Source organism: Aythya ferina (genome assembly GCF_964211825.1).
Source record: "Aythya ferina genome assembly, chromosome: 10".
Taxonomy (NCBI): domain Eukaryota; kingdom Metazoa; phylum Chordata; class Aves; order Anseriformes; family Anatidae; genus Aythya; species Aythya ferina.
In genome coordinates, this window is record NC_140306.1 from 6,327,032 (window position 1) to 6,855,748 (window position 528,717).

Sequence of the window (528,717 nt, forward strand, 5' to 3'; positions counted from 1 at the left end):
AGATAAGAGCAGTTCCATTTTCCAAGAGTCAGAACTGGTGTCTTGACATCCTGTTTCTTCTGTCATTTTATTTAATAATCCACTGCCCCTCGGTTAATAGCTTTTTCCTTGATTAGCCTGTATAAATCAAAACGTCACGGCTTTCTCCCTGATGTGCCATATATGCTGAGATGAGGGTAATGAATTGTGCCGCGGGTTGATGTACTCTGCCTCCTGTTTAGAAAAAGTCCCACATCAAGGAAACACCTTGGCTTTCAAATTGAGTTGTCAGCATGCTGTCAAGACTTACAGGAGGAAATGCTGAGGATCCTAATAACGTGCAGCCGGGGATTACTTAGCTCTGAGCGGAGCATGGAGGTACAAAGTCTCTTGGAAAAGCGGGGCTCCTGCAGGCACTGTGGGTTCCCCTCCACATGTGAACCCCATGGGGGGTGAGACTGCAAGCAAAACCTGCTGGCTGCATGCAGGCAGAGCTGGTGGGGTTAATGCAGTGCCCTGCTGCCAAATCTTACTGCTGAGGGGCACCTCAAACACCTGCTCACCACCTCCTCCAGTTGAACTGCTCTGCAGAGTGGCTCCTCCAGAGCTGTTTGCCAGCCCACCCCTCCTAACCTCTCATTTCCCCATTCCTGTAGCAAGGCAGCTGAAGCCCTGGGGAGGCAGGTGGCTTCAGGGGTCCTTCCTAGTCCATAGCTCTTGGCTAATGCATGCGACTGCTTTGATCTGGGCTGCATTTGTTGTATTTCTGCCCCAAATCCTCTGCCACGCTGCCTTGCTTGGTGCAGGGAGCAGCAGCCTTTCTCCTGCTGACTTGTCCCAAAAAGGAGCCTGAAGTAGCCTGGGGGCTCTCAGGAACCTATTGCACCCCCAATCCCAGTGCTGCTTGAATTGCTGGGGACGTATTTTTAGTGGAAAATGCTGTTTTCCTGAAGGCAGGACGACTGCAGTTTGGGCTCCAGACTTGAGCAGCAAGGAGAGAAGACCCAGCACCGTGCCTGGGCTTGGTCATTACTTTCACCCCAAAGCAGACTTTGCTCTGCAAAAGAAAAGCATCGCTGTCCCTTGCCGCTAGATGCCACTCGTGCTGCACTGTAAATCCTGCGGCATCCCCAGCCTCAGGCCTTGACGGTTTCCCTCGTCTTTCTGTATGGGTGTTGCTGGGGGGTGTTGGATCTTTCTCACAACCTTCCTGTTCCACTACCAAGTCTCTTCTGCAAATTTCTTCCCATTAACCGCATGCATTTTGAATGCGAAATCATCACTTTTGCCACAGCCACCACCCAACTACACAGCTGTGGTGCTCCGATGCTCCTCCTGGAGCTAGTAGGGAGGGCGGAAACCCAGTGAGTGAATGGGGAGCAGGCTATTTTCACCCTGAAGCCAAGCACAGGATTTTACATTGAGCTTTCCAACCCCTGCCACTTTGTTCTCCCCTGTGGCTGTCATGCTGTGTGTGCTGCGTGTCAGTGGGGCTGGATGGAGCTGGCAGCAGGAGGGAAGCTCAGTGTAGGGCCTGGAGCAGGCCACGGGGTTAGGGGAGGACACATCTGTGGGGCTAGAAACTGGCAGCATCGGTAGGCAGAGAAGGGCTGGAGATGATGACCCGCAGGCCTGGTGATTGTATTTTTCTTTGAAGACTGTGAGACATTCACATTAAGCGATTACCTCTTGGGAGAAGCAGCAAGGTAGCTGCTCCATTAGCCGTGGGTTTTCTTAGAAAATCTCAAATAATTTCTTCACAGGGTGCCAGCTGAGATGGCTCAGGCCTGCTGTGAAAGAAGCATAAAGTAATGCTCACAGTTTGTAATATTTCTCCAAGCTCTTTCATTGAAAAATGAATGCCTCCTGTGAAATGCTTTTAAATGACAAATCCACTCATGTTCTCTCCAGCTTGCTGGAAGGTGGAGCTCAGATCCCCATCGTGGCCCAGGTTGGCCAGCATCAGCCTTGCTCTGGGCATGGCAGGGCTGTGGGCAGGCAGCCCTGAGCACATTTGAAGCCAGTGTTGCCGTCCATCAAGCTCTGTGTCAGCACGAGTGGGGCTGAATGGAGACAAAAGCTTCCTGAGGATGATCTTTCTGAAGGAGAGCAGCGGTGGAAGCTGAGCCTGGTGTTGGGAAGCCGGGTGATGCTGAGCTGTGCAGGTGCTGTGGTCCGGCCCAGCACTGCCCAGCCTCTCCTCCCTAACCAGGGCTCAATTGGTTTTGATTCCCATCAAGGGAAAATCCAGCAGAAAAATAGAAGCAGATGTTTCTAGACAGTGTCTCAGGCTCCTGGAGCTTCAAAGAGCTTTTTGATTGCATAGGATTTAAAAAGCATATAAAAAAGCCTTTCACTGTATTTTCACTAGGGCAAAACCCTCTGAAATTTGTATAGGGAGAGCTTGTCAGACCGAGCCAGCGCAGGGGAAGCCTTATTGCTCACAAAGCACGCTTAAAATCCTTCTTGCTATTTTTTTAGGGTGCAGCCTTTTGGGCACATTGGGTCCTGGCCTGTGCCGGTCACTGCAGGCAGAGTGAGGAGGGTTTGCAGCTGGCAGGGGCTTGCTTCCCCCAGCCCTGACCTTGGGCAGCTCAGCTCAGGGTGTCCCCCGACCCCTGCTGATGTCTCCAACATGTGGAGAAGTCACAGCTCTGCCAGGTTCTGCATCTCGATGTCTCCATCTGTTTCTGTAACCAGCTCTGTCAGACCCACAGGGAACTGCAGGGACTGGGAGAAGCCCCCACTCCTCTGCACATGGGTGTGATTTTCATCACAAACGCAACTGCTGACACTGCTCCATTTTCATTTTTTCTCTAAGAGCTGGAGGACTGTTATTACTGCAGGAAGGACATGGAGATGTGTTTTCCTCTTTAGTAACAAATCCTGTTAAAATTCAGTATCATTATTTCTCTTGTAAAGGCTTTCTCTGCCTTTTTGAAAGGCTTCTGGGAAAGATGCTGCTGAAATAGGTGATGTGGATGTACTTCGAACATGACCAAGTGCACAGGGCTCCCAAAAGCAACCCTGTTTATAAAATTTATTATATTCTGCAGGCAGGTAATGTGTAAACACTCGCATGCATCTCCAAGGACTTTTCTTTCCATTTGCAGAGCCACCTGACACAGCTCTCCCACAGCACTGGGGAACCAGTGAGACCATGAGCCTTCAACAGCAGATTGCAGTGCAAATAATAGTTGGGTTTTTCCACTCTCAGTGCAATTTCTTGCAAGCATAGCTTTTAATTTTTTGGCTCGTCTCCTCCTGTGGTGTTCACGCATCTTGCAAGCCACGAGGAATTTGGATGTCGGTTCTCATTTCCTCTCAGCCTTCTCAATCCAAGCCCTGGTTATCATTTCTCTTTCAATATGGAGAAACAACAGCTTGTTTGGAACCAGCTGTGAAACTCCCAGCCAAAAGCTGAGTAGGAAATACCTTGGGATGAGCAATGGGTGTGATGTGCTGTGACTGCCAGCCCTGCAGCTTATGGGATGCCCATGTGAGATATGTTCATCTGATTCGTGTCAGTATGGAACAATGCTAGGGCTGCATGGTATGATGAATGTGACCTTTTGTCTTACTTAGACTTGTGCTTATATGAGGGTATGTAAAACAGAGTGGTTAATGTATATGGTTCTTGTATCTTGCGAAGGAATGTTTTAGCAATTTGTGTCAATAGAGACCTTGAAGGGAAATGTATTTGTAGGCTTTTCCTTGAAGTCTCTGATATCTGGGGGGGTTCAGAATAACTGCTAACTATTATGACTATTGCATGGGACGCTGCAAGTCTCTGATATCTGGCCAGGAGATTAAGGAGATCGGGACAGCTGAAGAACAACTAAAAGACAAAGCTTCCAGGGGGCACTGCACAAGTCTCTGACATACAGTCAAGTTGGACAAAGGAGAAGGACAAGAGGGAGGAAGACTATGAGCCTTCAGCACAAGAAATCCCCAGAGGGACCACCGGAGACTGATACGCATGCTCCAGTAGGAGGGTTTGGATTCCGGAAACTAATTATAATAACCCTGTTTTTTATTAGAAGAAGTAATGAATATGTATTAGCCTAGGAGCATAAAAATCAGCTGCTTGATGTAACTGGTGTGCTTCTTGGTGGAGCAGACTCCCGGCACACCCAGTGCTGTTTGCTTACCTCTTTGCTTACCTCTATTCCTTTAATAAATTGTAAACTTTGATTATAGTCCTATTTTGAAGACTGAGCCCTTTATTACACCCAGGTGAGCAAGGGCAGTATTTCTCAGCTGAGTGACTTTGTAGTTTGGGCTATAGGAAGTCAAGCAGCCCTGGCTATTTCCAGTCCTATTTTTGTCCTTCTGGTTGTTTTTGCAGGGCAGGGAAGAGCTGCAGGTGCTGTGGGGACAGAGGCAGTGATGTGGACAGCCTTGGCGTGGTCCCACCAGAGACATTGCTCCCAGCTGGTCCTGCAGGCTGTCAGCAGCAAGTCATGTAGAGAAACATCTCCATAAGAGCTCCCTGCCTCAACCTTAAAAGCACAAGATTGTGCAAGGAGATATAAATATATAAAAATATATTTATAGGTATGTCAACTATGCATTGGGTCTATGATGTGCACAAGGTGATGAAAACATGCTCCTGTCTAGTTTGCTTCATCTGAAAAAAAAAAAAATATGGCATAATCCAAGGGACTGCAGAGAGTTTAATATCTGGCTGATGCTAATTTAATTAAATGCCAGCAGGTGGTGCCCAAGTAGGAAAAAAGCCTTATTACCATGTTTTCACCCAACATCTGGCTGTGCCATTCTCAAGTCATGCTCTGGCCATTCAGTTTCAGACAGCGCAACTCAATATTGGCTCTTAGTTTTCTTTCTCATCCCAGTTCTCCCAGAAATCTCCTAAATCCCTATGAATTGTGAGAAGGCTAGAAAATAGCAATCAATACTGAGCAAAACAGTTTTTTTTAAAAAAAAAACAGTGGACCAAAGGGGCAACTGGGTCCCACCTCAGTTGACACACAGCTTGATTTCACTCAAAGTCCACAGGCATCAATCCACTGCCATTTAGGCTGGGGCACAGAGAGGGGACAGGTCAGCCCAAAGGAGTGTCTCAGGGTTTGCAGGCTGCAGGCTTTTTTCCAGCTGCAATTGTTACTTTTAGAGATTTATAACAGAATGTGGAAAATAATGAGCTGTGTTGAATGTTTTATGCAGGAGACAGAAGTGGCTTCTCTTAGTCTCCTTTTAAAAATATAAGGAGAGAGATTAGGTTGGACTCGATGATCTTGAGGTCTCTTCCAACCTAGAAATTCTGTGATTCTGTGATTTTGTCATCTACTTTTTCTTGAGAGGGGAAAACAAAAACCAGCCATGAACTTCCTCAGCTGGTTCCCACTAACAACACATACTAAAGAGATGCAAAAACATCAGGTTTATGTATTCTGTAGCTCTGGCAAGTTGCTGATCTGAGTGGTTTTTGCAGGTGCTAAAACACAGAACGCAGCCCTTGCCTCTGCAGGGCTTGCAAACGATTTAAAGGAGCCTACCAGCCCCTGCAATTCCTTAGTGCTTTCATTTTTTACCAGAGGTTTTTTCTCTGGGCTAGAAGAGGAAAGCTGCAAAGGGCACTGTTATGTTCCCTGGCACTGTTAATGCCCAGTGCAGCTCTGCCCCGTGCTGCGGCAGCACTGCGATGAAAACAGAGGCCGAGGTAACAAGGTAATGCCTAGGAGCAACTTTTCTCCTCTGATCAAGAAGGGTAAAGGGCCCATGCCACCAGGGAGCAATCTCTACTGGAGGAGATTTTCCTCTGGATTGAAAGCAGAGCCTCTCCTGTCCCTGCTTGTGTTGAAATTCCCTACACGAGCAGGCAGCCTGATTAGCATCAGTATATACTGGTCCTTTAGGAGCAGAGCGGACTGTCAGGGAAGAAATTGCTACCACTGGTAATTTATGCAGCTATTCTCCTTTTTTTTCTTCCCCCCATGGAGGACACGAAGTGGTTCTGCTGGAGGAGGGCTGAAATATTTCAGCCGTCCCCAGAGCTCACGGTGCCCCTGTGGCCTACGGGCCTTGTGGCAGGTTGGACCCTGGGCTAATGGTGGCACTGCAGGCCTGGTCAGCCTGGGGGCCCCTGGGGAGCTGACTGAAATAAAAGGCAAAACACCTCAGGGCCCACAGGCACGCCCCAGGGAGGATGTGAAAAGCAAGGGTATTAAACACCAGGCGCTTGTTTTTTCTCCTTGGTAAACTGATTTCCCGGTCCTTGCTGAAAATACGCAGCGCACTCGTGGGTCGAGCCTGGTTGCTGTCAGTGCTGCGGATGTTTGTGCTGCTCCTCCTGCTGTGTTCACGCAGACGGCCACAGATCACTGAAAGGCTCACAGAAAAGATCCTCTTCTTGTTAGAGCGCCTGGTGTGCGTGCTGGGGAGCCAGCGCAGGAGCTGCACATGCAGGGCACACAGGCGCTGGCTTGTGCTGCTCCCCTGGCGCACACACATACTGACAATATATTTCCAAAGCTTCCTTTGAAAAATGTGCTGGTGAGCCTCAGCTTCCAACCAGGACCTCCCTGAAGCCCAGGTGCTCCCACCACTTGTGTACTGGGTGAGCCTGAGCACAGTCCTGGGCCTCCTCACACGTTCAGAGTGGGCTGTAGCCAAATGGCCTCAGGCCTGCTCCTTCACAACCCGCTGCAGCACCTCACTGCCATGCAGCTCATGCTGTTGTTGCACCAGGTCCTGAGCCCTCCCTGTGTCACTCAGCTGTCAAACCAGGATGCCTCGTGTCCTCCTGAATCAGATGGTGCCCTGCAGGGAAGGGGTCACCTGCCAGGACACACCCCCCCCGCCCCCCCCAAGCACCAGTGGTTGCGGTGCTAGTGCCAGGCAGTGCCTCCAAGGAGATAATTTAGTCGTGTCCCTGAATGTACCCTTCCCACTTTGCTATTTCCCACAGCAGCAGAGGCCAAGCGTTAGTGCACAAGTCAAGACAACAGCGTGCTGTGTTCGGCTTATCTGGGAGATAACATTTTATCGATGTGCCAAGAGCTACGAGTAATGAGGCACAGAGCAGAGGAAGCCAAGTCAGCACTGGTAAGCACCGTCCTTCCACACCCTGGTAGCAGTCACTTGCAGGAAGAGCGTACAAAGAACTAATGAGGGAATGCACAGGAACCAAGCAGTGCCAGCAACGTCCCTAGATGCTTGGTCTGTTCTTGACAGACCCTGCACATTGCCCTTGTGCAGCCAGTAAGAGCTTATATGGCATCTCAGGCACCCGTTTTAATTTTTACAGAAAATGTAAGCTTTTCTGAGCAATCAGTGACCGGATCTTGAGAGTCCCCAGTCCCAAAGCGAGGTGCTGATGGGCCACAGATAGGTTCATGCTGTCAGCCTGGGTCCTCTTCTCTACCTTTCCTTGGCTCTCCAAGCAGCAGGTCCCTTGGCAGCATTATTCAGGACAGTGCAAACCACCAAGGCATGCACAGGGAGCCAAGCCAGCCACTGACAGAGGGAGTAACACATCCCAGGAGACCCCGCTGCTTTTGAGAGCAAAAAAGCCTTGAAATACTCTGGGAAAGTTGTGCTTGCTTCAGCCCCTTCCCCGGGGCAGCTTGGCAGGGGCAGGGGGCTGCAGGGGGAGCAGGGCTCAGCCCCAGCCCTTGGAGGCAGCCAGGAGGCCTCAGCCGAAAGGCAGCAAGTCCTGGGCAGGGGGAGGGAAACAACAGCTCCTGGAGGAGACTCAGCTCCTGCCAAGAGCAGGAGGCTAAAGCAAGAGGAAAGAAAGTGTTATGTGGTCAGAGGAGTAAAGTCTCTTTCATAATGCATGTCTAATAGAGAATGGCTTAAGGCTTAAACGTGTGATGGCAGAGCCAAGTCAGCGAGGAACCTGCTCTGCCACACTAATGAGCTTCGGGATGTGCGTTTGACTCCTTAAAACTCCTTGCTTTTTGTTTTGTTTTGTTTTGTTTTGTCACATTTTCCAAGAAAAAAAAGAAAAAAAAAGAAAAAAAAAAAAAAAAAAAAGAGCCTGATCACCTACCAGTAGTTCTAGTTTTTTTCTTTCCTTCCATTTTTCTGGTTAAGAAAGAAATTAATTTTATTTATTACCATCGACTAAATGCTCTGCTTCGTTACTGGCTGCCATTTCTCACGAAGAAATAAAGCTGAGCAGCAGCCGTAGTTTAGCAAGCTTCTGTGTGGGCTGCAGTGCCAAGGGCAATTAAACCATGCAGGGCATCGCAGCCCCTCGCCACCCCTTCTGCAGCAGGGGGGTGCCGAATCTCTGCCCAACCTCCCAGGCCAGGGACCAGGGCAGTCCGTGCTCCCCAGATCTGCTCTGCCGGGATGCTTAGCCTCAACTTTAAAGCCAGGCGGCCGCCTTTGTGAAAGGAGAGCTGTATATCTTCCCAAGGCACATTTTACCTTGTCAGTGGCTGTAGCGTTAAGGTTGGCAGCTTCCCAAGCCCTCTCGCCTTTCCAATTTAAATAAAACCAGAACAACAGCGATGCTGGAGCGAAAGGCAGCCGCTGTCATTCTGCCTGGATCGCAGTCTTCTGTCAGGGGTCAGGTAACCACACCGCTTCAATCACAACTCTCCCCCATCCCGAGGCCTCGGGTCACATTTTTTTGGAAAAATCCAAGCAAATCTTTGCACAATCCATCACACCTGGACTCAGACTTTTTGTAGGGAATATATATGGTATTAAAGTAACACATTTTCAGGGACTTCTTGCCCCCAGGAATTCTTGTTTGGGCCAAGAATTTATTGGCGTGTGTTAAAAAAACACATTTATACCCGTAGGAAGGATATCCAGGAGAACAGTCAGCATACACAGGGCTGAGGACTTTCGGAAAGGATATGAACTCAGTCAGACACTAGCAAACAACAAACTGCTTTTGGCTTTGCTGCTTCTTTCCTACTCTGCCTGAGGCTAGGAGGTAAAAGCATTCTTTCGGGGAATCAGGACAGATGGTCTTCATTCCTAAAAAGAAGGAACCCCAATTTCTGGTAGAAATTTAGATAATGACAGCAACATTTTCAGGTAAAATTTCCTCTGCTGAAAGCAATAGAAGTTTTGCCTTAGAGCGAGAGAACATCACAGAACCAGAGAGTGGCTGGGAGGCAGCTCTGGAGGTCGCCTTGACCCAGAGCAGGTTGCTCAGGACCGCGTCCTGTCAGGTTCTGAACGTCTGCAGGGGTGGAGACACCACGACCTCTCCGGGCAGCCTGTTTCAGCATTCAGCCACCCTCACAGTGAGGACTCTGCTCCTTACGTGGAATTCGGTGGCATTTCCCATGTGTCAGTTTGTGCACTCTGCCCCTTGTTCTTTCACTGGACACCACCGGACAGAGTTTGGTTGTAGCTTCTTTTCTTTCTCCCCAGGTATTTACCCACACGGGTGAGATACTCCTGAGCCCTCTCTTCTCCAGGCTGAACAGCCACGGCTCAAACCTGGCCGTGAGCTAAGCACACGCCTCTCCTCTGGCATTTGGCAGTGCTGCTGCTCCCAGTACGAGCCATGAGGCTGAGGAGCACGTTGGTGACTTGCGTGTCAAAGCTAACGCTCACGAGGGAAGTGGATGGATTCCTCTTATCTCCTACTCACAGAAGCTAATTTTATTATTATTTTTCCCAGCCCTGTTCTCCAGGATGAGGAGTGAGACTGCAAGCCAGCCCGGTGAACACTTCCACTTGCAGTAACCAGAGGATGGAACCTATGTAACAACCTTCCTACAGGTCATTAACCGAAGATAAATGCCAGGCAATTAGGAATATATCTGATATTTATTATAATGGCACCATTCATAATGAATTAAGTCAGTGTTTAGGTGAGTTATTTCCATAGGTAATTTAGTGTAAGTTAAATTTTCCTTTACCAAATCTGTTTTAGAGCCCATAACTTTATCTTTAATGCATGATGTATCACTTAATGACAGCTTTTGGCTGTGCATTAGTGAACTCCGGTTAATACAATATTTCTTCCAGATAATTTAAAAGAAATACAGCATTTGTATGCAATTTCATGCCAGCTTTTGAGAGAGGTGTCAAGAGTGAAGGTATATATAAGCATTTAACTACAGAAGAGGTAAAGGTGAATGTCTGCAGAGTATCTTCACACATGCTCTGGTGCTGGTGTTTTCTGGCCGTGGGGCCATCTGCGTACATAAATAAGCCCCGAGCTGAGAGTCTTCAGAGAATAATAAAGAGGACATTTTGGGATGAGGAAGCACAAAACAGGTGCAGAGCAAAGGCTTGAGAAGCCCTTGGGGGCCTTTCTTAGATAAGGTAGGTAGGAAAGGCACTTTCCTATCTCCTGCACACCAGTATTTAAGAATGCTGATTTGGTTGAACGTTTTCTAATGCACTTCAATTTCCTTCCTATCAAGAATGAACTGTAGTTTAAAAGAACTGCTCAGCTGTAAATGCCTTCTTACAAAGAGATTTAAAATTAAATCTTTTTGGAGGAAAAAAAAAAAAAAAAGCTTTTAAAAGCTTATTTTAAAATTTTTTATTTTAAAAAATAAGGCTGGGAGAGGAATGGTTGGAAAGCTGCCAGGCAGAGAAGGACCTGGGAGTGATGGTGGACAGTCGGCTGAATATGAGCCAGCAGTGTGCTCAGGTGGCCAAGAAGGCCAACGGCATCCTGGCTTGTATTAGGAACAGCGTGACCAGCAGGGCTAGGGAGGTGATCGTCCCCCTGTACTCAGCTCTGGTGAGGCCGCACCTCGAGTACTGTGTTCAGTTTTGGGCCCCTCGCTACAAGAAGGACATCGAGGTGCTTGAGCGGGTGCAGAGAAGGGCGACGAAGCTGGTGAGGGGCCTGGAGAACAAGTCCTACGAGGAGCGGCTGAGGGAGCTGGGCTTGTTCAGCCTGGAGAAGAGGAGGCTCAGGGGCGACCTTATCGCTCTTTTTAGGTACCTCAAGGGAGGCTGTAGCGAGGTGGGGGTTGGCCTGTTCTCCCACGTGCCTAGTGACAGGACGAGGGGGAATGGGCTTAAGTTGAGCCAGGGGAGTTTTAGGCTAGATGTTAGGAAGAACTTCTTCACTGAAAGGGTTGTGAGGCACTGGAACAGGCTGCCCAGGGAAGTGGTGGAGTCACCATCCTTGGAAGTCTTCAAAAGACGTTTAGATGTAGAGCTTAGGGATATGGTTTAGTGGAGGGCTGTTAGCGTTAGGTTGGAGGTTGGACTCGATGACCTTGAGGTCTCTTCCAACCTAGAAAATTCTGTGATTCTGTGATTCTGTGATTCTGAGCCTCTGAAATTACTTTCTAAATCAGAGCACTGGACCCCCAAGTGTAGCTGGTGGGGTTAAGAGCTGTACTTGCTGCTGAGCAGCGAATGCCAGCAAGGTAATGCATTTTGTTAGGTCCTGATGACAAGAACAATCTATTAGGGAAGCCACAAAGGTCAAATGTGACACAGTGAAACCTCCCAGCACACCATCCCTCTGCAGCCAGAATGCTGCTTTCTGCTTCTGTGCTGGGGCTGGGCACGGGGTGGTTTGCCCAGCAGGGCTGGGGCTGGCGCAGCGTGCTCCGAGATGGTGTCAGCCAACCCAGCTGTAGTGTCTAATGAATAATAGATAAGATGATAAAATGCGTTTCCAAAATTGATCGTGGCCATATTACACACTTTGATGTGGCCAGCCTGAGGCCAGCACAGCTGCTTTACCTGCTTGCTTGATGCTGTAACGCATCCTCCTCCGCTCTCTGCCTCGGGCAGTGGGATGCTGAGGCTGCCTTTTGCCTCTCTGAGCTGCTCCCCTTACCCTGCACCTTGCCTTCTCAGATCTTTTGAAACTTTTGCAAAAGGGAATGAAAGCATCTTGCCATAAATTTCCACGTTTGTACAAAGCTCCTGGTACCACTAGACCTTTACGCAGTCACACCTAATCCTACACAGAAAGCATATTTCATTAAAAATTCTTCATGGGCAACACCACAAAGGGCTCCCACATGGCTTGAGCTCCTACTTTGACTCCTCAGAGCCAGGGTCTCAGCGTGGCACTGGCCACGGCCGTGCTACAGAGTGCTGTGAGGGAGCAGGTTATCACTGCAGGGACAAGCCCACATTACTCTGTTGTTCCCTGGAGATGCACACCCAAAGCACTTTATTTCAATGCAAAGACCACTGGTCACTGGCACTGGTCTGCACTGCTTCTTTGCGAAATGGCTTACAAGTGATTTCTTGCCAAAATACCCCTTTCTTACCCAAAATCTTCTCTTTGAAAGCAAGAAGGTTTGTAAGTGATGGCCCACCATCCTGGTAAGGTTGTTGCTACGAGTCCTGATTGGCTTTATGTATAAAAATGAGGACGACTGGGCAGCAAAAAAAAATGAACAGTTTTTAACGGTGTAAAACATTTTGAGTGTGATGCCAGCCAGAGCTCAGCATGTTTAATTAAGGTGTGTGAGCTGGATGGAGGCTAATCCCTGATGCTGAGGCTAATTTTTGCTATTTTATTGGATAACACAATAAAAGACAGATTGAGACAATTTTTTTTCCTTTTCTTTGCTTGTCACCAGCAGTAGGGGGGAAGATAAAATCCCTTCAAATGAAATCAACTTAACGAAGGACCAAAATCAGTACAATTAACCGGAGGCACAGCTGTACACCTCGCTGCGCACGCCAAAGTCCCCCTCTCCATTTCCCCTGCGAGGATATTTACAGAAGGACTGCTTGGGCTAAAGTTCATAATTAAAGCTGTAAATCCTGGCTCACTGCTAAATTTTGCCTGCATGCAGAGAGGGAGTAGGAGGGAAAAGGAGGAAAGTCTGTCTCCCTCCTGGCAAGCCTTGTTTACTAGTATTTTGTAGGTTTTCTTATGCTGGTGGTGCTTATTAGGCTTGCAAAGAGGTGGGTACTGAGAGCACCCCTACAGAGAGATTTTTCTGGGACCTGACGACCATCAGCAGTGCTGGCTGGTTTCCTTTGTGCAGCAGAGCCCTGCCATACAGAAATAACCGTGCAGCCAGATGTCTTCACACTGGGTTCCTGCGCCGGCAGTGAGATTTTGGGGGTTTATCAGGACATCCTGCTGCCACAAAGCTGGGAGGAAATCTTCAAAGAGAAATGCTTCCCTGCGCAAGGAGTCATCACTGCTCCTACAGCACAGCCCTGGGAAGAGCGGGGTGGCACCGGGGATCCTGGAAAGACCTGGCTGCTTAGGAGGTCGAGGGATACTCATCCATGACTGCAGTTCAATTCCAAGGAGCTCCCTGAAATTAAGAGCAGCAGTTGCACATATTCCAGCACACAGCAAGTGCTTTCCTTGCTCTGCAGCCTGTGCTGGGGCTAAACAGAGCCAAGCTCCTGCTGAGGAGGCACCACTGGCCTGTCGGGTACCCCTGTGCATCCCCTGCCTGGGCACAGCCCCTGGTAGCTGTAAATCCTGCTCTGGAGGTATCCCAACACGTCCCAGGGACTGTCAAAACAAAGTACCGCTGCGATTGCTCGCGGCTGGCGTTTACCACATCTGAGAGCATAAACGCACGTTGTGATAAACCACCTGAATTTGAGATTATTTTCCAGAGGAAATGGCTTGTCTAATTTGCCAGAAAATATGATCCTCTTTCAGGTACCTCTGATGGGATTGCTCGTATGCAAATACCTCCTTATCATTTGTCCATAATCTGTCTAACTGTGGCAGAATAGGGTTTTATTAACAACATTTGTGTGCCCGTGGCACAGCGACTGAGTCACCGCTTTGCAGTATGCGAAGCTATAGAGCATGCCTATAAATAAACGTGATAAACCCATACCTGTGTGAGAAAAAGTTGCACATCTCCGCTGAAGAGACAGCCCTTTGTTGAAAGAGTGATTTATTGCTATTAAAATTGTGTGATTAGCCAAGCTTGGAAGGCAGACCCAGAAAATCTCCTGGCTGCCTACTCCCATGAGGAGTTTCGCCAGGCGTGGAAATGCAGGAACGTTTTATCAGGTCAGAACTTCAGAGGAAAAGGTTTAATTACAAGGTTGGGCTCTCGATGATGCGCTCGTGGCTTTTCACCTGCAAAATTACTGCATGGCTTATAACGAAGTTCCCGTCTGAAATTCTAAAAGATTCACACACGCACGCACACACACAAATAAATGAAGAAAAGGAAGAAGGCAGAAGATCGGCTGCGTAAAGCCACGCTGCGTGGCATCAATTAGCCATCTGTTGTGCGCTGGGGTTTCTAACGATCAAGGTGAAAACTTTGGTCGGCTGTACGAACGGAGGATTACAGCATCCGAGCTCCCTGCAGGAAATACTTTAAGCATAGCCGGCACGAGGTGGTGCCTGCTGGAATTACGACCGAGTTCGGTCATATCGGGAACAAACCAGAACACCTGGCAGCCGAGGTGGGACGTCCTGCAGCAGACATCACTGTTTGTGAATGCAACACATATTGTAGCAAAGACCTGATGATTTTAAAAAGGAAGGAAAAATCCCCTGTTTTTATGAATGCTGTCCTCCTCCGAATAACCCCGCACGTTCCTGGAGCATGCAACGCACTTTTGCTGATCTTTATGTACATTAGTGAATGAATTTTCATTTAGAGTGGGTCCTTCACGTGCCTACCCACCCTGTCGTGGCCCTTTTATGTATCAAAAATATCTCAGCAATAATAATACGAGGCCTTCAAACTCCCCATATAATTAAAACTTAGTGAAACCTCTTCGGGTGGCTACCTTTGCGCTCCCACTTTAGAAGGGCCCAAAGGCAACATTTTCTTTACTTTCCTTATAAAGGATATTTTCCTTGTCACTTGTGGCAACTCAGAAGTAGATTTTATTATTATTATTATATTTTATTTTTTCCCACAAAGAGCTTCATTCTGAAATGGCCATTCTTGCTTCATCTTCCCACCAGGGCTGAGCTCATCTTTGCAATTTCTTCTCTCAAGAAAGTAATTGGTGCGATTTGGCCTTGGAGAAGTGAGGAATCAGAGCTTGTTGCTTCATCACGGGCAACCCAGGCTTTCCTCTTCTCCGTTAGACCTCTGGGGGAGCAGGGAGATCCTTGTCCAGACAAGGTGAGAAGGAGAGCTCCTGCGCGAAGATGCAGCTACTTTTCATTTGTCTCTCCTACGGATGATCTTGTATCTGAGGAAAGCAAGCAGGCATCAGCATGCTGATTACACAGAAATCCTCCAGAAGAGCAGGAAGGATGATAAGCTGGCTCTTAGATGAAGGCAGTGATGGATCTGTGAGCCTGCTTTCATTTATAATGTTGCACGTGTTGGGGCCAAGGTCAGCAGGTGCAGGCTGGGGCAGATCTCACGAACATAACTCATTAAATCCTGCCAGGCAATCACCAGCCAGAGTCCTGCAGGAGGGCTGTGACTTGTGCCAGCTTCCCTGCTCGACAGCAGATTGCAAAGCATAAACGTGAACCCACAGCTCTGTGATCGATCCTCCCCATCTCACGGGGTTCAACTCCAGTCACTGGGAGAGTTGCAGTCCCGGGGAGCTGGGCTGTCCATCTGCAGCATCACCCCCAAAATAAAAGGCTGGTACTGGTGCAGCCCATGGTACTGCAAAAGTCTGCAGCCTGTGTCTCCTCAGCACCTGTAACCTTGTGGTGAGAGCCTCGTTTGTGGCTGCTGATGGGAGAAATGAAGATGGACCGCGCTCTCTGTCTGTCCCTTCCCCTCATCACTGTCTGCTGGACCCTCCAGCCAGCACCAGCCACGCTGAAGAGCAGCGAGGAGACCTCAGAGGTGTTCTGCATAAGCAAACGAGTGCAGGTGGTCAGCCACGGCCCAGCTGGCCAGCCACGGCCCAGCTGGCCCCGCCTGACCTGCTGGAGGTTAAAAGCTGGGGGGAGCTGCTTGTGGGCTTGGTGAGGTGTGTGCCAAAATGCTGCAGGACCCAGTGTGCAGCAAGGTAATCCCTGACCTCTGCTCGGAGTAACCACTGAGGAAGGATGCTGCACTGCAAGGACAAGAGAGGCAAGTGCTATTTGATCAGTGCAATGCCCTCAGCTCCTGTCTCCACAGTTTGTTTTGATTTAATTGTTGTTTCTCTCAGCGCCTTTCTACATGGGTGAAATCCAAATGAAGCCATCAAGCAGGGCAGTGTCCCTGCCTCTCTGCTCTGATCACTCCTGTCGTGCTCCTCTGCATGCCCTCCACCTGCCCTTTGGCAGCCTCCAAGACGTGTGCGCGTTAAGAATTCAAGTCTTGCCCTGGGATGTGGCGAGGCAGGCAGGGCTCTCAGCTCCTTTCTGCATTGGAAGGGCACCCTCTGAGTGCAGCATCCCAGGAGCTCGGCACTGTGAGTACAGGCGCTGTTCTGAAAGCTTGTGAGATGTTAGATTAAAGGCAGATGCCCCAGGAACAGAGAGAGGTGGAAGGTTATGGTGCTACTTCAAAGGGAGCAGATTCTGCAACTATTCAACTGCTTTTCAGGTGGTATTTGATTTTTTTTTTTTTTTTTTTATTTAATGTAGCCATTAAAGTGCTACATTGCAAAGGCCCTGATAAATATATCCAGGGTTCACAGGGCTGGTGGGGAGAAAGGCTGACCTGGGCAGAGTTTGCAGGTGAGCATCGTGTCACAGCCACTGCAGAGAGAGGCAGCAGGGAGCTGAGCTGCAGCACAAGAAGGGCGCTGAGCTGCAGGATGCCCCCATACCCAATCTGCAGAGGGCTCTTTCAGAACAAAAGGAGCTGATTTAGCTGTTTTCTCATGAATCAGAGTACAAAAATGCCCCCACAAAAGCCAGCCACAGCCTGGTGCTTTGCCAGGGAGCAGGTTTGCCGCACAAGGGTGAAACCCAGGGCAAGGCAGGCTCAGCGCAGCTCGGTGCAGCCTTTGGAGTCACAGCAGCCGCCCAGCCAAAAACCTTAATGATGGAGCTGTTTTTTTAATGGTCCCCTGTACGGCCGTTAGTCCTTAAGGAGGATTTACATTGCAGCCAGCTGCTATGAAGATATTTTATTGGTATAGTAAATACAGAGAGAGAAATGGTGGCTTTTAGTCTTCTGGTTGCTTGTGCTTTTCCTGTCCCATAATTCAGAACCCTCTTTGTGTCAGAGGCTGAAATCTGTCCAGATGAGTGCCGTGAGGTGTCCCCTTGTTCCCACTGCTTGGCCAGGCCAAAGCCACCCTTGGGTGCCTCCTTCCCCCTGCTGCCCAAGGGTTTGCTGGTGGCTGTGGAGCAGGGGAGGCTAAACAGGGCAGGAAGGGGCAATGGAAACTGTCCCAGGAGTGCCACTGACCCACCGACCCTGTGTGGACAGAGGCTGACAGCAGAAGCAGAGCTGCAGAAAAACACCCATCGCGTCTGCCCACTGAGGTATGAGCCATTAGAATTACACAGGATGTTATTTTCCCTCTTGCAAGTCATGCCTGAAATCTGGTCTCATAAATGAGCTTGCTTTTATTAGAGGGAACTTGCCTTTACTGGGATATAAATCTGAATGTGGATGCTAATTTTATTGCCCTGCATCTAGAGGATAACAGAAACACAAACATAAACATTACAATCCAGAGAGCACGGCCAAAAGCACAGGCACTGCATCTGAGCCTGTTCCTGAGGAATTTCAAGCAAGGCACACATGCTGCCTCCCCTCTCTGTCCCTGGGCAGCTGCTCGAGGGCTGACCGCTGTGAGCGGGTGCTTGGCAGAGCTCACAGCATGGCAGGGTTAAACCGTGATGAAGAATCTGGAGTCTTGGGTGGCGGTCCCATAGTTCAGGTATTTTCTTTGGCAATTCCTATGAAACTTGCCATGGGAGGGCTTGGGTTTCAGGGTATTGCAGCAGGGCAGGTCCTCTCGCACATCTCCCTGTGCCATGGCAGGGACAGCCACAGCTTTCCAGCTGCTGTCGCAGATGCCACATAGCTGGTGCTTAAACCAGGGAAAAGCTTCCTCCAGCTCTCTGTAAATTAATTCTGGTGGATAGCTATTGTAGCTCCAGCAATTTGTTCCTAATGTGCAAGTTAAATGCCTTGTTATCTTCCCTTCGTTAAGGGCTATTTTAGGGAGGTGGGGTGAGGCAGGAGTCTGAGTTGAATACCAGTACAAGAACAAACCTCATAGCCATCACTTGGACTTCCACGCATCAGCTCCGCTTCATGCCACCCGAGCAGCCTGTCCATGGCACCGCAAGTCTTGCACAAACCACTTTTTCCTTCAGACAGCTGCCAAAGACCTTCCCAAAATGTAATAGTCACAGCAGTGTTCTCCCCTTAGCAGGACACCCCGTCTTCTCTGCCCTTCTTTTGGTTGGTACAGCACTTGCAGAAGCTCGTGCTGCCTGGGATGTCCCTGGCTGCTTTTAGCTGCCACTGGGCTTTGGCTTTTGGCCTGGCTGCGTGTGCGGGTGCCAGAGCACTGCAGGCCTCAGCTCAAGCCCCTGCCCTGCATCATCTCCAGGGCCCTGTCCTTAGCTCACAGAGCCTTTTACATAAATCTGGGATGAAGGGCTGAATCAACCACTGCCTGGTAGGGCAGAGCTACTCAGCAGATGCCCATGGGGCTGGTGCCATGGGGACCCTGCCCTCAGCTTCATCCTGAGCCCAGCCAGGCTGCGGCAGGGACCGGAGGCACTCACTGCTCTGCAGCTCTCTGACAAGTCATTTCCTCAAGCACAAACGAAGCTGCTCATCTCCGAAATTGTCTGGCACATTTTCTTTGGTGCAGAGCTCTGGCGGAGGGGCTCTGGCTGCATCAGCAAACAAGGAAATGGGATGACCTCGGGGCACTGCAAATAGCACAAACCTGCGCAGAATGAGTGCGCATCGAGGTGCCTTGCTGGGAGAAGTGATTTCAAAGCTAGCAGATTGCTCTGGCCTCACTGCTCAAATTGCAGCTGAGCCTACACTGGAAACTCTTTCTGGGAAAGCAATAAAAGTTAAGGGTTCCATTTTTTATTTATTTATTTTTTGACCAATACTTCTATGCTGGCAAGAGAAATTTTATGCTGGCATAGCTGCATTCGCATGACTTCTTCTGGCACAGGCATGTCACAAAAAAAAAAAAAAAAAAAAAATTGAATCCTTAAGGAGCATTGCTGTGTCAGTCCTAGAGGTAATTTGTGGCTGTAAGTGTAGTCAGTGTGTTTTTGCTGGGGTAGTTTATGCCATTTCTTTGAACAAAGTAAGCCCTCGTTTTAAAGGTGCCTTGGCGAAGCTTACAAGGCATGGGTACCTTGGAAGCCATGTGCTGATCAGCATGCAGACCTGGGGCAGCTTGTACATATGTCTGACCAGCACGTGAGCGCTCGCTGTGTCCATTACTCCCAGCAGGCTCTGGAGACATGGGGTGGGCATGTGTAAAAGCCTGCCTGAGCAAACCAGAGGGAAAATCTGTTCGTCTGATGATTCAGGGGAATTCAGCTACAAAGCAGCAAGACTCGCTGCTGCAGAGAGGTTGTAGTTAGCTGGGGTATGCATCACTCAGCTACTCTAAATGCTCAATTTTCTTTCTGGTGCTATAATAGGACACACTTGACGCATGTTTCAAAGCTATTTTTTGCCACCTGAATTTGCAACGAGGATGGTCATCCTTTTCCCACTAATGTACCCTTGCAGTTCAGAGATGCGCTTTGATCCAAGGGATGTGGTCAGCCCGGCTGCAAGGCCTCAGCTGGCCTTACAGGGCACTTTTTTTTTTTTTTTTAGCTCTGAAGACCTGTGCAAAGGCCCTAAATGCTGATCTCAGCCAGGAGACGATGACCTGAATATCCTAGAGACTGATCTACCACTAAAATTAGGTATCTCACCCCAGAAATTTAGGGTAAATGATTTATGCTTCCATTTTGTGTCTACTTGTACTAAGCTGCCTTGTTCCCCATCTGCATTTCAAATGTCTCTGAATGTAAAAGTGTGTGGAGCAGGGTTTCCTCCCATGACAGTCCTGAGAGCCAGCTGAAATTACGGTCCTTGCATGAAAAATGAGTCGGTAAGAACCACAACACACACGGCCTTGTTTGAGTAGTTTTAAGCCAAGTTTTCATTGTAGGTTTTGTTTTGTTTTGAACTTAAACCAAAGCTTTGATACGCACTTGTTGAAATGATTTCTCTCTAAAAGGCTGCTTGTGCTCAACCCCAGACTTAAAAGCAGATTTTAAGGTTAAAGCAGATGAACAATGATCTGCGTATCTTACAGGTTAATAACCTGTTAATGAATATATATTGGCATATTTGCATCCAGAGCCTGCAGACAAAATCAGGGCTCTGTTGTGCCTGGAGAACACATCACAAAATCCCTGAGGCCAGGAGGCTGCTCTCATCCCCTGGGGGCCTTCCCTTGCTAGAGAAGGGGAGCAGCCACTCAAGCCAATGCCCCCATGGAGGTGCCAGCCCTGCGTAGGACGGGAAGGACCTGCCCCAGCTCAAAGGAGAAGGCACAAAAACCCTCTGGCTGGGCCTGCCAGACCAATGTTGGGCAGGGGAAGAGCCAAGCAGCTCCTCTGGCCTTGCAGGCAGGCTGGCTGTGGCCCAGGAGCCCATCACTTGCCAGCCCACTCTGTGTGGTAGCCATGGGGCCACATCACCCCTACACACAAAATGGCTGCCCGGGGGCGGGCGCTCCTCAGGGCTCGGCTGTCTGTTCTCAGCTGTTGTTGGCATAGAAACACCCTTTCCAATTAACCTTCTGCAACACACTCACACAAATGTTCTGCAAACAAATTATTCTTTTTTCTTTCTTTCTTAATTTGTATTTCTCTTTCTTTCCTTTTTTATTTTTTCCTTTCTTTTTGGCCTGTGACAATGAGGAATCAGGAGAAACGTGAATCTCTGTCGTCTTAATTTTGGAGTGGTTTAGGCCCTCTGCAGACTGCTGCCAGGCTGCGTAGCTGCTCCCTACTGATAGTAACAGGCAGATGAAATATGAAGCAATCAAATTTCCCCTCTCATTTGGCCGTGTCCTCCACATGTTTTAGAGAGGAGAATGAGTACTGGGCCTAATCACTATGTAAATTGCTTGAAGCAGGAAACAACCACATGAGGATTAGTGAACTCAGGTCTTTTAAATGCTTAGGACAAATCCTTTACAAAGGCACCTGAATTGCTTCCAAATGCCTGACCCTTTTGGAAACAGAGTCCTCCATAGGTGTTGCTGCCCATTGGACTTTTGCTAGGGTCAGGCTGTTTTTGCCAAGCCCAGGGGTGTCCTGGGCCAGCCTTGCCCCTTGCTGAAACTGCTGGGTTCAGAAGTCAGGAGGGGAACCCCTTGGCTACCCAATGGAGATATGATCCTCCCTGCACACCTGTATAAATGAAAATAGCTCTGGTCCCAAGGTTTGGCATGGAAGCCATCAATTAACTTGTAGAAAATGGGATATGCTGTAGTTTGTGTGGCATGAGGGGCTTGAAATACCATCTAGGTGATTCCAAGATGCAATATGCACAGTGAGTGATGGACATTTTTAACCTGTACAGAGGCCACTGTCTACAGTGCCCATAGAGGGGCTTAAAATTACAGCCCATCACAGCGGTAAGATGCCATTCCAGCATGCTGCCATTTTCATTACAGTCTTTGTCAAAAAGATGGATACAGGTACTATGTACTGTTCTTGGTATTAAAATAAGAAAGGATTTTTTTTTTTTTCATCTTCTGTTCTCATCTCAGCATTAGCTATCAGAGTGAGCCATCAGTCAGGCTGCAGTGCTGATAGATCTTTGTGTTCACTGTATGCTTTCACTCACTTTTGTGACAAAGATTACTAGACTAGAAAATAGTGTGCCATTAATCCATTCCACCAGCAATATTAGGACTAAAATGGAACAGAGAAAATGGCACAAGATGTGCCTTTCCAACGAACAAAGATAGCAGAGCAAGAGAACGAAATGACACAAAATGAAGCAAAGTTTGGCTGGGAGGTAAAACCTAAGCAACAAGTCTTACATATGCTCTGTTCACCTATAGTATTTTGGATCACCTATAGCATTTTGGATGCCATTTGGCATTTTGGGTTCATCCTTTGGATTCTGGGCTCTGTGTCCAGCATGATGGGGTTCCAATCCAGACTGTGCCCACAGTCCAACTGTGTTGTAAGTCCTGAAAAAAGACTGATGCTAACTCTCCATGCAGGTCTGCCCGTGACTCAGCATGCCTGTAGGATCTAGCATGGCTGTAAAATGCTTTAAGACAGGTTTTTGAAGGACCTGTGACTACAGATTGAGTCCTTCCTTCCCCCCTCTTCCACCAGGGACTTTCTATAGCATTTTTGGCAAGGTTAGCTGTGTTTCCTCACTTCTACCTCTTCCAGGGCATCATAAGACAAGAAGACATGCCATGAAAGTGCCACGTCTTTGCAACACAAGAAGCATTGGAGCCAGCAGCTTTATTCAGGTGCTATGCCAACCCGGTGTGTTTAAGGCATGTGAATTAAGCAGACAGAAGCTACGTAGCAGTGTCCTTGACAAACCTCACGTCCATCTGCCTTCACGCCTCCTCCAGAAAGGCCAGGCACGTATTCAGCAGGCTGACGGGGAATGACTGTCAGCAAGGGCTGGGGTAAGGCTCAGGCAGAGCAGGGCACGTCAGCTGCTGTCAGCACACCCTCTCCCTCTGCAGGCTGCGGAGCTCCAAAATGTCACTCAGCTGTTAGCAGCCTGTCACTTTGCCTTCCTGATGGTGCTCAGTTCTTCTCGTCTTTCTGATCTCCCAGGCCACTTCTGCTAAATCATTCCTCTAGATACATAAAATGCTGATTCTAATAAATAGAAGGACTGAAAACTTTTGAAAAAGAGGTTTTCTTGAGCCTTAGGGCTCAAACCAAAAGATATGTGATCCAGATCTTAGGTCCTCCTCCTAAGAACCAGGAAAAGTTAAGGTGTGGATTCTAACCTCCAAAACAACAAAAGACTCCCAGAATTGCCTCCATTTCTGTCGGCACACAGCCTGTTAATAACCTGGCTCTACCTAGCACCAGCCCTCACGTTGTCCCACTGGCATTTGAAGTCCTTTTGGGTGGGCTCTGGCTCCCACCCTGCCTGTCTGGAGGCACCAGTGTCTTTAGCATGCTCCCTTTGTGGGTCACCTGGAAAAAGCCTCAGGAGTTGGAGTGACATCCAGAGCTTCCAAGTGGGCAGAGGGCTCTCTAACCCAGATACTTCAGTTGCAAGATGAGTTGTCTGGCACAAGACAACTCACACACCTGTCAAGCCCATCGTCCTCTTGCCGCTCCATTTCCTTGCCCTGAGCCTGCAGGAGAGCCAGGGGCATTCAAATGTGGAAGGGACTTCTTGTCAAAGGCTGCACAGCCAAAGTCTTAATGTGTTTTGTTTGTTTGTTTGTTTTCTTCTAGATAGGGTAGAAGCCTTTCTCACTTGCTGATATGTCCTCTGAAGGTGAATCTCTATGTACTTCTGGGCATGGATGTTTCCCTCCCTCCCTGAATCTACCTTAATGCATTTTGTTTCTTCACCCGCTGGATCCAAATTCTGAAGTCACGCAATGTCTTTTAGTTAATGACCTTCGAACCAACCCCTAGAGTGGTGCAGTCTCAGAGATAAAAGGTGGGTTTCCGTTCCTTGTTTTATTGGACATAAACTCCAGCAAAGTTCTAAACTTCACATTTTTAAAACACAGCATGATAAGGAAGGTTCTTAATGGAGAAGTCTCCAAAGCCTTGCTTACACAAAATCGCCCATTATGATCCATTAGTATCTTACCAGAGTGAAGACTGAAGATCTTGATCTTGTGTCACTTCTCATTTCCAGGTTAGCCTATAAGCTTCTCTAGAAACAATTTTCTAAACATACATGATAGATTGCTGAGAATGTGGACTCATTGCTCAAATCAGTACGGCCGGCAGCAATCCCGAGCACAGAGCAGGGAAAGGCTCGCAGGTTAGGCTGCTGAAAACCTTGGGGGATTTCTCAGAGTGCGATGCATTTTATGTCATGTAATTGGTATGCTGGTAGTGGATCTGCTGCAAAGAAATAGGTTTAAACATTTTCTGGCACACACTCTGCATGTAAATCTTCACCAGTAATTATCGCATGTAACCAAAGAGTTTTGCTAATGATCAAATAAAATAAATGATCCTGTTTATTCCTCTCTCTGTGTTCATTATAATGTTTTGGTCTCAAAATCCAATTACAGATAGTTTGGCTCTGTGCTAAGTTTTGCTTCCAACCTCTTTTGTAGGTCCATTCTCGGAGCTGTATTTCAGTAATCTGTTGACAACACTGCAGGTTTTTTTTTCTGGACCACTAATTTATAGGCAGGGAAACAAATGATTCCTGCAGACAGTACGAGCAGGAGAAGAGTAAGCAAATCAAAAAAGCAGATGGTAAGTAAAGCCACTTAGTGTGATTCAGATTCTTAAAGAGAATAAGTTCACTGCATTGAGCAATTCCAGCATGTTATGAGAAGCATCTATCCTGAGCAAAAGGTGGGCAATGCACAGTAATGACACCCAATTGAAATTCAGAAGGAAACAGCAATGCAGGCTTTTCCAGCAAAAAAACGAGAATCACCAGAGTCCGGGCACAAATTATTTTGATGACTAACAACTCAGCTGCAACAAACAGAGTGAGTTTGGGTTCTTCCTCCCATGAATCAAAAGTCCAAGCCTGAGGCTGCTCTTTTCCCCTGGAGCGAGGAGCTGCAGGTGATGGGTGAGAAGTGAAGATCCCCCACGAATCCTCGCACCCAAATTCTCCTGTGCCGGGATCCCACAGCTGCTTTGGCCACAGGCTTACAGCTGGGACAAGTGCAGGGATCAAATGGCAAAGGACTGAGCTGGGAAAACCAAAGAGCAGAGGTCATGGCTGTAATTTCTCTAGAGCATCCGAGTCATCCACTTATTCTGGCCTCTTTGCTGGTCAAGCACTCCCGCGATTACCCCTTCCCCTTCAGAACAGCCCCGTGGCTGAGCGGACAGGGAATGAGATGGCAAAGACGAGCTACCAAAATGTTCCCTGCAGACATCCTCTGCATCCTCCTGGGCTGAGGAAAGGCCAGAGAGAGGCAGCAGTGAAATACAGGTGTTAGAAGGAAAATAAAAGAGCTGTAGAGAAAGAACCGAAGTAATGGAGAAACACAGGTAGTGGAAACCCTTAGAGGGTAGAAGGAATAGAAGCTGTTTCTGGGGTCTAATGACCTGTATTACCAACTACAAGGGAAAAAATCTCCTTAATGAGGCACAGGCACACAGCATCCAGCCTCAGCATATTCCAGACACCAACCCTTGCAATCAGCACATTTCTGTGTATTACTGCAGCTTCTTCAAGTTGTTGGAGAGGCTCCAGCTTTCTGCTCAGCATCATTTTCCTCTCAGACCGTATGTGGCTGAGCTCTGCACAAAGGCACCCCAGGCTGCTCAGCACAGGGTGGTGAGAAATATTGCCACCAGGTAGAGGTGGGCAGAAACCTCTCAGGGGTCCTCATTTAGGGTGTGCTCAGCTGTCAGGCCAAATTTTCAGAATTTCCAGGGAATTTCCACTGGGGCTTTCTCCTCGTCCCAGCTGCACACCAGTCTGTGGCACTACCTCCATGGCCCAGCCCCACTGATTTTTGAGGGTCCCTTGAAGGCCACCTCTCCTTGCAATGCCTGCTAAAGCAGAGGCTTTTCCCCAGCCAGACAAAATTGGGACACCTGCAGCTCTTCTCCAGTGTAGGCAAAACCTGGAGTCCTTGTGGGGCTGGTGTGGTGCAATATTAAAGCCCTTTTAGTGCTGTTACTTAACCAGTTTCTGTGCAGCTATGTTTTCTTGAACATTTTAGTGCAAAATTCATCAAGATTAGAGAATCTCAAGGGATCCCAGTGTTTTGGCTGTGAAACTGTGATGGGGAAAATGCTTCAAAGCCTGCTTAGCTCTTCTGTAACTTGGAAGGGAAATTCCATTGACATTGGGCCACGGTCTGGCCCCAAAGCTCCTTTTTGAAATTGTGAATCTTCCACTGGGGTGCATGTAATCTGTTAATAAAAGACCAGGCATTCAACTTATCCATACAAGCTCTTTTAACCATGCTCAGCATTTCTGAGATTGCCACCAAGGTGTATTTTACAACCATGACAGTTTCTTCCAACCAAATCTGTGTGCCATACCCATTCGGGTCTACTCTCAGTACTAGCCACGTGATCCTGTGAAAGAGAAGGAGAGCACTGCTTTCAGAGAGCTTGGAAGTATTGAATTATTGCAGGATTTAATGTTCAGTTGATGAAATTACCCTTTTAAGTGACCTCAAATGTAATAAAGAACCAAGACTAGTCAGTGCAATGGTTTTATTGCAGAAAATCACAAAATGATGTACTGAAGCAGGATAAACATGTCATAAATTACCTTGAGTAATGAACCATGCTAGATACCAAAGGCATGTAAACCGTGTGTTTCTGGGGGAGGATGGCTGTGCTGGGTAAAACACATACATGGCTTCCAAAAGAGAACTGCAGGTGTGATTTAGCTGGATTTATTCCCTACTGATGCTCCACCAAATGGAGTTGACCACAGCGATATCTGTGGCAAAATTCCCACATCAGTGATGTACATCAGTGCCAGTGACCTGTCTGTGTCAAAAGGTAGGGGCCGGTGTCAAAACCTCTTAAATTTGTTGGTTCGTGCTCTTTGTGTCCCCTCCATTTGGGGGTTTTGTTCTGGTTCCCTTCTTTAAGGTCCCACTCTGCTGCCCGAAGTCCTGCTGTTTCTCCGGGAAATGTATAGGTTTGGCTGCACAGCTGATAGAAATATGCGCAGCTCCATCTCTTCAGTGGAGCTACACTGATTTATAGCGCAGCAAAGAGATTCTCAGTGAGATTCATCAGTGTAACTGCTTCATATTAACTGGCACGAGGGAGGATAAGGCGCACAGTGGCTGTTACTTCTCCATGAATCACTGCTTTCTGGCAGGGGATTCTCACCGAGAGGTGCGTTCTGCACTAGGAGCGCTGTTAACTGTTTTTTTTAAGAGCCCTTTTTGGCCAGGTCAGGTTATCTTTTGTATCAGGGGATTTAATCCCTTTTCAGTGGTGTGACTCTTGTATGCTGCACCTGCAGGGGGGGTTCTGGGGTTGATATGTGCACCCACAGCCTGACCCCACTGCAAAACTTCTCGAATGACTGTACTGCAAAACCAAACGGGCTATGACAGAGGGAAGAAGAAGGGAGAAAGGATCAAATCCTCTTTGTGCTTTAAATAGATCTACCTGCTGAGTGGGAAAGGCAGAGCCTGAAAAAAGAGGTGCTCTCATCAGCCAGTGCCCTGCAGCTGTGCGGGAGGGCTCGGAAGGGAGACGCGAGGAGATCTCTGCAGCCTCTGCTCCTGGGTCTTCTCCTCACCTACAAACCCTGAGCATCTTCTGGGTCCTCAGCAAGACCTGACCAAGGGCTGCTTTACATTTTAAAGAAAGTTCAGATCTTTGATTTTAGATCAGGGTTGTTGCTGACAGTAACTTGTATTAAATGAATATCAACTCCCATTTTTCCAATTGAAAATCACAAAAAAAAAATAAAAATGTCCAAAGGCTGAGCTTCATCCCTTCTGAGAACCAGGCAAAAGAACGTAGGATTTATCCCTGCTTTTATTCCCTGTGAAACAGTTATTGTGACTGGCCATAAACAGAGAGCAAAGTTTTGGGCTTGCTTTATCTCTGAACGTCACCTCCCGACTCTGAGGACAACACGTGAGAGCGGAGAGCTCGGGGCATGGACCAGGCACATCCCCGCTGCCTGCCTGCCAGAGCCACGGCAAGAATCCTTATTCGTCTCTCTAATCCCCACGGCACATGATGAATTACTGACATTAATCTATCTGGCCACAACAGCCTCCGAGCTCACCAGTCGTATGTTCATGCCACTGCTTTTTGTAAACATATATTTTAAATATGCATCGATTGGGGACGCGCTGTTATTATTCATCAAAATGTTCTTGTCCCCTAACACTTAATAACAATAATGAAGATTAATGCTAAGCTCCTGCATAGAAAAAAAGACTTCACGACTATGTATTTATTTTGCAATTTTAATTAAGGTTGTTTGTTACAATAAAAATTAATGTTATTATCTTCCTGAGTGCAGCGTAGCCAAGATGAAATAATGGATTCACGCTGCAGCTCTCTGAAATGGTGCTGGGCTGCAACCAGCCAAAAGGAGATGATGCCCCACATGCATTTGTGTTCTTCTTTCTGAGCTGATGAATGAAAAGAAAGCACAGCTACCGCAGTTTTCTTTCCGTGGGGGCAGGGGGTGGGCTCAACCACCTTGTGTCACCTCTGAGTGCCGCTCTGGGGCACCCCAGATAAATCATTTCATAGAATCACAGAACGGCTCGGGTTGGAAGGGACCCCAAAGCTCACCCAGTTCCACCCTCCTGCCACGGGCAGGGACACCTCCCACCAGATCAGGTTGGCCAAAGCCCCATCCAGCCTGGCCTTGAGCACCTCCAGGGATGGGGCACCCACAGCTTCTCTGGGCAGCCTGTGGCAGTGCCTCACCGCCCGTACAGTGACGATTTTCCTCATAATGTCTCATGTAAACCTATCCTCTTTTAGTGTAAGACCATTCCCCCTTGCCCTATGGTTATCCATCAGGTAAAGAGTCCTTCTCCATCCTTTTTATTATACCCCTTCAGGTACTGAAAGGCCACGATGAGGACTCCCCGGAGCCTCCTCCTCGCCAGGCCGAACACCCCGGCTCTCTCGGCCTGTCTTTTCCACATCTCTAGAACTGAATTCTCCAGCCTTTACCCTGCAAGAAGCAGATGGCATATCCTGTTACTGCAAATAGCCTTCAAAGTAAGATGTATTTGATTTGCTGTATTTAAATCAATACCTTTCAGATGCACTTTGGATCTGCCATCTTGATACACTCACTCAAAATTGGTATGAGTATATTAGGTTGCAAGCAAGCAAGGATGCTCAATAGCAAAGGACACCAGATGCAACCTGCCCTGTTTTTCTTCTTCTTTTATTTATTTATTTATTTATTTATTTATTTATTTATTTATTTATGTTTTTCATTGTGCAGTGCAGTTTCTGTATCTCCCAGTCCCTTCCATCAGTTACCACATCCTCTCCCTGACCAATTCAGATCTTGGGTGAAAATTTGCAGCTATCTTTCAGAGCAAGACAATAAGTTTGCAAATGCTCGTATGGCTGGAACTGCTTTCTAACTGCAGTCTCCCCATCTGGCAGATCCTGAATATCCACGAGCAGAAAGCTTGCAGCAGGTCTGGCTTCATCCAGCAGAGGGCAAAGCCACCCGCCTGCAGCCCAGCCTGTCCGGGAGCCCCTTCCCTGCTTCCCAAACATCTCCAGCCCCCAAGGATGCTGTGGGGAAAAGGCAGCCTGGAAAACACTCCCTGTTCCTCTCCGTGTCTGCACACAGGGCTAGCAGCCTTCTTAACTGGGTAGGGTGTTTTCATCATATGCCTTTGATTAGCCTTTCGTGTGTGCTACACCTCATCACGGGGGAGATGAAGGATCCTTTCTGCTGAGCGAGTATGGAACAGAGGTGGCTCTTGCTGGAAAGAGCACGGGCTGTGAATAGAGTGGGGAAAGGGGTGGGAGAGGGGGAGAAGTCAGGGGGAAGAGCAGCGTCTGGCAGTGTCTGGCCAAGGGGCACGCAGGGAGGAGCAGCCTGCATCAGCCCCTCTGTGTGTTTGTATGACATCCCTTATGTTACAGCTCTGTAGAGTTTATCCTCCCACCCCGATCACCCCCTCTGTATTTCTGTACACAAATAGCTCACGATGCCTGCACCTGCCCACTGGAAAGGGAGTTTTTGGGGCGAGAGATTCAGGGCCAGGCTGACCCACGGCCACCTCACTGATCAACAGGAGGAAATGACGTCCCAGGTGCCATAAACCTCTCAAAACCAAGCTGCAATCCATCAGTATCCCAGCTCCAGCTGTGACCGAGAGCTTTATGGGATGCTCAAGCAAGATGTGCTGGGAAGGTGCTGAGTAATTACCCTACAAAAGGCTTTGCCTAATCCTGAATTGTCAGGGATTGCCTTGCTGCGTGCAGCAAAAGATTTTGATCCTTTCTAAAGCTCTTTGTGTAAACTGCTGCTAAAAGTTATTCCTCTCCTTCACATAAATGTCCACTTTTCCCTCAAATCTGCTGAGTTCTTGGCTCAAACCCGCGATCATTTCTATCTGTGTTTTATAAAGTTATGATCAAATTCTAATCAAAGCACTAACCCCAAGGTATTTCCAGACGCCTTGCCAATAACTAACGCAGACAGTGAATACGATTTGATACCTCAGAACGCCTCCAAGTCTGATTCTCATCTAGATGAAAGCCTTTGGGCAACTGAGAATTTGGCTCCTACGCTGCTGACAAAAATCTAATCAGAAATATGGGTGGGATTCCCAGCAGCTCCCGAGAGATCCCTGCCTCGCTCCGAAATGAGCATTTAGGGTTTCATTTCTGGCAGTTGTCTTCTGGAAAAATAAAACCTGACATTTTAATGCGGGCCCTTCGTACGAAAGGAGGTTTAGAAAGCGGAGAGAGCTGAAAACCACACACAAAACGAGGAGAAGGGGGAAAAATTAGACCGAGGAAACATCTGCTAAAGTTTTCCTGTTATTTCAGGAATGTTTGTGTAACTCAAGCATTCCCTAACTCTTCGTATCTTCGCTAAAAGATTGCCCGGTGTCCCGCTCCCCATCGCATAACCTCTCCCCACTTGCATTTGCTTACACAGGAAGGCCGTGGCAGGAATGTGCTTAATGTATCTGAGCTTTGCTTTAATGGGGCCGAGCAGCTGGAGACGAGCCGGGTGTTTCTCCAGCGTGCTGCTAGCAGCGGCTTTGCCAGGCACAACTGGAGCCCCCCCCGAACCTCCCCATCTCCCCCTGCAGCTGTTAAAGCACACACGGACTTCTGCAGCCCTCCGGAAAGTAAAATTGAAGCCCTGCACATTCAGCAGAGAGAAAACACCCACAGAACCGAGGCTGCCTTGTGTTTCTTGTTAGAAAGTAATGCAAAAGGCTGGCCTCGTTAAACTTTTAGTAGCAGTTCTGTGCATAGAGAGCGCTGAATACTGATCTGATTATTGAATTTGCTCAGATCTCGGTGAAATGGTAATAGATGGAGTGCATTACACTGAGGATAAAAGGTAAAGACTCACTTGGATTGTCCTGGTGCCATCATAAATGAATCATCACTTCGCTATTAAGACCCGTACTTGATCATGCAATTTGGAGCATATTGAAAAGAAGCACTGGCTGATTCATGCAGCAGGATCAGAGCAGAGGCATTTGCTTGCTTGTTCCCAGTGAAACATCCTGGATGCTGGGGGGAGCTGGGAACACTTCGGTTGCAAAGCTGCAACTTTTCCTGCTGGATGTGGAGACCTCCAGGTAAAATAAAAATCTCCTTTCTGTCCGAGCAGGAGGAAAAAAAAAAAATCTTCAGCCATACACTTTGGCCGTCTCCATGGGCCGGGCTGTCCCTCTGGGTGATGTGCTATCTGGTGCCAGCTCCGGATTTGACCTCCCCGCTGGTGCTGGCCATGCTGTCACCTGCAGTGAGGACACCTGTCTGCTGCAGCGTGGGCAGAAAGCGCCGAGTGGGCTCGGTTTCTTGGGCAGCTCTCTGAAACAGCCGCCCGAGGCTGGGGCTGACACCAGGATGCAGGCTCTCGGTCCTGTTACGCATCCCCCGAGGGTTTTCCCCTCCTCCACACCCCTACAAGAGACATAACAAAATCCATCTTGTAAGGAAATGATTTTTTTTTCTTGCTCAATCAGAAACATATGATACTAACCTTTGGGGAAAAATACATCAGGTTTTACATTTGCTCCTACAGTAACATTAGGAATTGATTTGGGGACAGACTAAAGCAGTACCACTTAGTACTTTAGCAGGATGGTATAAATAGGGATCAGGTTACCAGTATGGGAATCGCTGCCTGGGTATGGTAATAGCAGGCAATATGGGAAAACCTTAAACAGACAGTGATTATGCAAGTAGGTGAGAGCACGTAATTAACTGTGGGAATGGCTGGGCTTAACACCTGTATTTAATCCTTAAGTATGTTCAGCAAGCTAATTTCTGTAGGCCTAAATTAATACATTCTGTGTTTTCCTTCTCATTAGACAGACTTTGCTCCTTGTTTCCATTACCACCTCATGTCCAGCAACACGTTTCCCTTCTCTCACCAAAAGGGCTGAGCAACAATTTCACACACGAGGCCTCCCCAAAAGCTGTGTTTTCTCATTTCCCTGTGGGAGCGATGGCAGGGAGGGGGCTGGCGGCCAGAGGACCCCCTTCAAGGTGGTTCCTCCAGGCAGCAGCACCGTGCGGGCTGCAGGCATCGGGCGAGCCAGAAACTGAGCATCTATTGAGATGCCAAAACATCCTCTTTATATAAATATATATATACACGTGTGTGCATGTATATATAAAAATAAAAATGATATTTTATATTTATATATAAAAGTAATGCAAACATATGCCTGCCTTAACTCCTGCGTGTTTCAAATATCAGAAAACACAGTCTGCTGGTAGCTGGAAGCCTCCGCTAGTAAACGCACTGCCCAAACCCCCCTGTCCTTCCCGTTTGTTATTCCCGTGACATTATCTCCGTGGTCTCTCACATGGAGGCAAACATTATCTGGCAGCCACCCCCTGCTCACACGTTGTCTTGCTGCCTCCCGTGTGCGTTCAGGCAGTGGTTCTTCCTCCAGCCCCATTGGGAGCGAAATGTCTCTGTATTTATCCCAAAGGAGGGCAGTTTTCCATGCCACCAATTTCAAAGAGACATCCAACAAAGCTCAGTGCAACGCGGAGCACAGACCTTTCCCAGGGAACACCATACAGATCCCTGCAGTGTGGGATCAGCCACTTGTGCTACGTAAAATAACATCACGTGGAGGAACAGCACAGCAAGTGTTAGCTTGCTTGATGTGCACGTGCATGCATGTACCAGTGCACACGACTCTATTTCTCTTCAGAAAGCAAGGTCTGTGAACACAAATGGAGTACAACTAGTAATCCACCGGCTGAATTAGAGCCTTGGGATAAACAGCAGGGACTCACTGAAGCCAAAAAAAGCATTTGCAAACTTTTTTCCCCATTGTATCTATCTGACAGCACTCCTATGAAAAGGAGAGTGTGCGCTAGATACAAAAACCAATTAACAGGCAGAGAATAATCCAAATCTTTCATCTAGGAAACATTTTGCTGTATTTATTTTTTTTCCCCCAACCAAGCAATCTTTAGGAAGCTGGACTCTGCTTTCTGTCAGAAGCGAATTAATAACCTGCCTTTCTGCTCCTCTCCTTTAGAAAGGTTTGTGTAAGTAACAGATCAGAGGATGCGCGGAGGTTTCTGATCAATTCACGGCTGGTGTTTGTTTGCATTGTTTCAGAGCTCAGTCATTTTGTTAGATAGCCTTCAGATATTGCATGAAATATCCGCCAGAGCCCGGGGGGAGCTTGCAGCTTGCCTCTGCAGAGGCTTTGTTCTCCTTGCAAGAGCAAAAAATCTTTAGCAAACTGCTGAGTGACTGTTTAGTGCCTGCCCACGTTGTCCTCCTCCAGCTTTCGGCCACTGATCCCAGCGAGCGGTGTATTTATTGATTTCCATGAAAAATGTATCTGGAGCTTTAACCAGAAAACAGGTTGGAGCCTCAGGTTAGTGCGCTTTGGGTTATTTACTGCTTGAATATAAGATGAAGGTTTTCAAAAGAAATTGGGAGCTGGACAGCAATGGCACTGCTTATCCTCATGGATTATGCTCCGGGAACTTATTTAGTGCATACCAGGCTAGGGAGCGGGGTGAGAGCTGAGGCGGGGTGCACGAATGAGCCCCCCTCCTTCAGCCCCACGTGAATCCAGAGCTGGGTCCCTGCTCTGCCCCACGGAGCCGATTCCTCAGGTGCCCCTGGGGAGCTGATGCTCCAACTGATGCAGCAGAGCAGCCCTCAGCTCATGGGACACAGCCGGGACAGCGAGCACTGCTGCCAGAAATGTTTTTGGGGTGCTCACTGGGGGAATGGGGGTGGTCCTTTACTGCTAGCAGAGCTGATGGTAACCGGTGTTGTGCTCAGTCATCGAGCAGTGCCAAAAACATTGTGGCTTAGCCATGAGCAGGGCGTTCGGGCATGCAGGAGGGTTAACAGATCAAGGGAGAATTTGGTACTGCACCAGCTGTGACAGATGCAAACTCTGTCAATTATTATTGATTCTCAGGAAGTTTTGTTAAACCGGGATGTCAGTTCAAGCCTGGCCATAAAAACGTGTATTTCAGCTGGGGTACTAAGCAATGTTATCCCGCAAGTGTTGCAAACACATTTCTGAACGGGCAGGTTGAACGCTAACTTCTAAGCTCTTCAATTAAAGGGAATATGTTTTTCTGGAGGTATATTTGGACACTTTGTGCTGATCATCAATAACGCAGAAACTAAAACAGCAATTAAAGTGAGAAATAAATATATGCCCTGGTTTGTAGGACTGCTGAGTAACCGCAGCCCTAGTTAGAGATAACAGATGTGGGTGCTCTGCTTTTCTGAAGCATTCTTCCCATGGTCCTCAGGAAAATGAATGGTCCTAATTTAAATTAAGAAAGTCTTCTGTTTTCTGAAATATCATACAGATTTGTTTTTGTGATTCATCAATAAATTAATCCAATGGTTTTCTTGTATCCATGTCCAAGAGATACCGTGGCTATTAAATTCAGCACAGTGGTTGGGCTTTTTTGTGTTTTTTAATGAATTGCTTTGCTTTAGCTGTATACACTGAACATGTTCCCTTGTGCATGGAACAAGCTCTGGGGTGTGGGGCAGATGAATGAATGCCCCTGCTGCTTGCTGCCACGAGGATTGCTTGGACTCGTTTTGGACGTGGTACAGCCCCAAAGTTTGACCCGCCACAGCCTGGGATTTGGTTTGGAGTGATGTGGAGGGGAAGCATTAGGCACTGGTGTAATGCCTTCGTTGCTCTCCCTCCAGAAAACCTGAGCCCTCCATGAGAGCTCCCTCTGTTTTCTGGGTCCCAGACAAACTTCTGACGTGAATTTTGTCTTCTGTGGCTTGTTGTTGAATTAGCGAAGTGGGAACCAAGCACTGCAAGGATTTTTGCTTCTAACGGCTGCTCATGGGAAATAAAATGTGTTCTTCCAGCACAGGCATTGGCTTTACTTTGAAAATGCCTGTGTTAGTCTTCTTTATTAGATCACAGAAGACACAATGATCTGGTTTGACACCAAGTAAAGAAAACATCACATGTCCCATGCAGTCTGCCCCCTCGTTTCCTTACCCAGTGCCCTGGAAGAAGGCTGGTGGCACCTTGAGACCAGCGTCCTGCAGAGCTGGGGCTGGCTTGGACTCTTTAAACACGGTTGCAGTTTCTTTCCTTTTATCACAAACTCCAAGGAAGTTGTGTGGCCTTAGATCAAGAAATGTTGATTATTTACCTTATTTTTTTACATTATGATATAAATGCTCAGCTCCCGTCTATGCCCCGGTTATAATTTCTGAATGATAATGGGGTATTTTGTGCTTGAAGTTTTCAAAGATTAGGATCAAAAGTACTGTGCACAGAAGGATGGCTCCCCGTCTGTCTTCAAAGAGGAGTAACGCTCTCAGGCTTTAATCCAGTTTAGTTGGTGATCACAGCTGAAAACTGGATTGTGAATCTCTGCTGAATGCCAAAATAAAAGCTGTAAATCTTTGTACTAAGAAAAAGAAACAAACAAAAAAAAAGAAAAACCAACTGAATTAAAATTATTCATTTCCATAGGGAAGGAGTCCTTTGGTCTCATTCATTGTGCCAGCAGTGTCTGGGAAAGTTTGATGCTCTTCTCCTTCTGTTGTATTGGGAAGAACAACAGTGGTCTCATTAGATACAAGTTCCATATGATAAATTGCAGATCTAAAAATATCCATCACAATTAGACGATGCAATGAAACCAATTTTCACTTCGGAGCAGAAGAGAGAGAGGAACTTGATAAATGACAATTGGATAAGCTGAGACTCCTGTGCTGTTCCTGTTAAGCATTAAGCTCAATTAATTGCATGTGTCACCTGGCCTTGTGACCCACCCCATCACTAGGTGTGCATCAGGACCTGTGCACAGTCACTGAGCCATGCAGACCTGGGGATAACCGAGGGAATTTTTGCTGCTGGCTTGGTTATGCTGCCCTTTTTTTCCAGATCAAGGACTGCAAGATCTAGGCTGTGTGTGGAGATCGGCTGGGGCTGATTGCAGGTATTTCTGGTTATGCATCATATTCCTGTGATATGGATACAGAGAGGAGCTCACAGAGTCATGGCAGGTGGTCACAACATGTGTGGTTTTCTGGGACAAAGTGGGACAGAGACAGTCCCAGCCAGCTCTGCAGGTAGGCACTAAATAACTCACGGATTTTAGAAAAGCTTCTGAGCTGAACTTCACACCAGCAGCTTGGTACACATTTCCAAAGCAATCTCTCGCACTGAAAAGGGCTAAGGATCTGTGGGCACTTAAAGAATGAAAGCTTATATTAGGTGTGACAGGTACAGAAACTTGAAACTGAAGAAGCTGCCATGGGAAGCCCTGAGGTCAAACACAGCTAGTGAGATCTCACATCTCATTCGGGATCCCTTAGAGCCTCTCTGGGTCCTCCAGCTGGTTCCTGCCGCCTGCAAGGACTGGGGACTGCGGCCCTGGATTGTAACACTGGAGTAGCTTTGGGTGGAATAGTCTGTGTTGTTTTTTTGGCATTCATTCTTGTTAAGATATGCATCAGATGTCACACCAGATACCCCACAGTCATAAATCCTTGGCTCTATTGGCCATATGTGGTTTTCTGTCTCTGTAAATAAATATTTTTGCTATTGCTATCAGTGTTATCGCTTGCTTCAGCCCATGCTCCCATGCTCCATAAATCAGTGAAATTAATTAGTGAATCTTTCAGTGCATTAATGTTTCCAAGTCTTTGTTTAAATAGGTGCTGCATAAGTAGCATCATGGCCAAGGATGGGGAATGCTGTTTTAAATCTGCTGAAGAAATGGTCGTGGTATGCATTGTTTGTGTATGTGATGGCAAGATGCTTCCTTTAAATTCTTCCTCAGTCTCCAGCCATTTACTGCAGGCCAGAAGCTGTAATGACTAGGAAAGAAATTTGCCTTGTTTCAGACAGAGCTATTAAAAGAAAATTATTCTCAAAGTAATTCTTATCTCACGATGGGATTGCTGAATTACTGCATATTGTGGGAAAGAAAATTGCAAATGTGTTGGCTTTTCTTCCCATTAGAACTATTGTTTTATTACATTTGTCATATCAGCACACACACATTTCTTTTTAAGTCTTTTTAAAAATGGGGTTGTCCTGCATTAGATACTGAATGTAAGATAAAGTTGGCAAAATTAAAAAGCAAACTGCTTTGCAAAGGTGAGCTGGAATGGCGATGCATTTCTTTAGCTGTGCTCCCAGACCCGCGTACCAGAGAGGCACAGAATGACACCACCGTGGTGCCAGGACTGCCCCGAGGAGGAATTCTGCCTATGAGAGAGAACCCCAACAACCCCATATGCTGAAGGCCTTTTTGGTGCCTTCTCACCCAGGGGTCTGTTCGTGTTCCTCTTCCAGCCTGGTTCCTGTCTCCCATTGCCCGAACTGCTGCTCGGGGGCACACAGGAAGCCCCCGTGCTCACTGCCCCTGGCCCTGGCAGTATTGGTGCTGCTCAGAGGCCCCATCTGCAGATGCCTGATGCAACGGGGATGTACAACAAGAACCTGTGTTTTCATTTACCTCTAGTTCTAGCCCAAACTACTCAATCTAAATATCCTTCCATTTCCATCTCAAGCATCTAAGGCAATGGTGTGGGAATAATATGTAACCTAAAAAAAGAAATCAGAAGAAATGCTTTTCTTGACCCCTTTGGCATTACAGAACGTTATTCCGCTAACACCTTCCTGCAGGACTTGCTCATGCTGGGCTTTTTGGTATCGTTCCAAGGTGTCTGTGGCTCCAGCTGCGCGCAGCAGCGCGGCACACGCTTGCCCAGAGGATGCTGACCCTGGGGTCTGCAGCAGCCCTGACACTGGAAGCCTTTTCCTGTTGATTAAGGGCTTCATCGTCTCTTCTCTTACCTTTAGTTTCCTTCTCCGAAAGCTTCCGCGTGATAACAGGACACAAATGAGAAGTCAGGAAACTGCCTGATATGCCCCAGTTGCCCAATTAATCACCGGCCCGTGTGTCTGCGGTGATGGGCCCTGACAAACAGCAGTGCTGCAAGCCCTCCTCCCCCTTCCGACTGCTTATCTCCTCCAAAATCCCTGCTCCCGAGCTCAGCTCTGCCCTGCCCCAGCAGCACACTGTGACAGCAATGGCTCTGTCCCAAGTAAACAGGAAAAGGAAAGCTGGGGGACGCAGCCTGCAGCTGGCACAGGTGGAGCCAAAATGCTGGGCCATCCCGTTTGTAACACGTTTCTGTGCATTTATAATGTTAAAACACATGTTTCTGTGCCTAAGCAAACAACCCCTGACAGATCTGTGCAGTTGCTTGCTCTAGGCCCAGCTGGGACACACGGCCTTCCAAACCAGGTAATCCATGCCTCTGAGCTGGGAAGGACAGCATTAACGTCTCTCTGAAGTATAATCTCCTCTCTTCCAGGCCCCAGGGAGCACAAAACAGCCGAAATGAAGCCTACTCCAACTGCTCAATCCATGTCTGGATCTGCCCCCTGGGCTGAGGACAAGGACGGGCCTCGGCACCCAGGCCTGTGCTGACCCAGCTCCAGCAGCAGTGGTGCAGGAACAGGAAACCATTATTCTCCTCTTCAAGGTTTTGGTGTAATTTGAGAACCAAGCCCCATGCAGATCGGAACACGTTAGTAATGTCTGGAAAGTAATTATGGCATATATTATTATTTTAATATTTACTAAGTGCTGACAGTACAATGCCTTTATTAAAACTTTGGGGAGGGTGAAATACACACCACAAAGCATGGCGGGATGAGGGTAGTCGTCTGAAATTGCTCATTTATAGTTCAATTTTACAGTCACTTTCCTGTGACCTACTTTTAATCATACATTGTTTTCTTTGCGGCTTAAATCATGTAAGGTGGTTAATGATTTTAATTTAAAGTTCTCTGAGGAAGAATGTAAATAATACTTCTGCCTAGTGGAGGCAGGCTGTGAACTTCTTATTGAGAAGCAATTTATCACTGTATTGAAGAGCAATGGAAGAGGTCTAACTTCGCCAGAAGCTGGAAGTCTTTCTTTTCACTTGTTCTGACCATGTAAGAGCAATATGCCAAGGGTTATCAGGAGAGCTCTGTGTTAAAAAATAAATGGATGAGACTGGATTACTTTTGGCCTTTGGATTCTTTTTTCTTAAAACGAGGGAAATCCAGTAAGGTAATCTGGCAAAATCGAAGAGCAGCATTATATATATCTATATATCTAGGCATCTAGATATATAGATATATTTGCCTGGCCTGGCAGGCTGGATAATCTAACGCAATCCAGGTTTTCTGAATATTTTTATTTTTATTTTATTTTTCTCAAAGCAAACATCATAACTCACCAAGTTAGGTTTAGACTTTTTATCTAGCTTTTATATTTCTTGGAGAACATGCAGTCTTGTGTCATTTGTCATCTAAAGCCATGGATTTCTTTATGGTATAGCATTGGCGATAGTGGTTGAACTCATTAATTGGCTGTCAAATTGATTAGGAGCATTAGTGAGGTTGACTTAGACGCTCCATAGGGACTGGAGTCATGATGCAGGTGAACTGCTGAGGTTAAGATCCTGGAACAAATGTTAGTGCCGTGTCCAGACTAGTCTGTACAATGGCTTTTGGTAACTCAAACAATTGGCACTTGACTATTTTAATTTAAAACAGGACCGCAGACTTGAGAGAAAAATCTATAGCAATATAATTGTATGAATACATGGACTTTGAGACAGCTGAGGGACACAAAAACACTGAGAAGCCCACGGCCTACAAGAACCGAATATCTAATGGGTAGAGTTGCCTAACATCTGGATTTCACTACAACAAAGCCTTATGAAAACCTGACTGGACTGGAATTGCAGGCTCAAATCCCATGGCTTTAACTAAAAAGCTTTGGTTTTATACTTTGTTTTAATTTCTAGGTTCTTAATTGCCGATACAGATAAGATGTCTTGGTGTGCGTGAGCTCTCCTCCGCCTTGCATTCCATTAGGAAGATATCACTACATTTCAGCCACACATCATTAAACATTTCAAAATATACCCAGAAAGGCAGCTGTATACACGAGGCACATTATTACAGGTAATATATTTTGCTGAGTGCACAGCCCTGGAGATGCAGAGACCGCTCATGCCCAGCCTCTGGGCAGGGTGCTTGGGGTGCACCCAGCCCTGGGAGCAGGTAAACGCAGAAAAGGGAGCTACTCAAAAGCCAAAATCTGGTTGATACAAGGATAGATACTTTGCTGCCAGGCTCCTCCTGTGAGGGAAATGTTCAGACACAGCAAGGTGCAAAACCCTGGCATGAGCTGAGCTCTGGGACAGCCCTGGCATGGGCGGCTTGCTGCTGCCCACTGCACCCACAAGTTGCGGTGCCATTCTGGGGGCTGTCTGGGGCTGAGTAATTCCTGCCTCATCACAGAGCCCCTCTCAAGGTCCAGCCAGAGTGAAGCCACCCACGATACTGTTATTGCAGTCAATACAAATAGAATAAACAGCAGCAGGAGACCGAACAGGCTCCTTATGCTGAATGAGAGCGCAGAGGAATGGGATTTCTTAGAAAGCGGTACAGCACACTGGTGGCAAACGCACCCCTGTCCTCAGCTCCAAAACCTCCTGGCAGGCAGTGTCATGCTGAAGGTAATGTCTCAGTTGTCTCAGTTGCCAGCACCTGCACGTCTGGGCTGTCTTGGAGACCTTTCTGCGGCTGTGTCAGGTCGTGCTTCACGCCAGTGCCACATTAAAGGTGAGAAGTCCCCATTGAGGGACTCCCAGCTGGGTGCACACGCTGGCCTGTTAATTTTCCAGCCAGTAGCACTGCATTAAGCCGCTGGGCAGCCGTGAATGCACGAGGTCGTCCAGGAGTCAGCAGATGCTCTCAGGTGCATCCAGGCTGCCTGGTGCTGACACCACGAGACAGTGGTGGAGGAAATGATCTGTGCTACCACGAGGATTATTAGCTGGCTTATCATGCAGTTCAGTGCAATCCTGCAGACAGGAAAGGATGCCCACAAATTCTTTTCTCCCAACACACTCCAAATTCTGATGATTTACTCTTTTCCACACCTTTTTTTTTTTTTTTTTTTTTTTTTTTTTTTTTTATGTTTATCTGCTTTAAATTGCGTTAATGCAGACTGCAGCATTGGTCTGTCTGTCCTGCTGTCCCAGCCAGAGCCGTGGCTCTCACTGCCTGCCTGTAGGGAGGCAGCAGCATTTAAAGACAGTTTTCCTGGTGTTGGTTACTGTAGCTGGATTAAAGAGCTGACATTACTAACTGCTTATTTCGTCCTGGTGGATTTACTGTAAATCTTTTCTGAAAGTCATACTTAGGAAGAGCCTGGTGGCGTGGCATTGCATACATCTGGAACTGCGGCCAGCGCTAAAATGCAGGATAATCAAATGTCGTGCTTGGGGTGTAAGCCAGCGCTAGCACGGCTCTTGAAGGAATTTTCTTCCTTTTCTGACACTTGCATGACCACACAACCAGCCTTGATGGGTATTCACCTGCACCTGAGGGACTAGACATTGAGCATGTTTGAGGCAGAAAATGGGATTTTGAGGAGGAATAATATGAATGAGGCTATCAAATCCTACTCATGCTGTCTTTAAAAGCTCTTTTAAAGTCTGCCTTTCTTTTTTGCCATTTGAAAGTACAAAACATCAACAAGAAACCTCTAAAGTACATTGAGAAGGAATAGCACCAACAGGTGACAGCACATTTGCAGCCCAGCCCTGGTCTGTGTGAAGCAGGGCAGCCCCACAGCACAGCCTGGCAGGATCAGACAAAGCCCTGGGGTTGGTTTGAAGCCCAAAGCAGATACTTGAGTTTGATAAATAAATGCTCGTGTTTATAAACCGGTGAGCAGTGTTAATGACAGCAATATCGCGTGGAACTGCTAGCAAAAAAAAACGTGGATTGAAAACAGCTGGCAATGTAGAGCTTGGGGAGGGAGAGATCACAGCTTAATTTGCTCTGTGACAATGTGGTGCATGAGTTTTGTGAGCCCAAAAAGTCAAAAAGAAGTGTGTCCCTGAGGGGCTGCAGGATGCTCGCTGTGGGAGCACATTCTGCACAGTGTCCCCAGGCACCACCACCTGTGAGGAACCTGGTTTGATGGCACAGGATGAATTACACTGGGATCAGCATCCCTATGGGCAAACCCTGCGTGGTGCCTGCAGCTCCAGCAGCCCGCGCCACGGCCACCAGGAGCACGGAGCAGAACGGGGACATCTGTTGGGCAGGACACACTGTCCCCTGAACGCTGCTTGCTGCTGACAGCACCCTATAAAGGCAGCACAGATATGTAGATTTCAGTAATGAATTATAATATATTGATTATAATTTTTTTTTTCCCAATGTGGAAAAAAATAACCTTCAAGTCTTCCGCGAAGTCAGGTAGCTGAGTAGAAAGGAACATCCCCTCCTGAATCCCACTGCCACGGAATAACTTCTTCATTTCAGTAACTCAGAGACCTCTGCTCCCTCCCTGCAGGGTGCTGATGGATGGCGACACAGTGCCCTGGGGCACAGCACAGCTGAGCTGTGTGCCTGCTGCCCTGCATCCTGCCAGTTGCCTGTGCTACCTCAAAACCACCCCAAAACCACCCCAAACCTGCCCCATGCTTCCTCTTCTCTTCACTCCTCCATCTGCCCCTGCCACAGAAGAAAACAACAAGCCCCTTAGAGGGTGCAGGGATCGATGCTGTGCAGACATCAGGAGTTGGAAAACTGCGTGTGGAAGTGTAATACTGTGAGTGCTTCCAGATCGGTTTCATTCAAGTCCTGATACTGAGGTTTTAGTGCGGTGCCAATTTTAGCTTGAATTGTGTGACAGCTCCTCTTTGTGAACCGGAGCAGTATTGGCGGAACAGCACTTTTTGAAATAAAAGTGATTTTTTTTTCCCCCAGAGAAAATAGACTCCATTTGTAATGGGATGATGCTGTTTCTTTCCCTCCTGATCTAAAGCTGCTTAAAAAGAAAGTCTGATAGCTGGCTTTCTTTGCAGTCATGGCTTTGAGTTTTCTAGAAAAATAGGTGTTGGTTATGGGATCCAAGCACATGCTGTTTTAGGGGGGTTCCTCTTGGGGTTTCTGATCAGTTGCCTTCTCTGGGATGCTCATGAAATGAGTGCCCTGGAGAGATCCTGGCCAAATCCTGAAGGACCCAGCAGAGAAAAGATGAGAATTGTTCCAGTTTTATCATGGCTTTCATTAACTGCCTTCCTGAGCTGAAGCGGACCCTGGCGTATTAAGTGGTGTAAGTGCCATGAAGCAGAGTGTGACCCACCAGCTGAAGAAGCAGCTCTTCACAAGTACAATGGCAAGACCAGAGGAACCATTCCTCCTTTCTCAGCTCTCAAAATCGCCTTTGTAAATGCCTTAGGATCCCTTGGACATACATAATATCCTAAGAGAAAATGAACTGACAAACACAAACTTCTCCAGACTCCCTTTTCTTCACCATACACATTTTTTTCCGCATCTTTCCGTTCATGCCATGCCACAACGAGACTGCAGGGAAAAAAGAACTACTGCCAGCATGTCCTGAAATCAGGTCCTGATGGTAGATCCCAAAGGTGATGTGGCTGCTTCTCCTCTGGGAGTCCAGAGACCCCACACCTCCAACCGCCCACCTGCCAGAGCCCACTGTGCAGTGTCCTGAGCGAGATCAGGATCGCTGGGAATATTCAGCAAACCTCTCTGTAACACTCCAAAATCCTCTTTATAAACACAAAGGCATCCAGACATAGAAAAGGCTGTATCATAATGAAAAATGCAATTAAATTCTTGGTCAGATTGAATCCATTACATCTCTCACAAGTACTGGGTATTGATTTCAGTCTCAGCTCCAGGGATCTGTAGTCTGATACCTCCAAAATCCCATGAGCAGGGGCCTAAGCCTAGGCATGCGTGCCATTTGTATGGCTTGAAACCAAGAATATGCTTCGAACCAACTTTAACTCAGCCGGATTCAGATTTTATTGAATCTGAGCAAATGTAAGTGAGTGGATGCTGTATCTGCCGCAAGGAAGATGGGTTTCGAGGCTCCATCTGTAAATAGAAGGGAAAGGGCTATTTTGACTGTATTTCTGCACTGGCAGAAAACTGCAGCAGATTACATTATTCAGCGGGTAATTTAATGTTAATGCGTCCTTATGGCTGGGGGGGAGAGAACTTAAGGTTTCATCATTTTGTAATGCACTTACATTGCCCATTTTAGATTTGTCAGCTGTCATAAATGAACTGCAGTTTTATCCGGGGACTATATATAGGATCACTATTTATATATTTTTCATCTGCAGCTTATGCAGTTTAAATGAAGAAAAGCAAGGGGAGAGGCAGGCAGGAGCGGGGGCCGCACGCCCAGCTCGGCTCCATTCAGGATTTTGTTCCGTGCAGCTCCGTGGGGCAGCGCAGCCTTCCCGCCAGCCTCGCCTTCCGTCCTTTGCATTTTCCATAAAATAACTCTCATTTCCACAAAGCTACATAAACGTAGTGGGGAGGGAGGCAAGGAAACGCTGCATTTGAAAACAAAGCCACGTAGGAATGGCATTTGGTGAACTTCTGGCTTGTGCCTTACGTATTTATCATTCGTAAGCAGAAAACTCCAGGAAATCCTATCCCATGGCACCGCTCTCACGAGTTTTATTGAAAAACTGTAATATCCCTTTGCATTCTAAACTCTGTCTGAAAGCCACCCACGTTATGGCTTTCTGTATACATATTTGAGCAGTTGTCAAACAAAGCCCATTCCTCCCTCGGCTGCTGGGTCCTGCTGCTTTATCGCTGCATCTCCCCGCAGCATCACTCCAAACCTCGCAGAGCCTTGCAGGCTGCCTGAGCGCTGATTAACGGTGTTGCCAAAAAGAAGAAAAAAAAAAAAAAGTTTGCAGATAAAAATTTGAATGTGCTTGCTTTTGGGGGCAGCCATTTGGAAAAAAAAAAAAAAAAAAAAAAAAGCAAAACTTGAGAAAGCAGAATGTCCTTCTGAACGTAAATTTCAAGTATTCCCTTTGTTTCATCTTTTAATCAAACACTTGCTCTGGAAGTGATTTCTGTAGGGAGCTTTGCATCGACTATTCTTCCCACTGCTACATCCTACAAGCCAAAGGATTTCTTTCCTCCAACAATAATAATCAATGATTTTTAGGAAGTGAGAGTAGCCCCGTTTTCATCCCTAATGTTTGCCTACAGAGAGCAAGGCAAATTATACAGAAAATGCAGTCTATCCTTACTGCAGGACAGCCTGATTTATCGGCTGTGCATCTGTTTCATATAAAGTGCCCTGAGTAGAACAAAACCCTCCATTCTAGCAGAACCAGGACATTCTCTTTAGTTTTCAATAAATCATGTTCTACCTATGGGATACCTTGTTAATGACCATACACTAAATATGGGGGGGGGAGTGGTTTTTCTTTTTTTTTTTTTGGGTCTTTTCCTTTTCTATTTTTTAAACTATCCTATAACAAGTATCCCAAGTTTCTAGGGCCAGTTAAACACTCTTGTCGTACAGGCAAACCCCACTTTCATTTCAGAGGGAGTTTGGCTTTACCGAGCTGACTACATCAAATATCTCATCAATGACACACGTCACTGCAAAGATCCATGTCAAAACAACCACGATTCATAAACCAGCCAAAAAAAAAATACAAAATCCAAAATCTTCCTGGGCTGCGCTTGCAGTAAACATCTTTGCCTTTACCTACCTTAACTTTTTTTTTTTTTTTTTGTACAAGGTGCAACCTTAATCAGTGGCAGAGCCAGACTGGTCTCCAACACAAATCCACTGCTTTGTTTTATTTTTTGTGCATTGTTAAAATGTTTCTTCTGTTTTTATATTGATAGTGAGATCACACAGGGCTCATACCTTGAGCACCTTGAGCATAAAGAGGTGCCGGGAGGAACCCCACGGCAGTCGGTGTGAATGAGGATCCCAGAGCCCTTCCCTAAATGCTGTGGGGATGGGATGGGCTGAAAAGACCACGAGGGTGCTGCAGGCACGGCTCCTCGCTCCTGTGCAGGTTGTACTCTTTGTGTCTTCAGCCCCAGCTTTCCCCAAACCAGCTGAGGCTCCGGGAGCCTGCAGGCTGGGAGGAGAGCTGTGTTCCCAGAGCAGCACCGCTGAAATCCGTGTCTGAGTCACAGCCAAGCTGGGCTCAAGGGGCCTATGTCTATCAAAAGCACTGATGCAAAGCTGAAATCATCTTTTGAAGGATTATATTGATGTAACTGGGAGTGGAAATTGTTTTTTCACTGCGGGCATAATTCACGCAGGAGGATGCTTAGAGCATCGCAGAGGCTTGAGGCCAGCATAACGACACTGCCAGTGAAGTGCAAAGGTGCCGAGGGAACAGGGAGCAAATTTCTGTCAGCCCAGTGAGCCGAGGAGAGCTGGATCTTGCCTCCAACCCTTTCTGCTGCCCCGCCATGCCTCTGCAGCCCCCTTCTTCCCCACCCCATGTCCAGGGAGCTCCATCCACACTGGTGGCTCCTCAGCAGGGCCGAGAGGCCTTTTGTAGGTGGAGGCCAAAGGCAGATGCAGTGTAAGGTCCATCTGAGGTCCACCATGCCCCTGATATCCCAGTGACTGCCCAGCCCTCCCTGGAGAGGGCTTGGGGAGCTGGAGCTGGAGCACAGCGGCTCTGAGGTACCCGCTGCCTTTCCTCCCATGTTCCTCCTGGTCTATGGGGCCTTGGTTTCTGACAGGGCCTCTTGTTCCTCCTGTAATATAAATTGCAGTGTAAAAATACCACAGATGGGATAAGCTGAGTCCTTGACCTTGTTTCTTTGCTGCACAAAGCCAGGTGGTGCCTCTGCCAGTTCCTCTATTGCCAGGCAGGACTCAAACAGCTCCCCATCATCAAATTGCTGGTCCTTCGTCCCCGGGCCGAAGAGCAAATTGAAGTCACCTTTCCAACAGCACGCCAAACGTTGAGACGTGTTGCTATTTCGGTGTTATCCACGACGTCGTGTCCTTTGCTCAGGAGATGCATCACGGGGACCAGACGCAGGGGATTAGCCGTGCAGCCCGTGGGTCCCTGCAGGGAGAGGAGAAGCCCTTGGGCGTGAGGGCACCTTGCTTTGCCTGCTCCTCTCCTGGAGCCAGCAGTGCCCCGGGCTCCACCTCGTCCTGCCACGAGTGATCCAGGACTCCTGTCAGCACCATGGGGTGTCTGGGGTACGATTTTGGGCTTCTTCCCCCAAGGAACACTTTCCCAAATGCTTTGCGCTGCAGCAAAGGCTGTGCCTATGTGGTGTTTTACCAGGAGAGTTTCTGCTTCGGCCTTTTTCTGCCTTTCTCATGCTTTTGCCGACATGGCCAGCACAGGATTTGACCTCTGATAGACACTTACCCATTAGTCAAACATTTGCCTTAGGTGCAGGGTCATCCTGAGGTCTAATTAAGTTTATTGTTTCTAATTAAATTGATTTGAGATCCTTGAACCTTTTAAGAGCAAATCATTTATTAAAAAGTTATTAAAAAGAATTTTTAGCTTCCAGGAAGGAAGAATGAATCGATCTTTCACAGTCTTTGGTGTTGGTGGTTGAAGCTTTTTCTCATTCACCTTAACCAAAGAAGCAACTAAAAAATTGTCAATCACCTTTGTGAAGGTGTTCAGCCTTGGTGTCAGGGTGAAATATATGGAATTATATACACATAAGAACTCAAATAACCTTTGATCAAAAAGAAAAAGTATGAGACAGGGTGTCTCAGCCTGCTCTTGGGGGCACTTTCAGTGTCCTGCCGTTCAGAACCGCACAGCTGCACACCAGCATTATTCAAATGAAGTTCAACACTTTTCATTTCTTTGGACTCAATCAACCAACTCAAACATTTTGCATGGACGACTTGATTAAATGTCAATCAGACATGGCAGAGAAACCTTCAAAATGATCACAACTGCCTAATCTGCTCTTCTTGCCTTTGTGTGCCAAAGTCATCTTAGGTCTTAATAAACCCTAATCAATGCCTACTTTATCTTTACGTGTCAAAACATCCCTTTGAAGCTCTCCTTTGGGCTCTGCTGAGGGTCAGACCAGGTCCTTACACGGTGTGTCCTCCAGAGCTAACAGCACTTGAAGTCTTCAGAGGCTGGGGAATCTTATTGCCTTAGTGCCCTGCTTGTATTGAGCCTTCCGTCATGGGAAATGGAGTCACCCCAAAAGGATTTTGAGGGTCAATTGAAATCTTATTTCCCCAGTCTTCTCTTTGGAGGAATGCCTTTTTTTTTTTTTTTTTTTTTTTTTTTTTTTTTTTAATTGATATCATTAAAGATAACTAAAATAATTAAAAGAAGAACAAAATGAAAGTTATGGATCAAGGAGGTGTGGGAGATACGGACTGTGACTGTCCAGTCCCTCTTCCCTCACTCATATTTTGCTTTCAGAGTCTGGCTAATTAATAAGTGCTGTTTGACAGAGTGTCTCATTTAAGATAACTAAGAAAACATGACCTTCTCCAAGGCTCTTGCCTTTAGAGCTTGGTAATATGCAACAGAGAAATGACTGATGGGGTCAAGGATTTTTAGCTGGAAGACTTTTTCTCCAAAAAAAATAATGCTGACTTGTTAAAAATGTCTTTTTCACTTTGAGGAGACAGGTTTCAATAAAGCTCTTTGTTAACAGTTTGAAATATTTTCAATGTTTAAAATGAAATTGTTTTCCAGATAGCCAGCCTGAGTCATCTTTTTCATATTCAGAGGTAAGATAATTATAAAGCAGGAATTATAATAAGGCCAGAGTGGAAATGGCACTTTGGAAACTAATCTAAACAGATTCAGGCCAGACTTTGTCTGACTTTGTCTGAATTTTCTTTCCCTTTTCAGTTTACATTTCTTTTGTCCCGAGATAAAACAAAGAAATATTTCCAGCTCTTCCAAGTGCAAAACCATTTCCTTGCCCAGTTCTAATTGCTCAGCCGAATTAGTGGTAGACAGATCACAGCTACCTTCAATTAATCAGTTCCATGTCTGCTTTTTTCCATACTCTCTGACCCATAGCTCATTCACAGACTCTGTGCTGTGCTGATTTAATTAGCTGGTTAACTCACGTGGCCTGTGAGTGTTTCCTGCTTGCACAGACCCTCGCTTCAGCTCACAATTTGCATACATCTTCTAATTCTCACTTAAAATTCACCCCTTCCAAAAACATTTGTGCCTCTGACCTCCCATGCTGGGGTATGTGTGGGATGCTGGTGTGCTGGAAGTACAAACCCAGCTGGAATAAATTTGCTTAAAAAGCTGAGAGGACTTTCACTGAGATTTTTTGGCATTGCTCACCCAGTTTTAATTGCTTTATAAATTTAATGGAATTAATGGTGGCCACCAGGTGCTAGGCTTGTTGTGGATAAGGGGTATAAAGGCAGTGCAGGGTACCCTGAAGCCCTCCCTTAGGGCAGGAATAGCACTAAGAAGGGGTTTCTCTGCGAGTTTTAGGCTCTGCAGTTAAGTGGGCAGCACTGGGGGTGTTTCCAGAAGTTGCTGCACCCTCAGTGAATCTGTGGGGTTTGGGAGGTGCTGTGGTGGTCCTGCATGGCCTTTTTGCTCTCATGAGCCAGGAAATGGTAAGAAATTAATTTACTTCTTTGCCTGTTTTGTTGTTTAGAGGGGCTTGGTGGCTATAAGAGAATTAGGACTGCTAAGGTTTCTCAATTGTGCATCAAAAACTGTTTAAACTTGTGCATTTTGCTGCTGCATCAGTAGAGGAAAGCTAAGGTTTGGGCTCTATAGGAGCAAGTCTGGCAGTCTCTTCAGAGTTAATAAAAAGTTCAGGTTTAGGGTAAATCCGTAACTCTCCAGTTCCTTTACCAGCAGGAGAAAAAAATAAAAATAAAAATCTGTAAATATATTAAATCATTCTCCTGCTGATTACTGCAGGGATTTTTGCTGCCAGGTGAATCTGCATTTTACAGGGAAGATCACCAGCAGGATAGATGTCTCTGATACGCATCAAGGGCTCTGAAATTGTTCCTCTCAATTGAAGGTGACAAAGAATGTAGGAAGGAATTCAGTCTGCTTTTCTGCCCATCCCAGAACACTAATTTCTTTCTTCACATCAACTTCTTGAAGAGCAAGCTATTAAAGCTCTTTAAGCTGAGGCTTGGTGCCCATTCAGCCAGATTCCCTGTGTGCCTCTGTACCTGCTTACCCAGGGAACGTGCTGTGATCTGCTTTTGTACGGGGATGCAGCCAAAGCACACAGAGGAGGGGGGATTGCTGGAATTCATAGAAAGAAAAATAGATTAGCAAAATGATTTGTGCTGGAAAGCTGCCCCCTGAGTCAAACACCATATCTGTGGTTGGATGAGGTGTAACCCTCCCAGGAGGCCGGTGCTGGGCTGTGGGGCCAAGCCAGACTCTGCCTCCTGCACTCTGCTCCCACTTACTGTGAATAAAACCCTAGCAGCCAACTTACAGAACTCATTTTGGAGAGCTCTGGCTTTATTTCTAGCCCATAACCAACAGGGTTGTCACTTAAGAAGCTGTGTTGATATGGATCTGCTCTCATCAGGCTTTGCAGGCAGCAGCCATGCCAGGGCAGACGTGGGGAGCGAGCAGCCCGGTTGTAACTGTGTCACTGGGAGCAATAAAACCCCACCGAGCAGGGCTCGCAGGCACCTAATGAGAATCAGATGCAGTGCACGATAGGCCACGAGCGTGCTCTTATCCATATGCACAGGGAATTATGTACATAAACAGTATAATTTGGTTTTACATCCTATTTTTCATCCTCAGCTTCAGGAAGAAATGAGTTTGTTGCTGGCTGTGCGTGTAGGGGAGCTCAGTGGTGCACGCGGTGACTGCTTGTGCATGATAAACGCACCTTGTTCCCTCTGGGATGGGATCTCTGCTCCTGGTGGCCCAGAACAAACATCCTAATGTCTCTTAGGCAAAGGGCAGAGCTTGGGCTGGGGGGAGGAGGGAGCCCAGCAGCACCTGGGGTGGGAGAGGAGAGCATGGGTGCCTCAGGCACAGCGTGGCACTACCTGATACAACTGCCCTCCTTGTCTGGGCATACTTGAGGCTGGTGGACAGAGCTGCGGTGCTGAGAGCTGTGAGATCGAGATTTGTGTTAATTATCTACCTGCCTGTGGAAGCCTTAAAGATCATGATTAAGGGCAAAGAAATGACGCTCAGGGGATATTTTAATGAAGAGAGAAAACTCTCTACTTTGTCTCGCAAGTCACTTCTTACATTAAACCTTCCTGGGTTTTATAATTAGAAATTTAATGTTTTGTGAACTGTGGTTCTGGTTCTGTGGGGAAGAAGGTTTATTGCTGTTATCTTCCCCCCTTTCTTAATCAATGCTCCCCCCTCCCCTCGCTGGTTAATGACAGAGCACTTACACCCACCTTGTCTCACCGAGGAGGTTTAGCTCTACAGGGCTGTGTGTGTGTATGCACACATACATTATGTAATAAAATCTCCATCCAGGCAGTTAGTGAACCAGAACTAATGCAAGTGCTTGGCCTCTGGGAGGCGGAGGAGAGGGTGATGTGAGGGCTGCAGGCACCTGTGTGTCCCCTCAGGATGTCACCTCCTGGGGGCTGCCACCCCCTGCCTGGTGGGGGCTGCTGTGATGGGCAGCATGGTATGAGGGTCCTGCCTGGGGCAGGGACTGCCTCCCCCAGCTGCTGAGGCACCATGCGAAGCATTTAATAAATAATGCATTTTAGAGGCAATTATGTAATTATACCTCTGCTGTCCTCCCGAGCCGGGTTCACACCAAGCTCTCAGGCAGAGGCAGGATTTGTGTTGCTCTCTGCAAGGCTGATTTGTTAAAATAGGCTTTTTCACTACACATTTCTTCCTCCTTTTATCCTGAATCTGGGAAAACCAGAGCTTTTGCTGCTGCCTGTGCTTGCATGGGTTCCTTGGGAGGGCACCCACTTACTCTGCAGCCCCTAATAGTGACAGCTGTGTCCCAAGCCATGCATGAGCATTGTTTGGGCATGCAGGGCTCCCCATTTCAGCAGTAAAATTGCTTGTGGTGTGCCTGAAGGAGCCCTCCTCCCTCCCTCGTGCTGTGCTGGTGGGACAGTGCCATCAAGGGAAGTGGCACAGGGAAGAGTCAGAAAACCTGTGTGGCTTCAGCTTGGGATCAATCAGGTTAAAACCAAACTGATGGGGCTTTAATGTGGCTCTTGAGCTCAGGTGACTACCTGTGGGGGAAGGAGTTTCTTTGCATTTTGTGGCTTGCAAAAGGTGTAAGGCCACAGCTGCAGGGCTAGTGCCTTTGAGTAGCTACCAGCCTACCCGATGTTTGGCTGCAGGAGATGTGACCACACATGGGTTTCTCAACTCTCAGAGCTGGGTTTCAAGCCCAGGAGCAGACTTGTTGGGGGAAACATTTGGGGAACAGCTGGTATCAGCTATCACTGCTCCTCCTTGTCCATGGGGACGGATTGCATTGCTGTAGATTACTCGGTTGGCAGCAGTCCCTGTTCACACCCCGTGTCTTGCTAAAACTGTGGGCTGGGAATGGAAGATGTGGAGCATCAGGACTGGCTTTATGCCACCTGGGAGTTGCCTGTGAGGAGGAGCCCTTGGGTACCATTTGGGTGAGCTCTCTGTGAGCCTTTTACTGCCTGAGAAGCTGGTGGTGAGGGATGAGCGAGCCTGGATCTAACCCACCATGATCTGTATAGAGGAAATCTGGATGCACCCGGAAGGAAGGAAGAGAAATTAGGACAACAGAAGTTACTGGGCTGAAAGCTTAATTAACATGTTGCAAAATCTGACCTGAACTTGGGCTCTTTCCCTTTCTTTTCTCCATTGTCACATTTGGTTTGGTTTGATTTTTGATTTTTCGTATTACTGCTCAGGATAAATTTCGCTCCCCTATTAGGAATAAATTATATCAGCTAAATGTCAAGCTAATGTGTTAATTCTGTTGCAATGCAGTGGAAAATCGTATAACAGAATTCCCCCTGCCATGCACCTTCCTCTGATTCACTCTGTGGCTCGGCTAATGGTTCTGCAGCACTGTAGATCTCGAGTAACTGAATAGCAACCAGAAAGTTTTCTCTTTATTGCATCCATCTGCTGCCCTGGGATGAGGAGCAGCTCCTTGTGCTGCATCTATAATAACACATCCGTTACTGTACGGGGTACTGGCCCCTTCTCCTTGCTTTCTCTGACAAATAAGCAACAGAACGGCAAATAAAGCTGTGGTTGTCTTTGTCAGCTCCAGCTCTTTGTGCTGCAGGCTAGATGAAATACCCACACAATCATGGCACCATCCCATATTTATTTAAAAATATTAAACTATTTATAATGGAGAGGTCATCAGCATGCTGCATTCATTAGTGAGGGCTCCGGGGAAGAGACAGCAGTGAGCAAAAAAAATATAACCAGGCTCTACACAAAAGAGGGAGCAAAGAAGCATCCTTTTGAAATGTCAGCACTGAGCAGCAATTAAAAGCAGGAAGACTGAAGTACATGAGGGTTTCAAGAGGGTGAGCGCCACTGCCAGCCCTGGCTGGTGGGAGTCCTGTGGGCTGTACGATGGAGGATTGGGTCTGTACTGCTCAGGGAGATGTATGTGGATTTGCCTTATGAAGGAAGGATGGAATTGGTCGTTGTGGAGGATGCTGAGCACTTCCCTGAAGGCTGCACACTGGTGAACACAAGCTCTGTGCCCAGCATGGGCTGGAAAATGGTACATTGGGAAGAGGCGGCTCTGTGCCAGGATGCTCAGAAGCTGCCAGCTGACCTTGCACAGCACTTCTGGGCATAACGGGGCAAGTGCGTGTTAGGGTCTGCTGATAAGAGAGGGGAGTAGGGGATGTGCTGTCTCTTGGAAAGTGTTTCCAACCAAACAGCAGTTCTCCCAGTAACAATGTTTGGAGTAACTTAAAGCTACTGCAGTGGTTTTAGTTCCCTTCATTACATCTCCTGTTGAAATGTGTTCAGAAGAGCTCTTACACCTTGAGCGAGGGCCGCCCAGTCCCTGCTGACTTTGCATGCAGGCAAAAGCTAAATGTGGCACTGAAGCTAACATTAGGATAATGAATTGGAAGAGGTCAGAACAGATGAGGAGATGAATATTTCATCTTTGGCTTGCCATGCCCTTTCAGAAATTAATTAGCATTGGGCAGTTGTGTGGCACTTTTCCTTCTCTATTTCTTTTTATCATTCTTTCTTAAATAGGCATGGATCTCGTCCAAAACCCAAAGTGCTCAGATGGGCTTTGGAGCTGTCCTCACATCTTTATACTTGAAGCTTCTCAGGCTGCCTTCCGAATACGTTTTTTAAAGGTTTCTCACTGCAACTTCTTTCTTACCTGCTCACAAGATTTTCATGTTTGTAGTGACAACAAAGTTGCTGCCCTTGCAAATTGGCCAGACCTAAACCCCGATCTGTATTTTCCTTCCTTCTCCTGCTCAGCTGCTTTCCCCTACCTGGTTTCCGCCTTCTTACCCAAAACATTCTTCTCCCCCTCACTGAAACTCCAATAAACATTTCCCAGCTCTTAGGGGTCCCTGCAGACATGGCAGCTGAGGATCATGCTTTCCATTTTCCATCCCGTTGCTGGGCTGAGAGCATTTTATTTTAATGTAGAATTTTGTGGGAATTCCTAGGGGAACTTTTCAAGTCCATATTTCCTTGTAGTGCTGCTGCTGAATCATCCAGGAACTGAAACTTGCTTGGTTGGATAGCAATGTGTTTTTATAAGTTATCGACATGCTGAAATTGGACCTTGTCCAAAGCAAACCTTCTACTCTGCCTTGAGTCTAATCCCCGTCATACTGTGGAGGACGAACACGACTCATCTCCAGCCAGCAGAGCTGTATGTAGGGCCTGGTGACACATAGAGGCGATGGAAAAGAGGACTGTATATGCCAGGAGCAGCTTTATAACCAATGTCATAATAGTGCAAGGATGATTCTCTCATTTTAGATGTTGTCTACAAGGAGTAATTAGGGAGCAGCAGCTCACAAGAGCAGGCACCAGTAGTTCCTGGCTGGTTATCCTCCGGTGGGCTGCTTCCTTCCAGTTCTGGTTCTCTGCTGGGCAGTGAACTGTCTGTCACTGTGCAATGCGGTTCTGTTTCCATGGATCCGGATCTTCAAATAAAAGCTCATTTGATACAAGTCAGGAGTGTTAAAACTTAATTCTACTGCAGTTAAAAAAAAAAAAAAAAAAAAAAGAGTAAAATAGTGCTGAGATGTGGCTCAGACATATGAGAGGCAATCTCCAACCTCCTGGTGCCATATGGATGTGCTTCTTGCATAGGGCTTTGCAGCCTTGGGGTTGTAGAAAGCCTCCATGACCTCGTGCTGAGGGCTCAGCATGGGGAGCTGAGCTGTCCCTGCAGTGTGATGGGGACAGTATTTGGATTTGTCCCCATTGCTGTAGCTGCCTGTGATGGGTCTGGCAGGTGGCAGTGGGCCGGGCAAGGCTGTGGATGTCTCAACCTCCACTGGGCTGAGCAGTGAGGTGGGGCTGCTTCCTCATGGAGCCTGCCAGGGACGCGGTTCATCTTTCATGGCTGGCTGACGGCACTAGTCCTGCTGCCAGGAAGGGATGGTGTTCAACCAGTTGCTCGGCTTCCTGCTGCCCTGTGGGCACATCACGAAACCAGTCCCGTGACTTAGCGGCCTTATAGTGCTGGCGGGCACCCCAAGGACACCGCAGGCCAGACCTCCAGTGCCATCACCTGTGGAGGAGCTCAGGAGGCCATGACTATTTCCTGAGTGACCCATGGGCTGGGCGAGCCTCAATGGGGCTTTGTGCCATTTCCTCCATCTCTCTGCTGGTTCAGGCCACACAGGGGTAGGAGGCTGGGTGAGCTCTGTGAGAGGAGGATGAGACCAGTGGCAGGAGGAAGCCAGATCTCTCTATAAGTTGCCCTGAGATAAGATGTCCACGTGATGGAGGAAAACCTGTCAGCGTGCTGACTGCGAAACAAGGAAGGAAGCTTGTAAATACCACACCGAGGGGGCCGGCATGTTCCGTGAGGACAGGCTGGCGCTCGTACAAGCCCTCGCACTCCCGCTTGCTTCTCGCTTTGCTCATCTGCCGCCCAACTGGAGTTTATTTGTTAGCACTTCTTCCTGAAGCTCGCTCCCGGCAGAGCTGGCTTTCATCTCCTCACCGTGCTGCAGAGAAATGTGGGGCTGGAGCAGGAAGGAGTGCACAGCCAACGCTCCAGGATCTGGCCCAACGTACTTGGGTGATGATGCTAGGAAAATAGAAAGCAAACAATGCTGTAGGAATAGCTTAGCCCACATACAATATACGAGAGCTGTTCCCATGATGTTTGCTCAGTCCCTGATTAATTTAGCGCGCAGGATGGTCTGGCAGATTATGCAGCGAGACATGCTAATTTGGGCCTGCGGTTCATGTGAAAGAATTACACCAGTCTGGGAGACAATGCGAGCTAATATTAGGACACCAGGCAAGGAGTCAGGAATCCAAAGCCTGACTGCCACTGACCTGCTCCCAGGCCCTGAGTCCCTCTTTGGAGCTGGTTGGAGAAGAGGAGCATCTCCCTTGATGTTCACCAGAGTCAGCCCTGGGAGCCGTTCATCCCAGCCAAGGCTTCTGGCCATTATTATATATAAATAGCAATGATGATCATAATCTTTCCATAGGGGGTAAGGCACTGCAGGGGTAGCGCCTCGCATCCAAGATGCTGCTTTTTTTGGATCAAGCTTGAATGTGAAGTAGATGCTGCTTTAGCATGAAGATGCTTTTACAGGACCAGCAAAGAGAGAGTAGATCAGGGCCATTTCTGTGAAGATACAACATCAGACACCGCGATGAATTCTTCTGCTTCGCTGCTTCAAAAAGCAAGACAGGGTTGTATATCTTCCAAATCACTGAATGATATCTTGTGGTGTGTTAATTGGCTCTGCTTCTGAGAACATTTATGTGTGTGCTCAGCCTTACACATGTGGCTTGTCTGATGCCTGTAAATCACTCTCACAAGCAAAGCAAAGCCAGTCCCCAGATGGCTGCAGGATCAGGGCCGTGCTGCTGCCTCGTCTGTTGTGGCTTTTGCCAGAATTACAAGTGTGACCCAGAGAGGGACCTCCCAGCTACTTCACTGCTGAAGAAAGGGTGCGTTGGTACTGCTCTGGGGGAACTCCTCCCCAAATCCTTGTCCTGTCTTGTCATCATGCCTCATGATGACAAGACAACTTAATTTTTTTTCTCTTTTAATTGTATTGAGGGCACCTGGACTTTTTTTTTTTCAAGAACAAAACCAGTTCTCTGTCATTGAAATCTTCCTCCCTGTCAGTTTCTACAGGGAAAAGGGATTTCTAGTGTTTGTTCTGTACATGGTATTGCTATTAATATTCTGGGCTTTGACTCTTCACATTTGAGAAAAATCCTGCATGGGAGAGGCAACAAGCAAGACACTGTACTGCCTCAGTCCTGTGTGCCAGTTAGCTTGGAGAAGCAGAGCCTTTGTGTCTAGTTTTATTGTCAAATGAACTCATGAGATGGACACCTCTGAGAAGGAACAAAGGAGAGGATGGGACTTTCAGGGTCTGAACTGAAAGCGGGCAGTGTTTGTGTCTTGGGCAGCTGCTGCTGAGTTCTAATGGCAGGAATCAGAGGTAAGCCCTTCTTTTTCCAGAAGCAGAAAGGAGGAGGCTTATCAGCTGACACAGATGAGCTAGGATAGCTTATCTTAGCAGGACAAAGCTATTGTCTACTGAAAAGTCCCTCTTAGCTCATGTGGGCCCATTAAAATAGCAAAAGAAAAATTCCCAGAGAAGAATGTGAAGTGGTAAAACTTAATATGTACCAGACTAGGGGCAGGAACTTGCTCCTTCTGTGACGAGATCACAGACAAGAAAGACTAGAAAAGTCAGGATTTTTTTTTCCATTTTGAAACTATTAGTGGTAAATGCTCCTATGTGTACCAGACCTCCACTCCCACAAAAGCTGCCCAAAATGGATACCGTGGGGAGGTTTCCTTCAGGTTTCTTTTGGAAAGTCGAAACATGTGGCAGGCTCAGCTTCCCTCGCAAAGTAAATCTGATCCTTAATATAACCAACAGGCTGTGCCCTATCCCCTCTGCTCTGGACTTCTCGGGAGCTTTACAAGGCTGGGAACAGACTGACTCGGTCCTTGCCAAACAGCCGCACCCACGGCAATCACATCCTGGAACGGCAACGGCTTCTGCAGGGAAGATGTGTCTGAAAGAAACTAATGAACTCAGGGGCACAAATGCTAATGAAAGTTAATGAGATCCACACTCCTTCATGTGTAGGATTTTTTAAAAATCTTGCTCTTTAAGATGACTGCTGGTTTCATGCTCTCTGCGGGTCACCCCGAGGCCCACATCCAGGTGGCTGCTCCCTGCCCTTGGGTTTTGCCCAAGAAGTGTGACAACATCCCCAAGATGCCCTGCCTGCTGTGTTATTTAAGCTGTACGATATGACAGAGCATGTTTTATGGAGCCATTAATTTATGCTGTGGGTGACTTTAACCACCCAAAAGTATATTAATGGCCCTATGAAATACACCCCGGAGTGTCTTAATATGGTTATGAGATTGATCTTCAGCTTTATATGCTGCTGTGTGTGAAATTGTTGAAATAAATTTGTAGAGAAAGGTGATGTGGTGGATCCCAGCAAGGGGTGAGCTGCCTTTTTCTTGGGATCCTGTGATCGCAGAGTTGCTCGGTCTCCTGTAGCACATGCCATGGGCTGGAGCAGCATCCCTGCCAGTGGGATGCTGGTGAAGTCCTGTTCAAGGTGTTGCCTTTCAGGATGGAGCGGCAGTACCAGCTTGTAGAGAAACCTGGACCCCATGCAGAAAACTTCTCTCTGGCAGGAGTGTGCTGGGATTGCTGTGAACAGCAATTCCTGTTTGGGAAATGCAGCAAACCATGGCATTCCTACTGATAGATGCTAGCAGCATGAGTGTACTGACAGGAAACCTTGATGTCAGGAAGGCTAGACCTTGTTTAAAGTCTCTTTTTGTCTACATGCTCAGGGTTTTTGAAGCCTCCAGGCCTATGATGTCAAAGAGGGTTTGGGTTTTAGCTGGAAATTAAAAATGAATTCTGCTCTATTAAGTAATCTGTACTTTTTTTTTTTTTATAGCCTTAATCATTATGATCTTTTTTAATGCTCTCTGGTGGGACTGTATGGCTCTGAACTCTGATAAACCCACAAAGTTCTCAGTAACTGAATGTAATGTTTCATCCCAACACAAGTAAAAACCATGGTTTTTCTCATCAAAACTTTGAGAACTTTGACCCATTGTAAAATACAGGACACAGCGTAAGATTTCAGAGATGCTTATGAGACCAAGACTGCGGGTCAATGTCCTTTCTGAAAGAGCCATTTTAGCTGCTATTTTGTATTTGCAGAGGGGCTCAAAGTGTGCAAGCCTTCCTCTGAAGGAGGAAGAAGGCATCATCCCAGGTGAAGCATTGTTAATTAACATTTATAAAGCACTTAGAGACCCTTGCAAAAAGCAGGGCAGAATACTAGAACTTTGGATCCCTACTGGACGCAGCTGGCAGAAGATGGAAGGAAGTCAGTCAAACATAGCACGCACAGAGGAAAACTGAAAAGAGAGCCCTAAAATCAAAAGAAACTTCTGCTTAAGCTTTGCAAGTTTGTTAATTACTGGCAAGAACAATTTTGGGAACACGGTGGCCCAGACATGAGCACAGCAGTAGGATTAGGATGGGAACAGATCACACATACGTTACTGTTGCAGTGTTTGTGAGCAAACAAAAAATGGCCCTCAGAAATCTGTCCTATCATAAATTTTATTAGCTAAATTGTTTTTCTAAATGGTGTTTTTCGATTATTTTCCCCTGAGGCTGGAGTGGTGCTGCGGGATCTGGTCAGGGCAGCCACAACGCATGCAATGCTCACATGGGTCCCAGCTGAGTTCTGGCTTCGCAGGGCTGCCACATCACACCCCACGCAAACGGCGGCGATAAAAATGTCACACCCAGGTCTGGCCGTGAGCAGGAGGGAGCCTCCCTGGGCTGTGACCTCAGACGAGTGACACAACCTGCAGCTGGCATGCAGCTGAGGCATAAACCCTTCCCTTCGGCCACGCTGCTGCCTTTATTCCCTGGAGGATTTAGCCTGACTGCTGATCCAGCTTTTACTGGTCAAGGCAACATAAAAAGCGTGCCCTGATCTGAAAAGTGACAAACTGGGTAGCTGGTTACAAAGCCAGCCAAAGCAGCTGAAAGGCAGCTACGGCTGCCGCCAGCTAGAGCATCAGCTCAGCTTTAAGCGTGAAAAGTGGTAAAGCCTTGAGTAGAAAGAAACCTTCCAGAGAGTTGGAAGGAGCCAGGCGCTGGGCACAGCAGAGAACTTGAATTTCAGGACTTTTTCCTGCATTTCCCTTCATTCCCAACTTCATGAGCTTGAGAATCCCATGGACTGTGCTGTGTGGCAGTGGGCAGAGCGTCCCCATTCCAGGGGACAGGATTCCCTCCTTCCTCTGGGACAGCTGGAAGGGCAGGGAAGGCACTGCTGTCACCCACTTTTGGGGTCTGTGTGCCCCAAGCTGCCAGCATCGCAGATCATTTGGGTACACACGTGGCTGGAAAGATGTGGGGTGACAGCAATGTGGGCAGCAGCAAAAGTCCCGGGGCTGTGCCATCAGGGAGCCCATGAGGGCACCGCAGGGAGCAGGACAGGGCTCTTTGTTTCACTAGGTCACTTCTCAGCCCGGATGAGCAGCAAAATAGGGCAGGCACACATCTGACAGCTGAATTCCTTGCTGGAAGGGGTTCGGTCATGCATAAACCACTTGGAACGAGGCCTGGCTTTCAGGTTTGGAAGCACGGAGCACGACCTGGAAGGGACAGCTGGCTGCACACACACACACTTATTTCCCCTGGTGGAGTTTTTGCAGTGGCTCTGGGTAACTTTGGAGAGCTGGGGCCGAGGGCAGCGGGACGGATGGATCCCAGGGTGGGTGGATGGATGGATCCAAGGGTGGAGGGACAGATGCCTGTCCTCCAACCCAGCACAGCTCTGACCAACTGAATGGGAACCCAAACTCCCCAAACTTCGGTACTGCCCTAAGTTGAAGCCCCCAGAAGCGGAGAGCAGAGCCCGGAGCATCCCCGCAGCGCTGGCAGCACGCGGGCAACTTTTCCTACGCTCCCCCCGCACCGTGGGCATCGCGCCGGGGCTGCAGCCCCCCGGGACCAGCTCAGGACCCTTCCCTTTCCCCTTCCCCGACCCTCGGGGGCCCGGCCAACCGCGGTGGGGGGGGGGGAGCTCGGTGCGGGGCCGGGGGCGGGGATGCGGGCGGGGGCCGGGCCGGGGCGGGCCGTGGCAGGGCGCAGGCGCCGGCGGCGCGGAGCGGGACGGAGCCGAGGGGAACAAAACAAGAGGGGGGACGGCGGGCACCGGGCGGGGACAGCAGGGACGGGGAAGGGGCAGGGGGAGCACGGCGGGGTTGGGGCCGGGGCGGCCGGGAGAGGGAGGGCGAGGAGGAGCCGGGTCTGCTGCTGGGGAGCTGCTGCCGGAGCACTTTGTGATTTTTTTTTTGAAATTTTTTTTTCTTTTCTCCTTTTTTTTTTTTTTTCCTTTTGTTATTTTTAATTTTTAATTTTTTATTTTTTAATATTTTATCTTAATTTTTTCTTTTTTCTTTTTTCTTTTTTTTCCTTTTTATTTTTCTTTTTTTTTTTTAATTTTCCTTTTTTCATTTTTCTTTTTTTTTTCTTCCTTCCGTTTTTTCGTTTCGACTTTTCCTTTCCGCTCCAACTTTTACTTCCCGTCTTCCGATTTTTAATTTTCCATTTTCCATTCCCCCCCACCCTCCCCCTTTTTTTTTTTTTTATATTTCCTTTTTGAGCGGCGCGCTCCCTTCCGCGGCCGCGCAGCCACGCTGGGGAGGGCGGCGGCGGCGGCTGGGATGCCTTGAGCGGCCAGCACGGCTCGGCTCAGCACAGCACAGCTCAGCACGGCTCAGCACAGGGCTCTGCACCGTCTGGTCTATGAAGCATCGGCTCTGCACCCCCGCGCACCTGCTTAAGCGCGCAGCGCCATGGCGCGGGTGGTGCAGAAGAAGAGCCACTGGGCCGGCCGGGTGCGGCAGTGCGCCCTGAGCAGGGGGCCTGGGGGGCAGCTGGGCTTCGTGCTGCTGGGGGGCGCGGAGCACGGCGAGTTCCCCTACGCGGGCGCGGTGGTGGCGGGGGGCGGCGAGGAGGCGCTGAGCGAGGGGGAGCTGCTGCTGGAGGTGCAAGGGGTGCGCGTCTCCGGGCTGCCGCGCTACGACGTGCTGGAGGTGATCCGCAGCTGCCAGGAGCCCATCGTGGTCAAGGCCGTCAAACAAGGTGCGAGGGGGAAAGGGGTGGGTGGAGAGGGTGGCTTTGCCCTTCGTGGCACCGTGGGGTCCTGTGGGAGAGGCTGGGGGAGCCACGTGTGACCCCGTGGGCATGTTTGTGCTCCCTGTGGCTGTGCGCCGAGGTGCCCACGGAGATAGGGACGGGTGCGTTGCACCCTGACGCAGCCTGGAGTTGTGCCCCAAAGCCCAGTGAGTGATTTCCACCATGAGGACACTGCTAGGGGCCCTGGGGCCAATGTGGGCAGAGGTGTCTGCCTCCGAGCATCCTTCGGAGCAGCCACGCTGCTGGGTGCCGGCTTGACCCTGCTCCAAAAAGTGCTGGTGGGCTGCCACCCGCAATGAGGGGACAGCCACACACCTATGGCAGAACCCCTGTCCCTTTGGGTCCCCGTCCCCTTGGCCAGGGTGCACCCAGTGGGCAGGTGAAGGTGCTCCAGCCCCTCAGCACAGCTCTGCTGGGAAGTTTGGAGCCTGTGGGATGGCCCCAGCCGAGTGCCAGACCTCCGAGAAAACCTCCAAGAAAACTGTCCTCTCCGGAGAAATGCCTGTGCTCCCTCCTGTGTTTTCTCCGTTTGATTGGAAAGCGAGGAGGGGAGCGCCCAGGACGGAGGGGGAGAGGAAGCTGGGGAAAAGTATGAGGAAATGGGGCAGGTTTTCTTGTGTGCTGATCGCTTTAGCAGGTGTTAAAATGCAGCCTGCGATGTTGCAACGGGAGCGGTGGCGGTGGGTGACGGAAGGTGTGGCGGTCATTCCCTGCAAGGAGTTTGCCATTAAACTTTGGGTTATTTTGGAAATGCTGCTTAGTGTAAATAGAAACTTGTCCCGGGAATACACCAGAAAGGACAGAATGTGTTAGGAAACGTGTCTTAGCTCCGGGAGGGTCAAAACGAGAGGCAGACAGCTGGCTTTCAGCATGCTGGTTGGGCTTACCTGGAACGTGGGAGAAAAGGCTGAAAGCCCTGCCTGGAGCCAGGGCAGGCACCTGAGCCTTGCACCACCCTCATCCTGAGCCAAGCCTGGTTACTGCAGGGCTGTTTGCTTTTCTTTCCTTCTTTCCTTCACAGAAATCCCCCTTTTTTCAGTCATTAAGTACTTCTGTGGTCTGAAAGCCTCTCCGTGTGCCTCCCTCGGTGAGAGCTGGGTGTCCGTGCGCTGCTCTGCACGGAGCAGGGAACTCCCTCGCAGATCAGGAGTGTATGCGTAGGAAAGGAGAGGGCTTTAATTAAAATGCATTGCTTCTACGTTGATTAAAAACCTCATTATGGGGATGGCGGCTGTCATTCAACAGGAGGTGTGTGGCAATAGAGCAGACAGCGAAGGAGTGTGAAGATGAAATTGTAAACATATGTTTAGCTCTGATTCTCCTCTTCCCAGTTCCTAGTGCCCGGTCAGCCGGTGCTGAAGTGTTAGGGCAATCCTAGCCTGGAAACATACACGTTTTATTGCCTGGTCTATTCCGTATGACATTTACAAGGCTGGAAAAACAGGAAATTTACTCGAAATGAGTCAGTCATCTGCCAGCCTGAACAGAGAGAATAACTGTTCTGACCTTGCGCTGAGTGGATGGCAAGGGGCTGGGATGTGAAAGAAAGGTTGAACAAGCCGTGCACTTGCTTTGTCATTAAAGTCAGGTTTATAGACTTACAGGTCCGCGTCCAGTATTTTCTTTTGCTTTTGTGAGTTGTAACTTTGAATGGGCTCCCACAAAGTACAAAAATGGGGAACGTATATGAATTGGAATAACTGCATTTAATACTGCTCGTGTGGGATTTCTTGGTCCTTCGCTTACCCTGTGAGAGTGAGGAAAAATGGAGAACTTAAAGCTTTTTCCTTTCTCTTCCCCATATGTGCCCTTTTTTGGTATTATGTTTGAGAAAAAATATATACTGCTAGAGTTGCTTGGGTTTGGGGAGAGAGAGGAAGAACCTGCTGTCATGTCTCTTAGTAACTTACAGAACTGTCAAACGTGTGAAAGAAACCTCCGTTAACACGCGGTGCTTTTATGACTGTTTCCAGCTTACATCTGTGCCTAAATTCTGCTGGATTTGGCAATTAACTCCTGTGGAGTTAATAAATGCAATTTTATTATTGCTTGGTCAGAGAGTATGGAATTAATAGATTGGATTATAGGAGCCGTGGTAGCGTGTTCCCGTGGAAGAGTTGCAGTGCCTTAACACGATGGTTTCTCGGCTGTGTTGCTAACATTGGGGTTTCCTTGAATGTAATTCACATCATCCAAAACAGCTCGCTGAGATAAGTCAGGAGAAAGTGGCAGTATTTTAAATCAGGCACCCTGTTTCTTTTTCATGTGTCCCGGTTCGCAGAGTTGGGCAGAACAGAGCAGAACTTCATGGTGCCGTGCCTACCACAGATCGATCGTGTTTCATTTCAGGGAAGATATTTGGGCTTTTCGTCTCCCTCTGAAGGAAGCACGGACACATTCAGAGAAGTTTTAGCTTATGGTCTTTTATTTTTGTACTCTTTGGTTCGATGACCTGTGCCAGATGCTCCCAAGCCAGATGCTTGGTGAGGAGATCTGTCAAAGCCCATGTTTTCATACACTTACTTAAAATGTTTCTCAGTTCTTTGTTCAACTCCTGGCTTCCTTGAAAAGTCTCTTTCAGGATCCTAAGCCCTCAATAACCAGTTGCTTTGAAGCCATGAGATATTTCAATCAGTTCATGCAATTAATAATTTCCCTGGTATTTTGGAGCTCCCACAGCACGGAGGAGCTACGTGGTTGGGTTTTTAAATCCACATTCAGGGCAAATGGGCAGGTGTGATCCCAAACAGAATCAGTCACTGTTTACCGTGTGCTATCAGCTGCATTGGTTTCTTTTCAAACATTAACTTGACCCTGAGATCAATCGTAAGGCTCAGTGCAGTGGTTGTGCACTTTGGTGTCAGGCTGGCATTTGCTGCAGGAGCCAAGCACCGAGTGTTGAAATCAGCTTCATCGACCAACGTGAACAAAACCTGCTTTTTCCAGAAAGTTTCCAAGAGCTGGTCTTTGGGCCTTCTTTATTTATTTATTTTTTTTATAAAAAACCCCGGACAGGGTTGGTGAGACGAGTGGTGTACTCCTTTTGATTTTAAGTATAGAACACGAAAAAAATAAAAAAGGTTGGTGCATCTGTAACTTTGTGTGCATCCAGTACTTTTGCCAACTCTGGGAAGCAGCACAGCACCGCTGGGCACCTTGCACTAAGTAGGTTACACCACTTGGGGTTGGACCCGCTGATCTCTTGAGGTCCTTTCCAACCCCTCCAGTTCTGTGGTTCTGTGATGTGCCCATGACCGTCATTGCATCCGCACCTCCGTGAGCTGCAGCAGAGCCTGTGCGGGCTGTTTGGGGCATTTGACTGCCTCTGCTCGAGGGGAAAGCTGCCAGGGGAGATGGGGAGAACTGCAGTGAGCTCTCATCGCTCCCAGGAGTTGGTTTCTGCAGCATCAGGCGTGAGCTCCAAAAAGCATTCTCCTTTGTTGGTGGGGCAGCCGCGTGCCGCTCGCTGGCACGGTGAATTCTGTAAGCGTTTTTTCCGGCTGACCCAAATTCTTTGAGGCCTTAAGTGGATTTGAAGTGGAGTGAAAGGTTTGCCATCCAGAAATTTGGAGATGTTAATGCGTGTTAGATTTACAAGGCCTGTTTTCGACAGTGACCCTCTGGGATGAGCGCTAGGCAGGGCGAGTCACTACCGAAACGTCAAATAAAAGAAGACAGAATCTCTTTTTCGCATCGCTTCTCGTATATTTTGTTACAAATCAGTCATCTTCTCTCTTTAAAGTGCTACTTCGTTTAACAATCACGAAACGTGTATGTCTGCCCGTTGAAATAGTGCTGGTAGGAAGACCTTATCTTCGCCCTGCCTGCGTTTACAGTCTGGTACTTGTCAGGATTTAGGTTCCTGTCCTCCACAGAGCTGCGGGATGGGCGGTGGAGCTGAGTTGCCACGTCCCTGTGCCATAAAAATGCTCGGGAATTAATACAAGCCTTTTAATGGCATGAAACGGGATTATGTTTTCCTCAGTAAGGTTAATCCTTCCACCCATTGTGATGGGACTCCGGGCTCCCTCTTTATGGCCAGTCAGATCACAGCACAATTAAATCACAATTAAAGTCTCATTACGAGCAGTCTTTCAACAGGATTGCAAAATAAGATGTTAACACCATCCTGTGCGCTGTTTCAGTGTATTTTCTAAGACAGTTACAACTTCTGCATGAGTGAATTATCGAGCTGCTGTTGCGAGGTTTAAGATTCCCCTTCTGTGTGCCGTGTTGGAAATGTGAAATTAACCTCTTAGCAGGTTTGAAGGCCCAACCATCAAGAGCAAAACGTGTTTCATTTTTCTGGGAGTCATCTTTTTCTGGTCCAGGCTGTGATCGTTCATGAATCTTCGACCATTTCTGTCTCTCTGATGCCTGAGAAATATCCTGCTTCTTCACGGTGGGTGCGCACGCAGGGAGACGGTTACCAAAGGCAGCGACACAAAGTTGTAAAAATCTGAGCAGCGTTTTTGTGGCTGTGCAGAATGGGTGATCTGGGCCAACAAGTTCCCCATTTGGCATGTTTCAGCATCGCACAGTTTGAAGGAAGCTGAGAAGATGCTGCTGCCTCAGGGGCATTTTCTACTGAATTAGCAGTGTCCGAGTGTGGGCAGCGGTGGCATCCTTAGGACTTCTACTGATGTGTGTGTGTTTTGTTTCTTTAATTTGACTAAGTTTCTTATTTGCATTCTTTACTCAGGACATATGCTATAGTTGTTAGTTATTTCAGCTTTTTTTTTTTCCTTCTTTTTTCTCCCCATGATCTCTTACTTCAGTTGGAACTCCATAAATCAAAGCATGCAGGTTTTTGATCTGTATGGGCTTCGAGTGACTTGAATTTTGTGATGAAAAGCATGGAATAGTGGTTCTGTGTGCATAGGTGCCATGAATTTGTAGAAGCAATCTCATCGCTGGGATCAGACAGACCGGGCTGAGCACCAGCCCTCATACCCGAGCACCCTCCCGCTCCGGTACCAGCTCCAGGAGCAGCAAAATCCAGGATCCTCTGGGTCTGTATTTCTGCAGGGTTTTTCTCTAGCTTAAAAAAAAAAAAAAAAAAAGCCTTTTAGAAACTGAGTGTTATCACCCTTGCTGTGCTGGATGAAGTTCCCCGCTGTCACCAGAGGCACCGTGTATGGGACGGTGGCAGCAGTGTCTCAGCACTGAGCGACAGCACTGCTGAATGCAGGAGCAGCTCCTGGAAAACACCATTTTCACTGCTATCATCATTCCCTTTGTCTCTTGACGCTGAATATTTTGCTTTCTCACTGTGCTTAGGGCTTGCACCACTGCTTGCGGCGAGCTGTGCCCCTCGTTGAGGCTTCTCTCTCCGTCTGGAGGTCCCTGTATGAAATATGTGCCCCGGTTTCAGTCTGGGCTTCTCTGCGAGGATCTGCTGTTGGGCAACAAACCTGAGCCTGGGCTATTGGCCAGAATTTGTTTTCTGCTGATTTGATGGAGAACCATGGCAGAGGCTGCCTATTTCCAGAGCAGCTTGGCAGCCTTTACCCTGGGCTGGTATGCTGGCAGCCTTGGATTATTTTTTTTTTTCCCTTTTCTTTTCACTTCCAGACCAGCTAGGTGGGCCAGCATCCTTCTTGGCCCTGTCGGAGCAGCATGGCTCGGGGCGGCGGGGCTGTTTTTGTCCAGATCCACCTTTCATTTTCCAAAGGTCAGACCTTCCATCCATCCTCCTCTGACGTTGGCAGCGCTTTCCAGAGCTGCTCTGCTGGAATGATGGCACCGTTCTCTGCTAGTCCCTGCTGCTGGCTTTGGCATCACTTGTGCTGGACTGTTTTGTGTTAGTAAGCTTCTTTAAGCCTTCATATATATTTTTAACTGCCCCTAGTAAACTTTTCAGAAACAAAATAGTTGTGTTTTTTTTTTTTTTTTTCAGGTCCTGATGTTTTGGGTTACATTTTTACAGTCTTGGCTTTTGACTGAGAACAGTTCCTGTTTTTATATTTCAGAGGCTTGTCCCATAACTTAAAAGAAAGAAACGTAAAAATATTTGTTGGTTTTCATTAAGCGGCCTTTATTAGACTAAACAACATCACTCGTTACGTGGTGCGAAAGCAACGTTAAGTGTCCTGTCTTCGAAAGGGAAACAGAACAAAAAATAAAACAAACAAACAAACAAAAAAAAACAAACAAGAAAGCTGTTGTGGAACAGATGCACTTACAATTGCAAGGCATTGGAGTGAGGAATCAGCTTTACATGGTTTTGCTAATCCTTGACGAAAGAGTTGGTTGTCTTGGATTATACATCTGTAATTTTGGAACCCGAAAGTCAGTGCCTTGGTACAATTAGGTTGGGAAGAGAGAGGCCGGCTTCTCTTTCTTCATATCCCTAATCACAGTGGCTTTTTTTAAGGGGAAAACCTCAACTCTGGGGTTTTTCATTTAGTTGTTAACAAAAAGCCTTTGAAAAAGAGGCTGCCGAAAATCCAGCCACTCCCTCAACACAAACAAAGCCGTGCAGATACCGTGCTCTCAGAAAAAAACTTTAATGAGAAACTTCTCGTATTCCCATGGTGCAGATCCTGCACTAAGTGGGCATTAGCCCAAACTGATGACAGACACGGATGTCTTGGTCGTGTTTATATATTTATTTACTTGGATGCATAAGTGAAAGGGGGGTAAGGTAACTCCAAACAGGTTAAACTGGGGAGGCGAGGACCTGGGCTGCGGAATAACCGTGAGAAAAACTCTCTTATAAATAGCAGGGGATTTGCAAAGAGCAGCCGTGTCCCTCCTTTCCCAAAGGTGCATGCACTGCTCACAGTTGGCAATTCAGGCATCAGGGATACAGGAAGGAGCTCCTGGGGCTCAGGCTTGCAGAGGAACAGCCCAGTAGGGCTTTGCTGGAGGCTGAGGGTTGCTGGAGGAAAGGAAGAGCACTGGGCAGCGGGGTGAAGGGTGCTGAAAGTGTTGGGATCAGCAGAGGCTGCAGAGACTTAGGTGCTTGCTGCTGGATGTGTCACCGATGCTGAGGCTGTCTCCTGCCTGAAACCAGGAGATGAGGAAGGGAAGGGGATCTGCTGTGAGCAGCAAGCCTGTCCCTCCAGAGCAGAGGCAGGGATGCTTTGTGCAGGGCCGGACAGGCGCGTGGCTGTTTCCAGCTGATTACAGAGCACTGTCCCTGGGCAGTTTGGACAAACGTCTTGTTCTGGTCACCCTAAATGCCTGCGTCAGTGTATAATCTAGTGGAATACCCGGTGAGGATGCTGTGTCTAAAATAACTTGTGCTGCTTGGGGCTGCTGCTGGAGGACAGCTGGGGGATGCGTGGCACGGCGTGGCCTGGGCGAGCTGGCATCCAGCGAGCGTGGGGAAAGACCTGTGCCCCCGCTGGATTTGGGGCTGTTGGTGTCTCTCCCCATGGAGCATCCCCTGTGCAGGGCCAGCGGTGGTGTTGCTGAGGGGCTTCGGCAGCTGGCAGTGCTGCTCGGGCATCTGTCTGGCCTCGGGGCAAGAGCGGGATTAATTTCATACAAAACAAAGAGCTGTGTCCTTCTCTTTCTCTGGGATGCATTTTTCCTTAAACAATGGAGTGACTAATATAGGATGTGGTCTTAGTTCGCTCAGCTCCATGGTGGAGAGGAGCCCGCTGGCTCTGCCGCGCTCACGGGGCACTCCGAGGACTGCAGGCTGGGGTGTTTTTTAAAGTCCATAAGAAGCTGTTTGTTTATTGGGGGTTGGCTTTGTTTTTTCCTTTTGGTTAAGTTACCTTCTGCCCTTATCCTAGCAAATTCTGTGCGTTGGTTGTAAGTGCAAATAGCAGAGGTGCCGAGCAGTGGCATGCAGCACTTTGTCAGCTCTGCGTGGTCTGTGTGCGCTCCGGGCTCCTGATGTCACTCAGACCATTTCCAAAGGGAGATCCGAGCTGGAGAATATGATGCTATGCTCACCGTAGCTGTATTCCCCATTTTTTTTGGAAAATGAAGAAGTACTGACCAACTGAGAACATCAATCGCTGACCTAAACTCCCGCAGAGGTATTTCTGCCTGAGCTTACAGCATCGCCTGCATGAATCCTTCGTGGGGCTGCCAGCTTTTATCACTGCACGGGGCAAAAGCCAGGCAGGGCGCTGAGCACAGCGGTGCTGAGCTGGTCCAAGGGTTGGCTTCCCAGAAGGTTACGTACGGAGGAAATTTCTGTCTCAGCAACCAGGCAGGGAGGAGGAGCCTGCAGAAGCTGTGTGCATCACCTATCGAAATAGTTAGAATTCTTGGGTGAGGCTCCTCGGGCATGTGACCGGCGTGGGTTTATGTAGATACATTTAATTTTTGCACTTTAGCGTTCTGATTGTCAAATGCTGCTTCGGGAAGGAGTTCTGGAAGCTTTTCTCTATTTTTTTTTTTCTTTTTTTCCTTTTCAGTGGAAACTCACCCCATGACTCCGGCAGCTCCAGCTGTCAAACAGCCAGTGCTGTGAAAGTCACAATAAATGGCAAAATCAGTTGGTGGAACGGCTGTTGGGAAGCTGAAAAGGGGCAGTGTGAGAACAGCCCGTAATGACCCCGAGCAGTTCCCCTGCGTGTTCCTGCATGGGATGCACGAGCAGCCTCCGGCCCTGTTCAAAACCCTTTAAGTGCTGTTCCCCTGGAGAAACCATCAGTGCTGCTTGAACGAGTCCCCTGTAGGAACGTGGTGTCTGTGCAAACCCCTTTGCTTGTACGACCCCGGTGGGACAGGACAGCTCCCTGGCAGGCACTTTGGGGCAGCTGCCGCGACCTTTGGCTGCTGTCCGTGAGTCATTTTGGGAGGGCGAACCTGAGCACTGCTCTCCACCTTATCTGGGGAAGGTTTCGCCCTGCTGGCAGCCCTTTAAAGGCAGTAAAGTTGCGCTGGCTTCCCTCCTTCCAAAGGCAGGTGGAAGTTATACTTTAACCGGCGGTGATTGGTTTCGGGAGGGTGGGAGAAGGGCCGAAGGCTGGGGTAAATGACGGGAGTCTGACAAGCCTGGGGAAGCTGGGGCCTCGTGGCCAGGCAGCATGTAAACCTGTGGGATTTGTCCCTGCTTGGATACAGGACAGGAGGAGCAGGAGGGGGAGGTCTGTGAGGTCTCAAAGTGATTTGGAAGAAGCACAAAGCACCTGGCTGGGATGCCAGCAGCAAGGCCACAGCCCCCCCGATCTCAGCTCCACGTCACTGCTGTGCCTGGCTCTGGGCTGCTCCCAGGGAAAATCCGGCCTGCCCCCCTGGGTCCTTGCTGTGCTCACAAAGCATTTCAAAGCTGAGATTTTATCTGCAGAGGAGATGACCTACGGACTGGCCAGGGTGGCTTTTGCATTTCGCTTCGCTTTCTGCTGCCAGTTTTCCAGCGATTACTTCCACACGTATCAGTTTTTCCAGGAGCTAACTGCAGTCTTTTTTTATTTAGTTCTGATCTGGGCTAGGCTATCTCGGTTGCCTTGTGGACTGGTGAGCAGTTAGGGGGTGACTTTGGATCTGCTGAAGCTGCTCCACACGAGCAAAACCCCAGTGAGAAGGAGGGCGCTTGCACCTAAGCGTGTGCTAACACCGTGCATCACAGAGGGCTTCTTCAGGCTGCCTGCAAAAGATGCTACAAGCGGTGCCGAGGCTTGTCTAAACCAGTGTGGAAATTGCAGTTTGCATAAAAGCCGGGCAAGTTGTCACAGTCTTGGAGAGCTCGCTGACGTTCAGAGGTTGCAGTGAGTTAACCAAACCCCATTTGGCGCTGGGTTCGTGGAGCTGGTGCCTGGCTCCGCGTGGCCCTGGGAGCACGTCCCCAAACCTGGAGCACGGGCTGGATTTTGGGGCTGCTGGAGGTGCCCTCGCACCCTAGCTGTGACCCAGCACCGTGCTTGTGGTCTGCTGAACGCTGTGACCGCTGTGACAACCGTGGCTGCTGCGCGCTGCTCGCTCTGCCCCAAGGACACGGGAGGAAGCCAAGAAGCCTTGGCTCCTGTGCTGGCTCATCCTGGTTATCCTCTTATTTTATTTTACTGTTCTTTCATTCAGCACAGTGTCTGCCCTCGTGGACGCTGCCCCGATGGGATCTTGCCCCCGGCTGCAAGTACAAGTGTTTTTTCCACAGCGCAGTTGAATTGGCAGGGAAGGTTTCATCCGCCCTGTGCTGCGAGCCCTTGTCAGGAGATGCTGGGTACAGTAACTCGTGTTACCTCTGACAAACCAGCCTTGCTGCTACCTGCACAACCTCCCCTCCCATGTGTGTGCTGGGGTGTCTGGACCAGCAGCAGAAGCAGCGAGGAATATTCCTTGTGTGTGTGCGATTCCTCAAAGTCCCTAATGCAGAAGAGACCTTAGCAATGTAGTGCTTGCAGCGGATCACATTCGGAGGATGTTTTGCCATAAAAAAAAGTCCCTAGTCCAAGCTGAGCATAGGAATGCTCTCAAACTGAGCTCTCCTTCAGATTGTATCTTGCATGTTTGCCAGGTGATACCAGGTGAGGTTAAAGTTGCCACTGTTACAGAAAATGTCCCCATTTTCCCCCATTTTAAAGTATAGGTGAAGTATTCCCCCTTATTGGTACCCACCCACCAGGCTGCCTGAAACAAAGTTCAGAAAAAAATTCCAGAATGGGATTTTTGGTGTTTTCTCCTGCTCTCAGCCCTGCATTTCCTCTTAGCAAGTAAAATCAAATGGCAGTGATGTTCCAAAGTCTTCCTGAATGGCAACATTATAAATATTCCCTTTATAAGAAGGCTGAAAGAAGCAGTTTAAGCATTGCATGCAGCCGCTCCAGTAGGAAGTTGTTTAACTTGTCTAAATCTCTCTTTTGCTGCAGAAGCTCTATTGAAAATGACAAATTGCTTAAAGCAGTTTCCATGTTAGTCTTTAAAAAATTCAGCTTCTTTCCATCCCGAACACGTGGAAGGCATTTGTGCACTTGACTGAATGTTTCTCTGTCCTAAGGCTTACACTTAGTGGTTTTTGCCTTCATGTAATTTTCACACGCAGCTGCTCGGGTTTGTTTTCCTCAACTTCCCATTGGATGGGGATTTTTTTTTTTTCCAGTGCCTGAGTTTAGACATGAAAAGTCAACTATCTCCCCGGCTCAGGCCCTGGGGACCACGGGGAAGGCGGAGGAGGATCACTGCGAGGTTCTCGCTTTTCAGCAGCGCTGTGCTGAGCCTTACGAAATCTGTAACGCAGGCTGGGACGCTCGTGTCCACGTCCAGGCTGCTGTGGTGTCCTGTAGAACAGCGAAGCACTGAGCAGTGTTAACGCTTCACAAGATGACAAAAGAGCTTTTGCTTAAACGTTTTCACTTACTTCCCTTTGCTGCCGCTTTCCCAGAAGGATGCGCTTGGGCAGGTACCATGTACAGAGCCACAGAGCTGGCTGTAGCTGCTGTAGAAGTGAAACTTGCTCAATTGAAAAGTCTTTTTTCTCTTATTTTAAAGAAAAGAGAGATTTCGAGTCATCTAGTGTGCTCGGCTGACCTTGCCTAGAGCTGCGTGCTGTGTAGCCAGTGGGGATGTGTTACCCAGCCTTGGCTGCGGGGCAGAAGAGAAGCAGGGCTCCTCAGCTGACCAAGTGGCAGGCTCCGAAAATAAAGTGGAAATGGTATTTCTGGAGCCTCACCGGGCTGATTTGGGGCTCCCTATGCTCTTCACTTCACCCGGAATGAGTTGCACCATCGTATTAACTTGCAATTAATTTGGCTGCAACCAGGTTGCTGCTGGCATGCTCCTGGCGTGGCTCTGGGCTGTGCCCCAGCTGCTGAAGCCGAGGGAACAAACCATCCCCGCCGGCCAGGAGGTTCTTTGCCCCAGGTGGCATCGGGTGGAGAGAAGTCAGCGTTACCCCATTGCTCGGCTTGAGAAAACCCTGTTGCTCAAGAGGGATGCTTGCAGAGTTAGGCAGCGGTCAAGAGGCGATGTGAGGACAATCCAGATGCCTTTTCTGTAACTGGGAGGCATGTCACATCCTGGCACTGCTATTTATACCCACTTTTCTTGTAATAATCTTTTCTTTTTTTTTTCAGTCTGTTTTGAGCCCATCAGTTTTGGTCAGTTTGAGCTGATGTGATACTGACTTTTTAGCAGCTATTGACTTTGCTGTGTTTTTTGCTACTTTTTTTTTTTTTTTCTCCATGTTTTGCTCTTTTTTTTTTTTTTTTTTTTTTCCTTCTGAGTCTTGGCTTTGTTTTTCTCCTGGTGTGTTGGCTCAGGAAATTAACTCGGTGCCGGAATGCTGCTGCTTTCTTTGCTGTAGGATGCGTCACTGCGCAGTGAGGTGAGCGGCCCTTTCGGTCGGTTTCCTGCTGCGGATTCTGGCTAATATGACATATTTTAGGACGGAGCGTTAGAAACCGGCACCTCCTGATTAGAAAAGCACTTCTTCGAAGATGGTCCTGGTCTGTTGTAGATGGGCACTTTATGCCCAGAAGCGTGGAGGCTGTACACTGCTTGTTCATGGTGTTTTGTTTCTTTTCTTTCTTTTTTATTCTATTTTTTTCCTTTTTTTTTTTTTTGAATATCAGATTGTGCCTTTGGCTATCCTTGCTATGGGAAGAAATGTCTGATTCATTTCTGAATCCTGCAAAGCTCCCTGGTACCAGCCATAAAATATTTCTGTAGTGGCTCTTAAACCCGTCTCGCTGGCTCTTGCACCCCTGGCTAATAAAAGCTGTGCACCCCAAATCCCCCACAGATACCTGTTACAAAACCAGCTGCTTTCTTCTTGCAACATATTTGGGTCACTTTCTGCTCGTCCAACACCTAGAATTGTAACAAGCTGGCCCAGGTTGCTGCTGTGTTCCCACACTCTCATGCCTGTGGTTGATAATTAACCCATTTCTTTAATAACAGTGCCCCATTTACTCTGACAACCATTTTTCTTTCCTGTGCTCCAGTCTTTTCCCAGCAAAACACTGGAGTTAATATTCCACTGGTGGTGTGTTAATGAACTGCCTTGTTACTTGCATAGAGCGAAGTGAGCTCCCTGCGTTTGTTTTAATAATTCAGGACAAGAGCACGCACCAAAATGCAGGAGTAAATGCCCTTAAAATAAGGCTGCTGTAGGTACCTGGTTAGTGGTAGTTTTAGTAATAGGGTAAAACAGCTGGGAAAGGGGATGGACGTGGCAAAGCACAGGGCATTGAAATTTAATGGATACTCATGAAACTTTAACTGGAATAAAAGCTGTTGCAAAACTTAAATACTGAGTAACACCAAAACCTGTTCTTCTGTGGAGAGAGAGGTGCTTTTGGAGCCGCCAGGGCGTAGCTCTTGCATCGTCCCCCTTCCAAAGATGCCATTTCTGATTTGCCTTCCTTCCCAGAACCTCCTTCCAGCCTCAAAAAAGCAACATTTAACATCATTGGGGTCGGGAGTCTGTGCAGCCTGCCTTCCTGCACCTCTTTCTAGTGCCGTGTAAGCAAGTGTAAAATCTCTGTATGAGACCAAGTTACTTTTGGTGGGGTTTGCCCTGACACGTCCAAAGCTTCTGACTCTTGATGCGCTGTATGAGCAACTTCTTTATTATGGAGCCCTGGGGACAAGACCCGGTTTAAAATGAAGTTGTGCAGGTAAAAGCAGGGTATACGCCTGTGGCTGACAAGTGAGCTAACCGAGGTGCTCGCGTTGTGCTCTGCGTTTCATCTCGAGTGCTGCACTCCCACTGGCACCGCGTGGCTCCGGGCTGAGCCCCGGCTCAGCCAAGACAGAAGCCGTCTCGCGAGGGCTGCGCCTGGCGTCCAGGATTTCACAAGAGGAGAGGCCGATAGCAGCAATTCCTCATCTGCCTGGACGAGGATACTGCCTCAGTTTTCTCAAGCGTGCTGCTTTTACTTAGGTCAGCCAGCTTTTCGAATTACAAGATGTGTACTTTAAGTTCTTGTTGTGATTTCATTTTTTTTTGTCATTTATTTTTGCTCTACCTGGTGTGTGTTTCTTCACTCAGGAACAAGATGGTTTTAAGGAGAGCGAGGAAGTAAACTGTAAACCTTCCATTAACCCCAGCAAGTAGTAGCAGTGCATCCCTGCTAACTCTGTGAAATACCGTGGCTTTAAAGTTTACTACAGCTGCTTTATGAGATTCAAAGCTTTTTGCGCCAGATAAAAGGAAGGCTTTGCTGTAAAGTCTTGTTCCTTACTCATCTAGCTTTTCTTCAAATATTCTGAAGCTAGATGCAAGCTATCACAGAGCTTGCTGTGTGCTTTGTAACCCCATAAAGCAGAAGTTGGACATGCATGTGAATAACTGTGAAAGCTGTGTTAAATAAATGAAGCCTCAAAACCTGTAGTAGTTGCTTGATAGAGACTGCTTCTTTCACTTGGGACTAATTTTTTTCAAAGAATCTCATTTCTAATTCTAGATAATGAGATTTTTAAGTACGTACAAAGCCTTTTGAAATCAGTAGCTCTAAAGGGTCAGATTTTAAATTATACATAAGATCTAGAAGTTTATTACGGAGAATGTTGTATACTGCATGGTGGAAATTCATCTCTGTAGGGGCAGGGATAGATCCCTGAACAACTAGAAACTTTTGGGGAAGAAATGTAAGGTGCAATGCCAGCTGGCTAGCTTGGGGCTAACACTTTATTTTTCTTAAGTGCTTTCTTAATTCTTTCCATGGGTACTGGAGTAGTTCTGTGACACAACACATTGTGGACAAGGGCAAAAGTTTAGCAATCGGCAGTGCAGAAGAGCTGATTTCATTGCCGGTTTGTGATTCTGGCTGCGTAGCTGCTGTACCAGCCAATTAAAACCCACACTTATTACAGCCTTTGCGGTTTGGAAGTGAAGTGCTCCTGCATTTAACTCATAGTTTTACAGGATGTTGGTTTAGGCTGGAGGTTTGCGAAGCTGAAATCTTGTATTTTCCTCCTGTGTATGCTCAGGGGCTAAGGAAGGTGAACGAGGGTACAGAGAGTGCTGCATGTCATGAAATGGAAAAGGTGTGCGTTTTAGTTTGAGAGCACAAAGGAGCCTGCAATCACTTCCTAAAATTTTCATGAAATACCGCATTATCTAACATACCAAGTTGCTGCAAGTAGGGATGGACTCTGCTGCAGCGTTGTTCCTGAACAAATGGCAAGTCCTCTGTGAAATGCTGGGCATCCATGTGTGAGCCTGCTCCTTCAGCTCTTCGGGGACGTGCTGCTCCCCTCTTCCCTCGGTGGGGTTTTCTGCCTGGTTTGCAGATTGCTTTGGGAAAGCTTCTCGGCAAAGCAGAGGTCCCAGAGGGGAGGAGGCTGAGATGGAAGAAGAATGTGACCCTCCGAGCCGTTACTGGTGGCTGCACTATTTTAAAGTCAGACTTAATTTTTAGCTCTTCATAAACAAATCTTTTTGCCAACTTTTTATATAGCTCTGAAGTCAATTGTGGCGGCTGCTGTGTGCTCTGTGGGTGCCAGAGGGAGAGGAGCTGACTCTTCCTTCCTGAAATGGCGCTGAGCATTTGGGAGCACCTCTGCAGAGGTGCTGTGCAGAAGGACAGACCTTCCAGCTCTTCTGAACACGGTGTGATGCCTTCCTTGTCTGGGGTAGACACACCTAATGGGTCTGATAGGGTATCCCAGGTGGTGGACACGTTGCAGGTCACTGGGAGCTGGTGTCCTTCATCCTGTGACCCAGTGGACTGTATTTGCCCCAAACACTTCCATATTTGACTGGAAATGCAGCGTGCAGCCTGGGCAAGGAAGTAGCGAGGATCCCAACCCTCCAGACGGGGTTAGTGATGTTTAGCTTTGTTATGACATTAGAGTCCTGTTGGCTTTAACTTCGAAAATTCAGTGAAAACCACACACGCTGCTGTGAAAATTCATACTTAGTAACAAGTAAACAAGGGATAGAGCAGTCAGACTGACTCAGGAAATTCCCTCCAGATCCAGCAGGGAGGAGGAGCTCTGCATTTTTCTTGTCCCATGTTTATTTTTAGTCTCGCCTCTAACATTGCTGATAGTACCATTATAGCCCTGCAGATTAAAGTCCCAGCATGGGGTAGAGTTGAAAGAAAGATGCTGCGAAGCAGTCAAAACCTCTAGGATTTTGCAGCTGTGTCATGCTACAGGCAATTAATTTCGCCTGCTATTTGCCTGCCTGGGTTCAGCTCAGCGTCTCAGCTCGGTGGAAGTCTTTGATTCCACTGCACATCTCCTCTTGTCAGAGGTGGTGGATCTGTTCTTGTGACTTGAAAGCGCCACATTTGTGATGCTAATATGTTGGGTGTAATAGCTGTCTTTGTCAGCTCCTCCTCTACTGAATATGTTTTGCACTTGCTCAGAGGCTAACTTGTGTTTTTGAGAGGGAAGAGTAGAAAGTAAGTAGTGTCTCCTCTGCTGTTTCCATCACTGGTAACCCTTGTCTGAAGGCAGTGCACCAAGAGCCCTCCCAGGGCTTTGGGTGGTGGTGATGAGGGCTGGCTTGACGGCAACACCCATCTGCGAGGCTGGATGATTTACTCGAGGAGGAGGCCTGTTTTTTTTCCAGGGCTGGCTCTATTAGTGTGAGTCAACAAAGGAGTATTTGGTCTTGAAGTCAAATAATAGTTCTTGGCTTTTCTGAGTTGTCTTTTCCTCATAGTTAGTCAAAGTCTCCCGAGTTGGCAGAGGATGTTATTCAGGACTCGAAAACTCTTTGAGAGAACAGTTTCTGTTAACAGCCAAGAAATTGTGTTGTGGGGACTTCAGAGGAAATAGTTTCTCAGAAATTGCTGAATCTGAGGATATTTGCCTTCTGTAGTGGCAGAATCTGTACCTGATCCCCAGTGAGAGATGTGCTGGAGCAGTTACAGTGCTCAGAGGCCATGGAGGCTCGGAGGTGCCCCCCTTCCCATGCAGGATGAGGCCCAGGGAGCAGCGGGTGGCCTGATCCATGTGGAGCATTGCTTGCAGGACCTGGTCAACATGGGATGGGGTGGTGCTGGACCCAGAAACAAGCCTTCCAGAGCTGGGCTGCCTCGGCTTGGAGATGTGCTCATCACCTGGTCAACATGGTCGTCTGAGCCCTCCTGGCCATGTGGACGGGACGTGGAGTTGAAGCTAGCTGCTCAGCCCCCTCTGAACCTTGTAGGCACACCCCAAGATGTACCCTCAAGAGGTTGCTTTGGAGCCAAATTGTGTCTGTTCATTCCCTAAGACTAGTTTTCCTTAGCCGTGAGCTGGGGAGCTGTTACAACCTTGGAGAAAGTCGCTGTGTCCCAGGCAGTGTGTCTGGGGGACAGCTGACGTAGTCTGGTCGAAATGGGGTGATGCAGAGGGCAAAAAACTTGTTGACGTGCAATGATATCATGTAATCTTGTGAGTCTTCTCAGTTCTGTGTGAATATGCCTTCTGATACCATGACTTAAAGGTGAGTGGGAAGGCTCAGCAGCAGATTCCCACCAGCACGTCGTGTTTGGCATTTTTGTTAGCGGAAGGGACGGTTAACAGAGCTGGGAGATGCTGGAAATGAGGGGCCTGTCTGTGCTCAGGTGCAGCTCTGCTACAGCCTTGTATTAGAGCAAAATGTCATAGTGCTCTTGAACTGGGGAAGAAGGAGGCTGGTCTAACACTGGAAACTTGAAGAACTTGTTCAAAGACGAGACCGACTGCTTTGCTGTTTGGGCTTTTTTTTAGTAGACTTCTGCCAGATTTAGGTGCTAAGAGAGCAACTCTTCTTGGCAAGCATCTGCGTGCTCTTGATCAGCCTCCCTGGAGCTGAACGCCCTGAACAAAACCAGCTTTTTTCAGATGAACTGGCTGTTGGGTTCGCTTTGTTTTTAAACAAAGCAATGTCTTTGGAGACTGGTGCCTGGTGGAGTCTCTCTGTGATAGTGTAGAAAGGTTGTCAGCTAAAATGCAACTAAAGATAATTTAAAAATACAGTGGGATGGGCAGGGGTGGTTACAGAAACCACAGAGATCTGTTTCTGTGCTTGGGAATCTTGGATTAAAGTGTGTTGTTACAAGAAAATCCAAATGACAAGTTTTATTCAGTCTCTATTATTCATGAAGTGAATACCTCTTAAGGCTCTGCAGAAATATGTCCTTTTCTAGACTTACAATGAGTAGACAAACACTATATGTTTATACCAAATGCTGAAGGATTTACGGGCAACTACTTTGTGGTTTGAAGAAACAATATACACAATGTATTGTAAATGATTCCCTTTTTATATTTGGCCCGTATTCGGTATAAGATTAAATATGAGAATTTATGGCCTTAAAAAAAATCTTTCCAATGCTGAAAAGCAAAAAGAATGATCTATAATGAGGTTTTACACATATAGTATTTTTAAAGCAATTTTTTAATTTCCTTAATATATTTTCCATGTAAAAGTATGTATTTTGCACTTCAAATAGCGTTGTGTTGGTTGCATTTACCAGCAAGCAGCTGGGGGATTCAAGCGCTTTAACCGCACAGCAGCTGCTAATTAAAAATATATAATTCTACCCTGATTAGCTTTTAATGAGTCTAATCCCCTTATATTTGATTATTACCACAGCATGGCAACCTCAGCCACCCCCTGTTTCATTGTGGGGCCTGTAAGTAACAAAACTAGTCATTAAGAGCTGATCGCTGGGTCCTGAAGGATCGCTCCCTAAGCAGGGGAGCACGGATGGATGGAGATGCTCTGTTCCCACATGTCATAGGACTCTGTGGAGCTGCCTGCTTTGAGTTTGTTTTTTTTTTTCTTCTCAGCTGGCATCATTTCAGCAGGGGCAGGTTGTGCTGGGAAGTGGAGGGAAGGGGTAAACGTGAAGAGTTACAGGCACAAGTGCTGTGAGTCCTGGTCAGGAACCAGACCCCTCTCTGTGCAGATGCAGCAGGCAAGCAGTGGATTGTAGTCTTGATGGTAGAGATTTTTCTTCAGTGTTACTCTGGTTGTGATAAGTTTATTCTTGGCTTCCCATCTATTTTTATTTAAAGAAACGAAAAGATCGCCTTTGCAAAACCCAAAGTTGTGCTTTTCACCCCCAGGATTGCTTTGCTTTCAACTTGTGCCCATCTGCTTAACCTTCACAGGTTTTTTCAGGATGTTTCATAGCTGTTGTTAGCAGGGAATGGCCTACTTCCTTCTCATTTCTGTGGCACCTGGGTGCTTGGGAAATGACATTGTGGGACGGGGTAATAATAAACGACTGCTGATGGAGAGCAGTTTGAAAACCTCAAATTCAAGACTGCAGCAAGAGGGAAAAAATTGCCCAGAGACATGCAAAGAGGCCATGTCAAGTGCCTTGTCAGAGAGCTGCCCTGAGCTGAAAGTATGGCTTCTTCATGTCGCTCAGAGTTTATCTCTGACGTGGCGAACTGGTATTAATGGAAGAGCCGAAAGGCCAATTTTAAAATTCACGGGAGATAACAGAACCTGCCATTTAAAGAAAAAAAAAAACAACAAAACAGTCTTCCAGAGCATAAAAAAATGACTGCATCGGAGCATTCATTAGCTAAGCATTGGCTGGAGGAAGGCAGTGCTCGTCCCAGCGCACTGTGCACAGCTCAGCGATGTGGCCGCGGAGCTGCGGTCCCGCTCGGGCGCGTGGCCGGCTGCTGCACGCCTGCTCTTGCAGAAGCTCCGACGTTTGTCACGCTGCCATGAGTTAGTCCTAAAATTGGCGCAGCTGCTTGGGTCTGGAGATGCTGGCTGCCCTTCAGCTCTCAGATGAGTCCTCTGCAGCATCGCCGGGTGGGTGATGGGATCCTCGCATCGCCACGTGCCCAGCCGAGCCTCAGGAAGTTCACTTCTGTGAGCAGCTTCTCTGCTTTGGAAAGATGATCTCAGTGGGGAACGTTTTTTTTCCTCTTTTTTTTTTTTTTTTCCTTAATATTATTCTTTTTATTCTCTTAGACTTCTTTGAATTTATTGGGATTTACACCAGCTTCTAGTGCTTTATTTTAAAGAGGTTATAGTTTATTTAAGATTTCGATGCACAGATGTTCCCTGTGAGTTTCATTTCACAGCATATGTATGCTTGCACGGAAATAAAAGGACAGGCTTTCTGTTTGTAGACAATTGATAGCTATTCATTAGGTTATGTCAGCTAATATAATGCTTGTTAATTTTAAAGCTCTCTTGTGGTTGGCGAGGAACCAGAGCTATGGATTAGGCTCCCAGTGATGCAGCTGTGAAGGACGATCTCTGGTCTGAGAGCTGCAAGCCCACGGTCAGCTTGTGCTGGAGTAGAAGAAAAAATGTCAGTGCCTTGTAACTTCCCCTTCAGACTCTGTCCGGGATGCGAGATGACTGTGCAGTAAAGGCAGAGCAATTGAGATTTACGATTCTCTTCAGCGAAGAGGCGACTTGCATTGCTGTGACATCTTGTATCTCAGAAGAAGTTAATCACAGCTTTTTCTGTGTTGCTGGGTTACATTGCTTTGAGAAAAAACAGAAACTGCTATGAGCAGTATGAATAGCTGAAACCACAAGTCCCACTGCGATTACAGCCAACTCCTCCTAAAGGAAACGGATTCAACCACCAACATAGTTTTTCATTAGACGATTTTTTCTGAGCGAACAAAATACCCCTATTGTGGCATAATTGTTTAGCTTTTGGAGATGTAGGCTGAGTTGCGACTACATTGCTATTTTTTAAAAAAATAATCCAGCTTGATGAGGAGGGGAATGCAAAGAGACATTTGGCTTTTTATTTCGTTTTGTACCATGTTGCAGAATAATGCAGCAGGTTTTAATTTTCAGGCTTTCTGTGCTTTTGGCTCTGCGAGGGGGGGAAAGAGCAAAGTCTGTCTTACATTTCAGGACCAATCTCAATCTGATGGACAAAAGTTTTGGCTATCTGATTAAAACCTTTTGTTGCTGAGGCTGAATGACTTTACCAGGCTGGCAGAGCTGGAGTGATTTGTGCCTCAGATTCATCAGTTTGAAGTGTTAAAATATATTTACTTGTGGTTAATGGAAAAGTTAATCTTTTCATTACAACAATATAATAATAGCTAAAAAATCAAGCTGAGATGCAAGCGGGGAAAACGCACTACAGAAAATCCATGGAAGTGGAGTTAGAACTGATTTCATTTAATTTCAACATTTTTAGATCTATGTTACACTGATCCTTCAAGTATCCCAGAAACGTACCCAGTTCTTCGAGATGTGCAAAACGATGGCAGTTTTGATAAAACTTGATTAAACAGGAGGTTGCTAAGTTTAGCATATTAATGCGTGTCAGCTGCGATTACTTCTGCATCTTAGCTGAAGGCCCTGCAATGCGTTTGGTCCATTCTTCCCCTGCCCTTGTATTGACAAAGTTTATCGCTCATCAACAAAAGCTGCTACTTTCTCTTGCAAATGGGCAAGCCAAGAGACAGTGTTTACTTGGGGTTTTAGGAACTACAGACAGTCGGGAATTTAAAAAATGATTGAAGACTTGGGGATCTCAGATGTGTGGTTACTGGTGTGAGGAGAAGACAAAGGTTTACAAAGAGTGTTAGACTCTCTACCCTCTGTGAGCGCAAAGATTTAAGATGCGTCAGCCTTGGCTAGCACAATTGTTTTTAGTCCTACAAATCTTGGTCATGCTTTTGTCCTGGTGAGTCTAAATGTGGCGACCATACATTAGGATTTTTTTCTTTTAATTAGGATTACCCTGCCAGTATGTCTTTGTAGACTTCTCTCACGGGAATTGCCCGTCTGGTTATGCCACGACCACAAAATGTCAGACAATGCGAGGACCGTCCCTTTCCCCCTGCTTTGTTTCCATCCCTCCTCGCGAAGGCAGCTTCCTGGAATGGCGACTGTGGTTTGCTCTCTTTCCGAGGAAGCTTGTGAACAAAAACGCTTGGACTTGCTGGTAAAGCGCTTGCTAATATCAGATCTTGGCCGGGCAGTTTGCCGGATAAACTTGTGCTGTGTGAGTGTTTCAAATGTCTTCAGAATGCCTTTGGAAATTAAAAACAACTGAAGGGCTGAAATACAGACAAAGTAGATGTTATAGGGCATAACTTTGTAACAGTGGCTGTGCTGTGTGGCCATTACAGCCTCTGTTGCTGTACATGGACAGCCAGGGAGCAGCAAGGGTTGGGGGCAGCTTTAGGGGTGGTAGCATGCCCAGCCCCTGGCTTCCCTCAGCCCAGAGGGTTTCCTTGTTCCAGGGATTGCTCTGGTCAGGAATCCCACATGGATCTGCAGTCCAAGTGCCTGTCTGGTCAGTCCTTGAATGCCTGCAAGGCTTTGGCACCCCACGTGTTTAATATTGAACGGCTCACACACTGCCCTGCGTGATGGCTGAGGGCGATGCTGCCGGCCTGCCCTCCCAGGAGGCCCCGCACCATGCCTCCCTGCTATCTCCTCTCGTAACATCTCAAATATCACCTCTTTTAAAGCTCTCCATAACCTCCCTCCTTATTCTCCTCCTCCTCCAGCTCTCTGCCCTGCAGCAGCCCCCTCCGCAGCCCTCCTTGCTCCCTCACCTCTCCCTGTTTAAGGCAGACCCTCCTCAGCGATACGAGCAGCAGGGACTCTCGAAAGTAAATAACATCTTTGCACCACTCTGGATTTAAATACTTTTCATGTATCTGGTCTACCCGCAACGTTTTATTAACCATCTAAAGCAGCTTAGGCTGCAGCCAAAGTTTCGGCAGCAAAACCAGATAAACCAGTAGGTTTTGCAAAACGGAGCGTTTGTTGATAGGAAGGTACTGGAATTGCTCCGGTGTGCTCCTACAGAGAGCTGGATTGCTGGGGAGCCGCGTCCTGGCAAGGTAACACAAAAGGTGAAACTCCAAAAGAGGTGGAAGCCATCCAGGGATGACATACACTTCAAAGAGGATTAGAATCTAATTAAAATAATCCATCATAAGGAAATGAGTGTGTTCGAGCCTTATTCAGCAGGAGGGAATATAGCTTGAGAAACTGATACAGACAAACTTTGTCTGAATTGCAGAGGAAATTAATGCAGACAGTTGATTAAAACTGTGAAAAAGCTTTAAATGTAAAATTTCGTAGGAAAGACAAATATCATTCCCATAAGCAAAGACAGGCCTGTGAAAAACACGTCAAAATAGGAAAATAGATAGCAACACTTACATTAAAAAAAAAAAAAAAGGTAAAAGCAATGACAAGAACTGCAAATCATTTTTAGATGCAAGCCTGTCTGCGGCTGTGGGGCCAGTGGGATTTTGGAAATGTGCTGCTCTTGCTGCTGCTCACCGGCGGCTGCGAGCTGTGGAGCATGGGGCAGTGCATGCACCCAGGGGATGTGGGAACAGCCTCCTGCTGCCTGCACGCTGGCTCCCACATGGCATGATGTGCTGGAGGGTGCTTGGAAGGGGAATTAAGGATGACAAAAAAATAAGAAGAAAGAAAAAAAAAAAAGGAAAAGTCACATTTGACTGAAAGTTACTAGTAGAGCAATTTATTAATTCTGGGAGAAGCTGCTGTGGCATCACCTCCCGTAGCTGCCTGTCCCACCCGCAGGCTCTCTGCCCTCCCCAGCCCCTTGGTGCATCTCTCCTCGGGCATGGGGATGCTGGAAGCACGGAGCATCCCTGCAGGAGTGCAGGCTGGCTGTGCCGGGGGGGATGGCCAGGCTGCTTTCTGCCTCTTCCCTGCAGTGTCAGCGACTCAGGAGCGTGCACTGAGAACACATAGAGCAAGGCTGTAAAATGCTGCTCCCAGGGGCCTCTGGTGAAGTTCAGCTGTAGCCAGTCCAGCCTCGGGTAGGAAAGCCAGGTCGCAGGGTGAAGCAGAACAAGCAGGCAAGCTGCGTCCCAAGGACAGGGCAGGTAGCAGAGAGCTCCCGTCCATGCACTTGCAGCAGAAACAGGGAGGGTGTTTATATAAACAGAGCTCCCCGCAACTGTGCTAAAATGATAGTGCTGCCTCTAACGCTGCTCCGAGTCTGCAGACTTCTGGGCTTTGTTATGGCCTGGAGAAGTAAGTCTGATTTATTTGTTTTAACTGGTGAGCGTGCATGGTGTTGGAGGGGGGGGGTTAACCATTGCAAAACAAGCACAGTTTTACTTCTCTCTTATCTAGCTTTCAGATAGGAAGGTTTGCATAACATTTATTGATTTTCATGGGTTTTGAGGCAGAAGATTTAAACCTGCTGTGCTTTGAGATGCAAACTGGTTCCCCTGAAATGGGCCTGATGTGCACATCCGCAGCAGCCTCGGGAGCCAGTGCTGGACAATGACAGCTGCATACCAAAGCCAAAGCAAATCCGGAGGCGAGGGCTCAGGAATTAACATGGAAAACCAGGGAGACACCTGCGTGCTGTGCTGAGGAGGTGGCGTCCACACCATGCAGATTCCCCCATAGCCTCAGGAAGCGTCAGGGCCGGGCTGTTTGCATTAAGGAAATGTCAGCTCGTACCCTGTACACATGTGTGCACATTTTATTGATTTTTGCATATATCATACACATGAAATCTCTGTACCGTTCCCTGGGAGCCAGCTTTGTTTTGTTGTGCTGTTTGTCACGCAACAGGTGACGGAGAAGCGAGTCCCCAGAGTAACCAGGGGAGGTTCAGTGCATGGCTCTGAGCGGCCCCAGCTGTGCCAGGCTGCGGGGTGCTTGGTGGGGAAAGCATGCGTGGAGGAAGTGTCTGGTTTTTGTTGTTGTCTCTTGTTTGTTCCTTGTCCGTTTTCATCGCTGCGCTCTTAAAAACAAGCGCACATAGTTGTCAAGTTGCCGTGTTTTCTGTAAGTAGATGTCGTGGCTGAAGAGCTGAGGCCAGCCTGGAGTGATCAGAGAAGGACCAAGATCCTTTCTGAAGGGGAGATGTGAGAATTTTACCCTGGAAATACATAGTGCAGATTTTCTGTCACAGCACAATGACACCACCAACACTTTACCAAAGTTCTTGTACCGTCTCAACAAAACTGCTAAAAAAGAAAAGCTGTCAACCAGCCTAGCCCCAGAACCGTAACTGATAACCAGACAATAACCCGTGCTTGTTATGTTTGAAATTTGCCTTGGCTGAAGGTAAACTAGAACTTGTTGGCTACTTGTTGGTAAACTAGAACTTGGGCTGCAGTTTTGCTTTGCTTTTGCTTCACCCACTGTGTTTTCTTATTGCCTGACTGGATTCTTCCAGGATGACACGCATTCATCTCAAGTCCATGAGGTTTTTGGGGTATCTGCCAGCACTAAAGAGAGCTGGGTTAGTCCCAAGCAATCCACTGCAGTTTGCATACTGCTGAAGGTGGGGTACCGGCTCTCATTTATTGTCCTGAAGGGAAATTATTGTTTTCCGACTGAGTGACCTGACACGACTATATAATTAATTTTGTAATTGGTACAACACATACTTCCTAATGATACCAGCCCGTTGTCGGCCAGGACACGACGTTGTATTTACTACCAGATTGTTGCCTTTAACTGGAATCAGCAGTTCCACAGTTTGGGCACTGGATAATCCATGACACTGAGTCACCCGCGCTGCGGAGCAGCATTTAATTGCTTTACGGGCTTGTTCTAAAGTTGTTGGCTAGTCGTGTAAATACCACTTCTCTGAAAAGTTGTTTGCAGTGGGTTGAAAGCTCAGTGTAAGTTAATTTAATATTTAAGATCTTAATATATGTTATATAGGATATGTTAATTATTTAATATTTATTTTTTCTAATGTTTGCAGGCACAGCTTTGCCCCCTTCCAAAGGGAAATACCATGCTTAGCTCAGCGCTGGGCACAGAGTAGCTGAGCTGAGCACAGTTGTCCTCACACTCAGGCTTGCGGTGGGTGAGGAAATAAAACGGGCAGGAGAAAGTAGCATTGGTTTGTTGCACAAACAGCACGATAGGGGAAGAAGTTGATTTTGTCAGGTGATTTTCTGCTTCATTGGGAATTTCGTCTTAAAACTGTTCTTATTTCCAGTAGTCATCATCTTTCCCTACAGGAAAAGGGTGAGGCAGGTGCACCTTTTATGAAAACGTTGGTTCCAAGCCATTTATTTTTATTTTTATTTTTATTTTTATTTTTATTTTTATTTTTTTTACAAATCGGTGCAAGTTCCAGCAGCACTTGGTGATTTTGCTTGATTTCTCTCTTCACATTGGACCTAAACAAAGTGCAGCAACCGCTGGGAGAGGAGCTGCAGCGGTGCTCACCTAAGAAACGGCTGCCATGTAGATGAGGGCCTTGCATGGTCAGAAGTCAATGGAGATGGTAAAGCTGTAGGTTTTCCTGGCACAGACAGGATTTTACACCTTGAAAAGCCATCTCCTGGGGGTTGGAGCCACATGCACCGGTTTGTGGGGTGGGGATGGGGACAGTGAGTTTGGGGTGTTTTGTCCTGCTGCTGTCCCAGTGGGCTGATGGGGTTTAGATCTTCTTCAGCCCTTTTGGTCTGGTTTTGTGCCCACTGTAGCCTAAAGCATCATGGCAGGCTTAAGGGTGTGTTTGATGCTGTAGTGGTATGGTTCCTGGTCTGGGAGGTGATGGAGGAAGGCCTCAGTCATGGGGCTGATCTGTGTTTCACATTTCCCAGCCTGCTCCGTCTGCACTAACGCTCCTCTCCTGCAGCCGTAGATGAGGAAGCCTCGGAAAGGCCCGTACAGGCACGATCCTGCGTACGTGAGAGCTGTAATTAACAGCCTGCTCATACCGGCCTTGAGTCATCCGTCTTACCTCCCTGCAGCCTTGATCTGGAAAGCTCAGCCCCAGTCGAGTGCTGTGGGTTTTTTTTTGTGTGTGAGAATTTTGGTATCAATGCGCATCAAGCTACCACCTAAAGTACATGTAAGCAAAACAGAGCTAAGAGCTTAAATGTTTGCCAAAAATATGCTATTGCCATAAAAAATGGCAATCAGTTGTAGGAAGGTAAGGAAGGATGAAGTTAACTCTGGGAAGAATATCTGGTATTTCAGCTCAAGGTGTGAGGAAATTCTTATTTTACCTAGTGTTAATTTGTAAATTACAACCATATGAGTGTGACTGTTGCAATTCAGGAATGGCACATACAACGCTCTTGAAGGATGCTGTGCATTACATTTCCACCGCATAACCTGCCTTGGGCTTCTTTTTAACATCTCCCTTTGAGCTGAACGTTTTTCTGGAGGTTTCTTAACTTTGGGTGGCCTGCGTGAATTTTAACAACCAAGCACAGTCGGGATGAGTAATAGGAGAGTCAGTGTTATTTCTGAATTTCCTTGTCTTTGAAGACTGAAGTCAGATGCTTTATTCTTCTGGCTGTAATCAAAAGCCTATGGTTTGATTTTTCTTTAATATATGTATATATTTCAAGTCTGTGCCCTCCCTTAAGTTGGTTTGCAGTCCCTTTGGAAATACCTTAATTATCCAGATTTAAGCAAAGGTCTGCAGGAAGAAGGCTTTCTTACAGAGGCTGGTTTTGCTCATCATATTTTACTGCAGTTGCATGGTCTTTGTGTTGTTTTTTTTTAGGTGGAAAACCAAAGAAAAGCTTAGTTGCGATATTTCTTTGGTGTTTCCTCTGCAGCAGTTCATTTATCATGTATTTATGCAGTGTTATATATGCCAGGTAATTTATATAATTACGGTGCCATTAAGCTTGTCTAGTTAGAATCAACAAAACCAGAAAATGTGAAATTCAAGTGTCTGCAGTAGAGGTTGCCTGGTTATGTTATATCCTGTACAGGGTTTCTGTGTGCAGTCCTTCCTTTCTCTTTTTCTGTGTATGAGCCTTTGACACCAGCACGAATTGCACTGAGGTTTAATCATTCCTAAATGATTAAGCAGGAAAAATATTTGATTGGAACGACATATATGTAAAACATTACTTCTTTAGTGATGTTATTAGAATATTTAATATTTTCATTTCCTGGCCTCTGGGAATTTTACTATGCAGCCTTAATGCTGCACTCCAAAGGAATCAGGGAATGTTTTCCCCATGGTAATTTGCTGAGCTTCTTGCTGCAGGATGTTACCGAGGGCCAAAATTCAACGTCTGAGACGATGCCAGTAATTAAATAGTGTATGTGAACTGTTGGAGCAGCTGAGATTAAGGCAAAAACCCACCCAAAATAAAAAAAAACAGCCCTTTGAAATTAAGAATGTTGGAAGGGGAAGGGATTCATATTTCAGCATATAAATTGATATTAAAAAGAAGATTTCTCTGGAGCATGTTGGGAGACGTTGCTGTCCCTGCTCCATCCAGAGTCCTCTTCTGGTCCAGCCTGGATGCTCTTGCCTGTCAGCAGTGATGTTTAGCATGAAACATCGTGGGTTTGTACACCAGAAGGGATTGCTCCTTCCTTTCTCCTCAGCAGTCACCATAGTGCAGCACATTCTGCAGGAGACCACAGCAGCGGGGATATTTCCGAGTGTTTCCAACCAGGGAATACCAGGCAATGCGCTGTTGTGAATGTCCTGAATTCTCCCACACTTCCCTCCCAGCAGTCGTCCCACATCTGATGGCGCTTGCTTCATTTTCATATCTCCCAGCTAAGGCAAGTGCCACGCGCCCAGCTTGTTCGTCACCTTGTGCCTGAATTGATGGGAGTTGCTGCCTTTGTGGCTGGGAACACAGGTCTGACATCTGATAGCAGGGCAGAACCTTTGGTCTTGGGGCAAATGTCATTCCTGAAGGGGAGGGAGATGTGTTCCTGCACTGGAAGCTGGCTCCAGGTTGTTTGGAAGAGATGTTGAGCCAGGTTTTGCTGAGGTTGAAACAACCTTTTTGGCTGTGCTTCCTGTTGGAGCATTTTCATTCATTAGCTTATAATAACTTTGTGGATGAAAGTTGGTTGGGTTCCAGTTGGCACTAAAATAACAAAAAACCTGATCTTTCGTCCTTCATTCAGTATATTCCCCAGGTACTGTTTTCTTCAGACTTGGTCTTAAAAAAAACATTTTTTCGCAGGAGTTAAGACTGGCTCATTCAGCTTTCAGGCCTTTCTTTGCTCCATGGTGTGTTTATCAGTTCCAGTCTGAGAGCACAGTGCCCTTTTCCTGGCCAGAAAATGTGAAAATGTGAAGCTGTAGAGGGAGGGAAAAAAATAAAGCAATGTTATTTCCTCTCAGAAGTCATCACGTATGGAGCTGATACTGATGGCATTCTAATAGATGAGGTGCTCCCCATCCAATATTGCGATAGAAATCCATCGTGTGCAGAACCAGCGAGGGTGGGAAATAAACACACGCACAAAAAAAAGAGATTGATTTGCGTTGGGAGGAGGGGGAAAGGCAAAATGTAATAAATGGGACTGTTAAATGTTAGGTGATTTAATGGGGTCTTGTCAGCCTCTTCTAAGAGCTCTTGGAATCCTAATAAAATAATTCAGAAACCTTGGGGAAAAAACAGCTGCTCCTCATAAAGCTCTTGTCCAGCCAAGTTGAAGTCTTTTTTTTTTTTTTTTTTTTTTTGATGTTTGCTTGATTATAAGTTTTCCTATTTGTATTTAGATAAGGGTTTGAAACAGGATTAATCTCAGGAAATTGGTGTGGCACAACCATCTGCATGGTTTCAACAGTTTGCCTGCATAATGTGGGTGCTTAACCGTGCCTCTAGGGGGGAAAATGGATCAGGATTTGTGCTGGAAGCAGTGCCCCCAGCCTGCTTTGTGTGCAAGATCTCGCTTTTCCCACAAATTCAGCCTGCGAGGGCAACTTTTGGGATCGAAATGACTTGCAGAGCTTTGGGGAAAAAAAAAAAAAGTGCAAACTTTAAGAAATTTCATCTTTGCTGGAAGGGTTTAATCCCAGGGATGCTGGAGATGCTTTCTGCAGGAATTGCTCGCCCCGGGGGGCTGCAGCCATGGGAGCAGCCGCGGCTTTCCAGGCCTTAGATCACAGCCAGGCGGGCAGGGAGCGGCCGGCCGGGACGCCGTTTTCCAGAGGAAGTGAGGCAATGTCACGTTTGGTAGGAATTATTACCGCCTCTGCAACATCTTCACACAAGGTGAGGCTGCTCAGAGAGGAGAAGCAGCTGACGGGAGGTCTGGAGGGACCATGGACGTTCGCGTCTTTGGGCCCTGTCAGCACCTCAGGATGCCGGGTGGAGAGATGTGTGGCACGGGGAGGATAACCCATAGAAATTGGGAAGCAGTGCTCCCACCTCAGCCGGGAGCCCCAGCCTCCCTGCGCACCCCTACGTGCATAACCCGCCTCTTAGCTCAGCCTTCAGGGAGGCCTGATCCCGGTCCAGTGCGCCTGCGCGAGGCCACAGGCCTGTCTGACTGGTTTCCACCTGCCAGCCCGGTTACTGACGAGCTTTTTTAATAGGCAGAGTGCACAAATGAAATGCTCCCAGCTTCAGCAGCGGCTGCGAGCGGTGAAGGCAGAGGCCGGCCTCCTGGAGCCCGCAGCCCAGGGCGTCCTGGTCCTTGCCTCTGCTCCTCGGGGCTGTGCTGCCGGCCCGCTGCCTGGTCCTATTTGTGTTTGTTGTTTCCCACTTTGTGTACTTGTGTTTGCATCGCCAGGCTTCTTGTTTGGGCTAAATAAAACCTCAAAATCGAAAATATTTTTCCCAGGAGCGAGGCAAGAGCAGCGCAGCTCTTGGAAGAGGCTGTGTGTGAAATTATGCTCGGTGCTGTTTCTCCGCTGGGGCTGTTTGTCCTCGGTTTGCTCCACATGAGCTTTTGGCTTTTGGATGCACAGCCTCTGCCTCCAACCTGTGTGGGATGGGACCTCCTGCAGCGCATCGCTTGGCGAGGCTCAGGAAGGGCTCACGACACTGTTTATCCATTTTTGCTCAATTTTTGACTCCTTCCTGTCTTTCCTGTTCTTACCCAGCCGCTCGGCTACGGGGGGGGGGGGTGGGGGGAGAAAAAAACCACACCAGGTTTCCTCCCAATATTGGTTTGAACGTTCTGGAAAACAGGAATCGTGAGTCATCGGTCCCGAATTAACACTCCTGTGCAAGGCTGAAACGACCTGCGAGGGATGGGTCCCCTCTGGGGACAGGAAGAGCCTGGTGTCCCGCTTGTAACTCTCAAGGCTACCGTGCAGCCTGTGGCGGCTCTTCCGTTTATAAAATCCTCGTTGGCGAGGCTTGTAAACACCTCTGTCTGCGTTAGCCTTGCTTCATAATTGAGGGTTTTAGCCTGGGAACAGGTTTTAAAAGCTCGCTGCCCTCTTCTGTTGCTCTTACGCTTTAAAACTCAGCATGTAAAAGTTTCTGTGAGCGTACTTGGAGCCTGCGGAGATCGGCGATTTCTGAAGGTATTTGTTCAGCCGTATTTCTGTTGCAAGATATAAACACAAGCCACAGAGTATCTTGGATCTCCAGGGCCTGGTTCTGACCCATGCCTTGGTGTGGGGAAGGATGGTGCCTCTGCATCACCCAGTGCGCTGTTGCCAGTTGAAGGATGCTTTTTCTCCTGCCTTTCCCCACATTCTTGCTGATGAGAATAAGGCAAAATTTCTACACCTGTTCTGTCCATCGTGAGACCATCATTTTTTTTCTGTATCCCTTGACCTTTGTCATTTTAGTAATCAGGATTTGACTGAAGGGTGGGGATTTAATCAGGCCTTGGGAGTCCTAGTTGGTTGATACTGTTAAAGAAGAAGGAAAAAAAAAGTCCCAGAGCCTATCTAGGTTAAAAAACAAGTATCCTACGTCAAGATGAAATTCCTCCTTTGCTGAAACATGGTTTGGAAAAATATTTTACCATTACTTCTCCTTTCAAGAGGCTGACCTTGGATTGTTAATCTTAAAAATATGCAGCACAGATCAGTTTTTCGTTTGTACAGCGGGAAAAAATGCCACGTTTCTCAGCTCACCTCCCGAGAATTTGTGGAAACAAACCCAAAAACCAGAGTGACTGATAAATGGATTAGAGGCTAATCCAGGAGTGACAAGAATTTCATGCTGTCACAGTTGGTTTTATCTTGCTAATTTGCCATTGTTTTCTTGCCCTCCCATTATTCTTGTTGCAATTTGCTATGCATCAACGTGTGCATGTTAAGAAAACTTGTAATTCTGTGTGAAATGGTTAAGCTGCAGCCTTGGAAGTGGAAATGTTTGCATTTTTAGGCTCCGCTGATGTATGTTATACCCAGGCTTCATCCCAGTTGCTCAGCTCGGGTGGCCCTAAAATTTCTGCTGAGCATTTGGCACAACTCACCCCCTGCTGTTGCAGGCTCTGCTGAGGAGGCTGCCAGGTCTGAGTCTGCTCCGCACAGGTCCTGAGATGCACCCCAGCTGGTGCCAGGAGCAGCGGGGACCGTGATGCTGCTGGAGCAGGAGGGGGAGAGTAATCCCCCAAAAAACATTTACCTACAGTTACGTGTTTTTCTCATGACCCTACTAACAGCTGACTTAGAGCAGGAGGGCAGTGCTGGAGGATTGCAGCAGGGACTGCCTGTGCGACGTGGCTGCGGTGGCAAAACAGACCCGCAGGGCGTCTGAACGTGGTGAATGCTGGAAGTTAAGGGGAGAAATACCGAGGAGAGCAGCCATTCTTCTCTTCTTCTTCAGCTTCTCTTCCTTGGGTGAGGAGCAGAGAGGTTTGAGCAAGAGCTGCATCTCTTCCTGCACTGCAGCGTGAGCCCTCGGGGCTGGCGTTGTTCACTTCTTGGGTTAAAAGCCCTATATTTCTGACTGCTTTGAGGGGGTTGGTATCACTGAATACAGGCACTTTTTTGGAGGTTCTTGCTGATAGTGGGAATTGGAGGTGACTCATTTCTGGAGAGTTTCATCTTTTATTGGCCGCAGGGAAGGAAGGAAGCAGGGTTTGCCGCGTCATTTACAGTTTGGGTGGCAGTTCCCAGATTTTACCCTTTTAAAATACATGTCATTTCCAGTTATGCTTTACAGGAGCGTGAGGAGATCGCTGTGCATTTATTGAACAGATTTATTTTCCTATCCTGTTTCATCCTCACTCAGTTCTGAGAACTGGGGCACTATTTCGCAGGACTAAGTCCGTGTGGAAGAAGCTGCAGGGTTTTTGATAGACTGAATAGTACAAATAACACAGCACCCAAATCACCACGTGGGACTGGGCCTGGTTGAGAATTAAAGCTGTGGGTGAAAGGTTGTGCAGGGTCAGGATGCCCAGGGGGGCCTGGACAGGGGCAGGTTTGTGGAGGCATCACACTGAAGAACCAAGGTGAGCATCTCATGGGGGTGCTGGCACTGCCCCTTGGCATGCCTGGTAGATGCTGGTAGGCTTGTTGGAAGGAGATTCTCTCCGAGATAGTCTGGGGCTCATCCCTGAGTCACTGTGAGTGGTCACGTATAGCAGCCAGACGTCTGCAAAGGTAGAGCCCGACCTGGTGTAAGATAAACCAGCCCAGGCTCTAGCAGCAATTGCTATCGAGGCTAGTCCCCGAGGTTTGGAGGTTTCACAGTGAGAATGTAGTTAAATGGGAGACCCTCCCAAATGCCTTCATGTGTGTGGTGTGTGTGCTGGCCCCGCACGGAACTGCAACTCCCCAGGTCTCACTCGGGTGATTTATGTGCCTGCGGGTAAATCACACTAATTGGCACATTGGGCAGAGCGTTTAAATGAACGCAATAAGGAGTTGTGTAATTAGGAGCATTTCGATAAATACTGAGATCATTAGACTCTATGATCCTAATGGAAAAGAAGAGGTATTCAAATCATCTACTATTTTTTTGCTGGTGGTTTTGCACCTTCTGACGCTATTTTTTTATAGCAGAATAGAGAAATCCAAGGGAAACTGTGGTCTCTTCGCAAATTCCCTCTTGATTCTGTTCCACAGAGGCCGAGTTAAGTTACAAGTGTCCGAGTGCAGGCAAAGCTGCCGGCTGCTCTGCGAGGTGAGGCTGGTGCCCGTAGCCTCTGGACAAGCTTTCACCATCAGGGACCCAAGGAGGAGCCAGGTTCACCCCGTGCTCATGCAGGAGCAATTGGAGGTCAGCAGCAGGCCGCTAATTAGAGCTGCTCGTTACTGCTGGCCCCTGTTAGGTTTTGTGAAAATTTACAAAGAAGGTCATGGAGTTCAAATTGCGTTACTGGTGACCTGTGCACCCCTTCCTTTCTTCCTTCACCAAACGCTGATGATCTGATAAATTTTAATCAGTGAAAATACTGGAATGAGAATACGCAACTGAAGTCAGTGTGATAAAGAGCTCCTCAGGATCGACCCCGCACTTACAAATGTTTGGTTATGAAATGTGGCATGCACATATGAAAATATTTGCCTAAATGGGGTGGCCCGAACTTGCTGATGCCAAGGGAGGCTTGCTGCTCTTGCTTTACGCGAGGGTGGCGTGGGAATCCAGGAACCTGCCACCAGGCTCTGAGGAGGAGGGCTGGAGCACGGAGGAGTTAATTTGTAATGGAAGAGGAAACCTCAGGGGAGCAGGAAGGGAACTGGTAACACAGAAGTGGTAGGATTTCAGCCCCTGCAAAAATAGGCAACCGATCGCCGTGATAAGGAGGAGAGGTTAAAGCGATGCAGATGCAAATGGCAAAGCTGTGTGCACCGGGGAGATTTAGCAATGTTAGGAGACACCCTGGAAAAAAGTAAATAAATGAGACACAGAAAAATGAAACTTTTGGTTTTTTGGTATCTTTTCATTCCTCCCATCTTTCTTCTGCCAGGTTCCAGTTTGAAATAGATTAATTTCTGTCTGTACCTGAAGGCCTGTTACGACAAATAAAGATCTGAGCAGGCAAATGGAATGGAAATATTGGGAAATTGCTTTTCTTTCTTTTTTTTTTTTTTTTTTTTTAATGTTACTCTACTTGGGAGAATGACCAAGCTTTTAAAGTGTGAATACAGATCTGAATATATATGTATATATGGGGTGCTGCACATCTATATTAACTGTTTCTGTTATATTATTTCCTACTTTTAATGCTTGAGGCCTTGTTAAAATGGGTTTTATGGCAATGTTTGTTGGAACGTTAATATAAAATGGACATGCATCATATATAATTGTCCATTGCAAAATGAAGCCAGCAGATCGCAGTTTCACACTGCAGTGTGACAGAAGTCTGCTTTTTCTTGTTTTCTTTTTTCCTGTTTCACTTCCAGCCCCACGCAGCCCCAGCTGTGTGCTTCTGGCTCCGGTGCGCATCTCCAGGTTGCAAGAAAGCAGTGAAATGCTGAGGTCATTCATCTCTGAAAGCTTATAATAAGCTTATCAGGAAAGAACTATAAATACATCTTGTACCCCTCTTGCACTGGGAGACACTTCTTCAGGCCACGAATAATTAGGTTGGCCCACCTAAGCTAATTAGAAGCTGTCTCACCATTGCAAACACCCTCAGGGTAACGTTGTTAGGACTCTCTTACCAGGTTAATGGGTTCTCTGTACTCTGAATATTAGGTTGACCTTTACCATTGCGGCCAAAAATGCACTGTATGGGATCTTTAGCCATGTGCCCATTTGTGATTTGTTATCAATGAAGAGCCTCATCTCCTCCTTGGCTGGTGCTCGAGGGAGAGGAGAAGCCTGCCTGGAGCAGACGCCCTGGAGGCTGTCCATTGGCCCAAGAGTGCAACTCCAAGAACTTTTTTGCAAGCCTTTTTTGAATTGCAAGGTGGAAGCAGCTCCGTAGTTTGTCCCTGTTTGCATTTAGAGCCTTTGCACAATTTGAAAGGTTGCTTTTCTGCTGTGATTACCTTTCAGATCTAGTCAATGTGTTGTCTGGCAAACTTGACCCACCTGCTTATCTTCAAGAAAACAAATGTAGCAGCTATTGCTTACTACAGAATGTGAGCTGAGCCGCGTTTTTTTATTTTTTTCAGTGGGCTTGCTGTGATTTTGTTTTGACAGATTGAGCTGTGTTTCACTTTGCTTTCATTTTTCACCCTGTCAAAGGAATTTCTAGTGCTCGCCCCCTCGCCCCCCTCCTGCCTCTTGCTGTCTGCCTGGATCAGTGCACCGAAGCAGTGCCTCCCTCTTTGCATTGCTCGCCTGCAGCTCGCCGTGCTGCAGAGCTCTGAGCTGAAAATCCTGGTGGGAAGCTCAGGTCCAGCCCTGGCCATGGCGGTGGGCAGCACACTGTGCCCTAGGCTTGCAGCATCGCCTCGTGGTGGATATGCAGGAGGTTATAAGGGCAGGTGAGCCTCCAAAGGGGGACGACTTAAGCAGCTTGAAAGTTTTGTTTGACTTTTGTTCTGTGCTTCTTCTGAGCTGCCCTGATGTATGTGCCTTTGGCTGGGTCAGCTCCGCTGCTCAGCGTCAGGCGGGCCATGGCTCTGCCGCAGTGTTGTTGCAGGGAATGTGAGACTGAAGCTGTTCTCAGCTGTAAAACCTGGTTTGTTGAGGATTTAGGGCTTGGCTTCCTTCCATTCCTTCCCTCAGCTGAACTGCACCCCTTGCACAAGCCCACATTGCCGTCACTGTATTAGCCTAGGGAGTCTTCACACAGCTGATATGTTGCTTATATCAGGAGAAGGCAGCTATTTAACTAAAAGAATTAGAAAATTATAGGGTTTCCATCCAGCTCACTTGAATATTGGCACAGTTAAGCTGACCTGGCACTACGGGGTTGTAGTGATGAGTGAATGTCTGAGCCACGCTGATCTGAGCAAAAGGAAGCTGGAATCAGGTGTAAGCACAGCAGCTTCATGACAGTGGTTTCTGAATGGCCTCGGTAATGAAGTGTTAGGGGAATCTAGCACGTGAGATGTTGTAAATACATCAGGCAAGGTGCAGTCCCTGCCCCAGGGGAGCCTATGCACGAAAGAGGACAAAAGTACAATAACAGCGCAGCCGTCAGCATGGCGGTACGTGCGCCCTGCTTGGAAACCAGGCGTGCCAGCTGCCTCCTGGAGCGGGGCCGGGTGTCATAGATACCCGTGCTCTGTTTATCCTTGCAATCAGGCAGCAGCCCCGTGTCGGTGCAGGCAGTGCACACGCTGCTTTCCCTGACCATAAAGGCACCGGGCCCTCCCCTGTGCCTCCTCCTGCCTTGGGATGGGCTCTCCTGGGACCACCTAGCGCTCCTCTGCCTGTGAGGGATTTAAGCCATCATGATCACGTACCAAATCCCTAAGCACCTTTTCTTTCTTTCTTCCACACTTGGAGTACTGTTTTTGGAGGCAGTTTGCCTGCTTAATGCTGCGTTTCCTGAAAGTTGTTGAGCTCGCGGCGACCAGCAGGCCTGACTCAACCGTGGAGTCTTCCAAATTCTCTCCCAGTCCCCAGAAGTGTTCTTAGGACAAGCAGAGGAGATTTATTTGTCTAGCTGGTCAGATGGAGGTTAGTGTGAAATAAAATACACGCATGTGCTCCTCTCGCCCTCCCCTGGTGCTGGGTCAAGGCTGGCTTATTTTTCCTGGGTCCTCCCAGTGGCAGAGCCTCTGGGGGCTCTGGGCGCTGCTCCACAGCATCCTTCACGTTACACATCTGGTAGTAGGGAAAGAAATCCACTTCTATGTAGTCCAAAGATATTCCAGGGTAAATCACTAAGAGGCACACGGCTCTGTTACAGCTCTCTGCATGGCTGTGGGTCCAGTGCAGGCCTGGCCCTGCAGTGTGTCCCCTCTGAGGTGTCCCTAAAATTTGGGACCCAATGTGTTGGGTACGCCTCAGCCTGCTCGTGAGGTGCACAGGGCAGGGCCAGGCTGCAGTCCTGGCCTGGATGGGAGGGATTTATCTCCCAGAAGGTCTTTTCCTACAGCAAGTTGATGTTCAACGATGTGTGGCCCTCCTGGGGCTGAGCATCCCGCTCCTCTCCTGCCTACCACAGCTCCCTTCCCTGGTACTGGAGGGAGACTGCGGATGGAGGGGAGCTTGCGTTAACCTTGGAAACCAGCTTTTTCTTTCCCCTCCTCCCCTGCGAATGTTAAATGCTTCATTCTGTGCAGAGTTTAGCTACAGGTTACGTTTTAAATGTGTGCTGAAGCTGAAAGTGGCTGCGCTGGTAGCGAGAAAGAAATAAAAGCAGCGAGTTGAGATGGCAAGGTAGGAGACAAAGAGGCAGAGAGGCTGTAACTGACTGATTTATTACAGCCTAGAGAGCAACAAGTATTGCAGAGGACAAAATTCCTATAATGTTTATATATGGCTGTAAGAAATTGATCCCAGCTTAGATATGTTTTGTTGCATGCTGCTGGTAGGAATCATAAAAGTAGTGTAGCAAAGTTTTGAACACGGTGTTACTGCTGGTCTTTTCGATAGCCTTATTTGCCACAACAAAAACCTTTAATTTGTTATTCCTGCCAACTCCAGTTGTGTTTGCTTCAGACTCCTGTGCCGTTTCTGCTTGCAGAATTCAGTTCCTTCAGGCTTTTTATTTTTTTGTAATTCTCACTCATTGGAAAAAAAAAAAACACACAAAAAACAACTTGGGATTTTGCAGAAGTACTTTTTTCACAGAGGTGTTTTCTTCCATCTGGTATCTGTAGGGGAGTTTCCAGCTGAGGTGGGCCCAGCAAGTGTCCAAGGTCAGCCTCAGCACAAGTCCTGGCCTCCACAGGGACCTTTTCCACGTGTTGGTCTCCCTGCTCAGCACGTTCCAGCCATGCTGTGACCAAAGTGGAGGTGAGATGAACCATCCCGTGGGCTGCAGATGCTAGTGGAGTGGCAGTTTTAGAGCATTTTGGTTGCTGCTGGGCATTGCCAACACCCTGTAGTCGTCAGCAGCCCAGGGCTCCAGGCTGCTCAGCAGGACCCTGTCCTGCTCTTCTGTCACATCCAGAGCTTTGGGACAGCCTTTCCTCTTGCTGTCCTCCCACCTGCCCAGCGCAGTATGTGTCTCTGAGCATCTGTGAGCCACCACTGGTAACTGAAGTTCACAGAATCACAGAATTCTGTTATTTTCACCTGTTTGCTTTCTCATGCTCTCTTTCAGTGAATGCTTTCAATTGCTTTTCTCTTGGATCTTCTCTAAAGCAACGGCATCCTGTGTCCCTTCAGGAACCATGTGCTGTAAAGCTAGTAGGATAAAAGCTATAAAAATAAAATACATGGCTTGCTTGTAAAGACTAAAACCAGCAATAAGAGACACAAGAGTGCTATTTTCCAGTCTGCTGCCTTGCAAGATCCCTGCTCCCCTTCTGCGGGGCTGCTGGTAGGGCTGGTGAAGCGATTCAGGGTGGTTGCACCTGGTGGGACTGGCTCTTTTGGGACAGCGACTGCTTAGCACTTATCCTGCCTTTGACTTCATGTCTGATAACATAGTGCAGGCAGTGGCTGGCCTTCATTTTTGTGGATAACTCAGAGAAGACCGTAGATGCTCATTTGGCTTTTGCTTGCCAGAGGTTTGAGAGGTTGTGAACCCTGTCTGCTGTTTCAAATGAGGAGCGTGGGGTGAGGGGAGGAGAATGCTGAGAGGCTGTTTCAGCACGGGTGGGATGGGTTTGGTCCAAACTGGTGGTGAACAGTGCAGTTCATGAGCTGCTGCAGCTGTTTTTAGCTGCCCATGTTCTTATGTTATTTCAGTAACGTGGACACAGTGTTGTGGAGCTGCATGAAAGCAGTTCTACAGTGATTAACCTGCTGATCTTAGGTCTCTGCGTGACTGCTACTTGCATCAATGGAAGTGGCACTTGCTGCTTACTTTCTGACAGAGCAATGGGGTGAAGGATTTTAATTGCCATTTCTAGTTTCACTGATGATAGCGAGTGGAAGGAGTCTGCAGCTGACATTCATTCTCTCGGAGCAATCATCCCGCAGGATCACGGAAAATGATAGCAGGGAGCAAAGTGCTGAATCCCATCCAGCCTGCTCCCACCAAGAAGGAAAATCAATGGAAGTACATCTAAAATGGCACTGACTGTGGGGAGCGGACCAGAGAATGTGGCACTGAGAAGAAAGGACTCATTTCTGTTTATTATTTGTAGTTTTGCTTGCATCATGTCTGGCATTTTTTGGTATAGCTTTATGTGAAAATGAGGCATAATTCTTAAGTTGCGTGATATTAGATACAAGGCTATTTTATTTGAAATTTCTTGGGCAGTAAAAAGGTTGTGCTAGGGAAAGACCGAGATTTTTACAAACTGCTGCCTATAACGTGGATTTCTGAGTTTATTTAACTACCAGAAAAAGTGTCTTGAGCTTTTTTTTTTTTATTGCTATATTTTGCCTTTTTTTTTTTTATTGCTATTTTTGTTATTACTATTATTTTGCTGCTGAGTGCTGAGTATCTTTGAGCCTTCACTGGCTGTAGAGGGAACTGCAAGATGTTCAGTACATCCGATACTTCCTATGTACAAGGCCCAACCATGGATTTGAGTGCCTGGCACCTCTAGAAAACATCTTGATTCGTGTAATGTAAACTCAGGACAACCAAATTAGAATCAGATGCTCCTTCCCAGCTCTCCTTCGCCCCCCGTTTCGGTCCCAAGCCAAATGGTTTACCGTGGCATACAGCTGAATTACTTGCTTTATCTCATAAAACAAATAGGCCTTTGTTCCTCTCTCAGACTGATGTTTTCCTTAACTCTGTGTTGTGGCTTAGCTATGCTGTACCTTTCCTCTTCAACTTTTTGATTCCTCTCTTGCAGTTAATTTCAAATTCGGCCCTCACCAGTACCTGTCAGAGTTGTCCATTCCTTGCTGCAGGGATCCTGCTGCACAGACAGCGGAGCTGTGCTGATCAAGTCTTTGCTCTTGTTGTTTTTGTTTGGTTTGCTATAGTCTGTATCACTTCCCATTTACAACTGCTTTAATTGTATGGTTGGAAAAACCCTCTCACTCGGCATTGGGAAAGGAAGCGGAGCTTAAAAGGAAAGCAAAAATCCTTAATCTTCAGCATTTAATTTAATAAACAGTATTTTGGGGTTCCTTTTGCTACGTGCTACCTTTTGAACTCTGTAAGCCGGCATGCAGATCCAGTTCACAATCGCGTCACTGTGTTGAGCCGCGTAAGTAAACACTTTAAATGGGAGGAAGCACCTGCGTGTCGCTATTGTCTCCCCTCTTCCATTAGCAAAACTCTCCGGGCTGGCTCTGTTCAAGCCAAACCTTCCAGTAACCGCAGCTCCGCGGGCAGGGTGCACGGCAAACCTCGTGCGGTCGGGCTGGGCGCTGCCATGGAGGGGAGCGTGGGTGTGCGTGTGGATCCGCGGGCACGGGTGGGCTGCCAGGCACTCACGCATCTCCTCAGCCTGCGTGCCAAAAGAGCGGCTTGTCAGAAGCACGGGAATCAGCAAGGTAGGTGCCGGGGTTATAGATACAACCAGCGAGAAGTCCATGAGACGAGCTTCAAAGCTGGAAACGCTGCCTTGTGTAGAAGAGCCTTAAAGGCTAAAATCTCATTAGTTTACCCAAGACAGGTCAGGAGGTGACTTATCAAGATTTAAAGGTATCTGCAAACAGCAGGTCTTTGCTAGCACAGAGCTTCTTTTGATCTAGGAAACAACAGCGTAAAGAAGTCCCATTACTTACTGCTGAATTTGGGTAAGTTAAGCCTAGAAAATGCTAGGAAGGATTTTCTGTCTCCAGTGCTGTGTGTAGCTAACAAGAAGTTGTGGGCAGAGTGGAGCGACCTAGACAAAGTGCCTGGTGGTGTATAGGAGACCTTGTTAAAGGAGTCTCACTTTTGCATTTCTGTTTTTTTCAACCTGTACATGTTAGAGGCGTTTGGTGGCAAAACACAGAGAGTATGGACTACAAGTCAGTGTGTTAAGTGTTCCTTTCTGGTGTTTGAGATCCCTTTGGTAAGATGCTAACAGTTATACTATTTGTCCTTCTAATATCAGTTTTCATTTAGGAGAAATTGTCTTTGTGCCCTCTAGTGGAAAAGCTCTTTATCTAAAGGCTTCCAAGCTGGGGGAAGCTCTTGAAAAAAAAATATGGAATGGGCGAGAAAGGTCACGGAGGAACAGAGGAAGCCTGGAGAGACGAGGTGGCAAAAGGCAGATGTGCTCCATGCCACCTCTGCTTCAGTCCTCACGAAACATAACATTAATTACGTTCACATATACGTAACTTTTTCAGGTAGGAGTGATAAGGGACTGTGAATAGAGAAGGAAGAGATGATCCAATACTCCCGTTGGCCAGGCTTGATGAAATTACCCTAGATTACCTGAGAAAAACCACTCTCAGCAGTCACCGAACCACTGGTGATTGCCATCAGTGTTCACAGAGGATGTGGTGGGGATGGAAAAGGAGCAGAGCAAAATCCACGCCAGGCCTTTAACAGGAGAAGGGATGACCCAGAAAGTGCAGGACCAGAGAATTTGAGCCTGGTGGCGGAGGAATTTGTGAAGATCAGAGAGGAGGAGGAGGATGTGGTCTGAAGGAAAAGCTAACTGGGGAGGAAAAATAAAATAAAATGGTAAATCTGCCCAACTTGCCTTTGAATGGAATAAATACTAAATGGGTGCACAAGAGGGGCTTTTGATGTGACCAAGGCTTATGAGCAGAATTTCAGATCTTGGTGAACTGCAAAAACAGTTGGACCCCAGCAAGATGAAGCACAGGGAAGGTGAAGGTGCAGAAGGTGCCAGGAGCAGGAGCCCGATGGCCAAATGCAAGAGGAGGAGCTGGGAGGGATGTGCTGAGGGAGGCTGTTGGGGAAGGCCAGCTCCCATGAGTCAGGAGCGTCCTGAGGGCTGAAAAAAGGCTCACATCTCTCTCTGAGTCATCCTGACAGAAGTGCTGTAAGACTTAAAAAAAAAAAAAAAAAAAAAAAAAAAAAAAAGGCTCACACTCACACTGCTCCGTCTGGAGATGAGCCACGCAGATTGGGGACTTGGAAAATGGGGCTGGAGAGGGGAGGTTGAAGGAATCGTGTCTGGAAATGCAAGCCTGAGCGCAGGCAATTCATTTTCTGACACATAAAAGATTTCTGTAAAAAGGATAACGATCCGTTTTTAGGAGCCATTGGGGGAAAATACCTTTATTTGCCGGAAAAAAATATTCAAGGTGAGTGTTGGGGGGGGGAGAATTTCTCACTGTGAGGGTAATGAAGCAGGAGCAAAAGAAATTGCAGCTCTGCTTCATGGGAGGATTTGCAGAGCAGTTCAATGAGTCCCTGCCACGGGTGGTGTGTGTTAAACCCATCTCCATGAGGGTTTGGGCGTGTGATTTCTCCAGAATTGCTTTCTACCCCTCCATCACCTTGGAGGGGTAGGAAGCAGGTGAAGTGCCCATTTTCCATGGGAAAACCCAGCTCACGTCAGGCCGTGACAAAAACATCGAGGAAGGTGTGGGATTTTTTTCTGTGGCACTCCTTATTAAATGTTTTCTCTTGCTCCCTGTCCATCCCCATGCAGGGTCTGTTTTAGTTGTGAACCCAGCAGTTGCTACCGGGGCTTTCGGGGGCCAGGGGTCAAAACCAGTAGCAGTGTTACGGGCCGTGGCGTGGGTTTGGGATATAAATTCTGCTCTTGGTGCAGCCATGAAAGCTTCAAGCACCGTTGTAGATCACAAGGAACTGCTGCTGTCCCATAGATATTTCCTGCCCTCTCTCTTCCTGTCTGCAGCTCCCCTTTGGGGCGTCACAACAGCAGCAGAGGTGACCGTGGGGGAGTCCCCGCACCCCCTCCCGCCACTGCCACCCTTCCTCTTGTGGGGTTGTCATTTTTGTTTGAATTTTAATTGCAAAAGCTGTTACATCACCGGTTATTTGCTGTGTGCCATGAGTCACTGTTTACATTTGCTGCTGTTTGCATCTCCTCTCCCCTGCCCGGTGCCTGCGGGCACAGCTCGCCTCGCAGCATCTCTGAGCCTCAGCTTCTGCTTGTGTCCGCGATGCTCTGGGCTCCCACGAGCACAGGGAGAAGCGAGCTGACAGTGAAGATCCAGGATTAGGTTTTTTTTTTTTTTTTTTTTTTTTTTTTTTTTTTTTTTTTTTTTTCCTTTCCCTTCTGGCATTTTGTAAGGGCCCTTGGTTGAGCGAAAAAAATCCCCTGGGGACTCCTTCCCTGAGATCTCTGTGCTTCAGAAGTCTCTCATTCCTGCCAGGCGGCGAGATCGATGCCGTGTTTTCTGGCGTATAGATTTCAGGAAAGGGGGAGGGAAGCAGTTTAAAAGGGCTTTTCTTTGCAATTAATCAGATGCCTGTGCTCCACCGTCTTCTTTTGTACTGGCAGGGGTTAACCCACACGTGCATTTGTCATGGAGAAGGAGGAGAGGGGGGCGTCCTGCACGAGCCCACGGTGCAGGAGGGATTTTGTGGGGCTCTGCTCTCACTGCCCATGCTCTGCATCGTGTCCAGGGCGGTTTGGTAGCAGGGCTGGGAAGGGAGACTGGATCTCTGCTTTGGCCGTTTTGCCAGGTTTATTTTGGGTCCAGAACAGCGTTTTGCAACACATCAAAGCTCAGCGTGTTAGGCACTGTGAAGCAACCAGTGCTGACGCCTTTTTGCACCAAACACCTCCTGAGACAGCTGATGCCCAGGAAACTTCACAGGTGCTTTCAAGCTTTTGGGCTTTCAGCACAAAGCAGGACACGGGTTGCTCAGGTGGGGGACATCCCCACCAGATGGGACGTGGCAGTGTGTCAGGGAAGGGCTGAGACCTCTGTGGCTAGCAGCGTGGTGCTGGTGGTGGCCATCGCAACCAGCTTGCCCCAGGGCTGCTCAAGACTCGTGCCTCAGTTTCCCTACCTAGGGAGAGGGGTCAGCGACTGTTCTGCAGAGAGCTTTCAGCTCCGGGGGTTAGAAATGTTGGGTAAGAGCTTGTCCCTGTCTGGAAAATCCCACCAACCCCTCATGGGTGAGCAGCCTCGACAGAGAGCAGGCAGGTTGTCAGGTGTGAAAACGCCCGGTTTGACTTTGTGAAGTGTTCTCAGGTGGCCTACTGAATGTACATTTTTACCCTATTTGTAATGCAAACCCGTTTAATTATCTCCAATTCACAAATCCCTGGTTCTGCGCTTGAGCGCCTGTAAGAAAATGATCATCTCGTGGGGGACAGCAATCAGCGTCGGAGGAGACGGGGATGGATGGCGGGTGGTAAACGGTGGCAGTTCCAGCAACTGCAATGTATAATTTAAGTCACTTACATTTAATCATCCTTTAAGCACCGAATTTCAGTCTCTGCTGCTCGACTCTCTGGAAGCTGACGGCTTTTTAATGCCACTAAGGAAAGGCTGACATTTCTCCAAGCCCTGGCCGCTGCCGTGCGGCTGGTCGGCGTGTTGGTGCTGCAGCAGGGAGCAGGGGCTGGGCTCTGTGTCGCCTCCCCCGGCCCCGATTTTGGAAATCCTGGTTGTTTTACCCAGCCATAACATCTGCTGGAAATACCCCGGCACACAAAACAGCTGCTGGGGGTGGGATTATGGATCTGGGCTCGGGGTGGAGCAGCTAACCATATTCTAGCAATTCAGCAGGTTGAAGGGTAAAGCAGACAAAGCTTTGGGCGTCGTGGGGAGCCCGCTGGTCGCAGACACCTCTGCGGGGCTGTCCGAGGGAGCTTTGCTCAGTCTGCTGGTGGTGGGCACACGAAATGCTCCCTGTTACCTGTGGTGACAGTGCACGTGGTACCTGTCTGCATTCTGGGGGGTTGTGGATGTCTGTGTGCATGTGTGTAGGCATTCCGAGATATGCACACACATTTAAAGAAGAATGTTTGTTTGTTTGTTTGTTTGTTTTTAAATAAAAGCAGATGGATGAGGCAGATAAGCAGCTGTGCTTGCATTTAGGATCCAATGGGGTTCTGGTCCCTGCCTGCCCCCCCATCCACCCGCTCCCTTACCCTGACAGACAACCTAACTATAAAACAACTTAATTCATGCCTTCCACTTGGCGAATGGTCAATGGCATTAGCAGAAGGATTTCATCTGTAAAATATATGAAGGGGCTCCTAGGGAGTGAGTCCAAGCAGAAAGTGTTAACGGTAAAGGGGAGCCAGGCTCTGGCTGCACGGGGCAGAAGACGGCAGCCTTGATGTGCAGTTGCACATTGGGTTGGCATTGCAGCAGCCTGTTTGCCTCCATGGAAATAGGTAATTTTTGTTGTGCCTAGCAGTCAAATTGTAGATCCTTAAATTAGGAGCTGCCACTTCTGTTTAGACTAAAGTTTGCTTTTCCGTATATGCATGAGAATATCAGCGCTTAAAGCCTGCTGAGCTGAACCGAGCGTGCGCTGGATTTGCAAACAAGCCCATTAGTGCTTGCGGAGGAAGGGGCAGCGGGGAGGAACATCTTAATGAGGCGGGGTGAAGAGTTGACGCGAGGACACGGAGCGCTTGGAGCCACCGTTTGCTGCGGGAGGAACCCGGCAAACGCACGTTATGCTCGGCCGTGGGGGGGCTGTGAGGAAGAGGAGGGTCCCAAGCCGCCTCTCCATCCCCTCCTGCAGCGTTGGAGGTGCTTTGGGTGTGGGTCAGGAGGTGATGGAGAAGCTTTGGTCTGTTCCCCCAGCGTACTGGGGGCTGCGGCTCAGCGTCAGGGCTGCGTTGCCCCAGCATGAGCTGGGCTGGGGGTGTGGGCATTCCTTTTTTATTATTATTTCTTATTTCTGGTGGTGCTTCACTGCCGGAGGTGGTTCAGAATTGGCAGGCACCAGCGGGCAACATTGCGTTGGCTTTCACTGAGAGTTTCACCTCCAAAATTAGGGGATAGGGCCTGGAACCTCTCTGGAAATATTGGGATTTTGGGGAAAGGTCTTAAAATGATATGGACCCTTTCTTCTGTGTCTTTACTGCTCCTCAGATTGTGCTCCTTTTTTTTTTTTTTTTTTTTTTTTTTCTCTTTTTAACCATTTTAAAGAGCGCTTTGTCCTGCCAGGAAGAACTAAAGGAATAATTGGGACTTTATCCTGTGAATGTCACCTTGTTTCATATTATCGAAGTAATGGTGGAGAGCTCGTTTCCCTGAATTTATTCATTGTTCAGAATTACACACGGCATAAATTTCTGAAAAAAATATTTTAGATGTTCATGGAAGTTGTGAGTTGAGCTCAAGAAAAAGATCAGTTAGCTACCTAAGCACCCCTCAGCCTCAGTACTGGAAGCAAAGGTAGACGGTAAGGGGTTTTTAGCTCTAGGGTGTTTCATATTTTCTGATGTAAAGGTTTTTTTTTTTTTAAATTCTTATTCCATAGGCAAAAATGATGATCTAAGAGGCTTTTACTTAATAAAAGTGCCTATTTCTACTTTATCGCATGACTCCAGGAGCTGAGTTTTTTTAGCCAACCATCAGATATGTGTGAAAATCATCGGTCTTGGCAGCACTGAAGTCGTTAAGGAGAAGTTCAGCACTGCATTTGCTCAGAGCCCAGCGCGTTGGGATTGGATGGGCTGCAGCAGCCTGGCGTGGTTAAAGCTCCTCTCACAAATGCATGTGATTAGATTTTGAAGTTTATTTTCTGCCATGCTTGATAGAAGTGTATTCACTGCAGTGATGGACTTTTTGAAGGTGAAACCCTGGAGAACAGCAGGTTGCTTCTTTGGCAAGTTGCTGGTGTAGAAGCTGGAGATGAGGGCACTGAGAGGTGTGCTCGGGGTGTGATGGCTGCGGGTACTGGTTTAGGACCAAAGAACCCAACCAAACAGCAGTCAGCAGAAAATAAATAGCCCCCCAAAACCTTAACGTGGCCAAAGTCTTCCACCAGTGTAACCTTTTTCCCATCCCATATGGGAATCACTGTACTTGGATACAGCTTCCTTTATGGACTGCAAAGTCAGATGGGCCCTGTCTGGCTTGAAAATCTAAGATTTACTTATAAAAATATTTAGAGCATAAGAGAATGAACAGTTTTTACTTGGTAGAAACAGTGTCTTTTGTTTTTCTGGTAGCCGAAACAGCCGATCAAACACCTACCCTTTAAACTCTTGGAGCATCCTTCTGGGCTGACTGTCTAAAAGGTATTTCAAGCCGAAGGTTTTGTTTGTTTTTGTGAGAGCTACAAGCCATGGAAAACAAGAGCTTATGAAGAAAGGGCCTCGACCATAATCACCATATGATCTTACAGTAAAGACAGTCTGGCTTTAATCTTTCTTTAGGCTTACCAATCTGCAGTCTCAGCCCTGGCAAGAGGTGACTCCAAAGAATGGTGCTCGCTTCGTCAGTCACGGGGAAGGCAGCAGAGCAAATCCTTTCCCCTTACTCTCACGTATGTACTGAAAGCACGGCTCCTTACCCCACTGGCTGCACTGCGACTGCTCTTGCACCCCCAGAGCCCGTGCTCCAGTGCAAGGGCATGTTAGCAGACTGGGAAGACCTGGGAAAATAGCATTATTTATGAGGCAGATGCACCAAAGAGCGGGTATTTCTGCAGCTGTAGGTGCGAGTTAGCATGCAATAGGGCCAAGCTGGCAGCGGTGTCCTGCATCGACAGGACGTGCACAAGAAGCTCTGGGTTTAGGATTTTCATCCTCGGTATGACACAGACACGTCGTGGGGATCCTGTTTTCAAACGGGCAGTGAGAGCAATGGGTTTTCTTGCGGAGTGCAGGAAACATAAGGAACGTGTATGGAAATTGGAGCGGGTTTTGGTGCAGGATTGCTGGCAGCCTTCAGCTCCGGGGAAGCGGTAGTCCCCGAGCCCAGTGTGCTCTTGCAGCCGCGGGGAAGCAGCGTGCTGCTTTTGTCCTCCTGCCCGTTTCCCATCCCGATCTATAAGATTTCACGTCTTGGCTCCGGCAGCGTTGCTTATATTGCCGTCACTGTTGGGATCCTGGAAGAGGCTTTTTTGACAGCCGCTTGGGAGCCGTTCCTTATTTGCCTCGGCTCTGGGTTTACAGTAACGCAAGCAATGTGAGACTATTTAGCAGCTCTAACAGGGGTCAGGGCCCTGTTGTCTTAGGTATTGTAAAAGTGCCTTGTAAAAGGCTGTGTATTATCCAAATGCTTTACAGGCAAGGCAAGCAGAAGAAGGGCTAAGCCCAGCACTTCCAGCTGCTCTTTAGAGGTGGGAAACTGAGGCACTACCAGACATGCAGGTGTGTTTTGGCAGTGCCTGAAGCAGGACCCCAATCTCCCGTGTTTTGTTCGTATGAGTTGATTTCGACCTGGTTGTTAGAACAAGCTCTCCCTGTGTGCAATTTGCTTGCTGCTTTATCCCCTTTGCAGTTTAAATGCTTTGAAACGGATCCAGGATAAAGCTCGTCCACGGCTGGTGCTGGGACATCTCTAAGCTGCTTTCAGGGAATCTTTTTTTCCCCTTGAAACCTGGCTGGCGAGGGATTTGGAGCATGCTCAGTGTCCCGCACACAGGTACGGGCAGAGGAGTGCCGTGCTCACACCCTCCTCCAGCAGCAGCCGTCGGTCTGTGGGGATCCCAAAACGGAGTAAGGGAGTGGGAAAAGGAGGCAGGTAAGGAGTGCTGAGCTTGGTTCAGGCAGCGTAAATGAATTCTGGGGCTGGTTGGTTTATTTTTCCTCTGCCTAGGACGCAAGGAAGAGGCTTGAGTAAGAGGGAGGGAGTCTGAAAGTGCTTCTCAAGGTGCATCCCGCACTCGCTGCTCTTTGTTTGCTCCCCGTTCAGAGCCCATCATTCGGAGCCATCTTGAGAGCTCGGGTTAATTTGGTTTGTTTCTAATTAAGCTCCTCATCTGCTGGCTGTCAGGGCAGGGTTCTCCGTCAGCCAGCCCGACTCGTGGCGTACATCTGCGCGCTCGGTGCCAGTGGCAGCTTTGGCTCAAACTTAGGTTTTGTAAATCAGGTTTACAAGCTGCAAGTCTTACCAAGAAAAGCTGTTGGGTATGTTTTTTTTTTTTTTTTTTGTTTTTTTTTTTTCCGTAAAAAAATCCTCTTTAATTTCTTGCTTCCTTGAAAATACTGAAATTCTTACCCGGGTTTTAGGTGCCCGCCAGAAAGGGCGGTCCTGTAACCCTCTCCCCGTGTGCCTAGGAGCAAGATCCTAAATATTCAACTTAGGGTTCTGTTGCCCTGGTCTTTACTTACAGATTATTGTGGTTACAGTTCCTAAATGACTTGAACATTAATAAATAGTTTATTCTATTTCCTATCAACCAGGCAAAGTAATAACTGGATGTAGGAGGATATAAGTTAATTTTATGTTTTAAGGTATTGTTTGCTTTTGCTATTAGCATTGTTTACAAGAAATTGTTTTTAAGCATTTTATTGTTCGCCTGTGTATTTTAAAAGACTAACAATAAAACGTTATTGTGCTCCTGATTTCCCTTCTAAAAGGCAAAGTAAGCATCCAAGCACAGCGGCGTTACGTATTGTAGTGGTTCTGCGCTCTTTTACCATTGTGTTCCTTAAATAAAAAGCACAAGACGATCCCGTCTCACAGAAACTTAACAATTGTTTTTATAAACAGTGCGTGTTCTGCTATCTGTTGAAAATAACTCGATTCTTGTTTGTAATTGTGTCTTCTTAATGAGAATCCAAGTTGTCGGATACTTCCGTGCTTTTTGGAACTAATTGTACCACGATTTTTAAAAACAGTTTATGTAATTGGGAGTCATTAACTCGTGATACAATGCGATGGAGATGGAGGAAGTCCGCACTTGAAGGACTCTCAGCACAGGTTGTCCCAGTGAGGATCGGTCTGGACGTGCATGCAGCGAGCTCCTAAATTCAAAGCTCCTGTTCTCAGTGCAAGAGCAGAGGTACGTAGCAGCCTGTCCTTGGGCTCTGGGTAGGGCTAATGAAATTGGGAGAACCTGGAGTTCATTGGGATAAGCACAGGCTTAAATACCTTACTGAGCTGAGCCTTGACTTGTTCTGCCTAATTCCCTGCACCTGCATACACCAGGGATTGTCAGGGGCCAAGGAGGGGCTGCCGGGGTGAGTTTTGCTCTTTGCTTTGAAGGGCTGGTGATAAATGCTAGCTTCCCCCCCCCCCCCCCCCCGCCCCTAATTATCTCATCAGGCAAGGCAAATGATTCCCTGGTGACTGCTGGGAGAGGAGAAGGTCGGTGTTTGCAGCTCTGAGTGAAGCTGCAAGAAATTCTTTGCGGGACGAGCTTGTTGGGGCAGCATCCTGTGCGGGGCTGGGGGCAGCGCGAGCAAAAGTATCCAGCCCAGGAGGGAAGAGGGCATGCCTGGCAGCTGTGGCACGGTGAGGCTGTAAATCCTTTTGAAATAGTTGCAGGTGCTGTAAGCTTTGCCTTAGGCACTGGATCTGCAGTGGCGTGGGATGCTGGGGAGGGCTGGGTGACTGATGTTGAGCCTGGCGTGCTCCTGCTGCTGCCTGCCCCTCGCCCCCGGCAGGAGGGCAGCAGGGGGGTTGGTTCTTCCCACCAGGTTGGAAGGGGGGATGCGTGTTTGTGTCCTAGCCCTTCTGCCAGGCAGGGTGCTGGTTTTTAAAGGTGCTAGCTACCCTGTCCTAAAAGCCCTGCCTGCCTTTGTTGGCTGCTTGCACCCCACTCGCTTTCCGAGCGGTGTCTCTGTTGGTGACAAAGCCACTGGAGCCAGGCACAGACTGGTTTCTTCTATAAGGGTGTCTTGGGCTCGTGTTGGGGTCTTCTGCAATTCCTCTGCTGCCATGGCATTGGTGCAGCAATCCTGCGTTGTTCTCCAGGCTTGCCTAATAGCGGGAGAGCTAGCATGGCTCAGGGAAAACTGGGTTCTCTTGTTGGTCCATCCATCTTAGTTCCATCCTTCGTAGCGTGGATTCTTCTCCCTTGAAGTAACGCTGTTGTGCAGTGCTCAGGAATCTCTCTAATTTCTGCCGGTAATCTGAAACCTGCCTGGGATGTTTGCACATGCAGAGCACTGCAGTTCTGCAGGCCGGTGACGTGTGCTGCTCCTGTTAGAGTCAGGTCCGTGGGGTTTTGCAGGGAAAGGGATTTGAGAACACAAAACTACTTTCCCTCGATGCTCGCTGTTGTCTGTGGCATTATGCATCTCCCAAAGCACTTCTGTGTGAATGAGTTTAAAGCAAAGCCCAGCAATAAATGGCCTTCCAAAATTGTGCACTTGTAGCCTTCTGATCTTGCTGCCTTTTGTCTCTGGGCTGTTCTGACCTATTCACGTCAAGAAAGCAAAGAATCTGTTAGACTGTGATGAATCTGTATGGCCCCTGCATAGTCCAGGAGAAGGGTTAATTTGATCTGACATTTGCTAATCTGCCAGGACTTGCGGTGATTTGTTTTCATACTGAGTTAAGTTTTGTATACCATAGAGAAATGGGTAAATATTTGGCATTGTTAAAAACTGAAAATATGTCGTCAAATTTTTTGCGTTGATATATTTAAAAATTCCTTTCTGCTTGCCTTTTACAGGGATTTATTCAGTTTGTTAATTGTCAGCTGGGTAACTTCATTCACCTGGTGAAGCACTGGCAGAGTGTTTGCTGAGAGCTATGCGAGGGTTTTTGTTGGGCTTAGTCTTGCATTGTGTTCATATTTTCCTAAGTCTGTCGCCTTAACACGCCAGTTGTAAAAAGTGATTCCAAGTTTCAGATCATTTTTTTTCTACCCACCACATACGCCTGGTCCAACGGCAGCTTATATAGTGCATAGATATTTGTGAGTCTGTATCCTTAAAGGCTTCTTGGGTTACAGTCCTTGATTGTGTGTTTCTGGCACTTTGGGAGCAAATTAGTGAAACAGTGCGATTCCTCCTGCAAGCTGTGGTTGTAGCTTTTTTTTTTTTTTTTTTTAATTTTATTCTAGTTATTTTCATGTATGCTAGAATACTCTGATTAGGTAACACCCGAAGGGTCTGCAGTCTGTAACCAGTGAAATCAGTATGGGAGCTCCACGGGTCTCTGTTCCCACACAGGGTTTAGGTGGTGGTGACTGAAAGGGCCTGCGAGGGCATCTGAACTCAGAATCACAACTCCCTTACTGATAGGAAGAAAGCACTCTGTGTCACCCTGTTTTCCGAGCTCCTGTTGCAACTCTGCAGCCCTGTATCTGGGAAGAGGGCCCCAGCCAGGATAGCTGCCCCTGGGACCTTGTGGCACAGTCATCTGTGTCCTTGTTTTATTTCCTCAGCTTGTCTTCCATTAACCTTTTACCCCGCTTGCATTCTGCAACCTAATTTCCGACAGGCACGTGAGTGAGCTCAGGGTTTCTTGGCCCTCTTGGCACCCCTGTGCGTGTGATCAATAGACCTGACCTTTTGGATGAATATTCACATGCTCTGGGAAGCACTGAGCTCTTCAGCCTCCTTTTTTTTGCTGGTTTCTCCCAGCTTTTCTGCTGGGGAAGGATCCCTGGCTTAAAGCCATGTGGGGCATTTTACAGCTTTGTAACTTGACTGCAGATACGAAGGAGTTCATTCTCCCTAGAATTAGTAAAATGTTACCTGGCTGCAGGTAAACCTGAAGTCAGGTGTAGCTGGATACATCTTCTGTTTGTACTGGCTTAAAAACTATTTAGGATAAAATCTATTGACAGCCTAAAACTGTGCAGCAACTTTTTTCTAATGTATTTACACTGAGAGCAAGTTGGCAGAAGGTTTGGGATGTTCACCAGCCATATTGATCACTTCTGGGCATCATCATATTAACTTCAAACTTCGCATTTTACAATTGCGATAACTTTATATGAAGTAATTCCTTTGATAATAATCAGAGGGATTCTGGGTTGAGATAGTGTTTATCATGTCTGGATCTCTTGTCAGGATTTAAAAATAATACCGGACTTTGAAGACAAAGGGTTTTTATAGAGGCCAAATCACTTCTAAGAGGCTTCCTGCAGGCTCGTCTTAACCCACTGAGGAACTGGGCTCAGGCTGGTGACAGAGAAGTACTGTCATAGATCTTGCCCTCTTCTTTCATTAAAAAATAATAATAATAAAAAAAGCCTGGACTGAAGCTTGTGGTGCCTTGATATTGAGAAGTAGTGGTCATGACAGGGATCTGGGCTGTTCTCATGTTGCAGAGTGGTCAGTAAAGAATTGTTTATTTTCCTTTTTCTCTCTTTTTTTTTTTTTTTTTTTTTTTTTTCTTATTGTAAATGGTCTAGGCATTGCACTGAAGAGTTTGATCCTGAAAGTCTTAAAAATGCTGGCTTAGGCCCAATCATTTTATTTGCCAAGGTTAAGTATGATGTGTTTTCTATATGTGTCAAAAGAAGCTTATACATGTTTGGCTTGTTTTATGTCTTCCAATATTTGACATATGCAGGAAAATGCACTTGTAACTCTTTGCTTGCTGAGATGCTTGGTATGAGAAGCCAAAACTGAGAGAGGTTCTTCCACTGATTCAGTAACACGAAGTGTTACTTCATTAGGTTGATTGGATGTGGTAAGAATCCTTGAGCTTGGCTGAACTCATCTCTGCTGTAGTCATGGGGCCTACGGATGAGGCCTTCAACCATTTTGTATATAACTTGACTTTTTTTTTAAGAGCAACTGTCCCAAAACTGCACCAGAAGGCATCTGTGACCGCGTATCTCCTGGCAAATGTGATTTTTGGCCAAGGGACCTAGTGTCAAGTGTCCTGCCGTTCCTGGAGAGCTTTGCTTGCTCCCTGTGTAGCACAGGCCACGCTGCGGGTCTGCTGAGGTGGTAAATGGGGTAAGCTGGGGCGAGCGATGTGGTGCCTTGGACAGCCGTCATTCACACTCAGTCTGTAGCTGCCCATCCTTCTAGGAGGTCCTCTGAAACAGCCCTTCCCCATCTTTCCAATGCATCTGGTACTTCTTCGACGTCTTCTTTGCTGAAATGTATAAAAATAGGAGGTTTTGTTCATATTAGTCATTCTTCACTAGCTAAAGGCTAAAAAAAAAAAAAGTCACTCTTATCAAACTACCACAGTTTTAAGAACTAATACACTGTCAGGAAATAAAATAAGCTTTTTTTTTTTTTTTTTTTTTTTTTTTTTTTTTTTTAACAGCGTGGGTAATTAACAACTGAAGCAATTTATCAAGTATTACATAGTGGATTCTCTGTCGGGGAGGCTTTAAATGAGCAATTGATGTATAGGGAAATGCTTTAGTGTAAGCACAAGCCAAGGAGGAATTGATTGATGTGATGTGGCCTGTGTTACACAAGGAGATGGGAATAGATCATCTCAGGATCCCTGGGCACTGCAAGTCTTTACGAATCTGTTACCCATAAATATTGACAGAAGATTAGACCTGGATGTGTAAAATGCCTTTAATGTTTCTGAGTGACTGCTGTGCCATACTAGGTCCTTGTCCTGGTCTCTGCTTGGTGTCACCTTGTGAATTAAGGGGGTGATTTAATGAGCTCTTCTGGGTTGCTGCTTCCGTGGGTGCTCACCAAACCGAACTTGACATCTCCAGTGAGGGATCGGAGTTTCAGACTGAAATGTCATGTTGGAAAAGACTTCACAGTAAGAACCCCCCAGCCCTTGCAGTGGGAAAAACAAACAAATACCAAGAAACCCAAACAGAAATAATTAGAGACCATATGGCTTTTGCTAGTTACTAAAGAAAAGTGTCAGTGGTGAGGAATATTAAAAAAGACCATGGAGCGTTTCTCCTGCTTGTTTGTGGAGAGGGTTGTTAAACACATTCAGCTAAAAAGAAAACACATTTGCTTGCTTTCTTTGAGAGGAAGGAAATTTAGAGGCTTTCAGGTTTCAATGACTGTTTGTATTTGAATTCCATTCAATTCTGATTGTAAAATGAGTTCCCTTTGCGTTTTACAATTGGGTATGCTACGCAGGCTATGTGCTTGTTGTAGGATTACTGCAAGGATATTTAAGAAATTATTGCTCCAGTTGTGCTTCTGTTAGTCACTGGATTCATACCAAGGGTTATCTGTTCTTTGTATTAGCATTTACTTAATCACAGATTTGTCTGTGCTGCAGCCTGTTTAGAAAGTAATTACCAGGTGGGTGATGGTGTAGCTGTAGTTCATGTAGGAAGCGCCTGCCCATGAATGCTAAAGGCTCGTGGAGTGATTCATGTTCTGCTGTGGCTCAGTGGAAGCTCTGTATTGGTTCAGATCTGTGTCACGCTGACATGGAAGGTCTTGGGAGGGAGAATGATGTTGGGTGAGGGACTGAGGAGTTAGTCATGACTTTCATGCACCAAATAAGAGCTCCTTTCCCATCGTTTCTGCCTCCTCCTCTCCATGCTTCCAGCCAGAGTGATGCTGACTGGGGAAGGATGTGGGAGGCGGTGTTGCAGGGTGCCTCGATGCTCCCAGTATGGGCTGCTGCTTGCACAGGGGCAGTACATAGGCCCTCGTGCTGTCTGTGAGGTTCCAGCATTTTTGTCCAATGGATTCAAAGGTCTGTCTGTCTCTGCTTTACTATCACTATTTATTGCCTCAGTATTTGTTTGGCAGGAAGGTTTTGTGTTTTAATACCATCCCTGCAGTGCATTGCCAGGAATTTTAGAACCTGTGAGCGATTTCAAAGGCCAGCGGGCTCCAGTGCTTCCAGCAGGATTTATGTCGCTGCTGGTGCAGAGTTACAGTGTCATAAGCTTTTTATATTTGTTCGTATTATATCATGGGCATCTGCAGACTGTTGAGTCCAGTTCTCTTCAGCTGTTTATGTGCAAATACATCTCTGATCTTGTGAAAGGAGGCCATTCTTTATATCCACTGACTGCAGCTCCAAGAAAAAGCTCCCCAATAAGTCATTAAAAAAATATATATGGAATTAGTCCTGCCAAAACTGATGGCTGCAGAATGCATATGGCTGAAATGTTTGTATGAAAGCTGAAAAAGATCTCGGGTCCTTGCAGAATACCTAATTCAGCATCTGATCAGGTTTTATTCTGGTGAATCTGGCTTGCTGCTCACAGCTCTGCTGGCAGTAGAGCCTGGGGCGTATTGCCAGAGCTGCACTGGGATTCCAGAAAGACTAGATTTTTATTTCTAATTGTTGCAAATAATCATTTATTTAGCAGTTAAGCTCCTGCTCTGTTTCCTGCCTGGGTAAAACAGTAGCAAGCTCCCTTAATTTTGAGATTACTTCTAAAATACTGACTTGAGGTTGAATCTGGAGGTTGCAGAGTACAAGAACCGAAGCCTGGTCCTTTGCTTGCAAGACTTACAGCTTCTGAGTCCAAACTTAGTGTTTAACCCAGGTTGGCTGTTTTTTAAATAAATGTGTTTATTACCCTATGTGCTGTTGTGGATTCTAGGAACTGCCAAGTGTAGCAGAGTAACTGGGCTCATTTTGGGGAATCTGCTCTCCCCTTTTCTTCACTCTGTAGCTTGAAAGGTAAAGTAAATTTTTTCCAACTGGCACATGCCCTCCAATGAAAGAACTAAAATACAACTTCTATGTATAGGGTGGGCCTAGTAAGAAGCAGCACTGGGTGTTAGGGAAGGAGACTGATGCTGAGAATGGCAAAGGGAGAAGAAATCTCAAGCTCTGCCTTTACCCCTGTGAGGAAGAGGTGCTGGGGCGGGCACTGTGACTTGAGGCAGGTTGGCTCTGGGGTTGCCATTGCTTCTGTGAAGCAATACACTTCTGACATTACTGGCTCGTTTTAGTTCTGCTTAAACCTTTAATGTGTTCTAAAAATGATGCATTAAAAAAAAAAAAAAACACAACACCATTTTTGTGCCATTAATGGAAGGTCTGCAACAGAGTTCAGATTGCCGAGTGATAAAAATCCAATTTTACCTGTAGCAAAGACTTCCCAACATCTTCTGCAGATGTCTTAATATATCTCTGTTTGCTTCTTGTGCCCCGGACAAGAAACAGCTTTTTGTGGGAAAGCAATATCCTTTACAGGGAAATATAATTGAGTAACTCTATCATTTTGCTGATATTCCTGCAGGAGATGTATATAATCCACAAGTCTTGTCCTGACAGCATGCCATCAGAGTATGTGCCATACTGGTGAGGTAACCTCAGTGCCTGGCTTGCTAGAATTTTGTGTTGTCTACATTTACTTACCCAAATACTCTTTTTTTTTTTTTTTTTTTTTTTTACAGCTGTCAGTTGCTATTCTGAGCAGAACAGCAAATGGCCAGAAAGAGTTACAAATAGTACCGATGTTTTCTTCAGTCTATTGATTTGGTGGCTCCTCTGTATTATCTCTTTGAAAGGGGAAATATAACTCACCAGTACAATTCTGTGAGCGCAATCAAGAGCTTGTGCTGTTGTCATACCAGGTGGTAACTGGCATGTAGCAAAGATAAGCCTTGTCTTGGAGAGCTCCTGCTTTGTACTGAGATATGGATTTTTGTTCTAGTGCTAATGCTGCTTTGTGCTGTGACTTCTAGTTCGGTGGGCATGGAGGGTGACCTCTGAGCCGACCTCTGAGTGGTCCAGAGGTGCTGACAGAAATTGCTCTAGGGTTTTTGAGACATGGGGGGAATACTGAGACTGCTGCCATCTAATGAAGTGCTCCTGGAAACATCCATGCTGAGTCCTTTGCCACACGGGTGCTCTGAAATACGTGTTTCTCATGCAGTCACCATGCTCCATGAGCAAACTCTCTTACAATGTCTTAAAATGATCCCTGCTGTGGTTTACAGCTAGAATAACATTACTTGGCACGTTATCAGTGAATTCTGGAGATGCTCTTGATGCTGGGAAGAGTACTGGTGTTGATTCAGATGTACTGCTGGGTTTTGTGGGAGGCAGAGTTAAAAGGTGTGCTGTAACTCCAGCTGCTGCTCCTCTCTCTGCCATGAGAAGCTGTCCAGCAGTGCCTTGTAGCACGTTACCGTCCTGCGTATCTCATCTTGGGTGCAGCAGTGCAATGGTAACTCCTGGATAAAGCCAAGGCTTTAGTTCTGAGAGAAATTCATCTCCTGTTGTGGTTGTATCCCCTGACATGCCCTGTGCAGATGGCTGCACCTAGATATGATAATATCTATAATATGTTTTAATAAAAACAACCCCCTGTCTACTTAAGTGCATCCCAAAGCGTAAGCAGCAGTGTCCCACCCAGCTGATGTGACGTGCTGTGCTCTGCAGCCAGGCTCATCGTGCATCTGCCCTCGTCTCTGGGGATGAGGGAAAGGCTGTCTAGCCCCTAGGTGGGTTGGTTTTTCTGTCTTTTCTCTCTCTTTTTTTTTTTTTTTTTTTTTTTTCCCCCAGTACAATCTGGCTATTAATATTTGTGGAAGTTTAATAAAAACAAAATAAATACAGACTATTTCACTTCACTTTCCCTGTAATTGCCAGCCCATATCTCCCTCCATTATCCTTTCATCTTCTTTTCAGACTGGCTAATAGTTACTTAGTGATTACATTTAATGGTGTGAGAGCCTTTTAGTTTGGATACCCTGCTTTTCCTCCCCTATTGCTTATAGAGATGTTTACATTTTCAGCTAGAGTTATGATTTGTCTCCTATATAATTGCATGGAAAGCAACGGTTCACATTCCTAGGCAGGCATCCTGAATTTATTTTGATACCATTTCCTTTTTGATGCATTTCCCACACTCGCTTCACCCTCTGCAATCTCCTGATGAGTTTAACTAACTATGACCCTTTCTGTAGATTTATTTCTCTGCAGTGCAATTCATAGCTTAGCCTGCCGAGTGCAGCCTGTAGGGCTAAGCCTCAGAAATTCACGGAGGAAGCAATGGTGAAGGAAATAATTCTCCAGTGGGGATGTCCTCGCTGGGATGCTCTCCGTATGCAGGTGCAGCTTGTGCTTGGAGAGCTCTGCTGGTGGAGGTGTTGTGGCCCTGGAACAAAGCAGGTGCTGGCAGAAGCTCATCCCTGTGGACTGATCGACCCTTGGACAGGATGGAGATGCCATTTAAAAGTAATCCACGTTGTCAGCATTATTAGTGAACATTTTCAGTGGGGATCTTGTCCAGGAAGGGAACCTGAGCTCGCTCCCCTCCTGTGTGGCTGCTGCTGGAGGAATGTGGCCCTGGACATCCAGCGGTGCCAGCTCGTGTCCCTGGGTGGGGGACAGCTGGCCAAGATGAAGGTCTTTTCCAACCCTAATGATTCTGTGATCCTTGTGCTGCCCATTTTGCAGGGCAGAGGAGGGCCTGGGAACCCACGAGGCATGAAGCTGCTGCCTCTTGGACAGGAGCTGCAGTACCTTGCTGCAGGAGAAGCACGCTCTGCTATATGGGGCTGGTGAATGGGGTTTGGGGGTACTGCAAGCCCTACAAGCGTTAGAAGCACCGGTCTCGTTTAAGACTTTGTACGTCTGCGCATTTTCTGTTCTGACATCAAGAACCTTGGAAAATCTTAGACCGTCCAGGCTTGGTTCAGCGGCATCGCTGAGTCATTGGTGCTTAAATACTGGATAAAGCTTTGTTAGGGACTGAGGGATGTTTCTGTTTGTTAAGAAGCCAGAGGTTGTCTATTTTCATCATTGAGTCTGCAATTCTCGCAGCTGGAGAGAAGCAGAATTCAAAGCTTTGGAGAAGTGGCTGGGGGTGTGTGGGATGAATAATGATCTAATATGAGGCCTCAGCAGGGTGAAAAATGTAAAACTAACATCTCCTCGACTGTTTTTTTCTCTTTCTTTAGATAAACTCACTAGCAATGAGAAGTATTTTAAATGTTGCTGCTGCTGCTGATAGGAGCAGGCCATTAAACTGCTGCAGTCGACATTCCTTTGGGTCCTGGTCATAAGCCAAGCTGCCAACTATTTGTAAATTTACTGACAGTCAGTAAGCAGAATACAATATTTAAACTGTCAGAAAACTAATATCCACTCGTTTCAGAGAAACATAGCTCTGCTTCTCTTGGGCTCTGCCTTTTCAGGCTGTTTGGTTACTGCTGTTATTTTCTATCAACTCTCTGAGGCTGTCCCAGGAAAAAAGCAGAGAAGAGACAAAGTGGCTGCCAGCCTGCCCCTTCCCTGTGCACCCTGTTCTTCCCGTGGCCTGTAGCAGTAACGTGGTCCTTCCTGGCAGAGATGCTCGAGGCTATAGCCAAATTCTCAAGGCTCCTGGGGCTTGGTTTCTCAGTCTTGCCATGGCTTGAAACGGCTGCCCTTCGATCTGGGCAAAATGTGAAGGCAGGCATTCCCAAATGCTTTAAAGAAAAAAAAAAAAAAAGGGAGGGGGGGGGGAAGAAAAAAGTATTCTGACTTTCTAGGGTGAGCACTCAGATAGCGGAGAGCAGCTTGAGAAAGCCTAACAAGTACTTTGAACTTATTATGCTACTAAAATGTTGTGGGAAAAGTGGCTGAATCATTTGTTTGCTGCTTGCTGCTGAAACATAGACCTGTTATCAATTACCCGCCCCAAGATAGCTCTCTGGGAGCCAGCGTTGCATGAGGAAATCTGTTTTTCTTTACTGTACAGCCATGTTATGAGTTTACCCAGCTGTGGACCTTTGTCTGAAGTATTTTTTTTTTGTGTGGCTGTCCTTGTGGGCATCCCTACACCAGGGACCCACGTGGGTTTCTCCTGGGCGTGCTGAGCAGTAGGGCTGCTGTCCTGCTGGAGTGGCCAAGTTGGCTGCAGTGACAAAAACACTGCAGCACTGCTCTCCTCTCCTTCCCGTCCTTAGCTGTGCAGGAGGGACTGGGGCATGGATTTATCTCTGAGAAGCTTTAACTTGACCAGGCACACACAGACTGCTGCCGTGATGAAACTCAGAAGGATGTGCTCCGAGTGCACTGCTGTGATGGTTAGTTTGCAGGCGACAGCAAAATAAGAAATGATTTTTTTTTTCCTCTCCCCAAAGAGGTCTGAAAAAGAATGCCCTTGTTCCACATCAGGATTACAGCAGCCTGAAATGTTTTGGTGAAGAGGGGAAAGGGCACAAAGCAGCTTGTTATAGGATGGTCTGTGAGCCCTGCTGAGGGTTTCTGGCTTCAGCCAGGCATTGCACAGAGCTGGGCCCTTTCCTCTCATGCAGCAGAGGAAGGAGCCTCTCTCTCTCCTGCCCATTCCCAGAAATTCTCTGTAAAATGAGGAACTTTCCTCCTCTAAAGCAACAAGCTCCTGTGAGCAGTCCTGGCTTCGGTGAATCACAGTGTTCACAGAAGAGCATGTGTCGGGACTTGCTTTCACTCCTCACCATCTACGCTCCTGGAGTTTGATGTCCGTGGGAAAGCAACGTGGAGAATCTCGACTGCTTCCTTTGAAGGAGACGGAGATGTGGGAGTGTGGAAGGTGACTGATGTGTGACCTGGAGTGTCCTCAGGCTACAGCTGATGTTACCTGGGCATGGAGAGGCCGCTTGTGTGTGTTGTTGCTGCTCGAGTGCAAATAAATACAGTATTTATCACCACGTGCTGTCAGCATGTTGCAGATTAAACCCAAAGCCTGCCATACCAGTAAGTGTTTTACCAATCATTAGAGCATTTGTCAACATTATGGGCTGCTGTCTGTGCCAGCAATAAATGCCTGGTGATCCTGCGAGAGTAAATGGCATTTTCCAAGGAGAGGTGTACTTAATGAAGAACGAGCAGCACAAGCTGTAAAAGTGGCCAGATCAATTATTTTTACAAAACAGTCATAAATGGCATAGAGCAAGGAGGCATGGGCAGGGGAGGGGAGCTGTGCCACTGCCCAGGTGGGTCCTGGAGCCAGCGAAAGGGAAGGGAAGGCAAGCAGCTGAGGGCCAAATAAAATCAGTCAGCAGCCTTTCTGTGGCAGCAGAGTGAGGCAGGAGCCTGCCGTGAGGCATCTGTACCTGTGCTGTGTCTTCAGAGTGGTGCTGGCACTGGTCATGAATGAGGTGGGAAGCCCAGGCCTGCTGTAGCACACTGACATCCCCTCACTGCGGGTGCCGTCTTAAAAGTTTCAATATCAGAGTATTGGGAGAGGAGAAGTGAAGAGCAAGGACCATTTGTTTGAAAGACATGGTGATTAAGGATTCAAGTGAAGTAACAAAGCTGTTGGATTTTAAATTAGCTGAATGTGGCTTTTTTTTTTCCTGAAAAAATGTTGATGCGTTATCTCCCTAACAAATGGCTCATGCTGCAAAAGTGAAGCATGGCACCTTCTCCGAATCAGACTGTTCAGCTTCACAGATGACAGCATCACCTATCACCGTGTCAGCGAGATAAAGGGATGATTTTTCAAGTGGTCTAAAAGCATCTATTTTTCATTGCATTTTTCCTTTAGCGACTGTTCTACTTGTACCTAAAGCAATTCTGAAATAATGTTTTTTCTGTAGCCACTATCCAAAAGTAAATGTTAGATAAGTGTTATACACTATAATGTACGTGTGTGCATGATCTGTATGTTTAGCGTATCTGTCTTCATACAGTGTACAGGTAAAATACACCATTATATAGATATTATCTATGTCCTGTATCTGTTAGACTACGTAAGTACCAGAAATCACAGGAATTTTGTTTATATACCACATCTGTTATCTGCTAGCCGAATTTCAGCCTGACTAAGTTTCAGACCAGGTGGCCAGTGCTACAATCACATCCTTCACGTAGGAAACAGATCTCTTCCTTTTCTTTACCTCGTCCCTCCTACAGTGCGATGCTTAGTCTTGAGACTTAATATAACAATTCTGGATCACTTCTGTCTCTTGCAAATACAGTTCTAAAAATATTTACTGTTCCCTTTAGGAAAGAACTTTCAAGTCAAGGTTCAGGAGATCCTTTGTTACTGCTCTGAGCATGTGTTTTATTGATTAAAATCTTGCTTAGTTAATGTAGTTGATCCCCTTTAAGGTCAGGGGAACTGTTAGATCATCAAACCTGACCTGTGCAACCCAAACACTCAGGTCCCACCCAGCAGTTCAGGCGTTCAGTCCCCACCATTGCCCACAAATTTAAGCAGCATTTGTTTCTCAGCAGTGATGGGGTCAGGCTTCCAAAGCATCAGGGTGGAGCACGGTGATGGTGCTGATGGGTGCTGCAGCTTCAGAGCGCTGTGCTGAGAGAGGCCCGGCTGTGAGAAGAGGTGATGGTCGGTGATGTCTAGAGAGGGATGGCTTGGGTGCTTGGTCTGCTTTTCTCCTTTCAGAGCCTCTGGCTGAAGAGCTGATGTGGGATGGGTTGTAGCCTGATAGGACTAACCCTTGAGCAGTTCCTAGCAATATGAAAGTGAACTAATTTCAGTTAAAAGCTGGAGAAAGAGGCAATCTATATCCTTTATATGGAAACTCTTCAAGCCTGTGATGGAAAACACTGATTTTATTTCTGTGGTCAACTGCACTGCCTTAAGTACATTTTCAGTGCCTTTTAATTAAGGGATGTCTGTCAGCCCTTCTCAAGTGTTGTGTTATCATAAGCAGCGCAGTAATAGGTACCTGGAGAGAAGACCAAATGCATTTCAGTGCTAAACTAGATTTGCAGGCTGCAGTAGGTTAGCTGAAACGTTTTAATACCACCCAGACTGTTGCTGCACTGAGCAAGCCCCCTAGCTGTTGCAGAGACTCTGCACACTCTTTTTCTCCGTGTTCTTCTTTTCTTCCCTCATCTTGTCTCAGATACGAAATTGGGGGCTAGTAGAAAGGTCAGCTTCAAAGTTTCAGCATTTCAGTAACTTTTGGCTATGACCACTACATGTAAAAGATGAAGGAGGAGAAATAAAACAAAATTCCCTGGCTGCAGCAAAATGCTTGGCAGGTTTTCTTTTGCTATGTGCAAATTAACTTTTTATATTTTACAAAACTGAACGTACTATTTTTAAACGTACTGCCTTGAACCGAACACTGATCTGTGGTGGCATTTCGTCAAAATTAGTGTTTCGTGGTTTTAAAGTGCATGTGCATGGTTTTTTGCATGTCTGGCTGCCTGCTTGGTGGTGCAGACTGCAGCAGTACAGCTCCGTGTTGTAAAAAAGTGTTAGGTCTTGTCACTGAGCTCTTTGTTTGCTGAGGGAAACATCTGTCTGAGATTTAATATGCTGTTCGTAACACTGCTATTAGGGAGCTGTAAATCCTACCCACTTCTCGTTGGGATTTGATTTTTTTTCCTAATCAAAGTGCTGTAGTCAAGTGCTGTAATTAGTGTGTAAGAATTTATTGATTGTCACTGCTGTAATAATATGTAGCAATAACATTACAAGTTTTTATTCTTTCTATAATAAGATGTGTAAATATTGATACTTTAAATAAAATTAAAATAGAGCTCTCACATGTTGTTTTTTTTCTTAGTTACCAATTCAGCATGATTGACTAATTGGACTTGTTTTTGCTGATTCCATTCTGTCCTGCAAACACAAGCTGTTTAAAGGCATCATTCTCATTTTAACTTTGGTTTAAATGGCTCCCAACCATTTGGAGCAGGGGAGGGGGAAGGATCTTAGGCAGAGTTGTACGCACTTTGTGTGGCATGCTGAAAATAAATTGCATTTTCTGTGACTTAGTCGGTTTGGACAAAATGAAGCGTGTACGTTTCCTCCCAGATTGCTAGCACGCTTTTTAAAACATGAAGCTGTCATCCTGCTTTGTTTCCCTACCGCTACCTCCAGGTCCATAATTTTCATAGATTCCTGTTCAATTTAAACTTCTGTGTGAAGTATTAGGTAGAAAGGGTGCTTTATATTGCTAACTAATACCTGGGAACACCCACGTGGGTCCTGTTTTTTAGAGGATGGATTGGTGTGTGGGGTGTTCTCACTTTGTGTTCTTGGCTGATCTATAGCAGTTCATTTCAATAAAGCTTTGGAAAATTTTGCCTGTCACTGGGCTTTCAGAGCAGCAGCCAAGGCAGCAGAGCCCTTCCCTTGGGAGAAGGGACCAAGGCCTGCTGGTGCCATGAGGTGTGGAGATCCCTGGTGGCTTGGGCTGGAAAGAACCTCAAAGATCACCCAGTTCCACCCCCCAGCCAGAGACAGGGACAATACCCACCAGGTAAGGTTGCTCAAAGCCCCATCCAGCCTGGCCTTGAACACCTCCAGGGATGGGACATCCACAGCTCCTCTGGGTGGCCTGTGGCAGTGCCCCGCTGCCCTCTGACTGAATTTTCCTCCTCACATCGCCATGCACAGGCCCTGTGCCGCCTCTGCATACCAGAGCCAGGCCTGAGGTGTGTGGGGAACAAGCCAAAAGGATTGGTGGTTGCTGTGACCTCAATATTTGTCTGGTGTAAAATCTTTATGGATTAAAGCAAAGTGCTTTGGCCTTATCTACAAGGTGTTTGGGAAACTTGTGAGCATCTCTGGGGGTGTCTGTGCCCAGATGTTGCTCCCCTGGAGGATGCTGCTGGCCTTCAGACAGGGCACTTGCTATGGAGAGCCGGGTAATAAAGTGGGCTGGGAGAGAGAAGAAATGAATTTTCCTTCTGAAAAAGTATATCCTCCCCGCCTCTTATACGAGCACACTTAAAGCTACTATAAAATGCACAAACCTATTAAATGTCACCTCTGGATGGATTTGGTAGTGTGTTGGTTTTTTTCCGCCCTCCTCCAGCTCGTGTGCTGGGCCCCTCCGCGGTCTCATGCCATAAATCAGAGCGTAACGAGGTCTGTTACTGTCAGGGATCTCGTCTGGCCGCTTGGCAGCGGCTGCGGTCTAACAAATGGTCCCAGTGTGGTAAAGACCATCTGAAGAGAGCAGGAGGCAGTCTTGTACAGGGGTTTTACCAGCAGCATCCATCAGCAATTTCATATCTCTCCTCATCTCATTACTTGTTACGGTGTTGTTCGCTTTGTGTTTCGAGGAGACAAATAACTTTTTTTTTTTTTTTTTCTTTCTTTTTTTTCTGGGGGAAGGGGAAAAAACCCACACCGAAGTTTGATCTGAGTGCTTCTGTAAATCCTTGGGAACTCCGAAGTGTGCTGGTAAACCAGCCGGGCTGTCTTTAATTGCTCTGTCTCCTCACTGCCCCAGCAGAATTTCCAGGGTTACCATGTTCTTAAAAATCTAATTTTTGCCAGACATGTTTGCCTGTATGCTACATAGCAGAAAGCCTTTCATTTACAGGCGGGGCTGTGGGGCTGCTCTGTGCTCAGGGTGGGAGGAATGGTTTAACTTTCAGCTGTGAGCCAAGTAACTGCCTCGATTGCATGCTGAGTTCTGCTGGGGAAGTGTTAAAGTTCAAACAATGTGCAACGGGGCCGAGGGAATTCAAGTTCTAGGGCTAGGGTTTCCTACGTTTTTGCATGTTTTGCTTCCACACAGACTTCAGTTTCTTTGCAGCAGCCACTGTAATGAAGGCTATTTGGTGTAGGAAGGGAAGAGAAACAAGTTCTTGAGTGGCATTGAGGAGAGGCACAGATAAGGATGGGGAGCTTAAATGAACTGTAACATCACGCGTTTGGAAATACTGCGAGGAGTACAATTTATCACAGCCTATCCTTCTCTGAAATTAAACAAAGCAATCCGACATAAAAGCAATTATTTCTGTACCCAGGACTTTGACCATCTCATTTTTCAGTTTCACTGGATCTTCCAAGTAATCACGGCTAATGACATACCTGCAAACCAGGGGCTGTACTTTTCTGCAGAACTTGCGTGAATCCGAACTAATTATAAGATGAATACTTCCTTCCTTTGGAGAGATTCTTTTTTCCCCCTCTGTCTTCAGGAAATGAAAAGGAAATGATTTCACTTTTGTGTACGGGATTGCAAATGGCAACTTTGTGATGTAATGGGAAAGCTCTCCAGTGGGATTTGGTGTTTCTGGCTCAAGGCTCTGGTGTGAAAAAGGTGGCTGTCCCTGCGAGGCCCCTCTTGGCCCTGGCTGCGGAGCCCCTCTGTGACTTTGCGTGGGGCTCATCTCAGTTCTCTGCTTGTGTCAGAGGGAGGTGGTATGTACGACAAGGGAAAAAAAAAGATTAAGCTTTTAGTCATGCTGTGCCGTGTCTTATTTGTCAACCACAATGTGAAATGCAAAGTTAAGTTGAAACAGATACAGGCTGTAGGCTGGAAATCAAAACGGGCTGAGCCAGTGACTAGGAGTAGTTTTATGCCTGTGTTTATGAATGAGGAGCTTCAGTGCATCTATTTCAGATGTCACTATTGTTTTAACAAGTGCCACAAACAGCAACATCTGGGTGACACCAATATGTCAGCGTGTGAAGTGACAGCGTGCGTATTCAGGGTAATGCTGGCCCGTGAATTTGGCTTAGTCTTCAGTGACCTGTTAGTAGACTCAGTTTTATTACCAGATTTGTTTTCTGAGGATTAGGTGGCATTTGGAGCATATCAATTTAGTCAACTGATGCTTTCGTTAATGACGTGCATTAGCGAAGCAGTGTGGTCTGAGTGAGGGACAGAAGTGACGGTTAATTATGTGCGGAAAACACAGGGGTCTGGCTAGCTGAAATATGTGTAAACAAAAAAAAATCCCAACTCCTTGTTCTGTGCAAGTAATATCTGTAAATTCAGGCCTGCTGCAATAAGCAAGAGATTAAAGCAAGTAGGAGCTTGGAAGGGATTTGGTTTGTGTTTGCAGTTGGCTCATGTCTCCGCTCTGGGCACTAGGGAGCAGAGCGCGGAGCCAGCTGGACAAGAGCAAAAACCAAGCTCTGGGCTGGGACGGCGTGCTTTGAAACTCTAGCCCGAAGGATGTGTGAAGGCTTCTTCAAGGAGGGGGCGTGTGCAGGGTGGGAGAGCCCTGAGACACCGCCTGGGGCTGTGCCATGGGCAGCAGCGCGCAGCTTTCCCTGCTGGAAGGGGAGGATGTGTGGTTGCAGCCCTGCTTTGGCGTGGTGCCATTTGGGGGCATCGGGACGTTCTTTTGGAGCCCCGTTGGGGTATGGCGGGCGGCCACTGGGTCTGGTGGAGGAGCTGGGAGCTCCAGCTGAGTTTTTCAAAGTCAGCTCAAAGTTTTCCAAAGACTCCATTCGTATTCTGGTAGCTGACAATCAACCATATTGCCCATGTATATGTGTGTATATATATATATAATTTAATTGCTAGCATATGGGCCATTTGTCTGACCACAAAATCTTTTATTCACGTGCTTTAAACTTTTAAAGTCATGTCATCACCAGAAATACTGCAGAGCATGAGACTTTTTCTTCTTTTGCAGCCACTTATCTGTGTGGCGCAGTAGCATAAGCGTGCTGCTGTGGATCTAGCTGTGAGCTTGGGCATCTGGGGTGGGGGCCACGTGCTGATGGGCACGGGGTGGGTAGTCAGTAAGTGGCTGCTAGAGGTGTTAGAGGTGCTCTGCTGTGAGGAGAGGGAGCTGGGCACAGGGCCAACAACTCCTTTGCACGTCTTTGTCTCGAGACCCCGGTGTTTTGTGACCGGGGTGAGGGACACGCAGTGCACACAGGGCTGCAGATCGCTTGTTCAGGGTGATAAGTGGCATTGGTAAAGGTAGCAAGTAGTCCTGTTGAAGTCGAAACGCCACCTTTTGTCGTCTCTTCATTTGTGTTTGAGGAATGCCACCGCAGTGCGGTACCTTCAGGTCCAATCTATTCATCCTGTTCTCTTGTCTGTAGCTCTGGGAGAAGAAGCTTCCGAATGTTTTGTGAGACTCTGGAAATGTGACTGTGAAAGCTCTTGAAAGCACTTATTACTTCTCTCTAAATGATTAGATTTCAAATTAACAATGTCCTTAAGAGCAAAAACATGCAGTGCCTTGAACTGAGAGGAAGGCCAAACACAGTGCAGCACCAGCACTAAATGCAAACTGCTCTTTTGCACAAAGCATTAAAAGTTCATAATTTTGTTAATCAATAACATATTATACTTTCAAATCTTCTTCTATTTGTTCGAAAGCCGTCTGGACTGCAGAATAAATATCCGCTTGAGCTACTAAGCTGTTGCCCTTGGTGAAGGATAAAGACAGATCTCGTCGGCGTTTCATTAGCTGCTGTGGGCGAGCTGCCTCTGCTGCGTGCCTGAGACGGGGACCTGGGGGAGACCTTATGGTCACTGCTTCAGATCCCTACACGCCAGGAGTGGTCATGTCATATGTGGTACTGTTACAGAAACTGATGAAATAATTTTCCTTTTCTTGCTCCCAACCTCGCTGCTGCGGTGGTTAATGGCCTTTGTAAGGAACCCTAATCCGTGTGGGTCGCCGTGCCAGCGCTGGCACGGGGCTATGGCAGGTGTCCAGAAGCAGTGCGAGCTGGTCTGGCTCTTCCTTGCTTAAAATGTTCACCGAGACTGGTCCTGTAATGAGTGAGTGCAGAGGAAAATGCCAGAAATTGTTGGTTTACATCTTTTCCTTTTATTAAGCTGGCTTTCCAGCATATGTGTGTGCCCTCTGCCCAATCCCACCACCTCCCCACGTTGGGGCAGGTCGGTGTGGCACCTGGTCAGGCTCTGCCTTGCCTGCTGGTGGTGGTCTCAGGCCTTTTTGCGTGCCTGGTGGGTCTGTGCTAGTCAGGCCCCTGCTCTGCTTTGGCTTGGCATGGCGTTACCTCTTCAGCAGGATACAAAAATAGCACGTATCCTCCTGTTCGGTAACAGGCTGTCGCTTTTTAATTGCTAGAGAGGCAGCACTTTGAAGAATTTCTGTAACTTTTACTTAAAGACAAAATTGTTCTCTTTTGAAACATCATTAGTGGAGGCAGAAGGAGAGAGGCTCATTCATTAAATCAAAAAAAAAAAAACAACAAAAAAAACCTTACTCATTTTTGTGGAGTAACAACTAAGAGGTGGTGGTTGGATTGCTGCAGTGACCAGTTTCTCAAAGATTATAGTGTAATTACTCATCTTATTGAAGAAGGAGAGAAAACAAATTTAAATTTGTTGTTCGACTCTGCATCATCCATCAAAATCCATCCAGACTGTCTAGGAGCTTATCAGCTCTTTTCTTGGTTATGAATTTCAGTCTTTTCCTAGCAAGCCTGTTGATTTGGGTGAGTGGTTCTCCTGTAGGTTGGTGCTGCAGAAAGGAAATTGGTCCTTATGCTAAATGTCACAGCACAGTATTATGATATGTCTTCGGAAGGAGACATCTTCCACTCTTTCCTCATTACCGGAGAGGATCAACTTTAATTCTGCCTGCCTGAGCAGACGTTTATTTAATGTGCCTGTACAAAAATTCCCTAAAATAGCCCTTTTCTCAGCTCTTCTCTCAGGCACCGAGTGATAAGATGAGGGGGGAAAGTCCTCAAGTTGTGCCAGAAGAGGTTTAGGTTGGATTTTAGGAGAAATTTCTTCACTGAAAGGGTTGGGTGGCACTGGAATAGGCTGCCCAGGATTGAGTCACCATCCCTGGAGGTCTTCAGGAGACGTGTAGATGTAGAGCCTCATAGCATGGCTGAGTGGTGGCCTTGCCAGTACTAGGTTAGAGGTTGGACTGGATGATCTTAGACGTCTTCTCCAACTTGAATGATTCTCTGATTCTATCACTTATTTCCAGGCTTGTGGGTGATGAGAAGCAACAGATGTGCCTCTCAAATTTGGGTTTGTTCCAAGGCTGCTACGAGGGTGGTGAGATGGGCCAGGGCCTCGGAGGCTGTGTGGGACCTCTGCCCCTGGACACAGCCCTGAGCACCCTGCTCTGCCTGCACCTGCTTTGTGCAGGGGATGTTCAGGGGAAGGTCCCTTCAACCTCTGCTGTTCTGTGCAGCTGGTGAATGCCACATCTTCAAACCACGCTTTGAACCACACCTTCAGTGCACATTTGACTGCGTGTGGTTTTCCATTGAGTACACGTTCATGGTTATTTTGGGGGCTAATTAACATGGTAAAGATTTCGTGCGAGCACGCCTGGTTTCTCTAAGTTCTTTATCTGCTGATATCTGTGTGCAGACTGCCTGAAAGATTGTATCATTTAATTAAAGAAAGAACAAACAAGAAGATTAATGTAATCTGCAGGAAGGGGACGCGGGGCTGAAAAGGGTCAGGCGAGAGCTAAGGCAGGGTCTGTTTGCATATCTAGCGCAAAACACGCACGGTTCGCTGCATGCTGGAATTGGTAAATAGAAATCCTTTAATATTTCTGGCAAATAACGAATGGCAAAGTCTTGGTGTCAAATATGCATGTTCTCATTTACATTTAAATAGTTCAGGTTTCCTCGCATGTGTCATGCGTAGCACAAAATAATGTCCCGTTTTTGCAAATATTGCTCTTAATGAAAGTAAATACCGTCGTCACCGGCGTTAATCTGCTGTGCTCAGGAGCCTGTTTCCAAATATTGATTTCTGGTAAGTGACCTTTATCAGCGCTGTAAGGTTTTGTTTGGAAACTGGTTTGTAGCAGAGCCTGGAGACGTTCGCTGGTTGTGGTTGCACTTGGTAGTAACCATCGCTGTCATTTTGCCTGCTGTCCTTCAGACCCGTGATGGATGGGGTGTGTGCCTCTCCCTGGAGAATTTGGGGTCTGTGATGGCTCAGGGACCAGCGGGGACCGGGTGGCAAGCCTGAGGTGAGCAGAAGCTGGCTGACCTCCGAGCCGCGGGGTGCCAGCTTCCAGGAAAGTCAACATTGAGCAACACTCGAAACCCCGCTGTGGGTTTCGGTGTGGTGCACTCGAAACCATCTTCTGCAAATGTTTAACTTCTTGCTGGCTGCACTCCCACGGTGAAGCAGGACCGACTCTTTGCCGTAAATGCTGAGCCCTGGTGCAGCTGCAATTCCGTGAAATGCTGCAGGGGAGCTGGCCACAGGTAGCTGGAGGAGCTTGGCTGGCTGCGGGGCTGGAAGCTGGTGGCTGTTCCCCACCTTGGATTCACAGCTGGGGACTGAGCTGCGAAACCCAGAGATTTTCTGTTTACAAAACTGCTGCAGCTTACCAGCTCGCACTTGGAAGTAGCTTGCTCATCTACATAATTAAGCTATAAATAGCAGAGTAAATGAACCTGCTTTTTAACTTTGAGGTAGTTATTTCTTGTTCAGGTTCAGGATCTGTGCTGCCCTGAATGTGGGTGACTTTCCTAAATTCTGGCTTTGCCAAAAGGGTGGTTGTTCACCTGGGGCCCTGCAGATTCAGGTGCTGCTTGGGAGCAGTGTGCAGGATCACTTTGAGTTACTGTGAGTGACAATAACTGGGGAAAACCTCATCCATTTGTACTCATCTGTATTTACTGTGAAGGTAGAGGCAGTCCTGACAAACAGATGGCATTCTGTTGGCACTTGCATTCCTTTGAAATAATAATAGAAAAAGTCCAAATTTGCCGGTTTGTCATAGCTCAGCAAGTTTGTCGGACACAGCTGTGTCTGCAGAGGTGCACAGGCACAAGTCCCGTGCCCCTAGGCCAGCTCTGTTGATAAACGAGATAATAGCTGCTGCCAGTGAAGCTTGCACTTCATTTATTACAGAGGAAGTCCCAGGGGCTGTTTCTCCAGATGATATTTCCTATGGATTTGCTTTGAGTTGGGATCTTGGCGTGGCTCGTGGGGCTGTGCGGGCTGCTGAGCACCAGGCTGCCCCAAGCCCAGGGCCAGGGCAGTGGGTGAGCAGAGGCAGGGATCCTCCAGCAACACGTGTGGCTCTTGCATCGTGCTCAGGTGGGGATCAGCCGTGCTTCAGCTGCCTCCCGACCCCCTCTCTCCTAATGCCAGCATAGGCAGATGGCCTGTTGTCACGGCAGACCAAAATTATGTTAATTAATATATTACAAAACTGACTCCAGTTGAACATTTACTTTTTTATGAGTGTGTGGTTATCAGCTTTGCTGGGAGATGAGTTTCCTGAATATTTGGACTCATTTCTTTCTGTGGCAGCTGAGGTAGCCCTGGAATAGCTTCCTGGAGATTGAATGTGCCGTTTGTTTGCGGTGCTGTAATTATAAATGCATACAAGTTATCCAGTTGGCAGGGACGCTGCTGAAGAACTTGGGGTAAATTAATTTAAAGAGTTTGTAAATACGCTGCACCATTGCCGTAACGTTGTGCAGGGTGTGTGCCATCACCTGCACACGAGCAGGGACGGAGGGCAGCGATCTTGGATCCCCTCCTCAAGGGGGCAGGGACCGAGGGAAGGTCTCAGCTCCTTTCTGAGCCGAGATCTTCCCAACAGAGGAATCCTGTAGAAATTTGGGGTGTTTTCAGGGGGCTCTCTGCCCGCTGTGCAGATCTCTGAGCTGACGTTAGACACCAGCCCTCCAGGCGGGTGTTTTGGGGCTGGCTTCACAAGCCGGGGCCAGCCCACGTGTGTGCTGTCGAAAAATTAACTTCTGCAGGGCCCGGTACGATCAATATTTCATTTCTGTTCCTCCAAATCATCGATAGCCTTTTGAAAACTCTCACATGCTGCCACTCAGAGGCCTTTGTGCGCAACCTAGAGAGCTTTTTTTCCTCCTCCATAGGAGTGTGCTGGCTTAGGCTGAAGGCTCGCTTTGACAATAGCCAGCACAGATGCTTCAGAAGGTGTAAATCCTCCCCAGTCGGCAGATGCAGATAATCTGTCCCCTACTGTTAGCCACATCCTGATCTCTAACAGATAAAGACTGTCTTAATCCCCAAAGCGTGAGATTTAATATCCTCCGCAAAAGCCTCCTCCTAATTCAGGAGGCCCTCACAGGATTTTTTTTTTCTCCCCCGTGAAGTCGCTGCCGGGTGGCTGAGAGCCTTTTGGGGCCATCTGAAAGGCAGCGAGGGGTTCTCTGGAAGGTGCCAGACACGGGTTTGTCTCGGGAAGTCTTTAGCAGCGTGTCATGGGATGCAGCCTCCCTCTGCAGGGGGCTTCTCTTATTGTGAGACACGAGTGCTGTGGCAAGGGGCCTTTGCCAGAAGAAAGCCCCGAGCTCTGCTTCCCTCTGCGCCCAAAGCAGCCCCGTCTGTCTGGGACCTCCTGCCCGTCTCGACGGGCTCGGCTTTGCCTTGCTGCAAGCTGGCGAGTGCTGGCAGGAAGCCTGGCAGGCCCTCAGCTGGGCAGGGGACGCTGGCTGCTTTCCCGTGGCCGTGTGTTTCAGTGTTTCAGACCAAAATGTGCTCGCTTCTGGGAGGAGAGGGCTTTGTGTGCCGGGGAAGGAGGTGCCCGCTGGGTTTGGGATTTGGAGTGGGTCGTGGTGCAGCGAGTGGTGCTCAGCCCTGGCCATTTGGTGACGGTGCCACGGGGCTGTGTTAGGACCTGAGGTGAGTGATGCAGAGCTCAGTGCCCTTTCTGGCTTTCACTGTTTTCCCCCAAAGGTCTGGGCAAATGTGACTTCATTATCCCATCTGTGGGATTGCGTGTGATGCTTTTCCACCTTGCTGTTGGCTCCCTGAGAGATGCTTGAGTAGCGGTGACACGGAGCCAGCGAGGGCTGCTTTTAATTGGTGTGCAGCAAGTGTTACTTTGCTACAGTCTCACATTAAGCTGCTCCCTGTGGCTCCCCGCTGTAACTTCTGCTGCTGGTACAAATCAATCGATTGTGCCTCTGCTGCTGTGGGGGAAACGCGCTCCCGGTGCCCTGGGTGTGCTGGAAATCTCTGCCTGCCGGGGTCTGCGTGAGCGAGAGGTGTGCTTGGGTTGTTTAGGGGCTGAACACTTGTGTACTGTCCTGAAAGCTATTTTATTTCACTTTCTCACCTCCAATCTCTCTTTCTTTTCAAAAGTTAACTTAGGGCTCACATTTGTGACAAACAAGACTGTGCAGGTGCATGCGATCCAGGCACAAACCTGGTGTTGCTGGCTGTGCTGGAGCAGAAATCCTCTGCCACTCTGAGCTGGAATGTGAACGCCTGAACTAGACCCAGCAACTCGTTATATGTAAAGGAAGGTTTAGGCAAGGAATCACTCACCTAATTTGAAATCGCCTTTGAATGTGCGTGTGACAGTCTTTGTATGAACACTGGAGCTTTATTTTGCTGCCAGTCTCAAATCTTTGCATGATGCCAGTCTGAGCTGGTGCAGAAGCAAAGGTGTGCGGTTTGCTCTGCTTCCAGCTCTGTGCTGCCCATGTGGCCAGCTCGAGCTCAAACCTTTCTGTGGTGCTGTCTCTCTCCAGCTCTTGTTTCAAAGTGCAGAGGTGTGGGAAAACGGTGACATCAGGTAGCTGTGTGAGCTGGCTGTTGGCAAGTGCTGCCTGAACTGGCAAGCCCTGAGTGTGTCACCCTCTGCAGAGGTGCTGAGGGTTGTCGGAGGCTGCTCCTGGGCAGGAGGAGGCACTGATGGGGAAGCTGTGCTCGAGCAGGCAGCAGCCTGCAGCCTGTGCTCATGAACAACCGCGGGTTATGTGTGGGGGTTGGCTTCAGATGGGTTCAGAAAAAGCAGATCCTGCTGGGGAGTGGAAAACAAGAAATCTCACAGTCTGAAGGCAGATGGAGAGTGCACAAGAAGAGGAGAAATGACGGCCGGAGAACTTGAGAAATCAGCCAGGAAGGATTTTGGAGAACGTGCCCCCAAGCACTGAGAGCAGCTACCTGCGCTAAGAGGTCGCTCAAGACAGCTAAAAAGACAAACCACTGGGGCAGTGTTCACGTCACTGAACCAAAGGTTTTAAAGGTTTTCAGCCACAACCAGCTATTAATAATAGATGGCCTGATACCAGACCTTCAGGTCAAAATCAAAGGGCTCCTGAAAATGCACTGTGCTTGTCTCATCTTACTTACCAAGCCTTGCCTGTTAGTTTGGGGAAATTTCAAATAAAAATCTTTGTCCTGTCCCTCAGTTTGAGTGCAATCATCACAGCAGTGATGCACAATGTCACTGCCTTCTGTAGGTCCTGGACACTCTTTTAAAGCCCTTAAAAACACCTTAGGGTAAAGTTTAATTTTTGCCTGTTTCTCGGCTGCTGCTGATGTCCCTTTTTCTATAATTTCCCACTTTTTCATTTAACAGAAGTTTCAGAGGTCTGTTCTCCTTGCTCTGCCCTCCTGAGTAAGTGCTGAAAAAGCTGTGCTGAGGATATGAGCGGGTGCACCCACTCCTCTCCCATGCCCTGCTTGTTAGCAGGGTACTTCCAAGCAGAGAAACGAGTGATCTCATCCTGTTGCTGAGAAGATCCGCGGTCGGCATTGCCCTTATCTTTTCCTTCTGTGGGCGGTGTTCTTCCCCTCACTGTTTTTCTCAGATGCGTCTTGCCACGGAACATGCCCGTGCAGGGATCCTCAGGAAAGCTGAATTAAATCAACTGAAGGTGTGAATTTAAAAAGGATTATTTAAACCTCATTAAACGTTTGTGTTTGCACACTTTTTCAGAATTAAAGTTGCCTTAATTTGATTTCAGTTCACTTCCTAAGTGGAGTAATCTCAATTTAATTAAGGTAAATTAATTGAGTGAATGTCCAAATAGAGATTTAATGTCAGTTAGAGAAGGAGCATTCAAGGAAAATGAGTCAAAGGAAAGTCGAACGTATTCGAAACTAATAAAAACAGACACTTTGCAAGAATTAGATGCAATCCATGGCAAACACTGATTTTTGTAAAGGATACTTTTATCACGTGAAAACTATTTCTTTAGGCTCATGGTGCCGAACTTGCATCACTCCTTGCAGCAGCCCGATTTTGTGAAAAGCAAAAGTTAGGTGTATTGAATGTCTGCTTACTTTATTTATGTGAGACTGATTCCTAAAGGAACAAACTTTCTCCGGTGGTTTTCCTTGAGAGGTGAAATGGAACTGGGAAGAAGAGGGCTGCTAACACATCCCCCTTTTAGGTGAAGGTGCTCATCTCCCTGTGTCTGAGGTGCTCACCCAACTCTCATTTCCATCTTGTGTCCGAAGAAACTCGTGTCGGGTCCTTATCCGCTGGTCTTTCAGAAAGTTCAGCATCAGCAGAAGTGAGAAGAGGGAAGAGGTGACGTTCAGGACTGCAGGCGGGTGAGGTGCGGAGGCAGGAGGTTGTTACGTGGTGCTCGTGGTGACCTTGGGTCTGATTTTTATCATCAGAGAGAAACAGCAATTACAGAAGAGGCTTCTCTGCTGTGGAGACGGGAATTGAGCGGCGTTAAACATCAAGGTGCTCTATAAAATGAAGGAAGAGGAATGATTCACGGCACTGAGACCTCTTGCCCTCTTTGTGAGGGTGAAAAACAGGCTTGTTAGCCGTGTTGGTGCCTGTGCTCTCCCTGCTAGATCAGTGGCTCCAGGTGTATGGGTGAGGAGTTGGGCAAGTAATTTCTGGTTTCCTCATTCTGCTTCTGCTGTGGAACAAAGAAATATTCAGCGAACGGGAGCTTGTCCTGGGAGAAGCTGTGCGGTTTGTTTATTCTTTATCCTCTTACGTTATATTTTAATGGTGGAAACAGGCTTATTTGGCCTTCTGCTCAGGGCTCCTCCTTTGCTTCCTAGCATGCAAAGGGAAAAAGGAAACGGGTAATTTTCTGGTGTGAGGGTCTTAGGTACTTCCCCATCTCCTTTCTTACGGACCTCCATGCAGAGGGCAGTTCTGTGGGCAGCAGAAAGCTCCTTGTGGTGCCTCCCTCTACCTGTGAGATGTCCAGGAGCTGGGATGTTGGCGTGCCTGCATCCACCGGCTGTGGGGATGTCCTGCAGTCATCCACAAGATGAGCTCTGCCTAACCTGCAGCTGTGACGGTGCCATTAGAGTTAGAACTGAATGGCCAGAGGTGAAAAATGCAGGTTCTTACTAAATGTAGGTTCTGGCTGTTACCCTTTCTGTTTATTCTGCAGAAACATGAGATGTCAAAGTGGTTGCGCCTGAAATAAATTTTTCTTTCTACTTTGCTGCCTGAACAAATTAACCCCCCAAATCTGAGTTTGACACACCCCTTCAGCATGATGTGCAAGGGGTGCAAGTTTGGCTTTCCCTGCAAGTTTGGCTTTACAAGTTTGGCTTTTCGTATCCCTGGGCTGTCAGCTGTGCAAAGAAAGGAGAAGAGGGACACAGATAACAAACGTGTCTACATAGGAGATAAAGTAGGGTAAATTCGCAGACTGTTTAAAGAGATGTTAAATAACAGAGCAAATATTGTTGTGCTTTATCTTGTTCCCCAAAATATTTTGGTAGAAAAGAACACGGCCTAAGCAAGCAGTTGGTTTCCTTACCAGGAATAAATTAGGTGATGTACATCCACGTGGAGCTTTCTGACAGAAACCACAGAAGTGGTGCAGTCCTTGAGACCTCATTGGTTCTTTTATCCTTTCCAAAGGCTGCCTGCTGTCAGGATCTGCTATCTAGACTTCCACTGCAAAGCAGAGCTGTCATCTTCTCTCTCCCTGCCTTACTGCTCTGTAACTGGCTCCATGAATTGGTTCCGTGAAGGCAGTGATGCTGGGTGGTGCAGCAGCCTGGTGTCTGTGCCGTGAGCAGGTCGATTTGTTCTTCACGTGCCCAAGTGCTTCCAGGAGGACAGGCTGCACGTCTTGGTGACTAACAGGCTTATCTAAAAGGGTTCAGCTTGCACGTTTGTATATGTATTTGTCAGATGTTTAGGGCACGGCTTTATTTGTTGAAGTGACCCAGAGGTGCATCAGAAGATCCTGATTTTCCTCAGGGCCTTTTTTTCTATTGTAACCAGGTACGAGCTGATCCTGAGTGAGGCTGGTGTGGTACTGAACTCTAGTTTCAAGGTCATCGCTGTATGGTGTTAGGAACATTCAATGAAAACTTCTAAGCTCTTTGATAATGTCTGGTAGTTTAGCAGAACTTTTTCAGTAATGGCCCTGAAGTCAATGGGCGCTGTGCCGACCGTTCCTTCAAAAACAGGCGAAGGTGGAGAGGACACCTGTAAAGGGGTTTGTCCCTGCCACAAGTATAATTAGAAACAAGAACACAAAACGAAGGTCTGTCTGCTCCAGCCCTTGGGTATCCATCAGCTTGTTCCTTTCAAATGAGGTCTTGGCTTTACAAGTTTTGCTATTGACTCTTACAAAGAAGAGAGATGCAGTGTTTGTCAGAGTCTTCTGTGTTAATATTGACTTATTTTCAAGTTCGTGCTACTGGTAAGGCACAGACTATGTGATAGTGCTTGGCGTATGCCATTTCTGAAGCTTTTATCCTGTATCGGCTCAGGGCGGGCAGACTGAACAGACAGCAAGAGACCTTTCTGTGGCTACGCTTCAGTGGAAGCCGGGTGTCTGGAGAGGCGAGGTGCCTTTCTCCATTTCAGATTCTTAGACAATTGAAGAATGGGAACTATATTTAGCAGGCTGCTTTTCAAACAGTGTCTAAATTGCTTTCCCCTGTTCTTGTAGGTTCTGTTGGCAGGGAGGGGTCAAGGCACTCCCAGGAATACAGGGCAGGAGAAGCTTATGCTCCTGAACAGCCAAGAATCTCAGTAAAACGCCAGAGATTGGGGAAAAGTAGAAAGAGGAGGTAAAGGCATGGGGATGGAGAGTGAGATGCCCATATTTGCACAGCTCAATTGCAAGCAGACCTGCAGAGCTGTTCCGCTTCTAATGCCCCTCTTTTCCTTTGGGCTAGATTTCCTTGCCTTTCTACTGAAGCTGCTTCCAAAGTCACGGTTTGCTTCAGGGTGGTGCGTACCCGGCACTGAGCTGGGAGCTGCAGGTGCTGGTACCTGCTGCTGCCTTTTGTGCTGGTGGTGGCCTGGCTGTGGTTTCCTTTCCTCCGTGGTATCGTCTCTGTCAAAGGAGAGGAGCAGTCAATGAGAACACAGGTGGTGATCGGTGTAAGAACTGCTGCTGTGCCTGCTTATTTGGATTGCAGGGCTCGACGCCGCTTCTCGTGCTCCCCAGGCTGTGCTGATGTTGGCACTTCTCTTCAGAGAGAAAGCTGCGATGAGAAAGCAGCGAAGCTGTTTGAAATAGGAGTTGGTTTATCCTTTCATTTGCTGTTGTGAACTCTTCTCATTAGGATCAATTTCTTATTCCCTGAAAATCAGGTACCAAAGCAGGTGGCTCTGCCTCCTGAGCCCGTTTGCTGTGCTTGACATGCAGAAGATGCTGTTAAGAACAGCTCGTACTGCTTCAAATACAGTAAGTGCCCAAGAACAAACCCTGTTCTTGTTCAAACCCTTCTCCCTGTTCCCAGAAGGATGTAGCCAAGCATCTTTGCATCGGGGAGGCTGAGGCTGATCAGAAGATGGTGTCAGGAGCCTGGGTACCAGTGATCCTGGGAAGCTGAGCAGGCAGGACAGAGGAGGAGCTGCAATCATGGGGCGGGCTGGCCTTCAGCAGAGCTCCAGCTGAACGCTGGTGATATCCTGTTGCTTTTCCACCCTCTTGCCAACGCTTTAATTGGAAACATTAAAGGAAATAATTGCAATATTTATGTCTGGTCTGCATGGCATAATCTGCATGTTTCAAATTCTGTGCTGTAGCAAGACAAAGAGGAAAACTTTCCCATCCTCAGTCTTCCATTGCGGCACAGCCTGTGAATGAGCTCCTATCAAAATTAACAGACAAATGTTAATATTTAGAGCAAATAACCTTTCTTTTTTTTTTTTTTTCTCTCAAATCTCTTCTGCTTCTTTGTATGAGCTAATTAACAATAAAGCCTTAAACAAGCACAGTGCCGAAGTAACAGTTGTCTTTACATATATTATTGTAATTAAAAAGCTTTTCCTTATGGCCTTTCAAATCTAAATCCTTATTCAATAGGGTGTCCCCGCCACAGGCATTTCCAGGGCTTTCATTAGTTCTCGGAGCACCAGCATTTATCGCTTCCTGCGCTCTCTCCTGAAAACTTAGAGGCTGTTAATGTTGTGGATTGCGTTGCGGGGCTGCCTGCACTAATTAGTTTTTTTCCAGGCTTGGTTTATACCTTGGAGATGTGCTGCAGAACAAACAGCTAGATAACGAAAGCCATTACAGCGCTAATGAATCCGCGCGGCTTGACGGAGAGGTAGCGTAAGCTGATGGCAACGGGCTGTGGGGTGGGGAGGAGGTCTAAGTCTGACCATCCAACAAGGGCCTGGCTGCAAGGAGGTGGGATATGGCATCTCTGCCTCCCTTTTTGGGCTGTAAAACCAAATTTGGACAGTTCTGTTAGCAAGGAAGGGTGCTGCGAGGAATGCTCTGTGCTCCCTCTCGGGAAATGCTCTGCTGCCTTCCTCTGGGAGGTGGGGTGGGATATGGAAATGGGATAGCTGGGGAAGAGGTAAGGACCACTCATTTCACTGCTTCTGCAAATTACTGCTCACAAAGCTGCTGCTTTTGGTGCTGCAGACACACAGACCCGGCCTCCTCTCCCATTCTCCAGAGTCTGATTGCAGCATGGGGGAAATCTCCCAAGCCAAGGAGATGCTGGATGGGAGCCCCTGGGCAGCCTGGAGATCAGGGCAAGGTGCAGGGCAGGGGGCGGTCCCTGGGGGGCCCTCAGGTGTGTGGCTGAGTCACCTAATCCCCAGAAGTGCTGTGAATTTTAGTGCCCCTAAGGTTCACACTGCTCTAGGTGTCAGTGATGAATGCAGTTCCCTCCGGCATCGAGTACTGGCCAGATACCTGCCTCTGGAATGAGCTCACTTACAAGAAACCGGATCAAACCGTACAAAAGAGTTTCTTTTCTTTGGCCTAAAGCTGTCAGTCACCCAAAAATAGCATTCAGATGCAGGCTGCTCTCTTCTCCCGGGTTGTGGATGGGGAGGTTGAAGTGGAAGGCGCGTCCCCGTGGCAGGCTGTCGCTGCAGGGCTGGCAGCCAGGCAGACCCGGCTCCTGGCAGCAGAGCACGCAGCCTGCTCACACTCTGAGCTCACCAAAGGATGAGCAAGTCTCACGTCTGCTGCAGGTTTTTGTGCTACTAATGACTTCACACAGTCAAAGGAATACCGCCTTATCTGACTCTTGTGCAGTAGTGCCGTAACGCGCTGGAGTTTGTTGTATGTCTGAGTCCACGCGTAGCGGCTCTGAGCAGACAGCGCCGTAATCAGGCTTGTGAGAGCGGTAACCCTTGGAACGGGTGGCGAATTTGGCCCTAAATCAAGAGGAAAATGCCCAGGACTATCAGAGGGGGAAAGCTTAACCAGAAGCTGTTTTGATAAAAACATTTTGCTTTTGGCAGAAGTCCTGCTGAGCACGCCGCATCCAGGGCGCGGAGCTTTGTTGTAGTCTTACTTCTTTTTCTCTCCTATTGACATGGAACACAATAATTAAAGCAACAGATTAACACCTCAAGCCGAGCTTTTCATTTGTCTTTTTTTTTTTTTTTTTTTTTCCATTTTTTCCTGTGACCTCCTCAGTTTTCCTTGAGTTCAGCAGAGCGTGCCTTTAAGGAGGGTTGATCCGACAGCACGCTGGTGGCAGAGGGAGGAGGCAAGTCTTGCTCTGTGTCTGGAACTTCTTCATATAAATACTTTGTTGTACATTAATGAAAGAAAATTATCTTTGTAAGCAGCCTTTCTTCTGGCAATAATCTTGACATAGCAGGCGCTTTGAAACATTAAGAATAGAGTTTTATTTCCCAATGACCGTCCAGTCTGTTCAAAAGGATTTTTATTTTGTATAATTAGTTTTTCCTGTTTATGTGTTTTGCTGTCTTTATCTCCTTTGCTTGAGTAAAAGCAGCTTTTCGTTTAAAAATGAGTGCTTGCATTTATTTGATTTTATTTATTTTGCTTGATACAGTAAATGCATCCAGCCAGTAGGATAATTCTGCTGTGCAATTTCTGTCCCAAATGCTCCTCGTGGTGCAGTGAATGGTAACAGACCCCAACAAAAATGGTGCTGAGTCACAACAGCTCTGATCTGAGGAAAAGCAAAGGTGCTGACCTGTTACAGAGCCAGATGCTGTGCGTGGGGCTGCAGCCCCTGCCTCGTCTCGCAGAGGGGACCGAGGAGAGGGCAGCGGTGCAGGGAGCCGTGGCTCCTGGGGTGCTTTTTGCTGCTCCTTTATTCAGGGCAGATCTCTATCTGTAGGTGAGCAATTAGCAATACTGAAGCAGCTATCTGGTACTTTGTGGGAACATTATCATTGCATTACACAAAACTGCTGGGGATTGGCCATGCTCCCCTCGCAGGGTGGATTTGCTGGGGTGATGTTTCTGTTCCCTCCTGCACGAGAAGAGCAGGGAAGGTTGCTGATGTGAGAAGAAAGCTGGTGAAGAAGATAACGACTGGAATAGGCTTTGCCTTGGCTGCATGTCAGGACATCACGTGGGCTGCTTTTGCTTCACTTGCAATTCTCCTGCCTGCACCAGCGGTGGAAGTCAGGCATCAAGGAGCTGCTGGAGCCACCAGCAAGCTGGTTGCCCTGCAAGGGTTTCCATGGGAAGGGGTGAGCATCGCAAGGGGGCACAGGCTCCTGTCCTCTAATCCTCTTGGGGATGAAGTTGCTGGTGGTGAGCAGAGCTCCGAAATCACTCAGAGGGCAGAGGGAGCAGCCAGCCCCTGAATCCTGCCTTGTGATGTGTGCGAGGTTTGCTGCAGTCACGTTCAGCTTGGCCAGGCTGCAAGCATCTCCTGATGGGCCTCTCCTGCTGGACGTGCTGCTCCCAGGCCGTGTCGGAGGTTGCTGATGTCCCCAGGAGTAGAGGAGGTTAAGATTTGGCCTGCACAATGTTTGCTGGAAGTCAGCACCTGGGCGCTCCCCTCCTACTGCTCTCGGCAGCCTTGGAGGATTACAGAGCATAAAATGGGAGCGCTCCTCTGGCAATCCTCTGAGAAAATCAGCGTGCTTGTTTGCCAGCTCCTGGTTAGTGATACGTTAAACCTCTGTCCATTAGGCTTCCAGTGAGTGAGCTGAGATGCACATCTTCTGGTTTTTACTGGTATGCAGCAGGTAGAGATAAAGCAAACCGGCCTCTCCAGCTTGCGTCACGTTGCTTTATTATCTGCAAAACGCGCTCCCTTGCTTTGTTGTAAGGAGAGCCTTTGCCAGCCTGGCTCTTGTGTGGCTGTGGGATTTGGTTTCCACTCACAAAGGCTGACTGCTGCTATGCAGACAGAAAACCACAGAACTTTGATTTTAGTTGGCAGCTGTACTTGGACCACTGCAAAAGAGAAAATGTATTTGGACTGTGTCTGCCCATAACTCACCCACCCCTCCGCGCTCAGACTTCTGAGAGGAGATCAAGGCAAACGCTGTGCTCTGGGTCAGAGCTCACGCAGCTTTGAGATGGATCGTTCCCTCCTCAGAGCAGGGGCAGTGAGTGTAGGGAAGCTTTGGAGGAAGGTATGTGACCCCGGGCACATCTCTAACGCAGCCCAGTTGTTACTCTGACTTAACGGCATGAACTTGGTGGTTTTTGAAGCCTGGTTTGGGTGCTGCAGCTGGCTGCAGAGCTTTGTGCACGCAGTAGCACTTGGGAAGCTTGGTAGCTGCTTGAACAAGCTGGCTTACAGCTACCTTGGAGACGTCTCCAAGAATTGACCCCATTTGTCATCACGCTGAGGATAAACTTGCTCCTCTGGTACTCGTTCACCTGGGAGTCAGGGAGAAGGAAATAATGATCTCCTGGCCATATGCTCCGTGCCGAGGTGTGCAGACTCCTTTCTGATGGTCCCTATCTGCTCATTTCTAACCCAATTCCCTGTCCCGTGATCAGAAGTCATTCGATTGAGCACAGTCCAAGTTCAGCACGGTTCAATCCTTTAATAAAGGAGACCTCACTCTGTGTTTAACAAACAAAAGACGTTGCAGGTGTCTCTAAGGAATCAAGTAGAGGATGCTCTTACATCTGCATTCATTTGCAGCTCTTTCCAATGGACTGCCTTTCTTCTCAATTCTCTTTTTGCAGAATGTGTTCTGCTTGTTTTCCCTTTAGTTCTTTCAACAAGGGTGCTTTCAAACTCACAGCATGGCTGTGGAATGAAAACTGCTCTTGTAATCTCACTGCACACGTGTGCGTGCACCCACACTATCTTCTGGCAGCACTGGACTGTTTGGGTTCTGCATAATGCAGGCGATTTGGTTTGATCACAATAGTAAAACACATGATGGATGCTACTTTCTGTTGGAAGTAGCTGTCATTACACTGTTCAGCACAGAACGCAGAAGAGAAGACTCCCCTGGCATTCTGCTTTTTCATTTAAAAAGCCCTTTTGGTTGTGAAGTTGCTGATTTCTGTGTGCTGGCCTCTTGCTGGCACCGCAAAAGTGAGCCAGTGGCTCCCTCTGGAGCCAGCACCGCTGCCACTCCAGGGATGGGCTGTGCTGAATTTGTTGTGATTTGCAGTGCAGTGTCAGCTCGTGCAGTGCTCTGTTTGAGCACTGAGGATGTCTGCTCACCCAGTCCGCTGCTGGTGTACTGGGAAAACAGCAATCAGCTCCAGAGGTCAAACGCATGCTGTGCAAGCAGGGATGTGGGCTCGCTACTGTGTCAGTCTGTTTTTCGTATACCTATATTTAACAGTAATCTTCCATCTAAAGGATTCTTTAAAGATTCAAGTAACATTCTGTGTTGTAATGCTATGTAATGTTTCCTTGAGTTTGTCTGGCTCTAAGTGGGAGCACAGGAGACCAGTCCAGCAGTTCGTGCCCGCTGGGTGCGTCCTCTTGGTGCTGTGCCTGAGGTCCGTGGAAGCTGTGCCATTACAGTGCTCCCAGCTGGTGAATATTATTTGCGCTTTGTTCTCTGATTTGTTATTTAAAGTAGAAATTCTTTGTGAAGAGGCTCTTGCATCCCTCCTAGGGAAGCAGGGCGAGCCATTAAATGGGGCGGTGCGCCCTGAAATCAGCACAGCGAGGTGTTGCTGCACCGTGTAAGGACCTTACCTGGGCTCCAAACTGCAAGGTCACTTTAGAGGCACGAGTAGGTCCAGAAGAGAGGGAGGGCAGATTGTGACCTCTAAATTGTGGCACCATCTCCTAGAGCTGGTGAATGAGCTCTGCAATTGTGCTTTCTTTCCTTGTAGGAGACAGAATTGCCTAATTCTTTCATTCACGTAATTTCTGACTTCATAAAGCTACGTGGCACAGGATTCACAGACTTTGACCTACACCAGCTCCTGAAAACCCCTCCATAGGTGCCTGCTGGTAGGGGAATAACCCACAGAGAAGTGGCACACTGCAAGTGAGTTCCCTGGGCTCTCTTGGGGCAGCTCTCACCATGTCCTTGGGTCTGCTGTGGAAGGAGGCGTCCTCTGGCAGCCCTATCATAAGGAATAACTGAGCATTAGCCCTCTATCTTTGCCAGCCAGATGTTTTTTTTTTTCACCCCCCTTTACTGCGAGGTGATTTTAGCACTAATAGGGCTGTTACTCGCTTTGGCTCGGGTTCATCGTTCTGCCAATAAGTCTGAATGACTGCTCTGGTGTGGAAGTCCCGCTGAATTCATTACATTTCCTTACAAGCTGAATTATATCGGCTGGTTTCCTCAGCGTTGTGCACAGCAATATTTCAGCAGAAAGAAAGTTTGACAGAAATGCCAAGTTTTTATTATCAGCGGGGTTTTTATTATCAACAGGCTTTGTGGTGGCACGGAGTAGAAAGGAATCCTTGTTAATTGTCTCATTAGAGATAGGCCTGATGTCAGCCTTGTAGAAATCTGAGAGCAGCTGAGGAGAGAGCAAGATGTCTTTGAAACGTTTCCAAAAGGTTTATTAGCAGGCAAATTGATACGGAAAACCCTGAATGGGAAGGCACGGAGTAAGGAATTGGAGCTGGTATTGACTGCTCCCTTTCTGAGCAGCCGTGTTTGCCAGAGGGGAGTATCACTGCTTTCCCCCTAATCAAAACAGGCTAACAACTGGACCTGTTGGATTCATGTGGGCTTTTAAAGGGCTTGAAATAAAATATCCTTTTCCTTTTAGGTCGAATACACTTGAAGTGTTCCCCAGCAGCTTATTAAAATAACGTGTGATGTTATATTGTGTTGTAAGGGGATAAGTTTTTATTCGTAATATTTTTCCTAAATATTAGCGCTCCCTCAAAACTTTATATTTCTGATATATAGTGCTGTGAATAAAGGATATATATCCTTACAGCTTTCAACAGCTTCGTTATAATCCAGTATTTGCTAAAGCAGGTGATGGCTGTCTTGTGTTTAAAAGAAGTGAAGCAAAAGAGGTCTGAATCGGTACTTTTACAGAACCCTGGTACAAACTAATGACCTTCCTGCAGATCTTTCTCAGCTAAGGTGCAGCATTCACAACAGAAACGTGTTTCTGCCCTGCCTGCAGGAAGGGTTGCAGCATGACCAGAAGTACGGCTGGCAAGGTACCGCGTGTCCTTCTGGAGTTCAAGGGAAAGGTGAACGCTGCTTTTCTCATATTTTTTTAATGTTGATACTTCTGAGTACAACTTACCTGCACAGATTGTTTGCTTGCTAAGAAGAGAAATGTGAAGTTGACTTGGAGCACTTTGAGATGGCAGCTGACGTTTCTAGGAGGCAGGAGCTGTGCGAGGTAACCCAAGTGTCCATGCAGTGCTGGTGCAGAGGTGAGCGCTCTGTCACGGGGATGTTTGAGCACTTACTTCTCTCATCCCCAGTGCTGCTATCTCATCTGCTATTAAGATTTCTCAGCTTTAGGTTCTTTACAAGTGCCCTCTTGTGGTGAGCACCAGTTTCTGCACAGCGGTTTTATTTCTTTGCGACTATCCTTTTACAAACCAGAGCTGTCATAGATGGCTTAGTCCTGTACGCAAGTAAACAAAGGTAAATATTCCTCTGTGACTCTTGTCTCCCTACAGTGGTTTTGCATTGGCTGGAAGGTTTCCCTGTAGTCCCCAGGTAATGGTGGGAAACACCTGGGGATTTGGGGTGCTGGCAGGTATGCAGCTTTGAAAGTTGGGGCCCGTGGTCATTCTCCTTGGTTTAGTGGGATATATACTGTGTGTAGACATACGTGCTGCACAGACTGTGTCACTGACTGCTTCTGACTGTTCACGTCAGGGACAGTCAGGGGTGAGAAGCGAGTTGGCAGACTTATTAATTGGATGGCAATTTTGGGGAGGCATTTTTTTCTCATTGAAAAGAAGAGGATTAACATGCAGTGGGAGATTTTGTGTGCTGCAGGCTTTGTGACCCTCCTACCTCTGAACCTGTGGCAAATAGTGCTCCATAATGGGTTGGGCAGTGCTCCCTGATTTTGGGAAATGTGGGCATTTATCCTTAGGAAGGGTGAGTTTGCATCTTAAATCTTTACTTTTTGGCCTGAAAAACACTAATTCAACCAAAGATCTGGATACTAAATGAGATTCTTGGGGGGAAGGAGCAACAGTGGGAGTTCACTTTGTGACTTGGAGCAGTGCTCTTATGGAAAAAAAATAAACTACACAGAATTGCCAAGTAATTCTTGTACTTAGATTGCTCATCTGTTTCTCTAAGCAGGAGCTTTTATGTAGTGCGGACAGGTTCATAAAAGATATGCTAAATCGGACTTGAACTACCCAAATACTTAATCTTTTGCTCCAGTGTCTCATTAAACCGTGCCCCAAACCTGTATCTGCTACCAGGCTGACTAATTGGAGAAGACGCTCATCAAAATACAACTGCTTCTGATTCAGCAGACCGAACACTGAGTCATCAGTATTTGAGCCATCGAACTTAAAATACAAATGCCAAATAAGAAACATTGATTATTTTGGTCTAGGACGGCTAAAAATACTTCCTCTAAACTTTTCTTGGGGGCTAATTGGGATTTTCTAATGTCAATTCAGGAAGGCTTGAATCAATTGGTTCCGATGCAGCTGTAGAGCCAGGCTGTTTGCATTAATACCGCCGGCGTCACTGGCTCATGATGGAAGAGGTCATATCTGCAGTAAAGTGTGCTGGAGCATAAATTGAGTCGTAGAGATGAAAGGGAGACTCAGGATCTCGCTACTGTTGTGGAATTTAAGAAATTTACACTGCTTCAAGCAATCCATTTAAAAGTCAATGCCTGGAAACCCAATGACTGAGTGTGTTCCTTGGCCTTAAAGGCTCCTTTGAGTAATTTTTCATGAAGTGATTAGATAAGGGGGGAAGCAAAAGGTTATTTTCTCTTCCCCCCTGCTTTATCCCATGAAATGTAGAGCCAGAAATTTCCTTTTAAGAGAATGTGGCTTAAACGTGATTATTACAAATTATGCGTTGCTATAATGCGAAACCTTCTCAGAAGTTGAGAATAGAGCGAGAACTAAAGGCAAGACCTATTTGGAGACTCAAATTAGAATTAAAATAGCTTGTGATCTCTCAGTCTGTAATCATAAAGGATGCTTTGCATGTCAAGACCAGCATTGTAAACTCAAGGTTAATCCCAGCCATAAGCACTGAAGAGAACAAGTATACCAAATGCTCTTGAAAGTTTGCCCACGGTGAGCTTTTACTTCTGGTAAATAGGAGATGAATCAAAATAACTTCCTGGTCTTTAATAAATAAATAAATAAATGAATGAAAGAGCTCTCTGGCACTTACAGTGTGGTAAGCAGAGTTGTGGATTTGTGGTGAATTTCCTCCTTCTAACAACTTTTTCCAGGGTCTGCATAGGAAGAAAATACCGGAGTCAGTGAAGTACTTGCCGGTTTTGCTGGCACAAGTAAAAGGATCCGCGTTCTTCCTGGGAATGCGGACTCGTGTGATATGTTCGGGGCTGGGTCCACGTGGAACAAGGCAGTCAAACATCAGTGGTAACAGGAGAACCTGGAGCTGGGAAGGAGGGTTTGTCAGGGAGATTAAATGACCACTTGTTAACTAATCGCGCAAGTGCCTTTCATCTGTTCCTGGCTGTAGGCAACACAGAAGCATGGTTTCTATTAAATCTGTGGTTGAACTGAGGGGCACCAGCTTTCATTATCATTTTTTCTTCTTTTTTTCCCTGTTCTTGAGTCCAATGGGTGAAGCTGGGTTTCATTATTTGAGTGGTGTGCATGCCCAAAGCCCTTATGCCCTTGCCAACAAAATTGTCATCTTGCAAACTGATACAGTTGCAAGAGATGTGAGGTTTTATTTAATGCTCTGTTTTTTAATCAGCTTCATTTTATAACTTTTTTTTAAAAAAAAAAAAAAGATAAATCTGAGTTCTAGAAAAGTGCTTTATTTGCTGTCTCTGGTGTGGTATATTTGTTATAAACGAGGATGATGTTGGCCAGTACAGTGGGTAATCTCAGTTATACTTAAAGCTATTCTGCAGATTTCTCAGCTTTGTGTTCTTTTATTAATATCAGATGAGCAATGCAATAATATGCATTTGTCATACAATACTGGGATTTTATCTTCTTGTTTTTGATCTCCCATGAATAAAATGGCAAGCCAAAATAATATTTTGATTTCCTTTCCTGGTCATGGTGCTCTAATTTAATCTATAATAGCTTGTTTTGTATTTCTGCTCGCAGACTCCTTCTGCTGTGTTGTCTGCAGCCAAATGAAGGCAGCACCTGGTTTAATGGACAAGTAAGTCCTATGGGGTGCTCAGCCAGATTAGATGCTAAAACCTTTGGTTAGTTCATATGTCCCAGAATTGTAGCTGAAGCCCAGCGAGGATTTTTGCCTTGCTGCCACCAGTTAGTGCATTGTGAGGAGCTTTCCTGGCTGCACAGCCAGTCCTGTGTGGTTCTGTTTTCTCTTTCTCTGGGATGCAGGGAAAGTCTTTTCCACTTATCCTCCATTTTCTGCTTGAAAACAAAACAAAGTAAAAGGTGGATATATTTGCAAATCCAGCTTGAAACAGGCAGATACCTGCTAAAGAAAAGGATATGGAGCCAAGTCCAGTTGGAGGCCAGTCACTAGTGGCGTCCCCCAGGGCTCGGTGCTGGGGCCGGTCCTCTTTAATATCTTCATCGATGATCTGGACGAGGGCATCGAGTGCACCCTCAGTAAGTTCGCAGATGACACCAAGTTAGGTGCGTGTGTCGATCTGCTTGAGGGTAGGAAAGCTCTGCAGGAGGATCTGGATAGGCTGGACCGATGGGCTGAGGTCAACTGCATGAAGTTTAACAAGGCCAAGTGCCGGGTCCTGCACCTGGGGCGCAATAACCCCAAGCAGAGCTACAGGCTGGGAGAGGAATGGTTGGAAAGCTGCCAGGCAGAGAAGGACCTGGGAGTGATGGTGGACAGTCGGCTGAATATGAGCCAGCAGTGTGCTCAGGTGGCCAAGAAGGCCAACGGCATCCTGGCTTGTATTAGGAACAGCGTGACCAGCAGGGCTAGGGAGGTGATCGTCCCCCTGTACTCAGCTCTGGTGAGGCCGCACCTCGAGTACTGTGTTCAGTTTTGGGCCCCTCGCTACAAGAAGGACATCGAGGTGCTTGAGCGGGTGCAGAGAAGGGCGACGAAGCTGGTGAGGGGCCTGGAGAACAAATCCTACAAGGAGCGGCTGAGGGAGCTGGGCTTGTTCAGCCTGGAGAAGAGGAGGCTCAGGGGCGACCTTATCGCTCTTTTTAGGTACCTCAAGGGAGGCTGTAGCGAGGTGGGGGTTGGCCTGTTCTCCCACGTGCCTAGTGACAGGACGAGGGGGAATGGGTTTAAGTTGAGCCAGGGGAGTTTTAGGCTAGATGTTAGGAAGAACTTCTTCACTGAAAGGGTTGTGAGGCACTGGAACAGGCTGCCCAGGGAAGTGGTGGAGTCACCATCCTTGGAAGTCTTCAAAAGACGTTTAGATGTAGAGCTTAGGGATATGGTTTAGTGGAGGGCTGTTAGCGTTAGGTTGGAGGTTGGACTCGATGACCTTGAGGTCTCTTCCAACCTAGAAATTCTGTGATATAAGCTCTGTGATTTCCCCGAGGTGCCTCTTTTTAAATAATCAAGAGTCCCAACATAAACTTGGCAAAATAGATTTTATTTGCTTTGGGTGCCAATTCATCAAACAATATTAAATGTGTATTTACCTTCCTCCCAGCTGAGAGAAGCATCGGAGCGTGTGACGGAGCTCTCTCTAGACTGGGATTTAAGCACAACTTCAAACACCCGTCGAGGTGCCCTGCTGGCCGGTGGCTGGCTGGAGGCAGCGAGGCACGGCTGGGTTTGCCATTTCGGGAATGCATTTCGGTGATGTGAGAAGCCAGGTATATAAAATCAGCCCTGTGCCAAGGTGCTCATGCTGGGTTCCCTGCTCTTGAGCACTCCTCATGCTGCCAAACCCAGCTTTTCCCAGTCCTTCATCCCTCCTGCTTTGGCTCTTTCAAAATGTGATCCCGGAGCAGGAGCGGAGCAGGACCAGTACCTGAAGACGGGCTTGGGCTGGCACCAGGGCTTTCCCCAACATCAGGCTGGCAGTGGGATCGCTGACTTGATGAGGAGTAAAAAGCAAATGAGATGGTTGCCTGGCTGCAGCTCCATTTGAGTTAGCAGTATAGATGCTGCAAATAAATATACCCATGCAATTGTATTGATTTATATATGTAAGTTTGTTTGTGTATATATAACCCCTCCCATTGATTATAATTATAATTAGGTGCTGGTGTACAGAGACCCTAAAATCAAAGTACTTCTCCAACCTAAGGCAGTGTTGGGCTTGAGCTTCTATTATGATTAGCAAACAGCGAAACAGACCCTTAAAAAGGGGAGGGGGAGTGAAGCTTGAAAGCAGCTGCAGGAAATCTGAATCTGTTTGGGATTTTTGCCTGCTCTGATTTAACCCTTCAGCGGCCAGCCACGCCACAGTTCCTAGCTCTGTTCATAGAGCTCAGCCCTGCTCCTTTTTAAGCCGCAGGAGTTGGGAGCTGCAGAGACCCAGGGGGCCTGTCTGGAGCTGGGTGAAACCGATTGCTTACACAGCAAAGAATAAAAACTGAAGATGGTGACACTACTGCTGTCAAAACAGGTTGGCATGTTTGCAATCATCTCCTCTGTGATGCCTGTTTGTCTGCTCGTGGGCTGTGATTAGATCTGCTCACGGTCCTGTTCCCTGTACCTGTGGGAGCTGAACCTGGGGCAGGAGCCCTCACCTGGGGAGGAGTAAGGAGCGCGCTTTCGTCCTCTTTGTGATGATGAGAGCAGGAGTTTGGCCTTCATCTCTGCCTGCAGCGCTCCCTCTTGACCCTGCCTCTTCTTGTGGGGTACTTGAGCAGCAAAAGGGGTCGAGCAGGTATGTGCTTGCCCCACAGAGCAGGAGCTGGTGCTCAATTTCTCCACCCTGGCACATGCGTGTCGCTGCTCCGCGCAGCCTGTGCATCACGCGCTGGGGGCTCTCGAGAAGAGGAGGCTCCAAGGAGGCTCTCTGGCATCGCTTGTGGTTTGTTTGCACACAGCGTGCTTGAAAGGAGCTGGGGTGGTGGTGAGGAGAGGAGTCAAGAAAGGTTAATGTGGCTTGAGCCGTAGCAAACATAAAGGCACTCAAGTGTGCGCACAACAGCTTACGGACAGCATAGGTAGAGCTCAGCCACACACACAACAGCACTAGGAACAAACAGTGAGCTTGTGGCATTTTTAAATAGATTTTTTCCCCTATATTTAAATGCTTTTTAATACACACACACACTTTATTTTTCTCCCAGGGATTCATCACTTTTATCTATCTTATTCTCATTTTCACCTGTCTTTTTTGTGCAGACCTTCCTCTCCTCAGAGCCCTGAGATTTATGAGTGAGGTGAGGAGGGACTGGAGTAAGTGTTACAAGGTCACTTGTGAGTGGGTGCTTTGTCTTCAGGTTTCCTGAGCAGCTATTCTGAATTTCAAATCCAAGCAAGAGAAAAGATTTTATAAAAGCAGAGAGCAGAACAACCACTTGATCCCTGAGCTGGGTCGCCCATATACTGCTAGTCGTCTTCAGCCCAATGGGTTGTTGTTTGTGTCTGCTCCATTCTGGGCTATTCTTCTGAACATAAGGAAGAGCTTTCCCTCTTCAAGTAAGCAGAAAAGTAAAAGGGAATTATAGATTCTGCTGTTGACAGTGCCTTGATTTATTTATTTTTATTACTATTATTTTGACTTATTCCTGGCTGGTTAGTTGGGAGGTTCTTTTTCTTAGACCCTACTGCAGAAGGCCTTAGGAATCTGGGAATGCTCTGTAACCTCACCCAGTCTCCTGTTCCTTTTAGGTAAACGTTAACTCTTGGTGTACATTGAAAATCAGTTTGCTTGGCTGTGAATGTTACAGGCACAAGAAGATGTAGCCCTGTCTCAAGTAATGAGACAATGACCTACCAAGGTGGGCCCCTGTCTGATGGGTTGACTTTTTATCTTATTTTTTAACTGACTTGTTGAGGAATATTTCCTCTGTATAACACAGTGGAACTTCAGTTTGCACCTGAGAGATCACAAGGAATTCATCTCAGCCAAGCCTCTCCTAGCGGGTCACGAGCCCTTTGTGGTGAGGTGGGTTTTGGAGACACCAGAGCCCCAGAAGTCCTCACAAAATAGTGTCTTCTCTGCTGGGACCCTGTGGATTCTCCCACTGCAGCCAAGAAATGTTCATCTCCAGGTTTTTGTCTCTTCCCTTAGATCTGCCAGTTGCTCGTAACAACAAAGAGCAGGCAAGCACCGGGTGCTGTTTTGCAGGAGTCGGGCTGGCTTGCGGCCAGGCCCTGCTCTGATGCTGAAGGTTAATTTTACTGACGCTTGCAATGGGCCAGGGTCTTTAAAAACCAAAAGATTTTCTGTCAGATTAGTCAGAGGGAACAGATAGTGCTTGTCAGACCAGAAGGTGTTCCAGACACCCCTGCGCTGACCTCTCCAGGCTGATTTTCTTCAGGTGCAGTAACACGAGGGCTGGCTCCTCCAAGCACTCAGGATGCACATCGCATCCCCTCCTTCTTGTGCCTGTTTATGCAGTGTTCAGATCTGTGGTTTGCACTAACACTGTGCTTAGCCCATGGTTCCTTTCTTTTTCCATTTAAATATATGTTTTTGCGCTGTGTTGTGCTCCCCCCCACACTCCGAATCAGACTTGCTGTTGTTTGGGGGGCAGTAAAACACAGAGATTTAGGTTAGGCTACCCTCGGTTTCTTCTTCATTGTTATTATTTTTAAATACAGGTTGAGGTTGAAGCAAGCATGGAAGAACTTTGCCTTTTTCTCTGTCATATGCCTGGCTGTCTTGGGACTGGTGTCTGCTAACGTGTCTGCTGCTACCTCTCAGGGTGAATAGCGATGTGTGATATTTAGCTGAAGGCAGCAGTGTAAACTCCTTAAATTTGGTTGCACTGCCCAAATTGTCTGTTATTCCTCCTCTATTTTGCATTTTGCTGACAGCTGTTGATGCAGACAGTGTCAGTAGCGAGCGAAGGTGCAAGCAAGACCTGCATGGCTTTACACTTCTTCGAATAAGAGGCAGAAGTTTTCCCCAATTGTTTATAAACAAATGCCATACTGCTGATCATCCTTCATTTTGATTTTTTTATTGCAAATCATCCAAGTGGTAGCTGGTTTGTATAAACCGTCTTGTGCTGCTATTGACATGAAACAGGGTTTGCAACTGTCAGCCATCAATAATTTTAGTTATTTGTGTGTGGGGGGCGGATTATCCTGGCTGTCCCTGGCCTTCGCTGCATACAGCTCCCTTCTTTGAGACTCCTGGAGATGTCTCTTGTCCCCCTGGGTTTACATGAAGGGTTGCTGCTGTCTCAGAGCTGATTTAGTGTCGATTTAAACAGGTTTGGCTGGGCAAGGTCTCAGCTGGAAGCAGGGGAGGTGCTGGGGCAGGAGGGTGGGCACCCATGGTTGCAGCACCAAGGCTTGGTGCTGGGCTTGGGTGCTTCTGCTTCTCTCTGCTCTATTGCATTTAAAACGTGGGAAGTTTAAAATCTGCTAGCAAATTCTGTGCTAACGTCAGGCTTTTCCTGCTCCTTGCTGAATCTTACACTAGGGAGGGGAAAAGCAGCCCAAACTCAGTAACTAGCACCTTAATAACAGCGTAATAACAAATAACGTTATAACTTTATACCTACAATTCACATTCCTTTTTATTTTTTAGACTCTGGACCAAGAAAGTACGGTAATAACTGGTGTCAATTTAAATAAGGGAAGGTGATAATCGTAACCTTTGAAATAACTAGAACTTTTTATTTATGTACTTTGCAAATATAGCTTCTGAAAGGTTATGCTGGTGCTTTAGACAGACATTTTAGTGTCTTCCCCTGTAATAATTTCTTCAGTGCTACTTTCCCTTTATTAGTGTAATTATTACAGGTTAATGCTGCTATCATTTTCTCTTCTCATGGCTCTGCAGCATGCTATTATTCTCAGGACTCAAAAAGGAGGTGTCTTTAATAGTATCATTACTGTTCTTCACCCTTTAAATTTCATACAAACACTAGTTAGGGGGTGCGATTCCAGCATTCAAATTGCTCTCTGTGGAAGGCAGCAAGATGATTTATAACACAAATATAAACCTTTAATAGGCACCCAAAATGGCAACCCTCAGAGATTTAGTGGCACCAACACTGAGCTTTTGATCACTTTAACAGCACGTTCCTAGAACTTCATGCAGTGAAGGGAAATTTATTTCCTTAGCAGTGGGTCTCTGGGCATCAGCTAGGTCGTGTCTCATTCTGTCGTCCTGGGCTTTGGGTAATTTATTGACAATATTGGGCTATAAGGGCAGCAATTCTGGGGCTTTAGGGTGGTGCATAAATGCTTGCAGTCAAATTTTTTGATTCTTGAAAGTACTGAATTTTCAGAACAGAGAGGAGTGAGGGTTTTAGTAATGAAATGGTTTGGTGTCTCTTGCCCACAGCTGAGAGCTCTTTGTTGCCAGTGACACCGGCTGGAGGTCTTGGAGCTGTGGCCCCATGCTGGGGACCAGTCTGCCTGAAGCTTTAGGGCTGTGACTTCTGGTGCATAAAGTTTCTCTTTGATGGTATTTTTCGAATGCTTTAACTGCCAAAACTTGGGTTAGGCCTTGGGCAGGCGTGGGTGAGAAACACGATTAGTAGTGAGTGTGCACAGCAGTAAGCTGGATAACAATGAATTCCCGACGTACCTTTCTCTGTGCCTTCTCGGATATGAATTGGATTGCAGATAACTTTTGCTGCTTTCCTTTGGCATTTCTTTGTTTGCTACCGGTAAAACCATGACTTGCCTAAGGGTTTGGCACCCTTAGCTGCGACTTAAGATGGGTATTAGCCTGTACCTGAGGTTGCAGTCGTGCCTTTTTTAGCCATGACATTTTTTTAGCCTTTGGAAGAAGTAAATGTTAGGAAAATAATTTCCTCTCCATTCAGCTGTGTTCAGAAAGCTGCTAGCAAAAGCTACTGCTGCTAAAATGACACCGAGCTTTCCAACAAGCTCTTCATACTGTTGCACCAAATAGGGTGGGCTTTTAGAGTTTTGAAATAATGTAAAGATTCTTTTCTTCTTTTATTGCTTTGCATGCCATGAGATCATAGAGAATTACGAACTTTCTTGGCTCTGGCCGCAGTCTTGTAGCTAATTGTTAAGATAACATAGCTGCCAGGCAGGACCTGCAGCAGCTGCACTCGTCCAAATGTTCTGATGGAAGCAAGCCTAATTATTTTGTATTGTTATTGAACTATTGAAGTATCCTTTTTCAGTCGCTGGTGTTTGTTTTTCCCAAGTCCCTGTGCTCTAACCGTACAGGTATATCAGAATCATTTCAATTTTCTTTTAAGAATGTTGCTTTTATTACCGAATTTCTGGTATAATCAGTGCATTCATCACCGGGATGTTCTTGGACATTAAATCACCAAAGAAACTGGAAGAGTCTGGGGAAGATCAGCTAACACAAAGCCCCTCCATGGGCTGTGTTCCCTTTGGTTTTTGCACTGAAGCCCTAAGGACTTTGTACATCAAAGCTGTTTTGGGGGAGCAGGACTCTCCCTGGTGCTCACCCCCTCAGCCAGGGCTGGCATGGGCGCAGTGTGAGCTGGCAGTGTGTCCCTCTCCTCCCTGCTACTGCTCTCGCAGGGAGCAGGGCTGGTTTGTCTCAGGCTCCTCTGGCAAATTTTTGCAATACCCCATAAAAACATCCTTTGTGCAACGGGTAAGAGGGTTTTGGGCAGCCTCAGGGACCGCAGGGCCATCCTGATGCAGACGTTTGTCTGGATGCTGGCTTATGCTCCAAACCTGCGGGGGAAATAAAACGCATCAGCTCTGACCTGGTAGTATGCAGGGATGTTCGCTGATCTTGGAGAGACTTTGGAGAGCCCTGCGAATGCAGCTTTGTCAGAAAGCTGCTGAAATATCTTGGCCTGGGTCTCCTCCTGCACTCTTAAATACCCCGGGGAAATCTGTGTTTGGAACGCCTCACTTGCAGATACGGTTCTGGTTACTTCCAGAAATTCACATTTAAAGGTATGGGCTGGGGGAGCTCTCCCAAGTTTCCTGTGCAGTCAGGTTGATTCAGTTTAATAAATACAGGATGGCTTCTTCTCATACAAGAAGCACATATAAAGCATAATGACACTTTACAGACACTTGGGTTGGGTTGATGGGTACGTATTCCTTTCAGCTTCAGGTAATGCTCTACCTTAAAAGCCCACGGCATGTTTGCATAATTAAAAAGCAATTAAAACTTTCTGGAGAATAAACTGGACAGAGCTGAAGAGCTGTGAGGGAGGGTTGGAAATCCTTCCTGCAGCTCCACCCTAGGAACCCAGGGAGCTGGGGTGGCTTGCTTGCAGCTGCTGGAAAATCAGATATTATTCATTCTTTTTGAGGATTATTGATGTGTGCACCAAGATCCTAACTCCAGGCTTGCTGAAGTTTTCTTCCATTTCCTCTGACAGCCAAAGGTATTTTGAGAAGGAAGAGTAAAGAGGGGGGAGATAGTTTGGTTGACCCACGTGAGATGAGGCATGTTTCCAAGGCATTTGCTCTCTGGCTGTTTGACTTGGCTCTGCATTGCTTCTTGAAGATGTCACTGAAAAGCTCTCATGCTTTATTGACACTTTCTCTTTTACTGTTGTGGGTTTTGTCCCCTGTGGAAGCTTTATACATTAATACTTTTTTTTTTTTTTTTTTTTTTTTTTAATGTATATAATCAATCTGTGACTGCAGCCAAGGACCTCATGGCAACTGTATGGATTCTTGCTAGACCCCTGTGGAGTTTGGATCATTCTAGGCTTATAAGTTTGCTCTGATTTACTGCTGAGACTTGCACCAAACATATTTATTATCTTAGCAGAGCCTTGGGGATGGAGTTCATATTCGATACCAATTGATCCCAGTGGATAGGGACTGCAGACTGGACAGGAGTGGGGAGAATTAAAACGCTACTTCAGGTTTCTCCTCGGTGCTGGTCTGTGCGCCAAGCTTTACGCACTGCTTGAGCCTTGCCCACATGTGTCCTATTTGTCCTCCCCTGCCAGGCCAGTGTCTTAGAGCCGGGGCTGATGCATGAAGCCCCTGAGCTGGGTGGCTGCTCCCCAAAACTGTGCTGTGCTGGGGTTTGTGTCCCAGGGGGCTTTTGTCATGGGGAGGAGGACCCTTAGGAGCTCTGCAGGTGGTGGCCTTGGACTGTTCCGATCAGCCCCCCTTTCTCCTTGTGTCTGGGGGATCAAATGACTCGGGTCTCTAAGCTGAGGGTAATTCTGGAAAGTATTGTACTCCGGTGAGCTCGTGCCTGTGGTAGGAATGTTAATCACGTCTCCGTATTTGGGGTAAATATTTACATCTGAACTGTTCTAATTGGAAACTACTGTTCGTTTTAAAAGCAGTCTAAACAGGTGATGCAGTGTCTTTGCATGCTTAATGGGAAGAGCCAGTTTCATGTGTGATTTAAGGTACTAAGTAAGATATTAAGTTATGCAGGATAAAATGTAAATGTGTGTTGCTTATTTATGTTTTTCAGGTAAGAAATTGCATTCCGTTAAGCAAGGCTGCCTAAGGGATTTGACAGATGCTGGCTCCATGTATTCATTTGTAAGCTACCGCATCATGCAAAGTATTCTAGCCTGCAAAATTAGGAGCTCTGATTGTAAGTAAAGCATTTTATCCCTTCTTAACACAGTGAAGAATTTTTAAAAAGGCAGTGGAGGTGTAGAGGGAGATGTTGGTGAACGTCTCTCAGCCTGATTTGCATAGGCAATCAGGTGTCCTCCCAAGATGAGTCGAGAGTTAATGTGCATTTGGCAAAATTTCGTGCCAAACTCTAAGACTCGCCATATCTGAACAGCTGGAAGTGCCACTGGGGTGGTATGAGCGAGACTATGCTGCTCCTCACAACGCTTGGAGGAATCCTGCTGCAGCTGGACAGGCAGTTTTCATGCCTGCTGCTCCAGACTGCGCCTTAGAAATTTCTGGGTTGAACAAGTTGCACAAAAAGAGCTCAGCCGATGCCTGTCAAAGCCAATACATAGGAAAAAATAGTATCTTTGCGAAATAAGCTAGGGTGGGTAAAGGCCATAGTCTTGTTTGCTTGTTTTGGCCTAATACATGGTCAGTTGTAGATCTGGAAAGCAAATATCCAAATATAAATGAGCAGTGCTTTCATTTACTTAATAACTTCATACTGTTCTTGCATATATTGATCCCAAAAGGACAACAAATTTTTTGCTGAGTCGAAGACACTGCTATTAAATAGTTGATGTGACATCCCAGCCCTAATGAACAGACGTCAGAGCATATCGGGGAGATGTTACATGGAGCAGTTGTATTGGTTTTTAATGTTAGCTGGGTTTGCTCAGGGAAGGGCAGTAACATATCAGTGAGTACAACCTGCTTAGGTTTGTTCCCTCTACTCCAAGTGCAATCACCCTGATGCTACACTGATACGACGTACGCAGGTTGCCAAGGAAAAGCAGCAACAAGTCTTCACTTCTAGTGCAAATCAAACATTTGATTACACATTCACTGTTAAAAGCCAATGTAATGTATGATTTCATGACTTCTGGCAAACAAACAAACAAAAAACAACCTTTGTGATAACTGAAGCATTTATAGTGGCTTGTGCCTTCATTACATTCCTGTGCTGATAGATGACATGAAACAGCAAGAAGCAAATAAACAATATGTATCTTCCTGTAGTATTTTGAAAACAAAGAATCATTTACAAGGCTTTAAAATACTATAACATTTCCCATGAAAAATAGCCACGAAGATGCCAATTGTTTCTGTCTGTATATCATCATGTCAGTGTTTCATTTGTGATTATAACTGGTTTCTCCATCATACTTGTTCTATGCACATTTTAAAAGCAGAAAAATGGGACTAAACACAGGAGGTTTGATTTAAAAGTTTGAAACTGTTTTTCAAAAATCTAACACGATCTTCTTTTTCATAAAGGTAAGTGGAAAAATATTAGATGTCAGCTGTGAGTTGCTGATACTTAAAGAGGCTTGGATCCTAAAACTGTAAAACTATGTAAAGATGTTAGTTTCCTTTAGGAGAAGGCAGTTTCTGAACTATGGAGAACTCTGAAATGAGAAGGCAACTTAATTTTACTTTCTGAACCCTGTATTTTAGACTGATTCCCTTTTATTTACTTATTTGGAGCTAGCTGCATGCATTTTGATGTTGTCATTAGGACTGCTGAAGAAAGGAAAACCTCATGAATAACATTCCTGAATTATCAGTGTGGTTTTGCTTATTTCCATACCATCGCAAACACCAGTGAAAAGGCAGGCTGGCTGCTTTGTTTGCAAGAGTTGACTTCTCAATGCCAGAGTGAGCTGACCTCAGATATACCAAATTCCAGACTTTGTAAGTAACTGGAGGGAAACACAGGGCATGGTCTTGAACAGATCAAAGATTTCTTCATTTGAGATAGGGCTGTCTACAAATACTTTACAGATTAGTGCTGTGCTAATAATTAAACGTGTTTCAGTGGCCAAAATGAAAAATAATAAAGAAACACTTTGCGATTGCTGCGAATTGAATGTCTTCCCACTAATATTTTTCATCACAATGAAAATTAGAAAAACAAAAACTTAATTCAGCATTATTTATTCTTTTTAATCATTTTTTTTTGATATTTTGGCAGCTTTCTGGATTATATTATTGCTTTTGAATATCCAAACAAAACATTTAATCTAAATTCTGATTTTCTTTCCTTTCCTTTGCAATACCTGTTATGAAATACCATCCAAATTAAGGAGTATTTTCTGGTCCTTCTGTAGACCTGTATTTAAATAATTTTTTTTGTGTACAAATTTTATCAGATAACCCTAGACCTTTCTGATATTGCTCAGAGACGGTTGTGCAGATATTTCTTTAAATAAATGTCACCAAGGGCAGCCTGCAGCTCTGTGTTGTTTTGTATATTTAGTTACTGCCACTCAGTATTTCATTTCCACAGCTGTATACTTCCTCACCTCAAAATTTCATTTTGCTTTTTTTTTTGTTGTTGTGCATCACGGTTGAGCAATACAAAAGGCTTAAAAATGCTGCTCGTAGTATCCTATAGCTAGGAAGTCTACCAACTGCAATCAATAACTCTGAATTTCTAGGGTAAATTAAATGAGAGCAATATACGTGATTCTCTTCATTACACAGGAGAGGAATGGAAAGCTAGAAACGTGATCTGGTTCTTGTAGACACTTGAGAAATAATACAGCTTTGCAGGAAGGTAGCCACTGGAAGGCTGAAATTGATTCTCTGCATTAGAGCTGCTTGAAATTTGCATTTTTTTATATCAAGAGACTTCTGCAATGGGAGACATTTTTCCTTCTTAAGTAGCTTATTTTGTTAAGATGAGAAGAGAAAAGATTTTTCTTGGACAAACACTCCAAAGAAACCCTCAAACATTACTCTGTAAAGGTGAGGCTACCATCTGTTTGCCATGGGTACAGGGAGGCACAGGTGCAAGTGAGCTAATTCGAGTCATTAATCCTAATGTGACTACATTTCTTGGCCTTTCAGCATCAAAAGGGTTGGTGGAAGGAGTTCACCATTGGAATCGTAGAAGCAGATGGAGAAACTTGCCCCAAAATTGCAGGGCAGGTCCCTGGTGGAGCAGTGGGCTCCTGCAAGGGAGCTCTGCTTATGTCTGTGTAGGGTTCCCCAGCCCTTCCTTAATAATCCCGTGGCTATGATTATTTTCATCAGCAAAGAGCTCTTTGAGCATGTGCTTAATTTGAAGCATGACTTTTCTCATGGAAGTGAAGTGGGATTCGAGCTGGTGTCTATAAGGTCCCACGGCTGAGCCTGAGCTGGGAGCAGTGCTGGGGTCTCCATCCCGCCCGCTGTCCCGCAGAGCATCCCCTTCCCTCTCCGCACCAGGGGAGGATGCAATGAACAGCAGCTGAGGCCAAGAAGTAATGCCTGTTTAAAGCCATTGCTGGTGGTGTTTATAGGCTAACGAGGCATGGCTGTAGTAAAGAGAGCAGCCACTGGCCTTTTACATCGGAGAAGCTGTTAGTTAGACACCAGTAAAACTCCCGGCTCGTGTGCAGCCCGTCTACTTGGATGCAATCTGTTCCCTGGCAAACGGGGACTTTTGTTGGGTGATAGATGATGTCATGTTGAGAATGGCTGAAAGTCTCTTGGTTGATATGGGCGAGCCTTAATTATTCTTAGATGAACATAAGGCTGGAAAATATTTGGCAGGAAGGCATCTTTTGCATTCTAATTAATCACTGTCTTTTTCCTGGAAACAAAATGAGCCCTGTGTGCTTGGTTGGCTTCAGCAGTGGAGAGCGGTGTCCTCAGCAAAGCTCAGGTTTTACCATTTAGTTCCAAAACACAGCCCTGGGCTCAGGCGAAGAAGGTTATATGGGGGTTATGCTGTTTTGGAAGTTGGTCTGCATTTTCATTTTGATTCCCTGTGTGTCACTGCTAGCCAGCAGAGATGTCCCTTTAATGTGGTAAGGGAGAGTGGAGATGCATATATTTCCTTGCAGAGGTTAAACCCAGATTTATATATCTGGAAAATTGACTCTTCTGCCCAGTTGATACAGCATGTGAATTTACAAACTGCCTGCTGTGCTGCAGGGATTCCCTTTGCCTATCCCCTTTCAAGCTATCTCCCCAGACGGAGAAGTGCCAGAATAATTCTAATATGCGTAAACTGTGGAGGGAATGATGACAATTAACAGCAGGGTGCCCAATGTTGAAGTACTGCATTCATCATTCCTTATAGTTCTTTTCTTATCATCCTTGCTCTTTGTCAGGCTGGGAAGAATTTCACCTGGACACAGCTGGGATTTTCTTGCAGAGAAGGGGAAAGGTACCGTGATGCTGAGAGGCCAGAGCCCCGTTCTGCCCTTCTGGAAGTCAGTTCCAGGGCTGCCGTTGATTTAACCAGAAACCAGTCTGAGCCCTTGGACTGCAGCTCATGCAAAAATACTCCAGGCATTAGTATGGCAAGTTATTAGGGTAGAAATGGGTTATTCAGCTTTCACTATCCGTACCGCTGCCTTTAGATTAAAGAACTTAATTCCTGCACCAATTCTTAGACATATGGAATATTATCATCATTAATTCATTTTTATAATCTAGAGGAATTTAGATCAGCTTGGAACTTTATTCTTCCATTTGAAAACATAATTTAAATCTGTAAAGAATTACAGTTGTTGTTAATGACTCTTGCATAATTAATTTCTTTATGAAATAGAATGAATGCTTAGTGTTCCAGGTACTAAATGGTCTGGATTCTTACAATGCTATTTCACTTGTAATTTAATTAAACCATAGGTTATCTAGTTGAGATGCATTTTAAAACAACAACAACAAAAGGTAGTTATTGTGAAAGTCAGAGTGATTATTCTTGCAGTGCTAAAACCTAAATCAGGTGGATGTGGAAGTCTAAATTAAGTGGAAGACTAGTCCAGAGTCTGTAATCTCTGCTTAAAATGTAAGACACTTTGCAGTCAATAATTTAGTAATTTGTTTTTTTAGATCAGTGTAGTTTTAAAGGTGGCTTTTCTTTCATTGCTTCATGTTCTTCTGCACAACAAGGCATAGCATCTGAGGTAGCTTGTACAGGGCATCTGATTTTATTAATTTATCACTTTTTTTTGGACAGCTGTACAAATAAGTCCATTGGATGGTTCATCTCAGCTGGCCATAAAGCTGCATAGTCTCTTAAACTCAATGGATAACGTTAGTTTACACAGGTCTTGCCTTTTGTTTTTGCCAAGGTAAATCCTGTTTTGTAGAAGTTTGTGGGGAAAAAAAAAAGACTTGGGTTCTTGCGGACGTGTTCAGTACTGTTGTGAGTTACTATATATATTTTTTTTTTTCATTTTTGACAACAACATTGTAATTCAGTGTTTTAGGAACAAGCTGCCTTTATAAGCATACACACTATGTGACTACTTGGGCTTTTGATGAGTGGCATTCAAAGCTAGAGGTGGCATGTACTGTTTGTGGCCTGACGAGTGCTGATTTAAAAGGATTAACCTCTTCCCTTGATCTGCTGGCCCCAGTGCCCACAGATTGAGCCCTGGGTGCCCACCGCCTGCCCTGCTGCCAGGGCTCCCGCGGTGCTGGCCGTTCGCGCAGCCCCCGGGTCCCCGTGCGGTGTTTGCACAGATGTGGTCCCAGACAGCAGTTTGCAGAACATTGTTTTTACGAGGAAAGCCAAACAGTGCATTCGTATCTTAAAACTTCAACTCATGTCTGCTCTCTTGCCAAAAGAGTGAGCCAGCACCTGCTATTAATTACAAGCAGCCTGCTCCAGCTAGTGGCTATGGCTGAACTGGGGCGTATGCGTCCTCTGTTTAAGCCGAGAAGTTGTTTTAGGCATTCATGTGACTCTCCTGACAAACTGTTCCTTCTAAAGGCCGAATTCAGCTCTTTCTTTTGACTCCCCCAGGCTTTGAGCCGTGCCCGAAACATTTCCTTCCAGCCCAAAGGTGCCCAACCACTGCTCCTCGGGCTGCCCGCACTGAGGGAGCCGTGTGGAAGCGCTGGGGAGTGAGTTAGGGTGAATTAGAGGAGCCAGGTTATATAAAAGCTGGAGGAAATGCAATGTAAATGCCAGTGACAGCGAGGGACTGCCAGTTCCTTCAAGCTGAAATCTTGTTTACGTCTTTGTGTGTTTTCAGTTCGTCAGAGCTCTGTGCCCTTCCTCACCCCTCCCTGCCATCACTGTCTAGCGAGTGCCTTGTCTTTGCTTACGAATTATATTTGTCTCCACCCAGGGCATCTTTTCTCAGCTGACCCCAAGCCTTCCACTCCTGTGTCGGTGGGAGATTTCCCCCTGTCCTCTCCCTCTCCCAGCCTGTCTCTTGACCAGCCAGACGAGGACCCTGCACACTGCCTGCGTCCCACGGGGCTCTGCTCCCTTCTCGGCTCTGTGCCTCCCAAACCTGGCTGCCCACAGCAGCAGGACAGTGAGGGGCATCTCCATCTAGTTCTGCTCAGTTCCATGGCATTGGTCCAAATGTGAAAAATATATGAAATGCTTTTTTTTTGGTTGCAGTAATGCCTTTTCTCTGATCCCTGTTCTTTTTCTAAATCAGTATTTTGTGTTGCTGCAGTTCACCTTTGGTTGTATGACTGTGTTGCGCTTTCTCTCTGGTCTGCACAGTGTTCATCACTTCAGTTCTTGAGGTAATTCAATATATGGAATTCTGTTGCTTTTGCTTTCTAAGTAAATCTTCTTGTTTATTGAGTCTTTCGCATTGCTTCTTTGCAGAAGGGCTGGCAGCAGTGCAGCCTAATGTTACCCCATCTTCCCCAAAATAGTATCCAAAGGAATAATGCCATTTAGGCCCTTGACTTCTTAAATAACTTGCTGCTAGAGCTAGGATGTCCAGCTGTTTTCTAGCACTTACCTTTTCTTAGTATAATTATGAGTTTAGACACAGGTTTACTTCAAAAACCAACCCCCAGATCCTCATACAAAAGCAGCCGGGGATTAGCAGGCGCACCGCTGCTTGCAGTAGCCAAGCTTTTAATTGATTCTTCTTCTGATAGCGTTGCAATGAGCAATGAACTTTTTAAATGGTGCCTTACTACTTTCAAAGCACTCCAGAGCACTTTCTAAAACAGCTGAGGGTCGATACCGTGTGACATCGCAGCTGTAGGTGAAACTAGCAGCCCTTGCTCTGGCAGGAGCCGTTCAAATGCCACAACAAACAGCAGAACTTGTTTTGGGGCTTTGTTTATAGGAGAAAGTGTCCTCTGGCCAGGCCATCAGCACTGTTTGATTTCCTTTTTTTGATTATTTTTTTTTTCAGAGCCTGCAGCAAAACTTCACTGTAGCTGTTCTGTTTGTTGCTTGCTCTGAAAGCACTTTGTAGTGGACTTTGGAAGCCTGTTGCAGCATCTCTCAGAGGAGGTCTGCTGTTTGTGGCTTGTCCCTGAACCTCCTTTGGGGCATTTTACAGAGGGCAATGTTGCCATTACCCTGTCCTTTCTGGAGAGTGGCCTTCATTAGGATAAATCTTAATTTTGATCTGCCTGATGCGTTGTACCATGCTTCGGAGAGGTGATGGTTTGACTTGAGCACTGCGAGCAGTTGTGCTGCAGGATGTGCGGGTCGATCTGCTCCTGCACCGAGGACGTGCTCTTGTTGTGCTGGGAAGTGTCTGATTCCCAAAAGACTGAGCATGTCTGTGCAACCTCTGTGCCCATGGGTATTCCATATTCCTGAAAGTCACCTCTTCCATGCTTGTCTTCACAGTCTTCTGGCCAGTAAATGCACCGGCAGGTAGGATTTGCCCAGCTGCAATTTGCACCACATCATGTATATTATTTGTAAATCATGCTCCAGGAACTTGAAGCCTCACAAAGATGAAGCGATGGCTGCCTCATGCTTGGGAATCTGGACTGGGGAGGATGAAGCACTGGGAAGGGCTGGCATGGAGGTGGGTGCTACAGAAACCTCCCCTTGCCCTGCTGCCGGCACTGGTTTGTGGAGCAGCAGCAGGGAGGGGAGGTCGGTGGGTGCACAGTTAATGCCTTGTCCCTTGGGATACGTGTTTATGGGCTTGCCATGGAACAAGGGGATATGTCTTACCCAGCCTGAGCCTTTTGCTGTGTCTGGGCAGCTGCTGGAGATGTTTGGAGCTGTCAGGTTTGCTCTTAAAGGTTTTCTTTTGGTGGGGCAGATGTTGGATGTGGAAGCCACAGCTTTGCTGTCACATCGGTGTGCAACCTGGGGGCAGACTGTTTAATCTCCGCCTCATCTCCTCTGAAGATCTGACCTTATTCCCCTACCGTATAATTTTTCCATCCACAAGAGGACTGAAGATTAATTAGTTAATGTCTGTGAAGCACTTTGAGTGTGTTATTTAAGGGTGAAGTATTACCAGAACTCTCTGGGGAAGTGTCACAGTATTTAACGCGTGTACTGGCATCTGTCTTTCCTCCAAACTTACGACGTGTAAATTCTGTTTCTGTTTCTTTAATTTCTATGTTATCATTACTCATTTTGCCCAGTTTTGGAACTCGCTTTTCATTTCATTTGAATTAATTTTATCTTTTGGATGCGTTACTTGTTTCAGCAGTATTTCTGGGCAATGCTACCGTAACCACTCCAGTCTGCAGAACTGAGGGACTGCTCTAACTGCTCTGTGTAATTTTCACTGCATGTTCTTTTCTAGAATGACTATATCACTTATATTTATTTTCATCCCGATATATCTGCACAGTACTTAGAGAGGGAAACCATAGTGACTTTCAGCAGTGAAGAGGATGGCCAGGAGGGTGCTTGCTTTTGTTCCCTACGTTGGCAAAGGAAATACTCAGGAAAAAAAAAGAGTTATATACGCATACATACACGTCTGTGCATGTATATTTTCAATATTTCTTTGGAGAGCTAGCTCATTAGATGGTTCAGGGATCCCAAGGTGGTGGCTGGGTGAGCTCCTCCGCAATCCAGGCTCCCTTTGCCAGGAGGGTGAAAGGGAACAGAGCCAGACATGCTTGAATTTGTTTATTTATTTATTTTAAGCTTCTGTTTTGCTCTCTCTCCAGGCTGCATGCAGGAGGGCAGGGATTAGCCTGGTAGTCCAGCCGGCAGCACATCCCCTTGTGTTGGGGTTGCCGGAGGGTGCGGGAGCTGTGCCTGGACAAAGTGGTGTTTTCCCATCTGGTGTCTGCAGGCTGCTGTGAAAGGCCCCCGAGGGGAGAATTGCAACTTCTCCATTGGCTTTAGCTCCTTTGGCCTTGGCACCGGCACAGGGACTCTATTTGGCCTGAAAACTGCTTTTCTGCACTGCAGCTTGCCACATAAACAGTGGCTTTTGGTCTAGAATGGATTAAATGTGATTCTGCTCCAGCCTTTGCTCCCAGATAACTATTTGTTGATCCATATGGGGAATGCTTGCCATTTTTTTTAGCATCTATATGAAAATCCGTGCAATATATAAACATGTAGCCTTCATAAAGACCTGAAACCTCTTCCCGCTGGTCTTGCTGACACATTTATGGAAGGGGGAGATAATTAAAATCCACTGCTCATGGAAGACCTGCTGCATGACGTGAAGTACAGCCCTTACACAGCCCCATTTTTAAGTCTACCGATGTGTTTTGAATACTTTAGAGTTGTCTGGAATGATCTGGAACTCCAGATAACTGCCTCAAGATTAGAAGCAACAGGAGGGCAGATGCCAACCTCTACAGCAGCCTCAATAGAGAGGCAGTGTTTTTATTGCTCACTCTGCAAATAACACGCACAGCCAAAATTATTGCTTCATTTCAGCTGGTAGTATTGAGAGCAAAAGTTGTTGGTGGTTGGTTTTGGGGGGACATATGGGGGGTGGTTTTCAGCCTTCCTGCTGCTGTTACTGTGAGAGCCGTGCCTGTCCTTCTTGTCTTCTGCACCCCTTCAGGAAAGCTGGTTGCAGGGTGGCCGGCAGCAGGCCGCTAAAAGGCCATGTCCTGCAGAGGCCAGTCTCAGAGTAAAAGAGGCAACAAATCCAAGACCATGCTCAGGCTGCCAGGGGAAGGGGGAGATCACATCTCCAGTGGTGTCTCAGCACCAACCCAGCCTCTGTTGTTGCACCATCCATCACAGCAGGGCTCTGTGCTGACACTGTAGCGGGGATGACTTGACATTACTATTTCTCCAGGGCTATCACAGGACTGGAGAAAACAGATTTTTCATAGCTCTCCCTCCCCACTATAAGAATTACTGCAAACAGTGGCTTGCACTTGGTCAGCCTTCTGGAAATCATTGCCTGGGTTTTATTTTCCAAAAGGAGTGAACTCTAACTTTGTAGAACTCCTAAACTTTTTTTTTTTTTTTCTTGGTTATATAAAATACAAATATCCTGAGATATAAATGAGTGTTTTGGCATAATCAGCTTCCATAAATATTTTATTGGTGTAATTACCTGCTACTTTAAATCATTTTCTTGCTTGGCTTGTGCCTGATAAAAATACTAATTCACTTCTGGAGAGTCAGCTTGAAATAAGTACCCGCATGTGTTTGTAAAACCTATTAAAAAGGGAAAAAATCATGCAGGAAACATCCAATCGTTTTCAGCAACAAGATGAAATAGAAAAATTCCCATTGAAATTTGTGAAAATCTCGGCAGTTTGATGAGAAGTAGTTTGAATTGTAAGTTGTTGGATCAGCAAACAGAACAGATCAGGTCTGCATACCTTCCCTTTTTTCTTCCTCCCTCCTTTTAAAGATTTGAGCTGGAGAGCCACTACGTAATACTGCAGTAGATCTGAAAAATCTCTTAAAGCACTGTAAAAATTACTGTGATTCTTCTGGTCTTTGGGACTTATGGATTTTATATATATATATATTCCTTGTCAGCTTGCTTGGTTTATTTTTCAAAAAATGATAGAGCATGCTCTAAAGTCAAGGGTGGTTGTCTTAAGCTACATAAGTGATTCCTTTGGAGTATTTTGCTTCTGTCTGGAGGACTGAACTACAGCACAGAAATGAGTTCTTCATCCTTTGTTCATTTTTTGAGGTTGTTTCCCCTTTAATTAGGCCATCTTTTTTTTTTTTTTTTTTTTGTTCTTACATCCACACCAAAAACCAGCTGATGTCAGCAGGCTCAGATCACCATGGAGATCTTCCAAAAGTAAAACCTGGTTATTAGTTAATATTGGCCAGTAAAGAATCACTATGGATCAACAAAAGCTGGCTCCCTGAAATCCCAAATCCTCTTGGATATGTCATACCTCGCAAAAAGAAGCTGCAGGTTCCGGGCCTGCTCTCTCGTACAGCCCAACCCTCAGCTCCCTTGGGAACTGCATGGGTCTGGTTTTCCAGGATGCCCATTTCTGCTCTCTGGGAATACGAAAGCCATTGCAGAGCCTGCACAGACACGCTGCTTATTAAACTTTCATGAAAACAAGAGAGATCTCTTATATGGCAACAGTAGGGAAGAATCTGGGTGTATTAACCTTGAATTTCACCAGGGCAACCTCAGCACTGAGGGCAAATCCTGACATTGGATGGGAAGTGCATGTATTGGGTCTGAACGCAGGCTGCTGCACCGAGCAGTTATTTGCTTACATTGAGCTGCGTTGCTTTGTACTTCGAGGCTCCCTAACACCAGTACCCAGTGGGTGGCAGTGTACTAGCTTTGGAAGAGGCATGTTGATTTTTTTAATTTTTTTTTTTAATTCTCCAGCTAGTTTCCATGGTGATGACTGCAGCTTTGATGCCTGTGCAAAAGTGAAGAGGGAAAGAGAAATAAGAGGGCGATGTTGCATTAAACTAGGAGTTGAGTAAGCCATGGAAGTCACTGTGGTCACAGCAAACAGCAAGTTCTGAATATGAAAAAGTGGTTGGCACAGAAATCATGGATGCCTGAAGAGCAGGTTTCATACAGGTGTTTTTCTGGAGTGGTTTAAAGGCACCACTAACCCGAAGGATTTAGGGAGGAACAAACAAGGCAGACTTGTCATGTATTTGCATTAGCTGAGCCAGACTCGGTGCAGGAGTTTCCAGAAGATTTTTGCAATATATGGGTAAAGTTCAGCTAAAAATACTACATAATAAAACTGAGCGTGGACTCTGCTGGCAGTATTTTAAGGTGATACATCTGAATAATTTTGTGGATTTAAATGCCGAGTCAGAGAAGCATTGTTTTTTGTGAACTCCTTCAAATTGTGCATTGAATCAATTTTATTTGCTGGTAAAAGGAATTTGTCAGCCTTGAAATTTAGGCTTGTTAAAACTATATCTAAAAATCTTTTGCACAAATGGAGCCGCCTCTGCAGCGGTAACCTCCAAATTGTGCAGCAGAGGTCTTGAAATTCATGCACTGCAGTAATTGTCGATACTGTTGACTTTGCACCATAATCATTTGTGACTGCTATGAAACGTGGCTGAATTTAATGCCCACAATCTACAGCTTATCAGTGTAGATTGATCCAGGTCTGTTTTGTGGAGCAAAGCTGCTGATCGAGGAGTGCTGCGTGTCTGTTCCTCAGACCTGCCTCTTCCTTGCTGCTTGGATTCAATCAACTTGTCCCACTTTGCTTGAGCGAAGGCTGTCAGATGGAGAGGGGTCTGACGGCTCTTGCAGGGGGGCTGAAGCTGAAGTCCTAGCAGACACTGCACCATCTGGAGATCTGAAACCATGCTATTTTCTTGAAATGTAACTGCATATCACAGTTACTTCTTAATTATTACTGTTTTTAAGAAGGTGGGGGGAGTCGCCACAGTGTGCTTTACTGGTGCTGCCTGTGAGAGTGCGCATGTGAACCGTGGTAGTCTTTATCCAAGCTTCCCTAGACTTCCAATACAACAACATCCCCAATTCATCATTGCCATTGTCCTTCTACTTTCTTCTGTCTCATGTCTCATTACCCTCACCCCCAAGTCCTCTCTGCTCCCTGACCAGCACCAAGACACCAGCAGAAGCCTCCCTATGCACGGTTTGATCGCTGAGGATTTCACCAGCCCCTGAAAAAAAATCTTCCCTGATAAAGCTGAGCTCCTCTTCAGACTCCTGTCTTCCACAGCAGATCTGCAATGCGTCTGTGTTTCCTCCGAATCATGCTCAATATGCAACCCCCGGTGGTACAGCAGGAAGACTCGTGCATACCTGTCGCTTCTGTGGTGCCTGGATTTACAGCTTCGTGTCTGATGTTGATTAAATGGTTTCGGGGTTTAGGTACATGCGGTAGGAGTTGCAAAATTCTTGTTGGAGAAGGAGTTGTTTCTTGACTGCTGGAGGGGCAACATGGATGAGAAATCTTGTTCACAGAGATTGCCGTGTCAGTGTTCCTCGTTGTTCGGTGTGGTTTTCTACAGGATCACGGAGGAGGAAAATCAGCTTTCCTGCTCTGGGTGTGTGCGTATGCATGGCAGGTGTGCCACAGTCTCAGTAAGAGGCTTGAACAAGAGAGAAAAAGAAAGTAACCAGAGCTTGCTGGCTCCTTTTCTTTGCTTGCCCAGTCTCTGGACGTATGTTTCTCTTTCATTCTCAATGAACATCTTTCTTTAATGAAAGATCATCAGTTAGTCATGGGCTTCCCAGTCCTCAAGGCAGCTCTTCTCTCTGAGGGATATTTGGGCACTGCTGTGGCTATGACACTTAAAACAAGCAATCTTCAGATCAAAGCATGTCCAGACGTGGTTAAATGGTTTCTCTCCATGTTTAATACAGAGTATCTGAGAATGTTTTTCCTCTCTTCGTTTAAGTTACATTTCAGGGAGATGTGTTGGTCAAACGGTCTTCATGGACACAAAACCATTTTCCAAAAATCATTTTGGGAAAATCATTTTACTCGGATGTTTTCTTGACTTGCACAAGTTCTTACAAACTGTTTGGGGGATTTTAAACATACTGCAGCCAAGGAAAGCTGATGAGGATTGTAGCTGCCAAACTTCTAATTGTAGTTTCCTAATTTCATTGTGTTTTCAGCAACAAAGAAAAATACTGTTAACTTGACAAAGCCTGTTTTCGTGAGTTTCTTGAGACGTGATAAAAATCCTTACCAAAGTAATTGAATATATAATTCAACAAAAATTTGCTTTCAACAAAATTAAAGCTATGTAACCCTACCCATATCTAATACTGGTGCATGACTTTCTGTGTTGAAATACATCACCCTTCTCAGATGAATTAGACAGACTGAGACTCAAGGCTCGGGGATTAGCAGAGGACTTAATTAAAACATCATCAGTGTTGTCCCTGCAGAATCAAAATCCTGACACTCTGGTTACTGAACTATATTTGAGCCCTAATTTAAATGAGTGACTTTTACTTTAAAGAGATCATCACTTAGAAACAACTTATACATAGCTTTCTTTTCAGAATTGTTGCTTCATGTGTGCTTGCAGATCACAGTAATTCTCACCATTTTATTAGTGCTATGATCCCATTTTCAGGTTACTACAATGCACTTAGAGTTTTTACCAAGCTAATGATGTTTACTTTCTTGGCCTTCCAAATGCCATATCAACAGCCAAACAGTCTTTCAGTTTTGTAGTGTTCATCTTTCCTAGAGGTCCGTGTTTCCCAGAAGGCTGAAGACTGATATCAGTTTGGCTGGAGCTTGTCAAATAAGCCTAAAAAATGCATACCAATCTCAAATGCTAAGCCTCAACAGGATGTCTTCTTTTTCAGTCTTGGCAAGGAACATTCAAGTCTTAACTTAAAATTACACAAGAAGTCCAACATGTTCAGGCATTTGATAGTAAAGAAAATAGAACTCAGATGTCCAGGGTTATGATCAGCTTCCTAAAGTGAGGACTAGAGATTGTAAGTTCTTACATTATAGTTTTTTGGCCTATCTTGCTTGTTGCATATGCGTAACAGAAGATACCACGGCTGGTGTTCAGCTCAGCTTTTGGCTCTCCGTGCTAGAGTTTGGCTGCCTGCAGCTCAAGCAGGGCTTTGCAGAACATGGATATGCTGCGCAAGGGAAGCGTTAAGATTTCTGTAAGATTTTTACTAAATCAAACACATGAAAAAGAATATGCATTAAACAATAGAAAATACTTGATTTTCAGAAAGCTGCAGTGAGTTACAGATAAGCTAAATTTTGCATATTTTAAGACTTAAGGGGAAATTTTCTTAGTTCTTTTCTTCCTTAAATGAGACTGCCCTATGCATGTTTTTATAGCAGCTGTTGAGAACCTGCCTTTTCTAAGAGCTTTAACATCAATTTTGTTATTCAACCAACCCAGATGAACCTGAAGTTTTAGGAATGTAAGATCCTGGCGCTGCCTTTGACCTTTCCTTGTTCTTCATCTGCCACATTAAGCATTTTGTGGCCAGCCCTGTGCCACTAAAAGCGTGATGTTTGTTAGAGGTTTTGCTGTGGTGAGTAATAGTGGAGAGTGGGTATCTTGTGGGTTCTTGAAAGCAAAATCCCTTACTTCAGCTACCTACAATTTCAGGAGACTGGATTTGATGTAGCTGGCGGCCTTTGGCATGATGTTCCTCAAATGATTATATGGAGATGTGACTATCTTGACTTGCAGTCCAATGTGCCGGGATCAGAAGTATTACTTTATTTTATATCAATCTGTAATTGCCTGGGTATATTCTGTGTCTGCAGTCTGAAATCGCGTATTCAAAATAAATCAAACACATTTGGAGTAGCTTCTATCTTCATGACTTGTGTGGTTAGGGCTGTTTCATGAGCTGTGACAGTGTAGTGATTAAGATAGAAAGATTCAAGGAAAAATAATGACCATGTCATATCCTTGGACTGAATGGCTGAAACTTGAAAGTCAAGTCAGGAGCGCCTTACAAAACTGCTCTTGGTTCGCTTTTCATTCAAACTTGACTAAATTAGGTATAGTGCCGCTCAAGTCAGTGGTTCAGAAGGAATGTAAATGTTGGGAGTTTGTAGTCCAATATGTAAAGAAATACCAGTTGAACTGATTCAGCTCATTTGCGCCTCTCGGATTCAGATCTCCCAGTGTCACTTGAAGGTCCTTCCTTCTGTGTTGTGGATATAACACTTCTCAGTCTGTTGTGATTTAAGCAGAACTCCTAGGCACAGAATATTTAGCCAAAGTGACCTATCCATGACTTTTAGAAGATTCAAAAGGACAAATCTTCTGTGTTAGCTCTAAATGTCAACACTGAATCTACTTGATTTCCCATAACAAAAAGCACATGTGAAAGTATCTGAACACCAAAAGCAAGTTTCCCATTGTGTTGACCAGACTAAGGATGACGAGTTCTTGGTCATATAGCTCTTGGTCAGTAAGGATTTTGTCCCTGCCTCCAGGGAGGCACACTGCCACTTTGATGGCTGCATGTTTAAATTATTTACAAGCATTGATCTTATTTTTGTTTTGTGGCATCAGCCTGAAGCCACCCGAACAATGGGCTGGTGACAGTAGTGAGGACCAACTATGCAAAGTACCACCTTAGCTGGCTGTTTCAGTCCCCACTAGCCTGCTAACCGCAAATGAAGGAGCACAAACCATGGCTATGTTCATGTCCTGGCCACACATGCAAGCGAAAGATTTCCTTGCGGCTTTTACATTAATGTGCTCTAAACTGCTAAGTCAGAGCTCTTATTTTCCCCTCGAGCTGGCAGCACAGGCCAGCTCCCTTTAATCCACACATTAAGCACACATTTTAAAGCGTGTTGTTTTTGGAAAGATGTTTAGCAACTTCCCTTTCGGATCCAGACATAGAGGTCTCTTTCCAGAATTGACGGCTTGTACTCGAGTGAACTGCTCTGTCTCTGGGCTTCATGAAAGACTGAGTCTGTGAGTTCAGGGCTCACCTTTCCAAATGGGGCCTCATAAAAGGCAGGGTGAAAGGAAGGGCAGCTTGAAGGGGGAAAAATAGATGATCCTCTAGAGTTTAGCCTTGCAAGAAATGGTGCAAGTTCAGTGTTCTTTAAAAACTTTTACTGGAGTCTCCCCTGTTTTAATTAAATCTCATTTTTATTACTTGCATCATGTATTAGTATATAAAGCACATGAATGTGGCACAATACAAGTGTGGCTTAGCTCCTGGAGCTGTCGTTTTTCTCACACACCCAACCAGAGGTCTCAGAGGAGTGATGCCTTTGTGGCTTTTCTCCACTTGGCTCATTAGCCTTATGGTGGTGCCCATCATGGGTGTCTTGATACCCACCGTACAGGCAAATACCTGCTGTAACAGAGCAAAACCAGAGCTTAGTCTCCCCAGTGTTTACAGTCAATGCAATTATCTTGCCAATGCCTTGTGCTGTGCACACAGGGTTGCCCATCCTATGGGCTGGGGATGGCAGCTGGGCAGAACGTGCACCAGTGGTGGTGGCCTCAGTGGTTTGTTGTGTGGACTAAGAGTTTTGTGTCTTGTCTAGGTGAGAAAGCTGTGCTATAGGTGTTGCTGAGGTGTTGCTGGTCTCTAAAAACAGAGGGACTTACCTGAGCCATCACATACAGTCCTTCCACAGCTATTGCACTTGCTGTGTGCTGGCAGTCATCCTTTTCTGCTCGTGACCTCTGTAATTATGATTGCAGCAGGATTTGCTGCTGTAGCTTATTACTGCTTCCTATGTGAATATTTTGCAATGAGGCAGTTTATTTCATCTTACATGTCTGGAAAAAATGGCTTGGTTTCTTCAGTATTTCAACAGACCATTTCAGTTGCTTGCATTCTTTGAAAGTCCTTCTTGTGGAGGTCACCAGCTGCTGGAAACAAACCTTATATTGCCTTAGGAAATAAACATTTTGGACACTTTTATATAATAGCTTCCAATGTTTTCAGTTAAAAATATATATGTATCTTTATGTAGACAAGGTAAATATGAAGGCATTTTGCTTCCAGTCTGCTGATGGCTTTTGCAAACATTAAAAATATTGCAGTTTCTGCTTGATTGATCAAGTGAGTTGCAATGAAACTTTATTGTGCTATGTCACTTAAAATAGTGCAGTAGTGTCAGAATACCTATTATGATGCAGCCCCCATGTGCACATTTATGTACATATCCCAAAGCACAGAATCTCAGAGATGTATCTTCAGTGCTGAGAAGATGGTGCTTAACTACAGACAGTACTTGGTTGAAGGGTGTATCTACCATGTTCGTGGCATGCACTGTGTATTTCCTTTCTAACAGGTAGTTTTTCTAGTATATAAGTATATATATTTTTTTATATATATTTTATATTTTATTTTATTTTATAAATATTTTTTCTAGTATATAAATATATATAAATAAACAGTTGTGAGGTCTGTCTCATTTGGCAGCAGAAGTGTTAACAGCAGTGAGCCAAATGCATCAATGTCTGTGCTAGCAGAATAGATGTCTCACCCACATCTGCCTGATGAATCCCAGGGACTTTATTAGTTGCTGCTTTTCCTCTGAACCACCCACATTTTCCTTACTGGTAGGAAGGCTCTTGTTGAGCTCTTCAGAGGAGGCCATATAAGAAGACAGGGAAGTGTCAGCTACCCCTCATGTCTGCTTGTCACTTCCCTCCTCCTTACGGCCTGTAACTGAAGGCCCTGTCCAGCCAGATTCATAATCACGGCTGTTCTCCAAATTTCTAGCTTCTTCCAGCAATGTTTCAGTCTCTCAGTACCATCCAGCAACCACCCCATTCTCCTGACTTCATCATTCAGGACTCCTCAGTGGGACAGCTTATAGGGCCGGAGAGGATGCCACTGGAAGCGCAAAGGCAGATACCCCGGGGCTGCCCCCATGGGCTGTGCGAGGCACTGGGGATCTCTTCATGCTCTTGTCTGTAGTGCTGCAGTGCCGCTGTCAGCAATTAAGCTTTGTAGAGGGAGCTACAACCATGCCTATATTGATTTTTTTTTTCCTAAACAATTGCTCTGTTTTAGTGCCCTTGAAGGGACTATATGTCTTTTTAATTAAAAATAAAATAAATATCAAACGAGTGGTGAGGGGTGCAGTGGGAAGAAAACCAATTTTATATTGGCTTTTTGGTCTGGAGGTGGATTCACAGAAACAGTTTATGAGAAACTCCAGGCCGTGAAAACATTTTACCTGTACTGGTTATCTCATATGGCGACCTCATGGGAAACACTGGCTTGGAAATACACCAGCTCATTTACTTCACACTCTGCAAAATTCAAGAAGTTAAATCCACATAATAGCTTTTTTAAAAAGGTTTTAAGACAGGTTTCATTGATGCATTGGTTTCATCCCTGAAATTTCTGCACTTCCAGTGCTGTGTGTTTGGCTGCATGCTTGTAGGCCCTCCCGTCTGCTTGGGCAATGAGATGAAGGCGCTGGCCTAGTGAGCGGGGTACTGGCATGAAAGATGATCTTAGGAGAGCTTGGTGGACATCCTTAGTATGCTAATAAATGACATTTCTATTGTTGTTAACATTTCTCATACTTTTTCAGAAGACTACTTGGGAGTATGTTTATATACTAGTAGATATTTAAGAAATACTGCTGGATAAACTGGGGCTTAAATTTATGGCACACGAGGAAGCTGTTCCAATTTAAAAGTATATGCACAGACAGTGCAGAATGTCTAACAGGCAATCAATTAATCAGATTTCTCGCTCATTTAGTGTCATAACAGCAACAACAATTGAGGCAACTGAAGCAAGCTTCTAACACTGCTAAAATGTCAGTTCACGAGTTAATAATAATTGTTTTGTGCAGGTGTGTCAAGCACCTATTTGTAACCACAAATCCTCTGGCAATTTTTTATGGATTTGGAGGCATGGAGGAGGTGAGGAAGAAGAGGGTGGCCCTGACTCGTGCTGCATTCCTTGTATTTGGCTCACCTCAATGACAGTGAAAAAACTGAATGCAAAGGACAATAAACCCAACAAATCATCAGTAAATCTTAGTGTGCCAAGGGAAGAGAACCAATTCCTGTGTTTTTGCAGACAAGGTTATGGAAGGATGTACAAACAAAGTACCTTTCTGGGGATCACCTAGCTGGTCAAGGCAGAGCTTGGGGCAGAGCCATGCCCTACAGAGATCCCCTGTTACCCGCAGTTTGCTGGATCACCATGCAAAAGAAAAGGGAAAAACAGAATTGTGCTAACATTTCCATAGTAAGGGCTGATTAGAATTGCTCTTATAATTTCATAGCAATAAATCTTATTTGACACTTCTGTTGTATTGTACTGGGAGATGGATGGATGGGAGGATGCAAACAATCGATTGCTTCATCTAACTAGGCGAGAGCTGGAGAAATGCAGTTACAGAAAGAATGGTGAAGTTGTTTAGATCAACCATCTTTCTTAGAAAATAAGCCCAGAATTTTTATGTGGCAGAATATCTCTGGCCATTTGCTATAGAAGAAAAGAGATTTTCAGGGCAGACTAGGAGGTTTGCCACACCGCAGTTTGCTGGTCAGAGCGGTTGATGTGGTGGGCTGCAGAAGCTCAGCTGTTCTCTGGCCTGGAGCTAAATTACAGAGATGAAAGAAATCTTAATGCCCGTGGTTTAAATGGTGATTTAAAGAACTGCTCCTAAAATGGATCAATAAAGTAATCTGTTTCAGGTAATTAGGTGGAGGTAAGCAAAAAGGTCCAGGGAGGAACACATCTCTTTCTCAATGAACATTTTGGTGACCCTGGCCAGGCTGAGCATGCTTTCTGCTTACCGAGACTGGGAAGTGTTTTCTCTTTGCTGCTCTTTGTTTGGACACAGTTTCCTTTAAGGCTGATTTACCAGAGCAGCAGAGCGTTGATGCACACACAAGCCTATTTTACAGGGGTAGAAACCAGAAATTTGAGATTACACAGAAAAGGGAAAATATTTTGAAATTCCTTGTGCTCCCTCAGCCAAAAATGATTGTAGGTTAGGAAGTTTTGTACTGGCCTATTAATGAGAATTGCCTTTCTTTCTAATTGTGGTTCTGGATCTAATTAGTGAATTGAGACAGCATTGTCTGTGCTGCATGCAGTCTCTTCCTTTTCCACAGGCTTAGGGGCCAATGGATACCGACACAGAGCTGAAGTGAATATTATATATATATATGCACATATATATACATATATATAATACATATTTCTTCATAAAATATGCTGTTGGGCTGTCCTCAGCTGCATGCAAGCATCTTCTAAGAGGAACACCAAATCATGGATGAAACCATCCCTTACCACTGGCAACACCACGAGTGTGTTTTCCTCTGTTACTGCTTTTGTCTTTGTGGTGTCCTGTGGTGTTTGATGCTTTCCTGTACTTCTGCCTTATGAATGCTGGCTTGTGGAACAGCAGCAGTCGTCATGAAATAATGAGGCACGGCCTTCATGGATGGTTTTTTTTGGCAAGGCTCTTGGCAGCGGTCTGATCTGGAGCTGGCCTTGCTAAAACTCAGCTTATGACAGAATATTCTCTTTGAAGCACAGCTACTGTAGCATTTGGTATTCAGTGGCTCTGGGCACAGTACATCTAAAGGAGTTCATCCAATATTGATGGTCTTCAGTAAAATCAGGAGAAAAAAAAAATTCTATTTCTTAAAGCTCACATTTTTAACTCCGTTTCTTGTTCCCTTATCTTGGTCTGAAAGGTCACAAGCCTGAGCAGGGTAAAGCACAGAATTAGAGACCCGGGCTCTGTCTTTTGTAAATGCGAGTTAATGTTCTCTCTGACTTGCAGGCATATGGAGAAAAAAACAAGCCTGTTTCTGAGAGCATTGCTGTATGTTGTGAAGCAATACAATACTACAATGTCTGAAAGTTTCTCCCAGGCTGTTTTAGATCAGCTGTAGAGTTGGCACCAGAAAGCATGACTGTGCTGTTGTGTTTGAATGTGTTTTTTAAAGGGGGTAGTCCTGCCTTTTTTTTTTGGCCACAGAGACAGCAGGTTTGGTTCCTGATCTGACCAAGAATGAACCTCTTTGGGTAATTGTCATTGTCTCGTGCCCTGCTGCTCTGCCCTCCCCAGCCAGCTGGGAGAGCCAAGGCAAGGAAGGACCACAGGAAGGGGCAAGAAGGGGGCCCAATGCTTCTGGCAGCCGCGTGGGCTGGTTTAGCTTAGGCTGGGTGAGGATTTTACCCTTGGGCTATATTCCTGTGCCCGCATGGGCAAAATCAGTGCTCTTGAGGGAATTGCTGGTCTCCAGGTGAGACCCTGTAGCTGTCCGTGCGGGGTGCCAAGCTGTTGCAAAGGAGGTTATTGAACCTGAGCTGATTTATTTTGCGTTTTACAAAAACTCTGCAACTTCTGCGATCACTTACTAAACATACTTTGAGCTGTATGAACAACAGCAGTTTCTGAAGGCATTGGCAGAGGTATCAGCATCTGCCAGTGCAGCACCTGGGCACCCAAGGTCTTACTGTGACGGTGTGATGGTTTTGGATGCATGATCCTGGCCTCTGGAGGTACACTGGCACAACTAAAGGTGCATTAGAGAGGTTCTTCAACATCTCTTTGTACAAAATGGCACATGCTGTGCTGTATGTTTTGGGTGTACCTATGTGTTTATCTTTAAACCTATTTGATGGGATTTTGCATGGTGTATGGCTAAGTCTTGCACTTTTTTTCCATGTATGAACTTTCGTCTTGGGTATTTGAGATAACAAGATTATCACGAGAAACTGCTGAAGCCATTCTTTAGCATTAGCAACTCATTCACTGTTTGTGGCTACAGCTAACAACAAAAAAGTTGTAATGCTGCAGTGTAAACAAATACAGAAATAAGACTACTGTTTGCTTAAAATTCTCATATGCCATGGAGAGAATGAGTAAATGCAACTTCATTTCTGGTGTTCTTTATTAGTTTTTCACACACACACTGGTGTACGAGCATTTATATTTCAATTTATTTTATAGAAAAAGCATTCTTTCGTAATCTCTCAGTCAGCTCATTATGAATAACAACCTCTGATCGCACAAGGCTATTAATTCTTAATTATCTGCTGGTAATTTACTTGTGCATGAATTTAGCAATCCATTAGGTGGTGATTTATTTTTGAGAGAAATATGTAATGAAAAGTTTTAGGATTTGCTCCCCCCCCCTTTTTTTTTGGCTTGCAGTGGAATTAGCAGATTGATTTGATTACAGGATTTATCCAAACCACACTCTGTGTGTGAGAGATTGTAGTTAAGTACATTAAGAAAATCTGAAGCAAGACACAGATAAATGAAATGGTGTTTTTGATGGCAGTCTCTGAATTAGGCTAGTAACTGAGAAATTGGAAGTTAAATTAGCAAACAGTAGAGCATTGGTCTAGTTCAGGCTTTTCTTCTTTCTTCCAATCTCTCTTGATTTATGGATGCCCAAAAGTTTTTGAGTGGAAGTATAAATCCTGTGCAGCAAAGAAGCTCCCTAGCAGTGAGCTGCTTTTCTTCTGTACCATGGGGCTGCATGGAATATGGACTGAAAACTTTGATCTGATGCCGCAAACATGCTCAACAGGGAGGGATGGAAAGCAAGACCTGAGCCTTTTGCTGCCAGCAGTGACTGCTGTGTGATGCGGTGTCCTGCTATCTTTGCTTGTGCTGAACACAAGCAGACAAAAACTGACAGTTTTTTGCAAATAGTTTCCCAGAAATAGCGTAAGATTTCTCCAAAGCACCGTCTGTGCTCTTCCTGTTGGGTGTAACGTTACTCTCAATTGTCAAAAAGCACCGCAGCTTTCTTTCCCCTTTATCAGGAGCTACATGTTTAATGGTGAGTGCCGTTTGGCAGACATGATACTGGCTTTAATTTTGTGCCCGTGGTTCAGCAGCTAAGCTGTGGTAACTGTCTGTGTGAGCAGATTCCAGTATTTTGTTTGCTATTACTTGCACTGGATGGGGTGGGAAGTTAAACTCAGTGACTTTTCACACCTGGTTCTGTGACTCAAATCTGTAGCGTCACAATTTGTGCTTGAGGTCCTGAAAAATACCGGGGCTTGCTATTCTGGCACGCGTGAAACCATCAAGAAGATCAAAGATCAAAGAAACCATCAGGCCTCTTTGCTGAGCAGTCCAGTTTATCATCCAGTTTATTAGTTAATTAGTCACTAATAGAGTTCATTTCTCTATTAACTGAGGTTAGCTTTAGTGGGCTGTCTGGAAACCGACTGCTGTAGCGTGGTTTTTGTGGTCCACCATTCGGGTACTGCTCTTGACAGCGCAGTGCCGAGAGCAGGGGCAGCTTCTTCCTACTGAGCGCCCCATCCTCATGTGCTAGTTTGCTGCTTTAGACTCTGTCAGTCCTTCACGCAGAGCTAATGGCACATTCGTCATGTCAAAAATTTTGTTAGTAATTGGCTTCGAGTCTGACAAGATGAATAACTTGGAGGAAGAAGGTGCTGCTAAGTAAGGAGCGTTCATGCTCATCAGCCGTGCCAGGCCCAGCGTGTAAGGCTGCGGCCTGCCTGGCAGCAGCAAATGGCAAAAAGCCCCCTGAGGGGATGGGGTCTGCTCCCTGCCTGATCCTTTCTCCAACCAAACATCCTCTGGAAAGAGGCAGACACCAAGGCCTGAAAAGCATTTTGCCCCAAGGCTGGGGGAAGCACTGCATGGGGCTGGTGAGAGAGGGCAGCGCTGGCGGAGGTTCCTTGGGCTGTGGCATCTCAACATCTCTCCCTCTGGTGCTGCCAGAGCTGTTAGCCAGCCCCACGAGCAGCAGCTGCCGGCCTCTTAGGGAAGAGTTTCCAGGTGTCTGGCCAGAAAGATGGAGCTGAGTGGGCAGTCTGCAGCCCCTCTGCTCTCTCCTGGCTGTGGCAGCAGCACGGGCTGATGTTCTGGGCTGTGGCAGCTCCTGCCTTCGCTGCTGGTGGCCGTGGGTGCAGAGCAATACATGAGGGGAGCCGGGCATGGGGTCCCGAGGTGCGAGCGCAGCCCCGCAGGAGCTGGGAGCCCGGCTGGCTTCTGCCTCCCTCCTTGGAGAGGCTGTTTGTCAAGATAAATAATGGCATGCTAGTTTGGGAGAGGGCACTTAATCAGCTATTTCTCCTTAGTTACAGATGTCTTTTCTTCAAAGCCATGTACTCAGCAAAGCACACAGCCAGCATAACTGAAATAGCCACGGAACAGCCATCCAATTGATCACAAGGCTCCCAAACAAAGAGTCATTTGTTTCTGGATTCTGAGAAGGGCATTCAGTGAAAACCTGATGGCAGTACATTAAAAATCGCAGTTTATCTTTCAAGCATGCCTAGGGTTGCACAGCGCTAGCCACGCATATGATCTGCGAGTGTTGAACAGCAGCAGTTCTCTTCCTCCCATCGTTTTCTGGAGGTTGGTAACAGCAAATAGCAGGACTTATTTTGACGAAAAGGGGAATTTGGCTTTGTTATCACTCTGGATGACACTAATAAAATCATGGAGAAGACCTCCTTTAAATGGCAATTTTTACTTCTCAGGCCCGTGTGAAATGTAACACGGCAATTGCTGTGCATCTTACGGTGAGGATACAGTGAAAGAGAGTAGAAGGATTTTAAAGGGGCATAATCATCATTTGATGGCTTGTAGGCAATTCTGCGAAGATCTGAAAGATGTTTTTAAAATGCATAGAAATGGCCAGGCAGGAGCCATAGTCCTTAGTGTAGAGAATTTTGATGGGAGCTACTTGCCCAGTAATCCTGGTTTAATGTCAGATATTGCCCTCTGTATGTCCAGCGCTCTTGGGCTGTATATTTTCCAAGATAACTAACTCAAACTAAAACCCTAGGGATGATGCTGGGCCGTGCTGTTTACAAATGAATTAAGACAAGCTTTTAAGGATGATTAAGAAAAAAAAAGATTTAACCTGAACTAATTTGCACGTGTTGGCCTTTAAGTTAACAAATTCAGGTTGGAAAAGATCCAATTTCATAACAGAGGCATAATGCTATTGGAATTTGAAAAATGCACTGCAGCATCGTAACGTGCAATTTAAGATATGAAATGTACAGAAAATACCCTGCTTTTGTAAGTAAATTCATTTCTGTTCCAGTTCCAAACTTGGGGTGATTCACAGCTGGGTTTTGAAGGTGCTTAGCATGGGGCTGAGCCAAGTCCTTGAGCTGGCAACGGGCGCTTCTGAGCCCTGCACCTCTGCAGAGCCATAAAGGAGAGAAGAATGAGGGGTACTTTTTCTGAGAAACAGAAATTAACGGTAGAATGAAATATTTCTGTTGATTAATATTTCACTTTGAAATGGATTAGGAAGAAATTGTGAATTATGTATTTTGATTCAATCCACCTCTGTTTAAAATATAATTTCAGTGGAGTCTGCAGTTAGCGCTATGAATTTTAATTTTGTCTTTTAATTCTTTTCTCAGAATCCAAACTTAATTGTGTCCGTGCACGTGAATTGCAAGGCACTGCATTGAATGTTTTTGTATTTGTTTAACCATCTTTGTATATTTGTATGTTAGTTTTAGCAAGGGGCCGCACTCCTCCCCGGCATAATGAGCTCAGGAATGCGCCTCGGTGGCAGTCAGGCAAAGGCTGACCTTGGGGTTTGCAACTCAGGTGTTTTGTCTGTGCAAGGCACTTGGTGATGGTGGAGCAGAGCTCTCAGGCAAGTGTACCTCTGTGTTATCTTCCCCTCTGCAGCAGCACTGGTGGGTAGGGGTGAAGGCAGGTGTGAGGGCTGGGTGTGCCTGTGCCGAGCATGCAGCGGTAGCAAGATGTCACCACCTGAGCCTGGAAATAACGTCGCCTCTGTTCTGCTGAAGCTGAAGGAGGTTAACCCTCTATGAGAAGCCTGAGGCAGAACTGACTATCCCATCTCGATTCCTGGTTTGTTTATCCAGTTCCCCTAGCTCAAAACTATTCTTGGATAAGGCAAAACAACAGAGTTGCTCATCCTGCTGGCAGCAAGGCAGCATCTTGCCTTTGGAGCGTTATCCCCAGTGATCAATGAAGACACTATAAAGCCTTTCTGGTTTGAAATGTGCTTAAATCAACTGCTAAAGTTCCTTGGCTTAAAAAGTTACTGCCAGAGACCTGGTGTTCAATCACTGTCAGTGGAATATGGATGGAAGTTGTAATGTGCAATTCAGTGACAGGTGTAATCACTGGTGGCTAGGTCTCTTCTCCTGGAGGCATTTAAATCTTGTATACCTCTTCATTTTACATTGGTATCACTTTCCTAGGGTGTGCAGGTGCAAAATCAGCCATTGTTTTGTCTATCTTGTTCAGAGTTTAAATGGTACTTTATTTAATGTATAATTGATTTAATAATATATGCGCTTTAATTTTAAGTGGGCAAAATTGCTATTTTTCCCTTGCACAACTCTCATTAGACATAATGTGAGTAGTTGGTAGCATAAGCAACTCGTGGAAACACCTATTTTTCCCATCTGCAACCTTATGAGGCTAAACATGGAAATGGATGCACTTCTGACTGATTACAGCTCCTACAATTCACTGCTGAGCGCACACACTCCTTAAAGGAAAATTGTTGCTAGTCCAGGAGGTGTGCAGCAGATGAGAAACGAAGCAAGGCTGAGGTAAACGCATGGAACAAACAGCAGGGGACACGAAGATGGGCGGTTCTGTTGTGGGCAGAACCAGGCACTTATTGTGGGGACTTGTTGATTCATAAATCTTGACAAATGTGCTCGTGTTCCAGGGGAATTAAGAGAAAGCTGCTAAAGTGAAAAGAGCTGGTACCTAACTGCTGAAGAACATCTTGAACGTTCAAGCTGAGGAAAAGTCTGACAGTTGGAATTGCTGCATTTTAATTTAAAAAAAAAAAAAAAAAAGAAAAGAAAAAAGAAAGAAAGAAAGAAAGAAAGAAAGAAAAAGCAACAATAAATTATTTATTTTAATATGGAAAATGAGAACCACTGAGATCTGAAAAGACTCCCTGAGGAGTATAAAATCCATCTGACTTTATTTAGTTTCTAATTTTCCAGCCCAGGACTTTCCAATGTGTTTCCAAAGCCCCCTTTTTAAGCAATCCAATTTTCGAACATGTTGAACATCCTGCAGCTCATACTGGCTTCACCGAGAGACACGGTTTTGAAAACCAAAATGTTTTGTTAAAGATAGGAAGGCGAGAACAGAGACTGCAGTGATCGGCTGAGGAAAGGCTGTGGTGTACCAGAAATCAGCTGCTTTGAGGGGGGAAAAGGGGATGCAGCAATTGAGTTTGAATGAAGAACACTGAAATTTTGCTGTGCGGAACCAAAAAGCCCTTTGAAGGAGTGGGTGGCACGTGTGACAACCTCAAAGCTGAATCCCGCGAAGGGCTGGGAAAGGGGGGCTGCAGCTTGAAATCCACGAGCTGCAGAAGATTCACTTTGTAAAGGCAGAAGTACTTTTCACTTCGTACTTTGGCCCATAATATCCTCCTTGCTGGCACTAATGATGTGGAGACATTTTTCTATCAAATGGTTTCTGACAGTTCAATTGCCAAAAATACTCGAGTGGCAGAATGCAACTGCAATTACTAACAGTGTGCTTGCCCCAGAGTCTGTAAATTCGCTCATGAAAGCCTAAAAAGCCCATTCACGTTGTCTAGAAATAGCAGCAATAACCATGGTAATAAGTTCTTCTCTTTGTTGCTGTGGTTCAATTCTTTTCATGGGTAGGCTGCAAAAAAGCCATTTGATTTTTCTGTAGCTGCCTCTATTGTACGGAGATGTTGCTGTTCTCCAGGAACAACAGCGCTGCTGAAAGCCCTGCAGTGTCCTGGCTTCCAGGTGCTGAAATTTAACTGAGGGGAAGTTTAGCTCCCGTTGAACCCAGTTCTGTGTTTGGGCTCAGGTCTGGGGAGATGAAGTGTCCTGAAGGAGGGTGCCAAGGTGAGAGGCACAGCCTTGAGAGCAGCGTGGCTGGGAGGACAGCAGGGCCTTCTCTTGGGATTTGGCTATGTCCAAGTGGTGCCACGAGCATCCTGACACTCCTCTGTTGTCCAACATGCAACAGGAACCTAAGGACTTCTGCATTTTTTGGAACCAGTAGCAATCCCTATGTGGTATCTGTCTGCATGTGTGTTGTCTGTTTGTTATCCCTTCCTTCTCTCCAGCTGCAGTGTGGTCCAGCTGGGTACTGCAGGATTTGGAAACGCTTCCCATCTGCACCACTGCCAAATATCCTGCAGATTGCTCCTGGCAGATTCCTGCAGGGAGCACTGCTAACAATAATAGGCGAAATTAAGGTGTGAGGTACGTCCAGAAGGAGTATCGCGAAGGTCTATGGTACAGAAAACCCATGAGTTATGTGAGGCACCTTGTTTGTGGACTACTGCTCACACATGTATGGGTTTGCAGCATTAGGGCTTTAAATCCCATACTTGAGTCCCAGGGACAGCCAGCTTTGATGCTCGTTGGAAAAAAGCAGCATGAATATGGACTTACTCTCCCTGTTATTAAAGATTATTTTATCCTATAAGATTGTTGTCATGGTACGATGCCTGAACAATTTACAAGTGTAGCTTCAGAATATAAATGCTTTTGCTTCTGTAAGCTCTGTGAGTCGGAAGCGTTGAAGTTTTCAGCAGCTACTTATCAGAGCACTTTGTGTGACGGGAGCTTTTGTTCATTTAGCTTGAATTTCTAGGGCACTCCAAGAGATAAATGCTAGAAAACGGCCATCATCGCGTGAACTCAGAATGTATTTAAAACACTTGCTGGTTTCCATTGTTGTGAAGTGCCTCAAACCTTTGTGTGCGTGTAGGGGGAACGCAGCATATTTATTGTGCAATTAATATTTTATTAGAGGTTACCTCTCTGCTAGTAAGCGTGCCTGGGAATGTTTGGTCTGGAGTGACCCACATCCATAGCGTTAAGTCTCTTACCTACAAAATGTTCCCATAGGTCGGGGAATGGTGCCAGCTCTCAACCTCTGCCTGGGATTGCAGGGGAATATGTGGTTGGTACAGGCCAAAATTGTGCCAGGGACCTTGTAACAGCTTAGTAGTAGAGAGAGCCACATCCAGGGCATGGCAACATCCTTGGGCACTGCTGGGCTGTAGGTTTGGGCACAGTCACAGGTACAGGTACAGCTGCTAAACGAACTTTTTGATGCTTTGGGGCAGTGTATAAGCGATGTTGCTTTGTTGCAGAGGGTGCCCCACAATGACATTGCTGCTTTTGTGGGAAAATTTCATGTCACGCTTAGATGAATATTAGTGGGGTTTGGCTTGGTTTCTTTTATTTTTTTTCGTAACTTCAAAACCTACCAGCAGCATAGTCGGATGCAGGCATCCTCTGATATTAAGTGCTAGTTCTTCACAACAGCAAAAATCATTACATCGACAAAGTCCCGCAGAGAAATTTCTGTAAGCTTTGAGTTTATTTAGTAAACAGATATTACCAGATCGCTATGCAACTGCAACGCTCTCAGTTAAACTGCTGATGCTCTGCCAGGACTGGTTTTATTTTCACCTTCACACACTTCACCATTTCTGCTCTACCAGTCCTTAGAGCCCAGCCTCAATTCTTTTCAGCTGAGAGCATCTGTGCAGGGAGACCAAGGACAGGTTTGGGGATTTTTAAGGGAAGATGTAGCATAGCTGTTAAGGATGTTTCTGCACTTCCTATGGAAATGACTTAACATTTCATGAATGCAGAGTAAATCAGTTCTCTCATGTTGCTTGGGTTTAATCATTTTGGATTCTTGGTTAGCATATTTCATAACCAAAGCCCGAATTCTTTATTCTGCATTTCTCAATGATGCAACAATCATCTCGTTATGGAGGATGAAGAATTGTGTGTGTGGAATTTGGGCTGAGCTATAAGCTTTTAGGAGAGCAAGAAGCTATTAAGACAGTCTGAGACCATACATAATACGAGGTCCTATTTTGGGCTTTCTGACAGAGCCATGTTAATTTGTCCCAGTTCTACCAGATGACAGCTCTGCTCTTCCCATCCTGGGCTTCTCCAAAGCAGCTCAATATTATTTTTTTCAAGTGTATAAAGGAAGAGTTTTTTCTAAGCCTCCCTAGACAGGGTCTTCCAGACTTTGTTGTTACGGTTTAAGCTGATTTGAATTGATAATAGGTACCAAACAGCAAAAAACGTTGGCTCAGAGCTTCACCCTTGGGTTTTGCTAAGTGGAAACACTTTGGACTAACTACGATATGACTCATTTTAATGACACAGACATGACTCTGCTCTTGGTTTCCCAATAACTCGATTTCTTTGCCTTTCTCCAGGCTGCAGAAGAGCCTCTTCCTCCTCAAGGCTGAGAGGGCTGGGGACTGCTGGGGCGCAGGGCTCTGGGCTCTCTGCAGGATTCTCAGTGTCCGGTAGTGTAGAGCTGCCCAGGCTGGCCCGGAGGCTGAAAATATGAAGGAGACAATTGTGGAGCAGCCTAGTGGCAGCGCAGACTGAAACCGGGCTGTTCGTAGGATGGAGCTTGGCACGTTTGTGAATAGGCTTTTATATGATGATCTTGGCTGCAATTGTAAATCCAGCTGCTCCGGTCCTCTGGTTCTACTCAGGTAGCTACCAGGTGGCAGCAGCGCAGTAAGAGCACCAGTGACCCGATAGCCACAGGTGGTCATGTGAAGAAAATGTGTAAAAGAAGAAAATCATCATATACCCCATAAAATTCCAAAAATGCATTAGTGTGGCAGACGTATTACCCAGATCATCTACTTCTAAAAAGGTTTGAGATCTGTAAGTGTCACTGTTAAACAAATCACTGCCAATAAATTAAGCTTGGAAGATTATTCTGCTCGCTCACAGGCTGCGGTTCTTCTGTGAAATGAACCTCTAAACAAACTAATTATTAAATGCGGACTGAAGATCCCTAATGGCTTCTTCAGGGTGAAAGCTTTACTGGGGAAAGGGAAAAGTAACTTTCTACTACTGAGCAAGAATACCTCTGTGCTCCTAGAGTCATCTTTCTTTCATCCAAGCTGCAATTCAAACTGCTGTATTCAAAAGGGGGAATTTCGGGAGGTTCATATATTTGAGTTCTCTATACCGAGTGGCTTTTGCAGTATTTAAGTTGGCTTCACAACAAATTTCTGTGTATAAAAACAAAATCTAAAATATTTTTAGATAATGAGTCTAATGAAGAAGTACCGTCAAAAAGATATCAAAGAGATCAAATGTTCTTAGAAGTGCCCTGAAAAGAATATTAAATAGTGTATCAGTGCATGTGTAGTGGTGGCCTAGATTCAGTTCCTTGGTATTTTTGCTGCTGTAAATGGATGCCATTGCAGTAAAACTTTAATAGTCTCAGCTTAACCTGCTTACCCAGAAAAGAAGACATATGTTTAACCTTTTGTTTTGGAATAGCAGCATTTCTCCTCCTGCAGCTGCTAGAGAATTAGAATGACAACCAAAGCATTCCCAGCCGTGTTTCAGGAGGACAAAGCCCCTTGTCTACAATGAAATGAATGAAATGTGGGAAACTGTGTGTGCAATCCAGAAGATGATAGTTTGCATTACAGGGGGAAAAAAAAAGTGTAAGTTTTATCAAAGGTTGCTTCAAGTTATGAATAAATTAACAAATCCTTGAGGCAGTAGGCTATGAATCAGTCTCTTCAAAGAGTCTGCATCTGTCTTGGCCTGTTGGTATTTTGAGAAGGGGCCGAATTTGTTCTAGCAAAGGAGAGGGAGCTGGTGGCTTTGTTTAAAGATGTAATGTGTTCCTGCTAGTTTATGTTAAGGTGATGTAGAGTTACACAGGTTAACAGCAGTGTAGCAAAACTGGTCCATTAAACATGACTTCTTGGTAGCTCATGTAAGTTCTTGGGTAGCCAAAGCAGGTAGCTGAACCTCCTAAGACTTCTCATCTGTGTGGTAAGTAAGAAGAAGGGGCAGAAATACTGACTTTGTGACAGCAACGAACATCTCTGTGTTTTCTGCATGGTGCTGTCTGGGGAGTGATTCCTTCCCAGTCACTGTAAAGGGGGAAAATTGCACTTGTAATGCCTGTTACGGGAGTGGTTTTGTACATTTCAGTTAAAAAGATGAATTTTCTAGTTTTTGCCTTTGCCACTGGTTTATTTTACTTGGTTAGCTGTCTAGTTTTGTTAGTAAGAGAAGACATAATCTGGACCTTAATTCATTCCCTTCCCTTTCTAGACGTAGTGTGCCAGTGCCTCTCTGCAATTTTCCCAGTTCGCTGCAGGCTGAACCCAGTAACAATGTGGTCTGCTTGGATTACCGTCCCGGGCTGACAGCTCTGTTTTACCCCCAGGACCCAGGGTTTGTATGGCTTTCAATCACAAGAAATGCTACCCTGACAGTTACTTTCAAGTTCATGCCGTAGCACCGATTCCCTGCTGCTCTGCGCTGTGTGGTTTCGTAGCTGCCCTTTGTGCTCAATTTCTTCCAAATGAGCTTCACTTGTTGACAGATTTTGAGATTTTCATGGTTGCCCCGTGCGTTTCAATGCACGGTCCTATTCCTTGGTCTTGAAATAATTTATAGCATAATGAATCATTATAGTACTGTGCGATAAAAACCACAGCGAGGGGATGGGATCTAAATGGAAGAGCATGTTCAAAAAGTGTTGTAGGACCAATCTGTGCCCTAGGTGGCTCCTAACTGAGTCCTCCCTATGCCTGCTGTAGCCGTGCTGCTCTCCGAAAGGTCTCTTCCAGGGCAAAGAGTGGAAAGAGTACTTGGGTGCAGGTGATTGAGATGCCTTGAGTGGGCTGTTTTATGCTCTTCTGTCTGCAGGCACTCCTTCTGTCTTCTGAATCAAAATTTCTCATGTGTAGAATGAGGAGTACTTCCCCACATCATTAATGGATGTGTGTACATTGCAGATAGCATTGTGTAACAGGTGATAACCACAGTGAATGTTAAGGTACAGGCACAAAAGGGAGCTGAACGTACTGGTGTTAGGTTTTCTTTGTCAATGAATTAACAAATGTGATTTCCGTGTTACAAATTTACTGCATTTTCACTCTGTTCTCAGAGCTTGACTAGGTTATTTGGGAGAGGACATGGTCTTCTCAGCCATCTTAACCACCTTCTGCAGCCTTCGTGCTGAACACATTCTCCTCTTGCACTTCAGCCGGTTTCTGTGGTCTGCTGGTTTGTGTTGCTACAGCAGGCTTTATTTTACCTTTTCTTCATTATTTTATTAGGTGGTTCTGCTTTGAATTGCCTTTAATTTCAGTGGTGCTGTTCAACACAAAAGCTGTAATCCTAGAATCGTGCTCTCTTCATAGCAGAACTGATGGGAAATAATTTTGTTCTGCTCTTTACATACAGTAATAACAGTAACTCTCGACAGTTACTGCTCTTTGTGGTTATTGTAGGTGCTGTACAGCAAAGCAACCAGGCTATCAGGTCTGGTACTGGTCTGTAATGGAGCAATTAAATTATTTCTGCTCGTCGCATGAGAATGCACAGCAGTGGGCGTATTGGCTTTCTTAATATCTTTGGCTTCTAAAATGTCTGGTAATGTTTGGAGAAGTTAGAACAAATACAAATCTGTCCCCAAAATGAGCTTTTAACCTCAAGCAGAAGAAAAAGATGGGACACAGTGCAACAGTGTGAAGGAGGTGTGTGCATATATTTGTCTTGTGGGTGGTGTTGTGGGCATCGTTTCAGGCTCAGGGTGCTTGGTACTGCATGGGTGATGCTGGTGGAGGGCTGCTCCTTCACCAAACTTCTCATCTGAGCAGCCAGGAGGGTAGGAAAAGGGAAGGATGGCACGAGAAATTGAAAAGTGGGAAAACTTTATTTGGGGTAGTCAGAAAAATATCCAGTCTCCTTTAGAAAAAAAAAAAAAAAAGGTTTATTTTCCATTTAAAGACCGTCTGCCTTCATCCTCATGTACTTGTATCTCTCTCACCTTCTGTTGTTTACTTCTGTGGTCACTGGGTACCTAAATAGACAAGATTTATTTATTTTCATTTTTCCCTGAGTAAAGGAGCATTTTATTACACATTGGCAAGAGGAGCATGACATTTGAAGCTCACCAGTTTATGGAGACTTTGCTCTCCTTACAGACCCTTCTGGGACCACTGTCACTCACTGGGTAGTCTGGAGCTTTCTAAAATGCAGCAAGCAAAAGGGCAAACGGATCCACTGAAGCACCTCCACGTAGTTAAGACATTTAGCCATTAGCATTTCTTGCGTTACCCTCTGTCTAAAGTGTGGGTACTGAACAAAAAGAGCCTTGTCTTTGTAAAAGCCTGCCTGTTCAGTCTTGTATTTCTGAACTATTTTCTCAATGAAATTATGGAAGTGATGACAAGCCGTGCTGTTCTCATCTTTTCTCTCTCCAGCTCCCTCACAAGCTTGTGACACGCACCGTATTGGCAGTATGGCTGCAGAAATGGTTCCTCTGATAGTTAATTGAGAATCCATTGTGGGGTCAGGAATTTGCCAAATGTCAAGCCCGCTGCTTTGGTTAGGTGAAGGACTTGGAAGAGGAAGGCTTTGGGTGCAATTTTCCTTTTCAGTGTACAAAACATTCAGAGTGGCATTTAATGGGAGCTGAAGGGATGGCAGTGAGTTCATTTACTCAGAACAGTTTTGGTCATTTCTATTGACCTTCCAGGATGGAAAAATGAAGGTAGAGTTGGCATGCTTTATAGTGTTTTAAGCTGTAAAATGCAAATTGTGAGGAATTACGAGGAAAATGCTGTAGAAGACACCATCCAGAGAAGGAGTTTCCTTGCTCTGGCAACCACAGCAGGCTGCTGCCTTCGATGCAGGCAGCTTGCACTGCTGCTGTGATCCTCCTCTGGGTTATGCAGACACAATTCCTTTCTCCTTAATAAGTTCCTGGAATAGTTGGGAGAACTGAACTGAAACCCATCGGGTGTCTTTTTTAGCTTCTCTTTGAGCACCAGTAGTTCTCTTGCCCATTTTGTGTTCTTTGTTGAATGTAACAAACATGATGGGACTTAAACGAGTTACGTTTTGTGTCTGTTTGCATGTGTGCATGCAGCAGTCCCAGCTTAGTTCTTTGCGGTCAGCTCAGTCAACCTTCTCCCAATACGAGCAATTCTTTCTGTTGTGTGAGATGTATCGCTTGCAGTGCTCGAGCAGAAGGAAAAGGTGAATTCTGAGTGAAAGAGGCTGTTGAAGAACTGCAGAAGCATTCAAAGCTTTCTATTGCTTATGTGCTGTTGGGCACAGAGAGAATACCTAACCCATTTGTCTCCTGTTCATAGGAAAATCAAAGCAATTTGTTGTGTTGCTTATGGGAACCAAAATGTTGCGGGGAAAGAAAGAAGTGTGTATATATATCAAAAGAAAGTCAGCTAGATGGATTAATAGAGCTATACCATTTGTTTGCCTTACATTCATTTGCCTATATAATAAAGCTGGGGAGAGTAATGGGCTGCACTTTGCGTGTTGCTTTGGTGCTCTGCTTCATGTACTTCTGTAAGAAGTGTTCAAGCACAGAATTATTTGTGGCTGCTGGACAGTAAAGCTGCTTAAATCCTTTCAAAATTAAACCTGGTGGTCAAAATACCACTGTCTTAACCAGATCAGTGACTTTCAAAACTATAGACACAAGTGCTTCCTTTTGCTTTGGCACAGACTTATTTATGTTTGGTGTATCATAACTGTAGTAACATAAAAATAACTGTTTTTTCTTTTTTTATTGGGGAAGCAATGTGGCTTTCCTTAGAAACAGATTTAAACATATTTCATAGCTGAGCAATGACACTTGGCAGCAGTGTTTGATGCGCAATACTCATTTTTGTCCGGAGGACTTACTTCTACCCTGGATCTTCCACCAAAGTATGCATATAAGCAGCCCTTTTGTGTGCCATATTTCTCTATTAAATTCTCCTGCAAAATTGTTTTGCTACTTTGCCTGGAAAGATAAAGGCATTCTCCGGCAGGAAATCTTAATTCAAATTATTAAATGCGTATTTCTCACTTCCTTTTCAGCAACGTCTGGTTCGTTTCTCTTCACTATTAATGAGTTCCTTAGATCTGCCTTTTGATGGAAAATCACAGTGTAAAAGAGACGTGTTTATAGAAGAACACTGCAGTAATTGTAGCCCTTGGGTCCTGAACTTGGTTCTTCCCTTCTCATTTTGACCCATGTCAGTAGGTCACTGTTGTATTTGCATTTTGACAAGTTTCGAGTCTATTTTCACTTAGCGTAAATGAATTATCGTAGCCAGGAATAGTTTGCATAAATAGCTTATCATTTCATTAAGCTCTGATTTATAGCTATCATGCCGGAGTGATTGTGCTCTTCAGTCCTTCTGTTCGGTAGGCACTAATCTGCTAGGCAGTGTGATTTCAGCATTTATCAGATATGTTTTGCCTCCAGTTTACCTCTGTCAGCTTACTGCATTCTCAATTTTATTTTGTTTGTCTGTGAATTCAGTTCCTTTTCTTCTCTCTCTCTTCTTTTCCTCTTTTCCTTTGTCTGCATAGATGGATGTTTTTGAGTGGCCTTACTCTTTGATTATAGCAGGTGGCATTGCACAGATACAAATATTTTTATCTGTAGGTGCTCAAACATGCATGTCCTATGTTGTCCAATAAACATAAGACGTTCACATTTTTCCCTGTATTTAAAAGATTTGGAAGTGTAGTGAAAGGGCTTTTGCATAGGAGTTTTTGGATGGGTGCTGGTGATCTGGAGCTTTAAGCTTGCTTGGGGTGGGCAGAAGGACAGTGTGAGGTTTTCCAGTAGTGATGCTGGCTATGGAAGGAAAGGCTTAGGGCTGGGCTGCCAAGGGTGACACGGGTCAATCAGTCAGACGGGGCAGTGCCCCATGTGCTGTCGTCCAGGCAATGACTGTTCCTGCCCCAGGTGGGTTATTGGAGCCGTGGTAAGTGCACAGTGCTGTCTGCATTTTGTCTTGTCCTTCAGTGAGCCCAGCTCGCAGCAGGTACACCTTGACGATGGCTGTTTTCCTATTCTGCATACTGCTTACGTGGGCATAAAGTTAATCCACTTGATTGAATTTGGAGCTGCTACAGCAGAATTAGGCATTTAAGGGATTTTGCATAGTAGTGAAAACAAACAAACAAAAAGAACCCCAAACAGGAAAACCTAAAAACCAGTTGTTTAGATGCAAGCAAGCTTGGCTTCAGAGTAGTCATGACCTGAAGCAGAACAAAGGGGAAAAGATCTTTTTTGTTATTTCTGTGTTTGCGATTACCTCTGGAGCCCACAAGAGCCAAGTCAAACCTGAAACATTTGCTTCATCTTGTCTGTGCAGGATGCCATAGAGGCACATGTTGTAAAGCAGCTCTCTCTCCTTTTGCATTAAAACTAAAAGGATTATCTTGATAAGCCATGCAAACTCTCTTTCTCTAAAATGCAGATTTTTTTTTCTTTGTCAGCATAGCCTGGTTGTCATATTAGCACAAAACTAGAAATTAACCTCATACTAATTGATATTTCTCTCTTTGAGATTGATTTTTGATTATTTTCAGTTCTTATCTCTCTGTCTATGGAGCTGAAAAAGCCCCCAAAACCAAACCAGTTCCTTCTTCTTCTCAAAAAAAAAAAAAAAAAAAAAAAAGTTAAAAACGTTGCCTTCTTCAGACGTGGAAAGGTCAGCATTGATACAGCAGTGAAGCAGCAGCAGAATTAACCGACGCAGCATTATCTGTAAGCACTGGCTTTTTCAATCCCTATTGATACTTTCCAAATAACTCTGAGCAGGTCAGGCCTTGCATTATGTTTGTTTTAATTAAAAATCAGCTCGCTTTGACCTTCCCTAGGACAACCTGCCAATATTCCCGTGCACTGCTCGCCGTTCAAGCCTTCTCTTTTCCCCACCTGCTCCTGGGGACTTGCACTGTTTTCTCCCAGACGCTGAGTTCAGACACAACTCACCAGTCAGATGCAGTACGTTCAGCACGTGAGCTAGAGAAAGCTCCAAGTCCTTTCTCTTTAAATTGCAGATAGAGCACATAAATATTCATTTCGCTCTGTGCCATCGTCTCATGTTTCAACCCTCCAGATGATAATTAAGACAATGGAAGATAAAATTTTGTACTGTACAAAATTGCATTCGAGTCTTAACAAATAAGAGATTATTCTGTCCAGTAAACAAAACATAATCATGGCACCCTTACCGAAAGACAGCCTGAAATAGAAACTCTGTTCTTTATAGGTCATGTAAAATATCATCTCTTTCATTATCTGTACTGTTTGGATGAAAAAGACTGATTAATTTAAAAGAACCTTGTCTTATTTGCTAACAAGGTTATTTTCTCATTGATTGCTAGGAAGTCTGGTTCCTCTGAAAGGGGTTGCAAATTATGGGTAAATCAATTGTCAGCCTGTGTGGATGCAGCTGCCATTTATGTGCTGGCGGCATAGGCTTGGGCGTACGTGGATGGTGTTTACAGAACAAATTCAGATGTACCTTGTACCTTCAGCGATGTACCTTGTACCTCCAGCCTTGTCTGAAAGAAGCTTCTGTGTCTGTGCAGATGTGGAAAGCAGCAACAGGGGAGCATCGATTCACAACAGGGCCAGTTGCTGAAGCCTCTTTTTGAAATCTCAAAAACTATCAAACAGGCTGTGTCACAAAGAGTACAAGGAGCTCCAAAAAGTCCATCTTTGTAGGACTTCTAGAGCTTCACTGCACACTCGGAAAAGCAAGAGGAGTGTAAAATGAACTGGAGGCTAAGCTGATCAGAGCTTTCCATTTTAGAACCAGTGCACGAGACCTCCAAATGCATTTGATTAAGTGGGAGTGGAAGCTACGCGTTAGCAAACTGACTGAGGAAGTAGAAGGAGAGCTCTCCAAAATAATAAGAATAAGTTAAGGAGGAGGAATTAGTATTTAGACACTTAATGCTGATTTTTATTGCTCTCTGTTGTACCTCTTGTCTGTAGCTGGGTCATCAGCACTCTCACAGTATCTGTGTTTTTAATGACAATGGCAGTAAAGCTGCTGCTTGAGCGTGCAGATTTCCCAGCAGAATTGCAAATTGGTTAGACCCACGTGAGTCTGGAGAGCTGACCATTACCTGGCAAAAATGGGGATAAAGATTGTTCGACTCTGCCTGCATCCTGCAAAATGGGAGAAATACTACAAAGCCATAGCCAGCAGCAGAGCCCTATTAAACCCTTCAGCTTTGCTTTTCCTTTTTATCTTTCACAAAAGCCATTCATTGTGGATATATGAGAGAGAGACCACCACTAGATACAGTAATCTAACGGGAATTAAACCAGTGTTTCTTTCCATTTTGAGTTGTGGGAAACTGTTATTCTGACAACTGATGGGCTTGCACTTTCCAGTTAATTGTTTGTAGAATGAGATGCCTGCAGCTAAGTGGACGTGCTCACAAAAGGAAGGCCGAAGTCCTCATTTGGGCCTAGCTGAGGAGCCAAGTATCTGATAGTTCCTTTTCAACCAAACCAGAACCTACGAAACTTCATTCTGGAGGTGTCATTTTTAAGCCACTGCATTTGGATTAGCATGCTGGTGGTTATTCCTGCAGGATGAGTTTCCTGAGGGTTGTGAGTAGGACAGGGATAGGGGGCACGTGGACAGAAGAGCTTGACATGTCCAAGTTTGGAAACTTATGAACCCATGTTCCTAAACCAGGATCAGGATAGCCTGGCACACTGAGACACAATCTGAAAAGGCACCATCAGAGCTAAGCCTAGTTTCTGCAGAACTGTCATGTTCCTACAGAATGTCTTCACTTTGACAAATGCCATTTGATGATCAAAAGCATCCCATGGAAAATGTCTAGCCTGCCATACACTCAAGTCAAGTTTTTCTCTCTTTATTCAATATTCAATTTTTCACCAAAAGAGACCATGTCCTTTTGATTCTGTTGCAGAACTGCTCTGCTTTGCATCTAAAGGAGCCATTTGTGCACTGTTCCTTTGCAATTAAAATTCTTATTCCCAACAATGTGTTTTCCATTAAAAATTCCTGCCCTCCACTAATAAATCTAAAACTTGTAGCTGTTGTCTCTGGAAATATATATTTTGCTATATTCCACATATAAACATTTTTTTCCTGTTTGAGAAAATGTGGTTTTTACCAGCTGTAATATTCATATTTGGTTCTTGAGGGGAAAAGTTAGGGTGACAGAAACATGATACAGGCACTCCAATAAACACATTAAGAAAATAAGACCTTGCAACCAAGGCAAAAAAAAGACTTTTTTTTTTTCTACAGAGCATAGTAAGCTTTTTTGTGTACATTTTCTTTTTTAATTGCCAAGCTTACTTTATATGAGGTATTACATTTATGTTGGAGACTAAGGCTATGCAAGTTAATTTGTTTTTTGGTTCTGAATGCAAGCGGTTCAGTATTTTAACTGGTGTCATTGAACAGCCTTGAACGGGGCAGTTGGAGCAAAGGAGGATTGTCCTAGGTGGAAGAGAGTCCCAAGAATCAGAGCTTTTTCTTGTGTTTGTTTTATCTGATTGTATGTGGAAGAGTTAACAGCAATCTTGCCCTCATTTACTTTATTTCATCTGAAAATTTGAGTTTTAGCAAGAAGGCACGGTAGTACTGTATTAAAACTCGTAGCAAACTGGCCTGCTGTGGTTCCTGCTTGCATCAGCCAGCTCGTTTATTCTGTCCAGGCTTTGAAGTCTTACTTTAAAATTTTATTTCCATTTTCTCCACAAAAGGGAGATCCATAATGCTGTGTACTGAATTGCTTTTATAACAGAATCAGCACATTAACGCTTTCCTTTTACCAGTGAGATTTCCTGAACTTGCGTAGGTTCTTGGTCAATGGAGCAACTGAAGCCTTCACTCGCTGCATCATTTTGCTGCAAACTCCTTTCAGTTGCTGCTGGATCTCATATTCTTCCAAATCTTTTACCTACCCTGCTCAGCATTTGTCTTTCTAAATCAGATTTCCAAGCTATAGGTCAGTACACTATAGAACTAGTTCAAATCAATTCCTCTTTAAACTTGAATGTATTTTTTCAGGAAAAAAACTATTCAGTCTTAATGTAATGTTTTCCAGGGATGGGGAATATCCTCCAACCGTCAGAAAACTGTTCCAATAGTAGCCTAAAATTAAAACAAAGATATTTGCAGTTAGAATAATTAAACAGAGTCAGTCCTGTTTCTTAGATCTTGTTTTATCTCTGTCTGTGATATGAAATTAAAAAAAGCTGCAGTCTCTTTCCCTATGAGCCAGGTTGGCTTTTTAACCGGTGTGACCTTCTTACTTGATTTTTGTGGCTTCTTGTGCCTCTTGTAAAGTGTGTTTCAACAACTCCCAACTGTTAATACATGCTTTTCTGTTTAAATGTGCTTTTCCCCAGCAGATTTAGCTCTTAATTATACTCAGCTTTGAGAGCTTAACTTTCTAAATCACAGAGCGTTGTTGCCTTTGTGCTTCTTTCATGTACTGTATGTTAGTGGTTTGGTGCCTCTTCTGTACCTCCACAAATGTGTAATTATATAGTAAAAGGAAGGAAAAAAAGGCAGTTTCACCTAAGGTTAGGGTTAGTTTTCACTCTCTGAAAATAACAAAGTAGGAACAGGACCTCTGCTTGCTGCTGCGAGACCACAGCGAGTCTCCTTTCTGATTTGGTTTCTTGGCTGATCTGGTATCTGAGAAATTGCTAGAGCGGGTTGGAAAAGCAACTTGGAGCCCTTGGTGTAAAATAAATAAATAAGTATATACATTAGAGAAAGAAATTCATAGATTTCTTTTTCTTTGCTGAGAAATTGGTGCATCTGAGACATCATCCAGCCACAGCAGGGAACGGGCTGTCAATTGGCACATGGTTTGGATGGAGCTTCAGCGGACACATTGTGGTTTTCAGGTTGTTTCTTCCAAGAAGGCCAACGTTTTCTGTCTGATGCCTGTGAGGGGAATAAATAAATATATAAGAAGCATCAGAATTATCGCGTTCTGTCGACGTGTGCATTTATTGTCTGTCTGTCACTGACTCTTAGCATTGGATTTCATGTGCTCAGTACCTCTGGAAATCAGGCCGGTAGTATTGACGTGTGCCTGGGAGCTGGTGAGGGCAGAGCAGAAACCCGTGAAGCTGTGATTAGAATTCATTGGCAACTGGCAGGGCAACGGGAGTGTGTCCCTCCAGCAGCCAAGCAGAAAAGTAAGGATGAGAATGGCCTTAGCTTGCCTGCTGAAGGAGTTTGAAATCAGTTTGTTGTTGTTTTTAAAAAAGCCCCAAAACCCACTTCCCATGCTGAAGTTACAGTGAAGAGCAAGTGTAAGAAAAAATAATAAAAGTAAATAAATCCCAGATACTGGTATTTATGTCACTTTTCCCCTCGTTTTCTGAAAGAATCCAGTGCTGTATGTAGGGAATGGGTTGCAGATTTTGCAAATATTTTCCTGGTGCCATTCTAGAAAATGAGTTTGGCATATTGTTATGTGGGTCTTGTTCTGCTAAAGCATTGTAATACCGTCTGTTTCTCAAGCTGATTTGGCTTTTACAGCTCAAATATTATATCCTACGTTTAGAACATATGGTGACTTCTTTCAGAAGACACGCAGAGATACGCATCTAATTTCCAGAAACGGGTCGTTGCCTTTGGTTGAAAGACTGCAAGTGCTTTTCATCTAGATTTCCCTGTGCCTGTTGCTCTATCTAGATTTCCTTCTTCACCCCTGCTTGTTTTCTGCTGCCTCCCGTTCTTTCCCTGCCTCCCAGGAAAGGAAAGGCGCTGGCTGCTTGGAGGGGGAGCAAAGCAAAAGGAACAACGCTCCCTTATCCGGGCTGCTTCCTGCAGCCCTGTTTTGTGGAGTAGGTGTCGGTGAATAATGCTGGTAGGTGGCTCCCGTGCAGGCTGTGTTTTCCTGATGGAGTTGTAGCAGAACACTGGGGTGCTCACACAGCCTGGGAAAGACTCAGCAGAGATGGGCCATGAGCCTCTTGGACGGACTTTTTCTGACTCTTTCTCTCCTTGCCACATGTTTGGTGTGGATTCTTCAAAGTGAAAAACGGAGGAAAAAAGGAAAAAAATCTGAACCAAGAGCAGGTTTTTTTCAGCGGTTCCTGAAAACACCATGAGGCAGGAAAATTGGATTGCTGAGAGTCAATAGAGTAGTAGTGGTTAACCTCCAGCTTGTAATTAGTTGGGGTAATCATTAACCATGATGTAGGCGAGCAGCACTGTGGCTGGCTGTGCGTTTGCCAGCTCCCGTTTGGATGCAGTGAAGCCGTGCTTTTGAGTGAGGCCCTGGGCCCGACCAGTTCAGGTGCATTCAGAGGCAGTTTTCCATTATTTTGGCTTTTCTTGTGTTATCAAATCTTAGATTTTTTGTCCTTCTGATTTTCTTGGGTAGGTACAGTTGCCACTTTCCCTGAAGAAATGTCATTCTTCAGTGTCCTGGTGCTACAGGTTCCATGTGAGCATGAAAGATATTGAATGCTTTAAGAAGAGAGGAGCAGAAAATGCCCTTAAATTCTTCCTCTTGCCTTTATTTTAAGATAGGACCCCTCCGCATGGAAACCTGCCACTCTCTATAGCAAAGCTGGGGCAAAGATCAGCAGAATTGGTTTTTAACTCAGCTTCAGCAACCCCTGGCAGTTTGTGTCACCAGCCCTGGGGACAACTTGACCTGCACAGCCCCAGAAGGGACCCAGGGCTGTAGCTGTAGTTAAATTTTGCGAGGCTCGTGATGAAAACTGTGAGGACACAGGAAGCTTGACAAGGCCGAAGGGGAGACAGGCAGGGCCTTCTGCTGCATTTGTTGGTATCCAGCCAGGGGCAACAGAAATGTGTTTGTCACAAGGCTTCCGAGTGTTCAGGCCTGGTGTACAAATGAGAATACTTCTGCTTTTCAGCCTCCGAGCTTGAGCTCTGTGTTATTTTTTTGGCACGACTCAGCTGAAAGGCTATTTGTTTGAATTCACACTAGAAATATGAATCACTATTAAGGCACAGAAAATAATGTGGAGTGCCCTGCGAATACAGTAGATTAGGTTAGGTGCTTGTAGAACAGTTTCACCAGGGATTTATGATCTGTTAAGTGCATTTCTTTAGCAGCAAATGCTGAATTACCACTTTAGTGCTGGTTCATTCACCCATGCAGATGGGGAGCGATACCAAAAGGTGCGGTGCCAAGCAGGCCCTCGCCTGCTCCTGATTCCGAGCACGCCCTGAAAGTTTGGAGTGAATGCATCTCCTTCAGATTCACGACTTACACCTAAAATAATATTTTAAGAATTTCTGTTAGCAATAAAGTAACAAGTGTTATTCATTCTCCAGACAGGAGTTACTGGCTGCACTGAAGTGCTCTCTGCTGATTCAGCAGCTGGGCTGCTGCTGGAGACTGAACCGTGCTCCATCAAAGCTGGGTTTTATTGCCGTGGAGGTTGTTCATCCTGAAACTTTCTGCAGTTCTTTCCAGCACAGCCCTCCAGTTTATCATAATTTCCTTCCACTGGAAAGATTTGCATCGGATGCGGCTTTGTTGTTTTGAGTGGGTTTGAAGCAGAAAAATTGGGAAGTATTTTATGTTTTACATCAGGAAGGTAGGTAGGGGATGAGCAGTGGTTTTGCTTTGGTTGTGGTATGGATTTGTTACAGTAACAGAGGTTAAGGTGAGCAGTTCATCTCAGTCCAGCTATAGCAGGCTGATACAAACTGAAGTAAGATTGGGGCTGTATTTAACATGTCCCACAGAAATCCCGTTTGTACCCCAGGCCAGGAGACTTTGTCAGCAGAGACCCCACGTTGGTAGGGAAGCAACTGTTGACCATGACAGATGAGGCTATTGAAGCATTTGTTGGACACCCAACATCTGGGCTGCATGGGACCAGTTTGTACGCAGCAGTAAAAGTTCATTAGTGTTTTTTGTTTGTTTTTAATAGAGGAAAAAGGAAAACAGAACTGGAATCAAATCAGGTGTCTGCTGAGCCGTGTTAACTGTTAAGCTGAACTCCCATGGCAATGTTCAAATATCTTTAGCATGCTGAGCCATAAAAGGTTTTTAAGTTTACTTGTGTTAGGAAAATGTAATAGCAATTAATATACCAACATGCTGTGGGTTTACAAGGTGCCTTCATTTCATGGCTGGCTGGCAGATAGAACATGCTTAGATTATATTGTATTTAAGAAGCCCTTTGAATACTCGAGGCTTTTGAACTGGATGTTTTCGCTTTGTGATCTTGTTTGAACCCTGGCCAGCAGTGATGAATGAATCCTTTGTGTCTTAGTATATATCCTTGTGTCTTTGACCTCACGGGAGACACGGAATAACAAAAGTAGGTACCGGACTTTATTTACTTATTTACCTAGTAGTTAAAACAAGAAAGCAAACAAAACGGTGGTGATTTATTTGGCCTCTTCTCCCCAGCGCCCCCTTGACAAATGGCTGTTGGAAGAGTGTTTAACTGTGACCTTAAAGCCACAGGCGTAATGAAACTGTGATCTGGCAGATGTGACATACTCGTCTTACATAAATCACTCTCTTTTGTCACTGCTGGCATATGGCCAATGAATCTTCTAATTATTGAATGGCTTTTATAGCCCCATTATTTATAATCACTTTTGGACAGCAGCTGGAAGACAAGGCTGGGACAGAATGAAATGATATAGCACAAAATATTATCATTTGGCTAACAACTGCTGGGATTAGGAAGATTTGATGGTGGTGTGGTTACCAGCGCAGTCTTGTTAAACGATAAAAATCCACTCAGCCTTCATTTCGTCTCCTAAGACAGGCTGCAGCCTGGTGGACTTTACTGTGAAAATTGTTATATTAATTGGTCCAGCAATGAAATATGAATCTCTCCAGATAGTAACAAACTGAATGTGTGAGTATCAGGGCTGCCTTTACAGGAGGACTCGAAGAAAATCCATTGCAGGCATTAGTAAGGTATGATGGTGAATGCAGGGTTGATGCCAGCACTGCTCTTGTGTAAAGTGTTGTATGGAAGAGTTTTAAGTGGTTTCTGCTTCCCAGGAGCCCTGTCTGCCCCCTGTATTCAGTAAGAATTTAATAATTCATTTAGAAGTTGTCTTTAGTTACTTCATTAATATTTTAGCATTTATCAAAACAAAACCAAACAAAAACCCCACCCGTACCCCAAACCCAAACGACGACAACTACCTAGGTGGTGTCGTTTGTTTTTAAGAGGGTGATGGGTCTAAGACTAGCTTAGGTTAATACACCTTATAATATAAGGGGAGCCTGTTTGGCTGTCAGTATAGATGAGTTTGTGTTGAGTCTGTGTGCTGGACTTTGGAGGTAAGAGCATGGTTTGAGCCACCCAGCCCAGGAGGTCACTCAAGTGAGTTTGCAAGTTCCCTCACTGCTTTGCAAAACGTGAACTGCAGGTTCTCTGCTCACACCTCTAAAATAACAAAAATCAAAATAACTTAATTATTTTATTATTATTATTATTTTTTAATTATCTGCAGTTCTGCATTTGGTTGGCAGCGTTCTGTTCCTGTGCGACAAAGATAACTTACTAATGGCTGCTAAATATCTTCAGATAGAGATCTTCAGATGAAAGACAGTATGTTATAATCGGGGGTTTATACTGCAAATCCAACATGTGCAATCTTTGTGTCTTTAAAAAATTGAATCCTTCCCTCAATGTAGACATCAGGCGGCAAGAGAGAGTCTTAATCCAGATGACTCTATTGCACTCTTATCCCTTTAGCGAGGCCTTTAACCTTTGATTGCTTCATGGTCCTGTTGTTTTGAAATGGTCTTTGTCTGCCCACAGAGAATCGCTCGCTAAAGATGCCTCTGAGTGGAGATCCCTACAAGAAAAGGGGCTTCTGCTGCAATTCAGGAATGGAAAATGCATTTTTCCAGTTCAGATGCAATCAGCCACTGTGAATGTGGCAATCGGTAGCCTTTCCACAGAAGGGTAAAGCTGAAATATTTACTGCTGTAAACCTTCTTAGGGGAGTGCAATATAGGTCAGAGACCACCGTGTCCTGGGCCTGACCCTGATCCATCGTGGCACACGCATCCATAGGCGCTGCCAGACTACAGCTATTTATCAGGATTAGCTCTGACCATCTCAACGCACAAATGGGATAAAAACAGCTGCAGTAATTAATATAAACATAAACTAAGAAACGCCAGTTTCCAAATGCATAAAACATGAGTTCAAAATATATCCTCGGCACATACATATTGCGCAGCGCTGGCATAGGCTGCCTACCAGCTGGCAGGAAGGTGCTGTCAGCCTGGCGATGTTCACTCACAGCTTTTCGCTGGGAAAAATAGCAGATTTTGCTTGGTCACTTATGCAGTCTGCTTTCCTTATTGGAAGGCTGTATTCTGATAGAGCAAGAAGCTTTCAGCACCCCGGGTCTGTGTGCTGCTTGCTGGTGGTGGTGCTCTGGAGGAGATGGATGAGCTCCTGCAGCACAGACAGCGCTGGGTGATGGTGTATGCAGCTTGCTCCCTGCAGAAACCAGGAATTGCAGTAACAAAAGTCAGAGCAGAACTCAAAGCGTAGTTCCCCCAGTGACTTCAGTACTGGGTAACTGCTGGAGGACAAGTGTGTGACAGATCATTGAGGGTTTGAAGGAAGTGTATTTAGAAGTAGTCGATATTTTTCATTAATCACAAAAAGATTTAGGTTATATATATATATCTCTCTTCACACAATTGAGCAGCACCTTTTTATTGTTTCTCAGAAAACTCCATGTCAGCAGTATCAGCTTTTTCCATGGGAGATGTTTTGTTTCCCCTTGGGGTTAGTTTTTGTTACTGAGATATTAGTATGGTGTAATGGTTTGGGAGGATGATTGATGTGCTCTGAAATGCACTATTATAATTAAGAATAATTGAGAAAAACGGCCATACAGTAACTTGCCTTTGTTTCACTCAAAGGGAAAGAGGTTCAGGTAACAGGGCAAAGTTGGTTCACTCCTATAAAGAAAGGCACTGCTTTTGTTGTTCCAGGGGTTAAAAATGTTTCAGCAACAAAAATCAATCTTGCAACATGTTGTAATTCTTAAATTTCAAAGTATAATTTTTGCTGAAGTTGGTGGGGAAGCATCTTTATATATATTTTTTTTTACGTCTGATCTTTTTTTTTAAATATCCGTTTTTCTGAAACTGCCTGATTTTGATTACAGAAAAGACACGTTAATTTTTCTGTGGGCAAATAAATGCATTTCCAGCATGAATTTCCGGTGGCATTTCCTGCATTTCCAACAGCAGGAAGGTTGGATCTGTCTCCTCTGGATTGCATCTTTTTGTTGCTCTGCTGTTATCGCTATAGGATCTCCTTACATGTGCTTATCAGAGAAGAAAAGGAAGGTTCTCCAAAGAGCAAATGTAAGATCCAATCTCCTTGAAAACAGAGTGTTTGAAAGTGTATTATCCTTTCAGTTAGCACAGCTCATCTCTAAGGAAACTGAAGCCAGGTGTATTCTTAGCACAACTTATGCGTGGAATCAGATTTTACAAAGGGAGGATGTTTGCATGGAGGCAGATGGTGCTGGGCACCTGCCTTCCCACCCAGCCTGGTGCTGCATGGCGCAGGGGCACGAGCCATCGGTGGGTGAGATGTGGTAGAGGGAGCAGTGGTGGGGGATGCCCTTCAGGAATGAGTTTTCCTGCGGCATTTTGCACATGGGAGGTTGCAGAGATGTCATGGGCATCTTTCTCTGTTTCTCAGCAATTGCAGATTTTTATATTTTTGGCTCTAAAAATAAATGAATCAGACTTCTCAAATTTGAGTTCAGCTCTAGAATCTGCTCAAGAATGTCAATATCAGGCACGAGCCCTTGTGCCCTTTCACAGCTGAGCAGATTTTTGTAAAAGATAATCAGGGTGGACTGCAACACTTCATATGGTAAAGAATCCAACATGTTCCAGGGTGGGTCCTTTTGACAGCTTTCTGTGTGGGGTTAATTTCTGTTAGCTCGTTTCCCATGCTCTGGAGTGGGTTGTATGGGGTGAGCTTGGTTTTATCCACAGCTGGGGGCTCAGCAGCTGCTGAGCCAAGATAGTCAGGGCTGCGGGAAGCCTTTTTTCCATCTGGAATTTTCTGGAATTTAGCAACAAAAATGTGACCTTTTTTCCTTTTTCTCTTTTTTCCCTTTTCCCTTTTTCTCCTCCCCATTTCAACTGAATGTAATAGAAATGGGCATCGCTGTGAGCTCCCTGAGGGGATGAGTGTGCAAGCATTGCCATAGCCCCCTGTTTTTGCAATGCCATTTGGCTGGCACAGCGGTGACTCAGCTGGGAGATCCCAGCTACTGCATCACCACGTAGCCAAACTTTCTAGTGGGGGCCGTAACAGACTGAGAAGCTCGATGGAATAGGCACAGAGGGAAGATAAAGGCAGATATCATCAGTAAATTGCATGCTTTTTGTAGTCAAACAAGCCTATCTCAGCAGAGCTTTTTCACCTCTAGACATTATTGTGACATAAATCATTGAATCATGAATCACACAGTATTTCAGGAGAGAGCCTAAATTATAACATGCAGCTCAGTGCTTAATTCCTTCCCTTGCAGCGTGTCCAAGGTGCTTGTCATGTTTGTTTGTTTTTAGCTATGAGTAACTACCTTGTCTTACTATCGTGTGCAGAGAAAAATATGAACTGTTCAATGGAAAGATAAAGTGGTTTATTATTTCGGAGGGTGCTCCTTTTCATGCCATACCTCTCTCCGGAGTCAAAAGACTTGGTATCACATCAAACACCTGGAGTTTGGAAGGTCAGGTCTGAAATTTGAAGACTTTAACCCACAGACCTGTGTAGGAAAACATTTTATTTTTTTTAATATAATAACCAGAGACTGCTTTTGGAGTGAGGGTTGTTGCTTGGGGTAAGCCAGGAGGTATGATGAGCCAGCTTTATTGGCCTTTATTTCAGTTTTGTTGTTTCAGCCATTTCTGTAATGAGCATCTTGGTCTTCAAATTTTTGCTTCTTGTTAGGAAAGGGGCTGCTGCTTAAACCTGCCTTCCTGTCTTCCTTCCTTCCTGCTGTCCTTCAATTAAAAAAAATAAATCTGTCTGGAGAATGTACATACAAAAAATACAAATCACCTGTTGTTTTTTTTTTGAGAGATTTTAACTCAGTTTTTCAGATTAATTTTCTGTTGTTCTTTGTATGCTTGTTCTTAACTTGATGTTACTGTTCAGAAGTTGCAGATCCTCATTACTCAGGCTGCTCCTGCCCCTTTCATTCAGTGGCCTGCACTATTTTCCTCATTTGCCTCGCAGCCCCGCTGTCCAGCCGCACTACGTTGCAGTATTATCACTCTTGATTTGTTTTGCAGTGGCTCCTAGAGGCTCCAGCCAGGAATCTGCAATTGTAATGTTAAGTGCAGTGTCAACAAATACTGAGATGGCTTCTGCATTACATGTTCACAATCCAATAAAGAAAATGATCGTGCAAATTGTAAAAGACCCTATTAACAGCTCCAGGGGTTCACCCCGAGGTCCACGTAGCCCAGTGTTCTAGCTCAGTCTGTGGCCTTAAACAAATGCCTAGCAAAGGAAAGGATACCGGCAAAATATCTGATAGTCCCCTACTCCTCTCCCAGCCACCAGCAATTCTTTTTCAGCTGAAGAGATTTCCTACAATGTTTGCAACCCTCCTGCAATGGCTCCATCTTCTGTGTCCTTTCCCAGTCTCCCCTTGAACCCCTCTCTACAAGCTTCTTGCACCCACGGTGCAGATCTGCCGCAGGCTGTGTGAACTACTTTTCCACTCCTTATTCTAAGAACAAAAGGGTTTCTATCCCCATTCTCAGTAGGTTTATGTGGGATTGCTTTTGCTTTTCAGTCAAATTAATGTCAGCATTATTTCAGATTTGGAAATATTTCATTTCTGGGAAAAGACTTCATTAAGTTGCTCCAGTTCATATGTTCTGCTACAAGAAAAGATTTGGTGTTGAATGTTCATTTACAACAAAGTCTTGCTTTTTTTGGTTGTTGTTGTTTTTAGCTCATCTGTCTTTATTCTCACGTATTTATGGAAGTGTTCAAAGCTGAATGGGGAAACAAATTCAAGTGAGAAGTGTTGGATATTATTCTGTTGTTTTTTTTTAAAGAACTTTGGGTGCTCTTAACTCCTTCAGTCATTTCCCAACCCATGCTGTGTGCAGGGGTAGGTAGCAGTGCAAAGTACAGCTCATCTTTGATTTTGTGCCATGTTTGGCTGTGTTAGTACCTCTGATGGGAGCAGTCTTCCCTTTCCATCTCCCTGCCCAGCTCACTCTCCAGTGGGTTGCAAAAACAATCCTCTACCTTTATTATCTTTCATCTCTTCCACGTCATCTGTCTTTCTCCATTTGCTCAGACAAATAAGTGATAAAAGGGAATCATGATCTGTTTAGCACCACAGGAAGAAAGATGCGTTACGAGGCAAGAGAGACCTCTTGTTTACAGCGAGTTATTTTTGGTAATTAGCCATTTGTAGAGGAAGATGAGCCTCCGCTCGTAAAGTCAGCATGCCATAATTTAGGGGACTCTGAATGGAAGCCTAACATTTGCCTGAATTGGAAATGTTAATTGTGTGCATTTAGAAATAAATAAATGGCTGTGTTTTCTTTGCAGGAAGCAGACTGAACAAAGACCTGAGACATTATCTCAACCAGAGGTTTCAGAAAGGATCGCCGGATCACGATCTACAGCAGACTATTAGAGATAACCTTTATCGCCATGCTGTGCCTTGTAAGTAACAAAACACTGACCTGGTGGATTACGTGGAGTGGAATTTTAATTGGTTTATTTATTTATTCATTTATTTGTGGATTTATGTATTGGAGGCAGCCTTTGTGTGGCGGTGTGCACAGCTCAGTTTTCAGATAGAACAAACTTCCATGTGTGACAGCAGAAAGGGTTGAGATAGGGTTGACAGGGAAACCAGTTCATCCTTGTAGTTGGCTTTTGTGATGACCTTTTTGGAACAGTTGATGGTCTGTTACAGGGCTCTGATGCTGCTCTACTGTGAAGAAAAAAAAAAAAGATTTTAAAAGAGAGTTCTTGCCTTAGAAAGTGCTCATTAATATCATTATGGTGCATGCTCCTCTATTGTTTTGAAACCTATGAACAAAAAGTGGCTTTTATATTTATTTTGTTAGCAAAACTTTATTTCTGATGCTTATTTAATGTGTGAAATGGAACAGCATTTTGTGGCTGGGTCACACTGAAAGAGGGCACTGCCACCGTTGGAAGAGTCATCTGCAGTTCGCGTAGGCGGTAAGCAGCAAAAGTGAAGCTAAGAAGGAAATGCTCTTTTTCACCCAGAAACCAACCAGCAGGAGAACTGAGAAGTTTAGAGAGTGCTAAACTTTAAAAGTTCAGAATCTTTACCCCAAATCAGCCTGTGCTTAACTTTTGGGGAAGATGCACAAAAAGCAGAAAAAGATCCTATTTCGTTGCACCATTCTCCAACCTCTAGGAGAGGATATTGAAATTAAAAGGTTTTTCTGCTTGGACCTTGATGAGCTCTGAAGATAATGGCAAGCCTTTTAGATCAGGCTTGGCTAAGAGCTAGTAAACTCTTAGTTATAGCATGCTGAATTGAGCAGCAAAACATATTTAAGCTTTCTATCTCTCATGAATCAGAGGTTGTTTATACTGGAAGACTTGTATAAATATTGAATAATGATGTTGCCACTCAAAAATGAGTATTTACCAAGAAATACCACATAATGGTAGGTAGAGTAATAGCTGTTTTCAATCTGAGTGTTGCTCATGGGAGAACTGTGCAGGGCCACAGCTAGAATTGTGTGGTAGCGCTGATAGATGTTGATTCCTCAAATGGCAGATGTTGTATATCGCTGTTGAGTTTGTTCTCATTTTATCAGTGGAAAGCATGGACCAAATTACCTCTAAAGTGCTGTGCGTGGACGTAAAGAATAAATATGTATTGTTATTTTCTATTGAATACTTCCATTTTCCATTTTGTTAACATGAAATATGATTAGTTTCCAGTCGTCTAACTTGCCTGGCTGCAGGTTTTTAAGGTATAATGGGGAAAGTGCCTTCCAGGAAAACGTATGTGGTGTTGGGCTCAGTAGATGCAATGTCTTAATGCTAACGTCCTTCTGCCTATGTGTTACATCCCAATTTCTAATTTCTGAAGCAGCAAATAAAGCAAATGAGCGAAGTACTGTGGAAGCATTTTGTGTGTTACCAAGGTTACATTTTGAAATGCTTTCCATTGATTCTATTCTCTGATTTATTGAACTTGATGGTGAGCTAAACTGCTTGGACTCGCTAAAGACTTTTGATTTAAAATTAAGACCGGTGAAAGCGATTGCTGCCTCCTGGAAATAGGAGGAGGAGGTTTGTGCTGCTGGTGTGTTAATAAGAACATCAGTACTCATGTTCTGCTTATGAGACAAATGGAAAATCTGAGGAGTGGAGTTTGGTTACCGTGTGTCTTCGTACTTGCTGAGTTGTAAAGCAGGTAACATTTAATTTTCTCTTCGTGTACCGTGGGGATGGTATTAGTGGTAGCTTTTAAGAATGATGCTAATATTCATGTGTGAATTTGAATGAGACTCCTGCAGGCATGGTGGGTTGGAATGCTTTACAGGTCTGGAGATTAATCTAGCTGTACACTCATATTTTTATTCCTTGGTGCACGTGACCAGTAAATCCAGAGCCCTGGACCAATCTCTAGTGCTAATGGATTATGAAGTCTTGTATTTGGGAAATGGAATTCTCTGCTGATTATGTGGTAAACACGAACAAGAACACAAGGTCACTTGGACTGAGCGTGCTTGGCCTGCCAGCTGCTTTTTGTTGCACTAATAGAAGGGCTAAATGAAGTGATAATTACTAAATGCAAAATAGAGAAAGGCAGCGTTAACCTGTTCTTCCCCAAAAATTCTAGTTAGGCTCCCCCATGGTTCAGCTCTTGCTCACTTGGTTGAGTTTGGGATTCAGGTCCAAGGGCTGCTGGCTCCCACACAGCCACCTGCCTGTTATAGGGGAGTTGGTTAGGAATTAGCTGTGCTCCATGGGGAGCAACTTCAGTTGCTCTCATGGAGTTGGGACGATGTGAGCATTGCCTAAATGGATGACACAGGTACGGGCTTCTGAGAGAGCAGGAGACTTCACCCCTAAACACAGGAGCTGTCTGTAAAGAAATGAGACCTAGGAATGCACCCAAATGGGAATTATTATTGCAAAAAGTAGATGAAGTGCACAGTTATTTTTGCAAGCTGAAATCACAAAGAGGCATCTGCAAATGCCTCTATTAGCTCAGATGGGAAGCCCCACGCAGTCCTGCCCCAGCTCTGGCCAGTCTCAGCACTCATCCCTCTGCCCTCCAGCACGCGTCCTCCAGCCCTTGGTACCCTCAGCTCCCCGCTCCCCATCGCTCTGAGTTTTCCTGCAAAGATCTGTAGTAAACAAAGCTGTGACAAGCTTCCAGGTGGCCTCCAGGTTTGGTGTTTGTGCCATCCTCAGCGCTCTGCTCTTGCTATCACACCACACCCACGGGCTTATTCACAGTCACAAAGCATTCTTCTCTGGGTTTTACAACTTCAGCGTCCTAATCTAGGACTGTGGGTAAGGAAGAGAGGCAGGACACGTTTCTGTATGGGGATGGTGCAGAGACACTAATGAAGCCGTGCATTTACAATGCACAAGTCTTTGAAACAGTGCTGCTCAGACACTGAGCTGGCTTTTATTTTAGCTAAACCAACCGTGTGCTATTTCCTCCACTTTCTTCCTGATGCTCTCATTTCACTGTTGACTTCACATGCTGGGTCTTGAGACTTTTTAATAGTATTTTTGTCTTCTGCTTAAAGAAATCAGCACCTTAAACTTCAGCAAAGTTATTCTCTTTACACGTCTAAATATCTGTTCTCATTCCTTGCACATAGGATCCACTGTCAAAACCAGAAAAAAAAAAAGACCTCTAAGACACCATCCAGATTAGCAAGATGTTAGGGCAGGCTCTCGCTGTCCCCTTGGCCTCGTTTCGTTTTGAAGCACCACATTTTTCCGGTTTTCTGACGTGCCTAATGTAGACCACCAGAAATAATGCTCTGTTTGTGGGCTAGTTAATGGCTCCATTGAGCTTGGAGTAGATTGTGACTTGGCAACGGTGTCACGATTACTGACTGGCCATGACTACACCAAAAGTGCTTTGGCTGATGCAGAGACATTGCCCACGGCTTTTTTTTTTTTTTTTAGTGTGGATTTCACTTAGGCTGGCGAAGTTGAGCTGGAAGAAACCCTGAGGACAAAAGGGCAGGTCTGCTGACTGTGTGGGGTGTGATGGGGTCTACCCGTGCTAAGAGAAGCTGATGGGATTTGTGTCCCACCTGGCGTGGGGCAGGCTGAGGGGCCAGGAGGTGCAGCGTGTTGCCAGCCTGCCTCTCGCTCTCACAGTGTTTCTAGAAGCAGAACTCCTGAAAATCGCATTGGTGTATGTGAAGGTGTGCTTAGTGGAAAATGTGATTAGTTGGAAGTGAATGTAAGAATATATCCGTGCTGCTGCATCCGAAATAGGTGTTCCCAAGCAGCCTTACCTTGCAGTAGTGTTAATTGAGGAAGGGATGGGATGGCAGCTTCCTTTCATGTCCTGGTGCAGCAGCGTGTCTAAAGCACCGTTCACGGAAGGCTGAACAGACAGGATTATCCTCCTCATTTTGAAATGATGGTAGAGGGCATCTGTTTAAAATAAACAAGCAGCACTGGCCATTTGTCCTAGATGCTTCTTCTCAACAACCTGACAGCGGTTTTCCCAGCGTCTGAAGAACCAGAGATTATTTCCATAAAAGCTTATCCGTGTGTGTGTTTGGGGGTGGAAGGGGGTCCACCTGAGCACCTTTACTTGATTCTGCATTTTCTGGAGTCCTCAGTAATGTGCACAGACATCTGCAGCCTGGTATCTGCACCATAACTTACCAAAGCAGCACACCCAGTGCAGGCATGACTAAAACAATAGATCCCTATTCAAGTATATTCTGCATTTGTCTTATTTCAGTATGGTGCAATTCTTTTTTTTTTTTTTTTTTTTTTCTTGGCTGCGGTCATCAAAACTCGGGGAAAAGCTAGGTCTTTTTGATGGTTGATGAAACAGGGACAGTGTAATGCCTAGCCCAGAGTTAAGCGTTAGATGTCAGCCTAGACACTCTGTAGCTACCTTTTTCTTTTTTTTTTTTTTTTTTTTCTTCCTAAAGTTGACGTTTAAAACCTCGAGAGGTCATCATTTAACAGTTGATTCACTTTCCCAAAACAAGTATATGCCCTGGGATTAATTGGCTGGAGAGTTTAGTGTTCGAGAGATACCGCTTTCATTTCTGCTGCCTCTTCTCCTGCCTTCCCAGGGTTTGATCTGTTCCCGTGTCTTCAATTACAGCCGCTGTGGTTAGTCTTAGAGGGGAGCATGGAGCAAAATGGGAAGGAACGAATAAAAAATCAATAGTGTAAGTGTTGAGTGATCTGTAAGGAGGCTCAGAAAAAACGCAGTGACTGCCAGGCACCTGGCTGGCATGAGTTCTTCACATTTCGGGGGGAACTTTGAGTTTCTTTATTCCAAGGGATTGCTGGTGCAAAGGGAGCGTGTCCTGCTAAGGAAAGCCAGCAAGACTGACCCAGGAAACTTCACGGTATTTATAGGAAAGACCTTAGTAAGTGAATGTGGAACTTATTACCTGGAGTAAATGTTTTCATGGATAATTAAAATACCAAAGGGTAGTTCAGATGCTTCAGGAGTCGGATAAGCTGTTACACGCATAACCTCCATCACCTGCAACTAGCAGAAAACCGCTTAGCACTGGGTTCACCACAAGGATTTCTGAACTTGTTAACGAACTGATGGGAGACATGCAAACCAGCTTACAGCTAGTATTTCTCTGTACAATATTGGGTATAACAGAATATCAATACACAGGGAAAAATCATTGAAGTGAAGCAGAAAGACCTTTATGTTACAAGTGCACGTGCTTTTACATGTGGGGATACTTGAGTCACAATTTTGAAGTTATTTTTGGTTGCTAATTTTTATTAAGGATAAACAGAATCACTGACAGTGCACATTATTTTTCTTTGCAGGCAATAAATCATCAGTTTATGTAAACAAATGTTCTTTGAATTCTCAAAAGCTTTCCAGAACAGCAGCCGTATTTATTATCCAAGTACCTTTTGTTGCAGTTCCCTTCCTAGAAATGTAATTCTGCTTTTGTAATGAGAAAAAGTTGCAGTGTCCATGAAATATTAATTTGAAAGCACACACTGATAAGGTGATGAGCGGTGGGCTGATCTCTTCCTACCACAGGAAGAGCAATTAATTGTTTTACGAGATCCGTGTGAGCAGAAAGTTTGAAATGTTTTTAAAATAGAACCCTTATCACTAGGGCACAACGTACAGGTACCGGCGTTATGTAAAGATCATTTTTCTCAAGAACGCTTCCTTGTCAGTTATCTAACTCTGAAGCATGAGCGAGATTTTCCATGCCAGCTAATATGCACGAATTTATTTTTTCCCCTTTATTTTCATCAGGGACTGTATCTTGGGTACAACTAGCGGGTTTAGAAAATTCTTGTAGCCGGGTTCCCAGGAGTGCGGAATTGAGTCCCCTGCAGTTTCCAGGGATACAATTATATCACAAGCTAGTGAACCAGGTGTGTTCTCACTTCTGAGAGAGAAAAATGCCCTGCTTTGAACAATAGGACCAATATATCTGTAGTTTAGGTCCTTTCTATACACAGTCGTTTCTGTTGAATCTAGGAGACTTCAGACCTTTTTTTTTTTCTTTCCATCTGCTCTGTCCTTTTAGATCAATAGTGCATTTTGTGCCAGTGGAACTATTCGGTATATTATTTTTTATTTTTTCACATTTGGAAATAAAAGCACTTATGATAGCAAATATTGCTCCATCTGCTTACCCATTTGTGAGGAATAGCTTTTTTGTGTTTCGCTGTGCACCCGGTTGAAATTGCATGAGGCACCAGAGAACAGTACAAAGCAGAAGAGCTCAGCCTTATAGGCTCTCCCATGCTGTTTGCCAAAGGAGATTTGGGTAAGAAGTGTGGGAAGAGATTACATGGCTAGTTTTCTTTGTTTTCTTTGTTAGTCCCCAATGTACTTGATTTCACATTTTTTTTTCATTGCGGTTGCCTTGTACTACAGAAAAGCATCTGTGAGTGGGTATTTCGGTAGTGCAAACGAAGTCTGTGCATATGATTTAAAATGGAAAGGTTTCCAAGGTTGTGAGTCTCCTGGAAAGCTTGAGAGTAAATGAGAGGTGAAAGCAGGTACTGCTATCGGGAGGTTGAAGGGGTGGGGATGAGTCACCCCAGATTATTCACTTCAAAACCCTCTCCATCCTGCTGTAGTTTCATTCGCCATCACAATTTAAACTATAGAAGAGAAGAACCACAATATCTCCAAAAGTCATGGACGGAGGATCTGCTGAAGAGTGTGTGGTCAAAGGTGACGAGTGTCCTTTTGCCCAAATTTTTAACATGATGTCCTAATGTCCTGCTTAAATCTCTTATGATGGCTGCAAAATCCCAGCTTTTGATTCCATAAACCAGGCAGTTTAATTTCTTTTCAACTGCTCCTGTGTATCTGCTCGCAGTTTACAGTGTATTGATTGTAGTACAAGCCAACATAACGAGTTTTCCAGGCAAAGTGAGCAGTTTAGAATTAGGAAAAATCAAACACATGCCTATTCTTGAACCTGTTCTTGCATTCACAGTTGTGTTTGGGATGCACACCTCGTATTTCACGTTTAACTCTCTAGAAGACAGTCACCATCGCTTTATATAGGTATGTTTGTACTTCGGTGTGTTGATTTGCGTGGTTGTTTCATAGATATGAAAGTCTCACGCTTCCTTAGTTAAAGATGTCACTACTTTTTTTTAATTTTTTTTTTTTTTAAAGGGCACTTGAAAATCCCATTTATATGATATTATTCTGGTCCAGTTCAGTACCGGCAATTTAATGTGGGCAAAAACAGTGGCATGCCAGAGTAGGAGATTCCTGTGTGATTGCCAGTCACATATATTGCTACCGTGGCAGTCTCCGAGGCCAGGAGAGCAATGGCAGATACAAACTCCTGGTGGTTTTGGTGGTGAATACGGTCTTGCTGCATTTCATCTTCAAACAATTACCTTTTTTTTTTTTTTTTTATTAACATTATCATGCTTCTTCATGTAAAGTGTGCTGTATTTGTTCTCTAATCCTTTCTCTGTTTATTTCAGCAGAGAGGAGATTAGCTGTGTGAGCATTTATAAAACTGTTTAGCTTCTGCTAGCTGGTTTTCTTTGGGGAGAGTCATACCCAGTATCTTTACTAGGAATAACTCTGTAAATTAATCTTCATTGATTTTATTATTTTTTTAGCTCCCAGTGGATAGGAAGGTAGAAAAAAAAATAGAACAAATATTTCTAGTTCTACCCCTATTATAGGAGAAATAAATCTTTCCTATTAGTCATAACAGTCTAGATATATCCTTCTTTTATAATGTCCTCTTGAATAATTAGAGCTGTGAGTTATGAAGACAGGATTCCTGGGTCATTGCCAGAACAGATTTGTTTAAGGGGGGCAGTAGTTCCCTGAATTCCTTTCACAGGGCTTTGTAACGTCCCAGGCTGCTCTTAATTACTGATTTAACAGGGAATACATCTGTTTCACTGAGAATTGTGAAAATTATTATTTAAATGGAAATGTTTAATAAATGACTCTTTGAAAGGCTAATGTATCTCCAGAATGAGAGATGTATCACTGAGTAATCAGGTAGGTACAGGTCTGGCAGATCTACTTGTAGGGTCTTTGTGGAGCCAAAGGTGGAGGAAAACATCAGACCCTTGGAAGCATTAGCTGCCATTGAGTTATTTTATTCTTCATCACTTGTTCCTTACCTGCGCTTCTTTAAGCTTCAGGTTTAACACTTCATTGATGAATTAAAAAAATAAATAAAACTATTGCAAACAGATTCTGGTGTTAGTCAAGGGAGGTCTGTAGGAAGAAGCAGGATCTCCTGTTGGATAAACTGAGAATTTTGTTTATATCTCAGACCATGATGGCATTCCAATACTGCCACTACAGTATGTTCCTTTAAAGCTGCTTGCCATATGCTAAAATATGCAGGTAATTCTTGCAGTGTGAGGAATTTGAACTTGTGCACCTCAGAACCGAGGGGCTGGGCAGGTGGCGGAGGAAGGAGGAACTCCAAATTAAGAAGCTGTTCCGGCAAACTCTTCCTTGAATACATGAGGAGGTGGCTATTTATAAACACAGCATTACCGTCGCCTGCTGTTCACGGGTCTTGAATTAGTCAGGAAAAGATTAAAACTGGATGTTGTGGCTCTTCGCATTCACCTGTTAGTTTCAGAGCCCTTACCTCCATCTTCTTGCATGTTCTTCCAAGCTATGGGGTGGTTGGGTTTTGTTTGGTTGGTTTTGGTTTGGGGGCTGGGGTGGTACTGCATGAGGTCTGCAAGTTGTGCTTAGATTGTGAGGTTATTTTCAGCCCTCCTAATTCCAGGTGTGTAAAGGTTTGAGAAAAGCAGACAGGCAAGAGTCGAGGGGAACCCAGCAGGACACTGGATGGCAGTGCACAAGTAGGAAGGCTGCGCTCAACAGCGGGACGGAGCTGACCCCAGGTCTTCCAGGAATAAAAGAAACCTGTAATGTTCATAAATAGCACTCCCATTTTTGTATTCCTGTGATTAAAATATGTATACACATTGCAATCTCAGGCTCCTGCAATGCCCTGCTCAGCACACGGCGTTTTCTGGAAGGGAAGGGCTGACAAGACGTGATTGTGCCGCTGCCGTGTAACTAACCACGGCGGAGCATCACGCTGACAGACAGTCTGTAAATTGCCCACATTACAGAGCATTGATGATATCATTAAAATGGTAAATTTAATATTATAGTACTATTAGATTTCTCCCTCATTAACTCTGATCTGATAAACAACCTCCGGCATATTTTGAAGGTAATAGTCACCTTACAGTCACTACTACCTCCGCACTATCTGACATTTCAGGCTCCTATAGATTTATAGTTCTTCTGTCATCTAATCTGTACTTACTATTTTATTTTTTTCTTTGAACTTGTGCTTACAAGCAGAACCTTTCTTAGAGGGCCCTGGGCGCGCAATTAACACTTCACAACAAGAATAAAGTCATCCTAAATTCCATTCCTGGGATTTAGGACAAAATCAGTCTCAGAAGAAAAATGAACCCAATGTTCAGGCAAGCCAAACGTGAGCCTCCGAGGTATTTTAGTACCAGGCACTTGGTGTAAGGGTTGGCATGGGGTGATGCTGGTAGCGGTGGTTGTGTTCTTGGCTCTTGCAGACAGGTGTCAGGGCAGCCTCTGCAAAATGCTGCTGGAGGTGAAGATGGTGAGGAGGAGACCAGGTAGGTGCTGTGACAGGGGCTGTGATGGATGCCAGGCAGAGCAGCCCTACCTCTGCATGCCAGGGACTTGGAAAAGCTCAAGATGCTTTATTCAGCTGTGTCCACCCAGCACAGATGACTTCCATTCCCAACTGTTAATCCTCAAGGAGGAAAACCCATGAGCCACAGCCTAACAAAGTACCTCCAGCTCCTCCTGCTCGGCAGGGAGGCTTCCTTGGAGGTATCGCTCGCCTCTGTGTTTCCCTAAGTGAGTCACGCTTTATTTAGAGTGCTGTCTCAAGGAGGAGGTGGTTGTTATACATCACCTATCAGAATGTAAAAGTGGAAAGCGATGCTGAAACACTGACCCTTAATCTGAAGTGCACCATCTGTGTTTTATTTCCACATCTTGCTGAGTTTACAGTTATTTGAATTCACAGTTTGTTCCCCATTTGCTGTTCCCACATGGTAAGTGAATTGGATCCAAAACGCACTGATGAAAGATTGAGAAGTCTGTTGGAGAGGTTTGTTCCTACCTACAGGAGTGCTCTATCTCACACTTCTTCCACCCCGCGAGTTAAATCCCAGCTGTAAAACCACGTCTCAGGATGGTCTTGTTCCATGGTGGGAAGCTGGGGTTACTGTAAGGACAGGCTCATCTCCCCATCCAGAAGTGATTTATGATTTGCCTTTGGCTTTCTGCTTGAGAAAAGGTGCTGGACTCTCTCACATCCGACCAACTGTTTGCTTTACTCATTCTGTAAATCTGCATCAATGTTGATCTGGTGGTGTTTGGCATTGGAGCACCACACTTAATGAATATTATTTTTATTTGTTGGTATGAGTCAAAGTGTTTGATGCTAAAATAAGTCTGGATGTAATGTAATGAAGAGAGCTGTAATTACCATTCTTAGAGTTCTCTTGCTAGAGCTTTGAGTTACTCTGATTTTAAAATGTACAAACAGCTCAAAACCAGGTTGAGTTTCATTTATTCTCCTTTGTTTCTATTTTTTTTTCTACTGACAGCAACCATTTTCTAAAAACATAACCAACTTTAAAAAAGATATAAAATTTAAACATGTCATATTTCAAAAGCAAGCCATCAAAATGCTGAAGGCTGTATAAACTTAAATACCTTCTTTGGCTTTTGCTGTAGACCACACAGGCTCTGAGAAATTGATTACTCTGGTGCTCGAAGGAGCTTTTATGATACAGAAACAGAGGTTTGCATTCAATTTCTTTCTGTGTGGGGGACTCCTTTTTTTTTTGGATAGAGAAAAAGCCTTTAAACCTCAGATTAAAAATAAGCCATTTCATTGTTTCCTTTTCCCCCATTCTAAATCTTATGAAAGAGTTTTCATAAATGATTGGGGCACTGCATCTCTGAATAAATGTAAAATGCTCCATTTCTTTTTTTTTTTTTTTTTTTTTTAAATAAAGAAGCATTTATTTATATTTTAGAATGTCCCAATTAGCGGCTCCCTCACAGAACCATCATCTGGTGGGAGTGTTTCAGCATGGCTTGGGCAGAATTTTTGTTTTGTGGATGTGAAGAAGAGGCAAGGAATTAAGTTATTTATTTTCTTTGTGCAGTCTTTAAATTTACAGTATCCAGCATTCTAAACTCATCGTTATGAAAGGCTTCAGACTTCCCACAGAGGCTGTGAGCTGACCAGTCACCCAACCAACACCAGCCTCAGACCCATGGAGGCTGTTGTTGAAGGGCAGGGAAGGCAGCTCCTTGAACAATTCCTATTTGTTCTCTTTAGGCAAGAGACTTAATGGGCCAGCACCTGTGTCCAGGTGGTAATTTCACGGAGATGCTCGTGTCCCTGTAAAAAAAAAGGACTGTGGTATATTCTGATAGCCAGGCCATCCTCCTGTTTGAGTCCTTTTCCCTCATAGAAGTACTATGAGATGTAATGACTAGGTGGTAGGTGGCATCTCGCCCCTGCCTGGTTCAAGCACTTGTGAGGGCCGGGTGCTTGTGCCAGAGCAGCTGTAGGATTTGCGCCGTTGGGTTTGGTGCCGCAATGGATGTTTCCTCCTCATGCTTCCTGGCCCTAATGTGCATGTGCTCGAAACCTGGGACTTGTTGCCCGCGTCTCCACCCGTACCGAGCTGCTTTGCAAACCACGGCTTGTAGGGTTCAAAACACACACTTCTTGCAGCAGCAAGGGCTGGCCCCATAGTTCCCAAACCCTGTCCCACGGGAGTAGGTGCCTGGAGTGCCCCCACAGCACCTCCTGTGTGGTCCTCAGGACCCACAGCAGCCCCCGTTGAAGCTGTTGGGGAAGCAGGTTTCCACGTGCGGCTGTCCTCCCCCGGGGTTTCGGTGCTGCCTTGAGCAATCCTGTCCTCCGAGATAGGTGGAAAGCGTCCAAGACGGACACCTGCTGGCTTTGAAGCAGTCAAGTGCTTCTTCCAAACTATCTTTGGCCCCCGTTCTTGATGTTTGCTTTCAAAAAGATGCAGGCATGCGTGTTGGCTCTAAAAGAAAGGGGGAAAAAAAAAAAATCCTTGTTACTGTCACTGAAATTCCCTGCAGATTTAAAAGGGAGATGAAAGTCGGTGCTTTAAGAGAAACTCGAAGCCCTTGGGACAAGCACAGTGGAAGCCAGAGAGATGCTCTGTGTTTTGTCTGATTGCTTGCAAAAACAAGTGCCGTATCTCCTACGGAGAGAGACAGCTCGAAATACGTGTTCACATCGTTCCCCCCTTCCTGCGCCTTGCAAAGTAGGACAATACCATTTTGCACTTCCCTGGGCACGTTCCCAAACAGCGGCTCCGTGGAGGTGACAGAGAAATAGGAAGGGTGAGGGAGAGGTGGTGGCGGGGGTGAAATCTGCCTTGGGGTGTTTCAGATCTCCAGCGCATACAGGTGCTTTTTAATCCCTCTGGCCTACATATTCCACAGCCCCGAGGAATAGAGGAGCCGTGATGTAATGCTCTTTTCCTCACACTCCCAGCTTAAATACAGATGGAAATTGTTGTCATGTGTTAGAAATGTCACCAATAATATAAAAGGCAGGCTTCTGCATTCTCCCTTTTGCACTGTCAGCTGCTGCTGCCAGCTTATTCTTCCCTCTCAAACCTATTGTCATGTGGCAGAAACCCTGATGTAAGTAAGCCCTGTCCTCCCCCTGCTTATGATCCCTGCATTTTTTTATTCCCCTCTGCTGCAGTGCTGAGGATCATTACATACCACGACTTAAAGACAAGACCTCACAAAGGAAGGATTAATCTTGTATTTGTGCTTGAATTTCGAAGGACTCAGGCAAGTGAGAACGTTCCGTTGTATTATTATTTTTTGTTTCCCCCTCCTTCTCCTAGATGTAAGGAACGAAAAGCGGCGAACGCGACGAGCTTGGGTCCGTGTTTGCGGAGCGAACCCGGCGGTTCCTCGGCGGAGGGAGGCTGGGGAGGCTGTGGGACCGGGGAGCCGAAGCCCAGCCTTGGGAGGACAGATGGCTGGTGCTGCTTTTTAATTCATCAAGCAGGCTTTACGGGAGGCCCGTTGGGCGAGCGGGTGCGCGGCGAGAAGCGGGGTCAGCGGGCACGAATAGGCTGAGATCAGGACCAGATGCCTGCCGAACAATGGGGCTTTTGAAAGAAATGCGGGAGGAAGCGTGGCGCGCGCTTTGTGCTGCCTCCGCATTGCAGGTTGGAATGGGGCAGCTCCGATTTAATGAAGTGCATTCCTAAACGTGGTCGTCAGCCCAGGGGCTGGGAGACAAGGGGACATGTCAGAAGGGGGCTTGTGGGGCCGGCGGTGGGGGGGGGGGGAGCGATCCGCTGATGGATCGCCCCGAACAATGCGGTCTTAGTGCTGGATGGGAAAAACCATCCATACATCCCCGTGCATGTTAATGCGCTACGGCAGGTGTTGCTAAATGTCTGTCCCCGCATTGTTCTGCGCCTCAGCTGGGGAGGGGGCAGGAAGGAGACCTCGCGAGGGATGCTCTCAGCTGGGGGGGAGATGTGGCTGCTCCCCAGACGGCTGGGCACGCCGAGGGGGAAGCAGGAGGCGAGGATCGGCGTGGTTCTGCTCCTGGGGTCATGTTGTGGGGCCAGGGGCTGGCTGCTGTGAGCCGAGATGGGCAGTGGTCCCCAGTGCCAGCTCTGGCAAGCAAGGGGGGGACAGGCTGAGAGCGGTTGGGCACCTCTTAGAGGTGTAGCAGGGTCCCCAGGGTCCTTTTTTCTGCACAACATCCCTGAACCAAACAGGCATGAGGGCTGGGAGGTGAATCTCTGGAGAGGAGGCTGGGCTGTCAGGGCAGAGGGCAAGAGGGGAGGAGGCAGAGATGCTGTCTCAGTTGAGATTCAGCAGCGAGAGAGTTAAAAAGGGCTTTTTTTTTTTTTTTCTTTAGCTCCTCCAGAAATACATCAACTGTGAATGAGTAGCAGAAGCTGTGTGCGCATTGCAATAAACAAGATGTACAGCGTGTGTAAAAACAAAACACCCGTTTCGGTGTTTGTGCATGCCCTGTGGTGCTGCTGGATGCACCTCTCCCTGAGATAGTTTTGTGGGTAGCAGAAGTCAATCCCGTGAACACTTCCAGCCATGTTAGCCAGCGTAATTGTGGAAGGCTTTGTGGGGGAGGGGGGGAGGTGTACGTAATTTCTCATTATTATATGTGTTTCTTAATAAAAAGACACCCGTTTGACTGCTGCCATTGTGTTGTCTGCTCCCCTTGTGATTTGTGACATGCTATACTGTATTTGTCAGCGGTATGAAAGGGGGCTTTGTTCCTTGCTCATATTATGGCACACTGCATCTCCGTGCAAATGGAATATTTGCCTTTGGAGCTCACTTAACTGTTGATCTGCGCTCGCTGCTAGACAGGGAAGGGCTTTCATTTTTCCCAGGACTTCCAGAGGAATTTCTAGGCAAGACTTGCGTTATTATTGCTTTATTTTTTTAAACGTATCTGTGTGTGATGAAGAGTGGTCAGCTTCATTTGCCCACGGGCCAGGTAAGGCACGGCCAGCAGCTGCAGCACCGCACGATGCTGCTGCCTCTGCTGCGTCCCTTGTCCGCGGGTGAATGGAGAAGTCACCGCAACCCAGGGCTTAGTCCTTGAGCACCTTCCATCGCTTACTGCTGCGTAAACTGCCAACGGGAGTTCAGAAAAATAAACCAGCAGTTTGGAATGGTTGCAGCCTCTTGTGCCTATTTAAAGGCCGGCCAAGACTGCAGGTTAATAAAGGCAGTTACCGAGCAGCCAGATGAGAGGGTGAGCGTTTGGGGCTGCCAGCAGCGCTTGCAGAGCGTGTTCCAGCCACCGGTGCCAAGCCCGTGTGCTCTGGATCAGGTTATGGTATCACCCAGCATCGGCGGTGTTATCAATTGCTCCCTATTTACCCTCCCCTTTGTGTTCCAGCTGCTCGGGTATCAGTCTGTGTGCATGTAAACGGGGGTGGTTTACAAGTGTAGCGGTTGGACGTGCAGCCAAAATGGGTCTGAATTTAAGGCAGTGCTTGCCCAGAAGGTGAATAAGACTTCTTTTAGCACACATCACGTGTATGGATGGAGCTCGTGTTTAAATTGAACTCCTAGCTTCAGCAGCCTGGGCTTTATATCGCCAATTATGCTCATTTTCAGCTCTGCAGTGCACAAGGAAAAATGGGCAAAATGCAAAGTCTGACTCCTAGGAGGCTGCAGTCTGCTGCGAATGGCTTTTCTGTCAGAGGATCTGGCTCAGTAAAGGGCCAGATTGTGAACCTGTTGCTTGTCGATGTGTGCTTCCTCCTGCAACGTGGGAAAATGCACCGAGGAGTAACTTTGCTCTGCAGAGAGTGAGGATTCGCTCAGTGGTGCCGAGGAGCAGGGAGTGTTTTCTCCCTTGCCAGCTTGTTTGCACTCCGCATTGCCTGCTGCTAGCTCCTGTCAGATGGAAGCAGTGATGGATCCGCATGGATCCCAGAATGGTGCTTTGCTTCCTCCTGGGAAACTGTTGCAGAGCTGCTGAGAAAGCTCCGGCAGCCGCTCCAGGAGCTCCTCGCTGCTGAAGTGTTGCAGAGCCAGCAAGCGAGCCTTTTCCAGGCAAGTTTCTTCTTCAGGCACTCTTCTAATGCAGGTAATCCAACCTGCAATTTGAAGCTTAGAGTATCCCTTCCTCCGTTATTGACAAGCCATAGCACAAGTGAGGCTGTCAGAGCAGTCAAAGCGTTGCAGAAAGAAAAAAGCAACAATGAAAGCCATTAATTCAGCAGCAGAAGCTGATTAAATGGTGTTGGGCTCTTGACTCCGCGTCTGACAGTAATAATACTCACCCCGCGTTTCACTCATTTAAAACTTCATGTGCTGTAGGTAAGGCTCTTGCCTGCACTTTAAAGCTTGTGTGTAGACACCTTTCTGACAGCCTCCCGTCCTTCCCAGTACGCCGAGTCTTTAAATGCTTATGCCCAAAATGTTTCTGAAATTAATGCACTTTAAGTCACTTTGGTCGGGGATGCTGGGTGCTGTGGTATTTGATAAAGCTTATTCAGAGTGCAGTGCTGTTTTCAGTCAAATTCTGCTAAATCCTGTCCTGAAATCCTCTGAATATTTTGCTCGTGAATATTCTGGTAAGCATGATGACTGGTTCACTGTGCTAATCCTATATGGTCTTTCTGTCTGTAGCTAATCCTGGAGTTGCTGTTCTGCATACATAAGATTTTGTTTCCTCTCTTGTTGATAATATCTGGTAGATTTTCAGCTGACTAGTAAAAGATAACAGATCAAATGTCCTACTCTCTTTTTCTCCTCCTAAGCATATGTTGTGTTTCTTCTAGTTGAAAAACAAAACCTGCAGAAGTAGGAAAAACATCCTTGATCTGTTGTGCTCCATCTGAAGGAATGGCTGCCTATGCAGGATGTCTTCAGGAATCCCAGTCCTCTCAAATCTGGAGGAAAGGGCATGGGCTGAAATGACATCAACCCCTCATCTACACCCATCTGGGATTTAAAAAAAAAAAAAAAAAAAGAGAGAGAAACAGAGAAAAGCAGAATTTCTACCACATGTAGAAATGTGTAGAGATGTAGCTGATGAAGCTGGTAGCAATGACTGTAGTTAAGATTGTTCCCCTGAAGAAAGTTATTGGATATTCCTAGTTCCTACAGTGAAATGTAGGGAGCAACAGCGATTTTTTAAAACTTTTTTTTATTATTATTATTTTTAAGAGCTGGGTCTACTTGTAGGAGATGTGCTCTGGTCTTTTCTAATGGGGGGAAAAAATATTCCTTTGGGTCTGTTAGCATCATCTCAAAATTCCTACTTGACCACGTTTCAGATTCAGTAGAAAAGCATATGTAAGGCAGGGAGATGGGTGTTAGCCTTGGGAATTTCAGTTCCCCACACACATTGATTTCACCCATGGAATGATCATTTTATTTCCTTATAGTATTAACATGCTTGCATAAAATATTTTAACATCAATGTGCCCTGTATGGACATGGTTGTGTGGGATGTATACATATGGTGGGTGTGTGTAGTAGGAATACTCACGCTTGTATTTAACTGCTGACATCAAATGTCATGAACCGGAGAGTCCACAGAATCTTAAGTAAAAACTTTCCTTAGAAATTGCCTAATGTTTAGTTGATGTAAGATGTGGGTGTTTATGACATTTTTCCTTGGAAGAGATTGGATATATTTTTCTTTCAAATAGGCTTTCAAATGATTCATTAAGAAAATGAAATCCAAGAAGAAAAACAGTTGACCCAGCAGTTTGAGGCGAGTGAGGCAAAATTCCCAACAATATCATGTGTGAAGCCAGCCCCAAGTGAGCTGCGCCTGAATGACTTTGCTGTATACTTTCTGAAAATTTCCAGTCATTACATGGGGGGAGAACTGCTAGGTGAATCAAGTAGTCTTGTCAGCAGTTGGGATGTGGCTGTGGCTATCGCTTACTCTATGGAAAAGCAGCTCGTTGCTCTCCCTGCTCCAACAGAGGCGGTGGCCCACCTGGAATCAGCCGTGTTGCCACCAGCTCCATCTGTGTCAGGAAGCTCTTGGTCCGCTGTAGACAGGAAATTTTATTTTATTTTATTCTCCATTAGCATTCAACGCTGCCTTTAATGCATTTGAAGATGAGATGAAGATCAGGCATAAAAAATAAAAGCTCTGCAAGAACACTATTACTGAAATCATGATATATTGGGGTGAAAAAAGTAAAAGCCTTCCTCTCTCTTCCAACCATTTGCATCTTTACTGCGTATGAATTTTACCAGGAGTCTTTGGTACATTTATTGCTAGCAGTGAGGACATTCTGGTGTTAATCTTCTACATTAATCTAAACGAATGGGGAGCAGACTGAATAATAGTCGTGTAGAAGGTGCCATTGGAAATGCACTGGTTGTCAGCGCTGCGGCGGTGATTAATGGTGTGTCATTTCTTTGATGGCGTGCTAACAGCTCAACACCAGAATGCAAGCTGTGATAAAGGTGGGGAAGTGGCTTGGGGGGAAAAAAGTCTCCTCTTCTCTTTTTCTAGGGTCCACAAGGACAGTCTGAGGCTTGAGGAGAGTGGGATGTCAGAGGAAGCCAAGCCCTTTTTCTTTAGGAAAGGCTGGGAAGGGTCTATAGCAGCACAAACTACTCACACAGTGCTGTTGGCTGGATAAAGGTGTGTTTTGAGCATAGTTCAGTTGACAATTGCTAGCGTCCTAGTGTAGACAAGGCAATATTTTAACATCTGATAATCTGTCATCCTAACTCTTAGGGGAAATCAAGGATTTTCCACATTCAGATGCATGAACTAAAACTCCTTTGCCTTTTTTTTCACACAAAGACTTTAATTTGTAAAGAACCTTAGATTTATTTTGCTGGTGAAGATGAAGTCGACTCATTTGGAGCCCCAGTCAGGAAGTGATTCAGATGCTGTGCTCATTAAATCCTTCACTTCGCTCCTGGGACTGTGAGCGAGAATGTCACGCGTTACCTGGTGATGAGAGGATGTTGTCATGAAGGAGATGAGTGCCCCAGAAAGCATTCGCACGGCGCTAAACCGCTGGGAAGCTGGAAAGGATCTAGAAAGCCACAGCGATGCTGGGATTTGAGTATTCGAGCTCATTTTATCATCACTCTTAAGCAGCAGCTTACCTGTTAGAGACAACTCGTCTTCTTAGGCGGGTGTGATTTGGGGAACATGAAGGTTGAGCACTGCTACTCTCGGTATCTGAAGTTTCAGGTTCTCCTTGGGTTACCAGGGTCCAGCACAGCGTTTAATTCCCCTTATCATCAGCTCGTTTAGCTTTCAACTGGATGGATCCCTTTCATATTTTTTTTTCCATTTTTCTTTCTCATGTTTCATGTATTCCATTGTTTTATTAGTTCAGTGGCCTTTTTGGGTTGTTGCAGTCTAAGTATTCTGACTTTTATAAAGGTCTTGGTGACTAAATATTGGTGACCTCTATTCATCTTCCTCGTGCTTCTCCGAGACAGTGTGGTCTGCTTTTGAGCTGCTCTGTGCTCTACTATCAGCGAGTTCATCGCATGGCAAATCAAAGCCCATTCTGTCTCTGTCTGGTCAGTACATCACATTGCTAAGTTCCTGCTTCGGTGTTTGGGGTAAGTAGGATCCCTGCAAGAGAGGTGAAGGAGGAACTAGCCTGCGGAGCTTTGCCAGCCTAACCAAAATGAAGAAATGTACCATTAAAGGTATGCTGTTGGATTCAGGAGAGTCCTAGAAGACTAGCAAGCTAAGCATGATTGACTTGAATTTCTAAGTTATATAATAGGAAATGGAAGAGTTAGTATTAACCTGATTAGGGAGCTTGTTCTGCCAATAGAGGTCTTTTTGGAAAATTCAGCATTCTAATGGTAGGCTTATATTTTGGGGCATTCCTGCTGGAAGTCTGCTTCATGCTCAGCACTTGGACAGGCATGGCTCTGAAGAGAGCACAGGGTTCCGAGGTTGGGAAATCTCAGAACTGGGGCAGCCAGAATTTGATTAATTTATGCAGTGTATTCTGCCTTTACCTGGCCAAGCCTCATCAAACAGACGTGTGATGTTAAGAGCTTTCCTTGTGCTCAAACTTGCCTTCTTCTTTTGGTAACCCTCTGCCTCATTTGTTGTTCTCCCCTGTGCATGAATTAAGTGAGAAGCGGGTTGTAGAAGCGAAATACTAATTTCAAGTGTCAGTGTGGAGGAATTCTGTGAACTACCCGAATGTGCAAAGAGAACCAGAGACCATTTCAAGCAACCTGGACTGTGGCCTTTTCTAGCTCAGAAATACCTAATTTGGGAGGCTGTGTTTTAGCAGGCATTTCTTCTGTAAAATGTTTTTTCCCCTTTTATAAAGGCAGGGAGGAGGAAAGGAACCACCCCTAAATTTCAGAGTCCCGTTTTCCTCCCAAAGCAGAGCACAAGTTGTTACGGAGGGGCAGAGAACAGCTGTAGGAGATTCCACCCATGGTATTAAAAGTTTGGGAAACTTTGCAGTAGGAGCGACTGAAAACAGAAGCTCGTAAGTGTGTGTGTGTGAAACAAGCTCTTCAGGTATTGCTGCTGGCTGCGTCTGACACACATAAAGCAAGGGGAAATTTTAATGCCGCCCAAATGTTGCTTTTGTATGTAGAAAGCTTTGCATCTCGAGCTACAAAATGGCACACTGTCGCCATGGGGAGATCTTTAAATCGAAGGACCTTTCTTCGAAAAGGTCTGCTTTGCTGTAAAAGAGATAGTAGGGTTATATCATCTTGAAGGGCAAGCTGGTAAATGAGATGTTATTATCTCGGTGTGTTCTTTTACTAAAATATTTAAAAGTGGCTCACTCCTGGCGAATTACCTGCTGACCTGATCTTCTAGCAGCCTTATTAAATAGTTGCCTGTTGTAACATTCTTTGTGAAGTTAAAGCGTGTCCCACTGCACTAAGCACTATTTCAGATAGCCCCATTATAACAAAAAGGCTTTATATAGTAATAGTGCAAACCGATGGCTCTCATGGGTGCTTTCATAATGAGGTTTTATGGTAAATGTTCTCTGATCCCTTTTCTCCTTTTACCAGTGCATCAGATTTACTCTGTTTCTCTCCATATTCATAGTGCTTAATAAATTTGCTTTTCTGACTTCTCTGCTGCTCCAAACAACAACACTTCTGATACAGAAGGAGTGCACCAGAACAAACAGTGGCATAAACTACGGGTATCTTTGCATGGCAAAACTGATTGGTCTGGCATGGCCTAATGAGCTTTTGCTCATCAGCTCAGCTGCTGTAAAACTAGCCGCGTCCTGAGCAAATACGAAGTGAAATATGTTAGTTTCTAGCCTTAAATGTTTGTTTTCTAAAAGCTCACGCTCTGTTTCTGCATGGGGATGCTAATGCTGTCACACGGCCAGGGGTAACTTGGTTTCTTTCAGTCTTCTGCCTGTAACCTGTTTGGTAATCTGTCTATAACCTCAGAAGAGCATTTTAAAAGCAAGTAAATATTTCTATTCACCATATGCCGGTAGGCAGCTGCCCTCACTGGTGCTGCTGGAGGTTTGCAGCTCTGTTAGAGCAGCAGAAATAACAGCGGTGTGACCGCCACCTGAACAAACAATTGCACTTGTGCCTTGGGCTTTGAAACTCTACTCCTTGGATATTCTTGGGTGGAGTGGAAGAAATCTTAAACTCCTTTGATGTCTTTCCTGACCTCGTATCTAATTACATTATTTTTTGATAGCTTTCCCTCAGGAGTTACTTATTTTAAATGCATTTTGCAAATATGCATTCAAATGAGTCTTGACACTATTAATTTTTATAGCCTACTTATTTTATATTGCTGACCATCCCCTTGGTACTTGAACCTCCTCCTACACAGAGCCTGGTGTATTCCAGTAAGCCGTGGGCTGCCCTTCTTGCTGAAATAGAAAGCGTGTTTGAGTTAAAACCTGTTTTTTCTCCCCTGGCTCACGCCTCCTCCCTGTTTGGTTTTATTCAGATGCATCTAGGCAATAAGAAACAGATGCTCAGACGCTGCCAGTTGTGGTTTGAGTGATTTGTACCAGTTCAGTTTCCCAAGCCCCATCTTTATGCCCCCAGATTTAGGGCAGTGCTTGTTGGCAGCGTGCTGCAGGAGCTGCTGGGCTGGACCAGAGCCATGCGATGGGCTGCCGTGGGTTGGTGTTGGCTGGGGAACATCCCCGGGATGTCTGTTCACCCTGAGCTTCCTGGCTTTGCCAGTGGCCCCCTGCAGCTCTGTGTGCTGCAGGTTTATCCATTTATCCGTCTCTAAAAAACACAGGGAGTAAGAAAATCACCCATCTTCTCTAAGGTACCGCAAGCTCTGTTAATAGGAGAGCGTTTTAGCTGGGTGCAATGATTGATCCTTTGTATATCCTTCCCGTTTGTTATCTCAATCCTGAGAATTACTTTTTGCACTCTCCAAAAAGCTATTTTGTTGAATGTCTGCTATGCTTCAAGAAAAAGAGGGAAAAAAAAGATAAATTTCAGAACATTACAGGAGGCAACAGCAAGGAGTAATCCTTCTTTCTGGAGAAATGAGGTGGGAGCTGGTGTGGCCACAACTTGGGCTCTGCAACTGACTGCCCCAACTCTGCAGCACCAGGACTAAAAAGCTCCTGTATTCAAAGCTTCTCTAGCTTAAAGTAGTATTAAAAACAGTTTTGGGGGCTCTGCTTGCAAACCAATACGTACCACGCTATGCTGACTGTGCGGTCTGATACCATCTCAGTAATTAAGTGCCATCCTCCCGCAGCACGGTTGGCTTAATAGGCTGTCAGCGGCTTCAATGCCACCCGATATTAAATTTATCGGTCTAAACTTTTTCGGCATGCTGCAGCTGGCCCAGGATAACAATGACCGTGGCAAACTACGAATAGACCCTACCTACGGCGCAGCCACTGCTTGGCTGCTTTAATTGCTGATCTGTTATCATCCTAAAAGACAGGAGGAGTGAAAGGGAAGAAGGGCAGTGCTATGCTCACGGCAGGTTTTTGCCCAGCTCCCGTCGGTCCGTGCTCCAGCAGTGAGTTTCCAGTGCACCAGAAAACCCTCCCTTGCTCAGCACCGTGTGGGAGACCTGGTGCTGCAGGGCTCCCGGTGCATTACGCTTCCTTGTGCCCCCCTGAAATACAACCAGTGGGGAGAAGTCCTCCCTCTCTGCCTTATTTTCTGCCACTGTGTGTTGAGATTAATGCTATGCTCCTTTTTTCAAGCTCTTTGGGATCGATGGATGAAAAGCACTGCATAATTACTGAAGTGCAGCTTTTATGGATAGAATGAAAAGAAAACAGACGTTCGCTTGGCAAAATACGGTGTTCTAGATGGGGCTTTGGGAATCGGACTTTCATTGTCGAAGCTAAAGTTAAGGACAGCTCTGTTGTGTATCTTTTACCCAAACTGGTCTGGGTTGAGACTACACAAAGTCTTTCAGAACCAATGGAAACGCATGAAAAAGGGTTCGGGGAGGGAGGAAAAAAATAACTGAGACAAAGAAAAGAAGACCTGGTCAGAAATAAAATGAAGTAAAGCCAGGGATGATGCCTGCGAGTACACGTTGTCAGTCACTGGGACTCAGGGATGCTTAGGCAATGTTCTGGCCACATCATTCTCATGGCCATTAAGTTCAATTGTTTGTCTGTTCCCTGAGATGAAAGAAGTGAGAGATTGTGCTTTTTTTATTAAAAAAAAAAAAAAAAAAAAAGGCCTACTAATTGTGAAGCAGCTGTGCTGTGTGCAATTTGCCTGGGAACCATACCTCAAAGTACCATTTCTACCTTCTTTAGCTAGGCAGAAGCTGAAATGAATGCTTCATTGTTTTGTCTCAGGATTGTTTTGTCAGAAAATATCTTTCAAAATATTTATTTTTTGGTAAATGCATGCATGTAATTATAGATAAAGGCTAATTTGTGTCTCTGAGTATTGCATTGTCAGATGAAAGCTGAGTGGTTTAGTACCAAAATGGAACTTCACATTTAAATCATGCCTATGTGCTTTTGATATTTTTACAATAGCTTCAGTAGCTAATCATCACCTCAACTGCCTTTCCTAAATAGCATGCAATTTTCTGTGGTTTATTTGGAAAATGTTAAGCAAGAGTGATACTGCATCGGGTCATGGCTGTGATGACGAAGTCAGAAAGACAAAAATCCCCCTGCTTGTCTGAATGTGAGCTCAGCCTTGCTGAGCACGTGAAGTTGCTGCTCACCAGAACGCTGGAAAGTTTGCCAGGTTTGCCTGGCACTGAAAATCCGAAAATCATAATGAAAATTAGCAATTATGTCGGGATTTTTTAATAGCATCCAAACTGCAAAGCTCAGAACCCCACAGGGTGTTCTCAGTGCTTAGGCCTTAATTTGCAATCGAAACCTACCTGTGTGCAGTTTTTTAGAAAATGACCAGGATAACATCTTGATTTTGTCATCCAAATTATGAAAAGAAAAAGCAGTGGAATTCATTTTTTTTCAGCCTCAAAGTCAATACAAGCAAAATATTTCAGGGGAAAAGTCTTCTTTCCCATGCATTAGGCCAAGTGGTTGATGCTCACCTTTTATTTTCTCCTTTGTGATATCAGATGTGGCCAGATCAAACAGCAAACAGCTCTGTCCATCTTCCAGCTGGAAAAAATATAAGGCACTGGAGCGTACAGCTCAACTAGTATTAGTGAGGTTCAGCACACATGATAATAATTTAAATGATCATAAAGCTGTACTTTTTATTACACTGAATATTAAAAAAACAAAAAGTTACTCGGTAGACTTGCTAGTTGCCAAACTTTCATAATTCCTTTGCTATGGAACTGGTTAGGATTTCCTGTGAACTTTGTGCTATTTATTTGTAAACCCAGATGAAAACGTTAAACTAGCGATGACCCTGCTCGGTTAAAACATTTGCAAGTTACAGAAGTGTGGCCAAAAGAAAAGTCAAGTCCTGCTGCTGCCAAAAATGTACTTAATTTAAAAAAAAAAATATGTAATTTTACAGGTAGTTAATTTTTAATGCAGACAGGTGTCTTTTTGGTATGCAAAACCTGTCTTTTATGGGGCAAGAGAATATTGCTGGAAAACAGAATACCTATGGAGAGCTTGTAGCAACTTGTTTTGGAATGTATCACGCTGCCATTTTAGCACTCGGTAATTTTTGATGTGCTCACAAGCAGCTTTGTGTGGAGAACAGAGGGGAAGAAGTTGCCTTTAGAGCCGTGATACGTTCCAGGTACAAGTCGTGCAAGCGTGAATTGTCTTAATTCACTTCTGGTAAGTGGTTTCAGGATTTCATAGGGAATGGTTGTGTTCTGTGGGTATGGCAGGGATGGGGCACTTACCTGTGACCTGCTCCCCTTGGTGTCAGGTGAGCGCTGCCTCAGGTCTCTGTTCCTTTGCGGAGGCTGCAGAAATGCTTTTGGAGGGAGGAGGAGGAAGAGGAGGAAGGTCTTTGGCTGTGGTGGTGCTGGGTGGTGTCCACTCACCACAAATATCCCTGCCAGTTGTTACCCTCTGGCTCAAGCCACCCACTACTGAATTTCCTGAGTTGCTTCAGATGAGCACTTTGGAGATAATCCATCAGTTAATTTGTAATGTGTGTTTGCTGCTCGGGTTTAATTAATTTGTTTGTTGTGTGACCAATTTGTTAGCACAGATTTCTGTAATCTGCACGTGTGGTTGTTTGCATAAGAGGCTCTGCGCTGATGCTCTTAGCTGATGGTGGTGACCCCTCGGCTCAGCACCCCTTACTGGGGAAATACCTCGGTCCTGTAAATAAGGAATTTGCACAGCACCAGCTAAAGGTGTAAAGAACAAAGAAAGGCACTTCTTGCTTGTCTCTTGGACTGATGAAGCGTTTTGGCTTTGTTTTGTTGCTTTACTACATGCAAAATAGGTCCCGGCAAACTTTTGAAGGGCTGAGTCGGATTGTTCCCGTATTGGAGGCATCAAAATGCATTAAACATCATCTTAAAAGGTACAGCCTTGTTAAAGTTTGGAGTTACAGACCTGGTAGAGGGATAGCTGGGTGAAATGCTCTTTACTTGTCTGGAGAGATCAGGCTGGATTCTAGCAGTGGTGTCTTCTTGCGGAAAGGATTCTTTCTTTTGGCTTGTTCTAAACTTGAGTTGTAACAGCAAAAAACCCTCGTGCATCACAAGAGAGGCCTGTCTCCTAGCTTAACCTCCTCAGCTGGCACGGATCGCTGCAGCCTGTTTTATGTCAGGTCACAGGCTTGGGAAAACGTATTTATTCATACCAAGCTGCTGAGTGTTGGGAGGTTCATCTCTGACTAACTGCAAGTCTTTAAAAATAGCCCAAGCATCAGAAAGCCCTTGAAATGTTTTGTGATATAATGTATACTTGAAATAAATGGGGTAGTCTCGATTACCTCTTACAGAGGGTTCGTTTTAATGGATTTTTATCCTCTTTTCTTTGCCTGGTCAAAACAAATGCAGCTCACCTCTGGTACGAGGTCAGATGGGAGCTTGATTACATTTGCTAATGCTGATGGTTATAATAACAGGCACGAACCCACCTGATGTAAAAGGCCTCCTCGGTGCTCATCCCTGTGCATCCAGGTCACCCGCTGGCGTGGGGACAGGCCAGAGGCTCTCCAAGGACCCCGGTGCAGTGTTACTGGGAATCTTGCTTCCAGCTGTAAAGGCTGTGAGTGTGCCTGGTGGGTCCTGCTACCGGCTGAAGAAGGGCTAAGAAAGACAAGGTGAGGGGCCACAAGGCCTCGTATGGATCAGCTTTATAGCTGAGGCTCCCTTCATTAAGGATCCTCGCCAGCATTACGCGTGCCGTCGGTCTACCGAGATCTTGTTGTTTTGAGGATCCCCATGCTCGGGATTTTGGTCCTTGAGAATTTGGTGCCTACAGCAGGATGCTGCTCAAACAAGGGTTCTGCTAATGGGTCTTGGATCTGAATCTGCAAGTTCTGTGGTTTTGGTTTTGCATTTATTTATTTTTTATTAGAAACTGGCATCAATTTGAACTCTAGAGAGCCCATACGGTTGGGATGCCAGATATAAAGGAGACTCACATGGAACAGTTTCAGACGCATATGAGGATATGAGGGAGAAACAGTCCAGGGCCATTGGTACCTACAGAGGTCCCAAAAGATGCAATTTTATATTTATTTATTTATTTATTACTGTACATGGACAAAAAGGCCCCTCCTCAGCTGAAATTCAGTTATTTTCTCTTTTGTGAATTCAAACCATTTGTTGGGGCAGACAATTGAAAGTGGAAACTGGCTGCAAGAATGTCTGGTCAATTAGATTATGGACCACACACACAGGCTTAAAAACATTTAATTTTAAAAATCTTGTTATGTAAGGGGGGCACAATACAATGTAAAAGACTTGGGGTCATGTTTGCAGCTGGCATAGACCAGCATAGCACCATGGATTTCAGGGCAGCAACACCGATTCCTGCTAGTTGTGATCCCAGCCTTTAATCTGTCATCAATCTAATAAAATCGAGCTGCTCTAATTACCATGGTGTCTGTCAGAAATGCGCTTGCCTGAAATGATGAAGCTGAGTTGGATGCTAGAGCCCACACAAGTCAGCAGACACTGTGCAAATCTGAGCTAAACCATTTGTTTGCCCACTTAAGGAGAGGTTGTCCACGGTCATGGTATGTGTGGAAAGACAGCGGGGGAGTGAGAGGAACAACCGAAACATATGGCCAAAGTGAGCTGTCTCTTAAATCCAAGGCATTGAGATAAGACAAGCTGTTGAACTGATGAGAAAGCTCCTTTATATATATATATACACACACACACACTCAGAAGCTTTCTTAAATGCACATATATATATATGTGTGCATATGTATATATGTATAAGCACACACACCATATTTCCAAATTAAAACTGGAAGGAATTCAGTACCACTGATCTCCCATGCATGTTTGAATGAAGGTACAGCAAACTGTTAAGTTGAGAGCAGAGGAAAAAAAGCCCCCGAGCCCAGCCCCCCCCAAATCCATAATAGCTGTATCATTATGTAAAAGGAAGCGGCAATTCCCCTACCAAAGTGTCCATAAACCGAAACCTTATCAATAGTTCCAGATGCTCGCTGACTTTACGATCCCGTTAAGTTTAATTGCGCTGACATAATGGATTGTATTTGCATGGAGCAAGGTCTTTTCGGAAGCAGGTTTGAGGAATATGCGAGCACAGGAGAGGGATGGCACAAATTGAGACGTGCTCTTTGCTGCTTCTCAGCTGTTAATTTCTGACCTTGTGTTTCTTGAAGGAAAATGTGGAAGTAGCGTTTTCCTAGCATCTGTGACCTCCTGATCAAATTTGAGAATGTTTCCTGCCCCTGTGGTGGCTGTTAGTTTAGTTTTTAGTAAGGACCATTGGTTTATTATTTAACTTTAAGCCAGGAGCTATAATTTTGAGCTGTGCTCCTTGGGCTGATTCTCCCCGTTCAGTGCAAAGGGAGTTTTGCCATTAGTTTCAGGGTGAGCAGAGGCCAACATCCGCTGAATCCGAAAATCCCAATTTGCAAGGTGGGATGGATTCAGAGAGAAGCGTGGTGCCTCTCCTGGAAGTCTTTCACAAGCAGGGCTGTCCATCACCAAAACCTAGTATTTGCAGGGCTCATCAGCTCTCCTGATAAATTACTCTTGTCCATTCCCATCATTAATTCAATGCATCTGTTTTGTTTTATAAAACATAGCCACCCACAGATGTCCAGGTACTGGTAACATTTGATAATATCAGATCATTTTTAAGAAACCCAGCAGAATGACTCCACTATTTTCTTCCTCTCTCTTCCCCAGAAAACTCAGACACCTACAGAGATTTATATTCTCCAAACCATGATGCTCCTCAGAGTCGAGAATGAAAACAAAAAAATCTTTTTTTTTTTTTTTTAGTTGCATGTATAAATAAGGATAATGGTGTGTCAAACAGTAGCTGCATTATGGCTTGCTGTGAGTAACAGCGAGCTCCTGTGGCACTGCTTTGCCTTGGCTGTACCTTCTGAAATGTCCATGCTGAAAAATGCATGGTCCAGAAGGAGCACCTTGTGGTTGTGGCATGGCCAACATCCCAGGCCACGGACATCAATCCCTTCTGAGTGCAAGGGAACGGCGGTGGCAGCTGGCCTTCTGTGACAGGCTGGAAGTGAAGGGTCTGTTTTCTGGTCCCCCAAAGGTACAGATATTTTAAATGATGCATGGATAGCTTTTTTGTGAGTTTTTGTTAGGTTTAAGGTGGCTTTTTTTCAACTGAAAGCGTTGCTAATCAGGACCTGACATGGCAGTGTCAACGCGATTGTACTTCATGTAACACAAAATATCAGTTAATCTTCTGTGGAAAATACATATGATTATTTTCAAACAAACAAACAAGACCACACCAGGAATGTGATAACTGTTAAGCAGGAATAATGAAAAGTGGAAAATCTTCTGCTTACTTTTGCATGCAAGTATTGACAACAGGACCCAAATCACGATGCATGTTTCAGCTTCTGCTGGCGTTTTGACATCTAGCGCGCTTTTAATAAATGTTCATGGTTGAGCATTCTCATTAAATGGGCATATTTATGTCCTAGCGCTCAGTTGGGGAGGAAGGATTGCAACTGTTATTTTATAAATGGAGAGATTTGTTTGGCATCGGTGCTTATGCAAAACAGAGTTCTGCTTTTGGAAAGTATTGACTAAGTGATCAGCTATTGTGATGAATCTGAATGGAATAATGCAAACAAATGAAGAATCTAATTAAAGGACCAAGACATTTTTAGACAGTCTATATCGGGATTGCTATCTCGTGGCATTGAAAAGAGCACATTTCCTTTTATTTTTAAATTCTCCTCGTGGTCCAACTGTAGCTGCCATCTGACTTATCTGGGATAAATGTTCTGCAAAGTACTTTGGGAGTTGTAGTTCGCTGAGCATATTTTTGCCTCCCAACAGATGTCAAGTATAACATTTGGTTTGTGTGCTGGCTGACACAGCCACGCTATTTCATTTGGCATTGTTGGAGCTATTCATTGCCTTTTGATTGGCTTTCAGTTGCAAATCATGCCTTGAAGTACATTTTATTCTGTGTTTGTTGCACCACATAAGACTGATGAGCAATTTTTCTAATGACAATAGTTTCACAAATTGAGCAGCCAGGGAAACATGTAGATAACTGTGGCTATGCACCCACAAAAACCTTTTGTTTAGAGTTATGCTATTCATGTCTGTGGAAGAATGGAGCAACTTTGTTCAAAACTTCCTCTTTGTGGATGTACAGGAGAGAGCAAAACGTGGAGGCTAAATAGATTGTATGGAGCCAGGGATGCTTCACAGAGGATCAGTGAAAATAATGTGTGGTTTTTGTTTTTTTTTTTTTTTCCCCTGTGTTTCTTTTCGAGGGCTTTCAGCTGAGACGGTTTTGTCTGTGTATCATGGGAGCTTACAGCATGTTACTTATTATTTTTGGAAGCTGACGCAGTGCTAGCGTTGGCCAGCAGCTCTCCCCAGTTCCAGGACTGTCACCTGCTGTGTTACCGCAACAAGTGCTCTGCTGAGAGTTTTCATCTCTTCCTTTTCTGCTCTGCAGCGATGCTTGCTGTCAGGAACCTAGACCTACATCAATCCTGGTTCAGTTTCTGTGTGTGTAAATATAGTATATGTATTTATTTTTCCATTATTTTGAAATATTTTTTAAAGTGTTTCTGGGAAGTGCATAGTTCTCTTTTCTTTCTCAGGGTGAAGTATTCCCTTTTATTACTATAAGAAAATCTTTAGCTCTTCTCCATTACTGTCATTTAGTCATTACAGGCAGATGAGTTTATCTTCTAAAAAGAGCCTTAAAGATGTTAAAGTGATAGCATTACAATTTAAAACCCTTCTGACACAGTCTATTCCACAAGAGCACTAAATCTCGTCTTTACACGCGAATGAAAATCAAATAAAGCTTTCACTTGCTTGACAATTGTTGCAAAATATCAGAAAATGCTCACACTTTTATATAGTAATGACTGTGTCATCTCAGTGAAGTTCAAAGAGCAAACCCTTTTATGCACATAGACAACATTTACTTCTGAGATCCATCGCTGTTTTCTAGGCTTTTGTGGCAAAAGATTAATAAAGGATTTTGTAGTTACTGTGTCATTCACCACAGTGTCATTTAAATGGTCTTGCTCATTCCTACTCTGAAAAAGAAAGCAAAAGTGCAGCGTGGAAAAAGCCAAAAACAAATGCACAAAATGGAAACAGAATTTGAAATAAGAAAGGTTTCGAGTTTAATGAGATCAGACATGCAGGGTGATACATCTCTGGACACGTTCTGTGTCCAGAGGGCCAACAGGGTTTTGGAAATGTGCTCTTTCAGTGTCTGTTGAACACGGTCATCTTCAACTGACCTTTGTTTCTTTTAAAACTTTCTTCCTAGCTGATGGGCCAAAAATGAGCTAGGAAGCAGGGAAAGTTGTTTTGTCTTCTGTGCACGATGAGGTAGCTCCTGGCATCTGCATGGCACCGTTAGGAGGGGAAGTAAGAATTTAGTGAAGTTGTGTTTGCAGTTCCAGCTCCAAAGCTGTAATGAAACTGCAGGGCAGATGAAGTTTTCAAAAGCAAGATTTCTCCTACAGTATCACAGACTTGAAAGCAGAACAAAATTCCTCACTTTAAATGCTGTAATTGGTGTTGAAAGCATCCTCTGCCCTTTTCTTCCAGATAGACCAATACCTAATAATTCTTCATGCTAGATAATTCTCTCATATGTGGTGATGAAGAAGGGATAATGATTATTTTCTATTTATTTTTCCCCCGTAGTCTCTGAAATCTGAGGTTTCCATAGGGCTCTTTGCGTGTGCACCTGCAGTCAGTGCTGTGAACAGTCTGGTCCAAGACCCACAGCTCTGCAGTAATAGGGGAACGACTGCCGAGTATGATTTGCCTTTTTAATTATCGCTTCAATCACGGGTACTCACCATTTGTAATGGCAATCGATGCAATAATCAAGGCATAAATAGGAATCATTGAGTAGAGCAAAATCCATCACATTTACTTAACCTTTGTGACCCTTGGGAAGAAAAAATCTGGTTTTAGTGAATTATTGTACCTGTGATAATCAAGGTAAAACTGGGTAAGGAGGGGTGACTTCTGAAACAGCTGGCGGCCTCCTCCGTCCTGCAGGTGGGTGCCTCTTTTCCCATCCCACACGTGGAATCCCAACCACACCATGGTTTGCAGAGTGCAGCAGGGACCCCGGACCTCTCGGACACTTGTTCGCAGATTCCAGGCTGCAGGTTCAAAAAAACAAGAGAGATCTCTTCAGGAATTAATACAGTAATCCTAATGAACCTGTATCTGTATGTCTTTTCTCTTTTTATTTATTTATTTTTTTCCACTACACGAGCGTATTGGCCACATGGTAGCATTTGACTGCTGGACATTTGTTGTTGCTGGTGTGGTACAACTGGCAAGTGATTTGTTTTTTAGGCCTCAGGAAGGATATTGTCTTCCTTGAAAACTGCTCCAGTATCTCTCCTCAGAGACAGAAATAAAATGAAGGGGTCAATTCCAATAGCAGCTATTTTGTAGTAGCTCTGTTGGATAAAACTGATTACTTACATGGCCAGTGAACTCGCATTGCTTGTTTGATTTGGGCTGCATTGTGTGAACTGAAACAAAAACCACATCCAGACTGCTCTGGAGTGGAAGAATTCTGCTATCAGTTCAATCTGTTTTCCTTGTTGTTGTTTCCATGTAATGAAAAGATAAATATGCAAACATATTTACTTCATTAATTTTAAACAGTGCCAGGAAAAAGGCTCTGTCTAGGGATGGTGGAAAAATATTGTGAAAATTAGCTCTACATATTCTGCTTTCAGTCAACTCCGTTAATTAGGATCAAAGTACTGCAATTTTTTTAAAGTTCTCACCGCCTCTTCCCACACATCTCGGGATTTCAAAAAGATGCAGTTAACTAAGGCTGAGGTTGTCAGCCAAGCTTATGGGATCCAGGGTCTGCACACCGTCAGTGGGATACTGAAACCCTGGGGTGCCACGAGGAGGGCAGGTGAGCTGCGGAGTGCGAGGTGGTTGGGCTGCCTGTCCCCCGCGTGGCCAAGGGGATGGGAACAGGGCAGCCCTTTTCCCACCCCAATTCCTCGTGTGCTCTGTTCTAGGGGTTGGCTTTGTGTGGTTTTGCCTTTGCTCTAAAAGGGCGGGTGCTGTGGGATAGCCACTTGTGCAGGTGTGAAAACAGCTCTTTGCCTTGTAATTAGCAACAGGATACTTGGAAGAAGGAAGAGAACATGATGACGAATAAACCCGGTTGGTTCTTTTCACCAGTGGATCACGGTTTTCCAAATGAAGTCCATCATGGGGATGGGAAGCTTGGCAGGGAAGGCTGATGTGTGATCCCCCAGATGCCCAGCAGGCAGGGGACAGAGCTGTCACGCTGCTCATCACCCACGGAGGTGCTCACTTTTTCCTCTGGGTTTCCTCTTGAGCAGGAAACCATCTCAGTTCCAAGCAAGCACAGTTACAGAAGGATGTGGAGTCAGCTTAAAAATCATGCTGATCTAAATAATTCACCTTTATGTGCTCTAACACTTAAAACAAATACTTTTGTGTGTTGTTTTGTTTTATTTTTTTCTAATGACCTTAACTTTGGTTGCTGTGCTGTTTGTCTCAGCTCACATACAAGGCTTATCAGTTTCACACTGTTACATATTTTACTTCCCAGCTATCATGCATTAAAGGATGTCAGTATTTGGATGTAAAATACTGGGTGAATTGCTCTGCGTTCATGTTTGGACCTATGGTTTTTAGGCCCTTAGGCCATGTTTGTTAAAGTTTTGTTTTTAAAGGTAAATGCTGTGTAACTGCTTACAAGTCTGACACAATTTTATGCACTGGGGTTAGGTCTGGCCTAATTTAATCACACAATAAAAGGGGCAGGAGGTTTTTTTTTCTCCTATTGCAGAGGTGTAGGCTCAACCCTTCGCAGAGAAGCTCCTGGTTCTCGGTGAGACAGACTTTGCCTCATAACTCAGCAGCCGTGTGAGGTACCGCAGTCACTCACTGCACCTTTTCCTGGCACAAAAGACTGGCAGAGGATCATCGTTACTTACTGTAGGTGCCTCGGAGCAGGAATCAGTCTTGTTAGTCTTTGTTTGTACAGTGTCTTCCAGAGAGCGACCTGGTCGGTAGCTGGGCTATAAAACAAATCCTCCTGCAGGCTTCTGTCACTCCGTGCTCTCATCCCCACTGTTGTATGCAGCAGGCTGTGCCAGAGGAGAGGTAGAGGCAGAATCGGGCTTTCGTTTTGAAAACAAGACGATGGAAGGAGTCTGGCTTTGGTGCCAGAAATCACCTCCTTTGCATCTCTTGAAACTTCACCAATGCCATGTTGCACACCACAAATGGCAGCGTTATTGTTCCCTGTGTTTGTTGGGGCGCCGGTGGAGGGGGAAGCATGAGGCTGGCTCAGCCCACACTGAGAGCAGCTGGTCCTGCACACACCTCGCTCCTGTGCTCTCAGGGCTTGTAGGTTGCTGGCCTGGAAAACACAGCCAAGGCTGATGGCATGGTGAGATTGGAGAGCCACGGGTCCGAATCTCCACACTGGCCTTGCTTGACTGCAAGAAAATGACCTCCCCTCCTCTGTGTCCCTCTGTGTTTGTCTTTTGTAGTTAGCAGGAATGCTGTTGGGTTCTTGCAGAAAGGCTATTGAATCCCAAAGAGTCAATACTCCATTTACAGGCTTGCTGTTATTATTTTACCCAAGTGTAAGCTGAAAGAACAAGCTATTTAGTGCCTAATGTTTGACAGCAGAATTGAGGAAAATTGCCTTTAGGTTGAAAAAAATAAAAGAATAAATGCGTGTTGCATGTTCTTAACTAATGAAAGCTAGAGGTGCAGTTTCTAATCCTCAGCCTGATCTCATCCATGTTCCGATGGGACTGGCTTCCATGGGAGAACGGTGCTCTGAGGGGGAGTTAAAGGCAGCAGTGGCAGGGGTGTCATCGGTCGGCCTGTGTGAGCTGGCAGGGGGCCCCTGGGACCTGTAAGCAGGATCAGGCTGGCTGTATGGCACGAAGGAGCAGACATCGTACCTCTGAATGGCTTATGGGACGTGTCTCCTGGTGTGGCATTTGGTCTGTACTTCACGGGTTTGCAGAGCTTTGTTGTTGGCAGTGGCATGCACCAAGTCTGCTTGTGTTGCATGCTCAGCAAGGTGTAAATCTGCCTTAGAAAGCATCGACTCCATGAGCGAGGCGTGAAGTTGTAGGCATGAGCTGGGAACAAGAAACTTGGGAAGGGGGGCAGTGAGGGAGCTGGAAAGCAAATGAGCTCCCTGCTTCGTCTGCGCTCAGGGAAGTCACCTCGCTTGCATATGTGTGTATGGAGGAATCTCAAAATCTTACTGAGAAGGAGATATCCATCCCTGCTGGAGGAACTCCTGCGGCTTTTGGCAGCTTGGCTCGTGAAGCTGCAGGGTTTGTAGCAGGATTTCTGGCTCCTACCTTGCAGGAGTGAGCCAGGATCCCAGCACGGCGCTCACATTGAGTCCAAAGGGGCAGAACATGCTGCAGCTGGATCACCAGGACTGCAAACTGCTCTTCTGGTTTTATTTTGGTGATTGCTGCTGGTTGAGCCATGAGTATATTGCTGCCAGGTGTCCATTACTTGTAGGAAGCATCATGCTAGTCTAAAATTAATGAGATTTTAGAGCTGGCCTGAGCGGACAGTTTGTCTTGGCAGACTGGAAGCTGTGATCTGAATTGCACCGGTTTAGGCTTACATCTAGAGTCTTCCAGCACAACTTTGCAGTGGTCATTAAAATGAAATAGTTGAAAATTGAATAAATTACATCAAGTGGATCCTTTGATGTCAGCCGGCTGCATGGCCAAGCCTTGGTCAAGCTCACAGGGACAGCACCCCGAGGAGCAGACATGAGGAAGGCGGCGTTCCCAGGGGTCCGCGGCCAGAGCTGCTGCTGTGCAACAAAGTGAGCCCTGACCGGGGCTGTCATTTCCTCAAATGCTCGTTCTGTTCTTCTGTTTGTTTACTTTTAAGGAAGATGTGAAGATGGGGGAGGAATGGGGATGGTTTTACTTGCCTCCTCTGTTCGTCAGCTTGTTTCTTTCTAAAAACATCAGGCTTAAATTTTAATGTCTCAGTACCGCAGGAAAAATTGTATCCTCATCATTTTACCTGCGGGGTTTCTCCTGCAGTGTGCACCACCTAATTTGGATTTAAAATTATCCTTTTCATAGGCCAGTAAAGAGAGGGCAAGGAGCAGAACTGCGGCTGCAGTGAAGCCTTGCAGCTCCCTTGGCAGGGAGCAGTGGCACTGGGGTGCCCGTGGGGATGGTGTGTGTGTGCCTGTGTCCCGCCAGACCATAAAGCCAGACAGAATTTTCCCACCCTACAGAACCAAATCAGTGCCAGGAAAGTGGCCTGAGGCAGAGGAACGCTCAGGCCTCCCCCCAGCACAGTCCTTGGCAGGAGTCCCCTGGGGTCTCGAGGACATGGTGGAAGGGTCTCTCGGCCCAGGGCCCCTTTGCTCTTACCTTTCCTGAATGTTTCCAATTTTTCCATCACCTTCTGTCCAAAACCAGCATTGTCCTGCTTAGGACTCATCTCTTTCCAAGCGAATCCAGTTGTTTAAGGTCCATCACCCGTGGCCACCTCAGCCCAGGTGCTTTCTTTCCCCGATCCCATGTAAACCCGCATGGCTACGTTGCCAGCAAGGCCACCACCTTCCTCCCCGAACCTAATGGCATCGCTTCACATCTGCAGGATCAATTTGTGTATTGCTGGTGTCAGTTCTCCTTGTGTTAAAGAACTGCTAAGTGCCATTGACATAATCACACGTGTCACTGGCAGGAGCCTACCTTCGGAGGTGCCCCAGCTGAGCGCGGCGCGAGCTGCCCTCCAGCGAGGCAGAACAAAGGGCCGTGTGTTAACGCCGGGGATGGCCGCACGCAACCCGTGCGGATGAAATCGGGCTTACTTTTAATCAGTCTTCAGGGGTTTCATGCGCCGAGGCTATTTGTTTATAGCAGAGGCCAGGCTGTGCCAGAATCTATTAAGGGCTGGAAAACTGATCAGTCCTCCTCTGCTCGCTCCGAATGCGAGAGACAGAGACGCGAGCAAGCCGGAAACGATGCTTTGCAGAGCATCTCTGCCATCCCAGCCAGCCGGGATGCAGCGATAATAAACACTGCCAGGAAACTGTAAAAGATCCCTGAGCATCCTTCTTCCTACTCACGTCTACAAACCCCAGACCTAAGGCTGCCTGCCAGTGCGGTGGGGGAATGCTCTCTCTCTTCAGGGGGCTGCCTCTCGTGAGGGTGAGAGAGGAAGGGATTTTTCACACACAGGTAAATATAGCATCTCTTAATGTGCTTGTGGGACGTGTGCTGCTAAAATAGTCGTCATTGACCACTTGGGTGAAATCCTTCTCTGATTCAGTGAGCAAGCGCTGCTTCCTTTAATAGAAAGTTTTATTTGATAGGAAGGATGTCTTGCTGTTCTGTGATTATAAAAAGAGTCTTTTTCCATTTATCAACTAGAAACTGCGTAACTGGGATACTTTGTGCTTTCAAGGTTGTTTTTATCATACAAATCCATTTAGAAGATTAAAAATAACGTGTTTTACTTTTTTAAGCCTGAGAACTACTGAGAACTCCTGCAATGCAAACAAAAAATTCCCATTGAGGTATACAAACATACGAGAGCTCCGTGGAGTGGTTAGTGCCTTACTGGGCTTTTTGAGAACTAGACATTTTTAAGATCTATATTCAGTATATTTCTATTTATCATTAAAAACATTCCTGTTCAGAGGAAGTCACAAGAATACATATTTCCTAGAAACTCTATGTAAAGAAATGGAGGAATATCAAAATATCAAATTATTTTTCTCTTTTTAATATGTTTTTTCCAGTTGGTAATGGTGCTGCAGTCTAATCTGCCTGGGCTCAGTACCAGAGGAACCCACTGAAATGTTAGGCCTGGTTCATACAGCGTGGATTAAATGGTCCCTTCCTAAAACCAATGCAGGTGAAGAACAAAGCAGTAACAATGCACGTAGTTGATAACAGTTTCCAGATCAGTGTTTATTGCTCTCAGAATTGTGCCTCATTCATGTAAGTTTGCGTGGTGCCCTCAGAGGAACATGACTTGCTCTCCAAGGATACACGCCTGCATTCCTTGTTCAGCGACAAAACGGATTATGAAGGACCAGTTTATGGACAAAGTGATGAATGGAGGTCTTCCTTCCTTTCTTATTTTATTTTTTTGAGGTTTTTGTCCCTCCTACATTGATCCAGGCTTTTACCCTTTCTTTCCTCTCCTGTTCTCCCTGAAATAAATAAATCCAGTGAAGTCGGTGTCAAATTAGACTGAGAGGAGCTGGGAACCCACCAGTCGTGCTGGCAGCCAGCTTCAAAGGGTGAGGTTGTTTGTTTCCTGCCTCTGCAACACAGGCTCCTGTCGATGTGGACTCCAACTGTTCTCCTCTGAAGTCACATTTTCAGAGTGCTTTATGGCTGTCTCTGCGTTTTTCTCCTACCTTTGTTCCTTGCTACAGAGTCTGGGCCAGCTCCAGGACTAGGTGGTGAGCAGCAGTGTTCTGGCAGGGGGAGGCTGAGCGAAGAGGCGTGGGCATTGTCTGTGCCAGGGTGACACTGCCACTGTCACGGGTCCAAGGGAGAGAAAGATTTCAACATGGATTTTTGGAGGACTAAATTGCATTTCCTCCACAAGTGATCAAATATACAGGGGGGAAATGGCATCGCTTTGTCCTGCCTCAAGTAATTTTTAAGAAATATGAAGCTAAATCCTAGCACTGCTCTAAGTTCTAGGAATAAAATGGGACCGTAAAGAATCGACTCTCATTTTCACCCATTCAAGGTGATGAAATGAACTGGTTTTTATCCTAATGTCCCATGTCCTGCTGCCATCAAGGATAATGACAAACTCTATTGCCTTAAATGGGAGGATGGTTTGGCCTTTTATCAGAGCTAAATTCTAATTAAGCCTGAAAACAGGTCTTTGGCTAACTGTACTTTGCATTGCATGCATCACACCTGGCCTGCATAGCTTTGCATTGTGCATGCTCGACCTTTTGTTCCTGCTTGACTGTTAACCAGCCTTTTCCCTGTGCTGTGAGCACCCGGAGTCCCCTGTGATCCCCGGGATGCCGAGCAGTGGCTCCTGCATAAAGGTGGGGGGAGATTAAGGCACCATTGTGCGGGGTGCCAGCTGTGATGGGATCGCCAGGAGAGGCACTGGGGGTGCAGCATCCTTCATCTCTCCCGCAGTGGTGTCAGTTGTGCTCCTATTTTGCCAAACAGAGCAGAAGGGACATGCTTCGTGCCCTCCTTGGTCTAGTGTGGTACCCCATGGCTGCGGGTGGATGTGCAGGAACCTCCCCAGGGTGGGGGCCCCGGCTGCTCGTGTGTTTCCAGGAGCAGCAGCTGCAGGTTTGAGGGCAGTGCAGGCTGCCCTTCGGCTGGATCGTGGATTGAACTTCCACGTGGGACAGCGATGCACTGAGCTTATTAAAATTCTCCGCAATGCAATCCCGAAACAGCCTCAATCCTGCCTCCTGCTTCCTCTCACCTTTCAGGCAAGAGAGGTAATGAGGGAGCAGGAGAGCAAAGGGGTGGCACCAAACCGCCCTGCTCAGGAGCAAATTAGAGGTAAGAGCTCGTGGCTGAGAGTGGAAATTGCTGGGGAGCGATGGCACAGCTTTGCCTTTCAGGATTGCTGAAGGCCCCACTCCCTCCCTGCCCCTCCAGTTCTTGCTCTGTTTTACTTCGTCCACCAAGCCTGAAATGAGTCTGTAACCCACTGCAGAATGCTTTCTGTGCTTCGCTCTTTCCTTTGTCAAGGTGTTCTCTTGCTGCCCACAGCCAGGTTCGGACAGGGGGCCTGGTTAGAGCTTTGTGTGCAGCTCAGCCCCAGCCCTACAGCATCTGAGTCAGGTCCTGAGGAGCTGGGCATGGCAAAGGAAAGCACCAGCTTGCTTGCTTTCATTCTTACAGAATTATTCCTTTTTTTTTTTTTTATTATTCTTTTTTTCTCCTAAGCCACTGAGGAATTCCAGCAGTTTACAACTTCTCCTTCAGAGCTGTAAAAACACTGAGCTCCTTTCCCTTTCTAGGAAGGGAAGCGGGTTTTGAGGAGTTCCGTGTCTTTGTGGTTTGGGTGTGACAGCTTCAGGAACCGGGATTTTATGCAAACGACAAGAGTGGGCATTGTTACGCCATGATGTATTCCTAGTATCTGCTTTTTGGATAAGCCTGCTTTTTTTTTTTTTAAAGTATCAAATACCTTATGAGTGCTTATCTGTGGTTTGTGCTAACTCCTGGTTAAGTGCAAATGCTGATGAGAAGCAGGCAGCCTGCACCCACCTGCCAGGCTGCTGGGGGAACTCTCCCAACTCAGTGCCCTCCTTGGCGAAGGGAGAGTTGAGACGACCAAGAGGACCTTTGGGATGGGGAAAGGCTCTTTGTGTACTGATAGAATAGAGGCTTTTATACGTGTTCCCTCACGTTTGACCTCGGGGATCCTACTCATGGGTGTATTTGAAGCCTGTGCCCTGGCCAGCAGGCTTGCTCCCCACTCCAGGGATGGCAGGCAGTGTGCCGGCTGCCACCTCCCTGCGCTGCATTTCAGTGTGTGTGTGTGTGTTTGTTCCTGTATGAATATTTTACACTGGTTCTTGGTGGGGAGAGAAGGAAAAAAGGCTCGTCATGTTTTCTTTTTGTGAAGCAACACCAAAAATCTGTGGCTTTGTACAGAGCAGGGAGGTGCTGGCTGTGGACAGCATCTCTCCAGGACCATCTTGAACTTGATCCGGGATCTCTGCCCGATGCTCTGTGCCCACTGGAGGTCTGAATGACACTGTGTCAGTGACACTTCATTTTCAGAACTGAGTTATTTGGAAGATATTACCAATCTTCAGGTCTTTGCATTCGCTTTTTTTTTTTTTTTTCCTTCTTGAAAGAGGAAAAAAAAAAAAAAAAGACAGAGGGAAAGGGGGGAAAGAAAAGGCGAGGGGAGTTGGGAAAAAAGGATTTTGCCTTTCAAATAAACCCTTCCTTTCAGCTTTGCCTTTTTGCCCTGATTTTGGCATCTTGCTCGGGCGAAGCGAGAGGTCCGGGCGGCGTTTGCCCGCGCCGCTGATTGCCAGGATCATGTGGTGTGCGCCGTGGGTGCTGCGGGAGCCGTGTTTATCCAGGGCCATGTGGAGGTGGGCGGGTGCCTACCCGGGGACAGGGGGACAGGAGAAGCCGTGCTCGCCCAGCAGCCACGCTGTGAATAGCCCACATTGACCGAACTGCCTCACCGGACTAATTCGCCGTGCCTGTGGGCTTGATAAAAGAAGCAGCTGCTGGTGAGGGCTTGCTCAGACGCATGTAGATGAGACCGTGGACTGCCAGAAGGATCCGAGCAGGTTTTTGTTTTCCGTGCTGCGTTTCTCCTGGAATCCCTACCTCCGGGCTCCCGTGAAGTTGCACTGAGCAGGTAAACTATTTTAGTTCTTTCCTGGTTTTCGCCCAGCCGGCCGGCATGCCTGCCTGCTGCCCGGGGAGCTGAGGGAAGGGGCTGTGCTGCAGGGTGGCAGGAACAGCTCCCTTCAGAGCAGGCACACATTTTCCCTGCTCCCTGCAAGCTGGCAGTCGTGAGGCTTTGAAAATTGTGCAGCCATGTTACACAGGCACAATTATTTCCCTTTTTTTTTTTCTCTCTCTCTCTCCTCTCCCCCTCCTCCCCGTTTAATTTTGCCGTGATCTAAATAAGGCTAAGTCTGGTATTCCTCGTTTGCATCTGTCGATGCACCAGCCAGCCATGTTTTTTATGTGATTATGTGCACTGTGCGGCTCTGGCTGGGAATGCAAAGATGTTCGCTGTCCTTTCGGTGTCGGGCACCTCGCATCTTCTCCGGGGAGGGGGGGGGGGAACAAAAAGAAAAGAAAAAAAAATAGAAAATGTCTGTAGCGTGCTGCATGGATTTTTGCGAGTGCCAGGAAGTGGGCTGAAGGGGGCTCGTTTGGAAGCAGGGAGAAGATGAGAGCTGAAGGCTTCCCCCATCCCCTCACCCTCCAAATCTGAGTGTTTGTATTAAATTAGGTGTTCCCCTGTGTAATTCCCCCCCCCTCCAAGTCAGGCCCCCTCCCACATTTGCATCTATTTTTTTTAAAACACTTGATTGAATAAAGCTACGGCTCAGCTGGAGAAAATGGAGAAGGAAAAGGGATGAAAAGGATGGCCTTTTGTGCTGAGAGCTTTTGTGCAGCTCGCCCACCCCCCTGCAGCTTCCCGGGGTAGCACCAGCAGCCTTTAGTTAACCGGCTGCTGCCTGCACACACAGCCCTGCAGAATTTGGGGGGAGCTCAGATGGGGCTGCCTGCACCGGGAGAGAGATGTTCAATGGGATTTTGAGAATCTGCAGACTGGAAAATGCTGCACAATTTAACGGAGTGGATATTACCTGCAGGGATTAACCCTAGTTACTGACAATCTCCTCTCTTTCTGCTTCTTCACTTCACACTTGCTGTGTAAGAGCTGTTGAGTTTCTGCCACAAGAGCGCGGGTGCTTTGGTGCACGGTGGTTGTTTTACCTGATGTGTTTAAGAAATGCCCTATAAATGCCTTATAACCGGAGTGTCTCACTTCTGCTCGGAGGAGGCACTGGGAGGTGGTGTGTGGTCCCTCCCTGCAAGACGTGTCCCTCAGCAGGCTGCATCTCGTGAGCTCCTGCGAGCTCAGAATCCACTCCCTACGAATATTTCGTCTCTTTTCCACCCTTGAAGTGCTCCCATCCCAAATGGGTTTCCATTCAGTCGTTCCTGTAAAGGTTGTCACTTCTGAAGTCAAGAGTGGTTTGGTGCTGTGGGAGGAATGGTTCCTGGGGGCTCTGCTCCTGGAGGCGCCAGGTCTGCGAAGCAGCCCTTGATGACAAAGCGTTAATTAACCCCCTATATGCAGGTATCTCCTGGCCAAGTCGGGGAATTTGGGGCTGGGCCTTATGTGCATTGAAGAGAGGAGCTTCTCCTTTGTGCTACCCCTTAGCTCTAGAGCCTGATGTGTTACACACCTAGGGGAGCACAAAGCCAGAGCACGCTCCCCGCTGAAGACTGGAGCACTTGGGGTGATGGTGCCCCTCCTGCTCTGCCTTCCCTGGATCTCACGTCCCTCATCTATGCAACCTCACAGCTGAATATATTAATTTGGCTTCACAGCATTTTACGGGCTGAGTGCTGCTGTCCCCCACGGTGAGAACTGAGCACATTGCAAATGGCAACGTGCCCAAAGGACCCTTTGAGTTTCTAGATGTGTCTAAGAGCTGGTTTTCTCAGGCTCATTTCAGTGACCATAATGGCAGGGCTTACAATAGGGTAACTCTGGCTGCATATCATCTACCCCTGTGCAAAATTGTTTTCCCAAGTGGAATGGGTCCAGACATTCCTGGAGGGGGTCGGAGGTTTGGGAAGCTCCCATTCCTCCTCCTCCTGCAGCCTGAGGTTTGTTCTTCTCCAAGGATGCCACTGCCTGGTTAATCCTTCTTCTTGTGGGATATGGGGTGAGCTGAGATTGGCTATTTTTATGTGAATTATGGAGTGGATGAGCATATCATCTGTTTTATTTGGTGGTGTGGGTATAAAGCACTCATACAGGCAGTTCAGGTAAGCTGAGAGAAGATAAATCTGAAGGAATAAAAATACAAAAAACTGACACTTAAAGCTGCATGTGGCTGCCTCACCAGAGGGGGATGCTTTGTGGGCATTCAGATGCCTCTAGTAGGATCCGCATATAAAACATATGTCTGCCTTGATTGTTGGTAGGGTCTGAAAAATGTAATTAACAAAGTAATAAGCAAAAACAGGAGCAAATTATGTGAAATCTCCGTCCCTTTAAAATCCAGAATTTCAGAGTCAACTTCCAGCTGTGATTTCTGTGCTCTTTCACCTTTGTTTTTCCCCAGGATGAAAGCAGGTGAGCCTAGAAACAAAGCAATGAGATGAACTGCACAAAGAATATTGCCAACTAAAAGTATAAAATACAAAACTATGAAAAAATAATTAAAAAAAGACCTCTTTTTTCCCCATTATCTGTGTTGCAGGCATAATTAGACTAGGGACCACATTTCAGACAGAGGAGTGATTTTCAGCTTGGCAGTGTCCCTTTTTAGCCCTCGTTGGTTTGCTCTCCAGCGACTGGTGTCTAGATAGATGCACGGTTGGAAAATCATGGCTTGCAATATGAGGTGCTGTTTTTCAGCTGTCCCTTCGCAATGCTGGTCATCATGCCTCTTCTGAGGTTTTGCAGGATGGTGGGATTACCATACTGTTTCCTCAGGTTTCATGGTAAAAAATGAAAGAAAAAGACTTTCAAAATAGTGAGTAGTAACAAAAAATAAAACAAAATAAACCCTCCATGCTGCTGCCTGAAAAGAGTTTTGCCAGTGATGCTGATCTGCTGTATAGGTTGTCACTGCTTAAATTCCACGGCAGAACTGTGACACCATCTGTTCCCTTTCACTGTGTGCAAAAAAATGGTTTCCTTTCATTAGCATTAAGCTGCATAAAGAGACTGGAGATCAAGAAATATCCCGGTCTTTCACCGACACATACCTTCCTAGGACAGAGTTCATAACAAGCACTGCTTGTATTCCTAGGAGAGAATGGGAGTTTTTGAGTAATATGCTATTAGAAGTCTTTGAATGGGGGGTTAAAAAAAGAAAAAAACACAAAACAAACCACCCTATTCATAGGTTGCAAGGAAACCAGAAAGCTTTCTCTCCGAGCTGTGTGAAGATGTTGGTGATTCAGAAGAGCTGTCCCTGCTGTTGTGTCCCCGCAGGCAGCAGGTCTGGGACCTACCAGCACTGGTACCTCGAATGCCTCTGGGCTACAGCCACTGCCTGCCTGTGGGGCAGACCCTGCTGTGCCCCCCATCATCAAATTTTAAGTTAGCCCTTTATTCCCTAAAAAGTTAGATCAGGGACCTCGGGGCAAAGGCTTAAGATGGATCTGGGCTGCAGAATTGTGCTTAAGGTTATGCGTTTTGCTGTCATTAGCTCTTCTGATTGATTGCGCTGGGTTTTAATGTCATTTTAATGTTAGCACGCTGAGCTCTTGGTGAGGACACGGAGATGTGTATTCAGCAGTGCCCTGTCGCAGGCTTCGCTTCTGACCGCTCCAGTACGCTGGCTCGGAAAATAAATGCAAGGCAGGAGAAATCAGCATCATTCTTCCCTGAAATGCTATCTATATGTAAATCTCTGGTGCCTTTTTTTTCCCTGTAAAAGTTGAAAAGCGCTTTCAGTTCCTGTTTAATGGTTGCTCCCTCCGAATTACACGAAGCAATGAGAGGTCAGCCGGTGCTGTCCTGCTGGACTGAAACCTCTGTTCAGTGTTGTTCCACGAAGCCGTTGCAGATAGCATTGGAGATGCAGCAGACGTAGAGCAAAACAAGCCACCGGAATTACACCGCATACCCAGTGGATCACAGTCATAAAATATTAATCAGGCACTGCAGATCTGAGTTGTCGTCTCCTCGTATGAAACAAGACACGAAGCCCCATTCCACGCTCCCTCCAAAGTCCCCAAATTAAAATCTGTCAGCTGTGATTAATGAAGACACCTGATGGAGCCCTCACTGAAGGGAGGAGTCTCAGCATTTTTGGATCAGGTTTGATGATCAAACTTGGGAGTTTGGTGAGCACAGGCACACACTGAGGGCTGGAGGGAGTGCAACGTGGTCAGTCAGGCTTATGTTGGCCGGTGGAGTTCGTGCCCCGTGGATGTGGCTGTGCTTCCGAGATTCACAAAGGGGTTTTGCCCAGGTGTGTTTCAGCAGCTGCTCTTTGTCATTCCTCTGCTTCAGCATGTGAAGAGCAGTGTTTGTCAGGAGCAGTCTGAGGCACATCTTTACAGTTCAGTCCTGGTGACACCTCCCACTTCAAACCATCGTAACACCACCGCAGCTCTTTCTCTACAAGCTGGCAGGCTGGGATGAATGAGCCACTGGGATGTAGGGAGTTGGATTGCTCTGCAGTTACAGGGAAAGGTCTGCTTCAGAAGACGGGCTCTTGTCTTGGACTTGATGCTGATAGAGCACCTGATAGCTTCTCATTTGCACACCTACTGAGGGCCTGCTAGGTCCTGGCCATGAGAGCAGCATTTGGTGTGGTTCAGGTGGTTAGTTTATTCCATAGGAAGAACTACCTAGGTTTATGGGATGCTGCTGTGCATGGCTGGTGTGCTTACAGCTGGAGCTGGCCTGAGCTCATCTCCAGCACATGGTTCCTTCCACCTAAGCAGCAATCGGCATAAAATGTTTTGTGGCCAAGTAAGTTTGAATTTTTCTCCTCGTGATTTTACTGCTCTCATTTTAATTAGAGAGAATTTGACAACAGGAGTGTGATGGGAATGTAGATACCTGTAACTGGCTACACTGTAGAAGCCCCAGGAGAAACAGGAGTCCTTTGTAAAGCCAGCCTGATTTGGGGAATTGCTCCTCTGAATTCTTGCCTAAATAGCATTGCTTCAAGTCACAGCTGTTAAGAAGGCTTACAAAAATACAAAATCTAATTTGCAGCATCAATATGTGATCAAATGTGTATGTTACTGATCAGAGATAGAGGAGGCAGGACTTGTGGGGATTTGAGGTATGGGGTTGCAGCATTTGCTCATCACTGCACAGTTACACCTGTCCTCTGCCACCCTGCCCTGATCAGAAGTCCCCAGGAGGAGTGCAGAGGGCAAGCTGCATCCCTCCACATCAGTGACGGGTGGGGAGCTGGGGTGCAGCGCTGTGCCAGCTGGAGGGAAGGACGGGGTGGTAGGAAAGGGAGCTTTGGGAAGGCGTAAAGCTGTGATGCTGAAATGTGCTGAATATCTAGATTGTACAATGGAAAGAATCAGATCTTCCCCTTCCCCCCAGTGCTAGCATGTGTGTTGTTGTGTCTTGCAGATGTATTGAAAATCTGTGTTAGAGCTGTGAGCAATTAACACATTTCCTGAGGACACATGGAGAGAAACTGAACTCGCATGTGCTCTAGCACAGTTCTGCCTTAATAAATCTTGGCTATGCCTATGATTTAAAACCATGTTACTGAAACACAACCATATTTCAACTCTGGTGGTGTTCTGGTTGCGTGGAGAGGGTTTATGATACCAGCCCAGGCTGCTTACCCTCCTCTACTTGAGTAAGTGGCTGTGAAGCTTCCCATGGAAATGGATTCAGACTTTGAATCAAATTCAGACTGGCAGTTTTCACCTTGAAAAATGTGCTTCGCCTTCTCTTTGAGGAGATGCCTTCAGAAAAAAAAAAAAGAAAGAAAAAAAAAAAGTAATGAATAGAGTTGGATGGGAAACAGTTCTCCTTCCTACAAAGTATTTTAAGCTATTTGGAGCAAGAACATTTTTATGAGTTCAAGACCCATTGCATTTTTCTTGTTGAAGAAAGGGGAGGCACGAATGAAAAATAACCCTTACTGCAGCCAAAACATGTGCTGGGGAGATCAGGGGAGAACTGCCCTTTATTAAGCAGCTGGGTGCTCTCGCCACGTTCCTGGAGCATGGGAAGTACGTCCAGTTATCCACTGCTCAACGGGGTCCGGGTGCACGCAGAAAGGAAAAGGGCCAGCTGGATATCTGCCTGAGGAGGGAACCAGCAGGCAACGGGGCTCTTGCAGAAGAGGAGGGGGTGGAGATGGAAAGCTGTAGAGCAATGGTAATGATCAGGGGAATGTTTTTTGGATAGTGGTGAAGGAGAGTAAAGATGCTAGGCTTTTTAGAGGAAAGCTCCTACCCTTAATCTTCAGAGATTTGACATTTGGTTTGAGATTTGAGATTGGTTTGAGGTTAAAATTGTGTGATCTGAACATATCAAAGACTTTTCTCTGTATGTAGAGCTCCTGATACTCTCTTAGATGCCATGTGTATGCGAAGACCTTGCTCAAAACACTTGAACACAGATTTTAGAACTCTGCTGGATCGTGGCCTCTGTGATAAATACAAATGTTAATGATCTTCCAGGCTTATACTTAAAATTCAGTGGTTGAAGTTTGCAAACTGATTGTGCAGATTGCCAAATTAGGTTCAATTACTCAAATTTAGATGAGCTTTGCATAAAACATACAAATGTGTTCAATGCAGTATTCTGCTTAGGTCTGTGATTTCATTTCACCAGGCTTATATTTGCATGAGTTCATTAAAATTGGTTTCTCTCTCTTCTTCTTCTTCTCTTTTTTTTTTTTTTTTTTTACTGACATTGCTTTGAAAAAGCAGTATTTAAGCTGGGGAAAAATAGTAAAGAACAGGCTTGTAGTTATGAAATGAAGCTAAATGAAGTCATGCAGGACAGTTGCGGTCCATTCTGTCAAATGGAAAATCTGAGAGCTCATTACTGAGCCCAAAGTTCAAACTGACCACTTTCTGTCAAAGGTTTCCAGCGTATCAGTCAATTAAATGAGACCTTCTACCGTGTGGTTATCCCATCTCTGCGGTCCGGTTGTTGATTGATGGGGGAGAAAAACAGCTCCACTTCATCAGGACTGCTGTTGGTTTGTATTCTAATTAGTATTTATTTTTCTTATTAAATATAATAACTTGACAAAGAAGCACTGCTTCTCTTCTCTTTGTTAATCCTTTGAAAGGAGGCGAGACATCTCTCGGCCTGAACAAATGAGAAAATCTCCAGGCAGACATAGGGCTTTAATGAGGTTGTTGCCTCTCTCTAAAGCCACCTGACCCTTTCAAAAAGGTGATGGTCTGGCATCTCCTGAAGCATGGCGCCATGCCTTCTTGCCTTTATTAATGGCTTTGTTTATTGCTACGTGAGGTACCCAAGTGTCAAAATAATATTTATGTTTCTTTAGAAGTACTGTTTACTGCTCCAGGAAGTTACAGGTTTGTTATTTGAAAATAGATTTATCTAGTTCATAGACAAGATGTGAAAAAGCCTATTTATTTTGCATGCAAAATCACTTTTTAAAAATGAACTGTAATATATACACGCATATTGTATGTGTATCTGTAATGGCATAAGAATGAATTCCCCATGCTGTGAATCAGTGCACTGTTAAATAGCAGTTTAACCAATGATCTCTAACAATCTCAAAGAAGCCTTTGTGTTTTAATAAATTAGTAACAAGTTGCTTAAAAATATATTATAGTATCTTAACTTTGTAACTAAAATTGCAAACTGATTTTTTATTGTAAGCAGGTCCTGACCTTTCACTCTTCCCTAGCCATCTCCAGAGCATGGTTTGCAGTGTGAAATGCCTTGTGCTTGCAGGGGAGGAGTTGTCTCACCACTCCCAGGTCCCATATGTCTGAGGGTGATTGCACAAGCTATTTGCTTTAGGTCTCCTATTTTGCTGAGATACAGGGATTTTGCTTTTGAAAACGTGCTTTAGCTCTCAAGGTGGAGTATGTTGGAAACAATTTTGTATAGGAAAAAATACAAGTGTTTGATTGCCTGCCACGACAGTTACACAGATATTTTTAGGATTGTGAAGTTGTTTGCAGGCTGTGAAAATTTGTGAGATGATGCTCTCCGACCTTGGCAAACCATGTAAACTTTACTTACTCGGGTGTAGTATCTTAAACACCTTTCTGCAGTCCCGTTGCTTGTAAAAATTAATAAATAAAATGAAGAAAAGCCATGAAAATAGAAACCAATCTCTGGGGAGTCTGGAGTGTCCTATTTCCCCACTACTTCCCCGTGCAGCTCTCTTAAAGAGCTTTATGTGCTGGATCTGCTGCTGGTAGCGCGGAGGTGCTTGTGGTGCGTGAGCTTTTCTTGATTGGAAATGGGAACAGAGGCTCCATTATTCCTCGGTGATTCCTGGCAAATGCTCACATCACAGCCATTTCCTCTGCGCGCCGCGGTGGTGTCGGTGTGAGTTTGTGCATGCGGGGATGCGAGCTTGTGCTGAATGCACTTAGGTTTTGTTTCCACGCCATCGCGGCTCAAACAGGCCAGGCAGTCTGGGCAGAGATGTCTGGCACAATTGGCTTTCAGTTGCTTTCTCTGCGAAAGCTGTTCCTCGTTCGTTTGTTTCCTTGCTGTGTTTCAGAATAAAAGGCGTAGAAAATGCAGCCCTCGAGTGATGGCTGTGTCAGGGTTTGAGGCCTAGTTGCAGTGGCTGAGCCGTGAAGCAGAGGGCTGCAAATAAAGGCTGTAGCTCTCCTTTGTAGACTTTTCACTTCATCATTTTGACTGTCTCTCACTACTAGCACGTCACTAATTGTAGGACATGTCTCTGCCTTGCCCCAGAAATGGCATTGCTGTTTCTTGCCTGCCCCGCGGTCCCGCTCCCCGCAGCCAAGCAGCGCCGATGGCCTGGCACTCAGCGGGAGCCGAGGTATTTGGCACCGCCTGGAAGATGAGGCTTGTGTCAAATAGCCTGCTCAGCACTTTATTAAAATGAACTCATTAGTCTTTGCATGGTAAAACAAGAAAGCAAACTGAGGCAGAGGAGGGAATGCCAAGCAGTCAGCTGTGAGCGCTGGGGCTGGACTCTCTGCCAGGATGATGCCCTGCTGAAGGAGCTGGGAAGGCAGCAAAGGTAAGCGAACTGCTGTCTGCCAGCAGAAACCAAAGAAAACAGTCACTACAAGGAACATTTCAGCTGTGCAGTTCTAATCAGAAGTGCTCTGAGGCTTCCTTCTGCCTTTGGAGGTCAAAAAGGGTTGCCATCTCTGGCTGGTCTGGCCAAAATGAATGTGACGGAGAGCGACGGGACTTGCAAGCCCCATTTTGTGGTGCATGGAGGTGTGGGGGAGTCGTGGTCCAGCCAGGGTGACATCTTCTGTGTGTCACCTCCCTCGCAGGGAATGGTAGGAGGTCTCATCCACAAGGACCACGTTGCTATATGCATCACCCTAACTCAGATTGCTTTGTGCTATTCCTTCCGTTGAGATTTACTAAGCATTGCCTACATTTCTACTGTCAAGACATGAAATATTTCTTGATTGACCTATTTAAGTGAGATCTATCAGGGCCCTGTGTATTCCCTGTGAAGTTTAAGCAAAAGTAACTCTACCTCCCTGTGTTTCCAGAGAGGAGAGTTGGGCCATCAGTGGCGTGTACTCGGACACAGCTGAGGCTAGCCTAAGTGAATCCGATTTAGAAGACAAAGTACTGTGAATACTCATAGGTTCGTTGAGAAATGAGTTAAATGTTTACTTAAAACCTCAGACTGTGAAGCTCATACATTGTGGCTTAATGGGCAAAGCATGGGAATTACTGTATCTAGGTGGTGGTTGCAGATATGAGTTTCTGACCTTCTTTTGTAACCTTGGGAAGCTTTTCCTTTGCAGTAAAATAGGGATAACAATACATCCCTGCTTAGTGAAGTGCCCTAAGTGTACTGATGAAGTGCTATATACAGCCCAGCCCAGGGTAAGAGCCTTTATCTGCCTAGTCAGTCATTCCTGCACTAAGGCTGGCTGCTGGAGCAATAAATAGAACCTGTTCCTCTGTACTGAGTGAGTGCCCAAATTCACGTCTGCTCTATATTTAAACAAGCGGTTACATGTTTTAAGACGTGTTTCTTTGCAAGATTTGTTATTAAGCACATGTGCCTTTCACAGTGTCATCGGGACCATAAAGTTTAAATGCTGGATGCTGAAAACCTTCTAACCTGTGCGTTATTAGAAATGCATTTCAGAGGATCCCTGTGGAAATGTTACTGATAGTTTTGTTTCTGAAGGCAGACAGTAACTAGTCATGATTTTCTCCAGAAAGGAAATAATATGAACTGTGCAAAGCCTAATGAAGGGGAAGTGGCTGATTTATTGTAAAAATTTATAGCTTTCTGATGTTGCCTGTTTTTTATGTTAATCTAGTTGTGTGGACTGAGTATTGGGAATAATTGAGAAACATGGAAGAGATATTCCATAGTTCACAAATTATTATTTAGTAGATGTAGGTTATAACCTTGACCAGCAGCAGCACCGGTTTCTTTAAAAACTTTTCCAGAGTTTCAGCCACTTTTAATATATCAAGCCATGAGGTATAATAGCGTTCAGAATAGAGTCGTGTCCTATACAAGATCTCTTCAAGGAGGGATGTGTTTACACCTCAGGGAGTGTGGAAGAGAAGAAAAAACAAGAAAACCCAGCCTACGTGTAGTGGCAATTCTCTCACTGGAATTGTGAGCTTAGGCTTCTCCAGGTACAATAAGGAGTCTTATTGTGGCCGTATTCGCTGCGATGGCAGGAACTGGAATGCCATGTCAGACCTTCCACGCTGGGAGTGATCAAAAGTCCCCCCCAGGTTTTTGGCTCGTCCTTGGGTCTTAAAATGCCTTTTGAAGAGAACATATGTGGAAGAAGTTAGAGCAGGGGACAAGGTGCCAAGGTGCCTGGCTGCCACTGAATTGCAGGAGCAGCTGGGGACAGTGGGAGGTGAGCACCTTTGGGCATCCTTCGAGCTGGCTTCCAAAGCCCTGCTTTTTAACTGCAGTTGCTGCAGGTTTGTACCCTGGCGGAGCTGTATGGCATTAAGCATGTTCTTGGGCTTTTCCACTGATGTCACAAAATCCCCTTATTTTCCTCCTGGTATTTTTCTTTATAGGGGCAAATGGTTGATGGATTTTGTTTAACCACAGGTCATCTCTTCACAATGACCTCTGATCAGAAAGCAGCAGCCATGCTGGTTCTGCGTAGCTGTTTTTGGGGTTCAGTTGCAGGTTTTTGCAGGGAAGAGGGGTGAGCAAACATACCGAGCTAGAACTCATGTTGGCAACATCTTGCCTTATTAACAGGAATTAACCCAGAGCCTCTTTGTGTTAAATATCCTTACATAGAGTGAAATACGTGTTTGTGTGTGAATTATATAGCAAGTATACGGTAGTGATAGCTGAGATAAATTTGTAATATATGTTTGAACTGAACATCTCAGATGGACTTTGAACTGGTGACATCTGCTTAAAAAGGAAAAATCTGTCTCTGGCAAAAGAAAATTCTTTTCTGCTCTCTACCAACAAATTAATCTTTTATGTGACATTTTTAATATTATAGGTCACAGAGATAGCTGGGAATCGTTCTTCCTTATGAAATTCAATGTGCCAGAGCTGAGGACAGGATGGAGTGGATTTGTCCCGCACCAAACACAGCTTGTCTTGATGCAAAGATGGGAGGGGGTATCTCAAGTTTCCTAGATTGATAGGAAATGAACCTGGAAATTTGTACTTATCCTCTGTGAGGCCCACATCTAGGCTTGAGCAGGGGCTGTGCAATCAAACTTGAAAGCTGTCATTTTAAACCTTTTTTTTTAAAGTATTTTAAGTGATTTTTTGGTATCAATGCAAAATTGTATTCTGGTATAGTGCATTTATTTTTATTTAAACAAGAGTCTTTGTATTTTCCCTGTGCACCGCTGTAGAATAGAGTCTGCAGAGGGCTTCAGAGACCACTGCTGGGAGTGACCAGTGCGCCCCCGGCCGTGCTTGGTCAATAAGGACTATCTGTGTTTGCAACGACTGCTGAGTGAGCCGGTGTTCTGTGTGATTTCCAGGCACGTTGCTTTGAGTATGGCTTACACCTAAAGCCAAAGAAGGCAGCTCGTGCATACTGGATGGAGGATTTACATGTATAACTCTTTCTCTACTTTACATTCTTGGTAGAGCACGGAGCAGGCTGGGAAGGGCACACTGCTTACGGCCCAGAGCCATGCCTGGTGCTGCAGGTGCTCAGAGAGCATAAAACCTGTGCACAAGGTGACCAACAACATCTGATACAGGAAGGAGGAGACTCTGAAACAACTTGTGGGACAGCAGCTGGTGGTCCTGGCACCCTGACAAGCTAGTGACCATCCAGGGGGGTCTTTTGGCTTTAGGGCATCATAGAGAATGGCACTCAGGAGGATGTGGAAACACTGCTAGATGCAGATGGGTGGGATGAGTTGCTAGTAGACATTCCCTAAGATAAAACAGCAATGGGTAAGAGGTATGTATGGACTTTGTTATGTCTCACATCCGTGTGTGATGGTTCCTCTGTTCAGGCAGGAGGCATTAACAGGTTCTGCTTTGGTTTTCTCACCATTGCTTGGACTCCTAGTAAGCTTGGTGTGTCTGTCTGCAATCTCTGAAGCAGCAGAAGGAAAGGTAGAAAGATTTCTGTGCCATATCTGCTTTTTCATTCCTACTGCTTGAGTGAGATTAGGATTTTCTCTACCTTTCACCCTTGGCTCTCTTCCATGGTGTTTTTAATTGTGAAGCAACGTGGTGCTTCTCTGCCTGAGGAGTTGGCACACGCGTCTTTTGTGCAACTAAGGCAATAAACCGCTGTATTAATCACTTAGTGCAAGGTAATAAACAACAGCAAAACTGTTACTTTTGCCCCTCAGATTTCTACTAAATCATCCAGCTTCCTGAAGACTAAGAAGTAGGATCTGCAATATATTAAACCAGATTTCAGGCTGTGTATTTCCCATCGTCATCTGCATGACCTTTTACAGCTTCAAATACTGAATACAAGTCTCGTCTGGTGTAATTCCTAAAATGTAGTCTTACTTGGATGCAGGGCTGTAGACAAACTTTGTGCCTCCTGTATCTTGTAAATTCTCATTTAGGTGCGGGGAAAAGACCAGTCACTTTGTTATGCAGGCATCCCAAACCATATGGCTTTCTGTGAAAGGTTTCTAGGTGCACACTACTTTTCTTCTCCAGCAAGATTACAAGGAACAGTACCAGGTAGGATACCCATTTTGGATGGTTAGAGATGGGATGTGAGATGCCTTTCAGAATTCCCCTTCTTAACGTTGTTTGCTTTGCCGAAGGTACAAAGCATCGCACGCACACTGCAGCAGCTGAAGGAATTTGGAAATCAGAGACCCAAACCAGTTTCTGAGAACCATGTTTTTTGATCTTTTGAGATTGACACTACTTTGCTTTTCCTGAACGTGCTGATAAACAGCAGTCTGGGAAAGCATTTCAGAGACACCACATAAAGATTGTGGGCTTGTGTGTTCCCCAGCTTGCAGGAGGAAGGGGCTGTGCTCGTCCTTTCTTCTTCTGCTGCAGGATGAGATGTAAAATGTTTGTGCAGGTATTACAGTTAGAAAGCGAACAGTCAGGTGAGCATTTAAATGCATTTAGCTCAGTGCAAAGGTAGAATGAAAGGGGATTTTCTCATTTATTTCTTCAGGCTTTGAGTGGTTGGTCTAAGGAGGACCACGCAGTGAGGAGCTGCAGCACAGCTGGGTTACGGTCAGTGTAAATGGCAGCAGCTGGATCCGAGTGCTTAAAGTCTCAGCAAAGGTCATGTGTTGTTTCCTTAAATTTTCGAAAGCAACAAAAGTTGCTTGCAATGTAAATGCTTGTTTGAATTTAAGTACGTTTAAGATGAGACAAATGGCAGAACAGAGCAATTTCTCAGGTTACCAGTCCTTGTGGTCTTGGTGGCAGTATTTCTGTATAGGGTTCTCCTGCAAGCTAGGCACAAAGCAAGAGCTTGAAAAGCAAAAAGCTGAAACATTTAGAGTGGCAAAAGCTCTACCTTTCCCTGCTGGGACAAGGTGCCCATCAACTGAACAGCTGTTCTGCGCTGCAGAGGACACTGCCAAGGTTGTTAGTGGCTACAAATTGGGTTTCTGGCTGATGGTCTTTTGTGAAGTATTTAATATCTAGGTGAGGGAAGGAGGAGTGAATAAATCGCTTTATCCCTTGTCAGATCTCTCCTTTGTGAAGTGCAGCCATCATACTCCCAGCTTGGGATTGGCTTCTGTGTTTTTTAATTACAAAATTAAAATACTATCATGATTAAAGTTTGCTCAGGAGCAATAGCAATCTCAATTGTTTAAGGAAAAAAAAAAAAAAGCCCAAACCCTACATTATTATATGGGTCATGTAGACGCTAAGTATATGACAGTATGTTGAAAACAAGGTCACTGTAGTATTGCAATACATCAAGGTGGTTGTGCAGTGTTTCTGCAGTCTGGCTGTGCTACCACAGTTTTCCAGATGGATCAATATTGCTACCATGAGGGAGAGAACATGCCAAAGCTGCAAGGAAAACTGTTAAATTCTTCATGGACTGGCTCCCGTGGCCTTCAGGAAAGTTTATATATAAGAGGAGCCTGGACAATACTCACCTCAATGAGTTGGGCAGCCAGAAGTGTAACAGGTTCGAGAAGTGATCCAGATTTAATTCTCAAATGCCTTGGGTGGTTTTTCACCATCAGATTTACTTTGTAAGGTGCAAAAAAAAAAAAAAATAATTTCCGTTGTCACGAGTATCTCTCAAGATGTATGGCTGCAAACGTAGAGTTGGCGCACTGTTATCAGGGAACAGGAATCGTATAAGCTTATGTGATTTTCCTTTGAAAGACAGTAGTGCATGGATTCAAAACTCATACGAGTCTTCTTAATAAACACAGATGCAACCCAGAGGAGAACTTTTCCATTACAGATTACATCGCTAGGATTTTTTTTAAATAAAACTTGACCTACATTACCAGTCCGTCTAAAATAGCACACCTTGCAGGTGATTTCTGTGTGCTTTTATTTTGCAGCAGATTACCATGCTGATGGCAGTATTTCTTCTTTATTCATGCAACAAAAACATCAGTAGGCAATGGGAACTCAGCTGCCAGAGGCTCATGGCTCTGACGAGGGTGTTGTTGGGGAATGTACTGGTAAAATTGAAAAAAACTGTACAGGCTTTGAAGGAGTGTGCAGAGATGCAGGAGAGGAGACTGGATGGACAAGCCCAGGGATAGGATGGAGAAGTTGAGACTATCGGGTGAAGTACAGAGGGGCCTGCAGCCATAACAGCAGCAAGGAGGGGTTCATGCCTAAAAAGTCATTGCTTCTGAGGAGGCTGGGCTGCTGACACCGGGTTGATGATGCTGGGTGATGGTGCTCCTGAGGTGGGCTTTGTCTCACCTGCCTGCAGATGTCTACACCTGGACTAAAGCTCTAGAAGGCCTTTAAGGCCAGCGAGGAGAAATTGATGCTCCTGGATGCCCACCATGGGGTGAGTGGCGCTCTGGATGAGCGTTGGAGAGCACAGGGAGCCTGGAGCGTGAGCTCCGGCTGAGTTATGCCTGCCTTGTCATCTTGAAAGCTAGGTGAGATGGATGCCACCGCCAGGACGTGACCCAAACCCCACTGGAGCTAATGACAGGGTTTTTTTTATGGACGCTAAGGGACATCAGAGCTTACCCCTAATAACAGCTGTAAGAGAGAGGTGTCAGAAGAGTAGCAGGAGAGATTTCCAGCAGATGAGACTGAGCTGCTCGTTGCAAAACTGGCTGCTCTGAAAGGGCAGCCCGTGTGGGTAGGAGCACACTGAGCGCTAATAAGGCGGCTTGTGTTGTGTTATTTCATGGGGTGGTGTCAAAGGCTACACAAGGTCTTGTTAGTAGCTGCGGGAGGATGGGGATATATCCTGATTTTGTTTCCTATTTTCCCCCGGGAAAAAGGCAATTTGGTACTCGTCTCATGGGAACTGAGTGCTGGTATCAACTCCAGGGTCGTGAAATCTGGTGACCCCGTTCTTTCAGGCAAACACACGATACCATCCCTTTCATAAATTGATCAAATATTTGGTCTCACAGAAACCCAGCAAACTACAGGTTATGCTGACAAAAATAAAACCTGCTTTTGTAGGGGAGAAAGCAGCATTGCTCCGTGCCTTTTCCTGGCTCTTTTGTTTGTTGTTTTATGCACAGCGGTGTCAATACTTAGAGCTTTACTGAAGCTGTAAGTACAGGTTTCAAAAGGACATTTGGGTTTGTTCCCTATCTGAGTATCTTTGTGCTGTCCATGGTAATTCTCACCTATCTCCTCCTGGCTTTGAAACGGCCGGCATGTTTATAAATGGCTTTAAGATAATTGATGAAAGAGGTGATTTGCATGAAGAACAAAGTAGTGCTCAAACTTTGGCTGAGACCTACCCACACCTTTCTGGTGCTTAGGGAAATAGAACATGAAAAGGGGAAAAGTTGATTTTTTTTTTCAACTTTCACATGCCTCTGTTCCTGCTTGGGGAGGATACCCACAAAGTACAACTATTGTATCCCCAAACAGACTTACAAAGAGTAGCCATTTGGTCAAAAGTGCAAGTAATCTGTATCAGTTTATAGAAGTGTCCCTAAACTGATATTCTCCTGTTACTAATCACCTCCCCTTATTACATTGGAGAGGCAGCTGCCTGGGTCCAGGGTATGCCCGTGCAAGAGGGTTGGAGTGGTGATCCCAGCAGCTCCCCCAAAGCACTAGTGGTGTGTGGTAATGCAAACTGGGAGGTTAATAACAGAGCTAAAAAATAAAGTATTTGAAAAATACATGTAAATATTTATTTGAAGGTTTAGGGCTGATCACATAGCTTACAGCTAAAGGGAAGGGGAAAAAAGCACCTGAGCTCAAAAGGTAATGAAGAGAAGAGCCATGGAACGCCCACCAGGAAATTAGTGAAGTCCTCTATCGATTTCATTTCTTTGAGGTCAGTCACTGTGAACAAGCTCTGTAGAGAGAGAACTGCACACTTCTTCCAAAACCCAAGCTGGCAAAGAGGTTCGTGACCTACTGAAGTGTCCCAACACCAATGTTTCTGCGAGGCGAGGATGCTCGGTGGGCACATGGAGCACCCACACACCGCGGCGAGGGGCGGAGGCAGCGGTGCCTTGGGATCTCCCCTCCGGCACCAGCGTGCCTTCGCCAGACAGAAGCCCTTCGTGGTGGCACCAGGTCTGCGGGGTTGCCCACTCAGAGGTTTTGCTCGCCCCGTTCTTCCTTCTGCTCTTGGCACCTCTTTTTGCTCAGTGTGTTGGCGGGGGGATGCGGCCCCCTCCCGCCACCGTTTGGCCACGGCGCTCGCAGTCGGCAGAAGCCGATGATTGATGTCAAGGCTGGGAGCGAGCAGCTGCTGATTTGATTATGACTGTTTCATCTCCTAACCTTTCGGAGCGTTCTGGGAATATTTATTCACCTAGTCGCGCTTAATGGCATTTGGTGCGGTACTTCCCCGGGAACAATGAAGGAGCGGTGTTAGACAGAGGTAGCTGAGAAATTCCCGTCCTTGTTCTTTGCATTTGCTGAAAGGCGCGGGGAGAGAGGTGGAGGTGATCTCGCTGCACGGAGGAAGGGAAAACTTGGCTGTTTGACTGGGAGTGGTTACAGACGTCGATATGCAGGATGTTAATAAAGTAATTGTGCTGTGTTGCTGTAAAGAGGACGGCTTCATTATAAAATTCTTGTTTTAATACTGTCATTATAGCAGATGTATAGCATATGAACTAATTTGCATGCAGATAAGGAAGCTCTGACAGCTTGGTAGCATAATTACTGCATAGCATACAGCAAGTGCTGGGAGCTGAAGCTGTGACTGGAGGGGTACTCAGGGGACTAATTACAATGGCTTTGTTAAGTTTAAAATAGTGTATAGCCAGGAAAGACACCCCTCTCCTGTGCTCCGCCGTCTTGCCTACAAGAAGTTGGAGGAACCCTGAACTGCTGCAGCCATTTTAAGCCATGCAAATGCCTGGCTTGCAGTCGGGAGGAGCAGCAGACTTTTATTTAACCAGGGAGCCCGGCTGAGCAGACAAAAGGCTTTAAAACTCCGATCTTCCCGTGTACCTAGCTCCAGTTAGGTGTTCTTTGTAAGTGACCACTGCTGGAGCTGCCGTGACTTTGTTTTGTTTAGTGTGGGGTGGAGGCAGATGCTGGCTGTGTGAGCTTACGCTGCTGAATGGATCCTCTCCCTTTCCTCTCCTGGTGAGCCTATTGCTGGGCTTCGCCGTGTCTGTGGCTTGGTGATTTGTCTCCACTTAATTTCAGGCGTATTTCTGCCTTTTTTTTTTTTTTTTCTTGCTTTGGCTGCGCCTGCAGTTTTTAAAGACCTTATTATTGAGGTTCCTTTATGGATTTCAAAATGTTTATTTCATTACCAGCCCATTATAAACCAAAGGCATTTTATTTTCCTGGGGAAATCAAGACAGTGCCACAGGAGAATATTTTCCCCGTTACATTTCCCCCCCCCCCGCACTACTGTCAGATCAGCTCGCAGAGAAGGGAGGAATTTATGAATGCACAGTTGACTTTGATTACATAAGCTGGGAATTGGCAAACGGTATGGATTTATTTCAATCCCACTAACTTTAAAAAGAAATACATATTAAATTGGAAATGCCCTAGAGCATCCGACACATGGGAAGCCAACCAGAAAGTGTGTATTCCCTCCCCGGCCCCCTGCGGTGGGTGATTGGGGTGGCTTTGGGGGGATGGAAGGAGACAGGGACCAGGTTTTTCAAACAGGTACCAGTGGGCTCATCTGTCCCGCTGGGTGGGAAAGGGCAATGTGCTCCCATCTCTTGGTGCCTGCACTCCATTTGGAGTAAACGTTGCAAAGCCGCTGTATCTGTTTCCATAACACCCCATCCTAGGCAAACGGGAACTTTTACCTTTTTTTTCTTTTATGCTAAATATTTACCCAGGTATTTTGCGTTGCAAAATCCAAGCTCATCCTTGTGCGAGCTGCTTGCATTTTGTTAATCTGGGAATTATTAATAGCCAGCTGGCCTTGCCGTTAATTTGGAGTTCATGCTGTAGAGTGAATGTAGTAAGAAATTTTCCGAATGGTTTGTTATTCTTATCAACTTTCATTATGCATTTATTAATAGTAATTAGAGCCAATCACAGTGTGGCATTTGGAACTTTTTGTATCAATCGAACAAGATATTTATCATCTTGTGGGAAATTTGGTGTGTAGGTAGTTAGAATGAGCTCTGGTAAAAGAGGACGTATGGGAAAGCATAAAAATCGCTGAACAGTTTTCACCAAAAGTCCTCTTCCCTTCCCCACCCCACCCCCAAGGCCAAGGTACAAAGAAGAGGAAGGAGAGAAAGAGCCTACCCGTCCCTCTTTAAACAAAAAATAACCGGTTGAAACAGTTTTATCGGTTTTATTAGGCTTTTTTCCTTATAATATCAGTAATTTCAAGGCAATTTTTGCCAGTTATTCAGACAGTTTTAAAAGTAGCATTGCATGCGTGTTGTGAGTCTTTTCTGTGTGCCTTCATTTTCGGTGCTGAATTTGAGATGCTTTGAAGGCATTTGATTTTTAAGAGGGCTGGGAGGAACACAGTTCTTTTGAAAATCAGTGCTCTCTGCTCTCTCACCTGGGCATCCAGCGTCTCAGCCACATAATCAAACTTTCCCCTGCCATCCGCGCAGGGAACTTGGTGATGTCCTTTTAACACAGGTCCTGAATGAGTCCTTTAGGCCTCTTGCAATCACATGAACAATAAAAGGAGTAAGAGCATCTCTAAGGATTCGTGATTGGACTTTGTTGTCGTTTCCTTACCAACTCTGTTCCTCTGCTTACGCTCTTTAGGCCTGCTGTTGCCACTCAGGAAATAGATTATCCAACACTTCTCCATTTTCCTGCCCAATCAGATATTCCTCCTGAATCAGCAGCGCTTATTATCTCTAACTGCACGTAATTATGGTGGAGAGGTTGCACCACCATAGCTGGATAATGTCAGCATTTCAGTTAGAGCCCCCTACTTTCGGTACCTTGAAATGTGGAATATAAAAACTCACTTTAGCGTTACGGCTGCTCCAGTGGTGAGAAATAAGGTGAGTGCAATCAGCCTTTAAATGGTTACGGAAACCCAGACCAAAAAATTCCTCTTTGGGATGTGAGTTGGTTAAACACGTTGTTGAACTTGAACCTTGCTCGCTGTCAGACCGGGTGGTGTGCAGCACGCCGCGGGACTTGGGCGTAAAGCAATAAACATTTCTCTCCTGTTTAGAAAGCTCGTAATGAACGGTGGCCAATTACAGTTTTACTAAAGTATTAAGCATCTGAAGTTAGTGACGAGAATGGCTGTGGAAAGATCAGTGGTGCACAGACCCTAAAGTATTTGCAGATTTGTGTAACAAAGGGAAAAAATAGACGAGGATTCCAGTTTTAAAAATGTAGCAAGTATGCCAAAATGTCCTGAATATTTACTAAGGGTGAGGAATGGCTCCTGCAGAGCTATTCTACTCCGGGAGACATTTGAGTATACATATTTAACAATCTAATAATACGGTTGTGTACAATCTTTTATATGTATTTAATCAGTTATGAAAATGGTACTTGGCATGCCAGTCTGTTTTGCAAAGGTCAGCTTTTCATGGCGTTTTTTTCCTGAAGTTTCCAGTGGCATTTTTCTCACTGCCCAGTCTGTCCTCCCCCTCCTGCTACCCCCAGCCCCTTTTATGACATGAATTATGAGCAGGAGCTTGGCATTTGCCAAGGCCCCTGGGGTCTCAGCAGTATGAGCCGACCCGATGGTCTTTAAAACATTCAGTGTGGTGTTTTTCAAACAGGAGAAGAGGGAGGGACTCGGTCTCTCTTTAAGGACTCCTGGTCTGCTGGTTATCAGGCTCGTCTCAGCAGAGTGACCAGCGATGGCTGCAGTGCTCTGCCCGAGTTTTGGCACGTGTCTAATTATAGCAAGCAGTGCTCTGAACTCCGGAGGTGATAATGAAGCCCAGATCCGTGTGTCAGCAGAGCTTCAAAGGGGTAATGCTTTCCTGTCTCACACCACTGAGCCTTGTTTGTGTGTTTGTGGGGACCTAGGCTTGTGCAGTAACGTCTTGCTTATTTTCACTGAGCTGAAGAGAGGTGAAACATGCAGAGCAGGGTAATTAAGTATTATCCATTTGTCTTCCTTTTGGGAGATGCATGAAGAGAGAAGCAAGGACAGGAGGCTGTCCATGTGAGACCTTCTTAAAAACCTAGAAGGTGATGACAGGTCTGTAATGCTCTGATGTCCTGTGACAAACACTGCTTCTGAGCCTGGGCTGTAGAAAATGAGAAAACCCTATAAAATAGCCCTTAATCATATTGCACAACTTCGTCCTTCACCGAACCATAATGTGGAGCAGGTGGAGGTGTAGGAAGTAAGGGAGGGTCGGCATTGAAGGTGAGTTGAAAAATTAGCCTAGAAGGCTCTTGGTGAGCTGGCTCTCTTCTCCCAGAAGGGATGGCCTAGCCCTGGCGTTTCCCTCTGCTCTCCTAACTGAGGTGTGGTCCCACCTGCAGACCACCACACGTTCTGCTAAGGTGCATTTCCAGTCTCCAGGAGACACTCTAGGAGGTTGCTCACAGGCCTTTGCATGGAGGGAGGAGAGGCCAAGGAAGGGAGAATTTGATGTTTAACACCTAATGTGCTCCAGAAATATCAGTGTATGATGGGGGCAGGGCTGGCATAATTGGAGTGATACAAAAAGCAGAAGTTTTTCCTTCTGATCCCACCTGTTTCTGTTCAAGAGGGCAGCAAATGCTGAGACCAAAGACAAGTTGAAGATAGGCAACTCGACCATTTTCCTTCCAGGAGATTTTAATCGAAGGCCCATTTGGAAAAGTTTCTGATCTTAGCACCTGTGCTTTTACTGGGGAGACTTGATGTGGGAGGAAAGGGGGCATTCCTTGAACTGCTGTGAAAAGAAATATAATGAACCCCTCCAGTAAAGGCTCCTGATGTGCTAGGCCAAAAAACTACAGCTCTGCACAACGCTCAGAGCTGAACAGCACAGGCAGTTCATTTCATTTAATGCATTTCTATTTCTCTAAATGAGCTTTTTCCATCGTCATTTAAAAGCATTTATGTGCCTGGACCACGATCATCACGCACAGCTGTTTCCAAGGTTATACAGAACATCATTTAAAATTAGTTGGTATTGTTTAAATCCAAATGCAACTACCAAGGGCTGCCAGGCTGTGCTGCCTGATGTGATGCAAGGATGAGCCAGAGATGGGAGGCCACGAGGTGTCTAAGGACCAGGAGGGAAGGGGCACATGGAGGTGAGGAGGGGATGGGGAGGGAGCAGGGAGCAGCCTGAGCACGCGGCATCGTGCTCACCCGTGTGGAAACTCAGCATCTCCTGAACTCTTAAACCTTTGATCTGCAACGTGAATCCGTATAAGCCTGCACGTGGAGGGGAGCGTGTGGTCTGTCTGCGCTGTTAAGTGGTGATCAGAGGTGTGTAAAGATCCCTGGCTGGATATGAAGGTGTATTGCTCATAATCCAGTTGCACAGCCTCCTGCCCTTGGCAAGCTGCAGCACCTGCCCTAAGAAATCCATAAATACTTGGCTGCTGAGCTTTGTCCTCGAGTGACTGCAATGTAGATGTACCCTTTGTAAAAACTCCTTTTAAGAGAGATACTCTATAAACAGATGAATGAGTTGGCTTGGATACATTTAAAAAATATATAATAATAATCCTGTTCTAGCAGCACACTTTACTACAACTCTGACACACATTAAACTTAGAACAACTCTGCCTCCCTCCTGGAATTTTTAGTACGTGATTACAGTGTGGCCAGCTCTTGTGATTTGCAGAAAGAGAGGAGACCTTGAAGGACGTCATTTAGTCCATTCCTGTACTTCATGGCAAGAGTTGCTCTGCCCAGGCATCATCCCTGAAAGGTGTGATGGGAGGGTCGGCTTTCTGTCCTTCGTGGTTTCCAAGAGCCTGGCCATTAGGGCCAATTGTAGTTGCCAGCAGGATTTCTCTACTAATGGTACCTTAACACTGCTGGTATGTGCTGTCGGTGGACCATCCATTTACTTCAAACCTTGCCTTTTTCATGATGGAAAAAAGGGCTGGTGTTGCCCTGAAAGTTAGAAAATCAGAAAAAAGCATCACTCCTAAGATAAATGTATGTCTCTTAAAGAGGCCCCTTTCTTTCTCGCAGTGACCTTACCTTCTGCTCTCCCCCAGCCCCAGAGACAAACTAGTTTTATAGTATTTTGTATCAACAATTGAAAAAGCTACGTTGGAGTATTGAGGTTATCACAACTGTCTGCTATTGCAGCCAGTCTTCCTCCAAGCTTGTATTTTGTGATGCTGAACTCTTTGAAAATTTGCCTATAAGTGACTTGTAATAGTCCAGAGCTTTGGAAAACCTAGCCTTTACCTAGATATTAAATATCATCCAGAGAATCTGAAGTCCTTTGCATGGGAAAGGCGTGTGAGAAAATAGGATGCCATCAAGTAGGCATGTTCCATCAGCCAGTCCTTGAAATACTGAGCTGTGTCTGTAATACAGATCTTACAAAATAGACTTCTTACTAACAGCTTATCTTTCTTTGCACTATCATTAGGCCTGGGGAGAGGGACAACGAGTGGTGTCTGGCTGAGAATGAGCAGTTTTATAAATCCAATTATATAAATATGTGACCATTGCTACCTGGTTAGCATGTATACCAGTCTGGATTAATACGTTATTATTTGTAAATTCACACATTGTGGAAGCCCTGTAGCCATGTTTCCCCAAAAGATAAGGAGTATGAGCTAAAGATCATGGAATAGTACATCAAATAGCCTGTAGATATCTTCAGCACTTGAGCTTTAATTGGTGACTTCTCATGGTCGCATGCATAACTCCCATTGACACTAATGGGAATTGCTTACACATACCAAGTGGAGAATAGCCCAGGAAATCGCTTATTTGTGCTCGAGGGGTATTGTATCTTGATCTGTGACAAGCGAGAGTCACAACTGGCATCATTTACTGTCAACCATTTCTGCTGAATGAAACCCACGTGTGCTCCATGGAAAGCATCCGCTGAAGTTTGCACTAGTAAGAGAATGGTTAATCGAAGACACTTTCTCTAAGTTAAACTCTTTAAAAGTGTAGTTCATCCTTGTGCATTTATCTTGCAGAAAAATTCTGAATCTAAGCTTTCTCTGATCGATGGTTACATTAATTATGCACAAAAGGTTCAATTCTGCCAGCCTCGTTCACTTTGAATGCTGCTTCACCCAGGGAGGAATTGACTTGCATTATGCAGGTTGGACAAATTCACCTTTGGTCTGAACTTCTGTAAAAGTCTCCAGGGAAGGTCAAGTTTCTGTTATTTTCAATAATAAATGAGATTCCCATTGAGCAAAATGATTCAGGAAATCAGCTTCAGCTCTCTGAATCACAGCTGCGTAGGCTCTGATGGAGGCCTGGGAAGAACCGAGAGGGTTGGAGGAGAGATGAATCCCCTCCTCCGGGTCCTGCAGTGCTAACCACGTAGAGTTGACTCCAAGGAAGCACAACTTTTAATGACTTTTAATGTATTTTGATGAAAGTCTCAGAGCTGTGATTTTCAAATACACTTGCTTACAGTCTTGACCTATCTCAAGTGATGTTCTTATAGGTGAGACAGCTACAGCAATAAGGGGAGAGTGTAGTATTTGTATGATAGACAAATTATTTTTTTTCAAATCTTAGCAGTTTTCCCCTCACCACGTTTATTTGCCCCAAAATGGATGTTTGGAAACATTAATAATTGCACTTTCTCCTTAGCCTCTGGAAGTAGCTTAATTTGGCTTAACAGTTGGAGAGAGAAATGATAATGAATGTAATTCGTTCATCTAAAAATTGTGAAGCATAACCTAAACAAATGGCAACAGCAGTAGGAAAAATGCTATAGTGGATGTTTCAAACTTTAATCTTCTGTTGAGTTGTGAAGTGACCTGAGAGGAAGGAGTGGCAGTTTATCAAAAGGACGTATATTTCTTTGTAATGTGGTTTCATTGGCTCCTTGCAGTTATTCATCTTAGCGTTGCTAAAAATATATGGGATAATGGATGATGGCTATGTAGAGCTCTAATTTACTTTACTGCACAGTCACTGTGGAAATGTGCTTTAGCTACTTTGGCTCTTTTGTATTGCCTCGAGAGAGAGAATGTTGCCCATGTGTTTTGCTCTACAAGTCATCTGTTGTTTTTCAATGTATGCACATAAACAGCTCTTGCTGCTACGCCTAAATATTGAGTCAGCAGTTCCCTCTGATGAAGCCGTCACCGAGGGCTGTCACTTTTATCTCAACAGATCAGCATCACGGAGCACGTAATGCCATTAGCCCCCAAACAAAGCCTGCTAACCGCAGAGTCGTGGGGCACGAGTGACCTGCTGCTCTTCTGCTTCCCCGTCAGCTCAGAGCTGGGGCTGCCAGCACAGTCGCTGCGTGGCTCCGTAACCCATCCAAAAAACGGGTGCAGTTTCAGTCTTTCAACCTTGCAGAAGGAATTCTGAATATATCGACAAGTGGGAGTTGCTCAGATTTTGTGGTGGATGTTAGGGGGCTATTTTGTTGGTATTTAAAATATTTAAAATGCCAGCAATGAATCTGTCACATCCACTGGGCTCTGCTCCCCCTCACCCTGCAGTTTCAGGGGTATCAGGGATTCATCTCCAGGTGCTCTTTTGCTTTACTACAACGCTTCCTTGGCAGGGTGAGAGAAACATTTTTTAGATCCTCAGAACATTTATTGCCTCTATCCTGCAAAAACTTGAGCACATCTTTAACACGAGGCATGGAAATTAGCCTTGAAGCTGTTGCGTGCACCTGTGTGCTTTAAGCTAAGCAGGTGATTTGCAGCGAGTGCCATGAGGGTTTTGTGCCAGCATCCATCTGGCAGAGTGGTGTCACCTGCATCAGTCATCTGAAGGACTCAACGCGCTTGTCACAGGATAAATGCCTCACGCTTTGAATGTAAGTGCTGGAGTTTGGGTTTAAACTTTATTTTTTGATACAGTCTTATCTGCTATATGACATCCTTGTGCTGAAGAAAAGCATTCTGTCTCTGATAATCACCCGACTGTCCTCTAAATCAAGTAACACATCGGGACTTTGGAGAGAATCTCATTATAGAGTTTTTCTAAAGCCGAGATCTGATTGTGTATTTTCAGACATTCATTTTGCAGGAGTTGGCTGATCTAGTACTGCGAGAAAGCAGATTTCTGGGCCGACTGCTTTCTCAACACCCCTGATCACAATGTCCTCCACTGACCGTGTCTAAGCTGAAAAAGTAATCGTGGTTTAATTGTGTTTTTTTTCTTTATTCTCCGCGTGAACCTGACACAGGTATGAGCTAAAAGCTGGTGGTGCTTCTGTTTGTTGGGAATTGGAAGCAGGACAAGGAACAGCTCATTTTGTTTGGGCTGCCAAACAGTTGCACGAGGATAATTGTTGCGTGCAGCTTATTTATGTTGGATCCAAACCAGTGACAGTGGGGACCTTCAGATACTCTGGAATTACTGCAGTGAAGGTGGGAGCAGCTGGTGTTACAGCTCAGTGTGCTGTCTTGCATTGTCTGTTGGCCAGTCCGTACCAGAAGGGCATTGGGAAAATGGCAAGCGGGCTTAAAATGGCATTTAAAATGGGGGCACTTGTAGAAAATGACTTGCGAGAAGCTAATAAAATGGCAAAGCGTGTAATGTGATGGACTGATTGTTTTGTGTGAAGGCAGAGCTCTAAATGCCTACGCAGGGACATTTAGCAGAGAGAAGGTATAACTAGAAGTAATCAGATGAAATGAAGCAAAGACCATTTAAGCCAAACACTGTGTCATTGTCCCCAGTCTGAGCGCTGGAGGATTTTGTAGGGGTGGTGCTTGGCTTCAGAAAGGTGCTGTAAAACACTCCGTGGGTACACATCCTGTGAAATTCCGAGGTGATGACAGGTTTGGGAGGCGAGGTTTTCATTATTTGTGTACAACTGAAACAACAGCAACAACAAAAAACCTAACCCGAAGCACACAAATGGAGAAGGCTGCGTGTGTTATCAGTGGTGTGACAGATAGCTTCAGACAGCAGAGGTGTGTGCTGACTAACCAGCAGGCTTCCTGGATCGGGGAATGCTTTAATTAAACATGAGGAATATGTGTTGTAACTTGGGTTTTCTCTAGTATTTTATTGCTCTCACAAAGCTGTAAGAACTAATAAGTTTTTGCTGTGTTAGAACTCGTAGTGTAGAACTTACAGCAAGGGAACTGCACCCAGTAAAATATTCCAACAGTTTTTACTTCAGCGAGGTAAGAAAAAATTAGAATTTATGTATTTGTTTTCTTTCATGTTCTAATGCTTCCAATTATCAATGGGGATGAATCCTAAACTCAAACACCAATCAACTCCTGAACATTTGGCATTTTTTCAGCATCCTGAGCAGTCACCTAATCACGACGTTACAGAAAGCAAACCAGAAGAATCTATTCAGCCAGCTAAAGCGTTAGCAATCATGGAAAACCAAAGCGTGCTAGGCATACAGAGCTACTGGGGAAAAAAAAAAAAAAAAAAAAAAGAGAGAGAAAAATTGGTAGCAGTTAAGAACAGGTAAAATTAAGGGACAGAATCTGTAGGGAATAGTGCCTAAATGGGCATATTGCTGGGTGGATTTGCTGTCTGTTCTAGTCCTTCCCTTGCATTTCACAGTAAGTGCATCCATATGGCTCTATAACTGCATGTTTCTATAATCTGCATACTTCTTGCTATATCTGATGCATTTGCATTTTTTGGTCAGTAATGAATACGAAGCTGGAAAACCACCAAGCAAGGCTTGGAGAGGATTTGTCTGGGAACAAGACCTGCCTTAGCCCAGGGTTGGTAAGTGGGCAGACTTCTGTCTTGCCAAAAATCGAAGGGCCACAGGAGACTTGTGACTTTGTAAGAGTGTGATGAGGTTATCACGGTTGGAAGTCCATTAGGTTCAAAGCGTTTCGCAGCTCTGGGCTAGGGGAAAACATATACCGTGGTGACGGTATCTCCAGTGTCTGCTGTTCAGGGAAGAGACTGCTTTAAATAACTATATTGATGTCCTGTGGAAGTGTGATGGATGCTCTTTCTTTCATGGTCAGAGAAGATTTGGTCACAGAAACAAACATCAGGCAGCATCTCAGAGATAAACGTGTTGGTTTTATAGAACTCTCTTTCTATGATGGAATTTCTAGAGATTAGACTAATGAACTGATCTAGTTATAGGCACATGCTGTTAGGTGAGCTGTTTTATTAAGACTTTTAAATGCAAATTGAAGGTCTGCTAGAAGGGCAATTAAGGGCAACAAAAAGAGTTTTCTATCACACCCAAGCAGAGCTGTCCCACATTGTGTTGTACTTATCTCAGCAGCACAAACGGCCTCAGAAGACAAACAGCGAGGGAGGAAAGCAATCTTTGTTGAAGCAGCTGAGCAAATGGACATCAAATAATCTATTGCTGTGGCTCTAAAGTGCAGAATGTCTTTTCATGGATATATCTGCACATATGTGTATAGGTGTCAAGAGTAAATATTGTTTTTGGATATAAACAGAATTGAAGTACTGCAGGTGTTTGGTCTGTGTCGGATACCCAATTTAGTGTGAGCATAATTCCAGTATCTGTCCACAGGACGCTGAAACCTTGGAGTAAAATAGAGAATAGGTTACCTTGTTTGGGGGAGATTAAATTTCCTTAGTATCCAGGTTTTAAATAAAAAAAGCAATACTCCTTGGCTCACAAAATTCTCAGCCTGGGCAACACCTCCTGTTTGGCAATTCGTAGAAATCGGATAGCTTTGCAAATGGCCATGAGAAAAAATGATAACTCCTACGAGATAGGTTGTGCTTTCAGATACACAACTTCCTACAGTGGGGAAGTGTGAATAACCCAATGAGGTATTTGTTTAAAAGTGCTGTTTTCATGGGAGCTACCCTGCATCCCACATGTCCTGTGACTTCAAAGTCATTTTGAGCAGCTGGTGGCAGAGAGCACCCACCCCAACACCTTTGGTCCATCGTGTTTAGTACAGATGTGCACGGCTGGACGCAGCAGCCAAAATCTCTCCTGCTGCAGGAAATATGTCAACACTTCTTACAGACAGTAAAGGTGGACCTTCTGAAGTAATGGTGTGAGACATGGTTGTAGCATTATCTAGACTTCTAGAAATGTATATATGAGAGAAAGAGAATATAAATGCAAACATATAATGGCACTGTTAATTTACTTTCAGCTGATTTCACTTCCCACAAGTCACACACACACGCTTACACCAGTGGCAATTTTCATTCATTTCTTTGCCAGTTTTTAAAAGCAGAACATTGCAGTGCAATCTCATTACTACAGCTTTATTGATTTATAAAATTACACTTTATTACACTAATCCATATATTAGAATAAAACAGTGCCTAGTTACATCTGAGGTCCTCTCACCGCGTAGGTACATCGTTTGCTTTTTCATCAGGCGCTCGCAATTTAAATTAGTGGGTGTCATGCTGTTGGACTCAGTGAGCACAGGATTAATGGCAAACTCATTAGTTCACAAAGTTTAATCTTCTTGGTGGGTGTCCCATCTTGTGGGAAATGAGAGGGATTCAGCTGCAGGTGTCTGAGGTAACAGCAATTGCTCAAAGAGAGGGATCCAGAAGGCGAGCTGCTGCTGCTGCAAACATGAGAACATTTATTCCTTATGTTTTATTCGCTGCCAGAATACTTTTTTTTTTTTTTTTTTTTTAAGATCCTTAGAAAAAGACCTGTTTAAGTGGCTTTCTTGGGAATTGTGGCAGTTTTTGAACCCTTACATCTTGTGGTCATTGAATAATGATCAGTTTCTTGGAATTGAATATTGCGGTCCAGAACAAAACCCCGTATTCGAATTGGCTTTGCGTAGCCACGGCACGGTGTTTCACTGCACATTCACAAGCTTGCAAAGCCCCAAAGCAGCAGCAAGTTATTTTTGTCTTTTAATCTGTTAGGCCCTGATATGTAAGGTTTCCTAAATCCCATTGATTTCTCTGGAATTAGGCTCCTGAAGTCCTTTGAGAGCCTGGGTCTGGCTCATCTTTCATCCTGGTGCTATAAGACAGGGAAAAAAAAAACTGCTTTCCCTACCTCCAAACACTACAGAGATAAATGTGTTGAAGATTATCAGTGTTCTCATTCAGTGGCAGTGAGGGCCGCAGGAATACCAAGAATAGATTTAGAAGGGACAAAAATAACGTGCTGCCTTGAGGGTGTGCAAACCCCGAGCCGTTGCAACGCGGCTTGGCTGAATCATTTCTCCAGGGAGGCTCCAGGCCGGCGGTGCTTCTTCCTCAGAAAGGAGCTGAGAGATGCAGCAGTGCCTCAGAAAGAGGGAGAGCAGCTTTTACGTGTGCCAAGGGTCAGCCTCATTGCTTGGTGTGTGCACAGCACGGTCCTTTGAGCAAGAGGGGATCCCCCCAGGCTGAGGGATCCAGCTTTGCCCCAGGAGAGTTGCTGGAGAGGCTGGTGGGAGCAGGAGGAGATAGCAAGCTCTTTGGACAAATCCCTTCCATCTTCCTTACAGACAAAAAATGTAAACTGTAGGCAAGAAATTCATTTCTCTCTGAAATGTCTCTCTAGAAAGATAGCTTTGTCTTGGTCAGCTGCTTTCTGGGTTTAATCAGTCATTGCTGCAGACTGTGCTGACAGAAATTTTGCTTGTAGTACTGCAGTCGTCTGTGTGGCCAGGAAGAGTCAATCAGCATCTGTTCCTGCACATGCATCATTAACAAAGCTGGGAATTAATGTCTAGTGACAGAGCACGTTCTCCTTTGGACTGAATTTCTACTTCACCACCAAGACGCTTGGGATGCTTGTCACGTTTGTGTGGCTTACAGGTATCGAGTCGATGGCTGGAGAAGGGACAGACAACATTTAAAATCCCAGAGTGGGTTTCCCGAGTTGGGAGTTTCCAGAGAAAATTGTGTTTCTAAATTGAGCATCTTTGATTTGTAACAGACTAAGGCTTTCTAAAACTTACGTGTTTTCTGGAATTGCAACTATAAATTGCACCCCTTACCCTAGGTAAATGGGGACAGGCACCTGAATAATGGACAACGTACCTGTGTCCAAACACAGTTCCTTCTGCTGCTGTTAGAAAATAATGTCAGCAGTCTTAGTTTGGATAACCCCTGGAATCTATAGCATGAAGCAGTTCTGCGTACAGCGTTTGCTTACAGACAGGTTACACTTTATTTTTTGTTAATGTAGATAAGGCCATTTCTAACGCGGTGTTGCAGATAAGTTCTGCCTTCAGCCTGGCCGCTAATCAGGTTGCTTCTTCTGGAGGCAGACCAGGTTTTGTCTGTCTCTTCCCTTCTCCGCTTGCCATCAGCAGATCTGTGGAGTTTGCCCTGCCTTCCAGTTATCTGGCACTGGAGGTGACAGATGCAGGAGAGCCGGAGCAGGCTTTCCAAATTATCTCGTGACACGAGGGAAGAAGGTGACCTCTGAGCGCTGCGCAGAGCACAGAGGGGCTTTTTTCCTAGCGTGTTTCTTCCTCAGCAGCTGAAGATTTTTTCGAGGTAGGCAAGGAGAGGAATCGCTTGCTGAATGAACAGAAATATCAGCCTGCAAGAGCAACAGCAAGAGCAGCATCCTTCCTTCTAGCCCGCCTGCAGGCAGCCTGTTGGCAAACCCCCGCAGCAGCGCTCAGCCCTGCAGCTCTGTGAGTCGGTGACATCCCTGCACACCGTGCATCGAAACCTTCCCTACTGCACTTCCCTCACCTGTGGTACCAACACTGGCTGGGGCTAATAGAAAATACGCCTGTAGCGGCCACATCAGTACCCTCAGTGTAAATCTCCCACATTTTGTCATTTTAAGAGAATCTGGACAGTGGAGACGAGAAGTAAAATGACTTGTGGTCTGCTGAGCTGTGTTTTGGAGACTCACCATTATATCACTGCCAGGCAGTGGAATTGGTAAGGAGCTTGCAGAAATGCAATGGGGAGATGTAGGTGCTCTGCCCTGGAGAAGTTAACTTCTCAGTAACACGCTAGAGGCTGTTTGGATGCATGGTTACAGAATTACTGCTCAAAAACTGTTTTTTCCTTTTTTTTTTTTTTTTTTTTTTTTTTTTAAGGAGAAAACTGAAGTGACTGTGGCCTCTTTGAAGTCTTATTTTTAGGTTACAATAAGCAAGATTCTGATTAATTTAGCAGCAGGGCATCAGTGGCTATTAACAGCTTAACATGAGGCCATGGTAGATTGATAAGGAGCTAAACAGCCCCTGAATCACATATTAACAATCTGGCCATGCTATAATTGAGGCTCATGTTGGGTAATTGTCAGCATGGTTGATAGGCAACATAATAACAGTAGCTATTTGTCTTTTAAATGGGCACTTAAATTATTCAGAGTAATAGTTGATTGTCATCAGTACATCTGAGCCGTAGTCCAGTTACTTTGGGCATAGATGAGAAGCTTTAATTTAATTAATTTAGTTAGTGCAGCACGGGGCTCTCCTCGGGCAAGCTCACCTGTGTCTGCGAGCACTTTCTCAGGTGTGGTCTCCAGCCCAAGAGGAGATCCCTTTTCTGTTCCCTGGCCATTAATGGTGCATGGATCATCTCGGATGCCACCAGCTTGAGCGTGACAACCAAAGCAACAGCTCGGCAGACATTTCACCTCCCATCAGGGCCACCCAAATGCAGTTTTACCTCCCCAGAGCCAGAGAAAAAGTGAGACCCGCAATGCTAACCAACAGCCGTATTTATTTTTTTGTGGTTGCAGAAGATTTGATCAGTTCCACTCCGCATTCATTTTTATACCAACTTTTATATGTTGTGGGACATTTTAGCCAAATTGTGAAAGTTTATGAATCATTAAATGTACAGAAGGAGTCAGTAACCACTCGGTTTCTCCTTCGGTTTCTTCGTGTTGTAGCATTAGCAATTCTGAGCTAGTCACGCAGTGGGACATAACTCAAATTAATTAGCTAAATTGCTACCTAATGGCAATAAGATTTGATGCCACTTAATATTTCAGTGCAAACATGGCAGGCAGGTTAACGTATTTAGATATGATTGGCTCTCCTTTCCTAATGGAGTATCTAACTCTTGTTTGGGCTGTCTGCAGCACTCATTGCGCTCAATTAATCCTGTCATTAGCAGTGCTCTGATCTGCTATTAGCTCCGATAAAATACACAGCCACCTCCGTAGCCCTCTTCTTCAGCGATGACCAACCTGTAGTAAGGACGCTGAAATGCAATTTAACGGGGGGAGGGCGGACACACTCAATGCTTTGCACGTAATTAAATCACATTAATAACGAGAGACTTAATTACAATTCTGAGTTTATCAGCAGAAAGCTCTGACGGCAGCTTGCAGCCTGCGACGGTGCTGGGCAACAGCAGGGTTGTTTGGGGCTGCAGAAGAGCTCGGGATGGACGGTGCTGGTTATTCCCAGCGTCCTATTCCTGGGAAAAGTCCCCGAGTTGGGTTACGCACCCCTTGGTTGTCTTTTCTTCCAGGCTTTCTTTCCGCCCGCCCTCTCCCCCCACCCCTCTCGCGAAGCAGCCCTTCTGGCTTTGTTGTAAGTGTGGTTTGTAATCATTGTACACATCCCAGATGGTTCATGAAAACTCTTTGAAATGCCATCTGCCAGGCGTGTGTCCAGCCGGCAGCCTGTCATTCTGCTACAAGAAAAACGGAGGCGGGTTTTCCCTTCCCCCTGCCTTTCTGAATCGCATTCAGGAACACTTGCTCAGATGTGGAGCAGGATAACAGCCCGAGCATCTGCAAGCAATCTTCGCTCTAGACAGCGACATGGAAAGTTGTTGGGTTTTTCGCCTTGGTCCAGATAAGATATCCTAAGCAGTGTTGTTTTTATTTTCCCCCCTGTTCCTTGCCGGAGCCCAACGGGAGGTGACAAATGTTATCTCTGTGATGTAATGTTTTTCTTTTACGCCCTGGCTTGGCGTTTCTAATGCATTCAGCGTGTGTTGCAGGCAATCGCGCTGATAGCAAGCACATCTGCGATTTTTTGACTTGAACATATTCAGGAAATTAAGAACACTGAGATGAAACAAATAGATCCATTAAAATGGCTCAGAGGAATTATGGCAGAGATATAATTGTCATGTCAAATAGGCAGCCAGCACTAGTAAACTGCTGACTGCAATTTCACTGCTATAAAAATTCAGAAGGAAAAAAAAAAATGATTAATAAATACTCTCCGTGGGAAGATATAGATAAAGAAAAGATGAGAACTCGAAAAGATAAAGTAAAATGAATCTTGAAGTTCCTTGATCTCTGTGTTTTATGAACGTGTGCTGTCAGTTACTGGGAAGAAGTTCGTCGCAGTCTCTGTCACTCGGCTCGCGTGGCTCGGGGTGACGCTTGGATGATGCCGAGGGTGAGGAGTGTTACGGGGTCTGATTCTCACTTCCATTGTGCTCCAGGTGTGGGGCAGCTCCAGCACATCCAGGGACATATTGCTGGAGCTTTTTGATCTTTCTGCCCTCTTCTGGGCCTGGTTTAGGGGAACCCAACAGGGGCCAAGACCCACGATGCCCAGGTGAGGCTCATCACGGTGTGAACATCCACAGCAGCACCAGGCGTGGGGCAGCGTGGCTTGGGTGGAAATGCAGCAGCTCAGGCAGTGCAGGCCCAGTCCTCCTCTGGTCTAGGTCTGTGAAAGACAGCTGTCTTCTGCTGCAAGCTGCTTGGTAAAAATCGTTGTAGGAATTCATGAACTCAAAGAATGCCAAATTGAATCCTTTCAAACAAGAAAGAATAGTCCTGCTGGTAGGGTGAAGGTATCCATCATCATCTCCGTCCCCTTTTTTGCTTTTCTTCCTCCTGCCTTTAGCCGTTCACACGGCTCCAAGAGAAGGAATGATAGCAAAAGCACAGGAATTTAGAGGCTATCTGAAGGCTGACGGTGAATAAAATGAGAGAGGGGATGGAGGGGAGAGAGAGAGAGAAAGAGAGACAGATTCTATTTTGAAACAAGAAATGGAGGATTTTGGAGAAAGTGGATGTCTATCAAGGAAACTAATCTAGTGATAGTGTTTCGAGGGTGTCATTCCATCAAGACTGACCTCTTGAGCAGTCTCTCGGATGAATAGGGCATAAGCAGATTTTCCGCTTCCCTGGCACTTGAGGAAAACATTTGCCAGATGTAGGCATGGTAAATTTATGCTCTTTCAACTTCTGAGAGCTGGAATCTTCCCAATTAGTTTCCAGAAACTCACTTTCTTTATATTTTCTTCAGTTCTTTTATAGCAGGTTTAAGAAACTGTATGCACTGAACAGGTACTGCCCAGGGGTTGGGAAAGCCTCAAAGTGAGAAATCATGCTTCATTAAATATTAGGAATGGTTTCCACAGCTCTGAAGTGACTCCCAAGCCAGCAGATTGGTTGCGGCCACAGCCATCAGACACCTGCAACCTTCTAACACCGTTCTTTCTTCTAAAGTTCAGTTTCCACTGGTGTCTTTAAATCTGTCGTTTGTATTTAATCCCAGATGTACAGAATTCAGCTGTCTCCTAGTCTCTGGAGTCAAGGAAAATAAAGGCTATTGAACAGAAATGGATCCCAATCAATTACGCTGTGCTCAATGACCTAAAATGCAGTGGCCCAAGCCATCTCAGCAAAAAGTCGTGAAATGACTCATCTTACACCATGCTTCGAAGGGCTGGAAATTGGTAGGAAGGGAAGGGTTTCAGAGCTGGCAGAGCAGCAATGATCAGAGCCCTGTTCTCCATGGGTGATGTTTAAATTGTTGAGTGCTAGAGAGAGGTTCAGTGTGAATTATTACTTAAAAGGAAGAGTATTTCTTGAACCAGGATGAGCTTGTAGGTGAACGGTGAGAAGCGTTTCCAGACAGTTTCTCTAGTGGGTGCACGCGAATGGTGCATCCAAACTGCCTCATGGTATTTTTTTAATGTAGAATGAAAATCAAAACCAAAAACCATACATAAAGTAATAAGATGAAATAAGGGAGAAGAAATCTGTGATGTGAAAGAATATATGGTTAGAAAAAAGTGACACAGAAATAATGGAAGACAGAAGTTGCCTTATCTGAAAATACGAATCGCAATTTTATCGAAGTTGAAGTCACACTCTGCTAATGGCAGGAAGGTAATTGCTGGCATATTCCCAGATACCGTACTCTTCCAGCTGTGATTCTGCATGTGGTACAAGATAATTCTTTGCCAGAAAGCCTTTCTGGGAATATCAAAACTACCGTGGTTTGGTGGAACAACTAGTACCATCACCAGAAATGTATGTCTTGTCCTGTTTTTATGTGGGTTCCTAACTGGACTCCTGGCATTGCTTTCTGTGTATCATAGAGTGGTATTTTTTGGATACTGTTCTATCTTTATAATCAGTTTTATTGTCCCTTTTAACACCTGATGAAAAATTAACACGTTAATATTTATTTTTTTCTTCTTTCAGGCACAACTCGCCCTCCGAGAGAAGGAGAAGTGCCTGGTGTGGACTATAACTTTCTGACTGTGGAGAAGTTTCTGGAGTTGGAGCGAAGTGGGACCCTTCTGGAAGTAGGAACCTATGAAGGTATGGAATCACGGGCAGAGAAAAAGCACTTCAAGTAGGCATGGTAGGATGACTGAGTTGCATCACCTGTGTTCAAATTAACCAGCTACAGTTAAGACCTTGCTTTCTGTTTTAGCGTTCCATTTCCATTTTCTGACGGTACACGGAGAGAGGGAATTTCAGTATTGCTGTGTTTTGTCTTTTCCTACTGAGTTAACTACCTCAAAAGATTAACATCAGTAGGCCAGGAGGATCTAAGATGAAATCTGGTAACAGAATACTGAGGAAAGGCAGTGTGGCAGTGAATGAAAATGCATCTTTCCTTTGTGTCCTCTGTAACCTATCTTCCTATTTGCTTTTTCTTCCCTCCTGCTGTCTCTTTTTTTCCTTCAATCTTTTTGTCTTCTTCCCTATGTACACATCCTTCCTCGCCCAAATGTGTCTCAGAATGCAACGACATGGTGCACTGTTTTTGGCCTTTTTTTCTTCTTTATTCTTGGATAATTACTTCTAAGCGGAGACATTGTGTTGATTCTTTTGACAACGCAGCTTTGCAAACAACAGCACTGAGACAGCCAAGGGGGCACTGAAATGTCACTAGGGTGAGAGAAGGAAAAAGATGACTTTGCCTCCCAAGAAAATGCGAGGCAAATTGGCCAAATTTAGCTACACAATAGGATTTGTATAACTAAAGATGCAATCTCTGTCTCCTTTAAATTGAAAACTACTTCTGTTGTGTTGTTTCCACCTACTCCTCCCCAGAGAACATTCAGATGCATCTCTTGGGAAGCTAATGAAAATCACAGAATCATACAAACAAAAGAAACGCGTTACAGGTTTGAAAGTCCTTCCTGTGCACTTCAGCTCATGCATGTCATTTGCAAGAAGTGGGTCTTGTCATAACTAGGAGTAGAAATACCCTTCTTCTTGCAGCCATTAACAAGGTAAATGAATTATGTTTTAAAATGTGACCTACACAGCAATAGCTGATATTCTTTGAAAAGTAGTAATCAAATATGAACAAAAAAAAAACTGGGACATGTGGCTTTTGTTTTTTGAGCTCTAAAAGTAAAGTCCTGAAACACTGTCTAGCCTACTTCTTTAAAAACTCCCTTATAAGGTCACCTTTAAACCTGGCACTTAATCCCAACAACAGACAATTGTGGTGTCAAACCTGGTTTACGTGAAGATGCTAAATGCATTATTTGGTTTCGCTCTTCCACCTCTCCAAGCTGATTAGCCCTATCAGCACCAATACTAATGTTCCAGCAGCAGCACTTCTCCAAAATCAGCTTTTTCCTCTCCATGTTTCTAATTATAACACTAAATTACTTTTCTTTGTCGTGGTGCTTGAAATAGATTGGCTGAACTGCCTTGCCATTGCTTCCTGATCATATTTGTTCTGGTGACCTTTCCACTTGGAAAGACAAAATGGGTAACTGGCTGTAAGCTGGCTCCTGGGAGATGCTGGGCATTAGCTTTCAGGGAATGCTGTACCCATCTGGGACAGCTATTGCATGGTCATTTCATTGCTTATGTGATTATCTGCTTTAGCAGCTAAACAATTTAGATTTCATGGTTAGCTCTTTCGAGTTGCTGCATATGAGGTTGACTTCTGAAAGTCTCATGGGTATTTCAGTTCTGTGGGTGATAGAAGTGTCAACTTGGAGGGACTGATTTGTCCGAAGTGCCGAGAAGCTTCTTTCCCCATTGACATCAGGGGTGCTGATGCTTAGTGGTTCTGGAGAACTGGCCCATGAGGGAAAAATCAGGTAGAATAAAGAAAATAATGACAATGTGTGTATACACATATGCATCAAGACACATCAATATTTGATAGTAATGTGAAATAAATAAAGTTCATTTTTCATTTACAGCTTCAAGAAATGATTTTTTTGTCTTCCGAGATTTCTTTAATGGCTTTGTTGTCCTTTTATTTTTTTGGAAATCTTATTTTATGAGAGTATTGATCAAGACAGTTTTGATCTTGATTAGATCTTAGAATACGGTGTGGTTAGGACTCAAGCTGCAACCACCAGCAATTTTGCTTTAATAAAAAAAAAAAAAAAATCCCCAAAAACGTAGACCACAAGGTTAGAATTCTGATGTCCAGGTTTTCTTCAGAGCCTAGCTTTATAGTCCTAGATTATTTTAATTTTCATTTGTTTTATGCTGCATTTTGCTTGCCTTTTTTTTTTTTTTTTTTTTTTTTTTTTTTTTTTTTAATGCACCACCATGGTGAAGTTGATTGTATTTTTGGCTCTCCTGGTGACAGTTTATTCTAAACCAGAGGGATAGAACTCAACAAAAGGAAATACTCTCCTGTTTCTCTCCAGAGAACAATAAAATAATACCTTTAATGCATGGCTTTTAATATTAGTAATGCTACTTATAGTACTGAGCCCAACTCTAGCAACTGCAGGGATAGTGTTGCTTTCAGTTACAGTGCAATTTGGTGATTTAGAGATGAAGCAAGGGCTAAGCCATGAAATGGAGAGCAGAGATGTTGAACAGGCAAATTCTGCCTCATGACCTAAACCAGGTTTGGTGGGGCTGGATGAACTAACGGGCTTGTAAGAAGGCACAGAAGGGTAGAAGCATTTCACAGCTGAGGGAAAGGAGAGGGAAAGACACAATTGCCTTAAAATACAGCTGGCAGTTTTCAAGAATAAGGTTGATGAAATCCAGACCCGGTGCTCCAGGTGAGGAAGAAGATCCTCCTCTCGAGGAGCTCCTGCTATTTGTGGTGCTGGGAGCAGAGGCTGGGGTTTCTGTGTGTTCATGTGATGATGGGTGGGAGCTGGATGTAGTCGTGCTCTTTATTTCTCTGCATCATTTCAGCAGCTGGAGAGAAAGTGTGACCTAAACAATCAAGGCTACGTTTTGACATTACCAGATGACATTCATTTGCCTTTTGAAGGCATAAAGCCACTCAGAAACCAGCACTATCATTGGGAAAAACCTTGCAGGAGATAAAACAAAAGCATTTAATAGTTACTGAAGAGAACTTCTGGGGAGAAAGAATAGAAAACAGGGAGCTTTCAGAGGAGGGGTAAAATGCAGGACTTTGATGCTGATAAGGGATGCTATTGATTCGGAAGGAATAAAGAGCAAGCAGAAGAGAACAGCTGGAAACCACAAAATAGTCGGAGAGTGTATCAGGTTTTGAAAGTGCTCTAATTGCAAAGAGGAACTGCAAGCTGAAGAGGACAAAAAAGGTGTTGCCTGCCCACTGGGCTGCATAATATCAGTAGTATTTCTTCTGGTGCACTGCAAATGTGTTCCTCAGGGCAGTTTTTGATTCACGTCCCTGTAAATGCAGAGCAGGCACGGCAGCCTCCTCTCTGACCACCACCGTGGTGTGTTCTGCACCCAAAATGCTCCTAAAATCATAATTAGGTGTGTGGGGGGGGTGAATTTGAAAGCCTTAGTTCCTGAGGTTTTCAGAGCTAGTTTTAAGATGCCGCTAGAAACGTCTGATTTTTTCCTTTACAAAAGCCCCATTTTGATTGCATGGAGCAGAAATCCTGGAAGATGTGCCCAAAGCTGTGATGTGCCAGCACTGGTCACTTCTGCACCCCCCGAGTGCTGGTGAGGCTGCACGTGATGTGCTCGAGCCAGCTGGTAACTCCCCTTGACAATATCCATTACGAAGAAAAAATCTTTTCAGACTGCACATTACCTGGGCCTTCTGGTGGATAGGAAACCAAGATAATTGTAATCTCGGGCATTTATTGACTGATCCTTCAGGGCATAAAATACTGATGGATGCACGGCAGTAATTGTGTAGGCTACTAATTATTTGGCAATTACTTCTGCATTTGAATTGCGGGCTCTCCCAGGGACCCCAAGGGAATGCTGCTTTGAGCGGAGACACAGCTCCTAGGTTTTATTCCCATTTCTTCCCCAGCCTGCCGAGTGGCCAAATCAGGTGACAGCTCTGTACTTCAGGTTACCAGCCTGAAGAATATTAAAACAACACTTACTTCTCTCCTCATTAATATTTCAGCAGCCGTCCTGTGCCTGCAGTTATCTCGTGTTACGGACAGAAGGGAGGCGGTGGGAGCAATGGGATTTTGGAGCTGGGTGCAGCAGGGGAGGTGGGCACTGGGCAGGGACACACGGGACATTGGCGTGGTGGCCGAATTTTGAATGGGGATGGCCGTGTCGCTGGGGTCTGGCAAGGCTGAATTAATGAATGCCTGCCCAGCACTTAGCGATCCTCAAAAGAAAAAGTGCTGCACTTTGTAACATGTGAAGGGTTATTACATTATGGAGTATTATTGTCAAGGCATCATCTTTCATTCTCAGGACAAGCGTTATGTGATTGCCAAGAGAAGTAATAAGTAATCTGCATTAGCCTCATGACTAAGATGTAATGGGGTGACTTGCGAACGTTTTTAAAGTGTATAAAACTAGCTACTGTAGACAGGGTCTCCGATTGTGGTACTTAATGAGCGTAATAAATTACCTTAACAGAGCAGTTAGAGTTTCAGCAGAAGCAGAGAGGTGTACTTGGCAACATGCTTCAAATCAAGATGCCTTTAGACTGATAGATCTGATGGGCGAGCTCTCCTTGGGTTTCCCCACAGCAGCGCTGCTCCCCCAGCTGCCTTCCCAAAATGTCTGGGCTTTCTTTGCTGTTTTTCTGCTGCTTCTGCAGCCCGTGGGTCTTGCCAACTCGGTACAACCTTGAAACGAGCGCTGCGTCCACGGCGTGCAGAACATGACAAGATTGGGCGAGGAGGGCTGGCAGATGCTGGGGATGCCCATGCAGCGGAACAACATGTTCCGCTTAACGAGATAAGGTCTGCTTATTAATGTCTCCATCCCACAGATTGACTCAATAAATCATAATGGCTCCTTCAGCACTGTTACCATGTATCATGTCCAATACCCACTTACAAGCAAGCATCTGTGCAGAAAGATGCCTTTCTTACCTTTGGCTTTGCGCCTTGCTTTCTTCTCCTTTTTTAAACTGCTAGTGAGAATCAAAAGTCTACATTTTTGTCTGGGCGTGATTATCAGCATTAAACATGAGTGCAGCTATACTGAAGTGTCATCGGATAACAATGCTTCAGTCTACAAACAGCTGAAGTTGTGGCTGAGGAACTCTTTCTCTCGAAAAGCAAATATTCACATCTCTGGTAGGGCTTTAGAGTGGTTTTGAATTTCCTATGGAAATTCTGTGTGGCTTCTCTCTGTGCACTTGCAATGGGAAGAGGTGCTAACAGGACACATCCTCTGCAGGGGGGATGCACATAAACATACAAGCACTTGCAAGAAGAGTTGCATGTTGCAATGGCTCAGCGTGGCATTTTCTTGATTCCTACATCCTTGTGCTAGGCAGGGTGTGTGCCAGCCACTTCTGTGTTCTCTGGACGTACCTTGCACAAGCACACACTTTTGTTCCCTATGAATATTTTAAATCTATTTGCATGTGTATACAGCAGAAACTCTGATATAGCTGAACTCAGGAAGCACCCCAAGCTTCCACATCCATCTCACGCCCAATACCACCAGTATCTTCCAGTTTATGTGTTACTGGAAGTGTCCTTGCTTTGTTTTGGCTTGTTAGAAATTTTCCATGCATTAAATGCACTTGGCTAGAGCTTCATGTGAGTGCTAGCAGTAACATGTGGCAATGCCTTGGGATATCTATACACAGGGAAAATTAAAATAAATGAGACCAATCTGATCTGTAGGTGACTTTCTGCCGTGCTGTCATTGCCTGTAAGGCACTCGCTGTAGTATGCGTTAGATATCGAACAGAAATTGAAATGTGCCCATTGTAATATTTTTACTAACTTAACAAGAAATCCAGACTGATCTTTCAGTTAACCTCACCATTAATAACTGCAAAAATTGGCAGAGAATCTGCTAGTTGGAGCAAATTGGATTTGCATATATTGTAGGCTAATTTCTCCGAGATCTTCTGCTGTCTGTGTTTTGCTTCCAATCCAGATGCTGTATCCAAGGCCTCCTCCTGGTTGCCTGGATACTCTGAATTTCCTCGAGGCAATTGCTAATCAATGTGCAGTTGCAGCTAGGTGAATCCCGCAGACAGCAGCCAGATCTGTCATCTAAATGTGGAAATCTGTAGCAGAATATGATCTGGAAGGAGAACAGACAAAACACTGTAGCAGGAGCCCTGCTCCCAGGAACCAATTCATCCTGTGCTAATCAGACACAAGCACTCTTGCTGGATTAGATGAGCAGAGGCTCTTCTGCTAAAATGAAGGGTCAATTGCTTTGGTTCTTGTAGAGCGCGGAGAAGAGGAGCTGCATCTCAGAAAAGAAAACAATTACATTAATAATTACATTTAAAGTCTTCATGTCAAGGCCTTGTTTAATTTTATTGCTTATCTCCAAGTCTCTTTCCCCAAATAGGCGTTTGCATGAAGGCAGTTTGCTGCAAACTGCTTCTTAAAACATGAGCTGTTAATGGAGTCCTTGGTAACTCCTTTGAAGATCAGATGCACTTCTTGTGGACGCAGGGTCCTCTACACTACACAGAGGCTTTCAAGTGTCTTAATTTTTGTTTGTTTGTTTGTTTGTTTTATAATTGCAAAAGTATGCCTCGCAGCAGGTGTCAGTAAATTCGGGACCACAAGGACTCCACTCTGTGCCTTCCTGAGACAAACGTGCTTCCAGTCCTAAATCTCTTTGCAACAGAGAATCAGAACAAATTCTCCTCTCCCCAAAAAGAGAAAAGTTGCAGCAAAACCAACACTTACAGACTAAAGTACCTGAAATGTAAGGTCTGGGACCATGTTCCTCGATTGGTGTTGTACCATTAGGACTAATGCTTGGCCTCGTGCTTGACCTTGCGTGCAGCTCCGCTGCCTTCTGGCACGTCTCTGCGTTGGCTCTGCTGCCTTGTCCTCACCCCAGCTGCCTCTGTGGTCTCATCTTGCCTCTCTGCAAGGTGAAACACCTGATTTTCTATCCGTTCAGTTTTAGGCTCTTTTAGATCTGCATCTGTCTTCTTGTACATTTCACCCCATTCCAAAAGCAGCGTTTTGGATGGAAGGAGTCCTGCTAACTGTATGTGAATTGAATGGTAATAGGCATCAGTTCTCAGGAATTGGATTCAGTTATTTTAACTTAAAAAGGCACCAATTAGCAGTCTTTATGAATTACATTTCAAATTCCAAGTCAAGTAAACAACTTAAGATCGTGTTTATTGCCCTTCAGGGAAGCAGTTCATAAAAATGTTTGCTTTATTTTATTTCGAAATATAAGATAAATTTTTCATTGCCACCAGGTTTCCAAAACTTAAAACAAACAAACAAAACCCACGGTGTCTCTGGGCCGACAGCATTACTTTAATTTATAAGCTGCAGGACAGGATAGGAGCTGCTGCAGATCGCTTTCATTGATTATGAACACTGCTTGAACTGGCGGAGCAAGAAGTGTTCTGATGATGAGAACTCGTCGTCTTGTTGTGATTAGCTGTTACCGAAGCCTAATTACTGTGCGTGATGCTAAAACGTGTAAGCTGCCGACACTTAGAGATAAGGAGATGAAAAGAAATCAGCGCCTTCCAAATAGCTATTGTATTTTCCTCATTATTATTGGTAGTTTTGTGTGCTCTCCCAGGTGCTTTGGAGTACCTGGATTAAGTCACGGTTTTGGCTGCAAAAGCTGCCATCAGACTTCAGCTGTGGTTAAATCTGTTTCATGCACCAAGGGACCGAATAAAATAAGGGTTAGTGAAAGGTGCTGACGAGGAATTCAGTTAATAGTATGTGCATCTGCTGAGGGAATGTGTTATTAGCTATTATTTCAGTGACTGCAGGCAGGATCCAAATGTGCATGAGGAAAGTAAGGTTTAGGAGCCCCGTTCCCATAGGAATCAGACCTGGGAAAGTTCCTGGCATCCCAGGTGCTTCAGAACTGGCATTTCCATGGGAAAGCTTTTCCCATTCCTCTTTGCCCAGGAGCTCAGCCTTGAGGCGTCCCGTTAGGGGCACCACGGGGGAGCCCAGCACCCGGGCAGTCCTGCCGCAACTACTGCGTGGAGTTTTGGGAATGTTTTGGGATGCTCTGGGCTGACAGATGCTTGTGTATGCACATGTAACATGCTGTTAATAATTAGAGCTGATTGGATATTCAGTACAAATTACACTGGCTATGAAGTTAGCCCCTTCTGTAGGCTTACAAGTGGCTCACAAAGCACTGTTAAAGCATATTTTTAAATATATGTTTTTTCGTAAACATTGGCAGATTTAATTCGAGCAAATGATGTCAAGTCTGAGTGCTTAAAAACTCTTCCTGGGCTGTTTGCTGTCAGTTTGTTAATGGTGCACGTTTGGATTTCTGAGTCACAGGGTAAATATTTTCTCTTTATAATTTGTAGGATTAAACACGCATTTTGATGATGATTTTAAGTGCCAGTCCCTCCTACTGGTGTGTCTGCCCCCGAGCCCAGGCCCGCGTGCTGCGCCTTGCAAATGAGCTGCTTAGCAAAGAGAAGTAGGTCTGACTGCACCCAGCAGACACAAGGCACAGGGAATATTCCCATCCTCTCACTCTCTGTCACCTGGAAGCTGCGTTGGAGCTTTCTTTTGCACCTCGTCATCGTGGGCTGTGTGGTGTGCCAAACCTGTATCTCCTCGTGGGAATTTGAGGGAAGAGCTGTGATTTTTTTCACTATTGACTCAGGCTGAATCTGCCTCCAGTGGAGGGAAAAGCAAAGTTCAGCCCCGGTGGCTGCCTTTCCCATACTCTGCAAAACAAAACCCACACGTGCACAGCCTTGCTCAGTTTCCAATTCATATTTACTCTCTGTATGCCTTCATATATATTTGTAGGGATGCCCTAATACAGCACGCAGCCTTTGCATACAATAATAATTCACTAACAGTGGTACCAACAGCCATGGCGGGTTTGAAAAGTGACTGGTGGTTTTGGAATAAGCAAATCTGAAATACTTTGAAGAAGCCAGTTTTTTCTCTTGAGGAACAGCTCTCCATGGACTGGTAGGAAGCCCAGCATTGCCTGTTACTAGAGGAACTGAAAATGAGCAAGCTCAAAGCTATTGGTCTGTAGTTGGAGGAGCAGTGGTAACATCTGTGCTGTGTTTTTGTCCAGGAGAAATAAAAATCCACGCTAACAACATCCACGTACCCTCTTAAGTCACTTTGTTGCATCCATCGCAAAAGGATGTAATCGTTTACAACAGACCTGAAGTAAATTTTGCCCAAAATACTGATGTTCAGTGCCATAAATAAAAGCTGTTCTCATCTTTCTTGTGCACACGTAGATCTGTGGGCTTAGCAGTTAACATCCTTACAAAACACACCTACTTTTTGAAAAAGCAGAAGCAAACAAAAAAGCAGCAGCATTTGTCTGGAGAAATGCTGAAGAGGATAGGAGTGGAGCAGGGTAGATTCTTTTTCCTTCCCACCTACCTTTGTATTTTTCCTTTTGCTTTCTTTCTCTCCTGTTCCTTTTTTCTTTTTTCTTTTCTTTTTTTTTTTTTTTTTGCATAAAATAATTTTGCAGTATGTAGAGCATAAGAATCATTTCTCTAGCACAGACTGCAACCTGCTTTAGTAGCCTCCATCCCCATTAGAGACTTTCCAGAAGAAGTAATTTCCTCCTCCCTATAAATTATGCAACGAGGTGCATTTAAGATTCTGAAATGACGAAGGGAAGATGAAAGCGTTGCGGAGCATCGCTGCTCCTGTGGAGCTGAACCCACGCCGTTGTACACAGGCTGGAACACACCTTGTTAAGACAAACATGCACGTGGTGCTGTCCGGGTGCTCAGGCTGTGAAAACACGGAGCAAAGAGCTCCCCGAATCCTCCAGCCTCGGCTCTGTAAGACTTTTTCTCCCCTTGGAAGGCAACAACTGGGGAAGGCAGCAACGTGTGCCCAACGTGGCCTTCCCCAGCTGGGCTCTGCCAGCCTGAGCTGGGTGCTTCCCAGTCTCCCTTTATCCAGGTGGATCTGGAGACTTTCCAGAGCTGCACTTTGAGATCTGCGAGTGCTGGGATGTGCACGATCCCCAGGGCTTTACCCCAAAGCAGGCAACTCCCACAGCATTGGGGCTGTAAGGGACTTGGAGGCTCAAACAGGAAAGGCAGCTTAGTGGGCTGAGCAGGAGTAGAGTACGAACGCTGAGGCTGACTTCTGCAACAAAAATGCACACGTGGATATAAAGAGTAAATGAAATAGTCTTTTTTTAGCACAGGTGGGGTTTTAAAGTGCCCTTGAATAATGTGCCTTTGGCATGTGGTTTCCATCTAGTGTAATAGGAGTAATAAAGGGACGGGTGCATTTTCTGGGGAATGGATATTTAATATATTATGTAATTACGTGCTGAAAAATTGAAAAATAATGCTGTCGTGTTATGCATAACCTATGGAGATAGATGAGGAATGTAAATAAATGTACCTGTGTATTTTAAAGAAGAATCTTGTGCTGCTGCAATAGCAGCGTGGGTTTATACAAAGCTAAACGGGAAGGCATGTTTTAATGTTGCGGCATGCCAGAGAGCATAGGGAGGATATTTAAGTCCACCTTTGGAATCCAAAGGTGGCAAATAAAACATAATTATAATTAATGAATGGGAAGATTTTGGAAATTGTATGTGTCCCAGATCTCTGTGCAAAAAGCCTCCATCCGAGGAGGAAGAAGAGCCTTGCAGGAGGGCCAGGACTCCTGTATCTCCCAGTGACCCGAGTGCTCTGAGCTGCTCACACCACCTCTGGTGACAGCTGCCAGCAGCCGTGTGTTGGCACAACTGCGGTGTGTCTTTGTCCCTCCCAATTTTGTTTTAAGGTCTTCACTTCTACCCAAGTTTTTAAGGTCTCCATTTCTACCCAAGTTGACCCAACCGCCGAGTTTCCCCTTTGAAGAAAGCAGTGCCATGCGGTGCCTTTCCTTTCCTCTCCTTTGACAAAGTTTTCCTTTCGAGAGAGGCTGGGTTTTGTTTTTAAATGCAACATCCACCCTAAAAGAACCTGTGTATTAAAGCAGGCCATCGAGCCTTTCATCACTTCGCTGGGTGATAGCAGTCATGAATTTTTTATTTTCTGCAGGGCTCACTCCAGATCTGCCACAGCTTTGTGTGGGTGCACACATGGAAAAAGGCTACTAATTGAAATTCAGATGTAATGAGATGAAGTTTGGTATTCACCACGGCTGCCTTTTGTTTTAGCCCTTGTACGCTCAGTGCACCTAAACAATGCAACCATTGCTTCTCCTTTTAGATTCAACAAGAATAACTTAAAAGGCAAGAAATATTTACGTGTCCACTCCAGAGATCTGGAAATGAAATATGCCTGGAAAAAAATGGGAACGGCGTGTGTCAGTTTGTCTGTTTGCTTATTTACTACTGGGGTGGGACAGAGATTTTGGTGGAATTGAAAATAAAATAAAACAGAAATCTTGCTGCTTTAAACCGTTCCCTTTTGAAGATGCAAATGTGTTTCTATTGCCTAGGTAACTATTATGGAACGCCCAAGCCTCCCAGCCAGCCCCTCAGTGGGAAAGTGACTTCCACCGATGCTCTGCAAAACCTGCAGTCTGGCTCCAAGCAGTCGACTCCAAAGCGAACCAAGTCTTACAATGATATGCAAAATGCTGGCATAGTGCACCCAGAGAATGAGGAAGAGGATGATGTACCTGAAATGAGCAGTAGCTTCACAGGTAAAACAAAAATACCACAGTCCATCAGTTAGGATACACGGGGAAGGTTTATGGAGGGGGGAGAGGGGGCTATGTGTTTTTATTTTATTTTGTTTGGGTTTATTTTGTTTTAATTTATCTTATTTTTTTGTTTGTATGTTTGTTTGTAATGGGTTTCCTGCAAAGCTGTCAGTTTTGGAAGGAACTGGCCAGTGTTACCTGTATGACAGGTGTCCAGGTGTGGATGCTCTGAAATATTTCTGAAATGGCCTTGTGGGACTGGGCTGGATGAGAAAAAGTGGGAAAAACCTCCCATCCACTAGTTACCTTTTGGTTGTTTGTTTTCTTCTTGTTGCCGGATAGCTCTTGGTAGTGATGGGTAGAATTTGAGAAGTATGAAGGAAATTCATGTTTGGTTTGTTTGTTTGTTTTCCTTCCTGGGAGGCATTGCATTTTGAAGTCCTCAAGCACAGGAAACTGCTAGGTCTCTGAGTAGACTTCTCTAACTGTGAACAATAATTGAGATTATTTTAAAAAGCTGTTACCTAGTACTGTGCAGTTTGATCATTAAGGACATGTTCATATTCTTTCAGAAACTGTCCATTGAATGCAGTCAGCCAGATTCTGCTTTCAGTTACTCCAGTGTAGATTTCAATTGAGCCAAATGACAAGTTTAAGTACAGAAAGATGAAATGATGTCTGGTAGAAATTAAAGGTAACGCTTGTCAATCCCTTTATATTCTGAGTTAATCGTTCTGCTACTTGCAAATGTAGAGGCTTTTCTTAAAAAGAAGCATGTAATGACTTCTGATGTCAAGGAACATATCATCATTTTGAACATCACTTTGTGGACAGTCAGCTTGAAATGTAGGGGTCCCTGTGGAAATCAGGAACTTTCTGAGTTGAAGTGATCTTGAATACTACATGAGGTGTACTTGTCTACATTGTAAATTAGCCCAGAACTTCATTTCTGTCTGTAGCTTTGTCAGCTAGTTTTCAGTACAACCGCAGCCAAGGTCAGAAAGTTTAAGGACTAGCTGCCCTATAGTTGAGCTCCAGCCATTAAAACCGGCATGAAATGGCTCAAGCAGGGTGCGTTTGAAATTAATCAGTGCTACTTCCAGAATATGTTGCTGTTCTGTCCCCTTCCTTGCACCTACAGATGCCCACTGCATTTAATTACAGGTCCTCTTCTCCAAGGTACCTATGAGTAAACTGAGGGCTGCTTGCTGTGGAAGTGGGGTCCAAAGCATGGGTGCAAGCTCGGCGTTTCTGAAGGTCTTGTGTCCTACTGTGTCCTGCTGAACACAGATCTCAGTCCCATTGTGGCTGTGGTTGCTTCCTACCCCCATAATTTTCCTTCCCAGGTTCGAATTAGTCACAGGAGCTGTCATGCCAGTTCCTACTAACCAGAATCCTGGCTCTGATGTCTTGTAGAGCTGGGGAAGGATTTAGGCTGAGATGTAGTTTTGCTCTTCTCAAGGCCAAACTTTCAAATGCTTTTGGGGTTGTACTCCACTTGGCTGTTACCCATTACATTTTTCCAACCCAAATCACTCCTGGCTGCCCTAATCCCTCCCAGGCTAGGGGTTTCTTTCTCTGCCTACCAGCTCCTTTACAAAGTTTTTCACCGGATGGTAATTCTCGCATGTTGTGACATGGCAGCTACCTCAGCTCCTGTCACAGGATCTGATTTTGGAAGGAAGCTGGTGGGAGATGCTTTTTGACCTCCTTTCAGCCCATCTCAGCATGTTGCTCCTGAACTGACTGTAGCATCATTTATTTTCCTTGTTTTTCTTCACAAGATGAAATACTGGAAGATGCAGCTCATTCGTCACAAAGTTATCACACCCTGGCCCCTTGCCTCCATGAAATGAGCACAGAATCAAGAAAAGAGACTTATTTCTCCTATACTAAAATGATTCCTTATGCTTATTTCATGTGTATGTGTGCTAGCCATATTAAAATGCTCCCACTTCCTTAGAAGACCTCTCAGTGACTTGTGTTTTCCAGGCTTTGGCATGTTTACACTCACAGTCTTAAGCTGGTGATGATTCATTCATGCCTTTTTTTTTTTTTTCTTTTTTTTTTTCCATCTTGTCAGCTTATACCTTAAAATATTGATACTGAACAACAGGAAGGCTAGAAAGCAGGCATCTGAGTGTACGGGTACAGTCTAGGTCTTTTCCTTCCTTCCGTCTTCTTCCAGCTTATTATTTTCAGCGTCTTGTCTTTTCACCAAGGCAGCACATGGAGTAGAAATAGTGCAGGAGCTGCTGCTAATGGTCCCCCAAAAAAACAAGGCTAGGGGCTTTGAGTTGAGGTCAGGTCTCCTGTCTGGAGAGCACAAAAGAGGTCTTAGCCGTGAGATCTTTTGGTCCCACTGCTTGGGGACTTGACAGCGTGACACCGAGCTCATGCTCAGCGCATGTTGCCCCTGGGCTGTACTGCAGACTGGTGGTCTCCGGGGATTTGGAAGGATTGCCACTGTTTTTCAACACCTTCAAGGGCTGAACAGAAAAAAACTTTGCTAAATGTGGGTAGTTTGGGATTTTTTTTTCTGTTGTTGCCAAAGTTTGTTTGTGAAGGAGTTAAGAGAACAGACCTGGTTTGTAGGAGCATTTACTGTGGTTAGGGATAGAGGGAATGGGCAGCACTGTTTCATGTATGTAGCTCAAAACAGCATGGATATAGGCATGAAAAATATTTCTGTAAAGGGAGGAGGGCCAAATACTCCTGAGTGACTTTGGCTGGATGGATCCAGTGAAGAGCCACGTAATGAACTTTTCTAGACAGTCAGAACAGCCACTTGTGAACAACGTGTGGATGTGGATGCTGACATCCATTTTAAATTATTTTTTTTTTAATGCACAAAAGAAGTTCACCATTATCTTGTTGCCTTTGAGCTTCTGGCTACCTTGTACACTTAAAAAACCTCCTTTTGATCATTCTTCAAATAGGAAATTTTATTCTCCTAATCCCTGCGCCACAATTGGCGCTGCGGGAGTCAACCTGTATGCCTGCTCAGAGCCCATTGAACACATCCACATCAGTGAGCCCTGGCCTCAGACAGCCTGGAAGACTTTGGTGCCTCAGCAGGGCCTATTAGAGCAAACTCGGTAGCAGAGCACAAGCTCTGATTTGTGCTGGCAAGGCTCTGGCTGGCAGAGTGTGTGTGGGCAAAGCAAGCTCATCCCCGACTGCAAAAAGCCTGCAGAGTCTCTGCCCTCAGCTCATCTGTTTCTGTGTCGTGGGAATTAAAAGCAAGGAGAGGAAAATTGTAAGGATAAACCTGGAGAAGCAAATAGGAGGATGGGAAAAAAAAAAAAGTTGAAAATGTATGCGTTTAAATAATTCTAACTAATCTTACTGAAAAATTCTTTAATCCACAGCAGAGTCTGGTGACCAAGACGAGCATAACACGCATATCGTAAGAGAGGCAGCCCCACCGTCCGTGCTTGATAGCCACACCAACGTTCCCACCACGGAACCATCTCAGAACCTCCCTCAATACCTACCTCCTTCTGCCGAGGACAACCTAGGTCCTCTGCCGGAAAACTGGGAGATGGCCTACACCGAGAACGGAGAAGTCTATTTTATAGAGTAAAGCACATTTTTGTTATTCTAATTCCATCCCTCTTCCCCTCCCACTGGGTACAAGCAAACCTCTGTGGATGCATTGTGTGTGTATTAAATATTTAGTGAACGCGGTAATGTTGCAAAGCTTAAAGTTCTTCACTGCTTGTGAAGGGCTTTTGCATTTCCTGATTGGATTAGCATCCAAATGACTCCCAAGTTCAAAGCCACGGGCAATTGCTTGTTTGATGAGGGCAGCTACAAAAGCACCAGACCCTTGGAAAATACGAGCCAGTTGTTTTCACGGGTGGAATGAAAGGTCCCGACTGAAAGGGCTGAGAGTTCATTTCTGGAGCCTGCCCCTGTGTGCAGTGCAGCAGAGAATTTCCCCGGTCACGTGCGGAGCCAGGGAATGGGCTTTGTGTGTTGTCCTCTTGTCAGAGCAAACGGGCCGAAGATGTTAACATGCTGCAGCAGTTTGCGGAAGGCTCAGCTCTGTGCAAAGTAGGCACAGCGAGTTCAGAAAAGCAAGGAGCACCTGGTGCTCTACAGTCTTCGCCTAAAAGCTCTGCGCTGTCAGCAGCTTTATGATGATATTGATTTTTTTTTTCATGCCATAAATAATAGTCCCTAATTATACTTGTCTAGATTTATTGAGATAGAAGTAACTTATAAAATGGGACCTGTTAGTGGAAGAGATTTCTTGCGCAGAGCTTAGCTAGACATTAAAATTCAATTAGCTTATGAAACTTGAGCCCTTAGCTGCGCGGGTGGAGGAAGGGGTGAGGAATTGATTTGGGCTCTGATGATCTGTGTGACGCGGTACTGGAAATTGAGCCTCTGCGTGCACCAGAAGGCGGTGACCAGTTCATACAGAACCACCCCTCTGCTTCCATCCCTCCAAGCAGTCGGGAGATGATCCTTATGGGTCCCTTCCAACCCAGGATATTTTGTAATTCTGTGATTCTGTGAGAGCTGTGTGGGATTAGGGCTGTACTGAGCAGTCCTTGCCCCATTATCGAGAGAGAGGACTTCTGCAGGGAGCCGACGAGAGGTCCATCAGAGCAGGTTTTCTTTAGGCTGCAGTGGCAGCAGAACTCATTAGAGAAGAGTGCCAGAATATCGGAGAAGCTGGGGGAATTTTGAGCTCTTCACCAGCTGGGAGAGAGCTGCTGCAAAAAGGGCCAGGGTGCTCTCGGTTATCTGAGAGGCTCCACCAAGCCCTACTGTGTGCCAGAGTCTGGGAGGCACAATGCAAATCCTCATCTGCTGCATTTCAGATGAAACTGAAATGCGTTCATTACCCCGAACGCGGTGTTCTGCCCCTCATTTTGTCCTCAGGGTGCCTCATTTCTTTGACGTGCTTTCTGGCTTTAATGTATATAACACAGCCTGAGTAATCGCCCAGCCAGCCTGCCATTTTCCCTCCTGGAGGAGGACAGATGCTGAGTGCCAAATGCTGCCGAGGCAGCCGGTTGCTCCCTTCTGTGTCCCCGCGTGGGTCCTGCCATCCTCCCTTACCAGTGCTTCAGGAAGGGGTGTTGCTGCTGCCACCAGTTTCCCCAAAACTAAAATCCATCCCTGCTGTATTCCCCACGCACGTTGCCTGATAGCCGTGCAGGACTGAAGCACCTCAACTAATTTGTTAGACGTTTTGCCCGAGAATCGTGTAGGTGATGGAAAAGCAGAGCCTGCGTCCCCATCTCGCTGTCTGATGTGAATCTGGTAGCACACCAACTGCTTCCCACCCCGCAGTGCAGATTGACCATTTCGAGGATGCACAGGGGGTGATTTCGTGCAGGGAAGTGTGAGTGCGGATGCAGCGCTGAGTGGCTGCAGTTCTATTAATTCTAAGGACAGCCTGAGCCTAGAAACAATTTACTTTGATTTGTATCAAATTAAGAGAGCAAGCTAATGAGCTGTGTGGACCCAAGCTGGCTCAGATGCCTGTACCATCATCCGAGGCACGTTGAGTTTATCAAGTCGGGGTGCTGAAGAGAGCAGTACGGGAACAGCTGAGCTGCTTGCACAGAACCAGCACAGGTCCACGGGGGCCAGAGCTGTGTGTCGGATAACAGATCCTGCTGGTTTGGAGCTGAAGCGATTTGGCCCCTGAGATACGTTTCTCTGGTGCACTAATTGGGATTTGCATTACGCCAAGTATCCCTGCCCCTCGTTACCCTGCCTGTACTCCACAGGTCTGTCCCCTGAGCGTGGGATCCGAGAGGTGGTTAGCTAAATGCTCGGTGCCTCACCCAACCACGCAGTTGTGAGCCTCGGGTTAGCGAGGCAAAGTCTCAGGAAGTATGTAAATATTCAATTGCTCTCCTCCCACAGCCCTTTTTCTCAGCTCGGCTACAGACTTGCTTATTTATAAGTTGTCAGAACCCCTCTGCTTTATTGCTGCTAATTTGCCTGACTTGCTGAATTTCTGCCATTCAGTTTTCCAGTTGGCGATTAGTTGCTCTGAAGCGTACAGAAGCATTAAACGAGTTTGCTCTCCTGCCTTGGGAGGGCTGAGTAGCAGGATGTGTAAAACAAGGACCTTGTATTTATGTTTTCGCATCCCAGGAGCAGGGCACTCCCATGTTCTGGGAGTAAAATAAGAGTTTGCTGGCCAGTTGTTAGCTCCTCAGGGATCACAGCCCTCTTTACAGCATTTCCTATGTCACGAGCCTGTTGTGAGCCTAAGGTTAAGTTTGTAAACCTCTCTGAGACCTTGAAGGAGAAGTAAATAGCATTACGATGGTATTGAAACTTAAAGCTCTTAAGCAGTGTTACAGGCTAAGTTAGAGAAATGGTACCTCGGGGACCAGAGGTTTGTCTTTGCAGGTCTGGTCTAAGATGACATCAGGCTGCAGAAGAGGCATTGTATTACAAGCTTGTCTCCAAGTGCAAATTAAATGAAGGGAGAAAATAAGTTTTAGAAAATGTATTTAAAGCTTTTTGGCAATGCAGCCTTTGCCACTGGGACTGGCATCACAGTACTGCCAAGGGACTTGTGAGAAGGAAGAGTTGAAAGTGAAGCTGTTTGACTTCCATCAAAGGCTTTGACATTTTTGTGTGTGTAATTAAAAGTTGTCACTGGAAGTTTTGCTTTTGACTCATGCATGGGCCAAGTCTAAACAAATGTTAAAGGTCTTTTGCAGTGAGAAAGGTCACTGCGTCCTGTGGAAGGGAAATTTCTCTTCTGTCTTTTCATCGAGAAGCAAATGGCTCATGAGACAGCTCCTGGAACTGAGAAACAAACCACCAAAGACTAAAGTTTGGAAATTCGTATTATAGTATTGGCAGCTTTCACATGCATCCTGCCAGTCAGAAATGCTGGGTTTTATATTTTAGCTTTTTGTTTTTCACCTTTGTTTTATTTCAATGCCAAAATTCGTGCATTTTGGTAAGCTAGTTTGCAGAACATCAGTTTGTAATGCTGCTTGTTCTGAGGCAATAGTATGCCTTCAGGTCTGTTGAATAATAAGGAGGATATATACTTTTCTGTCACTGATACTTCAGCTCTGGTTTATTAACAAAGGTCATATTTCCATTTTTGGTTTCCAGCCATAATACAAAAACAACATCTTGGCTAGATCCACGGTGCCTGAACAAACAGCAAAAGCCTCTAGAAGAATGTGAAGATGATGGTAAGAGACTGAAAATAGATAAATAATGATGTGTTTCATCCTTTGGCTTTCTCCCTTTCCTTTTTCCCTTTTTGGTACTGTGTTCAGAAATGTGTAAATGATAATAAGATGGTTTATAAGTACAAAGAGATAATATCCATTATGTCGTAAAATCACTGTGTGTGTGTGTGTAAGCCGTCGAGATGGCAGATCATTTATTAAAAATCAGCGAGAGGTGGTCAAAGTGAGAGGCCTCTCTGTTTTTGCAAAGGCATTTAAATAGTCACTGGTGCTGAACGAGCCTCGGAGCTCTCGAGCGCTCACTCCTTGGATCACTGTGTAGGAGGAAAGCGGCTGAGGCTCTGCGTGCTCCATTGTGTTACGCTTCAACTGCCTGTTTTACATGAATTGAAAGAGTTGTGTTTTTATTTCCTTGTTTGAGCAAAAATAACTCAATTGCTTCACTTCTACTGTTAAATTCTGACAGTGCACTTAGTGTTGTGGTTGTTGAAAACAAGTTCCGCTTGAAATTGTAGATTTTTGCCACTGGTAATTTGCACTGAGGTAATTTTGTATTCCTTGAGATGTTGGAAATGCAAGCCACTGTCCAATGTAGAGCAGCCAAATGCAGGACTGCTAAAGGAGGTTCTCTCCCTGCATCTTAAGGAGGCACTGGAAGAAAAAGGGACTGATGATAAAAATAATTCAGACATTTGGGAAAAACCTATGTGGAAATTTTGGTCTACTGACCAGAAAAGGCGTTGATATTCTACTGAATAGTTTCAGCTAACACAATGCTATCATGGTAGACAGTAAAAATTGGAAGGTTTATCTCATCAGTGTTTGTGCTGTCCTTGTAAAATTAATGTTCATGATACGATTAACCTCCTACTGGTGTGAGTCAGCTCACTACGAGTTACAATTTTATTTTGGAAAAGGACCCACTCAGCTCAATGTTTTTACCGGCAGGATCAAACCTGGCCCCCAGAACTGCTGTTACTATTTCTGCACGTTTCCAACCTCCTCCTCTTCTCACGTGTGAGATTTTGCAGGATGGGAGAAGTTGTCTGTGCAGCCTTCGCTGCCGTGATGAAGCAGGGCACCAGCTCCTTGTGGGCAGCCCAGTGGCGTGCACCCAACCTGCGAGGATGTGCAAGAGCTCAGAGCTCAGATGGAGCACGGGCACGCTGAGCTCAGACGCCTGCTTCACATCCTCGGCAGCTGGCGTCAGCTGTCAAGGAGCGAGCGGAGGGAGCTGGATTAATGAAGGCCTTGCTCTGGGCCTAAAAATGGAGATGTCAGCGAGTAATCAGAACGGGAACAAAATTAAATCGGAGCATATGCAGGCAGAGCTCCCTCTTCCTTGCAGTTAAGCATTGCTGGCAATTTAAGGAGGAGGTTGCAAAGTCTGAGCACAAGCTTTTTTTCTTTTGGAGGGCAGTTTTCCCTGAAGCACAGCTTCTGCTCTGGCTTTCTGTGCCAGCGAGATTCCTGCTATGCCGATAGCCCTGGTGATGCCCTGTGCTGTGCTCTGAGCCAGGACAAGGAGCAGCTGGCAGGATGAGCCGGCAGCGGGCAGCTGAGCAACTCCGCTCAACAGTTTTACGTCCCCTTGCAGAAGGGAAAGTCTTCTAAACCTCTTGTCCTCTCAGCAATTACCAGACAAGCATTGGGATAATTTATTTAATTGGGATTGGAAACATGCAGCTGGGTAATTTATTGTATTTAATTCATAATTTTAAAGAGTTGCAGCATTTTTGTTTATCAGGTCCTTAAAATTAGCTAATTTCATCTTCCCACGTGCCCCCTCATTTCATTCACTAAGTTGCTCATTAATGAATATTTTTAACATTCAGTAATTGAAACAGTTGCTTCCTAGGTGCAGCCATGCACTGCTCTGTTTTGCTTGGCTGCTCCAGTCTTGCTTCACACATAAGAATAATTATATTTCAAAGCACTAAAAAGAGAGAAAATTATTTGTACTGCATCATGGAAGTTGGGCGTTTTTTGGCAAGGGTCGCTGTTGGGCATATTTCCACTGAAGTCAGTGGGACGCCTCCATTTTGTTTGTGTTCTGTGTGTGTGCGTGAGTTTTTGGGCTTGACCCCATCCCGTCTGTGGTTTTTATAAATGTGAGATGTTTTTTCAGACTTGTTTGGTGGTAGTTGTCTTGTGTTCTTTCTTCGTCTGGACATGTGTCCCTGGCAAGTTCTGGGTAGTTTTGAGTTGTTTAGGCTATCAAAGGAAATCGCAGTTTGTATTTCATGTTAATGTTCCTAAACAACTGTTGGGTAGAATCTGTTGCAGGTTGTGGAAGTGTTTTTTAGGTATCCAAATTTTCAAAAGCAGTGCCGTGACACTACATCTTCTGTTTGCTTCTGTCATTCATTTACGTGGCTTATACCTTACTGTACTAGGTCCAAGATTGTTTTTACCATCTTTGTTCTGGGTTTGTCATCATCCTTCATTTTCTGACTGCATTATTATTATTTATAGGCTAAGCGATACTTTAATCATCTGTGTCACTGTTAACTTATGAATATGGAGCAGATAATGATAAATGGAGCAACGGTGAATATTGATGGGTTTGTGTGTTTGAAAAATTGTGATCTTTGTCCTGGGTGTCTCTAAAACTGGAGAATTCCCATCTTTGCCTCACCAGTGTATCTGGACTTTGGTGTGGGCCTGTGACTCCAGTTAAACGAGGTGCTTTGCTTTGTGCCTATCTTAAATCATGCCAGTAGTTACAGTGAAGTCAATTGGACCTCGTATGAACACAAATTTACGTACATTCTTGAAAACCTTGCTGCATTAGTTCTTATTTAGATACAAGGTTTTTCTCTCAGATTTCTTCATTGGTATTCAGGTCTGTCCTTCTGATAGATCCTTGTGTCTACAGGAAAGATTATGAAGGTCGGACCATGCAGATCTGAGGGAGAAGCTTCACTACAGCGAGAAGAACACAAATGTATTACCTTGCCACATCAAAGCGTGGCATGAAAATAGTCAATTGATACATATATTCTATTAACGCAAGAACCAGTTCTTTCATTATATACATGAAATCCATCAATATTCTGGTCACTGGAATGTGATAAATGGAAAGCTTGGGCTCAACCTGGAAAACTAGTGCTTGTTCTGCTGTTTGCTGGAGGGAATTTCTTGCTTGGTGCTGGTATCTGAAATTTTCTTTTAATTTTTTCTGTCTCATTTACTGCTCTTCCCTTGGAGAAGAAGGGGTACACACGGAGGAACTGGACAGTGAACTAGGTAAATCATCCATCTCTTGTTTTGATGTTTGACTTCAACTGCACAGTTTTAAGCCTTTAATTGCTTTCTCCTTTGTGTCATTTTGCATCTTTCAATTTTGTTTTTCATTTCAACAAGTCTAATTTAGCAACGAAACTTCCCTAACCCATAAAGGTATTAGTCTTCCCCTAGCCTCAGATCTACAGTAGTTTTTGTACTGATTCAGAGTTTGAGGAAACCTAGAGGGCCTTAATTTTACAAAGTTTGTTTGGATTTGCTTCCTTCTGGACTCTGCAGAAGTTAGGGGCTTTTACATTGTTATCTCTGGCTTCAGGGAAAGGTTCAAAGGTGCCAAAGTTGAAATCAAGTAGCCAAAGGATGAATGTATGTGCCAGATAATAGAAACAAAGTGTGATTTAGAAGTTTAAGTATTACACAGGTTGTTTTTGCTGAGCTTGTGAATGAAATAGCAGAACATTTTGCCTCAGTAGGTGATTTTATAAGCAGATGATTTCCGATGATGTGGTACATTTTTATTTGCTGCATCCTTTTGTGAAGTGTGCTGTCTTGATATCTAATCTCAGCGGCGCTCGTTCTGTTATCCTGATGGTGGAGGTAGTTGTTATTTCTGTTCAGCTATGCTCTAGTGCACTTTGAAAGCTGAAAGGCATAAGAGATTGCATAGGATTTTGTTTCCACTGTTATTGCTTTAAAGAGGACTGTATTTACAGTTTATAGTTCTGCATACTGGAGGATTGTATTACCAGAGAATTAACCTCCACTTTCTGTAATGACTTGCAAGTTATTCTGCTTCCCGCTTTGGTGTGATTGATATGGCATTGGCAGCCAGCAGCTATTGACTCACTTTTAACACTTCTCCAGGAACTGTTCTCCTAGATAATATACCTGGAATAATGCATGAGAAGAAAGGCTGAAAAACAGATGCAGGGAAACTCATTAATTGATAAGCCTGACCCCAGTTCTGCAGGCACTTAAACACACAAGTGTTTTGCTTGAACATCATGAGATGTTCTCTTTGTTTTAATGCAGATAAGCTCTATTGAGGTCACAGCCCATTGATATGCTGTTGAGATTAGCAAATATCGCAGTGTGAAGAAAGACATTTTCAAATGGTTCAGTTGCAGCAAAGTTAGTGAGGGGACATGAAGACATATGGCCTACTCACTAAGTGCATCAGTGCTTAGCGTGAACGTAGTGCTGCTGGATATTTAACTCTCTATTATAACTGCAGTTTATTTTATAAATATGAGAAAATCAAAAATTAAAACATTTTTATACCTTCTTACTTCTGAAAGAGATGGACTGAATATGGAGGTACAGATCACCTCTCCTTATGTTATCATCTCTCTTTTGACAGAACATTGACATAAAAAATTAGTCTTTGGAGTAGAATTTGTCATACGCTTGGGCAGATCCTCCTGGACTCACCTACATGGGGAGCAGTATAAACTGGGTACACTGAAGTCTTCTCCAGCTCCTTTATGTGATGCGTGGAAGTGACTAAAATCCCTGGAGGAGTTCCTTTGTAGGATTCCATCTATCCCCTCTGTAGGGTAGGATACTAAACAAGAGTATCTCAGTAGGAATCTGTGTATTTACCCCAGGCTTAAAAGTGTGAGATTGGATATTTGTCCACTGAATGGACAATATCCAATGTTAGAATATCCAATCTGCTGACGAATTCTCTGAGACTTCAGAGTGCTGCGTGGGTGTACCAAATTAAAAGCTGTGTGGCTCACTCAGACTCCTAATGATGCAAAATGTTTTTGGAAATCTTATATTTATGAAAAATTTCAATACACTGGGTCATCTTCAGTTTGGCAGGAGAGGTGGAGAAGGGAGATGAATAATTTAAAGCAGCTAAGAAGCTAGAGTGCAACATGGCATAGAAATTATTGTTTTAGATGGCTGTGGAGATTATTGACATTAGAGAAATTTTGTAGGCTTTTAGAAGTCCAAAAGTGCATTTATGTAATCAACAAGTAATGTGTTAGAATTGCAGGTTTTTTGTATTGCTACTTCTGGAAACCTATACACACATTCCTCAAATGGGAAGCTGCAGAGATAGAAAACTGTCCAGGAGCCTGAAAGGATTTGGGCACAATACCAGTTTGGGGGTTAGGAAAGTGCCGATTTTCTGACTTTCCATGAAAGTTCTTTAAAAGAAAAGGAAAAGGAAAATTTAATACCAAAACCTGTTGTGAACAGAAGCAAAGCAAAGCATTTTTGTTTGAACTGTAAAAATCAAAAGCACTTAGTCCAAAATCAACAAAAATTACTAAGCAAGCAAAATTGTGGAAAACTCGCTTCAAGGCATTTGTACATTACATCTCCCTTCCCCCATTAATTCCCTCCACCCTACCCCACCCCCGGCTTGGTTGTTACCATACTACTTTCACCGCAGTGCAAATTAAGAATGAAATGGCTGCCACAACTTGCAATTTTCCTGATTGCTTGCTAGGTCTTAATTTAGCTGCACGGAAACTCTTTAAGCCAGCCCCGGAATGCTTTCACCATACGGGACTCCTTTGCAAACCAGACAGCTGTCTTTGCAAAAAGACTTTCAAGATTGGCCTTTCGCTTTCTAACTTTTGCTCTCATTTAGTCTTCTTCCTTGCATGGCGTGGTGAAAAACCAGTTTCTGAAGCATTTATTTCAGATCAGTCTTCTGATAAACTTGTGTAGTACTCTTATGCCCAAAACTTAGCACTGGCTTGCATTTAATTGCTTATGTCTCAAGGAATCCAAAGATGGTAAACCCAGTAAGGATGAAATAATGATAAGAATGAAAAACCTACCTTGTATCTGCAAATAAGGGACATGTGGAGCAAAAACCTTGAAATCAATTTCATCTGATCTTCAGCCAATTCCGAACACAAATATAAACTTTGAGTAATTAGTCCATGTGTGTTTGTATAGATTCTGCTTGTCTCCAGTCTGGAGATGTTTCTATCCTTATGGCAACAGAGCTAAAGTCTGTTAAGGCAGAATTAGATAATTACATTTATTCTAACTAATGGGCCATTGTTGATTGTATTGGCTGAGAAATTGATACCATTAATGAAAATAAATCTTTGCATTTGATAATAAACAAACACTGATTATATTCTGTTGGTCTCGTCAGTTTAGTGATAAATGTTGAGGAATTATTTTGCATCAGATATGTGAACTTATGTTATCTGACAATGACTTTTTAAAAGAATGAATGTGCAGAGGCTGTGGGGCAGGGACCACACTTGCACAGTCCATAGCATGGTGGAGCTTTCTTTTGAGTTGAATTACAATATTGCATAAACCACTCTATCTGGTGATTATTTCAGTAGCCATAGCCAATGGGAACATTGTGTTCAAAGGAGTGGGACAAGGATCAGGCCCTTAAGTAACACATACAGCTTTAATAACCCTCAGTTGGATGCTGAAGTGATTTTATTACATTCACTAATTATAGCTAAAGTACTATATGCAGTCTAGAAAATCAACAAGAACAAAAGTGGATACATTTCCAAATGTTAATTTCATCTTCAGAACTGTTTTTTGTTAATTATGCTAATTAAAAAAGGAAATCTCTGTTACATGTGATTATGGCAATATGTGTTTTTACATTAAGTACTATGCAGTGAAATACATCTGTGTGTGCCAGCCCCACTTGGGTGGTTTCCATATGCCGGGTGTTTACGTTAAATCCCCTTTGTCCCGTTCCAAGATGCACGATTACGTTGGACTTGGGGCTGAGCGATGCAATGTAAATCCCTGAGAGATGTGTCAAAAAATACAATTTTATCAGCAGTGGTGAGCATAAATGGCTCCGCCCTGGTACAGAAGATAAAAGTGCTCTTTCTGTTAGCCTGCTACAGTTGCCTGCTGCAGTCTTACCCATCTTCATGTGCTGGTATTAACGTAAATCTGGCCTGTAGCCTGTATCCATCCATTTCTGCTGCAGTGCCTCCACCCAGGACCACTCTGCCCATGATGGTCAAGCCAGGAGGGTACTTGAGGCACTCCCAGAAAGGAAATTTATTGATCATTTGTTCATTTGATGCAAAAAACAAATCTAAAATTGACTGGCTAGGGCATCTTCCCACGCTAACACGGCACCGATGGGGCAGGTTGAGATGTCAGTGCTGCGCTACGCCAGCCTTTAAAGAATGCTGTGATCGTTCTGGAAAGTGTCTGAAGCAATATCTGAGCTGCTGCTGAGTGTGTATGCTGAGCAAGAGCAGGTACCTGCCAGAAAAAGATCCTGCAATGGAGGCTTCAGTAATGCTTTTTCTATTTCCAGAGTTGCCTGCTGGTTGGGAGAAAATTGAGGATCCCGTATATGGTGTCTACTATGTAGAGTAAGTGCTGCTGTCTGGGGCTGGGGTGGCTGGTGGGCAGAGGAAGGCTTTCCTCTGCCTTGTGTTCCCCATCCTCGGGTGGGCTCTGCTCAGCACCCTGCTCAGGGGAGGCAGGAGCACCCAAGGGGCAGGGCGTGCAGGAGCCCCAGCACCGCCCAAAATGCCTTCATCCATAGAGCACTAACAAGCGTGCAGTCAGCTGAGCTCGATCCCCTTCATCCAGCACTCTGCTCACAATACCAGCAGGTAAACCAGGCTGCCCCATTCCCCTCAAGTGGCTCCCGAGGAGGAATGGAGGAGCCTGTGTGGCTGCCCAGCCACGGCAGAGGTTCTTGCACGGGGCTGCATTGCTGTGACTAGAGTCATGGGATCGGGGCGACGCTCTCTGGAATTAGAACAGCTTCTTCTCCATCTAGATGACAGACCGCTTCCCTTGGGAAACTGGAGAGCTGAGTTTTGTTTCATCATTGACCCTATAAAATGAATTTTTAATTATGTGTATGCTCCTGTCTACCAGGGTGGCTTACGATAGCCCTCAGAATAGACACGGAGTACAATTTCTGTCTGCTTTGGCTCAGTTCTGACCCCACCATCTGTGCCTAGGGAAACAAGGTTAGCAAACTGTGTAATTAAGGCTTGACATTTATTTACCAAAGACATCGAGAATATTTTTCGGCTATTAAATGCCGTGCCAAGAGGTCTTTCCAGCCTTTTTTCCTGTCACTTTATATATACGTGCCTGGTAGTTCTGTGGCACTCCTTACTGCTGTAATTAAATAGAAAAGTAACAGCAATGAGACGTAAGTTTATTTTACTTACTATCTATAAGCTAGCAAGATACTCGTTATTTGAGCATTTGTCTCTGTCCCTTCCAATTCAGGCACTCCTCTATTATTGATTAATAGTTTTTTGAGAAACAACTTTAAGATGAAAAAGTTTAAATTGTAGCATTTTTTGAAATCCTTATAATTATTCTTAAGTTTCTGGAGCTATCTTGAAATTGGAGACCTTTTACAAAACTCACGACCTAGATTTTACCTGCTTCTTTGTTTGGTTAAATATTGCTCTTTAGCAGAAAAATTCTGAACAGCACTCTACAGTGCTTGTATCATAATTACTTGAAAATGTGTTTGCTTTTTAATAAAGACTTGTGGGATAAGAGACTGTAAAATAAAAAAGTCCTGAAATGTAAACTTTGCCTTGGACACAAAGATGGGCATTAAGCAAATACAATTAACTCTACGAGTCCCCTGGCAGTAGGAACTGTTTGTAGTGATGGAGAAACTTTTACTCTTCTGTTGTGTTTTTTTTTTCTTCTTGAAATTGGTAAGAAGTATTAGCTCTAAATACTTTGTAAGGGTCAAAAGCACCCTAATGGCCCTTGAAGGAGAGCAGCTGGTGTTTCACCAAATGCTGGTTTCAACAGGGAGTGTTTGCTGGTGGCCAATTCTGAATATTTTGATCCGTTCAGAGCTCAGCTTTTCAGCCCATAGCCTGCATCCTGGCAGATATTTTTAAGACACTCTATTAATAGTGTGCATTGATCAGATAGCTGGCAGATGTTAGCAGGTATTGGGTTTGTGTTTGTTTTTTTCTTTTTTTAACTTCAGTGAGCCAGGGAATGACTGCACCTCCGGGAATCAGATTAAAGTGGGGATAACATAGGCCTGTCCTTTAAAATACAATCAGGCAAGGGCACCTTTTGTGCTTTAATCTCACTATTTTACAGAATAGATCATTATTTTAGTGTATTTGAAGGAATTAGACAGTGCATCATATCAAGACTGGAATCCACTTGTTTTCTTAAATATGCTTTTTGGCACAACTTTGTGAGCATTGCTGCTGTTCGTATCATTCAGAGTTTTACTCCTTTCCTCAGAGAAGTTTAATACCTGACCGTCATGCCTGCTTGTCACATAAAGGATTTCCTAATTCTTTGCTCTCTTTCTTCCCCAGCCACATCAACCGGAAGACACAATATGAAAACCCAGTTCTTGAAGCGAAGAGGAAGAAACAGCTTGAGCAACAGCAACAGCCACCCGAAGGTTGGCACCGCCGAGGGCTTGGTGGTTGGGGTTTTCATGGGGGAATGTGCCTTCCCTCACTTTGGCAGCACCGTGCCAGTGTTTTTGTCCTTTGTTTTGTGACCTTAGAGCTTTTAAGAGGCAAAATGACGCGTGTAGAAAAGTTGCAAATGCCCTTCACATAAGATGAAGAAAATCTAAACCATCTAACCACTTAAATGTCCTAGCTTTCAGCCCTGTAATGGGGAGAGTTTTTTTTTAATGGCCTTTATTTCTGGGAAGTTTCTAGGCTTCCGAGAAATAATGAAAGCACACGTTTTTCTCTTTCATCTGCTGTATCAAGTTGTTCACTATAGCTGGTGTTGTTCCAATCTGCACTGGGACTTGTAGTCTACTGAAGGAGATGAGGAGTGGGCATTTTACATCTACACTAGAGAAGCCTTTCAGCATGGGGGAGTTCTTGACCCAAAGATGTTGGATGTTGTCAAGCTTTAGCATCTGAAGTAATTTTGTGATTTCAAAATGCTTTTTCACTTTTTTCCTTTTTTTTTTTGTTTAGTTTTCATTTTTTTCCTCATTTTAGTTTCCATTTTTTGCTCAAATGCAGTGAGATGCCTGTGGGTTTGTCTTGGTACCTCTATAGCTTTCCCACCCCTCATTCAACAACGGCTCCTGTCAAAGGGGGGAGATAATTGGGATGATTTAGGCCTCAGCATTCCTTCTGCAGCCCCATTTGCAACAACATCATCCCTTCTACTTAACAGTCAGGGTGGACAGATGTGGGCTGTGAGGAACAGATTTAATATAGATACTGAGACCACCTAGATGCAAATGACATCCTAAGTATGAGTGTGAGGTAGGGTGTCCCAGCAGTTGACCTGGACACAGAGACCTCCAGAACAGGTTTTTGAACATCCCATTCATTTTATTTCTTCTTTCCATGACTCTTTCCACTCTTGCCATGCTTCTCATGTTTCCTGTGCTCAAACCTTACACTCCCAGTGTGTGTACATGCACGAACTCGTAGTGCTGATGTGAAACAAGTAACATTTCCCTCTCTGCCCCCTCCAGAATGGACAGAGGAGTGTCCATCTCTCCCACCACCCGCTGCTCCAAACCATGTTTCAAACAACCAAGAGGCAGTTCGGGAAGCACCAGTGCAAGGTAACAACCTTGTTGAACCAGTTGTAAAAGTGCAACAAGTTTTTTTTCACACAAATTAAATTCCCTCAGCCACAGTAAAGGGAATATCTCCATTACTAGTGTCATACACCAGGGTATGTGCCTGCTCATCTGAATTACCCTAGACTTTGAGAGTAGTTGTTTCAAGACAACATCTGTTGCCAAATGCAAGAGGCAAATGAGATTACCTGCATGAAAAAAGGATTGTGACTGTTCTCCCATGTAGTGTTCCAAGTCTTTAAAAAGGCATGAAAACATGAGTTACATCAGTGGGTTTTAACAGCAACTGCTGCTGGTGGATGCAAGTTCAAATGGGAGGAGAACTTGTTCTACAGAGCTGTATGGGTAAGCAAGGATTAGGCTTTTATTTCTTCTAAACACTGCTGAGTTTAGAGTGTGGCTCTTATAATAAGATCAAGAGCAAACTTTTTTTTTTCTGTTTATACAGGGCAACCTTCCCTCCCAAAATCAACATAAAAGCTTACCATATTTTAATATGACAAAGACACAGACATCCACATGAAAATTTAAGTTTGAATGCCTTTAATGTGAAAGGGGTAGGAGCTGAGAGGGAGTGATATTAGGTCCAAACACTGTGGACCTACTTTGAAGTTGAATTAAATGTGTACAAGCACTGTAGGGTGCGATGGCCCTTTTTATTAGTGTTGGTGGTCTGTGTATGGCCAGCTCCTCACAGACCAGTGGCTTGTCTTAAAAACCTTGCCAGACAGGACAGGAATCATTCTTGGACTCGCAGCATGAGCAGAAAGGTTGCTAGATCAGGTTGCCAGCAAGGGCAGAATTTCACTTTTACCTGTTGCAGTACAAGTGCTCTCTGGTTACAAGTGGTTGTAAGTAAGCTGCATCTTTAGTGACATCTAAATTGCATTGCGTGTGTGCAGCATTGCCCTGGTGCGCAGGAACCAGAGGATGAGGAAGGTGAGAGAGGGGGACACAGAAGCATGTCATTGAGGCAGGCCCCAGGAGCTGGGAAATAACTCTCTAGCTCTGCAGGTCAGCTGTGGTCTCCAAAGACAAGTCTGGCAGGTACGGTGGCATCCCGGGGTGCCTTTTCTGCCATGAAGAGCCAGGATGTGCTCTCTGTACAGGTGGCAGTAGATCTGACCTTCTGAAAAAGATGTGCCCAATTTGACAGTATCCAAACCCCTCAGCACATTCCCAAGGGGTGTTAGAGTGTGGTAGGATAGTCCAGACTGGCAGCAAGGAAAAACATGGGAGGTCTGAGGGCAGTGCCCTGCCCACCAGGCATCTGGTGTTTGTTATCTCATCAGAGTGCCCCCAAACAGCTGGTCCTGTTCTAGGAGACATCTCCAAATGCCACATCTGCCTTTCACACTGTCAGGAAGGAGCAAGGGCTGCCCAAGCATCCGTGCATGACAAAGCAAAGGACCTGTTAGGAGCCTCACTCAGCTCTCTACCCGCTCCTGACTGCCATCCACCGAAATCTTACAGCAACACTCCAGGAAAGCATTACCATGTCTCAGCACCACTCTGAGTGATGTGCCCTGATACCCACTGATGGCTCTCTCTCTTCCATTCCTTCCTCTTTCTTTCTCAGTGCTGCTCCTCCTTCTCTCGCTCCCCCTTTCACAGCAGCTCTTTCCAGCTCCCTGTCCTCCTGCCCTGTGCCCAGGGGTTTCTGCCTCCCACCGGTGGCACTGCTGGTGGGGATGTGGGCACAAGGAACCCTCCCTGTGCCTCTGGCACTGCTCTTCCAGCTGGGATTTTGTGGATACACTCCCTTAAAACATGAGCCCTTCCCAAATGCTGTAGGTGGGACATAGCCTGTGGTGCTACCACCCGCTGTTACTACAGGGCGAGTTCACGCTGTGTTTGTAGGCAGAAGCTGGCACGCTCTGCCTGTTCTGTTCAGCTTTTGAACCAGAAATTAGCAGAGGACCAAGCCCTGCTACGTGCTGCCTCTCAGCTGTGTTGTTACCGGCGGGGCTGGGCTGCACTCAGCGATCAAGGCGCTTCTCTGCACCTTGGGGCCTGCCCATGGTGCGCGGGATTTCTGCACTACCCTTCAAAGGCAGAAGAGTGCGAATCCTCGCACTTCCCCCTCATGAATAATCTTCAAATGAACATTTTTATCCCCCCCTCCCCAAGTCAAAGGCTTACAAGCCTCCCTCAAGGTCTGCTTTCTGAGCAGAGGCCCACGGCGATGCTGCCGAGGTTTTTTGAGCGTGTGCCAGCCCTCCTGGCTGCGCCGCACGCTGCTGCTCCCGGAGCTGTCACCAGAGGGCTTAGTGGCACAGTCGCTTCCCCTCTAAGCATTAAAAACAATTAAAAGTGCAAAGGTGTTCGGTGTTGGCTCTGTGGGGTACAGCAGCTCTGACTCCTTCTCCAAGGCTGTGCGACATGCTCGGCGAGGATGCGCGTTTGGTTTTGGAGCGCCTTGTTCTCTCTTAACCGTGCTCCCGGAGAGCTTTAACAGCCTCCAGCAAAGCCACCCCAGTCCCAGGGACTCTTTGATCCGTACCTCACAACAGCAGTGCTTCATCCGCAATAGGCAAGGAGCAGAAAGAAGAGTCAGACATAAGGCAGTGTCTGAAGAACAGCAGCACCTCCCTGCCCTGGCAGCAGAGGTCGTAGGGCGACAGCAATGGTGGGGTGGGCAGGGGATTGTGCTGGAGGGTTGAGCAGTGTCTGGCCACTGCTTGGAAGCTGCTTTTTGCTTGGTGGGTTGGGAGAAGGCCAAGGGGAGAGGAAAAAAAATGGTACTAATCTCTGCAGAGATTCTTACTACAGATTTTTTTGTAGGGGGCAGCTGTGCTGCCCGCCTCCCATCCTTACTGGGATGGATGTCACCACGTCAGGACAGAGATAAAACATGTATCTATGCCAGCATTGCCAGCTTTAATATATTCTATTCCCCCCAAAAAAGCATTTTTCCCCCTGTGTAGCCTCAGGTCTTTGGTATGCACAAGCACAGCTAACAAAGCAGCTGGTAATGGGAGGTTTTTGCTCGTTCCTTTTACTGCATGATTGGTCCCAGGGAAACAGGTGGAGTGCAATGAGGTGCCAGGACAGCAGAGCCAAGCTCGGTCCCAGCCAGGCTCACCGCTGTGTCTGTGCACTTGTTAGAATGGTGAGGGACAGAGGAAAAACAGATCAAATGCTCTTGCCTGCCTGTTCATAGATTTTCCAAACTTCCTACACAGGAAAACCTTTTTTTACGAGAAACCCCTCGGAGTTGAAAGGGAAGTTCATCCACACTAAGCTAAGGAAAAGCAGCAGGGGGTTTGGCTTCACTGTCGTTGGAGGAGATGAGCCAGATGAATTTCTGCAGATCAAAAGTTTGGTGCTCGACGGCCCCGCAGCCCTGGATGGCAAAATGGAAACAGGTACTTTAAATCAAATCTCCACCACCACTTTATGTTTTTTCAGATGTTTTTATGCGCAATTCTTAACGACCTCTAGTCCTCACCTTGTTTTGGGGGAAGGGCATTCAGCTTTCCAATTAGCAAGCAAGGAAGCGGGATGCATTGAGGGATATGCTCTAAATCTGCGGTGTTTGTGTAGGGTTGTATTACTGCACGTTGTATTTATCTGCCATGGCATGCACCCCTTCTCCCAGCTTCTCGCAGGATATGGGCAGAGGAGTGCCCACCTGCGCATCACATGCTAAAGATCCCTGTCTTGCAGCCACAGCCGTAAAGAAGTGAATCATACCTAGATGTCAGGCTAAAGTATGCTTGAGACATGCTACATGGCAGTGTTTTTGAGCAGTTGGTATTTGAGCCTTCTGTTACAGCTCTCATACGCTCTCAGTTTTGCTTCTATCATATGTCAGCGTAGCACAGGGTGTAACAGTGAGAGCTGGGGCTTCACAATAATTGCTAAATGGGCTATATATTGTCGCTTGAATTTATTAATTTTTGCATGAGCCAAATTCAACTTTCCATTTCAAAAGCATTTATGTACTTGAAGGCTTTAGCAGTGAGTCTGTTATGTGCAGATAATTCTTACTTGCCCAAATGTGACTGCTCCTTTTCCTTGCAAAGTATTTGGGTGCTGCTCTTCACCTGAGAGTGGTACCTGTGGGTGCTGCGGATCACAGCTCGCAGGCTCCATTTCTCAGGTTCCTGCACAAACGTGAAGCAGCTGTACGCATTTGTCTATCTGTCTGTGTCCTCTGCAGGGGACGTCATAGTCAGCGTGAACGACACCTGTGTGCTGGGGCACACTCACGCTCAAGTCGTGAAAATCTTCCAGTCCATCCCCATCGGTGCCAGCGTGGACCTGGAACTGTGCCGCGGCTACCCCCTGCCTTTTGACCCCGACGACCCCAACACGAGCCTGGTGACGTCCGTGGCGATTTTGGACAAAGAGCCGATCATTGTGAACGGGCAGGAAAACTACGACTCCCCGGCTAGCCACAGCAGTAAAACAGGGAAAGTAAACGGCACAAAGGAGGCGAGGCCCAGCAGCCCGGCTGAGGTCTCCTCCAACGGACCCCATGGCTACCCCAATGACACGGTCTCTTTGGCATCCTCGATAGCAACGCAGCCTGAACTGATAACTGTGCATATAGTGAAAGGGCCCATGGGCTTTGGCTTTACTATAGCAGACAGTCCCGGCGGGGGCGGCCAAAGAGTGAAACAAATCGTGGACAGCCCGCGGTGCCGCGGCCTGAAGGAGGGCGATCTCATAGTCGAAGTGAACAAGAAGAATGTGCAGAGCCTCACGCACAACCAGGTGGTGGATATGCTGATTGAATGTCCCAAGGGAAGCGAAGTCACGTTGCTGGTGCAGCGAGGAGGTACGTTTTTGAAACCGCTTTTTGAAATTTATCAAAAAAAGCACGTGTCACGAAAGACCTGCTCTCTTAAAACTCTCTGCTGAAATGCTTTGTGGCCTGAGGTGTAGGATCTGCCGCATGTTGGCAGTTGTTAGGTCACATAGATGGTTAAAATTATTTGGGTTTTGATGCTGCTCTGAGGGCAATGTGCATTAATTTCTGTGCGCACTTGCACTACACACGGCGTCTGGTAGGGGGCAAGAGGGTGGTATGGCTACACCTTTACTTACATTACAAACCTCAATCTGCTCATAAAACTTTATTCATTTAAAGAATAAGGACGTTTCCTGAGCTGTTTTAAGGGATGAAAGAAGCTTGTAATATGTTCTGTGATTTGCAGTGTCTGAAGCCAGATACCTGTGGACTTTTCACTATGGAAATGATTTTTCACTGGGGTACAGTTGGGGTTGGAGGCAGAGAAGTTAAACTTCTCCAAGTTGCGAGTGATTGAAACATTTCTTCTTGCCATATTTATTTGTTGGCAACTGGGAGCTGAGCTCATTTTTGCTTGCGTTGCTGAGAGGGCACCAGCAAGTACAAAAAGAGTCCAAAATAAGAGTCCTGGTACAAAAATGCCAGGCGTGGGCATGCAGGGTAACCTGCTAGTGGGATCCGGCCGTCTGCAGGATCACTCTGCCACTGACAGAGTAAGGGTAAAGCATCACACCCCACCTCACGTAGTATGCTTATAATTGGCAGATTAAATTTACAGGGAGAAGGAGTGTGGAGCTTGCAGGGGGCGTCCAGGTCAGCTGCCCAGCACAAAACCGAGACCAGAGGGGTCAGCTCTCCCCTGTGCCTCTGCTCTCTGTTGTGAGGAGGGATCAGCCTGATGCTGGCCCTGTGGCCCTGACGGGGGCAAAGCCACGGCCCCACTGTGCTCCCTGTCCCATACAGTGCTTTCCACAGACGATGTGGGCACACTGCAGGGACAGAGGGACGCTGAGAGGCAGGTGCTGAACACAGCCCCAGGCAGCCCTGGGGGGAGTGTTGGGTATGAAAACGCTTCTCTAAAACCCTCCCAAAGTGTTTAGATTGTAGTCAGTTGGTGACCAAGGCCAGTCCATTGGAGGCATGCTGCTTTGTGAATTTGCACCTCTGGTTTGTTTCTGAAGTCTTTTCAAGGAATGGAGGGCACTGATTCTGCAATTAATAGCAAGCCCGGAGAAAGCAGCGCCTTTCTTATACTCCTTCATTTGCAAGTGCCTACTGTATTTTTGTATTTTAGTAGTAAATTAAAAAGTACAGAATAGAATATATTAAGAGTTCTGCAATTTTCAAGGTGTGGATTCCTTAGAGACTTTCAATACCAGATAGGTTTAAAAAATGGACCGCAGTCTCATGATTAATATATGTATTTTGGAAAAAATATGGTTGGAAGAAAGATAGCAGCTATTATTAATCCTCCTTGAGAGCACATATATATCTGGTACCACCATACATTAATTATTTGAATTGTGGCTGACATTTAATAATTCTCCTTGTGCCTTGAAGGCATAATGAAAAGGTTTGATGAGGAAATAAAAGCAGAGTTTTAATAGGATAGTAAATAGTTCCCTGGTAATGTTGCTGAATCTCATATATTTTTTATTGAATTGAGACACTAAACACATGTTGAACATTCACTGTCCCCTTCCCACATAGGTGCCATATCAATCTCCTTGAGCTCCCTCCCCCCCTTCCTCAAGGTCCTGACATTTCTCTCTTGGTGCAGAGCACTTGCAGCTCCAAATTGCATGCTCTCATGACACAGGACTCTGAAACCATGGTGGCCCTGGATCCAGTTAGTTGTTGAAATGCGGTTTTCTCCCTCCCCAGAAGAAAACTGGACTGAAGGGCATGGAGGTTGTGGCACCAAAGCCCAGCAGAATACACTCAGCAGTAGCAGCCCACCATCAGAACCAGTCAGGTTTGTTAAAAGCTCGAGATGGAGGTGGCTAAAACATACTCAGTGCTCAGTGCTGCTGCACTTGGGTCCTCTCTCCAGAAATTTTGCCTTGTGTTACCTCTGCCAAGTCTTTTCGCAGAAGTACCATCCCCAGACAACGTGCTGCTGTTTGTTGTGATCCAGATACAGAAATGCTGTTGGCCCCTGTGCCTGATTCAGGGCTCCTGAAGCTGTTCTTTAGCTTCAGTCAGTTGTCCTTTCCTCCTCCTCCCTCTGGTGTCCAGTGAAGAAAGTGCTCAGATGCTGCCAGGCATCCTTGCATTAGCCTAGCATTTGCATGCAGCCAGGCTGTGCACGAAGCATCCCTGTAACACTACGTCTGGTGCTCAGAGCCGACGAAAGGATTTGTCAGAAGTGATTACTAATCAGGCAGAAAAACATCAGCAAAAGACGGGTAATATACAGCAAAAGCTCTGCCTGCTCCGAGCTGCTCATGCGCTCCCTACAACAAGGTTTAATTGTTAAAATGCAAACCCGCAGCCGCCGAGAGCAGCCTGGGAAATATTTCCTGTAATATTTCCTGCCTTGGGGGAGCAGGCGAGTCCTGCAGGTGCTCCGAGGGAGGAACACAGGGATGGCTTCAGGGAGGATGGAGCTGCAGTGCCCCCTCTGCATGCTCAGCTGCTCACGTGGCATCTGAAAATCATTTGAGGGACTCGTCTGAGATTTGGGGGGGGATAAGTAAATTAAGAGAGGGATGATGTCATGTCATTTTTTTGCTTTTGAGAGGCCCCATGGAAGACTTGCCTTACCTATGTTCTGTTTTCAGTTTATTTTCCCCTTTCTCCTCCCTTCCCTAGGGCGTGATTATATTCTTGCTAGTGTTTTCCTATTTCATCCCTACACAGTGCTGGAAAAAACTCCATAAGTCTATCTCACAGTCTGGACATCAACATTTGAGGGGTTGAAGAAGGGTGAACTCAGAGCAGAGGCAGGGGCAGGGTGGCCGATTGGGCTGTACCTGAGAGCAGATTGAAAATCTGCCTTTGCTTAGCAAAATGAAGGGACAGAGGGGGGAAAATTATTGTCTGTAGCTATTATGCAGGAGAGATAGAAGATTCTTAAACCAAAGAGATCTTAGCTGAGGAGCAAATGGGTATTGTTTGGCCGTGAGTAATTTAAAGTGGTAATAAGAAGAAAGTGCCAACCCATCAGAGACTGCAAGTCCGACCGGAGGAGGCAGGAAGCCTTTGCTGGCTGAAGGTGAAGCTCAGCAGGTTTGAAGGGGTTACGACACGGTGCTTGCACCGGAGGAAGAGATGCTTGACAGCACAGGAGGGCCATTCAAAGCCTGAATACATAAAGCTGCCAGCGCTATTGGTTACAAAATGCAGAATTAAGGAGATGTTTTTGTCCCTGCGATGCACAGTGCCACTGCACATCTCATTTATTTTGAAGAATTATTGTTAACACGGCCACAAAAGGCACATCTTTATTTTGAGTATTTGTAACTGAAAAAGGTTATTTAAACATTGAACCTACCAAGTAAACAAAGTACTTTTCCCCCCAAAAAAGGGAATGTTTGCCGCTTGAAATCCATTTTTCATTGAAATCTTGTCAACGCAGAGTAATTGACTGAAATCAGCAATTCTCAGATACCTCACCATTCTGCATAGATTCCATTTATAATAAAAGCAACATTTTGTCAGAATAATTTCCCTGCTTCTAAGTGACTTCTGTTCCAGGGAGCTGTCTGTGCTAGAACAGGTAGGGAGCTGTTTCAGAAGTTACTCTGCAAAAACTACTGGGCCATATTTATCTGGGTCGATAAGAAATAACAGTTGTTTCAGTGAAAGTAGCTGCATGTTTTACATACGTATTTTGCAAATAACCTCAGGTTAAAGAGGGGTTTTGGTGTTTTTTTGTTGTTTTGTTTTGTTTTGTTTTTTTCAGTTTTAGGTTAGTCTTCAGTACAAATCATCCAACAATACTGTGACTGCTTCGGGTTGGGTTACAAGACTTAGGCTGAGCAGTTTGCATGCAGGTTTGACTGGACAGTTTCCTCTCCAAGCATTCACAGTTGGTGCTCGCTGGCATCTTTATTGACCAGAAGGCTGAAAGTAGCATAAACCTTGAGCCTGATCTGTGTAATCCCCTCAAAGGTGTGTTCCCACTTCACTGGAGATCAAAGTAAAAGCATGCAGTTGAGATGTCACTCACATGTCACGTGCAGATCAGTGCAGTTTCCCTAGTGCCAAATTCACATTAAAGCAAGGAACGGAAATCAGTCTTTGGAGACATAAATGGTACAGATGTTGGAGTTTCAGAACCATGTGTATTTTGTGGGAAGGGGAGACTGAGCAGCATCGACCTGTGTAAATGCCATTAGTGGGCACCTGAGTGCTAACCTCCATGTAAAAGCAGTCAGTGACGAAATCTCAATTTCGGGTTCAATTAAATGGAAGATGGTTGTGGGGAGAGATGAGGCAGAAAGGAGTGGGGAGGCCTGTGCTGGATAACCCTGCTGGTTTGCTCCTTGACTCAGCCTTAAGAATGTCCTTGCGATACATATAACTACAGGAGAGGTTTGTAGCAACGGAACGAAATTACAGAGCTTGAAAGCAATAAACCTATTAAGTCTGCTTAGCTATATGAAGCCTCCCTTGCTGTTCCAGAGATACTCTTGGCGTGTGAGGCTAATTAACCTCCACCACTTCCTATGGAGAGGAGTTAACTCCTTCCTCTTGTGACAAAAATGAGTGCTGGACTCAACTGCTCTGGACTCGAAGGGTCTTTCAGTAGCCTAAAATGGAAGGACTTTTTTTTTTTCTCTCCCTATTTATCTTGTGTTTAGGCCCTTGAAATGTAATATAGTAATGTAAAGATTTTCATCTTTTTCATTGTGCTGCTGGCTACAGCTTCAAGTTCCCCCCAGCCAGGGCAGAGAGAGTTAGAAGATCCTTTAGACACGGTGGGAAAGCTTTACAAACAATATATCGTAACAACTTATAATTGCACGCACATTATAACAGCGTGATTGAAATCAGATTGCTCTTTGAGATCTGGAGTGTCAAGCTTGGGTGTAAGTTACAGTGACACTGAGCACAAGAACCCAAACCAAGTGAGATCCATTACCACTGCTGGGTTCAGAGGACATCTCCTCCCTTTTTTCTTCCCCCACCACAAACCCCTATCTGTCTGAATTTTATAAGTGAAAATGTTGTCTTTGTCCTTATTTATTGAGATTCCTCTACCCCCACAGAAAGGGAACTTCACCTTCCTGTCCCTACCAAAAGTGTTGGAAAGCAATCATTGAGTGGTAAGAGCCAAAAAAAAAAAAAGTCTAATCTCACAGTGTTGGAATTAGAGCTCCTTTTCAGTTGCTATCCCTAATGATGCAAAACCATGGTAATTAGAGTTGCAATCAGCTATTCAGTAGAGGCTTGAACTCTTTTGAACAAGCCACTCACTTCTGTTTGCCCTTTAGGCTTGCAGTGAAGAGCGAGCTGAAAGTCATGCCACTCCTGCATCTAGCTGCCAGAAAATCTCAAACTGCCTTAGCAGCTGCTGAAGGAGAGGAAAAGTGAGTCCAAACTGCTTTTAGGACAAAATCACAACCTGGGAATTGGATGACCGTTGCCACAGAGCGTGTTAGCCTGTGCCAAAGCTTCTGGAAAGGGAAGAAAAGTTCAGGGTTTCCAGCAGTGTTTTCAGTTCTCAGCACAGAGGGAGCAGAGCATTATACTGGGGTCTTTGTCCCACGCTTGGATCTGCAGGCACCCCCATGAAAATCCACCTCTCTGAGCTCGGAGCTGCCAGTAAGGATCATCCTGCAGCCCTCCCTGGCGGTGGGTTCTCTTTCTACCCCTTAGCCCACCTCATTGTGGCATCTTCCCTCACCAGAAGCAGGAGCAGACCTAACTCCTCTCTGCCATACGGTGTGCTCAGCTCACCTCTACGCTTCTGAAAACCCCATTTCAAGTCTTCTCAATTCTTTCTTGCCTCAGCCTCCTTCCCTTCTGTCAACCACCACCAGCTCCCAGTGCTCCCAGTGCCTTCTGCTCAGGTGTCTCCCATCACGCCTGTTGGTTCTCAGCAGTTTGTCACTCTGTGCAGGTTATTTTGACACGCACACTGTAAAATGCCTGATACTGTAGTGCTACTAACACCATCCAGAAGTAACAGGTGGGGATGTATTTTTTTTTTGATAGCTCACAGGTGCACGTATTTATTTAGTAAATTATGTTAAAAATGAGAATTGCAGCATGTTTAAAGAAATATATGTACATATGTAATGCCAAGATTTATTTTTCTATTTTTTTTTCCTTTTTGTAATGTCAGGGCCATTGCTTTATGACTCCAGACTTAGTATTTCCTGATTTAATTGGGAACTTACTTGGCATTTAAAAATCTGCTATCGATCACTTTCCGTTGTTTAATTTTGTTACTATTTCCTTTAAATAGATTTGCCTTTGTGGAAGGAAATCAGATAAGTAAAGTTTTTAAGTTTGTCTACAAAATGCATAAAAAATGAAATATTTTTTAAACAGTTTGCTATGTTATCTTTCTGTTTTCAAAAAATAGATAATCCTAGAACAAACACATTGTGTAAACACTACATCAGGTTTAATATAATTTCCACACAAGCTGCCTAGTTTCCATGAGTGCAGGAGAGGAGCTGAGCTTGGAGAACCTTTAACTGGGAGTAGATGCATCTTTTTTTCCAAGCTACTGAGTCAGTCTTAGCTGTTCTCTTCTCTCTGTTTAACAGAATTATATTCAAACAAGGCCAAAAAAAAAAAAAGCTGATGAGACTTTAAAACAAGTTTAAAGCAAGTTTTGATGTCACATTTACCATTCTCTTACAGTCTTATTCTGATTAGGGACCAGTATATCAAGGAGCAGGTACAAAAATCAGTTCAAGTCAAGAAAAGATGAAATAAAGGAAACGTTACACATTCTGGTATTTTTAATAACAAGTTTGAAGTTCATAGCCCTTATTAGGATTGCTTATATGCATGCATTTCGATGCACTGTGCAAGTTAATTTTCCTCTGAACAGCTCCGGAGCATTAGATGTGCCTTTTTGGGGCAATGCAGCGTATTGTTATGCAGCACTATACACTGATCACTGGTAATTGGTTTTGTAAAGCAAGCTAGCAGGAACTTGTTTTTCTTTGTGATAAAAATAAGCCAAACTTTACATTTAAAATCAGGTCGTCTTATAAATAATGTAATATTTGGGGATTATGCAGTGTTTTTTCTCCTTCAAAGTGCTTTACAGGTGTTAATCTTAGTGACATTAACCGTTTGGGTTTGATGATCTGAATTTGCAAGGCTTGGGACAACTGTGTTTACCAAAACCATGAAGTTTTGGTGTCACTGAAGTTCATGGCAAGGCCCCCATTAGACTCCAGGAGGCAGTAGGGTTTCAGCAAGGTCTTGAATGCCTACAAATGCCTGTAGCCACAAAGGATAATTGTTGGTAGCTTGTCGAGGCACCTTAGAGTTCGATGTGTGTTACTAATGTTCATACAAACAGTGCATTTGCAGGAACTAATTAATTAGCCTTACCAGGTCATGCTGGAGTTTCTCAGTGCAAGGCATCCAGTTGAAGTAGGAAGAGACAAATTCAAATATCAACCCCAGTAAGCCCAAGCACTTCATTTAAGGCCCCAAAATTCCAGATATAAAAAATACTAAGTATTATTCTGTCTTTTTATCCCAAGCCTCTAGTATTCATATTAATTGCCTTTTCAAAACCCCAAAGGTTAAGAAACTTCAAACAATGCAGATCTTCCCTATGAGCACCTGACTCCAAAAACCAACAGCTTTATCACAGAGTCACAGAATTGTCTAGGTTGCAAAAGACCACCGAGATCACCTAGTCCAACCTCTGACCTAACGCTAACAGTCCCCACTAAACCATATCCCTAAGCTCTACATCTAAACGTCTTTTAAAGACCTCCAGGGATGGTGACTCCACCACTTCCCTGGGCAGCCTGTTCCAGTGCCTCACAACCCTTTCGGTAAAGAAGTTTTTCCTAATATCCAACCTAAAACTCCCCTGGCACAACTTTAGCCCATTCCCCCTCGTCCTGTCACCAGGCACGTGGGAGAACAGACCAACCCCCACCTCTCTACAGCCTCCTTTAAGGTACCTGTAGAGAGCAATAAGGTCGCCCCTGAGCCTCCTCTTCTCCAGGCTGAACAAGCCCAGCTCCCTCAGCCGCTCCTCGTAGGACTTGTTCTCCAGGCCCCTCACCAGCTTCGTCGCCCTATATTTTATTGCAATTTTGATAATGAAGGAAAATTGGCATTGCTGGAATGTGGACATTTTCATTGCCTACAGAATTTCCAGCTCTTGCTGGTGTGGGGCATGCAAAGTGCTGACTCTGATCTGTAGGACGTTGGAGGCACAAGTGTTTTCCCCTCAGCCACCCTTCATTAACTCCGTTTGCACTGTGATGCTCTTCTAGAAATGAGTAAGCAAATGGAGAGATGCTGGAAATCTGCTTTTTGGGTCAGCGTTAGTTTTGCATCAGTCGCCCTGCATTTCTGTGGCAGCACGGCCTTTCTGTGCCGTATCTCGTGTCCCCCAGACATGTGTGTCACCGAGCTCCAGAGTCGCCAGGAAGGGCAGAAGAGCACCGAGCAGTTGCTGATTCATTGCGTGGCATTTTGTAACACGCTTTGCCTTAATTTTAAGGGCTGAGATAATTTCCTAAAGTTTGGAGCCATTTCATGAAGTGTGCCTGGAGGCCAGGAGGAAGCCTGTACTTTGATTATTAAGGAGATGAGCAATTAACATATTTGGATTAACAACATCATTTCAGGTTCGCGTAATGTTGCACGCTGACAACATGATAGCGGCGCTGTGCACGTTATACACTTGGCTGCCTTTCTGTGGCACTGGATCTGCTTTAAAATCAGGAAGGAAACCAAAGCAATCGCTGAATGCCGGGAGAAAAAAATGTCTGAAATCTCATCGGGATGTTTTATTGCATGAACCACCTTATCTTTCAGACAGCAGCTCGTTCTTAGATGAGAACAAAACTGGAGGTTGCTTAGCAAATGGAAGGCACGAGCTCTGAAATGCTTCCCAAAGCCTTTTGTTCTCCCCAGCTTGAGGTTTTGAAAGTTGTAGGGTTTTTTTTTGCCTTATGTTTTGATTTGGTTTTGGTATAAAATACTGAAGCGGTAGAAGTGGAGCAACTCAAATCCACGCAGCGTTGTTTTCTATCAAATGCGATGTGCTATAACACAAGGTGGCACAGCAGAACCTAGTACTAGGCATTAGATAAGGCAGATTTAACTAGAGATGGGCCTCCCACATCTTCATCAGGATTTGCACAGCGGGAAATGGAGCAGACTTGGAGCTGTGCAGCTCAGAGGGTTTTATTCCGCCCAGTTTTTCCTCCTACCCGTTCGTGCTGCCTGTGTGGCATTTGGGTGTGAGTGTACTTGTAAATAAGGAGTTTTTATCAGCCACCCTGCAGGTGGGTGCGGTGGCTGCTGCCCTGATTTGGCAGTATAATAACCAGTCATAACAGAATTAATGAGCTATCAGAAATCCAAGAAAGGGCTTTGTTTATCACTGTAATTAACTACATTGGGAGAGTCATTAAAAGCAATAGCAGGTAGGCAAAACTGAGGAAGAAAGATAGTGTTATAATGTACTAGTGGATGGTTTTGTTCTGAGACAGCTTGTTTTTAAATATATACCCTTGTGTTTCTAAGTCTTTTCTGAATTTAATTGTGGATTTTTATTATTTCTTTTTCCCTACCCAGCATCAGGATTTCCTTTTTCTTCCTTTCTGTGTTTTTTTTTCCTTGATCAGGTGTGATGGTGGTAGTAATTAGGACTGTACCAGCCTTACGCCCCTCTTAAAGCAGTGCCTTTTGTGTTGTCAGGAGCCTGCAGCGTGCCATGTCTTGGAATGGGGGAGCTGGCAGGCAGGTAGACCAGAGGAACTGGGTGGAGGAGGCTGAATTTCAGGGCACTGGAGCAGCTGGTAAAGGATACTGGGGACACAGGGAGGTGATGTTGGGAGGGATGTGGCAGGCGGATACGGGTCCCCAGAAGTTTTGACTCCATCTTTATCCTCAAGGGTTAGTTTCTGAGATACACAGCTACATACATAGAAGTATACTGAGTTACTGACTTATTTTTATAGAAAACTGTATTTTAGATTGATAAAGTCATGGCAAATCTGTTGTCCTCTAGTAAAAATTCTGTCTTGGTGTGCAGTTTTTGCATGTGCACACCCCAGGACAGAATCTGGCTGAGCATTCTGTAAATATTAGCATATTACTAAGGGATGTTACTTATTAATAGCAACAGCAAACTAATGCCAGGAGGGCCCTATTTGCAGGCATCCGCTTTGTACGAGCTGCTGACCAAATATGAAATACGAGAACCTGCCATAAACCAAACAGGTTTGAGCATGTGGATTTACACCTTGTAACCGTGCTGCAATAAGTCTAAAGACAAATGCCCTCGGGAGGTAGCTCTGGATGTGACAGCAGCAAAATAAGCTTTTTCCTCTAGGAGTGTGCTCCGTGCTAAGCTCGGGGAGGCACATGAGGTGGTCTTCCAAGTGTCACCTCCCCTTGATGCCTGCATGGCCATGCTCTGGGACAGTCAGCTGAGGAGATGGCATTTGGGACTGGGCCTTTCCAACCTAGAAATTGAACCCCTGGTTTATTTTGCTTAACTTCAGGAAGTAAAGGATGCAAGTCGTAGGTTTTGTGGGCTTGTGCTAAAGGGTAAGTAGCTTCATGCATAGCCACTTATAGTAAATGGAAATACGTATAAATTTATATTATGTACACGTGTAAATTTATATTATGTACACATGCACATATATATAAAGGACATGAAGGTTTCTAATTACTTTACAGTTTTGGTGTTCACCTTCTCAAATTCCTGAGGTTTAAGAAATTTAATGTGTGTGTACGTATTTGTTTAAATATTAACAGAGATTTTCATTTAAGCAAATGACTTCAACCGCTCAAGCTTTAGGAAAAACTCTTCATTTAATGAGCTTCATAAATAAAATCCTAACAACTGCTGACATGCTTCCAGCCATTGGCTGGATGGGTAATGGTTGCACTAATTCTCAATCACTTTATTATCTTACTGTCTTGGCTTTACCGTATGTATCTTACTACATAGTTAAATTTATATTTTCGTAGTAATTAAATAGCATTTTATTGGGCTATATCTTCTTTACCGCTTCTGCAGTCGGTTCTGGTTTGAGACGCTGCAAATATGACTGGATTTGCAAATGAAGGGAATTGTTTTGCATCCTGACCGAGAATGACTAATTGAAGTTAATACAATTAAACATCTTTAGAGCACCTAAAGCCGAAATTCTTGTTAATGGTGATAATATACTATGCCTCATTATGCTTTTTGCTAGTGCCAGTGGGTTAATAATGCCCGAGATGGTCTCTTGAAAACAATTTATTCTTAACATTAGCATTCAACATTAGCATCAGAAACGTGGCATTTTTCACTTTATTTGATAGCTACCAAACTTGATTTATGGCAGGGCTAAATTCCTTCAGTGTAAATTATTCTCTCACTTAAAGCTCGTGTTGCAGAGCTGATTTTTTTTTTGCTAGCACAGCGATGCTCCTGTTATGCAGATCACAATGATGGGCAGGAAAGTTGGCCAGGGACAAGGTAGGGGTTTTCTTCTTGGTGGAGCTCCTTACAGCTGTGTGCAGACTTGGGTCTCTTGCTGCCAATTATTCTGGCACATTTCCTTGATCTTTGTTCACTCTGGAAAAGATCAACTTCCCTCCATTTTTTGTTAGATAGTTTTTGTCCTTTATTAAAAATTCTTTGGCAGTGGATTATACAGAATCAAGGGGACTGCTTTGTCACTACCACCTCATCTCCCCTGACCCCAGCAGCACTAATGGCCATTAGTGTTAATTATTTAGAGTTCCTTCTTTTGCACACAGAAAATAGCGATCAATGTGCAATGCCATATACAGTTGTGCACCCCCTGATTCCGGTACTTTACCCCTCATCTTTCACAGTGTCTGTTCCCTTTGATACAGCCTTTGGCTTTTATTCAGCACAGTGTTTAGAAAGCTAGTTGTTATTTTTTTCCCAAGCAGGAATATTTTCTCTGCAAACGTTAACCTTGTGACACTGACTGCAATGTTTCATTTCTTGCGTTTTTATTCATCTCCCCCTAATTTTCAGCTGTTGTGCATTCTGGGCTGCAGACCACATAAAGGCAAAAACAAATGGGTGACCTCTTCACCTGGACTCACCTACCGCGTTTTTGTTGTTGGATACAGGTGGTCCACAGTGTGTCCTGATTGGAAATGTTAAACAGTCCTGGGAAGCACAGATCTTCTCTCAGTTGTTCTGTTTTGTTGTCTGCAAAAGCACGCAAAGACTGAAAAGTGTTGAGCAGTTGCCACAGAGATTGTTAGCAATAAATAAGATGATATATCTAGATTCTGGGTGGGCTCTTAGCAACTTCAAGCCCCTTTGTCCTATGGATGGGTTGTGCAAACTGGTACTGAGTTGCTCCAAATTCAGCTGGAACCCTGTTGAAATACATACCTGTATATACATAGGTATACGTACCTATAACACCATAATATACCTATAATACCATAAATATATACTTATATTTTACATGTGTGTACATACATCTACATGTATATGTTATAACATATATATGTGTGTGTTTTATGCATGTATATACATACATATGTATATTTGTTGGTGGTAGAAGGAGAAGTGTTCACTCCAACTGACCTTCACGTAATTGAGCTGTACAGAGGGGATGACTGGATGTCTTCCTTCAGACTCAGCCTTTGATCATTTTAATTCGCTGTGTCTCAAATGTGATGTGTCTGGTGTCCATCTGGGTAATTTTTGAGCATCTGTGATCTTCTGAGGTCTGTCACCAGAGTCCGGCCCAGGTTATGGTACAGATTTGGAGTTAAATATCGCGTTCTGTACGTGCTCAATGAAACACAATTTGCCTCGTGTTGTGGTCTGCCCATGCTACTTTGGTTGCATAAAGACAAAAGGGTTGAAAAAATGTTCCTGTACAGATTGAGGACCACTGCATGTTACAAACAGCAACACCTGGGGGTGACTTCCCTGTTATGTCCCTGGCTCCCCCGTGATCCCATAGCATGTAGGGTCGGGGTACTCACAGCTTCCCAGCACCAAAAGGTTTACCGCAGAGGCCTGCAGAATTAACACATGCTGAATGATATGAAAGGAACTGGCTTGCGACCTTACTGCGTGCACTGCATCATTCACAGCATAATTCGGTGTCACGCAGCAGAATATTGCCCGTGATGGGTAAAGGCATAAAGAGTGCTGGAGTCATGGTACAAAACTCGCTTCATGATTTGCATTTTTTTCCCTGCGTTACAAAACATAGATGAGCAGATGGATGCAGCCAGCTGTACATAGAGCTTTAGGGAGTACTGGAGAAAAAAGAGAGAGGTTTTGTTAAGATAAATGTAATAATCTCTGTGATAATTAGTTTAATTTAGATCCTTGCATCTGACTCATTTTTGACTAACCTTGTATGAAGCCTTTCTTCCCTTACTGACGAGTCTGCGAATTTAGTGTGATTACAATCCCTTTTTTTGTGCTTGTGGATTGCTCGCTGATCACTGGTATTTTTCATTAAGCAGTTGCTTTATTACATTGTTATTTAGAGGAGAGTAATTTGTGTTTTCTAATTAATTTAATTCCAGTCACATTCTGTAAGTAGCTACAATGAGCCCATTCAAGGGGGTTTGGGTCATATTGACATTGTTTACCAGATGTGCTGGTTTGTTTTAAAACACTGTTAACTCTGTGATGACACCAGCCCCGCTCGCTTGCACTGCTCTCATCTGCACCTCCAAAAGCCCCCAAGATCACGAGATGCATTTACCGTGCTGGTTGGAGATGTCCACGTGGATTAAATCACAGAGGAACCGCGCTGCCAACAGTGTTGGTACAACCATTACTGCTCCCTTGTCAAATTTGAGGGGGGAGAGGTAGCAAAACCTTGTGGCTCCTCTAGCTGGGGATGTGAATGACATGACTCTGAGCACCAAAAACTGGCAAAAATGCCAGGGAAATGCAAAGTGTTAAGTCCAGGTGTGGTCCATTTACCTCTGGAAACTCGTGGGAGGGCTTCAGGAGCGGATGGGCAGCCTCCAGGATGTGCACAGCCAGGCAAGGCACAGCATGAGCAGTGCCTGGGCGGCGATGGGATGCGGATAATGTAACAGAAAGATGAACGTTGTAATTCAGAGCTGACACCACCCCGAATTCAGAGGCGTGGGCACTTCTGTGTGCCGTAAGCTTCTGGAAAAGCTCATCATTTTCTTGCTTGTGGCACTTCCAGGAGCTGGGGCTTATGCAAGTGCTTTGCGTTCGTCACTGTTAAATAGCACATCCTTTCCATCATCTGAGCATGAAAACTACATGTTACACCTATCATTTGCTCGTTTGGCCTGCTGCGTCAAGAACCGAGTCCCTAATTAGGTGAATAAATAACTTCGTTACAGGGAAATGTACAGGCACGTTATTCCCCTGACTGTAAGCTTGTCCCACGAACAGCTAACAATATTTGTGGACGTGTTCTGCAGCCACTCATTTTAGTAAAAAGTCAATTACTGCAAATTCTGCAGCAAACACTGGTACAGAGCAGTAACACTGCTAAGATTCATCAGCCTCTGAAGGACCTGCCAAACAGTGGCCTTGTGGGCATTTTCCATCATTTTTCAACCATTTTCCATCTCTTTTAGATTGGAAAAGCTAAAATTAACGACAAACTTTGAAGATAAGGTTTGCTCAGTAGCTCATAGTTAGTAAATTTTAACATTTAATGGCTGTGATGCAATACACTAAATTCTGGTACAGTTTGAACCGACAGCCCAGCTGCATCTCCGCTTTGTAATTTGCAAGGAGCATTTAAATTGCTGCAATGCCTCTTCAGGCTCATGTTGCTCTGCCAAGGGTGTGTGCATGCATGGAGCTCTGTCCTACCTATTGATTTAATAGGAAAGAGCATCTCTTGGAAAGGAAGAGTAAACGTGTGTGCATGCATGTGGAAGGAGGGGGAAGAGAGAATTCCTGTCCGTGTGCTTCCGTCTGTGATAAATGATGCCTGCTAAAAATGTGGCTTGCCATGCACGTTATTAGTGCTTTACTCTTGAAGTCCATTATGCAAACACAGTCACGGCCAGCAGAAAGGGAGCTGCAGCCTCGGTTGTTCAGTTCAGACAGTTTTGATGTTCCCATGTCCCTCGATCAATCAGTGCCTGGAGGGGTATCTGCTTGTGCCTGGGAGTGCTCCGCAGTGACGTGCAGAGCGCGGATGTTCCTCAAGAGCAGAAAACATTTCATTTAAAATGCTCATTGCAGTTCTCATCCCAGTCTGCGAGCAGGCAGCAAAGTGAGCTCTGTTTATCGTTTTTAATTGTGGATCTTCCCTATTCAGAACTAACATTTCCCTAATTACCTTAAAATGAGCTTCTTCCCAGGCACATTTGTAATTCGCTTGCATCACTTATTTTATTCTCTGTGCAAAAGTTAGACGAGGGCATGGTTTTTAGCACAGACAAAATGCATGAAGTAGAAAACATAATGTGGCATAAATGCCACATAAATCACATCCTAAAGACAAAAGCAGATTTCAGACGTCTGAATTACTGAGCACTTAGTGTGGAGGGTAATCTGTGCTTTAGTTTATGGTTCTTTTCTGGAGTGCCACGCAGAGCAAAATGGGGGGGCTCCCTCTCCTCTGGCAGCAGAGGAGAAGGGGGACAATGTGTGGCGTGCCCAGGGGACAGCTCTTCCTGCACTTGGGGTAAAATCCCCCGGACAAGCGTCTCCTGTGCTGGGAACGGAGCCACGCAGAAGTAGTCGGTACAAATCCCACTTGAGTTCCTTGGCTCACGCTCATCACAGAGCGAGTAAGAGGCAGCTCCAAAACGCAGAATTGTCCTTGAAAAAACCTTCTCTTGCCATCCCAGTTGTTCCTTCCTTAGCATCGCCTCCAACCTGTGTAAGCCCCCCTCTTCCCCAGCACCCCCCCAGGGTCAGGGCAGTCGCAGTGTTGCTTTCAAGCCACAGCTCCCTGAAATTGTAGCTAACAGATAAAATCTCTGGCTTCAAAGATTTGTACTTAGGATGGACAGGAAGGAAACATGTTTTCTCAGTGGCTTTCACGCTTTTAGGGATAAAAGCTCACTCCCCTGTGTGCTTTTGTTTTTCTTTGCCCAGCCGGCACCTCCCAGCTCGAACCGATGTAGGATTTTTCTATCCAAAAAAAAAAAAAAAAAAAAAAAGAAAAATCTATTTCCAGAGAAATACTTTTTAAAAAATCAACCTGTTCCCCCTGCGCTGCTGTGATTGGCCCGGTAAAAATCGACAAGGCGATCGCGTCAAAAGGCAAACATCACCAGCTTCACTGGGCGCCCAGGCTCCCGTTAAGCCAGGGGGGAGCGTTGGCGATTCTGCCCGGGTGCTGGGGCTCGCTCGGCGCCTGCCGCGGGCTGTGGGTTTCTCTCGCAGCCTGCCGGCTGCTGCGGCACAAGGCAGCATAGCTAATGCAGCGCCAGCGCTCCCCCCGCACCCTCGCTCCCGTCTCGCGCTCGCGCTGCCTCTCCCCGGGCTTTGATTCGATATGAACAGACTGGGAACTCCGGCGCGAGGGGGAAAGCTGACCTAACTCTGCAGATGGCCACGTTTGGATGAAAACACCTAGGCGGTTTTTTCTGTGAGGGAAGGTAACGTTTCGCTGCTAACGCTCTTTTTTTTTTTTTTTCCCTTGTTGCCATTTTTCAGGACTGCCGGTCCCAAAGAAGAGCCCAAAGTCGGTAAGCACTTTTTTTTTTGCCACCTATTATTTTTGTCTGTCTGTCTGCTTTGAGGGAGGAAGGGGTGAGTTTGGATGGTTTTCGTTGTGGGCTTTGATTGCTTTAAGTTGTCTTTCTGTTGCAGCCGTGATTACCTTGCACAGCTTGTGCTGCATGGGGAGATGAGAGCGGGATGCAGTGCAGAAGAGGGGCTGGTTTGCAAATAAAGCCTCAGGTTTACAGATCCCCTTCCCTGGCAGATGAGCTTCTCTCCTGTTTAACTTACCAAAAAAGAGCTATTGTTTCCTTTTGGAAAGATGGGAGGCTCCACCTTCTTGCCAGATAGCGGATTCTGTCGGGTGTTTGTAGGCACTGACCTTTTCCATTAACTCCCTGAGTTTTCCTGAGCACCCTTGGCTGAATTATTGACAGAATGTGACAGTGTGTACCTTGCCGAGAAAGACAAAACCCAACCGGAGCGTGTTTGCAGTTCCTTGTGAATGCAGGCAGCTCTCCGAGTGCCTGCTCTGGAGGCATTTTCCTTCTGAGCAGGATCGTGCTGCAGGTGTGAGTTGTGTTATTGCAAAGAAGAAAAAAAAATTGGGCATTTCCTTGTCCCTCCTGATCTTATTTCCATGTAAAGCTGTTAGCCGGATGGCATGTTAGCTAATAGCATGCAAGCTGTGAGCTAAAGTGTCATTAAAGCTCCGTGCATGATATTGTGGGAAAAAATTAAAGTGCTATTTATATGCAACGAAAAGAAATGCTTTATTTTTAAAGGGAGTGGAGCACTTAAGCTTGAAAGTTTCCAGTTTGCTGATGAGAGGAAGGGAGAAAAAGAGCTCTGGGGAAGCAGAGTGCATGAGGTCTTTGCCGTGCTGCGAGACCGTGCGAAACTTCACCGACACTCCCCCCGCGTGCCAAAACCCGCGGCTGGGCGCCCGCCGCCTTGCTGCAGAGCTGGGCGCGAGCCTCGCCAAGGGTCTGAGCAGAAGGCTCCCGCTTTCTGTACGAGGTCTCCGTTCCTCCCAAAAGAAAGCCCTGAAATAATTAATGTGATTCTGATGGCTTAGGGCAGCGCTGATTAAAGTCACGTGAGCCCAGGCCTGTGCCGTTGTCAGCTCGCATTAATGCGGGGAGGCAGAAGCGCGGGGTGCGCTCCCTCGCAAATCGCGGGCATGTCAGACCCTGTGCGCTCGCCTCTGTGTCATATGCGGAGATTAATTCAGCCCCTCGGTAAGACAGAAGCCAGCGTGTGAGATGTACGCGGCTGGCACGTTTCTTTTCTCTGCCTGCACACTTTTCCCTGGTCGGAGTGGGAGCTGCTGCACTCACTTCGAAGTCTGGCAGCATGAAACCAGCCCTGCTGAGCGAGTCTCGGGCTTTGCCCCATGTGTGTTCAGAGTCAGGGAGTGGGATCCTGCCATCAGACGCCTGTCTGGGGGCAGCGATACTCCCTGAGAGTCTGAGGAGCAGCAAAATCAGGGTAATCCTGCCTTGGGGAACAAAGCCAGTGCCTGCAGACAGGTGCAGCATTGCAATGGCAGGTTTCTTCCTGCTGCTAGCTCGGAGGAGCTGGGCAGCCCTGGGGAAGCAGCCCCTCGCGTGCCTCTCCTGCGCCCATCACCTTGCTCTAGGCTCCCTCCAGTAAATTTTGCTACAGCCCCAGGCGATGCTGTTGCGTCTGAAGCTGAGGATGCACAGAAAGCAGAGCCTCCTATTCCCGCTGCCTGCCCGCCGGATCATTTGCATCGGTAATTAGCAGCGCCGTGTTGCACCGCTGCACCACCACGCTGCTGCACTGCGCGGCAGCTCCAGCAAGCGGCCACCCCTTGTGGGGGCACAGTGGGTGTGTGGAGCCACTGCCTCCATCCCCAGTATCAGTGACATGCAGGAAACCTGCAGCAAAGCCCCTCAGGGAACCCACGGGCAAGGAAAAGCGCTTTTGTCCTGGCAGAGCAGAGCCAGGCCTGCCCACTGCTGTGTTCCCTGCCAAGCACAAGCTCAGGTCTTCATCCTCTGCTCCTCTCTGCTCAAGTGAGAAGCCTGCTCTTGTTACCCCCTGTCCTTTCCCAAATCCTTGGTGCACTCTTGACTTACTGCCTGCAGCTGTCTCTTTCTCCAGCAAGCCCTATTTTTAGCTGTCAGCCCCAATCCTGTGTTCCCAAAAGGCTGACTTCAGGCTGTTGGGCACATCCCAGCTTAGAAGAGGTGTCGGAGGCCCCTGGCGAGGTTTTGTTCATGCTGGAGCTGTGGCAAGGTCTGGGAATACTTTGCTACCTTGAGCTCAGTTTTCCTGGGCTGTATTTTTCAGCCTGTGCATCTTCTGATGAGCTTTGTTGTGTTTCTTTTATTTTAGGGAGAGCTTTTTAACCTTGGTGAAAGAGCCAAATTAGATTAAAATATATATATCTTCAGAGCCAGATCTTGAAGTTTGCAGCCAAACAAGGGACTGGGCACTTCCTTCCCCCTACGCTGCTCCCAAGGATGGATCCACAGCAGCTCTCTGTGCTGCTTTGTTTCCAGTTTCCCATTGATTCATCTTTACATGCAAATGGCCAGTACTTCTGTATTGACTGTCTGGTGATAGAAATTTTCAGCGTGAAAGTTCTGTCTAGCATAGCAATTTCCCCTGCAATTATCCTGGTATAACATGGATGAAAACAAACTTTTCTCTTCTTTTCTATTTCCTTTTTTTTTTTTTTTCTTTTTTTTTTGCTTGCATCAAAACACTCCACAAGGGGGCAAAGATTCTCATTCCCAGCTCTGCTTGCTGTCACCGCCAGCACCAGCTTCTCCAAAATGCTCTCGAGCACAAACTCTGCAGCTTGATCAGCAGCAGACAAGATCACTGCAGGGAGAGAAAGTGCCAAGCCCTTCCAAAAAGCTTACTTTTCTCTCGGTACAATGTCAGCCTGGCTGAACTGTGGCCCAAAGTGCAATTCCTGTGCACAGCCTGTCCCTGCAGAGAGACTTGCTGCGTATTTCGGGTGGCTCGGCAGTACCTGGGGCTCCGCTTCGTGTCCTGTTTTTGTCAGGAGAAATCGCTTCACAGCACAATATGACACGTCCCTCTCCGTTCAGAGAGCATTTCTCCCCACCTTGTAATGCTGGGGGAGCCAGCAGCTCTTCCCTTTTGTGGTTTCGTGCCTGGGGATTCCTGTGCCAAGCCTTTGGTGTGGGCTCGCTGCAGGACACGCTCCCTGCTGTGGGTTTTTCGGCCTGACGCAGCCGTATGGGGCTGCCATTAGTGCCCCAGCCCTGCCTGCAGCCACCTCTCAGCTCTGCCATGGGCCTCCGTTGTTTTAGCAGTCCCTGTACAAAGTAACAGCTAAATGCTTGTCCGTTTAGCATGAGTGACAAATGGGGCTCTGCTGTGTGGGGATCTGCAGTGTCTTTCAGGCTCATGTACACTTGGGTAATCAGTTTTCCTCCTGTGTCGGAGCTGGACCCAGGAGGATGGGCCCAAAGCTAGAAGAAGGCAGGAAGCAGAGGAGAGCCATCCTGCCACCAGCGTGAAGTTGGCTCGGCTCTCTTGGGAAAACTCAGCCTTTGCACCAAGGCACAAAGTCCATCATCTGGGCAGTCCCCATTTCAGGAGCTCCTTCAGAGCTGAACCTGATACAGCACATGAAGAGATGTTCGTGTCCTAATCTAGTGATGTGAGAGTTGGTTAATGTTCTCTTGAATCAATTTAATTACATATATCCATGATTTCCATGGTTGTCTTCCCTTTTCTCTGCTCTCTTCTTCAACTCCCAAACTGAGATATTTCAGGCTTTTAAAAGTATTTTTGTTTGGAAAAACAACTGTCCCTCTGAAAAAGTTTTCCCCTATTTCTTGGAAAATGCCTGTGTATTTGCAGTTGCAACCCGGGTTTAATTAGAGGTGGTTTTGCTTGAGATGAGCTGACACTTCCATTTGCAGCCCAAATGGAAACCAGAATTCATAGTTTGTTCAGTGTTCAGACCTTCCGTATCATGAAGTGAGAGCACTCTTGAAAGTTCAAACTTTGTTTCTCTTTAGATCAGAAAGTTTTCAGAGAGTTCCCAACATTTCCCCGAGGGTTGAATAAAGCTTTGCATTTGAGTCCCTCTTCTCTGAGTTCTGTAACCCAGCTAGTTCCAGTGACATTGGCCTGAAGTTTCACAGGATGCTCTTCGTTATTTTAGTAGTTTGGCCAAACAAACAAAACAATCCAGATGGTTGAACGGAGAGTTGTAATGTGTGTTTTTTTGGACTCTTTTTCTTTTTCAAGTTACAAAGGAGTGATTATCCACAGCATAGATGTTTTTAAACTGCTTCATTTAAAAACTGAAGGGCTGCATGTGAATTAGCTTCTTTTACCACTTAAAAAGCTAAAAATGTTTGAAATTGGTTCAGATATTTGTATTTGAAAGTCTGTGGATGAGTAATCACAGCAGGTATGTTTTGTTCAAAATTACTTTAAAGGACAAAGGCAATTTCACATTCTAGTCAATCGAGACATCATTTAAAAAAATGCCAGTGGTGGATCAACAACGTGAATATGGGGCTGCAATGTCAAAGCCATTTGGGCTATTGGAGCTGGGTTTTTTTCTCAACGTAAGCCCAAAAATATGTGCAATTTAAAAAAAAAAAAAAAAAAAAAAAAAAAACCAGAAAGGATTATTGTTAAGACTGAAAAAGGTAGCTTTGATATGGTGACTTTCTCCTCTGTAATTAGTTCAGCCCTGCTGTGTTGGAGCATTGCCCACCCAGGGTTTTGCATTCAGCGTACAGGAGCGGGTCCCCAGGCCCATGTGCACTTCAGCCCCCATGCTACCCTGCTCTGTTTGCCACTAGCTCTTCTCCCTACCCCATCTTATTTTTTTACAGAAGGGTTTCTCAAAGGAGAGGCTCCCATTGCAATGTTTTCAGGCACCACCTGCCAGTAGGAGGTTTTAATTATTTATTTTTTTTGCCTGAGATAGTGCATGGGTGACCCCTTGTAGCCAGGGCATCGTGACCATTGTGCAAGCATCGTGCTGGTTCCCTGTGCAGGTGGGACATGGGACTCGACCTGCACTCCAGCCCAAGGTCGTCTCCAAAGAGCATTTAACAGCCTTTGCTCTACGGTTCAGGGAGCTCTTTTTGAGGGAGGATTTTGCTGCATATTGAGTAGCGCAAATTCTGGTGATGCAAATGTGACTTGTGCTTCATCTGAGCACACCGGTGTGAATTTGAGTTAAGAATTATATACCCTGCTTAGCTAAATATTGAGCAGACAGAGCTCTTGACACACTGCTGTTGAGTAAGCTTTGAATTGAGGCGGATGCGTTTTTCCCTGTTTTAAAGTGCTCAGTTAAAGCAAGGAAATCAAACAGCAAATAGACATTTTTGTGTTTGTGAAGGTCTGCTGTAATCCTCAGGATGCTCTGGGGAGCAGAGACATGAAATTGGTACTCTGTTGACAGCCCAGTCATGTTGTGGGGGTTACAGAGGAAAAGTGATCTTTCATAGTAAGGACTGTGCCTGCATCTGTTTCAGGGGGACTGTTTATGCTTTCCCAGTGAAATTTGGTAGTTTTTCAGTTTTCTTGCAAGCTCACGTTAGACCCTAATGTGATTCAGTTTTTCTGACTTACTTCTTGTTCTGAAACTTGTAACCTATAATGAGCTTTAGATTTGTTTTATGTGCGAGATGCAGAACCGCATGGTTTTTATGATAAATGACTTTGTTTTGCATATCTCTTTCTGTCAGTCTGTCTATCAAAATCTGCCATCAGGGAGTTTAACTGTACCCAGAATTAACTGGTGGCAGCAAAACTGTGATTTATATATTTACTTCTGTGCATGCAGAAACCCTGATCAAAGAAGGGAGAAAAATTGATGGAAAACACCCACTCAAAGACCAATAACCGTCTGTTCTCTCTCTTTCCTCTCGCTTTCTCCCTTCCAGCAACCACTTGAAAGGAAAGACAGCCAAAACAGTTCTCAGCACAGCGTCTCGAGCCACCGCAGTGGGCACACCGCTTCCCCCGTGCACAGCGCGCAGGTGCTGCCGGACTACGCTGCCGCCGAGCCGCCCGCCGCGGATCAACCGGACGGCTCTGGGCAGAAAAAGCCAGATCCATTCAAAATCTGGGCCCAGTCCAGGAGCATGTATGAAAGCCGACGTGAGTATGAAACAGGTGTGGTTGCTAAGGCTACGGCTCTGGCAGCTGCGCTCTCTCTCTCTCTATTTTCTTTGCAAAGAACTGCATCTTTTAGATTTGTGCTGGAGATATAAGGCTTCGGTTTGGTAATCTGTTCTCTGTCAGTGATTCGTACCTCACAGAGGTGCAGCTTCCTTTCTGGTGAGGAATGAGTTTAGGTCATCTCCAGGAAGGGGCACTAAGTCCAAAGCTTAATTCTAAGAATCCCATTAAAATTAAATACCATTTTTTCCCTATTTTTTGTTTGTTTTTAAATTAAACCAGAGGAGAATTTCAAAGTTTGTTATTTAGATCCTAAGCTCTTTTTCTGGGGTTAAGACTCATTGACTGATATGCACAGGAATTTCAGTAAGGAGGGGAAGTGTTTAGTTTGCTGAAATTCCTGTCAGATGCTTTCCAGTCTCACTCTAGGGAGGAGAAAATCCAGCTAAGCCATTTTACTTTAACCAGAGTAGACACTTTAGCAATACAGCTATCAAATGCATGTTGTAAATGGCTTTTATGGCAATTAATAATCTGCACACTTGTCTATTAGGTCAGCAGGACTTTGGCTCTGCTCCAAGCCAATAAATATGGTTTCAATCAGTTTCTTCTCCACAAACAAAATAAACATGCTGGCTTTGCTTTCATTGCTCTGCTGAAGATGATCAAATCTGCAACGAAGATTTAACTCTTAAAGAAAGATTTAAAGAGTATTAGGTTCATTTCCAAAAGCAATGGTCCTTTTGGTTACTGTAAGGGGAGATTCAAAGTCTTGGTGCCATGAGAGTATCACCTGGAGTTTGGTTTTATTCTGCTAACTGGAAATTGGTAGAAATGGTCTGAGATGAACACTACCCCAGGATGAAAAATGGTAGGACTGTTTTTTTCTGACCAAATGAATCACTTCTAAATCTTATGTCCTGAAAAAAATTAAATCATGAGTCACAGTTTCTTGGCTGAAGATGCATCTTTTCAGATTGAATGTCTCAGCAATGCAGTTTGTAGGTGTCTCAGCTTCTGTGCACTTCTTCCTTTCCCTCTCCAGGGACTAGGTGCATTCCTGACCATGCAGGCTCTTGGGTCCGGTCATGCTGATCTGCAGAGAAGTGCAGAGACTGAACTTGCACATGCAGCTCATTGAAATAGAAAAAAGGGCAGAGAGCTGAGGAGCAGTGACTTTTTAGCCTGGCAGAGCTCCTCCTTCCCCTGCCTGCATGGCCGAGGCCAAGGCTGTCCCATGGCACCAGCATCACCCTTGCTCAGCTCGCCTTCCTGTAGGCACTGTGCTGCCATTGCCTCTGACCCCCTGCAGCTACTTAGCTAATTCCTAATTAACAGTTTAACTCATACTAATTAGTCATTAGTATCAGCTTAGCAGCCTTAACTCCTGCCTGTCTTTCCTGATAAAATCCTGAGGCTGAGATGGAGAAATCCTGAAGGGCACATGCAGGCCGTCATCTTCTGTGGCCACCTCCATGTGCTAAATCCTTGCTCTTTCCTCGATGGCTGCAGGTATCTCGTAGAGGTTTTATCCCTGTCTGTGAGTAGAGCCCTTCCAGAGCCTGTTTCACCATCTCTTCACCTGATGGTTTCCCACACCTCATCTCTCCCTGTGCCACAACCCTCTCTGCTCAGGCCTTGCTCTAGTTTGGATCTGCTGTGCTCCTTCAGCTTCCCTCTCGCAACTTGCCATGACCAGCATCTCTGTGCAGCAGGGTCGGTCCTCTTCTGTTGCTTCAGTCCTTGTCTCCTGCCTCTTTTACCAGATGAGACCTCCCTGTTTGAATATCAGTGCTTTTCTACCACTTTTTTGTCCTGTTGTCATTTCCTTCCCAGGAAGGTGTTTTTTGAGACTTGCTAGTTTCATGTATAAGAGACTTTTTGGATAATGTCAAAAGAGTGATGAGAACATGTCTCCTTGTATGCACATGCCACTATAATTGACCAAAAGCCTATGGATTTCAGCCCCTAAAGTGAAGTGAAGCTCATTCCCTGGGAATTAATCTATACTCTTACCTCGTGATGGGGCTTTGCTGCACCTAACAAAAAGTGAAGAAAACCAGGAAAATGATGGTCTAAGTGAACAAGGCTGCTGGACACTCTGTATTTCCTGTTGCGGTCTGATCCCATAGTGTGACTGGGGGGTTCTTTTATAGACCAGTGGTCAGCTCTTGCTCCTCCCTTCACCAAGCCCTCCCCTTTCGTCCTGCTCCCCAGTCTCACGAATGAAGACCGTGGTTCACAGCTGAAACCCAGCACCTCCTCGGCTTGGGGTGAGCCACTGTGTTTCCTTCCCCGTGTTTGGTCTGCATGAGAAGTGGGCAATTATTAGCTGCTCTGTTATGAATGTGAATCATCCCTTGGAGACTCGCTTTCCAAGCACCAGCTGTGTGGCTCTTGGAGTACTGCAGACTGTGAGATGGAAGAAACCAAGCCCTGGGCCTCGGGCTTCGCTGACTGCTCCACGTGTGGTGTTCTTTGTGGTTTCACCCAGCTGCAGTTCAGTTTAACTCCAGTTCCTTCTTTCAATCATATTGTTGCGTCTTTTCTTGAGGACCCGTTTCCTTTGGCTTTGGGGCTGCAGATGGCATCTTCTCTCCCTTGACGTCCATAGCTTTGGGTGCTAGGTGTGACACTGCATTCTCCTGATGAAGATATAAGCAGGGCTAAATGAGTATCTGTTATGCAGTAGTAGGATGCCATCCTTGTGCCAGTGCTGAGATTGGCTGATGAATCCTTTTTCGGGGGTTTTTGGTGGGCCATAGAAGCGCCTGGTGCCCAAGGAGCCCCAGGTCAGCTCTCCCTGCTGGCTAGTCCAAGGGTCTCTCTGTTGATTCATTGCCTTACATTTTCAATAAGCCTGAAAGGGATAATAAAATGGTCTTTTGAGAGGCAGGTTTTTGAATCCCCAACAAGTGGATTGAAAAACAGCAACAATCCTCTGTGTTGAAGTGTATGACGAAGTGGAGGAGAGAATTTCAGAGCATTAGATCATCATCAGTGTTTTATTTAGTTCCATTTCTGAAATCATTTGAGTATAAAGAGAACATAGTGCAGTTTTTCAAGTGCAATTGACACAAAAAGGTGAATTCATTAGCCACAGCTCAGCCAGAATTTTTTTCCCTCTAAAAATAATAATATAAAGAGGTTTAATTCAACGTATGAATACATTGTCTCCAGGATGTTTCTAAGAACTACTGAATCTATAATGACCACCTACTGCCTTTTTAACTGGGAGTGCATCCCACTGTTTTTAACGTTAATGATGTAGACATGGGAAGCACACAGGCAACAATTTAATTTTTCAGAATTGGTGAAGAGTGTTCTTCCTTTCTTTGTCTATTTTTTGGAACTCTTTAATAAAAAAGACTATACTTGACCTATCTGGCATGTCTCACTGAAGCCATTGATGGAGAAGAATTTGGTTCCAAAGTGCTGAATAGCCCATACTGTTGTAAAAACATGTAGGTTTTGATTTGGCTGATGCATCTTAATATCAGGAGGTGCTCAGATTCTGTGGAGGAGAGCTACAGATGCTGCCTGGGAAAGAAAAAAAAAATAAAAATAGAGAAAAAATAAGCTAGAATTAATAATGCAAAGCTGAGCGCTGGCTCCATAACTGTGTCTGGACTTTGGCTGAATGGCAGCAGACAAGAACTGCAACTTTAAGTTCCTTCACATGCAGCTCCCCTACGTGGGGGGATCAGGCCCCCAAGGTGCTCAGGACTCGGGCTGCTGTCCAGGAAGGCTTAAATTCAAGCTGTAAACCCAAAGAGACTTGGATGCTTTAAGGCTAAGGCTGAGCTCAAATGCTCTGCTGCAATCTGGCCCCGAGTTGCAATACTTACTGGATTAAGGCTTTTGAGAATAGTCAGCTTTGTGTTGAGTGAATCCAAAACCAGATCATTTGGTGGCAATAACAAATGCACTCTTTACTGGTGCTAAGTTTCAGCTGGCTGAGCTCCTCTTGATGGGTAACTCATTGCCGCTCACGGGAGATGTGTACATGAATCAGAGAGAAGGATGAACCCTTAAGGTTTGAAAAATGGAACACTTCCAAGATCAGGAATGACATGCGTGAAGAGCCCTCAGTGAGACAAACAGTAATTGAATAGTTTACCAAAGAACCACAATTCTGAAATCTTGTACTGTTTTATTGAGAATACAATTTTATAATATGCTTTTTATTTTTCAATGTATTATTAAACTTCCTTAAAGATTAACACAATCTGTTGTCAAATTTTTCTCATGTGGCCTGATTGCTTTGCAAAATACCGTATCCTACATATGGCCATCTGTCAAAACAGCAGTGACAAAATGAATTAATCTGAATTGCAGATGTGTTAATGAATCCCTTTGAAGGGCTTAAGTATTTAATTAAAAGTAAAGCAGAACACTATAGATAATTTTTAAAGCTTTTAAAATATTCTAATTTATCTTTAATATTTGAATTTTATTTTCAGGCACATAATTTATTTGTTAGGATTTTCTCTCCCCAAATCTAATTAAAATAATACAAACAAGGCATGACCCCAGTGTGTAGCGTTCACTCACCAGCAATTACATAGAATTAAAAATATTTGCACAACGATACCAAACATGAGATACTTTCTGCATAAAATAGAAAAGAAAAATACTCTCAGGAAATTGCAGTCGCCTTCCGATCAGGCTGACTTTAAAGACAATAGTTAGTAAAGGGCCTTTGGTAGGGTTATGTCCTTTTATTACATGAGCAGGAGACAAATGGTTACAATCGTACGCTTGGGCACGCAGCTGTGGCCATGCCCTTAGAGGATGCCTTGCTAGGAAGGACCGTAGTGCTCGCAGCATGTTGCAGGAGCAGCAGAGGCTGCAGAGTAGTTTACAAAGCTGGCTCGTGAGCAGGCTTTGCTGATGTGCACCTGGCACCAGCTCAGTCCGTGGCTCAGCCCAGGGCAGTGCATCTTCCCAGACCTCAGTGGTAGGACTTGGTCTTGGCAAGAACGTGCTGCAGCCTTTTCTAAAGCTTTCTGTGCAATCAGAAGGGCTGATGAAAAAGAAAAGAAAGAAAAACTGCAATTTTCCTGCGGTGGGATAATTTAGAAAGCAGGGCTCTCCAGTGAATGTGGGATCTCACGAGACTTACGGCGAAATCACGGGAATTTTCAGCACTGAAACTCTCCATCAGCTCCAGTGAGACTGTTCACTCATAATTTCAAGCTTGTCCTTATATACTTCACTGAATCTGGGCCTTAAAACTTTTGTACGTTGCCAAGCTGTGAGTCACTGAAAGTGTTGCTGCCTCAAATGAGCTAGTGACTAAAGCAAGCTCATACTGATTATTTCTGAATCTGTGTTTTCATGAAACTGATATCACACCAGGGAGATTTTTTTATATATATAATGTGAGATAATTACTAAAGATTGGATAGGAGAAGTTTAATTAAAAACACTGCTAATTAACCACTGATTTCATTGTTCATCACTATGTATTTAGAACTTCTTTTAACATTAGAGAAAGCGATTTCCATTTGGAAAACGTATTGTGTCATGATCTTGAATATTTTTTGGTAGAAAAGTATTGCTAAGGTATTCTCAAATAGATTCCTCCTCTGAGAACAAAAAAAGGTCTCTCAAATACACCTGCATGCATGTGAATAAATGTATAAACTCACACGTGTGTGTATAATGTATCCCATGTACACAGACATGTGCAAATAGACGTGAAAGTTGGTATGTAATTATCCATAGTAGCTATAACCTTAGCAATTACATGCATGAAAGCCTAACACTATCTATGCAGTCTAAATTAATTAAATGAACTAACAAGAAAGCAGATACATTAAGCTTTGCAAAACTGTAAAATTAATGTTACAGCTATGTCACCTTCGCCTGCAACTGGACTGAGCAAGGGTGAGAGAGAGAGAGAAATCAATTCCACGAGTTTTGGAGAATGTAAGACTGTGCCGAGAATGTATCTGTGTCTTGTGATGTCTTGTTCTGGTGTCATTGCTGCTCTGTGGCGGGGGGCTCCTCATCACCGCGGGCGTCTGGCGGGGCCGTGCGCCAAGGTTAGCCGTGGAGGTGCAAAGTATTTGCTTGACTGTGTACTGGCTGGCGGCGGATCCCGCAGGCGGTGGTAGTGGGGGCATCACCTTCCTGTTCCCATCATGAAAAGACACTCGCCTCCCCTTCCATTCTGTCTTCTGGCCCCAGCAAAACTCTTCTTACCACTTTTGCGATGCTCTTCAAGCAGTCTGTTTTAGGACAGGGTGAGCAGACTGGCAAATTTTACCCATCTGCGCTCTGTACATGATTTTTCTGAAAGAGTCAGCTTGAGATCAGGTCAAGGTGCATAGATGTTATGAATGATGCATGGAGGCCATTTTTCATTCATTTCAAATGTATCAGTTCTGCACCACTATGAAATTTGCTAAGTAGGGAAGGTGGCTTCTGGGAAGCACTACTGAATAGTGGAGAACCTAATGTGGCCACAGCTAGCGGCAGGTGGTCCTACCTCAGCTGCATGGAAGCACGAAGGTGGATGGGGTTTCCTCAGTGCATCACCATACTGCAGAGCTGGAGCAAAAAGCGGTAAAAGGAGTTTTGTTGGGTTCCTACTCACGCTGTGTAAACGTGTGCTGTCTGTACGTTTGTATCTGTGTTTCACCCTTCTGTAATCCTCCCAGCAGAAGGAGCATTCTGTGACTGAACTTGTTTCTTGGGGTCCATGTGAGTTGTCTGTGGGTTGGCCCTGCTGTTACACCTCGGCTCGCCGCTATCTGCAGCGGCCGCTAATGGGCTAGCTGGTACCCGAACCGGGAGCATACGGCATCGTTCAGGGAGGCTGGAGAGCTGACAAATGGGAAGGTGTTGAGAGATGCCGAGAAAAACGGGCCCACGCTGAAGCTCTCTGCAGAAGCCATTTTGCCTCTGACAGATCCAACACGCGCTATTAATTGGTTGGGGCCAGCCTTTGCCAAAAAAGCCTACGAAGTGCTAGAGAGGCGCTTCCGAGTGTGTCTGCTCTTCACGCTCCCACTCGCTGAAGGCAGTGACAAACAGCAATTAATTCATTGTCTGTGTTCTGCTGTTGTGCCGCATTTCCCTGGGATGGCAAGCTGCCTCCAGCCTGCTAGTTTTAACTGATGAACAATGCGGGCTTCCAGCGCGTTCAGCACCTGGGTGCTCTGTAATTGTAGCTGGGCAAAAATTAGCCTCGAGCTCAGCAAGGTAATGTGCACAGGACTCAAGCTCAGTTTATAACTGCAAACAATTAATATGTGAAAATATTGAATGTAAAACCAAGGGCTAGAAACCGATATGAATGAATATGTCAAACCGGAGGTGTGCCTGAGCACTCACCTGCTCTTTTAATTATTAGCATTCCCAGGTCTTGAATTCCTATTGTATTTTAAAATTTAAAAACATTGGTGAGTCACTGACGAAACAGCATCAGAGCCAAAGTCTTAACACTGAGAAGCCCCAAAAGAGCAGACCCGAACCAACAGGCACCGACAGTGTAAAATGCAGTTAGGGCCCAGTCTGGCACTCACTGATGCCAGTGGAAAACATTCCTTTTATCGGCTCATAGATACAGAAAACCAGATCGTGTTTTATCGAATGTGTTGCATCCTGTCTCTGAGTTGCACGTACTGAAATTATGTTTCCGGATGATATGCTTTGGTTTCTTTACTAAAGATACAGGCAGCTGACTTGTAAAGACGTAGCTTTTTTGATCGTTAATTATAAATTCTGGGAGGGGATCATTACAAAATTAGTCAATGTTATAGATACTAACCAATAAATATTAAATGAACCTGAAGTTGTCTTCTGATATGATTTAATGTTAGCAATTAATTTTGCATTTTTAAAAAAGGGATGAAAGCAACCATGAATAAGTTAATGTAAAATATTTCTGTTCAACTGCACTTCAAGGTTAGTACTTCACGGTATGCAATATTCATTGTAAAAACCTTGCTGGTGTTCCATACTAATGAGTAGGTAAGGCTGGTCTCTTTTTTATGTTTCCAGCTGTTTTTGTCTGTTCATTGGTTTAATAAAACCTGTAGATGAGCAAATGAAAGTCTGGAGAGCTGCACTGTTTTGAGAGGACCCCTTCTGTTTTCCACCAGTTGGGGATCTGTCCAAGAGTTATTTAAAGCAGTGTCAGTAGACAGATAGCAAACTATGCTTCTGAAAGTTAATTAAACAGTAGAAGTCATAACAAGTAGCTCTTTTGTCTCATGTGAAAGAGGAGGCAGCTGTATTGTTTCTGGCAGAGTGATTCTCTGTCGTGCACAATCATTTATTGATGATTTGGAAGAGGCTCTTGCTCTGGGTAATGATGCTAATATTGATGGAAGGAAATATTACAGTGATAAACAAAATCACAGTTAGACACCTAGAAAGTAGAAACCATGGGATAATTTTTAGTTGTTATTTAATTAATAATCGTTTGCTACTTTAACTTATAAATGTTCTTAATTATGTCTAAATGTTCAAGACCACCTCATTTAATGAATAAAATTCTGCAACAGATCCCTCTACACGTACATCAGAGTAGTCCTGATATTGTAGTTGTGTTTTTGATTAAAAATAACAGTTTTCCCTCTTTCCCTTTAGTTCCAGATTATCAAGAGCAGGATATCTTTCTATGGAGAAAGGAAACCGGTTTTGGATTTAGGATTCTGGGTGGAAATGAGCCTGGAGAACCTGTGAGTACATCTAGAAGTTGGCTTGTTTTAAGTCATTATATCTTCCAGAATCAAAGCAGTAGCACACACAAACGTGCAGAGCTGCACTGTGGCATCTTTAGTTAAATAATTAATGGGCCATGACTTTATACCTCACATCTTCTCCCTACTGTGCCCCCAAAAAACAACTGAACCCCCACGTTTGAAGTGGGTATGACTTCCTCTGCTATTCCTTGTTTTTGTGATAGCCCAGATGAAAACACATACACCTGGAATTGCCTGGATATTGAGGAAAGGTTGTCCTGATCAGTTTGAAAAGTAGTTTCCACTGTTTGACCTCAGAGTGGTGGTCCTTCTATTTACTCAATTTCATTTCTTGCATTTGTTTAGCTTCTTTACCAAAATCCAGTGCCTTGAAAGGCATCATACACTGTGCAGGTCAAATTTAGATAGCAGCGGCATAAATTTCCAAATATTTTCCTGCTAAAATTCTTTTGCCTGTTTATGGAAAGAGAAACCATGAATGCCTCTCATGCCAGAGCAACCCTGCTGAACTCACTGAAGATAAACCAAAGCTGCACTGGTGGACAGGCTGAAGGGACTGAACTTGTAAACCCTAGAGGCAACTGAAAGGACAACTCAATCTCAGCCTTCCTGACAAGGCTCCTGGTGCTTTTAACCATCCTCGTCTCTGGTTACTGTCTGATTGAATGCATTTCCCAAGGCTGTCTGACAGCAGAGTGAGAGGACTGCCTAAAGGAAAAAGATGTCACTATCTTGATTACAATTTTCACGATAGGGCTAGATTAATGTGGAGCTGTTTTCCACAGGACCAACACTCCTGACCAGCAGACAGTTGTCAACAATTTTGGCCCCTACTAAATATGTGTGCCACTCGCTTCTAGCTGGCTGTTGAGCATTTACCATTCTCATTTATCATTCTTTCTTTCTTTCCTTTCTCCCGTTTGTGCTAATTCACCAGATTTACATCGGTCACATTGTACCGCTGGGTGCTGCTGATGCTGACGGCCGCCTGAGATCAGGCGATGAGCTGATCTGTGTGGATGGGACGCCCGTTGTTGGGAAATCGCACCAGCTCGTTGTCCAGCTTATGCAACAGGCAGCCAAACAAGGTCACGTCAATCTGACTGTCAGGCGCAAAGTAGTTTACACAGGTAGGCTGCAGTGCTGCTCAGCGGGCTAGATTTTCTTGCCAGACTCCATCTGTTCAGCCAACAGTTTAAAGAACAAAAGCTTCTCCTTGTAGTACTGGAAAAACTCAGGGGATGCAGTGTTACTCTTTCTCTTTTGGCTGTTTTTAACCTTTTTTGTTCTTGATCAAATATTTTGTTTCTAGTCAAGACTCTCGCAATTTCACTTGTCTTCCAGTCTTCATGAAGGTTTCTGGTGAAATGGGGAACAGTTTAGTTGCAACATATCATTTTTATTTGGATCCATACAGTGACAGAAACTGTGTTTGACTGCCTGTGTATTTTGTTTCCTTCCCAAAATAACCGTGCTGCCTGATAGCAACCATTAAACAGGGAGGGAGGGAAAAGATGCTGCAGAGGCCACAGGGAGGAGGCAAGGGCAGAGCGAGGTAGGGGATCAGTGTGTGGTGGCTGATGTCCCAGCTTCAGGAGAAGCTTCAGGTGAGGTGATGCCATGTAGTCAACTCCACTGCAGGATGCAAAACTGTAAGCATCACTGATCCAGTCAGGTAGCACAGGGACTGCGTGTTCGTTGTAACAGAGAAGGCTCGGGTACGCTGAGTTATGGTAGGTGTGGTGCACGCTGCATGTCTTTGATTCCTGACAAAGAGCTGCCATTGTGAGACAAGTTTTAGGAGACGAGAGTTGAGAGGAAGGGAAGGGCAGTTGAATTTTTGGTATTGTTTTTGTGCATGCATTTTCCAGTTTTATAAGCCTGCAGGCTGGAAATTATAAAAGATTTAGATGCATGAGAGATTTTGATATAAACCCTTGATATTTCACTCAGGGGCTTGTTCTGAGCTATTTCTGAATCATTTCAAATGTGGACACTTACTCTAGGATAAATTATTCAGGAACCCTTTTTTCACCTTATATTTGTAGGCTTTTAAATTCCAGCACAACTTTGCAGAGAAACCTCTTCCTGAATTTTGGTCCCTTATTCCTCTGTTCATCTGTATGCCAATAGCAAAAGATTGTTCATCTAAATGGGTACAACTTGTCCTGAGATTCACATCGGGGAATGTTTATGCATTCTTAATATGTAGAATGCATTCTTAATATGTAGAATATTATGTATTTAGAACATACTTTGAGTATATAAATTCAAACAAGTACTGCCTTCCAAGAATGTTTTAAAAGTTCTTTTACTTTAGATCATGGGTTTACAGCTTTAGATTTTGTGTTTGCCATCCATTTTTGTTGTCGTTGCTTTTAAGATCTCCAGTTTGTCTGGTGAATAAAAATCAAGTTGAAGAAGTGAGTTGATTAATGGAGTCAGCCATTCAGTGGGGACAAGTGCAATATGCTGCTCTCCGCTGCACAAATGGACTGTGGAGAACTGGCTGGGTAAATAGGAGTGGAAATTATTGTAGGCCACGACTGTTACCTGGGGTTGGCTCAGGTAAAGACAAGCACTGCTGGAATGCAGGCAGTGGGGAACTCTCCTGATTTCCCAGCAGATGATCTCTCAGCTGCAGCATGGTCCAGCACTTCAAGAAAGACATGTTTGAGTTGGAGGGGGCCCAACTGGAGGGAGTCCAGAGGACCAGGGAGAATAAGGAGAGCTCTAACAAACATGGTCTGCAAGGAAATATCGAACAAATTGGGATTGTTTAGCCTAAAGCAGACAAGGGGGAGGAGGTGTTAAACTCCCAAAGACTATAAGAGGCTGCCACAAAGAGGAAGGGAATAATATGTTCTCCATATGCCTGCAAGATAAAACTAGAAATAATAGCCTTATGTTGCAGCAGAGAAGATTTAAGTTAGATATTACAACCAATAGATTGCCTGGGGAGATATTTAACAGCAGATTAGACAAACATCTGCCGGGACTGACAGTAAGTATTGCTGGCCTGGACTTGAGTGAGTGTGGACTAAGAGATTTTTTGAGATTTCTTCAAGCCTTGTGTTAGCTGATTAGATTTTAAACTAATACCACCTCCTTCAGTTGCTGTTAAACACTTGTTTAATATTAATGTTAATAATGTTTAAAGGTTCCCCCCGACTGTGCCAGACTGTACAGATGAAAGTTGCTGATTCCTCCATCCAGAAAAGCTTAGTTCACAATTGCTTTGTTTTAATGTGGGTACTTATTATTAATCATGATCACGTTAATTAAAAACACTCAGTGCTATCCAACTGATAGCACTGAGTTTAAAAAAAAAAAAATACCCAAGTGTTGAGTGATGAATATTTGGTATTATTGTATCTCCCCACGGCTTGTGCACATACACAGAGTTGCACATATGTAATTGAAGAGGGGATGTGGTAGTGGAAGGTTTTGTCTGCATGACCCTAGACAGCAGTGGATGTGGGTGTGTGGCCAGTGCTGTCACTGAACAGAGCTTTGGTGACATCCAAAAGGAGATGGAGGACAGAGCCACTGGTCATGATTTATGGATTAAAGCAGGTGCTATGCTTTTTTTCTCCTTTTATCCTCTTGTCTTTTTCTCAGTGTGCAGCACTTGTCAAGCATTCAAAGATGCAGCTTGCTCAGACAATCTTTCCTTTTCCTTCCCCAGTTCCCAAGGCAGAAAATGAAGTCCCATCCCCAGCCTCGTCCCACCACAGCAGCAACCAGCCGGCCTCGCTGACGGAGGAGAAGCGAACGCCGCAGGGCAGCCAGAACTCCCTCAACACCGTCAGCTCGGGCAGCGGCAGCACCAGTGGCATCGGGAGCGGAGGCGGGGGAGGCAGCGGTGTTGTCAGTGCCGTGGTCCAGCCCTATGATGTGGAAATCCGCCGTGGTGAAAATGAGGGCTTCGGCTTCGTCATCGTCTCGTCGGTGAGCAGGCCGGAGGCGGGGACGACGTTCGGTAAGTCTTGGGGTTTGTCAGCGCCCCTCGAATGAGACCCAGGTTTGAGTGCTGCAGCACAAGGAGGCAACTGGGGATGTTTAATTAAAAGACATGGGTATGACCTGATTTGTGTAATTGATGGCTTAATCAGGGAATGAGACTTGGTAGGTGTTTGCCTCCTGGGTTTTGTTCAGCACTGAGTCGAGAAAAGTAAAATGAGAAATCCCATCCTGAAGAGCAAAAATGCCACCAGTGGCAGTTGCTGGTGCTCCCCGAAAAACAGGCTGTCCCTGCAAGCTGGGCACCCTTCTGGGGCTTGCTCTCAGGAGAGCAGCCAGGGATCCCCACAGAGATGCTGTTGTGTAATGCAGAAAGGGAGCAAGTGGCAGGAAGTGTGTCTGCTGATGGTGGAATTGAGCCATCATTAAAAGCAGTAATGCCTAAACTGATTAACTTCTCTTTGGCAATCAGGGTTATTCTGATCCTCATTACAAAGTGAGCTTGCTGATGGCTGGAAAGTTTTAATTAATAGTGCTTGCTGGTGAGACGTTAAATGGAGGATATTGTTTAACCAAAACAAAAAAAAAAAGTGTTTTTTTGACCCGTTCCACCTTGTGTCTCCTTTTCCCAAATCCATTTTTTGAGAGTAAGAGGGAACAAGGTTCATGCAGTGTCACTCTTGATATCCTGCGCTTACAGCAGTGGTCATGGTTTCTTTCTGAAGGCTGTCTCTTCTGCTAGACAGACACTTGTTTCCAGGTGTTGCTGTAAAAGAGGTAAAGAGGTGACATTCTGTTTACAGAACAAATGAGTCATATATTGCAAAGCACAAATAAGCTGGTTTTGCATGTGTGCGCAGGACAGCCTGCTCTAGAGCAGAATTGTCTTTGCAAGGAGGAAGCAGTCAGAAATGCCACTTTCTTCCCTTCTTATGGTCTCCAAGAGGCAGCATCCACTTTGACTTTACAGGGGAAAAAGAAGGTGTTCTCTCCCTCTTAGTCTGTGGCATGTGCTATGGATGGAGGGGGAAAGGAAGGGCAGAACAAATGCTTTGGCCATTTTTATGCTGCCCCTCAGAGCGGGGTCGTGTTTCGTAGACAAAATGCCTTGCAGTCTCCCTGTACAGCTTGAATGTTCCCGGGGCAGGCAGGTGTGTGTGGCAAAAAGTGGCCTTTCCCCCTCTTTTTTTTTCCACTGAAATTTCCTGCTGTTGCCCAGTGTCAGTGCCCTTACACTAGTAAAAGCACAAGGGATCAAGGGAGCATCACCTCCTTTGCAGGCATTGATATAAAACAGAGCATTTCTAAACACTGTTCGGGGCAGCCGTAGCAGCAGAGGGTGCAAGGGGGAATTATCCAGTGTAGATCTGGAGGAGTGAGTTCCATCAGCTCTCATGTGCTAGGCTACCTTTGTGCTGGCCCCGTGGCTGGAAACTGTGCATCCAGGATAGGTATTCTGGTGCCCAGACACGACGGTGTAATGCAATGTTGGATAAGCTGAACTCAGTCTAAAACGGAGAGAGAGCTTTTATCGTCTGAAAGCGTTTCAAACGTGCGTAAAGAACTTTTACGGTATGAAGGCTGTGCTCTAACTGTTTTCTGCAGAGAAACCTTGACCTGAAATTGTAAAGAGTTATGTTCGCTTTAGCCCAAGATACTCTCTAACTGGAAGTTTTCTGTGCAGGGGCTCCTCATGGAGATCTGTTGATCTGTGACTGTTTTTCCTTTAATTTTTTCAACTGTGTTTAGCTTTTTTTTTCTAATACTCTGCATGAGATGTGTTCCCTCTGCTGTGTGGTGCTTGCTCTGTGCCTGCTTTGTAGTTTTTTCTGTCATAGGTGGTATTCAGAGATGGGCCAAACTGGTTCTAAAACCCACCTCGGTCACTTTGGTGTGGGCTCTCATATATTTTCCCACGGATTTGGCCAGAGCTGGAACTCCATCCTTATTTCAGGAGCTCATTTCAGATACCCTCAAAACAGTTGTTACACTGGATGGATTTCTGTATCACCCCAGAGGGAAACTTTCTAACATCACAGCAAAACAACGATAAAAAATCCCCCACCGTTTGCAAATAGTATTAACACCTTCTGCTCATTTTCGTTGCATCTTCCCAACCTTGTTCTCTCACTTCATATTCCTTTTCTTAGCCTTTTTTTCTTTATGCCATTTCTGGTTTTGTCATGCAGCAACGTTTAAAACTACTAATCAAATAAAGATTAGAGCACAGATGGGAAAGTGCATCTTGAGGGTGAATGTATGTATGTGTGAAGTATCAGATGACCACTCCGCATACCTCATGCTTTTCACCACGCACTGCATGCCTGAGGGCCTCTTGCCCACGTAAGAAGCCGTACAAAAGCCCAGAGGATTTAGCTGAGTGCTGTTCTGTAGCTCCTGTGTCCCAAATCTGCGTTCTGTGGAAGACCCTGCGTTTCTGGGGCCAAGCAATTGCATGGAACAGGAGGGGAGTTTTGTCTTCAAAACACATTCATCCTGAAGTGCTCTGGCTCTGCGTGCCAGGCATCTCACTGGTTTTGCGTATGGTTTTAGAGGTATTTAAATCAGGAGGTCCTTATTCCTTCCCCTCTCCTGCCCTTATACCATCTGGGATCGTAAAAGGGGGGTGGTTAACAGGGGCTGAGGTGGATGCCTGCACCAAACAGGTTACCTTTTGTCAGTCTTGGCCCATCTGTAGTGGTCCTGTGCCTTCCCTGGTGGTACCTTTGTTCACAATGGAAGAAAACCGTTTCATGTCGCTTCCCCATCCAGCGCTGACAGACTGGGTCTCTGTGGTAGAAAGGGAGGTGCGCTCCCTCCTCGGACTAGAATGATTTTATCTTTCTGAATTGAGAAAGAACAAAACATTGGCAGAAGCTTGAACAGCAGTTGATTTAAGGAAAGACTTGAGAGGCAGACACCAATGTAATCTTGGAGGAAGAAGGTTGTGTTTTCTACACACAGTTTCAATTTTCTGGTGCAAAAATAAAATCGGGATTTGGGTTATTGTGGGGCTGCTAAGTGTAGTTGTAGTTCATAAAAGCTCACCGTGTATTAACAGAGATCAAGGGGGAGGGAGATTTGAGGGTTAACAAGCACCTTTTTGTAAAATGAGCATTGTGCACTCGTACTAGTTGATTGCCAATGTTTTGAACACTGGCAGCAAAGCTATCCTATAATAACTTTTGCTTGATGCATTAATTAATTAACCCTTAACCTTCTCTTTCCCTTTTCAACCCTTTTTCTCCTTTTCCCCTTCACCGTAATTCCCACGTATGTAAACAATTAAAACCAAACCAAACCAAACAAAAACAAAAACAACCCCCAAACCAATACAAAAGCGGGAAATGCATGTGTGGCCATGCCTCACAAAATAGGTCGGATAATTGAAGGGAGTCCCGCAGACCGCTGTGGCAAGCTGAAAGTAGGCGATCGGATCTTGGCCGTGAACGGGTGCTCCATCACCAACAAGTCGCATTCAGACATCGTCAACCTCATTAAGGAAGCGGGAAACACCGTTACTCTGCGCATCATTCCAGGAGATGGTAAAGTATTTGTTCCCTGCTGTGTTATCTCACCCTGTTGTTGCTTTGTTCCTGGGCTTTTCACATCAGTCAGAGCTGCAAAAGCATAAGGATTTCCACTCCTGATTTGGGAATTAGTAGCAAGGGGGCTGTGAGTGTCCCATAGATGTATTCCCCTTTTCTTTCTATAGAAGTAGGAGCCCTATTTTTTTAAAGGAAGAGACTGATTTAAAACATAATAATTACATTCCATTTTACTGTGTTCCTCCAAGTATCTCCTTAAATTCTTCCATAAATTTGATGCGTATCTTAGTACTCTCTGATTTGATTCTTAGGTTAATAATGGAGCTTCAGGATTTTTGAGAATCACTGCATGCTCAGTAATGTATGGGATCCCTGAAGCTTTCCACAGGCTATAAAGAGATCACAGAAAGAGATAAACACTTTGTCATGTTTTAAGCTGTTTGAAAAGAAGATTTGTTTTTATTCTGCATAAGTTGCTTTTTGAAGCCATCTCGGTACATTTTCAAATGACTTTATTAAATGGCAATGGCTCCGGAGCTGCTTGTGGGCTCGCAGCCGACAGTCATAAGGGTTCCCCTGGATGAGATCGCATTGTTTCAGATGAGAGGGAATGTGCAGGATGCCTGGCAATACGCTGACACTTGGTACTATTTTCAGGTCATTGAACTGTTTGGTTAAAGTGAGGGTCTGCGTTATATATCAGTTTCATGAAATTAATCCCTACCTGCGATGCCAAATAAGAATAGAGCAGAAACGTACGTGAAGCATCTGCAGCAGAGCTAAAATTGCTTTGGTTCCAAACTGTATGAATTTCATTTGTTCATTGTCCTGCTCTGCGGAGGACAGGTTCACAGAGGGTACTCGTTTGGCAGAAATTCTTTCACAGTGCTCTTCTTTAAAGCTAAATCCATGGGTATAGAATTTGATAGCTCAGATGCAGTGCTAATGAGCATTTCTTAGAGTTGTACAGGACATTACTTGCATTCAGTTAAATGTAGAGAAAGTGTGATTAAATTTGAAAGGAAGGTTGAGAAAGTCTGAGTGAACTGCAGATGTCTCTTCACAATAAGAACTACTGGAAGGAGACCTTTTCATCCTGCAGCCTGACAGGAAGCATTTTGCTGTCACTCTGTCTGTTTGGACTAGCACTCGTGCACTTACCGCTTCCGAAGAACCGGAGGGAAGCTGTGAACTGAGCCTGGTGTCTGTAATGCAGAATAGAGGAGTTACATGATGTGATTTTCTGTGGGAAACATTCACTAGTTGCTAACTCTCCTTTCTATGGCTGTAGCAAGCTGAAACGGGGATTTGGTTACCCCACAGAGCACAATTGTGCTATGTTTAGCTATAGGATAAGAACAGGGCAGGACCAGAGGTGATCTGGTTATAAATTATTTCTCTTTAGGGTGATCTGTTTTTGCATGAAGGCTTTATTTTCCTACCGTCTAGCAGCAACCAGGTCAAATGGGATGTGATCCTTTACTGCTTCCAGCAAAATAAATGTTCATGAATAATAAAATGGCTGTGAATTAGGCTAATGGCTGAGCTGGCCTGTGTGTGCCAGCTCTGGAAGGTGAACCAGGAGAAGAGTTGTTCGTTACCTTTATTTTGGTATCTGATCAAAATCTAGGCAGATGAATCTTTGAAGAAAAAAAGAATACATATGAAATAACTTTTAAACCATTGGGATTTTTCAAGAGGAACATAGCATCCTGACAGGAATGCTCAGCCAGCCTTGTTCATGCAAATATGTGTACAAAATACCTTGTTAAATTGCTTAGGTTAGGAGGGAGCTCTGCAGCTGTGAATGCATCAGGCATTCCTAGAGAAGATGGAGAGCTGTAATTCTGGGAAGGAGTCAACTCTTTTCTCTTGTAGGAATGCAGGCTTTGAGCATTTTTGTTTGCTTAGTCCTGTAAATTCAAAGTCTGATTGCCAGCTCTATCTGCATTTAATTTCCAAAAGCTAGTAAGGCCAACCATGAAACATGGTGAGAGGTTTGCTCAGAAAACATGCGATTTAAGGAATCAGTCTCAATGTTGTTTTATTTCTGTAGTTGCCTTCTGATTTTGGGGTGCTTTTTCACAAGTCTAAGGGGTCTAACATTGTATTTTGATGGGAAGAAAATGTGTGCTTCTCAGTTAAAGGTGAAACTAAAGCTCATCACGAGACTCACAATAAACTCACATTGCTAATCTCTTCTAACATTATTAAAACCCTCAAAGGTTTTTGCTGTGTGATAGTCTTGCACCAACTCATAGACCACTACAGGAGTGTATTTGCAATGGCATTATGATGGGTTAGCATGGCTGATACAAGGATACAAGCAGCCCCAAAAAAAAAACAACCTTAGATTAGGCACTGGTGTCTGGGTATTCAAGGGCAGAATAGTGCAAGAAATTGGTGAAATCTGTAGGGTTTAGAACATACTGTTATTGATTGAGACAACCTTTCCTGTGTTTGTGTTCTTCTCCAGTTTTGCATGGTGGCTGGCATGTGTCCTGCGTCTAAAACACTAGCAAAAATGATGCACAAATCCTGCCTCATGGGATAGGGTGGGCTAAAGATAGACCCAGTACAGTGGTGTGAAGATACATCTGTACCAAAGATGTGTTGTTGCTCTACTTGGTATTCTTAGTGTGACCTACTAAAGGGGAGGAATGTTGCTTTTTTCTTTGAAGCCCATCTTCATCTCATCTCCAAATATTTGTGGAGGATTTCAGGGGCTTTGTTCTGGGTGAATACAGCACACTTAACCATGTTTCAGGACCTTCTGAAGTTGGAGACAGATTTTAGCATCAAGGCATCTTTACAAAATACACAGAATTGTTTTGTGAAATCCAACAGTTTAACCACACACAGGGACGTCTCCCCCTCACACAAGCCAGCTGTCGACAGCACCACCTTGTAAAGGCATCTTTTGGTCGTGCCTGCCCCAAGAGGTGCAGGCAGACCCAGGAGCCTCTCTTGCTCTCTGTGCCACTGGACGCAGGCCAGCTCTGGTCTGGAAGATGTTACGGCTCCAGATGCTATGGGTTTGGGCATATTAACTTGGGCACAATGCTGCAGGCAAAGGAGCTGTGCTCTCCTTGCACCCATCTGTTTGAAATTCTTTTTCTCTTTCCCTTTTCCTGAGTTTCCCTTGACAAGCACTGGCTATAGAAAGGAAAAACCTTCAGCTCTTTTAGGTCCCTCCACAACTGAAATAAATCCGTGAAATAAAATAGGTTCCCAGATCCAAGTAAACCCATGACCACCACTTTTCCTCCCATTTCCTCCCAATTCTGCAGATCTGTATTACAGCTGGACTCTGTTTAATAGTGGGAGCTTTTTCCATAGTCAATAAAGTGAATTACCAGATGCTTGGAGCTTATGAGGCAAACAAGGGCAGGGTAGAAAACCTTGTGATTTTATTCTGGAGAGCAAGATATTTCCACCCAGTTTTTGCTTCTGCTATCTGATGATGCCTTTTTTTTAAGAGGGACTGGAACCAGAGAAAGTCAAGAAACAAGCTGCATCTTTTTAACCACTGATTGTGCATTCAGCTTAGATTTTGCTCTTGAAAAGTATTGATCAGTGTTTTGTGATGAGTTGTATTCCATGGTCCTCTTCTAGATGAAGTCAGTAGAGCATGCAGTGGGGATGTCCTGTGTGCAGAACTGTTTCACAAAAGATCAAGTGCTTGCCACTGTGGCGACTCTAACTGGGAATGCTGTGCCTAATGAGCAAGCTTTCCTGTTGACTGTGGTTTCCCAGTCCCAATGTCCATCCTTGTCCGAGGTAACCATTCAACATTTTGAATGGTTAAGCATATAACCACTGACTCTTCCTCTGAATTCAAACTCCTGTGTGAGGGGAAAGATGTTTTCAGGAATTGCTGACCTGCAGGCACTCCAGAACAATTCAAAATTTGAAACTGTTCAGAACTATTTTCAATTCCGGATTGATGCAACATGGATTTCTGGAAAATGTGTTGAGTTCCATACGCATGTGTTCCAGGCCTTTCCTCCAAAACCATGTTGCTGAAATTTGGCTAATGACATTCACATGACCTTAATGTTAGATAGAGTTTTAAATGTTTTAAATTTAAAAGTTAACTCTGTATTTATTGAAGCCTATGATAAAGCTCCAAAATCGCAAGAGGATGATTTTGCCATGCTGTACCATGAGGAGCAGCTAGATGGTCACTTTTAGCACATGCCTACAGCAGCTCCCTTCCCTGTCCCCAAAGCAGGAGTGAGGAACTCACTTGGAAGCACCTCCTGCTTTGCATGGAGAAACACGGCTTTTGCACGTGCTGACATTGGGCTAGGAGTCCTTCATCATGGCGTAAATTAAGCTTTGAGGTTAATCCTCTTCTCTGTATTCTTAATGAGTGTCTGTTTGTTTTTTTTAAATGGTACCCAGAGCCATTGCTGCATTTGGTGCAGGCAGTTCCACATCCCTGTGTGCACCGTTGGGTGCTCAGGCACCAGTGGGTGGCATTTCAAGGACAAATTTCAGCAAGTTTGGGGTTTAGCCATATTCAATATCACCTTGTAAGGCATTAGATAAAAGCTACATCTCAATCCTACTGATTGCAATTTGTGATGGAGGAAGTACTGCTAAGCTCATAATCCATGGAATAGTTATTGCTACTTTAAGATTAATCCAGCCAACCGTCCATATCTGGAGACTTTAATGATTGGAATTTTGGAATTCGTGCTGTTACATAACAGACAGGGCATTCTTCAACCCTTCCTTCACAAGTCAGTCTTTGTTCCGTGTCTAACACAGAATTTATTTTATTTTCTAAATTTTTCTTTTTTTTTTTTTTTTCCAATGGAGTGTCTTTGGATTTCCCTGTAGACTGATGATCATGGTGATGCATTTGGTTACTGAAAAAGCCTCATTTGTGTAAAAATAAATTATAAGTATACCATGTATGCATTATACAAATATATAGAAATATTTGACTCCCTGCTCTACACTATTTGTGGTGGCTGGCCATGGTGGTTTCTGGAATGCACATTCTTTTCTAGTTAACTTATTCAGTGATGAAACTAAATATGATGTTTTCACTAAAGCCTTGACATTTTCAAGAGCATAGGCTCCAACAACAGCAGTGATGTGACAATGTTTCCTAGCTTGTTAGGAGTGTTTAGAAGGGCTTAGTGTTTGGAAGGCTTTTTTTTTTCTTTTTTTTCTTTCTTTCTTTCTTTTTTTTTTTTTTTTTTCTTACAGAAGAGAAGGGTAGACAGTGATTTTCTACATCTGATGACAGATACCAGAAAAAGCAGACCCTTGAGGATAGGGGTTTGGGCAGCCTGATATAGTGTATCTGTAAGGTCCCTTCCAGCCCAAATCATTCTGTGATTCTGTGGGGGACGTATCGTGCTAAGTTTCAGTGGGCAACTTAAAGGCCAATATTTCTGTGCAATGGGGTGCTGTACAGTTTTATATACATAATTGCTATGACTTAGCTTAGGCTTTGTCCTGTCTGTTTTGGGATTTGGGAAATTTTGAGCCAGTTTCCGGTTCTTAAAAAACAAACAAACAAAAAAAACCATACTGATGCTTTCCAATTAAATGACTTTGCAAAATTTTTTTTCAGTGAACAGCCAATGGTCTTCCTTCATAATGAAAAAAATAAATAAATAAATTTGTTTTGCAGAATCGTCCAATGCTACTTTATTGACCAATGCAGAAAAAATTGCTACAATTACCACCACACATACTCCTCAGCAAATTCCGCAGGAGACCAGGTCAGACTGTTTTCCTTGAGGAGAGCATCTTGCCATGCGCTCTGTTTGGTTACTTCTTAATCACCTTCACATTCCATGAGCTGTGTTTTTCCTCTCCCTCTTTGTTTCATTCACTGCAGCAGGAACAACACCAAACCAAAGCAGGAATCCCAGTTTGATTTCAAACCGCCCCAAGCAGCGCAGGTAAGGAGTGCCTTCCTAATTGCTTTGTTTACCACAGACTGTTGCTTCCAGCCTGCAGAAGGGCTGTGTTCAAATGTTTCCCTTGAAAATTCCTACTGGGAGGCTGCTCTCCCTCAGTCTGTTTGCTGGGATTTGCTGATTAGTTTCTTAGTATGAATTGCTGTTGTTTCATCTGACAAGCATTTCCAATGCATTCTTATCAAGACTTTAAAAATAATAATAATAAAAAGCTAACATTTCTACCACAGTAATAATTGATGGTTTTTTTTGTTTTTGTTTTTGTTTTTTTTTTGTGGAAGTGTATGTTTTGAGGGGGCTCTCCACAAAGTACTGTTGCGTGCAAATGATAAAATCAGAGAACAAAAAGAGCAAAACTTAATAAGGGGCAATAGCCGACATGTTCCTGGTTTTGCAGACAGGACCTTATTAGAGAGGTTATTCCACTGTTATCTTTCCTTGCCGCTGGCCATCCCAGAAGTAACCTCTTCCATTACAGACTTCAAAACATCCCTATGCCAACAGCATTGTGTTATAGAATAAAACAGTGCCTGTGCTTCTGACCTTCTTTCAAAGGAATAGAAGAGGTGGTAACAGAAAGGAGAAGACAGCACCATGGCATAGACCCATCCCATGTACCAGCTAACTAGAGCCTGACACTGGGAGCGAGGTCATCCTAGACTTCCTCTGCAGATTGGGACTGAGGAAGCAGGAAATGCTCGTGTGTGTGAAAACTCCACCGATTTTATTTTTGTACTTAATGAGTTCCAGAAATAATAACGTTCACTGGTTGAATAATTTCAAAATGAGAAATAGAGAAGCATTTAACTTTCTGTTGAATTGCACATATGTTGTCTTCCCTCCAGCAGGACCAAGATTTTTACACTGTTGAGCTGGAAAGAGGAGCCAAAGGGTTTGGCTTTAGCCTGCGAGGCGGCCGGGAGTATAATATGGATCTGTACGTGCTGCGGCTAGCTGAGGATGGTCCAGCTGAGAGATGTGGGAAGATGAGGGTATGCACAAACAGATATAAAAAACACACTGCTTTGCAATAAACTGAATGCCCTGCCTATCCCCTACAGGCACGCCTTCTGCTGTGCCAGCTAATGGGAAAATTAAATTGAAGCAAAGGAGCAATAGATTTACTTCTATCAGTGACTTTTCTTACATTCTTTATGTACATGTACATCCTACAGAAGTGTGCATGCATTGGAAGACTTCACCCCATCCTTGTTTCAACCCAGATTTCCAAATTCTAATACATAAACTGACTTTTTAAGCCTAACAAAGATATGCGTGGTAATGAAAATGTTACAGTCACAGTCTTTGCCAGCTCCTTTAAAGCTGGAGCCATGAAAAGAGAATTTGGTTGTCCTACCTGATCCTCTCCTCTGCTGGGTGGAGTGGTGAGGGACCATTCATATATGTTGACTGATGGGTTAAAAAATTACAGTATAGTTTTTAATGAGTATTAGCTGTTAACTTTGCACATCACCTAAATTATAAACATTATAGCATGGTCGTACATTATAAAATGCCTACAGAAAAAGTAAATTGCCAAGTTTTATGCACTCCATGCTCCTCTGATAGAGAACGCATAATAACTTTACAACATGTCTTTGTCTTCTCCAAATAAATCACACACAGGGCATTTTCAAAATTCTATTGCTGAGGCTAGATTTATAAGTCCAAAATCTTTGCTGATGAAAATAAATCATTGCTGCTGTGTGGAAGCCAATGCTTTAACAAGCTCCTCCAAGCCCTGTTTTTCTATCCTGATAAATTATGTTTACAAAAGCAGGTTTATTGGTTCATACCAGCTCTCTGTATCCGAGTGAGAAATGGACCCCAAAAAATATTTGAACATGCTGGTAACAGCAGTTTGTAAAACAAGCAAGTTTGACAAAAATCTTAAAAATAATCAAGATAAAATAATGCTTCTAATATAGATCTAGTTATTAAGCAATACAAAAACGCATGGTGGTTTCATGGAACAGCAGAGAAATAGTTGCGCACTTCAGGCCTTCTGTTTTCTTCATGTCTGCCCTGCATGCTGGTTATTGTGGACTCAAAGCGGTGGTGGCCCTCCTGCAGGTTTCTTTCTAATCTTAGACTCTTCTCTTTTATTGCTTTGACAGATTGGTGATGAAATCCTAGAGATCAACGGGGAAACTACCAAGAACATGAAGCACGCTCGGGCCATCGAACTGATTAAAAATGGTGGCCGCAGGGTCCGCCTGTTTCTGAAACGTGGAGATGGCTCTGTCCCAGAATATGGTGGGTCAAACTATGAAAACATTCCTTTCTTCCCTGGCATCACTCCATGAATGATTTGTCTCAAGATCTGAAGCGGGAATTCTTTTTTATTTTCCTTTCTCACCAGTGTCTTACCAACCTTTGCAACATATGGTTAATTGCCTCGCTTGTGCTGAATTTTCTACACATTTCATCCTTTGCTTGCTTCCATGGACTTGGGGCGCAGTGTAAGGCAAGATCATCATAGCAGTATTTTTGGTGATCAGAGAGGAAAACAAAACAAAACAAAAAACCTTATTGTCTTGTCCAGCCAAACAAGGAATGTTATTGAACTGTGCCAAACTGTTTCTCAGCGGCTGAATTGTTGTTTCAAATAGGTCTCTACTTCTAATCAATGCAAAAACTGGGATCCTGATTTGTTATTCTGAAGCAGTGAATTTTTTGTTAGGTTTTTCTCTTAGTTCTTGTCTGTATCCATAGACATGAATGCCAAGACGGCTTATGGGATTTTTGCCTTCCCTTAATATTTATGTAAATATTTATAAAGTTATTTAAGAAGAAAAAATAAGAAAAGCTTTACTACAAAAATATATTGATTTGGCCTCCTGAGCCCTTTTCTCCCCCTTTAAACAGTCTGCTGGTTTCAACTTGTTAATTTGTGAGGTCTGAAAAGGTGTGGAGGTTATGAAAAGGTGCTCTCGTGTCTGTCTTGGGGGAAACACTCAGTCCTTGTTTCTTACTAAGAATTGCATTAGAATTCCTTTTCTTCCCCCGGAGGTTGGATTGCTGGGTGGCTTAACTTAGCACACTATTTAATATTATAATTATGTCTTATTTATTTGAGATAATTGTCAAATATTGTGCCCTCGATGGAGGGCTACTCCCAACCAAAGGTCTTTGAGGTTTCTATAGAAACTGATGATTGAAGGGATGTCCTTTATATTTTTCTCCCCTTATTTGGGTTATTTCTGTGTCAGTAAGTTCTGTGTTTATCATTCACTCCATGTCCTAATAACAAAACCAAAATCCTTCTGCACAATTTATGAACTAGATTTTCTTTTTATTTACTGTACCAAGTTTGAGCATTTCTGCTCACTCTGTTCATTATTTAACTTTAAATGACCAATTCAGAGTATAACCAACAAACAATTGAAGTATTTAATGATACGGAAGGGAAGTTGTGGGTTTACACTTCTGTAATATAAATAGCACACCAGAAGGTTCAATGATGGCACTGAAATTCTGTAATGTTCTTTCTACTTTTGTCTTTTCCTATACTCCTTCGGATGTACAGTACTGTATCATATGCTAGACTGCATACATACCCTGTAAATTAAGTGCTTCACATCTCAAAGCATATGTCTGTTGCACTGAGGATGAAAATCCAACACCAATTTTATTTTGGCTAATGCTAAACCACTAAAATGTTCATTCTCCAACCAAGGATTTAATATACAGGGGCCGCACTACTGTAAAGAATATCCTTGTAACATTTGGGACTCCTTCCTCTCTTTGTTCTGTTCGCTGCAGTCACAAATGGTTCCTCTAATAATGTTAAGTTCCAATATTTTTCTGACTCGATTGGAACGTGCTTCTCTATGAGGCTGTATATTTTTGTAATGAGTTTTGTACTTATTTTTAATGTTGTGGTCTCTGGTGGACTTTATTTTTCGTTGTTGTTTGATTGTTAATGTTTTTTCTATGACATTCTGTGTCGCTGTTCCAGCTGTCTTTTAGAATGGATGCTCTCGTTGTCTGGGTTAATGAATCACCTCTTAGATGTCTCTTTATGTCACGATAATAACAACTGCTGTCTTTGCAGCCTTATATTTGGGTGAAGCCTAGACAATCTGACTGGAAAAATAAACTTTCTTTATTCTAAGATAAAATATGAAGATTTTTCTTTCTTTCACCTTTAATATAGGGAATCTAAATTTTCTACTTTTCTCTTTCTCTTTCTCTTACTTTTCTTGGTGCTGGGCTCTTCCTTCCTCAGCGATGATACCTCCTAATATCGCTGCATGTATGAGAAATGACAAGCTCGGGGAGTCTTGCTTCTACCTTATGGGCCATAATCAAACTACGGTTTGTAGCTAAAATCAATATTAGGTGTTTTTGTGCTGTGGCCTAATTCCCTCACATTGCTTTCCGCTTCGCTATATTTTATATGTACAGCAATTCATTCCGAGCACCCTGCGTCCCCCGAATTGTAAGTACACCACTCAACACGTGTAAGCCTCGTTTGTACCTTGTGCCATAGCCAGGTTGCCACAAGCCGCGTGCTTACAGCCACGGAAAAGCGGTGTTGTCCTCCAGCGGCTGCCTGGAAAAGCTAATAAGCAAAAACACACGCACGTGAGTCGCACCATGGGTTTCACCTGGAAATCACGAAAATAACGGCCCACGCACACACTGACCCTCCCGAGCTAAGGAATGGAAATGCCACCAGATGGGAGACACGTTGTGGTGACAGGAGTGAGGAGCGGGCACAGTGTTTGGCATGGGGGAGGGCAAACAAAAAGGAGAAAAGCAGAAAAATTTCTGTCCCCGCAAGTGTTTGTGAGGGTTTTTGGTCATTGCCAGCGGGACAGCCCACCTTGAGGTTAGTGTAAGCAGCAGGGAGCACACAGGGAGTGTAGCTAACACCGGCCCTGCTGCCGTGCAGAAGTTACTTTAAAAAGAAGATAACCAAATAAAATAAATGCTCACATTAAGTCAGCACAGATACCTTCATGTTTGCTGTGTCTCTAATGAATCATTCATAAACATCCATTACAAATGACGAGGGTGATTGTAGCTAAGCTACTGTGCAGGGCTGGGGTTTGGGTTTGGGGGGTTATCCTGCTGCTTTGCAGTTTGTTACAGAGGTAGCTCAGCTGTATTTTACCTGAAACGCTACAGGAAAATAATGAACTGGAGATTAGGTTTTAATCAAAGCCATTCTACATATTACAATACCTTTCCATTGCTTTGATACAAAAAAGAAAAAAAAAATCATACCTTCTGTCATCATTTGTTGAATCATTGTGGCAAAACCAAAATCTACCCTAGGACTTCTAATAACGTGGCAGAATTAAGTGAGATTAAGTAAAATGGAAATTGCTTGATTACAGTCTAATTCTCACACCTTCAAAACGTTATTTTACAAGGTCAAAACATAATAATCAATTCTGTTTTCTGTGGCTTTTTTCCGCTATTTGAAACAAAGCCTGCCACAACTGGAAGGCAATGCTTTCAAAAGACTTAAAAGAAAAAATCATTTCCTAACAGCCCTCTTTATTGGAAACTGTTAAAAAAAAAAATCCAACAACCCAAACTACATTTTTTTACCCCACTGTAGAGAAAGTAGTGTGAGCAAAACATTGTGAATTGGGCTTGGGGGAAAAGTAAAATGCCCCATGATGAGAAGAGCATAAAGGCGATATCAGCTTGGACCAAAACACGGCTAATGAACAGAGCAGCACCAGTACTAACCTGTAACTCTCGTTGTTCGCAGTTAAATTAACAAAAGCTCCGGTTAGCCTTCGCTGACTGCTTTAACAGTTGTTTGTTTTTGTCACTAATGAAGTCTGAAGAGTGCTAAGTGGTGTCACGGCGCCGCAGAAGGCTTCGGTACCAAACGCTTTGCTGTTATTTTCTTTCAGACCCCAGCAGTGACAGGAACAGTCCCGCCACAGGTTCACAAAATGTATCGGAAATGAAACCCGCGCCATCCGACCGACGGCAGCACCCATCATTGGAGTCCAGTTATCCACCAGACCTTCACAAATCATCACAACATGGGGACAGGCGGACTTACGTTAGAGACCTAAAAGGCAGCAGAGAGGTTAGCAGACATCCCAATGAACACCACACTTGGAATGGGACTTCTAAATCCAACGACACCGTGCCAGGCAGGAGGACGGAGAGGTCGCCGGACAGGAGGCGCGAGAGGCAGCCGGAGAGGGCGGTGGTGAACGGGCAGAAGAGGAGGTCTCCCGAAAAGCGGAGGGAAGGGACGAGGAGCGCTGACAACACCCTGGAGAGGCGGGAGCGGCACGAGAGGAGGAGAGACCTCTCCCCCGAGAGGCGCAGGGAGCGGTCGCCCAGCCGGCGCCGGCGCTCGCTGGAGAGACTCACGGAGCCGAGGAGGTCGCCCGAGAGGAGAAGAGAGGCCTCCCTCGACCGGCGGGCCAAGTCGTCCGACCGACGGAGGGAGAGGTCGCCCGACAGACGGCTCAGGGAGGAGCGAGCCGGCCACCGGGAGAGGGAAGACCCCGGCTGGAAGCACGAGGCGAGCCGCCGGCACCTGCCCGAGCAGCGCAGGCGGCCCTACAAGGAGTGCAGCACCGACCTCAGCATCTGAGGGGTCCCCCGGGGTCCCCATCGCCTGCCCCACGCCGCAGGAGCGGAGGAGAGAGCGTGGGAGCTGGAAGGATCCGGCCTCCGCAAGGCGAGGAGACACCCGGCACCTGCTGGTCCTACAAACCTTTTATGCAGATGAAATCTTACAACAAACAAACAAACAAAAAAAAGTGTTGTGCCTGATGTATAATATTAAAGAAAGTATTTTTCAGTGTATTCTTTTTTTTTTTTAATTACTTGCCAAATGTTGGTCCTAAAGGATTATAAAGTTTTGTTTCTACATTCTTTGTAGATTTCTTAAGAGTAATTCCTTTATCGGGCTACTTTCCCCCCTCCCCACTATAGTAAATGGGGGTAGCCAGTAATATAATATAGGTAAAGGATTTTATGACCAAGTTTGAATAATTTGATCCAGACTGTTCTCTAGTGACTCACTGCTACACTGTATGTAGAAAATTTTTTAAGGGTTGGGGGTGGGGAAGGAAGAAAATTGTTCATCTCAGTAGGAATGGAGCGCTCCTGCTGAAGGAATTAAAAAAGAAAGAGACAAAATGTTCCTAAAATTGCAAGAACTGTTTGAAGAGACTACTGTTTCAATGAAGGATATTTATAATAATAATAAATAATAAATAAATAAAAAAGAACAAAAAAAAAAAAAAAGCAAAACCCACACAGCACAAGATGATTTACGATGAGGAATTTCTAGTTTGTTCCATGAACAGTTTATACTTTCAGGCCCCCTCTACAGGATGCGCAAAGGCAGAAAGACTGGTAACCACCATGCCTGTGTCACACACTAACGTAGACTGTTGATCTCTCATTAGCCTCAGCAACACTTAACGATATGTCATTAAGGCAGCCACCGCAGCCCTGCTCATCTTCTAGATGTATATGGACAGCAACCCGAGCATGCATGGTATTGTTTGTCTGCTTTGAAGCAAGGGAAGGGAACGGGATCGTGGGACAAGGCGCAATGCGGTGGGGAGCGGAGTCCTCCCTCGGAGCGGGTGTATTCCTTCTGCTCAGGCCAAACCAGTGGGCTTTTCTTACTTTGCCAAATTCAGAAAATTCCCCTTCTTGCTTGGTATTTAAGTTTTTAGTTTACTGGTTCATCCTTACTGAGACAAAAGGAGTGCACTTGCTGGGGGAAAAAATAAAAAAGGGAAGAAAAAAAAAAAAAAAAAAAGGATGTATCAAAGGAAAAACACGGGCAAAAAGAGGCAATCAGTGGGACAACCTGGTTGTAGAAGCCTATCCATACTGGTTATATGCTGTAAATTTGAGTCTAAGAACAGCAGCAAAAGGGAAACCTGCAAGTTTCTAAGTTGTATTTTCAAATTTGCAAGTTGTGTGGTAAGTCTGCTGTAGCATTGGTATAAGATTTTAATGGATTACTGCCTAGCTGAGCCAAAATGTTTGCCGTTACTGTTGGACCACTAAAGTAAACTGCTGCTTTTTACAGTGCATTGGTGTGTACATGTATACTGTTTCACATTTTCCATATGAACACAAAAACATTGCAAGTCTATCACTGTTGTTGCCATGGTACTGTAAAAACAAAACCAAGAAAGAAGATGGCCGATCATTGTGTGTACAGTTTAAATTGTAATTAATAGAGCCTGTTGGAAAAAAAAAAAAGAAAAAAAAAAAAAGAAAAAAACAAACAAAACAAAACTGTTGCCTTTTTCTTGTATAAAAGAGGATTTATGACAAAATTTAGCTGTGAGGAATGTGATTAAGTGTTTATATTTCTGAAAATGGAACAAATTGATTCAGGGGGATATATTTTAATGTAAACTGAATCAGGTATGTAAAGCTGTTTTAAAATGGGAGACTATATAAGTAATTCTAAAGCTTTTGTTGGTTTGAATATCATTTCTTTCTTCATGGTGGGCCTGCTTATATATTACTAAGCACATGTATGCAGTCTCTGTTCTTCAATCATCATTTCTTGCAATGTGCTATAGACACAATGCTCTTTTTGGTGTTGATGAAAAGCAGTATGTGGGCCAATCTTTTTTATAAAACACTATGCATATATAAATACTACATTGTTCATAGCTTTATTTGACTTATTGGGTTTATACATAACACTAGGATGAGTAGATGTGGACTTACCCAGTACAAGCTTCTTTCCTCGGAACAGACACTATGTATATGATGTAGCAACAAAGAAGGAGAAAGTCTGTGAATGCTATTTTTATTATCAAATAAAGTTTTCCATACAAAGCATACATACGAGTGTAGTGATAAGATAAAGGAGTAGCCACAACTTAATGTTACTTACTCATCCCTGTCTAAATTAATAAACGGTAGGTTACAGTTTCCAAGGGTCCTCCATTGCATACGTTAACCATTTGACAAGCTTTAAAGCAAACGTTCCCAGTTTTCCAGCATAAGATTTTCTTCCCTAGAATAATCAGAAGCTAAGTGTTTAGGTGCAGCAGGGTTTGTTATTATGCCTGGCTTTTGTGTCACTGTTCAAGATCATCACATGCACGGTCCTTCAAGATCATCACACGCAGCAGTGAACAGTTTTTATATCCGTCACAGTGCCTGCAAAGGTGGTCTGAGTCTTTAAGGGTATGGTTTGGTCAATGAGAAAGTTTATGGACGTTTTAGGTTTGAATCTTTTATGATGCCCAGTGCTTTTTTACTATGAAATTATATTGCGATGGAATACATTGCTCCTGACTTTGTATCTTCTGCTGTTTATACTGTTTACCCTCTCCAAGATCACGTAATAGCATAGTTTAAATGATCTTAACTCATTAGGTGAGTCTTAAGCTTTTGAAATGTTTTTTATGTAAAAGACGATATTACATAATACTGAAATTTTATATTACAAAACATTTAATTTAAAAAATACTGAAAGATGAGGAGAAAAAAATACGCAGTTGCTCATAATGCCTTTTTAGTGGTGGCAGCCTTTCTACTGCTTCCAAACCCACTGAGAAGCCCTGCTCTAAAGCAGGGCATTAGAGCTCTGTATTCCATGGGGCAACTCTGTTCCCTTTAATTCATTCCAGCTTTACTTCTGACCATGAAATACGTATATTTTTTCAAAACTTCTAAAAATGAAAAGAAACGCTTTTTTAGACTGTAACTTTGCTGTTTTCCAGCAATGATCTACAATTATGGAGTTGCCAAAAAAAAAAAAAAAAAAAAAAAAGCTTGTTTTTGATGAAGAAGTGAAAAGTTTATGAAATGGTAAGTGAAAAATCTCAGCAACTTGATATTGTTAGTTTCTCTTTATTTTCCTTTTTTTTTTTTTTTTTTTTTTTTTTTTGTGACATCTTTTTTATCTTATTAGTGTTACATGGTCAGGATCCTGTACCTTTTTTTTTATTTTTTGTCTGCAGAGGGGCTGTTCACCAGCATCCAGCATGAAGAATTCTGTGGGTTTTGATCATTTTGTTGGAGTTAGAAGGAACTTCTAAGTTAGCTGCACTATGTTTGCTGCCTTTATTCGCTTTCACTGAGTTCCCTCCTCCTTGAATATTCATTCCTTGGCATTCGAGCCAGTGTTTTATTTAATAGTGATCTTGTGTTAAATCCATCTGCTGTACTATGCTTGTTTTATCACCGTAGAAGTAATTATAGATACTGTTCTCCTCCTCAGTTTGATACCTTTTGTTACAACAGGCTTTCAGCTCTGTCTCTTGGCTGACTGTTCTGCCGAAGAATATTATAAATGGCTCATAATATGTTCAGTTTATTTGGCTTTCATAAATAGTACCAGGAAAAGATGTCATTTATGACCTGCTGCTGCCATCTGTAAATGTGTGCTTGTTAGACCTTTGAGGTTGCTTTTTTTTTTTTTTTTTTTGAGATAAATCTTTAAAAAAGAAAGAAAAAAAGAGTAGGAACTAAAAAAGTACCCTAATTTACTCAGCAGTTGTTGTAAATCGCATGAGTCTGAGATGATGCCAGGATCTCGGTTGGATGTGATGCTAATCCATCAGCATTAGTCCCTGTGTATATAATGAAGAGGCAGTAAAGTGTCATACAAATGGAAAATTGTGGGGTCTCGGGATGGAAAGGAGTGTAAATTTTGTGCTGCCACAAGCACTGCTGCTTAATGCAAGTAGAAATTCAATGGTTAAACTGACCATACTATGACAATCTGCCGCACAAGCCCCAACTTCAAGTCAGAGATTGCTTTTCAGAATTTAAGACAGTTTTACTTCTTTTTCCATATTGTCTTTATTGCCATAAACTTGTAGCAAGATAGCGCTATACCTGTACAACACACTGGGGAATAAAAAAAAATAAAAAAATAAGAGGATGTAGGACATCCTCTTCTCTTCCAAGTTCCTACAAGAGGCCCCCAAACCACATCTTCAAAAGAACTCCTGGCAATTAGCATACAGGTTGCTGTGATGTGAAATTTACCCTGTACCGTGCTCCTCTAAATAAATGGCCATCAAAGTTTAAAAATGCAAAGTTTAAATGTGGACACAGAGTTTCTAAAATATTTTAAATCATTATGTTTCTTGATATTTATAGAAGAGAGAGACAGCACACATGCTCCTTCCCAGATGGAATTGTGATAGCTGCAGGATTGTTTCTAAAAACAAACTAACAAATTCAGTCAAAATGTAAGAAGTTGTCTGCAGAATGGTGTCTGTATTTTCAATTAAATACCTACAAGTGGATATGGTTCTGAGTACATCCTATCTAGGATATACTAGGGTATAAATGCCATTAAAATGAAGTGAGGCTTACACATGAGTTTAGGCTCAGGCAGTTTTAATGTTTATTAACTATATAATTAATATAATAATAAGTAGTTTATGGCGCTATAGTTTATTTTATATAAATACATATAAAAATTGTATAATTGTTATTCACTAACATTTATTCCAGCAGAATTTAGTGCCCAAATTACTTTGCATATCTGGGCCTATGGGCACGAGCAGACAAGCTCTGGCCAGTCAGCAGAAAGTAGTGCATGCCCCAGTGCTTCCATTTCAGAGCAAATCAGACATCTCTGCATAAACCTATTTCAGTGAAAACGGGAGGTAAATCAACGCACCCCACACTGAAGCAGCAGAGATGAACACCCACCAGCAATGTTGCTGGCTGTCTGGGCAGGTGTGGGGGAGCTGAGGAGGGCTGTTATCCTCAGCAAATCTCTGTCAGCATGCAAATTGCAAATCCTCCGTTTCAAAGAGTTGTCTGAGCCTCAAGATGTTGAAGCTGAAATGGAGGCGGTTTCTTGTCTTCAAGGAGTCTTATTAACTTTAATTTTGCAACAAATATTTTCTTAAAAGAGAACTTTTGGGGAGGTTTGTTGCAGCAAGAGGGAGAGAAGAGTGGAAAGTGGTCTGCTGAGAAATACTTTGGTTGAGTGTTTTCTTTGGTCATATCCAACCAATTGCAAATTGGTGGCATTGTGCCTCAGCCAAGGTTGTTGGGTCCATTCCTAGGCTGATGGGACTTTGGTGCTCACTGCAAGAAGTCAGGCTTGTATGGAACAGGAATTAGACATTGCTTATGTGGCTCTTACAGACCAGGCTTCATCTCCACTCCTGTGTCATCTACAACCAGTCTTAACTTTCCTTCTTTTGCTGTTTTTCAGAAATTTCAGTCTTCAGATTTTTTGTCTGTCATTAGAGGACTGAGGTTAAGTGACATTAACTTGCATTTGCTGTGAGCTAAGGGCGTACATTTGGGTGTATTTGTGGCTGAGCTTATCTGTAGTAATTTGTTGAGTCAGGAAAACGATGGTGAGACTGTTCCTCCAAGCTGCTGCCTTTAAGTATGAATGAGATCCGTTGAATTGGTGATCTTGATTCTGTCTGAGGGTAGTCGGAAACAGGAATGTCTGGGGGAGGAAGTTGGCTGAGGCTCATTCCATATGTGCTAGAGAAAATATTGATTGGATACGGAAGCAACTTGGAGAGTTTCTTGAGGACTCGGGCTTTTGTTCTACATAAACGAGCAGTTTTTGCTCATTGTTTCTCAGTAAAGTTCTTCTGGATCCTGTTTTTGCTTCTAAGACTCTAGTTTGCTTTGGGGGACCCCCAGGCAACTTCTTTCCTCTCTATTTGATCCAACAATTGTTGCCACTGCTTTGAAGTGCTGAGTCTGCTGGCAAAGCCCTTGTCTTTGTAACCCTTGAACTGCAGTTGTGCAACGCGGGGCTAACGTCCAAGAGCACGAGGCAGTTGTACAGTACAGCACCAGGGACGGTCAGCACGGTCCCCTCCTATTCCTCAGTGGAAACGGGGGTCCCAACCACAGGCATGGAGAGCTGAGGAGAGGGCAACCTCAGGACACAGACAAAGCCAAGAATCACTCTCTGAAGGAGCACCAAAGTACCACGTCCTGTGGGTTTCCAGATGTGACATAAAAAAACTAAAAGCGGTCGTAAGATTTATGTGGCTGATTCACAGTACTGACTTCATTATTCTGTGAAATGTACTGAATGGTTAGAAGATGTTTAAAGATGGTCCCAGTGTGAGTTATTAACATGGTATTAATAGCAGTAACAGAAAGAAAAGACTATAAGAAAATATATGGCATATGTTTCTTGTCATGCGTTCTTATTTTCTTGCTGAGGTGGCTGTACTGTTGAGGATGCATCAGACATCTGTTTTCCTTCTCTGGTCCCTTCTCTGTCTGAAAGGATAACTGGATGGGACAGGTATTTTTAGACAACATACTGGGGATGTCAGAAAGAAATCTTCTTGCTGGAACCTTAGAGAAAAAGCCTGAAACAGGTCTTCAGTGGCCCTTGGAAAGTATCCCTTTATACAAGTGATACTTGATATCACTGAATATACATTTGCTACCCTGAAAAGGCTTAGTTTTTAATAAGAAGAACTGCTAACTGAACTTTCCTAATGTGTGGTATGCATTGGCAAAAACATTTTCTTTTCCCTGCCTAATTAACAGGATTGAAAGTTGACTACAGCCGAAGCTCCTTGTGCCTTTGGGACAGCTCGGTCTGGAAGTTTTCAGTTTAATTGTGCAATAACAATGCAAAAATATGCAAATGATAAACAACTCTGAGGTGCTTAACACGGCAACACGCACACAGTTTTGATTCTCTAGAGCCTGTGTTGAGAGCCCAGAACAAGCCAAGCCTGCACAAGGGACCCCGTACCTGTGGGGTGCATCGCAGCTGGGCTGCCCTTACACCCACAGTCAGTGGCCTAAATGGGTGGGCACGCAGATCTGCATCGCTCCCGAACACATGTGCACATCTCTGGGACATCCCAGAGCCTGCATGGGTGGGTTTTCCCCATGAAGACTTCCAGTAAGGAGGAACTCTTCTTTTTGCTGAGAGCAGTAACTAACACTGCCATCCCCTGTGTCGTTGCACCGACTCAAATATTTTAGCCTGAAGTTCTGTCTTCGAGATTAAACTCTGTATGCAACTAATATTAATATTTATGAGCATTGCTTCTGTTATAGCATTGCTTCAACGTATGGGAAAAATTCATGTCCCTCTGCTTACTAAGGATTTCATTCATTAGGATGGCTCTCCTTATTTCAATTAAGATTTAATATGAATAGCTCCTTCTTCTGATATAGCTTCATGGTCTTTCCAAATTACTTATCCTTTTTGTTAATGACATGTATTACAGCAACGCAGTTTCATGATTTTCGCCTCAAAATTTCTTCTGTAAAAACAATGTGCTCAAATTCAGTAGGAAAAAATGGACATGCACTGGCTTCAGGTTTAAACTTGTTTTAGTCCCTGTTTCATTGAGAAAAATTATCCATAATGATAGCTGTTGGGAGAGAAGAGTCGAGTAAATTTCATAGTAAAATAATGAGTAAAGAGACAAGCAGACTGTTGTTATGGGCTTCATAAAAAAAAAAAAAAAAAAAAAAAAAAAAAAAAAAAAGGTTGTATGTTTGATTTTACTTTTGTCCAAAATGAAGTCTGGTTTTCAGTGTGTGTTTGTACTTATGGAGATATTTTGTTTTATGTTTTCCTGCTCACCTTCCTACCTGAATTATCCCATAGCTGCTAACACTTTGTGATTTATATCACTGTCTTGGTATATCTCTTTTGATAAAGTGGCATACCGTTGATTCCTTTATTTTCAGCATGCTCTTTGTCTCTATCAACTCTTACTGCAAACCGCAGCAATTCATTCTTTCTCAGTCTCTGGTTCCTACAAGTCTTGTACTAAAGGCAGGATGCTGTGAGATTTGGGGCTTCATTTATCACAGCAGAATTGCATCAACAGTTTTGCAGCAAAGTGGAAAAGCTGGGAAAATACTGAGAAGCTGCACAAGCAGATTTCATACATCAGGCTCTATTAGCAAAAAAACAATTTTCCAATTTTGCGCAAAAACAGAGCAACTTTTGTTTGCATGGAGTCCTGCCAAACCCACATTAATCGTATTTAATTTGCTTGCTTGGAGCCCAGATGAAAATGCTTTTCAAATAATTAGTTGACTGCAATCATGGAGATCCTGATTCAGAAAAAAACCTTGCTCAGGAAAGCATACAAGCATGTGCCTGAGTTATGTTGAAGTCAGGGATGTAATCATTTAATTAAGAACCTTTCTGAGGTCTGGAATGTTCACTGGAGTCATAATGACCAGCATTGTCTCAACTTATGCCAGAAAAAGCACCACTTGTGGTCTACTGATTAATGGTTTTCATGCTTTTTCTATCCTTGGCTTTTTCTTAACCATTTGGACAAGGATCTCCACTGCCAAGACTTGCTCCACACGTGCTATCAAGTGGCAAATCCTCTTTTACACTACGAGTGCGTTCAAAACCTGGCTGTGCCTCTGTATCCTGTTATTGGCCTCTCCCTGCCCGTGATGTTCCTCTTCGTGGTGTCTGCCCAATGCGTCTCTGCTTGCTGTCTGGGGATGGAAACTGGATCTAGTCTGGGGATGTCCATTCACCTAATTGCATTAGATGAATTATCCTTTCTCTCTCTTGTTAGCCAGTAGCAAATATTCAGAGGGTTTCTACATTTTTTTTGGCCACATGGTCCTTGTGCTGGGCAATGTTCCCAGTCTTGCCATGGCGTTCCGTGGCTCAGGCTCAGGTGTGTACCAGGCTGGTAGGACATCCTGGCATCGTGGGCATCAAGAGATCCTGGCTGAGGGGGCTCAGCATGAGCTGCAGGATGCAGACCAGAAAGGTGCACCGCATGTACCCTCAGTGAATCCTGTGCTGTCAGCGAGCACAATTTTGTATTGAAATTAAGGTGCCAAAAACCAGGTGCACAGAACAGTGTGGGGTGGTCCAAGTAGAACAGTGTTTCCATAGCAATGAAGTAGTTATGTACTGCGTGAATGGTCTGGAGTTCAAAGAGAATCAGAAGGAGAAGCTGAAGTTTGAGTATTTTCTGTGGTATAAGTGGCCCAGAAATACTGAGGGAAAGGCAGATTTTGCAATAAAGATAAAACCAAGTGCATAAAAATCCATTCTCTTAAAAAATAATTTTAAAAGGCCTGTCAGAATGATAGTCAGGGTAGCATTTAGCTCTTGATGACTAAGTTAAGAACAAAAAGACTGCAAAAAACAAGCAAACTGGAAAGGTAAACAGCTGAAGAGAGATTTCCTGCAATAGATAGCAAACAGTTTTCCAAATGTTCTTATATTTTGCCAAAACTTTAAACTTTTGAAAATTCTACCTTCCTATAAGCTTGTCCACACAGATACACAAAAGCAGCCCACCCTTCAAGAGTAACTGTGGTTTTCCTCTGTCAGCACCCCACAAAGAAAAATGGCAGTGGAAATGTTTCAACGTGGAATGAAAACACGAATGTTGTAGATAAAGCAGCAGAGAAGTGACGAGGAAATGGAAAAAAAACCTTGTGCTGCCCTCCTTTTCCCCACACACGCTCGTTTTCTTTCTTTGCATATTTAGCAGGGTTAAAACTAGGTCAGACCCTACCAGCCATGTGCTGGGGCTGCCTCTGGCTGCCGCCCATTTCCAGGGCTGCTACGAGGTACCCGCTGGGGCTGCCAAGCCTGATCCTGCTCTGGAAGACCACGGCGTAAATCAGAGCAGCCGTAGAGGCAACAGGGTGCATCATGGTGAGGGATGGAGAAGCTCATGCCCTGCAGACCCAGCCTGATCCTTACGGCATGATCTTGAAGGACCAGGGTGGGGTTTTTTTTTGTGTAAATAGGACTTATCCTTACAGCAGGAGTCAGGGACAAGATGTGCAAGCGTTGACACTTGTGCTGGGCTGAGTACAAGGCTGCTTGACCACGAGCTCCTCGGTTTCCATGTCGCTCTGCAGCGGGTTACAGATTTATTTATTTATTTATTTTTAACTGAAATAGGGTTTAAAGGGCAGGCCAAGGCCCAGTAACTAAAGCTCCATAGGTCTCTGAAATGAACCCATCTTTACAGACGAGCGTAAATCCTGATATGCTGACACTGCAGCGATATATTAGTCCTGACAAATGGACCCTTAACACATCAGGGTCGATATTGACAAGGTGAGGGATTTAGTTTTTCTTCAGAAACAGAGCAGAAGTCGATGGGAAGGGAGGCCCTCCCCCAGCGCGCCTCTGAGAAGCTGCCAACACAAATGCACCCCATAACTTCTGCTTCTTGTGAGAAACTTGAAGGGCATAGAGACTTTGTGTACCAGGCTAGTGAGAATGTGCCTGCTCTTCGTTGGATGGGACTTTATTCTTTTTGTCTTTTACCTTTCTCTGGTGGCTAGTAACTTGAGATTTGTGTGGCTTGGCTCAAGAATAATGTGGGGGCTGGCATGGGGCTGGGGGCAGCTCACCCACCCCTCTCTGCACAAGGACAGAGGCATCTTGCAGCCAGAGCCGTGATGGCTGTGAGACGATTCCTGCTTCCACATGAGCTGGTTGGTCCCTCAACACCTGCTACATATTTTGTATGATACGTGCATGTATGCAGCCCCAGTCCTCCTGCTCAGGATTTTCCACATGCTACATGCAGCCACAGACTGTTGGTTTTTTCCTCTCACCACCGAAAAAGTGAATCTGAAGTGTTCCTTCAATCAAGATTTAAATCCACCAGCTCCTCACCTAAATGCAGGCTGCTCCCCCGTGTGCTCCCAGCTCTTGGCAGCCTTTGGCTGTGGGTGCCCTTCCCACCTCAGCACTCTCTGATGCTGCTTGCTAATCTCCCGTGGCTTAGAGGTGAAGGGGGAGATGGCTTTTCTAAACTCCCTGACCCCTTTGAGTGACGGTGGTTTGGTTTTTCCCCCCATGAAGCATGTCCCTTGCAGCAATTTAGCCTTTGAAGTGGATTGGGTCTGGACATGGGAAGCAGGCTTCAGGCAGTGTAGGAGCTCCTCAGCTACTGGGAGGAGAATACAGGTGGGCTGCCAAAAACATCAGTGAGCTCAGAGCCCAGCAAGAGGAGGGGATACCCCTGTTACATGTGCTGGTGGCCAACACAATGCACCCCCGCCATGGTCCTCACGGGACTGGGGACGGGCATGTTGGAGGATGCTTCAGGCATCCACAGGCAGCAGGGACCTGTGCCCCTACCCATCCTCACTGATGAAAAGAAATTCCCCAAAGCACAAGGACCCTCTGACCCTTTTGGACCTGACCAGCAAAGCCACATCCCTGGGGTGAGGCCCGAATCTTCCTATGTGCCAGGTATGGGGGCATCGGATGCTTCCAGGAAGGTTATAGCTGAAGTTCCCTATCAGGCACACGTGTTTATCTTGGAGAGCTTGAAGGAGTTATGAATCTGCCAAGTGCATATCAGGCCGAGGTGGAGAGCAGAAGAACAATCATCATCGCTGTGGCAGGCGATATATTATGGCTGGCTTGCCAGGTTGAAGTGTGAATGCAATTTGTCTTTGTGTTTGCTTTAGTGAGGGATAAGAGACTGTTTTGCTTGCTCAGGTGTTTTGAGTCTTTTAACTCAGTTTTTGTCTTGCTGGGTTTGGGAATTATCTCCTAAGTGTTTGTGCATTCCTCCTTCTGAAACTGGAGGTTATTTGTGTGTTTGTTCAGAGTGAAGCAGGTCTGCTTTACGTGCTACTACTTCACTCTCTCATTGATTGCTTTGCTGCTGCAGCAGTTTGGGAGGGGAAGCAGCACAAAGAGGCTGAAGTGGTGTTTCTGTGGGGAGCGGATGAAGTACGGGAGCATGCTGTTTATTCAAGAATTTGTTGCCATGTTTGTTGAGGCAAAGCTGGTTCATATACATCTCCTCTGCTGCTGTAAGTGAAGGGGACAAAAAGCAAGCATTCCAGTTCAGGTTAGAGGGCTTGTTGGCAGGAGTGACACCTGACAGGGAGGCAAATAAGAGCAGTGACAATAAGAAAGCCATACAGTGGCAAAAAGTTTGGCCTTACTTCTTGAGTAAGCTGTCTTCCTGCTAACATGGCTGTCTGCTATTGGACCAGAAGTCATTTCATCTGGCCAGGCCAAGGATCACAGGTCTGCCGGTCCCTGTCCATGTAGTCATGCTTGCAGTGTGATGTTAAAGCTAATGTGCAGCTGGTAATACGTTATTGAGAATTATTGAGTTTGACACTGACAGAGTACAGATTTTGTAGGATATCTCCAGACACTCATCCTGCAGGGAGAAGGAACCACTCCATAATATTTCACCACCCAATTTACCTTGAGATGTCACAGAACATTCCCTCCAAGTGGCCTGCACAAGTGGCTGGATGGGTAGAGGACTTTGTTGCTTCCTTCCCTGGGAATAATTCATCGGCTGACAGCTGTGCCTGCGAAATGATGAGGTGCGTCCCTCAGAAACAAGCCCTGACGATCCACTCAGCACCCAATTCGGTCGCACTGCATCTGTGCACTTGTCGTGGCTCTGTTATGCAACCTCTGCGCCTCTACCCACAGTCTGCTGACATTCATTTATTCATTTGATTTCAGCTCTGCGTGCAGCAACCACTGTCATTTCCATATTACAAAAGGAGGCTGGGAACATGTTGACACAAGGCTTGGGCTCTTGTCTGTGCTCAGATGGCAGATGGGGAAAGCTCTGCACTCATCAAAGAAGAGAGGGTATTCAAGGACATTTTCCCTTTGGACTGAGGCTCTGTTGGGAGAGGTGAGCAGAAGGGGGGCTTCCGTTCCATGAGAAAGGCTGGAATAAATATTTTGTCCTATTTTTTGTGAAGTAAAATTCCAGCTTGCATGACTGGGAAGAGACAAGAACATTGTAACATTCCATACAAACACAACCAAATTGCTCTGATATTTCCGAAACAAAAATGAGCATGAAAGCTCCAGCAAGAAGTAAATCTTCTTGGTCTGAATGCCCCAAAGGAGTCCTGTCACCCACAGTGAGGACGAGAAGCAGCAGTGGGGCTGTAGAACATGGCACTGCCAGCTCTGCAACAAGGAAGCCCCCCCAGTGTCCTCCTGAAAGCCAGAGCTGCCCATCTCTCCCCTACAGCTCAGTGCCTGGAAACACCCACTGTGATATCAGAAGTGGACAGCCTGCAGTAGGCAGAAAAAGATTTAGGGATGATTTTTGGACTAAGTTGTTTCACGTTTGCTTGGGGCTGTTCAAAAGTGATTTGGATAGTTCTTACTTGATTTCTCACTGTGCTCATCTATCTAGCTAACTAATGCTCTTCGGTCTGCATCTCCTACGTTTGCCTCCCCCATCTCTAAGCTGATCTCTCAGCCTGGCATACGAGAAGTATTATGGGTGCATTTCTCATCCATGTTATGGGATAAAAGCTGCCCTTCTTGTACCATCTGGGGAGGAGGTGGAGGAGCCTGCCACAAAGAGGTGAGGCCAGCAGGTGCCCTTTCCTTTTCTGGGGTTGTCTGCTTGTCCTGGAGGAAGATGAATCTTGGCTCAGAGACAAAACCACAAAACATCTGTTGAATAATCTGCTAGAGGTGACAAAGGCAGAAATGATAAGGGAAAAGAGAAACTTCCTGAAGGCAAAATGCAGGTCACCTGGAAACACTGACTTCAGCCTTCTCACATCTCCATTTGACCTCCTGTCACAAACTAACCAAAGCTCTAAAAGGACCCACTTTATCTCCCCACAGAGGGGAAACCTGCCTCCCTGCAACATTTATCTAAAGTGGTTATGCTGTAAAAATGTGATGACTGCCTCTGCAGCACTCACCTGCTTCTATAATGGGATAATTGCAGATAAAGGTAAAGTGTTTTTAATTTTGTGTCACTTTTAGTTTGCTGGTATGTAAATGTATAGGAGATGGGTTCATAAAACAAGTTGAAATTTCTTTTAGTGAGCTGTTGGAAGGACTTACCAACTGTGGCTGAACAGTGCAGACTTGATCAGTACTTGTAGAATTGTTGGAGAGGAGACTGGGCAGAGGGCAAAGTGTAATGGCCCATCCCAGCTCTGTGTGGTGATGGATGCTCAGGGCTAGGGCTCAGTGCCACTTGTGCTTAGGCTATCGAGCACGGAGCCATGGCTTCCAGCCCTATCTCTGCCAGAGAGGTTTGTTTCTGGCATTGTGTTACTCTTGTACGGTGGCACAGTGAGACCAGAACTATGTTCCCTTTCCTCCTGTCCTGAAAAGGCACCGAAAGGAAACTTTCTTCTCTGAGCACCTGGGCACGTTGCATGTTGCTGAACTCTCTGATATCTCATGGGCTGGCTAAGGACCAAATAGAGCACCTAGCAAGCCTGGACTTTGGTACCAACTTCCGTTGGTGGAGGAGAATGCCTTTTGCTTAGTCTGCCTTGTGCTGTTGGACACAAAAGATCAGCTGCTGTGTACCTGCCCTCCGTCTGCAGCTGTGGAGGGTGGTGAAGGACACAGCTGGTGTCCCCTCTGTGTGTGAGTGTCCTATTCAGGAGAGTAACGGAGCTGTTCCCACACAGGTAGGCACTGCATTCAGGCGCTGGCTCTCAGCCTTTCATTCAGTGTGTTTTGTCCACAGCACTTCACACAAAAGCATTTTTCCCAGCACTCAAGGCATGGGCATTTCTCTATTGAATTTTTGCTTTGCTCCCCTCATTTGGAAAGGAGGGAATGCAGAACTATGCCGGTTCTCCAGCTCCCTGACATCTCTTTGATTTCCCATATTGTCCAAAACCCTCAGCCAGCTCAGTCAATAGCATACTCAGCCCTTCAGCCATGCAGGGAGCCTCAGCTCACTCTATAGTCTTCAGATACCCAATTCTTTATGCTGCTTTTTCTTTCCATTTTTATACCTGGCTTACAGCTCTAGCCTTCACCTTCTGGAAATCTTACCTGGTGTGCTCAGGTCTTAGTGGGAATATGTGCTGCTTGCTGAGCAGCCTCTTCAGCTGCTTTCTTTTGATTCATTGCTTCTTAGGATTCAGCCCCTGACTTTCTTGCTAGGTAGGATTGCAGCAGTTGAATCCAGCTGGATTCTTGTGTTAAAGTGCCGCATTCACTGTGCGTGGAAATAACATTAACAGCCATGAATATGAAGGGAGCGCATATTCCTCTGCCTAGAAAGGGGTTTTGACTCTGATTAAACTCTTCAAGATAGTGTTATTATCATATTTCTTTTGAATGTTTGGGTAACCACAAATGATTTTAGACTAATATTAGCAAAGAGATAAGTTGTTTTATTTATGTTTATGCTTGGTAGCTCAGATACATGATAACAAATTCAATCTGTCTAATTAATGCTCACAGTGCAAAGAAGAGGGCTGTGCAGCAATAGAGAATATGATGTTTGACTCAGCAAATTGAAAACTCATAATCAAAGGCGATCAATGTTATTTAAAAAAACACAAATATCATTTGGTACCAGACAGGTTTGGGCCTTCTGATTGAGATGCAGGCTGTATGCAAAAGGCAGTTGCTGCTGGTGGTGCTGGGTGAACCGTAAATGTTTCATGACTTCTCTCACCTCGAAAAGCTGCGGTGCCAACCTGTCACAAGAGCACACTTAATTGCTCTTTGACAACATTTTCATTGTTCCCTGGATGTGCACTGCGGCCCCGCTTGCCACCCCCGCCCTGCCCTAAGAGCTCTTGACATGAAAAGCCATTGATGGATGAGCTTGTTTTGACTAATTTTGAATCCACTCGAACATTACGGGTTTGAAAGTTCAGTGCTGATGTAACCGAGTTCATGTCCTGAGGGGAAGGAGCACGGTGGCAGAAGGGGAAAAATGCCAATGGCAGCGACTGGTAGAGGCGAGAGAAAGGTGGTGAGGAGACAGCAGGACCCAGCTGATGGTGGGCAAGGATCAGAGGCAGAGCAGAGGATGGAAATGTAAATACAGTATGTATGTGTGGGCTTGTATTTGAGTCACCTTGGCTTGTTACTGAAGCTGTGCTTAGCTGTGGGCTTTCTTCTTGCTGAAAAGTGATTTAGGTAAGAAGATGAAGTCTGTTTTGCAAGGAAAAATATCACTTGCACACGTGATGGGCTTGAAGTTGATGAACTTGATCCTGTGTTCCAGACTATGGAAGCTTTTTTTTTTTTTTTTTTTTTTTGACTTTCTAAGGAAATCCTCCACTTCTTCCCCACCTTATTCCCTCAGCTCTCCCACCTCAGAGATCAGGGAGAATGGGATTAGCACAAAAACACAGCTGATGTCTCAGGAAAGGCAGATTGCGACTTGAGGGAACTGAAAATACCATCCAGCACAGTTGGATTATATGAGGTCAGCTGCTGTGTGGCTGACACAGGCTGATAGACCGTCCCTCCCTGCCAAGGGCTCCTTGCAGAAGGGCTGGCGTGATCTGGCAAAGGAAGCTCGTGGTGACTGGCTCAGGAAAAATTAAGATTACACAAAGCGATCTTGCTTCCAGCATCTCTTCCAGACTATAACCTCCTTCCTCGCCATTCAGAAGTATTAATATCTGCTCAACTCATTGCATCACATCTGGATGGCTGACAGCATATAATAGAGGTCAAAAAGGATTGTATTTCTTGGTCTTCACATCTCTGGTCAGGAACTAGCTGGTGTAGATGAGGCATACTTACAGGATTATGATGGTAATTTGTAAGCCTTCACTTGAAGCACTGCAACAGAGTCTGTTGTACAAGTGAAGCTGGTGGCTGAAATCCAAGTCTTTGATAAATCACTTTATTGCTGACCTAATGAGTTCTTTGTGACAAGAAGATTTCTGTAGCGGCTCATTCAACAAGCTATTTTCTATACCAATGGTCGGGGCTGCAGAAATGGTCACTCACAGAACAACCAGGAGGCATGCCGCTCTGCAGAGATTAACTGAAAGCTTGAATGGTCTCAGTGGTGAATGCCAGATGGTCTCCCTTTTGTGTAAAATAATAATAATAATAAAATTAAAATATATATTAAAAAAAGCAGTGGCTTAATTTGGATTTACTTCATTAGCAGCTGATGTCACTGCTTTCCATCCTATTCAGATAATTGATGAGATTCTGGAGACTTGTTTTCTCTTTCAGTTAATCAAAAAAAAAACTGATTTAGGGAAGGGAGGGAGAGCAAAATTTCTGAACCTGCTTTCTTTCCTTCCTCCTTGCAGGGAATTGTGTACTGGGGAAGGTCTGGATCCACATGGCCCGTGGGTGGAGGAGAAACCCTGCCGCAGGCTGTGCCCATGGGAGGGAGGGGACCACAGGCCATCACCCCAAGGGGAAAGCAGACCTTTTAACTACCTAGATCTTAACAAAAGGGGCTGATATATTTTCTCCGTAATTACAGAAGGGAAAATGGGGGTGGGCAGCCTAGATGGCCGTTTAGCTGCTGGCTTCTTCCTGTTATTTCACCCTGACTTTTCTCTTGGGTTCCCTGCAGCATGGGAGCCAGTTTTATTGCACTGAGTCCCCCTTTAAGGCTGTGGTGTAACAACCAGATGGAGCTATTAGAGATCTTTAAAAATTGCTGTTCTAGATGACTAACGATAATGAGGTGACTAATAGGTACTGCTTCTGGGCAGAGCTGTACCTATAATACCCTATCTTTACTACATTTGCTCAAGATGGGGAGGAGGGGAGAAGATAAATTTTGCCTAATCTGGAACTTTTTCCAGGTCAAGTCTCTTCTTATTACACAGTTAATCTTGAAGTATTATGTAAAGTTTGGGGCTGCAAAACTTCTGCAAGGCTGAATCAGAGATAATTAAAATGAAGACTTTTTTCCTGGGGGACTCCTCCTCAATTTGGGCAGCGCAGAGCCACCGGGGCTCAGAGGACCAAGGACGCACCTTGACACCCCGGGTGCTGAGCTGTCTTGTGGTGGGGGCTTGTTCTCCCTCATTTGGGTGAGGATGCAAAGCACTGCCCTGAGGTCTCTGCAAAGATAGAAAGCATTTCTCTGTGGGAGCCTTTGGGAGACGTTCCAGGGCTCAAAGAAAGAAGGATGGGTCCCCATCCATGTTCATTAGCCACCACCCTCCTGGGCAGCTGTCACCTCTGTTCGTATAGCTCCTATAGGAGCTGTAGGCTACATCCTCTCTGTCCTGCAGCACAAAAGCTGCACGGAATGTATAACCAAGGAGGAGAAGAACCCATCCAGCTGCTGTAATTCAGTGGTGCACTGTTGACTTGTGACCCGGAGTGTGCTAACAAATTGTGTGTGTCAGCAGCAATAACTGATGTGAAAATATAAGATGGCTGGGTGTCATTTAAAACCATAAAGGGTTTAAAATATTCGTCAGGCTTTGGTCAGTTTGCACAAGATGACTTTTTACTTTCATGTGCAGTAATGGATGTGCACTTGGATGTAAAAGCTTTCTATTAGCCACCATTTCAGGAAGTTTTTTTTCCTACAAACAGGTCTCAAAACCAGACTAATTTTGCCATACTGGTGCTTTCATTGATGTGTGGACTTTGTGCTTTAAAAAACTGTCTAAAAGAAAAGGTTACTGAAGTTGCAGGCAAACTGAGGTTGCTGGTGCTGGTTTTTTGTGTGTGTTCCAATGGCAAAAATCAGGTTGAGTTCACCCCAGTAGAGATGGATTTAATTCAGTTATTTGTTTTATATTCTTTCTGGTTGACTTGTTGTTTGCTTCATTTTCTTTTGGTAGAGCCCTTTGTTAAACTAAGAAATGGTAATCCATGCTCGACACCTGTATGTCCTTAATCGTATGTTGGCATCTGCCTGTAGGAGTGATACGTGTGTAATAACCAGGAGAAGAAAGATGTGTGACATTCTTGGGGGTGTGTGTTGTGTGTGTGTGTGTGAGATGAGAATAAGGCAACCGACTCAATTCCCTGTTGAAGATCATGACGTGCATTATCTGCTATCTCACTGTGCCTGTGCAGAGCTATCAACAGCTGGGATATCACAGCTGTCAACTCATACAACCTCGCAACTTATGATTAACAGGATTTCCTTTTTGGTTATTAAAGCAATAACAGGAGATGCTTTGTGGAAAGCAACTGAATCTGCAGCAATTGAATGTACTGTTTCCCCGAGATACATCTCAGCTTATTTTCTGCCAAAAAGCATTAAACGCCACGTCTTTAATACCTGTAGTCAGCCGGAGCTTTACGGGCTGCATCTCACCAAACACAAGCTGGGCAAGCTCCCATGATTTCAGTTCAGACTTGCACTGAGCCTTTGTGCCTCTTTTAGCTGTTTAATTTTTTTGTGTGTCTGATGGGACCTGGAGTCCGCCAGGGCTCTGGGGTGGATGTGCCAAGGACTTTCCTGTAAATAGAGAACAATGAGGACATCAAACGGACTTTGAATTATTAAACTGGCCTGGAGTTGGTTGTCTAGAACATCCACTAAATCAGACAACATAAAAAAAGAAGAAACTTGGGTCAAATGAATAAATAATCTCTGGAAACCAATTTCTCTGCAGCCCTGTATATCCTTGGCAGGACAGATTCTGTCCTTGTCTTAGCCTTTGCCTACCACCTCCCTGGGGCTCCATCAAGCTCTATACAGGTGCCTTTTTGAACCCTGCACACTGTGCTCCCCCTGGGCCCCAGGAAGGGGCTGGCACCAGTTCCTCCATGTCCCCAGCCCCCTGGCCCTGCAGGGCTGGGATGTGCCCTGCTGGGGCACAACTGCTGTCACAAACCCTCTCTTGAAGAGCGCAGTGTGTCCCATTGTAAACCATGGGATTATACCCAAAAGCTCTAAATTCAGCAGCTGCTTTTAACTTGTTAGGAAGCCTTATTTACCTGAGTGCTTTGAACTTATTTGTGGTAGCAGTTGTTACCAAGAGTACCTTTGCCTTTTAACTTTTATAAAGAATATCAGCCAGTGTAGAACACCAACCAAGACAGCCAATTCTTTTGCAGCTATTCCTTGCTATAAACACCAAAACCACTTGTTGCTGCTCAGCCAGGTGCTTGGGCATCCCCAGACATGGTAAGATCTTTGTCTTGGCCTGCTGGGCTCATTATCCTCAGAAATTCTTATTCTTCTGTTTCCTACCCAGAGTATGAGATGACTGATCCTCCTTATCTGGCAAGATGTTCAATGATGCCAGGCAAGCTGGGCCAGAATCTCTGCTGTAAATAAATCAAAATAGAAATTTGACATTTTGTGGTCCAGCTCCAGTCTGCCTGTCTATCCACCTATCTGCCTGCATACATTTATCTGTCTATCTATCTTGTCCTGTCGCCAGCTACTACACATGTATATATAAAATCACATTTCAGCCCTGATTCACAGAAGTATTTAGTGCCTCATAAATCCTTCTGCAATTCTGGACATTTCATCTTTTTTTTTTTTTTTTCTGCAGTTTTTGGTGTAAAGCTGACAGATAAACAGCAAAATCTTTCATTCCCTGGCTGCTGTAATCAACTAGCTATAAGAAGAGGTGGCAAAGTCATTTATATTGTTCAGAGACAATAATTCTTTTCTCTCCTTCCACAGGGCAGAAAAAAAATGCTCTGGTAATGTAGGAGCTTAGAATTTCCGTTGAAAATGCCTCTAGTTGACTTATGAGACAAATGAATGCAGTTCGCTTGTATTAAAAAGATGTTTTATAACCTTTCTATACAATGAAAATGATGTGTGTGGTGTAAATATTCTGGAGTAAAAATTGCATCTGTTAAAATCTGTGAAAGAAATAACTAAGGAAAATGGTGTTGTGAGTGATTTCCTGTCTGACCTGGGGCTTTGTAGTTCATCAGCCAGCCAGCTCGGTGGCCCTCTCCCTGCTTTCTCATTCCAGCCTAGTGCAAGCAATGTGTCTCAGTGAGCAGCAGTAGAATAAATGGGGCATTTCCATCGAAGCTGTACTTCAGTATATACGTACATTTTAGTACTGAGGTCAGACTTCTTCAATAGCTGAGGTGGCTCTTCAGGGCCCTTGATGTCCCCGTGCTAAGGACCTGGGGCAGGCTGGTAGATCCCCTTTTAAGCCAAGGTACTTCCAACCCTATGAACATACTGCTCAAGGAATTTTTCTTCATCTTTGTAAAAGAGAACTTAAGCCCTATGTATTAGTTGTTTTGGACCTCACATATGCATTATATATTCACGATTTGCTGTTTCATTAAGAATGAAGTGAACATTTCCCATAAGTGTCATCTTTTGTCCATTTTCTCTTACCTTGAGAAAAGCTCATCGTATGCATGTTTACTCATAAGATGAAATGTACCCTTTCTTCCTACTCATTGCATACGGATCTACAATAAAAATGAGGCATATAAGCCATCAGAGATATAGCTACAGGCAAGAAGCAAAGTGGGCTTAGTGACCTTGATGTGCATGCCGTAGTTGTTATGGCAACAGGCGAGCGAAATCACTGTTGCTAGGGCTCAGAGAAATAAAGCAATCTCAGTCACTTAATGGTCATTATTCTCTAGTAACTTAATTTTGAATTTGCTGCAAGCAAAACTGCAAAATGAGTCAGCAAAGGGTTCCAAAATACTTAGTAGAAATATGAATGAGAGGGGTTTTCTTTTCTGCCCCCATCCCTTTCCCAGACTCTCCAATGATGCTGTCAGAAAAGGTTTTCCAGCAGAGGATGGATTGGGGCCATCACCCACAGCAGTTTTTAGGAGCCAAGGTGTGACACTGAGAGCAGCCTGGAGGCAGGAGCAGTGCGTGGTGGGACCTGACCCCGGGGAAGAGCAGGAGGCAGGGTGGCTCCAGGCCTGTGGTCTCCTCCCAGGACAGTGATTTGCAGCTTGTATTTATGTGCAGCAAGTCATGATTATGTTCCTAACAACACATGAAAATGTAAAGGTGAGGAGAGGAGGAAAAGATTTACTTGCTTGAAAAGTAGGGAGATATACTTTTATTCTCACCTGACCACCACTAAAATTTGCCTCATCTTCTCAGGTGTTGGAGATTAGTATTTCCTGCCCAGGAAAGATGTGTAGATGAACTGGATAAAAACTAATTAATTGTGGTTTTAACAGTTAAAAGTAAAGATCTCCTTAACTAGTTCTAATAAATGATTTTTTATGAAAACTTTAAAAATTTAAACATGTTTAAGTGTTTTAGCAAAATAAGGAATTATAAAATTTCAAGAATCAAACAAGTGTTCAAATATAAATGACAATTCTCATTGAAAATAGAAAATAAAAATAACCATGGCAAATCTTAATCCTGGTGACATTTATGGCAAGTAAGTGCACACAGTGGGAAACTGCAACCAAATCACATTTTGCTGTGAAAATGAATATCAGCATATGTTTGGAATATCTCTGTTCCCGAGTCCTTTCATAGCCTTGCATCTGAAGCCAAACAGAAGAAGATAGCCTTTCCCTAAAATAAATACATCAAGCACCCTATTACAGGCACACCACCAGGTCCCCCTGAAATGTCACTGCGGGCTCTGGTGTCCTGTCCTGTGCTTATGAATTAGTGTGGATCCTTCCAAAAGCTAATTGCAAACCCTTCTATTCCCAGCTAATTTCCAACAAGGCCAGATGCGAATTTGCAGTTTAGGTCTCTCTATTGCTCCAGAAAAAGCAGTGGTATTAGCAGCTGAAAGCAGTCATCATGTGTTTGTTCCCGCAGCAGGCTGATTGCTCATCAAGCAGAGTCGAATCCCATAGAGGCTGAGCTGGATCGCAGTGCTATACATATGTATTCCTCCCTGAAAATGGACACAATCAGGCTGTTCGTGTATCCTGCCAAGATGCCTCTTGGTTTTGGATGCCCTGGGTGATTGCAGGGAAGATTTGCTTCTGTGTCTGTATACGTTGGCATTTATCAGGATGGTCTCCATTGAAATCAGAGATATTTCAACTGAAATGTAGATGGAATTGGAATAGATCCTGAGCATGAAAGCTGCTCCTATAGAGGATGTTAGGATTGGTGCCCTGGATTCATGTGGCTTTGAAAACATAGCTGGCACATCTCTGTGATGCTGGGCTGCAGGAATTGCAGTGAGCAGTAGGACTTGCCATTGCCCTGGGGCATTGCTGCGGCCTCAGAGGACTCTGCTTGGCTGGGCATCGCAAGGGGGCTCTACCACCTGGGAGATGATGATGTGGGGTTGCTTTTCTGGGGTAGCTCTGTCACAGCCGCATGTTTGGCACAAGCCCACCTCTGCCTTGCTCCTGAGGGAGCCAGGAGGAAGGGGGTGCTTTGCTCCCATCAGCCAAGGAGCTGGCAGACCCTGTGAGAAGCTCACTGATGTCTCCCCACAGCTGGGGACCTGGTGAGTTGCAAAACTATGTGGCCATGCAGCTCAATTCCAAGGATGGCATACAGAAGATCAGGAGGTTGTTTGAGGGATGCTGTTGTCCGTACCTGAGAAACTAATACAGGCAAATAAGAATGTCAGGATTGCCATTTTCTTCCAGAATTTTGCATATCTTATCTGATGCTGCAGTCTGCAGAGCCTTTCTGTGGTGTGCTAAAAACTGTGCTAGAGTTGAATGTAGTGACATCCATCCCTTTCTGACTATTATGCGTCATGCTGGTTTTGGAGTGATCCTCGCAGTGACAGAAATTGCCAAGGCTCCTCTTGCATCCAGTACTCTTTCTTCTGCTGCTTTAAAACTCAGCTGATTGTTGGCAGGGCCTCCAGCAACTATGTGTAATTAAAGTGTTCATTTAAAAAAAAAAATTCATCATTAAATTAAATAGTTATTGAGAATGTTGCTGCTAAACAGACAAGCAGATGATTAAGCAAAGCTTAATGAATATTCAGAATAGCTAAAACAATGGTGGAAATTGCTATTCTCCTCGATATGAACTGCAGCATATTTCCATTCACTCTGGAGTTTTCATTTGTATCATCAGAAGGAGAATAGCTGCAAGAGATCTGCCCCGTCAGTGTGTTGCTAAATAGTAAACATGTTCATACAGTGATGCTTTGGCATGATGTATGCACGTTTTCATCATCTGTAGTATTATGTATGGAAATACTGAAATGGAACATGGTATCAGTTGGGCAAGAGAAATAGGTAGTGGTGTTTTTTGTGTGTGTGTTTTATTGTGTGTTTTTTTTCTGTTTTTTTTTTTTTGTTTGTTTGTTTTGTTTTTTTTTTGTTTTTAACAGAAATTGAAGTGTCTCACCTGCACTCCTGTTGAATTTCCTGTTTGTTTTTGTTGTTGTTGTTTTCCCTTTTTTTTTTTTTTTTTTTTTTTTTTTTTGTCTTTGGAAACCTCTTTCTCTTTTTCTTCCCCATTCATCTTTCAGCAAGACAACCCCAGCCAATGTGTCTGTCTGTAGCATGGATTTTGTTTTCCTGATCAATGGCATCAGGAGTGCTGCATCTGAAGTTTTAGGGCATTCTGATTTAGTGTTTTTGTTGTTGTTGACTTTTGTTTGTTTAGTTTATTTATTTTAATAATGTATTGTGCTGGAGACCTACCTCTGTGATTGAAATGTCACTTGGAGTCAATGTGGCCATTTCTATGGAGAGCAGGACAAAGAAAGGTCAAATTTTAAAAAAAGGAAAAAGGAATGAAACAAAGAACTGGTGATGTCCAGCTGTTTGGGAAAAGTTGGAGGTGCTTGTTTGTACACATTCACAGCCTCCCATCACCTTTCTTAATGCGTTGCCTTCCATTGCAGCTATAAGATAGCAGAAGTTTTTAATCTGTTTCAGATGCTGTAATGTATAAAGGGTGCAATTATTTTTGTTCACACTTATAATGAGACTGTTACTGCTTAAAAACCTTCTTCTAAATATGCAAGGAAAAAAGGCACGTGGTAAGAAGGACCTGGATTCTTAATGCTAGATAATCTCAGCATAATGCAATATCCGAGGACCAAGCTTTGCAGGAAGCCTGTGGGAAATGATGGGAGCTCATCCACCCCTTCTGGATCCCTTGGGCTTTTGCAAGGTGTTTGGGCTCATTCCTTGAGAAATGCAGTCAGATTGCAGTAATATAGATTTTCTCAGAATATTTTTGGAAAGCAGATACTGAATTTTCTTTGTTATGAATGATATGGGAATCTGGTTGGAGCAACAGTTCATGTTGTGCTCTGCCTGTTGATGCACATTTAATCAACATCCCCTTTTAGTAACTCCCTGGTTCTGTTGGCATTGTTTTTGCTGCATAAAGTACTGAAAAGGACAACAGAGAGAAACAGATATTTAATTTTAAAATTGGAATTGGTCTCAAAGTGGCAGAAGAATCCATATAAATCAAGCCTGTAGCACTTTCTGAACATCAGTATCTGCCAACACTTCCCTCTGCACCCTCAATTAATAGTGTCCTGTAAAAGGCTCTTGTAGAAAGCTTGTGGCACTTGGGAGTAGTTCAATTGTCTTGTCTGTGCCATTTGCCAGAAAGACTCTGGGTTATTCTACTTGTTTGCCAGGGTTTCAGATTACAGGCAGTATTAAACATGAAAATGGCATGAGTTCACTTAATTATCTGGTGCCTTTGATTGGGAGAGGGGAGTGGAAGATGCTTTTGTTGATCCCCACTTCCTGACAACAGCATTAGGGGAACAATGTTCTATCTATTCGCCAGTAAATATGCTGTAACCCCTGGGCTTCACCTCTGCCTGCAAGCATCTCTAACTGGGGAGGGAACTGCAGTCAAAGCCTCTGCATCATCCTGTCTGAGGCTTGAAACAGTCACAAAGGATGTCAGTTCATACCATCCGTCATATGGCCTGGAGGAGAACTTGTCTCTCTCCATTTGTAAATAAGTATAGATGTTACAGGAGAGATTAATGGAAGAGATGTATTCTTTCACATGCAAATAAGATAATGAAGGGAGGTAATAGGTAATTAAGAATACAGAGGTCCTAGGTTTCCGTAGGATGAGTAAAATTTGCACTATAAACAATTTACTGAGGATGCTTTGGATGTGAGGATTTAAAGAGGGAAGGGGGAGTTGCCTCCTGCTCCCTTGGGTAGGATGAAGATAAGACATCAAACCCTCTGTCCCTCTGCAAAACATATGGGCAGGATGCCCCTAAAAATGCCACATGTAAGGAAGGGGCGATCTGTTTCTCTCTGCCACAGGTGTGGTGTCGGCCACGAGACCTCAATGTTGCCTTACACCATGCAAAGGCAATGAGCATTTCAAGAGTCTCAGACCACTCAAACACCACATCTATAACGTTAACCTAAACAACCCCAAAATTGCTGCCCTGCTTCTATGGCCTCCCATCAGTAGAGCACTTGTTAGCCTCAGACCCTGGGATCTTTGGAGAATCGTCCATGGAAAAGTGTTATCAGCTTTGGCAATCATGTTAGCAGTGAGTAATCAATCAACTCCCCTTGAGTAAACACCGGGAGAGAGCGATTGATTACTTGCAGCTCTGCAAACGATTGCAGTACCAACAGGCCCCAGGGCTTTCAGGCTCAGACTTCATGGTTGCTATTTGGATCTGATCACCTTTCATCCCACTCAAAAAGTTAAAAATAAATGAGGGTTTTTTTGATACTAGGATGTTTTTAAAAATAGTCGTCTTTAACTCAATCCATAAACTCTCTCCTGTGAATAACGCGCTGTGTTAAGGGGAGTTCCTGATGCTGTTTTCATGTTCTTTTGCAGCTCTTGTGCTGCCTTCTTCATCATCTGGGCCAAACGTGGCCCAGAGTAAGTGCTATGAAGTGGGGAAAGAGCAATTTTACATTTGTAGCTGGTGTAGGCTTTGGCTGGGAAGGAAATGCTAATAGCACCATGACACCATGCCCCATGCTCTTTAATTGTAAGGATCACCCCTGCTGTGCCAGGTTTGTGTGCAGCATGATCGCACTGGAAATTCTTTGCAGAACTCAAGGGAAATTTTCAGGGGAAGGAACATTTGGAAGATTTTTCTCAAAGGCCTAAAAATTCAGTCTGCCTGATTTGTTTCTCGCCCAGCAGGTACGTGCTCAAGTCCTTTCAATGAGAAGAAAGGCTGAGGTTTTCAAGGGGATCAAATGCACTAATATTGCTGTAACCAGGGCAGACAATTTGTTGGCAACTTTTTGAGCAGTTTTAATGTAATTAAGTTCTGTGTGGCAATAGCAATAGGGAGATAAAGGAGCTTTGCAAGGCTGCATGTATGTCCTTCAACAGGGAGAAGATTACTTGCTTTTTAAATAGCTCCCAGTACCTCAGATGACACAACCGGAATGGAGACAAACTTCAGGTAAACCTCCTACCCTTCATTAAGACTTGTTCTGAATTGATTGTCTGCTTGAAATACATACATCTTCTACCATGCTGGTCCAGATAGTGCCTCTAATCCATTTCTCCTCTAAACGCAAAATATTTTCCTGTGTAGCTGGGTACTGTCAAAGGGAAATCCCACCTTCAGAGGGGCTCATGCTGCCAGCACCCCAGCGGGGCTGGGGCACACCAAGCCCAGCAGCAGCCAGGTGCCCTGGCACAAAACCCAGCCTCTGCAGGCACCTTCCTCCTTCCCCTTGCTCTTTCTCTCCCCTCCCCACAAGTCACTGGCCTATTTTCCCCCATGACTGTATCGACTCACAGCCTCTCGTTAGCTAACAATATTTTTCAGATTGATCCCTTGCATTCACTTCTGCATCATGAATGTGTTGCCTGTTGCTTACGGCTAAGGTTGTGCATCTTTTGTTAAGTTAAAGTCAAAATACTTTTCTCTGATGCTTCAATTAATGCAGTGTGTTAGCACTGACATCCCAATGACTAAGCACGGTCAGAATTAATTGATTTGAAATGTCTTATGGCAAAGGAATTATCCAGGGTAAATCCAAACCCTGTGTCTCTTTGACCAGTGCTTTATTGGTTCCGAATACAAAATTAATTTATCAAAAAGCTTGCCATCATCCAGACACTTTTAACTTCTTTAGCTCCTTTAATATTTTTAAAACATGTCATTACTGAAAGAAATGTATAAAGAGTATCACAGCTCCTGTATCAAATAGGACTTCAATTTTACATGCTGAGGGGAGTGGTTCTGCCCTTCTTATCAAGGCAGGATAATGATTCATTCCTCCAAGATTACAGTGGAGCTACTCAGCCAGAGAAAAGGAGCAAAAAAACAGATCCAGAGGACTAAGTGAAAAAATAGTCTCTTCCATATCTTGAGGCAAGCCAGAGATTTAGGAAACCATTTTTGCTATGTTGTAAATGCTTTATGGCTCTGGACTTTTCCATGCAATAGGCTTCACAGTGTTAACATTGGGGTTTTAATGTAAATCATTCTCTGAGCAGGCTGTAAATGCACACAGGCATGGAGTGAGAGGATGCACTGGAGAAAAGTACAGCTAAGCACCAGATATGTGAAAAATGCAATTGAGGCGAGCAGCAAAATGCTGGAGTGAGGACCCTGCATGTGGGGCTGGGTGGCATGGGGACAAAGTGTTTGAAACACTTTGCAAACTGTGCTATTTTGGATAAGACCTCTTTGCTGAAGCAGATCTCAGGGGCTTTTTAATCCAAGTGTCGATCTCCTTTTTCCTACTGTCTCAGCCGTTCTCGTAAGAGATGCTACCTCTCCCTGTGCAGCTGGTGTCTCCCTTTAAGAAAAACATATTTTTGCTGGGTGTTAATGTGCAAGAGTCATCTGTCCTGTTGTGTAGCTGGGAGAAGGCACTGGGGTTTTCCTGAGAGAGAAAGCAGCGATTACCAACAATCAGGGTGTGAGATGCAGGAGGAGAAGCAGAAGCTAATCTCAATATCAGTCTTTAAAAACTGCTAGTACCTTGTCTCAGCCAGCATTTCACAGCGAGGGAATGGTTACATCACTGTGCTGGGAAAAAGAGAGCTCGGTGCAGATAATATTGAAGTTACTTTCTTTGTCACTTCTCACAGCACGTTCCTAACAGCACGCCCAGTGTTCAGACATACATCTTTTAAATGAGCTTTTCTCCTTGGCTGCTCTTCCCTGGGGCATGGGGGAATGAACAGCCCATCAAAGAAGTAAGTTTATGCTAAGAGAGAGGATGGCTTCTTCTGGGACCAGGAGTCCTGGAAGAAGAAAAGAGTAGCTGAGGTTTCATCTGTGAATATCCTTGGATTTAGGGGAAAAAGAGACCTCAACACTACATATGAGCTCTTGGGCAGGTACTACTTGAACCGGCTTGCCTTACAGCAGCATTGAAAAGCGAAGCGGCCACTGATCTCACCAGTCAATTTATCCATAATGATGGAGTGTATTGCCCATGAAGTCTGAAAATCTGACAACTACAGTCACTCTTTAATTGTAACTTGAGTTGTATACTTCAAAGGTTAGTCTGGCGTTTTACGGCCTCTAGTTTATCTTTTAATTAACTGCCCATCAAACCTCTTTGATCTGAGGAACGAGGGCTCACAAGAGTCGGAGTCCCTGCTCCTCTGCTCTGCCCAGGCGATTCCTGGTAATCCAAATTGTCTCATCCTGCAGCCAGGAGGCAATTGGAAAGGAGGCTGTGGGTTGCTGCTGGACTCTGTTCTGCTGAACTTGTTGATTTGCATTCTGAGAGGATATCACAGGAGATAATGGGATTTGTGAGGAAAGTTGATTTTACCTTGTTATCCAGTGGGGGAATAACGTCATCCTCTGAGCAAGAGGCAATGCAGGATGGTAATTACTCAGCCAGGTGGAAGATAGCAGGGGAGCAGGGAGGCACAGCTGCTTAGCCTGACCAGCCCTGGATTGTCCCCTATTATAGAAATGTCATCACAGTGTTTCTTTAAGCGGTTCCCTGAGGCTAGGAAGTGAGAAAAAATAAAACCCCAGTCCTAGGTTGCAAAAATCATGAGCACAGTCACCAGAAACCATAAAAAGATTTGACTGTGATATAAAACTCAGACAGCTTTGAGTATCTTCAGAGTATATTTTCTGAGTCTTTGGACTCCTATGTCAAAATTTAAAGCTTTCTCTGGCACCCTATAAACAGGTAATTTTCTTAACTTTCTTGAAATTAAGGGGGTTTGTTGGTCAGCTGGTTGGTTTTATAATCAGCTCAACTGAAAAGCTCAAGAATCCCAAACACCACAAGGTTGAAGATGAATGGTAAGAACCTGAGACATCCTGCACCCATTTTGTAGTATCCCTCCTGCTCCAGGCACCGTGACTCACCGCAGCCACCCCTGGCTTGGTGGTCCTGGGCCCTGCATTAGTGTTCCTTTAAAGGTCTTTGCTTTGCCTCCCCTCCCCTGCTCTCTGATTTAGGGGTTTTTATCAGGGTGTGTGTGTGTGTGTGTACTGTTTGAATGCACCTGGGTGGGGTGATGCTGGGAAGCTTGGAAGAGTCCCTGGCACCCAAATACAGATAGAAAGGAGGTGTGAAGTAAAAAGAGGGTGTAGGAGAGGAGGAAGGAAAGATCAACCTTTGTCAGTAGGATTCTGGGTGCTGGGAAATGGGGCAGCAGGGCTGAAGGTCTCCCACCAGCCATAGTCTCTGCCCAGTCTGTCCCCTCCTTCCTCCTCCTCTCAGCCAGACATTTCCAGCCCCAGCACTATGCTGGTCCTCACCTTGCCTCCTGAGCTTTCTTTGGGTGTATATCAACTGTGCTTCTAGCAGTTCCCAGGAAATGCCCTCCCTCTCTCCTCACCCCTCATACCCTCCCAGCTTGAGAACCGCCTCATAAAAATGTATGTGAGGCAGCAGAGCCCAAAACAAGCTTAGGCAGTGGCTATTTATACACACAAATATGTGAGCCTGCACGCCAAGCTGCTCTACAGAAAGCTGTTTATTTTTAAAAAGGAGCTGTCGTCTTTACTCATTTCTCAGGATAACTTCTCTCACCATTGGAGCTCTGCACCCCCACATAGCGGGACCAGCTCGCTCCTGGAGGAGTCCCTCCAGGAGCACTTGGGCACCTTCCAAACTTTGGTGCATATCATTCAGCAAACACCACAAGCTTCTGTGTGGTGACACTTCACGCCTTCTCAGCGTGTTGACCTAGAAGGTGTACAGCAGGGCTAGAGAGGGATGCTGGTTTTAATAAAAGGCTGATCTGTTTGTAGCATCATCCCATCAGCTGTTTCCTCTTACCACGCAGCTTCTTCTGGTGATATCTACCATGTTTGACTTCTGCTTCAGTGTTACATACATTTTTTGTGCTCTTTTTACCATTCCCCTAGGATTAAGCCTGGTATTTTGATTTTAAGAATCAGGTTAATTGTCTTGACCACAAAGTAAATTAAAAATCCACTTTGTTCAGCCTGAAGACACTGAGGTTCCCTGCAGGTCTTCTCCTCTCATCTCTGTGCAGTGGCACACCTCAGCCCCTTGGCGTTACAGTCACATTTTTCCTGTTCTCAGGAGCTTACTGGGCTTCTCTCAGTCAATATGGGAGGACAGCTCAGTGGTTACTTAGACAAACTGGCTGACATTATTCACATAAGTGCTTGCAAAGCATACCATACATCACAGTAAGTCTCTGTTACATGATAGTTAAAACACTTCATTACGTTGGTTAATCTTACAGTTAAATCACTCACATGTGATGCTATCAGCAGAGGCTGACAAAGGTCAGCTATTTGCTTTTATCTTGAAAGCCAGAGTCTCAGATCACTAATGTCTTATGAGGACAAGGCTCTAAAACATCGTTTTTGTGTAGTTCAGAGGTATTTCAAACTTGATTCACTCACTTCAGAGATAATTGTTCTTACTTCTCCATTAACAGGAACTTTATGCCCTTTTGTGCATGAAAGCAAGCCACAATGTCACTCTCATCTGAGATCTTAACTGGGTTCTACCATACAAACTGTTCCATGGTACATTTTGTAGAAGCTAACAAACTTTTTGATTAGGCATCAAAAAGCCTCATTCCTTTCTGCTGTGGACTGTTTAGATACTAATGGTAAAGATAACAAACATTTTGATTTAGTCACCACTTCTAGCAGACGCATACTAGCATTTCTCCCATGGGGATGTGCAAATGAAAGCAAAAGTTCTTCTCCTAAAGTCTTAAAGCTTGTATCTGGTTTAGAAAAACAAGGTAATTGATGTTCTTCCTGACCTTTCCCATCTATTTAATTCAGGGTAAGGAATCTGAGCCCTGAGTAGCTTTATGGCAGTGGGGAGTAAGTGGTCTTTATGCTGTAGTTTTTCATTCTGAACTCAAATATTAAAAACTGTTTGTGATTGTTTCTGGTACTAAACACTAGAGTGACATCTATAATCATTTATTTTTGTCTCTTAAATATAAACTTTTAAGATGTTTTCCCACAAACTCCCTGTACAGATTTTGACCTGTCAATTAGCATCCACAATGCAGCCACATGAAAAGTGTCCAGCACAGACAAAATCAATTCTATTGATTTCTGAGTGAATTTTCACTTGAGGGATAGCTCACAAAGTCCTGAAAGCATGATTTCAGTGCTAAACATTCCTATGGTTAAGGCTCTTTTTTTCAATAATGCACTGTATGATTTTATTTTTATTTGAGCTGAATCCTATTAAGACTAATGGATTTAACTACCTCCTTTCCAGTGACAGCTGTAAGAGACAGTGACCACCTGCACTGCCCACCCCTGAAAAAAAGGCAAAATGTGTCTCATTTGGGATTTGGAAAGCCCAGGGCTTAGGTGGTTGCTCTTTTTGCAAAGTGGGATATGAGGGGATTTGTGTAAGGGAGACAGAGCACCTGGAAATGGTGTGTGTTGAGGGGAATTCAGAAAGAGCTTTGGAGCCAAGAGCAGGGGTTACTTTTTAGTGATATGATGCTTGTTTTTTCTAAGCAAGCTGGGCTTCTCGCAGTCATTGCTGCAGCGGAGTTAGCTGACCCATCAACATCCCCTTAAATAAAACAACTTCCAAAGGTCTGAATTTTGGCTAATTACTCTTGTCAGTAGTGCAAGCAGCATCAGTGGTTCCTGTCTCAGTATCTGCCCATCAAGCTGTCTGCTCAGTCACCAAGGCTTGATCTTGTGGAGAGAGATTAAAAACCAAGAAGGACAGAAAATGTCACCACATACATTTCCATACAGGTGGGGTAATACCAGAGCCGACTGCTGGTGCACACAAGGGAAAGCTCTGTATTGCAAATGCACCTGCAAGCGATTGCACTGGGGCCAAGGAGACCTCAGGGTGGGCTCCAGGAGAGAAAAAAAAAACACCTCCTGCTGTGTCCTCTGTGGGTTGTTCCCCTTGTCTTTTGACTGGTCTCATTTGAGCATTTGACTCCCAGCCTTTTAATTGGTAGCTACGTTTATGCATTCTCCATTATAAAAGGACTGATTTTTGGCACGAGTGCTGCAAGTTGAGCTCTTTGTATAGGTTTACTCAAACTCCTCCTGTTGTAAATGCAAAGCTGTCTACCAGCATGATTAAATGAGGTGTTTCTCCTAGGGTCAGAGAAACAAAGCCCCTTTGAGGACACCTGCCTTTATCCACAGGTGGCAGGAGCCTTCAGCAGGCTTACTTAGACCTTTTATACCTGACTTTGAGAGGAGCAAAGGAAGGTGAGATGAGTATCAACCAAGCAGTAAAAATGTTGTTGTGCTGCAGCCAGTTGGTGCCAATCCTCATTTCTTGCACAACTACTTCTGCAAATGGGTCATTTATGTCAGGAACCTGCTCCTTAGAACAGGCACATCAATTCTCTTTAGTGCGTGATCAATGGAGCCCTATTTAAGGGACATCTTACTCAGAATGGAGATTTCTTTGCAAACTTTACTAGTTAAGGGTGGCTGGTCCTCCTAAAAGGCTGGTTTATCTTTGCACACCATAAACACTTTATTTTATTAAGGAAAGTCTTCCAGTTGTAGATACTACTGATTTATAAATGAGCTGGCCTCAAAGAAGGAGGGTCTCTTTTCTTTTTGGAAGTATTAAGGTAAATGTCATGCAGTTCAAAAGAGTCATAAATCCCCAACCTCAGAGCCTCTCTGGTATGACTGAATGGAAAGGGAAACTTCCAATCTCAATTCCTTGAGAGCTTGCTGAATTCTCCATAAGACTTTCTATGAAAAATAACACAATGCCCTTCGTATTTAAAAATGCACTTTGGAATGAAGCCCAGGAAACCCCCAAGCTCCCCTAGTCAAACACTTGTCCACTTCTTTGCAGATTCTGTACTCAGTGAAAATGCAATTTTGTTGGTGTTTATCTTACTGGCTTCTCTTCCTAATGAGCTCTGCACCACACAGATCGCAGTCTGTCACGTTGTGAGATACCACCGAGATGGTGTGTTACATTGCAAAGGCAGTGGCTGCAGCAGCCAGAGGGGAGTGCTAGGAAAGGGGAATGGCTTTAGAGGCTCCGCTTTAATTAGTGGCAGGGTTTAATTGCAATCAGCTGATATGGTGCTGGCTGCAAGTTGGCCTGGTCTAGGGAAAACAGCCAGCATCATGTCAGCTAACTCAGCGCTTCACACATGACCACATTCCTAATGAAGACTAGCATTTTGGTGGACATCTGTCATGAAATTCTCCATCCTTCTCTCCTGCTTTTTGCATGCTGCGTTAGACAAAATCATTATAAATGGTGCATGAGTATAGATATTAGCTTATTGGTCTGGCTTTTCTAAGGTTCAGGGCACTCAGGCTGTGCTGTGCTTAGTAAAAAGCTGAACTCATTAATGTAAGAGTAAATGCAAAGGATGCGTCAGGTTTTCAACAAGACTTCCCACCCGTCACCCTCCACAAGGTGAGGATGGGATTGCATCTCCTCATCTGCTGTTCCTGGGGGAGCATGTTCTGTCACACATACAGTTGCCTAAAAACATGGGGATCCCTGTTGGCCTGGGGTGTGGTATTTATTTTGCATTGCTTTTTCAGCTTGCAGAGTGATCAAGCAGCCCTACAGCTTGCTGGGGGTAGTTGTTCACCTTGTTCCTCATTCTCTCAGAAAGTGACTCTTTGCTAGGTGAGGTTTATATCATTGAAACCTGCAGCATTAAGCTGGTGATGATGTCTCTCTGATTTATTTATTTTTTTTAAGTCAGTTATGCCAGCTGTACCCTTCATCGTTTTCTTTTGTTTCAGTGTTTTTTTGTAGCCTTTCTGCTCCTGAACTTAACATTCTACAAGTTCAGGCTGTTAAAGGTACTTAGACAATGAAAAAAACATTGTTAGAATAAGCTGCCTTTTGAAAATATTGCTACACTTGTGCTTTTTCCTTTAAGCATTTAACTACTGTCAAACATTTGGCCCTTAAAATATATTTTGAAACCAGATAGAGCTCGGATGTAGCCTTTCTATAATCTAAAGCCTGTGCCCCACATTTTGGCAAATCAATCATTGCTATTCCTGCTTCGGAGCTGTGGAGCAGGCTGTCAACTGATATTAATCAATCTTTGTCATTGCCCGTTTCCAAAAGTCATTAGCATGCTCAGCCTCACATTATATTCTCCAGCAGAAAAATAACACATTGTCAACTGTACTTTGTTATGAGTTAGTACACAAGTGACCTTATTGATTGCATGTAAGTAATAGAGGTCTGTATTTACTGAGAACCTTCAAGTTTTTGTACTTGTCTTTATTGTATTTCCACTTTCTCTTCCTTTTTTTTTTTTTTTTTTTTTTTTTTTTAATATTACTTTGTTTTCCTTAGCAGGCAAAACAGCTGTTTCCAAGGAAATGAAGATAGCTGAGAAGCTGGTATGAACACTCTAAGTAAATGAAGATATCAAGTACATTTGACTGTTGGAACACTAGGAAATGATTAATGACCCTTTAACACATTAAAAAAAGGTCTGCCAACATATAGCTGTTTCTGTTGTCACACAGTAACACTTCAAATTCCTATAAATGCAGCCACGGTGGAGTTGGCATGTGTAGAAATCTTTCTTCTTAGCCATTGTGGCTTTACAGATGGATTTCTCTTGCTAGTTATCCCTCACAGTTCTTGGCAAAGTCTAGCTGTAGGAAATTACCTCCTTTCTCTGTATAAATATATATATATATATTTATTTTCTTCCAGAGAAGAGCAATTCAATTTAGAAAGGCCTTCACGCCATATCATTGGGGTGACTTTGTTTTTATTTCTCTTTCCATGCCAAGAGAAAGAGGCGATGCATCCTCTGTGGGTTGATGCACGTTGCTGGATGTCGCAGCTTCCAGAGCAACTTGGTGGACAACCCCTGGTCCATTGTGATCCCCAGGGGCTGCAGCCCCATTTCAGACTCACCCCAGCTCCTGTGCTGCCGCAGGGCTCCCATGTCCATGCTCTCCTCCTAGATATTTAATAAGAGAAACCTTTGCGGGCTCATGAGCACAAACCCAATCCTGCTCTGATGATAGGGCTGGGACATCAAATGATGGGGCAGTGCAGGATCCTTTTAAAGGACTGATGATTAATGTGTATTTCTTCACTGAGAGCCCAACATGGAAACTTTACCAGTGCCAGAAGTTTGAGCATTGCACTGGCAAGGGCTCTTTGGGGTCAGTGAATCCTGTCCCCTGCTGCCAGAGGCAAGCACGTCATGAAGTACCTTTATGAGTGAATCAGTCTCTGTATTAAAACTACCTATTTGCAATGCTCAGTCAGAAGTGGGTCCAGCCCAGGACAGTTACAAACACGTTTCTCATTTCCTGCCAAAATTAATTCTGGCCAATAATAATAATTTTTGCTCTTTTGTCTGGCTTCTCAGTGTTCTCTAGTAGTCCCCCCATTGGCTGTGATCTAGTGTACACTTGCAAAAAATATAAGCACTTGGTGTAGAAAATTGAGCAGAAGTTAGATTTCCAGTGGACTTTTTTACTTTTTTTTAACCTCAATGTAGGGGAAAAAAAAAAAAAAATTAATAAGTCGGTATCCTCACTGTCTTCCATTTCTAGATTGCCTTAAGGTGTAGCCCCAGGAAAAATACATTACTGGCTCAAGACCTGAGCTGATGAATGCTACTCTTATGGCAGTAAGTTCAGGATCTGAAGCACGCTCTTAGAGTTATCGCTAGCTGGAGACAGCAGGAGTTAAGTGGAAATGTTCCAGGACATTGCTGCTGAAAAACCCTTTCTAGCAGCTGAGGATCCACAAACCCCCACAGCAGGCATTGTGACATCGAGACACCCTCAACTGGAAAAGAAAATACAATATTAGTCAGGGCTTCAACAGCTCTCCAGAATGTCATCACTTTTATTGGGACTAAATCTTAGTCAGGTAGGTCATTCTCTGCTGTATTTTCATCCAATGTTATATTTTGCTGTAAATGGTTTATCAAAAAAAAAAAAAAAAATCAATCTCCCTGATGTAATAAGAGTTCTGGTAACTTTGGAAGGAATATCTACTTCTGGCTGGTGCAAAAAGAAGAATGCAGAAGTTTTAAATCGGTTCGCACAAGGACACCTTAAACTCTGCCCGGTAAAAGCTTCACAACATAATTTGTCTGTCTTTCCTAGGAAGTTTTATTACGAATACTTAGTTGGAGATGTCAACACTGAAATGTCAAGTTTCCTGGTCAAAAAACTTGTCATCCTCTCTTATCTAGGTTTTATTTAGAAAAATGCATTCAGGAGTTTCTGACATGCCAGATCCAGCCTCAGCCGGTGACAACACTAGGTAATTGCCAGCAAACCACTTAGTGCATTTTAATAATGTCTGAAGAGCTTCCCAAATCCTCAGCCACATCTTTCCCAAACGTAAACATCTTCAATATTTAATTTGGGCAATGCCAGGGAAGAAGCTGTCCTCTTCTTGCTGGCTGCCAAGCCGTGAGACAGTTTTGCAGGCAGCAGCAATGAACCACCGGGGCTGGATGGGTGCCTGAGCACCCCTGGCAGCTCTGCTCCCATGTCAAGAGGGATACAGAAACCTGGCTTTTGAATCCTCTGGAAAGGTGTTGGTATTTTCCTACAGCTTTGTACCGGAGCAAATGAGCTTCACCCTGTTTCAGCCAGCGTAAGCTGGTGTAGCTTCGGTGATTACATATTTCATAGGCCGTTGATTGAAGTGCTCTTATAGTCCTTTCCCCTTCTGAATGAATGTTTGTTCCCTGGAGGCTTCTTCAAAGGACTCAGGGACAAAGGATTGTATGAAAGAAAACATTTGCACAGGTCCACATAGGCAGCCTTGCTCGGCACGGGAGGTAAGCACGTACTTAAGCACCTTAGAGGTGACAGCATGAAAACACGGCCACAGATGCAGTTAGCTTTGTACCTGGGCGAGGACAGGCTGTTCTAAAACCATTCAGAACATGGTGCTGGATGCCCATGGCTGTATCTTGGCACCTATTGTGTTTTCTTTCCATGTATTTTTGTTTTCTTTTCTGCTTATGCAAGTAATTTGCTAAATAGCAACACCAAGACAAACTCAGTTTTGTGCCAGAAAAGCACCTTTTCCTTTGTGCCATTATCAATTTTCCTTTATTCTTTGAGCATCATTCCTTCTTCCTCCAGTGATCTCCCCATGACTTTCTGCTCCAACGCTATGGTTACTGCGGTGCATGCACTGCGTGCCCCTCTCTGTTAGGAAGCGACTGCTATCCAAGGCAGTTTGGATAAACAGTGAAATGAAATCAGACCTGAAATATGTGTCTTCCACAGAAGAAGGAGGTGATGTTTGCAGCTATTTGGATGGTGTCATAAAAGCACAGGCTGCTTCCTTGCAAACAAATCTCAGGAGCGAGAGATACTGCAGCCCAGAGCTCAGACTGAGCTCGCTCCTGTGCCTTTGCATTTACACAGCCTCTCTCTGCAGGCTTGCTTGCTTTTACATCGATTGTGGCTTTTCTGAGGGGCCTGGGAAGGAGGGCAGTGGGTTGGGGGAGCACGCAGCCTCCACATCCAGGGGACCAAGGGCCAGGATGACCTCGGTCAGCATCCTTCAAGTGGGCAAAGTGGTGGAGTCATGGCTTCAGGGACAGGATGACTTCCCCAAGGTATAGCAGGCTTACCACGATCTTTATCCCCAGCAGAAATGCGTCTGTGCCCATCATTCACATCTACTGCAGACAGCATGGAGGAAAAGCCTCTAGTCCAGACATGATATTGCCCATGATTACTGTGCTGGTTGTAGTTATTTCTAGGTAAAATGTTAATTGTGATGGATTGATGTTTTTTTTCTGCTCAGTATGTGACTCTAAAGAAATAAATTTTAAAAGCACATTAATTAAATGCTGTTTCCTGCCTTACCCAGTGCTTTCAAAAGGTCTAACATAGCCTGTGTGAGTCAAGTGCTTTCAAAATAGTGCAGTTCTCTACTTGTTCTATTTTCTATTGTTCCTTTACCTTGAGTTGTGATTATTTTTTATTTTCCCTGCCTGTCTTTTCAGTTTCCCTGCCCTGAGTGGATGGGTATCTGGACCACGCAGACCACTCATGCATTGAGAATGACAAGAAACAGGAACCGTTTGATGTCTTGGGATAAAACACCATCAGCATCGCTTTACCAACAACTGGTTTTGTAGATCGCCCATCCCTCCAATTAAAAATAAAGCAATCATCTAACGGCAAAGGCCCCTCAAGTGAGGAGGCACAAGAGGGCAGTATTACGTTGAATTGAGTCGCACAGGGGTGCTATTAGCATGGGAACACTTTATGGCTGATTAATTTATCCTGTTCGTGAAGAGGCATCTGCTGAGGAAGCGGCAGGGTGAGGCTCGGTGGCTGGTGGAAGAGGCAGCCAGCTCAGAGCCACCTTCATCTGCTGGTTTGGTGTCAGCTGCCTTGGGATGTGCTGAGCATGGGGTTACGGGATAGGAGTCTTGTGCTGGGGCTGCAGCAGTCCCTCGATTCCCATGGGAGTCTGCTGTCTGTCTGTCTCTGTGTGCTGGGCTTTCCATCCTACGTTGGGCACAGGGGTGGCACTGGTCTGGAACCTCAGGAGAGGAGCTGCTCCGTTATCTGCATCTGGATTTAATGGGCAGGAGTGGTAGTCCTTCACCGAAGACATCCCAGCTCTGCTGGAGCATTTGTGCCACCACCCAGCAGACACCAGAAAGGCCATGACTGGTCCAACACAGGGATCTGCAGCCCCGTACTGTGCCAGTAAAAGACAACCTCATTGTTGCTCAGTGCCTTTTACAGCATAATAAAAGAGGAGTAGTTAAAAAAAAAAAAAATACATGCACAGAGACTGCTGTGAGCATATAAAAGGAGCAGTGCTGAAGGTATCCACCCAGGGGGAGGAGGGATGGGGAGAGGAACCTCTCCACAAAGCCAGCACCACATCTCAGCAGGGCTCCAGTAACCTGATCTTTCACAGAGTGGCCCTGTTTTACCAGGAGCCCTCTGGCCTCTGAGGCTCCTTTGTCAGCCTCTGATTTTTTTTGTGAATGATCTGAGAGCGTGGGTTATCTCTAACTTTTCCCCTGTTTTCAAGGAAGCAGGGCTTTAAAAGCAGTGGTTGTATGTGTAAGGCTGGTGGTTAATCTTGAAATATGTATACTGCACACGCAAAGGCTTGAGCAGAGACATGCATAATTTATCTGTGCCTGGAGACTACTTGCTTTTGTGCTGTCTCATTTTCTGGTGGTTGGATCATGCCTGGGAATGGACTTAAGGCATGGACATGAGCTCAGTGCTCCAATCCCAAAATGGAGGACCCTAAAAAACTCCTTGGTACGTCATACTGCCTCAGCCAAGCCTGACAGACTCAGCTGGTGCAAAGTCCTAGGAGATCCCACTGCAGGCTCAAAGCCTCAGGCACTATTTTTTGATGTACACAAAAGACCTTGTTTTAATAGGAATTAATTAGCAGTTTAAATACTTGCAGGGTAGGAAATCCCCCATGGGGTATACTCGTTAAGGTTTCTTTACACATTACCTCCCAGGAGGATGCAGACTTTCCCTTACTTTCCAGCATCCCTTGCTGCTTCAACAATAACTGCAGTAATTGTATTGCAGCCACAAAATACTGCAGCTGCAACCATAAAACCTTTCCAATGCTCATCCGTTCCCCCGTGCTAGATAGGATTGTGATGGACAATAATTTATCAAAGAGTCTGAGGTTATAGTGGCACATATTCGTGCCCGGGGTGGCTTTAAGCAATGATGAGGTGATAATGTCAGTGTAACCACATATCCTGTTTGCATTATTTATTGCTCTCATGAATGACAAATTCATATTTCAAAATGGCTGAGGCATTTATCTGCCATCCCAAACAGCCGAATTATGAATGTGACATAATCTTATCTCCAGGGCAGACATTCTCTTTTATTATTGGCATTTATTAAGAGAATGTGTAATTAAAGAAAAGCAATTAACCTATTTCTAGGAACTTTCTATCTTGAATAAACAGGCAGCTAATGCAGATTTAAGTGTGCTTGTGGGAGTCCTGCCTGTTGAAGCTGCCTTCTGAGGCAAGTGGGCTGCATTACAACGAGGGAGAGGACTGCGTATGAATGCTTACACAATGCTGCAGAAGAATTGCATCCCCTTTTGGAGTTTTAATTTCAGAGACAGGTTTCAAGGGGGTAATTTTAACTCTTATGGTGTGATGAAGTAGTAGGGGCTGAGGCAGGAGGAATCCTGGTGGGAACCTGTTGTGGCTTTACAACCGATAGAAAAATCCTGGCAATTTGGGAAACCCTCACAACTAGCGCGACTGAATGGGCAGGAGTCTTATTTTGTTTTCCTTTTCTAGTGATGATCACCAAAGATTCAAGGAGGCCAGCCAGTAGAAGCAGTTAAAGAGTTAAGCAAGTCTAAGTTATCCCATCAGCAGTAATCAACGCTTGCAGTGTGGGCTGGCTCTCCTCTGACACATGTGCTCTGCATGGTGTGTGGCTCGCCCGTGCTGCGCTTGCTGCAGTGTGGGATGCTTTGCTGGAAGAAAAAACTCCTATGGGTCCGCTATCACTATCCCACATTACCCCATTTTTGAAGAAATGTGACTAATTCCTCTCATTATAAAAAAAAAATAAAAAATAAAAATAGATCTTGTCAGAGTATTTCATCTTTCAATAGCAGGACATATTGTGGAGGCTAAGAGTGTATCCAGAAAGACAGGAAACAGAAGTAGCAGTAAGACAAACTCTAAGTAGATGTATGGAAAATCTTCTTCATGATGAATATTGTCAAATGCTGGAACAGAGGCTGTGGGATCCTGGAGGTCCTCAGGTATTTGACATGGGACCCTGTGCAACCTTTGCAGCCAGCTCTGCTTGGAGCAGGGAAATAGGGCAAAAGATAGAGATAACTGTGTGAAGAGCTCACTCCTGACCCAAGTTACTCTCTGAGACTGGACACTGATCAGCTCACCAACCATTTGAACAGCTGAAAGCACTTGTGTGACTTCCTGGGCAGCTGGGACGGGGCTGTGTCCCGGGAGGAGCTAAGGATGGTGAGCACCAGCTGGAGAGCACAAAGCAGCTGTACCTGCCCCAGAAACAGGTCGTGCTGTGCTTTCTGTGCCACCAGGCAGAGCAGCCTTTTGTGCAGGTTATTCCAGGGATTTGAGGAAATCATATTCAAGAGTTCGTGTAAATTATGAAGCTGCTAGAAAGCTGTTCTGACACCCAATGGGCCACTGCTCCTCTGCTCTCAAAATGCTCTATATCTGCTTGCCCTCTGCAAAGCAACATACGATTGTCTGATTTTGTGAAGTGTGTCTTTTCCACGGCCATTTGAGCTGTTCTGAGTCTCAGCTCCAGCTTTGCCATCACCATCAGCATCCAAGACCATTGTGTGCAAGGCACAGCTCCTGGGTACTGTGTCCCCTCCCAAGGGTCACCATGCAGTGACCGCTGTCACCTGGCCCCTTCTCTGGGTGGCTGGGTGGCTGTGCCTGTTGTACTCATAAATATGAGTCCTGATATTATCCCTGGGACAGCATCAGAGCTATTTGACATCTTATCTGTTCATTGCTTTTTTTTTTTTTTTTTTTTTTTTTTTTTTTTTTTTTGACTTTTCCTAAGCAAGGGAATCACTGCGGTTTTGCCACCAGCTCCATCTCCTCCAGGTCCCTGCTCCTGAGCCCCTCTCCCCCCATCACCTCCCTCCACAAGTCCCCGAGCTGGAAACCAGACCCCAAGCCAGCGGTTGGGCTCTCCAGCCCAGCTGCAGGAGCAGCCTCCTGCCCTGCCAAGGGATAAAAAAGGGAGGAGATTCATTTTGTGCAGTGAGCTCACGCTCTGAGAATGGGCTGCCGAGGCTCATTGCTAACACATGCAGCGCCAGACTGTGCACAGGCAGGGCTGGGGAGGCTGCCGGGGCTGTGGAGCCCATTTGCCTGCAATTGCAAACAACAAAGCAGAAGAGGTTGACAGTGGGGTGATGATGGTAATTGTGCCTCCTTTGGCTGCCAGGAGTTCAGACACCAACCAGCCAGATGTTAATGTATAGGTTTTTAAACCAGGCAAGATGCTTTGATGATTTTTTTTCTGAGCTGAATGTATTTTTTTAAAGTCTAAAATATACTTTTAGTCCTATGTCTTTGCTGCAGTATCCAGTCCTGCTGTAGGATGTGCCAGTGGCCCGTAATAGAAGATGTATTTTTTAATTTCTTTTTTTGGTAGAGATTTAGTTTGTGGATGAGCAAAACATCAAGCAACTGCCATAAAGCTTTGCTCTGAGTAATGCTTTTGTCCTTCCAGGTTTGGGAGACTATCTGACACTGTCTACGTTGGCTGAAGATTAAAGGGTAGAGGGAGACTGTGGGTCTGGATGGAGCTTCCTTCCACTCTGTCCTGGAAAAACAAAGCAAAGACAAACGTGCATCCTGCCCTGTGCGTTAGGTGTGGAAGCAGCGTGGGGGTGAGGAGGGAGGTGGGATGGGGGATGCCGAGCTGGGTGCACTCACACATGGGGCCAGGCAGATCCCACCCTCCCTGCCCACAGCAGGGAAAGGAGTAGAAGTTGCAGCTGTGCAGTGCCAGGCACTGGGGAGGATGCTGGTGGAAAGGCTGATGAAGAGCTGTGGGGATTTCCTGGAGAGGACCACGCAGTATTCTGCAGGGCAGCTTGACAAGGGGGTGCTGGGGATGCCAGGAGCCATGGGCCCACCCCAGCAGCCACATCCCTCTGCTGTTTGGCAGGCAGGCAGCAGTGAAGACAGGAAAGTAAGGGAGATGGACAGGTAAAAAGTCAGATTTGGTTTATGCCCAAAGGTCAGACAGAATCAATACGTTCCCACAGAGCATCTTGCGTCTAATCAGTGTTTTCTGGTAGAAAATTTCTGACAGGCTTGAAACCTGAGGCTGGGTTTATTTGCAAATGCCTGGTGAGTGATAAACAGGTGATTTAGTACAACATTTATTTTGCACTAAAGAAAAAAAAAAAAAAAAAAAAAAGAAAAGAAAGAAAGAAAAGAAAGAAAGAAATTAAGGCCTGTGTGATTTTTAAATTATTTTTTACTTTTTTTCCTGGATGATGGGGGGAATGGTGACTGCCTAGCAGGTCACAGCAGAAGCTGTGTCTGCTCTACTTCTGGGCCAATTGTTGTGGTTTTGCTACTCCTGGAGATGGCAAAAAATAACCACCATTAATTAGAGTTGGGGAAGTGCCAGTTCTTGATTTGGAATAAAACCAAAAGTGCTGGCAACTTTTAGGGAAAGCTTTTTCTTGCAAAACAACTGAGATTCACAAGTCACGAGATCACAAATCTAGAAGTGCTTGCAAGGAACAGTAATAGACCCCCTTAGCTCTCTGGGAAAAATATATATATATATATATTATAAAAAAATATATATATATATATTTTCATATGTTGCATTTAGCTTCTTCTAGATGAAGAAGTCGAACAGGTTTACTAACAGAATAAAAAGCCTTTCCTTGCTTTTACGCTGGACTGCGTATCCCATTGCAAACTGCTGTTTGTAAAGTAAACTGCAGCATGAGAGAGCCCAGGCTTTCATCATGTCCTGAAAATGTCTGCTCAAAATATCCTGCATGAAAAAATGAAACACTAAAAAAAAAAATCACTGTTATGCATAATAAAACCACTACAGAAATTGTTATTTATACACAAATATGTAAAAATCAACTCAGAGCCAAGAGGACATGTTTCAGCTGCATGGAAATATAATGGTTTGCTAACTCCCAGATGAAGACAGCGAGTTGAAAGCGAGATGTTCACACAAAATGTGTCAATATGGTCAAACTGGCAGTTTCTGCTGAAAAGGAAGAAGCAAAAGCTCCACTGGGAAGTTCTTGTGTAGCTCCAGCCCCCACCAGCTGTCCTAAGCAGGGGGCTCGAGGCAGCTCTGGCAATGCCACCGCCACCACTGCCCATGTCACTCTAATCCTCCACACCAGAGAAAAGGGCTATTAGTCCATCCTTTTCCCCAGAAAGTTTGGTGGCCCAAATTTATGTCCCAGGACTCTTCCACCATGCTCCATAAAGCCCCTGCACATGACTGAAGAGCATCCCATCCCCTCTTTGCTGCAATGAATGCTGCATCCTTTTGCAAGAGGGGCTGATGTAGGGAAGGGATGGTGGCTGGGGGGTTTCAGCAGCAGCCAAGCCCCAGCCCAAGCCCACCACAGCCACTGCTTGGTTCTCGGGGGCTTTGTGGCTGTGTTGACGTTATTACAAATGGATTTTCCAATGCGGGAGCAGAGGGAGGCTCAGCTCACCCACTAGCACATGTGTCCTGCTCTCCCTCTGGATGCCCCTCGGTCTGGTGGGAACAGCTCTCGCCTGCTGCATGTCTTGAGCGTGCCAGTGCTTGATAAACCTCATTTGGTCCAAATTTGCTGTGAGACACTGTCTCTTCAGAGAAGCACATTTACCTTCCTTCTGGCGGTGACCCAGCAGCAAGGCGCTATGGTGTGCAGAATCGTCAGCGCTGCGTATTAAATTATTGCTGCTCCTTCGACTGATGTGCAGGATGGAAATTATAACGGAGTTGTTTTTCTGTGGAAATCTATTGCATTTAGGTACATCTAATTCAGTAAATCTCATCTGTACACAGGGACTGCTTGTCCTATTGCCTATCACTTTGGGATTGCACTACTTTGCTCTTTGTGCTCAGAGTACGAACCCTCATGGACCCATCTCTATATCTCAGTTGCAGCAAGTTATCTGTGACCTTATTCAGTCCCCCTCTGGCCGTGCCAATTAAAATATATATGTATATATATATGTCTGTGTTTAATGCATGAAAGCAGCCCCTCCAGCTCCATCAGGCTCCAAGATCCTAGTTTTCTTGTGGGCCTCAGAAAACTCAGCTCCCTAGCTCTGACTTCAGCCAGGCACTCATCGGCTGATTGATTTCAGACAGAGCAAGGTCCATTCCAATTTCCGTGACTGTGGGAGACTTAAAATTGGTGACTTTTTGACTACAGATTGGTTGTTAGAAATATTAAAAATGACAGCTTGGCTTTATAATTAGCCATGCATTTATATCACATTGAGGGGCTGTTAATCTTCAATGAACACATTCCAAATAATCAATTTATATTAAAATAAATTGGCATGTAATATCTATCTAAATCAATCTAAACTTAATTCTTATTTAGGAGCCTCTGCTTAGCCACTTATAACTTTTCTTCAGATGGCAGCAGTTGGGTTTGGGGCACCACGGGGTTTGCTTAGCATCTGCAGCCTTAGCAGGTCCAAATGGGAAAACAGGCACAGGTCTGTTCCCCTTGCAGCTTCCCCATCTGCCAGGTATCATGGAATTGAGGTCACAGCTGTGGGACTGTAGTGTTGGTGAGACAGAGGTTTGTGTCTTCTAGCACCTGAGTGGGTTATTGGGTGTCTCCACGAATGGATTCCTTGGATCTGGGATCACTAAACGTTGCCTTTCACTTTTCTCATCCACAAAATTTTAAATTATCTGCTAATATTTATAACAGCTTGTTTGAAGCTTATTGGTCCCTTTATTGATTTACCAAGGTAAAGGCTCTCCTGGCTGACTGTCACAGCTGACCAGACTCCAGGTGAAGGATGTGTGTGAGCTTCCTGCAGCCAATGGCAATGTGCAGATGAGATGATTGCAGGAGGCTGGGAAAAGTGCACCAAGTTTGCACTGCGAAGCTTGAGTCTCTCAGACCCACGCAGGTGAGCTGAGTTTTGTGATTCAATTCCCCACACATGTTGTGAAGACTCAAATGTTCAGGATTCAGCAGTTTTACTCATTTTGGGCAAGTTTTTGTAGCTCTGTGGGTGAGGAATTGAGTATCGCTTCTGCTAAAATTCATAGATTTTATTGGTAGGAGGAATTGCATTTTTGTGCTTGTCTGGTCTTTTACCCTTGGTTGTTCCTTGCTTGTTTTTTGTTGATATTGAAGAAAAGGTTATTATATTGTTTCCAGAGATTAGAGGAATAGAGGAACAGTCCTTGGGTGGCGGATGTGCTGTCTGACATAGTTCAAATGACATCCTCACCCCCATGGTGAGGATCACAGCAGTGAGTTTCTCTTCTGGGGGATTTTGTTGATGGTGGTTTTATTTGTTTGTTTGTTTTGCTGTTGTTTTTGTTTGTTTGTTTTTGTTTTTGTTTTTTCCCCCATTGTAAAAGAGGTGTGCCCTTCTCAAAGAACACAGTCAAAACCTGAGGAAACTATTCCTCCCTGGAGAACCAGAGTGGGTGTGAATACCTCTGCAGTGAGCAAAGACTTTGAAATCCCACCAGGGAGTTCCTGGAGGTGCTGAAAATCATGCTTTAAATAGATTTGCAATATGTTTTCATCTCCACTACACTCTTATCAAAGAAATAAAAAAGTATGTCTTGCTTCAGACTGATGTTATTTCTCTGTCTCTTCTTCTTAGTGAAAATAAAAAAATAGCAAAATATAAAACAGGTTATGATGCCAAATGCTGCTGTGCTTAGGGCAGCTGGGGGAGCCTGGGTGCCTTGCACATAATGCTGGGTGTACTGTACTTGAGTGTTCACTGAGAAACAAGTCAGAAGAAATAAAATAAAAAGAAACAGAGGTACCAAAGTGAGTATGGATGGCATCTGCTAGGTTGGCCTCACCTGAGACTTGTTTACTGGGGGAAGGCAGGAGGCCTAGGCAACCCTGCTTTACCAATTACAGGTGTCTGGTTGTGGTGTCCTGCCTGTTGACTCTGTCTCAGGGACAACCCCCTGTAGAGATGAGGCTGGGGTCTTCCCCAAAGTGATGGAGGTGTTGTGCTGGCCAGTACTCCCAGGGAGCAGCTGGAAACCAGCCGAAGCTCAGCCAAGCCAGGGAGAGAGAGCTTGAATGGGGTCCTCCTGGTACAGAGCCCTCAGAGGTTGCTGAATAAAAGGACTTGTCCTGCAGTGGTACAGCAGGCAGGGAGAGAGCAAGTTTATCTGAGTGTGTTTGGTCTGATGTTATGGTGTTTTTTTTCCCACTTTGACATTTTTCTTTATTCTCATTTGTGCTTCCACAAAACAGCTGCAACTTCTTAGGGGCTCCTAGGGTGGTTTTGAATGTGCAGTGGAGAGGGGTATGGATCATGATGAGATCATGTCATGCGCTAGAAACCTTCTGCTAGCAAACCTTAAGCCTCCCTTAGTCCACACTGGCATCTAAAAACACCACAAGGTGCCACAGCGGGAGATCAGAAAGGCTGAAGGGCAGCAGCAGTGTTATACAGCTTTTACAGGTACAACAAATTTGTTAGGTGAGAATGGCCACGTGATGGAGGAAGTGGAAAAATCCCGGTGGCTCTGCCACTTCTAATGCTGGTGGGGGAGCCTTGGAATAATACGTTTCATATGGCTTTTCATTGTTTGTTGCTCCCGACCAAATCCTTTATCTTGTGGGGTTTTGTTCAGTAATGCCTTTTGCTGTTGCCTTTCATTTTCCTCAGTCATTCTCGCTTTCCACCAGCCTGTTGTTGTCTGCCCTTGTTGTCTGAAGTCATCTGGGTGATGTCCATTTTTACTTCTTCAAAAAATTCGCGTGCCTTTGCTAAAGGACGGATCACATCCTACTTAAAGTCAACAGAAAGACTTCAATGAGCCTCGAACTGGACCTGAAATTGTTGCTTCTTTTCAGGTTTCTAAATATGATATTTGCCTCCTAGCAACCACCATTTGCAGGCAGTGTGCCAGCAATGTTAAGCTCTTGCTTGTGTGCAGCTGCTGGCATCCCAGAGCATCCCGCAGAGCTTTACAAAGCGCCCGGTGGTATCAACTCACTCCGCTCGCTGTAGGTGTCACAGGGAGAGTGGTGTTACACAACAGCCTGAAAAACAAGGGAAAGTACTGCCTGACAGAAGATGTAAGAGGACAGGGAGTGTTGCAGATCAATGCCCCAGGTGTGACAGAAGTGCACAGGGATGTTTGGGGATCACCTGTGGGTTTACTGCCTGGAGCATCCCGAACGGGTGGTGAAGTTCATTCTGGGAGCTGTACTTTGTGCATGGGCTTATCCTGGGTGTAGTCTTCCAGTCCTGCTCTTTAACAGCTAATTTGGTGCCTTTTTCTTCCTTCAGTTATGGCAATTCATCACACTCTCTGCCAGTTCATCCTCTCTGATATGCTATGACAGTGAATGTCATTTGTTCAGGTAGGAAAAGGTGAAGCTTGCCCGCTAGGAGAAGTGATTTTTCTTTCAGGGCCTGGCAAATGCTCTTGGCTGAGTCAAGTCTTTGGACTATTTTGACTTCCTTTTCTCCTACATGTATTTCTGTGTGTCAGGTTTGGTTCCTGTGGTGGTGTCTCTGGATTTCCTTGGGACCATTTTTCTCCTGCTGGTATGCAGCATGTTTCCAAAGACACACTGGTCCTTGAAGTTGTGCTGCAGTTCTCCTGTCTCCCAAGTGATTTGTATATACGGTTTTCGTTATAGGAAATATTATTCATTATCTAGAATTATTTTTTCCACAGTTGATGAGTTGATGGAATGATTGTTTCCATTCTATTAAAAAAAGAAAAGCAGGAGAGAAATCTGTCATCTGTCTCTGTGTACCATACTACTCCTGAAAGTGATGGTACATTTATCTAGGTTTAATAGTTAAAAGATTGGTCAAAGTGCATCAACTGTGGTCCTGTTTGGGGAAACGCAAAATCTTTTCTTATATTCAGCTGCACTGGAAGAGTTCTGTTGTTTCTGTGGGGTTGGAACACCAGTAGCGTTTGTGGCTCCATCAGCAAGCCACTTCCATCAGCTCTTTGTGACTCAGAACAGCCTGGCCTCCTTAGCTCCTTTTTTAAGGACCTCACCATAATAGATGTCTTGCAGGGTTTGCATGAATGACCTCCAGTCTAGTGTGTCCTGTTTGAAAGCTGCCGGTGACTCTTCCTTGTTCGTTAGTCACTAATTTAAGTTCTTCAGAACTTGCTGCTTCTGATACTGGTGGGGTGATTCAAGGTTACTTAGTTGTGGTGTTTCATGAGAATCACCACTTTTCATTAAAGGAGAGGAAAGAAGTAAATATTTAGTGCTCTAAGTGATTCCAGAAAGCAAGCTGAGCATGCAGAGCTGCAGGGGCAAAATTCAGAAGACAAGTTAAGACTCTGCAGCCTTTAAAATGATGTTAGTTATTATTTTTAGATGTCATGATGTTTTTAATGAACTCCTGAATTTTTAGAGCCTGAAGCAATTCAGTTTGGAAGAATTATAGTTTAAGCTGCAGCACACCTTTGGAATCTTCCCTGGTTTAGCTGAGAAGGAAGTGGATGCACTAGGGAATTACATATATATATATATATATATATATATATATATATATGCGCATATATTTTGTATTCAGTGCATATATATGTACACATCACATTCTTTCTACTTTAACTGCGTCTGTTTTGCTAACTGGACAGTTTGCAAGGCCTATATCTGTATTCCAAGAGGACAAAGTTTAAGAGGAATGGCATAAATATACTGTGGATTTTACTGGCGCAACAATCATAATATCTGTATCATATAGAAATAGCTGTTTAACAATTGTTTCTCCCACAGCAATTAAGAACTTATGAAACTTGAAAGATGATGAGCATCATATAATTGGTTTGTGCAGAGTCTAATGAAACTATTTTCTCAGTAAATAGAATATTCTCTTTCTTGAGAATAGAAAGAATAACATGATAAATATTTATAAGTCATCTTATCTCTTTCCTGTCATGGAGTCTTCGTCAACAAATCCCACTTTGAAAAAGTAGTACACACATTAGAAGAGCAGCTTATTCACTATTGCTTAGTATCTGTACTGCAGTGGTTCCCAGAGGACCCCATCGAGGATCTCATGATTCCCACATGAAATTGTTGGACACTTCAAATCAGGCTATGCTGAAAGTCTAAGCAACTCCAAAGGTGTCTGGGTATCCAATCTGACCCAGAAGGGTGTCCAGATATCTCTATAAGCAAGGCTCTGAAGGCTGTGGGAACAGCATGAAGAGTGCTCAATTGTGCATCAAGGCTATTTCATTTGAGGATGATGGCTGGCTGAAGCATGAGCTGAGCATTTCTCCCTGAATCTGCTCTGGGACCAAATCCTGGAATAATGCCCCTTGAAGCCACAAAAGCAATATTATGGTTACATATATATGGCTTTCCTTAGCTACTTGCACAACTACTTACTGTGCTTTATCATCAGAGTGGGTTGGATGCTGCACAGCATGAGTGGTTTGTATCAGGGCTGCAGTTAAGTGTGTACATCTTGAGGGATGAGTCAGCTAGGAGATGTATTTCAACAAGCAAAGTTTTTCTTCAAAGCTTTGTTCTTTAGTCTGACTGTTCACAACTTCTAACAAAAGATACCCAACTGGTTTCCTCTGTACTCTACATATATATATGTATGTATATATATCTCCTCTTTGGGCTCTGTTCCCTACTATGTACATCTTGATGTGGAGAGCAACATCTGTGGAGCTGGCATGTTTGCCGTGGCAGGGTGAGCAGGAAGGCTTTGGCTCCAGGCACCATCTCCCCAGCCTGCTGCCCACAGGACATCCCCATACCTGCTTTGCATTTTGAGGGAGAATTCTGGAGTCTGGAACTATCTTTAAAAATGAATCTTCTACTTACTGCCTTATTCTGTTTCTCTAACTTTACTTAAGCTTCCTCATGTGGATTTTGGGGGATGCATTTTCAGCAGTAATTTTGGTCTGTAATGGTGTGGCCACTTGAGGCCACATTTGGCCACTTGGGGCCACATTTTGGCCCCAGAGGGTGCTGTACTTGTGTACAGCCAACCTGCTTTGTCAGTGTGGATTATGGAATGCACTCACATAAGATCTCCTTGGCAGCTCAGCTGACATATGCTACAATAATGATCTGACTGCAAGTAAAATACTATGAAGATATATATATTGATATTTCAATTACTTCTTAAATTGTACTTGTTGGGATCCTTGTGCCTGACTTGGATATTTAAGTATGGATTGTATCTGATTCTAAGAACGCATCTTTTTGTCTGCTCAATATATATAATAGCTTATATTTCCATCCTTGGGTAATTGCTTCTGCTTTAAAGGCTGACCCTGAATTACATTAACACAATAAATTAATGTTCATTTCTTACAGAGAAAGGATTTCTCTAAGGAAGCTGCGTAAGTGCAATTTTCTCTGTTCTTCTTCCATGGTCCTGATCATAAATAAGTAGCTTTGAGTACTCATGGGACTGTGCAAGGGCTTTTCACAAGCAATTGTTCTTACAGCTCTTTTATTGTCAGGGTGTTGAACTAACAGCTTGAAATTGAATTGGTGGTGTTTGTAAATATGTCTCTTAATGTGTGTGTATATATAAATATATTTAGTTTTTTCCTCCAGGGAATCAGGTGATGGCAGGACAGAGATTCCTGAAGAACCTCCCTTTGAAGGGAAAGGTGACCTCTTTTCAGCAACATATTAGTGGGTGTTGTGTGGACAGCTGCTGTGACTGCAAGGCAAGTTCCTTTATTTAAGGAGGAGAATTCATACTTATCACTAGGGAAAATTTTAAATGCACAAGAAGTCTCATGTAGTACAAAATACTACTGTGCTGTTTCCTGCGGCATATGCTTAGATAGGATTTTTTTTCTAAAGAAAATAAGAGGGGGAACATTGCGTGCCAGATGTCTTCTTAAATGTACTTGCTAAACAAGGTCATTTTAATTTGTCTGGGTTCAAAACAATTTCCCTTAATGGATCAGGGATTGTTATTTCACTGACACCCTATAAAGGGTGCAGCTCTTAAAATCAACAGATGAATTTTTTAGTGAAATTCTGAATGGAAATTGTCTTCTCAAAGCAAGTCAAATGAAATAAAGCATTGACTGCTGGCCTCTGCTGAGACCAGGGACGTAGGAGAACAGTGGTTTTACCTCTGTCTCTTGCATTATTTTGGCAAGAGTGAAATAGTGAACGTGGTTCTGCTTTCCACATCTCGGAAAGGATGTTGCAAAACTGGAAAGGATGCCGGAAAGAGCCATAGTAATGATATGAGGACAGGAAAATGTGCCTTATGGTTTGAGATTTATGGAGCTCAATCTGTTTAGCTTATCAGAAAGATTTCAGCTTTAAATGGATCACAGGGTTTACATACTTTCATGTAGAATAAATAGTAGGTATAAAGGTACTATTCCGTCCTGTGCATAAAGGCATAGCAACAAGCAGAGTCTGATAGTTAAATCTGAATCCATTTACATTTTAAACAATATGCATATTTTTACTGCTGGCATGCTTAACCAACAAAACAAAAAAAGCAGATGAGCCTCAAGAGAGGTGTTACATGGTCCTTTTGATGCCTACAAGTGGTGGCAACGAGTTTCCTGGTTAATACACTCTCAACAACCACAAGCTGGCAGCCGGTCCCTCTGCAGTGCAGTGGCTAGATGCGGGTCTCTGGCCATGGGGCAGTGCTGTGTGTGAGGACCAAATGCCTGTCCAGCTGTCCGTGAGTCCATCTGCAGACCACAGCCGTGCCTGGGTGTGCTCCCAGCTGGATGTGGGTTACAATACAGAGAGTGCTCAGAGCCACGTTCACAGGCAGCCCTCCCTGGGGAGGCCCATGATGTCACTGTGAGCTGTCCCACAAGGGACAAACTGCCTCAATTCCATGTCCTGGTCAGGATTTTGCAGGCTGTTACACTTGCAGATTAAATCCCTGTGCATACTCAAGGTCCTTGAGAGTTGCCGCTGCCTGGCTTGCTGGCTGGGTGCTGAGGCCAGGCTGTGCATGCAATTCCCACAGAGGGTGGTTGCGTAAATCCCGAAATCCCGCTCTTACGATGTTAGCTAACTCGCTGAATTAACCCTGCTGGAGGCACAGACCGTACTCCTGAAACTTGTCTTCCATGATCCTTTCTCCACTACACTGCTGGTAAAAGGGCTTTCTTGCATCAAAGATTGGACAGGACTTCTAATCAAAATAATCCATTCTCGATTATCTTCCTGTTTCCCTTTCTTTTTTATTTTTCAAGCTTTTCTCACTGGGGAAAAAAGACAAGAAGGGTAGGGAGGAACATGGAAAAAAATGCACTACTCATTTCCCGGTTTTGTTTCTTTAAAAAAAAAAAAAAATCTGGAAAGATTTCAAAATCCCTGAAGCACTGCTTGTGAAAAATTCACAGTAGTAGGGCTTGGGGGAGAAGTCCTCCAGCTCCCTCCATGTGGTTTCATAGCCATCTTAAAAGATTCTGTTAATTTTTAAGCTAATATTTAGCTAGTATAATAATGATGGAATATTGCCTCCTTCCTGAAGGAGGAAGGGGAACAAAATTGGGTGGCATGGTGAAGGAGCACATGGGAAGCAAATCACTGCTTATTTTTGCTTCCAGAGCACCCACCCTGCAAAGTGGGTTTGGGGATGTAGGAGGGAGAAGGGATCCTTGCAGCAGCCCCAGCTGCTGCAGGGTCTGCAGAAAAAGGCTGTGGGTTGGGCAGGGAGGGGGGTCAGTCCCCCACAGCTGGGCTTTGGGGTTCCCCTGTAGTGACACCAGGCTGCTGCATGGAGATCCTGCTGTCCTCCAAGGGAGCAGTGCCATGAATGCCTTCTGTGGCATCTGAAGGAACACTGTCAGCTGTGGTTTGTTAATTGTTCTGGGTCCCCTGCCCCTCCAGATCTTCAAGGAAAGAATTTATTTTTCCCTCTGTCATTTTCTTTGTTAGAGAATTGTTCTTAAAATGCTGTGGTTTGTGCATAAAATACTGTTTATGTATAAAATACCATTGAAGTTCAGTTGGGTCCTGAGTTGACCCCTGCCTAGCACTCAGATCTTTCAGCTTCTTGTTTAATTTGTCTCATAGTGTAAGACACGCTACTCCCCCTGTACAATACAGAAAGCTTGCTCCCCAGTACACATACCTAATTTGTAGCTAATGCTCTCATCGTGGCTACTTTAATAACAGTATAGATTTTTTTTCCAAATGAGATGCACATGTGGCTCCTAGGCAGTCATTTTTCTGTTTCAGATTAAGCTTTTCTCTTCAAGATTCCACATCATACATGACTTTCTGTAATCTTTTCTATTGATTTCATTCCTAGCATTCATCAAAACAGTGCTCAAGCAATCCATGGGTGGACTGACCTGCTTTGCAGAGAAAGAAGGGGAAGAAGGCATCTGTTTACACTTAATGGCCTTCTTTTTGGGTAGTAGCCCTGGGTAAAGGGAATAATATCAGCTGAAGGATACCTTTCCCGAAGATGGGAGTCCTGACTATTTTCTCCCTTGCTAAGGCTCCTAGAAAGCATCTCCCACATGGGAGACAGCTGCTAGGTGGTACAGTCTCCTTCCAGGGGAGGCTAGAAACTCAGAAGATGTCTGTAATGTTCTCACAATGCCCCAGGCACTGAGTGAAATAAGGACTAGCCCAAATCTTAAAGGGGAATGAAGATATAACTTAACCAGCTGGAGCTGAGAAAGGCCACTGACTTAACTCCAGACAGACTGGCATGTTTTGCTGTTTGTGGAATATCCTCGTGTTTCTTACCAGCACACGCTGCTGGGATGAGATCATGCCAGAGCAAGTTTGTGATGCTGAGGCATCTCCTGGGTTTGACTGGAGCAGAAATGCCCTGTGGTTTCTCTACATCTGGGTGAAAATAATAAGTCCTGGAACACCTGAAAATTGATGGTTAAAAAATAAAAAGCTTTCCTTCCACTCCCTGTCACCTCCTCCTACAGATACAATTTAAAGATTTGAACTCAGTTTGTATTGCAGCCAGAGATTGGAGTTATGATTGTTTCCATTTAGAACAAGGAAATTGAAGTAAAGCAATTAATCAATAACAATATGGGAAAGTAAAGACTGAGACAGTCACTTGAAGCTTGCATGCTTAGCTGGCTAAGGGGAATTTTAGAAACTTCTGTCTTTTACTGCCTGTATAGGTTTTATATTACCAGCTTCCAAGTTCAGAGAGAAGTGGTGCTTTGTGTTTGTACCACTTCACCCAGTGTTATAAACCCATTCATTTACAGGGATTAATTATGAATAATCCCAAAGTGTTTCCCTGACTGTTGTACAAACTGTGCGCTCAGGCCCACTTCATACAGCCGTGAAATGCCATCATCCCTCAGGTGAAACAAAGCAACTCTTCAGCAGCACAAAGCAAAGCTGCACAGCAATTTAGGAAAGGAAGTGAAGAATAATGGATTCATTTGAAACTGCAGGGGGATTTTAACTATGCAGAATGCAATTACCAGAACTGGAGTTTATCCAGGACACTGGGGTTAAGACCCCATCTATTACAAAAGATGCCATGGAATTGCCAGCGTCCTCCCCCTCATTTCCTATGTGTTACTCACTGGGCTCCTGAGCAGGGAAGAAGCCAGTCCTGTTTAGGTTATGAAAAATTATGGGACCTCAGGGCAAGGTGCAGAGCTAAAACTAGTATCTCCCTTGGACCAGAGCTTTCCTTTTGCATGTGGTGCTAAAGGCTTTGTGTTGGAGAGGGAAATGAAGTACCTGAGTGTGTGACTGTCCAGAGCCACTGAACCGGGACAGCTGCTGGTCTACAGAGCATGTGATGGGATGCTGAGCTAACAGCGTGGCTTTGAGTCTAAACTTGGTCATCAATACCTTAACCAAGGAACAGACAGTTTCCCAATTGAGTTTATACAAGTTAGACTGTGAATCCATTTAAATAGCCAAATACTTTGTGACTTGGATCAGAAATTCCACATTTCAGTGTAGGCAATAAACTGAAGATGGTGCCTCTAGCTTGCTGGTCATCAGAGAAGAGCAGCATCACAGGCCAGAAGATTAAAATCTCATCTATGTGACCTCAGTTTGGAGCTTTACCCAACTGTTTGAATTTTGGAGAGTTTCTTGGCCTCCTGAGCTTCCCATCAGGCCCTTCGCTGCCTCTTAAATGCACAGTCCTTTCCTTTTTCAATACCTTCACCTGAGAAATTACAAGAGACATTTCTCCTGCAACATTCACACCCCTGCAGGACCAAAGAGGAAATGCAGATGCCACTGGCTTGTTTTTAGGAGGTGGGCAAACAAGCAATGTTGGTTCGGGTGGGGAGGGAAGAGACGGAGATGATGTGCGCCCAAATATGCGTAAGTTTTTAACTCCCACCAAAATAAAGGTTGTGAAAACTGGGGAGCAGCACTTTTTAACATGGCAAGAAAGCTCAAGAGAGCATCCTTGGGAAGCTTTTTGGCTGATTTGTGAAATGCAGAAGTTAGTGTTCAATGCTTCTATTTCTGGGCATGTGGCTGATTAAATCAAAAGTCAATAAACTCTGCGTTCTTTGGCCTGGAGATCCAGGTATTAGGTATGCTCAGTAACTCAGAAACTCTTCTCTCTCGCATCCTCTCCATTTACTGTTGAGAGTGTTTAGGTCTTATTTAAATTTGTATCATTAGCTACCCATAATTATGGCCTTTTGTTCAAGGCTAGTGAGATCAGACAAGTAAATAAAAGAAGCCAGCACCACAGTGAATGCATAACATGAACCGTTTGCCCGCTCACAGGTGCTGAGCAGAAAGTTACCAATTAGTAGTGAAGCCCCAATAAATAATGCCTCAGTCTTGTAACTGCAAATCTTTCTAATAGAATCTGGCTATTTCATGCCCTGTGCCATAAATCAGTGCCCCTGATGAGTGTGCTTTGAATGGCTGGACAAAAATAATTAATCAAGACTAAATCAAAAGCAGCATGCTGAATGCAGAGGAAGTGTTAGCCAGGATGCATTCCTATGAAAAAATCATTTAAAAATGGCTTATAAATCTGTGAGATGGCTGAGGAAGGATTGAAGAAATGTGACTGGTATGGATTTTCAGGTTTTGTTGTGCATAGATATTGCATACGGTTAAGTCTTTCCACCCCTGCAGACAACAGGGGTTCCAGGACAGATGTAACTTGTGGCTTTGCCCACCAAACCCAACAGGCGATGATGCTGGACTGAATGACTGCTGTCACACCCCTTTTGTAGTGACACTCAGTAGAAATGCAGAGAAGGACCACAGACAACAAAAAGAAACCCTGGGAGATCAACCACCATTTGTGGCTTTACTGTGAGGATAAAGGACTTGTAAAATCTGGAAAGCTGAATGCTGCTGGGAGAGGGTTTTGCTCCATTTTAGCTGCTTTTCTCTCTTGTGGTGCCTGACTGAACTGAGCACCATATTTCCAAGCAGATTGGAAGTGACAGTGCTCTGATAGCTCCTGTGCTGAGCACTGGCCCAGGCATTGAGTCTTTATCCAGTTTTTCTCTTGTACTTATCGACCATTAATGAATCGTGACATATTCTTCACAGACACTGATTGAATCAAAGCTGAGCCTGTGATACTGCCAGGAGCAATGCTAAGAAATACAAGAACATACACTTGCCAGCTTCAACAGGTAAATTAAGTATGCACCAGAGATGGTCTGTTTACTCAATGTGAAATAATGCTCTATTTCATATTCATCCTTAATGCCCTCTCTTAAACTATTCTAATGTATTTTTTACACGTAACATTCCTGTCTGGAATACTTTTCAGCTTATTTTCTTCAATTCTTCTCTAAGGGAGCAAAGATTTGCATAACATTAGGTCAAAAGCCCATTGAGGATATATTACAAGTAAATTTTGTAAAACAGATTTATTCTCTGGCTGTGAAGAGGAAGCACTGGGCTCGGAGCACGGTGTTACAAAGGCACCAAAAGCCAGATAATACCCAGAGCTTCTGCTTGCTGCCAACAATGCCCAGAAGAAAATAGGAAGGCACTGAATAGTTAATGGATCTATCAATGTGGTACATAAAGCAGACATTGCTGGGGTAATACGACGTCTCCCCAGAAGAATGATAAGGTGGTTACCAAAAAGTGATTGTGATTCATAAGCTCATAGAAGGGGCAGGGCTGGTGCTGACTGTCTCAGCGTGGCAGTCACCTTTAATGCAGTAGCTGTAAACCTACTACTTAGTAGTGGAACATGCCTTGTTATGCTCAATTCCCGCCTCTCAGCATGGATAAAAAATTCTATTTGGGATAATTTTAAACTTTTAAATAGAGTAATATACATTTTCTTGGAATTCTGCCTTTCAGCAAAAGAACAATAACTTTAACTTTTAAATAGCCTTCACCATTCAGCAATCATGCTGAGAAGATTAATAGTAATAGCTATATTTTATTATTTTTATAGCAGGTTGTAAGGGAAATGAATGTTACTTTCTGTGTCAAATGAAGGTCACCCTGACCACCACTTGTTCTACGGAAACTTGAGTGGAACTGGTGCTGTAGCTCAACTTTGGGTAGCATCATTAATGAGCCAGAAGAAAAAAAAAAAAAAAAGACTTAAAAACTCAGTGTACAGAAAAAAATCTGCAATGCCCAAATAAAATCAATAACACAGCATGAAAAATAGCATAGGAAGTAAAATAGCTGATCTGCTGGCTCATTTAAAAATACTTTATCCTGACCTGAAGTTTCAACTAAAAGAAATACAAGATTTGCACTTAAGCTTGTGTTCGTTGTTTTAATGAGCTCCAACCTGTCTGAAAAGTGCCCAGCTCACCTAATTCTGCCTTTTATTTTCTCTTCTCCATGCCTGGTTTTGTTTGGGCTGCTCCAGAGGGCAAGTATTGTGGTATACTGCAGCCAAAGGGGGAGACTTGCAGTCATGGTGGGCATGGCTGGCTGATTTGGGATAACTTTGCTGGGTTTGGGGGTCTTACTGTTTCTCTTTGTGCAGGACATGGGCTGTGTCTGCCTGTTCAATATTGGTATGTTCCTAGAACTTGATCTGAACAAGGAAAGAAGGAAAATGAAATATGTATTCCTGGAGAAACCAAAGACAAAATAAGATCACAGCTATTTCTGCTGCAGGGCTGGGGGAACCTCATATTGGCATATCAGAAAGTGTTTTGCTGCTACAGCAAGGTTCAAGCACCTTCTAAATGCAGCTCCACCAAGTGTAGGTTCCACTAGCATGAAAGCTTTTGGGACAGTTGTTCATGCTAAACATCTATGAAATTTTGGGGGATAGTCTCCCTCACCCCTGTACATGCAACCTTACAAGGCAGAATTTAGAGTTCTGTGCTTTAATTTATTATTAAAATGTGCTTATTTGCAGTCAGATCTGAGCTCCTTCACTGAAACCGAGCTTTCTGAATTAATTTCTCTTCCAATCCCACCAGCTGGGCAGGGTGTTGATAAAAAAAATTGGCCACAGAAGCTTCTCATGAGTGCATGATGGCCACAGATGTTCTCCAACTTGTTAAGTAGGTTTTAAATGGGAGAAGGAGGAGAAACAATTAAAAAAGTGTATGTCTTCCTTCAGCGTGAGGAAGCTGACCTGTGGAGGGAGAGAGGATGTGTCCAACAACACCATCTTATCAGCACAACAGTGAATGAAGGCTGTGTAATTCCTGCTTTGTACCCCAGTACTAGACAAGCTTGAATTGTGTGAAGCCCAGACTGGGATCAAATCAGGGAAGTTTGTGGCTGCTAGTTTTGGGTTGTGTTCCAAACCCCTTTCTTTCTCCTTCGTTGTTGAGTATGGCTTTGTCCATCCTGTTGCTAACTAGCATTTTTATTATGGACTCTGTCAAATTGTAGGCAAGAGAGGGGTGTGGGGGAAGAAACAATGTATTGGGCATGCAAGAACAGAAATTATCCTTAAAATACACTGAGGTGGAACAGCAAGGATTAAGGGAGGATAGCAATTGTCTCTCTCTTCAACAGTAGCTCTTCCCCACCCAGAATCAGTCTTGAGAATCTTCCTGCTTTTTCCAAAAATAAAGGCCTTCTCATATCCAAAACATTTCAGAGTAATTTCATCTCCTGTTTAACTCCTGGCTAATAATTTCATCTTTCATTTCCTCCTATTGTTCCCCCTGGCATGTGTCCCATCTATTATAAACCCCAGATATCATAAAGTAATTTTTTTTAGATTTAGGGAGAGGGAAATAAGAGTCAGGTGGTTTGAAGTAAGATTTTTATAGCAGCACAAGTTCTGGAAGCATTGTACAGAGACTAGTATTAAAGAAATAGCTCCATGGGAGGAAACTGGAGTGAGGAGACAAAGCAGCCTTAGCTCTTCGTGAGAGTTGTATTACTGCCAAGGCAAGGATAATTGCTCTTATTTAGGAATCCAATGCAAAATGGAGCTTTACAGGCACTAAGGAGAGAGTAGAGATTTTTGCAGGCACAAAGTAGCCTCTAGATTAATACTCATGGGAGCTGGGCATTTCTGAAAATCTCTGTCTAATTACTGTACTGAAAAAAGTTGGCTGCAAAATAATGTATTTACAAAATTAAAATGTCTGTAAATATGGTTCGTGTCACTGTGTTTGCATGCACAATGACAGCAACTGCAGAGTGCCATCAGCAGGACTTGAGTGTGTATTTCCCAGCTGCGGCTGGCTTCTGGTATGTCATATCTCAAAGCATGGGGTTGCATCCACATCTTCTTCCTTTCCTCTAGGAGAAATGTCTCTGAGAATTTACCTTTCTTCTATCTTATAGAGATGGGTCAGGGTCCCTGTACCACCAGCCCAGGCTGGGTGTAGGAGAGCTGTCTGTGAGCGCTATATGTGGCATTGTGGTTCTGCTAACAAACCCCTCTGGATCTGTCTCTTTCCCTCCTACACCCATACCACAGTGTTTGCCTACCAGGATGCAGGAAGGTGGATGCATGCAATCAGGCCGTTTAGACAGGAAGAGACGATGGGGCTTCCTGGAGGACACACAAAACTGGCCCTATTGGCACAGCTACAGAGGAGGTGGGTGGAGGAGCAGAAACTGGGGGGTTTATTTGCACAGGTGCTCCTCATTCTCTTTGGAAACAAAATGTTTAGCATACAGGAGATAGGATATTGAATCACCAGACTGCCCCAGGAGTCCTAAACTATAAGAAATCCTCTAAGCATTAGAACTAACTTTGGGATAGAAAGTCTAGGTTCTGTTTGTCCTCTCTGTCTCAGTCACTGTTGGTTTTCTTCCCCTACCCTGATATGTGGGGAATGCCTCATGACCTGTAATGCAAGTGTGTGGCTGTAGTCTGATGTGTAGAATTTAATGTTAATTAGGGAATATTCTTATAAGTCACAGCTTTCCCCAAATTCATCTCCCTGAACTTGTGGCCCTGAGCCAGAAGGAAGGCTGACACTTCGCAGGCATCTCCTGCTGTGTGGGTTTGAGCACTGTAAGAGCGACTCTGACAGTCCCAGGGAGCCTACAGTTGTTCTTGAGGATATCTTTCACAGATCACCTCACCTCCTGCACCAAATCAGCACTGACAGGAGCCAAAGGTTGGAAAACTGTGGGTTTTTTTTGGTTTAGTTTTTTTTTGAGTTTTTGTTTGTTTGTGTTCATCTGAAGACTGTAGGAGGGCTGCTGGGGGTCAGACAAAAAAATCCCTTTTAGAAAGGGAATAAAGACAATGAGGATATGTCAGTGGCTCTGTCAGATCAAACAGAAGTCTGATGTCATTTGAATGTGGGATACCAATACCAATACAAGAGGTATTGGTATCCCACAGTGCAGTGGTGACAGCATCAGGAAAAGGTAGAAGATTTGCATAAGGGGGTAGGAAATAAAAAACCCATGGAGTTCATCAATAGCTAGTCCATGGCACATGCCTTTCTATTGTCTCTGCCCAAAAAAAAACAAAACAAAACCACAAAACAAAACCACAAAACAAACAAAAATAGCCCTCAAAACCTTGCCCAAGGTCTACTGCAAATAAGTTGAAATTTGTATTTTCATATGAAACTGCTGAGGGGATAAATGTCCATTTCTCCTTGAAGAATCACAGCACTGATAACATCTCCCCTGTTATAGTTGCTCTGCACCAGTTGTGTGTTTCTTTGAGGAATACAAGAAAAAGGCTTCTTGTGGCATGTGTTGTGATGACTTGCACACTAGCAGTTCACTACACCAACATGATTCCTGCTGCTAATGACCTGTGCATGCCCAGCAGCTCTCTAGGAGTTGTGCTAGCTGCCCTGTTCGGGTGTAATCTTGAAATTTCCAGCGTTCTCTGTGACTTTGGTGTGTTTAAGATTACTGTATGGGGATGTAAACCTGGCTCTGCAAGTGATAGATTTTTAAAACTTTACTGTTCTGGATTAATTGTTGTTCACCTGTAACTGTGTTTTGGATTTAATGAACAGTTATGATGATAACCAGGTTCTTACTCTTTATGGAAAGGCAGCACTTCATAAATACTGAAATGTGCTCTCTCTACGTCTGTGGTGGTTTCCTACAAATCTGGAAATGAAATTATGTGTCTGCTGTCTTAGGATTGTAGCTATTGAATAGCTATTGCTAGCAGATTCATCTAAAACACATAAATAAGGAAAGGAATTCCATATGGTCTGGGAAAAACAAACAAATACCACACAAATGTGGCACGCTGATTCCTGAAGAGGAGGAAAGAACATGTTTATTGCTCTTTTCCTGCAGTTTGAAGATACTGCAATATTGCAACAAAAGCCCTACTGTCTTTGGCTTCATATTGGCTTCCTGACCTCTTAGGGCTTCCTCCATAAGCAACTCTACCTGCCGTGTGCTGATGGCTCAAGTTCCCCGTGTGTCTTTGATGTGATACCTGCAGTGGCCTGCTGTGAAGGACATCTTGCAAGTAGAAAAAGGCTATGACTGTTTTGGGGATGAAAGAGGTCATTTTCCAAACAGAACCAACATCTTGGTGCTGTCTAGTGGTAATAGTATCCCTGAACTGTGGTGTGGTACTCATAAAATCGCACTCTTTTTGTTTGTGTATTTTTCCCCCCACCTTCATCTCTTTGGAAGGAGAGGTGGAAATGGGAAGACAGCTAGCAAATGGAAGTTACTGAAGAATGGACAGAATGTTTAAAAAAAAATAATAAAATCTAAAGTCTGCTGCAAAAACAGTCGGTATTTCTTAGATGACGACATAGGACACAGAGAAAATAACAGTGGGACTTTTCAGAAACCTCTTCTAGGACATTTCTTAGCCATCTGTAAGTGAGATTAGACTATTTTAAATCTTACATAAGCCCTAAAGTATGTTGATATAGCTCATGAATTAGATATGGAGGTCTGGGACCAGTCTCTTTCACGTAACCTGGTATAACCTAGTAGCAATAACATAACTTTGCAGCAGGATTCTTACTGACTTGAGATGGTGAGTTTGGTTGAATTGTGAAGCTCTAGAAATGGCAAGAGCACAGTGTTTCCTGAAAGCATTGCAGTGCTCTCCAGCCCCCAAGAGATGCAGGAAGATTAAAGGAGGTCAGGAGGATGGAAGGCTTTTCAGAGAAAAAGGTAGTAAAGGAGACTTCTAGAGGGTAACTCAAAATGGAGTAAAAGGAAAGAGGAAATAACATCTGCAGTGAACATTTTCAGTATGTGAAGATCCATGGAGAAGGGTTTTCCTTTTTTAATTTTTGTTTGTGTCTTTAATTATCCAGTGGAAAGTACTCAGGAGAGCTGTGAAAAATTAACTAGACATTTTTATAAAGAAAAAGAATTGACTGCTCTACTGCAGCTTGGGGAAGGGAAGTCTGCCAGTGTGAAATTCCTGGAAATTTGGCAGACCAAAGGAAAAAGCCTTATGGTGAGAGAGACCCCAACTGGGTCTCTCTGAGGGTCCTTGGGGATGGCAGAAAGCATGGAGGAGCTTGTCCAGAGCAGCACTGAAGCCACTGTGGGGCTTGCAATCATCGCGAGAAGTCTGCTGGATGAGCAGAGACCCAGAAGATGACCAGAAATCACTACTCTTTTCTCTTTACCCTTCCCCCTCACCTCTGCACAGGGGTAGTGTTTTATAAAGGAGAGGCTGACCCAAAGCATCAAAGAGTTAAATACTGCATCAAACTCTAGGTAGATTAAACTCTAAATTATTCTGACACTTATTATATTAAACAGTCAATAATTTACTAGTGGCACCAGAGAGTGCATGAATTCTCTAGATCAGAACAAATGCAGTGATGCAGTCTGGGCTATTTTTAATAGTAATGCTTTGGACACAGAGTGCTGAATCCAATGTATCTCATCACTACGTGCATCATTTAAAGCTTTTATAAACAGCTATGCCTGCTCAGAAGTCAGACGTTAGGCAAGCACTTGGGCAGCACCACGGAGCGGTGACGTAGCAGTGTGATAAACATTTGCAGAGATCCAAGTAGGGTCTTGATCTGGCTAAACATTTGTGAAAACAGATTATGAGGGAAGGAGAGGTTGTTAAGGGACTTGGAAAGCTGTGTGAGCTGTGCCAGTGATGTGTAAGAAGCAAATTCTCTCGAGATTCCAAGTTCCCAGAGCCGAGGTCTGTGCCAACCAAAATAGGTGCAGGTTGCTGAAGAACTCCTTCAGCAGAGGGTAATGTATTTCTGCTACTTGCAGCAATGTAGCAGGGGAAACTCCTGCAAATGTCAGGAGGCAGTTGTATGATGCAGAATGACACTTATTTGTCCTGTCAGTGTCAGCTGTGTGGAGATTGGTTGAACTGCAAAGTGCACAGGCTCTTCCTCTCTCCTGCAACATTGCTGCATTCAAATAGTGCATTTGAAAGCGAGTAATAATCTTGGCAGAGCTATAGAGGGAGCTATTTATAATTTACAGCGTGGTCTAATGTTAGCTGCCCTAGTTTGTAAGTACCTGGGCTTTGTGTAACACAAGTACAGCTCAGAACCTGCTTCCTCGGAGGCACTGTACTGTGAGCTGCTGCTTGTGGCACTCCGGTGGGAGTATCTGAGGGTGTGCAGTGGTGGCTTAGATTCCCTTATTCTCTTCTGAAGCCTGAGGTCTGGAGCTGGCCTGCGATTCAATGTGAATAAGCTGTAAGGAACTAGTGCAGTTGATATGGGAGCCCATTTATTTACCGCAGTGACTTGGTTTCTGGGAGGCTTTACCTGTTGCTGATCCCTGGAAGAGGAGAAGGGGAGTTGGCAGGTCCTGTAGGAAAGAGGGGAGAGTACATTATGCATACGTGGGAGATAACCACCTTGAGCTCCCCATATTACTTCTTTGCCGGCTGCAAATCCTTTATAGCTGGAATAGGCTTTTTACTCTTCTGAGTACAGCAGCGTAGTGGGCTTTTATCTCTAACTGAAGCAGAGACGCACACTGAAATATGAGTAATGTCAGAAAACAGACTCTCTAGCTGACCTCCAAAGTAATATCGTTTAACAGCAGCAAGAAATGCACTGACAAAACACTGGAAAAAATACACATAAAGTATGAAGCGGCAACTGCGTGATTTAAACCCAAAAGGGCAATGCAGAATTGATGTTCAGAACCCGTTCCCAAGTGCTTTTGTCATCATCTGTTACAAGTGCTGTATACTAGCCCAACTGATGCAATTCCCATGGACATCTTGGCAGTACTTGAGTTACATCCCACCCCAAGGGAGCTGACCTTTCCTTCACTGAGAGAGGGAAATAAGTCCCTCTCAGAATTCAATGACCTCGTTTGAGTTTGACCACGTACTTTCTGATGGCTTGCTGAGGTCATATGTGTTGACTTACCCTATTCCTGTGTAATAAAAATTGGCAAATCTCTCTGGAGGGAGCCCATGACTCTGCACTCACTGTGCAGCCTCAGACTGCTGAGCTGTGCCTCATTTCTCACGATGCTGTGACTCCTTCCCAGAAGCTGGAGCAGAGGGAGATGCAAGGCAAAGAAGTCAAAATAGAACAGGGAGAAGGTGGTGCTACCTCTTGCCACAAAAAGCAATCCTAAACAATTTGTCTGGGATCAGAGAGGTCACGTTGCGGTGTAAATAAATGGAGCCAGCATTCACAGCAGTTCTTTGCTACCAACACAAAGAAAGGCAGAAAGCACATGTTCTCGAAGTGTGTATCAGCAGTAAGGGATTGGTAAGTGAAAGTGGAGCTATTAACTGTTGGCTTATGAAATGTAAAGATCGGATCTATGGAGGGAGAGGGGGAACATCAAATAATGAAAATGCAGATAGAACAAGGAAAAATTAAGATGTGGAAAGGAGGAAGAAAACAGAGCTCAGGGAAGAAATGGAAAGAAAACTTGTGGGAAGGGTGTGATCCAACAAGAAACAAAAATAGAAATTGGAGTGTGGCATTCTATTTTTCCAATTAGAAGCTCAGATCAAAATTAAAAGTAATATGTTTGGAAATGAAGGTAATCAATGAAGCTAGAAACAGGATTCTATCGCTAAAAGGAAAGACCCAAAAAGGCTCTAAAACCAAGAGGAAAAGCTGGAAAACTTCTTGCCTGTCCTGTCAACAGCATCTCTCCCTCTCTTTTTTTTTTTTTTTTTTTTTCTTATTCCTGCAGTATTGTGTTGCTCACTCAGTTGCTGGAGTGCTGATGGTAATGACATATTAAAAAAAGAAAAAAAAAAAAAAAAAAGAGAGAGAAAGCTGAACTTTGGATCTGATGAATGTTAGCACAGAAGTCAACACTTCTGATTTTTTTTTTCTCTAACTGGAAGTTATAGACAACTTTAAATGGAAACAATTGAAATGTGATGTAGCTGAAACTTCTTTCATTCATTGCTTCCCAGATGGAACACTACACAGCGTCGTAGTGGCATGCTTCAATCTTCCTTTCAAATTATTTTTTTAACATAAGTAGTGTGGAGAATCTCTACTAACGTCAGAGTGGGAACATTGTGCACCCTGTCACAGCTTTGTTTTGATGTACAGAAAAAGAGTTTGCACTGAGAGCTCTGCTGGTGCTGCTACTGCCCTTAGTGCTTGAAGAAGGTTTCTCCTCAGCTGACTTCTGCTGCTGCTTTTTGATAAATCACATTGGCTACTTCAGCACAGAAACCACTGGAAGAAAATATTTCAAATATGGGGAATGAAATGGCTAATGTGGTAGGCTTAGAGCACCCAAAGATGTTAGCTAAGTTGTTAGCTACCTCTCTCAACAGTGGCCTGATTTAATTTGAGCTATCCAATTCAAATATTTATATCTCTTAAAGTGCTTGCTTTTTTTCTTTTTGCTATGGAAAATATGACAGTGTTTAACAGGGATCCAGCTGAACTAGCAGTCCTGAAGCCTGAAATCACTAAGGGTATGGCTATAGTCCCTGGCTGTGCGAGCATGCAGAGATGCTGCAGCTGAGCTGGTGGTGCAGCCAGCCTGGTTCATCCTTTGTAGGATATGGTCACCTTGGTGCAAAGTGCCAGATGAGAGGGGTTTTGCAGCCTTCCACAGAAGTACATATGGACAGGGAAGTGAGGGAGGAAAGGAAAACCACAGAAGGTTACCAAGAAAAGCAAGTGAGATGTTTTCTGTCTGGATATACATTTTGGTGATTAGCAACAGCCCTTTTGGAAAATAAATCCAGGTACTGACTGTGATAAATGCATGTTTTGAAATCCCCATTCCCTAATGTTTAAATAAAAATTTGGGTTTTTTGTTTTTGTTTTTTAAATTAAAAATGTTATTACAAAGACAGTGAAGACTCTTGTTTGCCCTGCCTCTGGGATAAATACTAACACACTGTACCTTTGACATAGTAAAGGAATTGGGCTGGGAGAAAGAAAAGTGCCCAAAGTGAGACAAACTTCAACAGAAAATAGGCCTGTTCAAAATCCAGAGCACTCAAAAATTCATCATGTCCTGTGTTTGCCTATCCTCCCTCTTGTTACTCATCTACAGCTCTACACTCCCCATTGATTTCCTTTTACCAACAATAACAGCTTTGGCATGGCAAAGCTGCCAGTGATGCACTAGGACTTCTTTTAAATGAATAATTTTATTTTTTTTAAGATACTCTGAAAAGGTCATAAAATAAAACTGACTCTTTCTCCATGCTCTAAGCTCAGCTGCTGCTTTCCTTTCTGATCTAAACTGCAATAGGTGGTTGTCATATCCTGAATGCTTCTCCACCTGGATCTGTCTGTGGTTTCTGTAATAAGTCAGGCATTCTTACCGAGAAATACAATATGCACATAAATCTGGTATGCTGTTCATTAGAGAAGGCTAAATCCTTTATCATCCATACCATGACAAAGTCTGAGTGGTTGCAGCAATGTTCCATCATAGATTGCATCTCTTGAACGTAATCACCACAAACTTTTCACTTTCTGGAATAAACAGTACAGCTGAAATGTGAAAATATTTCTGCAGACGCTGCAGTGTCACTGCAGTGAGAGAACAACGCTGCGTTATTGATTCCACTGAAATGCTTCTTGCAGAGCAAGCATCAAAGCAAGGCTGTTTTATCAGTTTACATTTTTTAAGCGGAGAGTTTATTTCTTGCGTAATCCTCCTCGAGGCGCTCTGGTGGCTGAGCAGAACCCCTGCCAGAAGCATCTGCTTCCTGGTCTGCAAATGTAATTTCTGCTCCCCTCCTTCCACTTCTGGCCTGGCTTCTTGAGTTCTCTCTCTGTGCTGTTGCTGAACCCGATGGAGGTGTTTTTATTTTTAATGCAGAAAACATGGATTTAAGGGATTCCTAAGTTTAGACAAAAATGGTTGCTTTGCTGCTTTGAGATCATCCTCACTATGAAAGTGTGCTGGAACAGCTTTCTTCCTGTGCAGAGGACCATGCTGGGGCCAAAGTCCTGTGTCCTGCTTGACTTTAGGACTGCTGCATTGCCCTTCAGCTGTCTGTTCACCAGTCCCTCTAGCTGCAGAGTAGCTTTGACAGAAGTGATCAGCTCAGGTATTAGAGGCAAGCTGGTTTCCACAGCCAGGTCTAACAGTAGGCAGAACGCTTTAATGCAGGACTGCTGCAGCATGCCATCCTTCCAGGTCCCTCTCCTTCTCTTCTGCAGTGTTTTAGATATGAAAGTCCTTTTTCTTTGTAAATATTCACAGATAATCACCTAAATATTTGGATATTTGTCTTTTTATTTGTGGTAAAACCTGAGTGATGTGGACTGAACCATACTTATGTGATTGAGTAGTGTCCATCTCCTGTGCTCTCTTACCGCCTATGCCCTGGTTGTAAGACTGAGCTAAGATTTAATATTTTAATATTTTAGATATTTTGGTTTACACCTGGTTAATTTAGTATCTCCCAGCAAATAATAGTTCCCAAGCTGAGAAATGATGTGGTATCTATGGCTACCCTTATTTCCTACCCCATGTTGAAAACCCCAGAGTCTGGTTGCTGTGGGACTGGCCCTTCTGCTCTACTGACAATGTACTCAGCAGCTTCCCCCTTGTCCCCCACTTTTGACTGGGGGCTGCTTTCACTTCTGCAGTTGTTCTTCTCACCCCTACCGCCACCTGGATTGTGGGGTTTTTATTTTTGGTCCAACTTCTGCCACTAACATCTATTTTTGCTCTCTGTGGAAGTTTCAAGGAGAGAGAACTAGCGCAGCAATTCTTTTTCAGGACACTTTGTTCCTAAGTACAGGGAGTTGTAAAATTGCTGATAAAGAACTAGTTCATTCATAGCTTATGCCAGAAATGACTGCCTTCTGTCAAGGCATGGTCTTCATGAAAAAGAGCTGAGGATTGAGAAATGCAGAGTTGTCAATTCTGACTCTCTCAGTTCAAGTGGATGCTCTTTTGCCTTGAAGCTCTATCTTCAATTATTTCCCTCAGAGAGGAATAGGCAGGTTTGGTCAAGGCTGGGCTTTGCTCACTGTTTTAGTCTTTAACAACACTTGCCCAGTGCCATTTCTCTGTTGTGGACTATAATGACCAGAAGTGAAAGGTTATTTTCTGAGCTATTGTAAATGGCTGACATTTCAGCTCCTGCTTTGTGACTGAAATGTTGTGAGAAATATTTTCTGAATGTATTTCCCAACAGGACAGTAATTCTGTATTTACTTCTCAAGATGCAAAAAGGTGTTTTAGGCCATGAAAGAAAATACTCCGAGACTGAAAAATGATTCTTGGAAATAAACAGTCATGCTGGTTTTATGAGCTTAGCTTAAATCAAAGTAAGTTACAGGAGAGTGTACGTCTCCCTCTTCAGCAAAAAATCATCTTGTATTTTTTGCATTCAGCATAGAGACAAAGATTCATTTTCTTGAAGAGCTTTCTATTTTGTATACTTAACATACTTGTGGAAAAACAAATTATCTAGGGGGTGGTCTTTGGTTTTGTTTCTATTTTGCTATCTTTGGTCCCACACGATATCTCTGGAACATCAGGAGATATGTCATGACTTCAGGGAGGATGGTTTGTGGTTGTGTCTGGTTACAGTCACCTCAGGGAATCTAAACAACATTACAGGACATGGATTATTTGTAAAAAAAAAAAAAAAAAAAAAAAAAAAAAAAGGCATGTTAACCCAAGCTTCTGTCTTTTGTTACTGCTTCTGGTTTTATTTTTGTGGACATTTTTGAAGAAATTATCTTGACTATAAAATTGCTGTCTGCTTGGCTTGTGGCTTCTCTCTGAGACTTGCCATGAGGGGCATAATTAAATTGGCTGGAAGACCTGAAAAGGGCAGATGATGTGAGGAGGTGCCCTGTTTGTCCAGGTCTCCTTTCCAGAGCCCTCTGTCCTCAAGGTATCAGCTAAGGTTGTGTGGAAACAAGAGGCAGTTCAATGCATAACCCTGAATGAATGCTGACTATTTCCTATTGAGCTATATCTGCTGGGGGAGAGACCCTGGGAAACTTCTGGACAAAGTCTTCCAAAACGCTTGTTCTGGTAGTTTCCGTGGCTTCTTGGTAGGGCCCTAGCTAAGCTGTGAGAAAAATGCACATCAGTGTTACGTTCCCACACGTCTTCTCCCCTCTTTCTTTCTGACTTTGGTTTTAGATACGTTAGGAGCCACTCTTCTTCAAGGTAAGGCAGATACCAAGAACAACAATCTTTCAGCCAGAGCAAACAAAATTATAGTCTTCCAACCAGGGTAGGGTTCTTGCTGTCTCAAAGATCAGATGCAACAGTTATATAGTCACCTCACTGTCTTTAGGAGTGAAAAATGACAGTGAAATTGTAATGGCTGCTTTGTCTTGTGCCATGTTAATTTGGTAAACGTGATTTATGTGAACTCTGCCAGGGGCTGTGCTTAACAGGATGTGATCTAGGAATTCAATATTTATATACAATAGCGTGTTGGTATATTTGTTCTGATTCTTTTTTTTATTTAAGCATGAGCTTTAAAATACCTCACTTTTTAAATGACAACAAAAGTCTGTGCCTCTTTTTGTTACTGATACTGAGGAAGTAGAAGGGTTCTTGTGTCCTAAATCTACAAGAAGCTGTGCAATTCATCTTTGCCCCTCTGCAGGGTCTGAAGCTGAGCTCTGACCTAGCCTTCTCCTTTGCAGAGTTTTGCAATAGAAGTAGATGCGGAACAGCTAGACTCTGGAAGAGGAAATTCTCCTGTCACTAGCGAGCTCTGAGAGACTCTGGGTCCTCCTACAAGCTCCTACTGGGTCCCTTGAAGTTGGTTTACACTTTTAGACATATCTAGTTATGTTGCAAAGAGGAAATGGCTCTTTACCCTTAACAATCCATGCAGATAAGGATCGCTAGCTGCCAGAGAACCTGTTTTTCTGAGTAGTGATGTAAAGCCAGCAGGACTGGTGACAAGGGCTTGGCTTTCCTAGGCAAGATTCATCCCAGCAGAGTGTGGTACACAGCAGTCAACAGCTCAGACATTGCTGCGGCAGAATAACCACGAATCTGGGGTACTTCGCAGCCTGTGAGTACTGCAGAGTCTTTTTGTAGCTTCTAGCCATGGCTTTTGGGTGGGGTCACTAGACATGATGCGATTAATTTAATGGTAAAATTACAGTAGCAAGTGTGCATGCTTTACTCTGTTTGACAAAGTAATAGGAGCCTCGCTACTGCACAGGGAGTTGAAGCCCTCCTAGCTGTGCCTTGTGTGTGTTTTTAAAATAATTAAATTGCAGGGCTGCATTATTCCATAGAGATGATCTCTGCTCAGAAGGAAAATCAGGGCGTAATGTAAATATGTACAATTGTTGCAGTCACTGGGTTATGCTGATATAGATTTAAGCAGGGTCTGTACATGCAAAAAGAAAACAAGTGTGTCTAATCAAGTTCTATGTTTTTTCTTTCTTATGCTGCTATTCAGTTGTATTGGCTTCAGCAGTAGGCTTCAACTTCTCTGTGTGTAACAACTTCAAACAGTGTGTGTTTGCAATAGGTTTCAGCCAAGCAAGGCTTGCCACAACTCACAGCAGAATTTCTGTCGCTGGGAGAAGCTGTTATATTCACATAGGGAGAGATATTAAGTTAAAAGTTGGAGGTTTTATTTGTTCTCAAGTCAAGGGTGGAGGTTTTCAAAGCGGCACAGTGGACCAAACTTACTGTCCCCCATTACTGGCATGTGAAGTTGTTGAAAGCAGGTGAAGTACCAGAAGAGTTGGGAAATCTGCAGTCCATTGGCTGCACTAACAACACTGAGAAACATCTGCACTGCCAGTCTTCTCAGTTCTGCCTGCTACTGTTAATTATTTAGAGCAGAGCTAACACTGGAGCCTTTTTTTCTCCTCTTACATGCATAAACATTTTACTGGCAATTTGTAAAGATAAGTGCATTTTAAGATGCAAGATTCACTTTCAGAGACTTTCAGATATGAGTGAACACAAAATGATCTTGCTATTTCACCAATCAGTGTAAAATGCTGCCTGTGATTATTTTTAATAGAGATGTTAATCTCTTGAACTGCTTGAGAAAATGTTTCAAGTGCAACATATTGGTGCATTAGAATTAAAGTACTGAGCAGCACAATGTAGTGCCAATGTTAGCTTGCATGTTTGATGGCTACAGTGGGGATCAGGCTGGGGATAATACTGCACATACGGTCTTTCAGCTCTTCCTTTTTTTTATTCTTATTCCCAGAAAAAATACCAGGCATGCAGAAAACAGTATCATTTTCTCTCTCTATATATATATATATTTTTTTTCTGGTTACAATAACACGTTTTATGTATTTATAGACTTTGTACAATGGAAACTAAAAGCATTTGTCATAGACTGAAACATGCAATGAGTAATGCATTGCATCTCAAAGTAACAAGATGTTCTATAATTTCTAAAATGTTCCTAGTAAGTCATATATGGACGCATATCATTAATTAGAGGACAGGTCCCTCAGGGTTTTTAATCCAGGATTGGGTACTTCTGTTCTTTTTGCTTGGAACAATCCATTTGACTTTTCTATTGAATTATTGCCTCTGTGTCACTTTATTCTCTGAGAGCAGTGCTGTAAGGACCACTTTAGTGATAGTCTGTACAGTTAATTAAGGAGCAAAGGTTCCACAAAAGACAGGTGTTAGGTATTGCTGTTTGTATGTTGTGTGTATGAAATGCATGCACCAGACAGGACTCCAGACCGTGAGTTGTGCTGAAGTGTCATCAGCCACACAACTTTTCCAGGCCCCCAGAATGGCACTCGAAGGTCAGGCTGAATCATTCCAATAAAGCACTACCTTCACCAGGTTACAAATGCAGTCTGCTTAAGGCAAAGCATGTGATGAGAGATACAGTCACAGTTAGAAATGACAGCAAAAACCTTGAAAACTTCTTACTCAATTGCTCTGAGACTATATTTTAAAAGAATCTACTACAGTTATCTCTGGTGTGCTCTGTTTTTTTGAAGCAGCAACAATGAAATGGTGAGTCTGATTGCAATGAGCATCATGACAACAGTTTTCTATCTGAAGAACTAGCTCAGAGCTTGATCATGCCAAAACAGCAATGTTTTGAATGTCTCCAACTTTACTTATTGATCTACAATAGTGTGCTGAATCTGTTGGATGAGCAAGGAGCTACAGCATCCCTCAGATTTGTTGATTAATAAAACGATGATCTGTGTTGTGAAAGGAAAAAGGAAAAAGAAAAGAAAAAAAGAAAGGAGAGCCTTTCTCTAACTGCTTTTGATAATTGAAAGTTGGAGGCAGCATTACTGGCTGGAGTGTCCCCCTGAGGTGTCAATGAGAGAAAACAACATATTTCATACAGAAACTATAGTGCGAAATAACCATGGAAACAGTATCATTTGAGCCTGCCAGGTGGTGAAAACAAGATTTTGTCCTCCTCATCTCCCATTATCAGAGCTCGTGTGTGGTAGGAGGAAAGCGGGGACCAGGCAGCTGGACAGCAGCAGGGCATGAAGGAGCTCAGGTCTGTGGAGCAAGGGAAGGTCTCTGTGGTGTGTCCGACCTTCTGCACCCAGACTATGGCTTGGGCCAGGCCCAGAGGATCATGACAGTTTTTCCAGCAGTAGAAGGAGAATGCGTGATTGCGTGGCTGGGGGATGCTTAGTGCTCTTGATGTGCACTCCATCCTTGAAGGATGGCTTACTCAAAACCTATGGGAGCAAGTGCTGAAGGAGGAAAAACTCATCTGAATATCCTGGGCATTACTAGATAAGCAGGAGGGACTCCATTGCTCATTTGCACTGTATTCCTAATAGAGTGTATAATCAGGAAACCTGAGGATCTCCTAACCCATCCACTGACAAAGAGCTCTCGGCCCCCTCATTAAAGTGATGGAATGAGAGCTGCAATCAATTATAGGAGAGCTAAAGGCGATGAAAATTAGTTCCACTGGGGATTTGTCTTCAAATTTTCTTTTGCCTGCAAAAATCAGATTACGACATAAAATCCCTGAGGAGAGAGGGGAATGAATCAGAGGAGACCAAGGCATTCATTTTATAGCAAAGAAACAATTGAAAAGGAAATAATGAAGGCACAGCCCTCCCCAGACACAGGACATCTGTCCAGTGCAATGGGAGATGGGAAGGACATGGAGAGGACTGAATATGTGCCAGCTGTAATACCAAGAGAGCTGAAGAATAGGAGGACACTTAAGAGGATGGACAGCAATGGTGCATGGAAGTACATGTACCTTCAGAAAGTCATAGAGTTCAGGGGGAAAAAGATAGAAGAGTTTGCTTAGAGAACCAGTCAGGTCTAGGTCAAATCACCGAAAGCAGACACTGGTGAGGTGGATCAGGATAACGTTGTTGCCAGAAGGAAGATTACCCAGCGAGAAGGGATAGTTTTGCTGCTCACACAGGTTCTTCTTCAAACAACAAACTTTCTCCTGCATTCAGTGAATAATGGTTCTAAAAGGCTTTCTCCTAACCTCCATGAAGTTATTGGACCTGTCTGTATAACTTAACAGAGCTAGTCTTGTGTGAGGCAGTTAAGCATGTACTGGGTTAAGCCAGTAACTCCAGCTTGAATAAAAATGTTCTACCCTTGTTCTTTTAAATATCTGTAAGACACTCATTTCAAGGTGCTTAAAAAGGGTAAGTTTCTAAAGAGCAGGACATGACAAATAGGTCTGTAGGGACAGAAGAAAGAAAAGCACTTAGGAAGACAGAAGAGCTGATGAAGATCTCAATTTCTCTGTTCAGAAGCCAAAATTTCAAGAGGAGTTTGATCTTAAATAGTTTTGAATTAGATTTTATTTCTGATTAATCTGTTCCTTGATATCACTGCCTGGCAAAAAGAAGTCTGTTAATTCTTTCAAGTGGCACTACAAAATAAACATTTCCATTTGATTCGAAGGAGTTAAACAATATGGTCACACTTGAAGACACTATATTAAAGTGCTGACAGATGTCCAGGTCCACTTTTCTCCATAATTAAAGAACTACTTGAATAAAACCTGAAAGGTTGTTGCCAGATCTCTTCTTTCAACCTTCTTTCATTACATTTGAGGTTCAGATTCCCTATAAACCTTGGCAGAAACTTGAGAATCACGGTTAAATCCAGGCTATATTTGACAAATAGAAAAGCATGGCTGACACTCGTGGCCAAGTGTACATGGGGTTTTATGACTTTTTGCAATGGAGACTTCAGTCATCCTTTGTGGTGGTCTTTGAAAATTAGCTTCTTTACCCCTTTCATCTTTAGCATTAAGGTATATGTAAGACTTGCACTATAGTTAAATATTGCTGTTGTTATTATTCCTAAACAGAAAGTTGAAGTGTTGCATCCAAAGCTTTCATCAAAAATATTCTGGTTTTCATTCATCTGGTTGTTGCTCAAATTTGAAAACCTTTTGCTATATTTATTTCAAAAGCTCATTTTTGAAGTAAAATATCAATCACTTTGTTGTGGATGCTCATTCTAGCAATTCAGCCAGTCTCATGTTCTTTGAACGTGACCACATTTCACACAATTCCATAGAAACACCTATCTCCTCTACTGTGATCAGAATCCATCACACTTTTTCTGCTGTATGACCGTGTAGCAAGGTTTTATCAACCAGAGCTCTGTTGTTTTATGCCTATTATTTCATATGAAATCCCTGACTGAGTCTTAGTGACCCTTGCCTCTTGTTCCAGCTCTGTCGGGAGTAGGACTTACTTTTCTCTGGAGTTCAGCCCTGCTAGAATTTGCACTTCTCCCTGGACTTTAAAGTGCTCCTAGCATTGGAAGAGGTGGGTCTGGGGAATTATTTCTAAGCAGGTAGTATACTGTATATTAAATTAGCTACTACATATTAAATTTTTGCAATAAGTGGAAGGTATGCTTCTTTTGGCAAATGTGGATTAGGTGCATAATATGCTCTCTGTTCCCTGTGGGGAAGAGATGATGTGACATCCCTGGAAGGCAAGGCAACAATCACTGAAACCAGATAGAAGACTTGTCCTACGTGCTGAGCAGAAGGGCTTCTAAATTGCTTTGTTAGTGCTAGGATGTGGAACAGACAGTACTGTGGCAGTGCAGGAAAAGCAACTAAGAAGTCACGTTTTCCACTGTTCAATAATAATAATAATAATGACAGTGTATTTGTGAGCTACCTGGGAGTGCATAACTTCAAAACCTTCAGAGCTGAGACATACTGGGATTCCTTGCCATGATGTCATACTAAGTGAATGTGGGATATATACAGCATGTGTTTATCTCTGTGTAACCCATTATTAAGACAGAAGAGATCTTCTGCTTTTCTAAGGTGAAATCTGCCCTTGACTGTCTCAAAGACTTAAGCATGAAGTGGGTAAGGGGCTGAACCCTCTATCCAGTTGTGAACTGTACTGGTAGGAAACATTGTGTGATTGTAGTCATCCCATGCTGGTTATTTCTCTGCAGCAGTCTTGCATGCCTATGTTTTATTTTAATCAGGGCTTTGCTGTAAAACTTGTAAATTATCTAATTAGATTTGTACAAACTGTTCTTCTGGAATAAACTGAAGTCAGTTGGCCTTTGGAGAGGGGTTGTGTGGCTGAAGTGATTTATATTTTTGTTTTTAGGGCTTCAGATTCACAAAGAAAATGTGTGTGCTAAACTTCAGTAGATGTGGAAATAGTGTTTTATTATGTGTTACAGTAACGTTACCATAAGCTTCCAGCATCTTCTGTGTGCAGTGGCAGAAAGTGGAGTTTGTGTGGTAGGATTTGCAGTCTTCTAAAACCTATATATGTAAGACTTCTCTCTGCAGTGCCTGACTAGAGTGGGAGCATAGATTGTGATTTTGCATTAAGTGCCTTGCATTTAGGTGGCTGAAGTTAGGAAGGATTCATCTCTGGCTCTGCTGCTCCTGTGTGGAAGAAGGATTTCAATTGCAAAGGAAGAATGCTGCTCAACAGGATTAAGAAGGGTAGCAGTAGGGCCTAAAGTGTCTTCTGGGCTGATTATTGAAAGCCACAGGGATAAACTTCTGGTGATTTTAATAAGATAATGTTCTTCTTCTAAAACCAGCTAACTCCAGCTGAGCCCGCTGAGGTCACCTTCCAGCCAGATCTGTCTGTGGAAGGGGAATGGTGCCCTGAAGTGGAGGGAAAGGATTGTTACCTTGAATAAATGTGCAGGAAGTAGGACTCTGTGAGGAAACTTCTACCTGGGCAGCTGATGGCAGAATTTGAGCTAGACTTTTCTCAGGCCAGGCGTGCGTTTGAGAAGTAAACGAGTGCTTAATGATGAAGATTGAATACCAATTCCTCTCACTTTCTTCTGCCACAGTGTGATGCCGTCCACATGCAGTCTGCTGTTTCTGTGATTTAACATCAGCTTCCTCCGCCTCCCCTCTGCTGTCAGCTGTGGCATTTTCCAGATCCCTTTCCAGGATTTAGCTCGCATTCTGAGCCTGAGCAGCCCTGCCTCTCAGCCCCACGTTAGTGCGTCTGCCTCGGGTGGGAGATGATATACAGTAGTCTCCTTTATTTACAGGAACATCTCCTTAATGAGAAATGCCCTCCAGCATTTCCCCCAGAGAGCCAGCTGCCTGCTGTGCTCGCACACCCCACATCCCAGGACACCCACAGAAAGGGCATGTGGATGTCTCGCTGTCCTGGTGAAAAATGTTCCCAATGAACGTAAATTTAGTGCTGGAGTTCATAGGTATATTGGGATCCGTGGTCTTTTTGTGTGGTTTGGAGTGCTGTGCTGCTCTCTGCCTCTGAAACAGGGATTTGATTTATAGTGGTTCTCTGTGAAAAACAGTAATACACGATTTATAACGGTATTCAGCCAGCAACAATGATCTCCCAAGTACTCATTTAAAAAAAATGTATATAAAGTACAGTGGGAGGCTCAAGCTGTCTGTTGGATTCAAGGCCATCTCTGCCATGCCGTAAGCACTTGTTGGCAGATCTAGAGGGGAGCTGGGTTTGTTCCCACAGATTTGGCAGGGGCACCTCATAAACACTGACAGACCCTCTGGGAAGAGCTGCGAGCCTTTGAGCTCCCTCCCGAAGGGGCTGGGTGGGTGGTGGGGTCTTCCTCCTTGCCCTTCCCTCCTCACCAAGTGCCTGTGAAATTTGGACCTGGATCATGGCCTGTGTGCTCTGAGGGCAGACTTGGTCTGGCCTCTGCTTTTGGAAGCTGCAGGTCTTGCTTAGGTTAGGCAGGCTCTGCTGAAGAGCTGGCCCGTAACCCCTGCATGCATTATATATCATGAGTGTTTGGATAAAGCCAGATGTTTTCTAATTTCCACTAGTGCCCTGGGGATCGCTGTGCTTCTGGCTGCCAGATCAAGTGGGTTGGGGCTTCTGGAGGCTGCTTGGGGTTGTGAAGAGTGGTTGCATGTTGTTGTTCAGTGGTTTCCTTCATCTTGCTTTTCTGATAAGACCTCTCCTTTTCTTTCCACTGAATCCCCTCCCTTGGCATGTGGGTAGGATCAGAGTGGGGATGTGTAGGTGTTTGTTACTGTCCCTCTCTCCTGCCCACTCCATTGGTGCTAGTGCCTTGTCCTAGGGGAACCAACCCCTCAGTATGAATAAATACCTCTTCAATAAGGGAAAAAAAGCGTTTTATTCTCCTTGATGCCAAAGATGTATGCTCACAATAGCAGCAGGCAGTCACTGCCTGTCTCTCTCTGCTAGCATCTCCTTAGTCTGATGTTTCTTAGGTAGGGGGTTTGGCCTCAGTGATGAATTGCTCTCCAAGATAAGGAGCTGTGGCATTTTCTCATCTGACTAGGCCTAGCAAGTTTCTCCCATTAAGAATATTTCATTAAAACTTTATCCCAACGTGCTTCAAAGTGGTCTTGTCATAACAGTGTCCAGATGTGTCTTTAAAATTGTCTTTATCCTTTGGTTTTGATAACCTTCCTTGGCAAGCTACCCTCTGCGCCGAACACTGCATTCATTATCGCAAAGAGTTCTGCTCGAGTGCCCGGGTCTCTCCTGGTGTTTTCATTTTTCTAGCGAGAGGTTCAATAAACTGGGAAACACAAACTTATTTCATGTTGGCCGGGGCTTTAGATTTATAGCTCTTTGGTCAGGGACCAAACAAGTTAAAATAAAATGCAGCCCTTTAGCCTTATCTTGCTGGTGAAGCACTGTCTCTGCAGAGGCTGCATTCATCCTCTTGTTTCTGCTGCTTTAGCTGGCCGTTATTCCCCCTGCCTTCCCTATTCAACGCCTCCCAGCCTCTTGCACAGCAAAGCTCTTCTTTCCCATGCTTTGACTGAAACTTCCTCCCGTCTCAGCCGTGCTTTACCAAGAGGACTTTGTCCTTTGCAGTAAAGGAAAGCCGCAGCTCCTCGGCCCCGGCTGGTGAAGCCCATGCTGAGAATCCTTGTTCCAGCACAAAGCAGCCTTCCCCGGGCGGGCAGGCGCAGCGGCACGCACACGTCATCCGTGCCGTGCAGGGCCACGGCACCGCTTGCCCTGGTGGGATGCCCTTTGTCCAAGCACCCTCTGGGCCTATTTGCATTCATACGTGGAGTGGGAAAGTGTAAGGACTTCATGAGAGCTATAACCAATAAAGCTTCTCAGGGGATGATTCCTTCTCAGGGCCTATGTTTGCAGTTCAGGGGGTTGTATTTTTTTCTTTGCTTGCAATTACTTCTCGTGAATACTTTAAATCAGTCTTGCTTTTTTCTTTTTTGCTCTGTTTGGAAGGCATATTTTGAATTCTCAGCAGGAATTTTTTTTATGGTACTCTACAGCAGTCCCAGTGTAGCAGCCGCAGATAAAGCAAATGTTTAATCTTCATTTTTTTAACTCAGCAGCAAACATTTTCTGGTATTTTTATTTTCATTTTCCCCTATTATACAAATATGTATAACAAAGGCTGGTTATTTTCTTTCTCCTATCAGAATCTTTTATCGATTGTTGCTGTTGTTTGTGAACCCTTGCTGCATCCTGGATTCAAGACTGTTATACATCAAAGTATTGTGTTGAGTGACCTGGGTGCTGAGATCCCTTCAGCAGTGACAGGGCTGGGCTTGTAATTGCAATTTGCTTCAGCAACGACACACATTATTTCCAGGGGAGTCCTTACACCAGCTGGGTGTAGCATGTTCCTGCCACCTCACATCTGTAGCCAGCAGCAGTACCAAGGGTTCAGCAAGCTGCGTGCCCTCATCCTTACGTATCTGCAGATGTGAGTTGATGATATGCTTGTTGTGTCCTACTCTGCTTCTCTGATTAAGCTTTCCTCTCATAAACCTATTTCTAGTGCAAATGCTGTGCTCCTGCACGTGTTCTTGAATATTTTTTCTATCATTAGTTTATTTATTTGCAATATCAGGCCTATCTCTGTGTTGAAAATTCAGTGCCTAGAGATGTAAAATAAGTTATCATGAACTTTTCAATAGTGACTTAAAGCATAAATCTCAGAATTCAGATCTGTCTTATCTTCCCTGACAGAAAAAGATGACATTACTGGGGAAAAAAAAGTAGGTAAGAGTGTAGTTAAGGAGTTATGGTTCTTGATTGCTTAATGCAGGAAGATAAGAATTTCAGATATTTTCAGATTTAGTTATTTTCCAGTCTATCATTAGCCACTTGAAATGAATCAGCATCCTGTCAATGATGAAGTCTTGTTCCTATATTGCAAGAACTGTATGAGTCAATTTGAGGTGAAGCATGGCACTGACTACTGAGATAGCAAGGCATTTCAGCAGAGAAAATGTGGTACCTGGCTCAGACCAAGGCTTGGATGAAAACTCATTCAGTCTCTTGCTGCCATAATGCTAACCACACTTCAGCCCAAAGCTCTGCCCATGGCAGTGCTGTCCCCCTGTTTGTCCCCATGGCCCACAACACACTACTGAGGATGCAGGCTGATGCAGAGCAGGCAGCCCATGCTGCTGGTGCTCTCAGGAAGGGCTGTACTGACTGGTGCTGGAGGAAAGAGTCTGAAAGTCCTGTCGACTTTCAGAAAGACACATTTGATGCCTCTAATTATTTTTATTTTTTTAAGGCACCGTTTTTTTTTTTTTTTTTTTTTTTTTTTTTTTTTCCTGATGGTTACAATATGACATAGTACTCTAATAGTTGTAGTGGGGTAAACATCACTCCAGCTATGAAGCAAGCATGGCTCAATGTGGGGCAGACCTCCAAGCATCCAGCACGGGACAGCCCTAATAGCAGGGAGGAGAAAAAGCCTTGGGTTGCTCAGCCTTTCATGCGCCCTGCAAAATGGTAAATTCTGTGCATCCTTTTTCCTAAGTGAAGAAAGAATCTGACTCTCTAATTACCTTTCATCAATACCTGACTTGATTTGGGCCTTAATGCAGCAAAGGTTTTTAAGCATGTTAAAGTGGTTTACTTAATGAGGTCCTTGGGTTCTAATTAAAATATTCCAAGAGAGTTTTCTTTGCTGATTTGGGAAGTGTTTCTGAATTTCCAGACAAAATGTGGCTTTGTTTGTCTCCTTCACCTTGACATGCCTCACAGAAACCTATTATTGCTTGAAGGTATTTTGACCACTTGTCTCTAAGTATTCAGGCAACAAAGCTGTTCTGATATGTAGGTATGGTACACCTCCCTTTGTATTTGGTGCCAATGGACTTTGTGGTGCACTGTTTTCTTGTTGTAGACAAGGAAGAACCAAGCATGTCTAGTTTCTGCTCTTTGGGGATGTCTGAGCCTCCTACACCTCTGACTCCCTTGTTACCTCTCTGCCTGTCCTATTCTGGCTTCTCTCCTTCTGGGTAATTTAGTTCTAAGAATTACACCCATTCACTTTCAAGAAATATTTCAATTTTCAGTTGAGACTTTTTCAAAATATTTTCAATTCAGAAAGGATGCACAGGCCTCACGCAGTCTACAGTCAGTCGCCATATTGAGTTGGCCTCTAGACAGTGCTTTTCCCTCATCCCTATGTTCATCTTCTCCATTTAGACTGCAGGGCAGTCATTCACTCTCTTTTCCAAATGACTGTGATTTCAGATGAGCCCTACAGGCTGCTGTGTGATGCAGAGTAATATTTGCTTTAATTTAATTAACCGCTTGTGTTCTTCTGGTGTGTTGCTTTCTGCTCTGAAGACATCTTGTGTTGGCAGGCAGGCTGCTGCTGCCCAATGACCCTGTGGTGCCAGAGAGCAACTCCTAACCTTTTAGGAGGGGTAGTTCAGGCAACATTAAAGAGAGTATCGTGATGTGCAGTATATCCCTTCTACAGTAAAGCTGGATAATTTATAACCCTATAGAACATTTTCAGTGAGGGTCTGTATGCTTTTAAAGGGAGCTTTATGAATCTGCTCAGTTTTTATAGAACTGAATGGGTGTTGTCCATGTTTAAAACTTCATTGGTCATCTTCATTGTGACAGAAAATTGAGTTTCCCTTTTATTAGTCTATAATGGTGGCTGGTATATGTCACACCACTCACAGTAAAAAAAAAAATAAATAAAGTCTACTTTAAAATTGGAGATTGCTGTATTTCATATTTCCACTGCCCCAAGGAAATATCTTAAAATTACTTTACTGTTTTTGAAAGAAAAATATTCTGGCTGGTTTTGGAACTGAAGTGGACTGTTTTATCCCTATTTCACATTAAGGAATCTGAGCTGTAAGGAAGAGATGCTTCTGAGCTTATCACAAATCTGTGGCATTGAGCCACAAATATAAAGTGCAGATGAATGCAGAGAAAGTCTCTACTAGGAAGTGTGGAAACAATTTCACTGCTTCCCTCTGCGTACAATGACCTGTGGGCATATGAGACAGGCAACAGAGGGCATCCCAAAGCAATTGGTAAAGCCAAAAACCCCTAAAGTGACAGCAGAACATGCAGGTAGGCATGCCCACCAACCAGGAGATGCCTTGGATTTGCAGGTTGCAGCTCCTGAGAGCAGCGTTTCCTTCTCCCTCATGCTCAGATTCCTTGGTTCACCTTAGGCCTTGCTCCACCTGTGCTGAAGGTGAGAGCAAAGCTGTGGCTGAGGGTCACAGGGCAGGATTGGTCCTGCACGTCCCCAGGTGGAAGGACAGGTGGGTGGCTGCTGCTCCACCCCGCCTCATTTCCCCAGAGTGCAGGCCCTCCAGCATCCAGGCAGTCTTGTTACTTCTGTGGCTTTGCGGTATTTAGCAGCTCTGTTCCTCAGCTGGGACTTTGAGGTATTGCTGTGGTATTATCATAACCATCACAGGCAAACAGGCGAAGGATTTGGGGCTCAGCAGAGGTTTTCTCTTGGGTTTGGTCACTGCCATCTGCCTGTGTGGGTTCTGTTGCCGCAGTCTTGTCTGAGCGTGCAGCAAGTGTCCGCCGTTTACTTTTGGGACTCATTGAACATGTTGTTAAATTACTTCTGCAGGTTAATTGAGGAAGCTACATGAGCTCAGGCGTTAGAGCAGCTGAGTACTAATCCCCTCTGTGTGTTCTGGAAGCCCAAGGTGAAATCAATAATTATGCTGTGTTTATCTCCTTTACACACATACTGCCATGACAGGGCTGGTTCTTGCCAGTATGGACAGTGTTGCTTGGGCTGTTCTGTGGAGGTATCTGTTAGAGGAGGCTACAAAAGAGTAAAGCACAAACCCCATGAAAAACACTTTTATAGAGTGAGCTGAGATTAAAATCAGGCAGGTTGTAGAGGAAATGATGCCTGGGTTAGTATACTTTAATCTATTTTAGGTTTACATCACTAATTAATCTCTTCTATGGTTCATATTACCGCATGCAAGTGCATATTTGTAACGTGATAGTTTGCTCTAACTGTTAGCATATCCTTGTAAAATAAATAAGCAGCATCCTTCAGAAAAAGACCTGTTTTGGGGAGCTTTAACTCTTTGAAAACACCCCTGCCTGATGCCTGGTATTTGTGGTATGAACCTTGTACATCCACTATGATAGAAGATGGTGGTTTTCTCTATGGATGAAGACATTATGGTGCAAATCCCCTACAGGAGTGAGTCAGAGAAAGCATGGAAATGTCAGACTGTCCAACTCCTGGCAGCCAAATTCTTGCACAGCCCTGGAAGGATCCATAGCTGGATAAAATGTTTTAAAACTGATTGGTTTGCTCTGAGAACTAAACACTTCGGAGGTCTCACTTCATCTCCTGAGCATCTCTTTCACTCCCAGCTGTGGTGTCCAGTGAGAGGTACAGGACGGGAGCTGGTCTGTAGGCACTGGAATATTCCAGCTTCCAAAAATAAAGGCATTGATGGATCAGATGTAAGGTTATGTCTGCTCACACAATGGGGCTGCCTACATCCTGGCAGATGAATGGGACTGTGGCTGGCAGATCATGGGATTAAAACACTGACACCTAATATTTTATAAACGTCGAAGGAATGAGATTGATGCACAAATCTGGGTAATGTAAATGCAGAGGCTGTGTTTAACTGAGCGGTAGGAAAAAGGAGGCTCCCTTATTTCTGACAGGCTCTTAAAGAGGCTTTGCAGATCCTGGGGAATCATTGATATCTAGCTGGAGGGAAGCTGAGAAAAATGAATTGCTGCTGTGCAAAGGGGAGCTGTTCACTGCGTTGACTGCCAGTGGTGTGGTGTGCAGCGTGCTGCCTCCTAATAAAGAGAAGAGGGAAACAAAGTGTGTGGGTGAGAGGCATGACAAATTAAACCTCTGGATAACCCCACGTCAGTAAATCATTTGCCCCAGACACTGGTCCTTGGTGCTTCAGCATGACATGAAATCTTGTAAAAGCAAGACTTTACACCCTGCTTATTTGAAGCTGAAGCTTTACTTAAGTGCATGAAATAGATCTTGGGAGAACTCTGCAGGGCCATTACGTACCACAGGCTGTGCCTGTGTGTGATGTTCCAGTTGAAAAATCCTGTGACTGGGGTGAAAGGAGGAAATACCTTTGACATGGCATTGGGGCGCGCCAAAAGTTGTGTGTGTGTTATATTTAAATCCTAACTAGATAGCACCATCCTCTAGGGACCAGCCTCAGTTCTGCACATTTGTGAGAAGCTGAGCAATGTCAGGTCTCTTTTCAGCCCATAGTACATGATAAAATGGTTTAATGGTGAAAAGCTCTCATTAGTCACTAACTGGCTGATATAACTATTGCTATGTCCTGGTTACAGGTAACGCAACATTCCCAATTAAGTTGTATACACACACCAGAATTCAGTCAAAGGGCACTTTGGGCAACCTCTCCTCTGCCCCCAGCACTCACCCCTGCTGCTGAGCACAGCAGAGAGCTAGAGCCAGCTGCAACACATGTGTTTGGATTTGCTGCTTTGCACTTCCTTCAGTGCAGGGCAGAAAAGGAAAGGATGTGTGTGTGAATGTGTGCACTTTCAAGCACAAGGAGGAGTTTTGGTAACTGTTAATATAGTTTTGTTAGCTGACTTTAAACTATTGAGCTTTGTATTTTCGTTTGGACTAAAAGGCTTTGTAAAAGTTGGTCTGGATTTTGGTCTCTTATGTATATCTCTGATGTTGTTGTTGTTGTATTTGCTGTTTGTATTGCAATAACATTGGGGACCAGGATCTTATGCCTAGAACAACTGCAACTAAAAAGAAGAAAGAGAAAAAAAATCATTTGGTATTGTTCTCAGTAAGGCATCACAACACAGGTAGGCTTTAAGAAGCATGTAAAGGAAAGTGGTGTTCTTATAAACTGTGATTATAAACATCCATGCATGCTGCCTGGGGAATTTTCTAAGTGGGAAATCAAGGGATGAGATCACTCCACAAAGAGAACTGGGTCTGCGGAGAAATGGTAGGGGAGGTCCTTTGGCCTTGAAGGGGACCCTGTGCTGTGAGGTAAGGGGATGAAGCAGAGCGAATGTGGATGTGGTGCTCTGAGACTGACAGCAGTGCTGCTGGGAGTTTGCCATTTATCTACATCTCTGTTTCTCAATCTTTCAATCCATCAGTCATCTTAAATATGAAAAAGAAAGGAAGTCTCTAAGACAGATTCCTGTAAGAGCACAAATTCTGCTTTTTTTCTGGGAACCACCCCCCTCTTTGACTGCATTATTTGTGTAAAATAAGCTGTAAGTCTGCGGTGCAGTTTATAAAACCCTACTCCTGGCAGATGGGCTCTGAAATGTGCTCAAAAATGCAAACATTTTTCTGCTTCTCACATCTTTTTCTGATAGTGGCTGCTTAAAAGTCTGAGGCAATAAAACATGGCTTGCAGCTGAGGCTGTAATTGCAGTGTATTACTGCTGTAGGGCATCTGAGTTTTGCTGCATGGAAACAGTTCTAGGTAATTGCATGCATTTCCAAAACAGTGTTAAATTTCAAATCCAGATGCAATGACCAATGCTCAGACTCTCGTAGACCCACCAGCTCTAGCCTTTGGGTTTTCGTCCTAATGTCCATATGTAAAATAAAATGCTGCAAGCAGCTACCTTGTTTATAAAGCACTGCACCAACACTTCCCATCCAAATGTTGAGATGTTGAATTGTTTGTGATGCAGGAATACTGATAAAGACAAAGGGATGGGGCAGATGGGCACGGTGTCAGGCTGCTGTGACTGCATATCCAGCTGCACCAAAGTGTGAACCATCGCAGGCAAAGGGAGTCAGGCAGAGAGATGTCCTACTGAAAGCTCAAGCAAAATTGTGCTTTGGAGTTTGTTTCAATTCTAAATGAAAGATTGACCTTAAAATCGATAAAGTGAACTTTCTCACTTTTTACCACTAGTCATTTTGAAACTACAGAGACGAGGCAAATGGAGGGAAAATGAGAAAATGCAGGGTCTTAACAGGGTTTGGAGATCAGCAGTAACTGAGAGCACAGCCTGGCTTGGGGGATTGCTGTGGCACATCAGGCAGGCTCCCATCCCTGCCTGCCCCGTGAGGCTGCAAGCTGAGCGCTCTCCCTGGCTCTGCCTGCGGGCACTGGTGCAGCCGTGGCTGTGCCTGCAGAGCTGCAAAGCTCATGACCTTCAGCTCACTCTGGGGCTTGATCTCCCCACTACTGTAGGAGAAGCTTTGTCTGGCTTATTCTGCTCAGTCAGCGCAGAAATGTGCACATCCCTTTTTTTCCTCTTTTCTCCAGCTTGAGACCGTTCTTGTCTTTAAGCCTTGCTGAACAAACGAGACACTGTTCACTAATTCTGAGTGCTGTTTATTAGCAAAACCCTCTCCTTTTTCCCTTGTAGCAAAGAAAGTTAATTGAAGTAACAACTGGTTTAACACTATCTTATTTAAAAAAAAAAAAATAATCTAATAAATGTTTAACATTTTAACAAAGTTCAGTACATGCTCCAACAGTACTGCATCTGTTTTCCCTGCTTTTTTTTTTTTTTTTTTTTTTTTTAAGCTTGGCATACAAAGTACCATTTAAATACCATGGTGAAAAGGGCAAGCATTCAATTTAATGCCTTTGAAATTATTCTGGAATTAAATCCTGGGCAATATATCTCAGCCGAGCAGTGTTGCATGTAGCCACATGCAGCTAATGAGCCATCAAAGGCAATGCTTTAAATCCACATGCATACAGTATGCCGATCCTTTATTTTTGCTGTCATAATACAAATCACCAACCTTAACTCTAAGTCAAACACAGGTAAAGGGAAGAAGGAATAAAATAAAAAGGAAAAAAAAAAAAAAAAAAAAGAGGGAGCAACTTTGTGGCTAATTGGAAAGAAGTTTGAAAAAACAATTGGGGTTTCTTTCAACACCATTAATCACCTCTGCTGGAACATCCTTCACAACCAAAGTTTTTCTTTTTCTTGTCGTTATTTTTCCTCTTTAACATGGTACAAAATGTACATGCTCTTTGTTGCTCTTGAAAGCTATTTCCCTCATGCTGTAGCGGAACGGCTCAGAGCATGGCCCATTACAGCTCCCTTTGGTCTTGGCTGCAGGTTTCTGCCTTCATCTGGTGCCCTGAACTCACCAGTAAGGATGTGGCCACCTGGCGAGTTGCTTGGGGGAGAGGATGCTGCTTCTTTTCTGTCCAGCTCAGGGCTGAGACCTTGAGAATATGGTGCAATGAAATTTATAAGCCAGCACGGGAGGGTTCTCTGTTTACAGAGGAGAAACACGGGTTTTGCCAGCCTTCCCAACCTGCTTTCTCCCCCCAGCAAAACAAACATATGTGACAGCTTCGGATCCATGCGGGTTGCCTGCAGGCTGCTTAATGGCCAGTGCAAAATGAGTGGTGGCTGTTAGCCAGCTCCATAACAGCAAGCGTTCACCTTGCTAAAATCCTTGAAGGAGCTGGGAGGAGGAGGTTCTGCTGAGGGTCAGCCAGGGCTCCTGCAAACCTCAAGCATCTGCTCTGGGGAAAGCCACACCAGTGGCCTTGGCCACATTGATTTTCTCAGGGATTACAGGGAGAAAATTAAGGTTGTCCCCAGCCTCATTTCTTTTTTGTTGAGCAGTTTGCCAGCAAATTTTTAAAGGTGAGATGTTGCTGCACATAAGCATGCTGGTAGCCGTGAAGTGAGGGGCTTACACTGTTCGCTTTTGAACAGTTTGTGTTTTGGACTGCTTCATGGGGTAGATTTTTAATGACTTGCATCAGAAATCCTTTAATTGCATGATGATGACGAGCAGGAAAATGAGCAAGTGGAAGAAGTACCCGTTTGCATTAGGTGAGAGGTTCTTGCTCCTTGAAATGCCCAAGGTAGTGAAAAGCTGGGAGCAGGGTGAGGTTGTTGTTGCCTCTGTACGGGTGCAGCAGCATGGCACAGAGGGATTAAGCTGTCCAGAACTGGTGGGGGAATGCCCAGCCCAGCCTTACGCACAGAGGCGTGTCAGAACACTGTGCCTCTGTGTCCACATGCTGCTCCTGTGGAGCCACGTGTGTATGTACATCACGTACATGTGTGGAAATGTGCTTGTTCTCTGCAAACAAAGTGCAGCTGCACTATTCTCAGGTGGTGACTGAAGAAGCCAGAGCTGGATTTTGGAATTATGATAACTCTTTAAAACAGCAAATGATCTAGAAAGCAATAACGAAAAGCACTTTGGCGATTGCAAAGATCTGTACAAGTCCTTCAGCCTGCTGTGTTAAGCAGGGTATTCCCAAGTTCTCATCGTTTATCTTTGCAATGCAATTTTTGAGCAAAATAATGTTTGTGCATTCTTGTTTAAGTGTTATCATCAGTTCTTGCTTGCAGAGTGGTTAAGAGGTTATAACATTTACTGAGCTCTCAATTTTCTTTCTGTTTTTGATCCCCAGGCAAGATGACTCAGATTTTGTGAGATCTTTAACTTTCTAGCAAAAGAGATATAGAAAATAAATCAAGCTTTAATAATGTAATTAAAGTAACATTTTCTATTTTGAAGTGGTTTTGTTTATATGATTATGCATGTTCATATAACATATACAGTTCTTTTTTTTTTTTCCTGTGCTGGAAATTTTCTTCATAGTGTTTGTGTGTGGGAAACATCAATGGAGGCTGGTTATCTTTGTATTCAATATACATTAATGGGATGAATAGAGGTATTTTCCCTGCACCATTACAAATATTTATAAACTACACATCGGTGCAATTTACTTTAAAATGTATTTTCTCTTGCAGGGGTTTCCTCTATTTGTCATGGTATTTATCCAACTGGGAAACACTGAAAAATGGGAATGTGTTAACACAACAAGCTAGAAGGATACAAATCATTCTTTCTTGCCACTCTGTGGGAATAATTAGAATATTTATAGATCTGGAAAGCTGTCAGGAGTCTTTAATATGGGAGAGCAAAACCACTCTCTTTGTGCAGATACCATTTCTTGTTTTGACCTGAACATCCATCAGGTAGGAGCTGTAGCGCCAAGGAGACTGAGTCAAATCAGATATCTATACTTAGGCTAAATTTGTTATTATTTTTTTTTTTCTATTAAAATTACAATAAAGCGGAGCAATGATGCAGTGTCCCACAAGAATAACATTGTTTAAAGCACATGTCAAAAAAGTCACTTTAATATCACATCTTGGGGGACTGGCTTTCTTGCTTTTAGAAGCCGCTGTGCAGTTGCACGGGTCAAATGTGAGACCTGCTTGGCTGGCTTGTCTCATGCAGCTAGTGGTGTTCCCTGTGTGACATTTAGCAGCATTTTCCAGGCCTCCCCAGTGGTTGCTTTTTGCCAAACTGTTTTATGTGGAAGGTGGGTAGGATTTTATGAGAAGTGAAAGAGCACTGATAAGACAAAAGCTGAGGTTCCAGTGAGCCCCTCTCACTTATTGAAGCCAACTGATGCAGTGGGGAGAGGAGGAGGGTTAACACGATCTGGTGGGAAAGCAGAGAGCAGAGAAAGCACTTCAAAGAGGAGGCTGAGCAGGGGTCAGCAGCAGTGTCAGGTCCAAAGAGAAATGGAAAGGGGAAAACCTGAACTCCATGCGCCTCTCCTGACAAAGAGAGCAGTGTCAGGCACTAGAGGGAAGAGTGGAGGTCGGCTAAAACGGACACACAGGAGGGAAACAGAGGCTGGAAAAATCTGGGAAATGGGAATTCATCGTGACAGAAGAGAAAGAAGAGTATCTCATAAAAAATTAATCAAAGCTCTCCTGTTGTATTTTGGTTTTTGAGTTTGCAGGAACAAGGTAGGAGCAGAGCTCCAGAAAGGGAGTGGGAGTGTGCACATCTTGCAAGAGGAGATGCGAGGCTGGGTTTTAGCATAGCTCATTCTTCAGACGACTCTTTCATGCAGAGGTCGTATTTGAACCTTTTGTTGTTGTTGGCTCTAGGACTGAGGACCTGATTCTGACTGGGGTGAAAATTCCCTTTTCTGTCATTCAGTACCAACATAAAATAAAGCTGCCAGATAGATCCTTGATTCTTTATTCACGTACAGCCAAAGCAAATCAATAAAACATACTCAAAGACCCACTTGGGATTATAGATGCTATACAGCCTGCCAGAATATTAAGTGTTACCATAGTATTTTGTTTGAAGATGTTTGGGTGCGAAGCAACCGTGTCCTATGGCAGTAAATAGTCACGTAAGAGTTAGAAAGATAACTATTATAAAACGTCCCTAATAATATTGTCTTGTCTAAGGATGGAGACAAAGCAGTCACAAACTAAAAACATAGCGCAAGAAGGATGGATTGCAGTTGCTTCAGTGTGCATTAAATTCAGTTCATGGGGAAAATAAACAAACAGAAATGTTTCAGGTATGACACAAGAAGATGACTGCTGTCTACTACACCCAGCTGTAGAAAGTAGGTTTTGGGGCTTCCTCCGCAGCCTGCTTTCAGCTTTATGGCAGGAATGATAAGGAACACCTTCAGGAGAAGACTGATTAGCTGATACCAAAGCAGAGATACCATTCCTACTGACTTGTGCTGAAGCACTCACCCCTGCCTGGTTTGCTGTCAAGCTGCTTGGTAAGCTGCTGGTGAATTTGGATTTCTAATATCTGCTGGCTTGGAGCCTCCTGGCCATTCTGGCTCTGCAGGGTGAGCTTAGACATATCCTGGGCTGAGGGTACCCAGCTCCATGGCTTCCTCGAAGAGCCACCAGCTTTCTGGCCCCCTCTGTGTCTGTGTTCACCTCTGGCCTGAGGCGAATACTTTTCCACCTGTTCATGGCAAATGCAATTGCAAAACATCTGCTTGACGGGCTGTGTAGTGGAGAGTTTTGGAATTTAGTAGGTCAGTTTAGTGTGTCACAAGTGCCTCTTCTCATACTTCGGTATTATTTTTAATCAAACTGTTAAATAATAATGCTTTTAAAAAGAAACAAAAACCACTTCAGGAGAACATTGAGTCCTGAAGTACCCCAAACAATAACCCTGCTCCAAATTCCTGCTCTGTGTGTGGTGAGGAGACCAGGACAAGCATGGGACTTTCTATTATGAGACCTGAGCCACAGCCACGGGTGAGAAATGGAGCAAGAAGGGTGGAAGGGAGTCTGTAACAACACAGAGGCAAGGCTGCTCACTAAAGCCAGCCCTTTATATAATCTAGGATGTCAGCAACACTTCTGCTTGGGTTTATTTTAATGTCTTAGTGGTTACAGCTGATTGGCAAGCACAGGGCTTGCATCCTGCCTTTAAGGGGCAGCCCATAGCAGGCAGTGGCACTACGACCTTCTCCACACCCTGCCAGCAGTGTGCCCCCACCCTGAGGGCTCGTGGCCGGCCCCGGCAGCCATCCACCCATGCCCTTTCACTCCTTGCTTTCCCTGCTGAGCCTGGCGGAAAGACCTCCAATTACTTCCAATTGTGGTGACGGTTCTGCACGAGGAGCGCTGCTGCGATGGGAAACGCGCGAGCCTGCTGCCTCGTTAGGGCACCAAGGTTCCTGGTGCTGGTGGTGGCTGCTCTGCCACATCTAACCTGCCTTGCTGCTGCTTTGTGATGCCCCCACGGGCACCTATGTGTTGCTCAATTCTCATATATACCTTCTGTCTGTAGAAGCAGTGTTTGATGCGGTTGGGTGGTCCAAGGACAGACCCAGTCCTTGGGCAAATCCAAACCAGGTGGGATTGTAAGCTCCAATGTGAATGTAGCATGGAGAGGAGATCCTGTTTTGCTTCATATTGTACTTGTGCAGAAGCCATGTGGGTGCTACAGTGTCTTATGTTGTTGTTTTGTGTTTTTTTTTTTTTTGTTTGTTTGTTTTTTTTTTTTGTTTTTTTTTTTACTTGGAAGAAATTTGAAGATTGGTGAACTGGGGAGGCATGGATCATTACAAAAGTAAAAAAAAAATATACAGGGATGTGGAAAGCCGGGAAGTTGGACAGGGAGGATTAAATTATATTGCATGGAGGAGAGCCAGGATTATCTCCCATTCCTAGGTGAAGGAACTGCTCTCCAGTACCTGCAAACAACCATAACCAATATATGCAGTACCTGCAAACAACCATAACCAAAACACCACTGTATAGGTCACAGAGGAGCTGGAAGCAGGAGTCAGAAGTATCTAAACTGCTGCAACTTCAAACACCTCTCATTCTAGAAGGATTAACAAGTCCAACAAAGAACAGTACTCAAACAACGCTTCGTGCAGTGTATCTGCACAGTTGTGATTTCAGGGCTGCAGGATTATGTGCTACTTGCTGAAACTGGAAACCTCCGAAAGTCAATAGGATTTACGTGGCTGATTTCAGAAAGGACAGGATTTTGCCCTCCCTAAGAGCAGACTCTTCATGTCACAAACAGCTACACCCATGTTCTTGCAGGAGAACTTCTTACTCACATGTCTGTGCCAATTAAAATTGCAGGATGGGAAGGCAGTTTTGGGGCATCTCGTTAGATTTTCTGTGTCTCAGTGTGGAGAGGTTAATCCTCTTTCTGAAGGTTTTCAAGGAACTGTGTCCCTGCTTGGATCAGCTTCCTAAGATGTAGTCACAGTGGCATCTTAGAAGGAGCCTTCCCTATTCTTCTAAGGTGTTGGAGTGCACGAACATCTCTAACAGTGGTCTTATTTAAATCCCCTTGAGCTGACTGGTTTGCAATTCAAAAAGAGGCAGTAATAAAACATACCCCTGGAATGCAGTAGCTTTTGCCTCCCCCCTGCCAAAAAGCTCTCAATTTATTTTACACATTGCAGTTAATTAGATTTTATTTCAATTAAAAAAAAAAAAAAGTTGATGTGTTCATTTTAGCAAGATGTTCATGTCACTCTATTTCTACCCCCTTGTGCTGCATCCACCCATATTGTCCAGGAATAAACTTTCTGATGCACATTTGATTTGTGGTGGTGTTTGACTGTTTTTTATGACCTTTCTTCCACTGCCCCCAGGCACCCAACTGCTGGAAGATCTGTGTGAAGTTCCGTCTGTTCCCATCTTCCTTCTGTCACTGCCTTCTGCTCCCACTTCTGTTTCTTCTTCCTTTGTAATGGCTGTTCAAGGAGGAGAGATGAACTGTTGGTTGGGACACACTGGACCCTTAGTCCAGATTTTTGCAGTTCATTTCCTAGATATGCTCTGTACTGCTGAAAGAATGTTAACAATATTTATGTTATTGTGTATTACAATAGCAGCCAGAGGCCAAAAGCAAACACAAGGCCCTTTGTGTTTTCCATCGTGCAGGCAGAAGTGCAACCCCCAAAATGTCAAAACACACAAGACAGGCATTGAGTTAGGGAATGCCCAGTCACTAGGGGTTTCCCACTACTTATGCAGTCTTATTTTGGGACTGGGTTTCTCTCTAAAGAGCTGGAATAATAATTTCCTCTCCCAATGTTGTGTTTAAATCTGTCATGTGAAAAGTTCAACTATTTTAGTATTGAGCAATGATAAAGAACCTTTTATTTGTCTTTTCTATCCATTTCTCTCTGAGGCTGCGTGTTTCCTTTCCCTATGTTCACGTTTCTGTCATCCCTCCCTTTTTTTAAACATAGGTTACAGCAGCCCCAATCCTTCCATTTTATACACACACACACAGGGATCACTTACATGTGTGGCAATTTCACTGAGTTCATTAAAGACTGTTTAAAATCTGCATGATGGCTCACATTTAGATAAACAGATGGGAAACTGGCTGAAATGCATTTCAAAGCATGGTCAGAAATTTGTGGCTTACCTTCCTATTTTATTCAGAGGAATCAACCTTGGAGCAGTGTGTTCTCATTTGGAAAGGTTTTTCCCTTTACAGTGATCTGGACTGTGGGACACTTTTTCTGAGCATGGGTTAATGCAGCACAGGACCCGGGCAGCCTGAAGCTGGCAGAGTTCACTGAATGATGGTTTGGACTTGTGAGTTTCATCTCTACCAAGAGACGCTACATGTTTAGCGAAGTTTCATGTGAGTGCTTCATATTGCAGAGCCTCAGTTCACAGGTGCAGAGCACAAGAGATGGTAACTTGAGGGTAGACTTTTGTCATTGTTGAGAGACTTTCCTTAGCAGGCTGAGACAGGAGATGAGTTACAGAAATTAAAGGACAGGTTCGATTGGGTTCAGTCAACCTCTACTGCACACTCTGCGTCTTCAGCTGTCAAGAAAACAGGAAGCTGAGTATGTTCCCATCCTGAGGAACTGAGTTATAACATGAAAAACCACTGTTCTTACACACATTTCACCATTCTTATAGTAATAACATTGTGCGATCACTTTTAAGGTCTTTACATCTTAAAGCTGGGCTGACATGGTTATAATGAAATAGTTGCGGTGACCAAAAACTTTATAGTTCAGTCAGAAATTTGCAGAATTGTTGTTGGCTTAGCAAAGACTGATAAAGCATAAAAGGTAACACAACTTCCATTCCTGAAGATACCAGCTGTGAGCTAAAATAAAATAAAGTCTTAGGACTGAAGTATGGAAGTAGTTTGTCCGATTTTATATATTGAAATTTATCTATTGAATGCTATGCTATAGAAACATCAGTGAATGACGTCCTTAAGAATGTCTTCTGATCTTTGGTTACTGGGGCAAGGAAACGGAACAGAAGAAACCTGTTTCCCATGTTCTTTGCCACTAGCTGTGAAGCATCAGGACTGCAGGTACTGCAGTTTTTTCATGTATCAGGAGAGGAGTCCTGTGGAAGGGGGACTTTTTTGCCTTAAGAGACAGGCAAAGCCTACAAGTAGTCAATATTGGACCTGTGTCTTTCTGGTCCAAACCAGCAGTGACCAGGAACAGTCAAAGTGTTCCTGATTCCAAGCACAGACTCCTTCATGTCTCGGCTGGTGAATGTGAGCCATAACCCGTGATTTCACCTGTAAAACAGCTCAGCTGAAGAGCAGATTCTTGGCTCAGTTTTCTCTTGGCCTACAGGGTACAGTTCACTTGAGGTAAAGAACATCAGCCATCTTTCACTGCCAGAGAAACACTGCTCCCGGGAAAATAGGATACACCTGGTTACCAGAAGAGCTTTGATGGATCTTTTCCATCACTTAGAGACTACATGAAGAGCCACAGTTTCCAAATCTAGAACAGAAAGTGCATGGAAAACATTTGAAAAAGGCTACCTGGCAGTTAATGCTGAAAAACATTATTTTAAAGCCCTTATAAGGGCTCCAATTTTGCATTAGTTACAGATGTCGTGAGGACAAAGTTAAATGGCAACAGCCTTTTAGAATAATACAGTAAAGCCTTAGATAAGTACTATTACAATTAGATGGATTTTGTCTTTGTGTCAGTCTTGCATAAACCAGAAATTCAACATTTAAATTAGATGCAATAAACCCATTAAAAGAAAAGAAGAAAGAAAACCAGCATTTACAGCAGACCCAACCAAAGCAATTAAATGTCTATGTTGTCAGAGACATTTCAATCAAATTTTTATAATTTTGTGTTGCATGCTCCTTTTCCATGCTTTGAGCAATTTTTTGTTAACTTTCAAACATCTCAATTTTACTATGAGAACCAACATCATGCAGACACTGTACACCCAAGGAACTTTGTTGCAAGGGCAGACATCTCTTGCAAAAGCAGTTCCTTGCTCTCTGACTGAATCACAAGTGTTTTCAGGGATCAAGTTCAGCCTGTTGTATGCACATCCTTTACTCATGTTAATGACAACTGACCAAGAATGTTTAAGAGTGCAATTGGTCCTAATAAGTTAGACAATATGCTGTTTATATACAATATTAATGTATAGGAAAACTTTTCTCTCTCTTCATTATTGTTGCTAAAACTTTTTTGGACAGGATCATTGACAAGAGGATATATGTCACATAACTAAGACGTACTCTTGTATCCAAAATTCATGGTGAGCTCCAAATTGTAGATGTACTTCACTGTGAGTAGAGTTGCAGCATACATGTATGCCCCATGTTAAGCAAGTAAGTTACTTTGCACAAAGGATTTAGAAATTAAACTTCTCAAAGTCTTTCTGAGCTTATAAAACCCTTTTGCCTCTGGCAGACACAAGGATACATAATGTACTTTTGGTTATCTTGCAAGTTGTAACAATATTTAATTTTTGTTAGGGTTTTGTAGAAAAATATTATATTGGTGCCTGACAGTTGGTGTGGGAATACTTATACCTTATATAGTAACATTTCAAAAAATGGCATTTATAGGAGGTCATGAAAATAACGTCCTACCACGTTGTTCCACGGCTGCTGTTCCATTTCAGGTTGGACATAGGAAGAACATAGAGCTATGGTTACTTAACAGTACGGGAAGAGCACCATCCTCTTTCACCTTTTGCTGCATTGTTAATGGTAAAGTATGAATCACAGTTATCGCTTGGTACGTTTTCGTCGTGATGCATGGTGATTCGGATGTGCGTATCTGTAATTAATAGGAGGGAGTTGCATGGCTAATTCCCTGTGCAGTGCTGACATCCTGTCTGCAGCTTTGTCCCTGATCTTTTAGTTACGTGTCTTAAACAGCCGGTTATTGCATTACATCCTTGTATTATATAAATAAAGCCTTGACCTTTGTCCTTTATAATATTGGTTCAGGGCAGATTTAATGCAACTTGAAAAAGAAGCCTGAGTGGTAAAATCATTTGAATCTCTCACACACCTTGAACATTGATGGGACCATTTCTTCTCTAGAGAAAGCCCTGTGCTGAGGACTTGCCTTCTATCTTTTTGTCATTGATAAAGGAGTGTGTGTTATTTCAGATTGAAACTATGTAGGAAGCCCTTCCTAGGCAGGGAGTATACCTACTCCCCTGCATTGCAAGGCATCATGGATCTACAGAAATCATTAGCAGTGCAGTATTTTGTTTATTATTTCATCAAACTCTTCTGAAACAATAACCCTTGTCAGGAAACTTCCTTCCCCTGCTGCAGGCAAAACTCCAACAGGCTTTTAATTTTTATTTTTCCTCATTACCATATACTATAGTTTAGCTGGGACTCATGCCTATGAATCCTCCCTGTTTAAACTAGTCTGGCCCTGGAAATATTGCAGTACTTAAAGACAAGGGCATATTGGTGTGAGAAGCTCAGGTCTTCTCCAGGATGAGTCCGACCTTTCCTCTGCCACTATCCTTGTGCTTGTGGGGTTTGTTTGTTTGTTTGTTTGTTTGTTTTCCCAGTGTATACGTGCATAAGAAATGCAGGTAAGCAGGGTGCTTAGCCTGTGAGCATCTAAATCATGTTACCTCTGAGCTTCACTTTCTCACTGACAGCAAATGGGGATAAATGTACTTAATTATCTTCTGTGGATATTGTGGGATAAATTCATTAAAGATTTGGAGTGTTAGGGCTAGATATAATCTGGCCTTTATTAAAATTGCTATGATTGTAATGCCGTTAGTACCCCTGCGCAAATCCCAGCAAAAGTAATTTTTTATAATGATGGAGATACAGATCCTCTAATTATCCAGGACAACTCAAATTAGCACCACAAATAACTGCTAAAAGTTGAGACTGCATGATGTGAAAGATAATTGATTTTGAATATGTCAGGGCACAACTGCTGTTAAGTGATGTACAATGTTATTTTCTCATGTTGGATATTTAATCACACTTTGAAGATACAGAGATGTGATTTATACCATTGTTAGAGACTTCAGGGGGCAGAAGCCTTGGCGAAATAAGGAGAGGAAAACTCACAGCTTGCTTGAATTTTTTGCCCATTGTCACTCATATCTCATCTTGTTTAACTGACAGTCAATTTATATCAATTTTATATTGTTTTCAGATTTTAAACTGGGTGCAGTTACCAAGTCAGAATGAGGAAGTGTTCTTTTAAGTGTTCATTTTGGATTCGTTGCATTAATAGAAAAGAGGTATTCCTAGAGAACCTTCACAGGTTTCTATTGGGGGAATTAAAATAAACCTTGATAACTGAGAAGTTGACTTACTCCCTTCAGATACATTTTTTTAATTTCCCATTAGTTTTGGTATAATTATCTGCAAGCAGTGATTGCATGAAGCTGCCTGGATTCCATGTAAATGATATGTCTTTGGCATACTGCACTTTTTATAAAGCGTTTAAAGCAAGGCATTCATCTGTGCTTTGCAGAAGGATACAGAGAGCTTTTGTACCTCAGTTGCATCAAATTGAATATTTCTTTAATCACCCAGGAGAAGAATGCACTTGATTGCATCCTGCAAGCTCTGCCATTATTGTTCCTGGGTGGATCCGGCGGGTGACCTGACTCCGTACCAGTGCTCCTGCAGCTGCCCTGGCCCCTCTTGAGCCCACCAGCTCTTCCCCCTTGGGCCAGACCTATTCCACCAGGGCCATAATTGTGCCATAGTCCATAGAAAAGAATGTGAGGGTATGGCAATTAATAATGAAGCTGGCAACCCACTGTGAGGAGATCTATTTTCACAGGAAAATCTTCTCCAAAAGAGTAATGAAGCCTTGCTTCATTTGACTTCTTATCAGGCAGTTGTACAGAAGGTCATATGTAGGTAGGGATATTTTTCCTGAGTGTACTTTCCCCATTTTCTTTTCTTTTACATAGTAACTACTCACTATTTAAGTAACAAACTGTCAAAAAATTAACACCCAGTGCACAAGTTAAATGTTTTTTTTCTAATAAGATGGTGCTAACAAGACAATAATTCGTGCTTGAGAAGTTATTAATCCTCCAGAGGAGAAGAGAGAAGCTGATGAAATCTTGGGTCTGTTTTTTCACATAGCTGCATGGTGATGTATTTAATTTTGAAGAATACTAAATAAATCTGAACCTTGCCCTCCCCTTTTTTATTTACAGAAAAATAGTAAGTGCAAGGTCATAGCTAACAAAGTAGATTGCACTGTCATCAGTTTAGACATTTTTCTGAGAAATATTATGAAAAATATTTATGGGGAAAAATGGATTTCTCTTTTTCAGTATGCTCAGTTTCCACTTGTAAGCTTAAAGTGTAAAGTAGTCACTTAAATTAATCTAGGCTCGTTCTTCAGCCATAAGCACTGGAAAGGAGTCTTACTCTACTGGTGTTTTAAGTTGGCATAGTCACAGCTGAGCACCAGAAGGCAAAGATAAGAGGACTTGTGATCCTTGCCCTCAGATTACAAGTGAATTACAGATGAAAAATGTAGCTATTTCAGTAGAAGACCCATTCTGAAGCTGTTTTCTGGCAGTGGATAAACAGGAGTTGAACTGGCGCTGCTGTCTGCCCTCCAGAGCCCAAGTGATGGTTCTTTTGGGGCATGGTGCTTAGCATGGACAGGACAAACCTCTGCAGCAAGTGGAGGAGGCGATGCTGAAAGGCAGGAGCAAGAAATGCTTGTCTTGTGTTTGGTCCAGCTGTTGGAAAGCAGTGTGTGACATCCTGAAGTGACCAGATGAATACATCTGAACCCTACTGAGCTGTGCAAGCATGTGGGGGCAGAGTTTTGCCCATTGCTTTTTTCACTGAACCTGTGTCAGCAAAACCTCTAAATGTATGTCCACATGAGCAGGTGCAAACATTTGCTTTATCATCTCCATCTGGATGAGAGGCAGTCTAGGCTGGGAGCTCTGCAGCCGTGCTTTATACGCTGATGCAGCTTAACTCAGACTCAGTGACACACACACACACGCACACACACAAAAGGCATTTCCCAGCTGCAAGAGGCTCACATCTGGTGGGACCCAACCAGGGCCGAGCGAGCACACGACTGCCTGTGCCCATATGTGTAGACATATCAGATGTAAACATGCATCCAGTTAATTTTCACACATTTGTTATAGCTTCCCCTGCCTCCACTGAGGCCTCCCACAGCCGCCCTCCTTGATCTTGCTGGGAACGTCTGGATTTATGGCAGCGTGGACTGTTCCCTGCCAGAAGTGGGGCAGTAGCTTCTCTGCATTGAGAAGCATCAAGCAGAGGCAAGCCAGGCTGGGAGGAGACGCAGGCTGATCACCCCATGTCACCCTCTTAATTTATCAGCCACTGCCATGGAGAACAAGACTGATGGAAAGGGAAGGCTCTTTCAAGGAAACATGCAGGAGGCTGTAAAATGTCTTTTAAATGGGGAGGAGGGGCCTCCTTGTACATCAGCACTTTCCTGCTCATATTTTAGCAAGAGACTTCCACAAAGTGTCCCCCTGGCATGGCTTTCTAGATGAGCACATCCCTAAACAGAGCAGCAGAAACGGGAAGTGATTTGTCTCCCAGGTTTGGTGCTTGTTCTTTTGACCAGAACCAAGGAAGAGGGAAATATCAACAACTTCTCATACATGTGCTAAGTGCTCGTGTTGTGATTTGTTCATATTGTCTTTCCTGTGAATATTTGGGCCAGTTTATTGTGGCAGCACAGTGTGACAATAACCTCTCTCTGCTCACACAGCATGCTGGTGGTCAAACTCCAGCAAAGGAGAGCAAAATGAGGAGAAGCAGGCTTGCTCTCATGGCATTTTTAAGTCCTGCCGAGATTTCAGGTGCCCAGGGCGGTGCCGAATGGGACTGGGCTCTCCTTCCTGTGCGCGGGCGGATGAGGACAATGGCTCCAACCTGGCCCTTGAATCGCAGCCTGGGCTCGCCCTGCAATCAGCTGTGCTGCTCACAGGAAACGAGCCACCTGCCCTGCTTCCTCTCATTTAACTGGTTTATTTTTAAGTGGAAAAGGCTGTGAGTTTTGTTCCTTTTTCTCAGGGACTTCACGTCCCTGAAGGCTGTTGCAGAACAGTACAGGCAGCCTCTGGAGCCTGCCTGTGGGAACCATGTGCTGGTATCTTCATGCAGCAGTACAGAACGAAAACCAGGGCTGCAAGGTGTTCATGGGCCAAAATACTGGGCGGTGTGGCAGAAACTCCTGATGTTATCTGAGCCTCATTCTGCCACGTTCCCAAGGAGAGCAGTGGAAAATGTAACTGAACAAAAAGGCAGGTCCTGGCTCACTGCTGCATCTCTTGTTGCTGTTTGTGTGGTCTTGGTGAGCAGCGAGGCTCTCTGGCAGTATGACTGCCACCAGTTTGACCTGGACTTTTGCTGACATCTACAGTGATATCCACTGTAAGACTCTCTCACTGTCCAGACAGTACCATCCTGCTTTCCTGGATGTTTCCTTTACAAATCAGTTCTGTAAAACATCAAGGTGGCCTAATTATTTTCTATGTTTTGAAGAAAAGTGTTGTGCTCTTCCATTCAGCCCCTGCAATGTCTCCAGGCTGTACCACGTTGCTCCTTGTGAAGACAGCTGGCCTAGCTCCAGCTGGGTGCTGTGGGTCCAGGTACGGTGCTGTGCCCAGGCGAGGTGTTCCTGTGAGGTAACGCTGTTTCTGTGACCAGATTGAGTTTGTCTGTGTGGCACAGCATTGCAGTGTGTAGATATGCTAGTTTCTTTGTGTATCTGGCTTGGGGATCTCCAGCACAGCTCTGTGTTACACGGTGTAAGCATGCCTGTATTTGCAAGACTCAAGAAGTAATTAATGACTAAGTAGAAAACCAAGGAATGCGTGTACAGATCCTTTCTTAAGGCAATTCAAGGCCCATCCATGTTGACAAACCACTCCTTTTATTCTTCTCTTTATCTATACTAATTCCCTCTAGTACCAATTAATCCATATCTTTCAACTTGCTCACCCATCCTTATTTTATTTTTTTTCTCTCTCTCTCTACCATGTTAGAATTGTTTCTGGATGCGGTTCTTTATCTTTCACTGAATTTCTGCCAACCCAATGGTTCTCTTACAAAGAGGAATGTCAAGTGTTTGAGAACAAGTAGCTTTAGTCAAAGGAAGATTCAAAAGTAGCAGACTGCCACATGTATCAGAACAAAACCTGTCGTAACGGTATTAGGGTGAACTTTAGCCATAGTTCTAAGTAAAGAATTTATTTTTTAGACCTCTATCTGCAGGGGAAGGGGAGGGAAAGGGAACTGTCCCAGAGCCATATTTCCCATTGGGTTCTGCTGGAAAAGGCACACACCATTTCATTTTATCTCTGCAAAGCTGTGTGCATGGGTAATTGAAGAGCAGGGTCTTACCTGCCTGCCCTTTGTCTTGCATGGTTACTTCTGCAAAGCAAGGCTCTGCAGATGCAGAAAGCAGACTGGACTGAATTTAAAATTGCCAGCCTTATCACTTCTGTGATATTTCCTCCGGATTTACCACGCTTCTGTGACTAAAATCTTAGTGGTGGTGTGTTTTTGTATATATTTCTCTTTTTGTTTTTGTTTGCCTACAATTCCTTTCATAAGGTCTGCAGTTTTAACCTATGAACAAGCTAGAAGTCTGCACAGTGCCACACAAATTCAATAGTACTTATTCTGGACTCCTGATCTTTCCTCTCTGTCTCTTCACCCTATTTTTAAATATCCTCACAAATCCTTACTTCAACACATCCTCAGTCTCGGTTCAGGAAGTAACTGATATTAATATAAACCATGTAAACAAGGCATCATTGCACAAGGCCAACATACAACACTATTTACCGATATTTCTAGCTAGGACAGTGTCATTCTCCTGTTTTGAATACCTGCTTTTTTGGACTGTAACCTTTCTTTCTTTCTCTCTTTTTCAGTGTTTGTCTCTCCCCTATTGACAAATGCTGAGTTTTATTTTGAGTCTTACAAAACATGAACCAGCCTGGCTTTTCTCATTAACTTCCCTATTATCATAAGCACTGCCACCCGCAACATCAATCATGTTAGCAGCATGGTGCTGGAAACCGCGTTTATTAGCCAGCCCATATTCCCTCCTAGAGCTAGAAGGCAGAATGGAAAAATATTGCAAGGTCATGCTTTCAGGATAGGTATTTTCTCCTTGACTATTTTTAAAGGGTGTAGCAAAAACTACAAAATAGTAAAAAGCATATATCATAAGTGAAACTCTCAAGAAGCTGAAATCCAGAAAAGACTGAACCCTGACTACTTTTGCACTGGGAAACCAAGGAGTCATGCAACTGTGCAGGACTGGGACCTTTTTTATTTCATAGGTAAGAATAGCTGGAGTTAAATCAAAAGGAGAGTCTTTTATCCAAAGTCACGTCATTACCCTACTGCTGGTTTTCAAGGAAAAAAAAATACAATGCATTGCAGTAATGCTAACCAGAAAAATACCTTGAAGTTTTAAAACAGGATGCGTAGCTCATAGTGCTTAATGAGTGATGAATGACACAAACTGCACTGAAAAAAATTGTATAAACACATTATTTGAGCTAGCACAGCAAAACATTTTAGATATAAATTAAGAAAAACTGCAGTTTTGTGGTCCTTGGCAGTTATTTACAAGCCTCTTGAAATATTTCCTTATCTGCCTTTCTCATAAGAAATTAGGCAATTACAATAAATAAGTCTGAAACTGGAGAACATCAAGCAGTGAATCATTATGGCATCATTACACGTGAAGCAGTAATGAGGAGAAGGCCAAAAGTAAATGCAAAGGTTTTTCAGCTTCAGGAAATCTATTTTAAATAAAATTGAAATAGATGCCTAAAATAATTTTAATGTAATCCTTTAGAAAAAGCAGTTACACAATGGTAATTATGAAGAGGTATTTGCAGCCAGAAATTGAACTTCATCCTATTCAGGATATTTCTAAACAGGAAAGAAACAATTACCATGTCATTGAACTAATCACAAAACTTTGGATAGAGGAATTGTACATTACAAAAAATAAAAAAATGTAGTCTGGAAGTGCACTGAATGAAGTTCTGGAAGATGAAGGAAAATGAAATTTTTCATTCTGATATGCTTTGGTAACATTGATATATATGCATTCTTTGTTAATTTTGACTGTCGTGGCATAGTTTGTGCATGCTCAATGTTATGTATATAAAATATAGCTTGAAAATATGATACTGTGTAATGACTATATTGCAAGAAAAGATTTTGAGACCAGCCCAGATAGGTTTTTGGTCTGTTTTGGTTTTTGTTTTGGTAAGGGTGTTGGTTTTTTGTTTGTTTGTTTGTTTTTCGAGTTCTAGTATTGATTTGATTTTTTTTTCCTTTCCTTCTGAATCAGCACAAGAGTACATCTAAAGATGCTTGATGTTATTTTTCAGGGTAAAAATTCAAGCTTTGTGTTTAAAAAGAAAAAAAAAAAAAAAAAAAGAAGAAAAGGAAGAAAAAAGAATAAAAAGCACGATATTCCTTACAAATCCCATCACATTCAAATTTTTTCAGCTCCCTGAACATCAAAGGGAATGATCAGCAAGTCTCAGGTTTGTCCTGATTTGATGATTTTAAAGTAACATTTTTTTTGACATTGCCAATACGAACTTGGTAAGGTCTGCAGAGCACAGTTCCAGAGGTATAGACATCCAGCAGATGCAGATAAAATGAGCCATGGGTGCTCATAAAAGGAGTTGTTGATCTCCTATTCTGCTTGTTCTCTGTAGATGAAATCAAGAAACTGATGCCCACGCTTGCCAAAAACTGCAATCTGATCACAACAGGCAGGACTGATGGCTTTGATTGCTGAGCACTCCACACAGTCCTCTGCTCTGGCTGCACTGTGATTAATCACAGCAATGGGCCATCATACCTGGGAAAATTTTCTGTCATTTAAAAATAATAATAACGAAAAAATCCATTCCGCTTTTCAGATCAAGGGTTTTTTCTTTTTAATAAATTGTGTCAAACTAGGGCAAATTGTATGGAAAAGACTATTTGAACTGCCTCATGTTTGCTCAAAGCTAGTGACTGTTTTAAGGATACTTCTTAATCATGTGCTTAGTATTTGTAAGCTATAAGAATATACTTAGCTCTGAGCACATATCTGAGTACCAACCTGAAGAATGAGAGTTGTGTACCTGGTATCTTTTCCAGACCTTAAATGTGCTGTAATGCAATGGATGGCTAAACTTTCAGTTCTGCAGAGGACAAGAATACTCCAAGGCAGACATAATTCAAGAGAGGCGATTGTTGATATGGGTAATGACAGGGATGAGAACTCAAAATTTGGGTTAAAATGGGGTCTACATGAAATGGAGCCGGAAAATGTGTAGGAGATGATAGCGTCTGGCAAGGGGAAACATGGTGCCACTGCTCATGAAAGGACAAGCTGTAGCAAATTGAGTCATTATGAAGAGGTGAACCTTGATGTTGGCCTGAAAGAAATTATAGTCCATTTCAGAGTATTTGGCTTGGGTTCAGAGCAAAATATATAACTTCTAATAAGGATGTGAACATTTTAACAGTAGTGTCTGAAGTACCTTTTGTATAGACTCCAACCACTCACTAAACTACTGAGGAAACCTCTCATCACCCTGTTGAGAGGTGAAGGCAATAGATGTTGAGTAAGAGGACTAGTAGCTCTAGTAGCTCGTTTTCTTCTTTAGAAGTACGACCTGTGAGAGGAGTGGTAGGTGCCTCCTTTGTTGCTTTGTTGCCTATATTTTGATCCTTTTGTTTCTATCAGTACTTTGGCTTCACAATTGCTCAGAAGGGGTGAGGCTGTGACTCTGAACGGATGGTACTAACTTGCAGCACATTTCTAAGGGCCCTAGAGACATTGAAGATCCAAGGTGCTGCCTAAACTTGTAGCAGTGCTTGCAGTCTGAGTAAATAAAACAGGAACAGAAAAGTTCAGTGACATGCAATGACCCCATGAGAGGAAGCAGCAGCTTGGAGTCAGCGCAGCTGCTCTGAATTGTAGTCCATCACCTTTTCCACTGGACATTGCATACGGGTATTTTGGAATGTGCAAAAAATCTTGAAGGATATACACCAAATGAGAAGCTTATCACAGTTATCCCTACAAAGTCTTGCACCAGAAGGAACTGAAAAACAGACATCAAATTATAGACCCATAGCTGTATCCTGAACATATCTGTTTAATGCAGTAATGTATAACTGCTTGGTTATTGACAATGAAATCCTCATGCTGCTACTCATCTCCACCTGTCTCAGAATGCATTGAGATCAGCCCCTAGATTTATTTCTTGCTCTTGGTCTCAGGTGTAGCAATTAAAGAAATGTTCTGTATTGCTGAGAGCACCAGATGTGTGCAGTGGAGCATCCTATACTGACAAACATTTTGCTTTTAATAGTTCCTTTGGGTACATATTGGCGTCTGGTTTTATTTTTCTGTTTATACTTTATTTTTCTGTTTTATGGAGCTGTTTCCATGATGGGGTTTTTCAGTTTCTTGCCTCAGAGGGTATTTTGGGGTAGCATGGATTATGGTACAGCAGCACTAAGAGCTGTCACCTGTTTCTCTTGTCAGTTTTTAAGGTTGTAATAAGATCTCCGTTTGAATTGTCCCATATGAAATAAGTGAAATCTAAAATGCCAACTGATTCTGAAACTTGCATTGTGGATCATGCTAGCTCTACCTGGGCTTTCCTGATGTCTTCTCAATATCTCTGTTTTCATCCTTGACCTGGAACCAGTCTTAACAAATATACGATCATCTCCATTCAGGAGCTAGTGTCAAGGAGCAAGGTTTTTCAGTCACAGTAGTTGCCAGCCTTGTGCCCACAGCTTGGAGGTGTCTGGCACCTAGAAGAAGGTGGGTGATTTTCTCTCAAGGTCTATATTTGCAGATGTTCTCCTCCAAGGTAACTTTCAGGTGGATCTTTATTTCCAAGCAAAACAAGCTATTAGGTTACAAATCTCAGTGAGAGTCAAATGATGAAAGAACAGAGTGCAGGACCAGTTATATTCTAAAGATTTAGGGCATTTGTTTTACTCTGGGATATTTGGACCCAGAGGGTGCCAGGATGGATTTGTGTGTCTTGTTGTGAAGAGAGAAGAGCCACAAACTATGTGTATTCTTGTAAGTAGAGTAGACAGTCTTTCCTGGCTGCTGCGAGTGATTATTTTACTTCCTAAAGGGTGGAATGTGACTGTTTTGGCTACAGTATTAGTGATTTTAAATGTTATTCAGCAGGGTGGATGCTATTTCCTCAAAATAATGCAGTCAGTGAAAAAAACAATCTTCACACGCTTATTATTTATAAGGAGTGGCAGGTGTATCATAACTGAGAACCATGACTATAGAATTCTAATTCGGGAACTCCTTACCTTGCAAAAAAATAATTTGTTTACTTTTTCAAACCATGGTTCAGGTAAATCATGATGAGTGAAAGATTAAAGCTCTGTCAGATAAAAAGAATTTGTTCTATTTCAACTACCCCAGTTTTCAAAAGAGAATGAAATACGCAACAACTCACATGCCATAAATATTGAATAACTATTGCAATGGATTGTATTAATAGATATACAAGATGAATAAAAACATATTTGACTTAGTCCTTTGCTGACGATATCAGTGGATTACAAGAATTAACCTGTCTTCTGCAAATGTTACCCATCAAATAGCTATAATTCAAACTTCCCTTCCCGTTTTTTCTATTTCTTTTTTTTGTTTGTTTGTTGTTTTTTATCTCTAACAGGAAAAAGAAAAAAAAAGTATTTATGGTAAATAACTTCCATTATATCATTTTGCTTCTGTACAGTTAGATCCTGATCTTACCTGTCTGAATTCATGCACATGAATGTTCCCATTCATTGAGGTAAGAAAGCTTTTAACATCCTTAAATTGTTTTGGGACTTGGGGCCACGATGTGTGAAATTAAGCCCTGACCTCACTTCACAACCCATGCATCTACATGGCCTGATATTACATGACATAATTTGGGCATAAATTTAGTATGAAGATTCTTGAAACAAAAATAGGAGCCAGGGTCCCACTGACTGCTAGCAGCAATGAGGTCCCATGCTTCCTTCTCTCCTCTGTTTCAGGATGAGCATTTTGGGGGTGGAGGTTATCAGGAGTTCCTGTCCACATGTGGCATCCTACTCCTTTATGCTGACAGAGGTGAACTGTTTCCTAGGAGACAGCTCAAATTAAACAAAAATAATAATTGAGAGAGATTCGTTGTTAAAAATTTTTATGGAGTTCATCTTTACAGAAAACTCCAAGATATTGCAGATATGATCCATTTCCCATTTCATTGTGCAGCAAAAGTTGGGTGATTGGGCCACCAAAACCCTTTTTATCCAGTTGCTTAAGGCTAGGGATGAGCAGAAGTGATGTTAGTAAAATCTTTCTTCCCTCTTTCCCCATGGAATATTGAGGTGCAGTGTGCTTCAGGGCCCCAAAACTCGAGGCTACAATTCACTGTCCCCTTGTGCTTTTGAGATACGCTCTGTTTTGATTAGCTTTCCTCCACCTCCTGTGGCTTTTCAGATCACGTCCAATAAAAGAATTTCCCATGAATTTGCAATAGAGGGGTATGTCTCTAGGAAATATATTACCTGGATTAAAATGTGCTAATTCAGAAATACCTTTCCCACCCTTTAACTGTTCTTGTTAGGGAAAAATCCTCCGCTTCAAGCTCCAGCTAACAGATTACCTGCCAGTTCTGTAGCTGTGCTCTGAATTAATCTGCTTCAAAAGCCAGCAGAGGTGACTTATATTTGGGCACAGGAAAGCAGGGAGATGAAAAGCCTTAGGAAAACTTTGACAAACATCTTTGAGTATTTGACCAGCTATGCACATCTGTTGCTGAATGAAGAATGTGAGTAACATGCCAAGCAGGGAGAGGAGAGGTGATCGACAGGGTAGGCAGCTTTTGTGCCTGCACTGAACATTTTCTTTTCAGGGACGGAGAGGAAATATGCTGAATTACCTGTAGGAGGTGTGCCTGCTTCTGTTAATAGATGTACCTGGTCTATGGATTAATTCCTAACTGATCAGATTCTGTACTGAGGTATGTTGGAATCCTTCTCAGGTGAGTGGAGCTACACCCATGCAGAGCACCTTAATGTGATTGATTTCATCCCACACGTTTAAACTTGCCTTACAAACTTGTTTTCATAGCCCAACTGAAATCTGCCCCCTCCATTCCCCAATTTCAGGCGATGTCTTCTCATAAATCCTGCATGCAACAGCACCAGCGTGACCCATCACTTCATTACAGCAATGTCCAAAGCCGTGTATTGTACTGAGGAGGAGTTTATCTGGTCAGAATGAACCCAGTCCAGGAACAAATAAAGGAGTTTGGAATCAGGTTATTTCTGGGCCAATTCTGTATGAGTTACTGCTTCTCAATTTTCTTGCTGTCAGCTAATTTTTCCTCTCTTCATTTTCCTTCCCCACGCAGGAGGTGAAGCATCCAACTAGCATAGGCATCTTGATTAGTTCCTACACCCAGCTGATTTTTAACAACACAGTCGTCAGGAGAACTGACCTGAGTTCAGGTTCAGGTGGGAATGAGATGTACCTCATTCATTGTCAGTTGAGTACTGGCTGTTTTGGAGCATGCCAAGCTTGTCCCAAATGTGAGGATCCAGGAGCACAGTGGTTCTTCAGGCATCCCTGCCTGGCTCAGTGCGTGCTGCCTGGGGAGGGGCAGGCTCTTTTCCTTGGCTTTAGCTTTGCACAGACAAAGAATCCTCATACAGGGAGGTGATTTCCTGATGACCAGATATTGCATATCTTCTGTATAACATTTGTATAACATTTTTTATTGTCAACAGGAAGAGATTAAAGCAAGATGGTATGTCAGGCTCTAGGCTGCTGTGCACTGGTTCAGTGCACAGTCAGAGGATATGAGTGGTAGGAAAAACAAACCATTTATTTCCATTTTATTTTATTTTTCAAACTTTTCTTTATGATCATTTTCCAATGTTTTAAAAGGTAGTGCATGGCCAAGAAAGAACAGCTAGCTTGTTTAGTCTGATGCGGTATATATCGCTTGTTTATTTCTTCCAGGGCATTACTTTTTCCATATATTTACTGAATGGTTTATATTTGACTAATGCACATCTTTCAGAAAGGCATTCAGACTTGATTCAATGGTTGCTGGAATTTCCTATGTTTCCTAAAACATTAGAAATGACATCTGTGTGTCAAGAGCCTCCTTTGCAAAATTATTCAATGATTCCCCTATGCAAGCTTTGCAGACCTGATAACTTAGCAGACATAACACCTGCAGCTACTCTATAAGGTTTTAAAGTATTTCATTGGTCTTGTATGAACCCTTTACCTTGCATCTCACCAAAGACATGACTGAGATATTTGCTGATCACTTTTTGTCCAATCTGCACATTTAAGTTGTCATTTCTGGGTAGCCTGAGACTTGCAGAGATGGGCTGTAAACTGTGGTGGTTTTCATCTGAAAAAAATATGTTGCTGAGGGGAAGGCATGGGTGTATGTCTTTAGCTGCAGTATGGTGACAGCTTTTCAATTACTGCTTTTGGAGTACAATGTTTTGGTCTGTGTCTGTTCTGGAGGATGGAATAAGCAAATATTTTATTCTACATAAATGTTTTACCCTTTTGTAAAGCTTTCTATTTATTTATCAAGTTTATTTATTTTTTTATTCAAGTTTTTGCTTGTTTGGGAAGTACTTCTCCAGGGCCTCATAGAAATATTAGCTGGATGTTTTGTGTCCTGCTCCATCGCAGGTCTGTTCCTCCCTGGTCCTAGCATTCTTCAGCTCTGACATGCATATTCCTCTGCTCAAAACTGGGCAAAAACTGGTTTATTGAATTAAAATGGTTTCAAATTCTTACTCTCCTGAGGAACTAGTCCTTTTCTAGGGCTAAGGACCAAATGTCCTGCTGGCATCCCCAAGGCTGAAACAAGGTACTGTGGGATAAGAAGCAATTAAAAAAAGTCAATGTAAGATGAGTCTGTGCTCTATGTTTGTAGAGCAGCAAACCTTTCTGATGAAGGAAATGATGCCTCAGATCATGATGGGCTCATTTCTCATCTGAGGGTGGAGGGAAATCCTCTGGACAAAATAAATAAATCTAAATTGGAATCTGGAGTGTTTCTGTGGGGTTTCCTTCTAAAACAGATGTGAATTAATCCATTCTGGTTCTTGTCCTTCTGTCAGTTGCTCTTTAGTGATGACCTTTGTGTATTTTTACAACATGCATCATTTCATCGTTTAATTTTTAAATTAATATACTTCTCTTCTTAAAATTAAAATTTAAGACGTATTCTGGAATGATGGCAGCCTAAACTCATTATAAATGACTAAAATAAAATTATTTTTTTCATGTTAATAAACCCTTCCATAAAAATAACCGTTGAGAGTGTATACTCACTGCCAAAATTCTGAAGAATGTCAAATCACTAAACTGGGGAAATTACTAGCTAGACACCTGGAATTGGAGCTTCTTGAGTAATAAACTAGCTTTTGACAGATGTAGCCTCTTTTGCAGGTGCAAAAGGAACATTTTCTTTTTATTTTATTCTTTTTCCATCAGGTAATGACGAGAATATTGCAAGTTGTGAAAACAACTAGGAGTTGAAAAAACAGGAAATTTTGTTTACCCTCTTCCATCTTATGAGTACAAAGAGTGTGTGGGAGTCTGAGATCGATCAATTCTGATCTTAGAGAACATGGAAACACGTAAAAAAAAAAAAAAAAGCTCAGATGGTTAATTGCTGATGCTATTTCTACTCTTAGGTACATCAATTACCTTGAAAAGTAATTATTTTTTAAAATAATATTTCCTAAAATGTTCATGACACAATTTAGGTCTTTTTAAAGAGTTCTCTGTATACTTCTGTTTAGAAGCAGCATGACACAAAGCACTTTAAAAAGGTAATTGGATGACTAAAAATGTCATGTCCTATTTTCTCCCAAAACAAATGTAAAAATCAAGACAAAATAAATGCAGATGTACATATTGATGTACATATAGTCTTAATGTGTTCTCTTAGTTAACAAAAACAAGTGTTAACTATAATATCAAAGCTACCCTTGTTTGCAATTAAGCATTTCTGTTCATTGTGAGTCTTTGAGAATAACTCTTTCTTCTGAATATCTGTTAAAAGGCACAAATGCAGTACAAATTGAACTTATCTGAATTCAGATTTCTTGGTTCTGATTTAAATCACAATTAACTAAACTGATTTAAATCAAAGTGATATAAATAGGTCCATCCTGCTTTGAAACTAATTAAGGGTGTGTTTTGAAAGCACGCTTATTTCACTGTTCTGACTCAGTGGGTTCTCAGTATTGCTCAATTCTTAATAAATAGCAGCAAGTGATGGAATTCTTATTTATTGCAGCAGTCTCAGTATCTGAATTTTAGTCCACTGAAGAATAGATTAACATTTATAATTACTAGATTGATCAGTAATGCAAATTAAAAATGGGAATTTCAAAACAAATTAACCTTTGCAACATGTCATGTGGTGACAGACAGACAGTGAAATCACTGAGAAGATTCCCTCTCTTGAAGTGTTTTGCCACAAAGCAGTGGATCCTCCTTGTTGCCTTACTGCTCTGCAGCAGGAAGCCTCTGGAGTCTAAATGTCCAAAAAATAAACTCTGATAACAGACAGAACAACATGGACTGTTTGAGCCTGAGAGCCTGACAAGTAACTTCACTGGTGATCATTGGTTTGAGGCTTTCCAGGCAAACTTGAGTATTGGTACTAGGACTAAAATTTTTAAGTTAGGGCCAATAGGGTGTGTAAAGATAATTAGATGCATGCAGGCTCTGACTTATTAATTGAGGTTTGTACTTCCCTATATCTATACTTAACTTTTACTAAGATATTGCTATAAAGCAATCAGTGGAAAAAAATGGTCTTCTGTCCCCACTTTTTCTGCCTAAAATCTGCTGGTCCCCCTTTTTGCTGAGAACCCTTCAGTGCTCTGTTGATTTTGATGCCACCATGTAAAACCTGAGGAAGTCCAAGGCTGCTCCTTCCATGCCCAGACACTCACAGAGGAGAAAGACATTGTCAAATACAAGCAAATGTTGCATCCCATGGAGAGATGTGTGGGGCAGCCTAAGGCTGGGCAGCCATGGAGAGAAGGAAGGAACAATGGAATTACCTATCAGGGCAAACAGCTTTGGTCTCTTCTCTTGCAGATATGTCACCTCCTGGGAAGCTCAAATGACGCAGCTGATGAGGATTTCAAACTCACTGTGTAGTGCTGTTCCAAGGAACAGAACACAAGGTAATTGTGTTATTGCGCTCTCCACGTAAGCATGTATGGTTCATTCTACTGCCGTGGTCTATGGGCTCCTGGAAAGTTGCTGTTTTCCCATTAGCAGTGCTCTGCCCAAGGTTTCAGTTCCTATTGAATACCTTCAGTGTGAATCAATGATGGGTGATGGTGAATGGGGAAGAAGTATTTCCTGTTTCTCCTATTTTAACCATGCCCCTACAGTCTTTACCAGAACTGATGTGGACTACATGACCCATTAGTCTCACCCTGTGGAAAATGTTGGATTATGCAGATGCTTATGAACATGCTTTGTGCAACAGTAGAGCTATTGTGTAACTTGTCTTTTTTCTGAGTGGACTGACATGGGGGGAAACTGGTAGCATTATCTCCTGATCCCAGGGCTCCAGGAGGAGACAGTTAGGGAACCAGGAGTGATACTAAAAGCTTCCTATGAACAGAATATATTTTTTTCCTAAACAAACTAAAACAAATCTAAAACTAAAAGAATCTAATCTAAGCAGAAGAGAATAAACACAGAACTGCGTTGAGTATTGTCATTACAGCTCACAGGGAATGGCCTTTTTGTTAATGGGAAAGCAAATCCAGGGAGGATCTTAAAGCTGTCTAAACCTGAGCAGTGGGAATGCAAATTGTTTTCTATGTAGTAAAACACAGATGAACAACCTACCTCCTTAAGCTACATAGCAGGGTGCAGATGGCACTTGTTGAGGCTCAGCAGTCACAGCATGCAAGGTGGGGACAGTCCTCCTCTTCCTGCTGGGGCTGCATGAAGTGCTCTTGGTTTCTGTCAGTCTAAAGCAGTAAAAAGTGGTTGGTAGGTGAAGAAGTGCTGATGTGGCGGTATTGATAAGGCTAGTGAATAGTCAGCCAAATACTTGGAATATTTTCCAAAAGATTTGGCAGACAATACTGGGCTGCAGTTCCCACCCAGGAAAAAAAAAATGTATCTGTCTGCCTCATTCAGTAGATGTTTGCAGCTACTGGTAATGTTGTTGGCAATAGGAGCCTGTTAATAGACAAAGTGATTCCTCTTCTAATGCATGCAAAGATTGTGCAACTTCCATAGATATTTAGTTAAACACGTCCTGCTTTGCATACCTCATTTTTCTCATCTAAATAAACTGCAGTATGTTCAGGAACCTCTCCCTTTGCTCATGTTATATTCTTTGCTGAATACTTCTCCCCACTAAGGAGAATGAAGTATTATTGCCTATAGATTTTTTCCAAAATCAAACTTATTTAGTCCAGTTGGCCTTTCTGATCTGTCTTATTACTGGTATTTATACAGATGTTCAGGCAAACCCGAATTTATTGCAATTTTCATTGGACTGACTTTGAGATTATTTGTAATGTGGTTGGATGGCTATTTATTAGACTTGTCACAGTATATATTTAATACAACTATAGCTGTCTAGCTGGAATTGTGACATAAAGCAGTATTTATTATATATAATGCAACAAATGCTACAGGAATATTTTTTTAAGAAAGATGCAGCTAGCAGAGTAATGGAGGTACAAAGAACAAGAAATGTAGTATTAAACAGCAATTCCCAGCCGGGCTGAGGGAGGGGAATATTGAGGATGTGAGGAAGTCCAGGCGCAGATTTCAAGCTTTTTAAAGTGCACCAGCACTCTGTTGAACAGCTGACCTTTCCCTCATGAAATGGACATTTTTCATTTAGAAAAGGAAATGAGAATCTTCTTCTTTGATTTCTGCCCTGATTAAATAGAGTTAAAAAGTTCTGTGGGACCATTTTCTGTAGGAAACAATTTCATAACAATCAAGCATTTCACAGACAGGTGTTACTTTGACATTTTTAATGTTTCATGTTAAGGTGGTATTGACTATTGTATTTCATTGTGATGAGTTCAAATTACTTGTTTTTTTTTTTTTTTTTTTTTTTTTTATATCAGTGCTTTATAATTTATATCAAATTATAGTTTATATCAAAGTTTTTCAATTTCTTATTTAGGTATTTCACTGTTTTGCAATCATGACACTTTTTTTGCACCATCAGACCAAAATGTTTTAGTCTATCTTAACATTTGAGATGTTTTGTTTTGTTTTAATTACTGTATAAGTCAGAAAATAAATACAAACGTTGAACTTCCAATAAATACATCTGGATGTGGCTTGCTTGCAGGGAAGATGAGATTGTAAGGGCATAGATTTCCCAAAGAATTACAAATTTCCTTTAAAAATAGTTTACTACAATGTTCAGAAAATGCAAATTCCTTAGGAAAACAAATCCCTGGCTTTCATATACAGATGATCTTGAAATATTTCATTGAAAAGTTTGTTGAGTTACTTCTGTGGAACAGAGAGAGCCATTTCTGTGGGAGGATGTGGAGGAGAGAGGAAATGAGGCCACTGGCAGACCTTGCAGGTGTGAGGGACTTCCCAGTTCTCATGGAGGTGCAGCAGGGGAAGGAGGGAGAGTGGGGTGAAAGAAGTTGTCCTCCTTTTTCTCGTGCCTCTGTTTTTGCCTTTTCTCATGGCAAAAGAGCACATTTTCAAGCAGTGTCACTGCTGAATGGAAGTAGTGGGCTCCATCCTAGCTTTCAGTTCCTCAAATTAATTCAAGTTGTCCAGCCCACGTCCCATGGGATCACCTTCCCTGCACAGGCACATAGTAGGGCATGGTTTTAAGGAGTAACTGTGGCTGCTGGGTTCCAATAAATATATATTTATCCATTCCTTCTTTCAGGAAAAAATAAAATAATAAAGAGTTGAAATACTCCAGTCTTTACATACTAGAGCCCAGAATGGTTTAGGATGAGACATGGGAGTACATGGGGGGAAAACTTCTTGTCCATATCACAACCATGGACTGCAGAGAGTTTTAATAATGACTTTTGAAAATGAGCTTAGCCACCAGCTAAATTCAAGCTTACACCAGTAGGGAAACTACAGCAGGTAATTCCAAGAGACCATATGTTTTCTTAAATTCATTAGAAGCCTGTGGAGACTTAAAGAGAACATAACTGAAAATAATTACATAGGAATTATGGAGTTCAAGCAGAATGAGTTTGCTCAAACAAAACTTCAGGGGAGATGAATTAGAGTGGATTATTAGTATATTCCACTTTTTCAAGTCAAGGAAGGAAAAACAGAATTATGTAAAGGAGCTGATGGTTCATGTTTCCATAATAGCTGTATCTGCACTATCCTACCTGAAAAAATAGTTCTCTGCAGGTGGTGTTGCTGTTGAATATTTTTTTCTTAGCTATCGTATTTTTCCCCTGTAAGCAGATCTTTTGAGTATGAGTATTAACCCACAATCCTCTTTTAGCTAAGACTTCCTTTGGCTGCATCACGCCTGGGTGAGGGCTCTTACAGGGAGCAAAGAGGAACAAATAAAAATGGTTAGAAATATGCTCGCAATAATTCATTTTTATTTGAGCTCGTTGATTCTAATTGTTCTCCTGGGGCTTGATCCAGAGCATAGTGAAGCCCAAAAGGGGCTCGCTGGGCTGTGGATCAGGTTTTTGGGTCACCTGTGCATGGTGAGGTGAGAATAATGAGCAGCACACAGTGTAGTGCCAGCTCCTCAGGCCTGACCCTGATGACAACAGTAAGGATTTGGCCACCGATTTCACTAAATGCAGTCTCAGGGCTGGAGGAGGGCATCACCAGTCACTCCTGCAGCAAAAGGCAATCATGGCCCCTAATGCTCAGCAGGCTGGGGTGTGTATCCCAGTAATGCAGATGACCATGCCCTGATTAACGGGGTCAGACTGTGCCCCGGTGCCCTCCTTGTAGAGTTAGCTGTTTTCTAGATGACAGTGGTCAAACAAGTTGTGAAAGTCACTGCGGCGACTTAGTGTGATTATAAATATGTTTCTATATGCAACTATGAGTGCTGGACGGTTTGTACTTTCCACTGATATAAAGAGGCTGAGATTAATTATGTGTTTTACATACAGAACTACGAATATTAAAAACTCTCTAGAGTGCACTTTAATTCTTCTTTTTATTTTTCCTTAATATAATTCTTTAAGCCAATTCAAGAAGTTTGGTTTTGTACACATAGGTTTCATTCACTTCTCCCTAGATGTGGCATCAGAGGGAGAAATGAGATTCAGGGACCCTGCCCATTTTGGTGTGACCTTGCTGTGGCCCTTTGCTCTTCTACCAAGCTTTGCCCTGCCTTGTTAGATTTAAAATTTATATGAAGTGGTTGTCTTCTGTTATCTGTTTTAGACACCAGCACTTTGTGATCTGAGACCAAGGTGGGTCTGGACAACACCAGAGTGATCATGATAAAGGTTTGGGAGTTAAAGTGAACCTCCTGAATAACCCCCAAACTCCCTTGTTTCCACAGTGGCAGAAACAAGTCTTTGGTGAGCTACCAGATTTTATCACTTAGTACCTCCACCTCCATGGGTACCCTTTCCTGGTGTCCATTGCTTTTTCCATGCATTGAGCTTTATCAGTGTCACAAGGATCTGGAAACAGATCTGCAGTGACCAAGTAAAAATCAGGTTATTCCATGGCAAAAAAAAAAAAAAAAAAAAAATATATATATATATATATATATATATATTTAAAAAAATATGTTCAAGCCTAGAAACAAAAGAGTTAATATAAAACTTGTTTCTCTTACCTACTTTCCAAAGAAGCAAACCTTCCTGTATAAATTCCCTTGCCATTAATCTAATAAAGCTCTACTTTGTTCGTAATTTACTACACCCTTCAATAAGCATTGTAATATTTGCGCAGGGCAAGTATATAAATCATTGTTGCCCTTCTCTACTTTTTTACTTATCTGGTTCTTTCAAGGTCACTAACCTACCTTATAGCTTTCATCTGGTTTAAATATTCTGCTATTACCTTTTACACCTCACTTCCTAGTCCATGCCCATTTAGATATCTGCAGCTGCTTCTTCTCTAATAGCTATTGATCCATGTCTCCTTGCTAAAGGTTACCAACTTCATCAGCAGTAATGATATAAATTAAATCTGTTAAGATTCATCTGCATCTTTTTTGCTGATTAGAAAGTGGTGGCTGTTCTCTGATTTTGGTGTTATTGGCCAGCTTAACTGCCTAAGACATCTGAAACAGAGAAGAATTATCTTCAGTAAAATGTCTCCATTTTGACAGATGTAGACGTCCAGCCCCCAGGTCATGCAGAGAGGTTAATCAATCCCTACTGACCTTCCAGAGCCTGAAATGTAGCTGGATAAGGCCCCAGTCCAGCAAAGCACTTAAGGATATCCTTGAGTAAACATGTGATCCGTCCTGGTTTTAGCTTGATTTGGCAAGAAGTGCCTATCAGACTAGAGCATCTTGGAGGATGCTGCTTCTTGGAAGGGCTGTGCAAGACCAGGCTCTACCAGTAGACTATGGCATAGGAGACCATGAGGGAAGGAGCCTGACACACAGGCATGCCAGCTGCAGGCCATGGTGGGGCACTCGCTCAACCCTGTGTGATGGATATCTTCGTGGCTCTGCTGTGGACAGCCTCCATGGAACAAAGCTGGGACTGTTATCAGTGCAGCACGAAAGAAACAGGGCTGCAAGAGACCCGAGGAGACCATCTCATCTGACCCTACACAAACTATTCCTGACACTTGTTTGTTTAATGTGTTTCTCTAACCCTGCCAGCAGCAGCGAGCCCCCAGCCTCCCCAAGTGATCTCTAGTGCCCAATGATCCTTGTAGCAGGGAAGTTTTTATAGTGCTGAACTTAAGTCTCCCCTGTTGCGTTTGAGCCCATTACTTTTTGTGCTTTCCCCGTGGATGTGGACCACAATTTATTGCCTCCCTCTTTGCAGAAGCCTTTTACATAATTGAAGACTGTTATTATGTCTCCTCTCCGCCTTCCCTGCTCTAGACTAAATAGCCCAGATAGGAGGATGAAAGCTGGAATGGGGTGTCAGGGAAATGGGGTTAGAGGAGGAAATCACAAAGGGATTAGTCCTGCTTCCTGTCCATATAGAAATTGATGTTTCCTCCTGAACGACGGGGGTGTGGAGGGAGAGATGTGGTTGTCTGTGCTGGTGATTCACTACCACAGCTCCCAGACCTGGGGCAGACTGATGGGATGCTGCCTCACAGCCTAGGAAAGAGAGGCTTGTGCTGGTCTCTGCCGAGTTGCGATGCTCCAATCCAACCTATGTGCTTGGGAAATAAGTTTAAAATTTTGCGTAGTGATGAGGAACAAACCCAACTCACGGGTCGGCCCTACCACAACGTACCTGGTTGTGTATCTGTGCATCACAAAAGCAGTTTTTAGCTGCTGTGTTGCACAGACAGATAAAATGACATGGTAACACCATCACCCTGCAGCAGCATCCCAGTAGCCCCACCACAAGCCCTGCTGGGGACCCGAAGCCATGTCCTGTGATGGCCAAAAGGACTCAGGCCAGGAGCAGTGCCTTCACTGTGGCTCTGCGTCCTGCGGGTGCGTGGGACAGGAGGCCGCCTGCCACACACGCTGCCTACATGTGTTTCACAACTTGATTGCTGTTCATAAAACCAGCACGTGGAACAGGAAAACGCTGTCTGATCCAAAATGCCTCGGGGCGCATTATGTCAATGTCACATACATTAGGAAAGTACAGCGAGCGCGCCGAGTGGCTTCTTGTGTTCGGAGCGTTTTTCTGTTATTCACATCTGCTGTCAGAGCTGTAGCACGTACGCAGCCTTGGCTTTGTGGCTGTCATAACCTGCAGGAAACAAAAATAGCTCCCAGCCTGGAGATTTCCAAAAGCACAAGGTGGGGGATAACGTAGGGAAAAAATGGCTCTTAACCACTTAACAGTCACAAGCAGCTTTCAGTGCCACCCTTTGTTCAAAGCACACCAAGAACTGTCCCTAGACTCCTGGCTATGTTGGATCACAGGTTTCTTTATATCAGGGAAAAAAAAAAAAAAAAAAAAAAACTGGCCTTGAAGAAAACCAAAAATTAGAGGCTGGTTTAGAGTAGCAGAGAAGTACTTTACGTTGCTGGTGAGCTCCAGCACCCCCAGCCCTTCTCCAGCTCACTCACTTGCTCATCTCTGCAGATGTTAAGACTTTCCAGTTCAATTTCACAGTAAAAATGCCTGATAAATTATAATCTAATTGATTTTTTTTTCAGCTGTCCTTTCCCCCTCCTTCTTCCCTGGTGTGACTTGAAGAAGACATTTGTATTTCTGAATTAAAACCATATTTGCCCAAGGCCGAGAAGGGAGGAGGCAAGGGCAGAAGGGAGAGAAACTCTTTTGTTCTCCTCCTGGTGGTTCCCCCTCACCTGCTAGGCCAAGTTCCAAAATAATGCCGAACAGCTGAGGTTAGCCAGGGACATCTAATCCCGGAAAGCTGGCTCTGAAATCCTGCACCCGTACACGGTGCTTGTGTTTCATCAAGAGCCATTTACCTGTGATTCCCCCAAACCTCCGAGGACGTGTGGGAATACATATAGGTATGTGTTTATTTAATTGGAAAATAAAAAAATAATTGGAAAAAAAATCTTTTTAAAAATCAGGCACAAATGGCACCAAAAGCAGTTCATTTTTTTAAAGGTAAGCATGCTCAGGAACTGAGCTGAGAACATACTAAGGTCTTCTGAGTGTACCCTGAGCAACTGTGTCTATGGGATGTAAAAGAATTGATTCTCAGACAAAGGAAGAGTTGAATCCTCCTTCCCTGATTTTCACTGATGGGAAAATATCTCATTAGAGCTGTGAAAATGGGCCTTAAACTGTCTTGCAGTTTGCTGCAGTGCCATTTTTTGCTTTCAGAGCGGGTATAAGGAGCAATCTAGCACCACAACGCAGACAAACCTCTTGGGTTCAACACATCATGGGGGTGAATGTGGCAGCAACAAGGGAAATGCACCTTCCCAAGCATGAATGGGGTCCAAGAGAACATGTTTGGTAAAATTGTAGCTGTTTTTCTTGTTTGGAGTCAATCAGTAGCAATAACATGCATTCTTCTCAGGAGAACTTTTAATTTTTCCAAAGAGAGTTCCCCAGGTTGCCCCGTGTATTCCTGACTCATGGCTAAAACTCCCCAGCAGCTCCACTGCACCCTTTGCCAGCAAGCAATTTTCCAGCAGCCTGATTTGTTGCTGTTTACTCTAAGAACATAACTTTTTATTACAGAAAAAAAAATTATATTTTTGTTGTTTAGCCACTTGAACATGAACATTGAAAATATTATTATTTGTATGGGACAAAGGAAATATTTGCTTTAAATTATCTCATCTTACTAGTTGGTTACAATGGAGCTACTTTTATGTGTGCAGTGAAAAGCATCCAGTCCCTCTGTTTGAATTAGGGCTTCATAATTCTCGTATAAATACTCTCGAGGGAGAAAAAGTTGCCAGGTGTTTGGGGCTGCCTTGACCCATGGAGTCATCATCAACTCCACAAGAACATCACTTGGGTGTCTGAAAAGAGTAAGTCCTGAAAAATTTAGAAGGTTCTGTAGAAGGTGAAACTTTAGAGAATATTGAGAGTTTAAAAATTATATAAAAGTGGAAAGAACACCTGGGAAATATTTTTTTCAAGTCCTGACATAAAAGGTACAGCTACTTTCTGTTGTTCACAGTCAACATCATTGAGGGCATGCTAATGTGAAAAGTGCTGTTTATCGATGAGAAGTAAAAGTATAAATCCATAGTCTGAATTTAAATCAGAAAAGGAAATGATTAATATAAAGGATTATAGTACTACAGTGTAATTCCTCTGAGATGCAAAAGCATTTCATGTTTGAAAGTGACTTGAATATAGTAATCTTCAAATATTCATGGATGAAAAAGTTTCCTAAATGCAGCCTCCAAAATAGGTGTCACGAGACAGCGATTATGCCCCGAGCTGATTTCAAAACCATGGCGAGTGATGTTGTTTCGCATAAACACAGTGTGTTATTGACAAATGGAAGAGGGAAAAAAAAAATCCTCTGGGTCTGCGTGTCAAGAATGGAGAAAAAGAGGGAGGAAAGGTTAAAGCTGGAAGAGTGGAAAAGTTGACTGGGAGGAACAAGCCCGTTCGCTGCTCAGCGCCCTGCCCATGCAGGTTGCATGGTTGTGACCTGCTCCCCCGTGTTCCCTGCTGCCGAAGGAGGTCGGGAACCTGCTTTGGTCTCTGTTCTTCTGTGGCCACATTCCTGACCCTGTGCCAAAGTGGGAACGCCTCTGAGTCGAGGCTGTGGGACTGCACTCATCCTGCCAAGCACCCAGCTGGCTTGTCCCGTGGCAAGAAGGAAGTCTCCATCAAGCAGAAGTGTGAGTAACATGCCTGCCCCATGTGGAAGGCTTGCATAAAGTGGTGCAGAAGGTGCTTGGTATTAATCCAGCTCTCAGCCAGGGTTAGAGAGACCTGCAAAGGCCCTGCTGGTGCTCCTGAGGCAGGGATGGATGGGGGCATAAGGCAGAGGCAGGGAGCTGGGGATGAAGCAGAGGGAGATGAGTTGTTCATGCAGTTCCTGCTCGAGGGCTGAGCGACACCTGTTCCTCCTGCTGTGCCCCCAGGCTACACACTTCATCATCTCTGCTTGCAAACATCCTTCTTTCCTCCCAGGTTCCTGATACCTTTTTATTTTCCCTCAAATTGTCCAATTGATTAGCATAATTTAGTTAAATTCAGTAATTGTTTTCCCCTTGTACGTACCTTTGAAGTTAGCTAGAAGACATGCCAGAAGCTGCTCTGATTTCCCCACTATATCAACTGAAAATTAAATAATAATAATAATAACAAATTAACGTGAAGATACTATCTCTCCTTACAGACTCGCATCGTTTGTATCACTTAGTCCTGAATGCCAAAGCCCATTTCTCACTGCCTCAGCCCCATCCTGTCACCATGAAGCCAAGGCTGGAGGAATGGTGGCTGTGCCACCCTGGAGCTCTGCCACTTTTGGAGGACAAACCATCCATTTCCCTGGGGCAGGCTTTCCCTTTCACCTCTGCTCTGCAAAATACTGTCCCTGAGTAGTTTTATGATGGCAACCACAGCTGTCTTGTCTTGGCAGTGGCACCATCCTAAGGCTCAGCTTTGCCATTTTTCACCATTGAGGTGGTATGCAGAAGGTGTCAAGCAGCAGCACTAATTGTCATATGGACTCTTATTACATTTTGCTAAAATATCAGCAGGATACACTCAAACACAGTGCTGATTTGGCTGAGGGAATTGCAGGCACTGCAGCATGAAAACAAACTGCAAAATAGGTGCCCTGTCATTTAGCTTGAGTCCAGCTTTTCAGACTGATTTTTCTCTCTTCACAGGGCATCTGTCAGGATTCACGCTCTGGAAAAGAAGATCTGGGTGAATGGGGACCAAGGAGAATAAAAGCTGACCCAAACCTTTGACCCAAAGTTAACACAAAGCCAAATGAAACCTTAGAGGTTTGTAAATGTTCACGAAACACTTCCACCTCCTGCCCACCCGCCCCTTAACTTTTGTTTCTTTATGCTCCTGTGCTTACTATTTCTAATTGAAAGTCTAATGTAAAGCCCCAGTACATTAATTAAAAGACTTTCAGAGATTTTAGTGACTTTTGATTCAACCTCCCAAAGAACGGAAATAATTTCTTTAATCAAAAACTTCTTAAACTTAAGAGAAAACAAAACCTGAGAAGAGATGGAAAAGCAGAGGCCAAATGCAATTTTCTAGCATGTCTTCTTGGTACGAACCATGCCCAGGAGACTGATATGGACATTGTTAATCAGAAAAAAATCACTGTATAGAAACAGAGAATTGCTGAGCTAACAGTGGACTGATTTAATAAGCTATAATGTCTGTTCACAACAACTAGAAAGCTTGCTATTATTTACTGTCAGCTTGTGCTGTAGAAGAATACCACGGGTAATCAGCTGGTATTTATGACCCAAAGTTTGCATATATATGTGAGAAACCGAGTCTTTTTCTTTACGCCAAAATCACAAGAAAATGCCAATTACATGAAAACCTCATTAGGGAAATAACTCTCTGCTACTGATACAGTTTTTAACTTTCTAAGTGACTTCTGTCAGAAGGGGGTAGAAATGTGATAGTTTATAGGGCTTAATAAAACCTGAGCTTCCCATGCTATGCATTTGATGGTCAGGATAAGAGACTTCTTGTCTGAGATCTACTCACGGATGAGAGAATCGAGGAAGGTTTGTGAAACCAACTCAAATAGAAATTAAATGTGGCTTTTTCGGGGTGGTGGTTATGCTGTTATTTGGTGATGTGGCCGTAGTGACTGTTCCTATGGATTTGCGTTGCTGGTTCAGAGTTTGGTCTCCTGTAAAGTATTAACCTGCCTGGAGCTCCTATTTGCACGTACAAATTGTGTGTTTTGTGTGCACAAACTGGTATGGCCGCATATTTTACTTGCGAATACATGCACAGCTTATCTAGAGAGTCATTTCCTAATATTTGTGTAACAGACAGTTTTGATTTTCACAGTCACTGGGCATATGCACATGAACAGCGTGTGCTCCACAGACAATTACTCTGCCTTAATGGAAAAGGTAGATGTGGGAAATGGTCCTGGGAAGACTTTGCTCATAAGCAGCTACTGCTTGTTCATAACGATGCTGTGAATAAGCATTATTTTGTTATTATCATTTATATATTAATTTTATGCAGGTTTTTTTTTTTTTTTTTTTTTTTTTTTTAATTCTCACCCACTCTTCATTTTCTTTTTGTCTCCCTATTGTCTTTCCCACTCTCACTCTGACTAGATTTTCTGTTTCAGAGCTCCTCCAAAGTCCTCTCCAGCATCGTACCTGGGCTGCCTGGTCTCTGCCAGCAGTATATGTTCTGTCTCTCCTGGAGCACCTGAAAATGGTGATATAGTCTCCTTGCTGGGGGACGTCATGGTGAGATGCTGAGAGGTTCGCTGCTTTCACAACCTCAGCTGGCTTGTCTTTGGATGCTTGGTTAGTTCCAGCCATGCACTAAGCACTGCTCAGCTCCTAAAAGGAAATACGGAGCTTGACCCAAGGTGCTGGCTGAGGTTTGCAGTGGGGGGAGGAATCCTACTGACAGAGAGTTCAGGGACAGAAGAAATGATCCTGTTTGCTCTTGTCATTCAAAATCAGAAGTGGGAAAATTCTTTGTGTTGGCCCAGTGACAATCAGTTTTGGCTGTCAAAACTGTTAGAAATCTTGTGTTTTTCTGCCTGCTTGCTTGGATCCACTTTTTTATTGGCTGCAGTGGCTCAGCTAGAGTGTTTTTTTTGGTAAATGCTTGATCTATTTGTTTCTAGAAATCTTGCAGGGTGTGAATTACTGGAAATGAAGCAAAATGTACCAGACACAAACTCAATGCATTCTTTGCAGCTCAAAAGGGACTCATTTGTCCCTTTTCTCCTTTTAGACATTTCCTCTTTTCTTTCTGGCCTGGTTGTATTATTTACTTCATGGGCCATTTGTTATCTGATTTTTGGCAAAGTATCAGGGAAATCTTCCTGACAGTGAACAGGAAAGAGATGTCTTAAGGGAACAACAACAGTTTCTTTTCTTGGGAGAGCTGGAAAATGAGATGAGCTCCAATATTGTCTTTGCTGAGACAAAATTTGGGGGCTGTGGTGTGCTTTGTTGGACCCAGCTGTGCAGCTGGTGAGGCTTGACCAGCTGGGCTTTTGGTTCATTTTTTCCTGGGGTGTGTTAAAGTTGATATTTCTCCCTGGAGATCTTGCCTCACTGATGTGATGGATGGAGATACCATCCTAGGCGAGCTGAGGTCCAGGTGCATGACTCTGTGGAGGTTGTGGGTCTTCTCATCTCAGGGTGTGAACATCTTTGTAGCTATAGGCATCCCAAATGGATAGTAAAATGAGCAACCATCTCTCCTGAGTCCACAGCTTCCTCTGCACAGCTGAAACGGGCTTGTACCCAGTCTGGTCTCAGTAAACTTTTCATTTCTGCAGCTTCTCTGAAGGTTTGGCTTTGCTCTGGGATTGCCCTGACACTCAGCTGCTCTGTGGCTGTTGGGTTGCTCTCTGTCTTCTCTCCAGCTAAAAGTTTATAGCTGGGCTGCACAAGCTTGTCCTAGCTTTGGAGCGAACTCAAGCCAAGGCAGCTCCAGATGCAGCTTGCAGCCTGCTAGAGAGGCTCCCTTGGCAGCTCTCCGACAAGCCTGTTACTACAAGTTCACCCCAACCGGCAACTCTGGCAAACTCAAAAAATTTGCATGAAGTTCATGTTAGTTCAACATGAGCTCTCTCTGTGCCAGCAGTTCAGTAGCTGCTTCACACCACTTGAAGCTCAGTCAAAAAATTTGAGCGCACCTACCGTGCAGCCTCTCTGGGAAAGTCTGGAAGGTGGGCAAGCATTTACTTTTCACAAATACCCCAGTTAAAGTGAATTTTGTAATGTCTCCTGAAAGGTTTGAGGATTTTAAGTCCTACTGTGCAGTTGCTTTCTCTGCATGGTGTAACAACATCTAGATTAACTTCCAAAAGCTGCATAAGTCATAGAAAAAGTAGGTTTATATAAGAATATTCTTTTCCACTCACTAATTCAGTGAGGTCTTACGCCAATTGCATTAAAACAAATATTTATAAAGCTTTTATTTTAAAACAGTTTCTGATGCTTTGACTGTATGTGTTTAAAACACAGCCTGTTCAAAATACTTTCTTCCACGAAAGCACTCTGTGCTTTATAGCTTCTGTAAATCTTCAGCTGGTACTGAGGTCTTGCAGAGCTGAGGATGCACATGCTAAACAGGATTTGTATCTTTGTTCCTTAAAAACAAAGTTAGTCAAAAAGTCTTTTTGCTTAAAAAAAAAAAAAAAAAAAAAAAAAGGTTGGTCAAACTTTGGAGAAGATTTTGTTGAAAAAATTTTTTTCTTTTTCAGTCTGAAAATTTGAGTAATCTTCTGTGTTTTTTTAAATGAATGTTATTTTGCAATTATTAACAAATATAGGTGACATTTTCCCTCCTCTTCTGACATTATAGGAAATGGGAATTAATTACCATCTCATTCCTTGTGCTGGATGAAGGCTTTGTACTCTGTACTCTGGGCTATAGATATGAGCCAACCCCAGTGTTCAGTTAGATCTGCAGCAGGGCCATGACTTCCACAGCTCTCCCAAAATTTCTGCAGACCAATGGGTAGAGCCCTCCCCAATGACCTGATCTGGTGCTGTTTGCACTGTGCCTCGAGATGTTCTCCAGCTGTTGGAGCAAGGGTTGCAAAGAGGAAGCAAAACTCCTCCCTGGAGCTGTGGGGAAGGGCTGGTGGCTTTGAGGGATGGCCATGGGAAGGGTCCGTGGGAAGGGTGGAGGTGGGAGATGTGGAGTGAGGCCGAGTGCTGGCCAGCCCCAGGAATGGGAGGCATGTCCACGGTGGGAGGCAGCGCTCACGGGGTTCCCAGCTCTCCCCATTGAGCATTGTTTGGAACAAATGTAGATGCTGTATATGAATGTAAAGCTTAATTTGTGGTTTTCACACCCACCACATTTCTTGGAGTTGACATTTTCTGGAATTTTAGGGCTTTTTATCTCAAGGCTGTTGTTTCCTTTGTTTTTTCTTTTTTTGTTCATTTTACCAAAAGCTAAGAGCCCGTGTTTTTTTCACCTTCATAACCAAGTCGCATGCAATCAAATTAATCCATGTGCTCGTCAAAGCAGCTGTGTATGCTGTCCTCTGCTTAAAGATGCATAAACTTGGGGGGCAGTGGGGGCACAGGTTAGGTTGGTGTAACATGGTCCAGCTGCACTGTAACATTGCTTGGGTGGATCCTGAGAAATCCAAAGTAATTCCCTAGGAAAATGAGGAGATGTGGAAATAAAATGCTTTACCCCTAGTTCCACTTTGTTCCCAACATTTTTTTTATTTTTTTTTTCCAGAAATGCCTCAGAGCAGCTGTGGCTGAAATCTGAAATGCACCCAGGCTGTTGCTTGTTCCTTGTTCCCAAAACGTGCCAGGCATTTTCCAGGTGGAAGTCACAGCTGAAGAGACACAGGAGAGAGCAGGAGGGGAACTTGAGGTGACAGGCACTTAGTATAAGTGCAATATCATTCACTTTAAAACTTCAGCCCTTTCTGATGACTTTATAGCATAAAAGAAAAAGCATTTTTCTGTTTTCTTACGAGTACTGAAAAGCCACTCGCTCCTCCCACTGTGTTGCAGAATATACTGCACAAAGGTTTGTCGAAGGCTTTCACACGAGGCATGTAGTGTCAACCTCAAAAAAATATTTTCTCTGAAGATGAAAAAAAGATGGGGCAGTCACGCTTTTGCTTGGACTTTCCAGCCAAATGGAGTAGTGACATATTTCAGTTCATGGACGAGCAGGCTGCAATGCAGGACACCGCACCCCCTTGCCCTGCATGGGACGTTGGGTGCGTGGAGATGGCAGGACTGTTGTCATATACTGCTCTGCCGTCCCCAGACATGCAGCTTTGGCTGATGCTGTGAGTCAAACCCTGATGGGTCTCTTCAGACCCTGCTGCACCCTGACCAATTACAGCCCTTTTCTCAAAATTGTCCCTTCATCCTTTACCAGTAAAAATTGAGGATTTTGGTACATGAAGCAGCAGAATCAGACACAGCTAGTTGGAAGAAACTGGTAATAGCCCAGACTGATGTTGATAGACATTCCCCAGCCATTGGTTGAAAGCTTCTAGTCTAGTTTCAAGGGCAATTTAATTTTCAAATCTTTTTTCCATTGAACATGTACGTGCAAAGTTGAGTAGCAGAGATAAAAGCTGGCACAAGGAGATCTGCCTAGCTGTCTGATTTTTATTGTATACCATAATTATAGTAGCATACACTTTGGACTGACAGCATTTTTCAGCAATTGGGTACTTGAGAAACATTAATCCTACTTCATCTATTTGTGTAGACTATCACCTTGTTCAGCAGGTTAGCTGAGCCAATATTATCCTGCTTTTATAGGCAGCAAAACAGGGACAGAAAAAAAGATTAAGTGACTCACCTAAGGTCAAACAATATTGCCAAGAAAAAAGTTGTTTAACTTGGGCATTATTGCATCCCAGTGATCAAGAAGTGTGTGCAATATTTCAGAGAAACTAAGGTACGTGTCCCTACAATAGGTTAGAAATGATACTAGCTTGGGAAGTTACATATTCACCAGGGCAAGGGACGTTGTGATGGCATGGGATTGCAAAAGCCAGCAGGCCCAGGTGCTTATGGATGGAAATAGCCAGATCCTGCAAAATGCCCCCGTGTTACTACTTGTGGAAACTGTCATTTTCTTAAAGCATATCTGGGACTTCAGCAGGTGATTAATACAAGTCTAGAGGTGTGATGAGCTTTGTGATTTTAGTTTATTTTGGAAGAAACTCTATCATTAAGTATCTCTTGAAGTCTGGCAAAAATGGCCAAAATTTGACATCTTTTAACAAAAAGTTATTAATTTATCTCCTTCAATGGCTACCTACTGCCCCATTACCCAAAGGAGATGAATATCAGTGGGACTATATCCTGAATACAGGGAGAGGCTGCATGATGAGACAAGCAGAACTTGTAATGTCCATTTCACTTGCACAAGACTCAAGGTAAGAGCATCCCTGAACCTGAATACTGATGGTATAGTAATTTTAAGGAAGTAATTATCCTCTAGACAGCTGAATAAATTTCAGACCAAAAGATGTTTATGTTGAAAAATGGGCTAATAATAGGGCTAATATGTTTATACATGGGAGAAAGGAGAAGCCAGGCCTTTTGTTCCTGGGCTGTCTTCTCTTATGTTATATTATGACTGCCACTGAAGAAAGCAACCCCTACAGAATAGATCTAATTGCTAACTAATTATGTTTCAGCAAAAATGAGCAGGGCCCCAGATTTTACTTGGCTTGGATGTTTAAAGGCAAATAATAAGTTACGTAATAAAACAACAGAATCATTAAACATTGATTTACATGTTTATTTTGCTATAAGAAATGAAATTTTTATTGGAGCTGAATTAAAGAGAGGTTTATGTGCTTGTATTCCCCATAGCCTTTTATACTCTAGCAATATAGCAATATTCATAAATCATACCAGAGTTTTCAAATTTCCTCAGGAGTGACCTAGGCAAGAAACCCTTAACAACTTGCTGAGAGACTTTAAAATTAAATTCAGCTGTAATATCATCATGACTAATTTATGGCTAGTTTAGTTGTTACAAAGATACATTTAAAGAAACTGGAGTACAGGGTGAGGATAAGATAAAAATTTGGTTTAGTATCATGTAGTTATTCCACTAGAAAGATTTATTCAATGTTTCATTACTTTATTGAACATGGCAAAGCAGTCTGTTCCTTGACAGAGAGGAAACCTGAATTACATAATGAAATGTGTCAATACTAGACCTTCAACTGAGCAAAAAAGGGGAAATGCTAGACATGAAAATAAGCTTTGATATAGTTATTGAAAAACCCTGTTCCCTTTGCTGTCAGAGAAATTTGTGCTTGTGTGAGAACACACATGCAGCAGCATGCACCCCTGAGTACTCTATATATGTGTGCATTTATAAATATACATGTGCTCATGACTGCATAAAGTCTCCACTTCAAAATTAGGTAAATGGTAAAATATCATTAAATTTCTGGCACAATTTGAACTGTGTTTCTGATATGTCCAGTGTCCCTGAAGCCCACTTTTGTTCCACTGCAGCTTTTGAACTTCCTGCAAGGCTGGTTACACCAAATTGAGATTGATGACAAAGCACATTTTGAAGTTATTAAAGGTATTTGTTTTTCCTTTAATTTCTTTTACCACAGAATGAAAAGGATGAAAAATGATATTTTTTCTCCAGTAATTGTATGTCTGACTTCTCAAATTTTATGCGGGCAGAAAACTCTCTCTGAACTCTGTGTGTGTTGGCACCCAGCTCATAAGCATCTTGCTTTACACCACCCCAGCACCATCATCACCTCTTATTTGAGACATGGGTTTTCAGGCTGTCCATTCTTGTTAACACCAGCAAATCAGTAAAGGCAGGAGTTAAGCTAAAATATTTCTTGGTATATGTCTTTTTGTGACACTTGTCTTTAGGTAAATGGATTCCTGTGGTGTTGAACCTTCTAGGATATCAAGATTCAGTAGGTGACCTTATCCAGGACTTCTTGCACTTACTGATCATTTTCCATCTATACCCAAAGGGCTGACCCATGACCAGTGCTCCAAACCACCAAGCCTCCCATGGTGTTCTTCCTCTGTCAGCTCTCTGTGGTGACATCCTGGCATGACACAGGAGAAGCAGTCTATGGGAGTAGACCCCCACCCATGGAGGTATGCAGCTAGTGGCTGTGGATGCAGTTCCTTTTTAATATGCAAGGGAAATGAGTCACAACTAAACTCATTGCATAAATCCATTGCCTGAGAGAAGCTTCAATATTTCTGTAAATTCAACAGGGAACTTGTTCACCTTCGCCTCTGGCAATGGTGAATTACCCTGCTGATGGGTGCAATTCAGAGGCACATACAGCTGTAATGAGAACATACTGTGGTTTCCCTTAAAGTAATATAGTGCTTATTGCTGATAGTTACTGCTTTACGAAGTATTAATGTATGGTTATAGTGCAGTCATGTAGCAAAATTATAGTGGTCTAAAGGATGTTACTTAGCAACACTTGCTAATGTTGAGTTCATAATGAAGAAGTGGAGTAAAAGAAATATAGAGGATATTGAAGTCGTAAAATAAACTGTGGTATGACTTGAGAAAGCTGTTCTGAAAACAAAGATGTCTGTTTCTCTTTTTGGCATAGTGAATATGGTAGAAGAACTTGAGATCTGATTTGAAGCAACACATTTTAAATATCTAAGCAACAGAAACAACCATTATGTGTTGTTTCTCTTTGTCCTTGTTCCATCGGAAAAGCATCAGAACTGCTGGGCTATTGGAGAACTTCTCCCTGTTATTTCAAACCCATCCTGAAACATTAGCTGGCCAATTAAAATAATCTCACCTTTGGAAAGCTAGTGTTCATCAGAGTTAAGAATGAAGGCTCCTTTCTACTACATCTATTTTCCCCATTCATTCATTTACATTACTCTCTCCACCATTAATCAAGTGTCTGTAGGCTTATCTCAAAAAAAAAAAGGGGGGGGGTAAGGCCATAAAAATAGACATTTCTAGTTAGAGATGAACGTTCCACATGTTGCAGATCTGTCTCAGACACTTATCTTAGTTTATCTCCACCTGTTTAAATTGGAAAACTCACAAAAATCCATCTCCCGTGAGATTTCCAAGGTTTCTCGATTTCATTTGGGTCAAAGCTGCCACAAGAGATGCATTTCTCAGAGCACTTCTGAGCTGCTGCCAGGAACAGGGAGTGCTGGGCTGTGCCACTAAAACAGAATAAAAAATAAAGAAGGGTTTTCTTTGAAAAGTCACCAAATATTATAAGCTTTAAAAAAGATTTGGCCTAGTTCAATCTAAGATCTGATTAAAAGAGCTGCCCTGATTTATTGGTGTCAAACAAAGTATGTTTGGGTAGAACATTATTTTGTAATGGAAAAAGCATCAGTGGAATCACTGCCTATCAGCACTGCTTAGATTGGATGAGTACTAAACCTTAAATTATAACAGTCTAATACTGAAGAAAAGGAGGACTGCTGAAAATGCTTTAGCTAGAGGCCCATCTCTTACTCTGCCAGATAAAGGTAGCTGTGGAATCAACCTCATTAACATCACAGGATCTGCTGGTTAAATAATAGATGATATCTGCCTGCTCTGCACTTCACCCTGGCCCTGCAAAGCTAAAGGGAAGAAGTTTCTCATTCCTGGTCCACCAGAAGTATTGAGCCATGGATGTGGAACAATGGTTTGGGGAATGCTTCACAGGAGAAATTTTCTGCATATGAGAATTCAGTTAAAAAAATAATAATACTTTCCAGTTGGCAACACAGTTGTTTCCTGCTGTTTTTTAATGTTGCATTCTGTTTTCTTTTTTCTCCCCCTCCTCTTTTATTTTGTCTAACTTGTTGTTCTTGAACATTCCCTTACCCAGGAATGTTCAACCAGAGCACTGCCACCAGGACGAATCTGCTGAGGACTACCAAGAGACACATGGAAAATCAAGTGTAAATGACCAGTGATGCAAGGGAGCCAGGCCCCCTGTTAATAAACCAGCCTGCATGTGCTTGTCCTAAACAGCCAAAAACATCATCATCCTTCTGCAAAATACCACAAAAGTGACTTTTGTCCTTTAAACCTGATTTATAACCCTTTGAGATGTCATTGAGACTATAGTCAAGATCTCTAACAGGACAAAATTATTAGCAAATATAAATTTAATTCAGGGACTTGGGAATTAAAAATTATATGGGAAAATCACCATTGACAGGCAAGCAAGAAGAAATATACTGGAATTAGCAGAGTCCTCTGCATACATACACATTTTCTCTAGCAGATGTTCTGTCTATCTTTTTTCTTGCAAGCAACCACCCTTGGTCAAAATGCTGCAGACGCTTAAAAAAAAAAAAAAAAAAAAAAAAAAGGTATTCCTCATTTTGTAACTTTTAGCAATGTTTATTTTGGGTTAGCAAAATTGTCTTCTGTCTTAAGATGTTTAATGATTATTTGAAAGCAACTTGATGAATAGAAAAGAGTGTACTCCCACTTGGGGCAAATGTATTTTTGGCCTGATTCATAATAATTAATCTCTGTCGAAGTGGAATGCATTAATTTCTCCTACTGGTAGGGGCTTTACTTCTGTTTCTTTTCCTAGTCTGGATGGTTCTGCTCCAGAGGCATATTTCCTGATTAAAGTGGACCGCGACCGGGTACTCAGGTTATGTCACCATTATCTAAACGATCTTTTAAAGAACACAGAGTACTTGTTCTTGCAGATATCTTACGCTCCACATTTAATCATGGACCTTTGTAGCTTGTTATTTCGAGAATTCAGATTACTGCAAATTAAAAGTCTCTCCGTTCTTGCCAGTGCTCAGTGACATAAAATAAATCCACATATTAAGGGGAAAAAAACCTTGTCAAATTGCACTGAGGGACAAAAAGCAAAGGAAAGCAGGCTTTGCAGCAATGTGGAAACACGGTCTGCGGCACAGCTATAAAGGGAAATGTTATAATTTGTTAATATTTCCCATGTAGCCACAACTTCAGCAGGGATGCAGGCAGAGCCAGCCCTGGCTGGAGTGCAGCTCTCCCAGCTCCTTTTTTAGTAAAATTGTTTTGTCCCCACAGTGCTGCAGAAGTCCTCCAGCCCCTGCTGCCCCCCCATCACATCAGGGGCACTGAGCAGGGAACATCTCCGGCCCCTGGGACACAGCAGACCCTGTCCCTGCCCCACCAGGTTCCTCCCCACGAGGGCTGGTGGCAGCATTGCTCCTCTCTTCATTTTGAGTGTGGCATCCGAGGAGCAGACAGAAACCTTCAACTCTTTTTTTTTTTTTTTTTCTTTTTTTTGGCTTTGAGAACGAATAACTTGCAGGCGGCTGTAAAAGATGAGATGCAGGGCAGGATTTCACAGGCTGCAGGATGAAAAGCTCTGCATGTTGTCGTTACTATTTTCTGTACTCAGTTTTGCCCCTGTTGCTCTGGTCCAGGGAGAGACATAAAGTAGTGATGGGGACAAATACTGCCAGGCCTGGTCATGCTCCATTCCCCATTGACGTCTTCCAATCCCAAGAAGTCTTTGGCCTTAAAGTTTTTAGGAATCTATCCTACCAACAAAATTGTTACCTCTTTGGGTGGGACAGGCTGCCCTCAGTGGAGATGTGTGAGCAGAACAGACAGAGAAGTAAGGGTGAGTGGGCAGGGGGTGGACCACAGCAAAACAGGCTCGGAGTCAGTATGGGCCTCCAAGGTGATGCTGTGAGCTAAAGGGCTGCTAACAAGGCTAATAAGGAACAGTGAGAGTGAATGAAGTGAGCAGCAAGTAGAAGAGAGGGCTGGAGGCAGCGTGGGGAGGGCCACCTGGACATGAAGAGTGGGTATGAGGCAGGGGTGGAATTAGGGTAAATTAGGAAATAGGGATAAGGGTAAGGGTGAGGACAGAATGGGGTGCAGGTAAGAGGGTCAGACTTGCACTGATGAGTTTAATGAAGAAAGCTGTTGTCTATCAGCATCTTGTTTTCACCAGTGCTTGTTTGGAGCTTATGGCTTCAGCTCTGAGCCCTTGCCATGACAAAGGGTTCCTGTCCATCCCTAAACCCCCCAGAGAGTGCCTGCATCTCAGCCAACACACAAGGCAGGTGCCTGCTGACACACTGTGTGGACAGGGGGATGCTGCCCAGCCTGCAAGAATGTGTCTCATCCAGGGAACTATGTACTGCACAGAGAGATGAGCCTGGGGATGTGATCAGGTACTCCTGCCTTTTGGGAGAGGGCTGGTTTGATTGCTTATTCTGCTGGCCTTCTGCTGCCCTGAGTGGCTCTGAATCCTGGAAGGATGCTGTCTGTTGGATTCCCCCTCCCTATGTGATGGGAGGTGAATCTGGGGCTTCAGGGCAAGGCAGGGTCATCCCACGATTAAGGTCTTATGCACTTGAATGCTACCCTGATGAACTGGATTCACTTTTCTCACTTACCTGAAGCCTACTTTTGTGTTTCTGGCCAAGGGTTGGGTTTTGCAGGCACTGAGTATTTCCAGCTGCAATAGGTATTAATAAAAGAGTGGGTTTTATATGTAAATTGTAAAAGCCTCTGAAAAAAAGAAGGTTTCTGGCTGATTTGGACACCCCAAAATTAGTAAAAGTGGTAGCTTTTTATTTTAATCTGATTATTTTTCATTCCTCCCTATCCTCACAGCATGTGATCTAACTGCAGGAATACTTATGTTGCTTTTTGGATGACCTGTTAATGAGAAGTACAGAAAGCCCATGAGGCTCCAAACAATCTTGTCTCACTGACTGCTGCATGAGCACAGAAGTAAGGCACAGTGCCATGCAGTAAACAGCAAGCAGAAAACTGAACATAAGATCATTAAAACACACCATCCACCCTGTGCAGATGAGGGGCAGGAAATTCTGAGGAAAACCTTTGGGAACTTAGTTGCTGTAGCTGAACTCAAGTTAGGGTGAAGATGTTAGTCCTCGTATTACTGTGTAGATGAGGTCCAAGTTCAGCCCCTTGTCTGACACTGGATCATATTTATTCTGACACTAGGTGTTATGTTACTTTAGGAATAAAGCAGTCACTTGCTGACAGAGTGAGCTGTACTTGCTGTGATGGAAGGTGACGTTACTGGGCCCTGCATTAGAGGCTGAAGATGGTTGATCAGTTACTGCATCTCCAGACCCTGCTGGGAACCTGAACTGTTAACCTGAATGCTCATTTTTATGTGTTTTCCACTGAAACTGTTTAAAAGCATCTCTGTTACTGCGAATTCCTGCTTATTTGTCATAAAGGGGGAAAAACACCAAACAGGAATTAACAAGAGGATTTTCTTTGTGACTTCAGTGCCTCATTAGGAGGTTTATGATCAGGCTTTGGGAAAGCTTTCCTTGAATTATTTTAAGGTTCTAATGATAAAAAACCTCAGGGAGGTCATGCACATGGGGGATTTAATACCCCTTCAGAACCATCTGGCATTAGATTACATCCAGGGAAAGAAGAAAATCTGGCAGTAATATTCATCTCCATTAACCCAGAATACAGGCTGATATGATTATAGCAGAGAAAATGCTCTCACTCTGTCACCAGGAAAAGCTCTTAATAGACCTGGCCTAAATTGGTTTATAAAACTGAAGACTTCTTGAAGCATGGATCTGCCCTCTCATTGAGTGCATTAGCTTTGGCTTTTAATATGTTTTATATCTTTTTAACCTTGACAACTAATATGTTAGAGTATAAAGTATTGCTAGGGTGAAAGACTGTTTGGAGCTCCCAACTTACTCAGTGCACGCAGTGTTAGTAGTGTAAGTATAGTGCTGGAGCACGGCCCATTCATGCATTGCTTCTAGGATTTTTTTTTCAAGAGCAACAATGAGATCATGGCCCCAGTGACATCCTCAGCAAAACTCCCACTGACGTCAGTGGCAATTAGACAACCTCCCCTCAAACCCTTCCCCTGAGACCCCAAACCAGCAGAGTGCTTAAGCATGCATTTGGCCTGGAGCATGCTGACTGCTGTAGGATTTACTTAATTTGCTCCAGGAAAGCCTGTATTTACATTCTTGGCTAAACCAGGAGTTTAGTGGAAAGTATAGAAACTATGAAAGGGGAGAGCAAGATGGATCCATATGGGGCTGGAAGCCTGCTCTTCTCTGCCCCTCAAGGTGAGGGTGCTTGGTGCAAACCCAGCTGAGAGTGCAGCACCCCAGGGGGATGGTGTCTTTGCAGACAAATTCACTGCCTTTCACCCTAACTGCTGGGCAGGCTCTCCTATGCCTCCTGCACCACTCATTAGGTCTTCCATCATTTTTATCTTGTCATTCCCTGTTAGCACAATGACTTCTCCAGTGATGATCTCTCTCCCCCTCCGATTTTCCTGTCCTTTTACCTTCCCTTCCCTCTGCTCCCAGCTCCGTGGCCGGACAGCTCCTTTCCTTCAGGCAGAGTTATGATTCACTTGCTGCATGGAAAGCAAAACCATATGGGAGATGAGAAAAGGCCATTTATCTCAAAGTCTATTAAAATGTGAACATCTCGCATTAAGGCTTCAGCTCAGACAGGCTTTCTTGCACATGTTGCTGTCATCTCTTTCCACCAGAACAGGGATGGACTCCCTGAGTCAGACAAAGTGATCCTCTTAGCTTGTTGTGAGGTTTGTTCCTAGCATGGCTCTGCATACAAAACATTTAAAGGGGGGGAGGAAGAGAGAGAGAAAAGCACTGTCATGTCTGTTCCCTTGTTCTGAGAAGCCACCTGTGCCAGTTTTCCCTTTGGAAACAACTGCTTGCTGCAGGAAATTGTTACCATCCTGAGACAGGGTTGTGAAGGAGAAACCAGAGTGGGCACCAAGCCTAGCAAAGGGAAGTTAGCTCTGTGTTCATGAGTTAGATGAATCTCCTCGGTTGACTGAGGGGGAGAATGATATTCCTGAATCAGTAACTGCTCAAATCAAAAGGTGGGACCAGAAGGCAAGTTCCCAGGAATACCAGCTGGGTGGTTGGTCACAGGGCTGTAAGCTCTATGTATGGCGCAAGACACTACTCTGGGGCCACCTCGTACTTTCACAACTGAGGAGGACTTCAAGCATGGTACCGGGTCCTTAGTGCTGGTATTGGTCCCTGCTTCCTTCCTTTCTGCAGTCACCACCGATAGATAGATAGATAGATAGATAGATAGATAGATAGATAGATAAAACGTGCTCTTTTAATTCAGGGTGAAAGCATCTTTCACACTTCAAGAATTAAGAGAGAGGGGGAGACCTCCAAACCACGGCTCCAGTGGATGTCCTGCAGTGTCTGCTCTTGTGTTTCTGCTTCCTTCTCTGGGGTTGTAACACATTTGCTGATGGATTTATGCTGCAGTTGGAAACCAGAACCCAGGACAGCCTGTTCTCCTGCTTCGTGCTATAAACATAAATACGCTCGCGTAGCCGTTTGTATCTGGTTCTTTCTATCTGCAGAAGGATTTTATTAGCTTTCTCTAAAGCGGTCCTGAAGGGGAGCAAGAGACCGGCAACAAAAGGAAGTGCTTGAACAGGAACAAGAATAAAAAGGAGCAAAGGGCAGGAAGTTGCTAAGAGACCACGCAAGCGAGAGCAGGGAATTAATGGCAGATATCAAAGCGGCTATTGGAAACCGCATGTTTTCCTACAAGGGCTCATTTATTGAGTAGGAGCTGCAATCGGAAGGCAGCAGAGTCACCCTGGTCTGAAGTGCATTCGTAGCATGGAGAAAACTTTTTCCCATCTCCAGCTTTGTGCTGTGCTGGGTGCATTGCTTGGTTAGTGACAGGCCTTTAAATTAACCCGTGTTGTGGAGCAGCAGAGCGAGTAATGTGGAAAAAAACGCAGCAACTGTGGTTTAAGTAAACCTCACCCAGCGCATTGTTAGACACTACCTGAGATGAGATTTTACCAGATTTGGGTTCTGAATGAGTTATCCCATCTCTCCCATGTGGGAAGCTGGGGCCTAGAGAGTCTGCACAGTGTGGGAACCGCTGAGTAACTCCAGGCAGGCCGCACAGAGCTCTCAGCTGCTTTCTCAAAAGTTTTTCTGGAGAAAGCCCGTGCTGACCCCCTTAGTACCTACAGATCCTAGACCCAGCTGAAACCAGCTCTGTCACAGCCCAGCAGCCACCCTGAGCAAGCCAGAGTGTGTTGCTGGCTGTGCTCGCATAGGCAAAACTGCTGCGGTCTTGCCGCCACCGCTTGGGGAGAAGCGCTCCAGCGATGCTATTTCAAACGATTCCAGCTGCTCTCCACTCCCTCGGAGATATCATCAGAGGGTAGTCGCTTACACTGAGATTACTTTAATGATATCAAGGGGTGTGGAAGAAGGCTGCTAATTAGTAAACCCTCGAGGTACAAAGATATAAATAGCCCTGGAGCAGCGAGAGCAGATCCAAATCTGCAGCCTAACATTATCTTGGGCTGAAAGCATTACGTGTCGACTGATTCCACTGGAGGAGAGTGATTGAACTTTCCTGTTAGGCTGAACAGCGGGGCTTGTTTTGATTGATAAAGCTACTTGTCAGAGTTTGCAGCGTATTATCAATGTATTGAGCCACCTGCCACGCCTGAGACAGGAGCAGCAGTAGCAGGAAGTTAGTCTGGGATGAGCAATCATTTTGCAGAGAAATTACTGGCTTGTACTTTTACTTACTAAAATAAATAAATAACATAGTACCTATCTCAATTTCCATTGCCAACTGCTTGAATGATTTTGGGGTCCAGCCAAAAGGCAAAGATTGTGATAAGCAGCTGAAATTCATCAACTGAGAATTTGCTAGAAAAATAAGCCCATGCTACCCAGTACGGTCATGGCAGAGAGGAAATGTCTGTGCTGGGAGAGGTGGAAATTGCAGCGTGGCCCATTCTCAGCCTCTTTGCAGACTCAGGAGCCACATCCCTCATCCCAGCCTGGTGCCAGTTCATTCTTCCTCTTTCTGAGTGTCTGCAAACAGCAAACAAGTCAGCTCCTCCTAAATCGCCAGCATGTATTTTAATGCAACCTGCTGTACTTCTTACACTTTCCGTAACAATTTCTTAAGGTTTGGTGTTGTGATTTATTTATTTATTTATTTATTTTGGTGGGTTTTTTGTTTTGTTTTGTGCTTTTTTTTCAGTTCTAATGCTGTGTTTCTTGAACCCAACACAAACCAGCCGCTTGCAGCGGATTGACAGCACTATCACCCTGTGATAAACTCAGGGAATTTGGTTTTAAAGTGGAGGCTGTCTTAAGGGAAGGCGCAGGGGGAGCACAAAAACTAGAACAAACTTCCCTTCAAAATACCAGCCCAGCCATGAGCGGGGACTTGCAGAACTGTTCCCGAGCGCGGTGTCGGAGCAGCACACGTGAGGAGTGCTCTGCAGGACCACACAAGCTCGCTGCTATTCCTAAATCCTCGCCTTGCAACTGGGAAACTCCTGCCAAGTCGTTTGAGACAGTGGCACCTGGGAAGTATTATGTGAGTCTGTATTGCATCATGAGAACCCTATTTGCACTTAATTACATATCTCCCTCCCTCCCTCCCCCCAGTAGAACAAGCGGGACAGATGCTGCATCTACAAAGTGAGAATGAAACACAGTTTTTAAGTGGAATCTGACAGCCAGAAGTGTAAGAGCAGACTTCAGACAAGATCCCAGCAATGAAGATCCTCGCAGTATTGAGCAGCTCAGACTGGTCACTTTTGGTGCCATCTACAGCAGTGACCCCATGTATCCTAACGCAGGTCTGCCTTGTGCTCCTGACTCTTTGTGCCAAATAATGCAGAAATGTCAGCGGAGAGGTCTTGACCACCCTCTTCTCCCTTGGTTCCTCTCTGTGAGCCCATGTGATCCCACCCAAAAGCCCAGATATTATTTTCACAAACCTCCTGCCAGCTGTTTTGTGCACTGCTGGTTATAATTGCCTTACTGTAAGTGTGTTAAGATGCCTTGCAAGGATTAACCTGCAGAATGCACGGGTGCCTCTGCATTTGGGGCAGCAGGTTAATAGGTATCAGTTGCTCTAACAGATGCAGGCTGCTCTGGCAGGGCTGAGCAATGGAGAGGCAGGAAAGGCTCATGCCAGCTTTGCTGACCCATGGCGTGTAACAGCAGCATCACGGCGTTGTGTTTAGCAGGAGCAGATCCCCCGTAAACAGATGCAGCTGGTAGGTGGGCGCAGATCCATCGCCAGCTAACACCTACCTGAGGCCTGGTGTTTATTCCCTGGAAAGGCTGGAAGGCAAGATATTGCTGTTCTGTAGGGCACCTGGGCTGTATTGATGACAAATGTGCAAAGTGCTCTTTTTGAAGCAGCCTGTTGGAAGTGTGTCTCCGCAAGCATTTCTAACGTGGACTCATTACTCAAGCCCTTGCAGTTGTGTGGACTTGGAGGCTTTAGCCTTTTACTTTCCCCTCATTTACAAGTCAAATCTCCCATTCCCTGCCATGTAATCCAGGAGAAGAAATACATTTCCTATTTACAGAAGGCCATGGTAATGCTGTCACTGATCTGGCGCAAGCATCGGCTGCTGGAAAGCAGGAATCCTCTTCGCACTGCTCTTTCCCCACCAGTTCCCGTGCAATGTCTCTGTAATTCATGGGGCTGGGCTTTGATTCAGTAGTTTCTTTAAGGAGGGACTCAAAGGTATGATGGAAAAGTATGTTTATCGGATGTGATATAGTTGAGTGAATAATGTGAACGTTCCCCAACATGAAAAAAATGCAAATTCAGCAAGGAAAGTTTTAATTTACCAAGTTCAAAAATTTTTCAGGTAGTAACTATTGTTGACAAGTGGGGTTCCTCCAAATTTTGTGTTGACTATTCAACTGCATGGAAACCACTTGACGCGACGTTTAAGGAAATGCAGATCACAAGCTGCTACTGTGCAGCTCCTCTTACAATGGTTTTCAGAACAAAATGGAAGATCTTACATGGTTTCACTTTAAAACTTGTCTGATTAAATCTGTCATTTATTTAGGCGTAGTCTGCATTCTGAAATATAAGAAGGAAAATATATGTGAGTAAATGCATGCTTTGACACTTTAAAATTTCCAACATCATTTCAGAATGTGGGTAAATTCACTCTATAAATGAATCACGAACACTTTTTGATCCACTTTCATTTTAACATGTGTTAAATGAGTGAATATTGGGACACATACAAAAATAATTCAACTTGCCTGTTTGCTTTACTTGTGGGTTAAGCGTGTTCTTCTAATACATACCAAGGCTAACTAGTTCCTAGCCTACTTGGCACAATAAAGAAATGTGCATGTCTAGCTTTGCAGCTGAAATGTGAGTCATTATTTCAATTAAGTGGTTTTTATGCTGAGAAACACTGTCTTTATATAAGAGAAAACACTGTTTACAATACAATGTGTATTGGATACTATTAGATGAAAAAATATTTCTTTTATTAGGATTGTGATTGATTTCTTCTCTGTGAAGTTGTAATAAACTATCCCACACTCTCAGTTTTAAACATCTTTCTGATTTTAATGAAGTGTCTGCTTTTATGATGTGTCCATTTTAATGATGTGTGAATCCCAGCCAGAAAAGACTACTTTACATGGTGACAAGAAGAAGTTTTTTCCTCCCAAATCTGTAGGAGCTGTGCCCTGTGCTCAAGTTCCTGTCAGGCAGCAGCTTGGGTTTCCTTCAGTACCAGTGAAAGTACCACGAAGACGAGCCCAAGAGTATTGCTGCTTTTCAGCTGTCTCTAGAATGTGGTAGAAAGTTTACATGATTAAATTCCTTTCAGAATCAGGAAACCAGTATTCATTCATATTCAAGGCTTCTCAATCTGATTGTGTGTCACCTGGTGATTTCATTATTCAGTAAACTCTGCTGGCCAAGGAATGTACAGTGGGATTGCTGGAAATTAGCTGTGGTATGAGGAGGTACCTATAATCATTGTTGGTTTTGCTCAGACTTTCTCACAATTTTTTGGAGTTGAATTAATTCTGTTTTCATAACTGGGCAGTGTTTAGCAGTGCAAAATCTCTTACCATGTTTTATGGATACTTTTCCTCATGAGGGGTAGGACCTGCCTTACCTCAAAGCGAGTTTAGTCCAGCTGCTGGAAAGGAGGTGGTTTCAGTGTCTTAAAAGAAAGAAAAAAAAAAAAAAAAAAAAAAAGAAAGAAAAGAAAAGAAAAAAAGAAGAAAAAAAAAAAAAAAAAAGAAAAGAAACTTCTTGGAAAGTTAGGCTCCTGGAAGCTGTTTGGATCCTGCTGGAACTGGCAGCGCTTTGTTGGACGCCACGTCTGGTTACACATGTGCCTAAGTATGTTGTGGATCTGGACACTCAGAGCCCGCAGAGACACCCATGCACTTCCAGAGACTATCCAGGGACACACTTCCAGTTCTTGCCTCGGAGAAACCCACTCCGTCCTCACCCACTGAACAAAAGCCATCTGTCCTGTGTGGAGCTCCTCTCCCAGCAGGGATGGACAGACAGACAGACAGACAGACCACCACACACCCCTCGGGCAGGAGCTGCAGGCGGCGGATTTACCTCTGGCTCCTGGACAGCTTTCCTGAGGCAGCGGGAGGATGCCTGGGCTCTTGTTTTATTAGTGTTACTCCAGCCAAAGTCCGCAGCCAGCTCATCCCAAAAAGGCTGCATATTGTCTGGAGCAATGCAAGGAGGTTTTTTTAGAGGTTATGCTCATTCTATAGGGCCTCCTCTCATCTACTAAAAAAAAACTTGGCCTCAAGCATCTCCAACGGTGACCCTGCGTGCTCACTCAGCTTCTGCCTGCCTGCTGCCCCATGTAATCCAGAGGCTGACAAATCCAGCCTGCATCGACTTGGATGAGTATTTTGTCTTAGGTCTGAGCACATCAGTTTTTTGAGGGGGGAAAAAAGTTTCCTTTTTTAATTTATGATAAAAAGAAGGAAATTCACCACAAAAACATGCACATTGAAAGAAGTAAAAGACATTCAAGAAACGCATCATCATCTTTTCAGGCAGGCTGAGCAATGGGACTCGTTTAAACTATTGTTAGCATCGGTTTTGCTTTCTGAGTGATTTTTAAACGTTATTGTTATCCTGGAAAATTTTCAGTAAAAAGATTTTTCTCAGGTGGCTTCCTGTCTATTCCTTTGTTTTCTCAATGAATATTGCTGTGCTCTGCCAAATGTCAGTGTTGTTGTGTGACCACAGCTAGACTTTTCTAGCTGGAGAAACCAACACTTTCTCATAACGCTGCAGAAAAGAAAAAAAAAAAAGTAGATTCAGGGACAATTTGTCCAACAAGAATCTATAGCACAGAGGGGATTCTGGAGTCATCTTCAAAGTGCTTGCTGATGTTTCTAAAATGACCCATGAATGTCTGCCTAGTTTGTTAAGAGTCCAGAGGGATTTCCAATATGATAGACTCAGGTTATTAAATTACCACTGAAAACGTGGAGTTGACCTCCAGTGGCAAATATTTCTGTGAAAAACATCAGCAAACTTTACATTTGGTGAACTTTTTTTCTTTCTATTGTTTCTCTTCTTGAATCAAAATAAACAATAGGAATGTATTGGGGGAGGCAAGAAAACAGAATAAGTCTATTTTGTTGCATTTTCTGATAAGCAACACAGTCTAATTGCTAAGAAATATTGGCCACATCTTCTTCTAGCAGATACTCTGAGTCAAAGATGCCTTTGAACTTGTTCTTGAAGTTGGATAAAATCATGGTCCCCTTTCTGTTGACTTTGATTAGAGCCAGTGAGAAGCATCCCCCTACACCAGGGTTTCTTTGCGTGAGGCTGACTAATGGAAACGTGCCAGGTTCAATAACATGTCGGTGGGAAGTGCTTCCTCGGGATGGACTTTTGGCTCAGAAACTGATGTGATGCCTCCCTGAAATGCAGGAGGCCTTGTTGTGCTTGGTTTGGAGACCTGCATGGGTCATACAAATTAAGTAGTTCCAGCAGGAGAGGGGAAAAAAAAAAAAAAAAAAAGAAAAAAAAAGAAAAAAAAAGCCTGCAATGAGCAGAAACAGGACCTGAAGTTGCTGAGTTTCCTGCACTGAGATAGGTACTCACATGCATATTTTTTAAACAAGAAAGGCAGTTCTGATTTTGGCCATCAATAAGCCCAGCCCATGGAGTTCAGATGAAGGATTTGTCAGTGCTTTGTGGCTCTCTAGCAAGGTTTTCAGTTCAGCCCTTTAGTAATGGCCTCAAGTTGTAAGTCATTTCCCTTTGTAGTCTCCAGATGACCTCTTAAATTTCCAGACTCTGGGCACTAGCGTAAAACGTTTACGGACTCCATTGCCCTAGCACACATGACATTTGTTTGACACTAATGCACTGCCACCAGACCCCAATTGGATATGTTGGCTCTCTCCAGCAGTGCTTAACCTTGGCTCGGCCCCTCATGCTAGAGAAACCCTCTCTGGTTATTGATCCCATAACCATCTCCGCATCTCTTGGATACCCTTCAAGGCAAAAGCCCGTATCTGGCATCTTTCCTGGACAGAGGGGCCCCAAGGTCCAGTCCCTTAAACCCAAAGCTTCATGCTAGAGCAGTTACATGCCCCCAGTTGTTTTCTGAGAGCTCATTAACCCCAACAAAGAAAAAGAAAAATGTGATAAAAGACCAAGGGACGCCGGATTAGCAGAGATATGTTTTAAGTACAGGAAATGTTATTTTTAAACAGCTTGAGAGGGTTAAATCAACAAAATCCTACACTCCTCCTTGTGGACCCCGTTCCCATCTTCTTCCAAGCACAAGGTCTGGACAGCATCCCCGGGTCAGAGCACACATCCTGTCTGCTGAGCTTTGGCTGCTCGGACATGCCTGTGGAGTGGCCCTGAGCAGGGTGGCCCCTCTTCACACTTTGTTTCTGGAGTTAATGCTCTGCCCAAGCACACCAGCAGCAGTCGTTCCACTAGATATAAAGCTCTGCAAAAATCTCTTTGATATTTCACTTTAGAACGGTGCAAGAATAAAGCAATTACGATATAAAATGAAGCTTCAGGGGGAAAAATCAGGGTCTATAAAATAAAGCTAAGATCATCGTTATCTATGTTGTACTTCCTAGTAGTGGGAAATACTAACTGGATAAAGCTAATAAAACAAAATTAAAGAAAAAGGTGGCACAGGTCAGCTCCCTGAATCCCAATGTTCCCAATGTGTGGGAAGCAGAACTGCATCTGTGTCATGCACCCAAATCCATTTCTTTGCAGCAAGAAAGCCAACAGTTTTGTGGTCAGAAATTAAAGCTGAAACAACGTATTGCTATTCTGCAGACACAAGCAGAATACGCTGACACATACAGGGCATTGTGTTTTACGGTCATGTAGCTGCTTTCTGTTCACCGCAGGAAAACAAGCAATTTGCTCATTGTTTCGCGATGTGCTCCAAAGCATTAAGAGGAATGATCATTGATAAAATGGTAATAACGGGGGGAGTGCAGCTCTGCTTTCTCGCTTCAGCTTGCCAAGTCTGGGGGAGCTGACTAAGCACCGTCCAGGCTAGGAGTGGACAGAGAGCAGATCTGGTTATCTTCTTATATATCGAGTAGAAATACCCCAAGGGGAGCTGCAATCTGAAACCAGCTCAAGTGGTTTGGCACATAATGTGATATAACCTTCACATCAATAGCATCGCCCATGAGATGCAAAACAAAGGCCATGCTATTGTATAAAATCTTTCTTCCCTCTGGGCAGAAATGGATCTAGCTTCCTCGCTGCTTGCCAGCTACCCAAGTTGTTTAGTAATTGTTTAACTTCATGCTGATGAATGAATGGTAAAACTGAAACAGAGCTGCAGAACACAGTTCAAACAGCAAGATAAAAAGGTTGGATAATGCATGGATAGCAGTGTCCAGAAGTGAAATGTGAAAATGCTGATAAATGAGAACTAAGTTTCTAGATGGCAAGAAAGCAACACATGGAATGAATAAAAACTGAAGTGAAACATGGGAGGGGGTAGCACTACGTGGTCTTGTTTGCCACATGTTGCTAATTTTCTGGACATTTGAGGAAGAATTTTTCGGTTTGCCACTCTGCATCACTGATGGAAGTATTACCTTTCTGCTGCAGAGCCTGCCTAGAGGGCTGCCTTTTTGGGGCACACTTCCACACTCTTTCAGGTGTCTCTTTATTATACTCTTACTGAAGTTTAAGTTTTGCTTGAATTTACTGAAAGCTCTTACCAGTGTTGTTCTTGATGAAAGTGTTTTTTAATAGTGAGGGCTAAAGGGAGTTACGACCTATACACCAGGGAGGGCTGATTGCAGGGGAGCTGACAGCTACGTGCCACCTTGGGATACACGAGGCGTAGGTGTTGGATCGGTTCAGGACATGCTGTATAAGGGGTGGGGGAAAGAAACTTTTCTCTTTTAAAATTATTATTTTGAAACAAGGGTATTAATATGTCCATTGACTGACACACTAGGAGAGTTTAAAGTCTAGGTGGGACCATTAGATTACCCAGACTACCCCCCTCATGTCTCAGGACGTTTAATTTCACCCATCTATCCCTGTGAAAAGCAAGAAAGCTGTATTTGGCTTCCACATGTCTTCCAGGAAGGCATCCAGTCTGGATTTAAAGATACCAGGAGACAGATGATCCATCACTTCTTTGGGTAGTTCATTTCAAAAGTTAATCCTTCTCACTTTGAAAATGTGATGCCTTATTTCTCATCTGAATTTGTCTGGCTTCAGTCCCTACCCAGTCATTCTTGCTGTCTTCCCTCATTATTAAATAGTCTTTCAGCCTCTGGTATTTTCTCCCCAAGGTTTCTTCTGCCCTATAGTCAAAGTATTTCTGAATCTTAGTCCAAAGAACAAGCTCTCTAAGCAAGGACCGAGCAAGCATTTCCCTCAGCTCACTTTGCCCTCCTCTCTTGTAAAAAAAAAAACACCTCCTGTTTTGCTACATCCTTCATCAGCTTCATCAGCACTGTCCGTAGCATTGCAGAACTGCTCTCACACACCTGGGGAAGGCTGTGCCCCCCTCGCAGGACCACCCAAACCCCTTTTTGCTGTATCATTATGGCAGGTCTCTCCCTGGGAGCAGTGACCTCCTGTCCTGCTCCCAGCTCCCTGTGTTGGAATTGGCCATGGTGAAACTCATCTGATATCACTAAAGCAAGTGGTCCAGGTGACTGACAGCTCTCTCCATGTCTGCCACACTGTGAATTCTTGTGTTTGCACCCAGATGTTAGCAGTAATATATATATATATTTACCTCTAATTAGAATTTTCTAATCAGTTACCTAATTTTTTATTTTTTATTTTTTAACCAGGAACTGCTGCAAAACAATATGAATTGTGTTCAGAAGTTGTTTTTTAGTAAAAAGGAAGAACTTGAAAACTGACCCAAGGGAGTTCTTTGTATTTTTTCTTTTAGTTTTGCCTTTATTTCGACAGTTACATCTCTATCTGTTCCATAGGCCATTGCACAGAGCAGCTCCACCCCAACCTGGGGTCAGACAGGAGGTTATGAAAATTTACTCACCGATTCACTCTATGCACTGTAGGTTTTGTGAAATGGATTCATTTAGAAGTTTAATTACTGGAG

The 528,717-nt window shown here is 44.5% G+C and overlaps 1 protein-coding gene and 7 long non-coding RNA genes across 33 annotated transcripts; 6 read left to right on the forward strand and 2 right to left on the reverse strand.

Annotated features, from left to right (window-relative positions):
- Positions 1–35,877: 35,877 nt before the first annotated feature.
- LOC311442034 lies at positions 35,878–39,156 on the forward strand. The gene is made up of 2 exons (XR_014696431.1): positions 35,878–36,070; positions 38,463–39,156. It is a non-coding gene; the product is annotated as an uncharacterized lncRNA (long non-coding RNA).
- A 10,228-nt stretch (positions 39,157–49,384) lies between these two features.
- On the forward strand, positions 49,385–59,819 carry LOC311441972. Its single transcript, XR_014696367.1, has 2 exons — positions 49,385–49,591; positions 58,046–59,819. It is a non-coding gene; the product is annotated as an uncharacterized lncRNA (long non-coding RNA).
- A 1,882-nt stretch (positions 59,820–61,701) lies between these two features.
- Positions 61,702–380,158, forward strand: MAGI1 (membrane associated guanylate kinase, WW and PDZ domain containing 1). Of its 23 annotated transcripts, none has more exons than XM_084530668.1 (25): positions 61,702–62,317; positions 214,073–214,189; positions 291,706–291,825; positions 303,261–303,467; positions 306,839–307,049; positions 310,578–310,660; positions 313,871–313,909; positions 318,189–318,246; positions 320,203–320,291; positions 321,342–321,434; positions 324,638–324,820; positions 325,618–326,238; positions 343,004–343,035; positions 348,934–349,150; positions 355,028–355,105; positions 357,776–357,867; positions 358,829–359,021; positions 361,580–361,873; positions 365,196–365,399; positions 371,056–371,146; positions 371,269–371,329; positions 372,196–372,339; positions 373,465–373,603; positions 375,579–375,667; positions 377,227–377,427. In XM_084530668.1, the coding sequence occupies exons 1-25, from the start codon at positions 62,029–62,031 to the stop codon at positions 377,281–377,283; spliced, it is 3,801 nt and encodes a 1,266-aa protein (XP_084386794.1). In that variant the 5' UTR covers positions 61,702–62,028; the 3' UTR covers positions 377,284–377,427. The 23 variants fall into 23 exon arrangements, with proteins under 23 accessions (XP_084386794.1, XP_084386795.1, XP_084386799.1 ...); XM_084530673.1 differs by having other exon boundaries at positions 61,704–62,317; positions 313,874–313,909; XM_084530667.1 differs by having other exon boundaries at positions 61,706–62,317; positions 371,266–371,329; positions 372,193–372,339.
- Positions 112,868–122,796, forward strand: LOC311441973. Its single transcript, XR_014696368.1, has 2 exons — positions 112,868–113,008; positions 122,284–122,796. It is a non-coding gene; the product is annotated as an uncharacterized lncRNA (long non-coding RNA).
- Positions 349,216–351,444, reverse strand: LOC311441974. Its single transcript, XR_014696369.1, has 2 exons — positions 351,188–351,444; positions 349,216–350,267 (listed from the first exon to the last, which is right to left on the reverse strand). It is a non-coding gene; the product is annotated as an uncharacterized lncRNA (long non-coding RNA).
- Positions 380,159–391,921: 11,763 nt separating the features above from the next.
- Positions 391,922–417,511, forward strand: LOC311441978. The gene is made up of 4 exons (XR_014696370.1): positions 391,922–392,010; positions 413,586–413,632; positions 415,462–415,532; positions 417,244–417,511. It is a non-coding gene; the product is annotated as an uncharacterized lncRNA (long non-coding RNA).
- A 33,075-nt stretch (positions 417,512–450,586) lies between these two features.
- On the forward strand, positions 450,587–514,075 carry LOC311441986. 4 transcript variants are annotated; one of them, XR_014696384.1, is made up of 10 exons: positions 481,023–481,373; positions 481,510–481,591; positions 493,153–493,241; positions 503,468–503,587; positions 504,925–505,048; positions 508,026–508,166; positions 509,601–509,700; positions 510,800–510,872; positions 511,288–511,417; positions 513,139–514,075. It is a non-coding gene; the product is annotated as an uncharacterized lncRNA (long non-coding RNA). The 4 variants fall into 4 exon arrangements; XR_014696381.1 differs by lacking the exons at positions 481,023–481,373; positions 481,510–481,591 and adding an exon at positions 450,587–450,741; XR_014696382.1 differs by lacking the exons at positions 481,023–481,373; positions 481,510–481,591; positions 504,925–505,048 and adding exons at positions 450,598–450,741; positions 487,763–487,819.
- Positions 473,009–476,650, reverse strand: LOC311441987. Its single transcript, XR_014696385.1, has 3 exons — positions 476,568–476,650; positions 474,102–474,511; positions 473,009–473,511 (listed from the first exon to the last, which is right to left on the reverse strand). It is a non-coding gene; the product is annotated as an uncharacterized lncRNA (long non-coding RNA).
- Positions 514,076–528,717: the final 14,642 nt, after the last annotated feature.

Excerpts from the sequence above, each read along its gene's own strand:
- MAGI1 (XM_084530659.1), top strand. The coding sequence starts at position 62,029 with ATGGCGCGGGTGGTGCAGAAGAAGAGCCACTGGGCCGGCCGGGTGCGG. Across the intron at positions 214,190-291,705 it reads TTATCGCCATGCTGTGCCTT|GCACAACTCGCCCTCCGAGA; the intron begins GTAAGTAACAAA and ends TTCTTCTTTCAG. Across the intron at positions 371,330-372,192 it reads AACCGCCCCAAGCAGCGCAG|CAGGACCAAGATTTTTACAC; the intron begins GTAAGGAGTGCC and ends TCTTCCCTCCAG.